We start from the raw sequence: 574,932 nt of genomic DNA, 5'->3' as shown, positions 1-574,932 counted from the left end.
CTGGGAATAAACTGCAGTGGTTTTCCCCACTTTTACAGTTTTACTCTGAGAAAGAAATAAAAAGGATCTCCCAAAAGTTTTTATGTGGGATATTAAAGATTGATGTTTTACTTTATTAGAAATGAAAATCTGTAAGATGCAAAAAAAAAAAAAAGAAGAAGAAAAAAACACAAATGAAAAATCTGGCTTATTCTCATGTTCCAGGTCTCAGTTCAACTATCACCTGCTTAGAGAGGGCTTCCCCGATCCATCCATTCCTACCCGCCTCACCCAGCCCATCACGTTTGTCATCTTCACAGCACTGACCACAGTGTACCTTATTCTTGGTACTGTCTGTCCTTCCCTGAAGGGAGGAGCATGGCTGTAGTGTTTCCTGTGTCTAGCACAGTGAATGGCAACAAAACGAATATTAATAAGATTTGTTCACTGGATTAGTAGAAGAGTTTGGGGAGACAAAAGAAAATGTGACCAACTATTTATTTAATCAAAGTAATTCATAAAGTATCTTTAAAAAAATTCATGTCTTTCCTCACTCAGCTTTTGGGGCAGGTGAGATAGGAAAGAGGAAGGCTGAAGTCTGGGTTCCCAGGTATTTGCACACTTGGTGAGCCTGGGCAAAGGGCCATTGAGAGGAGCCTTGCTATAAATATGAAAGATGATAATTCATCCCTCCAGTGGTACTTGCCAAAGGATTCAGTGATTTTTGGACCTGCAGTGAGGCTGCATGGTGGTTTCACACTTTGAATGTCCATATCCAGATTACACAAAGGATCTCTCAGATGACCTTGAGTAGGCCATTTAGGTAAATATCTGTGCTACTTAAATGAACCATCTCTGTGGAGAGAAGTGATGATGAGAATTGTTAATTTACATGTATAAAAACACTTTGAAACCTCCAGATGAAAGCATGTGTGCAGAGGTACCAAGGGTAAAGTAATATGTTGGGTCAAATTCGACCCTTTTATGGAGGCAGAAAGGGAACAAGCAGGCTTGAGGACACTTAGGGGAATCCCCTGGCATATTATATTTCAAACTAATCCTTGAAGAAAGCTCCCTACTTTCACTACATTGAGTGTTTAAATCACATATATAAGTTATTATTCTAGTAATTATTTTCCCTTAACACTTCTGTCCTAAAATCTCAGCTTTGTGTGAAGGGAATCTTCAGAGGGATTAGCCTGTGAGGTTTTTCCTCTGCAACACTTCAGTATGTTAATTTTTACCTTACATCTGTGATACTCAGTTCCTAAGCATGAGAGTCTCTGTTGCGGAGCTGATTGGGGCTCAAATTGGGTTATTTCATCAATTCTAGACAGATGTTTACAAGTTACAGTCAGAGATTAGGATAAGCTCAGGAAGGAGAAAAGGGAAAGAATTTTAACAAAAGCTGCTAGTCTATAAGTTAATCATATCCATTTATAAAAATGGTATTAATAGTTACTTAAGAAATAATACCAGTAGAATAGAACATTTTCTTAGATTAATGATCTCGTTCAGCAAGGTAAGTGCAGACTCAAAGATAAGACACTTAATGTAAAACTGCAAGGCAAAACCAAGCTTAAAAAAAGAAACAGGCAATTATCTTTTTCAATATGCTACCATAGTATAGAAGATTATAATGTAATAGAAGACAGTTAAACCACTAAATTACTCTGGGCAAGTCACCCTAAACAGAGCCTAAAGTACTATAAAGAAAATGTTTGGCACTTCAAAATAAGTGGCTTTTTGGTGACTGCAGGGTTCTCTCTTGTATTTCACAGGACACCTTTGTGTTCTGTTTGATTGGAAAAAGCCCAATGGCCTTGACTTGAAAGAAAGCAACTCAGGGACAATCATCACCACCTACTCAGCCAACATCAAATATTTATTGAGCAACCACTGAGCGCAAAGCATGTTACACTATATATGCTAAGAAAACACAACTTTCTCTTCAAGGGAAGGCACACTAAAGGATGAATCCAAACAAATGGAAATACTCATTTTTTCAGTCACTTATATGAGCACACTGCAAATAGACAGATGTGAGGTGTATAAAAGTGACTTGTTATAAAGTCTATGAATGGGCACATCTTTGCATCTGCAAATTATCTCAGAGTCCCCTACTTTTAAAAATGGCATCAAAATCCCGCAGGGACTGTAGAAAAAGGGATAGGATGAACTCTGTTTAGAAGAGCAATAAATACTGATCAGACAACATCTATGTTCATGTCTAACCTACTAACCCTTTGACTATTCTCATAATGATATGTTAGTACCTTCTTCTATGGCTCACCAGAAGTTTTCAAGGAGCAGTGTGGTCTGGTATAAAAGCAGGATTTGACACAGATAGACTTGGATTTGAGTCCAGCTTCACCCCTTATAGTCCTCTCTCTGCAGGCCAATGACTACATCTTGCTTCCATTTCAATATTTCTAAAATGGATTGACTAGCACTTAATTAATATAGTTGCACAGGGGAAATGAGATCAAGGGTTAAAAAATATCTGTAGAAATCCTGAACAGAGTAAGTATTCAAGAAATGTGATTAATGTCCCTATTTTCCTCCCTTTGAATTAAAGTATTATGTGTCAGTTATTGAAAGACACAGGACTTTTAGCAATCATGATCTTTATCCTATGAATTATGCATATTGCACTTAACGTTAATTTTAGTTTCATGGCAATTGCATGCAATCATGTGTTGTCTCTTGTGTTCTTAAATGCTTTAGTCACAGTACACATTGGTTATACATTTAACCAAATTAGATATTGGCTCCCCAGCTGAATGAAAGGTCCTTGAGCATGAGACTTGTTAGAATCTTTTATACATGCATTTAAAGGGTATATTTAAAGTATTCAGAGTACGTAGGAATAAATTTAAGCAAGGAGGTAAAAGACCTGTACTCAGAAAACTATAGAACATGGAGGAAAGAAATTAAGGAAGACAGAAATAAATGGAAGCATATACTGTGTTCATGGATTGGGAGAAATAACATCATTACAGTGTTCATACTACCCAAAGCAATCCTCAGATTCAACTCAGTTCCTATTAAAATACCAATGTCATATTTCAGAGATCTAGAACAAATATTTCAAAAATTTGTATGGAATGAAAAAAAGACCCCACATAGCCTCAGCAATCTTGAGAAAGAAGAACAAAGTAGGAGGGATCACAATACTCGATATCAAACTATACTACAAGGCCACTGTAATCAAAACAGTCTTATATTGGCATAAGAACAGACATATAGATCAATGAAACAGAATAGAGAACCAAGAAATAAATCCAAATCTCAATGGTAAATTAACATTTGACAAAGGAGGTATGAGCATACTATGGAGTAAAGACATATTCTTGTATGTCTTTATTCAACGTATTCAATAAATAGTGTTGGGCAATCTGCTACAGGCAACAAAAATGAAACTAGACCACCGACTTACACCATACACCAGAATAAGCTCAAAATGAATAAAAGATTTAAATATAAGTTGACACCATAAAAGTCCTAGAAGAAAACATAAGCAGGGAAATTACAGATATCCCATGTAGCAATATTTTTACCGATATATCTCCTAGGGCAAGAGATATAAAGGAAAAAATAAACAAATGTGACTACATCAAACTAAAAATCTGCCCAGCAAAAGAAAACATCATCAAAATGAAAAGGGAACTGATTGTAGGGGAGAAGATATTTGCCAACAATTCCTCAGACAAGGGTTTGATCTCCAAAATATATAAAGAACTTATTCTGTTCTCTATTCTGTTCCACTGATCTATACGTCTGTTTAATGCCAGTATCATGCTGTTTTGATTACTATGGCCTTATAGTATAGTTTGATAATAGGTGGCATGACCTCCTAGGTAACAGGCGATTCCTCCAACTTTGTTCTTCTTTGTCAGGATTGCTGTTGCTATGCTGGGCCTATTGTGGTTCCATATAAATTTTTGAAATATTTGGTCTAGTTCTGTGAAATACATTATTGATAACTTGAGAGAAATTGTGTTGAATCTATAGATTGCTTTGTATAGTATGGACATTTTAATAATGTTAATTCTTCCTTTTCCTGAACCCAGTATGTGCTTCCACTTATTTGTATCTCCTTCAGTTTCTTTTTTCAGTGTCTTATAATTTTCTGGGTATAGGTCTCTTAAATCCTTGGTTAGGTTTATTCCCAGGTATTTTATTTTTGAAGCAATTGTGAATGAGATTTTCTTAATTTCCCTCTCTGATAGTTCATTATTGGCATAGAAAAATGCATCTGATTTCTGGATATTAATTTTGTATCCTGCTATTTTATTGAATTCATTTATGAGTTCTGGTAGTTTCTTGGTGGAATTGTTAGGGTTCTCTATGTGCAGTATCATGTCATCTGGAAATAAAAACAGTTTTACTTCTTCCTTTCCAACTTGGATGCCTTTATTCCTTCCTGTCTGATTGCTATGGCTAGGACTTCTAGTACTATGTTGAGTAAGAGAGGTGATAGCAGACATTCCTGTCTTGTTCCTAATCTTTTTTTTTTTTATTGTTATTCAACTACAGTTGTCTGCCTTTCTTGTTCCTAATCTTAAGGGGTTTGTAGTTTTTGCCCATTGAATATGATGCTGGCAGTGGGTTTGTTATATACAGCCTTTATTATGTTGAGGAATGTTCCCTCTATTTCCACTTCACTGAGAGTTTTTATCATAAGAGGGTGCTGGATTTTATCAAATCATTTTTCTGCATCTATTTGTATGATCATGTGATTTTTGTCCTTCATTTTGTTTATGTGGTATATCGCATTTACTGATTTACAAATGTTTTCCTAACCTTGAGTTCTTGGAATAAATCCCTCTGGATCATGGTGTATGATATTTTTGAAGCATTGCTGTATTTGGTTTGATAGTATTTTGTTGAGGATTTTAATGTCTATGCTTACCATGGATATGGGCCTACAATTTTTTTTGTAGTGTCTTTATCTGGTTTTGGAATTAGGATAATGCTGGCCTCATAAAATAAGCCTGGGAATCTGCCTTCCTTTGGATTTTTTGAAATAGTTTGAGGAGAGGTGTTAGCTGTTCTCAGAATGTTTGGTAAAATTCACCTCTGAAGCCATCCAGTCCAGGGCTTTTGCTTGTTGGGAGTTTTTGATTACTGCTTTAATTTCAGTAGGTGTAATCTATCTACTCGATCCTCTGATTCTTCTTGATTTTGTACTGTAAAATGGATAAATGTCACATTTTATGTTATATATATTTTAGCACAATAGAAATGAATTTGAAAGAAAAAGTTTGTGTACTAATTTGTGAATAATTGTGATGCCTTGCATTTGATGGTGGGGGGTGGTATGGAATATCATTTAAGCTCTGTTTTTTTTTCATTTTAGTATGTATTTTTAACATAATTGTAAGTGCCCTGTTATCGTATAATAACCAGTCTGTCTTGCTTTCCTGGTTCCTAATCTTGTCTTTTTATTAATAGCCAAATCCCATTTTACTATCCTTTCTCATCAAGGCCTTTCTTATTTGTTTTGTGATTTGAATTTTACCCTCCACATTGAAAGCTTTTTCTATATTTTTAGTTCTGTCGCAGGAAAATATACCAATATTCATTTATTTGCCCTTCTACATCTATGCCTTCCCTAAAATACACCCTGTGCCAAAGTTACTTCCTTGTTACCTGTTCTTTTTATTCAAATCACATGTTAAAATCATCTATGGATACTACCGTGAATGAAACAACGTGGGTGGAGTGTTTGCATAATTACCTTATGATGTGATGGTGTAGTGCAGCGATATGTGCGCGGGTAACTCCCAGAGAGGAGGAGGCTGGCAGCCTCCCAGTTGAGGCTGGGAGAAATCATGAGTCAGGAAATAATTCCAGGAGAAAATGATTCTGGAGTTAATGAAGGAGGGAGGGGGGAGGAGGACGATAAAAGAGGAAAGAGATCACTTGAAGGAAACCATACTATTAGAAACTTATCTTTACACAGAACTAAAACTAAGAGAAATTTGATATCATAATTTGAGGATATGAGGCTAGAGAAGTAGGCAAAGGTCAGACCATGGAGAGCCTTCGGAGGATTTCAAGGGAAGATCAATTGAACTAGTATTTTTAATTACCTATTCATTGTGTGCCAAGCATAGGGTACGATGGGGATTAAGAGTCAATTCTAACTGCCAGGGAGTTTACAATCCAGTTGAGTTACACAGTTACATCAAGTGTCAGTAAATTGTGCTAAAGAGTTAAAATTGGGTTGGGTAGAAGTTGTTTGGAAGCCCAGAAGAGGAGCACTTAACTAACCTACAGATTTAGACAAGAATTCCTGGAAATTATTTACCAATAGAAATATATAAAATAGTCTTAAAGAAATTAGGAAAATTATTATATCTCCTGACATGCAGATTTATTAGAGTGCAAAATGCATTAATTTAGTGGTCAGATTACCTGGGTTCGAGTTCTATATTCTGCAGTATACTGTGTAAAAATGAGAGTCTCTTAACTTCTCTAAGTCTCAATTCTCTCATAACAAGAGAATCAAGTTACATAGTGTCTAAGTTCCTTTAGAAATGTCTTGATTCCTATTACTTCCCATTTATCTTGCCAGGTTTTGAGCCAGCCTTTATGCCACTAATAATGTGCATTAAACTAAGTCTTATGTGTGTCATTTTCTATCCAAGTCATGAGCGTTCAAAGAATGCAAGCTCTGGAACCCCTTCTGTCCTGTAATTGGTTTACATAATCTAACTTTGGCATACAGTGTTTTTGAATCTTTACTAAACTCCTTCAATTGGAGTATTCTTTTAAACCAAAGATCAGGTTATTTCTCCCCTACACAGTTGCTCAATATTGGTTCAGCCAAAGATTGACATACTAGAAGAGATAAATATTATAAATTTGGAAATAGCCTTGCAGAAAATGTCTATACTTGTTTGTTTGTAAACATTAATTTACTAATCAAATAAGCTTACTTTTTCCTTTCTGGGATTTATTATTTTAAAAAATACTCCAGTTGCTTTAAGAAGGTCACTATCAACTTTAAAACTTTAAATTATCCCACAACGTTTTGTAGAACTATGGTTCTTTTTAATATTTGTACAAGGAATTCTGAATTCCCTTTTTAATGTTTGGTAAGAATTGGAGTATTCTCTAATAAATAAAGTATTATAATATTAATAAAATACTAACACCCTTTCTGGGGCAGTCATCCTTGTTTCTGTGCAAAGAATAGATCTAATCATTTGCAGACACTTGGGCGAGTGCCTTCAGTACTTAAGGGTACTTTTCCCCCCCAAAGTTATATAATCTTAACAACAAAAATGAGATGGAGCAAAACAAATTTTCCTTACAGGACTTCCTTCATAGGTTAGTGACAACTACAGACCATAAGGGCGAATGTCTTACTCTGTAACCTAATGTTGTGACATTATTTTATGACAGTAGCCATGCCTATCTGGGAGAATCGCCCTGTATAACTCAATTACCAAGTGTTTCTCCCTTGTAATATAATAACAAACCCTCAAAAAAGAAAAGCTTTCTTCCTTTTTAAAAAATTTTAACTGATAATGTTGGTTTCTTGTGAGAGGGAAACTTGGAAGCAGGGGCTCTTAGTGAGTGGAGGGAAAGAAGACTTTTATCTTTTATTGTTTATTCTTCTGAGTGTGAATTTAGTGAATGTATTAAAGAAAAAAGTATTTAAATTATGTAAAATGCATATACCATGATCTTTAATAATTATATTATAGAAAAAAAACACCTGATAGCAACATAATTAGTTAACCTGCAAACAAGTTTCTTCTATATAGTGTGAAAGGGGAAGTGAAGCCGTGACTTCTTGGTCGCAACTCAGATCATCTGGCTTTCCCAAAGACAGAACGTCTGCCTGAATCATTCAGAGAGAATCTGTCAGACAAGATATTCTTCCCACCACCATCCCACTGAATTATTCCTGTGAAGGATAATTATCTAGTATCAAATGACAGTAATGAAATTATTTCTGAGCTATTCCCTTTCTTTAAGCTTGAAGCTTACCATGTTGTTTTTTAAAAAAATGATATTTGGTGGAGGAATGGGGAGAAAATGCAGACAATTATAACTGAATAAAAATTTTTAAAAATGTAAAAAAATGATATTTATACTAGTTACCATTTGATCTGTGATAGCAAACATGTTAGGGCAATTATCTCACTCTTCTAAAAGCTCAGACATTCTTGAGTCCTGATCTTTAAGCCAATTCCAGTCACATAACATCTGTTTCATATCATACCTTGTCACTTAGTTTACCTGTTGACTCTTACTCAATGTATCCCAAATGGAACTCACTTTGCTCTCTTTTCCCCGTCGCGCACATCTCCATTGCCCTCCCAACCTTCTAGTTTCTGTTAATGACCCTCCCCAGTTACCTAAGCCCAGAAACACACAGCCATATTAGTAACTTTGTGAACTGAGCACGTACTCAAAAATTCAAAATATCTTTCTGTATCTGTAACCGTATACATTTGCATAACTTTCTTTTCTAGCTTCTTGATCTATAATATGGGCATTATGATAAGAAGCTGCTTCATCAGGATGTTGTGAAATTATTATAAAGATCTTTTACAAAAGAAGGTACATATTTCTGCTTATTTCTGTCATTGGCAGAAGTAATGCAAAGTAATGATAGATTAATAGATCAATTGAACTTATAATAAATGGCATCCATAACTAGTGCTGAGTTCCTGTTAATAAACAAGACACACGACTCTAAACTCCTATATCAATTTGCAGACCTCTATAGGGAATGCAAAATTAACCTCATGCTTTAAATTCTTCAGCAGAAAAACTCTTCTTTAATTTCTGCATTGGGAATATTGATGGGAAGGCAGTAGAAAGGAATAAAAACTACAATAAAGTCATTTTTCTATATTACAATTATTAAGTTTTATTTTTTTCATGGTCAACTACCACATTTATTTGTACTTAGGTTTATTTGAAATGTATATGAGTTGTTAAATTTATCTTTGGTACAGAAAAAGAAAACCTTCTCTGTATGTATTAGAATATGAATATCATTTATTATTTCCCTTATGTCTTTAAAAGCTATGTAAACCACTTTTTTTTCAATTTAGTCAGCAAAAAAATAAAAAAATAAAAAAGAAGCAATTTAAAGTGACCTGGAGGTGAGTAAACGGCTTCTGGGTGATTCTGTTTGTAGGAACTCCTTGAAGAGAGTATATGTCCATGAGCCTGCTTTTACCAGTTCAGGGAAAACATTGTCGGCCGTTGCTTTTCTCTTTTTGTTACTCCATCACCACAGAGAATGTAAGAATTAGAGGAGTTGACAGAAGATTTTATCAAGTTACGCCTTTAAAAATATCTCTACTAATTTTTATCTTGGTTTAAAATGATCATATAAATATAAATGGTTAAGATTAAAATTTGCAGATAAAAATTTTATAATGCTTTAAGCAAAACTTCATTAAATTTCAAAATAGTTTATTGAGATACAATGAACACAAACTACACTTATTTAACATGTAGAATTTGATACACTGATGCTTGTAAAATCATCATCATAATCAAAATAATGAACATATTCATGACCATAACAATCTCCATGTGCCTCTTTGTAATCCCTACGTTCTGCCACCTTCCCTCTCTATGCCCATCCCTGGGCAGGCACTCGACTGATTTGTTGCATTATAGGTTAGATTGATTTTATAGGATTTATATAAGTAGAATCATATAATACATACTTTTTGTCTAAATACTTCCACTCAGCACAGTTATTTTGAGATTCATCTATGTTGTTGCACACATAGGCTCATGTCCGCATGTGCCCTGACTGAGAATCCAACCAGCGATCTTTCAATCATGGGACGACGCCCAACCCACTGAGCCACACCAGTCAGGGTGATGTGAGGATATTTTAAAGGTTTTTCTCTTATTGATTTGTAATTTCATTCTATTGTGGTTAGAAAATATACTTTGTATGACATGAATCCTTTCAAACTTGTTGACACTTTTTAAATGGCCCTGATTATGGACTATTTTTATAAATACCATGTACACTTGAAAACAATATGTATTCTGCTATTACTGGGTGAAGTATTCTAGAAAGCCATTTTTGTCAATTTGATTGATAGTATATTGTCCAAATATTCTATGTCCTTACTGATTTTCAGGCTACTGTTTTTATAAATTATCAAGAATTGTGTGTTGAAATTTCTGATTATAATTGTGGATTTGCTATTTCTGCCTGTGGTTTTATCAGCTTTTGCTTCATGTAATTTGAAGTGCTTTTATTAAGTGCATATATATTTGGGATCAAGGTTTTCTACATGAATTTATCCCCTTTTTCATTGTGAAATGGTCCTCCATTGTCCCTGATGGTAATTTTTTTTGCTCTGAAATCTACTTTTGTCTCATTAATATAACTATTCCAACTTTCTTTAAATTCATGTTAACATGGTATATCATTTTTTATCACTTTACTTTTAATTTATTTTTGTCTTTATTTAAAATGGGTTTCTTTTACATTTTTTAAAAAATTTAGACTTTTTAAATTGTTATTCAGTTACAGTTGTCCCAATTTTTCCCCTGTTGCTATCCCCTGCCCTGCCTAACCCCCACTCCCATAGTCTATCCCCATCCTGTTGTCTATGTCCATGGGTCCTTTATACACGTTTCTTGACTTGACCCTTACCCTTCTTTCTCCCATTACCTCCCGCCCACATCCCCTCCCGTTACTGTCAATTTGTTCTTTATTTCCATGTCTCAGGTTTAAAGTGGGTTTCTTGAAAGTATCATATAGATATGCATTGCTTTTTTATCCAAACTGACAATCTGCCTTTTAATTGGGGTGTTTAGACCATTTGCATTTAGTGTAGTTATTGACATGGTTGGGTTTAAATCTATCATTATGCTGTTTATTTTTGATTTGTGCCATCTGTTCTTTGTCTATGACTTTTTTGTACAATCCACGAGCTAGAAATAGTTTTCATATTTTTAAAGGTTTTTTTTAAAGCATATATAATGGAAGTGTTAAGTGGCCTATAAAAGCCTGAAACATTTACTGTCTAGCCCTTTCTAGAAAAAGTTTGCTGACTTCTGTTCTAGAACGTTGTTATTGGTCTTTTGTATATTGCTCATATCTCTATTTAACATGTTCAATATTTCCTTAGTGTTTTGCACATGTGAATATGCTTATAACTCTTTTAATATCCTGTGTACTGATCTGTATCTTGTCATCTGTATCATTTCCAGGTTAATTTCCAAGGGTTGAATTTTCTCATGATATGTTTTATTTTTCTGCTTATTCGAATGCCTGATAACTATTTATTTGATTGCCAATATTGTAAATTTTACCTTTGGGTTTTGAATATTTTTGTGTTTCTGTACATATTCTTCAGCTTGTCTTGGGGAACAACTAAGTGACTTGAAAACAGTATGATTCTTTCAGGTCTTGCGTTTACGTTTTGACAGGTGGAATAATAGTAGAATTTAGGATTAAATTTTCCCCAGTATGAGGCACAGCGCTTTGAGTACTCTGTGAAATGTGTTGTTTTACACTTCATCTGAAAGGAATAGACATTATTCCCAGCTCTGTATGAGCTCTGGGGATTGCTTACTCTCATCCTTTTTAAGCATTTCTTTCCCCGGCTTCAAGTAGTATTTTCACACATATGCACTGTTCACTACCGAGGTGAAGATCTGTGAGGTGAGGGACTCTCTGAAGATCTCTGGAACTCTCTATGCAGTTCTCACCTCTCCTGTACTCTGCCCTGTGAATGTTACCTACCATGGCCTCTCCTGACTCTTACCTATTCCATCTCTTCACTCAAGGAGTTCACCAGGGTTTACCTCAGGTCCTCTCCCTGATCTGCACTCTGGATACCCTCTCTATGCAATAAATTAGAACATTTGTGGGGCTTGTCTCATTTGCTTCCAATGTCTGGGGAATTATTTCCCCTCTAGCTTGATATTCTTTTTCTTGAAAATCATTATTTCATATATATTTATTTAGTTGCTTTGTACAGGAAGTTGTGACTTGGCAAGGGAGTAGTAAATCTAGTCCTTGTTGCTCCATTCTAGCCTGAGTAGATGTTTATTAGATTTTTTTAAAGGCCCTTCACAATATAACACCTACCAACCTTTCCAATTTAGCCTTTGTCTAGCTAACCTGGACATATTTCAGTCTTGGAATTTTGTTCACTTTTTTACCTCTGTTTGAGATTCCTTCCATCTTTTTTTGATTCAATAGTACAGGGCTTCCTTAGTTAAATGACTTTCCCCTCCCACACCCCTAACTCATATGATGAAACTTAACCCCCAAGGTGATGTTATTAGGAGATAGGAAGTGATTACCCTCATGAAGAGCATTAGTACCCTTATAAAAACAGCCCAAGAAAGTTCCCTTGCCCCTTCCAGTATGTGAGGACACAATGAAAAGATGCCACCTGTGACCCAGAAAGTGGGTTCTCATCAGACATTGAATCTGCCAGTGCCTTGATCTTGGATTTTCAGCCTCTAGAACCATGAGAAATAAATTTATGTTGTTTAAGCCACCCAGTTTATGGCATTTTGTTATAGCAGCCTGAACAGACTAAGACAAGGACTTAAATACCACCAGGTTTTCTAATCTCTTAATATTAGAATAGGGGTTTTCTACTTTCCTAGAGCATTATTACTTTAGATTGTCTTTGCCATACCATCAACATAGGAAAGCAGAAGGGATTACAAATTGAAGATATTCTTTCTGAAAGTCCTTTCAAAGATACTTTCATAAAGCAGAATAAGTTTGAGCTGGACTACATCTAAATGTATATAATATTTACTATTTAGCTTTTTCTGTGGAGGCCTATTCTACCTGTTGATGTGATGAAAATGAAATCACTATTATTGAATTAATAATCCAGAAAACTGGATTCCAACTCTATTGCTGTCGCTAACTGTGTTAATCTGAACAAGCCATGTAACCACGTGTGCCCGCAATTTCATCTGTATGGTGAGCAGGATGCTAATGTCATAGGCTCTATTAGCCTGTGACTCCCTGTATATGTAATCTTGTCAGTTCTATGCAACTTCTTTTCATTTCTTTTATTATACTTTTAATGTTTTTTCAGGATATTTCATTGAACAGGAGGAAGATAAGTAGGGTATATTTGGTGCTCAGTTTGGTCTGTTCAATTATTTATAGGCTCTCAGTTTGTAACCTGAAATTTTTTTTTTTTGGCTATAGTGATTGAATTTATGGGGTACTTAGAAATGCTCCATATGTACTGACATGGAATAGGAAAATATTCATTTTACGTTGAGTTTTTGTGGTATATGAGGTCTGTGTAGAAGGTATCCAGCCATGTGATATGAAAAATAGAGGCATTTATTGAAGAAGATACAAGATACAAGAAACACTGTACATAGGACAATGATGCCTCAGTCCCCTTCAAAGTAGGCACCTTGGGACCTCACACAGTTTTCCCAATTGCCATCAGCTGCCCGTCATATTTTCCTATATCTCAATGATGGTCTGAAATCTCTTCTCTTTCAAAGGTGATTTTAGTTTTGGGAAAAGCCAGAAGTCTCAGAGTGCCAAATCTGGTCTATAGGGGGGCTGAGTCACCTGAATGATTTGATGTTTCACCAAAAAACTCTGCATGATATGTGATGCATGAGCGGGCGTGTTGTGGTGATGAAGCTGCCAATCACCAGTGGCCCATAGCTGCGGCTTTCTGAATCATCCAAATAGTTTCTGTGGAGGAATGTTCAAGCTTAACAGAAAATTTGATGCAGATTTGTTGCTCTGCTTCAAAATGCTCAGCCATTTTGAATGCAATGGTCACGAAGTAAAAAATGCTCACTCAATGGCGTCTATCACCCCCACCAACTAGTACAGCAAAGTCGTCACTGTTCACACATGCACATTCCAGTCCACTCTCCTTGGCTACCAGGTTACATCTATGTTGCACAAACCGTTCTCATTATATTAACAATGGCTGGAATTTTTCTGGACATACCTCGTACATATAAAAGTTCCTTGTAAATAAATAACATCTTTTGTCCTTACTTCTGCTTGGCATAGTGCTATATATAAGGCAGACTTCAATAAATGTTGTATGTCATGTTTATGCTTTTACATACTTTATTTCATTTAATGAAACAATGATTAAGAATACTTTAGATCTCATTTAATAAAGCAATGATTAAGAATGCATGTTAAGATAATATTTAATTTAAAATTCTGGGCCTTTGAGAAAAAATTTCAAATAGAACTCACCTTTTTAATATTTAAAAAGTTAATCTATTATTTTTAGACTTGCTAGACAGTACAATAATAAAGTAATAAAATTAGTCCTGCTTGAAATCAGTAAATGAATTCTTTGTAAACAAATTAATAGTCTGTCTTTCTTGCATGCAGGCAGAGAACATAAAATTCACTGTTGGATGATTTTTAAATTTAAATGAAGATAACATTATTTAGCTCATGTCCTGTATCTTCACTTGTCTCCAGAAGACAAATGAAAACTCTGATATTCCTGAACTATGTTCAAGGTCCTTGAATAGTCATTTCTTAAAACTGTACTTTATTTCCCTGATAGTAACCAGACCCCTAAAAATTAGCCCTTATTCTTTTTTCTCTTCTTTTTCTAGCCTACTCTAAATGCCTTCTGCTTGCACTGTATGCCCCTGCAAACTATCCTCCACACTGCTGTATAATTTTTCTAAAATGCAAATTTCACTATGTTACCATGCTTATGAGTAAAATTCTTTGGCAGCCATCTAGGGTCAAGTGCAATTTTCTTAGCAAGGCTTATGAAGTCTGCATGTGGGATGAGAATTGTACTGGCAGAAGAAGCATGAAAGGGTGCCTGGAGCAAATCAAATAGAACCAGGAGGAATATTTAACTAAGCTGGTTTAAGGCAGCTATTACAGAGATGAGAACGACTGTACTACTTGTTATCCAGTAGAGATCAAGGTTGTTATTTAGACAAGAGTATTTTCAATGTACTAAAATAATACAATGAGGATAAAAGACAAAAAGGAGTTATGTAGAAATGAGAACTAGCACTCCTTTTACGTGGTGTTGTGTATATATGATTAGGAGAGGGAGATAGGCAGGTATTAATCATTGTAGTTCATAGGTTGCTGGACCATTAGGCCACATCATTACCAGATGGAGAAAGACCATCACCTGGAGATCCTTGATTCTGGGTTGGATATAGTGACTAAATGAGATTTTGAATTGTCTACCTTGGAAAGAGGGTAAGTAGCTCTGTGTGGGAAGAAGAGTGAAAGACTATATGATAACCACGAGGATAGACTCAGCTAGGCTGGCAAATACAGTTCTTTCTTCTCCCGGCACAGACAGATTACATTTCCATCCTTCTTTGCAATCAGAAGCAACCATGTGACTAAGTTCTAATTATTGGGATGTTTGTGGAAGTGATGGATGCTATTTCCTGACTCAATCCATATCAAAAATTTCCTGTGTATGCGTCCCCTAAAGCAAGGGACATAAAGGAAAGAATAAACAAATGGGACCTCATTAAAATAAAAGGCTTCTGCATGGCTAAAGAAAACAACATTAAAATACAAAGAGAACCCACAGTATGGGAAAACATATTTGCCAATGATACCTCAGACAAGGGCCTGATCTCCAAAATATATAAAGAACTCACATGACTCTACTCCAGGAAGACAAACAACCCAATTAAAAAATGGGCAAAGGACTTGAACAGACACTTCTCCAAGGACGACATACAGAAGGCCCAGAGACATATGAAAAGATGCTCAGCATCACTAGCCATCAGAGAGATGCAAATTAAAACCACAATGAGGTACTAGTGCACTGTTGGTGGGAATGCAGACTGGTGCGGCCACTGTGGAAAACAGTATGGAATTTCCTCAGAAAACTAAAATGGAACTGCCCTTTGACCCAGCAATTCCGCTGCTGGGATTATACCCTAAGAACCCTGAAACACCAATCCAAAAGAACCTATGCACCCCAATGTTCATAGCAGCACAATTTACAATAGCCAAGTACTGGAAGCAACCTAAGTGCCCATCAGCAAACGAGTGGATCCAAAAACTATGGTATATTTACACAATGGAATTCTACGCAGCAGAGAGAAAGAAGGAGCTTATACCCTTTGCAACAGCATGGATGGACCTGGAGAGCATTATGCTATGTGAAATAAGCCACGTGGTGAGGGACAAATACCATATGATCTCACCTTTAACTGGAACATAATCAACAAAAGAAAAAAGCAAACAAAATATAACCAGAGACATTGAAATTAAGAACAATGTAACAATAGCCAGAGGGGAGTGGGGAGGGGACAGTGGGGAGAGGGGATTACAGGAGCTACTATAAAGGACACAAGGACAAAGTCAAGGGGGAGGGTGGAGGTGGGGGAGGGAGGTGGGACTGGCTGGGGTGGGGTGGAGGGAAGGGGAGAAAATGCAGACAATTGTAACTGAATAAAAATAAATTAATTAATTTAAAAAATTGTCCTGTGTATGATCTTCTCTTGCTCCCTGCTTTCTGCTTAGATGTCAGTCTCAGGGCACTCTTAGAGACCACATATTAAAGATGGCAGAGGTGCCATCAGCCTGAATCTCTTAATGATCTTTGGACAATACATCACACATTGCCCTCCTAAAACCGCCCTCTTCACACCATCTTGACACTGGCACTAGTTGGACATCACAAAAATAAAGTAAATGTATTTTATTAAACTACAGAGATTTCACGGTTTCTCTTCTACAGCAACTAGTGCTCCTTTAACTAACACACTAGGTAATATTTTTAAAATCCTGTTTGAAAAATAGCCACTTAATCCTTGTTTACTGTGGTCATTTAAAAATTCAAGAATTTATGTTAAATGTAGTAGGTACCTTTTCATATCTATTTTAATCTTCTCCTTTGACCTATATATGCCATGTGTTTTATGTCTAGCCACCTACATCAGATTTTTCTTCCATTTTAGGAGAGTAAAATTTCCTTGATGGGGTTGATTTTTAATATACTTTTGAATTTGATTTGGCAGAATTTTATTCAACATTTTCTCCATATATGTTTATAAATAATATTGTATTTAATATCCTTTGCTTTGTTCTTGCACTCTTCTTTCCACATAACCTCTCCCTTCTTTTCTTTGCATTCATCAGATATTGGTATTAGGTTTGTACCAAATTTGTAAAATAAGTTTGAAAGCTTTTTTTAAGTTATATCAGCTGAGATATAAAAAGAATTTATTGTAAAAATCATCTGGCCTTTTTATAGTTCCACCTCCCAGTTACTCACAATAGGCTTTTACCTCACATGTATTTTTTTATTATTTTTGGTTATGCCTGTGAGCTCAAACACAGTCAGAGCATATGGTTACCTATGGCATAATCAAGGTAAAGATAATGGCCAGAAGTTCTGCATAGGTAATTGTTTGTCCTTTTATAAATATGCTTTTATGTAAAATATTTCAAATATACATCATATATAGAAGTATAAAGAACACCTGAACCCTTACAACTCATCTTTGTCAAATCCAAATGCTTTGTCTTTTTTTTCTTTTGTGACTTCCAGTGAGATCACTGCTTTTGAAACTGAATTTTATTGTGGCCTATATTAGGAATTTTAGGCACCTTTTGAGTTATTAAATAGAGTTATTTCTCATTGTTGTAGAATGTTTACTTTGAAATTTCACTGCCTTGTGATTTTTTAATGATTAAATTTTTATATCAAAACAAGTTATATAAAACAAACTAATTAAAACTAATGTGACTAGCTAATTACATGCTAGTCACATTAGTTTTATGTAATTAGTTGCTATATTGGCAATATGATATACTTGTCAATAGTTCTGGCTCTTAAAAATAAACAAAAAAGAAACAAATGAAACTTTAGTTTAAATTTTGGCTCAGCTGTGGAACTCTGGGCAAGTTACTTTCCTAAGTTTCTGTGCCTGTAAGATGGTGAAATAATGGCAATTTTATGGAGTTGTAAGCAAAAGTGTGTAAGGTGTTTGGCTCAGCATCTACTGTGTGGAAAGTTTTCAATACAAAATTAACTCATTTGTTTTCAGGATAATTTTTTCCCTAAAGAAGATAAAATTTTCTTTATGTCCTTACATTTAGGAAATTAAATTCTGTTCAGGGTGGTTTATAAATTGAGTGTCCTCAGCTCCCAAGTAGATAGATGGGAACTTGTTTTATTTGCTCCTATGAAAAAGGGGAGGTGCCTAACTTGTTGTATCTTCAAATCTTCCCCTCCCCCTTCCTTCCAAGTTTCCTGGATGGAGGGAGAGGTGTCACAGTTGTGTCACTTGGTATTGTCACACTACAGGCTGCTATACAGAAAACATAGCAGGGAGTCGAGTGTTTCTCTTAGTGGAGAGAGGGCGAACCCTTCCAGGGCTGTTTTTCTTCCAGATGGGGGAGGAACTCTTGAGTCTTCAGTTCCATTTAATCGCCATAGACGCTCATTTCCGATTTCCCACTTCCACGCTCCCTAGGTTAGGATGCTGCTCAGTACTTTATGATAACAACTCACAGACTCATCAAAGTTGAAATGAACAAATATTTATTGACCTTTTATAACAAGGCAATGTAGTTTGAAAGAACAAAAAATGCATCTGTTGACAAGGCATCGTTTTGTCTGTTAGCCACGGTGGCTTGTACAGAAATAATGTGCTGGCAGACTCTCCAGGGCATTCGGCATTCAGCAGCAGTGCTTAGGGCAGATTAGTAGTTTGCTGAAATATGATTATAAAAATATCTGACTCAACAAATTATTTCTGGAATAGTTAGCTGGGTGGAGGCTCATCGAGTTAATAACTAAACCCAACCCTCAAGTCTATTGACAAAGGGCATATTTCAGCTTAATGAGTCTGTATCCACCCAGCAAGATAAAGTTGACTGGGAAGAGGAACATGACTCATCAGGTGCCTGGGACACTGACTGAGTGGCCTGCATATTTTGAAAGGTGAGTTGAAGTATGAAACCAGCCTTTCGGAGGCTGTACCCCATCAAGCCTGGGGCAGATGATGATTCAAGAAATAAGACTTACACATGACAGAAATTCTTCTACAAGAGAAACATAGGGCAGAACAAACGATCTTTGCATTATGAACACATGAGTCAAAAGTTAGAAAAAGAAAAACTAAGTGCCCCCACAAGTTTAGAATAGCTCCTATCTAACTATATTGTTAAATGACCTAAAGTATGTAAAGCATCCAGCCCAGCGTCTGGCTGGCATATACTGTCATTCAATATGTTTCTCCCTTTCATCTCTGATCTTTGCTTTTTGTTTTATTTTTTAAAGAGAAAGATCACTGTGAGAAGATATCTCTGTATAGTGTCATGCAAGTTCATATTTTTAAGGTATTAGTGTCTAAAGTCTATCTCTCTGTTGACTTTACTATTAACAGTAACTAAATATGATAGCAAATATAAGACATCTGTATCAAATGTTTGCCATATGGCCGAGGCAATATTTTGGGAAACATTTCGGAATGAAGAACATTAGTTCACTTTGGTATACTTGCTATGATTCTTCCCCTCAAAAGTACCAATGGCCAGAACATGAATTTTTAAATATCACTGGTAACTCCGTGTAGTTAACTCCTTTTTGAATGCTTAATTACTAACGTTGACATTTTAAAATTGGAACTATTGTTTCTAGTTCTTTCCTTGAGAAAATAAATGATGTTTTGAAATAGTAACAAAAAGAGCACCTTTTCAGCTCTTCTACAATAAATTATTCCACAGGCCAGAAAAAAAAAAAATGATCCCACAAGTACTACTAACAAGGCATTGCATTCTGACTCAGGGTGACAACCACTCTCGTATATAAAACCAAATGTACAGAAGGAGTGGACAATCTAAAGTATCTGACTGTCTCTTTTTCAACTCTACCCATTCACCCATTTCATGTTTACCTAATAGGTACAGGGAATGATTCTATATGTTTAGAACTTCATTAAACTTAAATGTATGAAATAACCTCAAAATAATTTTTGTCAGTAACATTTAATCATATGTTTCTCACTTAATGATGTTTTACTAAAATTTTTCTTTCTAGAAAGTGCTAATATTGCTCTGTTCTAGAGCAAAATATCAGTATAAAATCACTGCATGGGAATTTACTTGACTGAGTATACACAGGCTGGATTTTAACTCCCTTGAGAATTCACTTTCTTATTTCAATTCCTCCCTTTCCCCCAAGTCCTTCTGATCCAAAACACACGCTTTTGGGCAGGTTTCCCTTCAACAGGTACAACCTTCTTGTTGGGCCAGTCTGTCTACAGACAGGATGTAACTTGTAAGAAGAAAAAGCGCTGGTGTGCCAGAAAGATTGAGGCCACCAGCGGAGGGGCAAGTCTGCCTCTTCTGTTTACTTTGCTCTCCAGTGTCTGGGTTTCTGCAGAAGTAGGCCACTGTAACTCAGGAACATGAGGAGCTGTGGCTGATAACAGGCTCTTTGTAAGGAAGAGGGGAGAATGCAGGATAACTGAAGGGGAGGAGGTGCTTCCAAAAGGAGGAGAAAAGAGCCGGAAAGGGTAGTTTGAAGACTTCAAAGATTTGGCAACTTCTTACCTAGGGCCAGTATCTGTGTGTGTGTGTGTGTGTGTGTGTGTGAATGCGTGTACAGGAAGGAACTAGCATTGTTAAATAACCCTAAGCACCATTGATCAGCCTGCTTGTCTTTGAAAAACAACAATAAAAAACAAACTACTTTGAATAATTTCATAACAGGAAATAACACGCTGGAAACTGGAGAACTGTGGTGTGGAAAATCTAAGAAGCTAGAACAATAGAAGCTAATTAATTTATTAAAGTAGTATATGTAAGTGAGGTTGAGAAGAAACAGAAAGGGAGTTTTAGGCACCTAGTTTAGTTTGCGAGGCATCAAATAAGATGATGAAAGCAACTAAGAGTCAACCATGTGCCAGTTTTTCAAATGTATTAATAGATTTCTAATATCTCCTCTTCAAATATTTTAACCTATGTTCTTTTTGAACTGCTACTGTCTTAACTTCAAATACTAATAGTGAAGAATTGACAAAGGAATAATGACATAGGTTTCAGAAAAACAAAAGTGTTGGTTATTAGAAAAATCTGACTAGTAAATGTGAATGGATTATTATAGAATAAAGAAGGCATATTTCACATTTCACTTCAGTCAAATGAGAGCGAGTTTTTCTTGTGATTATGAGTAGAGGTGCCATGTGTGGATGGTCACCAGATGGCCATTGGTTTCTGTGATATGGTGTCTCCTAAGAACCTCATTCTGAAAATCATTTTTACTCACAACTGACCTAGATGGTTGTAGGAAGAGGATACTGGAAGTGATGACATACACACGAACAATTCCACACCACAGTGAAAAGTGTTAAAGGATAAGGTTCCTTCCCTATCAACTTTAACTAGCTTATTATTTTCAGTCTATCTCATTTCATGACCTATATTTTCCTTTTCTTCTTTTAGACACAGAACACCTCTGTTGTCTTATCATACACTCCTTATTGACTAGTGGGAAGCCTCTTAGTTATCATTTGTACTACCCTTCCAAAGATAGTGGACACTCATGAGAAACTAAGGTTCAAGGGCAGCTCTTCATAGACTGAGTGTTTAGAGTTTGTTTATTGTGAAGAATTTGCCTTACAAATTTTGTTTACAAAATGCACCTTACTATTCTTATATTAATTCTTTCTTATATTAACTCTTCCTTACTTTTCTTGTTTGCCTCAATTTGATTCATTATCCTTCAATAAATTGTCTTGTCCCTCCATACTCCACTATTTTAAAATATTTTTTATATTGCCAACTGACTCCTTGGAAAGAGGGAAAGTAGTGATTCTATATTTTAGGGAGCTTTACTAACTCCTATGACATAATGTTCTTTTGTGAATAATGTTTGAGGTATTCATATTAAATACATTTTATCTTTGAAATGATCATTGGAGAGGTTGCCTATTTATACTCAAAACAATTTACAGCAAAGTACTGACTACTAAAACTGAAGAAAACTGCATTTATCTATACGAACTCTTCAATGAAATTAATTCTAAGATGTCTGTCATGCTGGTAGACAGCATGGTAGTGCACTCTATAAGAGTTTTAAACCATTCAAATAGAGGATAAAAAAGTCCTTCAGGCTTTCATACTAACTATGAATACTCAGATATGAATCTGATGTTTCTGTGACTAAGCCTCGTACTTTATATAGCTTGTTACATAACCAGTTATAATCTTTTAGAGTAGCTGGAATTAAAACAATAATCTTTTCTTTTCCAATATCTAGCTAACATGTTAACAAGCATATTCAAGCTTCCTCCTCATTAGTTTTAAAAAATTCTAGGAAGTACTTTCCATTGTGTGCTATGAGAGATTTTATTATGTGATTAAAATCTTTTCAGTAGACAAATAAGGACATGAGGTAGGCTACAGTATTCCCTATCATAAGCCTATACCGCACTGCCAGAGATGGACTAAATTTAATTATTTCTACTTTGTTTTAGGGTGAAAGTGGCCATGTTATAAATTTTACACACCACACCTTATCTCAAATTCTCCATCCTGAATCAATCTAACCATCTTGTTCTTATATTCAGGACACTGGGAAAGTTCCTGGGGGGAAAATTCTGCAAAAAATATTTTTTTACTTGTAATGCTATAGTTCATCTTTTTCATTCAATGTCTGCAGCGTCCTCATGTGGTTTTTTTGTTTTTGTTTAGAAGGAACACCTCTGGCTACCCTCCTATCATTAACTAGTCCTAACACTGTTGCACCAGCTGCCCATATTTGGCCACAGATAGTCTTGCTCTTCGTAAACAAAAGCAAAACACCAGTCAGGAACTTTCACTTTTACTACCATCTACAAACTTATCTGCTTCTGTGCACATCCTTATAGTTTGTTTTTTTTCTCCGTCAGTGGAAGGGATGTCTTCCTTTTGATGAAGGCTAGCCCTTTCATCTGTGCATGTGATTACAGGCTCTCCAAAGTCCTTGTGCCTTTCCTCCATCATTTATCCTATCCTTCTTTATCTTTTACTGGTCCCTTGTCACAGACCTTTTCCTCCTCCCAGCTCACAAATGAGGATGACCCACAGGTTCAGTCCTCACCGCTTTTCTTCCCTCACATGTACACCACTAAGGAGATTTTATCCACATGCTTGGCTGCAAGCTCACATGACAGGTACTGCCTGTGCCTCCAGCTCAATTGCTCTCCTAGGCTCGAGGTGCCCACAGGCCGTCCCTACTTGTCTGCCCAAAGATACTGCAATCTTTAAATGATCAAAATGAATTTTTTACAACTGGAAAGTTTTTATAGTCTTCTCCGCTGTGTTCTAATTAATAAATAGCACTGCAGTTGTCTAATTTTGAAACCTAGAAATCATTTTTGTCTCTTTCCTCTCTCTGACTCTGACCTTGAGAGAATTACTAAATTTGGATGAATTTAATGATAATTAATAGTGATTAATATGGGCCAGGCATTTTTCTAAGAGGCTTACATGTATCATCTTATTTTATCTCCAGTCACTGTATTATGTGGGTGGCTATTATATCTTTATTTTGAAGGTAAGAAAACTTGGCACAGAGAGGCAAAATAATTTGCCCAGCTTCCAGTGAAGTGAAGGGTAGAGCTGGGCTGTAAACCCAGGCAGTTTAATCATAGAGCTGACCTTTTAATAATGATACAATGCTGCCCTCCCATATGCCAGGATCCTTAATATATCTTAAATTCATTTCCTCCTATTCTTTCCCATTTTGGCTGACTTGGTTCATGGGCTTCCTTATTTCTTGTTGGTGTAACTTTCTACAACTTCCTGCCCAAAATCCATTTTCTAGGCTATGTCTGATCGATCAATCTTAGTGTAATTTTCTGGGGTATTGGCTAAGCCATGCCTTTTTAATCTATAGTTTTGAATTTTTATTTCAGGAACATTGACTCAATTATGTGTTGGACTTTTCACCCATTCCATGTATTTTCTTCCAGAACATTGATTATTTGTATGTTGTTCATATTTACCATCTCTTTATAACTTTATTTCTTTATTCTTTTCCATTTTCTTTTGTTATTTCCTGAAGCCTGTCCTCTTTGTCTCTGATTATATTTGTATCCATATCTACTTTACCTTTTGTTGATTCTAATGAGAAGCTCACGTATGCAATAGTTTCATTTATTCATTCCTGAGCTCCACAGGCTCACTTTTCATCTCCTATTTTCTTTTCATCTCTTTTTTGATCTCTTTCTTGTTAGTCTTTCAGGCTCATTATTTTTGGAAGACCAACTTGCTTTTTAGTCTCTCTGAATCTTGGGAGAACTATTTGTTCAAAATTGACCCATTTTTTTCTAGGAAAGGTCCTGAAATTCTTTGTTCTTTATTTAACTTCTATTCTTTCCTCTGTGTTTTTCTTCAGTATCTATGTTTCCATCAGTAAAATGAATGTTTTTAGAAAGAATAAAATATGAAGAAAAATGATAGTTTATGAAATTAAAAAATAAGGGTATACAACAAGGTGCAAGGGGTAATTTTATAAATTTCTTAATTTTTCTCCTTTAACATACCAGGGACTGAAGCACATAGCATGATGACCTAGCACATAGATTTCTCATGTAGTGTAGGAAGAATACCCCTTCAGCAAATGATAGTGAAAATTTTCATAACCTAGAAACAGGAATTTGCTTTCTGATTATAGAATTAAGGGGTATAGGAAAAGTCAAAGAAAATGTTGCTTGTTTTCTGATATCAAAGAGATGGGAGAGAAGAGGGGGAGGGAGAAGAGACTTAGGAAACACGTGTCCTAATTTTACATGAAAGTTGGTGGAAGAAATACCAATAACTTAATACGTGCAGATGATACCATCTTATTGGCAAAAAGTAGCAATGATTTGACATGATTTCTGATGAAAGTGGGAGAAGAAAGTGCCACAGCAGGACCGCATGTGAACATTAAGAAGACAAAAATCATGACCACAGAAGAAAATACACAACCTAACATAGACAATGAAGACGTCAAAATTGTTAAAGATTATTCTTCATTTGGGTCAGTCATCCATTAAAGGGCAATTACGGCCAAGAAATCAAGAGAAGGCTGACTCAGAAGCGGATTACTGGAAGGATTAGAAAAGACCATCAGGAGCAAAAATGTGTCATTTGAGACCAAGGTGAAGATCATCCACACCCTTATATTCCCAATTACTATGTACAGGTGCAAAAAAGTCGTACAGTGAGTAAAGCTAAGAGGAAAAGATAGATTAATTTGAAATATGGTATTGGAGGAGAGCTCAGTGGATACCTTGGACCATCAGAAACATTACTGGAGACAAAACTGAAGCTGCCCTACTTTGGGCATATCATAAGAAGGCAGGGTTCTTTAGAAAAGACTACAATGCTGGGAAAATAGAAGGAGCAGGACACGTAGAAGACCACATATGGGATGGATTAACTCTATAGAAGAAGGCATGAATCTACAGGAGCTGAGCAGGGCTGTTAAGGACAGGGCATCGTGGACATCACTCATTCATAGAGTTGCCAGGCATTGGAGCTGACTTAACAGCAGGTACACATGTCTCAGGTTATTCTACACTGAAGGTAAAGGTGAATATTTATTCTCTGTCTCCCAGAGAGTCATTGGTTGAGGGCTACTCCCAAAAGGCATTAACTCATTGGCATTCCAGCCTGGGGTGTGTTCAGACTGAATAGCCACTGGGTGGCCAGAGACAACCATTGGACAAAAAAGTCAAGGTGTTGGCAGGTAGTAGTCAGGCTGATGTACATGGAAATGGTAAGTGTGGAGGGAATATCAGATATACCTGGTTTTTGAGTTTCCAGGTGGCAAGGATGCTGACGCCACATGACTTTTGGTTCGGGGAGCTAGTCAATTTCTCCAGCGGTAGGGCTCTGTGACACCAAAGCAGAGGCAGAGGGAGGAGCAAGGAGAGATGTGGAGGACTGCAGCCAGGAGGGGCTGAAAACACCTTGTGTCAGCAATGCTTAAGCCAGAAGAACGAAGCAGGAATTTAAAAGCTGTATAGTGTTACACCACAGCTCAGTCATGCTGACCATATGTAATTTATTCATTTCTGTCTATAACAAATCTGGCCTTTTTTTAAGTTTCCAGCTCCTGATTAATAGAGAAATATTAACATTTTAAGCCTATGCCATTTAAAATGTACTGTAATGTTCTAATCTAAACAGTCTCTTCAGATAAAGTTTAGTGTCATGGAAGATATGCTCAAGCTCTTAGGGACCTTTCATTCCCACATCTCCTGCATGTAACTCCTCCGCAGGTCACGTGTAGGTACTTGGAAAGAGCGGTGTGCCTTACTTGACCTCATATTGGTGGAAGAGTCAAGGCCATCAGATGTGATATCCCCTTGGCCCTGTGGTTCCTGAATGTTTTCCTTTACATTATACATGTAAGTTTTAACTAAGGTATATATTTCATTTAGCCACAATCTACAAGCCACAATTAGTTATAAGTCTTTACTGGTTTTGCATACGCTAGTGCATATTTGTTATCTGCTCATTATTTTCTCTGGCAACAAAGCCCCTGATTCTCTGGCCACATAAGTGGTCATGTGACCTCACCGGAGTTCCTCGCCTGCTAATCATCATGATTGTTAATCTAAGGATGCATTTGTGCACACACTGGTCCAATCAGAGTTCTTTTCAGGATTTTTCAATCTGAAGCTGAGAAGAAACCGGAAGCAGATGGATCTGGAACTACAGACAACAATGCCCCTTCCTGGATGAAGAAACTGTTCTGAGAGAGACCAGCCTTCACTGAGAAGCAGAAATGAACACTAGAGAAAAAGTCCTAATGAGATTTAAACTTTTGCTTTGAATCACCCCCAAGGCCAACTCCATGGCTAGCTACCCTTGCTACAGTTTGCTTATGTGAACCAATTACTTTATAGAGTTTGCTTCTGATACTTGTAATCAAAACAATCAACAGAAAAAGTTAATATTGTTGCTTTATTTGTAACTGTGTGATGGGAATGAAAAGTAAATTTAGGCATTCAAGAATGTAAACTTGTACAACCACTTTGGAAAAACAATTTGACATTATCTGCTAAAGTTAAAGCTATGCATACCTATGAGCTAAGAATTCCACACCTAGATAGTCACTCCTAAGAATGTTAGCACAGGGACACCAAGAGACATGTTGAAGAATGTTTATAGCATAATTAGTTAAATAATAATAAACACTCTCAAAATGGAAACAACCCAAGTGCCTTCTGTACAAATATAAGAATGGGTAGTTTATGGTATATATTCATACAATTGAATATACATTGAAAATGAATTAAGTACAGATACATTTATCAATGCAGTAAATCAAAAATATAATGAGAAATAAAAAATTTATTGAATACTATTACATAATATCATTTATATAATTCTTAAAAACATGTAAGACTAGACAATATGCATAATTATATGTGCTGCATACATGTGGTAAAACTGCAAAGAAAAACATGGTGTGATGATGCGGACCCCAGCCAGCAGGATCCTGTGTTGTGACAGCCATAGACAAATACACACGGACTACAGAAATCCTGTGGATAAAAAGGGGCAGCATGGCCACTCTCTAAGTGAGAGAGGGCGTGAGGGCCAGAGAGAGACCAAGAGAGAGCCAACCTCTGCCTGGACAGGCTTTTATTGCTTTTCTGGGCACATTACATCGAAGGAAGATGGTCCTCATTACTATGCACAGGTTCACTGTAGGTGATAACCTTTTACAGACAACAAAGGACAGCATACTGCTAATTACCTCAAAGAGAAGGATGTTACAGCTCAAAGGGGAAAGTGGTTGAGCTGGTTACACTCCATAATGGGAGGTTTAGCACAGACTTTAGGAAGTTAAAGATACTCAGTAAACATTTGCTGCCTCAATTCAGGGTGAGAGAGTTTTAGCAAAAGCAAGTCTCATAGCAGCCTAGGTACAATGCAGGCTTGATTCCCCATGGGAGAACCTGTCCATGGGCATGGGTCCTGCCTGCCAAACCTCGCACCCACTGGCTTTTCCAAGTGGGAGCTGGGCTACATTTCCCACACGTGGAACAGTTCCCTATAATGTGAGATTCATGAAATTCAGGGTAGTGGTTGCCTCATAACAGGCAGAAAGGGAACAAAAATCTTGGTTATGTTCTTTTTCTTAAGTTGTGTTGTATGTACATGAGTGTTTATTTTATTATTCTTTAAAGTGTATACATACATTTTATTCTTTTGTTTGTATGATACATTTTATTAAAGTAAATCCAATTATACTCTGGTTTCTCTTCAGATCGTATAAATCTTTTGCCTTTTAAAGTAAATCCAACCCCAATGTTCATAGCAGCACAATTTACAATAGCCAAGTACTGGAAGCAACCAAAGTGCCCATCAGCAAACGAGTGGATCCAAAAACTATGGTATATTTACACAATGGAATTCTACACAGCAGAGAGAAAGAAGGAGCTTATACCCTTTGCAACAACATGGATGAAACTGGAGAGCATTATGCTAAGTGAAATAAGCCAGGAAGTGAGGGACAAGTACCATATGATCTCACCTTTAACTGGAACATAAGCAATAGAAGAAAAAAGCAAACAAAATATAACCAAAGACATTGAAGTTAAGAACAATCTAACAATAGCCAGGGCGGGGGTTGGGGGTGGGGGCGGGGACAGTGGGTAGAGGGGATTACAGGAACTACTATAAAGGACACATGGACAAAACCAAGGGGGAGGGTGGAGAGGGGGGAGGGAGGTGGGTTCACCTGGGGTGGGGTGGAGGGATGGGGAGAAAAGACATACAACTGTAATTGAATAACAATAAAAAAATAAAAAAATAAAAAAATAAAGTAAATCCAATTAATTGATTGGAAGTAGCATATTAATAAGTTGGGTCCAATTTCTGTCTTCTGGTCATAACTCACAAGAAATTAGAAGCATTTTAAGAATTCAATGGAAGGAGTTGTTACCAACTCTGATATCAATTTTTTAAATTTTAAGTTTCTACTCATTCTATAACTTAAAACAAATGATATAATATACATGGAAACACTACTCAAAGCAGTCTTATCTAGATGTCAAAATATTGCTAGTTAATTAAAATAATGAAATTATATACCACAGCTATTGACTACTGACTATAGTTTTGTCTTCTAATGTCTTGGTTAAAGTTTTAGTTTAGTCTCTGGCAAAGCACACCTAAAGCAAAATAAATGCAGGGATACTTTCAAAGTGAAAACATGATGAACTTTGCCCCTGTAAGACTCAGAAAATGACTCATCTTCCCTTTTAGGACGCATATTATTTCTTCATATGTAGCTTGGAACCGTAGAAACTATGGCTACAAACACTGTTGGAACAAGCAAACTTGGCTATTTTTAAGACTATGATGACTTTGAATATAATCAGCACTGCACTAGTAAGTCATATGGAATTAGAATGGCTGTATATATTTAGTGTTGAATGGATCCTGACAACCTCTGATCAAATGCTTTGCAATTAAATATCACAATACCTCCAGGTCTGAGTCCTCTGGCCAGTACACAGATAAATATTTACATAAACCTACTGCACAGTAGAACTCTATTATCCTAGTAGTCTATGCGGAGAGATAATTCCAACATCTACAACAGGAATGCCTAGTGCCTCCTTTGGGCTTTATCTACAAATTTATCTTTTAAAAACCTTTTAAAACTTGATTCTGAAATGAACATATATAGAAAAGTACAAAATAAAAATAGACAAGTATTTTAAAGGGAATACCAGTATAACCACCACCCAGGTCAAGAAATAGAAATTGGCCAGCACCCCTGAATCCCCTGTGTGCCTTTCCTCATGGCAACCCCCTTGGAACCCAAGAGGGAACAACTTTCCTAATGTTTTTGTCATTCCTTGTTTTGCTTTCTAGTTTGGCTTCCTGACTCTGCATTCCCAAGCAACATAGTTTAGTTGTGCCTGTTCTTAATCTTGACAAATGGAACCATAATGTTTATGTTACTGTGTCTTACTTCTTTTGCTCAGTATTATGTTCCATTAGTGCCATCCTTGTTATTATATATAGATGTTCTCATAAAACTTCTTAATCTTTCTTATATCCTCTCTGCCATGTTTTGTAATTTCTAGCACTTTAGTGTTGGGAGGTACCAATAATTCTACTTCGGTATGTATGTAATTATAATCTCTGTGGTTCTTCCACCAATAATAACATTTAAAAAAAATATATAACATTTATTTACCATGTGCTAGGACTGCATGAAACACTGTTCACAGAATACTGCTATACTCCAGATAATTCTGCATAGTATGTAGGTTTAGCATACTGTTCTTAGATTAGAAATTGAAATTCAGAAAGATAAAGTAAATTCTGGGTGTAGCCTTTCTGAGATTTAGTTATCAGCAGCACAGAGCTTGTCGTTATTATTGCTATTTTTACAATCATAGTGACATTAAGTGAGTAAATGAGTAAACTTGCAATATCATAGCCACCTTTGTCTACCTCATCAAGCTTTTGGCATTTTGCCTTAATGTTCCCCTGGTGCTTGCATTGTTTGTACTCCCTTTAAGGTGACAGGGTTGTTTTCTACTATTCACACAGTGGTCACTTCTTTCTGGTCTAAGGCACCTGCAGAATACTGTCTGAACTTCCCTTCATGGGAGGACTAGAGAGGTGACCGTCCTCTTGCAGGAATCCAGCAGGAGGGCAGTTGAAATAGGCAGGGCATAAAGGTGGGAAGAGCACAGAACTAATCAGTCCTACATGAGATTGTCATTATCCAGCCCTCTGACCTTGGGTAAGTCATTTAACCTCTACGGGGCTCAGTTTCATCCAGTATACATGGGGGGGTGGGGGTGGGGTTTGTGCAGTAATTTTCAAACGAGAATTCAAAGACCATCCTGAGTTCTGGTTTTAAATGCAGATTTTTAGACCCCCTAAAGCCCCTCCTATGTGGGCATCCATATGTTCCACAAGTTCCCGAGTGATTCTGATGCTCCCTAAGAGTAAAAGCCAATAAAGCAAGAAACGTCTGTCCCAAGTCTCCTCTGATTTTCAAATTCTGGGTTAGAATTTGAACTTTTGTTAACTTAGTATTTTTCATCAGGGCTAGGTGCCTACTTATTTCAAAGGCTACTGTTTGCTTTTGTTAACAAAAATGAATACAAAGCCATTAAAATTTAAGGTGCTAAATAAATACTGGCTGTCATTGCTATGAGTTAACAACAATAACACAGGTCTAAGGTATTAATTATCAGAACAGCTTGGGACCATGTGGTATTCATAAACTGCATTAAAAATGACTGCTCCAATGGAACTGAGTCATATCATTAAGAACTATTAATACAGTGTAGCAGGAAAAAGCAGTATTGTCTAAGGACACAGCCAATATGATTGGCAATGAATAATATATAGAGTGCTATGTGGTCTTATTAGGGAAACTAAGTAGTCATTTAGATGCTCAAAACAACTTTAAAAGTCAGCTTACTTAATTGTAAAATATGATAAATATATCACCCAACAGATTGAAGACAGTCTGTTGGCTGATTTATTTTTACTTTGATATTGCTTTCCTTCCATATTTTTCAAATTCTTACGTGACTATTTAGGGTGGAAATCTCCTTATACTATTTAATACTTTCCTGGGCTATTTATTTTCTTAAGGAATTGGAGTCACCCAATGAATTGCTCTCATTTTTGTATTTTCTTTTTCACTTGGAATAACTAACCTGAAAATTCTGCCTTTTCCCACCCAACATAGTCAGTAGTACTTCTCAAACCCATACCTGGGGCAAGTGATACACTCATTGGTGAGAAGACACAAACCAGGGATTCTCAGTTGGGCAGCGTAGCCCCTGAGAGGTGATAACGGAGTCTCCAGGGATGTGTGTAATTTTGAAAAGCTCCCCAGGTATTTCTCTCTGGTGCTTGAATCCCAAAACCTGTCATGTAGCAATTTTTCATATATTCAGTAGACCATATGAACTTTCAACAGAGGAGTTGCTATGCTACTGTAAAAACAAGACATTACTATTTGAAGTGAATAGAAAACTTCAATATCAAAAATATATAAATACATGGGCAGGAATAACACTTTTCAAAATTGTATGGTCGTTGATCTCTACATTAATGTAGACATTGTCATTTATTTACTTAACCATTTCCCTTTACTTTTTCCCCTTCCCTTCTTTCTAGCCCACCAGAAAGATAAAAGAGACAAAATCATTTAGTAATTATTCTCACTCCTTCCTTCTCCTTCTTTCTCATAGAAGACATGTAAATTAATTTGGCCTTGAAGGAGAGGTGGACTTGATTACCTGACAAAAGGCAGATGGTATGTCAGTGAGAAGGAAGAGCTTGATCGATGACTTGGGATTTAAGAACAGTGGGAAGTCCATCCTGGCTGAAGCAGGTCAGGATATGCTTATAGGATGTATAGGAAGGTCCACTGTCAGGCTGAGGAAAGTTAAGAGAGAGTGAGGAACTGTTGAACTTTTCTTCTTACTTAGTGCAAAGGTAAATTCTTATTTTTTATTTATTTTTTAAAATTGAGATATAATTGATGTTTAACATTATACTAGTTTCAGGTGTACAACACAATGATTTGATATTTGAATATATTATGAAATAATCACTATGATAAGTCTAGTTAATATCCATCACCACACACAGTTACAATTTTATGTGTGTGTGTGATGAGAACTTTAAGATCTGTTCTCCGGTTGAAGATTTTAGAGTGGAGACTCACATGAGGTAACTGATATTCTAGCAAGTTAATCTGCAGCAGGGTGGAGTGTGGCTTGGGGAGAAGAGCAAGCAGAAGCAGAGGGAGTAGTTGGGAGGATTGAAAACAGGTCTTGACAAGAACCAAAGAAGTCTTGACAGGCAACTGGGAAAAAGAGAGGAAGAGTCAGTCTTGAACAGAATTGGGATGAAATATTGACCAGACATGTTTGCTTATTAGGTTGAGAGAGTAAGGAAGAAGAAATAGACACAAGGTCTTAGTTTGGGGTGCTTCTTTGGATCCTGCTTCCTTCATAGTTGCCATTCTATTTCTCTTCTTAACTGTCAAACTTCTTGAAAGAGTTATGCTCAACTGCTGTCTTTGCAACCTTACTTTGTCCCCGCTCCCCCAACTGAAGTGATTCTGGCAAAGACCACCAACGACTTGACTGCTAAATGGAGTGGCCTCTTTTCAGCTTTCACTCTCTTAGCCCACTCTGGAACATTTGGTAATGCTGACTTGTCTCTAGATGCTAATATATTCATTTCCATTGGCTTTTATAACATTATATTTATTTGACTCCCTACATTTTTAATTATTTATCAAAATCTTTTAATGGTTCCTCTTACTTTGTCAATGCCTTATGTATTGTGGGTCCCCAGAATTTCATTCTTAATCTCCTTATCACTTTATTTCCAGAACCACCCACACTACTGCCAAATACTAACTTATCAAATCCTATAATATGCTTGTCCTCTGTAGCAAATCCCAAAGTTACAGCTTATGCCCATATTGCTCTCCTGAACTACAGAGTTGTGTTTCCACTGCCTTCTAGATATCTCCACTTGGATGAACTCTCCATATTTCAAAATCAATATGTTTAAAACTGAGCTCAATATATTTCACTCTGAAACCTGCTTCTCCATGTCCATTCCCAATCTCAGTTAATGACCTTGCTCTCCAATTATTTGGCTAAGCTAAATCTATCCATGCCTTCTCATCAATATTCACATATGGTTTGTTTTATGTTGTTTTGTTCATTCTCCATCCTCCCTGCCATGGCCCCCGCATTTGTTCAGGTTCATGCAGTTTCCCACTGAGACTCTTCCCAACTCGCCCCAGTGAATCCAGTCTCTCTCCACTCTAGTCCATGCTCTACACCATTGCCAGAGATACTTGTCTAAAGTGAATCTATATTCCTCTTCTGTGTACAAATAGCTACCACTCTCACTGGGCTTAAGATAGAGTCCAAATTTTTCATTATGGCATCAGGGGATGATCTAACCACAAACAACTTTTCTAAACTTATCTCCCAACATTGCTCAAATACTCAGCTTCTGCTTCATTTATGTTAAACAACTCTGTGAACAAAACACTCCATTTTCTGCCTCTGTGGCTTCCACATTTTGTTCTTTCAGTTTTTCTCCTGAATTCTTCACCTAGAAAGCTCTTATTTTCTAATCAAAGTCCAACCCAAATCACCTCAGAGACTGGTCTGTTACTGATGCTGGACCTGTCAGGGCCATGGATTTGGAGCCTGCCCCCCAGTTTAGCAAGACAGAAACCTGAAATTTTCTGAGTGCTCAGATTCAAGAGGATTGATTCATATGAGTTAGACTCATGGAATTCACACAAATATAACTTTTAACCAATTTACTAATTTACGATGAAAAGCATAACTATTGAGCAATTTTTAAAGTTCATGATTACTAGTGTGGAACTCACTTATAGGAAAATCTCCATAGGAAGCTACATTATAATCAGGTTCTTAGTTGAGCATGAAATCAGTGCAAGAAGGCTAAGGTGGGTGATCCTACTGGCTGTTGAAAAGCCAGACAGCCTGATGCATCCATTCGTGTTATAAGGATATCTGTGCCAGACATACTGAATGTGAAAACATAGCAGAAATTTTGCCTATCTCGGGCAACATTAGAGACAGACTAGAAAAGCCATTTCCCCCTTTTCTTAGACTTTAGAGTACACTATGTTCTTTTTGGTCTCACATCCTTTATCTATAGCCATGACACTTGAACATCTCAGGATTTTAAAGCTGTGATTATATATGTAGTCACCGTGATTGCAAAGTCTCTGATAGATCCTCCTGTCTGTCCCCCTCAGGAACTTTTAAGAATGCTTACTTCGGTTCATGCGTAAGCCTTTGTCATTCCTCTGTAGTGTAATCACTGTAGCCTTCAGACCTTGGTACTTCCACAGAGTAGCAGCTCCAATTTAGAATCCTGCTGCCTATGCATTAATAAAATTACATATCTACCACCTAATACTATAGTCACCATCCTTTCTTGCCTGAGGTATAGCATCTTAAAGTTCTCTCTTAGCCCACTCTGGCCCTCCTATATTCTCCAGATAGCAGCCAGAGTACAGGCATACATCAGAGATATTACGGGTTTGACTGCAGACCAACCAATATAGCAAATATTGCAGTAAAGCAAGTAACAAGATTTTTGGTTTCCCAGAGCATGTAAAAGTTATGTTTATGCTACACTGTAGTCTATCAAGTATGCAACAGCATTATGTCTAAAAAACAACTTATATACATTGATTTAAAAATATTATTATATTGCTCAAAAAATGCTAACCATCATCCGAGCCCTCAGCAAGTTATAATTTTTTGCTGGTAGAGGGTCTTCTTGCCTTGATGATGATGGCTGCTGATTGATCCGTGTGGCAATTAATGAAGCCTGGGGTGGCTGTGGCAATTTCTTAAACTAGGACAGCAATGAGATTTGCCATATCAATTGACTCTTACTTTCACAATTTCTCCACAGAATTCAATGCTGTTTGATAGCATTTACCCACAGAACTTTTTTCAAGATTGGAGTTAATCCTCTCAAACTCAGTTACTGCTTTATTGCCTGTTTATGTAATATTCTAAATCCTTTGTTGTTATTTCAACAGTCTTCACAGCATCATTTCCAGAAGTAGATTCCAGCTGCACCAGCACTTGCTGCTTCACCTTGCATTTTTATGTAATACAAGGAGATGGTTTCCTTTACTTTCTTTGCTCACCCATAAGAAGCAGCTCCTCATCTGTTAAAGTGTTATTGTGAATTTGTAGCTATTCAGTCATTCAGGCTCCAGTAATTCTAGTTCTCTTGCTAATTCCACCATACCTGTAGTTACTTCTTCTACTGGAGACTTAAACCCTTCAAACATCCATGAGGGCTAGAATCAGCTTCTTCCAAACTCCTGTTAATGTTAATATTTTGACTTCTTCCCACGAATCATGAATGTTCTTAGTGGCACTTAGAATGATGAATCCTTTCCAGAAGGTTTTCAATTTACTTTGCCCGGATCCATTAGAGGGGTCACTATCTATAGCAGCTATAGCCTTATGGAATATATTTCTTAAATAATAAGAATTGAAAGTCAGAATTACTCCTTGATGCACGGGCTGCAGAATGGATGCTGTGTTAGCAGGCCTGACCACATCAATCGCACTGTACATCTCCATCAGAGCTCTTGGGTGGCCAGGGGCATTGTCAATGGGCAGTGATATTTTGAAAGGAATCTTTTAAATTTCTGAGCAGTAGGTCTCAATAGTGGGCTTAAACTATTCAATCAACCAAGTTGTAAACAGATGTGCTGTCATCCAGGTTCTATTTTTCCACTGACAGAGCACTGGCAGGGTAGATTTAGCATCATTCTTAAGGGCCCCAGGATTTTTGAAATGGTAAATGAGCACTGGCTTCAACTTAAAGTCACCAGCTGCATTAGCCTTGAACAAGTCAGCCTGTTTTTTGAAGCTTTGAAGCCAGGCACTGACTTCTCCTCTTTAGCTACTGAAGTCCTAAATGACATCTTATTCCAACATAAGGCTGTTCCATCTATATTGAAAATCTGTTGTGTACAGTAGCCACCCTCATTCATTATCTTAGCCAGACCTTCTGGATGACTCGCTGCAGCTCCCGCATCAGCGCTTGCAGCGTCACCTTGCACTTTTGTGTTACGGAGACGGTTTCTTTCCTTAAACCTCATGAACTGCCCTCTGCTAACTTCAAATGTTTTCTCCGACAGCTTCCTCAGCTCTCTCAGCCTTCATAGAATTGAAGAGAATTAGGGCCTTACTCTGGATTAGGCTTGGCTTAAGAACTGTTGTAGCTGGTTTGATCTCCTATCCAGACCAATAAAACTTTCTCCACATCAGCAACAAGGCTATTTTACCTTCTTATCACTTCCGTATTCACTGGAGGAGCACTTCTGATTTCCTCAAGAACATTTTCTTTGCAGAGTTACAACTTGGCTTGTTGGTGCAGGAGGCCGAGCTTTCCACCTTATCTTAGTTTTCCACACGCCTTCCTCACTAAGCTTAATCATTTCTAGCTTTTGGTTTAAAGTGAGAGATATGCAACTCTACCTTTCACTTGAACACTTAGAGGCCATTGTAAGGTTATTAATTGGCCTAATTTCAATATCGTTGTGTCTCAGGGAATAGGGAGGCCCCAGGAAGTAGGAAGAGGCCAGGGAATGACAGGTTGGTGGGGCAGTCAGAACACACACATTTATTAAGTCCCAACTTAATGCGGGCATGGTTCGTGGCTCTCTGAAACAACTACAGTGGTCACATCAAAGAGTACTGATCACAGATTACCATAACAAATGTAATATGAGAAACTTTGAAACATTGTGAGAATTACCAAAATGTGACAGAGACACAAAGCGAGCAAATGCTCTCGTGAAAGTGGCACCAATAGGCTTGCTTGCCCCAGCGTTGCCACAAACCTTCAATTTGTGGGAAAAAAATGCAGTATCTGCAAAGCACAATAAAATGAAGCACAATAAAATAAGAGATGCTTGTAATTGTTCAAAATCATGTCAGCTCATGTCACCTTTGCCCAAAACCTTCTAGTGGCTTTCCACCTCCCTCAGAGAAATGTTTTGTCTCCTTTTATCGTCTCCCTGGAGAACTCTGCTCTGGCACACGGGGCTCCTTGCTGTTCTATGAACACACTGGGCACACCCTCACCTTGGGCTGTTGCTCTTGCTGTGTCCCCAGCCTGGTGCTCTCTTCCCTTGAAGTTCTCTTTGCCTTCCCTCCTTACTAAATGTAAAAAGCAACTGTCTTCTTCATCTCCCTTTCCTGCTTTATTTTTCTTCACAGCACTTATGGCACTTAATTCACTGTATATTTTTTATCTATTCTCTGTGTCCTGCCACTAGATGATAACTTGCCTGAGGTCTGAGGTTTTGTCTCTTTTGTTCTCGGCTGTATCCCCATGAGACCTGGGACAGTGCAGGGTCTGCCCTGTAGTAGGTGCTCCATAAGCATCTGTAGAATAAGTGAATCCAACGTTTTTGCCTTCACTCCTCTCACAGAGGGAGGCCCAGGTATGTAAAAGTAATCATTGCCGTGTATGATGCCCACCCATGGATTGTTTTACATGGTAAGCAATCATCCTACCCATGTATAATGCACATCCTAATTTTTCCCTCAAAAATTTGGACAAAAAAGTGTGCATTATACATGGCAAAATATGGTATTTCTCTTTATGTCTTTTTTTAGGAGGAAAAAATATCTACTAAAGCAAGAAAGAAAGCGTTTCTTTTCACTTCTTGTATTAGTCAGAGTTCTTCAGAGAAACAGAACCAACAGGATATGTATGTATATAAAGAGGTCTATATCTATGTCTAGCTATCCATCCATCCATGTAGAGATTTGAAGGAACTTGCTCGTGTGATTGTGGGGGCTGACAACTCCAAATCTGAGATGCAGGGCGGCAGGTCGGCCACTCAGGTAAGAGTTGATGTTGCATCTTTTGTCCAAGGGCAAACTGCAGACAGAATTACCTCTCCCTCTGGGGAACCTGGGTCTCTTCTCTCTTAAGACCTTTAACTGATGGGATGAGGCCTATCCACCTTGTAGAGGATAGTCTGCTTAACTCTAAGTCTACTAGTTTAAATGTTAATAGCATCTAAAAAAATACCTTCACAGAAGTATCCAGACTGGCACTTGACCAGATATCTGGGTGCCCGAGTCGAGGCCAGTTAGTACATAAAATGAACATCACAGTTTCTCATTCTTGGTTTTTCTTGCTCCTGCATTCAGCTGGGATCTACTGATAGAGAGCCATTGTTTATGCAGCTGAATATTGCTGGTAGTTTGTGTTGAACTGTGTGGTTCTTTTAATTTCCTGTATCAGCAGCAAATTTATTGTTTTACTAGTTCATTTATTATTAAATTGCTCCTACCATAGCTTACCCAATCTTTTCTCACAAATAGCTTATTATAGTTCCCATTGCAATGAAGTCTCAACTCAGAGTCTTTTACACTGATTTTAATACCGATCATTTTTTGAAAGAACAGACTCTTAAAATATATATAAACAAAATTTTATGTTTAAAAATACATTCACAGCTTTTAATTAAAAGCTATCTGAGGTTTGAAAGCAAAAACAAAGTATTTTGGACATGATTTAAAAGCAGGAATATAGTTTATACTATATATTTTAAATGTCTTCAATAATATACTTTTATTTTCTATTTTCTGAAATACTGTTCATCTCATCATTATTCTTAAAGGGTGCTTTTATCTGAGCAGTTATTAACGTTTTTGATTATAGCCTAGCAGATGTCAGGGTCATGGGTTCAATTCTCAGAGAGCCAACTGGCCAACTTGCTTTGAAGTCTGCAGCATGCTCCTAGGCCGTCTCTAGTCATTGTGCAAATGCATGTTTTGGGCCCCTGAGGAACTGTCTCAAAGAATGAATTGATGTTTGCAAAGCTGTAGTTATTCATGGAAAATCAATGGAAAGCCCATCACCCTGTTAACAGTGATTTAGTATTGTACACAAAAGCACTTTGAAAAAAAGGGGGTGCTTTTTTTATTTTCAATTATTCATTTGCGTTTTCCTCCTCAAAAACAAAAGAAAAGAATTTCAAGGGGAATTTACTGTTATATTACTTCTCCAGACAGTCTGAGGATTTCTCTAACATTTCATGTATTTTTTTCAGATGAGATCGGGCATGTTTAGGGTGGTATGGCCGTAGACTCATGTATTTTTTTCAGAAGGACCTTTTATATTCACATGAAGAGCACAATCTGTCAGATTTTTCTTCTGAGCTTCACTGAGGTAGGTAGGATGTATGTAAGGTAAATGGAAATAAATATGACTTTAACTCGTACCTCTAGAACATTTTTAGTTTAGATCATGCTTTTGGAAAGGTTTGAGATATCTGGTACACGAGTAAGTAAATTTCTCACCTTTTTTTCTTATCTGTCCTTTTTAAAAATATAATGTTTTGAAATTGTGGCTAGTAATCTGATAGACGGTTGGGGAGAAATTTAGTTGTATGTTAAAAATTTCAGTTATGTGTTGAATAACTTACGGTGGTTTAAGAGGGGTGATTAAGAAATGAAAAAATGGATAATTATTTGACATTTGAATTTTAGGTTGTGCTCTTAACAGCAATTCTTAGAGAAGCTCACCTGTCTTTCACTGTGTCCTGTTTGCTGCTAACTTATTACAACAGAAGAACCTCTGATGTTAAGTGATGGGAGTGAGGGTACCTCAGTAGCTCCAGCACTTCGGCTAATCTCTTCCCAACTTTCTCATAGAGATCTCTTTTCAGATTTTATTAAGGGCAGGTGAGAAAGAGCTCGGAACAGTTCATTTTTTGCTGAGAGCTAAAACTCCAGTGAATTCTAGAATTCTCCAATTAATGCAGCTTGTCCATTTAGCCGTGCTTAGATCTTATCCCTTCCCACTACAATGAAGTAACCGACTGTAGGGAATTCAACAAATGTTGTGTCAGCATTTGGTAGCATGAGTTTGTAGGCCTCTGGCCATGGTTTCCATAGACTCACAGGGCAACAAACTGGCACCATCACACTCTTGTCCTCTGCAACTATTTCTACATGAGCACAGGTTCTTATGATGCTTTTTCTTTTTCTTTTTTTTTCATCTTCAAGCCTTTCTTCATAGTTTCCTGAAATAAGTTAAAAGTATGTTTAATTATGAATTCTTGAACATGCTCTTGTAAAACAAAATCAAACATTATAGCTAAAGCCCAAGTGCCCTGTGACCACTCCCGTTCCCTGATGGCTTCTCCAGAGGCAATGACTGCTGTTATCAGTTGGAGTGTTTTATTGCTGCCCCTTCTTTGTGGGTTTATATACATATGTACAGGATATACATGTGTGTTCAGGATATACCTACTTAGGAATGTAGTGTGCGTGGGAATATGCAGTTAAAAATGTATTGTATTGTCCTTGCTTCTATGTTGTTGTTGTTGCCCAGGATATTTACTAATCAAGTTTTGTTACACTTGGTTAAATTTATTTGTGGACTTTGTCACATTCCAGACTTTTCCTTATCAGGTTCCCACACATTTCTAGTGATAGCCCTTTGCATTTTCTTTTTATTTTGGCCACATGATACAGCGCAATGTGATAATACACTTGTAACATTCATGTACCGCATCTTATCGCCAAACATACTTTAATCTCAGCTAGCAAATTAGGGCTGCATGAAATAAAATTTGCCAGGAAAAAAAAGCCTTTTCTTTCAGTTTTTCACTCTTAGTTTGCTGGCTGTAATGGAAGTGTCGAGTGGCATGGAATATCAGTTGTAATTTTTAACCTTCTTCCCTTTTCTAGAGTCACAGAGGGTTTTATGGCCTTGGCAACCTGAAACTATCTTGAAAGACTCCTACGCTGAGACAGAAACATTACTTTATGAAAAAGATAGCTCTGTTGGTCAACAATATCCATCCGCAGCCATCCGACCGTCATGACTTACAGTGGATTTGCTCCTAATACAGTTAAGGCCCACTCTTTGTAAATGGCGTCATATTTTATAGGGAGCAGGCGATTTTCTCAGCCAGGACTTCTTGCTGCAAGATACCCGTCCAGGTCATTAGATCCTTGACTTCTGAGTCTGCACACTCCTTTATTTCTGCTTTTTGGTCTGCCACTTTCTTCTGTCTTCATACTGGCTTCGCCTCTGCTCTCCCCAACCCTGGCCCATTGCTTGCAGTTTCTGTTCCCCTAAAACTGTAGCATGTACTTGGATTGGTTTTGCTGTGGTACAGAGTCAAGTTCTTTCACCACAGCTTTTCACTTCAAGAACCTAACATAAGTAGGCTTGCTTTTTCTTTGCTCTATCATTCCTATGATCTGCCAATAAATTAACCAGCCATGAACAATCTTGGTCCAATCACGTGTGTCTTGGGGTAAGGAATGAAATTACATACCACAAACATGGCTATCTGGACTGGTTCCTTGGTTGGGGTTTTAGGTAAAGGTGGTATGGAGAGAGAGAGGCTGTGGATGGGGCAGACCCGGCTGCCACTTGGGAGTAGCAACAACTGTTTAAATGAAAAGCCTTTTGTTGATTCTTCACTTTTATCTTGGAGCAGTGTTCTGTACATAGTACATTGGTACAACAAACTATGTATCATGCATTACCAGCAGAGGCATGGTGTGATTAAAATTGTTGGAATGTACAATGTGATGGGCGATGGTAACATTCACCAGAGGAGGAAAGAGAAAAACAGTTTCTTTTATTTTAATTTCAATCCTGTTAGAAAATTTATGTTTTCTCTTCTAGTTTACAAAAATATAAGTATAAATCTTATTTTACAGTTTAAGACATTATTTCATGAATTTAACCTTTCTTTCTGTTACCTGTAATATCTGGTACTTCAGCAAGAACTTCTGATTCCATTCTAAAATATATCCTGAATCTGACTATTTCTACCTGTCCACTGGCCATTGTTATTTTTTTGCTTAAAATCCTCTAATGTCTACTCACTAAAATTCAGCTAATACCTAAATTTTTATCATGGTTGACAAGAGCCTCATAATCCCTTCTCAGCTCATTTTCCAGACTTCACCTCCTATCGCTCCCATTCTCATCTACTGTGTCCCATCCCTTGTACCCTTACAGCCAGCTACCTCTTCCTCCAACAGCTAAGCGTATGCTCATCTCTATGTGTTTCCCTTGGTTTCTTTGTTCCCTTTGCGTGGAACTCTCTTTCCCCAGATTTTGACGTAGTTTGCTCCTTCTCATCTTTTTTTGGTATAAGTGCAAATATCATCTTCACATACCGACCTTTTCTGACTCTTGGGGCCAAGTAGCCCCTTCACTCACAACTCTTTATTTCATCATGCTTTTGAATATTCTTCACAGCCTTTTCTTATACCATCAAAAAGGAGCTGATTTTATTTTTAGGTATCAGTATTTCTTATCTGTATCTATCCACTACAAGGCAGGTCCATGAGGGTAAGAATTTTGTATTATTTATTGACATATCTTCAGTGCCTAAGATAATGTCCAGTATATAAACACCACTATCTAAATATTTGCTGAATGAAAGAATAAAAGGAAGAACAAGTGAATGGATGTTGTCCATTCTGTTTCACATTCTGTTATGTGTCTTACAGATATGTGTATATCTGTATTAAAATACTGGGTATAGGGCATGCATTTTGAAATAGGCAGTCTTATTTGTCCTTGGACCTCCTTCGTGTTATAATTATAAATCTAAATTCTGTCTATATGTCCATAGACACATGTATTAAGTGTTCATCAGAAAATTCTATAAATCACTATTCTCTGAGGACACAATAAAGAAGCAATGATAAAAATTAAAGGAAAGAAGCAAGCAAATCATTGTTTGAGTCAGACAGATCTGCGTTTGAATCCAAGGTTAGGAGTTTACTAACTTTCCCACTTCAGGCCAGTGGGTTAACACATGTAAAATGCTTGGTACAACACTCAGTGTGGGTGGTAGTGGTTCTCATTACATTGTACATCACTTTTATTAAGTAAGTTTATGAGGAATTTTGTGTGTCTTCTACAGTTGCTATTAGCAAATTGGGGTCAAGTTTGAGAAACAGACCCATGAGAAATAAAAAAAAAACGCATGCAACCAACTTGACTATTTGGTCAGATATTGTTTCAATATAAACAGTCTTCTAAATAAGATTCTTTATAGTAATTTTTATCAAGAGGCAAAATAAATAGATGTAAATAAGAATTGAGTATACTTTATAGTATCATGTCTTATAAAATTTAAGAATGATTCATAAGTAAAGTATACAAGGTGAAAATGAAGGTAGAGATACACAAACTGAAAACAAGAAATAATCAGGTAGGTTTGTTTGTTTATTCACTAATTTATCAAAAAAATTTCGAGTGTCTGTTGAAGCTAGGTATAGTGCTACATTGAAATATCAATATCATTTGAAATGTGCAAATAAATAACCTTTGTTTGAGTTTCACTAAAGCATCTGGAGCAATACTTCTTAGTTTTACTTTCAAACACATGCAAATTATATAAAATATAATATTACTTGAACCAAGGCAATTCAACAATTGGGCAATAACAGTCTTTTGAACAAATGGTGCTGGGACAACTGGATATACACATGCAAAAGAATGATGTTGGACTCCTGCTTCACACATATAAAAGTTCACTCAGAATGGATCATCAAGATCTAAGATGGTGGAGGGGTAAGTGGAAGCTACACTAACCTCCTCCCAGGACCAGTCTGGAATTGCAACTAAATTGTAGAAAAATCATCCTGAATAACCAACTGAATATTAGGTAGAGAGAATCCTTACAATGTTGATGGACGGAAGAAACCACTTCACCACAAGGTGACTGATAGGGAGTGTGGAGACATGAGGGGGCTGGCTGGCCTCTCATGGGTAGCAGCTGAAGATCTGGAAGGATACTTCAGTGGCTACGGGGTTCCCCTGAGACATGTGGGGTCTAAACCCCAAGTTGCACTCCCCAGCCTACAACACCAGAGCCAGAAAGGAACTCAGATAACACCTAGCTGTGAAAAGGGTTTCTGTCTGGCAGGGAGAGATGGCTGGAGACTCAGAGAGCCTCTTAAAGGGCTAATGCACGAAATTTCATTTGCAGCCATTTACCCTGGGCTCTGACAGAGGGAGGCCAGAATAGACTAGAGACACTTGAGGAGAGTCTGGGGTTGCTGACCCCAGGGAGAGAACGGAAGGAAGAGCCACCAGGATCCTTGTGGTGAGTCATTCCCCATACTGCAGAAGTCATCTTTCTCAGGCAGAGCAATCCTCTCCAAGTGGCATCAGCCTGAGGGGAAGCAAGATCCTGCCCCCAGGAGTTATTCTACCTCACCCTGTGGAGATTAAGCTGGGCTGTTGATTACAATGTGATTAGTTTAATAACAGATCATTTAATGACTGATTAGTTGTGCTGGCAGCCATTCCACATATGCATGTGGATAAACCAGGAGGAACAACTGGGGAGTGAGACAGACTGTGCAACCCAGGGTTCCAGCATGGGGAAATAAAGCCTCAAAACCTCTGACTGAAAAAACCTATGGGGGTTGAGGTGACAGGAAACTCTCCCAGACTCACAGGAGAGTTCGTTGGAGAGACCCACAGGGTTCTAGAATGTACACAAACCCACTCACCTGGGAAACGGCACCAGAAGGGCCCAATTTACTTCTGGGTAGTGGAAGAAGTGACTGAAAGCTGGCAGAGAGCCAAGCAAGTGATATAGTTCCCTCTTGGACCCCTCCCTCACATACAGCACCAAAACACAGTGACCTGAGTTGCCTCGCCCTGGCAAATACCTAAGGCTCTGCCTGTTACTACATAACAGGTACACCAAGACAAAAAATATGGCCTAAATAAAGGACTGACCAAAGCTTCAAAAAATACAACTAAATACAACTAAGTGATGAAGAGATAGCCAACCTATCAGATGCAGAGTTCAAAACACTGGTAATCAGGATGCTCACAGAAATGGTTGAGTATGGTCACAAAATAGAAGAAAAAGTGAAGGCTATGAAAAATGAAATAAAGGAAAATGTTCACCAACAGCAAAGGGAAGGAAAAAAGGAACCAACAGCAAAGGGAAGGAAACTGGACTCAAATCAACAGTTTGGAGCATAAGGAAGAAAGAAACATTCAACCAGAACAGAATGAAGAAAAAAGAATTCAAAAAAATAAGGAGAGGCTTAGGAACCTCCAGGACATCTTTAAACATTCCAACATCCAAATCATAGGGGTGACAGAAGGAAAATAGGAAGACCAAGAAATTGAGAACTTATTTGAAAACATAATGAAGGAGAACTTCCCTAGTCTGACAAAGGAAATACACTTCCAGGAAGTCCAGGAAGCTCAGAGAGTCCCAAAAAGTTGGACCCAAGGGAGCACACACCAAGGCACATCATATTTAAGTTACCCAAGATGAAAGATAAGGAGAGAATCTTAAAAGCAACAAGAAAAAAGGAGACAGTTACCTACAAAGGAATTCCCATAAAACTATTACGTGAGTTCTCAAAAGAAATCTTACGGGCAAGAAGGGGCTGGAAAGAAGTATTCCAAGTCATGAAAGGCAAGGACCTACATCCAAGATAACTCTATCTAGTGAAGTTGTCATTTAGAATGGAAGGGCAGATAAAATACTTCCCAGATAAGGTAAAGTTAAAGGAGTTCATCATTATCAAGCTCTTACTATATGAAATGTTAAAGGGACTTATCTAAGAAAAAGAAAATGACCAAAATTATGAACAGTAAAGTGACAACAAACTCACAACTATCAACAACTAAACCTAAAACAAAAATAAAAACAAAGCAAACAATTAGAACAGGAACAGAATCACAGAAATGGAGGTCACATGGAGGGTTAAAGTGGGGAGGGGAAGGGGGCAATGAAGGAAAGGGTACAGGAAATAAGAAACATAAATGTAGGTACAAAATAGACAGGGGGAGGTTAAAAATAGATGGGAAATGGAGAAGCCAAAGAACTTATATGTATGACACGTGGACATGAACTAAGGTGGGGGACTGATGGTGGGAGGGTGAGTACAGGGTGGAGGGGAATAAAAGGGAGGAAAACATTGGAAAACTGTAATAGCATAATCAATAAAATATATTTAAAAATAAAATAAAGTTATAAAAAGAAAGAAAGAAACTGAAGAAGTTACAAATAAGTGGAAGCACATACCTTGTCCATGGATAGGAAGAATTAACATCATTAAAATGTCCTTACTACCGAAAGCAATCTATATATTCAACACAATTCCTATCAAGATTCCAATGACATATTTCACACAACTAGAACAAATATTTTTAAAAAATATATGGAACCACAAAGGTCCCACATAGCAACAGCAATCTTGAGAAAGAAGAACAAATTGGAGGAATCAAGCTACCTAATATCAGACTATACTACAAGGCCATAGTAATCAAAACAGCATTGTACTGGCATAAAAGCAGACACATAGATCAATGGAACAGAATAGAGATCCCAGAAATAAGCCCACTACTTTATAGTCAATTAATATTTGACAGAGAAAGCAAGCACATACAATGGGCTACAGATAGTTTATTCAATAAATGGTGTTGGGAAAATTGGACAGACTTGTGCAGAAAAATGAAACTAGACCGCCTCCTTACAACACACACAACAATAAATTCAAAATGTACCAAAGACTTAAGTGCTATACCTGAAACCATAAAAATCCTGGAAGAAAACATAGGCAGGAAAATATTGGACATTGCTTGTAGAAATTTTTATCAGATATATCTCTCTAGGTAAGAGAAACAAAAGAAAAAACAAACAAATGGGACTATATCACACTAAAAAGCTTTTGCACAGCAAAGGAAATCATCAACAAAATAAAAAAGACAACCCACAGAATAGGAGAACATATTCACTGATACATCTGATAAACAGTTATTGTCCAGCCCTGGCTGGTGTGGCTCAGTGGTTAAGTGTTGGCCTGCAAATCAAAGGGTTGTTGGTTCAATTCCCAGTCTAGGGTGCATGCCTGGGTTGCTGGCCAGGTCCCCCATGGGGGGCACACGAGGGACAACCACACATTGATGTTTCTCTCCCTCTGTTTTCTTCTCCCTTCCCCTCTCTAAAAAATGAAGTAAATAAAATCTTTAAAAAAACCAGTTAATATCCAAAATTTATAAAGAACTTACAAAATTTAACACCAAAAACCCCCCAACATAATTAAAAAATGGACAAATTATTCAGAGACAACAGTACTTGAACAACAATAAAAAAATAACTAAAATTAAAAAGTTATGCAGAGAGAAAAAACATCAAATACAGCAATGATACAGAAGGTCACAGTATTATCATTTAGTAAAAAAACAAAATGGGCAAAGGACCTGAATAGACCCTTCTCCAAAGAAACATGCAGATGGCTGATACTTACCAAAAAATGCTCAACATCACTAATCATCAGAGAAATGCAAATTAAAACTGAAATGAGATACCATCTCATACATGTCAGAATGGCTATCATCAATAAATTAACAAACAACAAGTACTGGTGAGTATGTGGAGAAAGGGGAACTATTTTGCACTGCTGGTGGGAACACAGACTGGTACAGCCACTGTGTAAAGCTGCATGGAGATACCTCAAAAAATTAAAAATAGATCTCACTTTTGACCCAGTGATCCCACTTCTGGCAATATATCCAAAGGAACCCAAAACACTAATTGAAAAGAACATAACTACCCCTATGTTCACTGCAGTGTTATTTATAATTGCCATGATATGGAAGCAGCCCAAGTGTCCATCAATAGGTGAGTGGATAAAACAACTACGGGACATTTACACAATGGAATACTACTTGGCCATAAAAAAGAAGAAAATTTTACCCATAGCAACAGTATGGATGGAGAACTTTATGCTAAGTGAAACAAGCCAGGCAGAGAAAGACAAATACCATGTGATTTCACTCATATGTGGAATCTAATGAACAAACTGAACTAACAAGCAAAACAGAGACAGACTCATAGATGGAGAGCAGATGACAGCTAGTGGGGGTGGAGTTGGGGGCAGGGGTAGAGGGATTGAGCAAAAGGAACAAGGACTCATGGGCATGGACAACAGTTGGTGATGCTGGGGGATAGGGATTATGAGGGGACTGAATGGTAATGTAAAATAAATAAAAATACAATTAAAAAATAAAGGCAAAAAAGAAAAGAAATGGATCATGAATCTAATATAAGAATTACAACTATCTTAGAAGAAATCATAGGAGTACATCTTTGTGACCTTGAATTAGACCATGGTTCTTAGATATGACACAAAAAGCAAAAATAACAAAAGAAAAATAGAAAATTAAACTACATTAAAAAAAACTTGTGTGCTACAAAGGATGCCATTAAGAAATTGAGAAGATAACCAGTATGGGAAAAGTATTTGCAAGTCATATACCAGAAAGGAACTTATGAGTATATCCAAAATGTATAAAGACTACCCTTTGCAACAGCATGGATGGTACTGGAGAGCATTATGCTAAGTGAAATAAGCCAAGCAAGCGGTGAGGGACAAATACCATATGATCTCACCTTTAACTGGAACCTAATCAACAAAAGAAAAAAGCAAGCAAAATATAACCAGAGACATTGAAATTAAGAACAATCTGATAGTAACCAAAGGGGAGGTGGGAGGGGATAAGGGGGTAGGGTTTTCAGGAACAACTATAAAGGACCCATGAACAAAACCAAGGGGGAGTTGGAAGCAAGGGAGGGAGGTGGGTTTGGCTGGGGTTGGGGGGGCGTGGTGAGGGTAAATGCAGACAACTGTAATTGAACAACAATAAAATAATTTAAAAAATAAAATAAAATTTTAAAAAAGACTTCATAGAACTTGATAATAAAAAGACAAATAACTCAATTACAAATGGGTGAAGAATTTGAATTTACATTTTCCCAAGGAAAATACAATGGCCACAACCACATGAAAAGATGCTTTTAACATCCTTAGGCATTGGAAAAATGCAAATGATATCCACACAGTCTAGAATGGCTTTGAACAACAAACAAACAAATAGCCTCCAGAAAATAGCACTTGAAACACTTGAGTATTGCTAGTGGGAATGTGAAATGGGGCTACCATTGTGGGTAACAGTTTGGCAGTTTCTCAAAATATTAAACATAGAGTTATATGACTCAGCAATTATACTGCCAGACATATACCCCCCAATTTTTAAACAGAGATTCAAACAGATTCTTATATGTCAATGTATATTATTCTAAGTATGCCAAGTAGTATTATTCATAATAGCCAAGAGGTGCAAACAAATCTATAAGCTGAAGAGATCCAGAAAATATGGTATGTATGAATGGTATATAATAATGCCAATGGGCTATATGAAATATTATATATTTTCAGTTATAAAGAATAAATTTACCATTGGGGAAACTGAGTATAGGGCACACGGGTTCTCTTTGTCTTATAACTGTGGAAATCTACAATTACTGTAAATAAAATAAAAAGGTTAATTTTTTTAAAAAAGGAATGAAGTTCTGATACATACTACAGCATGTGTGAAGCCAATTTCACAAGACCACATATTGTGTGGTTCCATTTACATGAAATGCCCAGAATAGGCAAATCCACAGAAACGCAAAGTAGAGTTGTGCTTGCTAAGGGGAGTGGTAAAGGCGGTGGGTGCTGACAGCCAATGGGTACAAGGTTTATTTTAATAGAGACAATTTGTCCTCAAATTAGACTGTGGTGGTGGTGGTATGTGTAACTTTGTGACTATACTGGAAAATATTGAATTGTACACTTTCAATGGTTGAATTGTATAGTATGTGAATTTTATCTCAATGAAGCCGTTAAAAAATGTTTGGAGTGAACATTACCATTGGGATTTATAAATAAGGAGCTACATTTAAAGGCATATAAATGACTAAATATGTCACCAGCTGGTTTCACTTAAAATTAAACTAACGTATTAATCTGTAAGTGTATGTTTCTACTAGTTGCATAGATAATATTTATCTGTGGTATTCCAAAGTGGGTGGCGGGGGAAACCATGGGTTCTAATCCCTGTGGTTCTCCCTTATTGCTTTTCAGTTGTAATATTTATCATAGTGAAACATAGACATTTTTGTCGTTCACCACCAATTTTCTTCCCTACTCCCATGTGTGCCAAATTATAAAATTCCAGTAGCTTAAATTTTCATATGGAAAACATAAATCTGGTATAACACTCATTAATTTTTATTTTCTGTTGTGACCCAAAGTATTATAAACTTTTTTTTCTCCAGACCTACAATTTTCATAGGATTTTGTGTTTTATGTTTTGTTCTATTGATAACTGTGTACTTTTAGGCCAAGACCGAGTCTCCAAGTCTCTGCCATCTAGTGGCAGTATTGAAGAAATATAGGTTTTCTACACAAACGTACAAATGTTGGTAGATACCCAAGGAATGTTAAGGACCATCAGCAAATTAATGACTAATCTTTATGGTTGCTCTTTAATTCAAAGCATTGAACTATGTGTCTACATAAAATTTTATGACTTTATCAGTCTCTTTTTTTTTTTTTGATGTTGACTGCCTGAAATACAAAACCTGGGAATTTAAGACACACTAATTTATTACTAGTTTCTAACCACTTATTACCGAGGCAGACTGGATTTCACAAAAACATTTCTGGTTTAAGTGTAAATAGAAGATAACTGAAAAACTCATTAATTTTTGTCAATAATACTACCTATAACCAATCTTAAGTTCTGATATATACATATATTAAATGTATGTTATAGTCCCTATTTTAAATTAAGCTTTAATTGAATATATTTTCCCACATGTGCATAGTGATAGATCTCTACATCATGAGTGATTTATATGGTGGATAAAATTATCTTTGTTATATTAAAAGTCAAGAATAGGATGTCTCATTCCTTAGCATATGTATACTCCAGGGTGGGTAATGACTTTACCTACTGGCAACATGATAATAAAGCTATTTTAAAGCTGTCTTATAATAAGTATATTAAAGTTTCACAATAAGTTATCTTACTTCAGAGTGATCTACTTTTATAAAATTGGCGGCATAAAATTTGCTTCGGATCAGCTAATTTTATTCAATGACAGAAAAATGCTTCTTTATTAAAGTAGAAAATGCCTGTGGTTAGTTTAAAAAGTAAAATGAAGTACAATTATTTAAAATAGAACTGAAGTGGCCAGTTTACATTGTGGATTCATTTTAGCTCACTTCTGAATGTGTTAATTTATTTTTAGAGAAGTCATGTCAGACACGCAGGCAACATATTCAGTAATAACCTGGGTAGGAATTTTGATAAATCCCACTTCCAGACACTCAACTATCACATTTATATTCAAATGAATCAAAATCTTATTATGGATGAATTTACAGAGAATAAGCTTAGAACTTAATCCTCAATAGATCATCCAGTTTGGAAGTGACACTGGCAGACTATGAATCTTTCCATCTCTTTAGAAAATAGGACAATTAGCATGTGTGTGTGTTCATAAATTACACAGTTGTGCACTGTGAAGAGGGGCGCCCAGGGGAGGGGTTGCCTCGGCTAGTGAAAGCAGCAGAGTAAGTGCGTTCTCTTTTTGCCTAAATGCAGTGAGTGCTGTCATGTTCTATTGTGACTAACGTTTTTCCCAACCCTAGAATTATGGACAGCTAGAGTTTTAAGACTGGAAGGGAACTTAAACAAGTCACCAATCTGGCCACAATATTTTGGGTCCAGCAGCATTCTGGGAGGTTAGACCATGGTTTTTTGTTGGCACACACGTGAGTACATGAACTAACACGGGGCTGCCACAGCAAACCCTCTGCCAGTGCCCATGCAGAGGCGATACTCCTACTTTCTGTATCGTCTTGGTTTGTGTATGTATTTGATTACTTTGGCGGTGTGATTAACCATCATTTTTCCAGTTTTGATAAATTTCCAGCTGACATTTGCTAAATATAGACATGGAAAGTGGTATTTTAATTTTTTAAGAAAGATTTTACAATTTGACCCTGAAAGACCTGGATCTTATACACTAGTCATTTGAATACCAGGGCCAGACAGCTATTAACTGCAGCCCAGAAATCTGTATCAATAAAGACTTTGAAAAAGGAAAAAAGTGAATAATGTAGAAGTGTATGGGAAAAAATGAAATATTAGGTCTTTTAATGGAAACCTATAACTTTAATTGAGGCTTTTTGAAAATTTGTAAGAGGATGATTTTTCCCTTAGGAGCGAATATATGGGAAAACAAGCAGATGTCCTTATGGGCAAAGCAGCAGATCGTCCCTTATTGATAAGAAGAAGAAATTCAGAAAAGGACTCAACAAGTGTCAACAGGGAAGTTAGGAAACAATCCAGAAGAGGCGGTTGTCTCTGAAGGCAAACCGAGTACAAAGCAGGAAGAGTTGTCAACAGTCCACAGAAATGTGCACAATTCAGAAGGAAGGAACAGAATATAAATGATTTTGAGCAGAAGATTCCCAGCGACTTTGGACTCCTGTCCAAAGGACGGGGCCTCTAGAGTCATTACCATCACTTGATGACAGAAGGAGGCAGCAGAGAGCTGCCAGGGTGACTTGGTTGCATTGAAGTCAATTTAGGAGATGAGAAATGCAAGGGAGAAGCTGGAAGGAGAGCCAGAAAGCCTCCCACTGACTGTAACAAAAGTGCCAGCTAGCCTCACTAGGTGAATAAGGCCTGCAGAGGAAGTACCAGCATGATTCTCTAGCTCTAGAATTCCTTTTCTTCAAATACTCACCTTTGCATGGCTGGGCAATGAATGGCTCAGGTCCTAAGAGAGACACCAGACTGGAGTACTTTATCCAGAGTCTATTATTCACATTTAGCTATTTTAAGGTACAGTTACAATAGTGATATTCATAGTGGGGAATGAGCCTCTGTCACCCTATCAGTTGCTTGTGAATGTCACCAGGCTTCCATACAGGTTCCTCTTATTACTCAGTACTGTCTCTAGGTGTCACACTTGTCATTGATTTTTGTGTTACTGCTACTGAACTTCCATCTGCATGATCCAACATAATTTCAGAGGCAAGGCTGAACAATTTGAGTACCCCAAAGGAATCTCTCCATTGGTTCTGACCAATGCTTTTGTCATATTTGTTTCTATAAGTGTAATGGGCAACATCACTGTTAATACCAAGGTCAAGTTCAAGGTACAGAGCCAAAGTACCTTGGCTCAGGGTACTGGAGCCAAGGAGGAGCAGACTAGTGCTGTTGTGCTAGGAAGGCACAATAGTTTATATATATCTATATATATAGTGCAGCACTTGTTAAGGAGATATATGAATGATTTCATTTTGCCTGGCTCAACCATTGTCTGAAGCCAGAAGGAGGTTGAAGGTCCCATAGGTGGTGGTTGGTTGGTTATTGATGGATTCAGTAGGTGCTTCTGGAGGACTAACAGAAGGGGTGTGTTTGAACCAGCTTGTACTGAGTTCTGAGAGCCAATTGCCAGCCTCTCAGTGATATCATAATGGTAGTTGGAAATTGGTCATGAAAGGAATATTTACAGCACAGAAATTGGGAAGCCCAACAAATGAGACTCCTCCCACCCTACCCTGAATACTGGGTGTTGGACATTCAGCAGGACACCACAGACGAGGCACCAGGCACATAGTTAGGTCCTAATTCTGGTGCAGGCAGAAGTAACAGGGTTATCTCACAATTTTCATGTCTTCTCTACTTTTTTTCTCATTAGAATTTCCAAAGCTGCTCAGTGTTATAAAACACTGCAGGGACAGGTGACCATTTTTCCACCTACCCTCTGAATTTGTAGTCATGGATTTCTTTCCCTTCCCTCCCTGAAAGCCCTAGCTCCAGGATGAGGCCAAATGGTTTGGGTCGGGTCATGGAACTGGCTGTGTGGCAGAGGAGCAACACAAAGCAAAGCTCAGACTAGCCTGCCTGAAAAACAGTGTTCCCTTTGCCGTTTGTTAGCTTGGGTGAGACAAATATCCTCCCCAAACCAGAGTTTTTTGGTCTGTAAAATAAAGGGGCCTAGTCTAATTATTTCTGCTCTGATCTTCTGAATTACAGACCTAATTTTATTTTAAATGTCGAGTATCTATATACTTAGAGAGAGCTATCCATCACCATCTCTAAATAATATACTGCAGCCCTGTATTTGTGCTAAACCATCTTTTTGTTCCCCCAAACATGCTGTGTCAAATCTCTCTGGGCTCTTGTATTTAAGGTTCCCTTGCAGGAAATATCCTGGCCTCTCCTCTGTCCACCTGATAAAATCCTGCTCCTCTCTGAATGGTCAGCTTGTGTGACCACCACTGTGAAGCATTTCAGGACTCTCTGAGCACATTTGAATGCCCTGTTTCTCAAGAGTTCCGGCAGTGCCCTCCCTGGCACGGCTGGAGGCTGCGTAGTGAGGAGTCTGGCTGTATGTGTGGGGACTCCAGAGTCTCTCCGCTGGCTCCATCTCCTGTTTACCCCTATGTGTTCATTTGTTCCACTTGGCTTGGCTGAGCTTTGGATTCTGCTACTGCTTGATTTTCACTTCTCTGCCCACCACTCCCCTTTGGACTTGATGTGCAGGAGGATCCCTTTGATAGTACTTTCATTCCCTTTTGTTCCTGACCCCCACTGGCCTTTTCTCTTACTCAACTCCTATGCCTTATTCCAGTTCCTGAAATACTAAGCCCAGCCGCAGGTCAAACTCCCTACCTGCCTGAGTACGGACTTCTGATAAGAGCTTGGAAATTCTTTAGGAAAGAAACTATTCTTTCACCTATATGTCCTCAATGCTTATAATCATGTGTGGCACATAGAAGTATCCAATGGATGTTTATTAAATGAATGAATACATGAAGGAATAGGGTGAGGAGAACTAATCTAGGGGCCACTAGTGAAAAGCAGCCTTGATCTTACTTCTTGAAAGTTGGTTACTGAGTTTGGATTTTGCCCTATAGATTGGTGATTCTCAACATTTTTCAGGACCTCAAGGAGGATATAAAAAACACTGAATATTTTCACCAACAAAATAATGTACAACATACAAAAATTTGCACAGAATTTCAGTGCTTTCAAAGATTACCTTGAAGCCCACCCGTGAACGCCAGGTAAATAACCCATTACACACAATTGAGAAGCACTTAAAGATTTAAAGTCTGGATGTAACGTGATGAGGCTTGAAGGAGGTGTTCAGCACAGACTGGGAGGCTGGGAACTCTGAAGAGCCTGAGGATCTGGGAAGAAGGTGGTGAGGGGCTGAGATACAGAATGATACAGTGCAAATTAAAAAAAAAATGGACAGATATAAGAGACATAGGAAAGGAAGAATAGAGGGGCTTATTATCAATTTATGCAGGAATCAAGCAATAATTGCTCTGTACTCTTGCAAAAAGATCCTTAAAGAAGTTGAACTCTGAACTATTGATGAGACAATTGATACAATAATCATCAATTTTTAAAAAGAGGGATACTGGCACATGTAAAATACATTGATATTTCCAAATACATTGATTCATCTGTTGGGAATGGTAAGTTTACATGCCCAATTATCCAATGACCTGGTCATTATTGGTTTAGAAATTTAGTGGGAAAAAGCAGATATAGGAGAGAGGCATAGCTTACAATTCATCAAAATCTTAAAACTGACACCTTTCCGTCTCTCCCACCATCCTTCCCTTCCTTCCTTTCTTCCTGTCTCTTTCATATAAAGCAGGAACACTTTTCTTCTGTAAATTACATTTTCCCAACCACTTAAAAAATGAAATAGACCTTTTCCTCTGTTTGGTGCTCAATACAAACACATACACTCCTGTAAAATCTGGGCATAATGCTGTTGTACTTCTACTGAGCCCAGGTTGGTAAAGTCTCTCATACCTCAGCAGTTGCCAATTCTAATTTACGATATTGCTTGTGTGCACAGAGCATGAGCGACGGCCTAGAAATGCATTGCAAGCATGTATGATTTAGAAGATAATCAGCCTTAGCACAAATTAAGACCAGGTATTAAATGTGGGACAAAGCTAAATAAGTTTAAGTATGTGAGAAAAGATTAATACAATACAAACTCAGTCATTTGGAAATTCCTTTGATTATACCTCTATCAGAATGTGGGCAAAGGTGATCCACATTGCTATTCCTAAGTTTTCTTCAACTTTGAATAATTTCCCCTTTCATTTCTTTGCTTCTTTTCCCATTCTACTTTCCTTTGCTCTTGTCTATGAGCAAACACTGCTTCTGAGATTTATCTCTTTGTGTCTTTAATCTTAATCTCCCATTTCTCTTTGTGAAAATGGATCCATCTATTATGTCCTTTCTTTACCTTGTCAGTTTCTTCATAGCTTCCTTGCCTGTGTGCCAACCAGCTCCAATGGGCTCCAATGGGCTCACTGTCATTTTATGTAACCATCTTCTCTTTCTCCTTCCTTTCTTTGGTCAGATCTTGTGTAGCCTACTTTTTTTGCCGTATCTCCGAGTATATTTTTGCATTAATTAAGATGCATGGTAGGTTATGCTACGATAACAAGTAAATGCTGAACTCTCAGAGGCTGAGCAAAACAGAGATGTGTATCCCTTCACATCACAGTCTGATACAGGCTGTGAGGGCTGCGTCTCTCCCAGTGGCAACCAGAGACCTAGGCTACATCCAGCTCAACACTGCCCTGTTAGAGTTGAGTCCTTTAATTCAGCCACACAGCCAAGGGAGAGAGAACACATGTAGATGATACACTTGATTTTAACTCCCCAGAAGAGACACCTCATTTCCTCTTGTGTTCCATTGGTGAGAAATCGTCATATTACCCCACTTGGGTGCGTGGAAGATGGGAAATGTTGAGAAACACATGGATTTTTTATTAGCAATAATAGCCTCCTCCTTATTGCCATTTCCTCAATATCATGTTTCTTACCTTTTCGAAGGAGTAAAAGGGCATTGACAGCCTGATTTATACTCCATGTCCTTCAGGCTGAACCTGGGTACACTGCGTTGTTTAGGCTGCGTCTGGCCAGTGCTTTGAAAGGTAAAGTTATGAAGACTAAATTGAATATAAGATTTGAAACTTTACACTAGCTTAGACTGGACTGGATTTTTAAGTATTCAAATTGACTAGAAAGCCATGGGATCTGCCCGAGATTCTGTTAAGAGTCAGGAAAGGAGGCTTGATAAAGTGTATTTGAAAACAGTGATTGGAAAAAAATAGAGTTGTTTAACTGTTGCACCTTATTGGGTTTAAGACTGTCCAGTATAAAACCTATGTTTAGCTTAGAGAGTAACAAAATTAGATAGAAATAAATGCAACATTTTATTGTTAAGTATAAGCTACTTGAAACAAAAAACTAATAGTCATTTTTGCCTTTGAATAAGTTTAAACAACGATTTTCCTTCAGTTTAGATAACAAAAAGGAAATTTAATCACATTTTAAACTACATTCAAAGATAGATCTTCTAAAAATAATTGAAGTTTGGTGAATGCCTTTCTGCCAAGAGTGCTGTGAAATGCTCATAATTAAATTAATGTGTTAATTCCCCCGGAGTATTGCAGTGACTGTGAATCAGCCCTAATCATAAAGTACATCACTTCTAAACAAAGTAAATGCTCTTTAACGTCCTCACAATGACCTCCTGAGTGCAGTGTTCAAAGTCTAATAAATTCTCACACACGTTTTTAACTTCTAGGGACTTTAGCGTGAATTATAATTTAAAGATAGAGCTTGATTAATAATGTATGCCCATGGATAATTAAAAAGCGCTCTTCTGTTATAGAAAAAGTACTTTAGGTATGAAGCAAATGACTCAGATAATATTCAGGGGTTTCAACAGGCCTGATATGTTATCTCAACCTTCTTCTTTTTTAAGCCGTCTCAACACAACCTGCTTTGCTTTAAAGACCTCTAGAGAAAAAGGTTTCAAAATTGCACAGCTCAACCATTCTTCTAGTCATGGAACTAAATCGGTATATTATTGATTGTACTGAATATTCTTTCATATCTTAAATCCAAGCCTATTGTTTTTATAATTTTCTTACTTATAACTTATTCGTATCAATTCTTTGCCCATGAATAATTTCAAGTCCCTCTCCCTCCTGGAAGACAAGGCATTTATTTGTTACAATATAGAAAGTTGCTGGGATCTAAAATAATGTTGGGATCGAAAAGATATTTGTCACTCAACTTTAAAATCAGAAGGGTCCCACCAGGACATCAATGGCATATATGGACATCTATCTAATTGTACAGAATCTAAAGAACTCTGGAATTCATTTTTGATCAGTGGCAGAGGTAGGACTCAACTGATTTTCACACTGGTGCCTTGTGCCTTGTATAGTAGTTTCTCCATTGTGTGTACCTCTTTATGTACGTAGGGTAAATGGAAAGGTTGATTTGGGGTCTATGTAAGCAAGATTAATAGCAATAGTTAAAAAGAACTATAACTATGAATAAATTGCTTAGAGGGTATAGACAAAATAGAATAAAAATTATTGTTTGTAGTTATATACTAATTTCTTTGATTAATTACTATATGTCTGACCCATTAAATTGTAAGCTCCAAGACAGCAGTAATTATATTTTAAATTATATTTTGAGATCAGGCATATGGTTGACATTTCTTAAAGAGATATTTAATTTGGCAATTTATAATTTCTCTTTAAGTATTTTCTCTAATATTATATTAGCAGTTCCATAGGTGATTTCCAAGCTCTGAAATATGTGAATTTTATGATCCCTTCCTTTTCATAAAGTCATCTTTTAAAGTAATTGCTTTATATATATACACATACACGTGTGTGTGTATACACATATACACATTTACTCATACATATATGTGTCATCAGAAAAGCCACATTTTAGTACTCTCTGGGAATTTTTGACATTGTTTTAAAGGATATTTCTACTGCAGTTCTTGTTAATTACATCACTTTAAAGTAGACAAGTGGATCAATGAGACAGCTCACAAACTGAGAGTGAGCATTGATGAAATTGTCCATTGATGTCTTTCATTGATGGCTCATTCAACCTACAATTGGTCCAATTCTGCAGTTTAGGAGATAACAAAGGTGTCACTAGAAATGAATTATAGATCTTTTCTCCCCCTACATTTGATTTTATTTTAAATTGTTAAAGAATACAGTAATGTATTCTCATACAAAAATTAAATAAAGTAGAAGTTACAGAGCAAAAAACTAAAATTCCTCCTTAATAACTTTATCAGTATGTTCAGGTTGGCATAACAATAACACCCCAGAGACCAGGGACTTAAACAACAGAAACTTCTTTTCGCACAGCTCTGGAGGCTGGAAGTCTGAGTTTATGGGGACAGCAAGGCCAGGCTGTGACGGAAGCTTTCTTCCTGGCTTGTAGATGGCTGCCCTCACTGTGTGCTCACCTGGTGGGCAGAGGGAGCAGGCTCTTAGGTGTCTCTTCTTGTAAGGGCACAAGTCCTATGGAGAATGTGCCGCAGTCATGGCCCCATTTAAGCCCAACTACCTCTCAAAGACTCCATCTTTCAGTACTATCACATTTGGGGGTAGGGCTTCATATATAAATTTAGGATGGATACAAGTCAGACCATAGCAAAATATTGATGAGCATTTGTGTAGTGTTCGCTAATTTATGTAATGTCTATTATGTGCCATGATCTGCCCTAAGCAATACTTGCACACATGTATATACATTTTACAGATGAGGAAACAGGGGTCTAGAGAAAACGCACAGCAAGTAAGTGGTGGAGCAAGGACTCAAATTAGCAGGGCTGACCATAAAGTCCATGCCTTAAACACTTCTCAACAAGATTCTCTAAGGCCTTACTCTTTCCATATAACCTTCCTCATAGGTAACACTGCTAACAAGTGGTGTGGATTATTCTAAGCCCATTTACAGACTAGACCACTTTGGCTTCTTCTTCTTCTTTTTTTTCTCTGAGTTCATCAGGAAAGTAATGTAGCATATGGCATATAGAACAGAACATGCTAATCCTCTGAGCTGTTCTTCTCCCGGCATCCACCCCACCCTGATTACCTCATTAATGCCTATTAGTCCTTCAGATTCAACCTAGCAACACTTTGTTATGGGGGCCTTCCTGAGTTCCCACTCTGTTTATTCTAGAGTAAGAAAATAAAATTCAGAGAGGTAAAGTGATTTCCAAGAGGTTGTCTTGCTACTTCGTATCAGAGCTAGGACTAGAATTCATGATTTGGCCGCAAGCTCTCCTTCAGCTCATTACTTTGATTTTCTGCAACTCAAACTCACCCCTTATGACTCAAGGGAGAAATTCACAAAAGTACTACAGCCTTGTGCTTTGGCTTCTTTTGGAGAGGTATACTTTAGATGTTGAATCTATAAGCTGATTCTTTTAAAAACAGTAGCAAAATAATAGGGACCACTCAAGATTTCAGACAAGGTACAAAATAAATTTTTGAAATAGTTGTGTGAAAGCCAAGGTCATTTAAAAAGAATTTTTTATTATAAGTTACATGAAGGTATGGAGGCAGTATTACTATACTATTAGAAAAAGAGAGGATCAAATTCTTGTAATAATTTAAATCTAACTGTGTAAGTCTATATGTATTAGTCGCATATGCTACCAGCAAATTATCACAAACTCAGTAGCTTAAAACAACACATTTATTATTTTATAATTGTTTAGGGTCAGAAGTCTGGTAGGCTTCACTGGTTTCTTTGCTATGGGTGTCACAAGACTGAAATTAAGGTTTCAGCCAGCCTGGAGGCTCTGAGGGAGAATCCACTTCCAGTCTCAGTCAGGTTGTTGGCAGAATTCAGTTCCATGTAGATATAACATTGAGTTCATTTCCTTGCTGGTTGTTGGCAAAGAGTTGTCCTCTGTTTGTAGAGGCTGCCTGTATTCCCTGGTTGGTGGCCTCCTTTCTTTGTCTTTAAAGCCAGCAATGGTATTTGTCCCTCACTGCCTGGCTTATTTCACTTAGCATAATGTTCTCCAGTTCCATCCATGTTGTTGCAAAGGGTATAAGCTCCTTCTTTCTCTCTGCTGCATAGAATTCCATTGTGTAAATGTTCCATAGTTTTTTGATCCACTCATTTGCTGATGGACACTTAGGTTGCTTCCAGTACTTGGCTATTGTAAATTATGCTGCTATGAACACTGGAACATAATCAACAAAAGAAAAAAGCAAACAAAATATAACCAGAGACATTGAAATTAAGGACAATGTAACAATAGCCAGAGGGGAGTGGGGAGGGGATAGTGGGGAGAAGGGTTTACAGAAGCTACTATAAAGGACACCAGGACAAAATCAAGGGGGAGGATAGAGGTGGGGGAGGGAGGTGGGATTGGCTGGGGTGGGGTGGAGGGATGGGGAGAAAATGCAGACAGTTGTAACTGAATAACAATAAAAAAAATAAAATAAATAAATAAAGCCAATAATAGTAGGTCCAGTCCTTCCCATACTCACGTCTTTTATTTTTCTTTTTGCATCATCTTTCCTGCCCTCCTTTCTGCTGAACTCTGATTAATTCTTTCATTTTCCTATCCTACTTTTAAGCATCTTGCTTATTAATATATTGGGCCCAGCTGAATACTCCAGAATAATATCATTATTTTAATGTCCATAACCACAATCACATTGACATTTTGCCATATAAAGTAAGATTGTTCTGGGAATTAGGGTATGAAAATCTTTGGGAGCTCATTATTTTGCTTGCCTTGGTCCATCCCACCTAGCAAAATACCTTCATCTCATCCTAAGGTCCCCAAAGATCTCATCCCATTACAACATCAACTTAAATTCAAAATCTCCTCCCAATTTTATCACCTCTAAATCCCACATCTGATCACCTAGTTTATCTAAATCAGGTTTGGTGAAACTCTGGGTATAATCCTTCTTGAAGCACCACTCCTCTCCTTCTCCAGGCCTGTGAAACTATGGAAACAAGCTGTCTGCAGCAAACACATTTGTGACAGGCATTGGGCAGTAGTTATGGACCTTCTGATTCAGATGGAGAAAATGGGAAGAAGAAAGGAATCACCGGTGCCAAGTAATTTTGAAATCCAGCCATGCAAACTCCATCGGATTTCAGAGTTCAGGGGAAATAAATCCTCTGTGGTTCTCAGTTACCTCCTCTGGGCTCTTGTTTCCTTTCTCAGAGTCACTCTTCCTTTTTTATGAAAAGTAGCATGGGTTTGCACTGACTAATTTGATCAGCCTATTTTCTGCAGTTAGAGTTGTGGGGGTCTGACACCCACTTTTTATCTTGTACTCTCTCTGCCTCTTTCAGGTTTAGCTGGCAGTGTTTCTGCTGTCATAATATTCTCAAGAACTTATTGGGTCTCTCGTGCATGTCATGGGCTTTCACCTTCCACACAGATCATAAATAGCCTTATCTTTATTTATGGCTTATGCTGATATGGCTGAAAGTCATATTTATGAATCACACCTTTAGTGTTTTCAAATAGCCCCCGTGCAACTAATAATCTGAACTTTGGCACTCGCTAAGGTGTTAGCAAAGATTTTACAGGCACACATGGCCTTTTTCTCTATAACCTGTCTTTCTGACAAGAGGATCCCTTCAACGCCAGTGATGGTGGGTCAAGCTCTCCTCAAGTTTTGAATCTGACTTCTCCTTCTGCCTCATCTTTCCTGTGCCTCTCTTGCCTTCTTTTCCATCCTTCTGACCAAATCCAGCCAGAGAAACTTCTCTACTTTTAAGTGCTCAAGTGATTAGACTGGGTGCACCTTCATAATCAAAGATAACTTCTCTATCTTAGGATCAATAATCTTCATCACATTTTCAGTCTGTTTTGCTATGTAACAAAGCATTCACAGGTTCCGCGGCTTAGAGTGTGGTAATCATTGGTGGGCCACTTTTTCACCTACCACAGAGTATAAACTCCACAGATCTTTCAAGTCATGGATAGGAACAAGAGAGGGGAGGTGGGCTCTGAAGAGAAAATAGCTCCTGGGAACCAAAGGAAATTGGAAAACATTCAGTGTTTCAGGGCCCTCGGGTATCAGAGTAATTACACAGGTTGGTGACTGAGAATACCGAGCAACTGCTCAGCAGCCTGACAAACCCAGAAAGGCCTTTCTGGTTTGAACAGGAAGGTAAACTAGGCAGCAAGGAAGCCAAGTAGAAAAATAAAATTGCCTTTCTCTTTAGTCATCATGAACAAGTCTGATCATGAGTTTGACAGCGTGAGAATAGAGATACGGCAGCTTCATGGACCAACATTGAACTGTGCTATTTTGTGTTAACTGTTTTTAATTTAGTTCTGCGGTAAGAGTCCTGGCACGATTGTTTCATATAGCAGACATCCTCCTGAGTGAGGGAGTCAGGGTGGACCATAAACCAGCAACACCAAATTCCCTGAAGCCCTGTACTTGCAGTACTCATTGGAACGGAGGCACCATGGCTTCTACCACTTCTCAGAGTAACAGTATGGTAACTATATTTACTTTTTTCCTACAGCAGAATTATTTAACTGGACCACATGAGTCACACTCCCTCTAACCTGGCAGCTCAATAGGAGTAGCAGGTATTCACAAGTAAATCATATGAAGGTAGGCTATGGTACTTAACTAAGAGACTTCTAAACCCTGGAAGAGTGTGCAGGAATCTATTTAAGGACTCTGCCTTTTCCATCTGCTGCAATTTAAATTATATTGCCAGTGTGATGTTTAAACTGTCTTGCACTAGAAAATTAATCAAAGAACCTCATTCATTTCAGTTTGCTTTTCTGTGGTGTTGGCCTAGAAGTACAGATAGATGATGAGATACCATATTTAGCTCAGCACTTAAATCAAGGTTACAAGTATATACAGAGACTTCAGTGTGTTAATATTTCTTTCTTGGCCCTAATGGCTTACTTTCTAAATGGGAATCTTTCCAAATCCTTTACATAGTGGGAAATAAAAGAAATTTAGAATGTGAAACAAGCCAGTATCTAGTAGGTCATACAACATGTGTAATATGGAAGCTAAATCTTAAATTAAAATTTTATTCTGATTATCAGGAATTTGGACTTAGGCCACGGTAATGACCGAGAGATTTCTTTCTTCCTGTTTTTGTTGTTGTTCTTTTATTCCTCCCCCCCCCCAGTGGTGACATAAAGACCACATTAGGTAGTAAAGTTGTGTGTGTGTTTATTGTTTTTCTCATTTAAATCTCTCTTAAAGATGTAGTACTTAACACTTGTATATGCTGATACTTAAACCTTGGAATATTACATTTGAACTCCACCTCAGAATGCCATTTAGTCTTATGTGGAAGTCACTCTTCTTCATATGACATAATCTCCTGGGACTGTGTGCAGTGGGGCAGGAGAGAAGGTGTGAGTTTGTCTTTTTGCTTACCTAAATTTATGACCATTTACTTTTGTTTTTATTACCATTCCCACAGGGTGGCATACCTGCATGTCCTAGCCTGTGTCACGATCTGGGCCCACAGTCCAGGTTTACTCCAAGGTGAAGGAATTTAAGGCTTCAGAGACTAAAGAATCATGATCACTGTTCAGAACTTTGTTGGTGTCAAAAAGTCTCACCTGGCACCCCTTGCCATCTGCTTCCCAGCCTCTCCAGTTAATGTCCCCCAGTCACCTCCAGCTCACAGCCCAAGTTGCCTGATGGCAGGAGCCAGAGATGACTTGAGAGAACAAGAAGGTAATGATACATTTTTAAAGTTATTTGTGGAATGATGTGAGAAATGACCTTTTTTCACCCACCCAACCCCCACCCCTGCCACCAAAACCTTCAGTCGGTCCTTCTAATCATATGAATGTTCTCTGTGAGTGGGCCTTTTTTTGGGGTGGAAATTGATGAAGTGTTTGTTTTTCTGTCCAAATTGGTGCCTATTGAAGTAGAGACACGTTTGAAGATGCACAGGAGGCCTTGAGAATATAATCACCTGAAATTCAGCAAAGTCCTGGGAAGGGCTTTGGACTTACACAGACCAGGGCAATTTCAGTTAGAACTCAAGGAGTGGGAAGGCCCAGTCAGTCACCAGCTGTACTATGCATGTTAACATAATAATGTACTTAAATGTCACTATCAAAACATTTATCATCAGATACTGGTGTTGGTTGAAATTTCAGATCAATAGAAGCGTTATTCTTTGCAAAATGACACAGCACAAGTGTGATCTTTGTCCTTCTGACAGACAGTTCCAGAGACAGTTCCAGATTGTAATTCAATCTGGGAGGATTTGGGAAAGTCAGATTTGGCTCATCTCCTAGCAGCTCTATAAATCTAATTCCAAACCTCATACCATTTACGTCCTTCCCACTCTTACTCTAATTACTTGAAAATTACACAATGCCATATTATCTTGTTTCCTAGAGGTGTACCATTAATTATAACTAACTGTTCAATAAGCGGGGGTTGGGGGGCTGCTGGTTGGGCGGTCATGGAGGAATAGAATATATTTTGCCGTGTCTTTGATATTGAATTGACAATTTTGCAAACACGTTTTTCATACGATCAACGAAGTCCAAAATATTTCAGGAAATCTGAAGTCTTGTTGTCTCTTTAGGATCTGTGAGCACACATCTGGGAGCAAGCGGTCTGCTGCTTGTTTGCTTTCAGGCAACTACACAGAGAAAGTAGTTTTCAATATAAAGGGGGCTCTGAGTTTTTAATTTCTCACTAAAAGAAAATCCTTTTGCTTCTGGCCCTGATCTGTTTAGACTTTACCAAGGAGACATTGCTGGATGAACAAGAACTTTCCTTGTCTGCCGATGAGAAGAGCACACCAGGTCCATTTATAAATAAAACTGTTTCAGACCACAACTAGCAACATTCCTATTCCGATTTTCCAGACTGCCTGCATTTCTGTAACATTTGAAGAAACATTTCTCTAACATGTTAAAAATTTCTCTAAACTCTTAAATTTTGGATATTTTATCATTTGGTACTGTAGTGCATTCGAGATATAAATAGAGAAGGAGTTAATTTGTGTGTGGGAGTAACTGGTTTATTTGAATATATTAAGAAATCTTTTGAGATGTGTAAAGTGGTGGCTATAAATACGTTGTTTTGGAGCTGCGTATGTCATTGATGGGCTCCGCACATCTTGGAATGATTTGAAACAGGACTTTCCGCAGTGATACATTAGCACTAACTTTCCTGTGCTGCCAGGTACTGAGTAAGGAAAGAGCAACACCACACTAAGAAAGACAAGGTGAATACATAGTCAGTTTTTTGTTTTGAATCCTGGTGGATCACTCTGGGTTTAAAGTCTTAAGATTTGGTGATGAACAAATTTGATTTGGTTCAATATTATTGGCTTACCCAGTATAAATCATTATACTCACCCTGCTTTGTTTAGCACTTCCTAAAGATTACAAAAATATACTGTATTTTGCCATGTATAATGAACACCCACATATTTGGCCCAAACTTTCAGGGGAAAAAATCTTTCATTTTAATTTTTTAATTCAATTATTTTTTAATTTATATTTAGATACTTGTGTTTTGTATTATAAAGGAATTTTAGCATTTATTTTTCAATATACAGATATCATTGCCTTCTAGAGTTACATTTTTAATGCATAAGCATAAATAAAAGAATTTAAAACATTTATATATATGTGGAATTAGTACCACCCATGTATAATGAACATCTTTAGTTTCCCTCAAAAATTTGGGCAAAAAGTACATGTTATACATGGCAAAATATGGTATCTTGTTAAAATAATTACTAATGCTTTAATGACGACATCTAACATGTATGTATATATTGAGTGCTTCCATGTGCTCAGGCATGTGCTCAGAAATTTAATGCATTATTTCATTTAATCCTTAGAATAACCCCATATAGAAATATTATTAACCCTAATTTGCAGATGAAATTGTTCAGGTTCCATGAGGTTAGGTAACTTGACCACAAGGCTGGTAAATTCTGGAACTAGGGTATAATGATAATTGCTAAGATTATATAACATTCAGTGTAACACAACGTATCTTCACATTAACGCAACAATGAGGGAAAGAAGAGTAACAGAATAGGTTGTGAGGCCAGAGTTTGAATTTTCTCAGTTCGACTCCAACTCTGAGGAGTAAGTATTTACCATGAGTATTAAGTTGTAAAGGTGTGCTGTCCATTATGGTGGCCACGATTCAAATTTAAATTAACTGACATTTAGAAAGGTTAGCCATTTAGTTGCACTAGCTACAAGCCAGTGCTCAATAGCCAGACATGGCCAGTGGCTACCATACGGGGCGGCACAGACTATGGCGCACTTCCATCGCAGCGAAGAAACTGTCATTGGACCGGGCTGCTCTATAGGCTCTGCACTAGTGCTTTGCTGACGGGATTTTAGTGTGGACACCTGGAGGAAATTGGGGACACACTTTAACTTTTATTGCCAACACTGAACTAATCATCATTTGGGGTGGACTAATTTTACTAATAACTCATCAGATTTTATTTTTATTCTTTTTATCATAAAGTCCATGGGAGGAAAATTTCTAATCTTTGTCCTTAAATTCTGGAAATTTTGGATCCTTGTTTTGGATCTGTGACTCCCTTTTCATGGGTTACTGAACCCCCAACAGCTCCATTTGGTAATATTAAGTGTTTGAAGTATTTTCAAGGAGACAGAGGTGCAAGAGAGTATTAAAAATCTACTCTAAAAATTGGAATTCTTCCAATAAATAAATTTACGGGTTTCTTTGCTAAGGAAAATAATGCTATTTAAGTGAACCACTTCCCCTACAGTGCATTCTCTGTTTAGTCACTTCACATTGTACTCTGTTTAGACATACGAAGCAGACGTGTCTTTTCTGAATGGTATACTTTGCTCTATTTTAATGCTGTTCCAGAAATAAAATGATTGAGAAGAAATGTTCTTACTTTGAATATCTTTCTAGTTCCATGTAAGAGAAGTAAGGTTCTTCTCTTTTTATTTCTTCATTTTAAAATAATTAAATAAGATAAGACAATGTCGATTACTGCCTAAATACTGACATTCTGGGTACTTGTTGGATTAATTCCAATTTATTAAGGTGTTCTGAATGATAACTTCAGAACTGATTGAATGCACTTCAGATGGAGACCTGGTTCTCTGGGAACACATTGGATTTACAGACTGAAAGACTATCCCAAACAGCATTAAGTAAGATTGTGTATGCAGAGGATGAGTCCTCCCCCTCCCTGGAAAACTCATTAAAAGAAAAAAAAAAAAGCTAGAATAGGCCAAACCCAATTATCTAGTGACCTATAGTTTGTCCTACCCAGCCCTAGAAATAGCTAATTTTATAGCTAATATGTGTTCTCTGAGAGGAGAGGCTTCCTTATCAGAGCAGTTACCAGAGTGCCAGGACCAGCTACTGGTGGGTTTCTGGTGGGCTACTTGTCACCTGCAAGGGGACTTGAGTTAGGCACACGAATCAAAGGTGAATCTAAGAGCTAAGGCTGGGAGTGAGCAGTTCAGGTATCAGAACAAAAGAAGACCAAGGAAAGTACTAGATCCAATCTGTGGAAACCACTGGAGAGCAAAAGGAAAAAGAAATAACATGTTTGTGAAATTGCCAACTTGATGTCAAAGACATGGAAAGGTATAGTTATACGTCACCTGGACTCTCCAACAAGCAGCTTCCCCTTAATGAGCAGTTAGTTTTAATTAATGGTACACCTCTGGGAGACAAGATAATATGGCATTGTGTAATTTTCAAGTAATTAGAGTAGGAGTAGGAAGGATATAAATGGTATGCGATTTGGAATTAGATTTGTAGAGCTGGTAGGAAGACGACCCGAGTCTGACTCCTTCAAGTCCTCCCAGATTGAATTGTAGTACCTGGAACTGTCAGGAGGGCAAAGACCACATTTGCGCTGTGTCATTTCGCAAGGAATAATGTGCAGTTTCTGAGGAAGATGGTGCTGTGTCGCCCTAAATAGCAATTGGAGATCTTTAAAGAAAGAACTATGAGCTATATCTCAGCACGAAGTTTTAGTACCTGGATAGTGTTGAGAAATAATTCCCCATGGGTCTCTTAAGTTTCTGGACATCTCATAAGCAGAGACAATAATTGTGTTTATTCCAGATTTTCTTTTCAAGGACTTTTGTATAGTGAACATCCCTGGAAGATACAGACAGCATCTCTCTCTGAAGGAAGGTCAAATTTATTTACTCAGCAGTATAATAAATATGTCTCCATCAAGGGCAAAGCCTGACAGGCTTCTGCCCATTATAAAAGATTCGGGTTTCCTAAGCACCGCTGCAGTGGGTAGCACTATGTGTACAGGGATCACCTGGCCTTCTTCACGTCACCCTGCGGGAACTGGGGCTCAGGGAATAGGCACAGATGCTGATAATCTGTTTACAACTAAGAATAATAAACTGTCCTTTTGTCTCTTACCCGGGAATTTCATGTCTTTTGCCAGCATCTATGAATCTCCGCTAGCCTATCTTGTTAGTTTGCAATTCCAGTAAATTTTAGATGCTCAACAGTTCTCAGTAGTCAGTATGGTTTGGAAATGATCTTCATCTTCCTCAGTTGAGCCCTGAAGCAATCTAAAACATACAATTATCGCCTAAGGCACCAGCCAACATCGGACTTCAGCTTCCTTGTGTTCTCCTCACTGCAGGGGAAGTTTTGGGGTGAGCGTTAGATTTTTGGCATCTCTGGCTGCCCTGTTTCCCAAGGTCATAAAGGGTAGAGAAGTATAATGTGTAGTCACACATAACGTATTGGCTTGCACTGGATTTTGTATTTAGTAAAAATGCCTAGTGTTTTTTAATCCTCACCCAAGGATATGTTTATTGATTTTAGAGAGTGAGAAAAGGGGGGGGGGGGAGAGAGAGAAATATTGATGGGTTGGTTCCTGTATGTGCCCCAACCAGGAATTGAGTGTGCAACCTTTTGTTGTAAGACGGGGCTCCAACCAGCTGAACCACCGGGCTAGGGCAGTAATAGGCCTACTTTTAACCTTGTTTGCTGTTTTGTTCAGATTGCTTACTTTCTATCATCAGTGGCCTCTATATCTCACATGGGCATTGACACCTACTTTGAACTGGGTTTCCAGTCTTTCTTAGATTTGGCTGCTGTGAACTGCTGTTCACTACACATTACTTGGTTTACCTTGGTGTGACACTGTCTGAGGAGCCCCTCCTAGGAGATTGTTATGACACAACTAATATTCAGGATGTGGAGAAGATATATTTGTGACAACTGAGAAACAATAGAATTTTAATTATAAAATAAAGCTCTCTAAGTAACAAAGAGACATTAGATTGAAAATTATTTTTTCCTGTTTGGTACTGTTTCAGAGAATCAAAAAAATAAATATAACTCACAGTTTGCTGCTAGCACATACAAGATGCTTTTGAGAAGATTTCAACCCGGCTTTGACTTCCTTTTGCTATTAGTGAGAGTTCCAAAACACTGGATCCGGGTTTCTCCAGATCATCCCCTCCCCTCCTTCATGCCATTATAACTTCACATAATGTCTGTGTTTTGGAGAGAAAAATATTTGTGTAAAAGCTACTACAAAATGGACACTGTAAAAGCCAACCTCCCCACTCAACAACCAGCTTGAGAGTTATTTCTGTTCTTGTCACATTCAATTTCCTGTGTAACAATGTGACCTTTTAAAAATACACAAATTAGTTGTTTTAATTTGCAATTTCATTTACACTGCAGAAATTTGGGAATTCTAATGGCCTGGGCAATTAACTTGTCCATTTGTGCCCAATCTTGTCTCACTAATGTATAACGATTGGTGTAGAAAAGAGCAGAGCATGGGTAAATAGGAAACATGACCTATAATTTATAATTACACATGACTTGCATTGAATTTGAATTTAGAAACGGTGCTGAGCTTTTAACCCTTTGAATTGAGTTTTTGTGCAAAAGCCTTAATTATTTTAGAGGCTCTCATGACTTAATTTTTATCACTATTTAGAATATCCATCTGTTCTTCTTGAGTGCAGGGAATTAAGTGAAGCCCACATGTTTATTTTTTCCCCATTGGTGAAGAAGCAGAATATAACCTAAGATGGAAGACATTTGCATATTTATTAGCAAAATTTTAAAAAGTACTGTACAACCACTAAGATTTTTAGGAGCTTTTAGCTTATTACAATTATAAAATTTGTTTTACTTTTATTTCATATTCTTTTCCATTTTTCCTCTGGCAGTGCAGATGCACCAGTTATGAGAATTAAAAAAATCTGGCAATATTAGATTATAATAAATCCATATAGTATCTAATTCAAAGTAAAAGGAAGTAAACCTGTCTCTCTCATTCTTGATTCTTTTATGTTCTTCATCAGCTGGTTGAAGGGTTCCCCGGCCTGTGTCTTCCTGCTCACAAATATGAGCCTAAGATGCCATGAGAGCCTCTCTTAGCTGGGGCTGCTGTAACAGATTACTACAGACAGGGTGACTTACAGATGGCAGAAACCTGGTACAGTTCTGGACGCGGGGAAGTGCAGCATCAAGGAGCCAGCAGATTTGGTGTCTGGTGAGAACACAGTTCCTGGTTGGTAGTTGATCATCTTCTCCATGTGCCCTCACCTGGTGGAAGAGGCAAGAGAGCTTTCTGGGTCTATCTGTAAAGGCTCTAATCCCATCCACAAAGGGTCCACATTCGTGACTTAGTCACCTCCCAAAGCCCCCACTTCTGAATAGGATCCCATTGAGGATTAGGATTTCAGCATAGGAATTTGGGGTAGAGGCACAAAAATTCGGTCCATGGCAGAGTCCATTTAATTTATACATGAAGTTCAAAGGAAGTCATCCTTGCTACCAGGGACTACTGCACCTCTCTTAGAGAACATCTAATCCAGAGAGGCTAAATTACATCTATTACAATATATCACAGCAAGTTGGTATTGTAAAAGCTGCCAAGGAATACTTGAGTCCATTTTTGACAGATTAATATTTCAGTGATCTCTCATTTCCATGCCTATATAAAGGCTATCCAGATTTCTCTTAGTAAAAAATCTAGAAAACTCTGAAGTGTGCTAGCTACATCCTGAACTTCTCTGATATCTACAGATATCTAAAAGATGGAAGGAAATGATACCTTAAAGGCATTTTGTTAAACTTTCCCAGATGTCAGCAGTGTTTAGTAAACCACAATATTAGAGACTCTGGAAATGATTGAGACCTTGACGATCAGAGGGCTTGCTGCTAGTTCAGCGGCTTGTAAATCTGGTGCTCTGACCACATTTAAGAGTATTGAAATTTTTTTGAAGTTGAACAACCTTAAGATGTGTGATATAAGAGCACACATTTAAAAAAAAATCAATTAAAGGTCAACACCAAGGCATCCACCTCTCTACCGGGCTTTTGAGAGATTCACAATGGACTGTGCCCTTGGTTGTCACACATTGTCAAGACTCACTCTCATGAATGCTGATAGATATCAATTCCTTTTCTCCTTATGTAGCTAATAGAAGGAAATCTCCTTTGGTAAGCACTGTCCCAAAAATTTAGTGTAAGGGGGAAGATAACAGGGTTGACATGTGGGAGAAATTAGGAGTACTGTGTACAAGAATGTCACGTAAGACACCCCTGGCAAGGATTGCTTTAGAAATATCCTTGCAATTATGTTGGTCCAAAAATATGAGCTGATCGAACTCAGATATGTATATGTGCTGAGAACACATCCTCATAATTAAAATTTAAATGATAAATCAACTGTTTCTTGCCCTTTTAAGACAGTTCTCAAATAGCATCTTTATGATTTTATTTTCCTTTGTAAGCGAAAGAAATAAAAAAAATCAAAGTACAAAAACAAGCAACAAATCATATTTATATTAGACATGATAATTGACTCTGAGGGGAAATAATTAGGAACAAAGTATTTCATACACATGAATAAATATTTTTTCCCTAAGGCTATGGTCTTATTTTATTTGAATACTTGAAAGGATGTTATAAAGAATCTTATGCATTTGACTTTGGACGATATGAGACCCATCAATTAGCTGCTGATCGTCTTATTTATGTCCTATATTTGATTGAATTTATATAGATTGTGGTATTTTTTATTTTCATTCTTCCTCCATCTTTTATTACTTGATTTTGCTTTAGCTCTTATAAAACCTCCTCCATGTAGGTCTTCTTAAAATTTATTATGTGTGATGGAATTCAGAATGCAAAAGGCAGAGAATGAAATAGACTGAGCACAAATTTGAAGTCAGACAGAGGAACAAAGCCTGAATCTCAGCTTTGCCACGTACTACTAGTGTGGTCCTGGGCAGGTGACTTGATTTATCAGAGCCTCAATTTCCTTACATTATAATATGGGGACAATGACAATCATCTTTCACAACTGTTGTGAGGATTCCAGATAACGCATTCCGTGGTGGTTCTCACCTGGTGGTTGGTGGTATCACACCTGCCCTCTTTGTCACACATCATCGCTATTACCAGGAGAGAACACCTGGACTGTAAGACGGGTTGGATAGCGCAAAGTGTCATCCAGACTGGATTCTGATTCTGGTTATTTTGGGGGTAACCAACCATCTCAATTGCCTGGGACTGAGGTGGGAGGGTGGTTTCCAGGACACCAGACTTCCAGAGCTAAAACTGGGATAGTCCTGGGCAAACTGGGATGAGCTGGGATAACTTAGTCACCCCAGCTATTTTGTTTATGTATTTTTGAGGATGAAATGTGAATTCTCTGCAAAGACGGTGTGTTTGTGTGTGTGCATGTGACATGAACGTAAGCCTAGGGGTTTCATACTACAGAGATCCACTCAAACTGAGTGTCATGAGAATTACGTCTTACTGCACACTGTATATTGCAGGAAAAATATTTTCGCACCTTGAGGAAAGGGTCCCAATACAACTGCCTAACTTGAAAATAAAACCAACCAGGAATGAAAGGTAACTGCAAACAAGGCCAAGCAGTTGAGTAGAGACCATCACTGCAGCTAGCTCATTATTAAACTATTGAAGCACGATTTATCTTAGTTTATGCTCTCTACATTGGGGTGTGATTCTTCAGTTTTCACTAGTAATAGAAGGGTGAAAGTTTTTGTTGTTTTAAATATGAACATACGGTATCTGGACCACTTGAACATCGATCTATTTACATCCTTGCAAGCTAGGAATTGAGGCAAGGAATGGCTTTCTGTATTCCAAAGCTCCCCATATATCCTGGTGTTCAAGGCCAGAGTTATACAATCTCTTTGACTGGGTGATTTTTTTTAACAGTTCTATGTCTTGTCCTAATTACTTTCAACAGTCTATGCTTCTTTGTTTTCTTGGCTCAGAGTTTTATTAGCATGTAAAGATAATTTTCCCTCCCAAATGACTTTGCTGCCTCATTAGCAAGTTTAGCGATGGTATGAAGATAACTAAGTTAGATTGCTTGGTTAGTCCCTGGAGCATCCCTGGGAGTGCTGTTTTAGTTTAATATTTGTGTGCATGTTTGTAGGAAAAGAAGAGATAATTGGGTGAATAGATTTGACTTTATTTTAACCTCAGATACAATCTTTATCTTAATTTTAAAAAGAAGGAAATTGTACCTTTTGTGACAGCATAGATGGACCTGGAGATTATCATGCCAAGTAAAACAGGCCAGTCAGAGAAAGACAAATCTCATACAATCTCAATTATATGTGGAATCTAATGAATAATATAAACTGATGAACAAAATAGAAACAGAGGCATGGATACATGGAACAGACTGATAGCTGTCACAGGGGAGGGGGGAGGGGGGCTGGATGAAAGAAGGTGAAGGGTTAACTAAGGAACATATATGCACAACCCACGGACACAGACAACAATGTAGTGATGGCCAGAGGGAAGGGGGGCAGGGGCTTAGTAAAGATGGGCAAAGAGAGGGAAAGTGGGGACATCTGTAATAGTGTCAACTATAAAAATAAAGTTTAAAAAAAAGGAACTAGATCTAGAATGTATTTCAAGATCCAAAGAGGATGCATATACATTCAAACATCCCTAAAATGTTTAGTGTTTGGGCTGGCTCTTTACCGGTGGTTCTCAACCTGGCTACATTTTAAAATCAGTAGGGATGAGGGCAGAGGTTGGGAGGATGGGGTGGGGGTCAGGATTTAAGAAATACAGAAGTTTCCCTACTTAATAAGGTTTGACGTAGGATTTTTGACTTTACAATGATGTAAAAGTGATACATATTCAGTAGAAAATGTACTTCAATTTTGTATTTGGATCTTTTCACAGACTAGTGACATATGGAAAAACAGTTAAAAGCAGACCCTAAAAGTTCTTAAGGACTGTAATATAGGTTAGTTAGTACATATAAAATTAATTTGAGGTAATATTATCAAGAGTCTGAGTTTGGCCCTGGCTGGTGTGGCTCAGTGGATTGAGTGCAGGCCTATGAACCAAAGGGTCACCAGTTCAATTCCCAGTCAGGGCCTGGGTTGCCAGCCAGGTCCCCAGTAGGAGGCACATGAGAGGCAGCCACACACTGATGTTTCTCTCCCTGTCTATCTCCTTCCCTTCCCCTCTGTCTAAAAAGAAATAAATACAGTCTTTAAAAAAAAAGTCTGGGTTTGGTTTGGTTTAATTTTGTTCCCTGTAAAACAAACAGGAGCTAGGTAGGAGCTAACTCTCTTGTAGGAGAGCTTATTTTCATATAGAAGACATAAAGAATCATTGAAAGACAATATAAATCACTAAATTGATTGCCTGTTTTTAAATTGTTTAATTTTCTGACCATAAACGTGATAATGCCTATTGCAGAGAAGTTAGTACTTAAAGAAAACAGGAGAAAGATATATAATGGTCACCGCTAACCCCTGAGCTCTTCCTCCGTTGAGTTTCGATAGCATCTTCCTTCAATTTCTCTCTCTGCTTTGGCTCCTTTTCCTCAGCACACACATGTAGCCAGCTCTCCCATCTCTGTTCCTCGTCACTGCAGTGGGAGTGACCTGCCACTCGTGACTGCTGTGCGATGAACAATAGCATGGAGTAAACACCATACAATTGTTATTTTAAAACAAAAAACACACAAAAAATCTTTTGCTCAATCCTGCCTTCCTCTAACTGCTCTCTGAGCCTTTCCCATTCCTTGGCTCCCCAACCTCTGTGGACTCATTCTCTCCCCATTGCGATTAGCGCTGTTGAAGCCTTGCAGAGGTTGCTGACTACTGTCCAGCTCTTCCCAGGGTGCTTACCCAGCTCAGCTGAATCTCCCTGCTCACTTCCACTTCCTCCCACCATCCATCTGCCTTATGGTGTTGGTTAATCCAAAACCTGACTTGGTTCTTTTCACCTTTTTTTTTTTTTTGAAATATAAACCCAGTCTTTGAAAATAGATTCTAAGCTCTGACATCCTGTCAAACTTTTTCCTTGAGCATCTAGGCCTAAGCCTTTCCATGTGTCTACCTACACAGACCTAATTCATTCCCAGTAAGCACTTCCTTTACTGTGTTTGTCATCATCTGCCTTGTATGGACATCGTTGTTGTGTGTCTGTCCTTCCTGATGGACAGGTGACAGTGACTCCCCATGTTTACCTTTGTGTCTCAAAAACCTGTTTTATGGATGTTTGTCAAACTGAATTGTAGTCCTGGGTATTGGTTAAGGGACTTACTATTTACTACCCAGTGTTTTAAGCGTTACAGTATATGTCTTCACTTTTCTACTGTATTTTTATTATATTTTTTGTTTGTGCTATTACAGTTATCCCCACTTTTGCCCCCTTTGCCCACCTCTACCCAGCCCATGCCCTGCCCCAGGCCATCCCCACACCATTTCTATGTCCTTGGGTCATTCATATATGTTCTTTGGCTACTCCCTTTTTAAAGTCTTTGAGAGTTAAGAATTTGCCTTTTTAAGTATTTAAAACTGTGTCCTGAATGTAATAGGTACTCTAAATATTTCTGAAATGATAATTACCTTTGTAGAGTACTTTATATGTTACAAAGTTTTCCCACGTGGATTGGCCCCTTGAGTCTCCCGGCAGTCCTCTAAGGGAAGTCTCCATCGGGCAGGAAAGGAATCACGCTCTGGGCTGTTACAAGACTAATGAGTGAAAGGCACACCCTGGTGGCACAAGGATGGTCTCAAGGCCAAGTCTTCTGATCTGAGATGCCCCTGCTTTCTCCTTTTACTCTTCTGTCTATGAAACTAAATGTCCCATCATTTCATGGAAGTAGCTTTTCCTATGAGTGACTGGAATGGAGAAGCTGGCTGGAGGTACAGGGGGAGCTTTGTGGAAGAGGCGGGGCTGGCTGAGAAGGGCTTGGAAGTAGGCCATGGGAAGGCAGGCAGGATGATAAACAGAAGAGGGATGATGTAGTTCATGAACATAGAGTACACGAAGAGAAAAGTCCTGTATTTAAACTGGTTTCACTATTCTTCATTTGAGAAAATAGCAGCACTTAGGTTTGGCAGAGAGCATTTGTTTTTAAAGGAAAAACATGAATTACAACTATACAATTACAGTTGAATTTGTCGTCAGTGTAACTGGACACAGAGCAATAGGAATGAATTTGGTGAGCTCTGCAGGCAACACCGCAAAACCCTGAGGCTTTTTTATAATCTTTCAATTTCTTAAATAAGTCTTTTTATGGTTATTTATAATCCAATGAAGGTCCACTAACTTGGTGGGGTTTTTTTCTTTTTAAATAACTGCTCACAATACTGCACCGAGGGCCTGTGGTTTATCCTCTGGATATAACATCAATGTTGTTTATTTCTTGCCTTCTATGTTTATAGTGTATATTTATGGACAACTTTATTATGGTACAAATATGTAGACAAATGACATTTCCCAGTATTGTACCAAGAGACAGATTTCTACTGGTTACTCCTGCGATTCTTGTAATAACATTTTATACATTCTCCTGGCTTTCCACTCTGTCCCGTCGGATAACAAAGCTTAAAAGAACATCTGCAGTGATGAAAGCCTTGTGGGGCTACAATTCTCTACACCTACTTCTGAAACCAATGCTGTGTAGCCAGTTATGCTTGGTGAGGCCAATAATTCTAGGTCATTTAGACTTTTATGGCTTCTTTACTATTTTGTTCTACTTGACTGAATAGGTCTTAGGAAATACACCATGGGCATGCTGATTTCCATTTGAGTTGCTGTAGCTACACACTGCATTTCTCCCTGTCTCCCTTTTGAGCTCCACTTGAGAGCTCATTTCACTCTTCAGAGCAACTTCAATTTCAAATCTTTTTTTTTCCCTGCACACAACACATCTCCCATTCCTGGCTTTGTGGCTTTATTCTTGCATTCTGAAGCTATTGCTTAGTATGTAACAGAATTCCTTCGGACCTTTATTTTTTTAAAAGCAACATTATCTTTATTTACTGACCGGCTTTCTCCCAAGGAAATGAAAGCATTGCTAATTGCTTATGCCATTGACTTTTCCTAGCTCCTGACTTTAGGTAAGCTTAGTAGCCTACTACTAGAATTACTACAAAAACTGAATTGCAATTTAAGTGGTAGCAAATAACTTGTTATGTGCTAGTGAAGACATCTCGCCTCTTTTGCTCTTGCCACTGGTATCAGGGACACCTGGCGTTTCTTACGTTTTGATGGAATCCCCAAACTGAGAATCCTTTGCAGGCAACAGAAAGGTTCTCCCAGAACTTGCCCCTCTATAACGCAAACTCTTATTTACATTTTCCACTATAGCAAATAGATGGTTGATTTATTTTTCAGTGACAAAATATTAATGTGATAGGCAGCCTAATATAAGATAATAGTAAACATTGTACTACTCATTGTTTATTTACTAAATATACTTTAATGATACTAATTTTCTCAACCCCTGAGTTGACATACAAATGACAAATGACATACAATGACATACAAATAATATTTTCAAAATTCATGCCTTTAACATAATTAATAAATTCCATACATTATAACTCTTCTGAGGTTTTGTTCTCATTATCCCAACTGCCTCATAACCCTTTCTGTCCTTCTCTGCCTGTAAAAGATGATTCATTCCTGAAGGTCACGTTAAAATGTCACTTTCTCTGTGAAATGCTTTTGAATTCTCTGGATAGTATCAATTGCTTTTGGTTTTTCTGTCTCTGGAACAATTTGTTTATGGTTCTACTTATTTTCTTTAGGGATTCCTTTTAGGCCAAAGTGTGCGTCCCAGTTTTGGTGTGTGTGCCTTCCTTCCTTGAGGGTGAATAAGGCATTGTTTGGCTCTGAAAATTTTCTTAGTACCTAGCACTGTGCTTTCAATATGGTGTTGGTAGAACACTTGACTTCCAAAGAATATAAAAAATATAATTGCAGTAGGTAATAAAAGAAATAGGAGAAAGAAAATGAATAATTGATGTTCCCAGCTGGTGAGAATTTAGAATCTGAGACAAATTTTGCTAACCATAGAACCACAGGAAGATATAGAAATGACCTCTACTGTGCTTAACCACGAAAAGCACGGCCAAGATGAATCTTTGGACATGGCTTGCTCAATGAGGGTGCCAAGTCAGTGACCAGTGCAATGGGCAAAACTAACCAACTCCTACAGGACTTCTTTAGCTTGGTGGCTTATGAAAAACAGAAAACGACAGTGGAGGATTGGGCTCACTGTACTTAAGCTCGCTGAGCACTGTGTGGGTATGTACACTCAGAAACAACATATCATAGGGAGAACACTGGCCGTGGTGTCAGGCAAACTCATCTAGCTTTGGCCTGTCTTCCGAGATTCCCTTAGCAAGTGATCTGACATCTTTAACCTTCACTTACTGCATCTATAAAATGGTAATAACAATGAGTTGTGTAGATTAAAGGGGATAACTTTTATTTACTTATTTTAAGTGTGAAGCACAGTTCCTGGCATAGTAGAGATATCCCTTTTCCCATTTCTTCCTTATATTGTACTTCTAGAAAAAGTCCTGGAAGCCCTGGTTGAAGCCCTTGGCAAGACGGACTGGGACAATATTAGCAGTCTGATCCTGAGCCTCTGCCACCTTCCTGGTACTTCCTGTCCACACTTCCTTCTCTGTTGGTCCACCCTGGACCAGCCACCGCCTAGAGTCACTGACTGTGCTAATGTGAGAGCCCTTTCAGTTTGTGGGCCTCTAAATTCAGTCTTTAAGAACAAAGGCTCTTTATCACCTGCCCACATGTCAGTTACTATTGCTATTGCTGGCATTCATCATGGTTTCTGGGATATTTGAAATGCAGGAATGGCAGGAGGCAGCCCTCCCCTGCGGCTGCCCTTTGGTGCCTCTGGAATGTCTCATGCTTCTCTGCTTCTTTGTGGTTAGTTGGTCAGTGTGAGTTTACAGTCCCACGAGGCTTTGAGTGAAAAAAAGGCTGTCTTTCAAAAACCAGGAGCTGCTGGCATCTCCCCCAGTTATTCAAACGTTTCTCTAGAGTTATTTTCTCTTTCGAGGTTACAGTAGTTATAATTAAAATCTGTCATCTTGACTTCAAGGCTAAGTTCTTACACCTGGGCTTTGGAATCCACTTTGTATGTGCTATATGATTACACTTAGATGTTGTGAAAGGAAAACGTGGAAGTACTTTAAGTGATGTGCATTTATGGAAGTTGTAAAACTATGTAGAGTATGACCACAACTTGTGCATAGAAAAAGGACTACAAGAAAACAGTCTAAGATGTTAATGGTGAGTCATCTCACTGACTGATCTTTTTTCTTTTTTCTATATCCATACTTTACACTTTTCTACAACTTCACATATTACTTCTAAAATGAAGAAATCAATTATATATATTTATCTATCTTTGCAAACAGGTGTTTCACTGTTTCTACAGTGATCAGTGGAGTTGTCTTTTCTTTGTATCAGTTCAAGATTTAGTTAATAATAGATTGGGGAAACTTTTTTGTCAGCAAGTTACTGTGGACTTACATAGTTCTCTTTCCTTTCACCTACATTTCTTCACTAGGCAAATAAAATGGTCACAACTATCTTGTTGGATTGTTGTGAGGTACAGAAGAGATTATGATGATAAGCATTCTGAGAAACGACAGCATATTATGACAGAAAAGTTCTCATTGATGCTGAGGTGAACTTAGAGGGGTGGTGAAGGGCAGTTTTGTAGGAAGAAGAATCAAAAGTGTAGGAAACAGACACTTCTCCAGTGAGGACGTACAGAGGGCCCAGAGACATATGAAAGGATGCTCAGCATCACTAGCCATCAGATAGATGCAGATTAAAACCACAATGAGATACCACTTCACACCGGTGAGAATGGCCATCATAAACAAATCAACAAACAAGTGCTGGCCAGGTTGTGGAGAAAAGGGAACCCTAGTGCACTGTTGGTGGGAATGCAGACTGGTGCAGCCACTATGGAAAACAGTATGGAATTTCCTCAGAAAACTAAAAATGGAACTGCCTTTTGACCTGGCAATTCCATTGCTGGGACTGTACCCTAAGAATTCTGAAACACTAATTCAAAAGAACCTATGCACCCCAATGTTCATAGCAGCACAATTCACACTAGGCAAGTGCTGGAAGCAACCTAAGTGCCCACCAGTAAATGAGTGGATCAAAAAACTGTGGTAATTTACACGATGGACTACTATGCAGCAGAGAGAAAGAAGGAGCTTCTACTCTTTGCAACAGCTTGGATGGAACCAGAGAGCATTATGCTAAGTGAAATAAGCCGGGTAGTGAAAGACAAATGCCATATGATCTCACCTCTAAGTGTAACCTAATCAACAAAACAAACAAGCAAGCAAAATATAACCAGAGACATTGAAATTAAGAACAAACTGACCATAACCAGAGGGGAAGTGGGAGGGGATAATGGGGGAAAAGGAGGAAGGGTTGTCAAGGAACATGTATAAAGGACACATGGACAAAGCCATAAGGGGTTAGGATCGAGGGTGGGAGGTGGGGATGGCTGGGGTGGGGGGTGTGATGGGGGAAAATGGAGATAACTGTAGTTGAACAACAATTATTAAAAAAGAGTAGCAAACAACTAAAGATCTGAGTATTAAAGGGAGGAGGGGGCTTTTAATTGATTGACTTTGATATCTATAAGTGAGTTTTTTAGTAGTTGTATATTGTCAAAGAGGTTTGAGTTTCTAGTACCACCACATTCTTTTTTACTAAGAAGATCTAAATTAACAACCATTTACTGGAGCAGAGTGGGGCTGAATGGGAGAATTAAGTAGCAGAGACAAAGTTATTATAACAAGAACAATTGTAGCTAAAATTTACTGAGTTCCAGGTACCATTTTGGGCTCTAGTTTAATTTTTATAATATATACCTATATAGCATGAGTACTTCTTAAAAAAGTATTTTATTTATTGATTTATTTTAGAAAAAGGGGAATGGAGGGAGAAAGAGGGGGAGAGAAACATCAATGTGTGAAATAAACGTTGATCAGTTGCCTCTCACATGCCCCCAACTGGGGACCTGGCCCATAACCCTGGCATGTGCCTTGACCAGGAATCAAACCAACCAACATGGGTACTTTTATTATTCATGTTTACAGGTGAGAAAACTGAGTCACAGGGAGGTTTATTATCTCTCCAGGGTCTCCCATCTAGAAAGTAGTGGTGCTGAGATTTGAACTTAAGCAGTCTGGCTCTAGAGCCCATTCCTGCATTTCAAGTATCCCTAAAATTTTAAGTATCCCTAAATATATATATATGGAAATTTCTATATAAATTATTTCTATATATATAAATTTATATATGGAAAACAACCAAGAATGGATATTTGCCTTACAATCAAAGCTACCTAAAGACTGGAAATCAAATTCTAATCTGATTGCGTCGCTCACGTTTCAAATAGCAGGATTGCACTGCCACCTAGTGCAGACAAAACATTTCACAGAGTGTGAAAGCTAGTGAATGCATGTAGAATTTCATAGTATGCAACATAAAACGACATTTATTTAAGGGTTCTTTCAGAAAAAAGAAAAAGAGGGATCACAGAATCAAGGACCTCTTTCTATTTTACTGACAAAGGGTAACATGGAATTCAGGAAAACACTTTATGTTTGGTTGATAAATGATAATAGTGCAGAAGGAAAGCCTTGAGTTTTTGTCAAGTAAATTTCTTCATACATGTTCCATAAAAAAAGTACATTTTTAAAATGAGTACAAAAGCTCCCTGCAGTTCTTATGGGTGCAACTGATAATTATTTTAAAATTTTCAACAAAAAGCAACAAATGAACAAACAAAACAAATTCACAGATAGAGACCAGAGCATGGTGGTTACCAGAGTAGGAGGGTGGGGTGGGGACAAAGAGGGTGAAGGGAGTCAGGTACGTGGGGAAGGACGGAGACCAGACTTTGGGCGGTGAGCGCACTATAGAGTACACAAATGTCATATAACAAAGTTGTACACCTGAAATTTATATAATGTTATTAACCAATGTTACTCCAACAAATATAATAAAAATTTATTCAGCAAATACTTATTGAACACTTACAGTCTGCAAGTCAGTATCAGCTGTAACAAAGGAGAGGTAGCTGAAGGGAGCTGAAAACAGGAGCACTGGGAGCAGCAGTTCTCACAGGACCAGCAGGACCAGCAGCACCAGCATCAGCAGGGAGCGGGTTAGAAATGTGGATTCTCAGACCCACTTCCAATCTCCTGAATCAGCGACTCCTGGGGTGCAGTCAGTGACAAGTTTGAAACAAAGCATTCAGGTGATTTTAATGCAGCTTTGGGAAGCCCTGTTGGAAAGGAAGGCTCTCCATCGTGCAGAGAAACATGCTGATAGACCAGAAGCACGTGAGGTTTATTGGAAGAAGCCAAAGAAGCTTAGGCCATCAGGCACCAGCTGCTACAAACTACTGAAGGTCCACAAAGCGGCAAATGTAGCAACAGCTTCCAGAAACATGTGCCATGGAGGGAGATTGATTTCTCTCTTCCTTGGGGAAAATGGAAATGCTCGTGTTCTAGAGAAAGCACAAGTAACATGCTAAAAAGCTTGGGGTGGGGGTGTGGTTTGTGTTAAATACTCTAGTTTTAATGGTCCATGGTGAGGACACATTTATTTGTGAGTGAGTTTGGAGGGAAATGGCCATCATCATGGGGCTCTGTTTGCTTGCTATGTGTGATTAGGCTACAATTACAAGCACAGACCCAAATAAGCAGATTAAAATAGAGCTTTGATTGTGGTGAAATTTCTTTACAGTAAAACTGAACCCAATGTGAACCAGTAGGAGTCCCAGTTTTAGCAACTCTCTGATTGTTAATCAGCTTCTCAGCCGGAGATTTCTATGATAAATTTCAGGCTCTTGCTGTGGCTCATTTGCAGCATCCTCACACAACTGTTATGTGCCACCAGGCATTTTGAGTTTTTTATTTTTAAAAACAAGCTAGACAGAAGAAAGCTTAAAACTAGATACTATCAGGAAGCTAGTTTTTAAAGTACCTGTTTTAATCTATAAAATAAGTAAATATGGTAGTCATAGCATCATTAATTAATGTTATACGTTTATGGCAAGTTCAAAGGAATATTTTCAAAATAATATAGTCATGTTAAAGTTAAGGAATGGTCTCATTGTTCTATGGGTTTTATGGGCCATCCCAGTTGTTGTGCCAATACCAGGAAAAAGAGAGAAGATATCTCTTGGCCTTTCTAGTGCCTATTGTATTCTAATTCAATGTTTTTAAAACCATAGGTTCAGTACCATTAGCTGGTACTAAAATCAATTTATTGAGTTGGTCACCAACACTAAAACATGAAATAGAATAAAACAGAAACTAGAGTGCACCACATTAACCTGGGTAAGTATTGTCTTCGGAAACTTGTTTCAATTGTGTGTATGCATACACACTGGTCAAGTTTATTCTGCCCATCCCTCAAGCAATACCAGCACCATCTTTCTGAAGACACATCTAAAGAAGTAATTCTTGGACTCACACTCTTCGCCCAGTTTCCATAACAGAATAAAGTCCAAACTCCTCCAAAGGTGTTCAAGATCCCCTTCTCATTTCCTTCGCATGCTCCTTTGCCTTGTTATTTCAGAAAAACATCACATTCTACTCAGTTGCTCAAAGTCAAAAGCAGGTACTCCTACTTCCCCTCACTTGCTCCATTTCCCGTTTACTCTGTCAGTGCCACCACTTCATTCTCATCTGTCTTGAGACTGGAAAAGACACCGGAGCTTGTGCCATCTGTCACGTGCCAAACCCAATAAGTGGAGACAGGGATTGAAGCTTTATGGATGCTTTATTCAGACAGCTGGCGATCCGAGAAAATGGCGGGTTCACACCCTAAAGAAAACCATCCTACATTTTCTTTCCAGGCCAACGTTTTCATAACAGGAATAAACAATATGTGGTGAGAGGTTTTGAAATTCAGGGCAAATTAGGTGAAAGAAACTGCAGCATTCTTGTGCTGGACAGTTAGCTGTTCCCAGGGAAGGATGATTGATTGTCTGCCTCTCCCTGGAACACAATGGCCTGGATGCCTCCACTTGTCCCCAGGTGGTGGCCTTTAGCAGTGCCCCAGGAGGTTGGCTGTCTCTCCCAGGAGCCAGGATGGGCCTTATCTGTAGTTTCTGAAACAACAGCTTTACCATATACATTACTTACTAGGCTTATAACTATTTACCTTAAACTAAAATTTTCCAACTCTTGAGTCCCCCATCTGTCTGAGTCACAGTTTACCACCTCAGAAGACCCTTGCTCGACCCCTCCATCCCTCAGCCTCCACTTCTACCCCTGCCCTTTTCTGGCAAATGTTGCCCCTTTTTATATATTTTAAAAAATAAGTTACAACGGAAACTATCTTGTTTATTCTTGTCAGTGTACTCGGTGTCTGTCTCCCCGCCAGCATGTGAGCTCCATGGGGCGGGGGCTGGTCTTTCTCTGCCCATCTCTGTGCTGACTCTGCTCAGGGCTTGGTAGAAGAGTCACCAATAATTTACCAATATTAATAATTAAGAACTCTCTCAATATTTACCTAATGGAAGAGTTCCCGAACTAAACTCATGGTTCCTGAAATAGTCTCTTCTATCTTTTCGTCATGGTACCTGCTGTTCCCACCGCCTCAAACGCACTGTGTCCACTTGTTTTCTCTGTGGGCTTCTAGTCATCTCTTAGGATTTACCTTCTTTATGAAAAATTTCCCAGTGTCCTTGGATGGAGTTCGTACTTTTTCTCAATGAGGCTACAGGGTCTTCCACTCACTGTGTTGCAGTCATTTTCATACTGGACTTCCCCAATGGGCCTCGAGCTTCTTCAGGGCAAGGCTGTTTACTCATGCTTTTCCTCTCCTCAACTCCTAGCACTTACTTGGTACTTACATCATTCAATAAGTGTTTGTTGAATGATTGAGTAAAGAAATCAAAGGAAGTTGATGATCAAGAACAATGATTCTTTGTGATGATATTCCCTGATTTAAACTGTAAGTAAATAAAATTCGACACTTATAGAAAGGGAAAAATTAGTGTGTGTGTATTTTATACAGCAGCGTGTGGTAGGGGGAAAGGAGAAGAGAGGGGTGAAAACATGATTATTCTGTATAAAATACTTCCATTTACAATATGAATCATTTTAAATATCAAGCTGTCTTAGTGCATTTCCAATTTGATATGAGCGACCAGATTTCATTTCCACATGGTTTTTCAAGAAGAGAACTGTTAGGTAAAGTGTTAGTAATTAAGACGCTAATGTGCCTGTGATTTTAGGGTACAACATGGCCCAGACCAGGACAGTGGGGGGTTTGTACTGTTCTCTGTGAGACGCTAATGTCATGTTAGAAAGTATGATTCATAGAAAATGTAGGTGGAAGGAAGAAAAAAATTTGTCTTTAAATGCATATATAAATAAAATTTATATATGTGTGTGGGGGGGAGCTAAAAATATCTTGTTTTCTCTGGATTTACATTCCATCTTAATAGTGCTGTTGTTTGCTCTTCACCATCTTAAATAAAACTCACAAGCTGGAAAGAAGCCAACCACTTATAAGCAAGCCTATTTTATTCTCTATTATTTTACCTTTGATTAAAAAGACCCCCTCATTTGCCTTCAGCTTCCAGCCATAGAGGATTCTTTAAAGTGGGAGGGGGCAAAACCAGAGGTGAGATCTCTACAACACTTAGCAAAAGGCTTTCTCAAACACTTAATTACACAGGGAAATCTGCCTCTCTTCTTTTTCCCAGAGTAAATAATGGTAGAGGATCTGCATTGCAAATAAAGAACTTCAGTAGAGAGGGCCCCTTTGGAAAATGCCCCTTTTCCTGTGGACTTAGGGCTGGCTTATCTTGTGTGATTTGAGGATGTCAGGAGGGACCCAGCTGCACAACTTCTCCTCTGAAGTCCTACCATTAAAGGTTCAGTATTTGGGGATTAATAAACTGCTCCATTGAAATAAGCCCTGGTCAACTTACAAGAATAAGCTAGGCTCTTACTCTTTGTTTGTAATTCTGTACTCAGCCAAAATGTCTGCCCTGGGAAATCATAATTTCGACAGATAGAAGGAGAATGATAGAGCCTTGTAGAAAACTCCAAATGATGTGAGGAAATGGATGTCCCTATGCCAAGTGGAGACAGGACACCAACAGGTCATTCATGACTAATAAAGGAATGGTGAACAAATGGAATTGCTGTTCACGTGTGCCTAGTTTATACTTACCAGGGCAACTTTCCAGTGGGTGGAGGGAGGCAGAATAAGAAATAAATATTAAAAAAACAACAACAAAGACCTGGCTGGTATAGCTCAGTGGATTGAGCACAGGCCTATGAACCAAAGAATTGATGGTTCGATTCCCAAGCAGAGCACATGCATGGGTTGTGGGCCAGGTCCTCAGTAGGGGGTGTGTGAGAGGCAACCACACATTGATGTTTCTCTCCCTCTCTTTCTCCTTCTCTTTCCCTCTATCTAAAAATAAATAAATAAAATCTTTAAAAATATATTAAAAAATAAAAGAAACAGAAAAAAATTAAAGCAAAACTATTTATTTTGCAATAGAATAAAATAAATTTAAAAATTAAAGAAATTTAAAGGAAGCAAAACTACTTCACACTAGATACCACAGTTTATTAAGATCATTGGATTCTGACCCTAAATGTCTCTGTTTTGGAACAGGGCACTCATGTGCCCTAAGATGGAGCCAGAAGCAGGCTGTCCTTAGTGGGTGGGGGTGGGGGTGGGGTCTTTCTCTCTCTCTCTGGTTCTGGAAAGGGAGTGGGTACGTGTGAAAGTCTGTGCTCCTTGTAACTTGCTCTCAACCTGTTTATAGAGGATAACATACTGCTTATTTCCAAAGATATTCTGTTCAGCTCTGGTAATTAGAGTTTAAGAAGAAATAAGAAGTAGGGGGCTTGATGGTACATTTATCAAAATTTCCAGCCATGAAGAAGAGGGAGCTAATGTGAATTGAGTAATTAGCTGTGTGACTTTGGACAAGTTACACATTATTTCATTTTCTGTGCCCTGGTTTTCTCATCTACAGATTAGGAGACATTTTAGTCTTACCTTTTAATGTTGTGGGAATTAAATGTCATCAGGCTTCAGGCATTTTCAACAGAGGGGCACATAGTGAAGTGTTAGCTGTAATGAAATAATGATTGTTCTCCTGAGGCAAGCATTAGATTCTCTGCTCTGCTATCTTGCTTAATTCTCAATACCATTGTTTTAGGCAACTACTTTCAACTCATTTTCAGTTAAGGCGAAGGTGTGACAGACAGATGAGCTAACTTGCCCAAGGGTGTAGAAGTAGTGAACCCCAGAGCAAATGGGGATTCAAAACCTGGTGGGATGGGCAGCAACTGTCCCAGGAGTTCCCACATCTCTGCCCTCCTGTGAGCCCCTCTTTACCGCAGTCCTCTAAAAGGTTCACTGTGTTCGTATAGCAGCTTTAAAAGCTTCCACTGTATTCCTGCAGCAGCTTGCCTGGGTGTTTCTAGTGAATTTCTCCACATCCTGATTTTTTTTTCTCAGCAAACTTTACCTTGCTCATTCCTCCTTCAGTGGGACCTTGTTCGCTTTTAGGACACACCCCTGGCTAGCCCTGGGCTTACAGGGCCAGCTTTCCCCACCCCTTCCTTCTGCTTTGGTTTAAACTGTCACCAGATGCCTCTGGTTCACTCTCTTTGCTTTTAGCCCTCACAGGGGCAGGGGGAACCAGGGCTGGGTCCAGAACTCATCAGTCCTGGGCTGACAGTGAAGGGGTCCTGGGGGAGCACTGACTCCCCTACAACCCCTTCTTCATTGGGACTATTGGCAATAAGAGAAAACCAATTGGGAAAATGAAGACCTTCTGGTAAGACCTTGACACTGGAAAGAGTGACAGGGAGATGTTTGGGGGCCCTGAACCTCTAGAGGGTCTGTGTTTTTGGGGTGGTGACAAGATGAGAAGAGGTGAGGGGGAGGGGCGGGGAGGGGAGACAAGAGAGACAGGGACAGAGACAGAGATACAGACAGATGAGAAAGTGAGACAAAATAAAACCCCAAGCATTAGAGATAGCAGAGAGAGACAGAGAAAGAGGGAGAGGCAACCACTGAAATGGAGGGACAGGAAAACTAAGTAGAGAAACAGTGAGATAGGGAGAAATGGAGACAGTGAGATAGAAGCAACGACTTAATGATCAGTTTAGAGTAGAGCTGAATATGTGAGAATTCATTAAATCTCTCAAGATTTCAAAGTCAAAATTAAAAAGAAAAATTATACTGAGATTTGATCACCTACAATTAATTTGGTTTTTACCATGCTTAAAAGTACTAAAGTAGTCCTCATGTGGAGGGGCTCCTGTTTGAGTCATTTTTATTCTCTTTCAGGAAAATTCCAGTTTTCTTCTCTGTATGCAGTTTTCTGGGACTGTGGACATCTGCGACTGTCGTCAAGCGTCGCCCAAGTAAGGGCCACAATTTCTAGATTTTGAAATATCACTTGTTCCCAGAAGGCATCAGGCAGGGCTGTGGCTGAGTGAGGACTGAGCGAAGCCCCCATGGTCCTCCATACACTCTCTTCAATGCTGCCTTGGCCATGGCTACACTATGGCTGGTTTTCTGTGGTCAATGCTGGGTATAAAAAAGAAGTCTGGCTGCGATCTCAGGTGGCAGGAAAGCCAGTCTCTGTGCTTGCGTGCCTAGCACAGTGCCTCCTACCTGCTTCCAATGGTGATTGTTAGTATTGGAAGGATGGATGGATGGATAGAAGCCGTTAATCTGGGGTAGAGGGGGGTTTGTTGGATATCCTGGGATGGCTGAGAAAAAGCTTTGTAGCTGTAAGATGCTTTTTCTGAAGCTTAGGAAGTCTCTGCCATCAGGTGAGTGTCAGCGGGGCACAGGGTTGTATAGTTACAAGCGGCTTTCTGTGGTGGCAAAAAACACTCTTCCTTAAAACCATCCACTTGTGTAAGGAGCAGCCAGTTTCATTCTCGAATTCCTCACCAAATTGAGCATTTAATCCTCTTCATTTTCTTCTTCTCATTACTCTTCCCCATTTTAGGATACTAGCAATAGTCTAGCTGGGACCATTATTTAATCTCTTAAAATGAGTTTATGAAATTCAATGTGTTCTCTATATTTCATTTAGGACTAGTGAATCTGAGACTCCAGCAAATCCCTCCTCTATTTGACAAAGACTCCTAAGAACGCCCCTCTCCAGCAGTCTCATTGAACTGGCTCAAGGCTGGCTCTGGATTCTCTTAGGAATTCTAAAATTTGTGGTGTTAAAGGAATATTTTCTAGCCCAAACCACCAAAAGTTTTCCAAAGAGGCTGCTGACATGGTGCTATTCAGAATGTTGTACAGCTCGAGTTCCAAAAGGAACAAATTCCTAATTTCCCCAAAAGGAATACTTTCCCAGCACAAATTATTCAAGCACCTTTTTGCCTTGCCTCCCTTCCAGGATGAGTCAAAATGAATGAATTATAATCATAGAGTCATAGAGTTAAAGCCAAACACACCACTTATAAGCAAGATATTTTGGTATGGTATAATATAGTGCTTTACAAAATTTCTCAGCTCTTATTATTATTGAAATATCCCCCATGATTCCTATAACAGATGAGGTAGGATGACGTGATCTCTTTTGCAGGGTTTCCTGTCAATTCAATTTCTAACGGTGGAAATGAACTCTGTCCAAAAGTCAGAATTGGCCAAGATGATTTACCAGGCGAGTAGCAGTGTATCATACTGAAAATGCATGCTTTCTATAAACGTACCTGGTACATTCCTTTATTTGGGTAGGTTGTGGAAAGGAGTAAAACCAATCTCAATGTGGACATTTTATTTTGTGTTCCCTTTTTCTAGGGTTTGACTTGATTTCTCAGTTCCAGATAGATAAGGCAGCATCCAGAAGAGCTATCCAAAGGGTAGTGGGATCGACTGCATTGCAAGTGGCTTACAAATTGGGAAATAATGCAGACTTCAGGATTCCAACCAGGTAATATTAAAAGTTTTAAATCTAATTATATGCCTTAAATGCATTTAAAAAAATGAAAAGTTATCCGATGTTCGAGAATCCTCTGATGCTCAATGGCTCTTGAATCATGGCTTTATTTAAAGATGAAGGGATTTATTTACCTACCTATCCTCGCTGCCTGGAGATGTTAATGCTGTCCATGTTTTCGGTGTGTAATTTACTTGCCATTCCAAGGGGAGAAAACTCACTGAGACTATTATACATTGATTCAGGACATGTTCTTATTACTCTGCTCTCTGTTTTTCTATAATTTGTCTGGTTTTGACTGAAAGGACCCTCTGTGAAAAGTGCCAGAGGTTAAGCATAAATTTAGCTAGGAACCACGGAGTGGCTTGCGGACTCACAGGGGTGCTGTTCAAAGGCACTGGTGCTGAAAGGCAACCTCACATCCAGTGCTTGGCTCCTGGCAGGAACCAAACAAAGGCAAAACCAAAACAACGATAACAGAGACAATGGTAGTGATGATAATCATGGAACACCCTCCACTGCATTTATGTCTGTCTTTGGAACTCTTTTATCCTTTAAATCATTCATTTCTGAGATGCTTTTGTGTATGTGGAAGTGTTGAGTCACACCATTGTTATACATGAGCTTTAGGGCTTGCAGTGTTGTCACCTGATACCTCATATGTGACTATGATGATTATATCTTAGGGTACTGCAAAAAAAAAAAGATTCCTTTGGTAGATGAATGAGAAAATTAGGGCTTTGATAGAAGTTAAGGTGGAAAGGTTAATAATGATTAATTAGTATAGTAAAGAATATTATAGAGACTCTAAGGGTTTATAATAATAAAAATTTTGGTCAAACAAGAATATTCTGATATAGTGCCAGATTGCAGATTGAAATTTATGCGTTGAACATACTGTATTTGATAAAACAATAATAGTGCACTCTACAAATTCTTTTTTAAAAAGATATTATTTTTTAGAGAAAAGGGAAGGGAGGGAGAAAGAGAAGGGGAGAAACATCAATGTGTGGTTGCCTCTCACCCACCCCCTACTGGGGACCTGGCCTGCAACCCAGGCACGTGCACTGGCTGGGAATTGAACTGGTGACCCAGTGGTTTGCAGGTCAGCACTGAGCCACACCAGCCAGGGTCACTCTATAAATTCTTTTAATAAATTTCCAAATTAACATTAAATCTTGTGGTGCAGACATTATTATCCTTATTTTATGGAGGAGGAAACTGAATTGAAAAGGCTTAAGTTACTTGCTTAAGGCCACAGGGTGGGGGGGGGTGATGGGGGATTGAAGCGCAGGCAGAAGGGCGTCAGAGGCTGTGCTTCTACCCACTATATGATACTGACCCTGGAAAACCATTCACATTTTGGAGTACTAAAGGCATAGTGATGGCTATTAACTTGTTTTGCTTATATATTTTTTCACGCACAGAAGTGTTCATTGTGTTCTTAAGTAAACTTTAAAAACTTTAATTTTTTCTGTCTTTAATAAAATAATTAAACATCACACAAGACCACTAATGCTGACTTAATTTTCTCTTCTACAGTTGAAGGTACAATCTGTCTGGTGTGTCATTGACTTTAAATTCAGAGACTGAAGGTCACACAGACCCCTATCTCCTCATCTTTTATGCTGCTCCTCTCTAAGTGCCTAGAGTTATCCCTAAATATTTTTAAACAGGCTGCAGCCAATGTCCCACATTCTCTATCTTCTTGACTCTCTGCTCCCCCCAAACACTAAAAATTCTTATTTTACTAGAAAGGCATATTAAAAGATGGAAAAAGAAGAAGAAATAGAAGAAGGAAATAGGAGAAAGAAATACACAGAGAAAGAGGGGAGCCAAAGGCCTGAAAGAGATGCAGTTCCAAATAGGCAATAAAGTCCATTCTTGGGCAAGTTACTTAAATGAGTATTGTTTAAGTTCCCTCAATGTTAAGAGTTTCCGTGAGAAGCGAGTGTTAACCAATGGAGAGGGGTTGAATAGAGCCTGGTACACAGTGGTGTTAGTTTGCTGTAAGTAGGGGAGAAGACTATAGGGAGAGAGTGTATACAGACAAAGGTCTTTTTTCCTCAGTGAAGCCTTTCTTCTAAAGTTACCCTCCACATTCTGCTTATTAATAAACGAGGGATCAAGACAGACAGGGTCCAGAATTGCTCTCAGATCAGGCAGGGAGTAGACTGCCTTGGTGTGAAGGGAATTTCTATGCTGGAGAATATAGGTTCTGAGTGAACAGAAAAAGAATTTGTTAGCAGGATCTTGGAGGAAAGGAGAGGAGAGAGTGGCATCTGGAACTAATGTGATAGAGTCACAAATTATGCTTACTTTTCTTTTCAATATTTTTTGAAAGATTATGAGACATTTATTTTTTTTACTGTTTGTATTCTTTATTCTAGGCCGTATAGTTTCACTTTCTCAACTCATACAAACGTGTTAGGTTTGTTTGCTTTAACAAATACCTTTTGTTTGCTTTAACAAACCTTTTCTTTGGGTTAAGGTCATAAACACATGTTTCAAGGTCTAAAGACTTCTGATCATTTATTTAAACCCTTATGGCTCTCCTTTTAAGATACTCTGTGCAGATTGTAACAATGAAATAAATCATTTATAGATCCAGTTTCTTTTAAATTATGTACGCTGTCAAGTTTACTTATCAAAGTGCATAGCATATTTGCAAGAACAGAATCTCAGGTGTTCAAAAAAGATAATGCAACTGACTGTTCTATAAATCAGATTTGTGAGGAGTTTTAAATGGCCTTAGGCATACACAAATCCAAATATATTTTATTAATTTGAAACTGGAAGAAATTTTCTCCCTTTATCACATTGCCATGCTATATTGTCCTAGTTTAATATGTTAATAACATGATAATCTTGATTATATTTGTATATATACACACAAGCACACACAGAAAATGCATATATTATCTTAGTGGATATGGAGAAAGACAGGTGAATATCCTTGGCATAACAATATGTCTATAAATGAAATTTCTTCTAACAACCTCAACCATGAGTCCATTTTTAAAAAGCCTTTGGCATTACACAACCAAGTCAGATGTAAATAGGGACGTTATAGCTTATGCTACTTTCAACATAATCTTTTCGCTCACTTAGCAGGAGAGCTTGGATGAGGCACAAGTTGGGAGCACACCCTCAGTTAGCCTCATGACGTCTTTGCAAAAGGGTCACTTAAGCAAGCGACTGTAACTTCTAAAATCAAATCAAATATGATTGTTTTTTCCCAGGGACTGAAATTCTACTCAGCTTTGCTCAGTACATGCTCAGTACATGCTTTGCTCACTCCAAATAGATAGGTAACATAGATTTTTTTTTAAAACCTAGAAGGAGACTGCTTTAAGGAAGAGAAGAGGACAAAGCATTATGATTTAGCTCCCTTCAATAAAAACCTCATACCTCAAGAGTAACTGTCTTGGACAAAAAAGAAAAATAAGCCCGGCTGGTGAGGCTCAGTCGGTTGAATGCTGGCCTGTGAACCAAAGGGTCGCCGGTGCGATTCCCAGTCAGGGCACATGCCTGGGCTGTGGGCCAGGTCCCCAGTAGGGGGTGAGTGAGAGGCAACCACACACTGATGTTTCTCTCCTTCTCTTTCTCCCTCCCTTCCCTTTTCTCTAAAAATAAATAAATAAAATCTTTAAAAACAAAGAAAAATAAATTCTTTAAGCATCTGGTAAAATCCATATTATTAGGTGAAAAGAATATGATTTAAATGGATACTTGTCAAATTTCACCATTGAATAAAGCTTTTAAAACTTATCTCCAAGCTCCAGCTCCAGATAGAGGTTAGTTAAATGAAATGTAAAAACTTCTATAAGGTTTCATAATTTTACAGTAGGCAATATGTTATGTTGTCATTAATGAATCTTAGTTTCTTCCCTGGAAGTTATTCTGGAATATGCTATCTTCTGAAAAATTTCATAGACTTGAATATGACAAACAGAATAAATATTAAAAATAAATATCAAAATAGATGAGGTAGATTTCTTATTCTGGGGAAATAGTTCTTGTATACATTTTATCTTCTTTAGCTTCAAATCTTTTAAAATATACCTGTTAAAACCTCCTGTACACTTGACAGATGTAAAAGATGCTTAGTAAACTGAAAGCTTTGAAATAAGTCTGGTATACATCACCAGAAATCATTTAAGAATGTGTACTGACAAAGGAATTAACCCAATATGATAAATATAAACCAGTCACTGTAGAGAATAATAGCCAAAAGAGGTACTGGGATGATAAAAAAAACACGCAGAGGAAAAGTTTCACATTTTTATTATTTTTATAAAACTAATAAAACAATGAAATTTGTTGAAATAATTGACATATTTTATTGACGGCTTTAAAAATGTTTGCAATAAAGGGTTATATATTTGTTTATGCTATTATTATAAGGGATGACAAAGTCTTATAAAGTCAAAGTAAAGATAGAAAATCTTAGCAAGTTGAATAATTTCCCTTATTGCTAAACATCCTCAGAAATGAAGAATTTTTTGGTTTAGAAATTCTTGGCCCCAACAATATGTTTTAATGTAACTGGCAACAACACATAATATACATTCAAGAAATTTACTTGTTACTCATTTTAGCTTGAACACATTAAATAAGCATTCACTTAGATACTCACTCTTGCCTTCCTCTTCTCTACTCTTCACAAGAAGGGGACTACGTAACAGGAGTTTGACCGGAAGAAAGGTTAACTGGGACTTTGGGTCCTGGTCCATAACTGCTCTCAGAAATGCCAAATTTTATTTATCAAGAACAATTAATTGGCATCTACTTTTTCTAGCATTTCTTTCTTTCTTGAGAATTTCTCTATGCTTAGAAGGAGGAAGGGAGAAGAATAAAAGCTTCAAGCCCTTGGAAGGTGAAGTCTACATTGGATACATTCTGGTCTTGTTGTTAATGTTTGTCCTCGGGCATCGCTGTTGGGTTTAACAAAACCAGGTGCAGGTAGTTGTTGCAGCTCCAGGTCACAGTTGCCACACAGCCCAGGGACGTCTCAGGGGCGCTGACGGGCTCAAGCTGAGATGTAAAGCAATGAGGTAGCAGTGATACAGACTGCGTTTTCAAACGGAGGGACAACTTGGTTGGAGTAGAGAATTAAGAACTGGTCACCTTTCCCTTGTCACACATCCGGTGACAAACAACAGCTGCTAATTTAACATCACACTTTGAACTCCCTGGAAAAGAAAAATTGCTCAGTGTGAAAGAACTTCTCAAGTTACTGATTCTCAAAATGCTTGTATGAGTCTAGGATAACTGTGGAAGGGAATACCCAAGAAATGATGGAAATAACAAAGAATCTATGTTACATTAAAATAAAAAATTCAAAAGGTGCTTCACTTAAGTGGTCTCATAAACTGGCAGAGCTGATTTGGATTCCAAATGATCTCTTCTTTCATTTGTAGGAGAAATGATGCCAAGAACTTTGGAATGTGTTTCTTGGCTGAAATGAAATTGCTGAACAGTAGCTCTTTAGGCAGCATAAATAGTGATATTGTTGGGACTATGTGGCATTAGGAACTCTCCTGCGCTTTGAGGGAAGGCTCTTTTTAATGTGTATTTTAGATGGAGCGTTAATGTACATGAATAATCGAGCTTCTGTGCAGGTCTCCATGAACAGTCATGAGAGAACAAATAGTACTTAGTCTTCCACACTGTAGCCTTTCTGTAGATCTGGAATCTAAAATAGCATAACACAGTATGGTAATATGCATGAGTACAGAAAACAAGACCTATATTTATTGTTTTAAAATTTTACTCAGGCATTTATATCCCAGTGGACTGCCTGAAGAATACTCCTTTTTAACTACTTTTCGGATGACTGGAAGCACACTCGAAAAGAACTGGAGCATTTGGCAGATTCAGGATTCCTCAGGGAAGGAGCAAGTTGGCGTGAAGATTAATGGCCAAACAAAATCTGTTGCATTTTCGTACAAGGGACTGGATGGAAGCCTCCAATCTGCAGTCTTTTCAAACTTGCCCTCCTTGTTCGATTCCCAGTGGCATAAGATCATGATTGGCGTGGAAAGGAGCACTGCTACCCTTTTTGTTGACTGCAACAGGATTGAATCCTTACCTATAGAGCCAAGAGGCCAAATCAATGTCGACGGCTTTGCTGTGCTGGGAAAACTTGCAGATAATCCTCAAGTTTCTGTACCGGTAAGTATAAAATCACACTACGGCACATTAAATCAATACCAGATTGCTAAAGTTAGTACCCCAGAGACCTTTCGTAATGATCTGAATGTCTTCAATGATGAATAGTCATTCATCTTTTTTATTCATTCAGTCACTTATTCAAAAAGCCCTCAGTGCCTATTTTGAGCGTGGCACGTACCAGACAGGATGGGGAATCAGAGGAAGTTACGCAGAGATGGCTCCTGGTCTTAGGAGCTTAAAGTCTACTCGCAAGTTGCTACATGTCTGCCTGCAGCACCAGAATCCTTCTGAGGGGACTTACAGAAACCGATACTGGTGTGCTACATATTCTACATAAATAATTAATGAGAAGATTCAAAATTAGGTTAACATGAATGGTGGATTCAGTTAGTCAAGAATTCCATGCTTCTTGGAAGCAATGGACCTTAAAATGGAAGGATTCGAATTGGCTAAAGAAGAGGAGAAAGGGTATTCTAGCTGAGGGGAAGAGCATTCAAGGAGAAAGAAGCAGAGGATAAGTAGGCCGCATTCAAAGATCTGAAGACTGGCCGCTTTGGATGAAATGCATTTGTGAAAATGTGAGTGTGTGAGTGTGTGTGTGTGAGGGAGATGAGGGATACTAACTGCAGAGTGTGGGAGATAAGGTTAGGAAGCCATATGATGTCTGATAAGCAAGAACGAAAATTGTATAGAAGGCAAAATATTTGTTGATTTAGAAGTAGGTCTTGCCTGGAGTGTCATAAAAGTAAAGATTTTAAAGCTCTGTTTATGATTTTACTGTAGAGGTCCATGGATGTAAAGGTAAGGAATGATATAATAACACATAATTGTATTGACTTTCATTGAACAATTCTTTTTTAAAACAGGTTTTATTTATTTATAGAGATGGGGAAGGGAGGGAGGGAGAGAGGGAGGAAACATCTGTATGAGAGAAACATCATTGGTTGCCTCTTGTATGCACCCCATCTGGAGACCAGGCCGCAGCCCCAGGCACGTGCTCTGACTGGGAATAGAACCAGTGACCTTTTGCTTTGTGGGATGATGCTCAACCAACTGAGCCATGCTGGTTAGGGCAATGAACAATTCTTTAAAAGGATATTTTATAGTATTATGAAAGGAATTTTAAAAACATATCTTAGAAGACAAGTGTTCTTCTGGGGGAAACTAAAGAATTTGCAGCTCAGTAAATATCGATGCTAATCTCTCTCTCTCCCTTGCTCCCTCTCTTTTCTCAGTCTGTCTTTCTCTGTCTCTCTCACAGGGCTGTTAAATTCTAGTCACCAAACTCATATTGTAGAGTGTAGCAGGGGTGATACAATGATTTTGAATTGTTTCTGTGCCCTTCTCCAAAGGGGAAAAAAAGGTTATCTGGCATCTCAGTAATGGAATAGTTCAAATTGCTTCTTTCCAAGGGAAGAATTGTGATTAGTGTGAAGGGTAGTGTGAAATTTCTATATTCTGTGATGTACAGGAAACAATTTGTAACTGCCACATCACTGCTCTGGCTTGTAGACACTTGAGAAAGTATACCTTCAACTAATGAGTTATCACACCTCAAGTGGCTGGGTCGAAAAGCCAATGGGACCACTCTTGTGCCATCTTGAATTTTTTGCAGTAAAATCTTTGCAGTGGTGCCGGAGTGGTTTTCAGACATCACTGAACTTCTGCAATATCTGCATCATTTTGAACCATGGATGAGGGAAAAATGACCTGTGAATACCCCCTCACTGTGATGTTTATCAATCAAGTACTTCTAGAATTGATTTATTGATTCATGGGCCTTGAACAGCACTGCCAGTAATTATAAGCTGAATCTGCGATGCTAGTCTGCTATTAAATTGTTTGATTACCAGAGCAGTAAAGTCACAATATTATCTCGTTATATTACAGTCTAGCCAGTGATGTTAGAGCTGACGGCAGGTTTTCTGACAAGTCTGGTCTCACACCACAGTGGAGACCAGTTAGGACGAGTTCTCTTCTACTCTACGCTTCCAAGTGCAGCAATGCAAAAAAGAACCTGGAAGCTGATGCTACATTTTGCTGCAGGTCCACTAAAGAGGTTTCAATCAGTGCAGTGAAGCCAATGTTAAAAGTACTTGAAAACAGCCTGAACAACGTTTTTTCTTTTATACTGAATTCTGACCCCCCACAAGGAAACACAAGAGACTTGGTATATTAAAAAATTCCATTTTTGATGATATGGGGGTGGTGATGGTAGTGATAATAACTCAGATAGATCAGGGGTATAGGTCAAAACATTTTTACTTACGTCCAAGGACCGACAGTTTACAACGTCAAACTCAAACTTGTCACCGAAATATATTCCTCAACTTTCACCCGACGTAAGATAAAGTAGAAACTCTATGTAAGGAAAGCCCATTTATGCTTAAAAAAACAGTTTAATCCCCTTCATTTACCAATTTAATGCTTTCAAAGTTCTTTCATTTCCCATTAGCTCATTCGATCCTTGCAATAGTTTTATGAGTGAACCAGCGTGGATAGGGTCATCTCCATTTCCCAGTTGAAGAAGTAATCTCACGCAGGTTTCTTGGCTTGTAAGAAACAGTGTTGGCTATAAAATTTCTAATCTACCTTAATTTCTGCTATGCCAACTAACTTTCCTCTGATAAAAAGTAAAAATGTGTAACTTTCCTTATAAAACATCTCATTGTTTTTACATTTGTAATTTGTATAGAATTTTCAGAATTTACTTTGCAGGATAAACAATTTTTTTTAAAAAAGAAAATTGCACAGTATGAAACGTGTCCTCAGACATTAATCCTCCTTGTTTATTTACTTAGTAAATGCCCCAATGTGCTTATATACTGGGTATACATAGTTTATGCTGGGTACAAATTAACCACAGCTCTTATGTCCTTCAGCCTGCAAGGGAGGGGTAGATGGTAAACAGCAGTAGCACAGTAGGGCCATGACAGTGAGTGAAGGCACATGGAAAAAGCTCCCCTCTCAGATCAGAGCAGGGAGGGCTGGGAGTGGCATTCAAGGATGTTTTCTGAAGGAGGTGAAGTCAAAGAGGAAACCCGGGGATGGATAAGAGTTCTCCAGGAGAAGATAAGGTCCAGTACTCTAGGCAAAGGGACTCTCATTTGGAAATTCCATGTTTAGTAATTCTTGCCTTTTAAACTTTCTTACCCCACACTGCCCCCCACTTTTCTAGACTAAGAATAGTCAAATACCCGTACAAGTGCCCAGACAAAGCCCAAGTGCCCGCAAGTTGCCCCTGTGCTCTGTTTTTATCTCAAGTCTTATGATCGCACCAATGTGGCTGAAACTGAAATTGCTGACAATGGCTGAAGACAAGTGACTGCGTGTCCCTTGGAAGACTTGAGAGTGATGAGTAGTGGTGTCCACATGTTCCATGAGGTAGAAGAAGTGCGTTGTCAGGGCACCTTCTGCCAATGTGGAGACAGCAAATGTTCAAGATTACTATGTGAGGACTTTGAAATGAAAATGAAATGTGCCAATAGCAGGAAAACAACAAGGAACAGTATACTTCTCAATTTTTCTTCTTGAAATTGGAGGATCAACAGTTGCTTTTGTTTAGTAAGTAAATCAAAAGCAAACATCCTTTTTGAAGGTATTTACAGATGTCAAGAGGTAGTCATAGAAACTGCTTGCTCAAAAAGGTAGTGAAAACAACATTTGATGGAGCATCAATGCCAAAAGACTCATTCACATCGTCCTTGTTTGTGATTTCCCCCTTTCTAGTCTATCTTTTGTCTCTTCCCCTTCCGAAACTGGAAAAGGAAACCAATTTCAGGAGGTTTTTGTAAGGCTTGCAGTAGAGCTGCTCATGTGATCTACAACTCAAACATTCTCATCGCTCATGCTTATTTAGTGGCCTCAGAGCATTTTATGTTTTTTCCCAATGTACGGCTGCCATACATTGTTAGTTTGATTTTAAAGCAATAAATCCCATATTTTCTATCCTCCTTTGTATTCATATTTTGGGATGGTGCCATTTATCCCACTGCAAAGCTCAGTTTCCTGGCAGCATATCGTAAAAACATGTTACTTTATGACAGGTTCTTTATTGTTTGCTGTCAGCGTGATTGCCTAGGAGAGTTATTTTGTACAGCTCTATTAGAAAACAAAGTTAGCCTTTTTCCCTTTTGAGGGATGTGCACTCGGGGCTTGTTTGAGGGAGGATAAAAGTTTATGTGGCTTTGCAAATATATCATTCAAACCCTTTTCTTTTTCCTTATGTATAGTCCAAACAAAATAACATGGAACATGATTAATCAGTCAGATAAAATGCTTTCGAAAGTGTGTTTCAGACCTGGTTGGTATGGCTTACTGGATTGAGCACCAGCCTGCGAACCAAAGCGTAGCCAGTTTGATTCCCAGTCAGGGCACATGCCTGGGTTGTGGGTCAGGTGCCCAGCAGGGGGTGTGTGAGAGGCAGCTGATCGATGTTTCTATTGCACATCCATGTTTCTCTTCAAACATCAATGTTTCTCTCCCTCTCTTTCTCTTTCCCTTCCTTCTCTCTCAGAATAAGGAAATAAAATCTAAAAAAGGAAAGCATATTTCAAATGTGTCACTGTATGTTATTTTTGTTAAGTTCAGAGAAAATATGAGAGTAAATAGAAAGAACCAGAAAAACTGTTGGTGGAAGAGCTATCTGTTGTTTTCTTCACTCCATAGAATTAAACCATACCAACCTCAGAATGTAAAAACAATGTGCCATAGATATGGGAAAATCAATTATGAGGTTGTGATGAATATTTTTTCTGATATTTAAGAAATATTATAGGAAAGTTATGTTTTTAGTGATTTCATAAATACATAGTATCTACTAGGCATATATCTAAACTATTAACTTGGTTTATGAAATTGTTTTTGACAAGTACATTTTTAACAAATACTCTTTCACTTGGAAGTAATAAATACAAAAGGAATGGTAGTGTTATCTGAACATATTCATAGGAAATAACTTTTAAAACACTTTGGGATGACTTGATTGGAATATTTTTGAATGCTGACTGCCAAAATAATTTTTTTGGAGATAAAACCGAACATGCTGCATTGTAGACTGTGCTAACATTAGCCGAATTTTCTAGTAGGTGACAACGAAAGGAGAACACAGAAAAAGAGATGCCAACACAGGAGAAGCCCTGATTGGGGAAAGGGCTACAGATAAACTGGAATAAAATCAAAAAGATGGTCAAACTTGTTTTTCATGGGAAAATTGAAAACAGTAGAATTTTCATTGGCCTCAGCTGTGCCCATACTGTTGCACAGGAAATTTTAAGAAATCAGTGCCATTAGTTTTTCTATTTCTATTAAAATGTGTATGGGCTAAGAGCATAAAGAAATCTTTGTTATGTAGACTGGGAGGCTGTAAGGCAGGGGACTAATTCAGTGGCAGCCTTCCTTCTCTTCATGACAGTTTCTGCATGGTTAGCGGTTCAGAGCCATGGCCTCTCAAAGCTGGGGGAGACTGAGTGTGTCCAGTCCAAACCCCTCAGTTTATAGGTGCAGAAACGGAAGCCCAGGCAAGGGAGGGGGCTGCCCTTCAACTTGTAATCAACCCAGAAGAAAGATAATATTAATTCTTTCTTCATTATATTTCTTATCCACCTCTATGCATTCACTTATTCATATTAAACAACTATTAAATATTTTATGTTCTGTTGAATAGGTTTCTTTGCTTGGATTTTTCTCTGTCTTACAAACTATAAACTCCCTGTGGGGAGGAGAATATCCCTGGTTTCCCTAGAGCGTTTCCTTTGTGCCTGGCTTATTTTGGGGCTTAAAAGATGTTTCCTGAAGGACTAAATGAAAATATTTGTCAGACATGTTTTGTCAGTGTGCGTTCAAACAGAAGTTATAGACAGAAGTTAAAGCTCAAATGAAGCTTGCATTCATTCTGGGGAGAGGACGCAGACACAAATGAATAAATGAGTCAATGTATAGCATGCCACGTGGTCAGAAACGCTATGGAGAAAAATGAAGCAGGAAATTGTTGCACCTGGAAAGAAGAACTCATGGAGAAAAAAAAAATAACAGATACCTGAAAGAGTTAAGGGAATTAGCATGTGGATATCTGGGAAAGGAAGATTCCAGAAAGACAGACATGGAGTGAAAAGAGACTGGTGTGGGTGTTGTCTGCTGCGTGTGCAGACAGCATGCAGACTGCTGTGGCTGGAACAAGACTGAGAGACATAGGCAATGAGGTCACATGATGGAGTAAGGATAGGACAATTGTGTTAGCATTTTGGGTCTCCTGCTGTGTAACATGAGAAACTTTGACAGTTTTGGATAATCAACATGTTTGTATTTTTAAAAAGCATCTTTTTTGGTGGTTGTTTGCCAATATACAGTAGGGGAACAGAAGTACAGAACGTTTAGAGGAAACCCAAGAGGAGTCTTTAAGAGGCTACTGCAGAAATTCAGACAATGGTGGTCTTGGTTTGGAAGAGGGTGGTAGTGGTGGACATGGTGCACAGTGGTCCGGTGCTGATCTATTTTGAGGGTAGAGAAAACAGGATTTGCAGTGTAAGAGAGAAAGCAGAATCAAGGATGACACCAATAATTTTGGCATGACTAAATTACAAATACAGAGTTTTCACTTACTGAGATGGGAAAGACTGTGGCCACAGCAGGTATCAGCGAGAACATTAGGAGTTAGTTTGGAATATTTATGTTGATCATTATTTTAGACATCTAAGTGAAGATACTGAGCAGGCAGTTTGATATGTTCTTCTGGATCTTGATAGACAGGTCCAACTGGGAGTAGAACTCTGGGAGTTGTCAACACGTATAAGGTACCTAAAGCTATGTAACAAGATGAAATTTCTAGGTGATGAATGTGATAGGGAAGTCCTAGAAGTGAACCCTAAAACAACCAACATTGAGACGTTGCTGAAATGAGGAAAATTCAGCCAAAGAGACTAAGAAAAGCAGCTTGTGATGTAGGAGAGAATGAGCAGATTGTGGTACCCTGAATGTCAAGGGAAAATAGTATTTCAAGGAGGATGGAACGCTCAATCCACTCAACTGCTGCAGATGGATCAAATAAGATGAGGACCGAGAGCTGACCATTGGATTTAGAAACCAGTGACAGTGAACTTGAGAAAATACCCCTTGGAGTATTGGGAGGAAAAGCCAAGTTCAAGAGCAAATGGAAGGGAAGGGAATTGGAGTCAATGGATATAGAAAACTCTTCTGTGTTTTATAGGAATGGGAGCTGAAAACAGGATGGCAGCTGAGGGGGGATGTGACATGAGGGGAGGGTTCTTTTATTTTTAAGTGGGCAGGATGCCTCACCAAAGTTCAGAGGATAACACTTCTTGAGGCTCTGCTACAGTCGCCTCTTTCTGCCTGAAAGGATTGAGCCTTTATTACCACATGAATCTCCTTAAACGTCCTTTTAAATTAGGCCACTTTTCCCTACCCCTTTCTCTGTTGCAGACAAATATTGACAGCCATCTAATAATTAGCTACAAAGTAATATTAAAATTTCTTAGCTTAGAATTCAAGGGGGGGAAATATGTCTAGTCTTTGTGCCAGTGAATCTGGTCTCTTCTCTACCCCATTTTCCGCCCTTGTGTCTTGTTATTGTCCCCTCCTCTGTGTCAGAACTCTGTTACCCTCCTCGTCTCTGCTTCTGAAAATCTCAGTTACTCTAGGGCCCTACTCACACATGTCATGTTATATTGATCCCCTTGTTGGTGACCTTAGCCATAGCACATGTCAATTGCAATACGGTTTATTGTCAAAAGCATTTTTTGGCTTAGATACTGCCCTATAGACCAGATATTTTGTGTCTTCCATGGTATTGACATCGAAGCACATGAGTGTGTTATGTGAAGATATGCTGAAGGAAAAATGAATCAATCACGACGCACCAGGTCTGCTACCTTCAAGTCTACTGTTCTCTTTCCTTTCATCATTCTGCCTCTGCCTTTGGTATGATTCGGATAATTGTCACCTACTCGTATTTAACTACAATTCCTAGCGCTGTGTCTGGAACTGCAGGGCCTAGTCTACGGAGTTGGGGAAATTTCTCATTTTGGGGCAGCTGAGAGCCTTCTGCTCAGCAACCAGGAGGCTTCACTTGGAGGAGGTCCCTTAGGATGGTAGAAACCAACACTTTGTCATAAACTGAATAGAAGGATGAGATCTAAGGATTCAAGTATTTCTTTAAATATTTATTGTTACTGAGTAAATAGAGGCTTAATGAAACACCTCTCCAATTTTAAAAAATAATCTTGGAAGGGGTAGTTTTTAGTTATTTTATAGTTATGAAACTTAATCAAAATTCAGTTTATAAAATATCAAGCCTTTTGTCATTCTCATTAATATTAAGCCAAGTTGCACACTTTGTCAATAGGATTTTCTCTCGAGAAGAAAAGATAGTGTTCTGCTATTAGTTTTTGTTTAGTTCTTATTTAGTTCAATACCTTACTAAGTTTTCTCAAAAATCTAGCAAAATAGGTAGAAATCACTAGTCTTATTAAAAGAGTAGAGAGTTATGGCCAAAATTACTTGTTTTACTGAGTTTTCAGCTGGACACTACTTTAGCTTAGGGGCTGGAATTACACCTTAGTTTCCTACAGAAAACAAGTGGACAATGCCAAGCAGGGCATATGTGAAGCACTCCACACTCAGACAAATCAGTTCTGCCCAAGACAATGGTGAAATATTCTATGTTGAGAAGGGTGGACTGTGCTAGGGCATTTTATGTTCTGTTGAACAGATTTTTTTTAAAAAAACCTTTTTATTTCTTTGCTTGGATTTTTCTCAGTCTTAAAAATGGCAAACTCCTTGTGGGGAGAATATCCCTGGTTCCCCAAGGATGTTTCCTTTGTGCTTGGGGTATACCAGGGTTTAAAAGATGTTAGCCCAAAGGACTAAATTAAAATATTTGTCAGATATGTTTTGTCAGTGTGCATTCAAAGAGATAAATGATTCCAGGTATGAAAATGAGAAACGTGTGGAAATTAACATTTTTAGATGTATAATGGAAGTGACTTTTACCAAGGAATGCTGCCAATCTTCCTGCAAAATAATTAACATGCAAATTGGAATTCATACTGCATGCTAAAAAATGGTTGTTGTGTAGGTGATTATTAGTACGTAGGTGGTGTTTATGTGGGTGCACAGATGTGTTCAGAAACTTCTGATCTATGTCAGAGTCTGAACAACCCAGCCTGCATTCACAGATGAATTACACTGCATTCCCCCATTATTCTGTGCCACGATTGAATCTCACATATTTGAACAGGTGCGCCAATTTATCCAGGGAGAATTAAATTTTTGAGAAAACAGCTTAATGAATCACTTTGCATTTGCAATAAAATAATTAAAGTTTCTCAAGGTGATTAAGATATGAATTATATTTTGAGAATTAAAATATTACACACACACAGAATCCATTCCTAGTTTGACTTACCAATTCACAAAGGATTTACTGAATAAAATCATATGTGATCTCTCTTATTTTGAGAGTTAGGCAGTGGGAAGATATCTTTTCTTATTCTGGCAATATTTTTATCTGGTCATGGAAAAAATCGTAATTGTATTTCCTCCATGGTATTTTATTATACACATTAATACGTAACTGCATATAGATATAGCTGTCGGTTTGGGAGAAGCACTAGAAATTTTGCTTCTGGGAAGTAAAAGGAAAGGTTTAAATCTTATGGAAGTTTCTTAGTCTAGTCCTGAAGTTTTCTAGCAGATGTTGGAAACTAGCTTACATGGTTTTAATTTCTAGACAATTCTCCATTTCCACTCATCTTCAATACAAATATTCAACCACCATGCGCCTTGGTTACCTCCTTACAAAATTATAACTCACTCTGTGTTATTTTGCGGGGTCAGAGTGAGTCGGGTAGTAGAGAAAGCTCTTATTTTAGAGCCGAGCACATTTGGAATGCTAGCTCCGCCTTTTACTAACTGTGTGACCTGTGGCAATGATTTCACCTCTCCACTCCACTTTACCATGTGTGATCTGCTTCCAAGAGTTGTTTGAGGCACTGCCAGGTATTTAGTATTCATTGAGGAAAAGGTTGTTCCATTCTTACTTTTATCTTCCTTTCAAAATTTCCACTGCAATTTAGAACAAACTAGAATAAAATCTCTCTCAAGCAAACAAAAGTACACCAATAAAAAGTATCTGATTAAAGTAATTCCTGTACCTGCAAGGCATTGTGTGGTTTGGAAAGCAACTCTTTTGAGGGATGTCAGTGTAATATTGTTAAATAATTCACACCAGGAAGATCCAGATAGTTTTCATACAATTCAGAAATAAATTTCCTTCTTGATTCAGCTGCTCACTTTCTTTACATCCCACTCAACTTATCCTTCCAGATGTCCACATTTTCTGGAGAAAAGGCATGGTAAGGTTGAGAATAATGGAGAAAGAATAATAGAGAAAGAGGAGATCTCTAGGACAGTTAGAATCATGTGAGAAGAGGCACCAATGCAGGAATGTGAAAGCTTAATGCTTGTTTTCACCTTTTATAAAATAGAAAAGTTCGTCTTGTTTTACTTTCCCTTTATTGTGGATAGAAGGGAATGACTTCATTCTTCACTGTCTCCATTTTGATCTTCCATCCAGTAACTTCAAGTCTGGATGTTTCCATAATTTAATACTAGATCCAGCAGATTTAGAGTCCATTTGGCAGGTGAAATAGAGTGTAATTCACTAATGGAGGAAAAAAGAAGGAGATAATGTTCAGATTTGGGACCTGGATGCTTAACCAGACACTCGCATAATACGTAAAGAATCAACTGACTAAGAAATATGGATCTAACTTGGAATGTCTAGCAAGGAACTCCCTCAATTTAAGAGGGGCCATCAAGACACACAGTGGCAGGCTGCCTGTGGGATGCATCTGTTTTTGTAACCTTGTCTCCCGAGGCTTTCAGATTAAGATCTGGCCATTCTTCCTTTGTCTGGTTTCTTTTTTTGTTCCTCTTTTCTTTCTCCCTTAGCACCTGCTAAAATATAAGAACTTGTCAGGGAATATTTGGATTTCAAGTATTTAAAATTTTTATATCTCTGCAGCAAATGAATAAGACATAAAACTATACCAAATTTAAGTACTTTTTATCATCTTGTCATCCGCCCCCCCCTACCCCCCACCTTAAGTCTTTGATTTCCCTCTCATTCCCACCATTTCTGGTCCTTCCTTCTACTTTAAGCTGTAGTCACTCCGTGGAGAATGTCTTCTCTAGCATGCACGTTTCTTCTAGGACCAGATTTGCTTTCCTTTATATTATTCCTGGATGTGGTCACCTCTTCAGCTGCCTGTCCTTAACATTCTCCAGTGTGAACTCTTAGCACCTATGTTCTCTGTGGAGTTTAGTAGGCCTGGGCTCCCATTCAGACTCTGGCGCTTTCTGACTTGTGACGAGGACAGTTTCTTGTTCTCTCTAGCCTCATTTTAACAGAATCTACCTCTTGGGATCGTGGTGAGGACAGAAATAGAAAATCAGTGCCAGTGATCTGTTTCCTGCCTCGGCTATGCTGGAGTAATGCAGAGCAGAAGACATCTGCATCCAATGATCAAAGAAACTTGGGAAGGGCTTCCCACCCATTTCCAATGGAAATTCTTATTCACGGAACAACGCAAGTCCTGCTCCAAGGAGATCAACCAGTTCAAGTTGATTTCTAGTCACTTAGCAATTGGACCACACTTACCAACTTCTCTCTCTCTTAAATGACCTGCTTCTGTCCTCCAAAAGAACCTGAACTGACTGTCTGCTGTCTTTGTCCAGTTTGAACTTCAGTGGATGCTGATCCATTGTGACCCACTTCGACCGAGCAGAGAAACTTGCCATGAGCTGCCACCAAGGATAACGGTGAGTCCCCTTGACCACTGGCAAAGGCCTCTTCCACCGGTCTGACTCCTCTCCATTCTGCCTCCCCACTCTCAAGAGGTCTGAGTTTTGCTGTACGGGTCAGATTGATATTAAGGAAGCACAGGTCCCACCCAAAACCTAGAAAGTAGGATTCCCCCCACCCCCAACCCTCACCCCGCCAGGGGTGTCTGGTTCCCTCACCCGCACCCCGCCAGGGGTGTCTGGTTCTACTTTTGGTGGCTTAGTCTCTTCCAAACATCTTTCCAAGAACGCTGACGGTCTGCTTGCCGCCGGCCGCGGTGCTCAGGTCTCCTAGGGAGGCTCGGAGGACGCGGGAGGCTGCGGTGGGACGTGTGGGCGGAGGCAGAGCCGAGCTCTCTGGCCTGGACTGTGCTGAGCGGCGAAAGGGTTAAGGGGGACTGTTGTCATTTTATCCTTCCTACCGGCCCGCTAGCTTTCCTCCAATCCCCAGGACCCTCTCCAGGGCCATTCAAAAACAGGAGGAACGTACGCTTCCCCGCCGGGGCACCTTTGCAGCCACTGGGCCCGGGGGCACTTTTTGCGGGGAAGAAGTAACACTTGATGCGCGCGGCGGGTCCAGACGCCTAGCGGAGCGGCGGGAGGCAGAGTCGGTCTCGGGGGACTAGCAGAGGGCGGGGGCATGGCCTGGACGGCGCGGGCTCGCGGGTTCCTTGGGCTGCGACTGCTGCTGTCAGGACTCTGCTTGTGCGCGGCTCAAGTAAGTTGTGGGAGAGTTTGGGCGGGGAGGGGGGCGCCATCTCACGTTCTCCCTACCTCTTTCTTCACTAGCCCAGCCAGCCTCCCGACCAGGTTCGCTGGGGGCAATAAGTGCTGGCATTTTCCCAGCGCGCAGAGGGAAAGGTGGGGTGCAGCCGTCGCGGGAGCAGTGGGGAAGTTTCGCAGCATCCCCAGGGCTCTGAGGCGGCTCGCTACCTCCATCCAGCCCGCAGCACCTGCAGCGAGTACCTGGGCAGTCGGGGACCCCATATGACCCATTGATCCGGGAAAGGACACCTCCCCCCACTTGGGACCTAAGGCTGCAAGCTAAGACGCTGAAGGCCATCGGTGTCTGGAGACCAGGGTTTAATTTTGGCTTGGATTCATCTTACCTCCCTTCCCCCTCCCTGGTCACAGTCCAAAGCAGGCCGGAGAAGGCGGGATTTCAGGGTATGGGCCCTAAAGCTCCCTCTCCCGCTCCTCCAGCCTGCGGTGGCAGCACGAAACCTGCGTCCTGCTAGTGGTGCCCGCGGCTCGGGGATTGGCACTGGGCAGCCTTGGCTCCCTTCGAAATTTCAGCAACTTCCCAAAGGCTCCGGCGTCGCCTCCCTCCCGCGCGGGAGAGGGCACGGCGGGGGCGGGCGAGCCCAGCGGAGGTTTGAGGTTTCACATACAAAGACCCCATTGTAACCTGTCTGGTCAGAGGAGTTTAGGAAAACAAAGTTTTCCTTGATGAAAGAAGCTTTTTTCTTTGTTTAAATTTAGAAGGGGGGAAATCCTCCTCCCAACACACATTCCCTAAGCAGCATGCTCCCACTAGTACAGAGGCCCCCGGCCCCTACAGCACCGTCAACGCTCAGCTGTTGGCGAGCGATAAAGTGGGTCACTCCTTAGGGTCAGTGTGAAAGTTGATGTAGTTTTGAAGCAAGGTGTAAAGACCTCGTGCAAGAGAGTCACTGCAGGCCAATCTGAAATGAGGCCAGAGGCCCGCTGGGTTTCAAGGCTCTTCTGCCCCGCTCCTCCCCAGTCTTTTCCTCGAGAATAGTCACCGCAGATTTCTACTGGACGTAGAGAGATTTACAGAACGATGCTGTAATCGATCTGCTATGGAGCACCTCCATTCTTCGCTGTTCCATTTTAGCCAAAACACTCACTTGCAGTTACTGATTCAATCGAGGTATCCAATGACCACCGTTTTCATTATTGAATCCCCTTTAAAAAAGGCATTAGGCCCCTGCAGGCCCCTCTTTTGGACGCTGGGGGCCTAGAGGCTGCTGCTCTAACCCCACTGTTTAGCCGCATGCAGACTGCGGCAGAACAGAAGCAACCTGCGCTGTCTTGGAAGTGAGATACACGTTTATTCCGCTGGATTTCAAAACCCCTGCCTCCCCAGGGAGGCGCCTTTGCGGGGCCGAGGTGGGGCCCTCAAGACGTCGCGCCCAGGTTTTCCTCGTTGCCCACTGTGCTTCACTAACCCGCGTGTGCTGTTTTCTGTCAGAGAGGTCCCCCAGGCGAGCAGGGTCCCCCCGGGCCCCCGGGCCCCCCTGGAGTTCCCGGCATCGACGGCATTGACGTAAGTTTCCATCTCCAACCCCACTGTTCTGTAATCCTTGCCCTTTCCTACCCTTTCTCCAGCGGCTACAGGGGTTTTGGGTTTGTTTTGCCTTTTTTTTTTTTTTTTCCCCGAGAGGGCAAGTTGTCCCCCCACCCACCCCACCATCCAAAGGCGGGATTAGACGTCGGTGACAGTTGGGGGTTGGATCTTAGAGGACCAGGGATTTTCAGAGGGAGGAGGTAGACTGTTCTGTTGTCCCCGTCGGTCGGTCCTGATCCTCCCTCATTTACTCTGTCCCTGCTTGTGTGGTGATCACGCGTGGGATTCTCCCAAGGGGGTCCCCAGCACCTCAACCGACTGCTCTTGCCTTCTCTCCTGCTCCTCTAGGGTGACAGAGGTCCAAAGGGTCCCCCGGGCCTCCCGGTAAGTTGATAAGCGCGTTCGCACTACACTTTCTTCCTTCAGACGTGGTTTGAAACCACGCGTGTCCAAAGAGTCTCAACTTTGTACCTTTTTCTCTCCCCGCCTCTCCCTCCCCCTACTCAGGGTCCGCCTGGAGAACCAGGAAAGCCGGGAGCTCCTGGCAAGCCTGGCACACCGGGCGCTGATGTGAGTAGGCCAGTGTGTGCGTGTGTGTCTCTCTGTGTGTGCGCGCGTGTTTGGGGGCCGGAGGAGGAGGGAAGGAAATGAGAGGCGTAGAGATGTTCTGGAGGGGGCTGGGGGCGGTAGACGCAGCTGAAACAGTGCTGTGGCTCTGAATTTGCGGGCGCCCTGCAATTGCCTGGTCGGCATGGAGGCGGCAGTTTTCTGCAAAGGGACCAGCGAGGGTGGAGATAACTCATTCCTCGAGGCCCTGTGGGGACTGCACGCAGTGCTGGCATTTCCTCCTTTCACAAAATGGCAATGGGTACCGGGCTCCTGCTTCAAACAGTCTACTCTCTGCTCACTCTGTGGACTCTCAGCCCCACTTCGGGGCTCCGAGGGTGCGGGGGGGTGGGGGGGACGGTGGAGATGGACTCCCACTGGTCTCTGAGGCTCCGCAGCAAGCTGTCTTTACTCTTGTCCTTTTACTGCCACCCCCTAGATTAATTCAGAAAAAGAACCTCAGGCAGGGAAAGGGGCTGAGAAGAAAGAAAGAGGTGTTTGAGGGAGGGCCTGAAGTGAGTGGGGATGTCTGGGGGTGGGGCAGGGGCAGGGAAATGCTCAGCATTCATGGAATAGGAAATTCAAAACTAGTTTTCTCTCTCCCACCCCCCTTTTTTTTTTTTTTTTTTGGCTTCACGGACAAAAACAAGCTGGCTAGAGTTGCTTGAAGATTAGGAACCAGTAGCCTTTCCCCAATTTATCCATCTCCCGACCTCCCCTCGCCCCCTCTGCAGGAAGCTCAGACTGAGTTTGTATGGTAAACCTAACACTAAATAATGTTTCTTCAGAATCAAATGACTTCAGTACCCTCAGCTTCTCTTGTCTCCAGGCACTTGGCTAATACCCATTGAGTTCCCAGTACAGGCCTGTCCTTGACTTTGTGGTTGAGACACAAAGTGAAGTAAGATACGGCATCTATTCTCAGAGAACAGACAGTGGCCATCCAGGTTATCCTTCAAGTTATCAACCACTCTCTGTTGTCTCCCAAAACTAAAGACTTTTGTAACTCAAAGAAAGCATCTGAAAACCTATGATTGTAATTTCCAAGAATTTTTGACTAGCGTTTGAGACAGATCCTTTATTTTGAGAAAAGGAAAATAGCTATAGAGTTCAACAGTGATAAAGATGTGCTTTCTGTGTCAAGGTATCATAATGAGGATATTTGTCTCCGGTATTTATGCTTTAGGAGTTAGACTTTGTTTCACATCTCAAAACATCTAGTTTGAATTTTCTGTGTATACAGAATGACAGTGTATGAGGCCCTCCAGGGCTACTAGCTGGATAATACAAACTGAGTGTCAAACTGATGTTTTCGTGCTGCAAACTGAAATTATATAACTTGGCTATCAAGCTCTTCTCAAAAACACTCTGAATGACTTGAAACAGTCACATAATAAAACGTCTGATAAATACAAGACCACTAAATAAACTAATAGCCCCCCCAAAATGTTGAATTTATTTCTGCAGTCCCTTGGAACTTGAATCTGATTTTTTGTGTGTGTGTGAAGAGAAATTTAATAATCGAATTATTATTATTGTTATTAATTTTTGTGGTGGTTGAAGTACCAGATGTCTTTTCTTGCTACTTATTGTGTTGAAATAATTTTGGACAGAAGGCTAGATTTATTCGTGCCTTAGTATTTTATGGTCTTAGGTAGTGTGCTCAACAAATTCTTTACCTTTTACCATCAGGTCATGAAGACAATACTTGATATTGCTTTATAATTTCCCTGCTTAACAGAATTTTGGATAAACAATGAAACTGTGTCAGAATCTTTAGAAGTACCTGTAGATAACAATACAAGTATTTTTTCTTTGTCTATAATTGCAATACTATAGTGCAGAACAAACCAGATTTCCAAAGGTAAAAAGGTAAGAGTAAGGCCTCCTATAAAACTTTGACACTGGAAGGTCCTCAGGGAGAAACTGATGAGGGCATTGTATCAGTCTCCTGGGACTGAGAAAGAAGGTAAGAGAGAAAGAGAAAGAAAGGAGAGAAAAAAAGTAAGATATCCATGTATGTGCCGCTACTTTAGGCATTTCCTAGAACCAAACAAAAAATTAACTATACTAATTTACATTTGTGTAGAAATTTTTCTCAAGTACCTTTGCAAACATTATTGCCTTTAACCTTACAAGAACCTGGAAAGCAGGTTTGGCTAATATTATTCTCCACAGATGAGGAAGCTGAATAATTACGAGGACAGTAGTTTCCTCAGGAGCCCAGAGTCATTTAATAGTGAAGACAGTGAAAGAAACAAGATTTCTTGATTTTTAGACTTGCTTTCCAGATAGTTTTACATTATTCAAATTCAAATGAGGTTCTTAAATAGATGAATAATCTGAGAAAATAGGGAGAAAAAGTGTAATAGTGAAGTTTTAGTATCTGAGTTACTAATCAAGAAAAATAACATGGATAATTCAATGAATAATAAAAATAATTTATAATTATTTATAAATATTTCCATGGTTCATATTCACCGAATTTTGAAATGGAGCCAAATGGGATTTATAAAGTTCTTAGCCAAAAAGTTCTCTTACTCCACACTTTGGCTCACTTGATATTTTAAACAAATCTTTTACTCTTAATTAAGGCTAGACATTGAGAGTAAGGCGATATCAGCAACTAGATCAGAGTTTGCTGTTTGTTTGCTGTCGCTGGACATAGGGCAATAGGAAAGCTTCAGCAATCTTCTCCTGATAGGTGAACCAGAGTCTGCACGGTTGTAAGACCTTAAACCTCCAATCTCTGTCTTCTGCTCTTTGGTTCATTGTGAAGCTGTTGTTTTGGTAATGTTGCTAATGGCTAACATTAGCAAAATGTTAACATTACCAGATGATGTTTGAAGGAATATGAAAGGAACATGGTTTAAGAGTAATTATCCTAAGTGAGTGGATTTTTGACCGAAAAGGTAGGCGAGTCGTGGCAGCTCTGCTTGTAGAATTATGCCTCAGGTCTCCAGACCCGAGTCATCGGAATGCTGGAGGGAATTAGACTGAGGGCCGGTGTTCCCTGCTGAGCAGCAGTGTGGACGTTCAGAACACAGTCAACCTCAACAGCATCCTACGTAGAGCTTAATCTTCATACATTCATGTAACAGCAATTCTTTCTGCCACTGGTGATATTTTCCTCTTTCATTTATTTGATAAATAAGAATTATTGCAAATTAAAATTGTGCATGTAAATGTAAATGTGGGGAAAATATATATAATCTTTTCTCTCCTGCTTCTTTCTTTAAGTTCTTTTTCCTTATAGACATGTAAAGTTAGAGAAGCCAGAACTTGGTTATCGCCTTGCACCCAAAAGACAACTGTGTTACTATCATCAATAATATCAATAGAGCCATTCTTATTGGCACTATTTGCTGTGACATGCTCAGCGAGCTCTATAAAATAGTATTTCATTTATTCTTATAGCATCCATCTAAGAGAGGAGGAAGAAGAACTAGAATTAAAGGGATTATAGGCATACCGTGCTATTTTTTTCCAGGAAGAGGTTAGAACATGCTCTCAATGTGTACAACTGTTATCATTGGCAGCAGTTATATGATTAGCATAGTGAGTTATTAAGAAATTATTCTGAAAGGTAAGTGTAAGTGAAAATAGGAATTGAAGGCATTGAAGGAATGTGAGGGGTCTGTGAAGTACAGTGCCTGTGGTTGATATCTAGATTTTTGTTCGTTTATTTGCCGAACCCTTCCTGGATGCGGTTGTAAGCTCTCAGAGGGCAGGAAGCATGTCATATACTGCATGTGAACTGTTCACGGCACGTAGAACAGTGCTGACCATGTAATAGTGACGACGATAAGAGGAGCTAGTGTTTATTCAGGGCCCACTCTGCCAGGGGCTGTTATAAACACTGTGTGTCATATCCCATTTAACCTTCAAAATTGCCATTTGAGGTAGATATTATTATCATGCCTATTTTACAGATTAGGAAACTGAGGCACTCTACAATTAAGTAACTTTCAAATGGTTGCACCGCTAATAAATGGCAGAGCTGGGATTTGAACCAAAAATAAAGATGATGTGGAAGGACAAGTGTGACATCCCTCCACCTAACAGGCTGACCTAAATTAATTTTATTTGGTAGTCCTGTATTGAGTATGTATTAGATGCAGGGACAAAGTGCTAGGATTGAATGAACATGAAGCCCTTGTCCTCGTGAAGTTTTTTACTTTTGTACATAGCTATTTCATAACAGAGTTCGCTGTGGCATCTGACACCAGACTGTATTTTCAGTTTAATTCAAAGAACGACCTAAAGATAAACATCTTATCATGTCCTATGGAAGATACTAAATAAGAAGTGACCTGGAAGCAGCCTCCAGGTTATCCAACCATTTACTTGGTTCTGTTTTATTATTGTGCAGCTGAAATTCTACCATATATAGAAGCTACTGTCCTCTAATCATGTCAGTTATTCACGTTGCAGGCTGAAGGTGGTTAGTGGGCTGCGTGTATGGGGACTGACCAGGACTGGTATTGGAGGACATGCACATAATGCAGGAATTACCGGTTCCATCAATTAAATGTGCCCTGAAGTTTAGAAAATCTATGTACCACTTAGTGCTTCCAGGGAGTGCCCCTGGATAAGTGGTTTGTTTGCTGAAATACAAAAGCCAATGCTCCATTACCAATAGGTACTCAGCAACTACGATGTGGGGGCTTGTTCCCAAATTATAGTGTTATAATTAGACTAAAGTGATTGAAAATCAGGGACGGTCTGTCAAAAAATTCTTTTGTGTGTGTTTAATGATTTTCTTCTTTGGCACATTTGCAGTAATTGACATTTTCAACTCATTTTTTCTACTTCTTTTGATCCACTCTGTGGAGTTATGAGGGAAATTAATTGATGTAGAGAAAAGTGAAAACTGGCCAGTGAACTAGTTTTCTCTATAAATTAAATGAAATCATTTTATTGATAATTAGGCAGACTATGACATTAAATATGGATTTTGGTGATCCAATTTTAAGTATGGTTTTTATAATTTCAAGGAATCCTTCCCCCTATTAATATCATTTGAGCCTTTTTCAAAATCTTGATAATAGATAGGTTTTATATTTATGTAATCATGTGTATATGTATATGTATGCGTATATACAGATACACATACACATATTTATCTTTAGCAAGGTATAACTTCAAGATTACATTATAAATGACAACATCTGAAAGTGTCAAAGAGTAAGTAAAAAATTAAAAATATAAAAATGCATCTTTACCAAATATGGAAATTAAGTATACACAGTGTTATCATGCTTTAATATCTATTTTATATTGAGAATGATGATAAAATAGGTATTGGTAAGAAAAATGAGAATGTTTTAAAGACATGCTTTAATAACTGCTTTAGTATTAAATGTGATAGCTATAAATGTGCTTTATTGTAACCGGCTTAAATTCTGTTATGGAGTGGCACCCGTGAAAGCATATACTTAATTACCGCTATTTTTACTAAGGAAGATAATGTAGAAGCATGCCCGCTCTCAAACGTTTCGACCTTAGAAGTTGACGTTCTTAAATAAGCAATTTTCATTGCTAGGAGATGGCTAGAGGGCTCTATTTAGGTGACTGCAAGGGTTATTTTTAATTCCTATTGCAGAAACATTTTATTAACCTCTCAAGACTTTATTAAAGAGTTATAGACACATATAGTATTTTTATTTTATGCATAAAGTAAAGGAGGCACATAAACATGGGTAAGTTGCTGAGTCAAGACCTGTTGTTCCACCAGATTGAGCTCTCAGAATGCTGAAATTATTATATTGCATTTTTTCAAAGCAATGACAAAAATAATAATTATTATTATTTTTATTGTTGATATTATTACAGATGTTCCCGATTCCCTGCTGCCCCACCCAGCCATCCCCTCTCACCTTCACCACACTGTGGTCTGATATGATACACGCTCTTTGGCTGATCTCTTCCAGTCCCGCCACCCCCTCCCCTCTGAGATCTGTCAGGCTGGTCCATGTGTCCATGCCCCTGGTCCTATTTTGTTCATCAGTTTATTTTGTTTATTAGGTTAAGTGAGATCTCACATATCAGTGAGATCATGTGGTATTTATCTTTCTCTGAATGGCTTAAAAAATACTAACCTATTGAACCTTGTGATAAACAATGCAGTTAACAGGAAGTTAGGGATATAATAAAATTTATCAACACAAAATAACTAACAATGGCATGTTAAACCTTACCTTTGAGTAAGAACATAGAAAGGTATTTCTTTATAAGTATTTTCATCATACCTAGGTAATCATCCTGTACATAATTAATAAATAAAATGAAATTATCCACTTAAAGGGTTGCCTAAGGATGCTATAGTTGTTCTAATGTCATCCTCTCTGTTAGGGATTAACAGGGCCTGATGGATCCCCTGGCTCTGTTGGACCAAGAGGACAAAAAGTAAGTTAGCCACCTGGTATTGATTACTGGCGTTAATTAAATGCTGAAGTAAATTGTATTGTAATGATTGCAGATCAACTAACAGATTAGTTGTGAAGCAGTTGAAATACACTGTTCAACTAAAATTGTGTTTTGGCTGAATTGAATTAAATTAAAAACACTCAGATGGAGTGTTTTAATGATTTTAATATGTATGTGGTTTGCATGTGTACATATTTATGACACAAAAAGCTGAGTGCAATGAACTATTTTTATTTTTAGGGAGAACCGGGGGTGCCGGGATCTCGTGGATTCCCAGTAAGTGAGCGCGCAGTGACAGAACCTCTCCTATCTTTGGTAAAATTCTAACCACCGTGAAACTTTTAAATGCAGTTTTCTGCATTATATACACCACAAAGAAGTTTATGAGTTACCTGACCTAAGTAGAAAAATTTTAGAGAAATTTGAATGTACACTGTAAAATCCATTTTTCTGTTTGCACATGGTATTTCCCAATGGAAAACTCCCCCTGCACCCCCACTGATAGAAAGCGTTTTTTGCATAACAATAGCATATCCAAGTGTTCAGTGATTTGGTCACACCACTTTCTTCACAACTGGTTTTATCTCTAATGAAATACCAGCCATCAGCTATTAGCATCTGCTTGATTCCCCGGTTAATCTTTTCCTATACTGCACAATCTGGCAAATTTGTATTATTTCTATTTATCAATAAGACAACCAGGTCTTACTGATAAGACCTGCTTTTCCTTTCTATTTGGCTCTTCATTCCTTTTGTTTTTGTCATGAATCTGTATTGTTCCCCCTTGTTTTTTATTTACACTGTTTTCTTTGCCATATTTCAGCAAGTGACAACTTTTCCATTGAAGCCTATTTTCAGAAGTGAATAGCTTGCTGGCCTTTCTCCCATATTTTTCCACTCAGAGGTCAACATCTTCGAGTGATGCCTTTAAAACATTTTGTGAAATTTATCAATCATCTAGGTCTCTGATACGAAATAACTTATTGATTACTTTGGTATATTCAAGCATAGCACATTTCCCAAATTGATCCATATATTAAAGTGTTCAAGTAGGAGCAATTTTTCAAAGAACGTCTTTAAATAGCTCCCCTTAGCATTAAACATACTGCTCATGTGAAATTATTTCTTATTTTGTCTGCCTAAGTAATTGGAAATAATGTCATTATTAGAAGGTATTCCACTGGATGCTTCATTTATGGATTTTTAAGAAAAGACAGTCTTGAACGAAAGCTAATGTCACTGTGGTATCAGAGACAGCTGTGAATAAGAGCTGTTCCAGCCAGTGTGGAAGCGAAAAGAGTAATGAGAAGCCCCACGGGGAGAAAAGTGAGCCTGGAAAGCAAAGAGAGAAAATAAAGCAGCTGCTGTTCAGTTTATTAGTTCAACAAGCATATATACTAAGTCTTATGCTAGGAATTGAGACTTGGAGGATGATGTGGTTTTAATTATACACAGTGTTAGTGTTGCTGAAGAGATATAAAGTGTAAAGGAGAGGGGTGTGGAATATTAGTTTTAAAACCAAATTCATCATATCCAATTAGGATCCCATCATGGATCATTTCAGGAGTGACACCATTTTATTTTTAATATCTACTGGATTCAGTGCCTGGAAATAGAGTCCTGCCTGTCACAGAGTGTGTGTTTGGGCCCCAGTTTATCCCCTGCCTCCCTGTGCTGAGTATTTGTCTGGGGGAGCATCCAGACATCACGTTCTAAATTATAAAACATTACTCTGTATTGCTTTTAAGGGAGGTTTCCTATAAAACGCAGCAAATGAAAAACTCTTTAAACCGTCAGGTGGTGATGTGTCTCTTTGTGAGTGATGGTAAAGTCTCCTGAGGGCAAGCATGGATGACTTCCTTACTTTGATTTTCTTTAAAAAAAAAGTTTGGAAAAAAAATATTACTGGTTAGCTTCGACATTAGAGGAATGTTTGAGGAGCTGGCACAGCTTCTGTTACTTTTAGAAGCAGAGCCACACTTGCTTTTCTTTACCCATTGCTTTCTGTAGAATGAGCATCATATATTTATTTGGTGATGGAGTTTGTAGTTTATTTTTTAACTAGGCCTGAGTTAGGCCTATGTCTTTATTTATACTAAATATAAATCACATATCATAGTAATTTTTATTTTGATCTTTTAGGGCCGTGGCATTCCTGGGCCCCCTGTGAGTATCATCTCTTGGTTTATTCTTACATAGTCTATAAAAATGGCCTATTTCTCAGATCTCAACCTTACTCTCCACCTAACGTTCTACCTGGTGGTTTTCATGGTGCTCCACACACACGGTCGTAGGTGGCTCCATGACCGCACCCCTATTATGCTGAACAAAATATTTTATTAACTTAAGAAATTTCTGTTCTATTTTAAGTAATTAAAATTTGGTCAAATGGGTTACTGTTTCCCTGGAAACCAAAGCTGGCACAGATACATAATTTTAAGTCAGTTGTTTACCCCAGTGAATATCATTTGTGATAGATTGTAAAAACATTCATGAATCACCATGTCCCTTTAATTTGTTTACTTCAGGGTCCTCCTGGGGGAGCGGGTCTCCCTGGAGAGCTCGGCCGTGTTGGACCAATTGTGAGTACTACAGCGACTTTTGATAGACATTTGCTGATTTAAAAGACGATGTCACTAGGGAAGGCAAATTACCCTGTGTATTATTCCCTGCACATCTGAAACATGGCAGATGAATTTCATTGCAGTTCACAATATTAATGGGGACCAAAGGTAACAGTGCTACCTTGTTTTCATATAGTGATTTTATTTCATTTTTTTTCCAAAGTGTTCCGCTAAAATTTTCTTCCCAACTTCCAGAATTAGTGATCAAGTCAGGAAGTGTCACTTCATTTTACAGATCCATCCAGGATTACGGTCCAGTGTTTTTGCATTAGATTCTCTGTGTGCAATGAACAGTGAATAGGCTAAAATCATTACCATGTGTATTTATGTTAGGGCCAATCAAATGAACAGAACTCAGCTTTAGGCAATGAAGAGCTGAACTTCATAGAAGATATTGCTGGTATAAGTGCTTGATGTTAATGTTCAATAAATATTTCCAAAGTGTTGAAGTACTGATGTTGTGTGAGGGATAGATTATTGTAAACTCTTTGAGAGTAGGAGCCACATATTATATACTTTTCTCGCTCGTTGTTTGACAAATTTACTTACTGAACAATTGAATAAATGTGAAAAGATTGTATGTAAAGTTAAATTAAATCCAAGATGCTTTTGACTTCTCAGAGTAGAGTGTTAAGAAGGAAAACATGCCAGGAGTAAACTCTGGATATTAAGACTAACTGAAATCCATTTTCACTGTGTGGCTTGTTTGAATTTAGCCATCTTTGATCTTCTGTTTCAATTGCAAGAGAGTGCAGTGATAGACCAAGTGATAGCTTGAGGACCAACACCAGGGAGAGTCTGGGCTGCAGAGATTAACTTTCCACTTCACAGCTTCAGGCTGGGTGCAAGCTTTCTTTTGCTGACATTAGATGGATGGCCCTAGCAGCATTGTCTGTTCAGTTCCTCTGCAAATCAGCTAGAAAAATATGTACTTCTCCCAGTTAGTTTTCAGGGTAGAGAAAGTGATCCTTCTATAGAGAATTGGCTTTGCTCCCCGCCCCCCAAGTGTTCCTCTGCCTTGTTTTATTACTTTGGTGAGACTAGAACTCCTTTATTCTTCTGGTTTCTCGGAGCTGATTGGATTATGGGCCACCCATTGATTTTGGTGACAGGTCTATGCATGCCTGAGCTCCGTAGGGGTTTCTGGTAATATCATTCTCTCATGCCTCCCCAGTTTTATGCACTGTGTTTTGATATGTATATAACCACTGTGTCAATTTTCAAATAACTTAGGGTGACCCTGGGAAAAGAGGACCACCTGGCCCCCCTGGACCACCTGGACCCAGTGTAAGTTATTTGCAACTTGAATTTTTCTGCCTCTGAGAGCTGGGTCTAAAGAAACCTAAGAACCAAAAATGAAAGTACCTGGTAATTGAATCATTGTCCTAAGATTCCAAAATAGCTGTCAACTTTTTTTACCCATTCAGATCATGGGCTTTTTTAGGCCAGAGAAGTAGAGAAATCACAATAATTTAAAAGGTGGTTTTCAGCTCTGGCTGGTGTGGCTCAGTGAGTTGAGTGCCAGCCTGTGAACCAAAAGGTCACTGGTTCAATTCACAGTCAGGATGGGCCAGGTCCCGGGTTGGGAGCATTCAAGAGAGGCAGCCAATTGATGTTTTTCTTGCACATTGATGTTTTTCTCCCTCTCTTTCTCTCTCCTTTCCTCTCTCTTTAAAAATAAATAAATAAAATCTTTTTAAAAAAGGTGGTTTTTATGCTTACTCATTACATTTGAAGTCCTTTGATGTTTGTGATTCTCAAATGCTTAAAACTTGGACATATGAAAGGAACACTTTCAAAAGAACTAGTTTTTACAAAGGATTTATACAGTAAGCAATTAAAAACATAGAAATTTAGCCCTGGCTGGTATGGCTCAGTGGACTGGGTGCCAGCCTGTGAACTACAGGGTCGCCAGTTCGATTTCCAGTCAGGGCACATGCAGGGGTGTGGGCCAGGTCCCCAGTAGGGGGCGCACGAGAGGCAACCACACATTGATGTTTCTCTCCCTTTCTTTTACCTTCCTTTCCACTCTTTCCAAAAATAAAAAAAAATAAAATCTTAAAAAAATAGAAGTTTAAGTAGGAGTTAATCCATATTTTAAATTTATGATTCCAAGTTCCCCATATTTCTATTCTGTCTCTCATTTCATCTCCCTTCATCCCCTGAAAAAAAAAATCTACTGAAATGTGGGGTTCACCAAAAGAAACATACCCATGAGTCAAGTTTTTAGAATATTAGCCTACTATATGTTCTTTGTTCCTTATATTTTATAGAACAAATATCCTTAGTATATTTTTGTCCAATGAACTTTTATTAGTAGGTTTGGATTAAATATTTAAGTATATTCTTAACTCTAATATTTTATTACTTTAGGGAACGATTGGCTTTCAAGACGGAGATCCATTGGTAAGATGTTTTCCTTTGAACAGAATACAGTTTTAAGTCGAAGACCATGTAATCTTCAGATGAACTCTCTTTAAGAGGATCTCACTGAAGTGTGTTGCATTTCCGTGTTTCACTTTGCTCAGATGTCAGAGCAGTTCACAGCACTAGGGGACTGGCGGCTTGCATACTCTCTGACTGTTACAAAAATATCATTGTTTTTCTGTAATCTTTTTACTTCATGACTAAGGCATTTTTTTCACTAGAGCACCCCAAGATACAAGTCAAATAACTCCCTTTGAGACTTGTTATACTTATAGACAGATATGCAAAGATGTTGGTAAACTGCACTAATGCAGTTTTGGCCGGTTTGATGAGGGGATGTGAACCTCAGGATAGAGCTGGTGCAGTGGGAGGGGGAGGGGAAAACCATCAGGTCATGGTGTATTGGGTTATCTGGAGACATTTTTGTTAAAACAAATCTGAAATAAGTGTGGCAGAATATTAACATTTATTAAATTTGGATGGTAGATACATGAGGAAAGAGTTTCTTATATTCTTTGTACTTTTCTGATTAAAAATGAAGTAATAAAAAAGGAAAGGGTTGTTCTGAGTTATTTAATGAATATAACTGCACTGAGGTTCTGTAGCTGGGATTCCTGGAAAAAAACAAGAACAAAAACAGAAAACAAACACCAGGTTGTCACAAAGTGGAGGCTCTAGTGCATTGACTTTCTGTCTCCCCGGCAGTGTCCCAATGCCTGTCCACCAGGTCGTTCAGGATATCCAGGCATACCCGGCATGAGGGTAAGAGAATAATTTCAGTATTTTATTTTCAAGAGTTTTATCCATAGAAAAATAGAGCCTTTCCTTTAAGCACTGGCCTTCCTGGTGCAGAGACCCCACTTAACGGCTCAGGCAAATCTGTGTTTGCTTCTTCTGTGGTTTAGTCTGTGGTCCTCACTCAGTCCTAGAAATTCCTGCTGATGCCCCTGACAGGTCTTCCTACTGAGACACAGATGCTTGATGATACAGTGCTTTTGTAGTGCAGGGAAAAGACACAGATAAAATGTATTGGATTGAGAGACTTTAGAACATCAAATTAAGGCCCAGAAGTTTGCCTTCTGAGGAGCGTGGAGCATGGGGGGAATTGTGCATATTGTATATTTGAAACTATTTTAGTGAAAAGTCATGGAAAAACTTTGAGAAATAGGGAAGAAAAGGGACATTCGAAAAGCATTTTTCTCTTACTCTGACATTATAATTACTTCAAATTGTCCATAAAAATAAATAAATACCAAATGCTAGGGTTAAATGGCTTTCTCCCTCTGGTCTACGAGTCTGAAGTGATTTTAAAAAATGTCAGACTCACGGAGTTCTGCTATGATCTGAAATGCCCAAGGCACTGGTTTCCCAATTACGGTTTTCTCCAAATGCAGTTTTGGTGGATCCCCACAACTGCCTGGCTCGGTGTCTTATTGTTCACAAAGACTTGCTCTGTTAGAACAAGAACGGCTCTGAGAATGCAGCCTCTGATCGACTGTTGGAATGCTCATTTCATATTTGCCTCATGCAACTGCCTAAAGCACACAGATGCTTAGAACAGGTGTCCTGACAAGAAGAGATAGGGATCTTTTCTGGTGCTATGCAGTCCTCCCTGACAGCTTTTTGGAGATTTTCCTTTGCTCTGAAAATTGTGTACAAGAAGAGTCAGGACGTTGCGCATCCAGGGAAGTCTACTTCTTATACCAGCCATTCTCACCTCCAGGAAGGTGATGGGTGTAGAGGAGGAAGAAGGGTTTCAGAGCAGCCTCCAGAGATCACGGTCAGGGACCAGCTAAGTTGGGTCAGGGTTGTCACCTTAGAAAGTAAGGTGAGAAAGACTTGATGCTCTTAACCCAACTGTGAGAAGAGGTTTGGGATGGAGGGACCTAGGGAACTACAGTCAATCAATCATGTTGCCAAATCAGGTAATGGAGCTTTTGTTATTCTACACCGTTTTTCCATGAACTAAAACTGATATTTACCATATGTAGCAGCCATGTAATACATATGACATTAGTAAGGTCATTTAAAGTAGTCACACAGCCTTTTCCTTAGCACCACATCGACACAGATTTGGGGAAGCAAGATCACTTTATTGGCCTCTGACCACTTTCTGTGCCGAAGTGAATACAATATTTATTTATTTATTTATTTATTTATTTATTTATTTATGCATTTGTTAGGGTCATAAAGGGGCTAAAGGAGAAATTGGTGAACCTGGAAGACAAGGTCACAAGGTAAGTAAAATGAGTATTTAGTGGGTAAATTGTGATTAGGAGGTAGAGATCATTTCATTGTAAGGAATTATAAGGAGTGATAGAGCATGATATTTTACCCTTGCTTTTCCAATGATAATTGGCAGGTTCTCAATAAATAGTCTGATTGTATAGTCATATTGGCAGATGCACCAATAAAGAGTCTGGCTAAGCATACCAGGCTAATGTTCAATTATAAAACACAACAAAAACGCCATACTTTTCATTCTTTCCTGTATTGCCACCCTTTGCGTTCCCTTTCCCATCAATCACACAGTTTTTTTTTTTATTTGATGTTTTTGGTAGTCAAATGTTATTCAGCTAGTTTTTGCACTATATTAAGTAAAATTTTAGGACAAGTATAAAATTTTGTGACAAGTGTTGCTGAGACTGTCAGATAAGTTAGTAATTGGCTGACAGCTTCTCATCTTAAGTTCTGCAATAATTTATCTGTCTGTTTTTGACCTTATTTTACTGTAACTCAGATTTTGACTAATCTGAAAGTTAGAAATAGGAGTTATTTTATCATCTGGATAAAAACATGGAATCTGTAGCACAACTTGCATTGGGGCTGGCGCCCTGCAGAAGATCAAAGCTGAAATTTAAAGCAATGTGGCTTATTTGACCTTTTTTCATCTACTAGTGTAAATCTTTTAAGTGTTTATGAATTTGACTTCCTGTATAATAGAATTTTTGTCCCTGTTAGTTTTATAATATTCTTAAAGTCAAACTGTTATTATTAATTCTGGTCCTCTAGGCTTGGTTGTTTATGTTCTTCTATATTTTTACTTGGTAATGGCAGAAGGTTAGTCTTTTTCCTTGAATGTAAAGAGCTAGAGAGACAATTTATTAATATCTTCAGGCATTAATATCCTTGAACTCCTTAGCAAAAAACAGTCTGTTGAACAACCTCAGGTAATCAGGATAAATGAGCCAATTTTCTGTACCTTATTACAGTTTGGACACTTACTTTTGATGTTTTTATTCTTTGGTTTTAAAAAATTAAGGCATTTTATTTATCTGGACTATAACAGCTGGGTTCTTAGTGCCTATTGGAGAAAATAGAAAAAAAATGAGCACTCTGGAAAATATTCTGCAAGCTAACTTCTTCATTGAATCCTAAAATTCATAATTTAAGAAGTTCAACAAATATTTATTAAGTACTTGCTATTCATTCTAAGTGCTAGGGGCACAGAAGTGAAAAAATATGTCCAAGCACAGGAGACTGGCTAAATTAGGTAGGACATATTCATATAGTAGAATATTATCTAATCACAACAAATAGATATATAAGAATATTAAATTTCTCTGAAAGATATTCATAAGTTAATATTTGTAGTAAAGCAGGTGTACACTTCTGCTTTTTTTTTTTACTAGTTATTTTTGATGACATTCATCCTTTCCTTCTTCCCTCGGTGACCCCATTTCTCTGCAGAATTCTGACTCCCATCCCATGGGATTTGGTGATGGCATGTCACTCAGAGCACCTCTCTGCTCTCCCCATTAAGCCAGCTTTTTTGATACCTTCACAAGTTAGTTATCTGGACTCCCAAATTTGGTGTGGTCTTCAATGAGGAAGTTGCAAATTGTTTCATTGTGTGGGGTAATTGGTCAAAATTTTAATTGGAAATTGTTGAAAACTCATACCTATGTTGTGTCACTTAAAGCTTTCAGTGGTATCTTTGAAAATTGACATATAAATAGGATTTTGAGTGCTCATTGAAGAATAAACTTCAAAGGGTGGATAGATGCATGGAACTGTAAACTGAGAGCAGAATGAAGAAGTATTAAGAGATGAAGGGCCTGAAGTTAGCATTCAGATTCATGATTCTGCTTGAATTTACTCAACAAATTAGTTTTAAAAGATTTTTAAAATTGTTTATATGTATAGGAATGAGTAGTCAAAAATCTTTCAGTAAAATTATATGAAATTTCTACTTCTAAATCTGTCATTTAACTTTGTGGTTATTAATTAGTTGTGTGCTAGTCATCTGCTGGTGAAGTATTTAAATCAACTACATTACTTTGAGGTTTACCAACAATCTGTGGGAAAATACCCCAAACCCTGCTAAAGGACACTTATGATGGACATATCAGTCACTATTTTCATAGTTAGGGGAATAAAAGTAGCATTTAATTAGACTCATCTGCTGATTATCCACTTCATGAGCTATCCAACTCCCTGGCTTTCCCGTCGGGACCGCCTCTCCCCACTGTCAATCATATGTTCCTATGGAATATAATCTGAATATAATAATGAGGCTAAAACTACTATGTAAGACTCATTATTCATTCAAAAATCAAGTATATGTGATTTAGGCATAACCTACTTCTTTGCATTACGTGTCCAAATTTTCTATGTTAGTACTTTTAATAAATTTTCTGTATTTCTTTTTGTGTATGTGTGTGAAAAATCTCTAAATGTAAGGTAGAGTCTGTGGAGCAAAAACATTGTGAATTGAAACATAAAATAAAGGACAATAGAACCAGATTTATATCTAATATTATTTACATAATATTAATTTATCAATATTATATTATTTACATAATATATCTAAAATATTTACATAATATTATTTACATGAAGAATTTTTCTCATGATTAATTTCATAATTTCAGATATCCATTACCAAATTAATGTAGGGCAATATATCTTTTGTATAAAGTAAAACCCTTGTCAGAGAGAAAATAACTATTTTCAGAGTCAATAAAGTAATCTTCCTATATGAAACAACAGTTGGATTTTCTTTTGGAACACATTAACATTTATAAGTGTGTGAAAGCTTATAAAATTAATATCAGAAAGTAAAAACAATAATTAGAAAACAACAGAAGAAGATTCCACTGACAATAGCTACCAAGTAGTCAAAATACCTTAGAAAAACCTCAAGAAATGTTTAAGACTAATATGAAGAAAACAAAACTTTATTAAAGGAAAGAAAAAGAAAAAGATTTGACTAAATAGGAAGATAACTGAGTTCCAGATTCCAATTCTCTACATATTAATCTACTAATTTAATGCAGTTCTAAAATGAAGCAAGTACTATTTTTGTGAAGATCTGGCCAACAATTTCTAAAGTTCATCTGGAAGAGTAAACATTTAGGAAAACTGAAAAAATAAGAGTGACTAAAAATGAAAAATACATGTAAAGTAATTTGCTGTACCTGAGATTAAGATGTATTATACAATTTCAATAATTAAAATGTTGTGGTATTGGCCACATCACAAAACAGATCAGTAGAGCAGAATAGAAAGTCTAAAAACAAGTGTATTTAACAACTTAGTACATATTAAAGATGATTTATCCAATCTGTGTGGAGAGAATATACTATTCAATAGGTGATATGAGAGCAAGTGACCAATTACCTGGAAAAAAGATAGATCGATTTATTCCTTATATTTTACATCAAAGTAAATTACTGATAATTAAAAATTTCTCTTATAAAATTACTAGAAGAAAAATATGAATGAAATACTTATATTTTGGGGGGGTGGAGAAAGCTTTTTTGTGACTGATTTTAAAGACATAAGCCATGAAAAGAAAGACTGTTTTAAATACATTAAAAAAAATTGTATATGATTCCAAAATGAGAAGAAAAGTTTTTTAAAAATCACGATTAAATAGTATCATAGCTTATGGAAAAGTTTGCCTAATATGTATGACCTTGTTTTTCTAATAGTACCCCCCCCACACACACATGAATGCAAACAAGTTCTCTCCCTGTCTTTGCCTCTTTCTGTCCTTCCTCCCTCTCTTTTCCTCTGGCCCCCTTTTCTTTAAATGTTACTAAAATGTTACTAAATGTTACTAAAATCTAAAATGTTACTGGCATTTATAGTTGAGAGGTGAAATTTGAGTGACTTTATCTGTATACTTCTCTGTATTTTCTGGATATTCTACAATGAATATGGATTACTCATGTAAAATAATTTTTTAAGGTATAGTAAAGTAATTCAGGAGAGGCTAAATAAATTTAAAATGTGCTGATTTAGACCAATCCTATTTCTATGTTCATTTGCTAGCATAACATTAGGTGTGCTTTTCTGTTGCTTTTTAGGGTGAAGAAGGTGACCAGGGAGAGCCAGGAGATGTTGGAGCTCAAGGACCTCCAGTAAAGTATTTTTAAAAATATTTAACTAGGATATATGCAAATATTCTTTCTTCATGACATTTGAAATATTTTTCAATTTGGCATTTGGATTAATAGTATTATGCTAACATGATATTCTCTATTTTTTCATCCAAACCTGCCTTAGGAGGTCACTAGTTTTTTCAAAATGGGAAAGAATGCATTTGTACATTCAAGCACTGTTTTGTACATCAAGCACTGTATTGAAAAAATCTATCTATAATGACATACATTCATTCACTGCATTTCAGGGCTGGGCAGTATGAATGAAAATATTGAACACAAGAGGATGATATGTATTTTGTATGTTCTATGGTACTATTATAATACATAATCTAACGATAAAATTTTGTGTATCCTGAACATTCAGCAAGTATATCATCTACTGGATTTAATGTAGCTTATGCCAGCATGGGATCATTATAATTAGAACATTCTTAATTGTTCATAATCACGTCTTTTAATAAAACGTGCTTGGGCAGATCATTGCACTAATATGTACGGTGAGGTAATTGTGGGTATCAGCATACTTCATTGTAAAATGTTTGTTAAATCAGAATTTATATTACTTTCATATATAAAGTGGAATTTTTACACTTTTTGTCACAATGAGTAATAACAATTATGGAAATAATAATTCCAGGATATTTGTTGAACCTCGTAGCTGGCCAAGGTATGGACTGTGAAACACAAGGTTGGGTCCTGTTCTCAGAAACGAAGGAGTTAAGAAAGCCACACACAGGGCCACCCTTCACTCCCTTGCTCTGCTCTCCCTGTGCAAATGGCCATTTACAAAGGGTTCAGGGAGCTGTGTCGATTAGTGCTCACCAGAGCTGATGGGAAATCAAGCTGAAGGAAATGAGTCAGAGAATATGTAAGAAATGGACTCTGCTTTTAAGCCACGTGAGCATTTTAATTGACTCTCAGGAGTCCAAGGTGCTTGTCCTGGAAGCCTGCCTTCCTTGAGCCTTTGATATGAAACAATTAGCAATAGCCTTCATTTTGCCAGTGGGAAATAGAGATAAATAGTTTGAGAGACATGTGCTTTTTTTGACCTGATGAAAATTTGGTAGGGACTTAAAGAATTGTTTAAAAAACCATCCTGGAAGATCCCACGAAGAGGATTTGCAAGCAGCATTTACGAAGCTGTTCCTGGATTAAGGATCTCTGTTGGGGGCCCAATGGCTCAGCTGCTCCGTCGGGGGATATCATCAGTGCTTGCTGACTGACCTGGCGTTTGGGAGTGGATATGTCAAAATGTTTCTGTGAAATTCACACGTTTTCACTTTTTAAACATGCATCTATAAAGTAATGCACAGATTTAAAAAAATGCTTTGGAACATTTATAAACAAGCACTGCCTTCTGAAGCAGTCACTTTGAGAGAGGATACATGACATTGTCATGTCATTTTTGGAATTCTTTTTAGACTTACCTTCAAGAAGAGCAGTTTTCATGTGCCCTTCTTCATGTTATACCCTAAGTGTAGCCTAAGCTGGATCATCCTGCATATTTGCAGTTCAGGTCAATCCCAACTGATCTATGCAGAACTTGTGACTGACCTGGATGCAGAGTTGGCCATGGACTTCCCCATTTTCTCTGAGTGAGAGCACAAGGGAAATAACTGGCCTAGAGTCACTTTATCTGAAGCCAGTTGTAGTGGACAGTTAGCAAGTTGTTCAGAAGTAACTGCCCTGCTTTCCTAATGGCGCATCCGCCCACTGCTGCTCCCAAGGGAGCTCGTGGGTGCTTTACAGACTATTGGAGCCCTGCTGCTGTGGGGTCAGAAAGCCAAGGCTGGTAATATTTCAGTATTGAAAGGGGCACTAGAAATGCCACTCCACACCCTCATTTTCAGGATCACTCACTCCTGTGCTGAGATTGGGTGAGATGGGATTGGACCAAACTAGAGTGCAGAATGCATTTATCATAGAAATGGTGTAATGAATAGTGACTACAAGTGGTTAATGGAGACTTCAGCTCCATTTATAGGTCATAAGCTTTTGTGGGTTATTTTCTGAACCTAATTGCGTTTAATGGCATCCTAGGGGAGGAAAAATTATTTTAAGGCCTAAGATCACAACCATGTTACATGTAACAATTTACAAACCATGAGGGAGGAGGGGATGGCAGCGAATTCTGAGTTAAGAGCTAAGTCATACTCATTACCATAATTCTCTTCTGCTAGTGATATTTATTTATTTTTGTCATCAGTAATTATTCCAATTCCAGGTTTGGATAAGTCTTCAGAATTTAAAAAAGGATTTGCCATCAGAAGAATTCTCCTTGGATTTTTCTTTCTAAACTAGAGAAGGTCATCTATACAATGTCGCTCTTTGTTCATGTTACCTTAGGTTATGATAACGTCCCTCTTCCAGATCCATTTTTGTGATGAGATACATGGCTGTGTACTTCAACTACAATAACCCAGTTTTCTCTTTCACATTTCCAGGGAACTCAAGGGTTGAGAGGTATCACTGGCATAGCTGGGGACAAGGGAGAAAAAGTAAGATGATGATGATGGTATAATATCAAAATGTATAAATGTTTAAATTTTGGGTCATTTAAAAATATCTTCTTACCTTTGGCAACATCACTTTTTATTTCTGTTTGGTGCCTTGTAGATATTTGGTTAGGGTCTCCCACTTCTGTTATAAACACAGCTGACAGAAGTGAGTAGTATGCCGATATTGTCATGCACTTAGAAATAGTTAAATAGTAATACACAGGGCTGTTATACAGTGTCTGAGACAAATAACCCTTTTTATTACAAAATCTTTTATTACAAAATCCTAAGCATGTAATTTTGTACCATAGCAATATCACATTCGAGCACACCATAAGACATTTTAGGTGAAATGTTCAAATTGAAACTATAAATTATCACACCCATGTTATTACCCTACCAACCACACTCAAGCAGGTGTTAATTCTGCTGGAGCCTGTATTTTATCTGTTAATCATTATTAAGAGTTAACACTGATGGCACTGACGCAGTACCTGGAGAGCAAGGCAAAGGTGGGAAAGATGGAAGAGGAGAGGTGAGAGAAGGCAGGGTGCCTGCCAGGACACACTAGGGTCACCGGTGGCTGTCCTGCCAAGCTGACTGCCGAGCTCTGCCCTCAACAGGGGTCATACACTTGTGGCCGGAGTTCATCGACCTGTCTTGGCCTGGTCTCAGAGGTCAGATTCTCCTAACAATTCCATAGCTAGGTATTCGGTGAGATGCTAGGGGAGATTCAGAGGGATAAGGACTTCTGCAAGTTTGTTATTTATCGGGAGAAAACAGGTAGCTAATTACAATGCGCACATGAGAGAAAGCCACTTGAGGGCCAGTGGTACAAGGAAGTGAAGACGGAGTATCTAACCTTGGTGGGGGAGCTGGGAGGACTCATGAAAGAGTTGGCATTGGAAGGATGTCAGGCCTGGGAGGATGAGGTGCTGCTGTTGGCAGAGGGTAGAGGCTGGGGAACGTTTGGCTGAGTGAATATCATAAGCAAAAACAATGGCAACCTGAGCATTCTTGAAGTGTTTTTCTTGCTCTGCATGCGAGCATGTGTGTGTAGGTATGTGTCTAGCTTCTGTACCAGACTTCAAGAAAAGGATTACCGTTTCTTAGAAACTATGGTGGGAAGCCCAACTTGTAGTTTCCAGGAGGAAAAACAAGCCTTTTTGCCCACCACTACTTCTGACTCTTTCTTTAGCTTATCTATGGTAACGGCTAGTTTGTGCCATTCCTCACAGACGCATACAGCCTTTTATTAACAACTAAAAAGAATAACTTTCACATTGTAGGTACTCAATAAATCAAATTAAATATTATTTTAAAGAGATGCATATTTTTGTGTATTGAAAAAATGATTTTGTGAATAATTTCTTTAATTGCCTTTTTTTTTCAGCCTCTTTCTTTGTGTCAGTTAGGTACCCTCGATCTGCCTGCTTTGCTCTTCCACTTCCTCTTTTCTAAAAACACTGTACTTTAAAAAACGTATTTTATATTTCTATATTTATGTCACCTTAAGTAATATTTTATGAGTATCTTTTCCATTATTAAATAATAAATCCCATTTATTTCAAAGTTTCTGATACCCAGGCCTTTGCTTTTTTTTTCCTTCTGGATTTAAATCATTCCTAATATATGACTTAAATCCCTTACTTTGAAACCAATTACTGATCTTGATATGCTTTTTATTTGAGGTATTTTTCCACTTGGTATTTTTCACAATTTCTCATTTCCTCTGATTTCTGTTAAATCACTTCCAATTAAATAAAAAAAAAGCTCTTCCTGTGAACTTAGACCCAGGGAATGGTTACCTAGTAACAGCAGTTTGGGTTTGAGCTCTTGCTGAACAGCAATGAGAGAGAAAGTGCATCAAAGCCATTTCTGTAACGCAAAGGCTGGGCATCGCTCTCACAACACAGGATGAACGATGAATTCAAGGTCTTTTTCAGGTCTTCCAAACCTCCTCTTCCCTGGTGAATGTAGAATGCTTTCTGCTCTGTTCTAGTTTTTAGGGATCCAAGAATTTCAAGGCTTTGTGGTGCTTTCTCTGTGGTGTTCTTTCTTTGATTCCACCTATGTCTGAACCTTCTATCAAAGGTTTTTTAATTTTTAATTCCTACTACAGATGCTGTCCACCAGAACTTCTTGGCCTGACATCTTTTCAATACTCTTTTGACTGTTTTCCATTTATTTTATCATCTTCCCCTCTCAACCCTGTTCATTAGGAGACGACCTGTTCATCAGTTGCTTTTCTGCTTGTCATTCACTTAGCAGAGGCAAAAATTAAAGGAGGGGATTGCATTTTGTTATGCAGCATATGTAGAGAACACTAAAAAACACCCGTATTTTTATTTTTACCATACATTTTGATTTTTGTAGTGGAAATGAAGAGATTTTGTATATAATATATAACCAAGTCAGAGATAATTTCAAGATAATAGATTTATAAATCCTCATAGTTTTTAAGCCACTCATCGCTTGGTTGGGTGAATCTGTTGTAGAGATTAGACCAGTTACCTTATGCAAACTGAACCTCACATCTCTCTGTCCAGGATGGGAGAGGGGATGCTCAAATCTGTATTACATTCCATTCTTCCAAATCACGTGGCTGGACTTTGATTCTAAATCTGATTCTTTTTCTGGTGGAAATCCAGAATCCTAGAAATCCCTCCCACAGCTCCAGCCACAGCAGAGTTCATGGCAACTATTTTTTGGGTGGCTCCTCGGTCTTCATCATTAATGAATTCACACGGGAATCCTGAGAGTCCTGGAGGGTGCCTATGAAACCTCTTCCAATAGATTTTCCAAGTTCTCCAAACAGGTGCCAGTGTTCTCAGTTCACATCAACAGTCAAGAATGGATGCAGTGTTAGCTTAAAACATACAGAGCGCCTGCCCTGGCTGGGGTGGCTCAGCTGCCTGGAGCACTGTCCCTTAGACAGAAAGGTTGTGGGCTCCAGTCTGGGTCAGGGCACATACCGTATGTGGGTTCTATCCCCAGGCTGGGCACATGTGAGAAGGCAGCCCATTGAGGTTTCTCTCTCTCCCTCTGTCTCTCTCTCTCTCTCTCTCCACCTTCCTCTCTATGTAATAGCAAGGAAAAAGTGTTCTCGGGTGAGGATAAAAACTTGTTTTTAAAAATATCCAGAGTACCACCAAAGTTTTGGTGTAAGCGCTTTTGTGGGATGAGAAGATATAAATCCGAGTTTTCATATTTCAGGTATCATATTAACTACTTCTTGGGTTCACTGATGAACAGATAATATATCATACTCACAAAACCTCCTTTTTATCGGGTTATTAAAGTTCTTTAGAAAGACTATTGTGCCTTTGAATGTACATGACTGATCTCATTTTCAGTTCTATGTCTTGTTCTTTGCAGGGTGCTCGGGGCTTTGATGGAGAACCTGGGCCTCGAGGTATTCCTGGGGCACCTGTAAGTAGTTTTCCTTTTACAAGACCCAGTGATGACTTCTTTATTTTTTAGCAATGATCAGTGATTTGTTTTTACTCTATGTATGTATATGTGCAAGTGTCTTTTACATGTGAATAGTTAAAGTGGAAAAATGGGCAATAGTTTTTATACTTATTAAAACATTTTAAATTAAGATGAGCATCTCTTTCTTGGATTGAGATAGATTTTGCTTTTCTCATAGGTGAAGTCAAGTTGTTAAGTTTTTGTTTGCTGTTTTTCTTTTGTTTTGGTTGTAAGGATGCTTAGAATTACATTAACTATCTGACGTTGAGTCCTTGGGTAGTTCTATGATTTCTGACCTCATTATTCTATACTTCAACTGTCATAGATACATGTGTCATTATTGTAGGCTGCCTTACGCCACATAGAAATTAGAAGAGGTGTAAGTAAAATAGAATTTCCAAGGTCCTGTGGATCAGTGGGAAAGACAGAATGTAAGTAAAGCACACATTATAAGGTCAAGCCCTGGAGCATGTGGTAGAGGTGAACCCACAAAGAGGACCTTTAGAGGAAGGTTGGCCTGAAACGCAGCAGAGAACACATGAGAGGAAGCATCATTAGTGGATGGGGCTGCTGTCACAGAGGCTGCCGCTGTCTGCAGGGGAAAGTTGCTGTTGAGAAGATGAAATTGAATAGATGAGGCAGAACCACACTGTGGAGTGTTTAAAGCCAATCTCACCAATAGGAACTGATCCAGTAGCAATAGGAGGCCATTTGAGGTTTTAGAGCAATTAAACAACTCAACAAAAGCTACATTTTAGGAAGATACATCCTCTCACCTGTTGCCACCTATACCATATATCACCATTAATTGGATAATCTTAACAGAAACCATTATTATTAACTGGGGAATTGAATAATATGGAGAAAAAGTTGGCAACTAATCCAAACCTCAACCGGCCATGACAGTCCATGGGGGGGTAGATGATATGTACACATAGTTACAAATGTCAAGGTTACTTGCAGTGTGGACCTTAATTTTACTATACCTATACATCCAGAGAGCACAGACACATATACATTTAAAATGAAAGTAAAAGACATCATCCCTATGGAAAAATCATCCTTTAAGACAAAATTTTTATAGAAAGATTCCTTGATTTATGCATCTGTGATAGAATAGAACCATTGGGATAAAAGAGCAGTAGTAATGTAATGTGGATGGCATTTCATAATTTCAAAAGTCGATCCACAGGTAACTTTTGCTTATAGTAACAACATTTCATTTTCACACAGGGTGATCAAGGACAGCGAGGGCCTCCAGGAGAAGCAGGTCCCAAGGGAGACAGAGTGAGTTCAAATCAGTGTTCATCACTGTGGGTGTCAGGCTTTTCAGTGTCACCCGCTGATCACACCTCTTTGACATGTCCTAAGCATTATGCTAATTGAGCACGTCTTGTCTGTTGCTCTCCTTCTGCCCCACAGGGGCCTCAAGGTTCCAGAGGAATTCCGGGCCTCCCTGGGTCCAAAGGAGACACGGTACGTCTTGAGCTGCAGTCATCAAGCACACTTTTCAAAATGATTATTAACTCATAATAAAACTTTAGAAAATGATGAAGGGAAGAAGACTGTGACTGTTTCTAAGAGACAGCGTGTTTCTTTGTGTGTCTTTAGGGCTTGCCAGGTGTCGATGGCCGTGCAGGGATACCTGGAATGCCTGGAACAAAGGTAGCTGTGTGATTTAGCCCAAGAGCAAATAGAGCCATCTCTGCCCTGGCCAACCGAGCATAGCGTTTTCATTACTACATTAATGTGAGATTTATTAGCTGGTTCTGGCTTTTTCCCTCCTTTTACTTTTTTAATTAAGTGTCAATGCAAAACGCGTATTGGAATAGTATGCTTGTTTGCTTGGTTTCAGGAACTCAGTAAAATTGTCCCATTGATAAAAAGTAGGCCGAAAGAAATTGTATATTTTGTTTGAATTTAAGTCCTAAGTCTTATTCCATCCTCACCCCCACCCTTGACTAGGTCACATTATAAAAGTGCATGCAAGGTCAGCTGTAGGGACAATCCTTCTACTTGGAAACTCCGCGTCCTTCCTTTTTTAAAAAAGGAAATACAACAGTTCATACAGGATCAAAGATGTGATAAAAATGTTTTTTTTTTTTTTCAGGGTGAACCAGGGAAACCTGGGCCTCCTGGTGATGCAGGATTGCAGGGGTTACCTGTAAGTACTTAATTCTTTAAATGTTTATTGGTTTGCATACATATGTTGACTTATATACATAGATATGAATTTTGAGGAGAAACATATTAAGTAATTTGAAAGTTCTGGGCAAGAAACAATGCTTTAATTTACATTTTTTACATTTACATTTTTGTACTTTTTCTCTGAGTAGCTGGTTATTTTTCTAATAATATACTAAACTTTAATTTTATATTTTGCATCCCTCTCTCTCTTTAGTTCACTCAGTCTTCCTTATAATTTTTCAAACCCTGAGCTGTGGGCCAGGGCCATATACTTTCTCCTACTTTCAACCAGTTCTAAAGTCCCTATTAGCAGGATTGAATGGTAAGAGTGTTGAGAGTATGCTCAGGAATAATGTGAGAAATAAGATATCATTTTTTGATTATGTGCTATTTTGAATGACTCAAATTGGTGTTTCCCTGCATTAGTGTGGCTGGAAGTTCAAGAGGATTATACTGCATGTATTTTTGGTTCTTTGGAGGCAAATGTTTCAAGTTAATAAGGAATGCTTGGTAATATTGAGGACTGGCCTCCCATTTATTATCTGACACTTTAAAAATAATCAGTTGGAGAATTTTAGAACCCCCAATGGTGCCAAATCTTAGTTAGACCCAGCATTCTCCTGCCAAACTTTTTTTTAACTTGAGCTTAAGTTTTTCAATAGGTCCTTTTTTATTATTCTGAACATGAAATCACATTGGCAAGAGTGCCCATTGACCTGAAAGTAGCACTGGACTGTAATTGGGAAGTTCATGCTCGAAAAATAACTAGTTTAGAGGTAGGCCTTGCTGTGCCGGTGTTCAGACCTAACATGCCAGAAAGAGTCAAGTTATACCTTCTAAACTGTGTGGTGTTCTGTAGCTGACTGTTAGAGTCGGAGAGGTGGGATCCCTTACACTAAATCCTGGAGGTGGTCGTGATCCCCTCGGCCCCTGGGCAGTGTGCTGTGGGCCTGGCATCTCACAGATTCTCACATACGGCAATTAAACCTGTGTCCTGTTTGCATTCTTTTAGGGTGTGCCTGGAATTCCTGGTGCAAAGGGTATTGCCGGTGAAAAGGTAAAAAAGAGAGACTTTTAAGTTGATACTTTTATTAATTTCTTTGTTATTTTATTAATATATTTATTTATCATTTTTAGTATTTGCAATGTGCCTTTTATTTTCTATTTGGACCTAAGGAGAAATCAAAAAAGCTTTAAGTCTTCAAGTGGTAATCTCTTTCCCAGCCACGGGAAGAATAGTTTGACAGTGTTGCTGATTAGATTTCCTCCTAGAAAACGTCATCTTCTGCCAGGATAAAACAGAGACAGTTTTGTTGCTTTTAACACTGTAAAATAAGGAAGATATTCTAAAGCCCTAGAAATTATACCAGTGAATATTGTTAAGATGATTTAACTTAAGCTAAAAAGGTATTAGGCATCTTGTTCACATACTGATCAACTACTACTTATATTCTAGCAATTAAAAACAAGAGGTGAAAGAAAAAATTAAAGTGGATAAAGTGTGAATAATGTAGAAATTGGATGCCATTGGACTGCATAGCTACAGTCCTGCATTCATAGTGGCCCGCAGCGTCTTGAACAGAGATGCGCCTTGAAAGGTGGACGGGGAGAGAGTGGCGGGCGAGTTGGCATCCGCGTTCCTGTGCTTTCCCTGGAGCTTGTCCGGAGCGTTTTCTCCGCAGCACACCGTCTTGTTTCCTCGTGTTGACATAACTGTTTATAGTTTTAATAGTGTCAATGTCAGGTAAATGGCTTAAAGAAGTATATTGGAGGTGAAAAATGGTAAAAGAAAGACATAATTAATATAGTAAAGAAAAAATCCTCTCATATTCTTGTCAGGCTAAAGACCTTTTATTTATTTTTTTGACATCTGATCTTCATTTTTCACACTTTTGACACCTTTCCTATACTTTTGGGAATAAGAAAACATCCTGAATTTAAGGAACTGTGCTGTACCCACCAAGAAAGAGATTGTACATTCTCCCAATTCTCAATGTGAAGTCGAGAAATTAATGCTAAGAAATACCTGGACTGGGTAAGACAGATTGACGATTAAGCTTGTTTACCGTCTACATCATGCTGCATTTTACCTTTAGGGTACCACCGGTGCCCCAGGGAAACCTGGCCAATTGGGGAATTCAGGCAAACCGGTAAGATGCCATAAATTCTTTCCAGATATTATAACTTGTTGTAATCACTAAGCAAAGGATTAGGGAATGTTAACTTTTTCTCTGCCTACCTTCCTCATAACAGGGTCAACAGGGACCGCCAGGAGAGGTGGGACCCCGAGGACCGCGGGGGCTTCCTGTGAGTATTCCTTGCCTTAGGACCTTCCCAAAGTGCCTTCTCAGGGCTTTGCTGGGCGCTCCTCCGTTCATTTGTTCATCCGCGAAGGCCTTCCGATGGAGCACGTGCTAGTCTCGGTAGACAATGAAATGGCGAAGCTATGTAGATGCACAATACGCTTGTTTTTCAGAAAGTGGGAACAAAAACGAACTATTTTAAAAAAGCATGATGACCCTTTCTGCTCTCATCCCATGTTGAAGGAAATATTTTAGTGTAATAAAAAAAAAACAACTTTATTGAGAGATAATTCATATACTATGTAATTCACTCACATAATTAATGTTTAGTCTATTTACAGAATTGCGCAGCCATTATCACAGTACATCGTAAGACATTTTCATCACCCAAAAAGAAACTCTGTACTCACCTGTGGTCATTCAGCTGTCCCCTGACCCCCTCAGCCCTGGGCAACCACTAATCTAGTTTCCGTCTCTGCCGACATGCCTCTTCTGGAAACTGGAATAAATGGGATGGAATTCCATTGAAATGGAAATTCCAATGGAATTTCTGTCTAAGTGGAATTATACAATGTATGCATTTTTAAGAGAGTGGCTTCTCTCATGTAACATAATGTTTTTAAGCTCATCTATGCTGCATCATGTATCAGTACTTATTTTTATTGTTGAATAATATTCAATGGTGTGGATGTACCGCATTTTATTCATCCATTCATCCACTGATGGACATTTGGGTTGTTTCCACTGTTTGGCCATTATGAACAATGCTGCTCTGAACATTTTTCTACAAGCTTTTGTTTAGACACTTATTTTCATTTCTCTTGAGTATATAACTTGGAGTAGAATTGCTGGGTCATGTGGTAACTTTATATTCAATCCTTGAGACACTGCCAGACTTTTAGTATGAGTTTGTAAGTATGTACTTTGCAGCAAATATATTAATGTATATTTTCTCATTAGCTGGTTTAACCCTCACAAAGAAACTGATTAGGAACTTAAACAATATGTACTTAAACTTAACTTGAAAAAATACTCTCTGGCCTTCTAAGTTCTTTTTTTGTTGAAAGTCTGCTGGACAAGAAAAAGACTTATAGCTGAGAAAGCAGAAACATTTTCCATCATCGTTACTTCTTTTAAAGCCTTTCTTGAGCACGTTGACTTAGGAATTTCATGCTTCGGGAAAGTGAAATAGTCCAGGTGTCGTGTGACATGCGAGTGTTTTCATTTCTCACAGATATCTGTCAACCGACATCTGCCAGGTGGTTTCCAGAAGTTCCTCTGCAGCCAAAGAAACTAGCGCCTGCTCCTCATTATGCTGTTTGCTCTCTCACTCCTCACTTACTCTTTCCTTGTCTCTTGCTTGAGACCTGTGAATATCTAATTAAAATAGTTTCTTTAGACTATTTTGAATGTCAAAGCAATGAAGTTATAGCCAGGTCACACTTCTAAAGTGATGAAGATGCTCTCTGACTGCTTTAGGGGCACTGGAACTTTGGGAACGTTGACTGGTCTGTCTAGTATTCACTTAATAGAACAGAAAACTGTATAGAGGAGCACCTGCTATATGCCAGGACCAGGCACTGAACACACAAAAATGGCACAGGTGGAGAGGGCTTGACCCTCCCCAGTACAGTGCCATGGGACGTATAAAGCAGCAAACTAGAGGCAGAGCTGCAGGATGATGTGGTGCATGTGTGTGTGTGTGTGTGTGTACTATTCTTGTGTGAGAAGAGGCGGATCAGAGGAAATTATGCCTGGGCAAGGTTTGGAGCCTGGTTAAGGTTTTGATTTTCATGTTTCTGGAAGAGTCTGAGTTGTTCCTGTCAGTGAGGCCCAAAGCTTTGGGCCTCCACCTTCACATTTCCTGTCTCCAGTAGGGCCTTTTGTTTGTATTGCCTCCTTTCCTAAAGTCTCTCATGTTTGACTCCTCTTTTCTAAGCCCACCTTTACCGCCCTGGCTCAGATTATTCACTGCTCTGGGATTACTGTGTCGTCTCCTGCTTTGCCTTCTCAGCTCCAGTCTCCTTCATCTACCAGTGTCTCCTTGGTATTATGGCTGAAGCAGTTCTTTGTTCTCCAGGACTCTTGCCCATTGCAGGGTGTCTTGCATCTATGATCCCCACTGTAGAATTCCAGTAGGGTCCCCGCTGTCATGGAGCAAACAAAGATGTCAAGCACAATTAATTCCAAAGGCCTGGGGAAGGGTAGCGCTCCAAGTCTGCCCACGCCACCGTGCTGGTCTTCCCGAAGCACGGCGTCCATCATCGCTTCCCTTCTTCATTTAAAACTCTGCAGTGGATCTCCACTAACAGTGACAGAAAGGGCCATGTCCTAAACTGCCTGCTTCCGGCTGGGTTTTACCTCCCGTATCTGCCTTGCTCAGAGGCTGCGTTCAAGTCAGGCTGGACTCCGTGCTAATTTCCGAGTACTCCTGCACTTCCTTGGTCGGCCTGTTTTCTTCTGTTATACCCTGCATTTCCACGGCTTTCTTCTCCGTTTCTCTGACTCAACTTCCATTGCCTTTTTAGATGTAATTGAAATGTTAATTCAGCTATGAAATTATCTCTGGTTAAGCCTTATTCCCCTGAGAGCAGTGATCCCTTCTTATTCTGAGCCCCTTGGCCCCTTTTCGCCTCAGGCTGTGGAAACTCAAGGGAGGCAGAGACACCCCTGACTCACCTTTGGTTCTTACAGCTCTGCACTCAGGGTCTGCTGTGAAGTAGTGCTCAGTCAATGCTGTTTGAAGAGAACTGAATTGGACGTGTAATAAATCTTGCTATGCTGCTTATGTTGGTAATAACTGACTTCTCACCTACTATAAATTTTTCAGGAAATTGTCATGAGAGGTTATAAATATTATAGTTCTGGAGCACAGTTTCTACACCAGATCTCCTAACTAAAAGACACATTTGTTCTTTCATTTTACATCGTTAAACTCAGTTTCATAGATAAATTGACACATTTTCAACCAGTTCTCACGAATCTGACCAGTTTTCCTTGCAAATCTCAAATTGAAAAGTTGAGAAGGACTGAAAACTTACTTCTAATGTGTTCTACTAATGGACCAGAGCTAATTGGAACATGTGTTGGAAACTAAGTGGCATTCGTCTTTCCCCATCATTGTTCGATCAACTTTTGCCAATACCGCAGCAAAAAAAATTGAAGTTTTTTTGGCATCTCCAGAGATTCCCTGTAAGCACATACCTTTACCACTTGGACCATTTGGGTGACTCCTGAGTGGATGAGTGGGCGGGGCCTCTGACTTGGTCCTACCATGGAGCGGTTCCCAGTCCATTGCTTCCAGGCCTCTCAGAACTTGCCAGGGCTTTTGCTGAGTGGGTTGGCTTTCCTCTGCTTTCATGACTCTGACCGGGATGAGTGTGATGCTGACCTACCTCCAGTTTTCCAAGGATTGTACACTCCTGGACTGCAGAAGCCTGTCTCATTTCCCTTGAGGTCCCCACCCCCATCCTGACAGCCTCAAGCACAGAGGGCCCCACGTGGTGTGTTGATGAGTGATCTCAGCTGTATCCCTACCCCCCCAGGCCCTGGAATGTTACCCCTGCAGTAATTTGTGGAGCAGCTGTGAGAGTTGTAGTTTAGACAGATTTTTATCTACCTCTGCGTGTGAGAGAATATTAAAACCTACGCTAGAGAGAAATAGGAACTACGTAATTTGGTGAAATTGAATCGATTTTAAGAAATATCTTTCTGGCAAACCTAAAAAATTATTGTAGTAGAGCTAATATGATCTTCCAATGTTAATATTATAAAAATGGGTTTGTAAAAGTACTAATTGATAGAAATTATAATTGGTCTCCTGGGTTAATCAGCATACTTTTTGCCAAAAAGAGGTACTTAGTATTTAACACAGACTAAGTATGGTGGTTTATAGTTCCCATCTAAAATTGGCAAGGTGCTGAGGATAACGTTTATTCTGCAGCTAGTTAGCATTTTGGGTAATCAGGCAGTTACAACCACCAACACAGTCTAGCGCACAATGGACTAAAATCTATTTTTTTGGTAAAATAATTGTGACAACACAAGTATAATAAATTTTTTTCTGTGATATTTTAAAAGTCTAATAATTCTGTGTTCAAAGGAAAACTTCCAAATAGAATTATTTGTCTGATTTATCGAGGTATTACAGAGTAACTCCCAGTATAGCGGGTCCTCAGATAACATCATTTTCCTCAGTGTCATGTCCTTATAACACTGATGAGATGCCACAGGGACTTCACTCTCATTTACATCAATTAGCCTATGGTAAATTTGGTTTTGTTATACGTCGTTTTACTTAAAGTCACAGAACCGACTGATGATGTTGAATGAGGACATGCTGCACTTGTTTATAAAGAGGATGCCTTCCTGGTAATCAACAGTTTTGACAGGAACTTGAGGAATGAGGACTGGAGATGTTTTTCCAAGCACAATTTGTGCTTTTAAAGAGACGTGGGAGAGTTGAAAGGCAAAGAACATGTAATTAAGCATTCCAGTAAAAAATATAATTTAAACTGATTTCTTTAGCCCATGAATAAAACCTTGGATAAAAATAATAACACTTCTAAATGCTTACTATGGGCCACACTGTTCTAAGTGCTTTATGCATCTGTTCAATCCTCTCTAATACACTATGAGATAGGAACTGTTTTTAACCCCCACTTTCTGGATGAGGAAAGCCAGGCGCAGAGGTTAATTTGAGTGAAAGCCAGCCACAGAAAGGTTAATTTGAGTTAATTTAACCAGAGTTGGCAGATGCCTAGCAGAGCCAGACTTCCAACCTGGCAGTGCGGTTTGGTGTCCTCAGCCTCACCTCTACCCACTACTGCCGCGATGGCTCAAGTCAAGGCTCCGCAGGATGGTTGTTATTTGATGTTAGCTTGCAAAATTCTAATAGTACGAGACATATTTAGCCAATTTAAATTTTAGTATTCATAGAACTTTTGTAGTGAGCATTTAACAAAAGCCTAAGTAAAGCTGGTGAAGACAAACAAACACAGCATCAGCCCAAACAGATTCCTAAGTTTTACCCTAAACCTACAGAATCAGAATCTGGGGGAGAAGAGTAGAATATGGAGGGGCAGTGGGGAGATGGGGTGGTGGAAGACATCCAGGGAAATTTATTTCTAAAAGATTCTCAGGATTCTGATGTACAGCCAGGGTTGGGAATCATGGGTAGAGGGTCTGCATCACTTTTTAAAGTCTTGAGTGGCTTCTCAAATAGGGATGAATCAGCTGATGTGTCTGAACCTGTCAGAGATATATGTGGCGGCACAGAGCATCCAAGGGAAAATTAGAGCCTTTTGTCACGGTCCTTACATTCTTAATGGTAGGATTTTGCCTCTTTTTCTGGTTCTTTCCAATTCTCTTGTTAAATGTCCTAACTCTTATTGTCATTCGGTTTGTAGATATTATTCCTGGGCTGAATAACCACTTTCCTACCAGCCTCCCTCGCCTGCACCTGAGAATATGGTTATCGTTACAGCTGTTGAACATCAGAGACTTATCATTTATTTAGCACACACATGGTTGCCAGGGCAGGGTTAATTGTTCCCTGCAGAATGTATGTAGTTTAATCTACCTTCTTAAAGATTACTATTTATATCTTGATTACTCATGTTCACCTTAGTTACAGGTGAAATTCTAGAACTTAGAAAAAGATTATGCATATTTTTGGAATACATAGGAATCTTAAGAATGACCATCAAAAAATCTTGCCCTAACACTTTGTGCGTAGCTGGTTGATGCGGATTCCAGTGGGTAGGATCCGGTGTTGTGACGGCCATAGACAAATACACACGGACTACAGAAATCCTGCGGAGAAAAAGGGGCGGCATGTCCACTCTCTAAGTGAGAGAGGGCGTGAGGGTCAGAGAGAGCCCAAGACAGAGCCAACCCCTGCCTGGACAGGCTTTTATTGCTTTTCTGGGCCACTACATCGAAGATGGTCCTCATTTACTATGCACAGGTTCACTGTAGGTGATTGCTTTTTACAGACAACAAAGGACAGAAAGCTGCTAATTATTTCAAAGAGAAGGATGTTACAGCTCAAGGGGGAAACTGGTTGAACTGGTTATAGTCCGTACTTGGGAAGTTTAGCACAGAAGTTAGGAAGTTAAAGATACTCAGTAAACATTTGCTGCCTCAATTCAGGGTGAGGGAGTTTTAGCAAAAGCAAGTCTCATAGCACCCTAGGTACAATGCAGGCCTGATTCCCCATGGGAGAACCTGTCCATCGGCGTGGGTCCTGCCTGCTGAACCTCGCACCCACTGGCTTTTCCAAGTGGGAGCTGGGCTACATTTCCCATGCGTGGAACTGTTCCCTATAGCTGGTCATTGTAAAAATAAACGTTACCTTTTTTTTTCACTGTGAGAAGATTTGTATGGAAATACCTAAGTTTAGAATGGCTGAGGATTTATAGGATGGAAGTGAAACAAATACGAGGGGCCATGTGCTATTTGTGCAGGCACAGAGGAGTGAATGCCCATAATTTCGCGGACCCTTCCCATAGTCCTGTGTGTGTGCGTCTGTTATGCCGCACAGGTTTGGCCGAGCGGGCTTTCTGCAGCGAGGCTCTGAGCCATTCGTGTGTATCACCACGGGCCTGCCGCTGGTTGAACAATTCTTATGACCTGAATAATAAGAGTGCATGAAAGAAGAGAAAGGAGGTTCCAGCAGAGAAAATCCTTGTCTTTGACTGGAAACATAATTAATCTCTCCAAAAATAAGCGAAAGTTTATATAATCCCTTATTTTAATTTAGCTCTTTCGTGTGGAAGAGAAAAAAAGTACTATATTAATCATCTCTATTTTGAATAAGATGGCATAATGGTTCATTTATTTAGAAGTAAATACTTGTGGTTTATCAAGGACTGAGTTTTCCCCTTCCAATATGATTAATTATTTTCCCCACTGATGACTATTAATTGTTCTGTGAATTAAAGTCCTGTTAGTCCTGTTTAGGGTCTCAATCGTGACGCAGTTCAGAAATTATTCGAAAATGCCAAAAGAGCAGATATGCTGAAGGAAATCTGCCGTGGGCTTTGGAGTGCTGGGCCCCATTAGGGGGGTGGAACCCAATCTTGATATTTATAGATGCACAGAATGATTTTTCACAGTGGCTGCTCTTCATTTAGACTTAAATCTTGCCCGCATCTGTCCTCGTAGGCACTGTCTCTGGCTTCTAAGCTGCTCACAGGGTTAAGGACAAATGTATTATCTAAACTCAGATACTAGATAGATTGCTTATATAAAATTTTTTTTAAGTATTTAAGAGCATTACATTTAAATCACCTATCAGTCCTATGAAAATTATGCCTCATAGCTAGAGACCTATAATTTGGCAAATATTTCTTAATGCTTTAGAGAAATTGAAAATTCAATAGGTTTATGGATCTTGAAATTTTGTTCAACTTAGAGAACAGTGAATAGCATGGGAGTCAGATCAGAGAATCTTATCAGAGGCATTTATAAGTATTAAACATTAATATAAAGTTGTTGTATCATTCAAGAAGACAAACTCACAAGACTACTTTCATTTTTATAACACTCTTCAGGAAATGTAATTATTTACCCAATAGCCTCAGGGTTCAGCTTAGTTGAACATGTGTTAGAAATAAAACAAACTTTTATCAGACTGCATAACACTCTATGAAGTTGTCAGGGAAAGAAATCGAAGAGGTCATGTGTCTCCTCTTTTCAAAGTTCTAAAAGTTTCAAATAAAAATTGAAATTGGCTCAGAAAATGAAATTAGAATGCTGCTTTTGGTGTATCTTCATTATGAATGGTACATTCCAAAGTCTATTTAATCTTTTAAGACATGTTTAAGACAAGAATGAGTAGGACAAAATAATTTTTATTTCAGAAACTGTAAATTTCCACTATCTGTGCCTTTTCAAAGTTGCAATAATAAAGTAAAGGCAAATTTATCTGTCTTTGTCTCTTTTTCACTCTTGAGGTTCAAGATCATTTGCCAGATATTGCTTTAAAATGTACTATTAACCCGAAAACTTTACTCTGAGTTTTAGGCATTGTGTGGAATTCATTGCCAAAAAGTAACGTACCTACACTTCAAGAACACTCGGTCTAAATGAGGGGCTAAAGCATGTACATAAATTAACCATAAGTTAGACGGTGATTTAGATGCTGAAGATAACCCACTGCCCATCATGCAGATGCATCAGTCACTTCTATCTGACGGTCTATGATCACAATGAACAGCATTTGGAATGTTCGCTGAAGGACGAACAGTAGGGAGTCCGTAGGCATTTATTTCACATAAAGGTGTCTGCCTTTAGCTGAAAATGTGGAGAATCTATTTAAACAAAAACCTTGTAATATATTATTTTATTGGCATAATAATTAAGCATTTGAATGTTGGCAAACTATCCAGCAGACACCTGTTCATGTTTTTCCAGGGCAGCAGAGGAGAAATAGGACCAGTGGGACCCCCAGGCCCACTAGGCAAACTGGTAAGTAATGCTTCCAGTCTCCAGCAGTGTATTTGCTTCATACAAAACACAATACATTTAAAAAAAATAAGCAAGGAGAGAAAAACAATTTACAAAGGGCAACTTAATCATTTATTCTTGATCTCTTTTGTTATGTGAATATGTGAAAAAGTAATTGGGTAATTGCAAACTATAACTAAAATACCCTCAGAGTGTATTTTAGTGTGTGGTTTGTAGCATACATTTTGAAGCCAGGAGAGACATGAATTGTACATTTGGCCTCTAGTTGTTCTTGGAATTGGAGAGAACTGTGCTGAATGCTGCCTTTTACTTCTCCAGCTGTGCTTGTTTACACAGCAAGAGGCATGCCTCTGCAGGGGCTGGACTCAAAGAGCCCACTGTTGGGAAGGCCCGCCAACTGGGAATCAGAGGTGGGACAGAGAGGGTGGGGCAGCAGGGCTCTCTCCTCAGGAGAGTGTGGGAGAGGCACATCTGAGGGAAAGAGTTAAACCAGCCACAGCACATTTATTTTAGATGGGAGTCAACACACCCAAGGTCTGTGTGCTTTCAGTGTTGCAGCAACAGTGATTCTGGGGACTTGTGTTTGCTTTCCAGGGTTCCCCGGGGAGCCCTGGCCTCCCCGGCTTGCCTGGTCCCCCTGGACTTCCTGGAATGAAAGGTGACAGGGTAAGATATCCAGACCTCCAGAAAGTCCCTTATTTGGGAGGGATTTTTAGTATGTTGAGAAACCAGTCTTGCTTTTGGCCTTGCTTTTAGAAAGTACTAAATTTCCTAGAATTTATCACAGGGAGCCATGAATAAAGGTATTTGAAATTACTGAGAGTTGAGATTAAGAAGCAAGAAAAAACTTATTAATATAATAGTTTATCAGGAGGAAAAGAAGCTGAGAAAGTAAAAATTTCAGTTGTAACCATGCTTTCTACTTGGTTCTAAATTTACATTCTTACTAGTCACATTTTACATAAATGTGATCAAAGAACACTCCCAGCTGTCCAGTGCCCTGGGTAGGACAAGTGCCCATTTCTCCAGGTCTTAACTGATTCTTGTTAGGTGGTGAGGAGAGGGAGACGTTCTCTTCTTTTACAATATTCATAGTTGTGGTTGTCTACCAGTCCAATAAAGGGGGTTGGTTTGTTTGAAATTAGATAAAAATCTTAAAACATTGAAAAGTAATATATTTTACTTATTACAGGGTGTAGTCGGTGAACGTGGTCCAAAGGGTGAACAGGTAGGTCCTGTTGGAGTAGTACAAAATGCAGTTTAATGTGCATGAATGCGCTTCGCCAGCAGGGGGCACCAGCTGGTTTATGGGTGTAATTAAAACATTGGAGGCTAGTAGTTGTTCTCAAAATGTTTCACAGGGAGTTTAGTTTGGTCTGTAGTCTTATTAACTATTTTAATAAGCTGGAGGTAATGATGGCCTCCAAAACTACCCATTGAAAAAAGTGTCCTTTCTTTGAAAAAAGTGTCCCTTCACAGGATTCATTGGTTTACGCTGATGAAGCCTTCCGTAGCTACATCATGTTTGAAGTTTTTCTGTACCAAGGAATTAGTAAATAAACTATGCATATGAATTAGAATCAGTCCTTTCTCTGGATTGCTTTATATACTGTGAGAGTCTTTTTTCAAAGATTACCTAATTGTAAGACTGTTGAAGACAGTCAGCAATCCTGAACTTTAGCAGAAACTCAGCCTCACCATCTGGCTTTTCTTTTTGTTTTTTCACATATGGATTTTTTACAATTTTATTTTTCAATGACAGGTCACATTCAGCATTACTTTGTATTAGTTTCAGATGCACAGCATAGGGGTTGGACAATCATACACTTTACGAAGTGCTCCCCCCAGTACATCCAGTAGGCGCCTGCGGAGGCCGTTTTCTGATTTGGCCTAGCCACCGACTGGAGAGCCAGCGAGAGCGTGTTGTGTTCCCGCATGATCCTGGAAGCAGTGTGGCCGTGTGTGAATGCTCATCAATGTTGGCTGGTTAAAACTGAGCCAAGGGACTAAGAATTTTAATATGTGACTTTTACTCTTACTTTTTAGGGTCCATCTGGTGAAGAAGGTGAAGCAGGAGAAAGGGGCGAACTTGTAAGACATATCTTTTTTTCTGGTTAATGATGAAGACTTACTGATTTCAAACTGTATTAGAACGTAGATTTTTTTCTTCTCCGACTCTCTTATCTTTTTTTGCTTTCTTTAAAAGTTAAGATGTTTCTTATATAAGATAACAAATGACTCTCCAGGATTATAGCCAAGATCAAGTAAAGCGGAGGGGAAACACCCCAAAGGTGATAGACCTAGCCTTAAACTTTTGGAGAACAAAGTATTCCTTTAGACATGGTGAATTCTCTTGCAGCTTTACATATAGACATTCAGGGTGATTCTTACATGCCTATAGAAAGTCTGTGAATTGTGCCTATTATGGAAACAAAATTCCAGTTTTCGTATAGTTAGAAAGCTGTGGCTCACGTGTGACGGTGGGCATTCTCTCTGGTCTAAAACCCTCCAGAGATGTGACCTGGACCTCCCTTTGTGGCTCAGTCTCCAGGAAGACAGTAAGAACAAGTGATCTTTCCTGCCAGGACTGCTAGATCTCTCGGCTCCTCATTATGGCTTGGACATGACCTAGTGTGGAAACTTATGTTTGTTCCTCTGGGGTTGGGGTGATAGATTTCTCCTAAATTAGTTTCAGCGAGATTTTATTGCAGGCAAAAATTCTGGTAGTGTTGTTTTTATTCAGATTTTCAGGACTGAGAGTTAATACAAATGCAACATCTGAATTAGGCAAAGCTTCATAACTATTAATTAAATTCCAAAAATAATTACTCCAATTTTAATTTTTCTGTTAAAATTGTTCATTTTAAGGACTAAAAGGATGTTTTAAATCATCCTGTTTTGTAGTAGAGATGAACTGATGTGCTGAAACCTGAGCTGAATTCATATCTAGAATTAGTGGTGGGAGATTTTTAAGGGTTACTCCCCCACCCCCACCCCCACAAAAGCATGCATATTTAGCTTGACAGACTTTTTGGGTAAGTTTTAAAATACTGTTAGAGTTTGAAAAATAAAGTAATCCATGCTTTATAACAGAATACTAATTTAACATCTTTTGAGATTTTAATTCTCAACACTAGCATTTTAGATATGGGTGGAGCCTTGGAAAGATCTGATTCAACTCCGTTATTTAACAAATAAGTTAGCCGAGGCTCTGAGGTCACCCAGGGTTGCGAATTTAACTTACAAAACTGGGACTAGAATCCAAATTTTGAGCCTAATGGTTTTCTGTGGTGTCAGGGTTCATCTCTGATCATGGTTATCTATAAATTTCAGCAGCATAATAACCTGTTACATGTTTTTAGGAAACTGTCATATGTAATACATTGTTCTAATATAATTTTGTTTTATTGATTTAGGGAGATATAGGATTGCCTGGGGCAAAGGGAACTGTAAGTATAATGAGCAGTAACGGTATAAAATGTAAAAATATCAATAATGTTGTAGAAAGTGCAGCACACTGCTTTATGAAATTCTTCTATAAAATTCAATTCTTAACGGGTTTACCTTCAAGGAGATGAGTGTGTGGATTTATCCTTTAAGTAATTGGTCAATCCAAAGAAAAGAACAAGGGTGTACATGGCTCTGCCTACTGAACTAACCATTCTGAAGGAAGTTTTTTTCCTATTATGAGTGGCTCAGTGAGTATGTTACAGTAGTTTTGTTTACAAATGGGCCATTTTTAAAGAACTGACTTGTGCTTCATGGTGACGAGAGTATAATCGAGTATCGTTTGTAGTTGTACAATTTGTTGGCAAATATTTCAGTAATTTTCTTAATCTCCTGTGTGTTCTATTTGGGGAAGCGAGATAGAGGCACAATGCATAAGAAGATATAAAAGAGAGTTATTAGAGCTAGAAAATGATTATCTTGTTTAATTCATCATTTTACAGAGACTAAACTGATGTCCTTAGAGATTAGATGAATTCAGAATTATAGAACCAATTAGTAGCAAACCTGGAATGATTTGTGGTTTGAAAGGAATGCTCATCTAATACAATAAGAAATCCAGTAGAAGGAGAAAAAAAGTTAAGCTCAGATTTCAATCTGAAATGTCGCTAACCAGCAGCTGCCAGTTAGGCTCCGAGTCCCTCCTGTTCCTGGAGTCTCCCCCACTCCTCTCCCTGCTTGTCCAGCACATTATCCTCCTGGCAGCCCTGGTAATCCAGATAAAAAGATCAAACACCGTCTATCCTTTCTTTGCTTAAAATCCTTCAAGAATAGCATTTCATGGAGAAAAACCGGAGTTTTAGCAGGGTATACACAGCTTTCAATGAAGTATTCTCTCTGCCTTGCCAACCTCACCTCCTGCAGGTCTGGCATTTCACTGTTTGCAGTTCTTTTTACGTGGCATGCTGTCTAGTGCCTTGTGCTGTTCGCCCAGCCTGGTGTATTCTGCTTAAGAAGCAGGTCTGTAAAACAGCAACCTCCTTCTTAAGCATTCCCCATCCTCAGCCCCACTTTCTCTGGGAGGACTCACGCAGACTCGCACACTCGGCTACTCTGCCCAGCTCTGGGGGCTTCACACATCACCCAGGTGGAAATGATTACGTTGTATTACCTTCCCTATTTACATGTTGCCTCTAAACACCACGTGACAGTCTCAAGCTTCAAGTAACATCTTTATGCCTAAGAATCTTTGACAGAAATGGTTTAGAATTGAGAACCCTGTAGAGTAAACGGTAGAATTTGGTACTGGAGATGATGTTTCATGGTCTAGCGATAATTACTGATGTTCACTGGTTAAGCATTGAAGCTATAAAAGAAAAAAGCCAATGAACAAGGCAGTGGTCACTTCATTTAAACGCGGATATAATACTAGGAATTGGCTCTTGATTCATGACCTCCCTTTGCAGTCCTGTCTTCTCCGACGGGACCCACATAATACTGATGAAATTGAAGTGTGTTGTCTCAGCATCAGGGGAAATAGTTACTGACAGGAGGGCTTTTGCCGTCCCCAGTGACGTCGGCATAGACAAACTTGATAGTTGGTGAAGTCTGTTTCTACTCTAGTGTGCTTGTCCTCAGCTGAGGAATTTCCCCCGAAAAACCCAGGGCGCGTATGATGCCCTGGCCGTGTTGGCCCTAAATCTCATCAAAAATTTCTTGTCCCTTGTTCTAGCAATACTGCAGCATTGTGGCAACATAGCACACTCTGGTTTGGTCTCCCCCGTCTTCTGCCAGTCACTGAGTACATTTCTGCGCTCATTTTGGCTTCCTCTCTGGGCTGCTTTAGAAGCTGCCACAGCCCTGCCCTCCAGGTGCCTGACAGTTCCCCAGCCTTCCACGCACATCCTTCGTGAGCTCCCCCTGCTGGCCCTGTCTTTCAGGGAGTCTTTTAAGCTGTAATTTCTTCATTTTGACAGGTTGCCTTAGATGAGTATCACTTTTTTTTTGTATAAAGAGAGACTAAAAAAAGCACACTTGCTGAACTTTCTTTAGATGTGCCTAGTGAAAGCATTGTCTCGTCACCTTCTTCCCTTCAGTTTAAAACATTTGGATGTTTGACGTGAGTGAGCTCTTTCTAGATAAATGTTACACATGAAAAGGAAGCAGGGTTAAATCGCTTTATGAACATTCGTAGCTCGAACACTGGCATCCCCTTGATGCCTCCTGCTCTTTGATCTTCTCGTTCTCAGTCTGTACACAACGGTGCCTTGTGAGGACTGCCTTAGAAACTCCGCCAGAGGTAGTTTAACACACAGAGGACTAGTTTAATCTCCTTTTCAAGGCAGTTATTGTGCACGAGGCCTCTTTTAAATACTTTTAGTCTGTTATTCAGCAAAAACATCTGATGTGTATACGATTCTGTGTTAAGGAAACAGTTGGTTTATTCCTAAACTTCTTTAATATTTGGATTTTTAACTTTTTCAATACTTAGATAACTTATAGATTTACTCTTTTTTTTCAGTATTTCAAATACATTGATTTTAAGTGCAACATTTTAAGTGTGGTGGTGTTTTAAATACACTGATTTAATTCATGTTAGTATTTTATGATTCCTGGATAGATCCAGCATCTTCAGTTCTCCAAAGAATGTGATAAGAGCTGAATACCTTATGTTCTTGGAAATATCCTTATTTTACGCTTTGTGTATCAGCAATATACAAAGGAACAGTCTCGTAAGAACTTTGTGGCCTTTTTGTGGTGGCCATAAAATGTTGACAAGCTGTATTAAAAGTTAACTTGTCTTAGGAAGTGGCTTAAAGTGTGAAGGATGTGGTTTTAAAAATGTATTATTTCAGCAAACATTTTGAAATAATAACTATACAAAAAAGAAAGATTCTTTAAAAGTTTATTTGAACTGGAGTTCTAAGAGACTAATGAGTTGTGGCATTTTATGTCCTTATGTGGAGGATTTGTAACCTCTGAACACATAGGATGTAGTAAACCCCAAAGTTTGTGTGTTAAGATTACATTGATATTAAGCAGATGCATTACTTGTATTTACCCCAGGGTTTCATAATGTGCCATTTTGTTATAGGTGGGTAACCTCGGGGAGCCTGGCTTGAGGGGGCCTGAAGGAGGTCGGGGGCTCCCTGGCGTGGAAGGACCGAGAGGACCGCCTGGACCCCGAGGCGTGCAGGGGGAACAGGGTGCCACTGGCCTGCCTGGTATCCAGGGCCCTCCGGTGAGTGGAGGGCAGTCCCTGTGGCTTCTCTGTGGAGACTCTGTCCCACAGCACAAGGGGTTGGGGCAGCCTGGCTAGACCAGACATCAGCTCCTGGGCAGTGTGGGCACGTGGTCCTATTGTCAACCCAGCCACCTGGTTCCCTGCCAAGTCCGTCTGTCAGTTTACCATTAACCATGTGCTGCTTGTGGTTCTCTGTCTAAACTGCCTTTTCTCTCTTCTGCCCCAGGGGAGAGCGCCAACAGATCAGCACATTAAGCAGGTTTGCATGAGGGTCATGCAAGGTAAACAACGTAGTGGCTTGATGTTTTCTGGATGCTTTAAAGGAGGGAGACTTTGAATGATGCTAATGGCGATTCTGTTTTAGGCAGTTTGTCATCATCACAATAGTTTATAGCCTCAAAGAGAAAGAAAAATATCACTTTTTGGATTAGCCTTTTTTTTTTTTTTTTTTGGCAAAGGTGTTCATTGACAAGAAAGTACACACACATACACTTTGTTTTCCTTTGAAACAATTCGCAAGTGTCTTTCCCCTCTTCAACGCCCTACCACTCAGTGAGCACCCGGCACTGGCCGAGGCTCTCTCCCTAGACTGTGTGAGAGGTAGCTGACAGACTTGTAACAAGCGTAAGGACATTATGGCTACTCATGTACCAAACCGCCTTCATCAAAAATCAATAACTGGTGTTTTACCAAAATGGCGATACATGGTCACATTTGTTAACCTTGATCTAAATGTATCTGTAGCTGTGGTGATCGCAGTTTGTCAAAGTTGTTTCCAAATTGGTCTAGTTTTGAAACCACACTGGAAATGGAGATGTGCGGATCCTCCCATAACTGAGGAGACCCTGTAACCCCTGGCCTTCTAACAAATAATTATTTTATTCTGGTTGGAACCACTTCTGGCAGAAATAAATACTCTTCTTTGTATACTCATGAGATAGTCTAATTTGTCTTGTAGGCTTGTAGAATTTTCCAGAATGAAACTGTCACCTCTGCATTTGAATACCAAGTTTCTTCATTGCAGACATTTTATCTTGCAAAGATATTTCAATTTTAAGCATCGCATATCTAGAAAATTGTGATTTTATGCTAACTCTTATGTAAGGCAAACTTAGAATACTCACATTGGAACAATTTAAAAATGTTGTTTAGAAATGTGTTTTCAATTCAAATTCTCCATCACACCCTAAAGCTTTAAAATATATTACATTAGAATATTTCCCTCAGAGGATTTTAATGGGAAAGTTGCCTTGCTCTACATAGTCTTAGTGGATGATTGTTAATCTATTTAATGATTCCTGAAAAAGCCCACACAGTTATTAATTTTTAAGACATACTGTGACCATTCCCAAGGCTATTTTTAATGTTTATTGTCTATTCCAAGCATGAAAAAACTTCTGAAAAGGAGAATTCAGAAGAAGTCATGAATTCTCGGAATACATCAAGCTACTTAGTATCCTTAAACTACAAATGCGAGGCTAGGTCTCAAATGGTGTTTCAATAATAATCCTGCACAATGGCCTTGGCTTTTAAAAAGCCTCTGGACATCCACTTCTACCTACATTAAGAAACTCATTTTCTTCCATCCTGGGTTCTCAGAGAACAGGTCAGGATTCAGGTGACACACTCATTCTTGTAGAATACCACTCACCCCACGGCCCTGCAGTTTCAGGTTTTATCCCTGTCCCTTTGCCCCGGTCGCAAAACAGCAGGACCAAATCTATCCAGGGAGACCCGAATCAAACAGCCCTAGTGAGGCTTTCTGGCCAAGAGTCCACGGAAAAATGATCGGACTTCCTTCATTTCTCACCACCACGTTTGAAGTTCTGGTGACACATTTTTAAAAAGGCACTCGTAGTACCTCTGTTTTCATTTGTATCACTTCCTTGTTCCTGACGTTTCTGGGCTGTTTTGTTTATTATCTTTTAGAGCATCTGGCTGAGATGGCTGCTAGCCTCAAGCGTCCAGACTCAGGAGCTTCTGGCCTCCCTGGGAGGCCTGGGCCCCCTGGTGCCCCAGGGCCCCCTGGAGAGAATGGCTTCCCAGGCCAGATGGGACTTCGTGGCCTCCCAGGCATTAAAGGTCCCCCTGGTGCTCTTGGTTTGAGGGGGCCTAAAGGTAAGCCTTTTTGCCCAGGTAGAGCCAAGGGACACATACCGTCCTTTGTCAGATGTATTCACATGTCTGGCCAAGCTCCAGATACTCTGTGAGATAAGATGTATTATTCTCCTTTGCACTGGACATGGTAAAGATTAGAGAACTGTTACATGGGATTCTCTTGACCTTGGTATCTGACGACAGTAGACTAAATACTGGTGTTAGGTCCTCTGACTTATGGCACCGATCTTTTTCAATTATACTGTGCCTCATTCCTAGTTCAAAATAAACTTTATAGGACCTAATAAAGGTTTATTCAGCAGTTAATTTTTTTCAGAACCTGAAATTATCGTAGATGTCTTCTAAGTTGACAGCCAGCCTTAGAATGTTTGCATCCATTACTTAAACTAACAAGATTTGTTAGCAAGAGATAAGAAAAATTACATCTTGAGTGGAAGCTGCCTTTCCCTCCTTCTAAAAAGTCACATTGGACATTTGGTTTTGATGGATTTTCTTTTCAGCTCTGAAGTGCAACCTAACCTTATTCCTTCTTTAACATGTGAGAGAGTGTAAGAGAGTTGGTTTCTTCCCCTTTTACTGCAAGCACATTAAGCCCTTGCATCCAGCACTTTTCAGAAAAATGGGGCTGTGTGTTAGGTGTTAAACAGGCCTTGCAGAAGGACCGGTTGCTTCAGACGGCATTTGCTAGTTGAGTGAGGAAAGTACAGCAGCCTGAGGAGTGTGTGCCCTGAATAATTGACAGAGAGGACGGAATAAAGCGAGGACTTTCTGTATCATGACTGACAGCTCTCTGGGGAACTTCAGAAAGGCATGGCATCAAAAACAAGAGAAGGACTTTCATTTTTAAAATGGTGCTGTTCCAATTAGGATTAAACATTGTGGTATGAGTGGTCAGAGGGCAAGCAGGCTGCCTTTTGGGATCTATAAATGCATTCCTGATGCATTCGGTTAACTATACCCTCTGCTGGAATAATTTCCTTAATTACATTTTTTGGGGCATGTGCATGTTAATAAATGAGCCCTAATTGGGGCCTCTCGTAAACCTGGCACAATTTCAAAGCTTTCGGAGGCTGGACAAAATCAAACAGAGAGAGCACAGAGTTCATCTTAAAAAGAACTGGAGAAAAATTTTCTCTGAGAAAATCACGCAGACATCCGCCTTTGTCCTGCTTCCAGCTATTAGTTTAGGTACTCATGCCATAGGTGGCTTTTCTAAGGTTAGTTCCCATTCACTCTGTAAACCATTTCTAAGAAACCCCACTGCCTTGGGTGATTGTTGATTTAGCTGGCCCTGTTGTGCCAGAGCCTAGGAAGTCTCCTTAGCTACTGGGAGTTCGCTTCAGAGCAGTGGGTCTGAACGAGTGGCCACTGAAGCATCAGCACCACCAGGGACCTTGTTAGCAATGCAGACTCTCCAGTCCAGCCCAGCCCCACCAATTGGAATCTTGGGCGGGGGTGGGGGCAGCAGTCTGTTCTAACACGCAGCCACCTGATTCCAATGCAGCTAAATGCACTCCATCCATTTTCCTATTGAAATGGGACACCTTGTAGGGACTATAGAAATCACAGCCCTAGTGTCTTGGCTAAAAGGAAGTCTCCATATTTGGACAGAGCTTAACTGTGTTCATTGGTAACAGAACTCTCCTGAAGTCCCATCTTATTCCTTTAAGAAGTGAAAATGTCTGTTGACTTGGTAGGTGAGGAGAGCCTGCCTAAAGCTGCTGTCTCTCAGTCTGGGCTGCACGCTGGAAATACCTGAGGAGCTTGAGGAACGACTCACGTCTGGGCCCTATTCCCAGAGCTTCTGATTTAATTGGTCTGGGCATCAGGATTTAAAAATACACCTCAGGTGATTTTAATGTGCAAGCAGGGCGGAGAAACCTTGGAAACAAAGATGAAATGTTGGCGAAACTTTCTGGGGAGTTCTGAATTGTGGCCGGGGCGGGCCGGCTTGGCCCTAGCAGATAAACCAAATTTTGAAGGGAAGAAAGGCGTATTTCTCTACTGGGGACCAGGACGATGTCTCCACCGCTAAGTCCATTTGTCAGCATGGCTTCATTACATACGGGGTTTCCCCGAGTTTTCCTTCAGTCTTCATGGCATAGTGTATAACCAAGAAGTGACACAGTCCTTTTCTTTCTTTCTTTCTTTTTTAAACAGACGTTCTCTCCCCAGCTCCCTTTATCCATTTCTTGTCATGGAATTCCCTTAAAGCAGTATCTTTTCTCATTTTATTTCTTAAAATTTGGGGTATGTGCAGAAAAGAAGTAGCAGATTTTCTTTAACAATCAGTGCTCTCACACACTTGGAGATGCTTGGTTCTGGGTACCTGGACTTGACCTTCCTTGTCCCACCACATACATTACCAATAGTATTTAATAGAAAAATAAAGTCTTTTACTCTCCAAGGGTCACAGATCAAATTTTCCCTGAGGTAAGCACTTCGCCATCTGACACATAAACCTGCAGCCCATTGCAGAGGAGTCGCGTGTCACTGTCCCCTGTTGCCTTTCCCCGTGGCTACTGAAAAAGGGGAGGTTGGGTCACTGTGAGATTCTTTTTCAAGAGAAATTGTCACATAACTAACAAAGGAATAAGTTTTACTAAAGCTTTCAACAGTTAGTCTGTGTTTTAATTAAATCCCTGTTTTCTTCCTTAAAAATTACTCTGGAAAACACAGTGGGACATTTTCAGCAGTAGCTAGTAGGAATAGGCCTCAAATCACACTCAAAGCTTAAGTCATGTATATAAACATATATATATATATATATATATATTTCATTGTTGTTTTCCATCAACATGTTTTATACAATATTACACAAACATGTTAGGGCCATGGCCCATGCACTTTGCACATTTTACGTGTCTATTCAACAGACACGAGAGAGACGTCTGTCTGGCCTATGTTCACTTTTCTTAGTATTAAGTCAGTCTCTCGTGTTATAAATGCCATTTTTAAATGTTTACGGTATGGATTAATTTTAGGTCCTTATGAGTAAAGCTGTATATTTTTTTAAGGTATTTCAGTGTAAGTCAGACAGACATGCCAACATGTAAGGGAAGGCTTGAGAAAGTATGGTCATAACTGTGGCTAACACTTTTTACAATATTTAGCTGCTCATAAGAAGATGGACCATTAATTATAACTCAAAAATAAATGAAGTAAATAGCCACCATGGAGTGATGAGAATTTATTCAGTTGTAGCCATTATGTTCGTCATGAGAAAGCACCCGGGGCATGAGTTCCTATAGCTGAAAGCAGGACGAAGGTCTATGTGATTTTCTCGGAGAAATTTTTTCTCCAGGTCTCTTTTTAAAAATATATTTTATTGATTATACTATTACAGTTGTCCCATTCTTTTTTCTCCCTTTTACCCCCTCCCTCTGGTACCCCCATTCCATCCAGCATTCTGTGGCCCCCCTTAGTTCATGTCCATAGCTCATACATGTAAGTTCTTTGGCTTCTCCATTTCCCACACTATTCTTAACCTCCCCTGTCTATTTTGTGCCTACCATTTATGCTTCTTATTCCCTTACTTCCCCCCCCATTCTCCCCTGACCCCTCCCCACTGATAACCCTCCATGTGATCTCTCCAATTTTGTGATTCTGTCCCTGCTCTAGTTGTTTGCTTGGTTTGTTTTTGTTTATGTTTTTTTTAGGTTCAGTTGTTCATAGTTGTAAGTTTGTTGTCATTTTACTGTTCATAGTTTTGATCTTCTTTTTCTTAGATAAGTCCCTTTAACATTTAATATAATAAGGGCTTGGTGATGATGAACTCCTTGAACTTGACCTTACCTGGGAAGCACTTTATCTGCCCTTCCATTTTAAATGATAGCTTTGCTGAATAGAGTAATCTTGGATGTAGGTCCTTGCTTTTCATGACTTTGAATACTTCTTTCAATCCCCTTCTAGCCTGTAAGGTCTCTTTTGAGAAATGAGCTGGTAGTCTTATGGGAACTCCTTTGTAAGTAACTCTCTTTTTTTCTCTTGCTGCTTTTAAGATTCTCTCTTTATCTTTAATTTTTGGCAATTTAATCATGATGTGTCTTGGTGTGATCCTCTTTGGGTTCAACTTGTTTGGGATTCTTGAGCTTCCTGGACTTGCATGTCTATTTCCTTTGCCAGATTGGTGAAGTTTTCTTTCATTATTTTTTTCAAATAAGTTTTCAATTTCTTGAGCTTCCTCTTCTCCTTCTGGCACCCCTATGATTCACATATTGGAACATTTAAAGTTGTCCCAGAGGTTCCTAAGCCTCTTCATTTTTCTGAATTCTTTTTTCTTCTTGCTATTGTGATTGAATATTTATTTCTTTGTTTTATTCCAAATCTTTGATTTGAGTCCTAGTTTCCATCCCTTCACTGTTGGTTTCCTGTATATTTTTATTTATTTCCCTTTTATAGCCTTTACTTCTTCCTTTTTTTGCTACCATACTCAGTCATTTCTGATTGAGCATGGTGAGCATCCTGATTACCAGTGTTTTGAACTCTGCATCTGATAGGTTGGCTATCTCCTCATTGCTTAGTTCTTTTCCTAGAGTTTTGTTCTGTTCTTTCAGTTCAGCCACATTTCTTTGCCTCGGCACACCTGTTACATTGTAGGGGGCAGAGCCTTAGGTATTGGCCAGGGTGGGGCAACCCACTTCACTGCATTGTGGTGCTGTATGTGGGGGAGGGGTCATAAAGGGAACAATGCTGTTTGCTCAGCTCTCACCCTGCTTTCAAGAAATTGGTAGTTTCTCTCTGCCACAACTCCTACTGGCTTTTACATCCAGAGGTTCTGAGGCTTCATTTTGCCGGCACTTGAACCTGGGTTGCACAGTCTGTCTCGCTCCCCAGTTGTTCCTCCCAGGTTGTCTGCATGTGAATGTGGGACTGCCTGGTCCTCCAGCTGCTGCCTTGCTGCTAGTCCTCTCCACCTGCCTGCCTCTGCCCCTCCCGCCAGTGTGGATGAATGTTTCACCTTTAACTCCTTGGTTGTCAGACTTTCATACAGTTCAATTTTATGGCAGTTCTGGTTGTTTTTTTGTTTTTAAATTGGTTATTTCCTTCTTTTGGTTGTACAAGGAGGTGAAATGTATCTCCATCTTGGCCAAAACTCCTATAGTTTATCTCTCTAGTTCTCTTTAAGATGAACTCTGAGCTCTCTCCATATTTGATTTCGTCCAGCCTCCGGAGGCTTTGAAATTGTGCCCGGCTTACAAGAGGCCCCAATTAGGGCTCATTTATTAAAAACTGCATACTTCCCTTCATACCTTATCTAAGCTGATTTTATAAGCTCTTTATATGTATTTTCTGACACAGTAGGCTAACAAAGGTGGCCCTTTAGTTCGTTGAGGCATTTTTCAAACATCTCGAAAGAAGGCGTGATCAGGGTTTGCAGAAGCAGAGTAACCCTGGTGACAGACAGAGCCAGGCTGCGGAGCAGCAGTCTGCAGGGCGGCTGTCTTGGATTCAGCTAAAGTGTGTTTTACTCTGACCAGTAACCAAAATACAGCATCGCAACTAGGAGAGCAGTCTTCTCCCTAGCAAGCAACATTTTAAAGTTCTCATGGTTTCACACTGGAATGTGTTTAACTTTCACTATCTGCGTGAAAGTTGCATTTTAATTTATAATCTTCATCTCATATGTATAAAAAATATGGCACATTTAAAGATTCTCTTCTCATTGCCAGTCTCCAGAATTACAGTGATATGACATTTAAATTGCTAAGTTAAAAAGAGCTCTTCAGCTGTTTTAAAAATGCCAGTTGTCATATCTTCCTAATACAATATGGCTATATTGATGATGAATGTGAAAAAAACTAGCTATGTGAACGTGAGTTCATCCTGAGCTCTATAAATACCTTATGCGGTATTTATATAAATTTGAATTGTTTTGAAATGTAATTGATTCACTGTAAAAATATCCACACAAGGACATTCACAGTTACAATCAAAGTATGAGAACTATTTGACTACTGTATCGATGGTTGTACATAGATCCTTCCTAGTTTTGCTGTGTACATGCCTTTGCTTCTTAAATTATAACAACTCAGTATTGAATGAGGTTGGGCCAATACAGATGTTTGGGAAAAATGATTAGGTATGGAATTCTTTACAAAATACCATTGCATTTTCTAAAAGTGTAGAAAAAATATAATATTATATTAATGAGATAGTAGAATAATGCCTCATACTGGGAGCAGTAGAAGTCATTTAGGACCAGTTAATGAAGGTATTGGAGGGCTTTGTTAATGAGGCCAGGTTTCTGGGTTTGGTCTCTGCAGGGGATAATTAGTGTAGCTTTGTTCAGTGACTGCTGATGCCCTAAATTTAATCAACTGTCCTGCAAATGCACAGGGTTGGCTGCAACCAACAGCGTATTCCCTGTAAATAATGAGTCCAGAGTGAAATGCAGACACTCTGACAGCACACTTTACACTTGGGAAATTCATTAATTTATTTTTGGTAATACTAAATTTACAGTATTCAAGAATTTTAAACTGTATAAAAAGATATTCAGTAAAGAATTTCTGTGCCACCCATGTCTCCCTTTGCTGTTTCCTTTTTTCTTACCACTAGGTCATCATTATTGCTAATTTCTTACACATCCTTATGAATGGTGATATGCAAGGATCAATGAATATAGCATATTTTTCCTAGATTCTTTAAAAGCAAGTCATTTTGTTCTGTAGTAAGTGATCTAGACCTTGTGTTTTTCATTGAGCAATGTCTTGGAGATTCATTTCAAAGAGCTTCCTGACTCTTCTTCACAGCGGCATTGTATTCCGATTGTATTTGGCATCTGTAGAAGTACCACGATGTATTTAACCCTTTGACAGGCATTTGGATTGTTTTCAATCTTCTGCTGCTTCAGTAAGGCTCCAGTGAACACCACTACACATGCTTCATTTTTGTACAAATACCAACATAAGCTCTGTATCTCTAGGATGAATTCTTAGAAGCAGAATTACTGGGTAAAATGGTACTTCCATTTGTAATTTTGATAGATATTGCCAAATTACCTGTAAGAGACTCTACCAATTTATACTCTTGTCAGCAATGTGTAATAGTGTATTTTTCCATGGATTTGCTAACATATGCTTAATTAAACTTTGGAATTTATGCCGATCATATAGGTTAAAATAGCATCCTTGTTGTTCTGAGTTTACATTAATTCTGTTATGAGAGTGAAGTCAGGGAATTTTTTTACAGAGTTAGGAGCCATTTTTATTTTCTTTCACTGACTTCCTTCGTCATGTATTTTGCTTAGTTTTTAGTGTGTTGTTGGCCTTTTTGTATTGATTTCAAGAACTCTTCATATTAAGAGTTATAACTTCATATCATAATAGAAAGGCCAACTTGAGTCTGAGGTTTTAAAACAATTCTCCCTTGTTTTCTTCTGGTTCTTAAATTACATTTAAAATATTTGATACATTTGCAATTTATCCTGGATTGTGGTGTGAGGATTAGATCCAACATTTTTTGTTTCAAGTAGGCTACCCTCTTTTGCAATACTATTTATTGAATTATTCAACTTTTTCCTGGTTTAAGATGCCATCTTTGTTACAAACCAAATTCCTATATGTATTTGGAATAGGTATTTAGACTTTCTATTCTCTTTCATTGGTCTCTCTACTCATGTACCAGTCCCATAATATTTTGGTGGTTTAATATTTAATAGGTTTAATTCCCTTCAAGTTGCTTTTCTTTTTGGAGTTCTTATGGCTATTCTGGTTTATGTCTTTTTCTTTTTTTATGTATTGATTTTAGAGAGAGAGGAAGGGAGAGAGAAGGAGAAAGAAACATCAATTTGTTGTTCTACTCATTGTGCATTCATTGGTTGCATAATGTATGGTCCCTGATGAGGGACAGAAGCCGAAGTCTTGGTGTATCTGGGCAAAGCTCTAGCCAACTGAGCTACCCGGCCAGGGCTGTGTTTTTCTACACAAACTTCAGAATCACCTCTGGTTAACACAAAATCTATATTTTTATTGGGATCATGATGAAAAGTAAGCTTAGGGAGAACTGACAACTTTTTTATGATGACGTCATTCCATATGAGAACATTTTCCCAGTCTTTTTGTAACTTTTAGAAATGTTTAATATTTTTCATTTTGGATTTGTATATTCTGATTAAACTTATTCCTGGGACTTACTATTTTAATTACTATTATAAGTGGTATCATTTTTTACTACTCATTACTGGTTGTTGTTTGTATATATTGTTTGTGTATATATTGATTTCCATAATTAATTTTGTATCTTGCTACTTTACTGAATTATCTATCTTATTGTTTATAGTATATTTTGAATTGAGTTTTTAGGATTTAAGATATATACTCCTATCACTTGAAAACGGATGGTTTTAACTCCCAAACCAAATGATAAATAACGATGAAGCGGACATCTTTATAGTGACTGTAGTGAAACCGCTTATTGTGCTTCCCATCAGGCATCGTGCTAGCTTTTGGGTTGAGAGAATACGTTTTTCCATGTGAAGGAGGTAGCCATTGATTCTTATTTTATTGACTATTGCATCAGGAATGTGTTCAATTCTTTCAAACATCTTTTCAGCATCTATGAATATGATTATTTGATTTTCTCCCTTAGATCTATTATTATAATTAACCTGATTTTTGCCTTGCCACAATCTAGTCTGTGGCAATTTTATGACCCTTTGCTTTCAGAATTTGGACTTTGCTTAAAGTATAGAACTTTATTTTTATAGATATATAGAAAAATAACCGTTCTCTAATCAAATGCAGGTGACTTGGGAGAAAAGGGGGAGCGTGGCCCTCCAGGAAGAGGTCCCAAGGGCTTGCCCGGAACTACAGGTCTCCCAGGTAAGAGTGCTGTGTGGCAGGATGAGGCTGAGCCATTAGCAGCAAACAGGTAGCTGAGGTAGACCATATTTTAAACACTTGCTCTTTAATCACTTGAGCATATCATGTGATACTCAAGAATGGTTCACATCAACTTTCCGGACCAACTTTAATGAAGAGTTAAATGTTTTCTAAGTCATATCTGTATTCTTTATGGGAAAATATGTCAGGACTTGAAATGTTAATTATTTAAATAGATGCTTTAAAAAATTGTTGGTCTAGCCACACGTGCTCGTTATGAAATTCTGAATGAATGGGGTCCTCTCCACTTCAAGGCTGGCTGATAGTTTCTTGTGTGTTAAAACATTTTAGCTAAAAAGTCAGTCATAGAAAAATCCATCCAAGTTTGCAAACTATTCATTTTGCACAGAGAGTAACTGAAATTTTATTTTAAAAGCTCCTGTTTCAAACATCCTGACCCTCCAAAAACCCAGATCCAAACAAGTAAATTAACCTGAACATTCCTAGTCATGGCCACAAATGGCCACACACAAGCCACATGTCACTGCTGTGTGAACTGAGGCGACACAGTACCCAGTGTATGAGAGCCCGGGTTCTCTCACTGGGCATCTGCTCTCTCTTTACACACTGGTTACTCTGTTCCCCAGAGACCAGGCTGCAACACATTCACTCACTGGGAAAATGACCTACAAGCCCAACCAGAGAAAGAGCACAGCTGGATCTAAAGCCAGGTGGTTTAAGAGCAAGAACAACATGCAACCTTCACGTCTTACTGTAGACTTCTCTTACCACTGCTCAGGAAGGCTCCCGAAGCTCTGGCGCTGAGGAGAGTCCGGGCTAAAGGAGCTGTGCAGGAAAAGGGTGGCACATGCTTTCACAATGGATTTGAAAAGCTTGTTTTAGGGAAATTTAGAAAAAGTAATGATTGCTTTTTAATTCTGCCACAAGCGTACATATTCAGTCATGGCTATAATTATGGCCCCAAACATCATTGCTTTCTAATTATACATTTCATTGCTCCTGGGGATTGCTTTCTCATTAAAATACGTTTAAAAATATGCACACATTTGGAGACAGCTCCAACACTGCCTTTCTTAAAATGTGGGTCTGTTAAGAGGTTTTCACAAATTGATACATTTTTTTGTGATTGGAAAAGGAAAGAATCTGGTTGGCACTAAAGGGGCCAAGAGATGATTCACTGATAGATGTTTAGAGAAAGAGAAAAGAAATAGAACTTACTGAGTGCCTTTTTCCTTTATCAATGGTAGCAACAGGAAGTTTTAAAGATGATAAAATACCATCATTACAATTTACTTAATTGTCTATACATTGAATATATAGGATAACCTTACAATTTCTCCTCCCATTTTGTTGACAAATCACTTAACAGTTCTTGGACAAGTGACTTGCACTATTGTCAAGATTTTTCTCTAACAAAGATATGTTATTGTTTCTGGTGACTCCTTCAAAAAGTCTGTTGATAACATTTTACAAATGCGAAGATTGAGGAAGACTAGCTCTGTATGTGCAGTGCCCCAGGATGCCACCAGGTGGCGTATGATCCCCCACCTGCAGTAACCCGCTAGGAGTCCCTGAGTCTGACTGGTTTCCCAGTGCTCCTGGGCCATTGCTCTGCCAAAATTGGGCTTGGCTGATTTGCATTTTGATAAGTGAAACATCCATGCATGGGCAAAGTGGTAAGACAGTACAAGCTCATCGGTGGCAGCTCCACCTGGTTGTCATCTTGTCTCCCTTATGAAAAACAATAAATTTGTTACAACTGGTCTTGGATTTAATACTTAAATTTGATTTGCTAAAAATGTTATGGGCTCCCTTTTCAGGACTCCCAAAACCTGTCCTTTTCCTTTCTGCCTTTGCCAGTCCTTGCCCCTCCTTTCCAGGCACCACTTGGAAATCTGGTCCTTTTTTTTTTTTTTTTCCTGTGCTTCTGTTACATTTTCCTTGAAAGGATATTTGACATTTTTTAAAAATTAAAGCTAACTTTCAAAAGCACACAGGCACAAAGGGGCTATATTTATCACGCTCGCTGAGGTGCAGGCCGGGGGCTTGGGATTTTAGGTCAGCCGACATTCTCTTGTCTGTGGGTAAACATGCACAGCTATGAGTTTTCCAAATCCAGCAAGGTCCTGAACGAGGGCATTCCTGTCATTCTTCCTTTAGAGCTAGAATGCTGAGTGTGGGCTCCACAAGTCAGCCATTCTGGATGCAAATCTTACTCTGTCACTTACTAATTGTATGACATTGGGCAAGTTATGTAACTGCTCCGTGGCCCATTTTCTCTATTTATAAGATAGTGTATTTGTGGTAGCACAATTCTGCTTAATCCATCCATGTAAAGTGATTAGGATAGTTTCTAGCCATGACAAGTGCTCAAGAAATGCTGGTTATTATTACTACCGTTAGTATAACAAGTCCACGCTTGCTTTTGGAGGTAGGTGAAGGAGAGCTGGGCCACAGCTGGACCCTAGTTAAGCCCCTGCAGCCTCTTGCTCCTGCTCTGGGTTGGAAGTGATCAGCTACTCTTCTCTCAGTCAGCTCCACCCCTACCAGCTCAGACCTGCCCACCCCGAAAATCTTCTTTGACTCCAAATCACAAACTCGAAGTACTGACTGGCAGTAAATCATCTCACTGATTAGTTGACCACTGAGAGGCTGGGCTATTTTCAGTTTTCCTGGTGGAGTTTGGAATGTGATTAGGAATGTGACTTCTGGTCTGTCACAAACGTAATTGTAATAGGACTTTAGGACCCAGAGGAACTTCAATATTTATGCAGGTGCTCTCTGGAACCTTCTAGGTAAATATGTATCTTGCCTAAAAGAAAGAGCCTGCAGAACTACAACCTCCTCTGTTGTCTCATCTGTTGGATTTGGGACTCAAATCCTCCTGAACGGAATAAAGATCATTTGGTCAATCTTCTTTGTGCTAACATATGTGATATATTTGAAAAAAAATGTAACCAAGACCTTCAATATCTACCAGTTATCAGAATTCCTTTATTCTTTCGGGACAGTTTTGTTCTCTTCTCCCCTTCATATCTATCACCTTGTTCGGGGTTAAGTATTACAAGGCCCTTCGGGGCTGTAATGCTGCATTGCCTACCATGGACCCTAGGTCATTATTACATTGGCGCTCACTTTGGCTGCAGTGCTGTGGTTAAAAGTACAGGTACACCATCTAGTTTGTTTCTCCCCACAGTCAGGAGTAGTCGGGGCAGAGATGTGAGAAGTCCGGGCTCTGGAACTAGCCTGGCCAGGCATGTGCATTGCTCCCTATCTTATTCTTAGCTACTCTTCCTCTTAGTGCTTCAGTTTCTCCTCTGCAGAATGGGAATAATAACTGCATCTACCGTAGGGAGTTATTTAGGAGTATCTATGTATATGTTAATACATATAAAGCACTTATAATAGTGCCTGGCATATGGCAAGCATTCTGCAAATTTAGCTGTTATTATTACTGTTATTTCTTTTATATTTGAGGAAATAGAGTCTTACAAAGGTGATCTGTCCGGACAAAGTTCTCTCAGATAATAACTGATAGGGATGAATATTTATGCTTCTGCATCCAGGTGCACTTAGAACAAAATGAAGGCCTGGCAGTACCCTGACCACTTAGAGTCTTGATTCCCTTTGTGCCTCTTTCACGGAGCCTGTGGATCGCATTAGAGACCCTGGGACCTTAGAGCCTCCCCAATCCCTGGTTCCCCCTTTGGTTTCTTACCAGAGGCCTTTAGTGGTATCATTAGATTGGGTCATCTCATGGAGAGTAACTCTGATGCCGCTGAACTTTGTCATGAGTTCCTTGGCACTCTGAGGATTTCAAAGAAAAATATTTAATAATGGGTCTTGACCTCCTTCGTGTGATTCAAACTCATGAGGGAAACGAGTTAAATGAGGGACTGTGTACCTATGTGGCCACCAAGGTTGTGTTGGGAGCTGAGGCGATTTTCCCTTCTTGGACGCGGAGGTAGAGCTGGCTTTGTGCTGGCCCGCCAGGTGAATGGTGTTCCGGGCGCTCGTGCAAAGTCTAGGTGAGCGTGATTGTGAATCCTGAGTGGAAGAAAAAACAACACTCAGTTTAGCTGTAAGTTTGGCAGTAGTTATTTATCCTATTTCCATTGCTGCAGCTATTTTATTTAGTTGTGGCGATCTTATGTAAACAAACCACTTTGTACCAATTTCTTAAACATACGTGCTTTGTCCAACACCACAAAACTAAGTGTAGCATGCGGTGAAAAATATAGGAAAGTTCCTGGCACATACCATAATTTTACACCACCAGTGGGTTAATAGCAAATACCCTACTTAATGCTTAAAATTATGTTCAGTTTTTTTTTTTTTTTTTTTTTTTTTTAAATCTTCAAACAGTCCCTTACATTCTGTAGCTTGTATTAGATGCTTCAGAATGTTCCGGTGGGGTTTGGCCTCCACCGATGTAGCATGACTGCCCCCTGGTGTTTGCACAGATAATGACATAGACATTCAGTTAAAAATCATGAAATGTTTTCCCCATTTTTATACAGGGTCTGGCAGAAGTAATGCCTGCTTGAGTGTGGTTGGTAGGGTACTAATATGGTTGTAATAATTTATGGCTTTAATTCAAACATTTCACCTAAAATGTGATATGGTGTGCTTGAGGGTGATTTTGTTATGTTACAGAATTACTTGCTTATGATTTTGCAATAAAAAAGGAGCGTTATTTGTGCTGGACCCCGTAGGTCCTTGAAATTCCAGAACACTGTAGTCCTCATGCAGTTGCTGTGATAACTCACACATCAGGCAGGGAGAGCGGAATGAGGACACTTCAGACCTGTACTTTCTCCTTCAGACTTGAAAAGTAGTTTATAGACATTTGTCCGTGCTGCTCAGCTGCTGGATTTCCTGAATGACTTGGACTGTGACACTGTTTTACTCCCAAGATAGGTTCTCACACAGTGACTTTAGAGCACCTTTGCGAGTAAATAAATGCCCAGTGTCAGGGCTCCCCAGAAACCAACGATCTGTTACATGACGGCTGTTTCTCCGCCCTGCACCCTCAGCCATTTCTCCAGGGCAAAATCTTGGAAAAATACCCTTAGTTATGATAAGGAGAGGTCTAAAAGAATTAATACTAACTCTGGGCTACTGTGCCTCTTTCTACTTTCAGGCCCAATGAATTAAACAAAAAATACCACACACACAGACACAACACACACACCTCAGCAGAGTTAGCAGTTAAGAAGCATGAAAACACAGTTGGGTTAGGGCAGTGGCTAAGGGCCCTTGTTGCTAACTAACCCCCACACTTCCTAGCTGTAGGAGAGTATGGGCGATTGTTTAACCCTCCTCACTCTCAGCTTGCACAGGAGGAAATGGGTCAGTAGTGAGCACAGTGCGGGGTGAAGGGTTAAGGGAGAGTGTTTTCTGTGCTGGTGATGATGATGATGATGATGACAACGACTCATCACCCAGAGTTCTAAGGGGTAAATTGCTGTCTTTGCCAGAGGGAGAAAGGGGCTAGATGAGCCTTTTAGAAGATAAAGCAAGGCTAGGCAGGATGACTCTGTCAACTCCTTCCTCAAAGGTTGAACAGGAATCTGAAATGAACTCAAGTGAAAAACAAAAAAACCCTCCTAAAATGTGGAACTGGGGAGCTAAACATGAAAGCTTTCCTCCTGCTTTTTAATAGTTTGTGTATTAGGGAATTAATTTCCTTACACTGAGGGTTTTAGGCAGGAGGCTGACTCTGCAAATGTCAAATAAAACTTTGAGTTAGTTGTTACATTATAAGTTGAGAGATATTTCTTTAAAAACTCAGTTTCCCGACTTCTTTTGAACATTATCAGAGGTTCTGGCAGTACCTGCCCACACTCCCTCCTAGCAGCTGTTAACTGGAGCAGAGCCCCAGCCGGCATCCGCGCCCCTGTCTGCCACGGGCCTTGGTCAGGCTGCTGACCCGCAAAGCTGAGGTGGAAGCTCATCGTCCATTCCAATTGTCATTACACTTGTCCTGTCGGTTTTCTTCTAGTAAAGACAGTGGTGACTTTCTTACATAGGGGCATTTCTTTATGACACTGGGAGTCAGCAAACTTTTTTTTGTAAAGGAGCAAGCTCTTTGGCTTTCAGGCCAAGTGTTTTCTGTTGCATCTACTCAGCTCCACCCTTGTCATACAAAAGCAGCGATAAGCAACGTGCAGACTAATGCCCGTGGTGGCTGTGTCCCATTTAGACTATTTACAGATATAGGAGTTGGCTCACCAGCTGCCTTTGGCCCCTCCCAACCTACATGCCAGCCTTATCCCTGTGGTCTTTTTGTTTGCAACCTTTTCTTGGGGCATTTTCTCCTCCTAATCATGACTGGTCTTAAGGTGGACCTGGTATTGCTACTGATAAGGCATATGAAAACCACCTTTTATATGCATTTATGTCTGGCCTATGTCTTAAACCTTAAAAAATCACCTCTAGGTGCCCCCAGCACGAGGAGATCTGAACAGGCTCTGCTAAAGGCATGGTTCTGCTAAGACCTCGCTTATAGGTGCTGTGGATGAGAGAGGAACTTTCTCAGGGGGCCTCATCTTTGGTGGAAAACACATAATCACTGGCTTCATCACAACTTGATATAGTGAAATGAAAGTTTATGAAATAAATGAGGGGAAATTATTTACATCTCTGCTTACCTACCGCCTTGAGGTGGACATTGTCAAAAATAATTATTCTCATAAAACTTATTAACATTTTGTCCTATAACATTGCTTTATATGGATCTACTTTGTAAGCCTCGAGGGAGAATGGGTATCATAGGTAAGACAGGCTCTCTAACCTACCTTCCTTCTAAAAGTACGTGAGGCACGTGTAATAAGGTCACGTAATAAGACCACTATAACGAGACCAACAAGAGACATGTAATATGATCACTAAATCAGAAAAGGAGAATTAAACACCATTGAGAAAGAAGGAAAGTCAACCTAAGTAAACGAGTCATTGACATGTAGATTTGGCTGTAGGCTTTTTGGCTGAATGGCCGGATTCTATGACTGAGGTGGGAGGAGGGTCTCTGTTGAACTGTACGATCATCATGGATACAGGTTTTCTACACTGGTTGCTTATTGCCACCTTTGCAGTATCGGTATGAAAGCATCTGCTGGCGAGGTGGGGTAGATGTTCAGCAGAAATCCCTCTTTGTTACGAGTGCTTCACTGCAGGAACCAACTGAACGTGAGAAAAGGAAGGCGCCCCTGGAGGACCCGAGACTTGGGTGCAGTTCCTGTCGGTGTAGGCCCCTGATGAGAATGTCAGGGAACTTTGTAGGGTGTGTTGTGCAGTTTGCTAAAGATATTAATCAATACTGTCCTCATAATTATAATAATAGTCCCCATTTATCATATGCTGTCAGGCATAGATTTAATTATAAGGAAGGCATTATCCCGTCACAAAGTGAGAAATTAGTGACTTGTGAATGTCACCGTATCCATAAACGGCAGAGCTAGACTTAGAGCCCTCTGTCTGTCTCCCAAGTCTCTTCTACCCACTTAGCTACTTCTCCCCATCCGGATATGGATCACCTGTGGGAAGCCAGGGACAGCGCTAGTTCTAAAGTTCTTGGCGAGTTCTTGGCGAGTGCTGTTCTAAAGCCGTAATGGGAGCCACAAATGCCAGCTGCACGTGTGTGGAGTTTTTAACATTTGTAATAAGTCAGACGGAAAAAGTCTGTGGGATATAAAATTGAAGGAAGCAAATGAACAAATAAGACAAGCAAATAAAGACTCACAGACGACAGAAGTAGGGTGGTTACCAGAGGGAGGGGGTGGGGGGTGGTGAAGAGCGAAACAGGACAAGGGTATGGTGACGTAAGGAGACTTGACCTTGGGTGGTCGGCAGCACAGTATACAGATCATGTATTCTGCAATTATACACCTGAAACCCGTATACATTTACTAAGCAATGTCACCCCAATAAATTCAATAAAATGAAAGAAAACAGTGTCGGGATTATGAAAAAAAAATCTACAAGGAGCCACATTAAGAAAGTCAAAAGAATCAGGTGTAATTAATTTTAATAATAGCTTATTTAATCCATGGTGTTCAGAATACATCATTATATAATAAGTACAAAAATTACTAATGAAATATTTTACATTTTGTCATACTCAGTCTTCATAGTGTAGGCGAGTTGCATGCCTGTAGTTCACCTCATTTTGACTTAGCCACATTTCAGTGCTCAGCAGACCCAAGTGGCTAGAGGCTACCGTGTTAGACAGCACACCTCTCCAGGTGGAAATGCGGATTAGAGATGCCGAGGTCTTCCACCTGTAATTTCTAAGAAAACCAAGTTCAATGAAGGAATTTTATCATCTTCTTCATCATCATCATCATCCACCATTTCCAAAAGCTCCCATGTACACACTGCGGGGCTGTAGGTCTAGTGCCTTCTGCCGTTTCGCAGCCTTGAGTGTTCCCTTCACACTGTGATTTCGTGTGTGTTTCAGGTGACCCAGGCCCTGCTAGCTACGGGAGGAATGGCCGGGACGGCGAGCGAGGCCCTCCTGGGGTGGCAGGAATTCCTGGTGTGCCAGGCCCCCCGGGCCCTCCTGGTCTTCCCGGTTTCTGCGAGCCAGCCTCCTGCACCGTGCAGGCTGGGCAGCGGGCCTTCAGCAAAGGGCCAGTTCAGTGAAAGGCTTAGTGCTGCATGGCTGTCTGCAGACGCTGCCCCTGGCAAAGGAGCTGGGAGGAGAAATACCACCGAAGCTGGGGCAAGTGATGACAGTGTGCTACCTTCAACGTTATTACAGGAGTCCTACTTGACTATCTGGTTTAGAACAATGGTGCTATTCCATAAAGCCTCTTTCCTTTCCCTCGGAGGGGAGACAGCAGAGTCATCGGTACAAACGAACAAAACCTCCCTTTAAATAAATGTATAATCCTGTTCCCAGGATCTTGAACTTCAGCGTGCTATACACATGTGACATATTGTGGGCCACTGTGCCAATAAACAAACACAGCTGTCTGGTTTACCTCAGTTGCAGTAGGTATTTTCATTTTTATTTAGAAGTTCTCAGATTACTGGTCGGTTATGCAGAGGATCACAGACTAGTCATGAAGAAGCCCCACCACAGTCCATAGAATTGGTGCTTAAGTCCCCAGCAATGTGCTCTCTCCAGAGTGGCAAGAGAGCGCTGGGCCGCGTGGGATGATTTCACAGCACGTGCTGGTTTTCACGGTCGGCCTGACTTTTTGTGGAATTGTACTGTTCCCCAACCCTATTAACAGTTTGAGCTCTTCTATGTGAAAGTAAAGGAGGAATTTTAATAACCTGCCATGCATAAGATTTATTGATGAGATTATTTATTTTAAAGGTTGAGGTAACATCTCTGGTTGTACCCAAGAAGCAATAAATATGGTTTCTTAATCTCTTGCATGTTTTCTTGTAAATAATCATGTTCAATAAAAAGAAGTCACTGAACTTATTTAGATACATTAAAAATTGTAACTTACTGGTATTTCTCTGGGTATATATTTGTATTAGTGCCTTTTTTCTACAGAGAAACGAAAAAGCCTTTACTGTCCCCCTGAAGGTACCACCCAGTGACAGAAATTCTCTGCAAATGTGTGTGTGGGGAGCAGGGAGCTTTGTACGCCTTTTAAAAATTCTAATGAAAGCTCTGGGCACAAACCCTGGAGAGATGCACAAAGGCACGTGCACGGACATGTTTGCAGACCACTTCACGGTCTTGACGGACCCCTAAATCTAGCCTTGCTCAGTGTCTAGGGTGGAAACTGCTGCTTCCACTTCAGTGTTTTGTCAGCTCCCTCACGCCGAGAACTGTGCTGCTGCCAAATGATTACGTTTCACCATTTTTCTCAGTTATAAAGGCAGCTCAGCTAGAGCACTGTATTCTCATCAATCAGCTAGGTATTGCCCGACCACTCAAGCACTTTATTACTATTTACGTAATCACTTTGGCTTGCTGTTTTACCAACATCTATATAAATTATCGATCAGACTTAATGCATTCATTCCATGTCACAGTGCATGAGTGACGCGTCCCAGGGCATAGCACAGAGCACCAAGCAGTCAAGGTCTTCAGTTAGTTTATGGAACTTAGTTCTCTCAAATCAAAGGGGAGTGAGCCTTAACAGGGTTTTTGATATCATGTTTTTCCTTGTGTGTACATTCTATACATTTACAAATTTTAGCCTTATTTGTTGGGCCAAATCAGTCTTTATGTGATATATATCGGGAATTCTTTCCAGCTGCTTAGAGCATCTAGTTCTGTGCTTCTAGCATGGACGGTGCTCGAGGAGAGAGGTTCCAAAGTGCCTCGTGGACCAGTGCTGTTCACGCACACAGCGAAGGAAGTTCTGCTTTGTGTGGAGTAGGTAGTTTCTGGAAACAGAGGTATCTGCGTGACCTGCTTAAAATGATCTTTATAGAAATGGCAAACCTTTTCAGGTACTGTGACATATACCAAATAAATGCAAAGAAATTGCCTTGTCTTTTCACCAAGGTGGTTTTATTTTTAACTGGAGTGACATAATTAAGTACAATAAAAGAAAAATTAGATAACCAAATAATTATGTTTCTCAGTTATGTAATACAATGTTCATAAGGAAATTAAAAATAATAAAATTTCAAAGAACAGTTCATTCAAATATTTTACAAACTTGATATACAAAAGGCTGTACACCAAGCTCCACAGATGACACAATCAATACTGGAAACAACTACCCACACTTACAAACAGATTATGTAAAACTAGCGCATCCCAAATGGTGGGAGCAATCCATTTTAAACTCAGTTAAGTGAAATCGTTTATGAAGCAGTAAATACTTGACGGAGAAATTGCAAAGAAAAGTGTCCAGCAAAGCCTTTCCATGAGAATTGATAAATATTGAATTAGACCAAATATCTTTCTCTGGCAAAATAGAAATCTCCAACACCTTTTGGAGATATGTTTTAAAAGTTGGATGAAGTGCTGCCTGGAGCCCTTGCTGAGAGAGGAGTGTGTAAATAATTAAGTTGGTTTGAAACTGGAATGTTATTTAGGGGCAAGCGACGCCTGATTTATTTCTAGGCACTGCTTCTGCAGCATTACAAATATGCTCTTTATCCCAGATATCTGACGGGCTGGTGAAGACCTATGGAAATCACTTCTCAGTCTGATGGACACACAAATTCACCAGCGTGGTGTGGGATTACTGAGCTCCGTCCAGCAGATGGAGCAGAGTATGAATGAGTAGCGCAGTCCTGTTGGTGGTGTGACCGACTTGATTACTTACAGACACTGTACTTCCAGGTGACTAAACAAATACTGCTGTTCTTGAACATCATTAGTTACATCTGATTTATTTGCAACTGGAAATAAGCTTAATGTAAACGCCTGCTTCAGAAGATTACCTCTGATGGCATTATTTAAGTTTTGGCTATTATGGTGTCTCTGCCTTATAATGACCTCAAATAAACCAATATAGGGGGAAGATCACTAGAAATACATGAAATTATACCAAATATCAAACTGCTTTTAGACATTTCCTGGTAGCCCTTAAGAGGAGAGAAAAAGCAATAGTGAGAAAAAGCACTAGTGAACTAGTAATTTTGATGTTTTACAAATGGGCAACGGAAATAAATGATTTTAAATGTACATTTTTAAAGAGGGTATTTGTGTCCAATAAATATAGATCAAGTCCCTTCTTTTCATAGGGTAAAATAAATCCTTTTCAGTTGTGCATTAAGCCCTTTTTAGTGACCTCGTGACCTGGGACATGGTGGCATGAAGTCCATGTGGCTCGGAAATATGAAATCAAAATCAGGAAGTATACTAATGTATGACTACAAATACACGTGATTAAGTAGAGGAAGTTACCATACTTTTTAGATTGTCAGAAAGTGGATGCTGACTGCTTTTAGTCTGAAAAATATTATTAATAGTCTTAATAAATAGCAATCCATGTTAACTTTCCCCTTAATATGCCTTCACATTTTGCTCTTGAACCAAGTTTTCTAAGAATAACTAGAGAGAGAACAAATGAAGGAAACTGGGTCTGATAAAGTAACTTTCCTTCTGAGATTCATTTGGATTTGTCTTTGCCCTCCAAGTTGAAAATGTGTGTGTGAGAAGACTTAAGAATATTCTTCAGAGAACACCGGGCTCATTTGCTACATCTAAGGGGGACTGAAGATGAGAATAGTCAAGAACTGTGTAAGTAAATTATAAGTAACCATATAAACCCACTGGCATGTGATTTCTATATGATTAATTCCTGTTAAAACACGCCATGTACTCAACTTCTTATTGCCTATTCTCGTGACTAATGACGAAGAGCTTATATTTAAGATTGATTGTGATATTTCTTATCTCATGCAGTCCCCTCCACCCCTATGAGCCCAGATGACTTTAATGAGATCACTTTGTGGGACGAAGTTGCAAAGGACTGCCTGCTCCGTGACTTTTGCTTCTGCTTATAATTCTCATTCAGAATCATTAGACCAGAGCTGTTAGGAGCCGCCATGGAGATGAGCTATAATCTGATTAGCATGAACTGCACTTGGCCCTGTGTGACAAACGAAAGCATAACCACCAGCACAGTGGAATCAAGTGCCCTGCAATAGACCGACTCACAGGCTTTGTGGCGTCCGTGTGGCTCACGCGGGGTGTGTGAGTGCTTTTGGAGCAGTCCTGTCACCAGGGCCTGACGGGACGCCCCTGCAGTGTGGCGCTATGGCCACAAGGGCTGGTGAAGAGTAGCCATGGTGTTAAAAACTGCACCTTAGAATTCCTTAATTTAGGGTCAAATTCTTTATTGCTGAGATAAGCAACAAGCTCATTATACATCATGAATATATAGGAATCAAGGCCTCAAAACATTATTTCCATGTAAGACTTAGAATAAAACCAGTGCCATTCCATTTAACAGGAGTGTGTTGAATCAAATCTTAGTTTGATGAGGTAAGAGAGAAAACAAACAAAATGGGAAAATGTTATTTTTAACACAGATATAAAATATGCCATACAACAATCTGAACTTAAATACATTAATACACTGAAAAATACTTATCCCTAAAATATACCTTAAATAATACAGCAAAATAAAAAGTTGTAATTACCACCTTTACACCCATAAGCTTATGGTCAAGCAACACATGCCCTCTGAAAAACAAATGCGTCATTGAACTACCACCTAAGTCTGGTGAAATCTCCCACTTTGCAGGTAGTACTCACTTTCGACAAATTCATGAAGTAACTCTTTGAGTTTTACCCTATAACACTCACTATTGGACCTGAACATGAATTTTTTCCCTACTTAGATTTTCTTAGACTTGGCTTTGGATCTATAGGTCTGCCTGATCTTCAAGATACATTTTGCTGTTCTGGGTCTGTTTCTCTGAATTAGTTTCCTCTGTGTTCACTTTGCCCTTTACTCAGTTTGACTAAAGTGACCAGGTACTCTGGCATGATTTTGTCAAGAAAAAAGTGTGGGAACACCACACAATGAAAGTGGATATATCCATTTGTCTTGTTTCCTGGGACTCCTAGCAGTTAAACACGTTTAATGTAATTAATCTACCTTTACCAGCCAACTAGTAAATGAATACAATTCAAAGGGCTAAATCACTTTGAAGTTCCTAGGCATAAAGGATACAAACTCAATTCTTTTCTGCATCTGCTCCTCTTAGAAGTCTGTGTGATCTCTGAGAAGTATATAAAAGTGGGGCACATTCCTCAACACCAGAGTGTTAGAACATTGACGAGAAACAATGAGGAGAAACACTGTGTCTTAAGAAGATGGACATGAACAAATGTGAAAAATAATTCAAGAACAGGAGCAATGAATAAGTCTGCAAAAGTATCATGAGAATTCATTGAAAGACATACGCATATAAGTTAACCTGGAAATTCTCAGTTTCAGGGTGTTATTGCCGATGTCAGGAAAATTAAAATGGTATTTTGAAAAGTGGTGTTCCTTATCTTACTTCTGTCAATTGCGATATAGTTCTAGAAAAATATATATTATACACATTTAGTTGTAAAATTTTAAGTACCTTGAACAATATGAAGATTTAGACATTGTGTAATTTTATAAATGATCAACTTCTTGTCTTAAGGTAAATGCTTTTTACTTGTCTGTCAAAAAAGAGTATATATCCTGTATAAAAGCTAGGATGATTTCTTAGGTGTTTTCATGTTAATCACTAAAATTTGAGGGTAGTGTACACACCAAAGTTACAAATAGTAAATTTGCAAGTTAACTCAGTATAAAAACCCACCGAGGAAATAAAGTTGAAAGAGCTAACAAAGGTTATTTTTGTCTGCTTCAAAGAGATACTTAAAATGAGAAAATATATAAATTAACAAAACAAATTAACAAACATAAATTAACAAGAAATTATTTACAAAAGTAAAAAAAAAGTGCCAAGGCAGAGGTCTGCTTTAGTGTTGCCCACTAACCAGTTTCTACCCTTGTATTTCTGTAGGACTGTCCAGTTCTGACAAAACCTCGTTTAAACACCATCTTGTGGACAAGAGGAGGTATATCACAGGCTCTCACCGGGAGAGAGACACTGCAGAAAGGCTAAATCTTATTTAACTTCTAAAGCATACCCTTAAAAAAATTATTTTATACCCCAAACATCAAATGACAACTTTTACCGAGAACATATGTTAAGATAATTACTTAAGCTCCATAATATAAACTAAAATCTTAAAGTTTCAACAATGTCATGAAATACAGAAATAAACATATGGGATTAAGACCATTAATTAAATTGCTTTGATAGCAACATGAAAAATTTCAAAGGTTCAGACTGGCTGTGTTTCTGTTATGCTGAGGAAAAGGGCGTATGTCTTCAGCAGGAAAGAACAGTGAGCAAAGTCTCGAATGATTCTTCCTTTCTTCTTTAGATTACAAAGGCCATAAATATTAGTTGGTGTCATACCTTGTTTTTTGCATAAAAATTTCTTCTATTTGAAGTGTTAATTTATCTTGGTATAAAATGTTTGACTGGAATTCAATAATAGTTACATAGGGCAACCACAATTTTAATTATTAATTGTCATCATGGCCTATAATTACTCTGTATTTAAACACTTACGTTGTCTGCAGTCCAACAAAGAGATAAATCAGGAAATTTGACAGTTCTTCCCTGCTGCGGATGTTACAGTGACATCAGTGTGAAAGTAAACGAATGTTTTGGAATGGAATAAGATAAGACAAGTGAGTTGGCAACCACCAAGTTATTTAGGAGAGAATTTCCCACCCTACTTCGGGGCCATATTATTCACTTCCTTTTTATTAAAAAAAATGAGGCCAATGCTAAATCTCAACTCAGTTGGGTGTTTATATTAGCTGGACCCAGCCTTGTGTAATGTGAGCAGGAAGAAGTGTTGCAAGGCCGACAACACAGCACAGTAGGATGAGGAAGGCTGTCCCGTGCGGACCAGCCCCCTTTCTATGGTTTTGCCAAAGGTGTATTCAGTCACATACGTTAGCTATAACAAATGAGCTTGAGTCATTGTGATAGCTCTGTCTCATAACACACACCATGTACCATTATAGTCTCTCCCCTCCCCATACACTTAAGTCACCCGAACAAATCCAAATTCTGGAAACAGCAATAAATAGCCCAGCGTTAATGGAATTTAGAAAAAACAATTTGTAAGAAAGGATGTATGACATATTCTGTGGAATTAAGATAAATAGAGGTTATAAAACAAGAAAATAAATTGAGGCTTTTGATGTAGATGAGAGGATCAACTCAAAGAAAACAAAGGAAAACACATTGATCACCATCAGCAAAAATGTTTGAGAAAACATTAAAATGTTAAAATAAATACTTCTGGATTAGCAAAGAGCCATAAGGATAAACAACCTATTAATATGAAAAAATAATCTTTGAAAACATAGAATGTTCACCTTTATGACAAATTCAAGTAAACTAATGAGTGGCAGATGAGCTATAAGCATTCAGAAAACTCAACACATTGAAGTTCAACAAATTAAAAGCTCAAGATATACACATAGCACCAGATTTAGATCTCTGTACATTTTGGGGGATAAATGATCATTTTACTAAAAAAATGCATATGTATATCCAATTGTGTAAATTTAAAACACAGCACCATTGTAGGTATTGCACAAGAAAGAGAAGGAAGAATAAAATCAATTTTAAGTTAAAAAACACTTGAAATAAATAAAATTACCTTGAAAAATAAAATAAACTTGGAATTAAACTATACAACATAATTCGGTATGAAATAACCACACGGTTGTACGTACGCACAGCCGTGCGAACAGGACCTGACCAGCAGCTCATCATCTACAGGAGAACCAGTGCAACTCACGGGTGCATTTGAACAAAGCCTGTCTTAATTTAGGCATGCTCCCTACGCAACTCTATTCACAGCTTTTCCAATTTCAGTGGCTTTGCCTTTCTAAACTCATTTTTCAATGAACGGTTAAAAGCAATCATCCTAGCCTGCTTTGGCCAAATTGGAATCTGCACTGTTCCTTGAAGAGGTATGACCTCCTCGTTTCTGTGACGAGGGCTGTTGGCGATGGCATGCTCTCAGGGACCCATTACCTAGATTTCAGTTAACATCTTCATGCCCAATGTTCTAGATTATCATTTGTTTTCAACCCACAGTTTCTAAAAATAACATATAGGTAGGCAATGCAAGTACCATTTAGCGATTTGGTTAGTGATCACTGCATTTTCGTTCCCTGGCAGAAGACATGGCCTTTCGCAGCCCTGGTTGTTTCCCCTGATGTGGGTGCCCACTCTTTGGTCTGAGTGCCGACTGCATATTCAGTCCCATGGCTTTTCCTCATTGCCCTGTACCTCTTGCTGCAGCTTCTGGAGAAACATGATTCTCCATACGAGTCTCTGGGCTTCACCTTGTCCATATGCATCTGTCCACACCACACATTCATCTTCTAGAAACAGGGCTTTCTTTTCAAGTCACTACAGATCTCATCCTTTGTTCTGATGGCTGGCTCTTGTCTTGTCTTAGTCTGAGAGTGATGAGTCAGAAGGATAATGGATACAGGGACCCAAAGATCTTGGTAGTACCAGAGACAGCATGATGCCTTCACCACCAAAGACCTCTTAGGGAGAACACCTTTCTGCTTCCCAATGAGAAACTCAGTGAAGGGACCACAGGCTTTCTTTGTGGCACTCATACAACGGGACTCCGTCCCTCCCTTTTCACGCAGTGCATGTTGATGCTGGTAGCGACTGCTTTGAATTGGGCTCATTGTACAGAATTAACAAAATCAATCCAATAGTTGGCTGTGGTGGGTATTGGCACTCCCTGATGAAACAGCCTCTGTTTTTTCCCAAAGTATATTATAACATGAAACTCCCATTGCCTATCTATTTCTCTGCATACGTAGGATGGATGTAGGATGGTATAAGAATTCTTAAGCTATAAAAAGTAGTCAAAAAACATTAAGCAGAAACAATGCACTATATCAAAAATGTTGATGAAATTTTTAGCAATGATAGGAAATTTAAACACCAAGAAAACCTCATGATAAGTCTGAAACTTTAAAATTCAGAAACCAAAGGCCAAATACCGGTTGATGAGAATACAAAATGTACCTCACCGTGAGTCTACTAAATCAGAAGATGCAATTTTCTCTTGAAGAAAAACTAATGATAAGATTTGCTTATGCATTTCATAGAAAACCCTGAATAAAAATCAGTATTGGTGAAGCAAGACATATGGAATGAATTTGGGAGAAAGTTTAAAAATTCTGATATCGCAATTACTATAGGAATATGATTCAAATTGTTGCTTTTAATGTCTGCCTACACTGAAAATAAAAACCACCCACATATCAGGAGGGTCTGACAGTATTAAGATAGCTCCAACAGCAAGGAGATATCACCAAAAATCAAGTCTTCCTCAGGCGTGTTTATTTCCCACCGGTCCGCTGATGGGCATGAGATACAGGATAGAGGCAATCTTCTGGGTTACATCTTCCACTCGGTCCTGGGGGTCCCTGGGGACCTGGGGCACCTGGTGAACCTGGCAAACCTGGAGCTAATGAAATAAAAGACCCCGTCAGAATGCAGATCACATATGGCTCTTTCTCCCTCACTCCAACCAACATGGATTATTCAACTTCTCCTGCAGCGACACATAAGGGCCAAAGGGGAAAAGGCATGGTTCCTGATTTTAGAAGCTTGCTTGTGTTGTGAAGATAAATATCACTATTACCTGAAGTCCCAGGAAGACCCGGACTACCTGGAAGCCCAATTCCAGGTTCCCCTCTTTCTCCTTTCTGTCCTCGGTAGCCTAAGGGTGAGAAGTATTAAAAGAGAGACACAAAGAGTAAGAGAATTCTACAGCAACACAGCACAAATAAGAATATTTCATGGATAGGATAGGAAATTCGTTCTAGGATATTACTGTACTTTGTTCATTTAACATATATAGCTAATAATATTCTATTGTAGTTATCTGTTTTGCATTAACCACATATTAAACTCATATATCAAACAGATTAGATGCAATAGGCAATGAGGATCTTAGAAATATGCAACTAGTATAAAAAGTGCAACTAGTCAAATGTCTCATAGTGAGATTTTGGGCACTGAAAATGCTACCTAAGTAACTCCAATCAATTGTTCGAATCTTTCAAATGGCTATGACAAGGTGTGGGAGCCATCTTCACAGGAATTACGGTTGGAGGGTAGGTGCAGGCTAAATGTAAGTGTACTGAGAGAGTTCTGCTGTCTGCAAAGACAAAATAATGTGATGACAGGAAGCTGGACTTTAAGAATTTGGGGGAATAAAAGGAACAAAAGATTAATTTTAATAAATGACAGTAAGAATATGAATATGTTTGAATCCACTCATCTAAAAGTCAGGAGAGGACAAAATCAGGATTTGTTCAAGTTACTGTCTATCACAAATTATATCCTTTCTAATAAAGTTAAAACAGCGACCTCCTGTTTTAACACGGAAGTTTGTATCCAAAGAATGAGGAACTGCACCAGTTCCAGAAAGCAAGAGAAGATGGAGGGATCCTTCTGAACTCACTTCATCAGTTTAAAATACATTAGGCAAAATACATTAGGTCTAAGATCTCTGTATATTTTAAGATAAAATCATTCTTATTACTGAACATGCTTGTTGTCCCTCAGGTAGAAAGGTTGGACCAATTCGTGCCTCTGGGAGCCCTTATCCCTGCCTTAAGAATGCATAAAACATTTTCTTTTTAAATCTGTGTTTTACACAATGGCATCCATGGCAGACTTTGAAGAAAGTGCCCTGTGGCTGTAAGAGTTTCACAGTGACAGTAAATAGAGTTTTAATTTCCCGTTTTTTTCCTGGTCCTGAATGAACAGTGCAGTTATGCAGAATCACGTAGACACACAGAAAGGCTGGGGCAGCGCGGCGCCTCAGTAGGAAGCAGTAAGCCCTGACTTAGTTGTGTCTGTCTATACAGGTGTTATCCCAGCTGAACGTGAAGGGAGGAGAAAGTTTGATGAACGGTAGATAGGACCGATTGTCTCCCATTATTGCTCAAAATTGGACATCAGTCTTGGGGTTATGAGTCTTGACGTGGCCATGCAGTACATATACTATTATCCAAATCACATTACCAGTGTAATCACCACATCATTATTTCTTGGCTTTGGAGGTGTGAGCTGATCATAAATGTGAAAACAGTGGAAAAAAGGATATACTCTTGGGATATATTTTTGAGGTGCACATTAGAAATATATCTGATGGGAAATCTTCACCCATTTATCTCTGAAAACTATGTTACAGTTATTCAGCACAAGCCCAGATCCTAGAGAGAACAGTGGCTTGAACACGTGGCCCAGGACCCTAAGCTGATATGTACTGAACTTTAAAATATTCCCAGGATTTCTTTTATATAAGGGAGTTTCACTGAACGTATGTAAACAACAAGAAAAAATGTTTGTACTCAGGGCCATTTTGAAAGCACCCTCTCAAATGCATGATTTAACCTTTTCTGTACTAAAATAACACTTAGTGCCTGAGGTGTGTTTGATAATCCAACCTAGGTTTTACTGTTACAGAAAGATTGTAAAGCTGACTCTCAAGCTATCTCAGTAAGTGCTTAAGGTCACAGGCTAAAAAATGAGGACGAAAGAACAATAAGTAGGGATATATGAACTCTTGATTAATGAGAAGATCAACAAGATTGTAACACAATTCCAAATGAAGAAAAAATCTGCTAAAACCTATATTTTTACATTTAATTCTCAGATTTTAATTAAGGCAAAATATATTATTCCACATAGATTTAAGTAAACATGATATCACAAAGCAAGAAACAATAATTTGTATATTTGTATAATGAGGTCACATTTACATTTCTCCTGTCAAAATGTAATAATTTGTTTGTATGAACTTCTCAGCTCATTAGGTTAGTAGTGACCTACTATTACCAGATCAAGCCGCCAAACTGCCCCAGGCCCCAGGCTGATTATTTATGACGGCCGCCATGAAGTCTTAGGGGTCTTGTCTTACAATTGCTTCACAATAAGACTTCAGATCGGAATACTAATAAAGTCAATAGCAGCTTTCCTACTTTCTAGAATTAAGCTTTTCACCCAGTTAGGGGAGGCCTCACTTGAAATTTGGAAAAGGCTAAAAGGCCGGTCTATCTGAAGACGAGCAAGTATTTTCACAGCCTAGAAGTACGCAGGACGACAGTCCGGTATTGCTGCAGCATTAGGTGAGAGGGCGAGACTCAGGCAACAGCTGTGTCCTGATCTAAAACCTCCAGAGGAACTGGTCAGTGGAGAAATTCGGTGCTTGCTGTAGTTTTCCAGGTGGTAGATTTTATTTATTTCCAGTGGGGAGATTTCCATTTCGACCCCAGGGACATTCTTCCAGTTATGAATCTGTACACCTGTTCGTGTACTGGACAAACGGGATCAGGAAGGAGGGCCACTGGCGTTTTCGGAGGGACGACTCTTCCCGTGGAGGCCTGTGTCAAGCCCTGTAAGTTGGTCAGCCTCCCTGGTCTCCCCTACTCATGGACCACAGCGCCCTTTGGTCATTCCGACACTCACATGCCTCCCACCACCTGAGCCCCTACTGCTAACAAATGTGAACGGTCAAATCTTTACCAGTCACATGAACTAGGTTATGGGCCACTAGCTTACAAACAGCAGCAGCTTTCTTTCATTGTACACCAGTAACAGCTAAACTTTAGACGTTCAAAAGTAAGAACAGTCCTTCCCAAGAGTGTCTTTGCAACTGATGGAGGGTACATGAAATGACTGGGCCGTTCTCTTCTGACTCCACATCCACACATTCCCAGGGATTCTTTCACATAAGAGAGTTTCACGTAACATATGGAAACACCGAAGAAAAATGTTTGTTCTTAGGGCCATTTTGAAAGCACCCTCTCAAATGCATGATTTAACCTTTTCTGTAGTAAAATAACATTTAGTGCCTGAGGTATGTTTGATAATCCAACCTAGGTTTTACTGTTACAGAAAGGTAAAGTTGACTCTCAAGCTATCTTAGAAAGTGCTTAAGGTCATAGGCTAAAACCCACAGTGTGGGTTTGTCTTTCTGAATGGACAGGGCTTCCAGTGTGGGGTCTGTTGTTCTCGGTTTTCACAGAGGTAGAGAACCAACTGCATTGTGGAAGAAGTTTAAATAGGAGGGGGACCTAAAAAACCTGGAATTTATTTATAAAAAGTTGTGTATTTATTCTTATATGTTTAAATTTCAGTCACCTCCAAAGTACTCTCCATTTAATGTAATCCACCTATTGAATCACTTTTTCCACTACTCAAAACTGTTTTTGAACTCGTGGATTTTGACACCTTTTGGTGTTTCTTCTGTGTTTTGTTTTGCCTCTTCCCCATCAACAAAACGTTTCCTTTTGAGAACTTTTTTCATCAGGGAAACAAAAAGGAGTTGCTTGAGGCAAGACTGGGTGAATAGGGAGGGTGGGGCTTAGGGGTCATGAGGTTTTTGATCAAAAACAGCTGAACACTCAGCTTGGTGTGAGCAGGTGTGCTCATAAATCACCCATCATGAGATGGGCAAACGCACTGAAAGTCTTCAAAAAAAAATTCACTGAACCTGAATGCAGCCTCACAACAACGCCTGCCAGCTGGTGCACTGATACAGATGGGTTCCTGGAACACTCTCCTAGCAGGGGAAGCCTGCACTACAAGGGGCCTGCCCTCCAGAAAATAATTCCTGGTTTTCTTGGGTCTCCCCTTGTCAAGTTCTTTCTCATAAAACTCATTCAAGAGGCTAAGGTCTGTTAGGAAAAAGCACCTCTCTTGCTCATACATGGGATCGAGTTGCAGCTGGATGGACGCTTCTTGGGCCTAATGTGGCACAACCTTGTTCTCCCAGGCAGCCCAAGCCATCAGGCCCCCCACTGCAGACCTGAGCAGAACCACACCAAGGAAAGTGCTCTCATGGCGCAGTGGGAAGGCAATCATCAGGAACCCATGGGGTGGTTAAAATGTAAAACTGTCTGGAAATGCTTTTGAACTTAAGAAGGATGCCAACGATCACTCCCTTTGACAATCAGAATGATTCACTATTTTCACTCCAAGACCAGGGCGCTCAGAGAGGGTCCACCACTTCTCACAGTCACAACCTTGGCAGGAGCAGTGACGCCCTGTTCCGAGCTGGGTCGCGTGCTTCCGATATCCTTGCGTGGATTCTTCTCCTTGCTTTTTACACATCTCCTGCTTTTCAAAACAGGCACGGGAAACGAATGAGCAGACCCCTTGAAACTTGTCCTTCCCTAAACACAGAAATATAATAAAGGACTCGTTCTATAGTGCATATTTCAAACCAATCCACTTTATTTCAAGTGAAAATGGATTTCTCTTGTGAAAAGCACTGGAAAAAATAATTCCTTTAGAAACTTCAGAGAGCCACCATCAAAGAGAATTCAGGAGTGGGGAACACACAGCTGCTCAGCGTTTCCCTTTCTGGGCCGCCTGTCTCACCTCGGCTTTTTCTCCAACTCAGCCATGCCGTGTATGAAGAGGACTAATTTGGCCAGCAGCACCCGAGGTGTGCACAGTCACTGCGGTAACAGGTTTATACACATTTTTTCTTTCCTTTCTGAGAAAACTTTGACATCGAGCAGAACAAAGCTTCGAGGTTACGCGTGTGGCTTCATCGTCCGAGCACTTCACATCTACCCACCTCTCAGAGAACGAGGCGTCAGTTCCTTGTGAACCGACACCAAAGCCAGCCCCTGGGTTTCCTTTTCAGCCCGATGTCTCTGTGGCTTTAGAGAAGGTTATCAGTATAGTGTGGTGACAGGCAAATATTTCCCATATTTTGCAGGTTTTATTTTTCTGCAGCATTTCTGGCATTTAACAAATATTGAAAAGGAGAGACCATGCAAACGCTCAGGAGCCACTGAGCTGAATCATAGTCAAGATAAGTCTGTTGTCAGAAACCCTCAGATTAGACAAAAATTTTATCAAGTTGACTAAACCTTGGTTTTGAAAAAGTTGAAAATCATTTGCGGAAGTCTTTCAAATTTAAGAATTACATCCAAAATCCCTATCAGGAGTGGAAGGCAGGCTCTAGGGGCTCCTCGCAGAGCAGCAGGTTAAACCCATAGAAATCCTTCACGAAGGGGAAGGTAAATCAAGTGGTGAAGAGGAGTCCGGTTCCCAAAAGCTTTGGTGATACCGTGGGCTTGGTGTTGCCTCTGACCGAGCTTTCCAGACAGGCCTTTCCCACATGGGAAGGCAGCCTGGAGACAGGTGTTCCTGTGCACAGGTGACCCCAGTTCTAGAACAGTTTTCCTCCAGATCCTGACTTTCCGTTGTCCTTGTCCCCTTAGGCCACCACCGTTTGAAGCATCTGTCCAAGGTTTTTCTCCTGTGGGTGTTAACAGCCCTTATTCTTCACAACTTTGGGGGCACCATATGTCTTCAGATCAGCTTTCAAGTTCTTCATTCCAGTCTCATAAACTCTGACTTCAGAACAGACCCCCACTAGTGAAAAATAATAATTCACCACCCTCCACACAACAGAGTGTACACACAGAGGCCACACCTGACGCTAACCTTAGCTGCCAAACTTCTCTATGATCTAAGGCAAAGACAGAACATACTGTTTAGAGGTAAACGAGAGTGATTTTACTGCTGTTGTTTTACACTGTGCTGACGAAACCAGAAGGCTTGCCGCTCTCTGTTGTAAGTTAGGAGCCCAACAGGCCCTGGAATTGGGGACAGTTGTTGCTCTTTCCGGAAGAGAGAGGGCATGCAATCACCCTAGGGTACTTCTAAAAGAAAACAGGCTTGGTGTTACAGAGAAGCAGTAGGGAGGAAAGGGAACTAGTGAAAGAAAGATAATTCTCTGCACATATGGTATTTTGGACTGTATTCCTATGTAATTTTGTTGTTAACTTTCTCTTTTCTCCTTGACTATTTCAAGGAGGGCTATTGAGCTCATTCTGCGGTAGCACATGGAAAGCAGTTTCCCTGGTCACATCTTTCGTGGTCTATGCACACTGGGTTTACTATTTCCCTGTTGGAGTTGTGACTCTTCTCAACCGGGGTCCATTCGGTCCCTTTGGTGATTGCTAACAGAGTTCTAGAAAATGGCCTTGCCAGATTAGTCTAGTTAAGCTACATCCAAGATCTTGTCTGTCAATTATTTGCCAATTTAAATAAGGTCTTGCTTTAAAAACTTTATAAACTCTATGAGAAATTCTTTAAAATTCAAAAGTTACTGTCCACAAGGTCTATTATGGGGAAAATGATTCTAAATTCTCTCAAAAATATATTTTGGCTCCATATTACTACTTAGAGTAGCTTAAGATTTTTTCCTCCGTTTCTTTAAGACACTAAGATGATGACTCTTTTTATCCGCGTACATCGACAGGGCAGCAAAACAACTTGGAGATTCCCAGATAATGATATATAAGTGCCTGTGATTGCTGTTATTATCACAACAAACATTATTAATAAAATACACATAGATTAACAGATAATTATCACTCAGTTTTAAATTTGAAGGAGTCATAATTAAAATCTGCTTCTAGGATGCCAAATGTTAACAAGTATTCTACATTAAATCATTATACATGTAATATATATTCTTAACTGTGATTAGCATGTTATAAATACTGAGCGTTAAGGAACTGACAAACAAATGTTACACTTGAAGACTTACCCTGGGGCCCAGGGTCCCCTGGCGGCCCAGGTAGCCCATCCTTTCCGGGCGGCCCAGGCCTCCCCTGAGCTTGAGCAGCTAACATCGCAGCTGGCAGCTTGAGCTGGGACAGGAACACAGCCATCCTCTCTTCATTTATGAAAGGGAAAAGAATATATTCTGTGATGAAAATATTTTCAGGTTAAAATTTTCAAACATTTTTCTACATAAAATTCAACCAAAACACCCATTTGGCTTTCAATTTAAGCCTTCAAATTTACCAACTGGTCTGATTGCTGAGAGAGGTCTTTTGTTTGGTCAAGTAAAATGGATCGCACAAAATCGTTTGAATACACAGGGTCCGGCAGAAGTAAGGCCTGCTTGAGTGTGGTTGGTAGAGTAATAATATGAGTGTGATAATTTATAGTTTTAATTTGAACATTTCACCTAAAACGTCATATGGTGTGCTTGAGTGTGATATTGTTATGTTACAGATTACATGCTTATGCTTTCATAATAAAAGATTCTGTAATAAAAAGGGGCACTATTGGTGCTGGACCCCGTAGTGCAGACTAGCTGTGCTGATCACAGAATCATAGAGTTTTCAGTGCTTCAGAGATGCAGCTGATCTAGTGGGCAGAACAATAACCTAGAATCTAACTCACCTCTGGTAATGGCTTGTGGAGAGAATTTAAGTTCATATTTAAAAATAGTTTAAATAAATTTCAGCCACTTTCCAATAATCTTGTGAATGTATAGGATTTAAAATATGTTCAGAAATTCTTTGACATTCTCTTAAATGGAATTCAGGGGAGCCTAAGTCCTCCATTTTTGATAGTGGCCTGGAACTTACTTTTCATTTCTAATAAACAGAAAAGAGCAGAATTGGCAGTGTGCACTGGGGAAACTAAGTCATACAAGGTGCTGTGGCTTCCTGGCTGCTCTCTCTTAGGCTGCTTCTCTTGCAGCGCAGCAAGGACTCTCAAGAAGTCCTGTGGAGAGACCCACATGGGAACAAACTGAAGCCACCTGCAAACAGCCACATAAGCAAACTTGAAAGCGGATCTTCCACCCCAGCCAAGCTTTCCGATGACCTCAGCCTGGCTGCCATCCTGACTGACTTCATCACAGGTCCTGAGCCAGAACCACACAACTAAGCAAATTTCCAGCCCCTGGCCCACAGAAAGTGTGAGATAATAAATGTTGATTTTTTAAGCCACTAAGGTTTTGAGGTACTTTCTTACGCAGCAACAGATAACGCATCCAATACTTGGCCCTTTATAACCTTGAATGAAACTGCATTAGCAGTAAAGAGGTATATTTATTGAGAAGATGGTCATTGGCTGCATATCACTGTGATTTCACTGGTCTAATTCCTGCACTGGGAAAGTACTGTACTTTGTCAACAGCTAAGTTTTGCTTTTTGAAGAAAATGTCTTAGATATCCTCAATCTTATTAATTTTTCTGGTTTAATTCTCAGTCAGTCAGTCCCATTATTTAGCCAAGGTTTTAGTAGGAAGGATGTCTAATTTCACCAAAGGAAAAAGAATTCAACATTAGCGGGGATGAGCATGCTCTCACCAAATTCCAGTTGTAGACATGGTACAAACAACAATAAGTTTCCCTACATTTCTGTGGCCCTGAAGGAAACATTGAAACTGAAAGCACACAAATTATGGGAAGTGGACAAATTGTCCAGAACATTTACAAATGTCAAAAAAAATCTTTTGTAAGTATTGAGTGACGTGACCTTTATGAATTGAATACTTCCTAAATAAGCAATGGTGCCTTCTCAAGGAATATATCATTGTTATTTGCCATTTTCTTCATGTGTTAAACAGCCAGGGGCCTAACACTGTTCTTCTGGGTCCTAAAGGAACAATCCAGGGAGGGACAAGGGAACTGTTTAAAGGTGCTTCCTCAGGTGAGCTAAGTCGTCAGGCCATGAGAGTACCTTCAGAGGTGGCATAGGTGGCATGCAACTATTAATACTTAGAGGCTTAGTAATAGATCAACCATGCTTTTGGATTAAAGTGAGTGTACACTATAGAACATTGGTATATTAATAACTCATGAAATTGAAAGGATTAAAAAATGAGAAAGCTGAAATTGATAGTTTTAATTCACAGCATTTTTGTTTCTGAGCACAGGACGCTGCTGCCCATGATGTGGGGCGCACATTGTCACAGTTCCTGGGAGCTGAGTGAGGGATCAGAACACTGGGGGGTGAGCACAGAACTGGGGCCAAGGCAGCATCGTCTGGAGCGAGAGTCCTCCCAGCCCCAGGGGCGTCTGAGGGGTCACGAGTAATACACCGTAGAAAATGTTGAAACTACCAAAAAGCACAATGAAATATAATTGACTTAATTCTACTATTGACGTGAACTTGGATGTTTTAAATTAACAATATTTTCTTTTTAAAACAATAGTATTTTGATTCTCTTTCCATGTCCATAAACATGTTTCTATCACATTCTTTAAAAAAAAGAGAAAGTTCAAAGAAAATGTGCACATGTAAATTAAACAAGAATTTTCACTCTAAAATAAGTTCCTCTACAAAGCATATTATTAAGTATATTAAATATGCTCTGGAAGCAAGGCCTTGTGTTGGGCACTGTGTTCTCTCTGAGCCAAGTGCTCTTATTCAGGAATCACAGAGAACACTCGGAAGAGATTATCATTTCAGTAGGAGCTATTATCCATGTTTTTATAGGATAAGCCCTTTATTCTATAAATATTATCTTATGATAAGCTTTGTTTTATGATTAGAAATTGGTTACACAGTATGATTATAAGACATTCCTTCTCAGAATTATTTTTTAAATAATCACTCCAGGATTATTACAGAATTCTTGGTAATTAGTCCTATATAGGCCTTTGGTTGGTTAAATTTTATGTCAAAAGCATATTCAATATTTTATTTCAATATTAATATGGAATTAATTTGGTAAAATCATTAACTCAAATTCATCAAAAGTCCATTATAAATACGCTCCGATGTTTGGAGTCTTTATTTAAACTTGGTTGGTTTGCCTATATTTTGTATATCTCATTTAACAAATCTAATAGTATATAACAAGATTTAAAATAGGAGTCTGGTCCCTGGCTGGTATGGCTCAGTGGATTGGGCACCAGCTTGAGAGCTGGCAGGTTGCTGGTTCGATTCCTGGTTGGGGCACCTGCATTGCGGGCCAGGTCCCCAGTAGAGGCAACCACACATTGATGTTTCTCTCCCTGTCTTTCTCCCTCCTTTCCCCTTTCTAAAAATAAATAAGTAAAATCTTTAAAATAGGAGACTTGGAGGAAGGCAATATCCTTGCCCTCACAAACAAAAATTAACCACATTGTTTCTTTTTTTCCTTTTCACATACTTTCTTCAAAAGCAAACTCAATTTTATTTTTAAAACTAACTTATACACAATTTTTCAAGGATACATCTAGTGTGTAATAAGAGATGAATCTTCAATGTGAAAAATTCAGCATAGGTTTGATGCAGACAAATCTCCCAGAAAATGCTTACTGATTAAATTAGTGTTTGTTTGCAAGTAAGGGCCAAATGACAGAGACATTCTAGAAACATAGCTACCAGTTAGAAAAAACAAAGGCCAAACTATACGGACCTTGTAAAGAGTTACTTCCACTTTCTCCAGTTTCTTCCACTCACTCTAGTTCATTTAGTTAGACTGTAAAGGCACATTTTGCTTTAAAAGTGTGTTTTTTATAATTTTTTTTAAAGATCAAATTACTCCTGAGAAAAACCTAGTTTTTAATGGGTTTTCAATTAAAAAAATACTTCCTAAAAAATGTAGGTCCATGCACTGTTTAAGAAAGTAAAACAGAAATATTTCACATGGAGTTGTGGAGAGAAAAGCCCCAACAAGTGTGGCGTATTAGCTGAAATTACTGAAAGAATCTTCACCCTACACCCACATTCTCCAATCACAAAGTAAGCAGAATAAAAACACCACGAGGCCCCCAGGCCCAGGATCTCTTCCTGCAGGCGGATTGACAGCGCCGGGAGACCAACCAGGATGTGAAGAAACCACGGGCCTTTCGGTAAAGCTTCTTACTACCTGACTGTGCATGCCTGGGACGTGTTTGGTCGATGTTAACACATTTGTTTTCATCAACGACAGAGGAAACACATCTGTAATTAATATATAGTTATAATTTTGCACATCATTACATTGAATGTAGTTCTATGTTTATATTAAATTGTAAACTGGGTGTTTTATAAAAACATGAAATTCAATGATTATAACTTGAAAGTTTGCAAACTATTTGTTGTTTTCAATTTAAAAAACATATATTTCAGTACAATTTTTCTTAATTTAAGACATATGTTTTTGAATACCGCAATGTCTAAATGCAAGTATTCACAGTACTAATTTTTCTTCTTCCATGTATGAATTAAGTTTGTAGGTAATTGGCTTGGGGTGTTCTTTAATATTTTTAATAAAATGGAAAAAATTAAAAATCATTGCTTCTAGCTGTAAATAATCTAGCATTAAGATATGTTCAGTAATAGTCGTTCAGCATAAGAGTAATTACTTCTGAACCCTACTCTAATTCTCTATATCTTAATATAACTTAATAATGTTTCTGAGTCTCTATAATAAATTGTAAAGACCTGTATTTTATAATTGCTTTTCAGGGATCCTTCATCAGTTAAATGTTATTGGCTATGCTTTCTAATGAGGCAGGAAATTGAAGAGTGCCGACAGCAGTGGGCATAACCAAACCCACACACGCATCTGTCAAGGCAAACCCACAGCAGTCACGGTAACACGGGAGACGCGTGGCTTGCCTGCCGTGGAGAATGGGCTCAGCAACACGATGCAGACACTGATGTTAATGAGGTACGAAATCACCTATATGGAGAACGGACACTCAGATGTCATCTAGCCCATGTTCACCTTCTATTTCACAGACAGAGTTTGTAAATATTTCCACGGAGAGAAATTCATCTTTTTTGCCTAATGCTCATTCAAATGTTTAATTGCCCATGTTCTTGGTACAGCTTCAACCTTTTCTTTTGTTAGCCCGTGATGGAAACAGAAAGTAGTTCATGAGTATTTCTCTTGGGAAATCAGTCATATTCTTAAAAATATTGTTACCTCTTAGCCTTCAGGTTAAACAACATTTACTCATAGGCTTGGTAATCTTTTTTTTTCTAAATCACTTTTTGGTTCCCCTATTCTAGGGCTTTCCCATACATCTCTTAAATCAAAACTACATATGGTTCTCTCCAAAGGGGCAAAAATATCAGAAGGATAATGTCCTTTTATAGCTTAATAATTATACTCTAATTTCATTTTAACTATTAATTCAACAGCATCGCTTAATGAATTTGTATTCACTTGGTGGTTTATCATGCCCCGAAGACTGATACAACCCCACTTAACTCTGGCCCAGTTCGTTGCCACCTTGTAAACGTGTTGCTTTGAAATGTCACTGTGGGCAAAGACGGAGGGCTGAACATGTGCACCTGCTTTAACTCTCTCCTAAGTCCCTGAAAAACAAGTTAAGATATTTTTAAAGGCATAGCACCACAGGAATAGAGAGACTATGAAAGGAGACGACATAAAATTTTGGAAGCTGAGAACCAGACAGCTGTCAAACCACAAGCTCATGAAAGTCTTAGGAATTGGCAGTGCAAGTTACATCTGGAAATGGGGGTAATGCGCGGAAACTAAAATAAGGAGAACTGGTTGAGAGCCTGTTTAAGGAATAGCCTTAGAAATCCCTGTCTCTGCTCCGTACAGCTGGTAGTCGCCCTTCCCCAAGCCGAGCGAAAGACTGAAGGCTTATTATCTGAAAAAGCTAAACAGACTGTCTGTGCACTGTACACCACAGACTCCACTGACATGGGTTCTCCTTCTGAAAACAAGGAGGATAAATGAGCATTTACATGTCCAGTGCTGAAGCCCCAGCCCTGTGCTCCCACTTTGCTCTCCAAAGGCTGGTAGCTGGGAGTAAGGAAAATGTTTCCCTTGGGGAATCTGACCAGAAAAGGAGCTAAGACTAAAAGACACTGAAGTCTGAGGCTCCCACAATTAAAAAGCCCAGCTAGACTGCCCTAAAGAGAAGCCCGTGATTGGCGAGCCTCACCATTCGCTCACACCTTCCAGTTTGTTAGGCCCGCTCTTATGTAGGTGCGGACAACCAAGGAAATACTATAAGCTGAATGATAGACCCAAACAAAGAAAGGGAAAGGAGCAAATCGGGTAAAATAGAGACTATGCTATGGAAAATATTTTTTAAAGAGTTCTATATTTATAGATCCAATTATGTGTAGCTATCAGATGATGTGTGCATATACAGATACATATGTAGATGAATATCTGATTTGTAGAAAGGCAAGGGGACGTGTTGCAACCTTGGAACAGAAGCACAGGAAAATACATACTCACATATACGCATAAAAATGGAGAAAACAGGTAGAAGTGTTTTCCTGGACCCCGAGGATCTGGAGGCAGAAATACTGTTCAGGGGCACTGAGCCCTGGCCCCCCTGTTCTCCCTCAGGGGCAGGTGTGGCCTTGTTGGTCCCAAGTTTGTCTCAAGAATCAAAAGAGCCAGCTGTGTGTCCACATTCCTGTACAACGGGGATTTTCAACTCATGGCACATGGCACATAGAAACTAATTAGTAAAATTCTGTGGCACACCAAAAAATAGTATATTTTTGCTGATCTGACAAAAAAAAAGTTATAATTTTAATTCATTCACACCTGATGGTTATTGTCATGTCAGCTGTTGTCATTTTCTTATTTGGCAATCTAAGGGAAAAGAGGTCAGTGTCCCTGCCTAAATAGTCAGGTATTGCATGTTTTAAAAATTCTTGTGGCACACTGGTTGAAAATCGTTCTTATATAGGGTGGCAAATTCTTCTTGTGTGATGACTTAAATCTCCAAGTGTAATAGGGTGGTGTCATAGCAAGAATTAAGCTTCTTGGATGTGGAAAGATCCTAATTTTATGTGGGAAGCATCAGTGGCAGTTGCAAAGCCCTTGTAATACTACAAAAAGAGACAGGCACACAGCATCTGTCCTGCTTTGTGTGGCCACCTTGCTTACGAAAGGATCTGGCCTGTCAGCCAATAAAAGCAAGAATTTAGCTTTCAATTGGGTGCATGTTTGTGCACTGTGATCCACCAGAAACCCAGACCTGGGGTTGGCGGAAAACACCTTTCTCCACCAGGTTTGGGACGCAGCATCAGGATGCGGAAGGAGGGCTAGGTGGCCTGGAGAATAGCCCATGGTGCGGGGTCTGTGGGGGTGTTGTATTAGTGGGGCCACCCGGGAATTCTCAAAGGGAGTTGGAAAGCTTCATGAGATGAGCCCAAATTTTGGATCCTGGTCAAGGGCTTCACACCTGGGATGATAGAATGTGGGAGCAGGATCCCCTAAAAACTTCCTTGAGCCCCCTGATAGTCCATGACTTGCCGAGCAGAGAGGATCACTCCTGGGGCTGTGGGGTGAGTGGAGCAGAGATAAGCATTAGCTGCCATTGACCCAGCTCTCTTGTGAAATTGCTACGGAAAAAAGAGGCAGAAGGATGCTGCTTAACTGTAGCACATAACTGTGTTTTAACATGTGAAAATTAATCTTTGCTTTTTTAAAGGATTTTATTTATTTATTCTTAGAGAGAGGGGAAGGGAGGGAGAAAGAGAGGGAGGAAAACATCAATGTGTGGTTGCCTCTCGCACACCCCACTGGGGACCTGACCTGCAACCCAGGCATGTGCTCTAGATTGGGAATTGAACTGGTGACCTTTTGGTTTGCAGGCCAGCACTCAATCCACTGAACCACATCCACCAGGGCAATCTTTGCTTTTATAGAGAACGTTTTCTGAAAATGAGAACTGTGACATTGGAGCTCTACAATTTGTGAAAATGGACTTTTTCTCTTTTTGTAAAGAGTGTTCAGAAGCCATGGAAAAAGTGATGTCTAAGTGGAAAAGTAAATGGACTGAATTGGAATAATCTTGAGACAAATCAACTGAAGTGCCAAATAACTGAATTTGGGTTTCAGGTACAATTTTGTTTGGGAGGTGAGAATTTTGTGGGGCTGGTGCCAACAGAGATAAAAGGAGAGGGGTTATCACATGTGGAGTCTCAGAGTCTAGAAGTCTCAGGAAAAAACTTCCCTGTGGACCACTTTAGAATATTGTGTTAAGGCTAAGACATCTGGGTCTTCACAGGGGGCCTGGACCTAGCCAGGCTGGAAGAGGCTGAGAAAGGTGGTAGCAGAGATGGGGGAAGCCAGAGGGGACCTGAGGAGGACTGCACCCCACAGGCTTCCAGGAAGCAGGGAGGACTCTGAGAGAGGAAGGAAGAGCTGGAATGCAGAGGGGGAGCTGGAAGACTTAGAGGAGGAGCTGTGAAGAAACTGCCAGCTAGGCGAGGCTGCCCCAAGACAGTTAAAAGCAGTCAGATTCCTCTGACTGCCTCCTTGGAGGCTGACAGCCTTTCATGGGAGTCAACACTAGGCAGCCTGGGTGGGCAGCCTGGGAGTCTTTCCTGGGGGGGAAGCAGCCATGTCTCCTCTGCTACTGGGGGCCATGCCTTCATCCATGGGATTAAAAATGAATACCTCTCACATCTCAACACAAAATATTTTTCTGACAGTGCTTGGTTATATTTTTTGACATTCTAACAAGCCTTTAAAAAAGTTGGACTCATTAACTGCTGAATTTTTTAATATATATTTTTATCTAAAGTTTTCTACAAAATAGAAATTCAATATTAAACTTGCCTGAGGTGAAAGATAACTGACATGAGAACCCATGGAAATTAAGAATGAAAGGAGAATTTTAGATTGCAATCCAAAAGCGTGTATTTGCTGGCATTTCCCTCTCCTACGGAAGAGGAGGTGCTGAGATCCCAGGCTTCCCGTGCCCGGGGCTAGCGTCACTGACGGGCTTCCTGTGCTTCACACAGGCCGCACGCTCAAAAGGGCCCGATGCTAGGTACAATGTTGTGCTGTTGGTGGTGTTTTCTGTTCTTAATGAATTTTGAACACGGGCACTTAGAGTTTCATTTTTCGTTGAGTCCTGCCTATGCCTCTCTAGGCGTTGGTGGCTCTCAGGAGCACTTCTACGTCTTATTCTTTGTCAGGCAGTGACGTCTGAGAAAGGCTTGTTGAGGAGGAATGTTTGAACTGCCAAGTTTGGAGCCTAATCCAAGATGCTTGATTTAAAAGTCAAACAAGAAAAGAAAAGGAGATTTTAAAATTTAGGGGCAACATTAAAACTAGAAAGAGAAAACTGGTAGCTGAAAGACAGAACAGACCGTCGCATCAATAAACGATCATCTCAGAGCACTGCAGATACTTTGCAGAGGTCAAGGTAAATTGAGATCAATAGCATGAATTCATGATCTCTTAAGAAAATAATTCTTTTTCTATTTTGTCACTGAAGTGGCTAAAAGTCCTGTGTTACTCTGCTCTAATACTCAAGTGAAATAAGATAATGTGCTCTCAAGCTCTGAGATTTTGGTCTCATGCTAATTACTGCTTATAATAATCAGAGCTTCTCGAAGAGTAGCTAACTCCATGTTTGCAGAAGAAAGATTGAAGATGAACTTGGGGCATTTTGTAATCTTATTACTTGCAAATTCAATAATGTATTTTTAGTTTAGCAAAGGAAAGATACTCTGCAAGAGAAGCAGGAGCTATAGAGCCAATGTGGATTTATTTTCTAAAGACAAATAACTCCCACTTTATTAAGTTCACAGTGGAGGGGAGTGATCTTGATTTTAGCAAATCATCTGACAAAATCACGTGATGTCCTGTGGATAGATAGAGAAATGCAGAGTGGATTTTAGGACAACTGTATGGGTTCAGAGCTCAGAAAAACAAAAGATTAACAGATGAATTACAAATGGGCAGGAGGAATGCAATGGCATTTAGAAAGGCCTAATCCTGGACTCTTTTTTTACATTTAAAATTTCTATGAATAGTTAGAGTGATTATAAAATTTTATAAGCATGCTTATAAAATTTAGAAATGACACAAAATTATGGGGACCAGCCGACCTGCCCTATGAGACAACATTCCAAAACGTATGTTCAGGTTGGAACAATGTATCAACATGAATCATTTGAAATTTAATAAGAAGTAACATAAAATCACACATTTAGATTTTAAATATGCAAACAGTACATAATAAGAAACTCCTATTTTTTAAAAGCTTGTAGAGGAAAATCCAAGGTTGTTAGTTAACTAAAAATTCAAAATGAATCAACAGTGTGATATGGATGCTGTAAAAAGAAGAAATGCCATCTTACTAAAGGCCAAATACTGAAAAGAAATGCCAAATACTGAATTGTCTGTATCAGGGGTCAGAACACTTTCTCTGCAAAAGTCAGTAAATATTTAAGGCTTTGCAGGCTGTACTGCCCCTGTCACAACTACTCAACTCTGCTGCCCTCGCATGAAAGCAGCTGGAGAAAATGCAAACAGGAACGAGCGGGACTGTGCTCCATTAAAACTTTATTTATGGACACAAATTTGAATTTTTCACATGTCATGAAATATATTTTCATTTGAAGAAAACTTTTAAAATGTACCATACCTTGCACCCCCAGACCAAAGTAAAACCCCTTCTCACATGGGCCGTACTAGAACAGGGGGCAGGTGCATTTGGCTGGTGGGCCATAGTTCGCTGACTGACCCTGGTCTAGATCAAAAGACACTGTACTCTGCCTGGTCAAAATACTCCTGGGTGAATGAGGGTCATTAAAAAATTTAGTATTTCTCAAGGGCGATGATTGTGGAGGAGCTGGATACACTTCCTCCACAGAGGAGGAAACTAAGGGGGAGGACCTTGGATACTGAAAAACACTTGAAGGGCTGTCATGTGACTAGAGGCAGACACCACACCTGTGCTGGTCAGCAGACGAAGAATGGTGGCATGGCGTTAAAGGGAGGCAACTTTAACGTAGCGCAAAGAAATTTTTTCTATCAAATAGAGCTGTCCCATTGGAAAATGGGTGGCCTCTTAAAGTGGTTAAATGATCATCTTTTGAGAATGTTGCTGAAGGGATTTTTCAGTGGATGAGAATTGGTAAAAGACTCAGAAATGTTTATTTAAGCAAATCTAACCTTCAAAAATCCTTAGAACCTCTTGATTAATATACTTCTTTATTTCTTCAAATGAAACCGCATCAGCCTGAAGGAGAAAAAAAAAGGTCTGTTAAAATAGAGCATAGCACAAATGAATAGAGAATAGAAATATTGGGTTGGAATGCATGCTTGAAGCTTCTGTAGAGACATATTTATCAAGCAAAATGCTGTTGGCAACTGACTATATTAAGCATTAAATATCTTTTGTTTTGATCAAATGCTAGGAAGAAGTTGAAGTGCATAATTGCTTTAAAAGCTGTGGGCTGAAATCATAATCAGAGATGGGAACACATTTCCTATTAAATGGAGAGACGCTGCTTCACATAATTAGGAAAGATGTTTCTCACTACTTCATTTTCTGAAGTGCAGGATTTGAACAGTGTGGTCATGATGTCAGTGTCCCAGGCACAGGAAACCCGTGATACTAGGAATCTGCAAGGAAGACAATCTGGAGGAGAACTCTAAGTATGCTGGATTGTTCTTTAAAATGTTTTATGCATGGGATAAAGCTTACTAAATATTACCCACCTCATGGTAAAGTTTATTCTGTAATTTACACTCTGCAGGCCTATCTGCATTAAATAATTTTCTTTTTAAGAGGACATCAAGTAGGTATATGATGTCAGCTGAGTTTTTAACTACTTGACAAATAAACTTACATGACTCTGCCAAAGAATCTAAATGTTTGTAATAGTAATGTTTTACTATAGACCTCGATATTTTAAAAGGGAGCTATCATTTTTCGTGGTGGTTAGAATTTCTAAGTATTTCATTACTCCTCTTTGTATTTGGTGGTTGTTACCCAGGGGTGTGGCATTGAAGACGACGTGATGGGTGCAGACAGTGATGATTTCTGTTAGGACACATAGTTCCAAGAATACCTTCTTTCAACATTTTATTTTCACTGTGTGTGGGACAAATGAACTTGAGTTGATGCATTTAATACCAATTACTGACACAGGGTGGAGAGGTCCTTCTATAGGCTTTCTTCAGGTAGAGCTTGGGAGAGTGGGTAAACATAAAGAAGTACGCAAGTCGTGGGAACGCCCAGTTTGACTCTGTATCTGGTAATGACCGATACCTAGGGCAGCATGCCCTTCACTCCCTGACCTTCCTCCACGACTCTCCTTTCCTCCCGACACGGACAGTTTCGGATTAAGCTCCTCTGCGGAACGGCCGTCCACCGTGTCCACCGTGCCTCCTGAGGACACGAATCACGGTATGGGCTTCTTTACCCAGACATTCTTGGCCCAACTGGTCTCCGCTTCAAAGCACTACTCAGAGCAGATCTGGGTTCTGACAGTCAACAAAACGGAGCTCTACTGTGGAACGGACATAGTATGTATTTGCTGTGTAGTGCAAGGAGACATTAGATATAGCAGTTAAGAGCATGGCTTTGGAGTCCGTGGAACATAGGTCTGATCCATTAAACAACTGTGACCTTGGACAAGTAGACTCTCAGTTTCTGCATTTGTTAAAGTGGCATGGGAGCCACTCCTATCCTTCTGGGTTAGTTCTGAGGATCCAGTGAGGTCATGCACAGTTAGTGCCTAGCAGAACACCTGGTACATAATCTAAAAGAAATGACAGCTTGTACCCTTGCAAGACCAGATTGGGTTCATTTTGTTGACTTTGAAAGAATTTTTGCTTTCGTGGGAAAAGGGACGTGTGGTCAGAGCGGACCAGGAGCTCCGGGAGCTCTGAGCACCACTTACTGGTATGCCGGGGGTGCCGGGCTGGCCTGGGGGGCCTTGGTGCCCAGGGGATCCCACAGAGCCCTTGATTCCTGGTGGTCCCACAGGACCGATGTCTCCCTTCACGCCCGGAAGGCCTGGCTTTCCCTGTTCACCTTGTGGGCCTCTGTCTCCTGGGATTCCCTGGTCACCCTGGGAAAGAAAAAAATAATTATAAAGAATGATCTCTTCTCCAACTGCAACAGTTGTGGTTAACAGCAAAGGCTCTGGATTAATACTGATACTTACTAGCCATAGGGCCTTGGATAAGTGAATTAAATTCTCTGTGCCCAAGCTTTCTTTCCCACAAATGGAGGACATTAACAGTACCTAGTAAGCAGGGCGGCGCTGAGAAATAAATGAGTGGACTCAAGGAAAGTGCTTAGAACAATGCCTGGCATGGTGAAGACACTCAGTAAAAAGTTAGCAACCACGCCGGTGTGCCCAGTTTCCAGTCCAGAGTAATGACAGCTTTGAAGGTCAGTAATAGCAGCTGTCACTTCAGGCCCGGTCTCCTTGGCAATAATAAAGGAAGACTGCCAAGAGGATTTCATCGCTGAGGTTTTCCACCCTGAAAGGCTTCAGGGCACTCAAAATGCCTCCTAAATCATGTGCTTTTCTTTTTTCCTGCTTGCCCTTGTGTGCTTGGTCTTTATTGGTTTCTGTGCTTGCGCTCTCTGTGAGTGTGCGTGTCTGTGTGTGAGAGAGAGAGGGTCACAGAGATGAGAGAGGCAGAAGACGGCAGGTGCTTCCGTTTTCACATGTTCAGTCCCACAGCTCCCTGAGGAGATGACCACGCCAGACACGATGGAGTGGTACATTGAAGCAGCCCTATATTTCACTGTTATTCTTTTATTTGTGGCTTCTCTGCAAAAGTCCAACTATTTCTCTTGATTAAAACATAGTGAAAACAAATGAACAATTAAAGAGATCTATTTGATCATGGAATAAAGAGGTATAGAAAGAAGAAAACATAGGTGGAACTAATTTCAATGCTACTATCTCGGTTATAAAAATGTATCTGCATACAAGTGTGTGAACCCAGCTCCCATTTGGAGAAGTATCTGAGATTGGTAACATAAAAAAAGAAATAAAAGAAACACTAGCACAGTTGATCAATACCATGACCATGTGCCAAATGGACACAATCTTAACATATTAAAGTTATTTTATAATTTGGGTACAAGGATGTTCATTATAGCGATGTTTTATAATAAGAAAACTGGAAAAAACCTAAATACTCCCGAAAGGGGGACTGGGTAGGTGAAACAAGGTGTATCAAACAGTATAGTAACATACAGTCACTAAAAGGTAGCTGTAGATACATATTTACTTGCATGGGAAGATAGTATATGTTATTAGGCAAAAAAAGTCATTTACAGAAAAATTATGAGTCCACTTTTGGAAAAAGTATATATTCACTTGTATTGCTGTATTACGTATCTGTATATGCTAGAGAGAGAGAGAGAGATGGAAATAGAGCCAAAATATCAGTAGTGCCTATCTCTGTGTAGGGGCAAGGTAGAATTATGTTTGTATTTATAATATCTCTATTTTCATGTTTCCTTCAGTCATGATGGATCACGTACAGAGTAAGTGAAGACTCGTACACTAGACACCAACCACACACACTAGCCGCCCGGCCTAGAGCTCCATGTGTGAGGAGCCTGCTGCAGTGGAATGACTCCAGCTCTACGAGAAAACATTCAGGCTCATTCGACAACACAGTGGTAAGTTGGAATAATGATATTAGCAACCAAAACAATTAAAATGAAAGCATACAACGGAAGTGGCCTAAGTAGTGACTCTGTACATTCAGTTGCCCTTTCCATTTCTGTTCATCCTCACACCACCCCCTCATTCAGTTCAGTGTTCCACTAGGTCAGGGGGCCTCAACTAAGGCAACTGCGCTCCCCAGGAGGCGTTCGGTGATGTCTGGTGACCTCTGTGGTCATCACAACTGGAGGGAGGGTGGCGCTACCCCATCTAGTGGACAGAGACCAGAGACGCTGCTAAATATCCTACAATGCACAGGCCAGGCACCTACAACAAAGAACACCTGCCCCAAATATCACAGTGCGGAAACCCTACTTACTCTAGGTAAAGAGAACATGGGTGATGGTTATAGTAGGGACATGTGTCTGAGACAGGAGGGTGACGAAGCTTTCCAAAGCAAAGTAGCAAACTAGACTTAGCTGCATGTAAAAAAGCCAGCCATGTATCTGCCATATGCCTGCTTTTGGGGCCTTTAAATTGTCTAGTTTATGTCCTGCAGAGATCTAGGATCATACTGCTTTTTCATCCTGAGAGATTCTCATCCTAGGATCACTCTACCCTTTTCATCCTGAGATATTTTTGGAGATCTACATACATAACTGTGAGCTCAAAGGATGGGACAGTTGTAGCAGACACTCTTAAACAATGATCAAAATAGTATATACATACACGTTCTCCTTTGGGGCCTCTGTCTCCAGGCTTACCCATGATGCCCTGGAAAACAGACATCACTGTGAAAAATTGCTGCTTGCCAAGAGTTCCCCCAATCTGCTCCACCAGGTTTTCTGCTGTCAGGCACTCTGCGATTTTGCATTAGAACATTGATTTGAAATGGTGTTTTCTATACCTGAGCACCTGGTAATCCATCTTTTCCATTTATTCCCTGTAAAGACAAAAAAGATTAATATTCTAATGGGGCAATAACAGACACAGTTAGGGTAACAGACAATGAAAGGGCAAAGTTGCAAGGACTTTATCATATTTCCACTGAGGTTTTGGCGATGCAGAGTGGTGACACAGAAAACAAAATTGATACAACCAGACAGCCTGAATTTAAATTCTGACTCTGTCATTTAAAAGTTCCATTTACTTCAGACAATTTACTTAACTTTAATAGCACCAGCTTCTACACTTATAAAGTGAAGATAAATAATGGCTTTTAAAACTGAAGACTTCGTGAAATAACAGAAAATGCCTAGCTCACTGTAAACAGGCAACAGGGCGATTTTCGTGGCTTATTCTGTGAGATAGATTCTGAGAAATAAGAAGGTGCCCCTAGGGCTGGGTGGCTGGGACATGGCATTTACTGCTCCTGCCTAACAATTTTTTCCAGCATGGAGAATCATTCTCAGTAAATGGTCTCACTTGCTGCTGGAGAAATTTCATAACATGGCCAGAGCATGGTCTTAATATGAAATAAACTGTCAACCAGAGAATGATTGTTATTTTTCAGTGGAAAATAGGAAAGTAAGGACTCTGTAATCATGGTTTTTGAGAGTATTAAGAAGTGGCTTTTTATTAGTAAACTGGAAGTTCCCCCAACTTTATAAGGCAGTTCTGGAGGTGGAAATAAAGCCCAGTGCTGCTCGGAGATTTGTAAGTCAGGGAGAACTGTCGGCCGGGAGATGTGAGAAGGAAACCCTGTTGGGGGTAAAATCAAACACCTAGAGTCCAGCGGCAGATGTGGTTTTGAGATCTGATTTGAAGAAGGAGATCAAGGTGAGGACATGATTTCTTAGCCAGCAGGCAACTGCATGGACATGCTCCTTTGAAAAGCTGCGGGGACTTTTATGGTGCACCGGGGAATGGATTCTGGGAGGAACTGCAGACGACCGCGTGTTTTCACTGCTGTGAATTACACTGAAACCTGTCACAGCTGAGAGCCCAACCCGGGTCCCCAACCCCTCGGAAAGGTCCCAAGAATTATCTAGAGTACTTTAACTAAGAACATGTTACCTGAAGTGCACGGTTCAAAGAATTTATGACACTAAGAGTCACAGGCAGCAAAGATAAAGCTGATTAAGGAGAGGATGTAAGAAACAACTGTGTCACTGAATCAAAGAAGATAAATCTGGTGTAAAAATGTAATTCATGCTTTTGGTAACAACCTCACAAAGGAAATAACCCTTAGAGCCTTTTTTTAAATCTCATAATTCACCCAAGAGGGTCATGTGTGTCCTTTTGTATAGGAAGGTGTTACTAACTAGTTTCGCTGGCAGGAGGCCTGTGTTCAGAGCTTTTTAAATAACCTATGTGTACTGTACTTGCTTCTCTGTCCCCTCCCCTCACCTATCTGGAAGTACCCAGTATAACCGACTTTCTGTCTACTGCATGTCTGCATCTGAACAGTGAACTGTGGTGGAAGAAAACCACGCATCCTTGCTCACTCGGCCCAATCTAAATGCAGGACGGCGGATGGCAAGCAGCCCTCCGTGTTCCCAGGTCACCCTTCTGCATTTCCTCACTGGACTCCCTTCCCTTCTCTCCACGGCACTCTCCCACATATTTTCCTAGCTCTTCCGATGTGCAGCGTCATCACCCCACTGCTCATGTTCAGCTGGTGACCTCGACTCTTCCTTCACTGAGGATATAGACGGGAGAGAACCCTCCCCTTCCTTCCTTCCACCTTCCTTCCACCAGGTCCACCAGCTACTTGCATCTGTGTTTTGACTTCTGCCTCCTGTTAAGGAGGGAGGAACTGCCCCATTTCTTGCTAAGACCATTTTCCATCGTGAGAATTCTCCGGCCTTCTCCCCCTACCCAAAGGTATCTGTGCTCTCTTACACCATCAGAATTTCCCCTCCCAGCTGGGTCCTCCGTACGAAGACGCTAACTTGCTGCAATCTCCCCCACCGTGACCTCCACGTTGCAAAATCCAGTGGAGAATGACCAGCTCGTTGTCACGTATCTGTGTGTTTATCACTCCTTTCTTTTAAGACACTTAGTTCCCTTGACATCCAGGACCCCTTATTCACCTGGTTTTCTTCCTATCTTATTGGCTGCACTTTCTTAGTCTTTCTGCTAGATCCTCTTCTTAATGGGGGAAGTGTCCTCTTTCCTTCCTTACCACAGAGACTCCATCTCGTGCAGGCTCAGGTGTAAACACCCAGATCAGTCTCTCCAAGGGGTTAATTCCAGATGCTTATGTCCATGCTCACTTGGCATTTCCCCTCTTGGTCTTTCCTCCTCAAGCCACTCATCTCCAGTCTCTCCCGTCTCACCAAGCACACCACTCTGCCACCCCTGCTCACGCCTCAAACCACAGCTTTGATTTGTCTCTCCCTCACACTCCACATCTGGTCATCAGCAAGTCTGCTTGGCTGTCCCTTCAATCCGAGACGCTCCTACCCCTCACGACCTCCCTGTTCTCTCTGTTGTTATCTCTCATGGGCACTCTGGCAGTTCCTCTGCTTCCGCCCTGCACCCTGCAGTCTGCTCTCCATACACTAATCACAATGATCCTTTAAATGTAGTCCAATCATCTTCCTTCCCCTTTACAAGCACTCCAGTGACTTTCCATGATGCTTCAGATGAAATCCAAATTCTGTTCATGATTTAGAAGTTCTGCCCTGGCTAATGTAGCTCAGTGGACTGAGCACCAGCCTGCTAACCAAAGGGTCACTGGTTCGATTCCCAGTCAGGGCACATGCCTGTGTTTCAGGCCAGGTCCCCAGTAGGGGGCATGTGAGAGGCAACCACACATTGATGTTTCTCTTCTTGTTTCTCTCTCTCTTCCCCTCTTTCTAAAAATAAATAAATAAAATCTTTATATAAAAAAGAAATTTAGAAGTTCCCTGTGGCCTGGTCACTGCCTACTTCTCCCTCATTATCTTTCCCACTTTTCTTTAGCTTAGTTCACTCTGAACTTCATGCCTTTTGCTCTTCTTTAAATACACCATGCTCTACTACCCATTTCTTTTGCTTGAAAGAATGTCCTCCCACCCCCACCCCAACCTCCCTTTCAACTTGTGAAAGTGGCTTGACCTCCCACTTCATGCAGGGTTTGCTCAAGTGGCACGCCTTTGGGGCCACCTAATCAATGCTGCCCTGTTACTTCACTCTGCTTGGATCTTTCCACCGTGTGTGTAATTCTGCGTGTGCTTACATGTTATTTGTCTGTGTCCCTGCCCTGGAATGTAAACCCCGTGGGTTGCCAACACCCAGTACAGTGCCTAGCAGGTAGCAGGTGCTCAAGAAATCCTTGCTGAACGAACACATTGCCTTTAGCGTAATCCCCGGGGAACCCAGAGGTCAGCATTCATGAGATGGCTCACAGGGGCTGGCAATGGGGAGTTGGTAAGGGAAGGTAAAGGGAGGCAGGGAATGAAATGGATGCATAGTGAGCACTCCCATGGGCAGGCCCTGGAAATGCTTACCCCACATCATGTTGCTTAAATGACTCACAATCCCCTTTGAGTCATAATTCAAACCCAAATCTTCCCAACGCTAGATTGCAGACGCTTCCCATTTCTTCACGTTGCCTCCTCTGGGCACTGACGGAGTCAGGGAACACGCTGACGTGAAGGTTTCACAAAGACACTGAGCTAGTCTCGTGAACTCTGTGGTGCTTGTTTCCGTTCAGCACCCTCTTCTCCGAATAGCACCCCCTTCCCACACACACCACAGCAAATAAAGAAGCCAAGGGAGCAGTAACCTTCTATGAAAACAACACCTGAGCCTGGGATAGGTCTTATTCATGTTTATAGCCCCTCCCTTAGGTCCCAGCACCTCCTCAGCGAACAGCAAGGACTCAATGAATGTATGTTGAATTGAATCAGTAGGAATGGTGGTTACAATGTCACAGTGATACTATATATCAGTAGCCAAGAGCTCTTTAGGACACAAGGGGATGATGTATTCGGCAGCAATGATTTATGAAAGTGTAAGAAAAAAGTACATATATAAAGAAGGGAACCTGACAAACTAGCTTCTACTTTAGCCTTTAGCTTAACACAAAGGTGTTATATCTGTGAATTTTCATTTTCTTTACATTTTAGGATGTGATGGGCTATTTTATTTTTTAACTCCACTGAGAACATTAGAGTTAAGAAATAATGGGTCTAATTTCCTGATACTTGAAACAAGAAAAATCTCACCTTTCTCTTTCTTGTGTAAGGCATAAAATAAAGATACCCCACAGAGAGCCAGAACACGCGGTCAGAACCACATCCCCAAACCCATTCGTAAACCTTCACTTACTTCCTTAGAAACTACTTAATTCAAACTCAGATTTTCTGAGGAGATAGGTGAAGAGACAATGCTTAGAACGTTTCTCAAAACGGCAAATTTTAAACCATAGAAGTTCTTACTGGCTTTCCTGAAGGTCCTTCCGGTCCAGGGAAACCGATGTCTCCAACAGGCCCTCTCTCACCCTGCAGACACACCCACAAACATTAATTGCCAAGAAGAGCTTTAAAACCTGGCACAGTGTGATACAAAGACAGCTGTTAAGTAACCAGCTCACCGGTTCACCTGGAACTCCTGCCGGCCCCGGGGCTCCGGGCTTCCCCTGGGGAGTCAAATCAAGGAGAAATGTTAGGAACCAAATTACCATCATTTTGCCCCATGCTTAACCACTGCCCCGCCCCCCCCCCCCGCCCCCCACCCCCTCCACCCCTGAGTTTACTGCCTGGCTGTGGCTCTCTCCCCTACAATGGCATTCCTAATGGGACAGAGTCCCAGCGACCCTGAACACAACCTGCTGGCTCTTAGGCACAGGCTGAAGTACAGTTCTCTGAAAGTGCATGTGTGTGTATGTCGGGCCGCTGGGAGAGCAGGATATATTTTTGAAAATATTAAACAGATGCATCCTCACTTCTGGAAATCCCTCTGGTGCCTAATTGACTGGCTGCTCTTTACTTTAGGTGGTGGGAGTGCACAAAGGGTCAAAGAAATCTTTCTCAGACTCACAGTTTTACAGGAGGGTTTCCAAGTTTATAGCAAGTTAGCCTGACAAAGAGCTTGTTCGATTTGAAAAGCTGTGTTTTGTTGAAAGGGAGAGGACAAGCCTGATTCACTCCAATACACATTGATAGCTGTGTCCTGGGGTGCTGACAGGGGAAGGTCCTGGGGGGCAGAGACCACAGGCCTAGATGAGTGAGGAAGATGGTCCAGCAGAGTCTGGAAGAGGGAAGTGTGGAAGTGTCCAGACCGGGCATAAAAATGCTGCCCTGAGAAGGTCCTGTCTCTTGGACCTAACGTGGTTGGGAAAGACAAACCAAGTGGTAGGTGTAGGTTGTGAGGGAATCCAAAAAGGGAGGGCTTTTCCCTATTTGCTGTTTAGAATTTGGGGAGGAGACCCCCCTCACAGATGAAGGTATAGCTGAGCAGTGAAGCAGGCAGACACCAGGCTGAGACAGTACCCCTGGTGTCCCACAGCTGGTGTGGGTGAGCGGGAGCTCCTGAGGCTCCCTCCTGTGGGTCTGAGCTGGGGATGTGTTAGAGCTGAGAAGGCCAATCTCCAAAAGGCTGGGCATAGGACTCAGGGGTGCAGAGTGCTTGGGCCTTGAGATCTGAGACAAAAGGAGGAGGCACAAAGACAGCAGCTGGCAGCCATCCCAAAGATCAGCTGGTGCCGGTGGAGACCTCAGGGAGCCCAGGTGTGCTGAGGGGTGCCTGCTGGCCAGAGGCCCCGCCCACTGCCAACACACACAGACACTTCCTCTGTGTACCCACCCATATGCCATCCTGGGAGGAGAGAGGGGAGAGAAGTCCTGGAGGAATGCCTGCATAGGCCTGAATATTCTGGAAAGGCATAGCCTGGTCTATTCTAGGAAGAGCAGGATGGGGTTCCCTTGGTTGATGCTTCAGCAGAGGGACTGCGACGTGTCTGACAAGGTGGGTCTCAACCAGAACAATCACCTTCACGTTTTTTTTTTTCTTATTGTGGTTAAGATAATGCATAACGTAAAATCTACCATTTTAAACATTTTAAGTGTAAAATTCAGTGGTACTAGGTATATTCACACTGTTGTGTGACCACCACCATTATGTCCAAAATGTTTTAACTATTTTATTTCCTAAGCCACTGTCAGGTCCAGTTATAAAAAACTGTTATGTATTTAATTACACCACTGCCTATTTGCATGTGTAAAAATTTTTACCCCTTCTTGATTTTTGTATTTGTCAGTTTATTCTCTTAATTATGAGATAAAACCCTGCATTTCACCCCCGATTTCAATCATGCTGCAGCCTTAAAAATATCTTTGAAATTCTTCATTTGGATTGCCTATGGAGTCTGTCACTCATCTTTTAAATACCTTCACTGGTTGCCAATGATCTTTCTCTGAAGAGAGATTTAATTTAGGGTAACGGCCACGAGTGACTTGTAGTCACTCCCAGGTGAGGACAGTGGGGCTCTAAGTCCGTTATACCATGTGGAAACAAGAGCAGGCATGAATGCATACAAGGGGCACAGGTTGTCAGGGGACTTGGGGCAATTACATCGTTAGGAATGGTAATGAGGGGAGAGGGGATGGAATGGGATAAGCTGCAAGCCAACTTTTAAGAAGAATATTTTCTTATATAAAATATTTGGTAGTGGTTGCTAAAGAAAATCTTTCTATGTTACTTTTCAATCATACTAATATTTTAACTTGATCTAGAATGGCTGAATAAAGAGATGTCATCCTCTGTAATGAATGGTCTTCTGTGGACTGTGGACAGGTTTTAATTTTTGTTATTAGATTTAGCAACTAAATAGAGTGAAGTAGAGTGGCTACTGGCCTTCTCTGGGACGGGGCGGAGGTAGGTGGTGGGTAGCAGAGTAGCTGGTGGTGGGGGCTCTGGGTGGTGTTGGGCGGTGGTGGGGGGACGGATGGGCCCGGTTCGTCTGTCATGTGCGAGCACGTGGTTCCCACTGACTCTCCTACCCTGCGCCTGCCTGGCGGGGGCACCTAGCAAGAGGATAAATGGGCCTTCATAACGCATGACCACAGAATTTTAATTAGAGCATCATGAATGAAGATCAGAATGATCCCCAGGGCTCTGAGAAACTATTTCAACCTTTCCCGGAGCACTTTCTATTCATTTGAAAAGACCTTGAGGAGATTAGAACATCTGACATCAGAGAGCAACAAAAATGATTAATACTCTTGAAGGGCTAGTTCATGAGGAAACATTAGCAGTAATAAAGCTCTGCTAATAACACGGGGCTGAGGAACAACTCAGGCAGACTGCCATTCCATACAAAGAAGTTGAAGTGCATCCCCGAGGATGAGAGCTTTACCATCTGAGGACCATTTTTGCCCTGACGTATGGCAACAGCAGAGAAGCAAAACAGACTTCTCAAAGCTGTGCTTGTATATTAATGTGGCATCACAGGTAATTGGGCTCCCCCACCCCCCTAGAGAGTTGGGAAGGAAAAAGAAAACAAAGACAAAAATAAGAAAAAGATGAAAATGAAGGACCATTCTTGAGGTGGGAGAGGAACAGACGGTTTTATTTTTTAAACTAGAGGTTTCAGGAACCTGCGTCATAGGAGCTACCGTGGGATCCCCAGCCCTCCTGCACCCACAGGTTTACCCTGGAGACACAACTGCTCACCCAAGAAAATCACGGGAGATCATTTGGACTCACCAACGTGCCGGCTACTCCTGGGGGACCTGCTGGGCCTCGATCTCCCTGTTGGGATTTAAAAAAAAATGATACTTATAATGATGTCTATAAAATCTTTACCTATAAAATGAGTGCTCAAATAATCATTTGAATTTGCTTAAGTTTTTCTTTGGAATTGATAAGTATTATCAATATCAGCTGGTGTGATGCTAGAGGGTAGATGGAAAAATGACAAAATGAGTAGCCAACTGAACCTGTTAGCTTTTTTTTCTTCATAAAACTAAAGCAAATAATCTTAATGAAAAGAGGCATTAATGGTATCATTTCTGTGACCTATTCTTAATAGGACTCTCTATATACTTACAGCTAAAATTAGTCAATATTTTTATTCCACACATTCAAAAGTAATTCATTACTAATGCTTAAGAGAGTGAGCATACTGAATTCTACTTAAAAGCTTTTCCTACGCCTGTCTCCTTGGATATAGGGTTAGAATGAAGATATGTAGAGCAAGGGATTTTGTAGTTCTCATTAGGCCAATCAGAAAAGATCCCTTGAATTGCTCTGAACAGCAGAGTGACTCAACAGTTTTTCCAAAGGCAGTGTGGTATTTTAGATAAAGGTGACAACACCGAAAATACTAATGATTATATATGGGATGATAAAATGGCAATTTTCATTGAGAAGAACCTATATCAAAAAACTTCATAACTTCCTTCAGGGACATAAAAGAGACTTGATTAAATGAAGGGATATGTTTTGTTCTTGGAGGGCAAGACAATGTAGTAAAGTTGTCATTGAGACCCAAACTAATTTATAAATTTAATGCAATTCTTATAAAATTGCAGCTTGATCAAATAACATTACAGTTCATTCAGGGTACTAAATAAATGAAAGGATAAAAATTTTAAAAAGTTGAAAGAAGAATAAGATTAACAAATACCAGTGTTTAAATATAAAAAAGCTATAACAACTAAAATAATGAAATGTTGGCAAAAAATTAAGCAGCATATCAGTGGAAAAGAACAGAAACCTCAAAAATAGACCAAGATGTATAGCAAGGTTTTAGTAAAGAAAGGGATGCATTATTCAACAAATAGTGCTAATAACAGAATGACTTTTGAAAAAAGCTTGATTCCTCTTTTTATATTATACTCTATATAAATTTCATGTGGATTATGTGAAAAGATAATATTAAGTATAAAATAAATAGATGAAAATATAAGTGACTATCTGAGGTTGAGCATAAGAATAAATGTCATTAGGGCATAAAAGCAAAACAAGATTTCATAAAGAAAAATAGTTTTATATTTGACTACATAGAAGTTGTACTTACATATACAGTAAGATTAAACATAAGAATGAAAGGCAAAGATGAAGTAGGAGAAAAACTCCAACATATAAAATAGAAGTAATGTCTTTAATATATAAAGCATAGCTAGAGTCAAATAGAAAAAGAACTAATAGAAAAGTGGGCAAACAACAGAAACAGGTAATTCTTGCTAGTTTCACTGTGCTCTTTTTAAAGTATGGGATTTTCACCCTTATAATGAATATACTAGAACTTTTCATTCAATGGAAACATTTACATATCTGATAAGGAAAGATGAACTCTCTGACAGGATGGTCCTTCCAATAATCAGGTCTCCAATTTCTTGAACTACCCTCCAACAATCTGGCTTCTTTCTTATCGCCAGAGTTATCCTGAGACCTTGTCAAGAACTGTAACTGCATCCCCCATAACCTCAATTTCATGCATTCCAACCTTGGACCACCATCTCCTATCATTATAATCGATTCCTTTGAGTACTGGACCCCCCAAAACTTTTGATGCCCCCAAGATCTCTAATCCATTGATGGCACGAATTCTGTATTATCCTCCACTTGCTGGACAGCTTCTCTCCCTTATTTCTCCCCCTTATTTAAACTCCATGGCCACTTGTTATAATCATTCTCTTGTGTATACTGTTAACTCTTTGACCCATTGTTGCTTCCAGTACCCATCTGTCAAAACTGGAACCTTGTTTAAATACAGCATCTGCATCTTTGTTCTGCATCTCTATCTGAGTGTGTACATGGCTGGAAAAGCACACAGAATTTTGCTGATCTGTCTCACTTCAATTCATGACCATAAATCTTAAGGGGGCCCCTAGGATTGCCCATACATCACACTCTGTGGTCCCTGGACTCTCCCTCTCTCCTAGAAGAGCTTCTCCTTAAATCTCCACCCTACTTCTCCCTCTTCTCCCTCTTCTCCCTACTTCACTATCACATGATGGCCTTGATTTCTCCATCTCAGAAGATTTAAGCAACCAGGAAAAAACTTCTATAGACCCCAACCAATTCACCTTTCCCCAGATCAGCATCTGTACCCCCATGCTTCTCTTTTCCTACCTGTCTCCACAGATGAACTACCCAGGCTCCTCTCTGGAGCCAACCCCCATCCCTTTTAGCTATTTAGGGATGTTTGGGAAGTTCTTTCATTTCCTCCTGTATCCTTCCCCACCCTCCTCCACTTTCTACTGGATCATCTCCTTAGCATACAAAAGATTCTGGTATTTCTATGGTCTTAAAATCCATTTAATAAAATTTTGCTCTACTTCCTTCAGTGGCCAGTGTACCATTTCTTTGCAGCATAATTCCTTGAGCATTCATTGTTTATACTGTATTTGCTGTCCCTAATTCTTTTTTTTCCTTCATTCCCTCATTCAAGTCCATCAGATGCTCTTACCAACATAGTGAATTAATAATAATTACTCGGGTGATACATGACCTCTACATTGCTAAATGCAATGGGCAATACTTGACCATCCATCCTATTTGACCCCATCCCCATCACACTTGACCTATGGGCAATATTTGAGGAAGGCAATCACTCCCTTCTCCTTGACACATTATCTGTACTTGGCTTTCAGGATATCAAGTTATCCTTCTACCTCCCTGGCCACTTCATCTTAGTCTCCCTTGCCAGTTCCTCCTTTTCTTCCTGATCTCTTAATGTTGCGGGGTTTAGGGCTCAGCCCTTGATCCTCCTCCCTTTTCAAGAAGCCTCTGGTCATTCCTTCAGTGATCTTACCCACCACGCTCCCTCACTCACTCCCTTGGTGTCCTTGGATGGAGCAAGAATGCTCATGTCATTTAGCCCTCCTGCTTCCTTTTTAAAAATGTACACATTTAACATGTACAACTTCATGATTTGATATATGTTTAATTTGTGCAATAATCACCACAATCAAGCTAATTAACATTTCCATCACCTCACCTAGCCACCACTGTGTGTGTGTGTGTGTGTGATGAGAACACTTAGCAAATTTCGAGCATACAGTATAATATTGTTACCTATCGTCACTATACTATACATCGGATCTCCAGAACTTGTCTGGAATATTCCTCCTGCAGACTTGAGGAAGACTTGGCTAGCTCCCCCTCACGTCTTTCGAGTCTGTGATCAGCTCTTGCCTTCCCAGATCACCCTATTTAAAAATCATCATGCTCCCCTTCAGCACCCCTTGTCCACTTTAACCTGCCCTACTTTTTTCTTCCTGTTAGCACTCACCCACAGTATTATTCAGTTATTTGTGTTTGCTTGTTTGCTTTCTGTATCCTCTTCTTGAAATATATACATTCCCCGAGGGCAGAGAGTTTTGTCTGTTCTGTTCCTCATATATTCCCAAACCTAAAACATTCCTTGGTGTGCAGTAAACATGTTTGAATGTCGAATCAGTGACATGTTTCTAACCCCTGTACTTACCTTTATACCTGGAAATCCCTCTAGTCCTGGCAAACCCATTGCCCCAGGTTCTCCCTGTTCAACACAAACATAAGAAACTCAGGAGCAATGATCAAAAGGATTTTAAGCATTGGTTTCAAAAGCAAAGATATATTTTTGCCTAAAAAAAATTTCCCTCAAACACTGATTGGTAATCTAGGAAGTAAATCGTGTGCTCTGTTTTCAAGAATTTGTATTCTTGCATTTGGTGTTTGAAAATAGTTTGCAAATAAAGCTATTCCCTGGAGAAGTATGAGTCTATTTTCTGATTGTTTTTATTCTGATTAAGAGTCTAATCAGAATGAATCCCTCTAAGTCAGTGGTAACTCCAACTGCAATAAGAATTGGAAGGAAAGGCTGTGTCTGAATGATGCTTGTCAGTCTGTGAGGTCCCTGGGCTGCCAGATTCCCAGAGGATGACTAAACTCTTTCTGAGTAGTTGTAGGTGGAGCCCTCAGAGCCAAGTTTATCATCTTCCAGTCTTCTCTGCAGCCGGACAGAACTGGCAACGCCTCAGAGGATGACCCCAGGAGTGGTGTCTCCAGTGATTTTAAAAGTTACTGATCCAGCTGATGTGTCACTGAGAGGAGATGGGTGAGCACTTCCATTAAAAAGTGTTTTACACATGCTAGGGTGTGGTCGCAGGCTGACTAGAGACGGTAAGTCCTCAAGGAGCACATGTAGAAAGGTCAGAGTGAAGGAAGCGGCTAACTTTGGGTAAATAAACATTCAAACTTTTAAATCAAGAGAGATATGTGGGAAGCATATGGCTTGATAATACTTTTTCTTTCTTTTTTTCAATTAAAATATTTTCAATTCTAATTGACATTCAATATGATTTTGTATTAGTTTCAGGTGTACAGCATAGTGGTTAGACAACTGTATGATTTACAAAGTGATCACCACGATAATTCAAGTACCCACCTGGCGCCATGTACCATTATTACAATATTACTGACTATATTTCACATGCTGAACTTTACATCCCCGCGACTGTTTTGTAACCACCAGTCTGTGCTTCTCAACCCCTTCACCTTTTTCACCCAGTCTCCAACCCCACTCCCCTCTGGCAACCATCACAACAGAAACAGACTCATTGACACTTTCATGCTTCAGAAATCTTTTAAAATGTCCATTAGTATGTAACCTGCCAATCAGAAAAAAAGATATTCAAATTCCATCCTGCCTAAAGCTCTGTAAAAGAGTCCTTGGGCTGTCGACAGAGGAAATAAGCTCTTCCATTGTCTCTGTTTACATTCCCAACAATCCTCGGGACACAGGAAGGTGCATAGGCAATCAATCACTATTGGTTTGAAAGTAGCTAATAATTGAATATTTAATTGAAAGCCACTTACCAATTGTACACCAGAGAAATGAAATGGAGCACCTCACCAGAGAATCAGTTCGATTAAGGGTGAATTTCATCTGAAAAGGCTCGCGGAGCAGACCAGGGACAGGTTATCTAGTGTCATCTTGAGGGGGCTCCAGGCGCAAATCTGCCTCCACCCACCTCACCATGACTTCCCATTATCTGCTCTGTGACTGAGACTCCTGCCATTCCTACCTTATTTCTCTGGCAAAAGATATTATTTCTCCACACCGGGCACCCGTGGGAAATGACATTGCATGGTGGTGCCGACACAGAGTCCAAAAGAGTACTTTCCAAGTTTATGGAAAATAACCTGAAGGTTTACACAGGATTTAATTTCATGATCCCACATTCTCTTTTAGCGCTTCAGCCACTGAATTCACATCTTTAAAAGCAAGGAACATTGGCCCTGGCCGGCGTGGCTCAGTGGCTGGAGTGCCGCCTGAGAACTGAAAGGCCACCAGTTCTATTCCCGGGCACATGCCTGGGTTTGTGGGCCAGGCCCCCAGTAGCTGGCACACAAGTGGCAACCGCATATTGATGTTTCTCTCCCTCTTTCTCCATCCCTTCACCTGTTTCTAACAGTAAATAAATAAAATCTTAAATATAAGTTTTTCTTGCCTTAACCTGCAGTTGTTAATGATAAAACTTGAATGTTCTGGAAAAGCTAGTGAGAAGCCTAGGTGCCCCGTGATGGTGCAGAGGGGATGTTCTGTGTGTGTGAGGAGAAGGAAAGGCTGGGAGGAAATGTTTATCAACGAGATGAAAGAAAATTAAAATCAGAATGAAGATATAGTTGGTGAATGCACAAAATGTTACAGATAAAGCAAGGGCAGAATGAGTAGCAAAACAAAGGAAGCTTCTCGATGACATATTTGGGGTTTGAAAAATGCTACTAACTGGTCAAAATCACGGTTTCAAGGGAAAACAAATTGGCTTTTAATTAAATAATGCCCCATAATAAAAGTAAGCTCTTTAATTCATCTTCTTTGAAAATACATTTAGATGTAAAAATATTACCTGTATGGTTTGTTCTTTTGCTCATTTAAAATTTATTCATCTAGTTTTACCAAACTATACTGTGAAGAAAGGGCCCTAAGTTTTTTCACACAATGGTGTAAATTGGCTCGAAAGTTTAGTTTTTCAGTTTTAGGTACATGTGAGTTTCAGGGATAGACCCTAAAGTTAAAGGACATACAAATGAAACATAAAAGATGGACATATGCTTTAAAAGGGCAAAGCAAGGAAAAGCGCCAAGGAATAGAGGGATCTGATCAAATTTGGCAGAACTTTCATAGGGATGCCCCAGGGCTGAGAAGGATGCTTGAGAACAGTTATCAGCCTGAGGCAGCTGAGGACTTGCGCTCTTAGGGGGTGGCATTAACCTGCTGACACAGGACCCCCAGTGAGTGGGTTGTGACAGCTCACCCCATCCACAGAGTAGCTGCCTCACATTCAAAGTAAATAAACAGCCTCCCCCCTTTTGGTTGTGGAGATGGCAGGTATGTTAAGGAATTTCTTTCCAGTAAGTATTTCTTTTCTACAGCCTACTTAACATACAATCAATCATCAACATTGTTCTGTTAGAAGAAAGTGTCCCATTTATCAGGAGCTTTATATGTGCCTTCCTCCATCACAGGGTGACTGTAAAACACACTGGTGAGAGGGACAAATGTCAAGGGCAGTGACTACATCAGGATGGATGCGTCTTGCAAATGAAGAGCACACTGCTGGCATTTCTCCGGTGGCCTGCCTGCTACCTCCAACGTGTTAACTGATGAGCATCTAAGAAGGCAGGGCGTCTCTGCCTGAGGCTCTCCTTCCTCACTTTAATAAAGACCTATTTTCTGGATGACACATAACATGTGAATATACATACCACTGGTCCGGGATCACCTTTTGGGCCCTACAAGAAAAAAAGGGAAGTCATTTTAAAAATAATGACTGAAGCAAAATTACAGAATATGAAGCATTTTTGCCCAATTTGCTTTAATACACATAAAAATATTCGCAAGTTTTGTTTTGCTAGTTTAGATTTGAAGAACAAGATGAAGAAACATAACTTGAAGGAACTGCCATGGCAGTGATGGCTTGGGAACTGATTTAGTTTTTAGATTTTCTTTCTTTTTTTCTTTTTTATTGTATTTTATTGGTTCTTAGATTTTTCAAGCAAAAAGTGACACAGCTATGTATAATGCTATTTTTCATTATTTTGGCTATGTACATTGTCTCAATTTTATTATAATTGGTTTCATTATTTCCTCTAGCATAAAATTTTGGTTCTATATATACTTTTTGTGTGTGAACTTAGGAGTTTTGTTTTAACTATGGTTGTTCAGCTTGGTGATAAACAATTGTACTCACAGGAGGGCCGGGGGGCCCTGGATAACTGGGAACATTCATACCGCCCTTCAAAAAATAAAAAGAAAAAGAGGACAAGAATTATATTAATCCTAACTGAAAAATTACTTCATATAATTCTAAAAGTAAATACCTGGATTTTATATAAACTGCTCATTCCATTTCCTTCAGTGAATGGGACACCCTTAGGAAGGAAATGAGATACAGAATTATTCTTTTACGTTAATGGCATCTCTACCTTCTATCTTTTCACAAAAATATCTTTTCCAACTCTATTTTAGAAAGTGAATTTAATACTATAAGTAAAAGAATACAGTGTTTCTAGGTTTGGCTTTTCAAAAGCAACTGCAGAGGAAAGAATGAACAGGAGTATGAACCACAGCTGGAGCACACGGACGCAGGCAGCGGGGGTGTGATTAATGTTCAGGGTCGACAGATGAGACACTAATGCATTCAGAGGAAAATATTATTTGTGCACTAAAATTCCGTTTCTGAATTGCCGATTTATGCTAACCGTTTACAGCCCACTGACCTGCAGGCTATAACGCAGTATTGCTGATGAAGATGTGAACAGGGGACAATTGGGCGGCTGGAAAGTAATTTTTTTCCCCAGTCTCTCCATACTAAATAGAAAATTAAGGTTAAATGGGGGAGATGATGCTACTCACAACCTTGTGTGCGCTTTGCCACAAAAACATATTCTTTAGAACAACAGGGAACAAGAATGTCCTGATAAAATCGGCCTGAGAATGGAGAGTCCAAGAGTGACTACCACTTAAAAAGAACTAATTCGAGATCTTTAAAAATCACACATGTTGGCATGTGAACATTTTAGGATCTTTTATCACTTTTAAAGAAAGTTCCAAACAAGCAATAATCCACAAATGTAGATTTGTGACTCCACATGTCAGGCGCAAAGGTGGAGAAGCCATCGTTCCACCGTGTTAGGACAACCGTGGTCAGCGGTGCGCAGTGAGCAGACTCACACGCGTCTTCAGAACACTAGTGGCAGAAGAAACACGCTTCATTCCTTTATTCCTTTATTATTTCACTCATTCATTTGATGACTGCCGAATGCCTACTGCATGTTAGTTTGCTAAGTCTTGGAAAGATGAAGGGTAGTTTTGTTTGAGGTCCTCCCCCGCCAAAAGAGTAGAGTTTTCCCCAAAAGACAACATTAATCTGTCTTGAAGAATAAAAAGTTTTGGAGAATTCAAACGTTTTGGAGAACTCGAAGAGGAAGATTTCCTAAGCACATTGTAAAGTACAGGTACCTTCCGTGAGTTCAGGTTATATTTTTGCTGTTCATTCCACTGGGAAGGGAGTGCATTTTAGGATTTGAACCCCAAATGCTTTCTGCTGTTTCCTTGTCGGGGAGAAGGTAAGTGAACAAAATGAAGACCAGGTTTAGGAACACTGAGTGCAAATCGCTTTATATAGGTGTGCAAAGCCTGCATTTGCACGAAGTTTATTAACATAACTTTGTGGTCTTCATAAAGTCACAGAGGAATCCTGCCCTTTCTCCACTGAATGCGGCTCCTTAAACTGTTCCTGTACCCTAGTGTGGAAAAGAACCTTCGGCCTGGCCCGCAGCTGGGCTGCGATTTGAGCGTGGCCCCACATGAGGGCAGACTTGCTACAGAGAGAGGTACCTCTTCTTCCCACGGTCTTGCTGACGAAATGCACATCTGTCTCAATCAAGAGCATTAAAAACATCGATGGCTCTCGTACATTTTATTCACTAGGTGCTACATAAATAGAATTTCCTTGCATTTCAGACATCACGGACGGTAATGAATACATACAGCACAATACCAAATTTTGCACCAACTCACATTGCTGGAAGGGATCTTTTTTTAAAGCCCATCTATTTTCTGCGACTGAGGCTCACTGAGGTTTAATGACTTTCCCAGGGCCCCCCAAGCAGGAAGGGGAGCGTCTGGACCCCTGAGTTCACAGTCAGGAGGTCTGCAGTATGCAAATCTGAGCACTTCACACTGGAGCAGAGCCAAAGGGAAAAGTCAGGTCTCCCCAAGGCCTTTTCCTGAAAATCAGGAAAAATACTGACTAACATTTATATTTATACACAAAACTCAGACGGCTTTTTATCCTTGAGCACATCTAAATGTAGTCTGACCTCTGAGATGTAGACGACTTAAGAAGACACGCATGAATTTAAGTTTTAAATTTGAAACAACTCACAGGCGGTCCAGGTGGTCCAGGTCTCCCAGGAGGCCCCTCACTGCCCTGCAAGGCATATTTAGACCACAGATCAATGATTTAGACATTTCTACCCCAGTTTATGAACCGGTTTTTACTTTGGCTGAGATCTGTATTCTGAAATCAATATGGGTTGTCATTTTGTTCAGGCCTTGCAAAGTCTTACTCTGCTTGGCTTTTCTCTTTCACCCAGGGAAATACAGCTCTAGACCAGAGAAAAGGTAAATGCCTTTTCCCCCATTCAAATTCTTGCTCTGGGTGCCCCAGGGATGAAGTTTATTTTAAGACAGAGCCAGACACCCAGGGCATTGTGGCCTGGACTTCAAGCGCAGCAGGGGGAGCTTTCCCCTACCGGGGTGCAGGGTTTTCTGCAAGCAAGGGACAGGCTCTGAGATACTGCTCTTTGGGTTGGCCCCTCACTTTAGCCTCTCCTCCACACCTTCACCTTTTGGGAACCAGAGGGGACATATGCATAATTTGACCAAAGCAGGAAATCACAATCTGTTTTGTGCCTGCAGGAAGAGAAATTTCTTTCACTTCTGAGGTTAACATTAGACTGTAACCAAGTCAGGCCTGTCCCACTGAACAGAAGAAACCGTGGCTCAACACTGTTTAAGGAAAATGTTCTACACAATTTAAGCAGCTTCAGACATTCTGCTTAAAGAAGAAGCAGACTGAAAATGGAACCTGTGAAAAGTGAATTATAGTTGAAACTTGAAAAATGGATTTCACTTTTATTTTTATAAAACATAGAATGCTTATTGCTCCCTAATAAGCAGAGGTTTTATAGTCCCTTTGGTGCCTTTATTGAGTTTTTCCTGTAGCTTTTCCTTTAGAATCCTTTAAGTCTCTCAATATGAGGAGCAATAGCAAGAAATGGTTAATTAAAAAGAATTCAGAGAGAGTAAAATTCCTACTCACCATGCCCAAGAACTTTGAGGGATTTCAGTCCATTTCCATAAATTTAAGGAAGGATTTCATTCCAATCTCCCCATTTTTAAAACAAAGTATCTTAAAAAGTTTTTGTTTCTATATTTACTAATAAAAATAAATTGTCAAGTTTTTCTTGCGATATACCTGACTGAGAATGGGCGACAATGTGCATATTGTATCTTTTTCCAGACTGCTTTGATGGCGGCTGTCTCTCTAAGACATGCCTCAGCCTCCTGACTGCTGGCAGTGTCCTTCGGAGAATTATGTCATCGTTCTCATGGACGAGGAGAGGACAGCAAACAAGGACAAATATGTGCCTATTGAAAAGACTTTTTTTTCTGGCACAAGTAAAAGTCATATTCTCATTCTTGATTATGCCCCAAAGCTCATCTCAGTGTGGAATTCCCATCAACTTCAAAAGGCAGCTCTCTGACTGAATAATTCCCATAGAGAACAAAGCCGGTGGGGCTGGGCAAACTCCTTGGAATAGTGTCAGACAAGTATGTGTCCAGACTATCTAGAATAAGCACATTGTTTCCTTTCAAATTCCTTGGGATTCCTTTGTTTCTTCATGCCATTTTGCCCCATTTTGGTCATTTCGGGGGAGAAGCCACTTGTGTGCCTTGTGGAGTTTTGATTTTTCCCTAATCTGAATAGCTCGTCCTTTTTCACTCATTCCCTGTCTCTGTTCGAATTCATACTGCAGGGTCAATTTAGATCCTAAATCAGGTAAGCTTATGAAGCCCTGTGGTCTTCTGTCTGTCTCCTGTATGGCTGCTCCTCCCTTCTGACCACCGCAGCCTATTTGTGCGATCAGCGAACCCAGGGAAACAAGGTGTCCTGGTTCCTTTAGTCATTTTCCCTCAAACAACAGAACTTCCAGGTTTTTTCAGCAAGCCCTGCAGTTATTGGAATCCTGGTCCTGATGACCAGCCTGCCCTCTGAAGCTTGGGCACCTGTGGCTGCAACTCCTGGTACAGACCACCTTACCCATACCTCTTCAGGGGGCTTCCCCACACCATCCTTCCTCAAAGCTGTGTGCCCAGGATGCTGGGTCCAGCTTGGACTTCTGCTGTACAGCACCAATGTCCTATTCATCCTTTCCTCTAGAACATATCTCCTGTATTCGTTCAGACCTATGTTTGGACCTATGCTCACCATCAGAATAGCTATTCCCTGCCATCATTCTACTCTCAGGCTTTGCTTGATGAGACCGATCTCTCCATTAACGGTCTCACCCTGCCCCAACCCCAGGCCCCAATTCAAATGCTGAGGCTTTTCCTCTGTACCTTGTCACCCTTCGCTCCTGAGGGACCAGGATGTCCAGTTCTTCCCAATAAGCCCTGTAAGACACAAAACTCAGTTTGTTACAAAAACAACTAAGTGAACAAAGGGTATTGAAAGTTGGTCTAAAACTGATACATTTCGAAGGTCATTTAATTCTAATTAAATCAGTCCTACAAGCTTGCATTTCTGCAGGCTGATACAGCAGCTGTATCCTGCTGATAAGCTCTTGCAAGGGTAAAATTGGTATTTGTGGTTGCTTTTCACCTTGGCCAACCACATTTAATGACCTTAATTGGAACCTTTTGATACATTTAAGAATTTAGCCTTGCTGTTTAAATGGCAATTTACATAACATTATGCCTCCCTAAATGAGCTATAATTTTGGTAGTGGTCAACATTTTACATACTCCAAGATGCGCAGACTTAACAGTGTGCCTGCTGAGTCATGCCATCTGCGTTTACCCATGGAAAAGAAAATTAATTCTAATTCTTTCTATGAGAACAGAGTTAGGTATAATTTTCATGGCTCCTTTTACAACTCTTTCTCTCAACTTTTAATTTTAGACTACAGTTTGAAGCCAGGTTTGTTCTAGATAACGGTGGTGAAAGCATAAATGATAACATTTTAATTATGGCAAATCTATGGTTCAAATCATTTAAGGAACATGACCACATTCTTGCTTGTGCAGTAAACACCATTTGCATAGGAACTCTCAGAAGGGAAGAGTTGGAGAAGTTAAGACTTGAGTAGGTTTGCTGTATTTAGCAGATAAAAATACAATAATTGGGACAAACGTTCTAAAAAATTGTTCATATGAAATTCAAATTTAACTGCATGTCCCGCATTTTAACTGGCAACACCAGACTTGAGCGTTACTTTGTGAGAGACTGGATTTAACAGGTGGAAAAGGAAAGAGATTCTGTTTTAGGAAAACAGGATGACCAGAGGAGACACAGAGGCCGTGATGCTGGGTCTGAGGGGCAGTGAAGAAAGGTGCTGAGTAAAATAGAGGGCATTTTAATTCATAAAAAAAGAATAAAAATAAATTGAATCTGATGATCCCTGACCCGTTATTTTTTCCTATAGAAAATAAATTCTTAGTTTATGGTGCTTAAGAATGTAAGGGTGTGATGACATAAATATCTCTTCCAAAGGTAAGTGCTAAAAAGTTACAACTAAAAATGGAATGCTCTTTTATACCCAAACTTCTCTTTAAATGGACTAGCCTAACCTCAGACTGATTTCTGGCCTGGCAGAATTCTGATGACAAATCTCCTCAGCCTTGAGAAAACTCAAGGAGTACGAAATGAAAATCTGAGATGGGGGGTGCTGCTTTTCTAGGCAACGGCTGTATAATCTACGCAGAAGCCAGGGAGCAAAAAGCAACGAGAAACATTAGTTCGCCTTCCTTCATTCCAGCAGGTATGAACTCTGAGCAGAATAGTTTTAGCAAATACTTACAGGAGGTCCCATGGGGCCTGGATCACCTGGAAGACCTGGAATTCCTTGAAGACCCTAGAAGAGATAGTTTCTACCATAAAATCTATGATGTCATTGAAAATAAGTCATAGTTAATCAAATATTTTGACTACTGAATATTAAACATCTATCTTGGCTCGTCGAAAAACATGATATAAGCCATATTACAAATACCCATTTTCAGAGAGTAAGGATGGTGAGCTTAAATGCTGTGATATGGAATCATAACCAACACCATTTAATGCGTTTGGTGATTCCGGGAGCATTTCTGACTCACAGAGCCTCCCGTCAACAATAGCATCACTGAGAGGACGGCACTGTTAGCATGCAATGCAACTTTCAGACTGGCAGGAGGCCATCGAAGAAGTACATGCCTACACTGATGCTTCGTTCTGCTGGTGGACACGTGGAATGTGTTTTATGATACAATCTTTAGCTTGGCTGGCCAGTTCCTTATAAGAAGGAATTTGGCTCATTGGTGAATTTAAATTTGGAAACCTTTAACAGCTTAAGCATAAAAACAAATGGGTATTGCCTCCCTCGCCTCCTTGGATTTGTGGAATAATGCTAATTACACTGGATAGGTTTTGAGGTGGGGATACATTTATATAATCAATGAAGGATTGGTGAGATTAACTGGTTACTTGGGTATTTAATTTTGTTCCTTTACCAAGTATGTCAAGAACAGAGTATTAGTTCGATAAGTTACATACGATCCATAACATAAAATTTAGGCAACTATTAAAACCATATTTAGGCAAACTATTGGATAACATGGAAAAATAAAAGTTGCAAAATGCTACACAGAGTAGGGTCCAAATTATAAATGCACTTAATAAAAGATGAGAACAATAAATAGAGGTTTACCATGCCTTATCTGGAAACGTTAGTGCCAGATGTGTTTCAGAGTTCTGAGTTTTCAGATTAAAAAAAAAATAAAGGTAACCCAGTGCTCATAATGCATACTATGTAACACTTCCAGCTGTATCTAAGGCAACATCCTCTAGTAAACACACAAACACTTCTGTAGCAAAACTTATGGTATTCTCACCCAGGGGGATAAATAGCCCATCTCTATGTGAGTTCAAGTCAGGTTTTGCTGCCAAATGAATCTGATGCAAACTTGGAAAAAATTTCCAGGGTTTTCAGAGGCTTTTGAGCTTTGGAATTGTGGAGAAGGAGTTGTGGACCATAATATCGCTATTACCAACAGTTCTTCCTGGAGTGTGAAAACAGAAATAGCTTCCTTTTTTTTTTTTTTTTTTTTAGTGCTTCTGTGTATTTCCCAAATTTTCTATAATCAGCTTAGATAACTTCTAAAATTAGGGAAATATACTTTTAAAAGTACCCTTTGTTATTTTAGATAACCATACGACGCAGGAAGTTGTAGATTAAATGGTTTCACTCTTTCAGGATTTAATTTTCTTTACTGACTGATCTTTTTATATTGCCAAACCACTCATTGTTGTAATAAAATTTCTTTACCTTTTACTATGATGCAATATGTATTTTTATACTCATTATAAATATTAGGTGAGGTGACATTGGTTAAATTACTGTATCTTTATTTATGAAATTTCTACAGAACCAAGATTCTTTAAGATCAAGGTTCTTTGCATAAATGGGTTCAAGGACCAAGCTCTGACAGGCCTGTCTATTCAATGCCGAATGGGATCATATGTTACTTCAGGTATTTTCACGTAGGATGACGTGAATAAACTCTGAAAAGAATCTCTTTGAAGATGCTGAAATCCCTCATGTAATGAACCTTGGGTAAAACCTCAGGTATGCTTGTGTCAAAGAATGAGACATGTTGTTTATGCCTGGAAATTTTATTCTCCCTTAAAAAATTGGTTTCAAAGATTATATTTATTTTTAGAGAGAAGATTAGGGAGTTTATTTATATTTTTAGAGAGACAGTTAGGGAGGGACAAGAGAGGGAGAGAAACATGGATCAGTTGCCTCTTTCGTGGCCCCCACTGGGGACCTGGTCCGTAAGCCGGGCACGTGCCCTGACTGGGAATTGAACCTGAGACTGCAGGTGGACACGCAATCCACTGAACCACACCAGCCAAGGATCTCCCTTCCTTTTAACTTTGCTTTCACATTTTCCTATGGCCTTACACTTTGGGAATGCAAAAACCAAGGGGACTTGTGGGCTAATTCTGCTTTCCCTCCCGCTGCATACCTCCTTCGAGGCAGTGATCACAGCCCCATGCTTGAACGGGAGGTAAGACGAGAGGGGAAGTCCAGAGACAAAAAGGCCATAGATTCATGTCTCAAAATAGCTTCCAGCCACAAAGAGTTGATTATGAGCTGAATAAAGGTGAAGCCATGAAAATTAATGCAATATTTTTACTTGATTGAAACAAATCCATTGGTCTACCTTGCACTTGAAAGTCACACTTCTGCCATCGTTAGACAACTGTGTGGCGACTGCTGTGGGGGGAGAGGGAGTGGGAGAGGTGGGGGAGGGTATAGGGCTGATAAATGGGGATGGGAATAGACAAAGAAAGAATGTGGACATACTCTTTCTTCAAGACGACGTCATCCGTGCTGGCAGTGCTGTGTGTGAGTGCGTGTGCACACATATGCACAGACATGTGTGAGTGGTGTTCATTAGCATAGTGTATCGCGCTTTTCACTCCCGACTGTTCACTTGTTTGCGGGTGTATAAGCGGAAGGAAAACAAATTTCCTTTGGAAACGGCACTTCCAAATATCCGGAGGTTATAAACGCTACACCACAAACTGCCTTGCCTCAAAATACCCACATCTTTATAAAATTCTCTCTATATGTACATGTACAGAATATGCATACATACGTATTCCTTCCTTTTCTTTTTAGTTTCGACACTGAATCAGTGTAGAGATGCCAAGTAGGTCTTTAGGTAGTCGAATTTATAAACTTGGGATTCACTAACCTTTGATGACCACATTAAACTTTAAAATAAACCTCAGTCCATAAATTAAAAAAAATCATTCTCAGCAGTCTTTTTCTGAACAAGCTGAAATTTTGTAGTCGGGGTAAAAGTTACTAGGGAGGCCTAAAGGGCAATAAGATAATTTTAGAGGACAAGATGGCCATTGCAGAAGACAGATGCATAGTAAAGAGCAGGACAGTCAATTTAGCATATAATGCCAAACTAAAATACAAATTAAAATTTACTGCATAGGTGTTCAGGGACCACTAAGTTCTTTCCCCACTCTGATATTTTGGTTTTTCAAGTGCTTGCTCAGTTGCTACCAAGAATATTTATTTATTTATTGTAATAATTTATGGCTGACAACATTTTCATGTCCTACTTTTAAATTATTATCCTGAAGTATTGTAGGAAGGCCTGCATTCCAAGCAAGAATTTACTCTGTAAGTGGTGTGTTCTACTGGTTGCTTACTAGTCGCTACCTTGAGCTGTGAAACAACATCCGCAAAGACAGAGGATACCGTCACTTTTCTAAGAGCAACAAAGAGACAGGCAATGCCTCTCTCTAAGTTCCCAGATGGATTAAATTGAAGATGTAAGAATTAGAAGTCCTCCAAGAGATGGGGTATGCCCCTTTATCTCTTCTACTCTGAGTACAACAGGTACTGAGGATGTGGTAGGACTAGTTATTGGTGTGCATATTAAAATAGTATAGTGTATTAGCCAGTTAGAAATGTATATAGTCTTGATCGGTTCCATTCTCTTTAGTCAACAAATTATAATTTAAGGTAGTATGTGAGTCTAAGTAGAAGACAAGCTGATATTTACTATTTTCCATCTGTCGGAGAGGCAAATGTTGCTTTGCCACATTATGCCCCAAATGGTCCAGCTGAGCCAGTATGTTACTTCAGGTTCATTAATATAATTTGTGAAGAAACAACTGAAAAGAATCTCCTTCTCAGCTTGCTGGAATTCCCTATGTAATAAGAGTCTTGTGAAAAATTTTGTGTACTCTGTGTTAAAGAATCCATAAGGTGTCCTTAAGAAAGAATACACTAAGATAGTAGAAGAACAATAATCAATTTTAGCTCACCGAGAGGAAGAAGTATCCCATTAAATCAATAAAAATTAACTTCTAATAAATTTAACTTAGAGTCATTTATAAAAAGCCTGAATTACAATTATTTCCTGGTCTTTTTGTTATTACCTTCTCAATTGCCTCTAAAGTCTGCCTCTTGAATCTAGGCAGTTAACAGCTGTTAGACTGTTAGAATCAGATACTGTGCTTGTTTCAGTGAAACTTTGCATGGAGCATGAAGAAGCAAAAGCTCAATAACTCTTACTTATTTTGAAAATAAAATGCCTTTACAGTTTTATTTATGAATGAAAATAAATATTATATTTCTTTGTTCTTTAACTTTTAACTCAGAAAAATTCAAGAGCCAATCCCCAGTTTTCTGGACAATCAATATTAATGAAAAACAGTAACACACGATAATAATTTATAATGTGAAATATAACTCCAACTCAAAAACTAGATCTACTTCATATAGCTATGATTTTCTGCACTAACATCAAGGTTAATATATGCCAGATGGCTTACTTACTTTCATTAAGAACTATTAGTATCAGAACTGTTTAACTAACAACAATTCATCATCCTAATTGGTTTTTCTGAGTTAATGTGAGTTACGCAGGAAAAGAGTGATACCCTGAGCGTCACCATGGCTTTGAGGCAGAAATTATACCATCATCTCAGAAACACATTCGACATTGAACCTTAGCCTGGGGGTAGGCAGCGGATTTAACTAGTCCAATCAGATCCTTTTCTCCCAAGAGTTTGAAAGTTGAGCAGAGACATTGACAAACCAAGGTCATTGAAGTTGAGTCATGTTATAACAGGGTCCCAGGGAAGTCCTGCTGAGTTTTGGGGGCTATTCTTTTTTTTTTTTTAAAGATTTTATTCATTTATTTTTAGAGAGGGGGAGGGAGAGAGAAAGAGAGGGAGAGAAACATCAATGTGTGGTTGTGTCTCTCATGCTCCTACTGGGGACCTGGCCCGCAACCCAGACATGTGCCCTGACTGGGAACTGAACTGGCAACCCTGTGGTTCACAGGACGGCACTCAATTCCATGAGCCTCACCAGCCAGGGCAATGGGGGCTGACTATTCTTATCTCTAGGGTTGTTTGTTAACTATTCTTTCAATTCTACCAGCAACCTTGGAATATTTGTCAGTGAATCATCCCTTCTCCAACCGTTGCTCTTATTTTGAGAGAGCTGGAATTATCATCTGCTACATGAAAATACAAACATAGTAACTGATATATTAACTTTGTGCTTCAGTTTCCTTGTCTTAAAAACTGGACCGTTGGTAATGAACCTAAGCATATTATTATTTAAAATGTGCTAACATTTGCAAATACCTACCTAGTCATTGCTTTTATTTGTGTTAGCATTAAGCTAGAAAAAATGATGTCTTTCTTTTGTTGAGTTACATAAAAAGAATCAATAAGACTATTTTATCAGAGAATAATCTCTTACCTCGTCACCTTTCCCCCCAGGTATCCCAGGGGAGCCTCGTTCTCCTTTGCTTCCCTGAAAAGACAGTGGATTCAGCTAGCATATTCAATCATTTTGTCATCTTTTGAAACAATGACAATATCTCTTCTCAAGACACTTGGTCCATGTAATTTGGGCAGAATTGGGAAACAAATAAATGACATTTGTAAATGGCTCTATATCAATTTATCAAAATATTTTTGCAAAAAGTAGTGTATATGAAAATGGGTTTTGTCCATGTATCCTTTATAGTTGTTCCTGAAAACCCTTCCCCCCATTACCCCCTCCCACCTCCCCTCTGGTTACTGTCAGATTGTTCTCAATTTTAGTGTCTCTGGTTATATTTTGTTTGCTTTCTTCTTTTGTTGATTAGGTTCCAGTTAAAGGTGAGATCATATGGTATTTGTCCTTCACCACATGGCTTACTTCACATAGCATAATGCTTTCCAGTTCCATCCATGCTGTTGCAAAGGGTAGGAGCTCCTTCTTTCTCTCTGCTGTGTCATATTCCATTGTGTAAATGTACCATAGTGTTTTTTAAAAAATTTTTATTGTTATTCAATTACAGTTGGTAGGGGGTGGAAGCAAGGGAGGGAGGTGGGTTTGGCTGGTGTGGGGGGAATGGTGGGGAAAATGCAGACAACTGTAATTGAGCAACAATAAAATAATGTAAAACAAAACAAAAGAAAATGGGTTTCCTTTTTTTCACACTGAATTGGAGGTCACACAAAGGAGAATGAAGAAGAGACTTCCTTACCTTTGGTCCCTCTCTGCCTGGGATTCCTGGAGGGCCCCGTGGTCCTGTGTCACCCTAGAGAAGATAGGAGAGTGACAGATCTGAGAGAAGGTACTGTGTGTCACCTACGAGCCCATCGACATTCCGCCTGCCTTTGTACCTTCCGGGCTGGAGAATCGTGCTTCCCAGGCTCACCAGCGCCTCCATCTTCTCCTTTGTTGCTTTTCGGTCCAGGGACACTGGTTTGGCAGTTGCCACAAAAGTTCTGATGAGTTTAAAGATAAGGTGACTGAGAGATTCATCAAAGTCATCTACAAAAGTGAGATCTGATCAAATTTGAAGTTCTATCTGAACTTTTGTCAGAGATAAGTGATACAGCAATTGCTATGTTACTACTTTTAGTTTTTAGAAACTAAATTTATCCAATTTGAAAAGACTACTTCTTGTGAGGTAAAAGTTACTTATGAACCTAGTCAGTGATATCTGTTTATGATACTGGTGAGCTTCTGTTTAAGAAAATATGTCTGTGATGATATTTTAAAAGAAGATTCTAAATAAATAAGGAAAAGACATGTAAGTCAAGAACTCAGGCTGAGTTTCAATTGCTTAGCAGCATGTTCAAAAGGAGAGGTAGTATTAAAGTTTGGAATAACCATCAGCATTACAGAGTTATACAACCAATAGCATAAATCCTTAAAAGAGAAAGAGAAAGCTGTGAAGAAAGGATTTTTTCCTTCTGAAAGCAAAATTAGTTGGAGAACCATACACACAGTTTACCAACATTTTATTTGTCAGTGGAAGCACTCATGTGAGAAATAATTACTTGAGTGACTTGGACTTGGCTTCTATGTCAAATGCAAGTACAGATAGGAAATCTAAGTGGAATTACCTCTCCGTTGCCTTCTCTGTAACCTTTAGCTGATATGGAAAGGCTTGAATTTAAGTATCTGAGCTCACAAGATAAACTTCTTATCACATGGTTAAAGAAAAAGTGTCTGTGGAAAGCCTTAGGAAGGTTCATTTTTAAATAAACTGTTAAATAAAAATATGATCAGGAAAGGCACAGAATAGGGACCATTGAATAGGGAGAAAGTTTAGTTTTAACAGTTGACCGAAGGCAGGACAATATAAGCTTCTACTCTTTCATCCTTTTCATCAAAGGTAAGAATGTTGAAATGTGAAAAGGGAACTAAAGATTGCTATTGTTGAAGCTAGCAAAAAATCTGCCCATGATTATTCAAGTTCAATATTTTTTAAAAAGATTTTACATATTTATTTTCAGAGAGAGGAAAGGAGGGAAAAAGAGAGGAAGAGAAACATCACTGTGTGGTTGCCTCTCACACACCCGCCACTGGGGACTTAGCCCACAACCCAGGCATGTGCCCTGACTGGGAATCAAACCAGCAACCCTTTGGTTCACAGGCTGGCACTCAATCCACTGAGCCACACCAGCCAGGGCTCAAGTTCAATATTTTTGACCCAGTGAATAGCAGCATAAGTCTGATTTCAAAAAAAAATATGCTCCTTGGAAGACTAATTTTGTATGATATTGAAAATATCTAAAGCAACTTATCTAAACAAAAATGCTGGACTAAAGAGTTTTCGTTATGGTGGTCCTCCTTAGAGCTGGGACATGGTGATAGAAAAGGGAGCTCAAGTGTTCAATGTCTCCCAAACTAGTTTTAACACTAGGATTTTTCCACAGAGTTAATGTGTTGGTAGAGGAGTTAAAAATACATATACAATTGTAGACGACCCCTTGTATCTGAAAACTATGATGAGAGAGAGGTCTGAGGACTCCTGAGAACCAAAAAGGTTTTCATACTTAAAAAAGTATGAAGAAGATGAATTACTGTGTCTGTAGACATACACATAAATGTGGCATATCAATACAGAGCAAAACCTTGGCATATCAATGTGCAATAACATTTTAGAATGGGTTATTCAATTGATTATTTTAATAAAATATAAGAGATGGTAATCAGTATGAGTCAATAGAATTTTCTAAGAGTCATTTCAAACTGACCTCATTTTTTCTTTTTTTTTTTGTTTAGGGTCACCAGAATGGTAAATTAAAGGAAACTAGATTACATTAAGCTTCCTGAAAAAATATCTTAAGACTTTCTCATGAAGAGAGTGAGGATGCACTAGTTACTGGCTGACACATGATCTCATTCAAAGAGGGAACGACACACAGAGAAGCCACAGGGCAGTCTTCGACAGGCGTCACTTGGGCCTGGAATCACTTCAGGTTTTTCCAATATTTTAATCAAAGATATTTTTGAAAACGGAAAGCAGGATGGTGAAGTTTGCTAAAGACTTAAGATAGACAAGGAGAGTTCATCTGTTGGGTGACAGGATCGGGATTTAAAATGTCATTATTAACTTGGCCTAATGGATCCAATAGCCAATGTAAATTCCTGTATTAGATTTTGCCTGGGGGGACTACATGTTTCCCTATTCTATCGAATACAGTTTGTTGGGACTGCCAGTCCAGATGTCCTGCCCACCTCTCACCGCCAATCAGCTCTCATGGGTCTCAGAACCGCAGCTGAGACTCTAGGAATGGCACAACTGGCATAGAACATTTGTCACAGGGGTGCCGCCCTGATGAAACGATCCGCTTCTGAGACCCTTGGAGTCCTAGTCCCTCTTCCCATCGGCCTATTCACAGTCTTTTTGTCTGTTCTGTGAGCCACCCCATATTCTATAGGGACATTCATTTCTGCTTATGTGTAGAAATTTTTGATCCTCAAAGACCGGTATTTTGGAATGACATAAGACTTACAATTCTGCTATTTATAACATTACTGCTCTTGAAAAGAACCTAAGACAATGTCTGAGGACCTATTCCTGTGTTAATTGTACACATACTAGATGTGTGGCCCAGAGTAAGTTACTTAACTAACTGTTGGGAACTTCAGTCTCTCATCCTCAAACGGGGACACTACCGCAGCCTACACACACAGGGTAGTTGTGAGGTTGAGTGAGAGGCCATCCGACTATTATGTAAGTCATTGTGCAAACTGGGCGGGTGCTGGGAGTATGAAATAAATCACATATACACACACGTAGCCTAAGTGTATGCACGTGTATTTGTGTGTGTACACGTATACACTCTCCACTCACACACAGACATAAAACACATAAGGTTTGAATACAAGGTAAAGAGACAGATTTTCCTCTGGGTTCACTCCATCTTAGCATACCACAAACACGCAAATACACAGCGTTATGGGTGTCCCATTATTGTTCTGCCTCTACCTGCTTTACACAGGGAGGTATTAGAGAAAAAAATGGTAGCAAGATTTATCCCCTATGAGTTGGAGATAGCTATATTTTTTTATTTACTAGAGTAACAGGTGTTAGGGCAATTGCTGGCTTTGGACTTTTAGAGTTCATTTTGTAAAATCCCAAGCCATCAAACCTCAGCCTCACAAGCTGGCTGTTTATTGAGCAGCACTGGTTTTCATCCTCGGTCTGGACAGGGCAGAGAGACTGGGAGAAGGACAGGGTTTCTAGCAGTGAGCCGGGGTGAGTAAACGCCCATTAAGAGAGGAGAAAATGAGCTACTCCATTCAGTGAGCATCAGCGACACCATTCTTCCCTGTAGCTCAGCTCAGAACCACCATTTCTCCCCTCCCCCACCCTTCTACACCCAAAATGAGATGGGGGCCATGAAGGGAGTAGAGGGATTAATGTAAAGGGAACAGGGTACATAGAAATATGTGTTTTTCTATCTTACATATATTCTGCCATTTAAAAATTGAATTTTAATGTAGGCTAAACAATTCATTCAATTTCTGATATAGATTCCCTTTTTGGTTTTTCCTGAAAATTAACACAGAATTTCTTACATAGCAACAAAGTACCTTGAGCAAAACACCGATGTCTCCCAAAAGAGGAAGTGCAATCTATGGTGGAGAAAGAAACAAATACATGTATTTATACACACACAGGCACCCAAGGCAACACAAACATACAAGGCAATGTAGACATTTTTGAGAAAATCACTCTTCCTCTACTATGAACACCCAAACGCATGCATATTATTGCTTTGATTCTGCATCTCTATTTTATATTTTCATGTCCATGGCAAGCAACCTTTATGCCGGTCCTAACATATTATTGGTTTTACACTTGCTCTTAGCCAAAAGGCTGAGAACAATTTATTGTTAGTTTTAAATAATGCATAATGGTAAATCATTTATTTAAAAAAACCCACTCCTCTGCCCGGCAAATTATCAGGTTGTTGGGAAATATGAAAATTACTGGGTGAGTTTGCCTTAAAGTTCTTTCTCACTGAAGTCCCTAAGCGCCTATATGTGGTTGAAGTGATGGGCAATGCGGATACTGAGGGAACTCAGGCAGTGTTCTGGCCTCATGTCTTAAATTGCCCCTTAAAAGAGACACTGCAAACCCAAGGAACGCTTTATAAGATTCCCAGAAGACGCACCATCATTCTTTCGAAGGTGGAGTTAAATTATGGCCGAATATGCCGCTGCATGTAGCTTATAAAGGCACATAAGGCCCAACCAGTGTGGGAAGTAGAAGGATTTGTGAGGCTTAGAAACAAGAGGCCAGATTTAGATTTTATTATACAAAACTCTTAATACAATGTCATGTACCATAAGGCCTCTCAGATTGTAGAAGCTGATTCTGAAGCTATCTAAAGGGATTTCATTGTCACTGAAAGAAAGGTTTAACCTAGAATAAAACTTTGGAACACATTTAGTGCCTACACTCATTTTGTAACAGCTCATTCAAGCCACTTTTTGTAATTTAATCATTTCATCATTTTAAAACCTCAGAATCAATGGATCTGTACCATACTGTAAGTAACTTACCTGCAAACTTCTATTTAGACAAATGAAATTCATTTAGTCGCCAGCATTAGAAAGAATAGAAATTGTGGCTATATATTTTAACTCAGTTTTCCATGGGATTGAGACATTATATGCCAAGCTCAGCCTGGGGCAAAGTTGTACAGCTGAATTATACCCTCAGGAAATAAGTATCCATCACACACACAAAAATGCTGACACAGCTGGAATTTTTTTTTCCCTTCTACAAAATAATGGGGACAAACAAAATCACCAAGCAGTCACTGAGCATTCTAATTAGTTCGGACAGCAAAACTTGCTTGGTAGGCTGTTTGGCTTCTGGGTGTATTAAGGATACATAAATCAGGCAGTCTGTCAACATACCGGGTCACCTGGGGGGCCTGGAAGGCCTGGCTTTCCATCCTTCCCCGGAGCTCCCTGAAAATGGAAACATCACGCTCAGTCTTGGTACAGTGGCACAGGGGCAGATTAAAACAAGTGTGGCGGGAGGAGTGGGTCAAGACTGTCCTTACATGATTCCCTGGAGTTCCTGGCAATCCAGGGAGACCTCGAGGACCCTGGAGAAGGAGGAAAATAGTTACTTATGAGGACAGTCTTTCAGTCATTTCCCCCAACTAGCAAGCTGGATTTGCTGTGCCAAATAACTTGATTAAGTAGCTTACCTGAATACCTGGCGCTCCAGTTGGTCCTTGGGGGCCCTAAGTAGAATGAGATCCAATGATCAGAATTCTGCCAGGAATTTCCATAAATCATCCAAGTAGACTAAAGGGCGAAGTATTGCAATGTACTTAGTGGAAGAACAGGGCTTGCCACCACGCACATTGTGAAAACTCTCTGGAAAGTCAGCCAAGACTTCAGGGTGACAGGTAAACTCTTAATTAGATGCCTGTTACTGGAAACATCAACATGATTTTGCTCAGGCTCCTGGGTGTCTCTCTCCATACCGTCATCTGTCCCTGTGCCTTCACGGACGCACAAACATTGCATCCAGATCCTCTCCATTCAGAAATTGACTGCCCACAGGGTAACCAGATCAGGGTTTCCTTCCCGTTCTGCTTTCTACTTTGTGTCATTTCTATTTGAAGAAATTTCCAGAACCAGTGTCCAGTGACAGGAGTAGGAAGTAACACATTAATCAGTTGTTTGTTTCTACTTCAGCAAGTGGGAATTTGGTGTAACTAGAACGAGGCTGGGTGATTATCAGTGACCCTAATGGTGATAGGTCTACCCCTAGTACACAAGGTCTGTCTGGAAAAAGTCCAACCATTGTTAATACAATGAGAATGGCTTGTATGACATTGATACAACCTGGCAGCCAAGGAGACTGGGCTGGAATGCACATGTGTGAACAATGATGACTTCACTGTATTAGTCAGTGGGCGGTAGATGCCATTGAATGAGCATGTGTACTGTGTGGCCATCACATTCAAAATGACTGAGCGAGTAGAGCAATGAATCTGTATCAAATTTTGAGTTAAGCTTGAACATTCCTTCCCCGAAACTATTCAGATGGTTCAGAAGGCTGCAGCTATGGGTAACTGGTGATTGGCAGCTATGTCACAACAACATGCCTGCTCATGCATCGTGTCTCATGAAGAGTTTTTTGGTGAAACATCAAATCACCCAGGTGACTCAGCCCTCCTTCAGCCCAGATTTGGCACCCTGTGACTTCTGGCTTTTCTTAAAACCAAAATCACCTTTGAAAGGGAAGAGATTTCAGACTGTTGATGAGATTCAGGAAAATACGACAGGGCAGCTGATGGTGACTGGGAGAACTGTGTGAGGTCCCATGGTGCCTACTTTAAAGGGGACTGAGGCGTCACTGTCCTATGTACAGTGTTTCTTGTATTTTGTATCTTCTTCAGGAAAGGTTCTATTTTTCATATCACATCGCTGGATACTTTCTGGACAGCTCTTGTATAACCATGGACCACTGAATGAGGCACTGACAACCTAAGGAAAGAGCTGGTTTCTCTGCAGCTGGTTTCATTAACTGCTCACAAACATTTCCTTTCTTATTTTTAAAAATAAATATTCATATCACTGCTCTTGTCAAAGCTACTTTTACTTCCCTTCTACTTATGCTGTTCTTATTATTTTTATTTTTTGCTTCAACCTGCTCCACTCCCTTAATAATTTTCCAATCAACTTTTTAAAATTTTGTTTAATCTCCCATCTCTTTTATATTCTTGCTCTGGAAAATCAAACACCAGTCACAAACACCATAGCCATTCACGATTTACACTTTCTTTTAGCTCTCACAATAACTTCATTACACAAAATTAATGTCATTAAAATAAACATATTTCCATTTTTCTTGTTTCAGAATCCTTATGTTTTTAATAGCAAATAAAAAGCTTTTTTGCTTATTACTATTTAGTCAATAAGAAGGTATACAGTGGTCATTATTATCAGGCCCTGTCCTTATAGCTAAAACATGTCAAAAAAACTCTATTCTTTGTCTTAACTGTTAAAACAATGTCTATTCTCTCTTCTTTAAGATAATTTAGAGATTTTTGCTATCCCATTCATACATACTCTATTCACTTTAACTTTTAACTTTTATCTTATTTTAGTTAAAAACAAATAGTAATTTAAAATAATCTCTAGTATTAGGTATTCTTGTGACCTCACAAACACTCACTGGCACTTTCTGCATATACAGAACAGAGAAATAAGAGGTTACATCACCGCTCAGGTCCTAGAACCAGTGTCTGCGCGATCAGTCCGTGAGTCAGCGCACCGTGAGCGCCCTCTACTCTCAGTGATGCGACCTCAGCGCCGTTTCATTCTCTCCCTCTGTCTAGCGTCTATTGGTATTTCCTTCTCTGACTATTTTATGTTTTTCTCCTTTCTAACTTTGTCACTAGGTTTTATTTCACAATTTGGAATCAACAGGGTTTCAAAAGCTCAACTGAATTTCACTTACCGTTCGGCCAGGAATTCCTAACCCTGGAGGGCCTGTGTCGCCTGGGGAACCATGGACACCTGGCAGTCCCCTTTCACCCTGTAAAGTGAGGTGCTTCTGTTAGTGCGAGGCTTGAGGGATGCGACTTTTCTTGCTGTATTTTATTAATTATTAATTCTTAAAAAATTATCTCTGATATTTTTATACCTTTGGTCCACGTGGACCAGGTGTTCCAGGATTTCCATCTAATCCCTCAAAAAAAAAAAGACATGAGTACATTTCTTTTTTCTAAAAAGGTTAAAAACATTTTAGAAATCATAATTCAAAAGTGTCTTATTGTTGCTTCTTCTCAAATAAACCTTTTTCTATAAAAGAATAGCAAACAAAGAATACAAATTTCATTAGGTTATGGGTTTTGTATAGTTGCATTAAAATATGTTTTCATCTTTAAAATAAGGCATCTGAGTGCAACAGGGGAAAATTGGGACAACTGTAATAATACAACAGTAAAAAAAAAACTAAGGCATCTGACACTGAGAACTATTTATTATTAATTGATATAAAAGGTCAAAGGAGATGAGAAAATGCATATAAAATAGGCGAATTGGTTATTTAGATATTTCTATCTAACAAGTTCTCTGTGTCCTGGAAATAGCCTGGACCACAAGGACATTTTCTTCAAATTTCTTCAAATGACCACCTATGGCCAGACCTGCGGAGGTCCTGGAAAGGACATTTAAGGCATTTCTTCTGTTTCAACATAGTGCCCTGGGGAGGCTTATGATTTAAAACCAGTGTTCCTTACTAGGCTCCATAGATCCCTGAAGAACCTGTGCCTTCTGCAGAGGGAGCCTATGACTCTTCCAAAACTGGCTGTAAGATGGTGTGTGTATGTGCATTTTTGTCAGAAGAGGACTCTTTGCTTGCATCAAATTTACAGAGATTGGGGAATATCATTAAAGAATAAGATGGATAGTTATTTTTCTGCAGATGTAGACATGTTCCTATTCTTGTAATCTGAAACTGGGAACATACAACTGGTAATTAACAATCTTTCAAGGGAAATATTAGTAAAAGGGCTGGTACTTACTGGTTCTCCTGGCAGGCTTTTTCCTGGAGGACCAGTCTCACCTTTTGGACCTGGAAGCCCAGGAGGGCCTATAATCCCACCTGGATCTCCCTGAGGAAAACACGGTAAGATTCTTACCTCATTGCTCAAGTTCAGAGTGGGAGGGGCGGAGGTAGTAGTTTCCATTGTTTTAAGACACCATTATAGCCAGTCAAACTTCATTCTCTCATTCAACAATATTTACTAAGTGCCTCATTCAGGCCAGGCACTGTTGTAGTTAAATACATTTAGATTTTGCAGTAAGTTATGTTAACAATAAGTTCAATGGTATCACGACATATGCATGTTCATAAACTTATGCACAATAAAGGCATTTATTCATAAAGTTCTTTAGCTGATCTTTATGTTTTCTTTAAGTTACTCCCCAGTAATGGTTTGACATTAATATACTATTCCCACAGAGACAGCAAGAAACAGGTCCTGAAAAATTGAGACTTCTTAAGGTCTATACCAGAGTCAGCAACGGAGCCTAAAACAGACCTTCTGAGTCTTAGATCTTCATCCCTAAGTTAGTTCATTTTGTCCTGGTGTGTTTTTATGCCCGAGCCAGGGCTGCCACAAGTGCCAGACTTCAGGCGGCATCACTCACACCGCGGTTTTTGTGACTGTCTCTGCCCTGCACCATCCCGGCAGCCTAGTCCTGCTCTTTCACTTCCCCTATGCCCTTCGACCCCCTGTTCCTTCCTCCTACCTAGCTCCTTAATACAAAGGAGTAGAAAATGAGTAATATGGAAGCTATACCTTTTCTCCTTTAATGCCTTGTTTTCCTGGGATACCATGTTCTCCCGGCAATCCCTAGATAATTCAGAATTAAAGGGAAAGAGCCATTAGAACACCTCCTATTATAACAACATTTCTGCCTGTGGGTCTTTGTCAGGAGAACAGAATTTAACATATAAAGTATGTGGAGATGAGTTGCTTTTGGTCTGTTGGAGAGGGAAAAACGTTAGTGAAAATATGTGGCTTGTTGTTTCAAGGGAAGTAACCAGATGGAATGAGATAGAAAATAAGGGCAAATTGAACCAAAGGCCCCATCCATTGTATGCCAAGAAGGGGTGGGAGGATGATGGTTCAGAGAGACAATGGGTAAATAGGAAAATACGCTTTTATAATATTCCAGCAACAGGGGCTCTTTCTCTTTTGATTTTGTTCTCTTTTGAAGCTCTAGCCACTACACTTCGCCTAATTTCATGGGCATCTTGTGGCTCCATCTGTGCCACCAGCGTTTCCTCACTTTTCATCAGATCTCTTGACTAGGTACACCTGGGATGCTTCATTAACTGGCTCGGGGGCGGGGGGGGGTGTGTGCAAAAAGCTTAGCTCTATGATCTGAATGTTTAAAGTACCAAGCAGAACAAAGTGAGCTGAAAGATAAACCTCTGGAGCATGGAGAATAGAGCTAGAGGTCAGGGGGCTGTCTCCAAGATGATGGCAAAAGGAGAGATTGGGACACTTGTCTAGGGCACTGAAATTGTGGCCAAACAGAGAGCAGTTTCCAAGAAGATAAGGTCAAGCATTTTTCCCATTTTACTCAAGTGAGGAAGGATGGTGTGTGTTAGCTCCCAAAGTGTCAGAAGGCTAGGGAGATATGTGTGTATGTGTGTGAGTGTAAGAGAGACAGAAAGAAAAAGAGAGAGAGAGAGAGAGAGAATATGAGTCCACTAAAGCTAGATTTTAATGAAACTTGAGGATCTTTCTCCAACTGCATTATAGAAATATTTTCAGCCAAAAGACTTGTTCTTTTTGGAGGTTCTCTCAAGAAAACAACAATGGAAGTTTTGGAAGTTTTTTGTTTTTTGTTTTAAATGGAGAATTAAACCAGAACCCATGCATAATGGAATTGCTTGCTTTCATTTTTGGTTTTCCTTATTTCTTTCAATGCTTCCCATCTCCTTTACTACTGGCACACCACTGACAAGCACATCCAAATGATAGTTTAGTTAACTTGTGTCCCAAAGACCAACTTATTAGGCTACTGATATTCAAAAGGACCTCACATGAATATATGAAGGTTCTAGCCTTCCCCAAAGCCCCTGACATTAGGTGTGGTCAGTTTCAGTGGTAAAGAAGATGACCTATGTCTTTGGAAAATGCAGTATAACTCAGTCACATGAACAGATGTTGACCTTATTTAAAACATGCCTCAGTCTCAACTTAATTTTCCAGTATCAAATACAGTTGTATCTACTATACATACAATATCTCCCGGGAGTCCTCTGGGTCCCATAGAGCCTGCAGGTCCTTGCTGACCCTAAAACAGAAGTATGTATTTTAACTTGCCTAAGAAATTGTAACTGAATATATGTAAAGCATGCCGTGACTTGTATTGTATAAAGATCAGCTTTCCACCACCCTACCTCCTCTGTATAATACAGAAATGTGCTTTGTGCTCATAAAGATAGTTTCAAGATGTTCTCGTTTAAGTGGGTCTGTTCTCGTCAGCAGGTGAGGCCTGGATAGCTTGCCTTACCTGGTGGGAGCACATCACATTAATCTCTCCCGCACCTGCCAACAGCAGGTCTTCTTGGGACACTTCCCCAGAATCCCAGATGGGGAACTCAAGCATCTCAGGCAGGCACAATTTTGGTGTAGTAATCGAACCCTGAATCCTGTTTACTTTAACAATATAGTTCAGGGTCACAGATTTAGCTCACATCATTTACTCTTGATGCTTCTAGGGATGCTATTGTACATTCTGAAAAATATTGTACATTCTGAAAACTCCTATTGTGAACCAAAAGGCACAGTTACTATGTATGTAATACATGCAGCAAATGGGGGCCTATCACCATGGAAACATGATAAAACCTCTGAGAACATTTGTAAAGAAAATGAGTGGCATCAGTGCACAGAGAAATGGCTATAACTGCAAATTATTTCCTCATTTATTTCAGTTATTTCTTACATACCTTTAGTCCTGGGCTTCCTGTTGATCCGGGGGGACCAGGGTCTCCAGGTTCACCCTAAACATATGGGTGGGAAGGAAAGGCAACTGGTTACTTTAATTTTCACATTATCATTAGGTTGAAGATACAGTTGAAGAATGTCAGATTACCTTTATTCCGTGTGATCCTATTATCCCAGGTTCTCCCTGTAAATAAAATAATCACTACAGATGTAATGCTTAAATTCAGATGGAGATGAGCATCTCTAATAATGAATTCATTTGCATTTCTACTAATTAACATACAACAAAGAGGGAAATTATGGACTCAAGGAGGGTTCATTCTAAAACATGATTTAAAATATTTATTGGTAATTAATAATGTTCCATTAGCAATCACTGCATTCTACACTTACCTGTCATCGTTATAATTTCTCACTGGTTAATCTTATATCTCAGAAAATTAAAAGTTCAGATGAGGAGATAGAGTAGAAGTTAAGTTGCTATGTCATGGTGATTTTACTATCAAGTATATATACTTAAAAAATGAGAACAAAATTAAACGTTATTCAAAAGATAATGATATTGGCTATACTGAGCTTGCTTTTATTATTTTCTGTAACTTATTAATGATCCTTTTGATAAAATTATCCTGTTTGATAAGTCCAATTTGTATCATTAACAGAACTTTTGAAAAAGGCCTGTATCTTGTATTTTAATTTTGTAGTTTAGATATCCTAAGTGGTTATATTTCAAAACATTCATTTATAATAAAAAATAGTAATGGTTTAAAAAAATATACACTACACAGACTGAATGTTAAAGTGTCATCACATGATAAAACTTCACAAGGTTTAAAAGTTCTCATTTATTAAAACAAAAGAGTCAAAATGCACAGAGGAAAAAGTAAAATTCTCAGGGACCTTATTTTATCAAATCTATTAGACTGCAAAGTAAACATACCAGACAACAGAGGGAAAGAAATCAATGAAGTAGAAAACCCAAGACAGTGATAAAACATCTACTTACTTTATCTCCCTTTTCACCTTTTGTGAAAGGTTCCCCCTAGGAAAATGGGTAGAAAACAGAATCAGCTGTGAACAGTTCTGGAAATCAGCTTTCCAGAACTGAAAGTGGACGCCTGCAGGCTAGCCCAGACCTCCGCTGGGGACAGGCCTCTGCAGGGATTCAGCCTGTGTGGCTTAACGGGAACCGAAGAGAATTAGTTAAAAAAAGAAAACTTTCATAGTCCCACAACGAACATAAGTTAATCATTCTAATACTATTTTGAGATCCTGAGTAGCTGACAAATTGAAATGCTGCCCAAGGCCAAAGTTTTCTTTCGCATGGTTTCCACAGAACGTGATCACACACACACACCCTTTCTCTTACTAGCTTCTGTTCCTGAAGTTCCATGGACATGATCTCATTTACTCTTACATCAGTGCTGTGGGGAAGAGATTGTCTCATTTCAAGCATGAGGAAAGAGACTCAGAAAGGTTCTGTAAGTTATTTGCCCTAAAACAGCATTCACTCACTTTGTTTCCTATTTATCCTGCCTATAAGCCCTGCAAATGTACAGATATAATTCATCTTGCCTATCATAGCATTTCTGGTGCACACTGTTGGTACCCAATAAAAATTTTGTAAATTAGAGAATTTATGCATTTTTCTATCCTCACCTGAGGTCATTTTTTCACTGCTTTCAGAGAGGGAGGAAGGGATTGAGAAAGAGAGAAACATGATTGGTTGCCTTCTAGTATGTGCCCTGACTAGGGATCAAACCCGCAATCTGGGTATGCGCCCTTGATTGGGAATCAAACCTGTGACCCTTTGTCTATAGGAAGATGCTCCAACCAATTGATGCTTACACCAGCCAGGGCAGTACATTAGAGAATTTAACGTTATGCAGATATTACGATAATAGATATTACAAAAATAGATTTTGTTAGTTTTATAGTGTATCAAACACTATTCCAATCACATTATATATATTAACATAGTTAATCTTCAGGTGTCAATGGAGTAGGTACTAACAGTATACTCATTTACAGATGAGGAAACTGAGTCACAGAGAAGTTAGGTAATTTCTCCAAGGTCACATAGCCAGTAAGAGGTTGTTTAGGATTTAAGCCCAGGCTTTGGTGGCTCGGTCTGTTTGATTTGATTTGTAATTTGATTTACCTATTATTTGAATGAGGTGAATTGACAATAAGGTAAAAGTATAAATTTAAAAACCATTTTAAAGAATGTTTCTTTTGTGCGAGAACTGTGAGAACCATCATAGACTACTCTCAGAAGTTCTTTCAGGGATTGCCATTTTCTTAAACAAATCACTATTGAGAAATAAGTGGTTACTAATGAACCTCTGTGATTTTCACCTCACGTCCTATGAACTAAGGTCTATGGGCTCACCTTCTGTCCCCTGTTTCCTGGCTCCCTTGCAGTTACATGGAGCCGTGCAGGTAGTTTTGGCAATGAAATGTGAGCAGAAGTGACATGTGGTACTCACAGGCTGAGGCAGTGAAAGCCCACTCATGGTCCTCCAGGCCCACTTCCCCTGCAATGTGGACTGTGAAGGCTGTGTATCCCACGTGGCTTAGCGGCACGGTGGTGATCAGCCTGTAACTAGGGTAGCGTGGAGAACACCCCACCCTCCCAACAGAACCTACTGGACATGCAGTGTGAGCAAGAGATAAGCTTTCATGGGTGAAGCCACAGGGATTTCTGGGGGAATTTGTTGCTTAGAGTAACCTCACCTACTCTGACTAGTATGCCCATATCTAGCCAACATCATTAAATCTCTTATTATTGGTTCACTTCAACACTTACATTCTTACCTTTCAGCTTCAATTCTTCAAAATCTACTTGAGTTTTAAGATAGGAAATGATGTTAATTAGGGGCCACAATACTTATGTAACAGCTTGTTTCTGCTTACATCACACTGCTTATGCCACTGCTCACTAAAGCCACCATCAACCCACATCGACTAAAGTAACTGGTTAAAACAAAGCAAAACAAAGTGAAACAAAACAAAACAAATCAAAAAACAGTAGCCTGCTTGTCTAGAGACTTGACGTTCTGTTCTCCCTCCAATGGCTATTAGCTAGGTCAAGCCACTTACCTTTAAGAACCTCTTTATCTGCAGAATCATGGGACCCAACTATATAACCTCTTACACATATTTTAGCTCTGATATGCTTTAGATCTAGTCAAATCTAAGTGTCCAGTGGGGGGACAAACTTCCACCCAGAACAGGTGGTTCAGAATTCAATTGGGCTGAAATTCTTGGATGAATTGTTTAAGCCTTCTGGTTATTATACAAAGTCAAGTTCAGATACTGTTCTGGAATAGCCAGGTTGAGACCACAAAGAACTAAACTTCTGTTCATAATAATGTGAAAAAATGTGCTCTTTTATGTGTAGGGGGGCGGGGAGACGGGCAAACAAAGATGTAGAAGGGAGGTGGGACAATTCAGGGGTGAAGAAGGAAGTGACAAGGAGAAGAGTTAAAGGAAAAGAAGCTTGTTCACCTGAGTGAGACAGATGGGGCTGAAGGTCATCTCCACAGGGTAGGTGGACTGCCCCCAAATGTTGGTGGTAGAGGGAAAGCAGAGGGAACCTGTGAGGAGCTGAGAAGTCCGCCAGTCCTTGCTACTTAGAGCACGATCCGCGGGCCAACACCAGGAGCACCACTTGGGAGCTCGTGAGAAAGGCAGCTTCCCAGGCCCCACCCCAGGCCTTACTGAATTAGAACCAGCGTTCCAGGAGGATCCCCAGGTGATTCAAGTGCACAACTGAGAAGCACTTTTCTAGCTAACTCACTGGAAGTTTCCCCTTTCTGCCTGGCCTGCCATGTGTCACGTGGAAACTAATTGTCAGTGTTTTGGAGGGGAGATGGTGGAGACCGGGAAAAGCAGCTGGGGGCTGGTCAGAGGCGCCAAGTACGGAACGTCGGGAATGAGCTAGTGGATGGAAGGGGCGGCAGCCGCCAGGCTGAATTTGTGGAGCGTGTGGGTTTCCCGGACGCTCTCGGAATCACCCAGTTGGGGAACCCTGATAAAGACCGTTCCTTCCTGCAGAGTGTGGTGGCTTGGCCTGGTGCTGAGGGCAAGCAGGACCCCTGAGGGTAGGAGAACTTAGGGTACGTGGGTAATGGCACTCATTGTAAAGATGCCTAATTCACAAACTGCATGTTTGGCTTTATAATATTAAATATTTTTAATAATTGTTCCTGATTGGCATGCAGGCATTTTAGAACCTCTTCATTCATTATCTCTGAAAAATCAATATTCCTTGTTTGTCCTAGCGAGGAAAGAGGTAAAAGTGATTTTTTTAACAAGTATTACTTTCTTTTAAAACAAAGGTGAAACACTTGCTAAGTGTGATTCCTGCCGATTCATTTGAAGACTGCCATAGGTTGTTTTTGTTTGCTTTTAGTAGCATTAATAAAGTTAGTTTTGTAACTAGGATTCATGTAATATCTGTAGGTGGTCCTATTTGGATATAAAGGATGTTGTAGGGTCCCCCCACCCACCACCATCACCAAAAGAACTAAGTTTTTAAAAAACTGGACTCAGTAATATTGAAAAGTGGCTTGAGAAGCCACTTGGATCATATAAAAACCGAGAAAGGAAAACAACTTCAGAAAGTGCACTGAGAGCAGTTGTTTGGGCAAATAGATACGTTTCTAATTGGGGGGAGGGACAAATGAGCCCTACTCTTTAAATATACTGATTTTATTATTCATTTTAGCTATAACGTTTAGTTTTGGCAGGGCGGCCTAATGACTTTTAAACCCTGGGTTCTACAGTCAGCCTAAGGGTGAGTCACAGCTCTAACACTTCCTGGCTGTATAAACTTGGGCAAGTTACTTAACCTCTCTGTGCCTCAGTTTTCTCATCAGAGCAATAGGAGTGATAATAGCCTACCTCATTTTTTTTAAATGAACTAAGTTACTACAGGTAAAAGACTTAGCGCCCACATATCTGGTACCTCACACTTGCTCAAATGTCTGTTCTATCATTCTCTGCCACGGCAGAGCGACCAAGGTGTGTAGAAGCGAGGCAGATCAGGAAAAATATTTTTTCTTTCATTTTTTCCATTGTTTTAGACATTGGTGATGGTGGTAGGGGAGTGAGTAGAGGATGGGGGCGTTGTGGTAACAGGGAGTGCCAGGGGCTGTCTAGGCCGCCTGGATTTAGGGAATTAAATGTCTTCTAGCCTATTTTGTTACCTAACAACTCCCGCCGTCCAGTCCCACTCAGAGTTTGTGCAAACAGCCCGGCTTTTCACTGTATGTTTTTTAATCCCCTTGGCTAGCAATGCCTCCAAAATCAAAATGCTTTTGGTATTCTCTAATATCTTAATGCTCTTTAAAGATTTTTTTTATTAACTGCAGCCCATGAATCCAATTGGGATCAGAGACTGAAGTCATGCTGGGGATTCCGAGTGGATTCAGATACTATTGGCAGAAGCAGTAAAGCTGGGAGAAAGAGATGATGATGAACCACCTCTAAGATAATGGAGCTTCTTATGCCACAAACTGTACGCAGGTACAAGTTTTCCCACAGAAATAAATTCTAGCAATCATTAAATTCCACAGGCAGGGATGGGAGGTATGGCTCACAGGTTCATTTTTATCAAACTGTTACTAGTTCCACCAAAGACTGCAGTGTAAGTGATTGAATTATCCACACTTCCCTAGTCCTGTGATCTGAAATACACTCAGCAAATTAGGACCTTGAAAATTTAGCGTGCCATCCCTCTCAATCCTTTCCATTATTCCTCTTCTCCCTTCCACCCCTCTGGTCCAGCATGAAATTCCTTCCTCCCACCTCTTCATTATCAGGACTAGTGCTTTCATATTCTTTATTGTCTATGAATTATATGACCAAAAAAGTGGGGAATGGTTAAAATTAAGTTCCTCTGGAACAGTTTAAAAATACTGCATATGGAATTTAATTAGGCAAATAAGAACTTGGAATACAAATGTAAGATACAGGACTTATGGTATAGTGAAGAATTCACAGCCTAGAAGGAAATGATAGTTTAGTGAGGGAGGAAGACAAGGCCACATGGTTTGCCTATTGAAGAAGAACAAAATGCCAGGGAAACCCATTTTAATTCCATTTTTTGGATATTATTTCTTTGTCCTAAAAGGTAAAATACTTACGGATTCTCCTTTTTGACCTTTTGGGCCAACAGGCCCTGGAAATCCTGGTTGTCCAGTTTCACCCTTTCAAGAAAAAGCAGAAGACAGATTTCTGTGTGAGGTCACATGGGTACTGCTGTGATGTCAGAGTCAGAGTAATTGCTTGTGCTCCTGGAATTTATCTATTATCCTCCAAGAGGCAAGTTCTGAATGGAGTTAGGCTATTTGCATAGTAATGTGTTCGCCAGCACTTCACAATGCCTTTAGGCCTTTTAGAAATCTGTAATATTCATTATATTTAAAATTAATCGGAAACAAAAGTTAATTATTTTTCAAGGAAAGAACATCTAGAAGAGAAAAGTGATAATTTTGCTCTGCTGTACCAAAAAAAAAATTTCTTATGATCTTAAAGACATCAGATTGTTTAACTGACACGATAATTCAGGCTCATTTTATTTCAGAAACTTCTTTCCTTTTTTGGGTGGGGGAGGTGGAGGAGCGGAGAGACATATGAAGAAAAATGAGTCTCTCAGCTGTTCCCAGCATGTACACGGCTGCTTAAGTGACGGGCTGTGGACAAAGAAGGCATTCTTGTTGACGCGGCGACAGCAGCAGCCCAGAGATGTCTGAGATGTCTCAGATCCTGATGAGGGGTTTGTATGCGACATGTAATGAGTACTTTGAAAAACGCAATCTTAGAAATAATACTTGTGGGAAGAAAATATACCAGACTTCAGAGGGATCTCGGCATTGTGCTACTTTTTTGTGTCTATCCAAATCCTTTAACATCATATAATTGTGTATCACCTAAACAGAGCCACCGGAAGTTATGCATTTTCCCCCAAACTTAAGAGTATTTTTGCAAAATGATGTTTCTGAGCATATATAGGCTTTTCTCACCTGTCTTGTGTATTTTTTAATTAAAACCATAGGAAACATAAAAGTTGAATTATGTCAAGCCTCCATGTGTGAGGCACCCAAAATTTTAAAAATTAAAAAATTATAATCAGAGAAGAAATCTCTTATATTTCTCTCTCTATTCTTGTCCCAAATGGAGCCACTCTCTTAATTTGGTGCTCATCTGTTTAGTCCACATTTTAGCACGTTCACTGCACATGTGAAATCATAAACAATATATTATTCTAAATATTGAAAACAAAAACCAAAACACCAAATTCCCAAAGTAAATTTATCTTGTATAAAACATTCTGTGACTTGTTTTTTTATTCAACATTGTTTTTAATACCCATTTCTGTTGATGTGTACAGATCTAGTGTATTCATTGTAAGGATTGAATTGTGTAACGTGATGTAATTATAGCATTACAATGTCAATGTACCAGGGCTTATCCAAGCCCCACTGAGGGGCCTCTGGGTTGTCGCCCCACTTTCTCTATCATAAACAAGGCTTCAGTGAACCTCTCTGTAACTGTCTCCTGGTGCGGTGTGTTTATCTGTTTATTTTAAATAGTCTATCTGAGTCTTACTCAGATAGTCGACCCAAAGTACTTCAAGTACAAATTTATCACAGTACTAAAAATTTTGGCTTATTTCTGCATTTCTTTATCCAAATCAGTGTTTTTTGACTTTAGATTAGAGAAAGAAGGAGCCTGTCATATGTAATGGATAGGCAGGATCATGTATTTACTTAGGAGTTTTCTAGATTTGTGGAGTATACTTTGTAAATTTAATTTTGACTCTATTAATGATTATTTTTTCCTTCTAGTATCTAAATATCTAGTACACCACCAATCTTATACTTATTATAGGAGAAGGCATTTTTACCCCCTAGAGATAATAAATGCTATCCAAAGCAAAAACAGGAAGAAATTGGTGGATATAGTTAAGGGACCAGTTGCTGTTGGTTTAAAAGAGGAAATAAACAGTTGGTCTTGTATGAGCATTAGTGTGTCCAGTGTGACCTTCCTGTACCTATCTGGTAGGTGCTCAGGTGTGAAGGAAACATTTGCCTAGTAGTTAGATTTATCTGCAAAAAATAAAAATAGATTTCTGGGAAGGGGTCTAGAAATGACTCTAAAAGTCACATCTGCCCAATCCCAAAGGGGATGGGGATGTATATGTTGGAAAAGTAATTATATTCATAGCTCATATTCATCGAGCTGAAGTAAATAGATCTACATTGGAACAGAGATGAAGGACCCAACAAAAGCTTTGGTCCATCTCTCTGAGTGGTCCATTGGTTTGATTGGGTTTAGAAGAAATTGTGGGAACCAATTCCCTCATATAAAATTCTAGAAACAAAAGCATTTCATACCTGAATCTTAGATACATGTTGAGTCATTTTTCATATTTAAAATAGATGTTCAGTGATTTCTCACTGTGGATATGAGTTGAAAGACAAGTGATGAATTTACTTTGCTTTAGGACAGGCTGTCCATTAATTTGACACTTCAGATGCTATTTTAAACACTTGGTGCTTTTGTGACTTTATCTTTTCTCTCTGAGAGTCAACTGCCAAAGAACCCTGTTAATTTCTCAGGAGTCCTTAAATAATTCGGTCACCTTATTCCACTATCTCTATCAGTTCTTTTCAACCAACTGACAAATGCATTTTTCCTTTACCGCGTTTAGTCAGTCTCAGACAAGCTGCGGAGCACCGATCGTCATTTCAATACTGGTGGACTGGTCACATGAATGCCATGGTCTCTATTGCCATTTACCACTAATGGCTGCTAGTGTTCCTTAGTGTTTCTCCCTGTATCTTAATGCTCTTGATACAGGACGTGGCTGCTAAACCAGGAGTGATTTACAAGTAAATTCCTCTGTTGCTTGTGTCTGTTCTGGTGCGTCATTGTAACATTGGGTTCCAAATGGTAGGCTGCTTGTGTGATTCTGTTTTTTGCCTGTCAGTATGTTGAGAAGTGATAAATCATTTATGTGCTGAAATTGTACTTCTGGTTAAACCTTTTATTCTATAACATAGGTAAATTGAGTCCTTTCACTTTCAAAATGATGGTGAGAGATGAAAAGATGAGCAAGACCAGGTGTTAAGGATGGTAACTAATATTGACACCAAAAAGAATTACATGAGGTCTCATGCAAAGACAGGAAGCTTGGAGTGGATGAACAGGAAGGAACAATCTGTAGTGGTGGCTGAGTATGTGTCAGGTGTTGTGCTTTTAGGTAAGTTCATATCATCTCATTTGATTTTAATCCTGCCATCAACATTGTGTACATATGATTATGCCCATTTTACCAATGAGGAAACTGATACTCAGATAAAGTGATTTTTCTCAAGGAGACACAGCTATTAATGGCACAATAAACTTTTGCCCCCAAAGACCATGCTCTTTCCAGCACTCAATGGTTCTCAACCCTGGCTGCCTGTTAGAATCATCGGCAGCACTTTTAAATGATAGTGATATGGACCCCACCCCAGATCAACCAGAATTTGGCCCAAATCAGAGTCTCTAGGGATGGAGCTTGAACAATAGTATGTCCCAAAAACCCTCCAGGTGATTCCAATGTGAAGCCAGGGTTCAGAACCACTGGGGTCCAGTTGTGAGAGTAGATTGAAGAAGCTTTAAATTATCACTATGGTGACCCTTGAAAAGCATTAGGATTTTTATAAAACCAGTGTGTCGCCCTAACTGGTGTGGCTGAGTGGATTGGGCATTGTCCCACACATCAAAAGGTTGCTGGCTCGATTTCTGGTCAGGGCACTTGCCTGGGTTGCAGGCCAGGTTCCATGTTGGGGGCTTGTGAGAAGCAAGCAATTGATGTTTTTCTTGCACATCAATGCTTCCCCCCCCTCTTTTTCTCCTTCCCTCTCCCTCTCTCTAAAAATAAATAAATAAAATCTTAAAAACTACAGCAACAACAACTGTGAACCCTATCTAGTAAGGTAAGAGACTGTTTAAAAAACAAATATTGTATTGATTCAGAACAGTGGCTGTGTATAAGGTAGAGGTGATTTCATTCTTCTAGAAAGTGTTATGCTTAACCTTTTCTAGTTTGTTTTATGTATTACTTATTGGCAGTGTCTTTCTCCTATTAATTAGAATTCTTAAAAATCATTTCATATGTACAGTTATATTAGGTACTGCATCAAACTCCTTGCAGATTCTTCGAGGTTATTTCTTTGGGTGGCAGGAGGGGAGAGATATGCCCCTGGCTTTTCTGATTCCACTTGAGATTCTGAAGCAATTAGAAAAGATTTTGAGCAATAGAAAAGGTCCTTAGAGTTTGAAATACACCTGTTTCACAGAATCAAATTTCTCATCATTGAGGTCTCAGGAATTTCCAAGTAACATATGTTTCCTAACGAACAGAGCAAAACAGAAGCCAGCTGTTTTGTTTCAAGAAATGAATCATCATTTAAATACTTTAAAAGTACCACATCTCCCTTCTTTTCTCAGCTGTCCTGCGTGACAAGCTCTGTGGCTTTATTTTGCTTTTTCTTCCCCCGAGGTTGCAGGTGTCCAGTAGTAACTGCTTAGAATGTAATGTGTTCTTCATGGTGGTGTAGGAATTCTGTAAGCTATCTGGTTACAGGAAACAGTGCTAGTGTACTACCAGTACAATGTAAGACACACAAATGACATTGCTGCTGAACAATTAATATTTTTGGTTGCTTTTCTAAGAATGTCATGGTTTTATTATTTATTTTTGCTGAAAAATTCATTTTCAATGGTCAGTCTGTAGAAGACCCAACTTTCTGTTGAGACTATATTTTTGGAGTATTTTTCAGTAATGGATGTATGATCTTTTGAGTAGATTGGTTGCACTGATTAATAAGTCACAGAAGTCATATTTTCTTGGGTTCATGTCAAAACACTCTGCCCTCCATCAAGAGCATTTTTACTGGGTGAATGAATGAAGTTAGCACTCACAGGCCACACTCCCTCAGAGTATTTTCAAACCCAGTCATCTCTGTCTGCAGATAGAATGTGTATTGTTTTTTCCTGACAATGGCACATTGACACTGAACCAAAAGTCATCACAATTTCAGAATCCAATGGGAGCGAAACATCTTTCTGAGTGAGCAAGTAAATCTGTCATCTTCACAGAAAATATAATTAAACCTGGGAATCATGATGAGAATGCATTGGAAATTCATTAGCATTTTAGTTTTGAAGCAATTATTTGGTTAAACCATAAATGTATGTTATAAAACCCCATGGAAAAAAATGCTTCCATGATGACAGGTTGTTTGGACACTTAAGGAGACACACAAGTAGTGAGCCTGCACCTGAGGCATTTTGTCAAAGGGGTCTTCAGATTGTTTTTGCCACCTACACGGACACAGGAAGCGTCCAATTATAAACTGAAACTGTGTCCTAATTTCATTTACCATTTTACAGCTAATCCCCCTTAAAGTGTTTCCTTCTTTGTAGCAACTGCTACTCAGCAATCTTCACTGAGGGGCCAATTCCAATCCTGCCACCTGGTCAGGAGGTGAGGAGGCTGTGCTGGACAGATAGCCCATGGATGGCACCCCACAGGGCAGCAGCACCTCCCCTGATACGTGGATGTGTCACTTGGTCTAAAATCACTTGGTTTTTATTCACTTTGAAAATCTGATTACCTTCTCTCCTTTTGGGCCACCAGCTCCATGTTCACCAAGGTTTCCCTAGGTAAACATAAAACAACAAAATAAATCCCCACAAAATATTCATTTTTAATACATTCAATCTCTATTTTAAAAAACAGAAATAAATAACAGTACTATAACAGTGTTCTATGGATACCATTTTAATCACTTTTGCCTTTTGCAACTTCTATTAAATATTCCTGGAAAATTCCAACTTTGGGTACTCTATCTTCCCTGTGATTTCCCTATAAGGTAAGATTCTGGAGAAATATCACACCTCCATGGAAAAAACTGTCTCTACTCCAAATTAATGCCTGGAAACCTCACACGGCCCCCAGCCTTTCCAGAGATATGACTCTCTAATGCTATTGATGGTACTGTGCTGCCCAGTATAATGGACATTCTATTCATTGACCTCTTGGCTGCACTTGCCACTCTCTTGACTTGTGTGATACCTCACCCTCCTAGTTACTTCCTATGTCTCTGACCTCTCTTCCTCTCCCCCAACCTGACTGGTAAAGGTTGAACTTCCCCAGGACTCCGTGAAGGCTCTCCTTTTTTGTGACTCAGCATTTCCTCCCAGGACTTCTTATCTACCCCCACAGCTTAAGTATCAGCTACCACACAAAGGTAGACAAATTTATAAACCAGAACAGATCTCCTTTCTGAGTTTTGGTTCATATGTATAGTTTTCTATTTGATATATTCACTTGTAAATTCTAGAAGAAGTTCACATTTAGCAAGCTCAAAACTGAATTTAAAAACACAACAAATACACACATATACATTCGAGAGAGAAAGAAGAAATTATTTTGTACTGTTAACAATTGTTAGTCCAGAAGTGCGAGAATGACTAACTTCTTCCTGGTGTAAGTCTGCAGTTCAACTTGCTAAAATGAGTGGTACTTTCAATTTACAGTTGGAAAAAGAACAAGGATAAGCTGGTGCCATATCTGAGATTCTGTCAACCTGCCTAATATTGTTTGGCCCACCTTGGAGATTCCCCAGAGATTCTGCCTCATGCCCACTCAAGCTGCTTTTCCATATGAATGCCTGGTCTTGGCTCATGCTTCACAAGTTCTTAAATCTTATCAAACAAGCAACAGCTGGCCTCAGTGAACTCCAGCCCTGGTACTAGCTGAAGCTGCCTAGATTCACAGCTTGACTTCACCTGGGAATCTCCAAGCCCAGCACAAGTAGCAGATATCTTGGGTTGCTTTATAGCTCAGGCAGAGTGGCCCCTGGCAAAACACAGGTGGAGGCTGACTTTGGCCTGCACCACCCAGGAAACCCCAGGGCCAGTGCACCCAGTGGACAGCTACAGACCATGTCAGAACACCAGCCCCCTGCCCCTGCACAGCTGGTCCTCCATGGAGGCCAAAGGTTGGTAGTAAGTGGTCATAGCCAATTCTTGCAGCTGACTGGCCTGAGTAAAAAATCTCCCATTGATCTGCCAACAACAACCAAAGCTCAACTACAACAGGAGGGTGTACTCAGCCCACACAAAGGGCACACCTTGAGTACCCAGCTTGGGTGATAGGGGAGGCTGTGCCACTAGACCCTATAGGACACTTACTATATTAGGCAACACAACCAAGCCACGGAGTCAAAGCAGCTCTACCTAATACATAGAAACAAACATGGGGAGGCTGCCAAAACAAGAAGACAAAGAAACATGGCCCATATGAAAGAACTGATCAAAACTACAGAAAAAGCGCTAAATGAAATGGAGATAAGCAACTCTCTGATGCAGAGTTCAAAACACTGTCTCAAGGAACTTAGTGAGGACCTCAGCAGCATAAAAAAGATCCAGTCAGAAACAAAGGATACACTAATTGAAATAAAGAAGAATATACAGGGAAACAATAGTAGAGTGAATGAAGCTGAGAATCAAAATGATTTGGAACACAAGGAAGCAAAAACAGTAAGAAAAAAGAATACAAAAAAAAATGAGGATAGTATAAGCAGCCTGTGGGACAACTTCAAGAGGCCCAACATTCTCATCGTGGCAGTGCCAGAATGAGAGCAGAAGGAGCAAGAAATCGGAAATCTATTTGAAATAATAATGAAGAAAACTTCCCTAATCTGGTGAAGGAAATAGACATTCAAGTCCAGGAAGCACAGAGAATCCCAAACAAGATGGATGCAAAGAGGCCCACTCTAAGACACATCATAATTAAAATGCCAAAGGTTAAAGGTAAAGAGAGACTCTTAAAAACAGCAAGAGAAAAGCAGGTAGTTACCTACAGGGTAGTACCCATAAGACTGTCAGCTGATTTCTCAAAAGAAACTTTGCAGGATAGGAAGGATTGGCAATAAATATTCAAAATCATGAAACACAGGGACCTATATCCAAGGTTGCTCTACCCACCAAAGATATCATTTAGAATTGAAGGGCAGATACAGAGCTTCCCAGATAAGAAAAAACTAAAGAAGTTCATTATCACCAAACTATTACTATATTTAATGTTAAAGGAACTTATTAAAGAAAAAGAAGATCAAAACTATGCATAATGAAATAGCAAAAAATATGTATCTATCAACAATTGAATCTAAAGAACAACTAACCAAACAAGAACGGAGACAGAATTATGAATATGGAGAATATTTTGATGGTTGCCAGATGGTAGAGGGGTTGAGAAGAATGGGTTGAAGAGGTAAGGGAATTAAGAAGTACAAATAGGTAGTTAGAGAATAGCCATGGATTGTAAAGTATAGCATAGGAAATGGAGTAGCCAAAGAACTTATACACATGACCCATGGACATGAACAATAGTGTGGGGATTGCCTGAGAGAGTGGGGCTGCTGGGTGGAGGGGAGCAAAAGGGGAAAAATCAGGATAACTGTAATAGCATAAACAATAAAATATTATTAAAGTAAATAAAAAACCAAGGAAAGAAAGAAAATCTGAATTCATCTTCTCTCTTCCATAAAACACTTCCTACTTCAATCTGAGGGGCCTTCCTAACACTGTCCTCCTTCTTCCTCTAGTACAGTCAGTCTGGTCTCCTATGTCTCCAAAATCTCTACTCTCCATGCTACCTGCCTTCATTCTAGGAAGGCCATCACTGTTTTGCCAGAGCCACTGCAGTAGCTCTCTCATTGGCCCTCTATAATCCACTCCTGCTCCCCACCAACACACATACTCTCTAAGTAAGGTCAGAGCAATATCTCTAAAAGACGTTCTAACTTCATTCCTTCTAAACCATAACAAAACCATCAAAACCCTGCATGACTTGAATTCACTTCCCTCTCCAGCATCATCTTGGCCCTCTTCTCCCTCAGAAGTTTTAGCTATAATCATCTTCTCCCCACTTCTGAGATGAACCAAAGTTCTCCCCAACTCATCCTCTAGGTCACCACTCTGTCTTCACCTCTTCATCGGGCTAGCAGCCACTCATCCCTCGGGTCTCAACTGTTATAAAACACCATTCACGGGAGCCTCCTGTGAGCCTCCCAGACAGGCTCCCCTTTCCATACCTTCTCCTTGGATGTTGTAATTTTCCTTTGTAATACTTACTGACATTTTTATTTTTGTGTTTGTTTAAAACACTTTGCACCTCCTGCATTAGAATGTAAGCTCCAGGATGACCTGGAATTGAATACTCACCCCATGTCTAGGGCAGTACCTAACACATAGGAAGCATTCAATAAATATGTGTTGAATAAGCCAGTAATTCTAATTTATATGTTTTGCAAAACAAAGTTTTCAATTAAAAATACATGTGTTGGTAGAATAAATTAAAAGTACAGAAATGTTTAAACAACAAAAATACACAAAGGTACCCATTCATCAGTGTTGCTATGGTTAACATGTTCAATGGCCTTTCATGCTACTCCAGTTAAGTATATGTAGTTTACAATCACTGTTAGTATAGGTCTTGTGACATATATTCTCTCTTTCTTTCTACTTAATTTTGATCTGAGATGTCTAAATTGAAAATAAAAATTGTATTCTCAGACCTGAGCTATAAATTATCATAAGGAAAATGAGGTATAAAACTCTGATACACACATGCATACATAAAGGATTAGCACTTACAAATGTTAGGTTGCTTGGATGCAACCTGCACAAAAACATATACATTTTAGGCATTTCCTGAAAATACCAGCCATCTGGAGATGGTGCCAATCTGTGTGCCCAACCCATCAGTGTCTCTCCCTGGCTGTGCTTATTCTAGGACATCGCTGGGGAAGCTGGAACATGATATGAGTTGTCCAGAGATGATATTTGGATTGGGTGGCCCCATGCTCTTGGCTTGCAGATAAGAAGAACCGAAGTGCTCTGATGAAATTATATCACAGCACCTTATTTAGATCCTCCCCCCAACAACCTCGAGTGTGTCAGAGATGCTGTGGTTGGAATGAAGAAATACCTCTTTAGCACTAAGTCATATTGTTTTATCCATATGCCTCTATTATTCTAAAATTTTGATTTTTCTGGTGGCTTTCACACTCAGAAAGACAATAAGGCCATTCACTGCCTAGGAGAGCATCACATGTCTGCTTCACTCAACAGTTAAGCCAGGAAAACTATCTAATCAAGGATCCACATGGCCTCTACAAATGTTTTCCACTCTTTGGCAAACAATACTCAAGGTAGGTTCAAACTTTAACTTCAGTGCCATTTATTCATTGACATGTGATGTTCTCCTCCCTACTTTCTCCAAGCTAATTGTACCAGACAATTACTTGGCTCTACAGAAATAATAAGACATAGTCCTTTTATTTCTGGAACCTACAGTTCTGTCTCAGATGGTATTCTAATTTTACTAGGTCATTTTTGGACTTTTCCATGCTGTTTAAATGTTTTTATAAGTCTTATGAATAAATATAACAGCTGTACAGTTTTGAATGTGTTTATTTAAAAGTACCTGGTGAAGTGGTAAGGGTTGTGGTGTGGGGAGTGCTAATTGGCCTGCCCATTTCAAGAATTCTGGGATGTCAGAACACGCCCTTTGTTCTCTTGTGGGTAATGGTGAATGGAACTTTGAAACCGATACTTAGGCAAGCAGGAAGACTTTCAAGCTATTCCAATTGCCCCAGAGAAGGTGTTCTCTGTGAAGCAGGTACTATACGTGGATGTGCATAGGTTCGACCACAAGAGGTGGCTGTTTTTATAGGCTCTAAGAAGTCAAGTATCAGCAGTTCCCTGTGGCTCCATATTATAAAAAAGACTAGGACATGAACCCTCTCTCGGGATATGGGGTATTTTAAAAAGCCCCAGTTTAGTATTTGGGGAACTTGCTGTAAAATCCTAAGCATGAGGGAACATAATGTTTAAAAAAAAACCCATTATTTTGGATTGAAGTGTGTCTTTCCCCACGATTCATATGTTGAAGTCTTAACACCTAGTACTTCACATTGTGACCTTATTTAGAAATAAATTCTTTGCATATGTAATTAAGATGAAACCATACTAGAGTAGGGTTGACCCCTAATTCAATACAACTATGTTCTTATAAGAACAAATTTTGAACCAGAGACATGCGCACAGGGAGAATGCCACATGGAGGTGGGAGATATGCTGCCACGAGCCAGGAGGGAGGCCTGGAGCACATTCCTCTCCACCCCTTCAGGAGGGGTGCTACATACAGACACCTTCCCCTTGCCCTTTCAGCCTCCAGAAATGTGAGACAATAAATTTCTGATGTCTAAGCCACTTCGTTCGTCATATTTTCTTACAGTTGCCCTAGCAAGTTAAAATATAACATGTGGCCTAAGAAGGCTGGGCTGTCTTGAAAATAAGGCCTAAAGCTGGCTCTAAGTCCAACCTCTCAGTTACTTGCAAGCTCCAAGTGTGATGGACCACAGAGGGGAGAGGGAAACCCAGGGGACTTTCAGGGTCCTTTGCAATAAAACTAGCATTCAAAACTAAGATACGTCTGTGCCTAAATTCCTGGTATTCCCCCAAACTAGTGGATCTTGGGATGTAGGGAAAGACAGGAAGTTAGGACTTTAATTTTATTTCTCAATATTATGGGCCCAGAGGGTGGCTTCTGGTTTCTCCAAGGAAGCCTTCACTTCCTGTGCTGTCATTGGGTTTAACTCACAGCTTGGAAGGACCTTGAATATTTGAGTCTAGAGAAAGGTTTTCTGCCCTTCCTAGTCTGTGAATATTAAAATGAAGTTATGATTTGATACTTGGAAGGAGGGTAGATTATTTTGCTAACAATCTTTTTTGGGTCAATAATTTGGAGAAGTGAACACTAACATCGGTTGCTGGGAGGCACAGCAGCCATCTCCAACAGTTGAGACTGATTCTCTGCAAATTTCACCGAGTGTGGTGATGTAAAAACACAACTATGCATTTTCAGTGTGGATCTTTAAAAACACTATCAAATGGAAAGTATGGCAGTCCTCGGCTTCCACAGATACCATTTTCCCCCATTTGCAATGTTGAAAGGGGCTCAGGATCTGATGACTCTGGCAGTTGACAGAGCCTATCAAATTTTTATTAAAATACCCAGCGCTGGAGACAATGAAGAGCAGTTTGCTGGTTAGCGAGCAGATTTTCCTTAAGGGGAAGAATATGCTCAGTATTGTAGCTTCTTTGCAAACAATGTTGCAGAATGGGAGCAGCTGTTTTGAAAATTACTTTTGTGATGGAGAGGGAAATCTACCTTTTGTTCTTTGCATCCTCAAGTGGGCATGCAAAATACATATAAACACACTCTGGTCATCTTGCCCAACTTAGTCTCTCTCTCGCTCTCTCTATTCTTCACTTCCTTCCCCCCGCCCATTTGCTTTTTGATTTGTGTTGCAGTGGGAGAGGGTTTTTTAGGCCTGACTTTCTCTCTGATGACATAAGGAAAATTGTAGGGAAAAAAATCAACTCTTGTACAGGGGCTAAAGGGCAGTTTCTTTGCCTTTGAGGATTCCTGGGCCTGGGAATGAATCCTGGGCTATTTTAGTTTGGAAGGGAAGGGGTGCATCTGACTGGTCTGCTCTTCATCCTGCCTTGGGTCACGGCTTCAGCTGCTTCAGGCTGAGGAGCTGTTGTCCAGGACTCTAGTGCAGACATTACATAAATCAATGCCAGTTTGAAAGGGAAGATTATTTTAACCTTGGAATGTCACTTTTTATACCTCAATACATGGTCCATTATTTAATCTCCAGGAAAGTTTCACGCTGACCCCCCACCCCCTGCCCTGTGCTCATTTGGTACAGCCAGACCATCGGGCATGCAATGAATTGCAAAAATGAAACAACCTCACTATCCAAAAATAGTTCCGTGATGGGGGACACTGCCAAATGGAAACATTCATCTTGCTCATCGTGGCCCATTTGGACCTTTCCTTTGTGAGGCTCAGGGCGAGGAGAGGGTGGTTACCATTCAGAAACATTGGTCAGTGTGGGTCCTGGAACAATGGGTCTTGCCTCCTCTATCCATTCTGGGGGGACCTCAATGTAACAGCTCAATGTGTAGATGGAAACAGGGCAAAGTGTTTGCAAAGTTATGTTGCATTAATTCCCAGATGGGCTTAATGCTTTCTTATCCTAAGTGCTTATATTGCATCATTTGGGGAAGACAAGCTATGGTCTTTCTTTTTTATCAAGTTACGCTCCAGCTGGACATTTTGAGCACACGCGGAAAAAATACCCAAGAGCCTCTATCCTGTAATGGCAACAAGGACAGCCGGAGTTCTTCTAGGTGACTGACTCCATTGGCTAAGTTCGAAGTACTGGTTTGCTGTTAGCAAGGCTCTCCCCTCCTCTGCTCTGGTCAGCCCCCATTTTTTTTGAAATATAACCGTAAAGTTTAAAAATTTACATTCCTAACCGGAGACTAAAATATAAATGCTCCATATATCTTCATTAAAGGGAAAACTGACTCATTGGCAAGATAAACTATATATACAAACAGTGTTAGGAGGCCTGTAAAGATATGAGCTTTAAAAGTTTTGCAAGGGATAGCAAATATTTAAGTAGCTGAATCGCAACTTGGTAAATTTTATACCAAGGGCAAAAGTAATATAGTGTGCTCTTTAAGCTTTTCTAGCTGACACTGTGACATCAGAGCCAACTCATTCTCAGTACTTTGAAGCATTTATGATAAATCCTATTTTGTAATAGATGTCATTAGAGAAAAGTATTGTATTTTTATTGACTGATTTTAGACATGCTTCATGTACTTTTTTCCAAGTACTTCATGTACTTTGTGCCAAGTCCTAGTGTTCTGAAAAAGTTGGTATAGACCTATTCAGAAAATGTTTAATTATACCCCAAACATTCCTGATATAATTTTTCCTGGAAAATCCAAGTAAATGAGGAAATTTAAGATAGGATTACTTAGGAAGTATAACAAACTTTCCACACCCTTGATTTTAAATTCATCAACCACAAATGATCCAGGCCTTCATATTGAACTTAGTCCGATGAAAAAGGAATCAGGATTTAAAAAATGAATTAGCTTATTTTATAAACACTTTCCTGAGCACATGCTATCTTTAAGCCCTCTGCTGGCACATAGTGTCTTTTTGGACTTCTAGGAAAAAAGGAGTAACAGTAGTCAGGAATTTATACGAAGGGAAAGCAGAAACATAGAGGAGCGTCCCTGGATGCGCTTCTGTGTAGCGGCACGATCACTCAGCAGCACCGCATCAATGATAAGCTACTATGTGTGTAAGAGACCCTAACCAGTGCACAGCAGGCCTCGCACCAAGTGATCAGACCCCAGATACTTGTTAGTGAGTGAGGAGTCAATGAACGGTCTCACGTAGGTCTCCCTCCGAGTCTCACTTTACTGCTGACACCCATTCCTCTCCCTGTCCCCTGGGAGAACAGGAAGCACAAGTGCCTTGACTTTGCCACTCGGATAGTTCCATGTCAGAATTCCATCCGTCCTAACTGGAATTTAAAAACCTTGGGGCAGTTAGAAGTGGCCCCTCCCTGAAAGGCTGGGGACACCCAAGTTTGACCTATGAGATATAAATATTTGCTTGAGATTTTAGTGTAGCACCTATTGATTTTGATAAGAATTCTATCATCCATTATGTTATCCAGAGCTTCAAGGAGGCAAATAATCTCTTTCTGCTCTCAGAGAAAATAGATATATGACATTATCAATGGTGAAATATGATTTTTGCATTAATTTTTTTACATAAAATTTCACAATTTTGAAGTAATTTTTTATTTATAAAGATAATATCCTGGTTTTGAAAAGAGATACTGAGCAAAATACTTTTTTTGGAAACATTGTCGGTATAGAAAGATGTTAAGAATATGTGATCAGTTTTCAGTCTGAGCAGTTAGGAATTAATTTTTTTTAAAAAATATGATCCCATAAAATCTCCATGTATATAACATGTGAAAAAGGTCGCACCTCATTATAAGATCCCCCAAGAGCAGGTTGTGTCCCTTGTGTTCCAGGAGGGCCCTGTGTTAGGAACAGACAAAAACCTAAACATTTACCAGAGAGTGTGACTTTAAATAGTATACCTAAGAACTCTTGAAATCTTACAATTAAGAAAGAGTCTGTTTAGTCAAATATTCCAAGTAATAGAGAATTGCAGGGGCATTAACTCATCAGGTTCCTAAAGGTATTTCCAGGTTAAGCCCTGCAGGAATCCTGAGAGGTCCTTAATGGGAACACGTAACATTTTACCAGAAGGTCAGCCATCAGCATAATCTTTATTAGAAGGAATTGTAGCCATAAAGCTCCTCAGGGAGGACGTTTTAGCCTCAGTTTGTTTCTGGCACTTCTCACAGGGTTTTGATCAATATATTGCAGAAATGTGTAGCCACATATTATTAACTTAGAAAATAAGGAAAAATATGTTTTCTATTGCTTTCCTCTTCTGAATTAATGGGATGAAGAAGGGTTGCAAATGACTTTCAGGCCAGAAAAAGATGTCATCTCTAAGACCTCAGGCTTAAGTTATGTATATACTCGTATTTTTAGGTTTACATGGAAATATTTGCTAAGCACTATGCTGAGCTTGGGGAGCCAGGAAAGAGGTAAAGGTATTTTCTCCCAAAATTTCCAGGAAGAGAGAAAGAGAAGAGTTTTCTGAGTTTTTCAGGGATTACATTTAGTGAGGAGGGCCCTATGAAATACAATGCTTAGCATTATTTTAAATCAAGTAGTTCAGGCCAAGAAAGAGTCAGCTATTTAAAAAAAAAAGATTTCATATATCATCTAGATCTCAAAAGTGCCTAGGAGAAAATATTATAGGGGTGAAATTCTTTACATTTTACCTTGGAAGATAAGACAAAGAACGATTATGACTGAGTAAACCAAACATTACTGTTGTACACAAATTACTTTTTTAACAGGTAATGAAAGCTTTAAAAAGTGGAGAAAAATTTTAAGGAACCACCGCCAGCTGCATTCACTGATCTAGGTGAAACCTCAGATATACTGAAAAAATTAATGTTTAACATTTATGATGGGTGTTTCTTATGAACGGCTTGTGGCTGAAGATCTCTTCTAATAGGAAACCTTTGCGCTGTGCCAGTAAATGTAGAGGACACAGCGATGTGGAGATGGATGTCTGCAGGCAGGTTGGTATAACTCTTAAGGAAATAATAGGCCTCCTGAGTAATGGAGCCACCTGTGATTAGAAAGACAAACGATGCTGTTACCTCACTGGAGTAAAAACAGAGCTAATGTCAGCAAAGAACTCTCATCGCATTATGTATTGTTCCCACTTTTTTCTTTTCTTTCTACCAGCCAGCGTTGTGTAGAGTACCCTAGGTCACCTAGATGAAATAATGAAGAAAGCAATTACTGAGTTGGAGGTTGTTGTACCAAGTTTCTAGCCAAGAAGATGTGAGTTAAAAACTCATTCTTAAAACTTGTGAGACATGAGAATTCACATACGTTGATCCATCTTCAGTTATATAATGAGGAGAGAAATGTGAGACACCACATGTAGTGTCACCGACAGGTAGCTTAGGAACCTGTGCATAGTAGTTGCTTGGTGCCTGGTGAATATGTGTTAATAATGCTGATTAGATAAAAATAGTGATGTGGTGGGTAAACGTAGCTTCAGACACATTTCATTCTAGCTGTAAGGAGTCTTACAAGGGATCCGAATATGGCAGAACAATGAATAATACAGTATCTCAAATAGAACAGAAGAATCCATCAAATAATAATAGCAAATATATAGTGCTTATTGTATGCCAGGCATTATACCACGGGTTTTATATGGATTAATTCATTTAGTCCCCACAATGACACCATGAGGTATGTAGTATCATTATTTCCAATCCAACAATATGGAAAATGAGATTTAGAAATTGTTAACTGGCTCAAGGTCGCAGCCCTGGTAAGTAGCAGGTCTAATATTTAATGTAGGCAGCCTGAGCCCAAACTCAGTTCTCATTTACTCTACCATCTTAACCTAAAAGCAGACTCTCAGCTTAAACTAATTTTTACAGTTTTTTTTTTTATCATGCTGACTGTGCCCTTGAGAATCACTCTTCCAGGTTCTACTCCCCATACTGAAATTGAAAAAAATCAACAAAACTAATACTTAGCACTTTTTATGAGCCAGCACTGTGCTGGATGCTGGGCAGGAGGAGGAGGGCAGGAGATAAGCACTTTGCCTTTAGATGTGGTCCTACTGGGCAACGGACAGAGGCCCCTGTATCTGCTCCTTGCATCTCCCATCTGTCATCATATAATCTCTCAAGGTATGATAGGAAGATTATGCCTGAATATTCCAAAAAAACTCCTCTCAATTCACAGCTGTACGAAAAACGCATCCTATCTTTGTTTGCAGAGGTTGGGAGAGCAGGTGTTCAAAGGATTTAAGAAGCAAGAGCCTCCAAGGGGACCCTGGAAGTGAGTGAGAAAGAAGCCGAACAGCAACCAGTGCGGTGTGATAGGGGTTGCATGGTGCAGAGCAGGTAACAGCGTGGAGGAGAGTAGTAAACATGGAAGTTAGGATGGAGCTGATTTTTAAAAAAATTGGGTGAGAACGGGCTCTGACCCATTGCAGACTGGTCATCCGCCTGCCGCACGTAGGTGCATTGCACGGACGCAGACGCTGGTCCTCATCCGGAATCCTGATCTCGCAGTGGAGCTTACCAGCGGGGTCGGGTGGGTAGGAGGCCAGTGCAGCTCCTCTCAAAACAATAGCAAGAGCATAGTTCCTGACCAGCACCACTGGCCGAAAGAAGAGTTTGGACAAGATTAATGAGCCCTATAAAAGCTATTGCTGCATTTTCGTATGTTCCGTTCTTGCCATAAAATGTCATCCCCAGAGTAGTGCTCCAAATGGGGTCAGGCTGAAATTTTAGGCTCTACTACTCAATCGGCTGGTAAGCAATTATGATGACATTTTCTTCCTTGTTCATTTAGTCACTGGGATGCCTGGGGTATCCCACATTTCACATTTAATGTAACAGAGATTTATAGCGAACAGTCCCCCCTGCAGGCAGTGCTTTACACAAACTCTCCCAGAGGGCTGGAGAAACCCTGCAGCGACTGAAGGAAGACACTAGCACAGAGTCCTCCAGCTTTCTGCCTGTACCTGACTGCAGCCAGGAGAGCCACGACTCACTGGGTTGTCCTCAAACTGTCAGAAATAAACAACCTCAGTCAATGTGGAGATAGTGACCATACAGAGACACTATGCGTGTAAATGCCAAGAACAACTCTATTTACAGTTAGAAAAACAATAAAAACCTGGGGTCTCAGAATTGGTGGCTGTCCTATTAACCACATCCCCCAAGAGATGGGCTATTTTTTTTATTTTCTATTTTGGTACAAACGCATAGTTAGAGAAGATCCAAGGGTCATTTGTTTCCTAGTTTAGCAAGAGCTGCCAGTCTTATAGAGTATCAATCAACTCTAGGAAGGAGAAGTTAAAGACATATGTTAAGTGACGGGTCTCCTGGCACCACGCAGTTTTAGTAGATTCACCAGGGCACTTGAAAGCTCACTTTCTCTGGGCTTTGCAATTATAAGGACGCGTCAAAACGATGCATAGATGACCCAAGGCTGGGTGGAGAAGAGAGGCCAGTTATGGAGGGCACATCGGCCTTGGCTAGTGCTCTCAGGAGCTCTACTAGGAAAACAATGGGAAGGTTAATAGATAGGAAAAATGTCCCAAATCTTGCTCACGATGGTGACCCGCAGCACAGCTATCCGGAAATCATTGCTATGTGGTGTCTATCTTTTATGCAGTTCTGTTTCACTCTATTTGTATTGGGTTGGGAGACACAGGACATCCGGGTTACTGGGATGCGCACACAATTAGACATCAGCTTTAAAATGCTCATGCACTCCGGCGAGACATACCAGTTCAGAACTGCCCTCCGGTGTAAGTAATTACCTGAGAGGTGTATAAACCTGGTATAGGCAGAGACCCTGATATTTTTCCTATTGCAAAGAACATATCTAGTGCAAAGAAGCGAATTAAAGCTACATTCAGTTTGGGAGTGTAAACGCTCAGTGATAGTTTAAGAAGCTTTTCTTTTTGCTAAAATGTGGAAAGCAGAGAAATATGAATCTGCCACCAGAATCATCAGATGAGTCGTGTAAAAATGAGGGGTCGTTTGCATTGTCATCCCCTTGATAGACTTCAGTTTGGGCCACAGATCTCCTATTTAAAAGATGCAAAGAGTTCTCAGTTGAAAACCATACTTCCTCAGGCCTGGTCTTGGCTGCATTTCATTTTCAGCCAGTTGATGTAGCACACGTAGCTCAAAAACCTTGACTTTTGCCTTTTTTCCCCTTCCCTGGTCTTTGCTGTAAACAATCTGTACCAGTCAAGGTTCGGGTCTTTTCATTCAGCTTTAGCACACCCTAGATATTCTGAATCAGGGTTTCCATGGCTACTCAGTCAGCCGCTCCACTCCCTCTCTGATCCTCCCTCCTGAAGTATTTTCCTTTCTCCCTTTCCCGAGATGCAGCCTTTAGTTCTTCATAATGCTGACGAGCCTGCTCGAGGCATCTGGGTGACCCTTCTCTCCAGGCACCATAGCTCTTCACTTTTCAATTAAGAACCCCTTTCAGGATTCACAAATGCATATTTTTAGGTTACACATACCGGTAACTGTCTTCTGGCCCTGTGGGTTTCCAGTGAACATCAGTAACAATCTTTGAAATAGCAAAACCTCTGTGAAGAAAGTTGCACTAATCAACTTGTTCAAAAAATGCTTAAAAAAAAAAAGCTCTGCTATAAGAACAGATAGAAAGTTTGTTATTGGAAAGTCATTTGAGCTAATTTTCTTTTCTTAAAAAATATGTTTATTGCTTTTAGAGAGAGAGGATTGGGGGAGAGAGAGAGAGAGAGAGGAAGAAAGATTGATGTGAGAAACACTGATTGGTTGATTGGTTGCCTCCCATATATGCACCCTGACTGGGAATCGAACCCCCAACCTTTTGGTGTATGGGATGATGCTCCAACCAATTGAGCCACCTGGCCAGGACTGGGCTAATTTTCAAAAAATGTTTCCAATTCTCTAATAGCTTAAAAAAAAAGGCAAAGGTCAGTAATTTCTTCCCCCTTGGTACTAAAAAAATAAAATAAAATGCCATCATGAACCCTAAACTCATTCATTGGAATGGGAAGATGAAGCACCTTTCAATACATAGTAATCCTGGGAAAGCTAATGTCAGAAAGATTTTGTCTCATACGAATTTCCATCTACAACATTACATATAAGTTGGTAGTGCATATTTACACTGATTATAGTGGCTTATGAACATGTCTGTTTTCCCAGTTGGAATGGAAATTCCTTGAAGGCAAGGAATTTCAATTTTTTTAATCTTATAACGCAGAATGTGGTACATAGTAGCTCTCCCTTCCCCTCAAATGTATGTTGAATTTAGTAGATTCATTATTTTTACAAGCAAAAATCTGAAAGGAAAGCCAATTTCTTGCTTGCTGGTTTTGGTTTCAGTTAGAAATGGCAGCAAACAGAGCAGAGGCCTTGCTGCTTCTGAACTCACAGCAAACAGGGCCAACAGATTCAGATTAATCTAAGAATCTGGCTAAATAATTGAAAACTAAGCTGCAGCGAGCTCCAGTTAAGTAGAAAAGAGCTTATGAATGGATTTTTGACCAGAATTACAATGTAGAAAGTTGTATTCTAACTCAGAGAGAAAAATCAATAATATTCTTTAGATAGAAAATATTTGGGAAGTCAATTCATTTTTCTTTTAAACACAGTTCCTTTTATTTATGTTATATATCTGCTCTAAAAGAAATTTTCAGTGTCTCCTTGGACTTCATTATGTAAGTTAAATGATTGTAATTTTATAATGAGTTATTTTTCTGAGAATGCTTCTGCTACAATTTTTTTTTTTTTTGTGACCAAGGAGATGCCAAGACTCACTTTCCACGGCCCCTAAAATTGCTGAAAACACTCCAAGTGCAAAACATGATTTCTGAGGCCAGGAAAAAGTTCATCGATGTTTGTATTATGTTTACATTTAAATACAGAGGCCTGAAGCCTACTTTTGTGATTATAGTGGGAATGTAGTACAGAGCTTCTATCTACCACACATGTATTAGGTGAGATTTAAAGTTCCTGGGAAGGAGCCCTTATTCCTCAAAGTATCTCACCCATATCCTGGTTTATGAGAAAACTCCGTAAAGGTATGTTGATTTATTTGGCATTGGGTTTTATTCCCAGCTCAAATGCAAATGGGACGTAAAACTAATGCTTCATATTTATGTAGTTTAGGATAATTCTCAACGCAGTTTCCCTTATATTTTCTTGCATGGCAGGGCGATGTGAATGCTAAACAGATGATCTTATTTGATGTTCTTAATAACTAAGTGAAGTGGATATTATTGTACTCTCCATCTGACATAGAAAAAAAATGAGCAATCCCTCCCCCTAATCATACAATACGCAAATGGTAGAACCAAGTATAAGAGCTGTTCCATTCCAATGTAGTCCTATGAATCATTTGCTAAGTGCTTCCTGAGAGCAAGCTGGATGGGACAGAAGAGGGATGGCCCTGGGACGAGGGACAGAGGAAGACAGCACCGAGGGAGGAAAGGGGTACAGAAAAGGAAGGGTGGAGATCTTGAAGACTGCTTCTTTGCCGATACCACTGGCAGGCCTAGGGCTCTCCCTTTCTGGTATACGGGTCTGAGAAATGGAACTACTTCTTCTGAATCAAGTATTGAGGTTAACTTTGATTGTAAGAGGCTGGAACTCAGAAATAAGCTCAGGAAAAACTCATGTTTCAAGCTAATCAGAAGGACATATTTCATTCATTTGGCCATTATACAAAGACATAATCATGAAATAGGAAACACCCTCATCCTTAAATAGATGTTTTCAAGTGTTTGTTTTTTCACATTGAAATTAGAATCTAATAAGTTTTTCTGGATGATGAATATGTCAATGAACGTATTTAGGTCAACATTCTTAGATGGATGAAGTTTCTCTATAGAGTCTTGAATGGAAGAAAATAGAAAAGAGGGGCCCTGACCAGTGTGGCTCAGTTGGTTGGGTGTCTTCTTGCAAAGTGAAAGGTTGTGGGTTCAATTTCCTGTCAGGGCACATGTCTGGGTTGTGGGTTCAGTCCCTAGTCAGGGTGCATATGAGATGCAACCGATCGATATTTCTCTCTAGCATCAGTGTTTCTCTCCCTGTCTTTCTAACTCTCTTCTCTCTTGAAAAATAAATAAATAAAATCTTTTTTAAAAACAGAAAGAAGGGGGGAAGATGGCGGCAACATAGGTGGGAGCGGAGTCCACTTCCCCTCAACGCCAGGGAAATACCTAGCTGATCTGAGGAGCAGAGCGAACAGCCAACAGTATTCCAGCATATACGAAGATCAGAGACCAAAGATAGAGGACACTGAAAGATCTGACGGTAAGAAGAGTGCTGAAGGACAATAAGGTCCACGGGACCCAGGACCACGCGGTACAAGGGCGGCAGAAGTGCCAGCCCTGGCGCAGGGGCTGCGGCAGGAGTCTTGGGAGAGGGCCAGGCTGCGCTGTGAGCAGCCAGGTGCTTGATTAGACCAGGGGGGCTTGAAAAGGAGGAATTTCTCAAAAAGAAAAAGAAAATAGAGACACTCAGGGGCTAATTAGAGAACTCTCGGTAGTAGCCGAGGCCCCTGGCGCCCCTCCCCCTCCACCCCTGGACTGCTACGCTCACCTGAGGTCCGGTCGAGCGCGCGAGCAGATTAGCGAACGGGACCCACACTTGAAACCCCGGAGGGGCGCCCACACCTGAAACCTCCGAGATAATTTGGACCAGAGTCTAGCTGCTCCACCCACAGGCCCAAAACCTCGGAACCGAGTGCCGCGTGATTCAGTCCCAGGGCGGCCCCGCCCGCCCGAGAGACTCAAGCCCAGGGCGGCTGAATCGGGCCCCCAAGCACAGAGCCTGTGGCTCAGCGGGCTGCGCGCGCTCACCAAGCACAGGGCCGGCTGGGTGCCTGTTTTCTAAATACAAAGCTGCTGGCGAGTGTCCTAACCCCAAGGCGGCTGAATCTGCCACCTGCGCGCCAGCGTTCCAAGCCCTGGCGGCTCTATTGGTCCGCCGGCTGCGCGCTCAGGGCACAAAATAACGTCACAGACCCAAAGCGGCTGGATTCCCCTGCTGCGCGCGCACGCGTCACGAGCCAAAGCAGCTGGATTGGCTGATCAACGGACTGATTGACTGCCAGGGACCACACTTACAAAACAGCGAAGAGTGTGACCCAGGAAGAGAGAAAAGTGAAACCAATCCTTCCAAACACCCCCTCCCGTTGCACAGACAGGACACCAGCAGAAATAACCTGACCGGTTTAAAGCCAACAGAAGGTTTTTTTTTTTGTTTTTTTTTTTGTTTTTTTTTGTTTTTTTTGTTTTTTGTTTTTTTTTTTTATCCTTTTTCTTTTTTTTCCTTTCCCCCTGAATTCCTTCTTCCTCTCTCTTTTTTTCTTTTTTTTCATTCCTTCTTCCCCCCATCCTTTACCATTTTTATGTCTTCTTCCTGCCTTCTTTTATCTATTTCTATGTTTTAATTTTTGCTAAAATTCCTTCTTATCTTGCCTCCGATCTTTCTTTATTCTTCCCTCCTTCCTTCCTTTCCTCCTTTCCTATTTCCTTTTTCCCTCCTTCCCATCTTTCTTTTGGTTTGTTTTGTGTGTGTGTGTGTGTGTGTTTTTTTTTTTTTTCTTTTCTTTCGCCCCCCCCTTTCTTTTTCCCACAGGTGAGACAACAAAACCTGGAGTGCTGAAAAGACTAGAGATAGACCGTGTTAAACACATAAACGTCAGCTCAAGACCAGTGAGCACAGGAGAGTAAGGAGACAGCACCACCGAATCCCATTGGCATTCTACCATAGAAGTTCATATCATAAATCCAGGGAGTCAGAACAAAGCAATTTAAGACGCAGAGGCCAACAAGAAGAACCTCACAAACAATGGGAAGACAAAGAAACAATTCCCAAATGAAAGGAAAGGAGGAAGTCTCAGAAAGAATACTAACCGAAAAAGAGGCAAGTCAACTATCAGATACTGAGTTCAAAGCAATGGTCATCAGGAAACTCACTGAGCTCTCTGAGCTCAAAGAGAACTACCAGAAACTACAAGGAAACTACAATGAACTCACTGCAAACTATATCAACATGAAAAAGGAAATAGAAAATATCAACAAGAGCCAAGAGGAAATGAAGAATACAATTTCTGAATTGAAGAACACAGTAGAAGGAATGAAAAGCAGACTTGATGAAGCAGAGGATCGGATCAGCGAGCTGGAGGATAAAGTAGAAAAAAACACCCAGAAGGAGCAAGAAAAGGAAAAGAGGCTCAGAAAGAATGAAGAGGCAATAAGGGAAATGCAGCACAACATGAAATGTAACAATATCCGTATAATAGGAATACCAGAAGGAGAAGAAGAAGAGCAAGGGATAGAAAACCTGTTTGAAAAAGTAATGATGGAAAATTTCCCTAATCTGAGGAGAGAAAAAGTCACCCAAATCCAGGAAACACAGAGAGTCCCAAGCAAGAGGAACCCAAAGAGACCCACTGCAAGACACATCATAATTAAAATGGCAAATTTCCAAGACAAAGAGAGGATCTTAAAGGCAGCAAGGGAGAAAAAGGAAGTAACATACAAGGGAGCCCCGATAAGGTTAGCAACTGACTTCTCAATGGAAACGCTCCAAGCCAGAAGAGAATGGCAAAAAATATTCCAAGTAATGAGAACCAGAGGCCTCCAACCAAGACTACTTTACCCAGCAAGGCTCTCAATCAAGATAGAAGACCAAATAAAGAGCTTCCCAGACAAAAGAAGTCTAAAAGAATACAGCTCCACCAAACCAGCTCTGCAAGAGATGCTAAAGGGACTGCTTTAAGGAAAGGAAGGAAAAGAGAAAGACAGAGGAACACAGGTAGGAAATAATGGCAATGAATAACTACCTATCGATAATAACCTTAAATGTAAATGGATTAAATGCTCCAATCAAAAGACATAGAACAGCTGAATGGATAAGAAAACATGACCCACACATATGCTGCCTACAAGAAACCCATCTCAGGACAAAAGACTTACACAGACTGAAAGTGAAGGGCTGGAAACAAATTTTCCAAGCAAACGGACAGGAAAAAAAAGCAGGGGTAGCAATACTCATATCAGACAAAATAGACTTCCAAAGAAGGGCCATAAAGAGAGACCCAGAAGGTCACTTCATAATACTCAAAGGAAGAATCCACCAAGAAGACATAAACATTGTAAATATATATGCACCCAACATAGGAGCACCCAAATACATAAAGAAAATATTGGAGGATTTCAAGAAAGATATTGACAGCAACACAATTATAGTAGGGGATTTTAACACCCCACTATCAAAAATGGACAGGTCTTCCAAACAAAAGATCAACAAAGATATTGTGTCACTTAACAATACCTTAGAGGAAATGGACTTAACTGATATATACAGAGCTTTTCATCCCAAAGAAGCAAAATACACGTTCTTTTCAAGTGTCCATGGAACTTTTTCAAAGATAGACCACATGATAGGACACAAAGCAAGCCTCAACAAATTCAAGAAAATTGAAATCATATCAAGCATCTTCTCTGACCACAAGGGTCTGAAACTAGAAACCAACGCCAAGGGTAAAAACCCAAAACACTCAAAAGCATGGAGACTGAATAGCATGCTATTAAACAATGAATGGGTCAAGAACGAGATTAGGGAAGAAATCAAAAACTTCCTGGAAACAAATGAAAACGAACTCACAACAACCCAAAACCTATGGGACACAGCAAAGGCAGTCCTGAGAGGGAAGTTCATAGCAATACAGGCCTACCTTAAGAAGTTAGAAACAGTTCACACAAACAACCTAACCCTACGCCTACAAGAACTGGAGGAAGAACAACAAAAACAGCCCAGAGCAAGCAGAAGGAAGGAAATAACCAAGATCAGAGCAGAACTAAATGACATAGAGACTAAAAGCACAATTGTAAGGATCAATGAATCCAGGAGCTGGTTCTTTGAAAAGATAAACAAAATCGACAAGCCTTTAAGTAGGCTCATCAAAAAGAAAAGAGAGAGGATCCAAATAAACAGAATTAGAAATGAAAGTGGAGAGATTACAACTGATACCACAGAAATACAAAGGATCGTAAGAAATTACTATGAAGACCTGTATGCTAAGAAATTTGAAAACCTAGATGAAATGGACACATTTCTAGAAAAATATAATCTTCCAAAACTGAATGAAGAAGAAGCAGAAAACCTGAACAGACCAATATCAGCAAAGGAAATTGAAGCAGTCATCAAGAAACTCCCATCACACAAAAGCCCTGGACCAGATGGTTTCACAGGAGATTTCTACAAAGCATTTAAGGAAGAACTAACCCCTATCCTTCACAGACTATTCGAAAAAATCCAAACTGATGGAAGACTCCCAAACTCTTTTTATGAAGCCAACATCATCCTAATCCCAAAACCAGATAAAGACACAACGAAGAAAGAAAACTTCAGGCCAATATCGCTGATGAACATAGACGCTAAAATTCTCAACAAAATATTAGCAAACCGCATCCAGCAATATATTAAAAAGATCATCCACTATGACCAAGTGGGATTCATCCCAGGGATGCAAGGATGGTACAATATTCGCAAATCAATAAACATAATACATCACATCAACAACAGCAAAGACAAAAATCACATGATCATATCAATAGATGCGGAAAAAGCATTTGATAAGATACAGCATCCATTTCTGATAAAAACACTCAGCAAAGTGGGAATAAAGGGAGCAGTCCTCAACATAATTAAGGCCATATATGAGAGACCTACAGCCAACATCACACTCAATGGACAAAAACTTAGAGCTTTCCCACTAAGATCAGGAACTAGACAAGGATGCCCTCTCTCACCACTCCTATTCAACATAGTATTGGAAGTCCTAGCCACAGCAATCAGACAAGAAAAAGCAATAAAAGGCATCCAAATTGGAAAGGAGGAAATGAAACTGTCACTGTTTGCAGACGACATGATAGTGTACATGGAAAACCCTATAGACTCCACTCAAAAACTACTCGACCTAATAAATGAATTTGGCAAAACAGCTGGATACAGAGTCAATACCCAGAAATCAAAGGCATTCCTGTACACCAGCAACGAAACTGCAGAAACAGAAATCAGGAAAAAAATCCCATTCGATATAGCAACAAGAAAAATAAAGTACCTAGGAATAAACCTAACCAAGGAGGTAAAAGACCTGTACTCAGAAAACTACACAACACTGAAGAAAGAAATTAAGGAAGATACAAACAAATGGAAGCATGTACCATGTTCATGGATTGGAAGAATCAACATTATCAAAATGGCCATACTACCCAAAGCAATTTATAGATTCAATGCAATCCCTATTAGAGTACCCATGACATATTTCACAGATATAGAACAAACATTGCAGAAATTCATATGGAACCATAAACGACCTCGAATAGCTGCAGCAATTTTGAGAAAGAAAAACAAAGCAGGAGGGATCACAATACCTGATATCAAACTGTATTACAAGGTAACTGTCATCAAAACAGCCTGGTACTGGCATAAAAACAGGCACATAGACCAATGGAACAGAATAGAGAGCCCAGAAATAAACTCAAGTCTATACGATCAATTAATATTTGACAAAGGAGGCAGGAGCATAAAATGGAGCAAAAACAGCCTCTTCAACAGATGGTGTTGGGAGATCTGGACAGCTACGTGCAAAAAAATGAAACTCGATCACCAACTTATGCCATACACAAAAATAAACTCAAGATGGATAAAAGACTTAAATATAAGCCGTAACACCATAAAAGTCCTTGAGGAAAACATTGGCAGGAAAATCTCAGACATTCCACGCAGCAACATCCTCACAGACACATCCCCTAAAGCAAGGGACATAAAGGAAAGAATAAACAAATGGGACCTCATCAAAATAAAAAGCTTCTGCATGGCTAAAGAAAACAGCACCAAATTACAAAGAGTACCAACAGTATGGGAAAACATATTTGCCAACGATACCTCAGACAAGGGCCTGATCTCCAAAATATATAAAGAACTCACTCGACTCCACTCCAGGAAGACAAACAACCCAATTAAAAAATGGGCAAAGGACTTGAACAGACACTTCTCCAAGGAAGACATACAGAGGGCCCAGAGACATATGAAAAGATGCTCAGCATCACTAGCCATCAGAGAGATGCAAATTAAAACCACAATGAGGTATCATCTCACACCAGTCAGAATGGCCAACATAAACAAATCCACAAACAAATGTTGGAGAGGATGTGGAGAAAAGGGAACCCTTGTGCACTGTTGGTGGGAATGCAGACTGGTGAGGCCACTGTGGAAAACAATATGGAATTTCCTCAGAAAACTAAAAATGGAACTGCCCTTTGACCCAGTAATTCCGCTGCTGGGATTATACCCTAAGAACACTGAAACACCAATCCAAAAGAATCTGTGCACCCCAATGTTCATAGCAGCACAATTTACAATAGCCAAGTACTGGAAGCAACCGAAGTGCCCATCAGCAAACGAGTGGATCCAAAAACTATGGTATATTTACACAATGGAATTCTACACAGCAGAGAGAAAGAAGGAGCTTATACCCTTTGCAACAGCATGGATGAAACTGGAGAGCATTATGCTAAGTGAAATAAGCCAGGAAGTGAGGGACAAGTACCATATGATCTCACCTTTAACTGGAACATAAGCAATAGAAGAAAAAAGCAAACAAAATATAACCAGAGACATTGAAGTTAAGAACAATCTAACAATAGCCAGGGCGGGGGTGGGGGGTGGGGGCGGGGACAGTGGGAAGAGGGGATTACAGGAACTACTATAAAGGACACATGGACAAAACTAAGGGGGAGGGTGGAGAGGGGGGAGGGAGGTGGGTTCACCTGGGGTGGGGTAGAGGGATGGGGAGAAAAGGCATACAACTGTAATTGCATAACAATAAAAAAAATTTAAAAAAAAAAAAAACAGAAAGAAAAGAGAAAGGAGGGGAGTGAAGCAGGTAGAAGAAAAAGTTACATGGGGACAATAAGGATAGAACTGGGGAAAGTATCAACACTTACAAAAATAATGAGCAGATGGCAGAGAGTTATACAATATGATAATGATAAAATATTAATAAATAACAATAAATGATACCAACGACATAGGCATTATCATTACTTTGCATGTAACAAAAAGTTAATCATCTTATTCTAGGTCATACAACTAGCAGACAAAAGTTAGGTTTCAACCCAAGTCAGCCTGAACCCATAGCTTAGAACTTTTAAGTCTTTCTATGATCTGCTTCACAATGACTGGGTTGACAGATAGGGAAATAAAATGTCAGTCATTTATTTAATTTAATTAATTTATTTATTTCCAGAGAGAGGGGAAGGGAGGGAGAAAGAAAGGGAAGCATCAATGTGTGGTTGCCTCTTGAGCACCCCCCATGGGGGACCCAGCCCACAACCCAGGCATGTGCCCTGACTGGGAATTGAACCGGTGACCCTTCAGTTTGCAGGCTGGCACTCAATCCACTGAGCCACACCAGCCAGGGAAAAATATCAGTCATCTTAAAGCTGCTTTAAAAAATCAAGCAGGACATTCAACAGAATCCCTTAATGAGATACAAAATCAATAAGGGGCAAGCAAAGAGAGCTCTGGGGCATGAGGTAGATACACATTTTCAACGATTTAGGTGACAAGGCAAGATCAAGAGAAAGTGACCAGCAGGGGAAGAGGGCAAGGAAAAGAGAGATGGACTGCGGAGAGAGGTTTCTGAGAGGGAAAAGGAAAGAAGTCGGCAATCTTAATCAGCATCTTAAATAACTTTTGAAGTTCAAATGACACTAAATAAAAGGTAAAATTCATAGCATTTATGAGATGATAGAAGAAAAAAATAAAAATGGTCATATGTTGACAAAAGACTAGTTAACCAAGAGAGCAATATTGCTAGGGGATGATTCTGATAGGTTGAAATTCCTATGAGCATGAAATTGCAATGAAGAACCGTTGTGGGAAAGTTGTCACACTCAGAGAGAAAGAAATACCCTTCAAATAAGACTACAATAGAACAGTTGTGTTTGTTTTGGAGGAGAGATGTATGTATTAGCATTCTGGGAATCTGAAGGATTTAAGCAATACAGCAATACACTGGCTTAAGCATTCGTCAAGGACATCTTTTGGGGACTTCCTCTAAAAAAAAAAGTAATAGCAGCTTTGTAAGAAGCCAGCAGCCACACACTCATTCTTGGTTAATCTCTGGAAGTCCTGAGCAGCACTGTGATCCATGATCTTCTCTTGTCTCAGCCCGTTTTCCCCTGACAGTGGCATCTACCTGCACCATGCTTTGAAAGATCGATGGCTCCTAAGTGTCTCAGTCTAAGATATTGCCAGCATCCTTGGTTCAGGAGTTCAGAAGCAGTGCGATTAATAGGTGAGGAATGGCAGCAAAGGCAGCTTCTGAATCTTGAATGAGAATTTTTCATATCTGCCACTTTGGACATTTTTCAAACTATTCCCCTGTGTTTTCCAGGAAGTGCTCACTTGAGCTGGGTCTGTCTTTTCTGGCCTGAATACTGAGCTGTGTAATTGAGGGAACTCAAGCATAGGCAGTTTATGGTTGTATGAATAAGCAAAATACTCAATATGCGACCTGATTGTTTTCCAAAATTGCACAGTCCTTGGTTTTACTTGTCATTTTGGAACAGGAGTGGGAGGATGAGGCTGTGACAGTGAATGCTTTCAATGGGTATAATTAACCCATTTCATGAAAGCAGATTTTCTAAATTATGCTATGAAGCTCATACATTTTTAACACTTTATTTGCTGGGTTGGGATAGAGGGTTTTTTTTAAAAGGGGCTTATTTTCCCTGATCTCATGAAATGGATCAATCAAATTGGCATAAAGCCATTGCACTATTGATAGAGTAGGATATTTTTGAGTGATTTCCATGTCACGATGGTTAGAAAAAAAATGATTCCTCCCGTAATGCTGCCATTATGCTTATCCAACCATGAAATGTTTCACACTCATCTCTCGCCAGTATGTCCTGAAAGAGGGAAAATATTTGTCAGGCGCCTGCAATATGAGGAGCAGAAGGAATTTTGAGAGTGCCTTGCCATCCCACAGAGGCCACATCACTGACCCAGCACAAGGTGATAAAAGCCACAGGAGCAGGGGAACTAGTAAGGATGGAGACGTGTGAAACAAATTATTTGTGTCCAGTGCGTCCCCCAAAGCTCACCACGCACAAAACCTATACCTGGGGAACAACGGGGCCTCTACCCCCTTGTCTGACCTTGGGAGTCTCTCCACATGCCACCCAAACCAGGGGGAAGTGGGCTCACACAGCTGCACCTATCAATGCTGTGAGTTGGCCTTTACTGTCGTTAAGTGATAACATTCTGTCTCTTTAAAAGCAGTGGTCGAATGACCAAGCTTCCTGGGCATGGAAAGTTCAGTTTTCAAGGCAAACTGCTGGGACTTAAGACATCCAGGCTGATGGCAATGGCTTGTGCACTGCTGAGTTACACAGAAGCCAAGAGCAGGGGCAACATTCAAATAGTTGGGGACATTCTGAATAGCTCTGGAAAAAAGCAAAATGAACAATCTGTAGGTTTTATTTTGAGGTGGTTGTAGTCTCCATTTTCAACTCAAATGTGTAATATCAAGGTTTCTCTCTGATCTATCAGTTGTACTGATGATAAATCTGCAAATGACAATTCTTGACTCAAGTGAACACAATGGTTATAAAGGGTGTGTAGTCAGGGAACTTCTGGAAAAAAATACTTGATGATTTCATTTTTTAAAAAATCCTCACCTGAGGATATGTTTATTGATTTGAGAGAGAGAGAGAGAGAGAAACATCGATTGGCTGCCTCCCACATGTACCCCAACCAAGGATCGAACCCACAACCTTCTGGTGTACTGGACAATGCTCCAACCAACTGAGCCATCCACAGGGTTTGATGGTTTCATTGTTAAAACAACTAGGCCTACTCCACAAAAGAATTCAGGCGAAGGAGAAGATACTAATATTCGAGGCCAGCAAAGAAGTAATTAGTGATATTAGTCTTTGCTAATCCTGTAAGATAATTTTTCCATTTCTTAAAATAAATTTAGAATATTTCAAGCATGCTGTAAAGTATATAAAATTATACAATAAATACCCATGAATCCACAATCCAACGTTGTCAGATCCTAAAAATTTGCTATATTTGCTTCAAATCTTTTTACTTTTTAACAAAAAATACAGACATAGCTAAAGCCCCTTTGAGTCTTATTTTCTACCAAATTTCCTTCCATGTTGCAGATCTCTCAGATAATGCTGAAAACTTGTTCTCTAGTCCCATAATTTTTTTTAGTATTTCTTTTGATCAAAATAGTTTCCTACCACATTGTAGCTGTTGTGCAGCAAAGCTGACGTATGGATTTAGCGAAGTCCCTTACTTTCCAAATCTCAGTTTTCTCATTGTTAAAATGGAGGTAGTCAGCTCTTGTCCACCTCCCAGAGCTATACAACAGGAGCATTAGATAGTGTACGGAGATACTTTTTGGAAACTCTATCATCAAATACAAACTATATGATTATTTAGGAAATAAGTCTCCCTTTCTGAATATCTTCTCAAAGACCAATCAGATTTATTAAAACCTTAATGTTTACCCACCACAGAGAAATGGTGCTTAGTCCATGCACTGGCCCAACTAATAAGTTTGGCAACCATGTCGAGGATTTCAAATATTCTGTCTCATCATTGCTATACATAATTCGTGTCAGTTCAGATGTATTAACGGTTGGTTTCAATAACACAATCCAAGATGAAGAAAAGCAGGCAGTGGCTATAAGGTGAAATCCTTTTCCTCCAGAGTCTGGATATAACTAGCATAAACTCAGGAAGTCAGAAAGTGGCTACTAACATCTCGCTGCTGCTGATCACAGGGAGAGAAGGAGAGTAACTAGGGAATCGAACCCAAGTGCATTTTTGAATTCTCAACCTGATATCCTCAGCTGCCTCACTTGCATGCCTCTGTATTCTGTGGCAACACAAGGTGACACTGGAATTCTGGCAATGGTGGCAGCAGCTGTTTTGTCTGGGACAATGACCCTAGTGGGGGACAAGTGGCAATAAAATGATTAACTAGCCGTGTCTCCATTGTATAGGTCTTATGTATCTTTATTTTTAAATCTAAAGAGGTCATCTTATTTTTATTAAGAAATGAAATTACTACTCCCATTGACTCAAATAAACGGTCAGCTTCATTTTCTCTGAAGATATCATCATTACAGTGCATGGTCTTTGGGCATTTAATAGACCCAAGAGACTAAGATTATTTGCTGAAAGGAAAACTGAGAAATGGGACAAAACCACAATCAGTTCAAGGCTTCCACAAGGGATGTTAAGAATATGAATTAGATTTCCATTGAGACATATCATAAGCCTCAAAATGCATCCAGGGTATTTTAACAAGAAATCAAATGTTTTCATCAGATTTCTTTTTTGTCATCCACCTTGTTCAGTAGTCCAAAATGTTTGGAGGTACAGATTTGTTTTGGAGGTGGACCTTGCTGTGTGCTGAAAACAACTTTGCACCTTGAGTTCTCAGCACCTAATAAATCAAGTTGTGGGGGGGGAAACAAAATCCGGGGACGGTGGTGGGCTGTGCGGTACGGGTGCAGCGAGCATCTGTTTGATGGTGTTTGAGGGCATACACGTTCACTGCTATGACTTCCCCGATCCAACCCTTAGCTTGTCAGAAAGGAGGCACCAGGTCTGGCTGTGGACAAAACAGACAGACTTATGTGTGATTAGTCTCCATCTTTAGTGAAGAATGTGACAGCCGCCTGACTTGGGCGAGACTGAAATTAAATGGGCTGCTGTCAGTTTTCTTGTTTACTCTCAGCAAACAGGTCTATTCCCTGTGTATGTGAAGATGAAAAATAATGTGTTAAAAAGATGTTGCCTTTAGAATTATCAGTAGAAATAATAATTTCATCTCATTGATATAAAAATCTAACCATCTCCGATAAAAGCACATTGCCCTGGCTAGGTAGCTCAGTTGGTTGGAACACTGGCCAATACACCAAAAAGGGTGGGGATTCAATTCCCTGTCAGGGCACATACAGGAGGCAGCTGATCGCTATTTCTCTCTCCAATTGATGCTTCTCTCATTTCTCTCTCTCTCTCTCAAACACACACACACATATCTTTCCTCTCTTTTTAGAATCAGTGAACATATCCTTGGGTGAGGATGTAAAAAGAAGCACACATACTGACACTACTAAGACGTACAGAGGGGGATGTGACAGGTTTGATTATTTTCCTTGCCATCTGTCATCACCCTCCCCCCACCCCTGCGCCCACCCCCAATCCTGCTCTCACAAGGCCCTACATGATACAAGCCATTCAGTTTCAAAACCTCCTCTGGCACTGTTCTTCTCCTAGCTCCTTTATGTTTGTTAGATGCATTCAGTTCTTTCCTACCGCAGGCCCTTTGCATGCCCTGATCTTTCTGGTTGGAAAGTTCCTGTTCTGGCTCTCACATGGCTAGCTCCTTCTAAAGTAATGTCATGTAGAAGATGCTCAGAGGTGCCACCTGCACCACTTTATCTAGAGTAACAACTCTTCCAAATCATTCTCACGTTACCCAGTCTATTCCCCTATAGCACCTCATGCTAAACTGAAATTGTTTTATTACCTATCGAATTGCTTCATAACCATTGCTCCCCCACCCACACAATGGAGTGTAATTGCTGAAGGTAGAGGCTTTGTCTGTAGTTTGAGAGTTGCTATGTTGTTTCCTAAACCACTGTACACTCGATGTTTATAATAGTGATTAACGCAGTAGATATTAGCAAGTATGTGTTTAATAAATAAATTCAATTTCACATCCTAAATTTATACTTTTTAAATTTTTATTTATTTATTTTATTTTTAATCTTTACCCAAGGACATTTTTTCATTGCTTTTAGAGAGAGGAAGGGAGGAAGAGAGAGAAACATCAATTGGTTGCCTCCCACATGAGCCTGCACCCAGAATGGGGATTGAACTGGCAACCTAGGTATGTGCCCTGACCGGGAATCGAACCTGCAATGTTTGGTTACAGGACAACACTCCAACCAGCTAAGCTACAACGACCAGGACTAAGTTTACTCTTTTAACTGTGTACGCTGTTGTAGAACCATAACCTTTAGGTCTGTGCAAGGACTAATGCTGTAAAGGTGAGTGAAGTTCTGCTGTACTGAAGTTAAAACTAAAACAGAAATAATAAGATATATATGTTTTAAATCATACTGTTGTTTTAGAAAAGAAGCATACATTTCATTGGAGTCAGCTCCCACAAAATTAACACTGGAGTTTTATCAGCATTTTACAATAGATGGGCAGTTTAGAGATCCATGAGCTAAGGGTTTTCACTTCAAGAGAGCATCACGTTGACATTGAAAAGGACTGTGGATGAAAGAGCATTTGTATTTAAAGTACAAGACAAGCAGAAAATGCAACAAAACCTAAAAATATATTTTTAAAACCACGTAGATTTACAATTAAGCTTTAAACACTGAAAATTTTCCATACCTTGGACTTCCTCCAAAGGGCTGTGCAGTGTCATTCCTTGCTTAGAGCTTCTCCAGTAAAAACAGTAGAGGGAGCTGCTGCCCCACGTTACAAATTTCTTAAATTTCTGTTTTCAACATAAATTGCTATGCACTGAAATGTGACACATTTGAGCCCAACGCTCAATTCCCATACTGAAATGATGAAACAATGCACAAAAACAATGCCAGAAAAAAAGAAAGGAAATCAAGAGCCCTGCCTGGAACAGGAAGAAATAATAACACATTTTAAAATTAATGTGGTTTTTAATTTTTTACAGCGATGAGGAATGAGAAGTAAAGTTAATGTCAAACGAGTGGGCTAACACATACTTCCTTTGATGGCTCATTAGTTCAAGTCTCCTGCCTTCCCTCCTAGTCTGCCACACTTCCAGCTGCTTTCCTCTCTTTCCTGAAGCAATGAAAAATCAGAATATTTTGAAATAAACTAGGGCATTTCAAGTATTGAGACTTTCCAAGTCTCATTATCATAACATGAGGCCACTATTTTCTATTGCTTATGATACTCAGATAAATGTAATGCTTTAAAAAGACAATGAAATTTTTATCAGTGTGTCAGGGGCAGTACTTGCAACTTAAGAGAAGATCACAACTAATAAAAGGCAGCAGCTCTGACCATGGGTAAACTAGCCCCACAAGCCAGGAAGAGGCTGTAAACCTGAGGAGAAAAGACATACTGAATACTTAGACCCGGTTGTTATCATTGTCTCACTGTGAGTAACTTTTATCTATCTCTTTATGAGCAGATTTCCATTTCTAGAATAAGTATTCCATATGTAGAGTATGCAATCTTTCATTTTAGCAAGCCATTGAAAGACATTCAAATTTTTAATTGAATTCTGAGAAATCTGGAAAAGAAAAAATATGTTGGTTCAGTGACAGATTCAAGAAAATCTCTTCTCTCTACAATACCATAGGAGTGAATGGATGTTCAGAAAGATAGTGATGGGTTCAAGTATATTTAAATAGAACCTTGCATTTAAAGAAAGTTCTTTCACACACATGGCCTTTAATTCTCCCAGCAACTACGCAAAGTAGATGTGGCAGGTACTGTAATTTCAGATTTACAGAAAAGGAGATTGAGACGTGGAAATGCCAAGGGAACTGCCCAGGGGCACACAAGTGAGGAGAAGGACTGGGTTCCTCACTGCCTTCTCCCACTGTCCCGCTGTCCTCAGGCACCGCAGTGCTGTGAGTCACCAAGGAAAGATCGAACCGTGTTCTGTGTATGGTGCTTAAAGTGAGGCCCATCTACTCCAGTTGTAAACTAGAAGCTTGTCTTTTACACCTGTGATCTAGTAGAATACAGGTGGGTCTAGGGGTCAGTTCCTGGGTTTTAATTCCGGCTCCCTCTACTTACACTTGTGTGATCGTGGGCCTGCTACCTGGTGTTTCAAACCTACTTTAGCCCATTATAAAATGGGGATAATTTCTACTTCTCATCATAGTTGTGAAGATTACACAAGGCATTGGCAGGTGAGTACTATAATAAGCTCTTCTGATCCATTCCTTTCTTTTAAACCTGCTCCCTCAGAAGTTAGTGCTATTTCCTTCCCCAGGAAGATGCTTCATGTTCTTCCGTTCCCTCTCTGAAAAACTGCTCTTAATAATAATCTTAATGTATTTGCTGGTATTGCAATCCAAGACATCTCTACTCAATGGTTTCCCTCCAGGGGAGAATATTCACTTAAAACAAGATGGCAGAAGTTATTTGGGACATATGGAAGCTTTTTCCTTTTATAGGTAAGATCAGCTCTGTTTGTTAACAGAAAATTGGACCATCACGTTATAAAAAATATGTTCATCATAAAGTGTTGTGCCTGCCTCTGTTAACCAGTTTAGCTGCTCTTTAATTGTAAGCATTCTGATTAAGAATAATTTTATTAGCCCTGGCTGGTGTGGCTCAGTGGATTGAGCATCGGCCCATGAACCAAAGGGTTGCCAGTTCGATTCCCAGTTAGGGTACGGGCCTGGGTTGCAGTCCAGGTCCCTAATACAGGGTGTGTGAGAGGCAACCACACACTGTTTCTCTCCCTCTCTTTCTTCCTCCCTTCCCCTCTCTTTAAAAATAAAATAGATAAAATCTTTTAAAAAAAGAATAATTTTATTATAAGAAGATTATGTGTGTGTAAATTTCAACTGAGTCTTCCCCAGAGAGAGAGGAAATTGCTATTAAATGTGGGGAGATAGAGAGCTAAAATGCAGTGATATGTATGACTTTGATAAAAGAGCAATTCATCAAGACAATTTAATAACATTAGTTCACCAGATCTGATTTTAGCAAATATTTCATATTAGAATTTTTTTCCCTAGGAAACACACTCTGTCAGGGAGAATGAGGTTGTATCTCTCTCTATGTACATATATATGTATATGTATATACACACACACATAAACACACATGCATATATATAGATATATATCTATATATGCACATATATATAGTGTGTGTGTAGATAATATATATAGATACACAGAGCATATATAGTGTGCATATAGCATATATGTATATATATCCTAAATGGGAAGTTGTGGAAAAGCTTCGTAAGCAACTTGTCTTTTTGGTACAAATATTTCTTTAAAAAGAGAGGAAATACCAATGTGGCTTCTGAACAAAGAATCAAAAGTAGAAAAATTGGTTAAAATGTTTTAATTATGTGAGTTGTCTCAGGCCATTAGAGATTTCTTTTAGTTCCATTTTTGGAAATTTTCCTTGACGCTCCCTAAGCAACAACACTGTCTTTGATTTAGAAAGCATCTCTAAAGCCCCACAGGGAAGATGAGTTGCTTGAAGAAGTGGAGCGAAGCTCGCTGTTACCCAAGGATCCAGGCCTCCGGGGAAGATAACTTCCATTCTTCTTGGTTCTTTTCAGACAATTGCACTGATCAGATCAAAGTCCCCCCACTCCAACTTTTCTAAAGGCTAATTGCTCAAACACATTTGCTAAAATTATATACTATTCCCTCATTTGTGCGATATTACATATTATTTGATTGCTATTTGATAAAAGAGATAAAACTAATATATTTTCCTATTTCAAATTAGGACATTCTAACATGCACTTTTGGAATCTCGCATGCAGGCCACTAGGGTGAGTCACACACCATCTGATCTCACCGAGAAGCACTTTAGCTCTGACCAACCTTTCCCTCTTTCTCTTGTTACGTTCCTTCCTGCTATCAAGTTGGGCTTGTGCCACATAGGGTCCAATGTTGAAAAAGACAAGCAAGTGGAACATAATATTTCGACTTAAAAATATTCATACATAAAGGGGGCTGTCTCTTAAGCTACATATAAATTGTAAAAAAAAAAATACAAATAGCTCCATGGGACATCTTAACAGAGAAAAAAAATTCTGCTGACACATTGAAAATAGGAAATACTATGATAGCTGCAATAAATCGTGCTTATTCACTCAACAACCCAACTCCGCCGTGCCACCACAGTGGCCTGTCAGTGAAATCCGGCTGTGGGACCCTCCACCTAGAGGTCTTCACAGAGTTTATGCTGCTGCATGACTTGCGGGAGGCCTGCCAGGGTCTGGCCTGCTCTTGACTTAGTTGTGTGTCCCAGAACCGCCTGAGCTGTCGGCCAGTCGCCCGCCCCCAGAAGCTCAGTGCTTGGTTCAGCTTTTGTTCAGGCTGTTTTCCTGGGCCAGCAGTTCTGAGCTTGCTTTCTCCTTTCCCTCTATGTACTTCACTGCAAAAATCTTCTCAGCTTTTTAAAAGTAGCTTTATTGAAGTACAATTGATATACAAAGAACTGCACATATTTAGTATGTCCAGTTTGATGAGTTTGGACAAATGCAAACATCCATGATTCCATCACCACCACAGTTAAGCTGACACATCAGTACTTCCCAGAGTTCACTTGTTACCCTTAGTTTTTCTGTTTGTTTGTTTCTGTAGTAAGAACACCTAACATGCGATCTACCCTCTTAACAAGGTCTGAAGTGAGTATTACATGGCTAACGACTGGCACTATGTTGTACAGTAGAACTCCAAAATTTATTAATCTTGCAGAACTGACACTTTGTACCCAGTGAATAACAACTCCCCGTCTCTCCCTTCCCCAGCCTCTGACAACCACTGCATTGTATTCCCTGCTTCTATGAGTCTGACTATTTTAGAAATCTTATAAAAGTGGAATCATGCTGTCTTTGCCCTTCTGTGACTGAATTATCTCACTAAGTATAACGTCTTCCAGGTTCATCCATGTTGTAGTAACTGGCAGGAATTCTTTCTTTTTTTAAGGCTCAACCTTTATGCTTCAATTTTCAGTTCTTGAAGGAAACCTCCCCAACCATTAGCTTTTCTAAATTGTCATCCTCTGTTCACATTTCTGTGAACTGAACTTGAATCCCTAGAGGCCAAGGACAATATCTTATTCATTTTTGCAAGCCCAGCTCCTAACAGAGTGTTAGGCACATAGCAGGTCTTAAATGTTTGTGAAACTGTTAAACAATGTGAATTAGAACAGTTTGATTATTTGTATGAGCTCATTTTCCTAAAATATTAGTTAATATGATCTCGAAAGGACTAATTTCAAATAACTGTGTTCATTTCTAACATTTGGGGAACAACAGACCTCTTGCTAATGTACACTATGCTCAGAAAAATTAAACATGAAGGTGGCACAGAAAAAGGTGGAGGGCCAGTTATTTGACCTTCCTTCCCAATGCTGCCCTTAGCTAACTCTCGTAACTGTGTGTAGGTGCTACACGGGGCTTCACGCTGGTATGCATGTCACCAATTCAACCAAACATGCAACCAGCTTCAGAAAAATTCAAAAGCTGATGTAAACTGTACCCCACGATAAAGTTTTTATAGTACTTGCATTAAAGAGAAGATCTTTTAGTCAAGTAGAGGAGTTATTCCAGAATAAAAAAGACAAGGGGTTTCTATAAACCGTAATTCTTAGCAGAAAATGAGCTGATGGTATAGTCTCATATTTTTTATTTTAAATAAAAGCTGACCTATAATAAAAACCTTTTCTTTTTTGCTTGGGTTTTTTCCTTATTTTTTGTAGTCTTACAAATTGGTATCTTATTATATTACAGAAGACAACAAACCATTTTTCTTTTTAATACTGTGGACTCAGGATTTAATGACCACTGTGTACCAGACCCATGGCTGAGTTTAAATTCTAAATCTAATACTGGAGATAAAATAAATGCCTCTCTTCCCCAAACATTCTGGCAATAAACTGAAACCTATGAAACTGAATATTATAAATACTTTCACAGAGTTGCATATTTCTTAATCTTCTAAATTCTCCAGTCAACTCACTTGATCTATAGCTGAGAATTCATTCCAGGATGCAGTATAATCCTTTTTTCTCCTGGACATTTGGCAAGCTTGGCATGAAGGCCTTCATCTTCTAAATTCCCCCTTTGAGACAACAATTACCCTGTCTCGAATGCAGCATCATACATTTAGAAAACTACAGGAAGGTCTAATCTTGCCTGGTAGCATTCACCAGCTTTTCTTCTTTCTAGCAGAAGACAATTATTGAAAATCCTACAACGTGATCTCTCTTTTGCCAGAAACCTTGGAATAAAAACCAATAAAGCTGATTCCGTTAAAGACTGGATTCCAGGATGCCAGTTTATGCCTCTTTTTCCCCCCACTTGCTTTTATAATCACTATCAATTGACGCCAGTACATTGCTGAAAGAACAATTCCTTGCATGGCTAAAGTGGATGAAAGGAAATCTGTGACAGGACAGCAATCATTTCTGGCTCCTGACCACACCCTATTAGATTCCTAAGGTTCTATGTCTGGAGCCCTCTAGTGGTGGTTCAGTTCTTTAAAAACTTCCTTATTTGGTCTTCATTTTCTCATCTACAAAATATATTCATTTGTTTATTCATTCATTAAATAGTTAATAACCACATGCTACATGCCAGAAACTGTGCTAGGCAATGGTTATAAAATAGAGGTTTTAAAAAAGTCAGAGGACAGTGGGTAGACAGATAAGGAAAATAGCAGTTACAAAGCAATGTGCTCTCTCTGTAGGAGGCATAATATAGGATCGTGGAAGATGACACCACACATGCTGTGAGCCCTTAGAAAGGCTATGTAGGAGAACTGATGTCTGAGCTGAGTCATGAAGGAAGAGGGATGCTTATCTAGACCTCTGGGAGAACATTAGCAAAGCATGGCATTTTTGAGATAGTGAAGGAAGATTACACTGTAGATTGCAAAAGAAGGAAGGGCACAGAGAAGGAGAGGCAAAGATAGGTACAGGGCCAACTAGGAAGGGTCGAGAATGGCATATAGAAAATGTGGAATCCTTCTGGATAGAAAGAGAAGTTATTAAACAGTTTTAAGCCAAGGAGTTGCATAGTCAGAGTTATGATTTAGCAATATTACCCCGCTTATAGGAGGCAGAGGCAACAGACCAGCTCTGAAATGGCTACAACAACACAGATGTGAATTGACAAGGGCCTAAACTAAGAGGCAATGAGGAAAGAGAGGAGGAGATAGTTTCATGAGCTACTGGGATGTAGAATTGACATAATTTAGGAGCTGTCTGGATGTGGAGGATGAGGAAGAGAAAAAAAATCTAGGATGTTATTAGAGTTTGTTTGGGGATGCTCCTTTTGTTGTAATAGGAGACCTCCAAGTGGAGATGCTGAACAGGCAGTGAGCTCTACAAGTCTGGACCTCAGGAGGAATGTCTGGGTTGAAACAGAAGACTGGGAATCTTTAACCAAGGCAACATATAGAGAGGGGAAGAGGGAATGTTGTTAATGAAGGAACCAAAAAAGGATGGTCCCAGAGGTAGAAAGAAAAAACAATCGGTGTCACTAAACTAAGAGAAGAGAGAGTTTCAAAGAGACAGCAGGCAACAGTGTAAATTCCTGGACAGCACGGAAATAAGATGAAGCCTGAGAAGAGCCCTGGGAATCTCACACCTCAGAGATCACTGGTGACTAGAGAGAGTGCAGTGTCAGTGGGGTAGCTTGGACACAGACCAGACCCACTAGGGTTAAAGACTCAGCAGAACCACAAGAAATGGCGTACTTTTCCTAGAAGCTTTGGGTAAAGGAAAAGAACAGCTAATTGACTAGAAGATCTCTATAACTCTCTTTAGCAACAACATTCTTTGAAATTCTACTAACAAAACAGTGTATCAAGAACAGTGGGCATGCTTCCCCAGATACCTAACTCACTACCTGCCTGGCTGTTAAGAAATTGAGGAGATGGAGTCAGGTGGGTTCAGAACAGGATTCATTTATTCGGAGTCTTGGCTTAAGAATGCATGCAGGCAGTAATGAAGGTGTGGGTGAGGTGTGTGGACGGAGACCAGCCTCCCTTATCTCTTGGTTTTTATGGTGGTGGGAGGTATAGGCAGTAAAACCATCTTAAACAGTAGAGAGATGGAAATTATTTTTACAAGAGAGTGAAACAGCCCTTAGATTAACAGAAATAAAGGATTCTCCACAAAATCAGTTATCCTTTACTCACAGGTGGTCCTGGGGGTCCTGGTTTTCCTGGAGGACCTGTTTTTCCTCGTCTTCCCTTGAAATCAAAGAGAAACAGAAAGTAAATGATGTGATCCCACTTTATTTTAAGATGAGACAATATGAAATGGCAATGTTAAAAACAGTAAACATTAACTAAAAGTGAGAAAACAATTCCAAGTCCACATGACCTTTAAACATCAATGAAGTCTAAGAGTTACGGGCCAATTTGAATTTATTCTCATGTGTGGTTGTAAGAAGGTGGTCTATTTCATTTTTATGCATGTATCTGTCCAGTTTTCCCAACACCATTTATTGAATAAACTATCTTTAGCCCATTATATGTGCTTGCTTCCTCTGTCAAATATTAATTAACTATGAGGGTTTGGGTTTCTGGGCTCTCTATTCTGTTCCATTGATCTATGTGTCTGTTTTTATGCCAGTACCATGCTGTTTTGATTACTATAGCCTTATAGTATAGTTTGACATTAGGTAGCATGATTTCTACATCTTTGCTCTTTTTTCTCAGGATCACTGTTGCTATGCAGGGCCTTTTGTGGTTCCATATGAATTTTTGAAACATTTGTTCTAGTTCTGTGAAATTTGTCATTGAGATCTTGATAGGAATTGTGTTGAATCTATACATTGCTTTGGGTAGCATGGACAGTTTAATGATGTTAGTTCTTCCTATCCAGAAAAAGGCATGTGCTTCCACTTATTTTTCTCTTCTTTAATTTTTTTCTTCAGTATCTTACATTTTTCCAAGTACACGTCTTTTATATCCTTGGTTGGATTTATTCCTGGGTATTTTATTCTATTTGAAGCAATCATGAATGGAATTATTTCCTTAATTTCTCTTTCTGATAGTTCATTATTGGAATATAAAAATGAAACTGATTTCTGAATATTAATTTTGTATCCTGCTACTTTGCTGAATTCATTTATCAGATCTAATAGTTTCTTGGTGGAATCTTTGGGGTTCTCTCTGTATAGTATCATGTCACCTGTAAATAAAGACAGTTTTACTTCTTCTTTTCCAATCTGGATGCCTTTATTTCTTATTCTTGTCTGACTGCTGTGGCTAGGACTCCCAGTACTTGTTGAATAAGAGAGGAGAAAGTGGACATCCCTGTCTTGTCCCCAATCTTAAGGGGAACATGTGTAGTTTTTGCCCATTGAGTATGATGCTGGCTGTGGTTTTGTCATATATACAAACAACAAGTGCTGGCGAGGATGTGGAGAAAGGGGAACCGTTTGCATTGTTGATGGGAGTGCAGATTAGTGCAGCCACTGTGGAAAGCAGCATGGAGATACCTCAAAAAAAATTAAAAATAGATGATTTTTGACCCAGTGATCCCAATTCTGGGAGTATATCCAAAGGACCTAAAATATTAATTTGAAAGAACATAAGCATCCCTGTGTTCATTGCAGCATTATTTACATTCGCCAAGGTATGGAAGCAGCCCAAGTGTCCATCGATAGGTAAGTGGCTAAAACAACTGTGGGACATTACACAATGGAATACTACTCAGCTATAAAAAAGGAGAAAATTTTACCCTTTGCAACAGCATGGATAGACCTGGGGAATATTATGTTAAGTGAAATAAGCCAGTCAGAGAAAGACAAAAACCATGTGATTTAACTCATATGTGGAATCTAATGAACAAACTGAACTAACAAGCAAAATAGAGACAGACTCATAGAGAGCAAGATGACAGCTGGAGGGAGTGGTTAGTGGAGGGATTGAGCAAAAAGGAAAAAGGACTCATGGACAACTGTATGGTGATTGTGGCAGGGAGTGGGGAAGGGGGATAAATGGTAATGGAAAAAAACAAAATAAAAATAAAAGTATATGTGCCAAATCTTAACAACCACAATTAGCAAAATAGTGCCTGGAATGAATAAATCTTAACTGTTATTAGCAGCCCTTGATACTCTAGTAAAGTAATATAAAGTATTTGAAAGATGGTCTAAGATTGGCATTTTATCTGGTGATTCTGTAGTTTCAGATGCAATAATACATCTATTTCTCATCTTAAACTGGTGTTTCTCACAGAGTGGTCTGAATTCTAATCTATAGGAGTTACCTGAGGGTGAGACTGCATGTTAAAAATGCATATTCCTGGCTCCATTCTACTCTTGGTGGTTTAGAACCTCTGGGGAAGGGGGTTATGCATCTCCATTTTTAAAACTACTACAGGTAATTCTTATGCTCATTAAAGTTTGAAAAAACACTTCCCTAAACCATATCATAATTATATATGCTGTATAAAGCACATTAACTAACTCTTTTCTTCCGTTTGGATGATTAAGCTGATTTATAACTGAACTTAAATATATACTTGCTTATTAAATGTTATTATTGTAACTGAATGTTAACTCTCCCACGTTTACAACCAGCTAAATTCCAATGGCAAGATTTAGAAAAATAAGATCATGCAGACATCTCTAAGTAACTGTGTACCTAATACCATTTTTTAAAGAGCAGTTATTTATTATAATTTTTTTTCTCATTTTTTCTCCTTTGTAATAGAAGGAAATAAGTGTGGGTATTGAAAGCACACATTTTGAATGAGAAGCACTTATAGCATGTTTTCTACACCTGGCCACTCTATTTCACTGTTACTAATAACATTTTTATTACCATACTGGTAGTACATTGGTAGTGCACAGGTAGTACACACTACTTCTATTGAAGAAGTAAACGTGTTGGGTTGATCTTTTAAAGACTTTCTGGGGAGAATTATAAACTTAAACACAAAAAGGCCTAGTTCAATCACTAATTTTCTTGCTCTGAAAGTGTTAGGCAAAGTTGGATCTCTCTGGTTTTCATCTAGGCTTGGAGTGGGGTAGCAAGTCCAATGCCAGCTGAGCCGTGGAGTAAGCTCTGGGAGGTGAGTGATCCCATGCCACAGTGCAACTGGGTGGGAAATGCTCCCTTTGTGGCTGGAGGCAAGTCAAGTACATCCCACCAAGGACTTATAAACACAGCAGCCATTTCATGAGTAATCCTAGCTAACGTCTACAAGTTTTAACATATTTTATTAAAGCTACAGTTAGTGGTGTTTTCATCTAAAACACTGAACTGTGGATTTTCTTTGGGAGATTGTAAAACTGGAATAAGTATATAAATTAATATTCTGTATTCATAAATGTTACACACATGTACACCATTTTGCAGTCTTGTAGTTTACACGTTCTGAAAATCAATATATTGGGTCTTTCAGTAAGTGTAAGTCAAGTAGCCCCTGAGGATTAATCAATGATAAAAAGTTTACTTAGAAAGTGGAAGCACTGTAATCTAATTCCCAAGAGGACAAAGGAACAAAATCAATAGCATTCAAGTAGGTGATCGTTTTTTTTTTAGTTTCAGGTAAGTTAAAAATCAGAGGATCAACGTTTGTGTGCATTCTGCTTCCTTTGAAGGAGACATGTTTATTGATTTGAGCAGGAAGTGGGGAAAATGAGGCTGACTATTGATCAACTTTTATCACAGAGTTAATGTTTAAGACAAACCAAGTGTCAGATGCTATAACATGGCATTGGCACGTTTTAAGATGAGGAGTGAAAAGCATTCACGATTCAGTAGGGTATGGGCAAAGATCCAAATTCTTGTATATCACCGCTGATTTGCCCAATCATTTAGGTCAGCCTTGCAATTGTAAGAGTGTATTGCAGTCTATGCTGAAAGAGGGCAGGGGGGTGCTCATTGGGTTTGTGCATCCTCGCTCGGAGTGCACATGCAGATAAATATTTTGGAGGTTGTTAAATTATTGGAACACATTGTGGGTAGGTAACTTCACCTAACTCATAATTTCAGTTTAAACGTGGCTTCTAGTCTTGAGTTGCTAGTAAAATCTGCTAAAGCAGGTTTGAGTAATTTTTTTTAAAGATGTGTTTACAAAGCAACACAGTCACCATTTTCTTAACCATTCACCCAAATATATTTTAGGAATGAGGTTTACCTTAAGTCCTAAGTCTCACTGACCTGTAGAACGGGCCCTGACAGGACAGAGCAGAGGGGTGATGGATGAAAAATATTGGTGGAAACTTCAGAATGTAAGGGAAATATTGGGAGTCACAATTTCTATCAATATGATAGTTCCAGCCCACTCCCAAACATCATCCTTCTCTCCAAGGACCCCAGGAATTAACTCCTTTGTCTTCTTCCCCTGATTCAAGGCCACCAGCTGCACTGAATACAGTCTCATAGTTTCCTATTCCTCCAAAGGATCTTCTCTCTTTTCACTTAAAAGCATCAGGAAAAGGCAAAAGCCTACTTAAGAGTTAACAGTAGATTTTTGGGAGGGTAAGTTTTGTGACTGAAACCAGAATAATTTGGGGGGAATTTTATTATTAATAATTATGCCAAGACACAAACCATAGCTCTCATCCCAGGGCTAAGTCAGACTCCTCCATTTTTCTCAGAATGGTGTAATCTGTGACTCTGTCCTTTTCCTCATGGGCTCTGAGGAATTAGATGAGGACACCTGGGGCCAGGGGCTGAGGCTGGGGCTGCCGATGCTAGTGCCAGGGCGTACCCTGGTGATGCTCCCAATGGGAGGAATGGTTATTGCATGTTTGTTTTCACTTCTGTCTCCTTTATTTCAGTCACGTCAGTACAGGGCTAACTCTAGACCCATTGTAATGTGAGACAAAAAGTAGAGCTGGCTGTGGGTGGGGGGTGAAAATCCTGGCAGATAACAGACAAGCACTGAGCTGTCTGTGGCCTTCCTGTTGAGGGTTTCTGTTCCCAGGCCGCCATTTGTTCATAAGCAAATTGGAGTGTAGCTGAATCTCCAAACGGCCAAAGACCTACTGTTCCAGCGTAATTACAACTGGGTTAATCCAACCCTTTCCTACAAACTGGAATATAAAGCACAGAACACAGATTTATTATATCAGGTTGCCCTAGAAACCTGGTGCTTAGCATGTCAGTCTCCTGTTTGGCAACAATGTAAAGGTTATTTAGATATTTATATGCTTTAAGCCCAGTGGTGCTCGAATCTGATCATGCACCAGCATTGTCAGCAGTGCTAGTTAAAACAGATTGCTGTCCCTACTCCCCGAGATTCTGATTCAGTAGGTCTGCGGTGAGACCTGAGAATTTGCATCTCTAACAACTTCCCAGTAATGCTGATGCTACCAGCCTGAAGACCACACTCTGAGAACCCCTGCTCTAAATCTCAAGCTCTGCTTTCATATCTAAAGTCAGCCAATTGTGTAGAGCCCCTAATACCTTGTAAATCTTGTAGCTCAGACCTGAAGAGCTCAACTGGTTTGGTTATTATGTGGCACTTTGAGAATAAAAAGGCCATTGTCAAGTTCAAAAGCACCAGGAATGAAATCCAACTTTTACAGAAAATTTTAGGGTCAAGATTTCACTGCTGTAAAATTGGTACTTTTACTCTGCAACAGGTTTGTTAAGGATTAAAAAAAAGAAATCATATATAAAATTCCTATACATACATCCATTAGGATGGCTACTTTTAAAAAACAAAAAACAAGTATTGGTGAGGATGTGGAAAAACTGGAATGCTTGTGAAATGTTGGTGAGATTGTAAAATGGTGCAATTGCTTTGGAAAACACTATACTGGTTTATAAAAATTGAAAGTTGAATTATTCTGGGTATATCTCCAAAATAATGAAAAGCAGGGTCTTGAAGAGATACTTACACACCCATGTTCATGACAGCGCTATTCAGAGTACCCAAGAGGCGGGAGCAATCCAAATGTCCACTAACGGGTAAGTGTAAAAATGAGATGTGGTATATATGCATACACAGATGCACACACACACACAGGGATATTATTCAGCCTTAAAGAGGACAGAAATACTGTTTCGTGCTACAACATGGATGAACCTTGATGACATCATATTAACTGAAAGAAGCACAGTGAAATAAGTCACTAAGAGACCAATACTTTATGATTCCACTTATATAAGGAACTTGGTGGAATGGTGGTTACCAGGGGCTGGTGGTAGGGGGTACAAGGGAATTTTAAAAAAGATTTTATTTATTTATTTTTAGAGAGAGAGGGATGGAGCAAGAGAGGGAGAGAAACATCCATCTGTTGTCTCTCACACGTGCCTCAATCAGAGACTGAACCCGCAACTCAGGCGTGTGCCCTGACCAGGAATCAAACCAGGGACCTTTCCCTCCGCAGGAAGACACCCAATCAGCCGAGCCACACTGGCCAGGGGGGAATTTGTTGTTTTAGTTTTACAAGCTGAAAAAGTTTGGGAGATCTGTTTCACAACAATGTAACACTACTGAACTGTACTCTTGAAAATGGTGAAGGCGTTTTGCTTTTAAACTACAATTTTTTTTAAAAAAGCACTCCTACTGCAATGTCTGATACATGGTGGTAATAATAAACATTAGTTCCTTCCCCCTCCCCTCTACCATCCTCTATACAATCCTCCATTTTTTCAAATTTAAAAATATTTGATGATATATCAAAAACTTTCTAAAATATGCACTGTGAAACAGTTAAAAAATGTAACCAACTCTTAACTATGCATGTGGAATTTTTTCATCTAAAATATCAATCAACTTGCCCACTGAGAACAGAAACAGAAAGAATAAATTATGGGCTATCTATACAACGGAATACTATATAGCAATAAAAAGGAATGGAATACAAGTACCTACAACAGTATCGATGAATCTTGGAAACATAATGTTGATCAATTTACATACAGAATTAAGACAGGCAAGACTAATGTGCTCTCTTGTGAGAGGTCACTGACGTAGCAGGGGGTGACTGAAGGAGAGCCCAGCGCGGGCCTATGGGGGCGGTGACGGCGACATTCTGGTGTTTGAACTGTGCCCTGCTGTCATGGCTATGTTGAATTTGTGAAAAATCATCAGTTTGTATCCTTATGATACATATATTTTTTGAATATATGTGATACTTCAATACAATTTTTAAAAATGAAACCAGAAGATTGCCACAGTGAAGTAACTTTGTTTGAATTAACTAATGACTTTCCGCATCTGCATTTACCGTGCACGGAGCCACAGAGAGCCGTAGTGCCAGGAGCCAAAAACAAAGGAGCCAAGGCTTTTTAAGTAAGTGACATCTACAAATTTGCAGCAGTAAAAATAACTTGATGTTCCCAGGATGACTTGCAGTATGAGAGCATGTGTACCTTAAATTAGCCACTTCATTTATAGACATCTGGCCCTCCAGGAGCATTAAGAAGGGAAGAATGCAAATAATGGACTGCTGGTGCTTACTGGACAGATGGTTTTTGTTGTCAGGGAGGACGAGGATGAGGATGATAAAGACAAGGTTACAGCAGTAATCGGACTTAAATAAAGGGCAGTATGCAGACCCCAAGCCCACAGAGGAGACAAGTATAAGCAGTCTCTCTAAATCACCAGGTCTTGCTAATACAGCTGGCTCTGCTCAAATATTTCTCTGTTCCCATGTGTGTATTTAGCACACTCTGAGGCATCAGCCCAGTCTGAACAAGGTATCAAGGAAATGTCAAGGAAGAGGAGAGAGGGCCTTGACTGGCACCCAACAACTGTGAATGAGGTGTTAATTACACAGGAAAACATTACAGACTATCTGGGAAGTTTCATTTTCTTTTTTTATATTGTGAACGGAAGTAAGATTTATGACAGATGTTGTAAAATGTTACCACATTTTGAAATCAGTGATATGTGAAAAACACGGGAATGGAATACTTATGTGAGCAATGAATAATATCCCAAGTGCATTTTATTTCTTAACAGATATTTAAAAATACATCTATGACAGCAACAACACAAGTTATAAAGGTTTCATTATTTCAGGGATCAGACAAGTGGCTCTTGCAAGGACATGGGAAGAAGACGTAATCCGGCATGAACAAACGATCTGAAATAGGTTTAGAGCAAAGGAAAAACGAATCACACTGTGCTGCTATTCTCAATATTGCCTTCCTCATTGAGGTTGGGGTCTCAAAATTTATAAATCATTCCACAGTTTCCCCGTCTCTCTGTCCCTTTCCTTTCCTTGGATGGCCTCTACCAGTAACTCATGTGGCTTTTCAACACAAGGTTGAAGTTATGGCCCTATTATCTAAGCCCCTCAGCTACAACTGAATGAATGACAACGCTTTGTCCAAACAGGAGGCTGGGCTAAATGGTCCGGTCTGTGACCAGGAATGTCTACAGTCCCTGCTTACAAGTTCCATTCAGTTGTCATGTTGATTTCAATTTGGTCATGAAAATAAGTATAGTCAAGGTCTGACCTCTTAACCTCTTCTGACTGGACGTACCCAATAATCAGCTTTTCTCTTGTGCCCTGAACGGGCCATGTTATGCTAGGAATATAAGAAAGGTCTATGATTAAAGAATATTAAAATGGTTACCATTCAACATGTGCTTGCCATGGTATAGGCATAGTAAACACTAACTTACATGATTTCATTCAATCCTTTCAAAATTACTGTGGGTATTTGGTATCATTCCCATTTTACAGAGAAAGACAATTTAAACACCTAGCTCCAAATCACTTGTCTCTAAATTGGTGGGGTCATAAATTAAACCCAAGTGTATTTGATCCTAAAATCCATAATCCTCAGGATTAAGGTGTCCTCGGTGGGTATCCTGATCATTCACAATTTGGGTTACTTTGCTGCTGTAATTGCTGAGGTTCTCTTGTTTTCTCACAACCAAGCCAGATTCTTCAATGTCCCACTTGCTTTTCACTTTGCCCTTTGGAACGTGGGTCTTGCTAGTTCTTACCTGCTCACCTGATTCCTGCTTGCCCTCACCTCAGAACCTCCCCTGGCTTCCGTAGGCCTGCAAACACACTAACCACAACCTTCCATTTAGATTTGTCTGGACTCCCGAGTGGTTTGCCAAACCACCACCTCTCCCAGGCCTGATTTCTGGCTCTGCTTTCCGTGCCTGCCATTGCCAAGCTCTGCCAAGGCACTTGATTAGTCTCGGTATCGTGGGTGGGGCCGCGGTAGGGTGTGGCAGCACAACTTCCTGAGCATGCTGTGATGTATTTTAACATCTTTGTGCCACAGTAAGAGGGTGGGAGCTGGAAGTGCACTGTGAAGTATCCTTCCCTCCATATTTGGATGTTGACAGCAGGAGTGCTCCCAGGCTGGTGAAGAAGAACAGGACCTTATACACTGCCTTCCTTGTCTGAGAACTGTACCACCAGACTGCCCCGCTGCCAAGCACTTTCAGATGCCTCCTGAATGCAGAGTGTTCTCTTTCATTTTTATTAAGGTCTTTTTTTTATAGGTTTAGACTTAGAGTAGATAAAAATCAACATGCAGAGGAATAAATAATGCAGATAAACTGACTGTGTTGTTGAACAGGAATGTGAAAAGGAGAACAATGCGGTGAGCTTCCTTAACAAACTTCAGACAGGTCAGAGTCTGGGCCAGTGAAACAGGAATAAACTCAGTCTTACTCAGTGTTGGAACAAAGAAATCATTAATGACATTTTATATTTCGATTTCAATTAAAGCTATAATGGGTATCGCATTTTCAGCATTTTTGAGTTGCCTACTTTAAAAGATGAAATGTATCCTCAAGGGGTGGATTTTGGAATTTCATTTTCAGTGTGAAAGATCAAATTGACTAGCACCAAATAAATTCACAGGAATACATTGTGCAGCTATTCAGTAACTGCTTGGTAACTGAAAAGAATTCCAGAGGACCCGTAAGATGAAACGGTAAAGGTCACCCAGCTTTGAAACGGAAGAATTTTCAGTGCATAATTTTTAATTTATTAATTTGAATTTAATGGGTTAAATTGCATTTGGATTTTTAAATGCTAATTTCAGAATCAAATACCATCAAAAAGATAAACTATGGAACAAAACAAACTAACAAACAAAACAGACTCATAGATACAGAGAACAGACTGACAGCTGACATAGGGGAAGGGGAGGGGCTGAGCGAAAAAGGTAAACAGATTAAGCAAAAAAAAACAAAAACAAAAACAAAAACCATCTCACAGACAACAGTGTAGTGATTACCAGAGGGAAAGGGGGTGGGGGAAGTAGAAGAGGGAAAAGGGGGCATACATGTGATGGAAGGTGTTTGACTTGGGGTGGTGAACACACAATACATAATAATGTATTATAGAATTGTACACCTGAAACCTAAATAATTTTATTAACCAATGTCACCACAATAAAATCAATAAAAGGTTTTTTTTAAATATGAATAAATTTATTCAGCAAAAATTTACTGTCTCTGTTTTACATATTGTGCTAAGGGAAATACATTTGGATGGCTAAGTCCTGGATCTTTCCTTCAAGGTAGAACAGTAGGGCCAGTCTGCACAACAGCTATTGAATAGACTTGTTCGTTTGGTTACAGGTAAGCTCGGGAGTTCTGGGGACCCATAGTGAGTGTTAAGTTCTTTATCAAACTGAACGTGTCCTACCTCTCAATAACTCTCTTTATCCTTCCCTTTGGGAGCGGGAGGGGCCAGGGCTGTGGGGGCATCGGATGGAGGGAAATGTTGGCAGAGGAAGCTGTCTGTACCCCCTCAACAAGATAGGGCACAATACCCTGAAAAGTTCCCTCAAATAGGGGCAGCTCTCGCCGGATGATTCTGCACTGACATAAATGTATGTGTGCTCTTTGGTCCTTTTCTCCTCTGAGACTTATCACCAGCCTTTCAGTCAAGTGTGTTCAGCAGGCATTTCCCAGCCTGCTGCACCTTGATCTTGCATGATTGATATAAGTGCTGGGAAAATGTACTAATGACCTTCAAACACTGAACACTTGGGGACATGCCATTCTATAATTACTGGTTATATTTTTTCTTGATTTGAATATTTTTCATTTCCTTAGACTTAACTTCCACTATCACTTAAAACTGTCACTGGGTAAAAGAAATTCGGAAACCTCATCATCAATCCGCCTTCCCATGGTCTCTTTCTCCTTCAGCTCCAACCGCTTCCCAGCACAAGGTCAGGGTTTCCTGGAAAGCTGGTGCCCCAGTTGGTCCTTCCAGCCCCATCAGTGGGTCATTTGCTGAATTCTTTTAATGTTCTCCTTTGACTTTTCCATCCCCTGTAGGGAACTATCCCGCAGGCAAACATCTCAGTTATGTCTTGTCCGCTGCATCTTGTTACACGTAGCACACTCATACATACACGCATGCAAACATGAACCTAACCAGCTCGGCTTTACCCGCTACCAAAACTTTCCACTACAAATTTTAAACTCTCCATTCGTTCACCCCCACCTTTTCACTGTGTCTTTGTAGAAAATTTTTCCAACTCTCAGTTGGCACATGCCCAGATTCACTCGTTAAATCATACAGCAAACATTTATTGAATCTCTACTGTGGCCAGACCCTGCTCCATGCTCTGGAAATACCTCGAACCTTGTCCTTGTGCAGTTTATATTCCAGTGGCCATAATAATAGCAATAGGTAACACACGGTCCTTACTGTCTGCCAGACACCATTCTAAGCAATTTATATCTATTTACTCGATAAGTCTTCACAATATCTTTGCAGTACCTCTGTTTTACAGAGGGGGGACCGAGTGACAGAGCACCTTGCCTACGGTCACATGACTAGTAAGTAGCAGAGTTGGGATTTCACTCCAACTTGGCTATATCACCTTTGATCATTACCACTCACTGCATATCTCCTAACTGTTGGATAGCAATAAGAATCATACAAAATAAAGTAGGGAAAGGGTATAGAGTTACCTAGAGAGGAGTATACTTTGAGAAAAAAAATATCAGGGGCAGACACCTGAACCAGGTGAGTCCGTGGGTCATGCGAAGTCTGAGAAAGAGCATCCCCCAGAGAGAACAGCAGGAACAAAGTCCTGAGTATGGCTTGTTCAAGGAACAGCAAGAAACACAGGTCTCTACAGAGGAGCAAGCCAGTGGGTGGGTGGTAGGCAGGTCAGAACAGACAGGGCCTTGTAGATTGAGGTGAGGGCTCTGAGTTTTATTATTTTCATTGTGATGGGAAGCGACTGGAAGTTTTGTCTTAAAAAGATCATATAATAGAGGCTAATCTAAGTACTTGCCTATGTAGATAATAGGCAGGGAGGTAAAACTGTAAACTCATCATTTAATATAGTGGCTCAACGGACTTATTTTAGGTTATCTGACTGAGATTGCTTATGGCGACATTTCCTTACATTTGTGCAGATAATCAGGAATTGATTATCTGTGTAGCGTCTCATGATGGTTTATTTTATGTGTCACCTTGGTGGGCCATAAAGCCCTGATATTTGGTCAAACATTAATTCTGGCTGGCCTAACTGAAGTGAAAGACCTTGCAGGAAACAAAGTAGCAAAGTGTCGAAGTACAAGAGGTGAAAGGTTATTTATTAGATTATAAGGCAAACTCTCAGTTGCTTTCTCAGGTTTTCTATTTTGGCATCTAGGGTTGCTGAACTCTCTTGACCTAACAATCCAAGCAATCCAGAAACAGCACCATTTTATTTTCTCTGCCAAAGAAATTTTATCTTGTAAAATGTCAATTCAATTGTTAACATATGATAAGTGTTACAATAGCATAACTCACTTCCAGTATTTCATCTTTTATATTCAGATAAATTTTAAAACACCTAACTGGAGATCATAAGGGACTTCTAACTACATAAAACATTAGTCGTCTCTTTAACAGGACAATAATGGCAAATGTTTTTTAATGCCATTTACAGTGTAAACTGAGCCAGATGAAATTAAATCTGGGTCTCCTGATCCGAAGTATCAGTTTCTTAGAGCTTTGAAACAGAGTATCTGTTTACAATAAGCTAGATATATGGTGACCTTACAAAAGCCTCTGTCATATTTCATAACATCAAGGAATGGAAGGAGAAAGAATGAATCCTCATGAAACATTTGCAGTCCATAAAACATTTCAAAAGATACTTGTCATAAATAGTTATAAATAGTTTATTCCTGACGTGCTGCTGGATTTTACAAGCATCTCTACAACGACAAAGAGAAGAACCTCTCGAAACTGTTCTAGAATATCATTTCAAGTACAAATATGTTGGGAGGTGGGGGAATCTAGCACTTTATTAAATGGAAAGTTCACTAAATGACACTTCCAAGCTTTCAGAGGATAGTGCTAATGGACTGTGATGACCCAGGGGATGGGGACATCAGTCGGCTGAGAAGGTGCTTCTGTACTAATGAGAGAAAAACACCCTTCCTCCTGGCGACTGTAGTCCTGCACTGGGGCATGCAGTTGGTGTGTGGGGCACAGGCTGGACTTCAGCCCCTAAACACCTGTTGGCTGGTTACACTTCTTCAGGGCAACTGTGCTAAGTGACAAACCCACAAAAATCTCCGGGACTCTAAAAGAACCACTAAATCTTTTCCATCGTTTTAGTGCCAGCAAACTGAATTGTGCTCAAGAGCTTGGAAATTAGTATTGTAAGCATGACATCATAATGAGCAGTCATTGAGCATACGCTATGTGACAGGACCTGTATTGGGTCCTTTACATGCATCCTTTTGTAATCCTCACTTTGGGACAGGCATCGTTAACATCATTTCTGCGGTGTAACCTGAGAAACAGAGGTTTAGAAAGGCTGGTAGCATTCCCTGGGTTCCAGAGCCCCGGCTCACCCGGGAGTCTGCATGACTCCAGACCCTGTGGCCTTTGAGGTGTGTGTGAAGTGATGCAGAGGTTAACATTTTATTACTAAGACGTCCAAGGAACCAGATCTCCATACAAGGCACGAGCCCATCAAATGATGAGTGGTCATCCTGCCTTTGGTGAGGTGTGTGGGCTGCTCTGGCTCCCACTGTCAAGTCCATGCTGCAGTAGGAGGAACAGTGTCTCTACCCACCGGCTAGCACTCATTACAGACTTACAGGTCAGGGGAGAGAAGGAAAGTTGAAGGGTTAGTAGGGAAATGAATCAGGCAGCTCTGGACAGACGGGGGCTGGGCAGAAACAAACAGGCAGAGAAACATCGGTACCAGTATCAGTCACCCACTTCCTTCTGCGTTAAACTACTTTGTATATTCTATTGTATGTTTTTCAAACTCTGACTGTGACTGTTAAGTTGACTTCTGACATGCTAACAGATCATGACGCACAGTTTGAAAACATGGCTACTGCAGAACCAGAACTTGGCAATAGACTTGGGTTAGAACCTGATGACCAGTTTCTTGTTCTGTGACTCTGAACAAGTCACTCTAAATTCTTTAAGCCTCAGTGTCCAAATCTGAAATTGGAGATAATAATCCTTAACAGAGAGGGATGCTGTAAGCTGCCAGGACAATTTAGAATTACCATACCTATTCTTTTACCACTATAATGTTGCATATATTAATGTATCGCTATAATACAGCACCCACAACTGATGAGATGGCCCAAAATTGTACAGTTTTGTGATCAGTCAGCTCAGGCCAAGCCAAAATTAGGCATGTTCAGTTCACCTAAAGAAAGCCAGTCAGCATGAGACTAAGCTCAGCCATAAAGTTAGCTATCTTCACAGACTGTTACCTGGATACCTTCGAATGGATCTTGTTTGCCTGTTTCTATAGTGAAATTCAACATAATTGCCCTTTTCTCTGGGCTCTAGGCTGTTAAATCCTTTGTGTAAAATGGATCCTCACATTTTAAAGAGGCAAATCAGACTATTGTTCACACTTTACCTACTAACTTCCATTTTATCTTCTTCCCAAGGACAAAACTGAAAAGAGAGGTACGGGCTTTTTCCTCTTAGAATACTTTTTCAGAGATTCCATTTACAAAGTCACTTTTAACCCCATAGGTTATCTTGACCTGCACATCGATTCCAGGAGAACTAATTTAGGGAGCCAGAATTAAAGCAAATCTGACAGTAAAACAAGTTACTCTTCTTTGACACAGAATATGGCTGCCTGTTTTCCAAATCCTGGCACCATATACTGCATAGCTGAGAGCTCATTTTAATAGTTAATTCTAGAGTGGACATGGTAAGTGCACATTTCCCTTATTACAAAGTTACACTATTTTTTAAGTGCCTAATTAGTAATACTTAAATAAGAGGAATTTTTATGCTGGTGAGGAAGTTTTTGTAGTTACAGTTTTAGCCTGTAGTCCATGCAGTTCACTAAATTCGTGCCTCCCTAACTCCATGGTGGAGGGCTGGCTTTTAAAACTTCTAGTCCGCTGTGGACTGCACTTTTATAAAATAAAATAAAACTGAATTACTAGAAAAAATGGAATAAGGGCTACAAATTATAAGTCCCAATGTTTATTACTGAATTCAACAGACATAAAATTATGTTAATAAACATAATCAAACATAACAGAGGGAAAAAGAAAAAATGACAAAACTGCACATTGCTGAGCATGCGCATGTATTCTGATGAAAGATTCACTACTATGCGCAGAACTTTTTGTCGTTTTGCAGTTATAATGAAACGAAAATTCTGAGTGAAACAACGCTCCTCCGTACTCAGTGCTTATAAATACTCTGAACAAATACACACTAATACATCAGTAAAGATTCAGAGTGAGAAAACGAGCGTGCGCCTTGCTTGGGAACACATTCGGCCTGTGTTGGGCGGACACCACCGCCCGCAGGGCAGGGCTCTCGCTGCGGTGCTCGCTGTTTGCTATGGCGGCACTCAGTGCAGAAGGCAGTCTAACGGAGGTGTATTGAAGGGAATAAAAGATTCCAGACTGGCTTCAGCAAACTCAGAAGAATATACTGTATAACTTTTATAAAAAGTAGAGTGAGTGATGCTGTATTCAAAATTCACCTTCAATCTTTCATTAGTAGCCAGCTCCAGCAATCTACCCCATAAATGTTCAATGTAAACCTAAGTGCCCATCAGCAAATTAATGGATCAAAAAACCATGGTACATTTACACGATGGAATACTACACGGCAGAAAGAAGGTGCTCCTACCCTTTGTGACAGCATGGATGGAACTGGAGAGCATTATGCTGAATGAAATAAGACAAATACCATATGATCTCACCTTTAAGTGGAACCTAATCAACAAATTAAACAAGCAAGCAAACTATAACCAGAGACATTTAAGTTAAGAATAGTCTGACAGTAACCAGAGGGGAGGCGAGAGGGAATAATGGGGGAAAAGGGGGAAGGGTTTTCAGAAACATGGACAAAACCAAGGGGGCGTGGAATCAGGGGAGGGAGGTAGGGAGGGCTGGGGTGGGGGTAGGGGTAGGGGGGAAGGCAGAAAACTGTACTTGAACAACAATGAAATTTTTTAAAAATGGAAAAAAATAAATAAAAATATTATCAAGGAAAAAATAAATTATTTTTTCAGTGAAAAATATGAACATGGCATATGTATTATGAAATTGCTATATATATGAATCTTCTTTTGATGGGAAATAAAATTTTATCAAAAAGTAAAAATAGTGATAATTTTCATTGATGTAGATAATTTCAATTTCATCACTTATTTCTTTGATAATTGTTGTAAAACTGTGGGGATATATTATACCAGTCTATAGAAACTTCAGTTTTTTCTCTACAGGTCTTTTTTTTTCTGCCATTGAAAGACACACTGCATTCCTTCTGTGCATGGAAGTGTTGATATTATTTACAATGCTGAGGATGTCAGGCAAATAAGTAAGTCTGTCGAAGTCCAAATTATAACTTTTTAAAAAAAAAGTGAGAAGAAATTTCTTCCCCCCCATTTCCTCCACCCCGCAGTCCTTTCCCTGGAAACCACCATTCTAATCTCTTTCTGTATGTTCCACTTTCTTAGATTCCACTTGAATGATTTCACAGGGCATTTGCCTTTCTCTGCCTGACTGGTTTTGCTTAGCATAACGACCTCAAGGCTCACCCATGTTGTACCAAACAGAGGATTTCATGGCTTTTCATGGCCTCATTATATAATTTTAACTCACAATGTGTAACAATATCATGTCATATGTCGCATCTTCTTTATCCATTCACCTGTGGAGGGACACTAGGTTGCTTCCATATCTTGGTCCTTGAGAGTAACGCTGCAGTGGAGGTGAAAATGCAGGCACCTTTTTGAGGGCCTGCTTTCATTTCCTCAGGTTACGAATCCAGAAGTGGAAATGCTGGACCATATGATAGTTCTTTGTTTAAACTTTTGAGGAACCTCTATACTGTTTCCCATAGTGGCTGTAGTGATTTATCAATACATTCTCACTAATAGTGCACAAGGGTTTTCTTTTCTTTTCTCAGAGTACTTGCCAACAATTGTTACCTCTTGTCTTTTTGATAAGAGCCATTTTAACAGATGTGAGGTGATATCGCATTGTGACTTTAATTTGTATGTCTCTGTTGATTAGTGATGCTGAGCTACTGCTTTCTTAACTTGCAGAAACGAGTTGATTCCATATTTCTAATTTTTTTCTTTAACAACCATCATATCTCAGTACATAACAATAGTTGCTTTGACCCCATTTTCCATATTATCTCAAAATTTCAAAAATCTTAAATTTAACACATTTAACCTTTACAAATTCACATTTTTTACCATGTTACTAAGCCTATTGTTTCATTCAGCTGATATTTCTTTGTTAGCAAGACTTTAAAATTTTTTCTTTTAAGTATAGTTGGTAATCAATGTATTAATTTCATGTATACCATATTATGATTTGACAGTTATATATCTTACAGTGTGATCACCACACTAAGTCTAGTACTCATCCAATCTGTTCTTTATTTCAATATCTCTGGTTAGATTTTGCAGCAAGACTTTCTTGATAAAGGAAGCAGCATGCTGGTTTACCCTGATGGCCTGGTTAAGCTCATTAATCAGGGCAACTTCTGCAGAATGTTTCCCTATCGCTGCAGCTGTCCCATCAGAACATATTACTGTAAAAAAGTGAACTCCAAGCCATAGTTGTTGACAATGTAATCCTTGATATTTTTCTATAGCTCAGAGCTAGTTATCTTTGTTGCCAAAGAAGCTGAAGGGAAAAATTCTTCCTTATATCACAATCATCTACAACTTCAAAAACACCAAAAAATTTGCCACCTGTGCATTGTCAAAATGCAGTAAAAATATTTTGCTGGTTTTATTTGTTCTTTGAGTTAGTATTAGCTATTTTTTACATTTTTCAAGCAATGAAATCTTTGCTACATATTCACTCAATATTTCCAAATATCTTTGATGTCATCTTTAACTAATGCCTCAACAATGGTACCTTCATTTTTGTTTCAGTACTATTTTATAAGACATCTCCAAAGAACTAACATCTAAATATGAAGTGATGAACATTTGCTTCAATTGGCTTTTAAAGGCAATGTTCTCTATTTCAAAATTCTTCTGGTTTTGAAGTTATTTATGTTTTTGTATGTAGAGATTGCCTGCATGTTGATGGTTTCATCGCTCCATTAGCCAGTTTATCTCTACAAATAACATGCTATGATTTAAAGCTTCTCTGTCAATGAACTGAACTCAATATATGAACAACCGCACTTCCCAGTAAAGCTAGCATCAATTCTTGTGCTCTTCATTACTTTGGAAACACTTCCATGGTCATCATTAGTTCATTTGTGCTGAAAATATAAGTAAAAAAAAAAAACTGTCCTGTGAAGCTGGTTTTTCCAATAGTTAGTTAGGGTTAAATATCAGCCAATCAATCAATCAATACTACAAATTTTACTTCCCTAACTTGATAAAATTAAAATAATAATTTATAAAAATACACGATTGCATTTCCTTAGATTTTTGTGCATGACAGTTGACAAGCTAATCTCAGAATGCCACGTGTTGTGATGGGGCCCCACTGTTCACGGCTTGTGGGAGGCTAGCACCCTGTGACCCCTCATGTGAGTTCAACCACGCAGCAACTCATTTGCAGTCTGTCCTACTGGATGAGTCCAATAAGCTCATGCTTAGATTACACAGCAATATTAAATTGCTTTAAAAGCTTCCAAACATGTATTTTAACTTTCGGTACTCGTTATGACTCAGTAACACTTGGAGTACCACACTTGGGTAGTATTATACTGCACAGTGCCCATGGTTTGCTAATTCCCATCTCTTTCACAGGGACACTCCTCTCAATTTTTCTACTTCTTTTAAATCCTTTTAACTAGATAGACAGTGGACTATGCTTTCAAAGTAAACAAATGCACGCGTAATTGTAAGGAAAATGCAGGTCAGGCAGGGTCTACTTTCTTTGACCTTGTCACCCCTTCCTTTTTCTCCATCCCATAGTTCTCCAGGGATGGTGAGGGCACATCATTCACAACCATCTTGTTTCATTGGCTGACTCTTCCCCACTTGATTAATCGCCTGTTTTAGGGCTAGTTTAGCTCATTTCAACGTCTCTAGAAAGTGATGCTGCTGATATTTTTGTAACAGAATCAAACTAGGTAAAACAATTGAAGTCATAGAATATTATCCAAAAGTGTCACTTTGATTTTTTAAGGGATGTCTACAAGATTAATAAAATCTGAACATGAAAAATAATAAAATCTGAGAACATTTCATAATCTTGTTCATCTCTAGAACTGTGTTATTGCTAGAAGATGTCTAATTGTTGGAAATGATGTGGCAGAAAAAAGAGGCAATAAATTATTTGTTTTTAAGAAAAGCCATTATAGGTAATTAGATTTGAAATTGAATAGCAAGATATAAAGAAGGAGTATAGAGGTGGAACATGAGGGGGATAATTAAGAATGTTGCAACTCTTAAGAATAAAAGATTAGAAATGAAAGCCTCATCACACTAAATGCTGTGGGGAATTCACCTACTTAATTTTTGCTTCAGCTCATCTTATACTAGAAATTATCTAATAAAAGTATATTAGACACACTCAAGTCATGCAATTTTGACAAAATAAAAAAGAAAGGGAATAGTGCACCATTTTAAACATTAATTTAGAAGCACAAATTCTTTTGAATTAGTAATTTTTTGCCACCCCATTTTAAAAGGTTTTTATCTCTATGGTAACCATGCAAAGAAATACACCATATTCATTTTAATCAGTTCACAGTGAAAAATATTTTAAGCCCATAGTAAGTTAGCAGTATACTATACAAAATTTTATAACTATAACTGCAAGGATTTATTTAAAATACACAGGCAGGACCACTTATCTGTTAACTAGACTCTTGACATTTCCTAGCTTAAGAGTTATACTTAATTAGCATGCTTCAGAAATTTCATATCATTTGAGATAAAATAAATGACAGTTTACAGAATGTGTACAGAGATATAAAAAAGTGAAAATTGCCAAAAGCAATAAAGATAAGAACAATTTAAATTTGGTAATATTTTACTCTGACATTATTTAGATTATCCCAATAAAACTAAGTTTTCCAAGAAGTTAGAACTGTATTCTAGCAAAACAGATTTATAAAACAAAATAAATGAACTCAGACAAACAGCTGATAACAAAATTGTTCTTCTAAGATACCACTGGTAATTTACAAAAGAAAAAAAGCATAGACAGGGTAAAAAGAGATGCCTACATTTCCACCGGTTGCTTCAAGAATCTAGCAAAACTCTGAAATTGCAGTAATAGACCTTTTCTTCTCCAAATGCTCCACCTCTCTCCACCATTTTTAAAAAATACTTTTGAATTTTATTGTTGTTCAAGTACAGTTTTCGGCCTTTTTAAAATCTGGCTTCCTCTACTTCTGCAATCCCCTCTGGTTTTACTTGACTAAATAGGGCTTGCTATTCATGAAGGAGAAAAGTAGTAGGTATCTGAAAACTATGAACAACCTTGAGACCAATGCCTCTTATAAACAGCAAAAGATTTATTAAATTGGATATATAAAATAGATATCTTTCTGTTGACAAGATGAATATGCCTTGATTCCTACTTTGCCCCAGGTGAGTGCCAACATCCCTCCTCTCTTCCCAGGGGTCGTCAAGGTGGAGGTGCTGATCCATATTTACACGGGTGCCTTTTCTAACCTCCTCTGGTACTTCCGGGTTTTTATTTTCTGTTGCTTTCAACTTCAGTTTCTCCCTAGTCATTGGCTTCCTTGCCTCAGTTTACAAATGTACTCAGTTACAAAAATCAAATCTTTTCCTTGAGCTCTCCAAATGAAATCTTAAGCCACTTCTCTTTATATCCCAGCTTCTGAAAAGAATAGTCCCTCATCCTCTGCCTTTTGCAATACTTACTACAGTTCCCAAGACCCAACCTGCGAAATGTCACATCCACCTCCACACAGAACAGCCACCCTTAGAAACCACCTTTGTTCAAGATCACCAATGGCTTTGCCTCAAACCCCATCTTCCCTGATGCCTCTGAAGCATTTCCTATCAGTTCACCACCTCCCCCCTTTCAAGTGTTTACTTTTCCATACTTTTAACACTCTCTTTCACCTCCCAAACCACTAACTTCAAGGTTCTGCCCTCAGTGATATTCTTTCTGTAGTCCCTCCCTTGGAGGGGGATTACCCACTCCCGTGGCTTCAATTATCACCATAAATTGACGACTTCCTAATAGTAAACTCTGTCCGTTTCCGTATGATCTCAGTCTAGATTTTAAAGGGCTGGCACATTTCCATTTGCAGGTCCTTTCAGCATATCTAATGTTTTTAGGTTCCGAACTGACTCATCTTGTCCAAAAGAATTTTGTCCTCCAGTGTTCTTTACTTTGGTTAAATGCACTATCGTCATTTCAGATTTGATATATCAGTAAACACTTTGATACATAAGTCCCTTGCCTTGTCTCTCTGTTCATTCTTTCTCCCTGATGTGTGTCCCATCTGGTCATTTACTTTGTTTTTATAAAATGTGACCTGAGTTTAGTCTCTTATTACTTATTGATTAAACTGAAAGAATAGTTCTGTCATCTGCTCCAATAAACACACACACACGCACACACTCCCTCTCATGGCGAAGTTAATATTATCAAAGCCTTCACTATGTCTTCACTTCTGCTTAAAAGCCATTGCAAACACTGCTTTGGTAATATTAAGGGTGGCATTTTATTCCACCTCTGGTGCCGATGCTATTGGTACCAGATTTGGTTGGTACCCAACCATCATAGGTATTGGTTGCTAATGACTTCTGCCTGCACCCCTCTCCAGAGGCTGCCTTAGTCTACAGGAGCTGGAGATACCTGAGAAGGCAGTGCCTCTATCCCAACCCTGTGTGTTGTTGGGTATTAAAGCCTAGCCCCTGCCCCCAAGGTAGGACAAAATCTGCGATGCTCCTGATTGCCTAGTAGGATCAGGCTGAGGCAAAACTTCAGAAACCATGTTTTTGCCTGCATTATTCTTCTTCCTGTTTCTGCTTTCCTCACTTTTCTTTCAGGTTTCTTCTGAAAATCACATGCACAGGAATTCCATCCTAGGTTATGCTTTTGGGAAAACCCAACCTAAGCCACTTCTATGGTACCTCACACAAAACAGGAACTCAAATTTACTTTGCAAAACAGATTACATTTGTTTTCCATGGCTCTACTCTCCCCTGAGAATTGAAATATAACATATTGAAAAACTAAACTGCTATCAAATTAAACATGCTTTGCGAGTTTTGTGCTATCACCTAAAGTAACTCAAAATACTGTGGAGTTTTACAAAGTTAAGGTCTTATATTATTTATTACAAACATAATTTGCTGGGTTTCAAAGTCATTAGGCCATAAAAATGTTTCATGTTCCAAATGTTTTGAATTTTTGAAAACTTGTATGGTAATATTTCCCAAATTGATTAATAATGTGTGATTATTGGTTTTGGCAGCCACCCACCTATATATTCACTGTGTCCCAAATGGATGAGTAACTTTGTACTTGACATTTCCAAAGGTACACGTACCAAATAGCTACTAATGTGTGTAGTGTGATGTACGGAATAAAAACACTGATGCAGGAGTGTCAGCATATTGCCGGTGTGGTGACAAGTGTCTTCTGCTTTTCCATTCTCTTAAAATGTTCCTGTAGCTAAGTAGTTCGTATTTATAGGACTCTTTATTAGCACACCTGTCACTAGGGTGCTTCCAAAGTGCTTGTGGCTTAATCCCATTATATACCTTGAGGGCTAAATTGTGACGAAACAGATAAATTTAGATGAGAATCTTGAGCAACTTGCCTGAAGTCACAGATTCATCCAATCCTACAGCTGATAAAGAGCAGCTCCGCCTCCACCCTTGACCCTCCCTGACCAGGCCACACTGGTTCCCAGCTGTTGGTGCAGGGTAAGCAGGCCTGGGGACAGAATGTGTACTCTTTACAAAATGCGGGGACCCCAAAAGGGCCAGCGGTCCCTGTGTACATTTGTTCCTTAGTAATGTGTGGCCTTAACTAGAAAAATAAAAGAGCTTTGGTTAAATTGTCAATATTCTGCATTTCAAAGACATGCAAATCTAGATTTTGGTTTGGGACCACAAAACAGACAGTGGGTGTTTGTCCGTACATAGATAACTAAAGACATTAAGACATTAATAGCCTGCAGCCTTGGAGAATGGCTGAATGTTTCTGGACCTCAGTGTGCTTATTTGGTAGACAGGAGTGACAGGACGGTTTGCTTTCAGCTCTAAACTGCAGAAGATTTGACGTCCCTGATATGGGCCTTCCTCTCAGGCCCTTCCCTCTGAAGCCCCTCCCAGGCTGTCCAAGCCGCAGGGCCTAGGTGCCTCCAGCGCGAAGGACTTGCCAAGGGGTGCTACTCCCACAGCAGAGACCAACTCTTGGGTCTATTCATATACGTAAGCCATGCGGTGCCCACATCCTATTTCAGAAACATGAAACATTTCCGCCTTAATCCAAACAACAGAGAGAGTTTATAAAGTTATTCTGTTACACAAATAGTGTCACTTGACTCTTCATTTAAATGGATAAGAACACTAGCTCCTTGTGGTTTATCAACCTATACATGTATTACTGAAACAAAAACACTGGTTACCAGTTATACATAAATATGTTACCTCCTTCCCAGGGCCCTCGTCTCTTGTGTTTCAACTGCACTGCAAAGACTCACTAATTGGAGTGAAGTTTACCACAGTGGACCACGGGCACATGGTCCTTAACTAGCTGTGGTATTTAACTTCACCTAAGGGATGGCCTATTCTCACCAAGTCTGGGCTGCATCTCCTACTGTGTCTTGTTTTCACCCGACTCTAATTAGACTGAGTGAGAAGTTGTCTCCCAACATCTTGTTCCTTTGACTCGTCTTTCCCACCTGTCACAGAGTGTGAGGTAAAGCGGAGAATTCTTGTCCTTGCTACACAACTACTCCCTTGCGAACATTTGTTTCACATTAACGTATATTAGCTGCTTCCTCTTCTTCCTGCCGTACTCCATTATTCCCGAAGCTATATCCGTTACAGCATTGGGAACACCAAGCTAGAATGAGCAGGGGTATCTGGGTGCAGGGCACTAGGAGAAAACTGTGAAGTACAAATTTTCAGATAAAGCAGACCAATATCATTCCTTGAAATCTTTTCAATGTCTTCTGAAATTCTGATTCTAAGTCTTGAGGGACATCTAACTGACAAGAACTCTGAAATGCTGGTAAGAAATCTCACAAGTATGAAATTACACCTAAATATGTGAAACAGTCGATGGGGAAGTCACATGCTTAATAATGAATCACATGCTATTTGGGACCACATCACTTAGGACTAGCACAGGAGGTTATTTGTAAATAATATATTTTTGCTTTGAGAAATGTGTCATATGACAAAGGGCAGAAGACTGTTATGCAACTCTTATAGTCTATACTGATGTATCACTTAATCACTGAAATAGGGAATAAAACAATGGCAGCACATAGAACACTTTATATTTATACACACATACAAAGTACAGCCCCCAAGGCACATAAAAAAGAACTAAAGTCAGATTGCAAATGTACATAATCTGTACATATGATATACAGTGACACAGATGCTTATAATGTGTGAATGCCTTACATTCCTAGTAGAGATAGTACTTCACACAAAGAAGATATAAACGCAAAATAAACCATTATGTGATTTAATATATGGCAGAATTTATACTATTTTTCTCCCTGTATATTTTTCTCCCTGGGTGGCTAATTTAACTCAATAAGAGCTTTCTCAATTACACAGTATCACCCTTTTACAAGTGTTAATTTTAATAGTCTCACAGGTAAACCGGGGATAACTGGATAATCCTAAATGATTGAGTTTCTTTCTAAAGACAGCAAGGCAAAGCCAGCAGTATAAGGCACTACAATGATAGTGAAGGTTCCCCAAAGTGGGTTTTGAAGCTCAGCAAAGAGAAATGCAGGGATAAATGTAGATTGGATCATTTTTATCTTCTGAATCTCATTAGTTTTGTAAATTCTAGTAAGGTGTTGGGTGAAAACTGCATAGCTCTTGAGACCAGAACAGGGTACATAATTTCCCAGTCACCCATTAAAAATGTCAGATATGCTCAAAGTTGATATCTCTTGTAAACTCTCGAGGCATCCTCAAGGAGCCATGCTTAGGAAATTTCACAGGAAGTAAAGTAGAAATTTAAAACAGGTACAATAAACATGAACTGCTCATTGTAGAATGCAGGACCTCTAAAATGCTATTTTAAATATGTATATTTACGCATTTATATATGGATCCAAGCAAAAAAGAGGTCTTTCCCCTTATATTTATGTTTTACCTAGGACCAGCATTAAAACCATTATTTAATATAATTTTGCTGTTAACAATACAAATTCTTGACACCAGGACACTAGTCACAGCTTTAGTGAGTGAGCAGAATTTTGTGCATGCTCACTGTGCATTTTACAGGTCAGTGTCAGCTTTAATACATAAAGATAAGAAGACAATCTTCTATTTCCTTCTAATCGTAATGTTCAACTAACAAAATTACTGCCTGAGCTGGAAATTCATCGCTCTTCATTCTTTTCTTCATAATCTCCTCCCCCAAATTCAGACCCATGTAACATAGTTTAATTCCAACTACAGACAATTGTTAGTGGTTCTACTGGGCACTGAACTTGTTTCATTAAACCTCTGAGGTCATTTTAGAGCTGTGAAGTTAGCATTGTCCTAATAACCTATCCTAAAATGAGAAGAAATATTTATTTTACCATATGGGAGGCAGGTCTGACCTGAGTTACAGGCTTGCTATGTTCTATGAAGTTTTCACTAAATACAGCGAGGCTATCAGGGTATAATTTCATCGAAAAATATAGCAAGTCTCATAAAAACAAATCAGCTTAAGGAAAATTTTGCTTAGATGAGCCCTAGAGTATGTGAAAACAGAAGCAGTGATTTTGTTGTCCTTTTTCCTAATGAGATTGATATAACTCAGGAATTATTAGAACATTATGTTACTTGTATCTTCTTATGTGAACCATACAAATTAGTTCAGAAATAAATAAGCCAAAAGAAGAACAAAGTGTTTTTCCATGAACACCTTGAATGTATCCACGATCAACACAGCTTATGCTCGAAACAAGCATTAAGGGCGCAGCTACTCCACAATAAAGACAAAACCCTCATCTCTGTTCCTTCAAGGAAAGAACATAATCTACTCCACATGTACAAAAGCTTTTAGATTCTTAATTCTATTATGAAGCTGGACCAACACCAGGCCTCATAAAGCTTCTGGGCTGTTAGAACTTGGGCATGGACATACAGGTAAAGTAAGAATTCAGGTGAAAATTAAATAAAATGGGTTCAACGGAGTGGTAGTGAAAACAGCCATTTTACCTTAAATAATTTTTCTTGGCCAATTAAGACATTCTCTTTAATCAGTCCCAATACTCTGAAGTTATATGCTTCCTTCCCTTCTTCAGACAGCTTCAGATCCCCAGTCTGGGATGAGAATCAGACAATCGCTAACTCATACACAGCCTGCTCCTCACAACCACGCTGTGGGGTAGGGATTATCAGAATCTCCATTCTCTAAATGAGGAAACTGAGGCACAGACAGGCTGAGGAACTTGCCCAAGGTCACACAGCTAATGGTGGTAAAGCTAGGACTTAAATTCAGACTGTCTAGCCCTAGAGCCTAGGTGGCACCTCCATGTTATACCCCATGTTGCTCAGAGCCTAAGAAGCCAGCAGACACACTGTCCGCCCTGTCCTCCCACATTTTGCAGGACTGACCATCAGATTACCGTCTTGTTGAGGAGATATGACCCGGATCCTTTGCCATCAAGCCTGAACTGACATAAAGAGACACAGCCAGATCAGGGCGAGGGCTAAGTGTGTCCAGGTTCTCTGTGTGGTTTAGAATGCAAGGAGTCCTGACCCCAGATGCAGGGTCCAAAGCTGGCTTGGAGCAAACACGTCAAAGGAAAGTAAAATCTGCACACAAAAATGTGGGAAGGAGAGTTAGATGCCGACAGATGCAAGAAAACAAAGGGGGGGGGTGGTGGGGAAGGGCCGTTGCCTGCAGAGAAGACGAAAGGCGCAGGCACAGGAGCTGAACTGAGAGCACAGCTGAAGGAATTTAAAACGTAACAGTTCTGTTCAGGATCCAGCAACAGAATGCAAGAGTGAGGTGTCATTTTGGTCCAACCAACCAAATTTCTGTTTGGGGAAGTAATTATAGCTGATTCACCAGTAAATGTTTTCTTTTTTTCCTTTTTTCAGAGACCTAGAGAGATTTCTTTAAACAAACAAACAAAAAGCCATGGTAGATGTATACTAACCTAGAGATTATTCAGACATGCACTTCATGTAACTATAAAGGAGAAATCCAAGGTTATGTTAAAATAATGATTTTTTATATTTTGGGAGTTCTACTAGGAGTATTAGAAAACCCCAGAGGAATCTGTATCTTAGAGGGGATGCTTATAAATGCCAGTTCCTTTGAGGAGTCCACGTGAAATGCAGCTGCCGGGAGCCCTCCATTCCTCACTAAGATACGTCTCTGGGCTTCCACCCAGTGTCTGGCCTCATCTCTCCCCCGGACTGACTGCCCACTGCTGCCTCTCCTTCCTCACCGTCCACCGCTGATTCTCTCACACCTTTTCTTACAACTTACGCTTCTGACGCTCTCCGATTATCCAACTAAAACTTCTCTCTCAGCTGGCACCAATTCCAACCGCCTCTTTCCTTATCTATCACTTCCTCCCTGACTTTGTTCCACATTTAAATCCTACTGAATTCTCCTTGCACCTTGAAACTCTCTTCTGTTGATTCCTTGGCCCTGTGATGCCCTGGTCCCTTCTGGGCCCTCTGTCCTCATCACCAGTGGACATCCTCCTGGGCTCCAGGTAACTGACGGCCCGTGGTGTTCTTCTCCACAATTCTCCTCTGTGGCTTAGGGTCAATATTCAATGTTAGTTGAATTTAAAAATATTGTATTAATCTATAAAGGATGTGAGACACAAAAATGTGGCAGCCAAATGTTTTACTTGTAGGACTTCAAAAAGATAACAAAGTGAAAAAAAATTTAATGGCATATCAAAGACTCAAAACAGAAAATCAGGATGTTAAGAAAAAAATACCTGCAAATCTCAGACATATACCACTCCCAAATATTGTTGAGGTTAAGAGCAGTTTTTAAGTACAAGAAGCTTGCTACTACTATATTTTATTAATGAACACTTTATAATCTAAGAACTAGCAGCTTAAAAGATAATGAAAATAATAAAAACAACTAATAAAAATTTCAGACAGAATTGTGTTGCGTTACTTGTAAGAAAATAATATTTTTATTGTGCTTATAGAAAACTTTACACAAAGGGTAAATGGAATAAAAATTTATTAATCAGAATCCTTATGCCTTAATAAAATTAGTAGTAATAGTAACAAGTCTGATGTTTGGTACTTTTGATAGTATATTTATGTAGGATACCCATATTTGAAACTTAGCATAATTGTGAGATATTGTTAGAATAGAGGATACTATCTACTTAATCACTGAGGAAAGCTAACAAGTCAATAATTTATCTAAAATTAAATGTTCTGCTTTCCTTAGAAACATCATGCCTAGAAGTGAGGCATATAACACTTGTCACACTTTTTATATTCCATTACAATAAGCTTAATAATAAACTTAATAATAGTCAATTCCTTCCTGGTCAAACAGCTGTAATCAAAATGTAAAAGTTTCTTGACAATGGATCAATAAAAATAATTTTAAATATAGATTTTTCTGTTGTTTTCTAATGCAAACTTCAATGAAGCAGAAAAATTACTGGCCTTGTCTTTAAGAATGTGTGTGTGTGTGTGTGCGTGTTTGTACACACACACTTACATTTATATGTCTCAAAGAGCTGAGTTCTACCTAACTCTTGCACAGGGAAGGAATAGTGGCACTAATAGGGACCTATATGTAAGAACACTCATTTCTTAAATTAATTTGCCTCTCTTTCAAGTAGCCTGTAAAGCAGAATAAATCACTGAGCATATTTGGAAATAATGATTTGTAAATTTGGGTAATGTCAATAATACCTACTCTAGCTACCTTTTGCTGATAAATACAACAATTGTAAAAAAACGGGAATAATGACAAACCACATTATCTAACAGCACCTTTAAAATTCTATTCTTTAGTTTCTAACACTGTGTCACACCCTTCATAAAAGAGAAAATAAAAGTCATGTAAAACTCTCTGGACTCTACCTATTTATAAATGGAGTACATTTCTGTAAAATAGTGGTTGAGCTTTACAATTTGAATAGTGGTTGAGCTCCACAATTATCATGAATAATGCATAAGTTTAATTTATTTTTAACTGGCCTTGTGAAATGTAAGCTTTGCTAGGGTACCATTTCAATTTGAAGCATTATTATTTTTCAAAAGCCTCATTTGTTCCTGGCTGGTGTGGCTCAGTGGACTGAGTGCTGGCCTGTGAACCAAAGGGTCACCAGTTCTATTCCCAGTCAGGGCACATGCCTGGGTTGCTGGCCAGGTCCCCAGTAGGGAGTGCATGAGAAGCAACCTCACATTGATGTTTCTCTCCCTCTCTTTCTCCCTCCCTTCCCCTCTCTAAAAATAAATAAATAAAATCTTAAAAGAAATAAAAACAAAACTTGTTTTAAAAAAGCCACATTTGAATTTTTTTTTAATTTCAGCTAGTCTGATAAAGACTCTCATAATTACCTTACAGGCCAAATTAAGAAATGTGGGTGGCAAGGAGGTAGAATTCAAATGTCTTTGTTCATGATTTGATTATCACGGCACAGAACATCAGTGGCAGACAAGATGGCAGCCTTTGCAGTGTTACACAGACTCGTCAGGCCCTGTCTGTTCAGGATTTATTAATGATTTCAGTGAGTAGAGGGGAGGTTTATCAAAATTTGAGGTATATATATTTCTGGGAGCTATTTCACTGGAAAAAAACCCCAAAAGTCCAACCAATAGAATGGTATTATGGACTAAAATCCAGAAGATGAAATTTAACAATGACACAGATCAGTTCCGACTCCATGACTCCAAAGGCAACTGAACAGCAGGATGGGTGAAGATCTGACTTGGCAGAAGTTTTCATTAAAGCGAAAGAGAAGAAGCATTGAATTGACCACATGTCAACATGAGTCAAAAATACAAGAGCAGTGTACCCCTAAATATTGGTTAAGAGGGTAGATCTCAGGTTACACATTTACACACACACACACACACACACACACAGGCATGTCCGCCATCTCAAACCACCTAGGGAGTATAAGTTGGGTTTTTTTGGAGTTATAACTGAAAATTGGTTTATTATTATTTCCTACTTTATGGAGTTATACTTGACAATTAAAAATTGTACATATTTAAAGCATATATCTTGATGGTCGATATATGCTTACACATTGTGAAATACCACAATCAAACTAATTTAACCCATCCATCATTTCACATAGTTTCCTTTTTCATGTGTGGTGAAAACACTTAAGATCTACCCTTTTGGCAAATTCCAAGTATTTAATACAATATTGCTAACCTATGCTGTACATTCAATCTCCGTAACTTATTTATCTTGTAGAGCTAAAACTTTGTACACCTTTACCAAAATCTCTCCATATTCCCCTCCCTCAGTCCCTAGTAACAACCCTTCTACTCTCTGTTTCTATTAATTAGACATTTTTAGATTCCACATACGAGGAACCCAGTATTTGTCTTTCTGTATCTGGCTTATCTCACTCAGCATAATGTCTTCCAGCTTCATCCATGTTGTCACAAATGGCAGGATTTCCTTCGTTTTTAAGGCTGAGTAAATTCCATTGTGTGTGCATGGAAAGCATATGTGCGTGTTTTTCTTTATTTACCTGTTCATTGGTCAGTGGACTGTACACTGTTTCCATATCTTGGCTACTGTGAATAATGCTGTGATGAATGTGGGAGTATAGATATCCCTATACTATCTATAGAAAGTGCTACATTTTGTCTTTTTGATAATCATTCTAATAGGTGTGATATCTCATTGTAATTTTGATTTGCATTTCCCTGATGATTAGCCATGTGGAGCACCTTCTCATATACCTGTCAGCCATTTGTATGCCTTCCTTTGAGAAATGTCTGTTCAGGTCCTTTGCCCATTTTTAAATGCGGTTATTGATTTCTTTGCTATTGAGTTGTGTGAGTTCCTTATATGCCTTGGATATGACCTAGAGAGTCTGAGTTTTCACTCAGTTTCCAGGAAGGGGTAGTTACCAGAAGGAAAATATTCCCTGGATGAGAAGTCGAGTAAATCAGAAACATGGCCTAGATGCATCATTGTGAGAAAACAGAATAAGAAGCTTAGAAATTAACTTCGTAAGGTCATTTCATCTAGTTCTCTGCCCCTAATGAGTTAAATGCTTAAGGCAGTTTCAAAGCACAGGTCTAACAAGTAATTTTTAACTTTTTAAAGTAAGACTATTTAAAACTTTGATTCAGGTAGATTACTGGACTCGAGGAGAGGCTGGAGAACTAAAGGGGAAACCACAGGCACACACACGTGTGTGAGAGTAGCACCCAAGTATGGATCCTTTGTAAGTAATTTCAGAATAGCATCGTTCCACGCACTAGCCATGCATCCTGCCCAGATAGCTTCAAATTTTCAGTTTTTCCATGAAGACTACAGTAGAATTATAGCCTGTAGGGCTATTGTGAAGAATAAATGAAATAATAATTATGAAGCACTTAACACATTGTAGATAGCCCATAAATGTTAGCCACTACTCAAAAGATTTTTATTTTCTTAGCCATCACACTTATTAACTCCTTTTGTGTTCACCAAACTAGACCCTGGGGATAAAAAATGGACATAGAATTTTAAAAATTAAAAAGACTTGGATATCACTTGGTCCATTTTTTCCAAATCAAATATTAATTATAACACCAAAAGAAAAAAAAAAACAATAGAACCAGAGCTGCTCTAGCAGAAGGAGTTAGTTTACAAAAAAAAAAAAAAAAAAAAGAAAAGAAAAAGAAAAAGGTCCAATACCATACACAGAAGCCTGGCCCAGGCTTAGGTTACAATGGAAGTATAGTGTCTATGGTACAGGGTGAACTGGTCACATTTTACCATGTGCTCAGTAAGACCGCACATAATCGGTCCCATTCCTGATACCCCAAAGGTCCATGGGCGTTTTCAAGGAAAGACTATCAGAATAGTAGTGGGTCAGGAAGTCATATGATAAAAGAGTTAAGAGAACTGAAATTTTATTAACCTGATAAGAGGTAAGCCTTGGTAAAATACACCACTGGTCCTCAAATATTTGAAGGACTTTAATATATTTGAAGCAACAGACTTATTTGCCAGACAGCAGACTAGGAATAATAAAGAAAAATGACTAAAAGCCAGATTGGGGTTAATATACTGGGACAGAGGAAAAGAACATGGGATTGAGTCAGAAGCCCCAACTTCAAGTCCTGGTTCTACTTTTAATTAGCTCTTTGATTTTAGGCAACTTATCTAAACATTATGAATCACAGAATCCTCACCTGTAAGGTTACAGAAGTTGGTAATACTCAAATGAGAAAGCACTCATAAAATATCTTAAGATGTGAAAACAGTGTGAAAATAGTAATAGTAACAATATGTCACAAGAATGGGTGCCTCGTTACTAAAAATGTTCCAGTGCAGTTGACTGGTTATCACTGCAGGGGTTCGATGAGACTCCCGGACCAGAGACAGAAGGGATTGTCACTCTCCCAACTGCAAGTACAACCTACTCACTTTCCATATAGCTTATCTCAAAGGCAGTAGACAGTAATGATATGAAGTTACAAAGAATCACTAAAGGTAATAATTTAATTTGGCTAAAGAAGGTAGTTAATATCCACAATCTTTTCAGAATTCACAAACAAGCTGGAATTCCACAAAGGTACTCATCAACTGTTCAAAAAAGTAAGAGCTTAACTCAGTACCCCCAAATATGAGGAAATATACTTTAGATCCAATTACAGTTAAGTCATTTTACCCAAACCGTATCTCTACATTTGTGCTGCCAATCCTGAAAATATACAGAAGTGTTTGGATTGTCTTTGTCAAAATCTCAAATCTCAAATTTCAGCCTTCAGCTAGCTGATACTCTCCTTATGCCTCTCTGCTTGCTCTATTTTGGTTTTATTTCTGTTAGTGTCAGAAATAAGTAAGTCCTGAGTTAGTAACGCCTGCCAGTTGTTCCAAGTTTACTTACCCTCGGACCCTCTTTTCCCGGTGGACCTTGGGGGCCTTGAATCCCCAGGGAACCCTGTGAGGAAAGAGCGAGGACATGTTAATAGATGCTTCCATGTACACCTGCCTCCCAAGGAATGTTGTGAAAGTTAATACCTACTTTACTGTTTGAACAAAACTTTTAAAGTGATTGAGTTCTTCCAAGGTTAAGCTATGTAACATATTCATAACAATGAATTACCCATCTTCAACTGGTTTATCTTCATAGTTTACTCTAGAAGAAGAAAAAAGGTGACTCCAAACCAGGGGTGAGGCCCAACGTTCACCCCCAGTGAACATTCCCACGTGATCAGAACCACGTTTCACCAAACTACCATAAGTAAATAGTAGCAACGTTTGCAAGCAAAAACCACAATGCCTCTTTCTATATTTAAATTCTATAAATACAACTACATTTTGGTTGAGAGCAGCTCTGTAAGGATCTGCTAAGAAAACACGTTGTGACGTTGGCTTCAACGTATGCCTATTCACAACATTTAACTTTTGGTATCATAGACCTTTAATACTTTCTCATAAAGTGGTAGGGAAAATAATCATTTGTTCGGATCATAAAAAAGGGACAGGAAGTACCTGGTGTTGTTAATCTGGAAGTCAAGTCTCCTGATTCTCACAGATAGTTACTATCACACAAGAATTCCTACTCACCATGACACTATTGCTGGTTTTATAAAATCTTCAGCAGTTATTGCTAAGCAGTTACCTTTCTGAAAGCTTTTTCTGTCTCTCCTGGTCTTCCTCCTTCCCTAATCAACCTGTAGATGTGGGAGATTCAGGCTCTTTTTATTCTCAATCTACATTCTCTTGCCAGTGGGCTTTGAATTCTCTGGGCCAGTGATTCTAAAATTTATAATCCCACTTTATTGTCTGAGCTGACGACCACATATCCAACCACTTGCATGACCATAACCCACTCTTCTGTCTCATGAGCATTAGAAACTTAGCATGTCAAAGAGCAAACTTAGGGTCCTCTCCAAAACTAGATCGTCTTCCAGTGTTTCTCAACTCAATAAATCCACACCAGATCCTCCTGGTGCTCATGCCAGGAATCTAGAACTCATCCTTCATACTTTCTGGTCTCAAATTTCTTTCTTACATCCAGTGACCATGTCCTTTTAATGTATCTCCAAAATATATTTGATCCATCTACGTCTACTCCTAATGCCCCCATTACCGCTTATTGCTTGCGTATCTCTAAGAGTTTCCTGGTGACACTAGACACAGACCCCACCATTCTCTACATCACAGCCAAACTCATCTTAAGAAAACCCACCCCTCCCTGACTTTCCACAGTCTCACAGTGCCTTCTATTTGTCTTTTAAATTACCGATCACAAGTTCATTTAAATGATTATCCACATAATGATTTGTTTCTCTCACAAGGCTCTAAGGACAACAGGTAGAATTTGTGTCTTATTCATCATGCCGCATGTCTATTAATGTCTGAGTAAAATATTAATATAGGGAAACCAATGAACTCTACTAAAAGTTTTCTAGTAAAGGCAGTAATTTTCAAAGGATTTTGTAAATATTTGTGATTAACTGATCATAATTTAAATGACTTAAATGGCTTGGAATCAATGAGAAGTCTAGTAATACATATTCAAACAAATCTGAAATCACATTCATTTCAGAAGTAACCTTCTTTCATTGCCCCATTTAAAAATAATTAGGATTCATGTTATTCCATGACCTTTTTCTTTAAAAGTCATGGCTACCTTTAAACTGAAACATCTGATGTGCTTGTGCTGACCCATAATTACTTATCATACATATATTCAGTTCTCCCTTCTTTTATCAAAACAAATTTTCATAATGTTGTAACATGCAAACTTTTAATATCTAATTTTATTTTGAATAGAAAAAAGTTAAAAACATTTTAATTTTTAATTCAGATAGGTTTCATTTGACTAAAATTGTCAGGAGTTAGTATAAATTATTGCAACTAATTTTCTAAAAGCATTAGTACAAAAAATTCTGCATGGATCGTCAGTCCTCAGTGTCCACCAAAATCTCTCTGACTTCTCCACAAAACACTAATAAAGTATAGGCAGTTATTATTTTAATTTCTTTAATCTACTTTTGGAAAAATTTAATGTTAAAGGGACATATGGAGTGTATGCTTTACTGATTTAGACAGGAATAAAAACCCGGGAATGAAAAAAGTGATCAGTTTTGTTTGTTGCTATAATGTTACACAACCAAGGAAACTTAGCTAATTAGGCCAATTTAAGACTAGTGAATTCCTAATGTGTGTAAGAAAACGAATGTTGAAAACTAAACATACTAAGTATTAATTATAATGTAATTACAGGGAGCTACGTCATTATTTACAAGGCCGACACAATCTTGGCTCTAGATTAAATGCTCCCTCTTACCCTTAGGAAACTATTATCATTTCATGAATAGTCAAACTTACATATAACATTTTTGACATCCATCCAAATGCTGACAGTTCTTTCAGTGTTTTTAAACACGAGCTATTAAAACATGCACACACCGAACATTCATCAAGGGAGCACAATCAATTCTGAGTCACATATAAGAGTAATAAAAATTCCACTTCTTTACTTCTTGTAGAAGTTACATAACAAAAGCCTAAATAATGCAAAAATATTAAAACTGATTTAAAACGTATTCAATGGATTAAAAACGTATGTATGAGAATGTTTTGTGAGTGAAGCCCAAGTAGTAAAATAAGGTATACTCCCATATATAACCCACTTTTCTACCTCCTGGATCCTGATGATTCCAGACCCTCCTTCCACCCACACCTACGCTAAGTCTAGGACCCATTTAGGAACTTGATGAAAAACTGGGACATTATTTTTAGTCTCCAATGGATTATTTACTACTTAAATTACTCAGGACCAATTTTTGGCCATATTTTTGAGCTGTCCTTTTTCAAATATTTGAAATTTACAAAGAAAATGATATCAGTGTTGTCATTAGTAAAACACAGGTCAACCTACTATAGAAAAATCACATTTCTTCACAAAAAATTAAAATTTGGTGATTATTATTTATTATCTAGCTCACTACTCTCATTTAGTGAGGTCTAAGAATGGACTTATTAGTTACTAGAAAAATTATGGATACACTGAAGGTGTAGTTTACTTAAATTAAATTTGGGTAGAGCTCACCATTTGTCTCAGAGCCCCTCCCTTAATTCATTCTTACTCTGATCTTGAAAATGCCATTACATGTGTATCTTATTTTCTTAATTATGAGTTCTAGAGGACAGAGGATTTATTTTTGATCTCCGACTACACTTATAGAAGGGACTCAATAAGCGGTAAGTTGAACCATAAGAGAGAAAATACTGAGACAGAATAATGCTGGGTGGTGGTGGTAGGAAATAGGTTTCTGCTGCACATATGATGGGGTCTGTCCAGACAAAGTACATATGTAGTTAATATAATGAGAATGGTTTGCATGGCATCGATGTAACCTGGCAGCCAAGGAGAGTGGACTAGAATGTGTGTGTGTGAACAATGACAACTTCACTGTACTAGTCAGTGGGGTGGTACATGCCATGGAGTGAGCATGTGTACTGTGTGGCCATCACATTCAAAATGACTGAGTGAGTAGACCAACAAATCTGCATCAAGTTTTGTGTTAAGCTTGAACATTCCTCCATGGAAACTATTTGAGTAATTTAGAAGGCTTTCAGGGTTTATGCAATGAGTGCAGCACAAATAAAAGTGTGGCACAAATACTTCAAAGATGGTTGAGAATCTGTGGAAGGTGATCTACGTATTGGAAGGCCTGCAAGGAGCAGAACACCTGAGAATATTGAACGTTTACAGGCCACAATCAACAAAGATTGGCAACTGACTGTGCAAGAACTAGAAGCTGATCTGGGGATTCCAAAAGCTACTGTGTCTGAGATTTTGATGCAGGTTCTTGGCATGAAACATGTTGTGGCAAAATTCATTCCGTGGCTTCTGCTACAAGAACAGAAGGAACATTGTGCTGCAGTTGCTTATGACTTGATTCAAACTGCTACCAGTGAAACAGGTTTCCACAAGAAGGTCATAACTGGAGATGAATCATGTGTTCATGACTATGATGTGGAAGGGAAGGCCCAGTTGTCCCAGTGAGAGTTACCTGGTTCTCCAAGCCTGAAGAAGGCATGTAGCAAAGTCTCAGCAAGATCAAGACCATGTTAACTGTGTTTTTGATTGGGAAAGTGTTGTCCATCAGAGAAAAGGGAACCCTAGTGCACTGTTGGTGGGAATGCAGACTGGTGAGGCCACTGTGGAAAACAGTATGGAATTTCCTCAGAAAACTAAAAATGGAACTGCCCTTTGACCCAGCAATTCCGCTGCTGGGATTATACCCTAAGAACACTGAAACACCAATCCAAAAGAACCTGTGTGCCCCAATGTTCATAGCAGCACAGTTTACAATAGCCAAGTACTGGAAGCAACCGAAGTGCCCATCAGCAAACGAGTGGATCCAAAAACTATGGTATATTTACACAATGGAATTCTACGCAGCAGAGAGAAAGAAGGAGCTTATACCCTTTGCAACAGCGTGGATGGAACTGGAGAGCATTATGGTAAGTGAAATAAGCCAGACGGTGAGGGACAACTACCATATGATCTCACCTTTAACTGGAACATAATCAATAGAAGAAAAAAAGCAAACAAAATATAACCAGAGACATTGAAGTTAAGAACAATCTAACAATAGCCAGGGGGGAGTGGGGTGGGGACAGTGGGAAGAGGGGATTACAGGAACTACTATAAAGGACACATGGACAAAATCAAGGGGGAGGGTGGAGGTGAGGGAGGGAGGTGGGTTCAGCTGGGGTGGGGTGGAGGGATGGGGAGAAAAGGCATACAACTGTAATTGAATAACAATAAAAATTTTTAAAAAAGGGGGGGGAGAAGTATCCCCCTCCAGGCCAAACAATTAATAAGGAGTTGTACCTCAAACTTGTTTGTTGGTTGAGAGATGCAGTTGACAAAAAGGGCTGCAGCTATGGGCAATGTGATTGGCAGCTTCATCATAAAAATATGCCCACTCATGCATCATGTCTTGTACATAACTTTTTGATGAACTACCAAAACACCAGGTGGCTCAGCTCCCCTACAGCCCAGATTTGCTGCTCTGTGATTCCTGGTTTTTTCTAAAACTAAAGTCATCTTTGAAAGGGAAGATATTTCAGACCATCCATGAGATTCAAGAAAATATGATGGGGCAGCTGATGACGATTCCAACAAAGGATTTTGCAGAATGTTTTGAACAGTGGGAAAGACTCTGGGAGAACTGTGTGAGGTCCCAAGGTGCCTACTTTGAAGGGAAATGAGACATCTTTGTCCTGTGTACAATGTTTCTTGTATCTTATATCTTCTTCAATAAATGTCTCTATTTTACATAGTTCGTGGATAGGTATTTTCTGGGCAGATGTGCTATGCTCATATTCATTTCAAAACCTGAACTTGGACTTAATACCACATTATGGAGCTTTCAATCTTATCTTCATTCCTCGTATAAAGTGATTATTCCATTCTATGATAACTAAGAGTAAAACCTCTTTAGAGTTCATTTAAGAATTATCATTTACCACCTGTGACACCATCTCTATTATGGGATTATGGGACTTACTTAAAGCTTTGACCACTGCTTGAGATTTAACAGACTGATATCATTTTTAATGAGAAAGTGATATCTTAAGTAACTCTGTGCACATGGCATATTTGCACAATCTGTGCATTTTTTAATTTAATTTGCCAAAGAATATTGCCTGTCCATTTTTTTCTACTTTTTCCATCTATTTATGATGCTATGAAAATAACTGTAAATTGAGTTATTCCTAAAATTCTACAAATGTAAAGGTTTATTGCTTTTCAGAAAGAGAAACTTGAGGACGTATTTAGAATAGTCACTATGCAAACATCTGCATATGTCTATCAGGCATTTTTTCAAGTGGAATTCTGGACAATAAAAATGTTGACCCATAAAGGAATTCATGAGGCTGTTACCTCGTTTGGCTAGGATAAAAATATGCAAAAACAGTCCAACCCAGCTAAACCATTTTAAGTTCCAGTGGGTAGCTATTACAGTGTGTTACATTTCACATAGTTCTCTCTGGACAATCTGGTGATTATTTCAGACAGGCTAGAGCCTCTCATCATGGAAGCTCACGTTTTAACTGGGAAAAATCTAACTGGGAAATTACGTAGAATTAACTGGTTCAGAACATAATTTTGAAGTGTTTAACACATACAGCAGATGTTTAGTAGAGATAATAGGGTAGATTAATTGCATTTAAACACATATTCACAGGTGAAAAGAAATATTCATAACTTTTCTATCAAAGAAAGGAGCTGAAGTAAAAAAAAAGAAGTTTCATTTTAATATAATATTTGCAGTCCCTTGCCAGGAATGTTGAGGATTATATGACACCTAAAACTGACTTCAACAGAAATGTTATGTAAGCAAGTGTATTTTAAGTGTTATGATTATTGCTTTAGAATATGCTTCATAGACTGGAAACATAAGATTAAGCAAAAACTGAGTAAATTCTTAAAATACCACTAGGGCATTTTCTGTGTTTCAAATAGAGTGTATAAAATTAAAATTAAAAACAGAGTTTATCTGTTTTTATAAAAAATTTCATGCTTTAATATGGGAACAAAGGGAACAAATTTTATAAGTTGGAGACATTAGAATAAATGACAGAACAAATGACAAAAAGCAAATAAGTAAAAATATAATAGAAATATAGTCTAGTAATGAGAAGAGATTTTCATTAGTTCTGAGAAGTGGCATTTAAGACTGTTTATGTTCATAAATTAAAGAAGAGACCAGTTTTATGTTATTTCACATAATTATAATGACATTAGACAGAATTTCCCTTAGGGCACGGAAGTATTAGGGGAAATAAATGCTATGTTATATCTCAAAAGCCTATCATTTTATCGTAAGAACTTGCCAGTGCACACTAGGAAATAGATGTCTTTGAAATAAAGAACAATAGAATCTTTTCCATATACTAAAAGAAAAAAAGAGAAAAAGCCCTACAAACCTACCCATTAGCATTGACAAGAGAAGAATAAGAAGAGATGTGTCTAGAAAGAATACTCTATGAGATATTTGTGTCGACAGAAATGTTTCAATCATTATAATGTACAGTAAACAGGTTCTGCAACTGGATAGACAATTTTATCCCACCTTCAACAACTTAAAAAACAGAGGTCATTTGTAGTGCCTTCCAAACTTAATACCATTTGAAAGCCCTGGCAGCCTTTTTAGACATGAGACATAATGAATTATGATCCTGTGTGGTTGCAGGGATAACTTTTAACAATAATCTTTTTCTATGTTTCCTGAACTCAGAAATCACATTCCTTTTCGTTATATAGATTCTGAAATAGCATGTTCTTAGTCACTACAGATTCAACCAATAGAACTAAAAGTAATATAAATTAAATAATACAATATATAGTCTGTAAATTTGGAATGCTGTACTTCCCACAAACTTTCCTCTAACAATGAATTCTACCCTTATTTGAGACATTCTGCTTTATAAGTTATATATAATCTCAGCTCCTTTCCACTTTTCATATTATCTAGCATAATGGAGTGTATTTAGTAGGTGTTAAATGGATGAATGACTGCTAAGATTCTGACTCTTTACACTTCTCCTGCTACTTCTGCTGTAGTGAGAACATTAATTGTCATAGCTAAAGAAATTCCAATTTAGAAGCTTACATTATTCATCAACAAATCCCACTTGATATCAAAATATTTCAAGTTATTTTTAATTCTTATACCTCTTGTGGAGGAGTTTGCCCTTCATTAGAGGAAGAAATACAACCTGAATTCTTCAATTTATCCCACGGTGAAGAAGATTAAGTAGTTTTTGAAAAACACATCATGAGCTGAAGAGATTAAAGAATCTAATCAAATCACTTATTAACAAGAAATAGAACTCATCAAGTTACTTAAATTTTTATATCATTTAAAATGATGTAGTTTCATATTTGGTAATTATTCTAGATTTACTTTCATTTGTTTGTCATGAGTATTTTCATATTTTGACCATTTCTATATTTATAATTATTCTTGACTGTGAAATACTGTGTAGATTTGCTTTATTTTGGCCCTGACCTAATAAATGAAGTAGTTTGATTTCAGGTAACTCAAGGTTCTGTTGACAAGTAAGGAAATTGATAGGCCATGGTCTGTTAAATCCATTTGTATCATGTCTTAATGATTTATGAGGGAGAATATGATTGATTCAGGTTTAATGATTAGTCTGACCAAATAGCAGTCTGTATTTTTAGACGGGATTTTCCATAGGTCAGTGGCCACATGGAGACATGGTTCCACTGCACAGAGGGAATACTCTGCACAGAGGTTGCTCTTCAATGTTTTCTGAGGAATGGACAGCATGATAGAAATGTAATTCCAAATTTAATATCATCAGTAATTTTTGCATCTGGGTCATGCAACACAAATGACTTGACTGAAGGAAATAATCTAGTAATTTCAGGGTTAAAACATAAATCAATACAGAGATACCCACATACCACATGAAAGACCTATGTATTTAATATAGGTAACTATAGAGATGGTTTATACAGTATCATGCTAAATAAGTTGTGACTGAGTATGCTGGTGAAAACCAAACTTTGAACAGGGTAAAATGCTCCCTACAGTAATAAAGAAATTTTTTAAGATATTAAAAACATATATTAAAGTACTTTTCTCCTTTTAACTTCTTTCTGCTGGCCTTTCTCCTTTCTGCCGGAGGCATCCATTTTCCTCAGGAAGATTCAGATCTTAATACCGTAAGTGTAAAGACAATGGAAAAGTCAGTGTTCAACCTTTGATATCCAAGAAAGGATGGTTGAGTTCACACAAGATAGTAACCTGGAAGCCAGTCTTTATTAATATGAGTTACTTATCCCTGCATATCAAGAGACATTCTCATCGACCCTGAAGTTTAACCATGAATCACAGGGCACAGAGGAAGAAGCAGATGTAAGGGTACTTCAACCAAACCACAAAGAAAATGTAAAAAAATGTCTTTCCTTTCTGTCTCATTGAATAAAGGGTTTCAGGAGAAAAATGGTGAATTTGTCAGACACCAGTATTTTTTCTTTCCTTCTTTTTTGGAAAACCAGAGTACCAAGAATTCATAACACATTACATTTCTCAGTTGCAACAGTGATGCTAAAGGCAATAAAACAAAACCTTTATAATTCTGATGAAAATAATTTTCAATCTAGAATTCTATCCCAAGACAAACTACCAATATGTGTGAAAGTAATAGAAACAGTTTTAAACACATAAAAATCTCAGAAAATTTACCTTTTTTTTTACATTTTCTTAGTAATTTGTTTGAAGATGTGTACACATAAATGGAAGAATAAAACCAAGAAAGGAGATGACAACGAAAAGAAGCAGCATTAGAATCAACCCAGAGAAAATAAATGGAGTCACAGAATGAGACTTTTGTAGTTGGCACAGAAAGCTACTAGCCAAGGATGGAATAAAAGGTCTGAATGGAACTCCCCCAAATAAGAGACTCAATGAGAGAATTTGAAAAACATAGAAGATAATTATAGGGAAAACAGGAAGACAATTGGAAACACCAGAAAAAAAAACCTATTTAGGAAAGGAAAAGTACACTACTTGGCTCTGCAAATGCCAATATTTACATAGTTATAAAAACATGAATATTTTACACATTTTTAATAAAAAATAATACTATAACTCTATTACTAATTCACTTGTGGCTGGGCATCTAGACTGTTTCCATTCTTTTATTATTTTGAACAATGCTAAAATAAGTAGCCTTGTGTGTGCAAGATTTCATAAATGAGCAAGACTATATATAGCTATGTTCTTTGGTTCAATGCAAATTTGAAATTTAGATAAACGGCATCACATTGCCCATCGTAGAGATTGTATCCAGATAATTTCTCTCAGAATGTATGAGTGTGTCTTTCCACATTTTCCCATGTACAGTACTATCAAACTTTTTAACCTTTGCCAATCTATTATGGTAAGGATATTTAATATGGGGTCTACCCTCTCAATATAGTTCTAAGTGAACAATAGAGTATTGGTAACTATAGGCACAATGACGTATAGCAGATTTCTAGAATTTATTAATCTTGTAGAACTAAAACTTCATACTATTGAATGGCAGCTCCCTAATTTCTCCGCCTGTCCCCAGCTCCTGGACACTACTATTTTCCTCTTTGTTTCTGTGAGTTTTACTATTTTAGATACCTCATACAGGTGCAATCATACAGCATTTGTCCTTCTGTTGTTGGCTTATTTCACTTAGCTAATGTCCTCCAGGCTCATTCATGTTATTGCATAGGGCGAGGTTTCCTTCTTTTTAAAGGCTGAATAATATTTCATTGTATATACACACCACATTTTTTAAATCATGCGTCCATCAATGAACAGTTAAGGTGTTTCCATATCTTGGCTATTTTGTCAGAGGCATATGAAAAGATGCTCAACATCGCTAATTATTAATGAAATGCAAGTCAAAATCACAACAAAGTATCACTTCACACATGTTAGAATGAATACTATTAAAAAAGATGTGTTGGCAAGAATGTAGAAAAACCAGAGCCATGTATATTGTTGGTGGGAATGTAAAACAGGACAACTGCTATGGAAAATGGTATGGAGGTTAGTGAAAAAAATATATAAGTAATATATGATCCAAAAATCTTCTGGTATATATCCAAAAGAACTGAGACCATCACAATCTATAAGTAAGAAGTAGTATCTCAGAGGCACTGTAGTTTACATTTTTCCTAATAAGAGTATATTTTTATATGCTTATGAGCCATATCATTCTTTCTTTTTTATAAATTCTGTTCAATCTCCTGACACAATCCTTTATTTTTTAAACTGGGTCATTGGTCTTTTTTAAAATTAATTGGTAGAAGTCTTCTATATAGTGAGAAATGTACCCCTTTGTTATGAGTTGGAAATATTTTTACCTAGTTGGCCATTTGACTTTATAATGTTTTTCTGCCATACAGAAATTATTCGTTCATGTGGTCAAATTTACTAATTTCATTTTTATTTTGGGGGCTTTTTATATTTAAAAAGCTATTCTCTATTAATTATGTTTTCAAATTTATGTATTTTCCATAGGATTTCTCTGGTTTAGTGTTTTACTTTTTAAATTTCAATCCATCTTACATTTTTATTGGCATAAGAGTGATAAAATGATCCAACTTTGTGTTTTCCAAATGTAACATAGTTGTCCCCAATCCATTATTGAAATGTGATATATATTATCATGACCTTTTCAGTATTGTTTTTAAATATGAGAAAGTACTAATTTTTAAAAGTACGAAAATTTTATTTAAAATACTAATGACATTAAGACAAATAAACCAATTCTCATAGTTCATTTATTACATTCATATTCAAAATTAGCATTTGTAATAGCAAGGAATTGCTGTAGTCTTTATACCTGGTAAGTTATCCTAAAGGATGTGGCAGATAAATTGCCATTACTGTTAAGAGAAGCTGTTCTCAAATTGTAATAATTTGCCACTAACTTGGTTAATACAATGGCTATTATTACCATGTAAAATATGTTTTTATAATCACTTCATACTTATTGGTGGCAGAACCAAGGAGATAGCCTTTACAAATTGAATAAGCCTTGTTAATTCTACAGAATATTTGAAAAAATGCCAGAATGGCACTTAAATATTGAATAGTTAATTATTAATTATAAAACCAGTGAGAACTCCCTATGAATTAAGACGTAACTATACAATGCATTTTGGTAATTTGTGTACCAACTAATGAGTAATGTAGCTATATTGTCTATTTATCAGCTTTTTGTGGATGTTAAGTGAAAATGTGTCCTATCAGCTTTTATACTGACAAAAAAGATTAATCCTTAAACATTTTGGGATTCTAAGACATAGTTCAATACATCTGAGGGATAAGTCCATTTTTGTGTAATGTATATTGCAGGTCAATAGACAAATCAGTCTATATAAAAATATTTCTTTAAAATACAACCTTTTAGGAATGGAGTAAGACATTTACCCTCCATAATCACATCTACCTGATAGACAATAACTTAAGGCAGAGGTTCCCAACCCCCAGGCCATGGACTGGTACAGTCTGTGGTCGTTAAGAACTGGCTGCACAGCAGGAGGTAAGTGGCATGCAGGCAAGGAAAGCTTCATCTGTATTTACAACTGCTCCCCATTGCTCCCATTACCCCCTGAGCTCTGCCTCCTGTCACATCAGTGGCAGCATTAGATTCTCATAGGAGCACCAACCCTCCTGTGAACTGCATATACAAGGGATCTAGGTTGCACACTCCTAACGAGAATCTAACACCTGATGATCTGAGCTGGAGCCGAGGCAGTGATGCTAGTGCTGGGTAGTGGCTGCAAACACAGATTATCATTAGCAGAGAGGTTTGACTGCACAGAGAACATAATAAATTAACTGATTGCAGACTCATATCAAAACCCTATCAGTGAGGGGCAGGTGACAATTAGGCTGCATCTGGTGGCAGGCTTTATAGTGGCAAGTGAGTTGATGTACTCCAATTGTATACCTGCATCTCTGGTTGCAGGCTTTAAGTCAGAACCCAACACTTATTTTAGTCCACACACGGGCTGCCCATTATTTATTTACCACTTCTTTCTGTGCCTCTTTCCCACACTGCACACTTGTCTCAGTCACAGTTTTGCTAAGCCCACATGCTAATCCTGGACAAAACGAGTAAAAAATAAATGTCTTTGGAGACCTTCTTTGTGAATGAGAAAAGACCCAATGATGAGATAGCAGATGACTCTAAGATTGCCAACAAAAAGAAAGCTGCATTTAAAGAAAATACCGAGTCCTACTTAAATTACAGGTTCACTGTAGCAGGTGATTCACATTCTCTAAACCCACTTTGTATAATATGTGGTGACTGGCAATTCAAAAAAGCCATGAAACCTTCAAAACTGCTTCACCATGTGGTGACCAAGCACCCTGCATTAAAAGACAGGCCTTTGGAGTTTTTCAAAAGAAAAAAAACATGAACAGAAGGAACAGAAGCAATTACTGAAGGTCACCACTTCATCAAATGTGTCTGCACTGAGAGCATCACTCTTACTGGCTGACCACACTGCTAAAGCCAAGAAGCCCTTTACTATTGGTGAAGAGTTGATCCTGCCTGCTGCTAAGGACATTTGTCATGAACTTTTAGGAGAGGTTGATGTTCAAAAGGTGGCACGTGTTCCTCTTTCGGCCGGCACCATAACTACACGAATTGATGAAATAGCATAGGATACTGAGGCAAAATCGTCAGAGAGGATTAATGAGTCACCATGGTACACCATCCAGGTTGACGAGTCTACTGATGTTGACAATGAAGCAACAATGTTTATTTTTGTGCAATACATTTTTCAGGAGGATGTGCATGAGGATAGGTTACGTGCACTTTTGTTTCCAACAAACACCACAGCTGCAGAACTGTTCAAGTCTTTGAATGATTGCATATCGGGAAAACTGAATTGGTCATTTCGTGTCACTATATGCATGGATGGAGTGGCTGCCGTGACTGGATGGCTTTCTGGTTTCACTACTCAGGGCAAAGAGGTCACTTCTGAATGTGAGTCTGCACACTGTGTCACCCATAGAGAAATGCTGGGTAGCCAAAAAATGTCACCTGAACTTAATATTTGGCAGGATGTGATTAAAATTACTAATCACATTAAAGCACATGCACTTAACTCACATCTGTTTGTGCAGCTCTGTGAGGAGATGGATGTAGAGCACACACGTCTCCTCTTAGGCACAGAAGTGAGATGGCTTTCTAAAGGGAGATCCCTGGCTGGAGTTTCTGAGTTATGAGAGTCACACCAGAGATTTCTTTTAGAAGAACAGTCACCACTGGCAGCACATTTCAGTGACACAGAATGGGTCACAAAACTTGCTTACTTGTGTGATATATTCAACCTGCTCAACGAACTCAACCTGTCACTTAAGGAAAGAACAACAACTATATTCAAGTCGGCAGATAAGTGGCTGCATTCAAAGCGAAACTGAATCATGGGGGTGACACATGAACATTGGGATTTTTGACATGTTTCAAACATTAGCAGAGATTTTGAAAGAGACTAAGCCAGGGCCTTCCTTCTCCCAGCCGGTTCATGATCATTATCTCAGCTTTCAAAAGAGTTCGAGCATTACTCCCCAACCACAAAAGATCCCTGACCTGGGAAGGAGTGGACCTGTGACCCATTTGTGAATGAGCCAGGTGAATCAACTTTGTGCTAGAGATAACTGCTTGAGATTGCAAATGATGGTGGCCTTAAAAGTATGTTTGAGACAACTTCAAATCTCCATACATTGTGGATTAAAGTCAAGGTGGAATATCCTGAGATTGCCACAAAACCACTGAAAAGCCTGCTTCCATTTCCAATATCCTATCTTTGTAAAGCAGGGTTTTCTGCAGTGACAGCAACCAAAATGAGATTACAGAGAAGATTGGACATAAGCAACACACTTCAGGTGTCACTGTCTCCCATCACCCCAGATGGGACCAATATAGTTGCAGGAAAACAAGCTCAGGGCTCCCACTGATTCTGCATTATGGTGAGTTGTATAATTATTTCATTATATAGGGCCCAGCACAAATAACACTTAAAAAAAAATAAAGCTTTTATTTATTTATTTTTAGAAAGGGGAAGGGAGGGAGAAAGAGAAGGAAACATCAGTGTGTGGTTGCCTCTCACGTGCCGCCTACTGGGGACCTGGCCCATAACCCAGGCATGTGCCCTGATTGGGAATAGAACCGGTGACCCTTTGGTTCACAGGCTGGCACTCAATCCCCCTTAGCCACGCCAGCCAGGATAATGCTCCTTCTTATTACAAAATCTTTTATCACAAAATCATAAGCATGTAATTCTGCAACATAACAACATCACACTCCAGCACACCATATGACACTTGAGGTGAAATGTTCAAATTGCTGCCCATCTCGTGCGAGACATTCACGTACCCTCCCCACCACACTCAAGTAGGCCTTACTTCTTCTGGGCTCTGTATATTATAATATAATAATAATAAGAATAAAGTGCACAATAAATATAATATACTTGAATCATCCCCGAATCATCCCCAAATCATCACCCCCAGCCAGTCTGTGAAAAAATTTTCTTCCATGAAACTGGTCCCTCATGCCAAGAAGTTTGGGGACTGCTGACTTAAGGCTTGTGTCAGTGTAACTTCGATTCAGTGCCAGTGGCATTAATGAGATTAGTCGTGATGTGTCACTGAGACCCCCCAGGACATTGTTCCCATATCACTTTTCAACCTGCTGGGTTGTCAACATGAGGTGTTTTCCAAATAAGCAGGGCTGATTCACCAAAGCCAGGAGCACAGCGCTTAACTGTCAAGCGACCAGTCACACACCAGAAAGCTGGCCTGAAAGTAAATTGCAATTAATGTTTTCTTAATATTTCAATAAAATAGAGGAATCAGAAAGTTATTTTCAAGATTCTGAAAAAGAATAGTGTACCAAGTGAACAAACAAAAACAATTTGAGAATCAATGTACGAATACACAGCTATAAGAAGCAAACAAACAGTGGTGAATAAAAAGACAATGCAAACAACATATAAAAAGACTCATATTTGGTTTGAAATTAAGAACAAACTGACAGTAACAGAGGGGAGGGGGAGGGGATAATGGGGGGAAGAAGGGGAAGGGTTTTCAGGAACTATAAAGGACACATGGACAAAACCAAAGGTGGATAGAATCGAGGGTGGGAAGTGGAGATGGTTGGGGTGGGGGAGTGGTGGGCAAAAATGGAGACAACTGTACTTGAACAAAAATAAAAATATAAATAAATAAATAAAAAGGTAGAAAGAAAAAAGACTCATATTTGCACAGAACCAAAAGATAGAAGCTCTAGTGGAACATTCCATCATCATTTCAATAAATCCTTTGACAATCTCCACTCACTCACAATAACAAATTAGTGAAAGGACAGAGAGTTGGCATCGAGTACCGGCTACTGTCAGGAATTCCACTAGTCATTCCACGTGCGCCATTTTATTTAATTCTAACAACTCTAAGAAATAGAATTTTCCCTTTCACAGATGAGAAAAACTCCCTTAAAATGACACAGCAAATAAGTATGGGACCTGAACACTAAGCTCAAGTATGTCTGACCCCAAAGCTCTATCCTACTCCTAATATGTTCTACTTCCACTTCCAAAGAAATATTTGGAGCATATATTTATTTGGATATGAATCATTATAGCCCATGAATGGAGTTTCAGGTCAGTCTTACTAGATTCAAGATCCAGGATCATCCTTTACATATTTGATACATAAAGGTAGTAAACTTTCCAGAATATATTAGGAAACTAAGAAGTGGTTGTGAAACAGGATGGCATTCTATAAGAAATGGAATGAAAAATCAAAAGGATAGGCTGAAGGGAAGTAAGAAGAGCAAAGCTCCAGAAAGTCATCTGAAGATTAGAGTAGGTCAGAAGCTGACTGAGGCAGGAGTACATTTAGCAGTTGTGTGGTAAATAAAAGAACAATCATTTGCTAGGAATATCTCTCATATTGGGAAGCAGCCCAAGTGTCCATCAGTAGAGGACTGGATGAAACAACTATGGGACATTTACACAGTGGAAAACTTCTCAGCCATGAAAAAGACACTATGGATGGACCTGGAGAACACTATGCTAAGTCAAATAAGCTAGCCAGAAAAAGATAAATACCATATGATTTCACTCATATGTGGAATCTAATGAACAAACTGAACTAACGAGCAAAATAGAGACTCATAGATAGAGAGCAGGATGACAGCTAAGGGGTTGGGCAGAGGGTAGAGGTGGAGGGATTGAGCAAAAAGGAAAAAGGATTCATGGACGTGGACAACAGAGTGGTGATTGAGGGGGGTGGTATAAGGGGACTAAATGGTAATGGAAAAATACAATAAAAAATAAAAATAAAAATAATAAATTTTAAAAAGAAAGGAGAGAAAGGAGGAAAGGAGCTGCAATATACAACTTACAAATATAATTTCTGATGAAACTGAACCAAGAAGTTTGATTTATCATCACAATCTTGTGAATTAGACGAAATGTGTCACTAAAGAAATATTTGGAACAAATTCCTAAAGGCAAAACTGCTGGACCAAAGTATTCATATATTTGAAAATGTAATAGCTCTCACCAACTGCCTTTCAAAAAGGTTACTAAAATTTATTCTCCCACTGTCAGTATGGGAGTGCTTGCTTCTCATCTCAGTTCCAGTAACTTGAAAAACCACTCACACACTTGTATTACCTCTGGCTCCCTATGCTACTCAGTTCTATATACTTAATCCTAGACCTGTTTTTTAATTACTTTAGCTTCATAATATTTAGATATCTGATAAGGTTAGCCAAGCTCTCCATTTTTTTCTTATTTACAATTTTCTGGGCTATTCTCATATTACTTATTCTTCCAAATAAATATTTAGAATCATGTAAAAAATAAAAGGGATACAATGCATAAAAGCTGGTTCTTGGAGACAATTCTTCATCAATTTTTTGCATTTGTACTTGTGAGCCTCTAACTGTTCTATGTTCTGAACTATCTTTTCGCCCTACAGGTAGTTGCCTAGCCAAAGGGGGACCTAGAGGGTTTAAACTCAGCCACCCAGATGCTCTTGTTGATTTATTTGACTGACATGGTCCTAGATTAAAATGATAATGGCCTCTTGGTTCAGTGGACTGCTCACCCAGCACCCTTATGGTAGCCCATTTGGCTAAAGTGGGAGAGGGAATGGGTCTCTGTAAGTTTTAAAGAATGTGTATACCCTTATTGATGAACCTGGATTGATGCCTCAAGTCAAGGGGAAAGGTCAATTCAGAAACTTAAGAAGCAAATCATCTGGATTTTTTAAGGTAAACTTGGATAATTTATAGGATTTGTTTAGTGCTTCAAGTCTGAGATCCTGGGAAAATTGTTGGGATCTGTACTATAGGTTGGCCTCACCTACTTGCGCGGAGTCCTGTAATGGTAGCCCTCATTAATGCCATATGAGACAAACTGCAGTTACGGTCCCAGCCTCTGTAGGGTTAGTCAGAATGGCTGACGGAGTAGCATACTCCCAGGAAAATTTGCCAGAAGCCAAGGTGGTAACCTAGGAAAGAGGGGTGAATACCTTTGGGAGACAATGGTTCTTTCCAGTGTCTTTCCTGTTTCTGCATGGCCTGTGAGGGAAGCACTAATTGCCCTTTTGTTCTGGACTATCTTTTTAAGGCTGTTTATATAGGAAAACAAGGGGCAGATTTGCTTACTGTTCAGCACCTACCTGGACTACTCCTGAGGCCTGGCAGTCTGGCAGCCAGCGCAAACAGGAAGCTCCTGCTTCCTCTGCCATGAGTAATGTTGCTTCTCGCTTAGGCTCACCATCAAACTGGGGCAGACTAAACTGCACGTAGGGTAAAATTGCACGCCTTTCACAGCTCTCGACACTGGTAAGTCAAACCTCTCCCTATGATGGTAATGTATTTGGTTTAATCAACCTATTCTTTATATTTAATCTCTAACCTTTTAAAATAGTGTGATGAAATAAAGAGAATTTAAAGAAAAAATATTCCTAAGAAGTACAAATTGGTAGTGACAAAATAATTGCAGGGATGTAAAGTACAGCATAGGGAATATAGTCAATAATACCGTAATACCTAGGTATGGTGCCAGGTGGGTACTGAAAATATCAGGGGGAACACTCTGTAAAGTATATGACTGTCTAACTATTATGCCACCCATCTGAAACTAATACAAAATAATATTGAAAGTAGACTGTAATGGAAAAATAAAAAATAAGAAAATATATTTAAAGGGTATATATTAGATCACAGGTAGCTAAATAAATTAAAATTCCTTAGGAAGTGTAACAAAGGAAATAATAGAGTTTTAGAGTTGGAAATGACCTTTAAAGCCTTTGCTCTGACCCCTAAATATTAGTAGGTGACATGCCCAAGGTGAATAAATAAATAGAAAGAAAAATAGTTATATATTTCAGGGTTGATTCTGGGCTTCTAACAGCCATTGTTTCCTCAACAATCTCTCAAAAGATGACTTTAATAATGGATTAAAATATATAAAGCTTCTGTTTTTGTCTGCAGCATATTGAACAATAGGCAGGATTCCTCAATTAAGGATATAATTCCAGTTGCCCACCAACATCATCACTCTCAAACTGATTAAAAACAAATCAGAGGGAGTAAGTGACATCAGGGTTGTTATTGCTGAAAATTTCCCATGTGGGACAAGGTGACAACCTGCCCTAAATGAACTAGCGTTGGTGGCCCAGAAAGAGGGAACCTGCTCTCTATTATGATGTGCCAGCCAGTACTCACATTTTCCTGTAGATATTTTCACTGAAGGATTTGGTGATATTTTACTGTAATGCTCTGTTATTCAGTGAAAATTATTTGTTTCCCCTACTTGTGAAGAAGAAATTTATTGGGCACCCACACTGCTCCAACTGCTTGTAATCAATCCCTGGGGGAGTAACCCTATGCAGGACAGACAAGGTGCTGTCCTTCCTGAGGTTACACTAGAGGTGAAGACAAAATACTTCAATTTAGTTTACTTTTAGTAGTTTACTTCAGATGAAGCCGTGCTACCCATAGAGACACTGCAATTTCATAAAACTCCCTTTGAAACTTTCTCAGTAATTACTTCATAAAAATCTCTAGGTCTGTTTCTTTGATATCTTTTCCACAGAGTATTAAGCATAATAACAATAAGGACACCAGCTAAAAGTTAAATGGTACTTACTAGGGGCCAGTCATTGTTCAAAAACTGAAAATATACTAATCAGATTTAATCATCACCACAACACTATGCAACAGGAAATATTATGAGCCCATTTCATAGATAAAGAAACCAGGACACAGAAAGGTCAAGCATCGTAAGGTTCAAGCCCAAGCAGCCAGAATCCAGGGCCTGCATACCTGCTAAGCTGTGCTGCATGCATTTTTGGTTTGTTAAAACCAGTTGAATAGTTAATTGGAATGAGGATAAACCTGATCCTTTTAGAGAACAATTATTTTTAAATTCCAGTTTTTACATCAATGTGAGGCTTCTACCAATTTTTTAAAATGCTTAAATAAAATGGAATTGAATTAAAGTAATTTCTCATAGATTTATGACTTAAGTATACATTTTATGCATATTATTTTTTAAAGTCTAATTTTCTAATGGCACTTGAGATACATGTTAATGTATTTTTCTAGGTTGCTGAGTCTCTCAAGATGAAATAAAATAGCTCTTGCATAAAAGTCCCAAAATGCCCATGCAGAACACTTTTAGGATAGAAAATTTTACTGTTGAGTTTTAAAATGCATAATTTAGAACTCTGCTGAAAACAATTCAAAATGTCTTTTGAAACAGGAGCACACGGTAAACAGAAGCACAGAAGGAGCTATTCTCAAATCATTCATCTAATGTAAGACATATAAATCACCTCACTGTCAAATGAGCTGACGGTAGGTTTTCCAAAACATAAATCTTCTCTTAGGCTAGACATAAATCTTTCTAGGGCCCTAAGCATCAACTCCACTATATTTCTACACAGAGTCAATAAAAATAGCTTTATAATACAGAAGCTCCTTCTACTGTAATCAACAAATTCATTTATATGTCTTTTGCCCACAAATTTTAAAAAAGGAGTCATTTTTAAAAAAATTTCAACTGCCGTCCTCCTACTGGCCCACTCATACCCTAAACATCCCAATACTGAGCTGGATCACCAGTTTCAGAAAATTAATGAATTAAATGTGAATTATGCAACTTTTAAAAACTAACAGTACTAATTCAAATTCAAGCAATTCATAGACCATTTAATAACTCAGATTTTAATATGTGAGAAATTTAAAATAATCTTAAATTGAGTTGCCTGTTAATTACTATGCTATAGTCTATATATTATGGACAATATACACATAAAATAGATCCATATATACACATAAATATATATAGTACCTATATGCTATAGAACATAGATTTATTCTAGTCAGAACAGAAAGAGAAATTATTTAACAAGAACTTGAATATTTCATTCACTTAAAAAAAGTGTTATAGTTCCTTAGAAATTTTAGTAAAAAATAATTATTTAGTAGTTGAATCTGTGAATTAAATGTATTTAAAGTAAATAACTAAATTACAGCATAAGAATTCTAGTAAAAATTATCTTCTCAGAAATAACTAATGTTTTTGTGTAGTGCCAGCATAACAACAGTTGTACAAATACTTGTAGGCTATTTATATACTAACTGCAAATGATCAGTTTAAAAATGACCAATTTTAATGAAGTGGTTGCTTCTTCTTAAACCAAGTAAGTTCCGAGAAGGCCATGACAGCTGTCCGTGTCCTGAGTACCTAGCACCGCATCTGGCAGGTAGTTAGAATGCAAAATAACTGGCTGGGTTAAAAGGATGGAGGAAGAGAGGGAAGGGACCATATCATCTACTGAACTGATCATTTCCGTATCTTGTATGTACTAATTTAGAAAAAGTGTATTTCAAGGCTTCCCTTATATGAATACTATATGATCTCTTGTGCGTTAGGGCCATCTGTTAATGTGTGTGTCATTTGATTTATAAATAAGCAGCTGAAATTTTCTCCGAGTTGCTTATGGTATTTAGGTAGTTTTCATGCGGTGAAATCTGTCCTTCCTCTCTGTGCCTAATTTTCACTTAAGCTGGATTTATCTGGGCCCCAAGGAACTGGCATTTAAAGTCCCATTTAGTAAGCATGTCTAAGACACTTCTGCTGTTGACTGACTAAACCTTTGGCTTCTCTGTAAACATTTGGTGCCATCTGGATGAGTATTTAATAACTCCCCTACGAGACAGGGCCAGAGCAATGCGGCAGTTACCCTGGGAACTAAAATTAGTGGGCATGTTATGTGAAGTCACACTGTTCCACCTTCCTCCACCTGTCTCTTCTGACTTGACATGCTAAAACCAAGGGAGAAAAGAGGGAAGGAAGCGTTAACCAATTGACTCATTTTAATAATGCCTTGCTTCTGAAGCTTCAGTTAGGGATTTTAGCAAAACTGTACTATAAAAATAGCAGTCTATTTATTTGAGAAGTTGGTTATAGTGAGTAATGGTAAAGATATAAAACATATACACAATTTTAAGAAGTTATATGTAAAGACACACTACATTTACATTAAGATTTTAATGACAAATGACAAAGAAACAAAGAATTTGTACTTATTATAGCTGCATATTTAAATGCAAGAATTTATAGCTTTACTTAAATGTAAGGAAAAAAGCTAATGTAAAATACTATAAATAAAAAATACAAATAAACCATAAAATATTTACCTTTTTTTAGATTTTTAAAATCATTTTTCTATTCTAATTATTCCCTTTTTCCCCCTTTCCTCTCCTCTGCCCATCCCATGCCCCACTCCCCCAGTCAATCCCCACACTGTTGTCCACGTCCCTGGGTCATTCATTCACGTTCTTTGACTAGTTCTTTTCTGTTTTTTATACCATTATCCCCCTCCCCCAACTCCTTTGGTCACTTTAAGTCTGTTCCATGTTTCTATGCCTCTGGTTCTATTTTGCTTGTTAGTTTATTTTGTTCATTAGGTTCCTCTTATAGGTGAGGTCATATGATATTTGTCTTTCACTGCCTGGCTTATTTTACTTAGCATAATATTCTCCAGTTCCGTCCATGCTGTTGTAAAAGGTAGAAGGTCCTTTTTACTTTCTGTTGCTAGTATTCCATTGTGCAAAAGTACCACAGTTTTTTGATCCACTCATTTACTGATGGGAACTTAGGCTGTTCCCAGCACTTGGCTATTGTAAATTGCGCTGCTATGAACATAGGGGTGCACAAGTTCTTTTGAATTGATGTTTCAGAATTCTTAGGGTATAATCCCAGGAGCAGAATTGCTGGGTCAAAAGGCAGTTCCATTTTAAGTTTTTTGAGGAAATTCCATAAGTCAAAGTCTTCATGATTTCAGAATAATTTATCAGAATATACCTTTAACATAAGTTTGCATTATAATCTTAGATACCCTGTATTTTACTCAAACAAATTTGGATGTTATTATAAGTGTTCCTTATTCAATGTTGGCTTTAGCTCCCATAAATACAGTCATGTGCCACATGGTGATGTTTTGGTCAATGGTGAACCACGTATACAACAGTAGTTCCATTGGGTTATAACATAACTAAAACCTTCCTGTTGTCTAGTGACATCATAGCCATTGTAATGTAGCGCAGCACCTTACCCATCTGTTTGTGCTGATGCTGGTGTAAACAACCCACTTTACTGCCAGCTGTATAAAGTGGGGCACATACAATTATGTGCAGTACATAATACTTGATGATGACAACAAACAACTATGTTACTGGTTTCTGTATTTACTATGTCATATTTTTATGGTCATTTTAGAGTGTAGCCTCTCTACTTTAAAAAAAGTTTGCTGTAAAACAGTATGCCTTGTTATGCAGGCAGCAGTCCTATATATCTTGTACTTACTTTGCCTCTTAATTGCATCATTTTCTTTTGTGCTCAATTTAACCTTGTGTTGTTTTATACAGTAACATGACATGTAGCTTGTAGCCTAGGAGTAATACACTATGCCATGTAGCCTAGGAGTGGAATAGGCTATTCCACCTAGGTTTGTGTAAGTGCACTCAGTGAGGTTCACACAATGATGTCAACAGAAGAACTTTTTAAATTCATTAGTTACTCACTTTTCCCCCAGCTTTCTTGGGATAAAATTGACATATAATATTGTGTAAGATTTAAGGTACACAAGTTGATGACTTTACACATTATGTATGGTGACACAACTCCCACAATAAAGGCTGGTTAACGTCTCCATCACCTCACATAAATACCTGTTTGTGTGTGTGGTGGTATCATTGAAGCTCTAGTCTGTAAGCAACTGTCAAATATATAGTACAGTGCTGTTAACCATGTCACCATGCTGTACATTAGATCCCCGGACTTATTCCTCTTGTAACTAGAAGTTTGTACCCTCGAACAGTAGCTTCCTATTTCCCTTACTCTCCACCATTCTCTGTTTCTATAAAATTGGCTTTTTCTTGGTTCTGTGTATAGGTGAGAGCACTTTAGTGCTGTCTTCCTGACTTATCGCACCTAGTGTAATGCCCTTCATATAAACATGCTGTTGCAAATGGCAAGATTTCCTATTTTTATGGCTGAATGTATGTACATATAAATATGATATGATATATACACACATATATACATATATACATAAAAACATATACAATATTGCTTTTCCATTTGTCTGTCAATGGACACTTAGGTTGTTTCAGTGTCCTGAGTATCTGTTGTGAATAACGCTGGAATGAGCAGGGAAATGCAGATTATCTCCTCGAGACGCTGATTGCATTTCTTAGATATGTCCTCAGAAGCGGGATTGCTAGAGCATATGGTAGTTCTAGCTTTTACTGTTTTGAGTAACCTCCACACTGTTTTTCATGGCGGCTGCACGAATTTACATTCCCATCAACAGTGCACAAGGGATCCCTTTGACTCCACATCCTCACCAACCTGTTTTCGCTTGTCTTTTTGATGATGGCCGATCCAGAAGCTGTGAGGTAATATCTCATTGTGGTTTTGATTTGCATTTCCCTGATAAGCAGTGATGTTGAGAACCTTTTCATGTACCTGTTGGCATTTTCTATGTCATTTGTTTGGAAAAAATTATCTATGTAATTATTTATGCTTTTGGGCTCTTGAGTTGTATGAGCTCCTTAAATATTTTGGATATTAACCACTTATCAGATACATGGCTTACAAATATTTTTTCCATTTCATAATTTGCCTTTTCATTTTGTTGCTTGTTTCTTTCATTGTGCAGAAACTTATGAGTTTAATAGAGTCCTACTTAGTTTAGCTTTTGTTGCTTGTGCTTATGGTATCATAATAAAAAAAAAATCATTGCCAAGACCAATGTCAAGTATATTTTCCCTATGTTTTCTTCTAGGAGTTTTATGGTATCAGCTCTTACATTTAATTCTTTAATCCATTTTGAGTTAATTTTTGTGAGTGGTGTAAGAGAGGAGTCCAATTCATCCTTTGGCACGTGACTATCCAGCTTTCCCACAGCCACTTCCTGAGACTATCTTTTCTTTTTCTCCAGGGAGTATTCTTGACTCCCTTGTCAATATTAGGTGGCTGTACATGCACGGCTTTATTTCTGGCTCCCAATTCTGCTCCAGTGGACTGTTATATTTTTATGACAGTATCATGTTGTTTTGATTAATATAGCTTTGTAATATAGGAATCAGGAAGTACAATGCCTCCCGCTTTGTTGTTTCTCAGGCCTGCTTTGGCTATTCAGAGTCTTTTGTGGTTCTACAAAAACTTTAGGTTTGTTTTTCTGCAAACCCCCTCTCTCACTGCCCTGTGGTGCATACAGGGGTGAAGGTAGGGGTATATGCGTGAGGCACAGATAGCTTTAGGGGTGCCCATGGGCCAGACGGGGGAGGATCTGCAGGTGAGACATCCCCAGTGGCTCCTGGGTGACCTTCCAGATGGAATCTGCAAAATGGTAAGTGGGATCCATGTTCTTTGCTGCCCTCTGAGAGCTCTGGCTGCTATTCTCCCAGCTGCTTCCCACAGCTGTTAACTAACATTGTTGTGGTAATAATTTTGCAGTCTATACATGTGTAAATTCATTACATAGTAAATCTTAAACTTATGCAGTGTTAAAAGTCAATTATATCTCAATAAAGCTCAAAAAATGAAATGAAATAGGAAGAGGAATACTTCTTTAAATAAAATTACATGCATAGCTCAAAACACAGGCTTCAGTTTTAGAGTCAAACAGGCATCTGAATACTAGTTTGTCACCATCATCTCTGGAGCCTTGGGCAAGTTACGTAGATTTTCTAGTCCTCAGTTCCCTCACCTGTAATGTGGTAATAACCACTTTCTATCCTACAAGGTTGTTTAAAGAATGGTTTAGATTACACATACAAAGAACTCAATAGGTGTTTGCCATTTACTATTTTATTATTGTTATCATTATTACTTAGGATATAACAAGATGTGTTGTTTTTAAAAAACAGTTATTAGTTTGATATATAAAAAAGGATTAAGATCAATTGGTTAGTTTAAGTCGGTTTTAAAAATCTCACTTCTTCAGAAAATTAATTTTATACTTATTGTAAGAAATTATAAGAGCTTACTATGTTTAAACAACAGTTAATTTAGAACTAAACTAATTAGTGAAAAGGCTGCAAATACATCAAAGTGAGCTGATTAATTTCTTATATTTTCAACCAGCTGTGTTTGTTGAAAATATGTCTAGAAAGATACCCAGCCTGTTACCTCAATCTCTTGTCTTCTTGTTCCTGAGCTAGGTAGTAAAAGTAATTGTCTCCCTTCCTCCCTCTCCACCTTCCCTTCCTCCCTCCCTTCCTCTCCTTCCTCCCTCCCTTCCTCTCCTTCCTTCCTCTCTGCTTCTCCTTCCTTCCTTCCTTCTTTCCTTCCTTCTCTCCTCTCCTCTCCTCTCCTCTCCTCTCCTCTCTTCCTCCTCCTCCTTCTTCCTTTTAGCTTTTTTTTTTTTTTTGAAGCAGTCACATTGGAGTTCACTCCATATTGAAATGCTACTAAATGGATTCCATTGTGGAATTTTAAAAGGGATCTTATTTCTTCAAATAATAAGGGAGTTTAGTGCCCACTGCATTTGCAAACTACAGTACCATTTTGGTTGGTTTTCTCAGCAAGATGTTTCCTATATTTTGGAGAGTGAAGTAAGGTCATAGTGGTCACTGGCAGTAAGAAAACTTCAAGATGACGGGAAAGGAAAAGGTGAAATAAAGATTAAGAACTGTTGCAGTTGAATTCAATTAATGAAACTTTCTAGGACTCTGACCTATGTTACATACCATTCTCTCACCTTTTCTTTTTCCTTCTACACTTGACTTCTCTTACTCCTTTGTCCATCTCCTCCACTGAGACCCAACTATATACAGTCAGTTATAAGAAGAAGTATAAATAAAAAGCAAAGTAACATTTAATTAAAATACATGGATAGCTTTATATATTGAACTTTTGAAATGAAATGGTGTTACATGATTTTTAAAATTTAAAATAATAGCCAAAGCATGGTAATCCACAGGGACATGAACATATCGGTGATAAACAGAATCCTTCACAAAGATGTTCTGTATCAAGTAGATTGCCCTGCGTCAGTAAACTCAACATTTCAGAGTGTTCAGTTACTACTTCTCTTAATTTCTTATTAAGCAAAATACAAATAAAAGTAAAATAAACATAGTATGTATGTTTTAGAGAGAAAAAAGTGTTCAACTTTCTTTCCTTATTTATTCAGGGCAGTGTAGGTCTGTAGGCTTAGTCTCCAGAATTCTATGTTCTGGACTTGCCAGTTGTGTCCTGCTCAGGACCTGACTGTTGATGGACTTCCAGTGGGCTGTAAATGTGGAGATGGAAGGTCATCCTCTATAATCAAGTAATCAGGAACCAAATCACAGGTATTAACAGAGAGTCTGCATTTCCTGGAAGTGGTTCTGAAAGTAATCAGGCTGGGATTTTAAAATGTTTGCTCAAACTCTGAAAGAAGCAGCTGTGGAGAGAAGTATTCGACACACTTTCAGAGCATTAGTTCTCACACTTGGCTGCACATTGGAAGTGTTTGGGAAAAATTTAAAACGACCAGAGATTCTGACTTTTTGGCATAGGGTTCAGCCTGGGAATTGGAGTTTTTAAAGCCCTCAAGTGATTCTAATGTGCGGTACAGGTGGAGAAGCACTGATCTGTGGAATGGAGCGGGGAGTCTACAGCACAACTGGGGCTGGATGCTAAGCCCTTGTGACTCAGAGTGTGGCCTGAGGACCAGCAGCATCTGCATCCTCAAGCTACAAATGTAGACTCTCGGGCTCCCACCTCAGATTTACAGAATAAAATATGCATTTGAATAAGACCCCTGAAAGTTTCTATGCACATTAAATTTTGCGATGCATTAAGGCACCTGAGCCCACAGGAGTCCTTGAATGGCTAGGTTAAGGCTATAATTAAAGGTACCTTCCTAGCCCTAATCTCCTCCACTTAACCAAGTAGGCTTCAATCTTAATTTAGTTTTACTACAATGCCTCCCTTATGGAAAGATATTTCTTTATTACCGTACATTGAGATGAATTTGAGATGAAAGCCAAACTCGTTCAAAAAGCTAAAGGAATTTTCCAAGTAGGAAAAAAGCTGTTCCATTAGAGTGTCCATAAACAGTGCCTTTCAATCCCAGCTGCATATTCAGAACCACCTGGAGAGGTTTTTAAATACACTGGTTCCACATCATGTCTACCGAATTATAATTTCTGGGTGTGGAGACACACGTTGGTATGTTTTAAAGCTCTCCAGTGGAGTTTAGTGGGCAGCCAGCTTTGAGAACCACGGTGGATGAACTCTAAGTTTATTGACCCCTATACTTTAGTGCCTCATTGATTTCAAATACAGTGAGGTCAGTTACTTTGGCTTCCTTGAAGACTGTTATCAATCGCTTCACTAAAATGTATCAGTCTGCATTATAAGGTCAATTAAATATTTAGTGCATGGTAATTTCATATTAATTTAAGTTCACTCACAGATAACAGTTGATTATCTATATTAATAAAATAATGACGAGTATATAGTCATACCCAAATAATATTAAAATTTTACTTTATGAAATAAAACATTTCATTTCTTTTTCTTTTTTTTGCCTTGCCACAGCTTTAGAGAAGTATAAAAATTAGCTTGTACTGCCTCAGTATCTGTTGGCTGAAAAGTACAGTGACACGTATAGGGCGCTACTTGGCAAAAGGACATCAGCTGTCATTAAAAATCCATAAAACAGATACAATTTGATATAATTTTCTGGCTGCAGGGTCAAAATTGCCTAGCAGGTGAAATGATACACATAGTTTGCATTTTCATCTTCAAACACAAGTTGAAAACAACTAGGAAATCAGATAACTAAATGAAGTGGTTGAGCATATAACTTAGTTGAAGAAAAACATGTGTGTGACTTGAGAAAAATGAGCAGGCTTAACCCCAAATCACTGCCAAATAATTTAAAAAATCAACTCCACATAGTATAAAAATTAAATAGTATGCAGTTAAAACTTCCTCTAAATAAAGAGAGTTTTTGTTTCCATCTTGAAAGCAAAAACTTCAAGCACAGAATTCCATTGCAAATTGAATTTGGTTATTCCTAAGGAAGTCACCTGTTTGGTTCTTTATAATTTCCATTTATCAATAAATCTATGTCCTTTAAGTAAGCATGGTAAAAATGAGTTGCGTAAGACATTACTGAGGTACTATTCAGAATGACATTTTTAAACATGAAGAAACATGTAAATATTGTGCAAGCCACTCAGTCTTTGAGAGTCTGGTGCCGCCCTGTTGGGAAAGGCCCTGTCCAGTGTTAGAAGACTTCTTTAGAGATGACCTTCTAGAATCAGGAAGGTCTTTGAAAACCGATGAGTTCAATTTATAACTTATGTCATTAGGTAATACCAACATTAAATCTTAGAGACCTCAGGCTACAAATGATCTTATTTAAAAAACTTTCTTCTTTTCCATTAGGCTAGAGTCACTCTTAAACCAAATCTTTAAGTTAAATGAGAATCCTTAATGGCCTATGAACAAAATCTATAACAGTAAATTGTATCTAAACATAAAAGCATTACACATTTATGATTAAATGCTTAATAAATGATGAACTATTTAAATGAGAATAATCCCATTATGTGCACATTATAAGCTTTTCTCATAAATCTGTTACTAAAATATCACCATTTTATCATTTGCAAAGCTTAGGAGCAAATCATCTAGAAGAAAATAATAGTCTTGGACAGGTTTGGAGGAATGTAACAATCCATTTAAATAGGTAGCTGTTTTTACCACTGGATGATTATAGGGTTTTTTTATTGTTGTTGTTCTTTTACAGTTTTCAGATTAAGAAGAACTGTCTCTGCTTCCATTAACTTTAACTTTAAATGTTAAGTCTATATTATCAAACATTTAAGGGTCAAAATTATGTACCATGTGGAAGGTAGAGAAAATTCCTCAGGATAGGTACCGCTTCCAGACTTTTCTGGTAACTACCTATATATCCTCAGGTTAAGCACTTCACTACTTTGCATAGATGCCTTATCTTTAATATTTGTAGGTTTGGCTAGATCCACCCTGAGGTCACTGTCAAGCCTCAAAACACTCTATGGCTTAAATTCTGGTTTGGTCATGATATAGTGTAAATGACAAATATGATAACATATTTCAATCTTGAATTTTGATCTCAAGAATACTTACAGTTAAGGCTGGGGGCCCCGGAGGTCCTGTATCTCCCTAAAACATATCAGAGAAAAGTTGCAATTATCAACAGTCTCTTTTTCAGCATGGTATTTATAACTTTTCTTAATGGATAGAAGAAATATCTAGATATGTCCTGAAGGACGGAAGAAGTTTATCTTGATAACATTCTCTGCACGATGAAAAGTATATCATGTGTTTTTAGCTCTCGTGATATAAATATCACCTGGTGCACCCCCGTGCTTTTGTGTAGAACTTGCTTTGAAAAGCTAAAATAATCTAATTTCTATTCTTTTGTCTACTGATCCAAAATTAGAAAGACTATCTCTTCAAATACGATTACTTGCCAATGGAGCAGCTGTGAAGTGTCACAACGACAAATAATTTTTCTGACAAAGTTAGTATAAGGATCAGCAGAAATAGTAAATGGATGTCCCCACTTCATGCCTCCCAGCTGCAAGAAGTGGTCTCATTGCCTCTTCGAATGCTCTGCTGAATTTGCATTGCGCTTGCCATCAATGGGAAGAGGATTTGCCTAAATTTTGTATTTTTTAAATACTAAAATTTCTTTGCTGATGTATGTGAATACAAATTACCAGGTGGATGTTTTGACAAACTATTCAAAATCTTTAGAAAATAGTTCATCTAAAAGATTACTATTTTCTGATTTATAAACATGTCACCTATATGCCCTACTGTATCAGCACCCCCATGTAATTCAGAACTCTTAGTCATTAAAACCAAGCATCACTGCTGGGATCCTTGTTGAAGTGGACACTGTGGAGACCATATGCTCTGTGACATGGGGCACCGGGACCTTGTATTCTCATGTTGAGAGTATCTCCATACCTTTCTCTTTTCTCATATAATGTAGTCACTTGAAAGGTTAAGACTTAGCATTATGTAACCATTATTTGGAAAAAAACTGAAAAGAAATAACCAATCATTGTCAAGAAACACTGATGTAGCTTAAATCATTTAAATCACTCACTAAGGACCAATTTACAAGATCAGCTTCAATACAGGGGTAAATATTGAAGATAGACTTGGATTTCTAAATGCACTAATGATGGGGAACAAAATATAGTGCAGAACACCCACATATACAACTCTCATCAAACTGAGATCGTCCAACGACCTTGAGCCAAACGATTCTTGCTTCTACTATTTCTTAATTCTCTCTTCAAGGTGAATTGCCAATATGCCATTATAAAATGTCATACAAGAAAAGGTGGCAGGAAATGGAGCATTTAGACTAAGACTGAGACACAAAATTAGTCTCCTTTTCCCCAAAGGCCACCTGCTTCACCATTAAAGTAGCAGCTGAGTGCTGCTGGCAAAGTTCCCTGATACAGGACATGGTTGCTAATTCGGTGATGGAATACCTAATACTGTTAAGGAAGGGATTGAAAAGGGAAATCTTATAAACACAAACTAATGTCGACTAGCAATTGTGCATTTAGTCTCTTCAAACTAATTAAATGAACCAAAAAGGCTTTTCTTGTTCAGATGCTTTTAACATAACAGCCTTTGGTTAATTTTAACAAAATCAACTTTTGGTAGTTAACAGTATCAATGCAAAGTCAATGCACAGGTTCTCAGGGTGTTCTTAAGAAAAGATTGGCACATTTCTTGGTGAATATGATACCTTTTCTCCTTTTGGGCCAGGCGAACCACGGGGACCCAAGTCACCTTTCAAACCCTGTACAAAAAATAAAACCAATGTGATTTCTATACACAGTGCACAGAGAGCTTTAATTTCTAACAAGTCATTAGTCACAAAATAAATCATAATTTACTGAACTCAAATCTTATTCTTTAGTGTGTAGTACAGAGAAAAATAGAGACAACTGGCATTAAAATGACAAGCAACATCTGCACTGTGGTGGGTACAGATACATTAAATCAGTGTGAGTCCTCAATACTGCATATTTGTGCAACTTTGCTTCCTGCTAAAATTACATTAATTCACCATCTGGGAGCACATCATTTAGGTCTATATGAGCTTTTAAGTATCCACTTTGGATTGAATTTGTAGATGTTGAAAATACCTCTGATTTAGCATTGATTTGGCTTTTCTAAAGCTTGACCCCCAAAATTCAAGATTTAAATCAAACATATTTTTCTGTCTCTATCAGGAAATCTAACTGTGGAGGGGAATGAGATGAAAGGTGTATTCTTTTGCTATCACAAAGTTGGAGCTAAAATGTAATCTCGTATCTGTTTTAAAGCATGTTTTAGTTCCTATCTCGTTTTTTAACCTGGATCTATAGAGCTATCAAATGAAATATATGACATAGCATATCACATAAATATATTCATGAGTCTTCCAGACTTTCGGATGTTTTAGTGGGTATCTGGTGGATCTGACTTAGAAGTGACAGCTTTCAGAATACGAAAACAGCCCTAGCTACAATGGCTCAGTGGGCTGAGTACCGGCCTGCAAACTTGAAGGTCACTGGTTCGATTCCCAGTCAGGGCACATGCCTGGGTTGTGGGCCAGGTCCCCGGTAGGGGGTGTATGAGAGGCAACCAATTGATGTATCTCTCGCACATCAACACTTTTCTCCCTCTCTTTCTCCCTCCCTCCCCCAATCTCTAAAAATAAATAAATAAATAAATAAATTTTTAAAAGAATACCACAACAGATTTCACTGGAGGAGATCAGTTCCACAGCTGAATGTGCTCACAATGTAAATAGAAAGAGCTAGACAGATACGTCCTGACCCTGTGGCAAATAGGTAAAAGTATCTTTCCTTGCATAACACACTGAATGAGGGAAGAACAATAATAAAAAAAGAAATATTCTGAAGCCACAAAATGCATGGTATAGCCTTACTGTTCCTAGCTGAAGGGTCCAACTACCCCTGCTCTGACATTTTATAGTAAATAAACAATGCCAAATGCCATCATCTGTAGCCAACTCAAAATAAAAGCCAACAACAAATTTAAAGGGACAAAAGAAAATAGAATACTTAAAATCTTGTTGCAGAGAGTATGTAAAAACTATAGTCTTACACTTTAATAAAAAACATTAATGGATGAAAACAGCATCTCAGTGGCAAAAATTTTTGTAGTTGCATAGACACTTTTGTGGATGAAATTTATGGTTCTTCTACCATTACCTTGGAGTATTTATAGAACATGGATGAGTGAAAATGAAATCATATTTGAGATATGATATTCTCTTATTATTTGAATTATGCATTCCATCCCAAATCAAGCAACATATACTCTATTTATACACGCCTCTGGAGTAAAACTTGGCACCTACATATTCTGAACACTTGAGGAAACAAAATTACCAGGTCTGTGAATAGACTTTATTCTTAATTCACTCATTCATTCATCCATTTAGTCAATAAACATTTATTGTATCCAGTGTGCAGTTGCTTCCTAGCCTTCAGACTTCCGCTGTCCCATATGGGAGACGTGTAGCTTTGGAGTCCTTGAAATGTGACTAATCTGAATTGAGATGTGCTGTGAGTATAAAATACTATTGGTTTTTTGATATTTGGTAGAAAGAAAAGAATGTAAATTACTCATTAATATTTTTATGTTGATTATATATTGAAATGGTAACATTTTGGATATGGGATTAAATAAAATATGTTATTAAAATTATTAACATATTAATGTTTCTTTTTATTTCTAATGTGAGCACTAGAAATGTTATATATTTACATGTGTCTTGACTCTGTACTATTATATTTTAAAATAATATTATATATGTTCTGGCCAAGATGGAGGTGTAGGTAGAAACCCTTTGCTTCCTCACACAACAAAAAGGAGGAAAACAGCCAATCTAAAATCAATAAACAACCACAGGTGCCAGAAAATCACACTGCATGGAACTCCAACAACCAAGGAATTAAAGGAACAGTCGACCAGACCAACCAGACCAGTATGACTGGCGGACAGAGAGAACCTGCGGCAAGGCGGTGGACTGGACCATGAGGGCAGGGCTGGCCGAACAGGAAACTGAGACTCAGCTGGCTGTGGACTATGGTGGTAGCCTCCGTGGGAGAAACTCCCAGTCTCACATGAGAGATCGTTGGGAAGTGGGGCTAGAGCCGAGCAGGTGAGCTGCACTGTTCCCTCTCTGACCCCCCCACCTACCCGCCGCCCATAGGCAGCACCTCAGCGCAGCAAGGAGGGTTGCCCTGCCCAGGTGAATACCTAAGGCCCCACCCCATTACAACTTATCAGGTGTGCCGAGACAAAGAAATATGGCCCAAATGAAAGAACTGACCAAAACTCCAGAAAGAGAGCTAAGCAATGAGGAGATAGCCAGCCTATCTGATGGAGAGTTTAAAGCCCTGGTAATCAAAGTGCTCACAGAATTGACTGAGCTTCGTCGAAAAATGAAAGGTCAAGTGAAAGATACCCAAAGTGAAATAAAGCAAAATATTCAGGGAAACAACAGTGACAGAAAGGAAACCGGGTCCCAAATCAACAATTTGGAACAAAAGGAAGAAATAAACATCCAATCAGAACAGAATGAAGAAACAAGAATTCAAAAAAATAAAGAGAAGATATTTGAGGGAAGATGGCGGCAACATAGGTGGGAGCAGAATTCACTTCCCCTCAGTGCCAGGGAAATACCTAGCTGATCTGAGGAGCAGAGCGAACAGCCAACAGTACTCCAGCATATACGAAGATTAGAGACCAAAGATAGAGGACACTGAAAGATCTGACGGTAAGAAGAGTGCTCAAGGACAATAAGGTCCCCGGGACCCGGGACCGCGCGGTACAAGGGCTGCAGAGGCGCCAGCCCTGGCGCAGGGGCTGCTGCAGGAGTCCTGAGAGAGGGCCAGGCTGCGCTGTGAGCAGCCAGGTGCTTGATTGGACCAGGGGGGCTTGAAAAGGAGGAATTTCTCAAAAAGAAAAAGAAAATAGAGACACTCAGGGGCTAGTTAGAGAACTCTCGGTGGTGGCCGAGGCCCCTGGCGCCCCTCCCCCCTCCGCCCCTGGACTGCGAACGGGGAACGCGGGATAAGCAGCACCGGCGCTCACCTGAGGTCCGGTTGCTCGCGGTAGCGCGCGCGCAGATTAGCGAACGGGGCCCATACTTGAAACCCCGGAGGGGCGCCCACACCTGAAACCTCCGAGATCTTTTGGAGCAGAGACTAGCTGCTCCACCCACAGACCCAAAACCTCGGAACCGAGGACCGCGTGATTCGGTCCCAGGGCGGCCCCGCCCACCCGAGAGTCTCAAGCCCCGGACAGCTGGATCGGGCCCCCAAGCGTAGAGCCTCTGGCTCGGCGGCGGGCTGCGTGCTCACCAAGCGTAGGGCCGGCTGGATGCGCACTTCCCAAGCACAAAGGGGCTGGCGAGAGACGTAACACCAAGGCGGCTGAACCAGCAGTTTGCGGCGCGCCAGCCTCCCTAGCCTGGGCGGCTCCATCGGTCGGCCGGCTGCGCGCTCAGAGCCCAAATAACGTCACAAACCCGAAGCGGCTGGATTCCCCTGCTGCGCGCGCACGCGTCCGGAGCCAAAGCGGCTGGAGCGGCCACTCGAGAGTCCCAAGAACAAAGCTGCTGGATTGGCTGATCAACGGCCTGATTGCCTGCCAGGGACCACACCTACAAAACAGTGAAGAGTGTGACCCAGGAAGGAAGAAAAGTGAAACCAATCCTTCCAACCACCGCCTCCCGTTGCACAGACAGGACAACAGCAGAAATAACCTGAACGGTTTAAAGCCAACAGAAGATTTTTTTTTTTTTTCTTTTTTTTTTTTTCCCCTTTTTTTTTTTTTTTTTTCCCCTTTTCCTTTCCCCCTGAACTCCTTCTTCCTCTCTCTCTCTTTTTTTTCTTTCATTCCTTCTTCCTCCCATCCTTTACCATTTTTATGTCTTCTTCCTCCCTTCTTTTATCTATTTCTATGTTTTAATTTTTGTTAAAATTCCTTCTTATCTTGCCTCCGATCTTTCTTTAATCCTTCTTCCCTCCTTCCTCCCTTTCCTCCTTTCCTATTTCCTTTTTCCCTCCTTCCCATCTTTGGTTTTTTTTGTTTGTTTGTTTGTTTGTTTGTTTTTTCCTTTTCTTTCTCCCCCCCTTTCTATTTTTCCCACAGGTGCGACAACAAAACCTGGAGTGCTGAAAAGACTAGAGTTAGACCGTGTTAAACACATAAACGTCAGCTCAAGACCAGTGAGCACAGGAGAGTAAGGAGACAGCACCACCGAATCCCATTGGCATTCTACCATAGAAGTTCATATCATAAACCCAGGGATTCAGAACAAAGCAATTTAAGAAGCAGAGGCCAACAAGAAGAGCCTCACAAACAATGGGAAGACAAAGAAACAATTCCCAAATGAAAGGAAAGGAGGAAGTCTCAGAAAGAATACTAACCGAAAAAGAGGCAAGTCAACTATCAGATACTGAGTTCAAAGCAATGGTCATCAGGAAGCTCACTGAGCTCTCTGAGCTCAAAGAGAACTACCAGAAACTACAAGGAAACTACAATGAACTCACTGCAAACTATATCAACATGAAAAAGGAAATAGAAAATATCAACAAGAGCCAAGAGGAAATGAAGAATACAATTTCTGAATTGAAGAACACAGTAGAAGGAATTAAAAGCAGACTTGATGAAGCAGAGGATCGGATCAGCGAGCTGGAGGATAAAGTAGAAAAAAACACCCAGAAGGAACAAGAAAAGGAAAAGAGGCTCAGAAAGAATGAAGAGGCAATAAGGGAAATGCAGGACAACATGAAACGTAACAACATCCGTATAATAGGAATACCAGAAGGAGAAGAAGAAGAGCAAGGGATAGAAAACCTGTTTGAAAAAGTAATGATGGAAAATTTCCCTAATCTGAGGAGAGAAAAAGTCACCCAAATCCAGGAATCACAGAGAGTCCCAAACAAGAGGAACCCAAAGAGACCCACTGCAAGACACATCATAATTAAAATGGCAAATTTCCAAGACAAAGAGAGGATCTTAAAGGCAGCAAGGGAGAAAAAGGAAGTAACATACAAGGGAGCCCCAATAAGGTTAGCAACTGACTTCTCAATGGAAACGCTCCAAGCCAGAAGAGAATGGCAAAAAATATTCCAAGTAATGAGAACCAGAGGCCTCCAACCAAGACTACTTTACCCAGCAAGGCTCTCAATCAAGATAGAAGACCAAATAAAGAGCTTCCCAGACAAAAGAAGTCTAAAAGAATACAGCTCCACCAAACCAGCTCTGCAAGAGATGCTAAAGGGACTGCTTTAAGGAAAGGAAGGAAAAGAGAAAGACAGAGGAACACAGGTAGGAAATAATGGCAATGAATAACTACCTATCGATAATAACCTTAAATGTAAATGGATTAAATGCTCCAATCAAAAGACATAGAACAGCTGAATGGATAAGAAAACATGACCCACACATATGCTGCCTACAAGAAACCCATCTCAGGACAAAAGACTCACACAGACTGAAAGTGAAGGGCTGGAAACAAATTTTCCAAGCAAACGGACAGGAAAAAAAAGCAGGGGTAGCAATACTCATATCAGACAAAATAGACTTCCAAAGAAGGGCCATAAAGAGAGACCCAGAAGGTCACTTCATAATACTCAAAGGAAGAATCCACCAAGAAGACATAAACATTATAAATATATATGCACCCAACATAGGAGCACCCAAATACATAAAGAAAATCTTGGAGGATTTCAAGAAAGATATTGACAGCAACACAATTATAGTAGGGGATTTTAACACCCCACTATCAAAAATGGACAGGTCTTCCAAACAAAAGATTAACAAAGATATTGTGTCACTTAACAATACCCTAGAGGAAATGGACTTAACTGATATATACAGAGCTTTTCATCCCAAAGAAGCAAAATACACATTCTTTTCAAGTGTCCATGGATCTTTTTCAAAGATAGACCACATGATAGGACACAAAGCAACCCTCAACAAATTCAAGAAAATTGAAATCATATCAAGCATCTTCTCTGACCACAAGGGTCTGAAACTAGAAACCAACCCCAAGGGTAAAAACCCAAAACACTCAAAATCATGGAGACTGAATAGCATGCTATTAAACAATGAATGGGTCAAGAACGAGATTAGGGAAGAAATCAAAAACTTCCTGGAAACAAATGAAAACGAACTCACAACAACCCAAAACCTATGGGACACAGCTAAGGCAGTCCTGAGAGGGAAGTTCATAGCAATACAGGCCTACCTTAAGAAGTTAGAAACAGTTCACACAAACAACCTAACCCTACGCCTACAAGAACTGGAGGAACAACAACAAAGACAGCCCAGAGCAAGCAGAAGGAAGGAAATAACCAAGATCAGAGCAGAACTAAATGACATAGAGACTAAAAGCACAATTGTAAGGATCAATGAATCCAGAAGCTGGTTCTTTGAAAAGATAAACAAAATCGACAAGCCTTTAAGTAGGCTTATGAAGAAGAAAAGAGAGAGGATCCAAATAAACAGAATTAGAAATGAAAGTGGAGAGATTACAACTGATACCACAGAAATACAAAGGATCGTAAGAAATTACTATGAAGACCTATATGCTAAGAAATTTGAAAACCTAGATGAAATGGACACATTTCTAGAAAAATATAATCTTCCAAAACTGACTGAAGAAGAAGCAGAAAACCTGAACAGACCAATATCAGCAAAGGAAATTGAAGCAGTCATCAAGAAACTCCCATCACACAAAAGCCCTGGACCAGATGGTTTCACAGGAGATTTCTACAAAGCATTTAAGGAAGAACTAACCCCTATCCTTCACAGACTATTCGAAAAAATCCAAACTGATGGAAGACTCCCAAACTCTTTTTATGAAGCCAACATCATCCTAATCCCAAAACCAGATAAAGACACAACGAAGAAAGAAAACTTCAGGCCAATATCGCTGATGAACATAGACGCTAAAATTCTCAACAAAATATTAGCAAACCGCATCCAGCAATATATTAAAAAGATCATCCACCATGACCAAGTGGGATTCATCCCAGGGATGCAAGGATGGTACAATATTCGCAAATCAATAAACATAATACATCACATCAACAACAGCAAAGACAAAAATCACATGATCATATCAATAGATGCGGAAAAAGCATTCGATAAGATACAGCACCCATTTCTGATAAAAACACTCAGCCAAGTGGGAATAAAGGGAGCAGTCCTCAACATAATTAAGGCCATATATGAGAGACCTACAGCCAGCATCACATTCAATGGACAAAAACTTAGAGCTTTCCCACTAAGATCAGGAACAAGACAAGGATGCCCTCTCTCACCACTCCTATTCAACATAGTATTGGAAGTCCTAGCCACAGCAATCAGACAAGAAAAAGCAATAAAAGGCATCCAAATTGGAAAGGAGGAAATGAAACTGTCACTGTTTGCAGACGACATGATAGTGTACATGGAAAACCCTATAGACTCCACTCAAAAACTACTCGACCTAATAAATGAATTTGGCAAAATAGCTGGATACAGAGTCAATACCCAGAAATCAAAGGCATTCCTGTACACCAACAACGAAACTGCAGAAACACAAATCAGGAAAAAAATCCCATTCGATATAGCAACAAGAAAAATAAAGTACCTAGGAATAAACCTAACCAAGGAGGTAAAAGACCTGTACTCAGAAAACTACACAACACTGAAGAAAGAAATTAAGGAAGATACAAACAAATGGAAGCATGTACCATGTTCATGGATTGGAAGAATTAACATCATCAAAATGGCCATACTACCCAAAGCAATTTATAGATTCAATGCAATCCCTATTAGAGTACCCATGACATATTTCACAGATATAGAACAAACATTACAGAAATTCATATGGAACCATAAACGACCTCGAATAGCAGCAGCAATTTTGAGAAAGAAGGACAAAGCAGGAGGTATCACAATACCTGATATCAAACTGTATTACAAGGCAACGGTAATCAAAACAGCCTGGTACTGGCATAAAAACAGTCTCATAGACCAATGGAACAGAATAGAGAGCCCAGAAATAAACTCAAATCTATACGATCAATTAATATTTGACAAAGGAGGCAGGAGCATAAAATGGAGCAAAAACAGTCTCTTCAACAGATGGTGTTGGGAGATCTGGACAGCTACGTGCAAAAAAATGAAACTCGATCACCAACTTACGCCATACACGAAAATAAACTCAAGATGGATAAAAGACTTAAATATAAGCCGTAACACCATAAAAGTCCTTGAAGAAAACATTGGCAGGAAAATCTCAGACATTCCACGCAGCAACATCCTCACAGACACATCCCCTAAAGCAAGGGACATAAAGGAAAGAATAAACAAATGGGACCTCATCAAAATAAAAAGCTTCTGCATGGCTAAAGAAAACAGCACCAAATTACAAAGAGAACCAACAATATGGGAAAGCATATTTGCCAATGATACCTCAGACAAGGGCCTGATCTCCAAAATATATAAAGAACTCACACGACTCCACTCCAGGAAGACAAACAACCCAATTAAAAAATGGGCAAAGGACTTGAACAGACACTTCTCCAAGGAAGACATACAGAAGGCCCAGAGACATATGAAAAGATGCTCAGCATCACTAGCCATCAGAGAGATGCAAATTAAAACCACAATGAGGTATCATGTCACACCAGTCAGAATGGCCAACATAAACAAATCCACAAACAAATGTTGGAGAGGATGCGGAGAAAAGGGAACCCTAGTGCACTGTTGGTGGGAATGCAGACTGGTGAGGCCACTGTGGAAAACAATATGGAATTTCCTCAGAAAACTAAAAATGGAACTGCCCTTTGACCCAGCAATTCCGCTGCTGGGATTATACCCTAAGAACACTGAAACACCAATCCAAAAGAATCTGTGCACCCCAATGTTCATAGCAGCACAATTTACAATAGCCAAATACTGGAAGCAACCGAAGTGCCCATCAGCAAACGAGTGGATCCAAAAACTATGGTATATTTACACAATGGAATTCTACGCAGCAGAGAGAAAGAAGGAGCTTATACCCTTTGCAACAGCATGGATGAAACTGGAGAGCATTATGCTAAGTGAAATAAGCCAGGAAGTGAGGGACAAATACCATATGATCTCACCTTTAACTGGAACATAAGCAATAGAAGGAAAAAGCAAACAAAATATAACCAGAGACACTGAAGTTAAGAACAATGTAACAATAGCAAGGGCGGGGGTGGGGGGTGGGGGCGGGGACAGTAGGTAGAGGGGATTACAGGAACTACTATAAAGGACACATGAACAAATCCAAGGGGGAGGGTGGAGAGGGGGGAGGGAAGTGGGTTCACCTGGAGTGGGGTGAAGGGATGGGGGAAAAGGCATACAACTGTAATTAAATAACAATAAATAAATTAAAAAAAAAAAAAAAAAATAAAGAGAAGCCTAGAACCACTGGGACAACTTTAAACATTCTAATATCCGAATTATAGGGGTGCCAGCAGGAGAAGAGCAAGAGCAAGAGATTGAAAACTTATTTGAACAAACAATGAAGGAGAACTTCCCCAGTCTGCTGAAGGAAATAGACTTCCAGAAAATCCAGGAAGCCCAGACAGTCCCAAAGAAGCTGGACCCAAAGAGGATCACACCAAGGCACATCATCATTAAGTTACCCGAGATTAAAGATAAAGAGAGAATACTAAAAGCAGCAAGAGAAAAGGAGACAGTTACCTACAAAGGGGTTCCTATAGGACTATCAGCTGATTTCTCAGAACAAACCTTTTAGGCAAGAAGGGACTGGAAAGAAGTATTTGAACTCATGAAAGGCAAGGACCTACATCCAAGATTACTCTATCCAGCCAAGCTATCATTTAGAATGGAAGGGCAGATAAGGTGCTTCCCAGATAAGGTCAAGTTAAAAGAGTTCATCATCACGAAGCCCTTATTATATGAAATGTTAAAGGGACTTATCTAAGAAATTGAAGAAGATCACAAACTATGAACAGTAAAATGACAACAAACTCACAACTATCAACAAATGAACCTGAAAAAAAGAAAAACAATGAAAACAAAAACCAAGCAAACAACTAGAACAGGAATGGAACCAGAGAAATGGACATCACATGAATGGTTTTCAGTGGTGCGGGGGAGGGGAGGAATGGGAGGGAATAGGTACAGGGAAGAAGAAGCATAATTGGTAGGCATAAAATAGATGGGGAGAGGTCAAAAATGGTATAGGAAACAGAGAACTCAAAGAACTTATATGTATAACCCATGGACATGAACTAAGGGGGGGATGCTGGAGGGTTGGGGGGTGCAGGGTGGAGGGGGAATAAAGGGGGGAAAATTGAGAACACTGTAATAGCATAATCAATAAAATATACTTCAAAAGAAAAGAAAAGAACAGCAAGGGGAGAAGCTGGGCACTGTAGTCCACTCCATTGCCAGGCTTGGGGAGGAGAAGAATGGACCTCAATCAACAGAACAGTAGTGCCAGTTACTAAAGAAATAAAGAACCAAATGAATGTAGGAACTTTCTGCATGGAATCGGGTCAGGGTTTGAAAGGGATGTTTAACCATCAAAAGTTCTGTATGATTGTCAGAACTCTCCCCCTGCCCCCACTTACTTAATCTTACAGGGTATGTAAAACATGGTAAAATCCTTAAAAAAATAAAATAGAATGATATTCTATAGATAATATTATCTAATATACAACATACTGTAGTACTAGTAGAAAGTGTCATATAGGGTTACACAAAAGAACAAGTTCACAAAGACTCTCCCCTTGACCAAACTTTAGTCAGGTTCCTCTTAGCCCCGTTCTTGACGAGGCCTCAACCTTGGTCCCTGTCCTGTCCCCTACCCTTGATGTCTGAATAGGCTCCTCATCCCCCAGCTGTAATGTCCTTGGCTGGCCTTTAACAAGAAACCTGGTAAGTCAGTTTAGCAAGAATCCTCCTACCCTTGATGTCTGTTCTTAGTAATTTTCCATTTACTAACCCATTGCTCTGTGGGTTGGCTATAAACCCCACTTGTTTTGGTTGACTTCAATCTCTCTCCCACATTATAATAACCCTATTGCAACGGCCTTGAATAACATGTACTCCTTGCCATTTTAATAATTTTTTCCTTAACAAAATCAATGAGATCCCTTACGGAACTCATGTTTTAAGAGAAGGGAGACTGACAATAACCAGATTAACAGGATGAACATGATAAATGCGAAGAAAGAGAGAACCCCTACTTCATTTGGGGTGGTCAGAAACAGACTCAATATGGAGGTGACATTTTTTTGTTTCAGAAGACCCAGCTGTACAATGATCCTGCAGAAAAGCATTGTGTGTAGAGAGAACAGCTAGCACAAAAGCTCCCAAGTTGAAAGGAGTGTCCTGAGCAAGCAGGTAAGGAGCAGGAGATAAAGTCAAGGTTATCTAGGGGTCATGGCACATAGAGAACTGCAGGCCATGGTAAGAAGGATGGTTTTGTTCTAAGTACAATGGGAAGCCACTTATAGTTTTAAGCGAGGAGATGACCTGATTTGACTGTGTTTCAAAAATAAATCTCTTTGGCTACAATGTGAAAAAAGATTGAAGGCAGCAAGAGTGGAAGCAGAAAAGGGGCTATCACAGCTTTCCAGGCAAGCGAGCAGGATGGCTGAATCAGGGTGGGGTGCTAGAGACGGAGAGAAGTGGTCAGAGTTGGCAGATACTGGGAGGCAGGACTTGCAGATGCACTGGAGGTGGGGACAGAAAAGGAGGCATCAAGGCTGATGTGCACGTGGCTTACATAACTAGCCAGGAGGCTGTGCAGTTTACTGAGCTGAGAAATTCATTAAAAAGAGCTTTTCTCTCTTCTTACTGGTGTTACACTATCCACAAAGGAAGAGATGACTGAGAAAGACACCAAGTATCCATTTACTCAACAAATATTATTAAAAATCTGTAAACACGCAAGGCTAACCCCTGTGAACATATGAATATGAAAACATTAATTTTAAAAATAGAAGGAAACCAACTAACCTGACTTACAGATTAACCTTGCCTAACAAACTAACCCTAACGACAACTTCCGGGAAGGAACTTACTGACCATTGATTCAGTTAACTATCCCTAGTGCAATCAACTGTGGTCAGGAGGGGGGGCAGGGGGAACAAAGTAAACAATTAGTTACAAGTTGCTGTGAACACTGGGTGCTATTAGAGACGTATATAGCAGGAGTGAGGGGAGCAGTTCCCAGAGGTGCCTGAGTCCACAGGAGGGAGGGGCAGTCGAGAAGAGTCAGGAAAGGAGTTGCACTGAATGCATGATCTTGAGCAAGTTATTTCAGCTTCCCTACAAAATACATATAAATAACAGTTGTCCTGAATGGCTGTTCTGAGAATCATATGGTGTTAAAACAGCTAGCACATGGCAGGTACTTAATAAATACTGCTTTTACTTTTCCAGTCCAAGTTGAATGGATAATTAGTAGTTTGTTCTGTTCAGTTTTGTACTGCCTTTGACGGTATGTAACAACTGTGCTTTGACTCGGAAGGACAAAACGCAATTGAGAAGCACTGTACCGGTCAAGTTCCTACTTTCGTAGCCATCGAAGTGTGCCCATCTAACTCATGCCTCCTGTGACAAGGCACAATGTTTTTAAGGCTGTGGCATCAGAGTAGGCTCTGAGAAACAGAGTGGTAATGCTTTTCTCAAGTGCAATTTTTCTCCTCCCGTCACATGGGTGCTGCTATCAACGGTTATTGAGTACTGGGAAGAAAAAGACACGGCACTCACCATAAAGCATAAGAAATCAAATGGAACAGACTCTGAATTCAATATTGAATAAGAGTGGCATCTATTTTTCAAGATTCTCAATAAAATTCATGTACATAAAGATTCTCAAAAGCACAGTAATTGGTTCTGTATGTTATGCAGAGTCAGGACTTCATCCAAAGGCAAGAGGAAAGCTGAAGGACAACATTATAACCACATTTATAGAGACACCTATAAGTGGGTAGACTATGAAATTAATTTTTATTGGAAGACCTACTCATATGTAGCATTTTTAAAAATCTAAGATGATATAAAATGTTATTTGTTGAAAATTTTAACCTACTAATTAATTCTGTACCCATCTTCCACTGACTGCCCCTTATTCCCTAGCAATGGCACCAACTGCTCCAGCTGATACAGCAGCTTCGTGGTTTCAATGCTTCTGTATTCAGTATTACAGATTGCACTGGTATAAGGAGATTAGCATTATTATGTTAGGAACATCAGATGCTGTAAGTCTGATAGGAGATGCAGACGAAGAGACTAAACTCAATGACTGAAATCTACTTTTCTAAGATTATATAACCTCACAAAAACAAATAAATGAAAAGCTATTTCTATTAGAGATGTGTGTTTTATTTAACACAATTTCTTAAAATAGCAAATGTTTATATAACTCTTACTGTATGTGAGGCACTGTTCCACATGCCTCATATATATGTCCTATAATAAAAAAAGCCTAAGAGTTACATGCTATTAATATTAAAATCCCACTGTGCAAATGAAGAAACTGAGTCACAGAAAGAGTAAGTCATGTACTAAGTAGTGACAGTCTGGCAGTGGCCGAGCTGGGGTCTGAGCCCAGGTAGTCTGGCTCCAAAGGTCACATTAACAGCTTAGTAAGACTCCCTCTCACGTCTGTTCTAAGATGCCATTGTTCAGTGCATCCCACAGTAGGTCACAATCAAAATCATTTAATTATAAACTAGAATGTCTGGAAAGCTGCGATGTAGTATTTTGAAGGCTAAGTTCTACCAACTCAAAATTTTGACAGCTTCAGTATGTTTGGCATGCATTATTTAAACTATACATTTAGTATGCATTATTTAAACTGTATGTGTTTATTCCAATACCTTTAGCCTGATACTACAATACCTGGAGGTCAATACACAGTTACACACACACAGAAGGATGAACTTAGAAAGATATCGGAGCTCTTTTTTTCTTTTTTTCCTAATGACTAAGATCTGCTACTGGCATTTAGTTGGTGAGCCTCAAGGATGCTAAACATTCTGCTCTTGTGACACAGGCCCCATGGCAGAGAAATGTCTCACCCAAAGCATTTGAGAAAGACTGGACCACTGCATCCCTTTGAGAAAGACTGGACCACTGCATCCTCCCGTTTATATACAGTTTCCACTTTCTAAAGTGAGCTTGAGCATTTTAGCACTGAAGAAATCATTCAAAGATACACTCACATCAAGATACATGTAATATGAAAGAATAAAGAGTATAAAAAGGCTTTTTATTCATTTAGTAGGAATATTAAATTCTTCTAATTTTCTCTGACTTGGAAAGTAGGGGGCGTGAGCTGGCCCATTGAATTGATTACTATGCAGTCAACAGAATATTTCCAAAGTTATAATCCCCATCATGACTTGACTTCAATTCAAACTGTAATAGCTATTACAACACCCTTCATTCCCCAAGAATGTGTACCTGCATTTATTGAAATTCACAGTAAACTGTCAATAAATGCTGAATGATTTTAGTTTGCATAGTCAGTTTATTTTAACACTGAAAAATAGACAATAACAAGTGTGGCATGATTTAGTGGAAAAATAAAGGGATTTTTCAGTTAAACATGTAGGGTTAAATGCTAATTTTTCCATTCCCCAAAAGAAAGTTGCATAATTCCCAAGCTTTATTTTGACTCTGAAACAGGCTAGTTAGGCCATAAAGCTGGGGTGAGGATCAAATTTCAAATATCTCATGAAAACAAATGAAGGACTATATAGCACAAGAGACCACCGCCACCAAAGATACAGTAACAGACCACCTGATTTTTCATTCCTAGTGACAGTAAAGGGGTAGGAGGAGAGCTTCCATTACTTTCCTGATTTCTCCTTAGTCATAACTCCTAAATATCTTTGGCAAATTAGGGAAAGAAAAATACTATTACATATTAATTAAGTAACCAAGTGAGATAAGTTAGTTACTGAGCCTTGCTATGCTTTATGATGTACCTAATGAACTACATTAAGTAATGATGACACGAAAGAAATAACACCCCGTGACTGGGGACATGGGAAGGACATTCCCAAGGCCCTTCTCAAAGAGGAAAGGTCCCAGCGCTCACCAGGCTGCAGGCTCTGTCCACAAGCTGGTCTCTTCAGATTTGGGACTCATGCAATAGCTGCCCGAGTGTCTGGGCATGTAATGGGTGTTCAGATACATTTGCGTATCAATGGGTTAATTCTAAAAATCCAAGTCACCTTACTTTCAGATACCTTACAATTATTTCCAAATCTCTAAGCTAATGTGAATATATTTCAGGTTCCAACCCCTCAAGTCTCCTTCTAGTTTTATTCTAGTATTTGTGAAAATTCTTTCTCTACTTCACTTCTAACATTATCTTAGTAAACTTCTAAAAAATATTTGTTTTGCTGCTCTATCTCAGAGAGCCCACATACACGTAGCTTGGTCATCTTTTGCAACAATATAGTTAATTTCTTTCAACACTCTTACATTTCCTAGAAGACAACATCCTTTCTGTAATGAATGGTCAAACCCTTGGGCTATATTTGAGTTTTCTGTGCAATCAAGTACCAAATTGTATATATGAGTATTTTACCTGTGTATATCACCATTTGTGCCTTCCCTTCTCTCTCTGTTATCCTACTTCAGGCTCTAATTACTTATATTTTAGACTATTATAATAATCTCTCAGTTTTTAAAATGAAACACGAGCAAACAATTATTGAGAACTTATTCATTCTAAACACTTACTAAATACTGGAGATTTCAAGAAAAGCTCTTTGCTTTCATGAAGAATATGATAGACACAAAATACACAGGCAAAGGCCCCAGTTCTCCCTGTTTTACAGAGCACCCTGTAGAACAAATCTTCACTTAACCTGGATTGGACCACATCGCCCCTGCGCTCAGAGGAGGAAGGGCGAACATGCGCGTGCACAGCACTTTCCCAGCACGGGCTCCAGCTGTTTATTTTCCTCGCAGTGACTCACATGTAGCAGGAACTCCAGAGACCTGAAGGAATGCTTTCAATTTCATTGTGCTTTTCAAATCTGTAATCTTAATAATCTCTTTGCAGAAGTCACAGTGATACATACTTTAGAACCTATTCCTAGTTCATCCCTTTACAAGCTCTGAGCAGTGATTCTTCTCAGCTAGTGACAGAACTGGGACACAAACTGGGCTCCGGCTTTCCGCTCCAGACCTTGTACCACTGCACCAGGTGCCTCCAGGGATGGGGTAGGGAGGTGCATCACAGGGTCCGTATAAATGTATGGGCCCACAGCTGTGGTGTTTCAGGTCCCGATGTATGGTAAGGAGGTAGAGAAGATACACAGGCTCCTCTTCCTATAAGCCATTGGTGCTAATCCCCATTCTCCCGTGTATAAAAATGACTTTAAAGGGGAGAGGAAAAGGAACGAGGGTTCACATTTCCCTTCCTTTCTTCCCTTGCTGTTCATCACGGTGATCCTACCTATAAAGACCCCTCAGTAGACAGAGATTTGGGGTAAGATGAAAAGTGAACCCTGGGGAAGAACACAGGCCACGGCAGAAGGAAGAAGAGAAAAGACAGAGAAAGGAAGACTAGAAAAAATGCAAGCCAGAAACAACAAGGAAGAAAGGCCTATTAAGGGTGACAAGTATAAAATCCAGTTGACACTCGAACAACAGGAATTTGGACTGCATGGGTCCATTCGGACACGGATTGCTTTCAATAAACACCTGTACTGCTGCTGATCTGTGGTTGGGAGTCTGTGGATGTGGGGGGCTGGCTGTACACACTGATCTATGCCATTTCACACCCAGTACTTGAGCATTCAGAGATTTCAGTATTCACAGGGCTAAGGCGAGAGGGGGCTGTTGTGAGTCCTGGAACCAACTAAGTCTGGGGGGGGAGTCAAAACTTACATGTAAACTTTTGACTGTGTAGCATTTGGCACCCCTAAGCCCCACGTTGTTCAAGAGTCAACTGTATATACAGTCAAGGAACTACCTGTAGCGAAATTAAAAACACTGTGCCTCTACAGAGCAATGTGGAAAACTGCCTTAATTCTTATGGTTCAATCTTAACAGCATTAGGTAGCCAGTGTATTTCAGTGGCAAAATGTAAAGACTCTTAGGAAAAAGAGAGTTAGGCTTACATCTTGTCCGTTAATGCCAGCCAGACCCGGATCTCCTTTTTCTCCTTGTTCACCCTAGAAAGAAACAATTTAAACAATGAAAAATATTACACATAAGAACCTTTACTAAGGAAAAAAGCAAGAGTTACATTGTTTGGGTATTTATAACTGTGATTACTTTGCTAATCCCTTGAGAGAAACATTTATTAAAAAAACAATTCTAGTTCTAAAACCAAAGAGAGGTTTAAAGGTTCAAAGAAAAGCTGCATAAAAATGATCAGAGTATAAATAAACAAGGATTATTTATTTGCTTTTATAAGAAACAAGGAAGTTTCTGGAGGGCAATTTGATAATATATATCAAGGGTCTAAGAGATGTTCATTTCATTTGGCTCTGTGATCTCACTTCTAAGAATGTATCATAAGAAAACAATCAGAGATGGAAAGTTTGAGGCACCAAGACATACAGTTGCACTGATATTTATAGTAGTAAAAAAGAGAAACATCTTAAGTATCCAGTAATTTTTAAAAGTATGATACATTGATACAATGGAATATGATCAGCCATTAAAACCATGTTTATGAATTTTATTTTAAACTATAGGAAAATTCTCATGATGTAGAAAGTAAGATACAATTATTGGATTGACAAATTCAGTGAATAAATGTTAACCAGTACCTATTTTTATAACTTTAAAGTTACACATTTTTCAAATGGCCACTAATACCATTGCTGATGACATACACCTATAGTGACACATATTATCATGTCCCTGAAAGGTATGTACTTTTATTGGTAAGCCCTGCATATTGCATATCTATAGAATGATTGATTTTTTAATGCCTGTTTACTTGTCTACTTACTGTGGGCTTAGAAACAATATTGGAAGAAAACAACCCAAACAATAAAAGTGGTTGATCTATGCATTCTGTGATTATGGGTAATCTTTTCCCTTCACTATACCCTTCAGCATTTCTCACTTTTAAAAACAGTAAACATGGATAATCTGTAAATCAGTACAGTGTTTGCAATAATAGATTATTGCACAGAAAGAACTCACTGAAGCCCCAAAGTCTATCGCATCACACTAGGAGTGTGCGCATGTGGGTGAACGTGTGTGTGTAGGAAGGGGGCGGTAGAATAGCAGTAGTAATCTCCGCTTTGTGTCACTGGGGTGGTTTATTCTCCTCATCATATATCCTGCTGTGCTTCTTCAGTCATGAAGAAGAACATTTTTTTGTTGCAAAAAAATAAAGAAAAGCAAGCACCTGATTTTAAGTTAATACATTACATACTCCACAAGTTGAAATACCCACGTGCAGTCCCAATCATCTATGACTATGCATTATTACTATATGAAAATGCAGGATTGAAGTAATATACCTTGACTGCCGGAACATATGAAATATAGATTCATATGTATTATATAATCATATATATATGATAAAAATATATCATATAAGTACATATCATATAAGTACATATAAGTACATCCAGTGATACTGGTCTGAGTTGGAAGGAAGCTGGAACGAAAGAGAGAATGTAGAGCTGCGCTGTTCGGTGCGGCAGCCACTAGACGCATGTGGCTGTCGTAATTTAAATGAAGATTAACTAAAACGTAGAATTCAGTCCCCGGTTGTTCTGGCCGTGCATTTAAGTGTTCAACAGAATGTTTAGACAAAAACATTTCCACCATCAGAGAAAATTCACTGGACAATGCTGATCTGGAGGATGTTATTTTTGACACAAAGTGAAGTAAGAGGCTCAGGAAGACACAGAAGGAAACAACCTATCTAGTAATAGGATCAGGAACAACACAGTATCTAAATGGAGACGTAAAGTGCATTCAGCACGAGCTCATAGACTGAATTGAAATTTCTGACACAAGAAAACATATAGTTCCATGGATATCACCATTAACTTTCAGAATGTAACTAAAAATAAATAGTCTTTGTTAAAAATTAATGGTTCTCCTAGATGGAAAAAACAAGCAGCTGTACATATTTAAGAGATATGTGCCTACAAGAAAATCTGCAAGCCTGACAGTGATAATAAAAGTTAAATAATAATATAACAGGTTTGAAATTCTGACGGGGATTATGCCGCATGGCGAGAGGATGAGGGATGTAGAGGAAGGCTAAAGGAAGAAACACGCCGCTTCAGCTTGATCCCTGGTAAAATCTGCAGTGAATTTCAAAAAGTACAGCTTTTAATATAAACAGTAAGGACACATGGTCATGATCAAATAAGGGTCACGTAAGAACAGTCACTTATTTTGTGGTTAACCATTGTTACCAAACCCATCTGTAATGTTTACTGTGTGTCAAGCACTGCTTTAAACACCTTGCAATTCTATGACAACTTAAGATAAAGGTAACGGTCGTTACCCTAATTTCACAGATTAGAGAACTGAAGACGGGGAGGTTAAATAACTGCACAGGGTCACACAACGTTCAAGGAGGGCAGGGGCCTGATTCAACCCAGGCAGTGTGGCTCCAGGGTCTGGGATCTAAAACTATCAAGCTCATTTATTGTTTGAACCATCCCAGGGAAAATAAAAATAGAATATATCTGGATGTCTGCAAAGAAGGAGACAAAGTCTCTTACAATGCCCCTTGGAGTAGGAAAAAAACACAGGCCAGGTTATGTTACTATTGGTGAGAGTGTAACTGGCAGAGGAATGGTGCCCGATGCATTGATCCCTCTCAATCTCTCTCATCGATCAAGTTCTCTTAATCTTGGCATTATTGACAATTCTTTGTTGAGGGCTCTCCTATTCATTGTGGAATGTTTATCATCATCCCTGGCCTCTACTCACTAGGGGCTAGTAGCCAGCATCTCCCACATCCCTTCGACCCCCAATCCTGAAAAATAAAAACATCTCCAGGCATCGCCGAATTTCCCACAGAGGGTGAAATTGGCTCCAGTTGAGAACCACTAATGTATTATGTATTATGAAGATATATGTAACAGATTCATAGTGTGAAATGTTACAACAGACTGAAATAATATGTTATAATAAACAACATGGACTGTATTAAGATAAATGTGCAATCTTGTATTTAAGTTAATTCTGAATGGGACAGAGAGCCTACTTAAAAATAAGTATATTAAAGAAGCAGAAGGTCCTGCCCTTCACAACAGCATGGATGGAACTGGAGAGCATTATGCTAAGTGAAATAAGCCAGGCGGTGAGGGACAAGTACTATATGATCTCACCTATAAGTGGAACCTAATCAACAAAATGAACCAAGCAAGCAAAATATAACCAGAGACATTGAAATTAAGAACAAACCGACAGTAACCAGAGGGAAGGGTACAGGGAGATAACGGGGAAAGAAAGGGAAGGGTCATCAAGGAACATGTATAAAGGACCCATGGACAAAACCAAAGGGGAGTGGGATAGAGGGTGGGAGGTGGGGATGACTGGAGTTGGGAGGAGTGACGGGGGGAAAATGGAGACAATTGTACTTGAACAACAATAAAAAAAGAAGAAGAAAATAGAAGTTAACATAGCTCAGAGCTCATGGTAAGTAAGATTGCTCTAAGCATAGAACCAAGAGAAGAAATTCATTATAGACAAAATGTTACAATTTGGACAAAATATTAATAATATACTTGTAAGGCAACAATAAATACTATAAACTAAAAGGTAAATGACAAAAAGGAGAAAAGTGTATGGTGGCTTACTGGTTAACACGCAGAAATTTTATCATTCATAAAAAAAGAATAACATGTCAATTGGTAACTGAGCAAAGGATGCATCAGGGAATTTACTACAAGGAGTAAACAAGAAATGGAAGATGATAATATTTTAATGTGTATTAATTCATCAAGTTATGTATTGGGGTCAGGTGAGCTCTAAAGCATCTTGACTGTAAATTTTATCATTCTTTGGAAAAAGCCGTGGGAGTTTTACATCAGGACAAAGAAAAAGGTACTCTGGCACTGCATACTAAATGAATCCTAAACAAAAGAAAGTTGACAATAGCAACAAGCTGTCCCTTTTTCCTCCACTGAGAAGAAAATGAATAAAAACACAGCATTACAGATGTAAGCTAGAATTAAAGAACATTTATTTGCCATCGGAGGTTGTTAGAGATTAGATGCATTTAGATCATTTTTCAGTGTTTAGATAAGTTCAAAAGCAGAAAAGATTAAAAACCAAAACCAACAGAACATCTCTGGAGGCTTCTTTGAAAATATAATACATCATTCTAGACTGACAGAAACTTAAATACAATCCCAACAAAAGGAAAGAGGATAAATAGGAATTAGGTTACATCTGAGAGTTTTTCAATGCTTATTCTTAGATGAAACCAACTTCAAAACTATAGGAAAAGTTAATGTCCTTCCAAACAAAACCACAATGCTTTGGTATTCAAACTATTACATTCAGGTAAGTAGTGAAACCTTTTTATAGAGTTTGAATTAATCCATTATTATCCACAATGCAAATAGCTATTATCTTTACTAATGCTTTCCTAGATACTAGAAACAACATACTAGCTTCTATTGTATGTGCCTTTCTACACGCAGACTCCATGCCTCTGCTTTACATAGTAAGGACTCTCTTTAATTCTAGCAGTAATCACAACTGGGTGATCTCCTTCCCATTTACTGATGATAAAAAACAGTTCAGAGGACGTAGGTATGCCTCCAGGAATTTTCTGAAGCTGGAGTATTTATTTGTTCCTCCTTGCAAAGGGTGGCAGGGGGCAGGGGATGTGCGTGTAAGGTCCCTGAAAGCAGTCTTCCAGCCAAAGGTGACAGCAGTTGGTGGGCTAGTGCATCAGTCTCCTAGCCTGCAAAGAACTGCAAGGCACAGTCCGCATGGTTCCTCAGAGGTTCCCAATCACAACCAAGTCCCAGTTGCCTACAATGATAAGTAGCTAAAAAGCCAGCATTTTATTAGCTTTTTCTAGTTTCCTGAGTTATCCTCACACCTGTTTCTTGAGATCCCTCTCTATAAATAAACTACCTGTCCCAAAGCATTGTCTTGAAACTTGTTTCTGGACAACCAAGTGAAGATGATGTCCATTGGCTGCCAGTGTCTTCATTTTTGTCCATCCTTATGACCAATCGCTTCAAATGCTCTTTTATCTCTAAACACCCTGGATCTTCTTGGTCTTTCTGATGGTGCCAATTTCAATGCATCCAGCTCTCCAGCTATCCACTCTCTCATTCCTAGGCTGTTTGTTGTTAAGTACCATTATAAATTCACAACCACTAACCTCATTCTAGATCGTTAAACTACGATTTCCTTCAAATCCTTAGTATTAGGACTTCTGCTTTTACTTTCAGATAACCGTGCTTCCTACAGAGAAAACAGAAACTATCCAACAAGACTTCCCTTAATTCCTTGAAATCTATGAATTCACACCACACCATCATTTCGTCTATTCTTATGTGTGGAAGAATTGTTTAATTCTCTGTTTAATGCTTATCCCTCAACCTATGCTTTCAATCCCATCTTCTTTCTTCTCATGCAATTTATGTTTAAATTTATGCCCTTTTTTCCTGAATCCTCAACATCTTTCCTCCAGGTCACATCTTGCCAACTGCAGTGAAACATACTGTTGAATATTCTATTGAAACAAAAATCTCTTACTTGCATCTCCTCTCAGTTTCTGCTCCATCTGCTTCCTTCCATTTTCAGATAAACTTACTGAAATGGACTCCCCATACTTCTTGCCTGCATTCCATTACCTCTCACTCACTTCGAAGTCTGCTGCAGCTTGCCCGGTACCTGCCCTGCCCCTCAAATCTGCTCATATCAAGGTGAAAACCATTAGACATCTTGTTTTTTTTCTTCTTCTTTGAGCCATCTATAACATTTGATATCTTTGTTTGTTTGTTTTCTTTTGACCAACACCCTCCAAGCAATACATGCTTGCTGAGACACTATACTATTTGTTTTTTATTTTATTTCTATAGCCACATTTTCTCCTTCTTTTTTTGTGCTGGGTCCTCCATAGGGATCTGTCCATAGGGTTTGTCCATAGGGATCTGTCTCAGGTTCTTACGTTTTCCCTTTCACCAGACTTCCCCCAATTACCTTCTCTACATTTACAGTTAGGGACCATCTAAATGCTAATGACTCTCAAATTCCTACTTCCACCTAGATATCTTTTTTTATTCTTCACAATTTTGAAGGTTTAATTAAGGTATGATATACTATAATAGTGATATGTCTTACATGTACAGTTCTTTGAGTTTGAGTGAATTTATATAATTGTGCATCACAATTCAAGATTAAAACACTTCCATCACCCAGAAAATTCTGTTGTGCCGACTTGTAGCCAGTTGCTCCTCATATCTACAGCCCAGACAACCACTGATACACTTTTTGTCTCTATACTTTTGCTTTTTTTTCTGAGAATTTCATATAAACAGAATTATACCACATGCAGCCTTTTCTGGTCTGGCTTCTTTGATGCAGCATTATGGTTTTGAAGTTTACCCATATTTTTTCATGGATAAGTAGCCCATTTCTAATTTCTGCATAGTATTGTTTATATGGATATACTACAGTTTGTTTATTCACTCACCAATTCCCATATTCAACTATTCTAAATAATGCTGCTATGGACAATGACATACACATATTTCTGTGGACATATTTTTTATTTCTCTTGGGTAAATAAATACCTACGAGTGTAATTGTCAGATCATATAAGTGAATGTTTAACTTTTTTAGGAACCTTCTAAACCTATTTCTAAAGTGCCTATATCATTTTACATTAGTATTATCAGTGTATAAGAGCCTCAAATTTCCACTAAGCCCCTCCAACAGATGGTATTGTCAGTCTGTGTTTGTTTTTAATACAGCCACTCTAGTGGGTGGGTGCACACTGACATCTCACTGTGGTTTAAATTTGCATTTTCTTAATGATTAATAATTTTTTCATGTGCTTATTAGCCATTCACATATTTTCTCTATGAAGTATCCACTCAAATCTTTTGCTCATTTTTAATTAATTTGCCTATCTTATTATTGACTTGTAAAAAAGTTTGTTACATATTATTTATCAGATATGTGATCTGCAAATATTTGGCTTGTAGTTTGGCTTTTTATTTTTGTAATGGTATTTTTTTTGTAATAGTATTTTACACTTTAAAATGTTTAACATTTTTATTGAGGCATAATTGACATACAATAAACTGCACATATATAAAAGGAATAAATTGGTAAGTTTTGATATATATGTATGCCCACAAAACCAACATTTTCATGGTTTAACTTTTTTTGTCTTTGCATTTTCTTAATGATTAATGTTGAGTAATGTTTCATGTGTTTGTGGAAAGTGTCTATTGAAATCATTTATTCATTTAAAAAATTGTATTATTTGTTTAGAGTTATTTATATATTTTGATAAAAGCCCTTTATAATTTCTGTAATTTGCAAAGATTTTCTGCCAATGTGGTTTGTTTTTTCATTCTCTTAGCAGAATCTTTCAAAAAAAAGGAGAGACATTTTAAATTTTGATAAACTCTAACATATCAACTTTTTTATGGATCTTTTTAGTGTCATATCTAAGAATTTATTTATAAATAAATTTAGTGATTTATTAATAAATGAATAAATGTACATGTAGTGAATAATGTGGCAGATATGAATTGAAATTTTTAATTAAAAAATTAATATTTAATTGTTCCAATAGTTTTATTGAAATATCCATGATCAGCTGAATTGTTTTTGTACCTCTGTTGAAAGGAAGTTGTCCATATATCTGTGGAGTGATCTCTGGACTCCATTCTTTTTCATTGGTCTATTTGTCTGTCTTTACACTACCAGTGTACTTTCTTCATTAGTTTACTTACCTTTATGGTAAATGTTAAAATCAGATACTATTAGTCCCTCAGTTTTTTTCCAAGTTGTTTTGGTTATCCCAGGTCATTTGTATTTCCATATGATTTTTATTTTATTTTATTTTTATAAGAGAGGAAGGAGGAAATTGTTAAATATGCCTACTATTCCCATTTTCACAGCAGGGAAACTGAGTCAGAGATAAGACTCCCAGCCCAGTGCTCTCTTCAGAAAACCCTGCTGACCCCACATGCAGTTCCTATCCAGTTGCTCCACCCATGACTCTGGACTTCCGAAAGCAACTCCATGACAGTGTTTTCTTCGCTGGGGGGTAGGAGATGATTTTTAGAATTTTTAATACACAGGTCCATTTAAATGGATACCAAATTCACTAATGCATCATCTAAAATAATACAACCTCCTTTGATTTTGCCTCTTTTAAAAAAAGTTGTTATTCAATTACAGTTGTCTGCCTTTTCTCCCCATCCCTCCACCCTACCCCAGCCGAACCCACCTCCCTCCCCCACCTCCACCCTCCCCCTTGATTTTGGGTTTTGATTATATTACGGGTTATTTTACTTCTGTTTCATATGTTTAGTTGATATTTCCTTTTAAAATATAAACTATACATATAAACTGTTTACATTGACCCACATATTTATAACTCACAGTACCATTCACTCCCTCCTCTGCGTTTAAGTTACCATGTGGCACATTTATTTTCAGCCTGAAAGATTTCTTTAGTAACTCTTATGAGTCATGTCTGCTGGCAAAAAGACAAATCTTATTTTATTTTTTGTTATTTAGAAATCTCTTTATTTTGCCTTCATCTTCGAAAGAAATTTTCACAGGATATAGAATTTCTGGTTGACAATTTCTTTTTGAACATGTCATTTTTACTGCTTTCTGGTCTACACTGTTTCCAAAGAGACATTACCATTATTCTTATTGTGATTTCATGTGCATGGTGTTTTCCTTTTGGTGCTTTCAAGATTTACTGTTTGCCTTTGGTTTATCAGCAGTTTGACTATGATATGTCTAGATGTGGTCCTCTTTCTGTTTATCCTGCTTGGGACTATTAAGTTTCTTGGATCTACAACTAATATTTTTCATCAAACTTTGGAAGATTTTGGCTTTCATTTCTGTCTTGTTTTGCTCTCTCCCCTCTTCCTGGGATTCCCATTAAATAAATTGGTTTCCTTGGAATCATCCTGTGTCCAAATATTTTATTCATCATCTAAGGATTTAGACAAAATTTCTGTTCTAGCACCTTAAGTCCATAAAGCTTCCACCCTTTTCTCATCAACCTGGGAGTGGGATGGAAAATTCATTCAGTGTTGCAACCCTTTCTCAAGCCTTCCTTTTTTCTTTTCACTGGGCTTATTCAGATTTCCCCTGCATATGTACATGGTTTCCCAGTCATCCTTTTACCCTGTTAGATTACATATGTATTTTATATGGAATATAAATATATTTTATCTTATTATATATGAGACCAATACAAACTTTAAATAAATTTAATATGGGGACTATGTAATTTACATTATTCTCTGGTCTACTGGAACAGAAGCAAACTGCTCAGTATAAAACACAAGGCAAAAACAAATCACATTTCTTTGGTGAATTATTAAGGTATAATGACTTAAATAAACTTACAATATAATTAGTTTTTCAGTAATTTAATCTATTAAAATATCTTGTTTATCATTCACTTAAGAATCAGTAAGTTAAGAAATATCATTTTGCTTTTCACGAAGATGGCACCCAAAGCGAAGAAGGAAGCCCCTGCCCCTCCCAAAGCCGAAGCCAAGGCAAAGGCTTTGAAGGCAAAGAAAGCAGTGCTAAAAGGCGTCCACAGTCACAAAAAAAAGAAGATCCGCACGTCACCCACCTTCAGGAGGCCTAAGACACTGCGGCTCCTTAGGCAGCCTAAATATCCTCGGAATAGCGCGCCCAGGAGAAACAAGCTTGACCCCTATGCCATCATCAAGTTCCCCCTGACTACTGAGTCAGCCATGAAGAAGATAGAAGACAACAATACACTTGTGTTCATTGTGGATGTCAAAGCCAACAAGCACCAGATCAAACAGGCTGTGAAGAAGCTGTATGACACTGATGTGGCCAAGGTCAACACCCTGATCAGGCCTGATGGGGAGAAGAAGGCATATGTTCGACTGGCTCCAGATTATGATGCTTTGGATGTTGCCAACAAAATTGGGATCATCTAAACTGAGTCCAGCTGGCTAGTTCTAAATATAAAAATTTTATACTATCTGAAAAAAAAAGAAATATCATTTTAGGGACGCCCCTTTGCCTAAATGCAGTAAATTAAAAAATATATATATAGTATAGTACTAACCCATTAGGTTAGATTAGGTTAGGTTAGATAGATTACTTAATCAAAGAAGTTATAAAACAGAACTTTTCTAAATAAAGTATTTTCTAACATAAAAATATCTATGACCTACCATCTTAATATAGCTACAATAGATAACACTTTACTGCATTTTTTGTTATTGATGATGATAATAAAGTGACTAACTGATTATATCTCTGGCAGCTAAATATATACTGAGAAACACAGTAGATTTTCGAAAACTGCCAAGCCAGAGCTTACAGTTTTAACTATGATCTACTGAACTGAGTCTGGTGCTTGGAAACAGGAGGGCTGAGTCTAATAATATGTCTGTCTCTATGCTGTGTGCATCTGCATAGTCTTTTCCATTATCGGCCTTTGGATTTGTAACTTCTAAAAGAAAATAACTTCGACCTACCTAAAAAGTATTGTTATAATGCTGAAATGAATAAAAATTATATGTATGGTACTATATTATAAATTACATTCATGCAAATTCTTTTAAAAGGATGACTTCATACACACAGGATTAATAGAAATAAAGGCAGAGACAATTCTGTGTTCAAAGACTAATGCCCCTGCATTTCCAAACCTGGAAAAGACTTTGTCTTGATAACCTTATTTGTTATGTCACAAACTGAAATTCTTTTATCTAAATGGATTAGAGCCAAGATTACTCACCTAATTGCTTTTGTGACATAAACCTAATTAAGTTCTCTCTCCAAGGGGGAGAAAGAATGTAATCCAAGAAAATAACTTCTATAAAATCAGCTTATATCAATTTCCTTTAATAACTAATTTAGTAAATAAATTAGAAATTTATTTTGGCTCATATTTTGTATATGAGAGAAAATCCTCTTTGAAGAAATGTTCTCATGGATACCTCATGAGTCATTTCCATAATCTAGTTGACAGTCCATTAATTTGAGTAATTTTAAACAATAAAATGATAGTATAATTGAGGAATTTAGATGGTTTTTGGAGTTACAAATAGCAAAAGCCATCGTTGCTTTGAATTAACCCATGGCATAATTCTGGTTAAACTTGATTCTACATAAGCTCCAGTCCTTTACTGATAATGTCCCTAGTCTTGGCTACCCAGTTAACTTGGCTAATTGCTGTGTCAAGGGAAGCCACCCAACTGACATTTGCATGCAGTCTAGGATTTAAGACTTTCTTTTTAAAAGCTATATCTTTGAGAAATCCGCTAGTAGGCAGTAGTCATATTTGCTAACGTAGTTGCAGAATGTCCAAGTTTCTGAGAAACTGATTTTGTGGTTCAAGGACAAAGACATTCCAAAAGGTGTCACTATGACTTCTATGGATACTACTACATGGCAGTAAACTAATGCATTCATAGAAGTGGTCCCAATGTACCATGTTGGCAAGATGGTATGCCACAGCCCACCCTTCCCACTTAGCTTAAAATTGTAGTCACTATATTAGGAATGACAAATGGTAAGACCCAAGGTATTTTCAGATTAGTTGAGGGGTGGGGGCCGAGGGGAAGAGGGAAGGGAGGGAGGGAGGGAGAGAGAGAATGAATTTGATGTTAAAAAAGAGAGAGGCAACACAGCAGGAATAAATCCTGAGAAATGTGATATAACAAGAGAGTGCCTATTTAGGGAAGCCAGGCCTAAGGTAATGTCTGAGCAGGTGACTTCAGCATGAGCAGGGTATGGCCCATTCTTCAGATTCATGAGTCTGGCCTGCCTTTCCTAAGGTGCACATAGGCAGAGGCACACATTAGGGAGAATATTTCCTGAATAAAACAGCATCAGGGAGAATTTTGAGTAAAATAATGGCATCTTTAATGAGTCCCCCCCAGCTGATTTGGAACCCATGACATATCTAGAATGAATTCATCTGTGTACTAGTGTAAAAAATTCCACATTATAGCAATATGTGCAATAATATTTCAGGTCCTTTTCCAAATTCTCCATTTCATTTCATTTGCTGATGAGGGAAGGAGATGAAACTTTATACTCATCAGAGACAACTCCTTCTGTCACAGCTGCTGCCTGGGAATCCAGTGAGAATGACAGATCTAGAAGGAAACTCTCCACACTCATCATAAGCAAATCACAACCAGGTCTAATGACTCGCTGCTCTCATGGCTGCCTGTAACTCGTGTTTGGTTTGACAAAGATGCATGGACTAGAGAGTTTTATCTTTTGTTTGATTGCTACAAGGTCTCACTTAGTTAGAGTCTGAAAGATGTAAAGAGCAAAGAATTTAACACCAGTAAAATCACAGCCTTTCAGAGCTTCAGTTTCCTTATCAATAAATTTGACCTAGTAATACAACTATCTCTTGGCATTATTTTGAGCTGTTGCCTGAGAAAGGTGTTTATAAACTGTCCATAAGCATTACTTATATTTGTTAAAATCAAAACATCTAATGAATTAATGTAAACTTACAAAAGTGATCATTGTACTGTGATTACATAAGAGAATATCCCTATTCATAGAAAATACATAATAAAGTATTTAGAGATAAAAAGCCTTTTATCTCTAAATTAAAGAACTTATTCTCAAACTACGTGGAAAAATAATACATATTTGTTCATTTATAATTATATGTAGTTATATATGTAATACTATGAGATAGAGAAACAAATGATCTATCATTTGAGGTAAAGGATATATGGGTGGTTTCTGTACTATTTTTGTTTTTACAACTTTTGCTAATATTGTTATTATAAAGTTTGTGGATTAATTTTACTCAATGAATCTTGACTGAGGAAAGCCAATTCTATTATACATGATGACCAGAAAATGTCTTAAACTACCTGTTTACTTATTGAATTTAGAATCTGAAACCCCATAATAAATACAATTATTCCTATTAAATTTCTGAAAGGCTTATATAATTTTGAGTCTACTTAACTAAGGCAGTGTTGAGCACTCAGAAAAAAATGGTCACATGACACCTCTATGTAATGTCCTACACCAGGCACTGGAGATAGGAAGCCTCAACATTGCTGTTTGGAGAAGACCAGCCTCTGATTATTGATGAAGGAAACCACAACTTTGAGAGATGAAGGGGTTCAGTGGTGAGATATGTACTGAGGGCATCTGTGGTCAGGAAGACTTCCTGTTGGGCATGAATACTATGTTAGGCTTTGAGAGATGATTAGGACTTAAATAATGTGCAGGAACCTGGAATATGTTATCCTAACCAAGGGGAAGCTGTTAAAGATGCCTGGTTCATTTCAAAGGGATTCAGAAGCTAACTGGAAGAGGTTCCTACTGACTAAGAATGAGACCATTTGCAGATCAATAAGGAAAATTACAATGGATTAAAATAGGTTTATAATACTAAAAAACAAGCAAATGAAATAAAACATAATTGGTAACCACTGGAAGGTACTAGAGAATCAAGTCATTATTTTGAAAAATAGTATATCAATGGAAAGGATCAAGTACTTAGCGGAAGTTTCCTTTGTGAACCATCTCACTAGGTAATCAGAGAGTAGATGAGGGCAAGTTCCTCCAGCTAATAAATGTAAAGGAAATGATAAAATTAAAATATCACCACTTCCCAACCCTAAGTGAGTTAACAAGTGTAAGTATGGATGACCAATGGCTGCTATCAGCACAAAAAGAGATTTTCCTACATTAGGTCACTTATGAGAGAGGAATGCCATGCCACTTATGAAACAGTCTTGCTGAAAAAAATCACACCTACATCTGATTTCACTACTCGTTTAAAGTAAACACAGAGATGAGAGGAGCATATTAAATTGCATAATGGAAACGTAATCAAATCCAGACTGGGAAAGTCTTCAAGGCAAACAAACCTGCTCCTTAACAAATAATATAATAAAAACAAACAACACAACAACAGAGAGATAGATTGGGATACTGCAGACTAAAAGTCTCTTAAAAGCACAGGAACCAATGGAATGTGTGAGCCTTTCTTTGGATCCTGATGAAAGGAAATTACTTAAAAATTTTATGACTTTATTATATTATTGGAAATCTGAACACTAAGTGACTAGTTAATGACATTTAGAAATTCCTGTTAAAAAGTATGTGTGATAATGATATAGAGGTTATGTAAGAAAAAGTTCCTGTTATTTAGAGACACATATTGAACTCTTTCTACAGGAAGCATATGCCATTGGGGATTGCCTCTAAATCTTAAAGGAGGGGTCGAGATGAAACAAGATTGGCCATGCTTTGAAGCCAGTCGATGTACACACAGGGATTTGTCATCCTATTCTATATGCTTTTGTGTTTGTTTGCAATGTCTTTAATAACTGCTTTAATATGCTTGAGCACAGGTTCTTTATTTTACATAAAGATAAGTGAAGTATATTTTTCATGCCCACAAATAAAGAGATATGTTTTTATGCATATTCATAATTACACTTTTAATACCTAAATAAGAGTGTGCTAAAAGGGCAAAGCCCTAGAAATGAAGACAAAAGTTACTCATTCACAACTGACATCTAGCATTAATAGAAGATCTCATATGCATGAGACACTCTTCTCAGAGCTTTCATCCATTTTTTTTCCAGATGAGGAAATGGAGGTTGAGAAAAGACAAGTGTCTTGACACAGCTAATAAGTGGCAGAGCCAGGGTTTGGACCCGGGCAGTTTTATTCCAAAGCTCAGGCTCTCAAACTTTAGTCTATATTTAATTCTGTACTTAATTATTGGGCAAGTTCCCATGTTTTAGGCAGGAAGTAGATCAAAAGAAATGAGGGAAGCCTATTCCAGAACAAGGGAAAGGTAAAAGTAAAGGCATAAATATGAGGACCAGAAAGTTACTTGGTTTGAGTAAAGCACAGGACTCTGAACAAGAGAAATGCTGTGAAATGAAGTTGGAAAGTCAGACAAGACAGATCGTGAAAGACCATGAAGGGCAAGTTAGCAGTGTCGGAACAGCCTCCTGTAACCATTTTGGAGGCACTGACTCTTTGAGTGGAAGATGGACACTATGCTTTTTGGAGATTAATGGAGCTTAACCTATAGGAGAAATTATTGGGAGGGTCGAGATTAGAAGTAGGAATTTGGTTAGGAGGCTACTCCAACAGTTTAGGCAAAAGCAGGGAAAGCTGGAATTTAGGCTAATGGCATGGGAATGAATAAGAAGGGAAACTATGTGTTGCTACAGAAGCAAGAGACAGAGAAAAATAAGAGTTAAAAAAAATGACAAGTTTGGGAGGGTGGTGGTGTTATCACCGAAGCAGATGTGAGAGAAAAGAGGAAGGATTTTATTTTGAACATACTGAACATAATGAAATAAACAAAGACATCCAGGAAGATAGGACGAGTAGGTAATGGGGTAAAGTAGATCCAAACGAGGAGAGAACTCAGGTGTAGGATATAGATTTGGGGCTCATCCTGCTGAGAGATTATGGTTGAACTTGTAAGATAAATTGAGATTACTGAAGGAAAAAGGGAAGGTAGTTCAGTTTGAGTCTCCAAACCAAACAGTATTATGAGACTTTTACTACATGAATATTGTGTTCTATTATTTTCTATTCCTCTAGCACAAAACTCAATAAGTTCCCTTGTCTGACTCATGAAGAGTTATAAGAAGTACTAGACATAATTTTTAAGTAGTGTTTTGATCTCCCAAATGATCTCAGTATGGCATTTATTTATTGGTAATGAGGATGGTTTGTAAATGATCCCAGTACGACACTTATTTATTGGTAATGAGGATGGTTTGTTTTCTTACTTTCTTATCTGGGAACCAACTAATAGGAAAAGGCGAAATCTCAAAAGCAAGCTTGTACTGAAGGACCCATTTCAGATAATCAGACATGCAATTCTGTTTTAGACTGAGGCATCTTTATTGCCTGGCCTTTATTACTCAATGGTAATAGTGTCATGATTCACTGTTGAATTGTTAACCAAATTTAGCCAATATGAGTAGAGAAAATGACATAAGTTTTTACCTGCCTCTAACATAATGAACCACTGATAAATAAAGGTGTAGTTAGTTGAGAATGAAACCATAGGAATGGGGAAAGAAAACTAAAAATGCTGCCCTTATACACATTAAAATAATTACTAATTTAAGTTCAACATTTCTTTAGAAACTAAAATAAAGCTCCGTTTCTTACAGCAAGGCAATAGCAAACCATTTCAGAGTCTTTTCCAGAACCCATATTATGAGTCAGAATATTTACTTTAAAGCTTTAAGGGTTCAAATAATTATCTTTTTTACTTACTCAGTTTATTTCTCCCATGTCAAAACTCAAAGTTCATACTTAACTTCAAACTTCCCACATTTTCCATTTACTGCAACCTTGGGCTGAGGAAGCCCACTATTTGACTGGATTTTATAAGGCACTTTTATGATATCAACAACTCGATTCAGTGGGGGTTCTTTACCAGAGAAGGAAGAATAATGGAGAGCTCCTAAGTGAGCACAGCTGGGAATCCTAATCCACAATCAAGAACCAACACCACAGGGCAGTTAAACGTGGCTGGGAGACCTTTTGGTAGGTCCAGATCTTAGCAGCCAGTGGATGCAAGCGCTATGGTGCGAATGCTGCTGATCACATCTCGAACTTACAGAAAACTTCACAAGCTCATAAGCACCAGATGATTTTGTGTGTTACAACCACTTTGTTCTCTGTGAGACCAATAACCAGGCAATTCTTTCAAGAACTTTAAGCCAGTAGTGTGAGGTTTGTTTTAAACTTATTTCAACCATCGTAGTTGATGCTTTTCAGTAGCAAATGAAGACTTTTCCTTCAGTGTAGCCTTGTATCTGGGCCCCAGACAAGTGCAAAGGTGCTGTTGTTTGTACTTCTAAAATGAGAAAAGATGGGGGAAATTTAGAGATAGGGCTATTAGTTAATAACAGAATTCCATTATTTATAATTCCATTTTTGAGGAAGATTATGGAATGAAGTGACGTGACAGAACCTTTTTGTTTTGCTGTGTTTTGTGTTGGTTAGTTGAGAGGGGGTTATAATCACTGAATATCCATAGGTCTTGAGTGGACACCGGTGGGATGGCACCCCTTGATTTTGAACCACCAAATGGTTTTTAAAAGACACCAAAAGTCCTAGCAGGGAAGAGGATTCCTGATGAGTAGTTGTGCTCAAATCTCTACTCACACAATTCCCAACAGCCACGGTGAAGTTAGAGCTGAGTGGCTTGGATCAGAGCCGCAAAGCTCAGGGACTTTTATGCAAATCCAGAGTGGGTAGCACTCATCGGGACTGGTTTCAAAGTATTCCTTGAAGAACGTGTAAGGAGTTGTGGCATACACTCTGCAGTCGGATTACACACCAGGCGGCAGAATTCAGCCTGGACAGGACTCCAGGTGTTGACTACCTTATGTAGTTGGGTTTGTAGATTAAAGGAACCACTTCTTTCACATTTCAGTTGTTGTGCAAGAATTTCTAACGGAGCTCATCAAAATGCAAATTTCACAGCACGTGCCTAGACCTCGTCTCCAGTAGATCCAGGGACATGGGAGGAACAGGCATGTTTGAGCACCCAGGAGATTCTGATATAGGTGGTCTGTAGACAACATTATGGAAAACACTGCATATAATTTATACTTGACACTTTTCATTAAAGTACACCCCACTGATGAGTAACAATTAACAACCTCAGCTTATACCGAAACACATGCCCTCACTTTTCTGACATGTAAAAGGAGGATTTTTTATACATAGCAATCTGTGTCATTAAACACTTTTACTGACAGATACTATTATTATAATTATTACTTTTTTTTCTGTGTCCCTGAGCAGCTGCATTACCCTTGACAGGTCCAGGTAGTCACCGTACCCTGGAATGTTTCTGCAGCCGACAAAAAGAGCATCCTCCTGGGACTGCATCTGGGTGCACAGTGGGTCAGCATGACAGATATTACTTTTAATGGAAACTTTCCTATGTATATTATTTGCAATGAAAAACACTATCATTAATTGGAAAATTTGCTTTCTTCCTGGCTTAGTAGACTGTCTTACTGGAAAAAAATTACTTTTCTATTTTTAGTTTTCTTAACTAAGCAACACAACAATATTCAAGGTCTAGGTTACTATAGCCAACTCGCTAAGTAGAATATGATAAAGAGAATATATGTTTTAACAAGGCTCTGAACTGTATTTTCCAAAGACCCTAATGGACCCATTGGAGGTGTTATAATCTATTAAATTCAATTTATGTAGGTAAAAAGCCTTTAAATATGCATTTTATGATAATATGCTTTTTAAGATGTCCCCTGATATATATTATACACACTACTGAACCATAATGACTATTAACATAGTAAAATTAATAATATGCATTTTTAAATGGCCTAAACTTTCAAAGATACCCAGGAGAGACTTTTTTGAGTAAAGTTTTTGAAGTAAGGAAAATTTTTACAATTTTGTGGACAAAGAAATAAATGTTTGGAGAACTTTTGAAGATGCTCAGTAATGGTTAAGGGAACTTAGTTTCCAGAATCCACGTCTCTACTTTCTACTCACTATGGTCCTTTTCAAGTGGTGCTGGTTTTTCTGATTAAACTCTGTCTCCAACAGACCTAAGTGCAAAGTCTCTGAGTCTTCCCCCATCCTTTGTCTCCCTTTCTAATGGTGCTGAATGCATCATTAGACCATGGACCTCTGGTTGGCAGAGTAGGTGTTTCTATTCAGAGGAAAGAGTACAAAATGATTATAACACCTCTCTGTTTGGCATTAGTCACTCTCCATTAACTCACTTAGAGTCTCTTCCAGTATAAAGTAAAAATCTGCTAACAAACAAGGAAATCATTAGGCTGAAGATTCTAAAACCATACTACACCAGAAAACTCAGGTTAAATACTTTTAACCTAGTACTATCAAAACTTCAATACTGAGCAATTCATTTTCAAGTCTTCTAATGCCCAAGGAAGGAATCTCTCCTCTAAAAGACATATTTTGAGGTATACTTTATGCGTTGATCCCAACTACAAGTAAAGAAACCTGTACTTACCCAAATTAAATCTAAAGAAATTTTTCTCAAATGCTACCAGCTCTTAAATGAAGCCCTTAAATTAAATCAGTCAAATTAATATGCATAACACATTTGATTATTTAATTTGCATTAATTTCATCTTTTTATTGTATTTTATTGTTTATGCTATTACAGCTATCCCCAATTTTCCTCCCTTTGCCTGCCTCTACCCAGCTCCCCCCCGCCACCCCAGTCAACCCACATACTGTTGTTCACGTCCATGGGTTATGCATAAATGTTCTTCGGCTAAGCCCTTCATCTTCTTTCATCCAGTCTCCCCTTCCCCCCTCCCCTGGACAGCTGTCAGTCTGTTCCACGTATCTATGCTTCTGTTTCTATTTTGTTTGTTAGTTTATTTTGTCCATTAGATTCCACACTATAAGTGAAGAAAATTATCAGTCTCCTATGAAAAAGGTTTTAGGCTGAATGCAGATACTTCCACGGTAACATTCAATACTCAATATGAGTAGGCCAATGCCTAAAATGTCCTGAAGAAAAAAAAAGACTGTCCCAAGAATTATAACCCAACAAAATTATCATTAAAGTATAAAGGAAAAAAACTTTAGGGGCTCTCCACATACTCTGTATATATATTTTTCATGAACTTTTTAAGAAGAAAATTAGAAGACAAGCATCAGCCAAACGAAAGAATAATACGGAGACTGTAGGCAAAGGACTGAAGACAGATTCCATTTAGCCATAAGACTAAAAGAAAAAAGAAAAATTGGGTATTGTGGTTAGAACTAAATGTAAATTCTATAATATTGAAAAATGTTGGAATTACATACCTAACAAAAATTGGAAGGAGAAGAGAAAAAAGTGGTAATATGAATGTAATAATTCCTTTATCATTTGTAATGAGGTATTTAAAGACCATCTTTAAACAAATAAATTAAGTTACAAAGACTGCATGTCAATAAAACCAAGGTAAAAACTAAGAAAAATAATGTAATTTATTGAAGTCAGACAATCACAAGAGGGAAGGAGTGGAAATATGACAATTCCGCCATTCCTGAGAAGGCGATCAACAGATACGGAGTGCAGAAATGAGGAGCCTCATTTACATTATGAAGATAAATGACCACAGGAACAAAAATTTTCCAAGTTTCAAGGAGCAACACAAAAGAAAACATTAAAATGAACTAATTAAACCCATAATTTAAAAATGTCCACAAAGAAGTCTCCAGATCCTCTTGGCTTTTCTGGTGAGTTCTTAAAAACATTTAAAGAAGACGTGGTATAAATACTCCACATACTCCTTTGGAGAACAGGAGAGATCACAGCTTTCATTTTATAAACCCAGCATAACTATGATACCAAAATCTGATGAGGAAATTACAGGAAAGGATTTGCTCAGGTTTTTCATAAACAGAGATGCAAAACTCCTGAAAAAAGGTATTAGCAAGTTGGATCTGCTGATACAAAAAAAGGGATAATACGTCATGAACTGGAACAAAAATCGTACTCTTATTTCACCAGTTGCAGAAAAAGCATTTAAAAAATTCAATATCTGAATAGGTATTCAAGGGAAAACTCAGAACTATTTTTTATATCCTTTTTCTCATAAAGTATGTCTACAAAAATCTACAGCACATTTAATTGTGAAATATTGAATTATTTCCTTCTGATTGTATGAAGAAGACAAGGATGCACACTATAACCATTTCTATTCAACATTGTACCAAAAGCCCTAGCCAGTGCAATACGGCAAAAAAAGAAACCCCGTGAATAAGAACAAGAATGGAAGGATTAGAACTGTTTATTCATATAGAACATGATAATCTAACCACTTAGAATTGACTGATTGAGAGAGCAAGGTTGCTGGATACAAGGTCAATAAACAAAACAATGTATTTTAATATTCTAGCAGCAAAGAAATGGAAAGTTAAAATCTAAAGTTAGTTAAAATAGCACTAAAATATCAAATACTTAGTAATAAATATAACAAATTATTTAAAAACTCTACAGTGAAAATTATATAACTAAGAAACAGTAAAGAAAGCCTAAGTAAATAGGTGCACTAAATATTGAATGACTGTATATTGTCATAAGATAAATCCTCCCAAATGATCTATAGGTTGAAAGAAAACTCATTCAAAATCTCAGCAGATTGTATGTGTGTGAGTGTGGAAATTGACATGTTGACCTTAAAATCAACATGGAAACACCAAGGTCCTAGAATATCCAAGATAATCTCAATAAGCAAAGTGGAAGGACTTTCACTATTAGTACTTTCAGTACTGTACTTACTATGAAATGTCAGTAACTTAGGAAATGTTGTATCGGTCCAAATGTAGACAAGTAAATTAATGACACAGAATAAAGGATCTTTCATCCATCCCTCCTCTCTTCTTTATTTTTATATTTTCATTTTTATTCTTATTAAATTACTCCTGTTTCTGCCCGATCCTGCCCTTATCATTCATGATCCTAGTTCATTCATATACCATTGTGGCAGTTTAGCCAGCTGGTTTTCCTACCTTCAACCTATTTTTCTTGTACTTGTTTTTTAAAATTAAAAAATGACATAAAATACAAACATAATTTTACATAAATTCCTACATGTGATTACATAAAACATATTTTAGTACAGATTTAAAAATATTTTTATGAAATATTTGATATACACTCAAGGATATGTGTAATGTATGTATCTATAAGTGTGTATAAGATAACATATTAATATATATACATGTGTTTTATGACTAAAATTTATAAACATAAACCATTTATATGTTAAATATAAATTTATAAATGTAAAAGATTTCTTAGATATAAAGTATTTTTAAATATAAAAATACAAGTTATGACAATAACAATAAAACATACTCTTCTTTCCTTACTTTTTTATCATCCCTTCACTGGATGCCAGGTTTCTGTTATGAACTTTGTATATATCCTTCCAATGTTTTTCTCCAAACTCATATAATCATAACTGGATACACACACACACACACACACACACCATGAATTTTGTCCTCTGTTTGCTTTAAAAAATTAGTTACATTATACACATTTTTCTGAATTTTAATTTTTTCCCTCAACATTACTTTCTATAAATCAGTTTGGATTATCTGATAGAGTCCTAAGTGATTCTCTTCAATTGTTCCATAACACTCTATAATATAGAAGTACCAAAATTTATTCAAGTGTTTTCTTGTGAATGAGTATTTACTCTGTTTCCAGTTTTCTGCCACTATAAACCATGCAGCAATAAACACCATTAAATGCATGTGGTATACTTTGTATAAATCAGTCTCAAGCAGTTTGCTAGGGAGAGGGATTATCCATTAATTTTTTTAAATACATGTCAAATTGCTTTGCAAAAGAGGCTGCAGCTCTCCACATACCACAAGCAATGTATGGGAATGCCTTTGTCCTTAAGTCACATCCAGCAACAGGTGCCAGGTGATGTGTGTGAAGTCAGAGCTCATAATTGCTTTAAATTACATGTCACTGACTACTAGTGAATCTGAGCCTTTTATATACTTGCTAATATTTTGCTCTGTAGCAAACCTATTCATATATTTTATTTGCTTTAAAAATTAAAATTTTCATATTTTCTCATCAATTTTTAAAAACTCTTTGAAAAGTACAAATCTTAACTGATTGCCTGTTAATTATATAATAACTTTACTAGAACTATCATTGTGCAATAAATTTTTGTTATGGTCCTTTACCATTAAAATGTTTAATTTTATATGTATAATACATCTGGCTTTTATTGTCCCTGGGTTTAAAATCTTGGTCAGGTATCCCATTGACCCCAGCTTGTACTAATGCAAAATATATATTTTGTTTTGACTTTTACATAAATTCTTCATCCATTTTGAATTCATTTATTTTACAGAATATAACATATTTTTCATATGGATACAGTCAGTATAGCCAGCACATCTATGGAATAAGGCATCCTTTCCTTTGAATAGAAATGTAAAAATGGGGGTGGGGGGGATGTGGGGGTGGAAATGCAGACAACTGTAAAAACAATAAAATAATATTTAAAAATGTAAAAATTTATTAAATTAAATTCTTATAAATTCTAGGATCAATTTCTAGATTCTTATTGTCATTTCACCTACCTTTATATTACATGATATAATATTTATGTTATTATGGTGACTTTATAGAATGATATGGTGTGTCGTAAAGCAAATCCAACCTTACTATTGTTCTTTCTTAAAATTTTGACTATTTTCAGGTATTTATTTGTCCATATAAACTTTAAGTTAATTTAGTCCAACTTCAAAACAAATTATAAAACATGTCAGAATTCCTATTTGTATTGTATTAAATTTACATATTAATTTGAATTAATGAACTTTTATATTGTAACTTTTAAGAAAATGGTGTCTACTTCACTTAATCTTATTTCATATCCTTTAATTTTCTTTGTGGATATGTTCTTATTCAAATTTTCTCAGATTTCATATTGCTTTTACTACTTTTCATAGACTATTTCCTATTTATATTTCTAATTGTTTATAGCTAAGGTAGGAAAATCTCTTTTTTCCATATATCTCTTACCCAAATTCTTTTGGCAATTAAAAATGTTTTCCTACCAAAGTCTCTTAGGCTTTCTATCTACACAGACTAAAGTTAAGAGGAATAAGATTAATCTCTTCTTTTCAGTGCACGCAAATTAATTTTCTTGTGAAGCACTGGTAATTTCAATTTTAACACCTTGCTTAATTTTGCTCTTTTAATTTTTAAACTAGCTCCCCACCATTTTTAGAACATTTGCTCTTGGACTTCAGTAAAAATAATTCATTAATTCCTCTTTTACTTGGAAATTTGATTATGAATGATTATTGCATATTAACACAATCTTTGGCATCTATTTATATAATCATATAACTTTTATACTTTAGTAAATTGATGTAAAGTATTATGTTGATATAATTCCTTAAATTATCCCGGACTTCCTAGTATAATCCTAGTTGATCTTTCTGTTGCTAATTTGTTGAATCCTATTTGTAAATATTTTATATGTAAAAATATATCTATTCATAAATAAATTTGGTTATAGTTTTCATTTTATTTTATTTCTTATTAGATTTGATATTAAAACCAGGCTGACCTCTTTGAGGCTGTCCAAATTTTCTTTGGGGGAGAATAGTTTAGATAACACTGGCTCCATAAAACCTGCTAAAACCCCAGCTAGTCCTGATCCATTATTCAGTGGCAGATCTTAAATAACCTCTCTAATTTCTTCCACAATAATTAGTGTGGTCATGTGCTTCAATAATTCTTGTTCAATTCTTTTACTTCTTTTTTTGAGGAAATCATCCATTTCTCTATGTTGTCTAATTTGTTTTTTGGAAGTATACAAAGTCTCTCAGAATTCTTTTAGCTAATACACTATTTGTGGTCAAATTTATACTTATAAATTTACTTCTTATTCTAATATATCTCATTTCTATCTTCTGTTTCCTTAACTGAATTTTATTGATTTATTTTATTGGTCATTTTCTTAAACCAGTGTTCAGATTTATCTTTTTTATAATTTAAAAAATTTGTTTCATTGATTTTAGTGATTATATTTACTAATTCCCTTCTACTATTTTATTATGGTATATATGTAACTCTTTGTCATTGTACAAGATAAAAGTTTATTTCCTTTATTATTATATTTCCTCCTTTATAATAAAGTTTGACAATATATATGGTCACTCTGAATATAGCTTAAAATATTTTAAATTATAGTTGACATAAATATTACTTTAATTTCATATGTATGACATAGTTTTTCAACATTTATGTGGCATTATGTACAATAGCTAAGTTATGGAAGCAACTTAAGTATCCATTGTATACATAAAATGGAATATTACTCAACAATAAAAAGAATGAAATCCTGCCAACAACATGGATGAACCTAGAGAGTATAGCTTTTATATGTTCCATGTTTTAATACAGTGTTTTCTTTCTCATTGATTTCTATAAATTTCTCTTTTCATTTACTCCTTTAATTCAAGGATTATATTTAAGAGTGTTTTCTTGGTTTCTTTTTTTAAAGTATGTTTTATTGATTATGCTTTTACAGTTGTACTGTTTTTTTCCCCTTTATCTCCCTCCACTCTGCACCCCTCACCCTTCAGCATTCCCCTCCTGAGTTCATGTCCATGCGTCATACATATAAGTTCTTTAGCATCTCCATTTCCTACACTATTCTTAATGTCTCCCTGTCTATTTCGTACCTACCATTTATGCTTCTTATTCCCTGTACCTTTTCCTACATTCTCCCCCTCACCCTCCGCACTGATAACCTTCCATGTGATCTCCACTTCTGTGATTCTGTTCCTGTTCTAGTTGTTTACTTAGTTTGCTTTTGTTTTTGTTTTTTAGGTTCAGTTGTTGATAGTTACAAGTTTGTTGTCATTTTACTGTTCATAGTTTTGATCATCTTCTTTTTCTAAGGCTCTTAAACATTTCATATAATAAGGGCTTTGTGATGATGAACTCCTTTAACTTGACCTTATCTGGGAAGCACTTTATCTGCTCTTCCATTCTAAAACGTAGCTTTTCTGGATAGAGTAATCTTGGATGTAGGTCCTTGCCTTTCATGGTTTTGAATAATTCTTTCCAGCCCCTCCTTACATGCAAGGTTTCTTTTGAGAAATCAGCTGATAATCTCATGGGAACTCCTTTGTAGGTAATTCTCTGATTTTCTCTTGCTGCTTTTAAGATTCTCTCCTTATCTTTAATCTTGGGTAATTTAATTATGATGTGTCCTGGTGTGTCCCTCCTTAGGTTCAACTTCTTTGGAACTCCCTGAGCTTCCTGTACTTCCTGGAAGTCTATTTCCTTCTCCAGATTGGGGAACTTCTCCTTCACTATTTTTTCAAATAAGTTTTCAATTTCTTGCTCTTCCTCTTCTCCTTCTAGCACCCCTATGATTCAGATGTTGGATTATTTAAAGTTGCCCTGGAGGTTCCTAAGCATCTCTTCACGTTTTTAAATTCTTGTTTCTTCATTCTGTTCCTGTTGAATGTTTATTTCTTCCTACTGTTCCAAATCATTAATTAGAGTCCCAGTTCCCTTCCCTTCACTGTTGGTTCCCTGTATATTTTTCTTTGTTTCCCTTTGCATAGTCTTCACTTCTTCCTCTATTTTGCAACCATACTCAACCACATCTGTGAGCATCCTGATTACGAGTGTTTTGAACTCTGCATCTGATAGGTTGACTATCTCCTGGTTGCTTAGTTCTTTCTCTGGAGTTTTGATCTGTTCTTTCATTTGGGCCATATTTCTTTGTCTTGGTGCATCTGTTATGTTGTAAGGGGTGAAGCCTTAAGTATTTGCCAGGGCAGGGCAACCCACTTAGCTGCATTTTGGTGCTCTCTGTGGGGGAGGGGTCAGAGAGGGAACAGGGCTGCTTGCTTGGCTCTCTCCCCACTCTCAGTCACTTCCCCCACTTTCCCTACAAGTGAATTGGGCTGTTCTGGTGCCAATTCCTGGGTGGCTGGGTTTGCATACATTCCAGGACCCTGTGGATTCCTCCTATGGACTCCTTTGTGAGACTGGGATTTTCTGCAGCCATCACAACCCCCACAGGTTTTTATAGCCAGAGATTTTCAAGTTTTATTTCCCCTTGGTGGAAATAAAGGGGAAATAAAAAACAGGGTTGTGCAGTCTGTGTTACTCCCTCTTTTTTCCTCCCAGTTTATCTGCATATCAAGTCTGCCAGCTGCTACCTTGCCTGCATCCTTTCCTCCTCAGCTGCCCATCTCCTCCCCTCCTACCATTCTGGATGAATGTTTCTTCTTTAATTTTTTGTTTGTTGGACTTCCATACAGTTCAATATTCTGGCAGTTCTGGTTGTTTTTTTGGTTTTTAAATTGGTTGTTGTCCTTGTTTTGGTTGTGTGAGGAAGCAAAGCATATTTACCTATGCCTCCATCTTTGCTGTAATGTCCACTTCTTGGTTTCTTTATTATTGTTTATATCTAGGAATACATCTTACAAAATGTCTGCTGTGTGAACTTAATTTTTTCCTAGGAAGTATGCGTTTTTTCTAAATATTCCATGAATATACAAAATAATTATCTATAGGATAAATAATTCTCTTTCTCCCCCTGTGTGTGTGTATATATGTATATATGTGTATATACATATATACACACACACACAGATATGACAAGCAATCAACTTAAATGAATAAGATATAGCAAAATCTGTAGATGCCAACTCAAATTATACCTGAAATTTCTCTTTCTCTTCTCAAGAACCCAAAGAGGAAATGACCGCAGCAAGGCTTTATGTCAACTCGGATACTTGTAGAGGTAACACATATGAAATCTCTGAGAATTCTTGTGACAATTTGAGGAGGGATATCATAAGAAAAGACTGGACATCTGGCTAGTTAATTATTAGAGTTTAAGATCAGTAAAATTTGGGGTTCTTTGGTAGACATGACTATTTATTCTCAGGTAAAGCCAGGAATTCACCACTTACACTTTATGATCAAATGCTAAAACTTTGGCTACATTTCATGCTCTTTCTTTTCTTTCTTCAGTCAAAGAAAGGATAAAATACTTTAAGTTGCCTTAGGATCTTAACTAGCAGAATCAACATAGACTAGAAGCCAAAGTCATTTGGCTTACTTTCTCTTACACAAAAACTTTCAGATTCTATAAATGGCAAGAATAAAGAAAATAGAGAACTTCAGAAATTCCTGGGAAATGCCAAGCAAAAAGCTTACTTGAAGTTTCATTTAAGCCAGCATGAGTGTTTTAAAGGGACATGAGCCTCTCTAATCTTTTGTCTGGAGACTTCCCATAGGTCTTCTAGTAGGAAGATTCTTCCAGAAATAACAACGTTCCCTACCATAATGATTGCTTGCTTGGAGGTCAGGGGATATCCCTACCTGGGAGAGTGAGCTAAATATGCCAGCAACTGAACTCTCAGAGGGAATCTCTTGATGTTATTTCATGGCGATTCTCCTGGTTGAGCTCTCTATCTGCAGCTGTGCTTCAGTCAGGTTTTTCAAAGTCTTTTTTTCCTCTGGTGGTCACAAGACATTTTTTAATCTACCAATTTTCAATAACCACCCCTGAGACCAAGATAGGCATTAAGAGAGGAAAGGGCACATTACATTAAGGACAGATACTAAGAGCTCATGGAAATGAGCCACTGACATAAATTTCTGAGATCTTGGAGAAGGAAAAGCTAAGATCCAATAATGTTTCCTCATTTAAAAAATAAACATGAGTAATACGTAAGTTGGGTATTGATTCCTGGCAAAATTCTAGAATTAATTTTTAAACTAATTGATTGTAAGCTATTAGTAAAGAATATAATTATCAAGAGAGTATATTATGTCAAAAAATAAAAATTATGCAAATGTTATGAGATTGTTTTATTTACTTCAATAAAACATTTAATAAAATTTCTTAAGCTGTGTCAGATAAATGTGGGAAATTTCAGTGAGGTAAGTGAGTAAGTAGTTAAATAAAGATACTCATTTTAACTTCATTCATTTTTACTTGCTACAGAGCTATGCTCCCGGCTTTGTCTTTTTCAATATTTATATCAGTTATTCAAAGACCCAGAATTTATCTATACAAAATTCATGGCTGTTACAAGGCTGAGAAAAGTGAATATTGTAATAGCTGTCAGGATAAAGAGTTAAAAGTTGACAAGTAGAAACATGAAGCTAAAGTCCCGAAATGAAAGTTGACATATATAAATGTAAATGCTTGCATTTTATTCCAAGAAAACAACTCTCTGACAGTAGTATATGCCCTTTATATTTTGAGTCATTCTAGCTCTAAACATTTGTGATTCTAGAGGTAATCTAGCCTAGTTCTCCCCTTTTACAGAGGAAGCCTTCCAATCAGCTGGAGTGGAGCCAGGATTAGGGCTCAGTTCTACTAAATCCAAGTTCCTGCACTCAGTTACACTGCGTGCATTGTCCCATGCTCAAAACACACTAGAAGCACTCTATGTACAAATATCACACTAACAGGACATTGATGAGCTACAGTATCACAAGATTAAGGCTGTGAGGAATACGAGGGATCCACGGACCAGGATCCATGAAGCACAATGGAAAAACTTGCAGTACTAACATGGTTTAGAAGAAGATACTATCTTCAACTCTCCAAAAGGTTGTCAGCCACTTGGAAGAAGGGATAATCTCAGAATGCATTCTTCCAAAGGATTTAAACTGAGACAAATTGGTCAAAATAACAAGGAATAGATTTCAGCTTAAAATAAGAACTTAGAATCGTCTTTCAGCCTTAATGAGCAGAGAGAGCCTGGAAGGCCACCTATCAAATGAACTAAACAAAATGGAGACAAGGAATTTATCAGATACACCATTCAAAACCCTGGTTATAAGGATGCTCAAAGAACTTAGTGAGTACCACAACAGCATACAAAATAACCAGGCATAAATGAAGGATATACTAATGTAGGGGTTCCCAACACCCAGGCTGTGGACCAGTACCCCTTTGGCCTGTGTTAGGAACTGGGCCACACAGCAGGAGGTTAGCAGAGGGTGAGCGAGCAAAGCTTCACTCATATAACCACCTGAGCTCCACCTCCTGTCACTCCACACAATCTGTGGAAAATTGTCTTCCATGAAAACATCCCTTTGTGACAAAAGTTTGGGGACCACTCTACTAGTGGAACTAGAGAACAATTTACAGGGAATCAACAGCAGAATGCATGAAACCAATAATCAAAGAAATGATATGGAAATAACAAACCAAAAAATAACCAATAAGGCAAGAAAAAAGAATCTAAAAATGAGAATAGCATAAGAAGCCTCTTGGACAACTTAAAGCATATCAACATTTGCATCATAGGGGTGCCAGAAGGAGAAAAGAAAGAGCAAGAAATTGGAAATCTATTTGAAAAACTAATGAAAGAAAACTTTCCTAATCTGGTGAAGGAAATAGACATGCCAGTTCAGGAAGTACAGAGAGTCCCAAACAAGATGGATGTAAACAGGTATACACTAAGATACACCATAATTAAAATGCCAAAGGTTAAAGATAAAGAGAGAATCTTAAGAGCAGCAAGAGAAAACAAGTTAGGTACCTACAGGGGAGTTCCCATAAGACTATCAGCTGATTTCTCAAAAGAAAATGCAGGCTAGAAGGGACTGACAAGAAATATTCAAAGTCATGAAAAGCAAAGACCTACAGCCAAGATTGCTTTACCTAGGAGAGCTGTCATTTAGAATCGAAGGGCAGATAAAGAGCTTCCCAGAAAAGAAAAAACTAAAGGAATTCATCATCAACAAAACATTACTTGAAATATTAAAGGGACATATTTTAAGAAAAAGAATATCAAAGCTATGAATAATAAAATGGCAATAAACACATACCTATCAACAATTGAATCTAAAAAACAAACTAAGCAAACAAGAAGAATAGAGACAGAATCATGGATAAGGAGAATGTTGTGATGGTTCCCAGATGGGAGAGGGGTATAAAGAAATAGGTGGAGAGGTGAGGGGATTAGGAAGGACAAATTGATAGTCACAGAATAGCCATGGAGATGTAAAGTACAGTACAGGAAATGGAGCAGTAAAGGAACTATACGCATGACCTATGGACATGAACAAAGGAGTGGGGATTTCCTGAGGATGTGGGGGGTGCTGGGTGGGGTGGGCAAAGGGCGAAAAATTGGGACAACTGTAACAGCATAATCAATAAAATATAATTTTAAAAAGCTGAATAACAAGAGAGTCAAAGCAGATAACCTCCTAAGTTCCCTCTAACCTAAAGAAGAACACTTGGTTTGACCTGAGTCTACTGGGTGCTGTTGTGTGACTCAGCCCTTGATTTTTACCAAGACATCAACTCCATGAATCATCATCTGTACACAGAAGTGAACCTTAAGTGGAGGAAGGATCACTATCAGAGAGCCCCTGGAACAGAGCCAGTGGGTGAAGCCATCTGCATTGCCACACTCCTTCCCAGGCCTGGACAAGTGCAGGTACTTAAAATAACATTCCACAAAATGTTTCCCCAAAGTATTAATGTTTTTTTCATGTTGTCTTTATTTTTGATCTCATAGTATGGTTATTGGCAGAACATGATGAACAACAAGGAAAAATGTAGAAAAGGCAAACCAAATGTGAATTGCTTTCTGTAACCTGTCTCATTCATCCTTGACTACTATTGGAACAGATTACTGAGGGGGGAATTATATATAAGGCTTAAAGGGGATTGTGAAGATTAGCAAAGAAAAATAATAACCAAGCATACTTTCTGTAAGATACTAAACTATGAAGCAATAGATGGTCATAAGCCTAGACGATAAGTTGTCACACAGTCATTCCACAACAACCACTTAGGACAACAGCTGCACCAACACCTCTGTTTTTCTGTGCAGTGGAATTCTGCTATTTAAGTCTGGTGGGACACACTTGTTCAGCAATTACTATACAGTGAATTGCTTTTACATTGAATGTGAAAGAAGTTCACATGCCAGTGGCTTCTAAATAAAAGTGCACCTGTCACCTAATATTTGGTGACATTGAATTAATTACCTCCCTAGCATCTGGAATACACCTCCAACAAAGAGTTTCAGTTAATATAAAGTATATTTATTAACTAAGATTTAGTGAAAACAGCAATAATGAATATTTGATGATTATGGTAAGCAGAAGCAATTGCTTCTGCTAGATTAATTTTAAAATCCATTTTATAAAAAATTATAAATGACCTATTTTTATACATTAAAATCACTGTTATCAAATATGGAGTTGCTTTTACCTTACTCTTAATTTTCATGGACATGGACAGCAGTGTGGTGATTGTGGGGGGGTGGGGGGAGTGGAGGCAGTAGAGGATATGAGGGATAAATGGTGACAGAAAAAATCGATAAAATGCAGTCTCATTCAGGAATGCTCAGATGTTAGGGGGGAAATTGCATATTAGATCTTTTCCTCGTTTTTGAATACAAACAAAAAATACTCTAGAGTGACCCGTTCATGAATTCATTTACTTCTATGAAAATGTCTCTTCCTTTCTCACAGCTTCCTGAAATAAAAATGGAAAGAATGTAACCTGAAAATGGAATCAGGCTTGAACAGGGTGAAGGCAAAACAGGTGAAGCAGAAACAGTGGGAAGATGAAGAAGAAGCTGAGGAAAGGGGAGGCAGGAAAGCGTGGTAGGAGTTGTGTCGCTGGCATAGAGAGACCCCGGGATTAAGATGTAACAGGAGAAACCCGAGACAATGCCAGAGCCTGGAGTGAAGAAACAGGATAATTGGGATAAAATTCAAAATAAAAGCAAAACTGAGGCAAATTATAAACCACCCTTTTCGAATACTCAGCACTGATTAATGAGAAACTATCAAAAGTCAAGTTGTCTCAATCATTATATAAATGAAGATCATGCCTTTTCTACTAATCTCTCATTACATGCCCCCAAATTTCCATATTTCTTTGTTCTGAGATTACATAAAAATAGCTTCTGAATAAATTTCCTTAACAAAACCAATCTAAGGTCACTATAGTCAGTAATTCCAAAATCCCACTGTAATTGCAACTAAAAATCATGGCACAAGAATCAGTAGACCACCCTTAGCACTACTGCTGAGTTAAAAAGATATCATAATATCTGGCATTAAAAGAACTGCATTATTTTATTTTATTGAATAAAGAACTAAATAATGCTGTTTGGAAATGTGTTTCACAAATAACAAAAAATGGAAATTTGTTAACTGCTTTATTCTCTGCACATTCTGGTATATTACTCAATATATTAATGTTTTATATATTATCATTTGTAAAACACAATTCCAAGGGCCATACATAAAAAATTAATCTTGACCTATAACTCTACCTCATAAATTCAATAGCAGGAATCTGAAAAAGTAGGGTTGAAGCCAAATCAAATCAATCAAAATAATAATTATCAAAATACTTCAGGGGGCAGAAAAGAAACACTACTTCACCTTGTCTGCACTATTTTCCTCCAGTATGTGATTAATTAATAGAATCTTCAATGTGCTAGGCATTATGCTGAGGCTGGAGAAAAAGGTATAAAAAGATATATGTGGTTGCTGTTTCAGGAAGCTTTTACTTTAACTGGGAAAACAGAAAAAAGAAAACCTCATGGCAGTCAATTTATAACTATGAATTGTGGTAGGTGCTACAAGGATGAAGTGTAGTATTGAAGGCACAATGAGAAATTATTAGAAAACAGACTGATTTTGCATTTCTCTGACGATCAGTGATGATGAGCATCTTTTTATGTGTCTATGGGCCATCTGCATGTCCTCTTTGGAGAAGCGTCTATTCAGGTCCTTTGCCTATTTTTCAATTGCATTGTTTGGTTTCTTTATTTTTTGGTGTTGAGTCATATGAGTTCTTTATAAATATCAGATATTAACCCCTTATCAGATGTATCTGTGGATATGTTCTCCCATTCCGTGGATTGTCTTTTTATTTTGTTGATGGTTTCCTTTCCCGTATGAATTAAAACCACACTGAGATATCACCTCTCACCAGTCAGAATGGCTATCCTCAATAACACAACAGACAACAAGTGCTGGTAAAGGTGTAAAGAAAGGGGAACCCTTCTGCACTCTTGGTGGGAATGCAGATTGGTGCAGCCACTGTGGAAAACAGTATGTTGATACCTCAAAAAACTAAATATTGATCTGCTCATTGACCCAGCAATCTCACTTCTAGGAATACATATATCTGAAGAAACCCAAAACACTGATTCAAAAGAACATAAGCACCCCTATGATCATCGCAGTGCTATTTACAATTGTCAAGGTATGGAACCAACCCAAGTGTCCATCAGTGGATGAGTGGATAAAACAACTATGGGACGTTTACACAATGGAATACTACTCGGCTGTAAAAAAGAAGAAAATTTTACCCTTTGCAACAGTGTAGATGGACCTGGAGAACATTATGCTAAGTGGAATAAGCCACTCAGAGGAAGACAAATACCATATGATTTCACTCATATGTGGAATCTAATGAACAAACTGAACTAACAAGCAAAACAGAAACAGACTCATAGAGAGCAAGATGACAGCTATGGAGGGGGGGGTAAAGGGATAGAGGGATTGAACAAAAAGCAAAAAGGCCTCATGGACAACAGTGTGGTGATTGTGGTGTGGAAGAGGGTGTAAAGGGAATAAATGGTAATGGAAAAAATACAATAAAAAATAAAAGCAAAAAAAAAACCCCAACCCAAACAGACCGACTTTGACCGGAGCATCAAGGAGGCCTCCCCTGAGATAATGACTGTTAAGGTGTGATACATGGACAGAGGTTAGTCAAATAAAGGGGAAAGTATTCCAAGCAGTAGGGACACCGGTGGACAGTCCTGAGGCAGAGGAGAGCTTGGCGACTTCAAAGAACTGACAGAAAGCTGGTGTGGCTGCAGCAGAGAAGGAGAAAAGGGGAGTGGGGGGAAGATGAGCTCAGAGAGGCAAGTAAGGTCACGCTAGGCGGGATTTGGGATTTTAACTTAATGAGAAACAGCTAATTGTTTCAAACACAAAAGGCACATAATTAGTTTTATAAAGATTCATCTCCCTGTAATTTGGAGAATGAATGAGAGAAGAGTAAGACTGAAAACAGGGAGATTAGTCAAGAGATGACTAATAAATGATTACAACTTAGTCATAACCAGGGGAGATGGAGAGAAATGGATAGATTTAAACTGTAATTTGGAAGTAAAACTGATGTTGGACAGAAATTTCAGAATATTGTTCAATAATATTAATGGTGATGACACCTTTGTCATATTGTTGCTTTTAACTAGAATTCTTTAGTATGATACTATTATTGACTTCAGTATGACATTCCTTAGGAAGTCTTAAGACATTTGTAACTCTCTAAGTGTGCTTAGTCTATAGTTTTCTTTTGATTAAAAATATTTTCTTGGTCAGGAATAATTCCCCATGACAGCATAGATGGAATTGGAGAGTACCATGCTAAGTGAAATAAGCCAGGTGGTGAAAGACAAATACCATATGATCTCACCTATAAGAGGGGTCTAATGAACAAAATAAACTAATGAGCAAAATAGAACCAGAGACATGGAAATAAAGAACAAACTGACAGGGAGTCAGAGGGGAGAGGAGGGGAATAACGGGAAAGAAGGGGAATGTGTACAAAGGACCCACGGACAAGGACAGTGGGGAGGGGATTGTGTTTGGGAGCGGGGGTTGGACAGGGCAGGGGAGAGCAACAGGGGAGAAAAATGGGGACAACAGTAGAAAAAAAAAAAAGAATTCCCTATCAAGGACCTCATGACTGCTTTGGATACTGGTGTACTAAGGTTTTTTTTTCCAATTACTCATTATCTTTTCCAGCTTGTGTATTATTGTTGTTGCCCCCTTCACAGCCAGCTTTTGAGAGGGTTTTCGGAATGCTCTCATTTGTAATTTACCCTTCAAGAAGTTCCTACTTGGCATCTACCCTCATTATTCCACGAAATTACCTTTGCAAAAGTCACCTATAGGGACAACTGATATCGTTATTTTATTTGAATTCTATGTAATATTTTGAATATTTAAACACTTTCTTAAATACTTTCTTCTACTTGGCAATACATTCTACTTATTTTCCCTGTACTTCTCTAGATGCCTCTTTTCCATACCCTTCTAATCCCTCTACGCAACTTCTGAATGTTTAAGTTTCCCCACTCACAGTCACAGGCTTTCTTTTACTTCCAACCTCTCTCCTTCTGCAATCTGACCCACTCCCACTAAGTGCTGGCTGTCCCCCACATGTAACTGTAGTACAGACTTTTTTCTGAACTTCAACTCGGGTCTAATGAAATGCCTTAAGTGCCTCTAAAATTTGTGGTATAAACTCCCATACAAATTTGTTCCTCTTCCAATGCACAATGGCCAGAAATGTGATGATAATCTCTACTACCACCTTCTCTCTCATCCCTAAATCACCCAAATCAGTTGATACCATCTCCAAATTACATCTCATATCTGTGCACTTCTTTACATTTGCACCAAAACTGCAAGCTAAAATCAACTCTTGCTTGACTACTGCAGAGGTCTCCTAAATAGTCACCCTCCATTTACCTTTTTTATTCTGCACCTTTCACCAATCTATAGCAAGACATGAAACGTGAAGAAAATTAAAATAATTGGAATGAAGAAGCCAAAATCATTATGTGTTTTTCCTACCATATATATCACTTTTAGCAAGTAGAGCTGACAAGAAAATTAAGTAAACTGACCAGACACTAAACAAAGATTTAAAGAATCAAGAGCTTTTCCATATATCCACATTACTCACAGTCCTATGGCTGCCTATTATTTTTTCTCACCCCACGCCCCTCTTAAAAATCCCATGCACTGTCTGCAAATCAGCTGAGTTGCGGCAGGGCTTTCCAGACGCAGGTGATTGGACCAGAAGTGAGTCAATTAGATTCTCTGTATTCACGATGGGGAAATGAAATATATGTAACAAGAATCTTTAAAATTTCCATAATTATCAACCCAATAATTCTAATTCCTTAAGTCTAATTTAAAGGAAGAAAAAAAGATGTGTTCAAAGATGCTTGCCAAAGTATGCTAATTCTGCATCATATTTTAAGTACATTAAATATTAAGTTATAGCTAAAACAAACAAAAAACAGGCAAGGCTTAAATTTCCCACAGGTGGAATGGTCAAATAAAATACAACATATCCATATAATGAAATATTATGCAATTATTAAAATAATACTTTAAAAAACAATTTAATATTTATGAAATAATATAGTCCTTGATGATTATTCTCCTCTGTTTCATGTTTCTCCTTTTTTTTGATGCTTCACTTTTTCTATAACCACTACTAAAGAAGCAGCAATAGAGGGGTAAGCATATTTCACATAACCTAGAGTTATCCACTAGCATCATGGAGAAGAAAACAATGACACACAATCAGTAGTGACTAATGTTAAGCCTCTTGTTTGGCTATCGAATTACTATTACACTTCCCAATTGCTTGCTATCATGGCTAATTAAAAGTTGGCATGGTTACTCCAGTACCAATTGGCTTTGGCTACAGATAAATTTCTGTGATTTTTGAAATCATAGTTATTCCGCTCCATCTGTTCTCTTCATTTTTCAAGTCAGCTGTCAAATCAAACACATAATTCCTTCCTAAAAGTTGTAGCAGTTTTACATGTTACCAGGTTAAATGAAACAATTGCATAACATGCTGTTGTTCAGTAGAATTCTAGGAGGTAAACCAAGATTTCACAGGAAGCCAGGGGTATGTCAAGAGTGATGATGGAAAAGTGCTATATTTACAACAGTTTTTAACATTCTTTCATTAATTTAGAAGACAAGGCATAATTGTCAAGAAAATTTTCACAGTGAAATTCTAAAAATACCTCTCAACTCTGGCCACCTGCTTTTTCCAGTTGTAGCCTCAGTTTTATTTTAGTTAAAATTAGTAAGCACATGAGACTAAGTAAAAGCACTAAATAATTTCTTGGATTATTTGATATATTTCTCTATTCCCATTCCAATTAAGAATTTCATTTTTCTCCCTGGCTGGTGTGGCTCAGTGGGTTAAGTTCTGGCCTGTGCAGCACAGGGCCTCTGGTTCAATTCCCAGTCAGGGCAAGTGCCTGCGCTGCAGGCCAGGTTCCCAGTACGGGGCATGGGAGAATAAACCACACATTGATGTTTCTCTCCCTTTCTTTCCCCCACCCTTCCTCTCTCTAAAAATAAATAAATAAAATCATTAAAGAAAAGAATTTCATTTTTCTATAACATTTTCCCACTACACACAAAGCATTTCTACCATTTCAAACAGAAAAATATCTTTGGCACAGTCTCCAAGTCCTACTATCTAAACATAAGTTTAAGGATTATACTGCAAGTGATGGGGGAAGTAAGAATACATGTTCTAGTAGTTAAATCTATTCAACCTTTTTACTCTGAGGTAGAGTTTGTTATATTAAAATAAAAAAATTATCCAATAAATAAATAAATTATCTTATTTGTGTTCAATTTATTACAAAAGTTGCCTTATTTTTCACCCCTTTATGTATCCATACCCCTTGCAATGTCACTCTGCTGCATATATCATCAAGAGGTGGCATCTATTTTCCTGCTCCATAGATCTAGGCTGGGCTTGGGACTTGTTCTGGCCAACTGGATGTGGCAGAGATGAGGGGATGCTAGTTCTGAGTTGGGGTGGGGATCGCTCAAGAGGCCTTACATTCTTCTGCTTGTCTTATATTTTTCTGCTTTTCTTTATCTTGAGAACAAGACTAGGATTACTGTTAGAGGAAGAATAGACAGGTTATCTATCAGAAACCAACCTAGACCAGCCACTATCAGCTAACCTGCCAGGTGAGAAGAGATATATAAGCAAACTGAGTAAGATCAGCTGAGACTATAGAATCCCTGAGTTAAGTCCAGTCTGAATTATTAATCCACGGAATTTCAGCTAGGTAAGTGAATGTCATTTTTAGCCACTATATTTTTGGGTAACTTGTTACCAGTGGCTAATTAATAAATCCTCTTGTATTTTGTTTACTTATTTAGAAAAAATTAGGAAGTAATCTTAGGTAAATAAAAAAAATTAGACAATTATATAACATCTATGTTCCCTATAATATCAATATTTACCTATCAGTATCAATATTCATATTTTGGCTATTGGGGATATTGACATTTATAAGCACTTTTTATTTAAGAGGTATTATTTAACTCTTACAGTGATCTCATGAGATAGGAATTATGTTTATTTTATAGGAAAAGAAGCTAAGGTAAAGCAAGCAAGGAAAATGTCCAGACGCACACAGTTGTCTGACAGAGGCAGACTGGAACGCGGGATACAGGAACACGTGAATCTGTCTACTCTATGACAGGTCACAATCAGAGCCGCAACTGAACCGTCAAGTCTGGACTTTTTTTGGAGTGTGTTTTATGAACTAGAAATGTGCACCCCTTGCAGAGTGACCTAGATGCTGCTCCCAGAATGTTCTGAAGAACAGCTTACACATATTACACATATTATGCAGAGTCACTCACTTGGGTTTTTTCTAATTCTCTAACAAATTTTAAATGACCAGAATATCAGTTATCCTCTCAGATTCTCAGTTCAAGTTCTATGTTCATTCAGTCAACAACTGAATGAAAAACTGACTTATATGAATAAGTAAAAATATTTTCCAGTGAAAAAGGTCTTGATTTATTTGAATCCAAAATTGTTATTTCTAGTGGTAAATAATTAGTATTAATGGTTGGATTGACTATAATCTTATGATAGTTATTTCCTGGCAGGCAGAATTATTCATCTGTGGAGTCATATAAAAACAGTCTCAACTTTTACCTTTGGTTGTGTCACATGTGCGTCAGCACATTTTTAATATTTAAAATATAAAGCAACTTACTGTTGACTTTATGTATGGTCTGTAACTTTCCGCCTTTGACGGTTGCTTTTGCAGATGTGATTGGAGGAATGAAAACGCTGACTGGAAAATGCGCTAATTTTTCTACTTCACAGCTTAATCATTCATTTTGGTTTCTACTCGAGTGATTACTGAAGAACAGCAGCACTGAATCCGTTTCCTGTTATTCTGTCGTGAGAGTTTGCTACTACTGCGCGTGCCTCTGCTAACGCAGGGTCAGGGGAACTGTGGCACGAGGAGCAGTTGTCACTTGTTTCTTCCTCAGGATCAAACAATGTTTAACAATAAAGTTCAGTGGGATCGCATTAAACAGTAAAGAAATTAGTTTTCAAATTTTAAGTTAACCAGGGCTTGAATGACAACATAAAAGAATGACATGATTTGAAGTACTTACGTAAAATTTTTGAATGCAGATAAAGTAGATATTTATTTCTGCTTTCTATTTGCTTCTTTTCATAAATGTAACTAAGTAACATTCCTATTTTCGTAAATACCTAAAGTAAAAAGCTTGGGCTCAGATTTTAAGAATGATGATCATTTCCATGAATGATCCCGTCTAAGTGGCCCTTTTCCAATAGGATGTTCAGAACTGAGCGCATGCATTCACACTTGGTCCTATAACAAGGGTTTGACTACGTCGCAGCTGGCAAGGCTGATCTCATGGGCATAACTGTCACCTCAAGAACAGACTCCACCTTGTTCACTGGGAGTAGCTGCCCACACAACACCTACAATAACACTGATGTAACCTAAGGAAAATCGCTCCGAGAAGGCATGTGTAAAGTCACTCCTACAGAAGCAGAGAAGCCAGAATATAGGCCTCATTCCTCCTGCCTAATGAAGGATTTATGAGTGGTGCTCACCTGACCTTTCCAGCCAGCAATGGGGCAGTGGAATGGGATCATTCCTATACGTCTAAATGATAAGCCAGAGCGTGCTAAACTTGAAAACTGCTGTGTTCTAGGAGAGTCTTGACAGCAAAAGTAACTAATGTTTGAGAGAATGAACCACCCCTTTAAGTATTTTTTACTTGAGACCTGACTTGGCTGAAATGTGTTTGCTTGGGTACTACATAAGCTTCTCTCCTGTTATAAGTTGCAATTGACCAAGGAATATACTTTCAACTGAGGTCCTCTACACCTGTTCAAGTTGTATGGGTTCTTCTCTGGACTAAGGCAGCCTGTTCAACACACTGAAGCACCGCTTACTCTGACTTAAGTGTTAAATTGGCCTGAAGGCTAGTTTTCAGATTTCTCTACTTGGCTTATACAACACCTGAAATCATCACACAGTATTTTATCTTTGACAGTTAATATAATTCTTTTTGGATCAGTAGCCACAAGCCTTTGGTAGATGTGACATCTCTGAAAAACGTCCTGAATTATTTTATTTGGCAACTAGTGAATTTTGTCATTCAAAACAGTCAATTTTTGTTTCAATTACAGTTTACAGTCAATATTATTTTGTGTTAGTTTCAGGTGTACAGCATAGTGGGCAAGTATTCACATACTTTACAAAATGATCCACCCACTATTTCAAGTACCCACTCTGCATCATACACAGTTATTACAATATTATTCACTATGTTCCCTATGCTGTACTTTACATCCTCACGACTATTTTGTAACTTCCAGTTTGTACTTCTCAAGCACCTCAACTTTTTCACCCAGTCCCCACACCCCTTCCCTCTGGCATCAGTCTGATCTCTGTGCCTATAAATCTGCAGAACAGTCAAATTTTAAAAACAGTAGAGGCCACAATAAGGTAATTAAAGAAGAAAGGTAGGCCTTATAGTAATTATATACTTAGTTTTCTACAGAAATTGAAATTCAGATTAGATTCTCTTTGTTCAGAAAACAAATTATATCGTAAGCAGTCCAAGAATCTCATGCTAGAGTCACACAAAAGTGAGTGCTTTACATACTTTTCTTATTTAACTAATCTAGAAGCAAAAAGATGACCTCAATTATTTATCTTATGAAAAAATACATGTGGTTGAAATCAGAATAGATAGCATGCAACACTGAAATATATGTACATATGATATGTGGTAAATAATAAACAAAGCAGAATATATTCTTTTACCATGAGGGTTATTATGGGAATCTTCCACCCAACTCACTATAAACCATTTGAGTTTTAATTCTAATTCAAGGTGCTTTATTTCTTCCTGATATCTCAATCATTCTCTATATTTTCACCTTACGGTGAAATTGACTATTTGAAGACAATAGTTCATTGATACAAAAAAGTTACACGGGAAATCTTTGAAGTCACATATATTGAATGTTTCTCTATACCCCAGAGCCCATGAGAACAAGTTTATTACGGAGTAATACCAACTATGTAAAAAAATGTCCAAATAACCATTAAGATTTTAGTGAGATGATGACTTTAAATTACAGATAATATATCTGTTTTCCTCGCTTATTCTCACTTACTCCTACAGGTAAAATCCCATGAAATAAAACAGAAATGTGTGTAAATAAAGCATTTAGTTGAAGGCATGGCCTTGCGATGACTTATTGTAAAGCAAAAATACCCAAAGGATTGTTTAGAAGACAGACTCACTTTTAAAAACAGTCATCACTTAATTTTGCCCAATTATATGATCATTATATGGCTATCCTTTCATCTCCCTCACAGTACTGTGAGGGAAATTATCCAGTAACTTACACCATGTGCAATTTGTCTTGTAGTTATAGGGGATGCTCATTCTGTCTATAAACACTTATTGAAGAGGCAGATAATTGATCATCACCAAGAAAACTAAATTTAAGCAATTTAATATTTGAGATTATCTATTCCCCTTTCAAGCCCTCCTATGGCTGTCCAATTCCATGACATGTTATGAAACAAAGGAAAGGTTCTGTTTTTGCTCTATTAAAGTAGGCTTATAAAATGCAGAGGGATTCAAATGTTTTTCTGAAGGGAAATTTTAGATAACCAAGGCACTTCCTAATTTCTGTACTTTCAGGAGAAAGCTGCGTATTTGAATTTAAAAAAAAAGATTGCTTGATTATTGGGTTAACTGTTTTATTCAGCTTTTATCTGGCCCTCTCCACATGGTTTTCTTTGACTCTGGGACTGGTAACCAGTGACCATGTGGAGTTTAAGGAGCCCACTGTAACTCGATCTAAGATACTGCACAATCCTTGTGGGGGTTTTCCCACACCTTGCCCACACCATTTAAACCATCCTTACATTAAAATCTTTCAAACTATTTTGAGCGCTCCATCTCTTTTCTGTGGGACCATACTATAGCTAGTTCTTCTCATTTATTTCCTCAGGAAAAATTCCACTAATAAATCAGGTATATACTTAAATCATTTACTTAAAGACTCGGGCACTTGGTGCATTAATAACACAAAATATTATGTTTTGTTATAGCACAATTTTGTGTCTTGTTATAACACAAAAATATAATGCTTAATAAATGTTTGAATCATTCATATAGAATATATTTAAATAGAAATATCTAGATATAATGACTATCAAACTTGTTTCAAAGTACCTCTGACAAACATCAACATATCAAGTCTATCGTAATTGAACCAAATACTTTACATCAATTCTACAAAATTATTCAATTGCTTATATGAAGGCACAAAGAAGTTAGATATTCTGCTTGAAAGCATTTTCAAGAATACAACTTATTTTTACAAATGTGTATGTAGAAAGAGATATTTACCTTTTCACCAATTTCTCCTTTGCTGCCTTCAACACCTTGCTCTCCCTATAGAAGAGAAATATAATGTGTACAATAATAGGAACACTGCTTTTAACACATAATTATTATAATAACTATTATAAAATTTCTAACATTGAAAAAATCAAAAATTATAAGGACCATTTCTAATATGTAAATTCTAAACCAAAATTGAGTTCCAGAAAATTCAAATATTCCTAAAGACTGAAGAAGCACTCAGCAAACATTTCCTGAGTGCACCAAAACAGAGGACGAAGGGTCTCTTATGTCCAGTTTCTTTTATGTAATGCTTCAATAAGGTAACACTTAATCTAATTAAAACTCATGTTAAAAAAGGATGTCAGTTTTTTATTTTATATATATATATAAAATAAATATATTTTATTTTATTCTCTTTGCACATATTCTATATGTAATTGAATATATGTATGTGTATGTATGTACACATACATGATTAAGTAATTATTTCTGCTTCATCTATCCTCAGAAAAATGTATCAGGAAAGAAAATAGCGTAGTATTTGGGTATATTTGCTACTGAATGCATGGTCTATCTTTTTTCTACCATTTTCCCTAAAATATAGACTTCAACTTGATCTGTTAATTCAAGCTGACACTGAAACTGCTAAACACCCCCAGTACATCAGCCACAATGACAGCATGATGCAGCCACCGCAAACAGCTGCTGGAAAGTCCAAAACTATTTCCCAGCAGACAAATCTTCACGTCCCTTGGCTTGTAACTTGACTTGCAGAGGCAGCACATGCTGTATCAATGGGTTTTGTCTAGAACTGCGGTGAAGAAACTCAGAAGCTTGCAATTTCATCACCGCCAGCTCAATCTTGTCATTTTTTATCAAGCTAAATAAAGATTTTTCAAAAACTGTAAGTGTGTATCTTTTTAACAGTAATTTTTAGCTACAAAGAAAAACCTAGATGCAATAGTACCTTCTGCTGCTAAGGCCTGTAAAACTTGTCCAGAGCACAGAAAAGATATGTTTGGCTTTGACAGGCATCTGCTATTGCATCAGTAATGCTCTCCCCTGTGGTGGGAGCATTGGGGTGGGATGACAGCTGGGCCCCCGTGAGGCAGCTCCCCATCCCTCCAGGAAACTGGAATAGACCAGCCTCTGTGTTTCCAGGAATGCTGATCACACACAACATACTCCTTCCCAGGAACACAAAGCAGCCCTTATAGACAGTAGAGGGATAAAAGTGAAGTTTATCTTGGTTAAGGGGAAGATACTAGGCACAGTAAAAAGGAGACTCAGCAATGCAAAACTCCTAACTTATTATGAACTTATCATTCTGAACAAGAGATAGTTTTGAAGAGATTGCATCTTCATAGCATTTAATATTTGGTCATTATAATTATTATGTTTAGCTCAACCTAGGATACACAAAAAGGAAGATAAATAAGAAATAATGAAACATAGTCAAAGGCAGTGAAAACGGTTCCATGCTTCACTTTAGACGAAGTCAAATAACAGTGAAAACATCTCTAGAGCGGCTGTACACACTCCCGTGGCCCCTAGAAAGCATCACTGTCGCGGTCTCCAGAGAAGAGTGCTGCTCATACTCTACGATCCAGTCTCTCCTAGTGTGGTGGGCCCCTTTGAGAAGGGGTAGTTCCCATGGGTTCTCTTTGGAAAGGTCCGTGAGTGGTTTGTCTTTGGAAAGACTGGTTAGTGGATTTCTAAGAGTCAGGGAATTCAGTTTCATCAAATACATTCTCTGAATTTTCGCTATAGTACATATAAATTCAATTTGCAAGATGTTAAAATTCTTAACTTATATGAAACACTCAAAAACTCTTTTTACCTTTTGACCAGGTAAGCCTGGAGCTCCATGTAAACCATTTTCACCCTAAAGGAAGCACACAGAATAAATGCTATTAGCTATAAAAAAACAAATGAGTAAAGGATTTTTTGCAGTCTTAGTGACTAGCTCTCAAGGTTTCAGGGAAAGGTAACCTGATTCTGAGAGTCTATCCAGTGCAGGGGCTTTCCATCCATCGCTGATCTCACAAATCTAGGACTAGTACTTCCACTGTAGAATAAGAAATGGAGTCTCTGAGAGGTTCGGCAACGAGCTAAAGGTTGCCCAACCGGTGGCGTCACTCGAGACTGAGTTGAGGTTTCTGTAGTCCATGTTTTCCTCTCTCTTTTAACCTTCTAAACATAATATTAAAGTCTGACGAAGGCTGTCTTTGGGCCAGACACTGTGCTCACAACAAACCAATGAGGTAAATACTATTATTACAACCATCTTATTACAGATGATTACAAAATCAATAGGAGATAGAACTGAAATCCGAACCCACACACTTCAGCTCTATGCACCTAACTGCCACCCTGTGCTCTCATGGAAAAGATTTAATTCTGGCTTCTAAGTGATCTCTTGTCTAAAAGCTGTATCTATCTATCTATCTATCTATCTATCTATCTATCTATCATCTATCTATTCAATAGATATATAAACATGCATATGTATATACATATGTATATATACATACACACACATATATATTATACGCATATATCTATATATGAGCATGTTAACTTTCTTGCTTTTATCTGTTGGCTGCCTTTAGATCAATTTTGAAACATGCCCAATGGCATTTTACTTGAAACAATTACTTGGGAGAATTTTTAGTTCCTTCCATTCATCTTGTTCCTGTCCTGGGTAAAAAGGTTTCCAGCAGATGCCTATCAGTTTCCTGGAATTCATGGCTCATCTTTTTGAGGAGTCTGGATTGTAAATAGTACACCAGCTAGAATGATATATTCTCAATAGATCCTAGGAATTTAGTTGTTTATAGGCATTGGCTTTGGGTCTTGAGTTTCTGGGTACAGGCAGCTCAAAACAAAGTAACAATTCCACTGACCTGTCTTATTTCTAGCAAACATTTTTAATTTATAAGACAACAGCTTTTTAAGCATTACCTAGAGTAAAGTTAGATATCATTTTTTAGAATTCCTTATTCGAATATATGAAGTAAAATATAGCATTACTGTATTCTGTCTAAATCTAAAGACATTTTTATCCTTTCATCAATTTGTTTTTGGAAAGTTTAACTCATTTTCACCAGAGGTGTACTGCTACATACATACACACTTTTATTTTAAAGACTGAGGCTTTTTTAGATCAGATTAAATTATATAAGTATTATAGTGTAACTACTATCATCACAGTATATATTAAACACTAAAGGCAAAACTTTGTTGCTAATATAATTAAATATTGAAACATCGCTACAATATAATGTACTTATCTATGTAACAAATACATCTGTATTAATTTTTTTTTGTTAATTTCTAGACCCCAGTCATCACACAAATGTATTAGGAACTTCCAATTTCATTTGATCATGGAAGAGTTAAAGTACATATTGAGCATTTGACTCCAGGGAACATTCTATGGAAATTAAGCATCTGTTACTCAACACAGAAATATGTCCACTTGCCCATAAGGAGCAGAATTATTTTTGTATGTTGGTCTAATATAATGTTTTGTATCATATTACAAGTTACACATGATAATAAGATACAGCATGTAACCCAGTAACAGACACTGATACAGTACACACTTCCAAAAATACTTTTTGGAAAAAAAAGTAGTGACAGCATCTCCTCTTTTTCTTTGCTCACAGCCCACTCCTATGAACCACATGCTCTGGGTACTGGCACCTAAATTCCCACCTCTGGCACATGAGGTCTGTCTAGAAAAAGTCCAGCCATTGTTAATATAATAACGGTGTGCGTGACATTGATGTAACCTGGCAGCCAACCAGGGTGGACTAGACTGCATATGTGAACAATGACAACTTCACTGTACTAGTCAGTGGGGGCGGTAGATGCTGTTGAGTGAAAATGTGTGCTGTGTGCCCATTGCATTGAAAATGACTGAGTAGAGCAATGAATCCGAATCAGATTTTTCATTAAGCAAGAACATTCCTCCACTAAAACTATTCAGATGATTCAGAAGGCTTTTGGGGATGATGCAATGAGAGTGGTGCAAATAAAAGTGGCACAAATGCTTCAAAGGTGGTCGAGAATCTGTGGAAAGTGATCCACGTTCTGGAAGGCCTGCAACAAGCCAAACACCTGAGAGTGTTGAACGTGTATGGATTGCAATCAACAAAGATCAGTGACTGACAGTGTGAGAACTAGAAGCTGATCTGGGGGGTCCAGAAACTAATGTGTCTGAGATTTTGATGCAGAATCTTGGCATGAAATGTGTCATGGCAAAATTCATTCCGAGGCTTCTGCTACCAGAACAGAAGGAACATTGTGCTGCGGTTGGTAATGACTTGATTCAAACTGCTACCAATGAACCAGATTCCTCAAGAAGGTCATAACTAGAGATGACTCATGGGTCTATGGCAGGGGTGTCAAACTCATTTTCACTGGGGGCCACATGAGCCTCACGGTTGCCTTCAAAGGGCCGAAATAGTTTTAGGACTGTATAAATGTAACTGCTCCTTAACTGTTAAGGAGTTGAAATTACATTTGGCCCTTTGAAGGCAACCTTGAGGCTGATGTGGCCCCCGGTGAAAATGAGTTTGACACCCTTGGCTATAGCTATGATCTGGAAATGAAGGCTCAGTCATCCCAATGGAAGTCACCTGGTTCTCCACACCTGAAGTAGGTGTGGCAAAGTTGCAGCAAGATCAAGTCCATGTTAACTGTGTTTTTTGACTGTGAAGGTATTGTCCATCATGAGTATGCCCCTCCAGGTCAAACAACTAATAGAGAGTACTACCTCAATGTTCTTTGCTGGTTGAGAGATGTAATACGATGAAACAGCCTCAGTTACAGGCAACTGGTGATGGGCAGCTTCATCACAACAATGCGCCTGCTCATGCATCATGTCTTGTGCAGAGTTTTTTTGGCAAGACATCAAATCACCCAGGTGAATCAACTCCCCTACAGCCCAGATTTGGTGCCCTGGCACTTCTGGCTTTTTCCCCTGACTGAAATCACCTTTGAGGGGAAGAGATTTCAGACCGTCGATGAGATTCAGGAAAATACGGTGGGGCAGCTGATCGTGATCCCAACAAAGGATTTTGCAGAGTGTTTTGAACAGCAGAAGAGATGTTGGGAGAACTGTGTGAGGTCCCAAGGTCTCTTCTTTGAAGGGTACTGAGCTGTCATCATTGTCCTATGTACAATGTTTTTGTATCTAGTATCTTCTTCAATAAATGTCTCTTTTTCATAGTGCATGGCTGGATACTTTCTGGACACATATGTGCTGAATTAGGTGAAGGATGATAAGTGGTGTAGAAATGAAGGGACTTAGAGGGGCTTTGAGGTGGAATCAGACGCTGAGTGGATTCTTATAATGAGATATTCATCAGGCTTTTTATGAGCAAGTGAAATCTACTTGCATTCCCATAATTAATTAATTAGAAGGCTACTGGTGGCTTATGGAGCTAAAGGAAAACGGAGGAGAAAGAGGGATAAGACAGAGAGTCTTCGTGGGAAATGAAGGAGGTAAGAACTAGATTGTGTCTACCTTCACTGTCAGCAATATTGCCAAGTCAATATTTTTAGTTCTCCAATCTCCTGATAAAAACTCTGATCACAGAATCTTTCCAACATTCGGTCATGTCCTAGACCAGTCAAACTTGGGGTCTCCTGAGTTGCCCAGAGGCTAATTTCAAATGTGGACTATGAGTTTCTTCTGACTGGAGTACAACGTTAGGCAGTGATGGCTGGGATGGGCACAGTAAGTGAAACACGAGGAGGCTCTTAGGGATTTAGATTTGAGGCAGGAAGGCTTGTGGGGTTAATGACATTGAGACCATTGGATTTTGGGTGAAGATCCACAGTCTTGATAAGGATCATTTTCTGTGGGGAGATGAGGGTGCTGGGGATGCTTCCTTTGGGTTACTAATTATAGTCAGGGTTCTTAGCTCTGGCCTCTTTCCTGCAGACTTAGGAAAGATGCAGCACAGCTAGCTGATCAACCATGCTTATGGGGCTGTGGGAGACACAGCTTCACCTGGGAAAGCAGGTGCCTAGTGCTTACTGATAGCACCTAAATTTGTCTCTTCCACTCAGTGCTGAATGACAATAAGCCAGGTGTAAGTGGGAGGTGCTTTGCCAGGCTCAAGGTGAGTAGATGGTGTGTAGGGGAACAGATCGCAAACTTATGTTTGGGCAATAGCAAGAGCACCTGGGTTCAGCTATTAGCTCTCTGCAGTTGTGCTCATCTTCTTAAGACTAGTGCATCAGGGAGAGACACTAGTGAGACTAGGGGGAGGGGACGGGTGCTTCTCTGTGCAGAGGCACAGGTGACTTCCTTCCTCGATGAGTGGCCTTGTATGCCTAGGCAGCTGGCAGTGTGCCTCAAGGGGTTGGAGCCTTTGCTTTGCTGCCATGTTGCTGGAACTGCCACCATTGATTCTACTAGGAGATTTCCATGTTAATATCTCAACTAGTGGTTCTCAAACTTGATCCTTCAACAAAATCACCTGGAGGCCATGTTTAAACAGATTGCTTAAGCTTTCCTCATTTTTTAAAAAATTCTTTTTCCTTTTTGCTGCTCTGCCTACCTTGTCTTCCAAATCACTGATTCCATCCTCAGCTTCATCTCACCTACTGTTTATTCCTTCCAGTGCATTATTTGTTACAGATATTGCATTCTTTGTTTCTGACTGGTCCTTTTTTATGGTTTCTATGTCTTTTTTCATGTTGTTGAGTATCCTGATAATCCTTACTCTAAACTCTCTATCTGATAAATCACTTGCCTCCATTTCATCTAGTTCTTCTAGAGAATTCTCTGTTCTTTCTATTGGGATGTTTCTTTGTCTTCCCATTTTGGCTGCTTCTTTGTATTTTCTACCTTAGGCATTAAACTAATCAGTTGCTAAATGGATCAGTTGTTAAACTAATCAAGTTGTAATCAGCAGCCCAATGGCTTAAATTCTATAGGGTGGGGCAGAGTAATTCCTGTGGGCAGGGCTATTGCTTCCCCTCAGGCTGATGCCTCTTGGAGGGGAGTGCTCTGCCTGAGAGAGGGCTTCTGCAGTGTGGGGAATGACTCAGCACAGGGATCCTAGCGAAAGTTCCTTCAGTTCTCTCCCCAGAGCCACAAATTGCAGACTCTCCTCTAGCGTCTCTAGTTTACCCTACCCTCCCTCTGCCGAAGCTCAGGGAAAGTAGCTGCAAAGGACATTTTGTGTGTTGGCCCTTTAAGAGGCTCTCTTAGTTTCTAGCTGTCTCTCCCTGGCAGACTGAACCCCTGCTGCTTTTCACAGCTGGGTGTTATATGGGTTCCTTTCCCACTCTGGTGCTAAAGGCTGGGGATCCCAGCTTGGGGTTTAGACCCCACACTTCTCAGGGGAACCCCCCAGCTGCTGAAATATCCCTCCGGAACTTCAGCTGCTACCCATGGGAGCCCAGCCAGCCCTCTCTTCTTATCTAAAACCTAATTTATGTCAACAGAATAAGCCCCTCTTAGTATTCACTCTGAAGTGCAGTTTCTAACTGATGCCTCATGCAGTTTGGGGTCAAACTGAATTCTATCTACCAAATAAATGCCTGTCGAAATTTACCGGATTGGCAGACATGAGTTGCTTTTTCTGTACACTTGTTTTCCCTTCTTCCTCCCAGTCTCAGCACAAGAAATAAGCTTTTCCTTTGGCTTCCAATCAATGTTTTAGCCCATTATTGAAAGAAAATCAGGATCCATGTTTCCCAAAGCGACCATAACTTTCAAAGCTTGTTACTGAGGCATGTGCTTTCTATGACGGGGTTTTCATCAAAGGCCTGTGTAACTTTCCCCTACAAATCCGAGCTACAGGTGGGCAAATGAATGAATGTGGGTAATACAAAGCAGGGCGAAATCTAACGCTGCTGCTAGTAGAATTATTGCCGTGTTATTACTCTCATATACAGCATGTCTTCACGCTCATGGAGCAGTCAGAGCACCCTTTCCAGTGCAGAGTAACCTCTTTGAGTGCTATGCACCTGGAATTAATACGCCGCCCCCCCCCCAAAAAAGACAAAGACAAAGTAGCCTCTTTGAGACAATTTTGGAAAACACTTAGGTGTAATGTAGGGCCTGCTGGTGGCTTTCTGAAAAAACTGAAGTATTTCATTTTTACCTCCTTTTTATCATTGCACGTGTCCCTGAAGTAAACATAGCTAAGCATAAAAGATAAATTATTAATTTTCCTGACTCATTTGACATTGGAATCAATGTCTTTTCTTATTATGCAGGAAATACATCTTGTCCAAAGGGTGCTTGATAAGGAATCATACTCTCCAGGGCTATCATTTGCAAATCTAGTACCAATGAGACCAAGCAAAGAAAGGTACTTTAAGCAAGTAAACAAAAATTTGCTAATAACTAGATCTAAGCCAGGAAAATAGAAAGCTATATACTCTGTTGTCTTGTGTTTTTCTGTAAATAGTTAGGCATTCAGCCTTAGGTTAAAAAGTCTGAGATCCTATTTTCCTATTTAAATTTAATTTGACCTATTATTTCACTTGAAGCATGTTTTCCAGGAGCATCGTCTTCTGTGTAGATCTAGTGTACACGTAGAAACTTCCCACTATTTTCCCGCTGATTCATATTTATTAAGAGAAAGCTTACTTGAATGTTGAGTGAAGTAGCTGAAATAAGGACTTGAATTAGAATGCCATAATCCTAGCCTGAAAACCAATAAAAAAGGTGGCTAAAAATAAAAATGATTTTGATTTTGTGTACCATCAACTTGACCTCTATGTTTCTGACTACAGTCCTGCTTTATTCAGGATGTAATCTTTGGAAATTGGATTTTTATATGGTTCTTAAATTTTTGGCAGTCAAATATTTGAGGAAATAAAATATATTCTTTTGTTCAGCTATCTCATCTAATCTAGGTCATTTTATTTTAAGAAGGAGTACTTTTTTCTTGTGTTTTCTGGTACTTCATTCCAAGAAATATATTTTTGAGTTAAAAAATATATACTGCATATGATTTTAAACTTCAAACTTTTTGAATTCTTTGTATTTCTTGGATCCTTAATGCTGCTAACACATGGGGGATATGTTATCACACTTAATGCTCTGGATAAGGCAAATTTAAAATTCTTAATCATAAAATGAATGAGACCCTATCCTTACATGTTCTCCTGGGTCATTTCAAAGAAGGAGAAGCCAGCGCACCAAAGGTAATGTATGGTCCACACATATCTCAATCACAGTCATGTAAATATGGGGAATTAGTAAGTAGCAGTTGAACTCAACATCTGTCACAAAATCCGCTGACCTTAGAGTATATGCATGCGTGTGTACACAATACACATGCAGGTGCACAGACAGCTAGGCATAAGCAGCGTGGGTATTCTTAATTATAGGAATAAGTATAAATTCATACATTTATAGCATCACCTCCACCAAAGAATCTGTTGAGGTACTGACTCTACTAAAAGTTTATTAAAGTCAGGCGCTCTTGCTGTTTACTTTGCATGGTGGAGAACAAAACAAAACAAAACAAATTCTAGGTGAGAATACTGAAACATGTTTTCTGGTCCCCAATTAACCTTCCCCAAATTTCTGCCCATTGATCTTATTTCACACAGAAAGAAACATCTTATGGGTCTTATATGTGACATCCCGTTGTGCCCCTATCAAGCCTTATGTTCAGGAAACCAGTCATTTTTCAAATGATAGTTTGGAGTCCTTTCATAGTATAGTCAGTGTTCTCTGGTCCAAAGACACATTGGTTAGCCAATAAGTCTTTTAAAGTGTAGAGTATGAATTCAGCACATCATTCAAGAAATGGTCTCACACATGCAGAATAGAGAGCAAAACTGTTATACACACATACACACACACACCCCATATATACCTTGTTCTGGATACTATACTGCCTCTATTAATACAGCTTGCTTTTTTTTTAAATCCTCACCTGAGGACATGCTTATTGATTCTAGAGAGAGGGGAATGGAGGGAGAGAAAGAGATGGACAGAAACATAGATGTGAAAGAGAAATGTCAATTGGTTGCCTCTTACACGCACCCCAACTGGGCACCAAAGCTGCAACCCAAGCATGTGCTTTGATGGAGGATCAAACCCACAACCTAGGTATGTGCCTTGACCAGGAATAGAACTCATGACCTTTCTGTTTATTGGGACCACACTCCAACCAACTGAGTCACACCATCCAGGGCACAACTTGCTTTTTTAAGGCTAACTTGCTAATGTAATATTAAGCTTATTGTCAAGTACAACCATTAAATTTTCCTTTTAAAAGACAAAAATTTTACAATTCTTTACCAAATCAATTGAATGCAAATTATGCTAAGTTACTTCAATAACAAACAAAAAACAAATAATTTTGAAATGGTTTAGAGAGGTAAACACCTTTCATACATAGCAAACTTAGGGAACTGAGCCTCCGCCAATGGTGTAGATAGAGCCCATTGCAGCACCTCAGCTTATATGTAATCGTGATGATTTTCTTGAAAGTGGCTCTGTCAGGAACAAGTGTTCGGGCCTTTCACTTCGTTGTGAGACTAGCTGTAAGACAGTTTTTAAGTAAACTTGAAACTTCCCGAAAGTACTAGGGAAATAGAAGACATTTAACGTGAGTCATCTACCAAAATAGCTAAAGTATAGAAATTGACATCCGAATCAAGTATTCTAACAACTGCAAGATGAGTTAAGATATAAAGAGAAGGACAGTGTCATCAGTAAGCTCCTAATTGAGGAAAGTGAGATACCAGTAACTGCAAACTATTTCCTGTCCGAAGTAGTCCTCGTGATGAGTAATTTATAGTTCTACTTCTCTACTTCATATCAATTACTTCTACTGGAGCTTACACGCACTAAAGTCATTGCTTTAGCCCTGATGTAAATGATTGCGAAGACAGAGAGAAAGAACATTCCTTAGTACTAGTGTAAGAAAGTCAGGAGATTTTCACACCTAGTTTGGAAAAAGAAAAAGAGCAAGATAACCTCAACATTTAGCTTGAGAGAGAAGAGAGCGTAGTTCCTCCAAGAGAAAATGGTAAATTCTATAGCTGCACACACTTCTATTATATTTCACTCTAGGAAGCGACGTATATAAGCTTTGCTAGGTAGGTAAGAGTCTCCTGTCCTGTTTCCCTGAAGCATGCTTTTGCAGAAAGTACAGAAGCCTTACATTGAAGCACCGCTGCCATTTGGGCCTTTCCCAATACACCCCTCAGCAGGGTTTTCTAACAATTACCCTCCATTTCTTTCCTCTACTGGCCTGTGGCTAAGTCCACTTCAATTCTGGACAACTCAACAAACATTCGTCCAGAACCAATCCGGTGCTATATGCCAGTCCAGGAGCTGGAGTTCCAGGGGTGAGAGTCGTAACAAGTCCATGTTCTTTGGGAGCTCATCCTGGGGACAAAGGTACAAACTATACTGATAATGTAAATGCGCTCTGGGAGCAGAGGGAAAGGCTGTTAAATCTGCCTGGTGGCCAGGGAGACTTCATGAAAAAGATGCAATTTTTCTTGAGCTTTGAATTTAGAAATCTGTGAAAACACAGTGAATTTTCTGTGATCATCCTCTCAAACTTCCTACCTAACAGTTTCATCCAGTACCTTACGCTTGTCTGGTTGTCCCTGACTTGAAACTGCAGAAGTCTTTATAAAATACCAGTTATCTTAAAATTCACTGTGTCTCAGCAATGTACACCAAGAATAAAGTAATTAGCTACTAAACTATGCAGAGAAACAGAGAGTGTGTGATCTTTTTTATGGAAATATTTTAATATTTATGTGCTAGATTCTCATAGTGCATTAAACCAAATAGGAACATTAGCAGACTCGGTTCTCGAAATCTGGCTAGCTGTTTAGCAAATAAAAGTCGAGCGCCTGGGTGCCAGAGCCACGGCATGTGTCGAGCTTGTCATCCATCTGTTGTGTTCCCTGCCAACTGCTCTACTTGGGGTGTGAGTGGAAGGCATTAGAAGGGAATAAGAAACCATTAAGAAAAAAAATTAACTGCAGAGTGAGCAAATTTCTTTTTCTTTTTCCTGTCCTTCTATTACCTCTGTCCCTCTCATGTTTCGGCTTCTTTTAGTGCTATGTTATATCAATATACTGCCTACAGATAAGACAATTAAATGAGACTTGCTTCTTATAAAGGCAGTATTTTTTCACTCATAATTCAGGTTATCATTCTTATAAGTTTAGTGAGTGAAGCCAATAAGACTGCTGACAAAACTGTTTTCTTGTGGTTATTTTTTTCTATGAATATTGGTATAATAAACAAGTTCAATCTTATGTCTAGTTCACTATACCTTCATTCCTATCAGAATTTGATGAAATACAGAAATATGCAGATGATTCCATGTTTAACAGGCATTTTCTCTAACACAGAGCTCATACTTGCTTTTTAACCCTGACAATTTCATAGAAAAAAAAATCTCATTGTTAGAATAAAGTCAGGTTGTCCATTTTCCCCTCCTCATTTAGTTTTTTATTTAATTTATTGACTTTTAGAGAAAGAAAGAGAGGAAGAGAGAGAAAGAAAAACAGCAATTGGTTGTTTCACTTATTTATGCATTCATCGGCTGACTGTTATTTGTGTCCTGACCAGGGATGGAGCCTAGAACCTTGCTTGGCGCATCCAGACGACCATCTGACCAACTGAACTATCTGGCCAGGGCCCTGCTCATTTAGTTCTGATTCCTACAATAAACTGTCACATAAAAATAGGTTTTTTAACTTGGAAAGGATTCTGAAATTAATTTTACTTCTGAATTTCAGTGGAAAATTGGGTGATACGAGATAATAGGGAAAGAAAGCCAAATGACTTTAAAAAATTCTCTAGTTTTCTCAATAAACACCTATAAATTTCTGAGTCTCTGAGGCATTAATGCTGTCGTGGAATTTATTATAATTCACAGCAGCTATGGGCCTTGTCTGCACTTTCATAAACTGTAATGCATCTGCCTGTATTTCTGGAAGCTGCAGTCTTCTCATAAAATATCTTCTTAAGGGAAAATCAAGATTCAAAGATCGCAGTCATTTCATTTTCCAACAGAAAAGATATACAAAGACAGGGAACGATGGATCTGCCCAGTTCAGTCTCTCCCTCCTGCAGAGACAGAGGGCTTCACAGTTTACAGTGAAAAGACCCATAGTACAAAGCACCCCCTAATGAGGACAGTTAGCCGATTTCTAAGACAAGCACTTGGCAACTCTCTCATCATGTTATCGATATACTTCTTAGGTGCACTTCATGCATATGGCTTTTTACCTCTGGAAGTTTGACTTTTCAAAATAAAGCCATGGTACTAAGTTAAATACTTTTGTTTTTGATCAAATCAATACTCAATTTATATATATAAATATATATATATTTATCAAATGAATATACGATTTACAAATGGCATGTTTGGTGCAGAACATAGAGGATTTTCTAGGTTAGGTGTTGAGGAAAGGTTAAGAGTGTGGCTCTGATTGACCTGCTTGGAGGGGGGTGTGCAGGGCAAATAAGGGTCTCCACAGAGTCAGGTAGCTGGGGGAAGTTTAAAGCATATTTCAAATGTAATTTTGAATTTGGAAACCAAACAAAATTAAACCATGTTGTTTACATAATAGTTATTTTGGAAGGTAAATCTAAATAAAACTTTTTATTGGGTGAAAAATATATGGTGATAATTTTTATTATGTAGACACAATTTTTTTGAGGGTGAAAGAGTCAGAATCCCTTAGGTTAGATAGACTTTAAAAGGGTCCAAATTTTTTTTCTCTCTTTTTAAAATCTTTAAAATTTTTTTCAATTAAAGTTTACATTCAGTATTATTCTGTATTAGTTTCAGATATACAGAAAAGTGGTTAGCAAATCATGTACTTTATCGAGTGGTCAGGGGGTCCATAGATTTTAAGAGCAGAGTGTAAGAACACTTTGTACAGTTCCCTCTGCAGGCAAACTCATTTGAGACCTAATTCAGAACTGCTGTTGCATCAGGATTTTGGATTACTTGAGGAGCTACCCTCAAGTAATATGGTACATATGTTAAAAGTATGGATTTACATGGATAGAAATTCAAATCCTGACTCCACTATTGGTTAGATAGCAAATTTGGGGGAAGTTTTTATTTTCTCCAGATCTGGGCTTCTTAATTTGTGAAAGGGTGATGATAAATCTTACCTAATAAAGATACTTACCGAATAAAGAAAGGGTGAGGAATGAATGAAATAATGCAAAGGAGTCTCTTGACAGGGTTTAGCACATAATAATTATTGTGTAAATACATGGCAACTGTTATCATTTTTGTAAAAGTTTATACTCTTACACATACTTCAGTTAAGTAAACATTTATTGGTTTGCTAACATCTAGTATGTATGAAGAGGTCAACGTCATCTAAGATATGTCACTTTTATTTCAACATTTTCCACTAAATATATTTTGAATAAATTCCCTTAAATGAGTTTTAATTTAGTTTTTAGTAAGCTAGAGTTTAGAATACTAGAATCATCACACTGTTTTCTTTTAAAAATTATCTATTTTTCACCAAATATTTGTATAACAGGCACTGAGCTGGCTGTTTCAAGAATAGTCTCATTTGATCTTTAAGACAAAGCTAGAAGTAGGTACAATACAATTCGCATTTATAAAAGTTAGAAGAAACCAAGAGACATGCCCTAAACTACACAGGGTAAGGCTTTGAGCTGGGAGTCAGACGCAGGCAGGCAACTCTGGGCGTTTAAGATTTGAATGGCACCATGGCGATGGCTATCATTACCGCATACCTCCCCCATGAGGAGCAAAATTAACTTAGTGAAATTTATTTTCCCCTTAAAATAAACATTTTAGGACAAACTCTGGGTAATTCTGTAAACAGGAAATTGGTTTTAGCATAAATTAGGCTCTATGTTCAATTTTTTAATATCACATTATTAGGATAAAGATTCCCGGAAAATAACTGTTGCTGTTTTTTGAAAAAAGTCCCCCTTCTTGAAAAACACATCTGACACATAACACACATAAGCGAAATGGAGAGTGAAGAAGTTTTTGTTTGAAATGGTCAGGTGATGAATGCGAGCGTTCTCTGCCTGTTGGGTGTGGAGGTAACACAGTGGGCAGGATTTGCTCCCAGGGTCCAAATCTTCGTCTCATTTTCCCACTGCTTACTTACCACGAGGGTGTGAGTTGTGAGTGTGTGCATGCGTGTGCATGCATGTGTGTGATCTTACACACTGCCAATCACTTCTCTTGGAAACGGGGCCATTCAATTTACTAAATTTGACTGACAGTGGCTTCTGCCCGACCAAGCTTACCAGGAAGAACCAGTGACTAATAATAACTAATAACACTTGCTATATAAAATAGGCTTTCTTATATGAGCCCCAAACAGAAAATTTACCAAGTCCTAGCTGTGCTGAACAAATGTAAAGGGATACGTACTTTTCAGAGGTGTGTTGGCAGTAAGGCCGAATACACCAGGTTAGAACGTCTAGTGCAAACCTGTATGAGGTGATGAGTATTATAATTATAAAACAACATAATTAAATGCTATAGTTCTTCATGCTCAAAGTCTCTATGACTCCATATTCCATAAATTGATTTCATAATGTACTGTTGGGTAGTGAACTGTTTTCCTCCCAGGCGTTAGAAGAAAAATGCTGCTTCAGTAAACTAATACTTTGTTAGGGCCTTGACTTAAAAAAAATAAATTACTGCTATCACCTAGCGAAACTTCAAAGTGTAGGTTTATTTTAGACTAATGGAATTTATATAGAGATCACTGCTCAGAATATGCTTCACTTCATTATTATAAATCAGTTTTCTACTTTAAATATTAAACCTTAAAAAATAAAGGACTTCACTTCAAGAATATTATACCTGAGGTATATGTTCGATGGCATTTTGCATAAGTTCTTGCCAAAGGAGACAATTCATCTTTTTTACACTTTATGTTTTAACAAAACTCTTAAGCACTTTTAATTCTAAGAACAAGAACCCCAAGAATTACGAATGCTGAAAAGCAGAATCAATGTTAAGCTCAGGGATGCTGTGAGTACGCAGGGAGAGGCCTATGAAATATGTTAAGCCAACTGTGGGGTACAGTTTTGAGGATACATAAAACCTTAAGAACTAATGAATTTTCTTTGGAAACTTAGAAAAATCAGCCCTGACTAGCATGGCTCAGTTGGTTGAGCATCATCCTGCAAAGCAAAAGGTTGCTGGTTTGATTCCTGGTCAGGGCACATGCCTGGGTTGCGGGCCCAGTCCCGGTTGCGGCAGGTGTGAGAGACAGCCAACCAATTTATGTTTCTCTCCTTCTCCTTCTCCCTCCCTTCCCCCTCTCTAAAAATAAATAAATAAAATATTTAAAAAAAAAGAAACTTAGAAAAATCAATCAAGTCATTTTCATCCTAAAACAATGGAAGTATTTTACCCGAAACGTAAGTGCTCATCTTTACAACTTTAATTTAAAATTTTTGAAATTTTAAAACTTTAAGAAAATTTGATACATCCATAACTTATTAACCATGCCCTCAGATAACACAGGAGCTTTCTTGTTATTTTTATTTTGTATATATTCATCAGAGCTATTTTAAATAAATGGTAACCTAGGAATTACAGAAGTAAAAAAAAAAAACTCGAGGTAATATTTCTTCACTCGTGAGTGTTATGTCCCTTTAAGAGCTAAATGAAGCAACAAGTGAGAAGCAGACCTGGCACCACCAGTGACTATACCTTAGGAGAGGATATGGTCAAAGACTCCGTGATTCTACAGATATTGGGAGGGTGGATGGACATGCATGAGACCAGGGTCCCAGAGCCCAGTGTGGCCCGGTGCCATTTTATCACCACAGGAAGCTGCATGAATTCTCTAATTGTCTGTGAGGCCGAAGAACAGCTCAAGGAAACTAGACCCAAATAAAACTGCTTGAAAAAAAAGAAAGAAAAGAAAACTGCTTGAGGAAACACGAGAGTGTTTGACAGGATAATTTGTGTTGATTTTTAGAATGCTACAGATACAGCTTTTCTTTTCACATTAATTTTTAAATTCCTTGGAGACAGTCTTCGCATAGATACTGAAGCTCATTAATTTTGTAAGACTCACTCCATGACCATTTTGATGAAATGGGTCCCAAGAGCTGACACTTCTATTCCCATAATTACTAGGTCCAACCAGTTTATAAGTAGCAGGTATATTACTTTATATTCATTGAAGCTTTAAATAGAGTATAGGATGAATCATCACACAAAACTCTTTCTACAAATTTGGGCTTCTGGAAAAAGAAGCAAAATCTCAAATTTTGAATAGTGTTTATCTCTGCAACATCATGTCTTCCTTCCAGTTCCTTCACCCTTCCCCAAATGCCCTCTTTTCTAAGAATTTTTTTTTACAGAGAGTTTCTTAGTTTACATATTTAACTTTCTAGCCTGTTGCTTTCTTACTCTCATGGATGGCCTTTGATTGAGACTGATTTGATCAACTTTTCATGGGGCTGAGCCTGTTGATTACTTCATCTGTTCTCATACTGAATTCAGTCTGCTGATAGCACCTTTTCAGGAGTTGAAAGCCTCCTCCCAGTCAATCAGTAGCAGTTTATACCTGGTTTTCCCAAATAGGAACCAAGAGACGTCACCTTGGAACATTGCAATTAATGGTATTTTATACAAATCTTAGTAAATTTGTTTCAAAGTATTCCAGGGGAATTATATCCTTCTTTCCCATAATTCAGTATATAAACTTATATAAATCTTACTTTACAAAAAGAAGTACAGAAGCTCAATAATATATTTTATAGACCAGGTACTCCAGTGATTCTGTATTTGGCTTTAAAAACAATTCCCACATTCAAAGTAATTTGGAAAAGCCCAATGATCTTAAATCTAAATCTAGCAATTAGTTACATATATTGCTACAATATATTTTAGGAAGAGATTGGTGGAATAATTGTATAAAGCAAATTTGGATTGGGGCAATCTCTTCAGGGGAAAAGTTATGTTGAAGGAATTAAACTGTTTTAAACATGCATTTGAAGAAACTTTAACTTACGATGAAGAATCTTCAGTGAATGTTACTAGCAAGCTTAAGCAAGAGGGTAGAAGCCCAGATAAATATTAACTTGCATCAAGGTATCATTGTTCAGCAAAGGTTGTGGGATTTCACTGAGTCTAACATTTATACTGCCACAAGACTAAAACACGTGCATATTGGACTGAGTAATTTCTAAAAGAAAAAGGAACATCAGTGAAGCAGTCAGATATCAGAGATACATTTAAGAAGGACTCAAAACCATCTGAATGATGACTTCTGAACCTCCTACCACTTCAGCTTCAGTTACTCCTGTGACAGCTTTATATTAATACCCACAAGGGTCCCAGCCTTCTAGATAATGAGACACAATGGACTAACTTCGTCATTAGTGCAGCTACAACAGCTATGGAAACTTATATTAACCTTATTTTAGTGAAGAAGAGAATCGTCTTAGCATCAACTTGTGAAACTCTAATAGTTCAGCAATTTAAGTTTACACACACACACACACACACACACACATAACTAAGACAAGGTAATTGCAGTTTAACTTACAAATTAACAATTTTTTAAAGTTTCTACAAAAACTGAACTAAGATGCTGAATGCAACACTCACCTCTTATGGGTAAATTAAATATTTAGAATTATCTTCGTAGTTTTAGAGAAGACAATGTGAAAATCAACCATTTTATGAGATAATGACTATATAGCATGGATTAAAATATATTTCTTGTATTTTTATTTGTAATGTCTAATGTGGTACTATATTAATTTGAATGTTTATTTAGCTTATGTGTGCAGTAAAATATGTACTAAAAGAGACTATGCCACACCTAAAACAGTGAAATTAAGAAGCCCTGGTGCTCTGAGAATAATGGCCAATGCTCTAGGGAGGGGTCAACAAGTTTTTTTCTGCAAAAGGCCAGGCAATAAATATTTTAGACTTTGCGGGCATATGATCTCTGCCACAACTACCTAATGCGTATGTGTAGCACACAAGCAGACTTAAGACAATGTGCAAACAAGTGAGGGCAGTTGGGGTCTAGTAAAACTTTATTCACAAAATCATAGAGCAGTCTGTGGCAGCCCTGTTGTAGGCCCACGGTGTGCTGAGCCCTCAACAGTCAGACTCATTCTACATACACAAACCACACCCCTTTTTTATTACAAAATCTTTTATTACAAAATAATAAGCATGTGATTCTGTACCATAACAATATCACACTCAAGCACACCATATGACATTTTAGGTGAAGTGTTCAAATTGAAACTATAAATTATTACACCCATATTATTACCCTACCAACCACTCTCAAGAAGGCCTTACTTCTGCTGGACCCTGTATTTACCCTTCCTGTCTGGTACAACTGTGTAAGACAGTCACAAGGTTCAACCAAATAGCAAATCAACATATCTTTTCCCCAGGAATTCCAGGAGCACCAAATTTACCTTCAATACCAACTGCACCCTAAAATGTAGAAATGCTCATTAGGAGGTTGTTTTCAAAGGTGTACTAATTGCTAATGTTATTTTTTTAATTAATTAATTTATTTTCATTCAGTTACAATTGTCTGCATTTTCTCCCCTTCCCTCCACCCCACCCCAGCCAGTCCCACCTCCCTCATCCTTCAGGAAAAACCCCAATGCTGGGTTAATTCAATTCTCAGCTTCCCTGCTCTTTCACCTAAACTGGACAAATCTATGTCCATGAAGCTGGTGAGTTGCCTTATATCTGCCTTGATGACTCTATCACAAATTCAGTCTAATAAATTATCTTGAAATAGTGGAAAACTTTTTGAATGAGTTTCTCTAACTACCACTATTGCTTGGTAGAAATTAAGAAGTATTTGAGAATTTTATGAGTATAAAATGACATTGTGACAATGGTATTATATGTTAACTTCAGATTTAAGGCACACAAGTAAATGTCATCTTCAAGTTCCTACACAGTACACAAAATCATATCAGATTGGGTAAAACTGATAAAAAAAAGAGCCTGTCAATTAATCTAATATATTCAATATTGGAATAGAAAGGATGAAGAAATATTCTTTACTGGACAAAAACTCAAAACGTGTAATATTAAATCCTACTGCTATAAAGTTATTACTAAGGTAAGATACTAATTCTTTTAAAAAATTGTAAACATATTTTCTTTTTTTTTCAATTTAACCCTTATCATATTTTTTTCTTACCATTTAGTCCCTTAATACACCCCTCCCCCAGCATCACCACACCATTGTCCATGTCTGTGAGTCCTTTTTCCTTTTAGCTCAATCGGTCTACCCCCACCCCCCCCCCCCACAGCTGTCATCCTGCTCTCCATCTATGAGTCTATTTTCACTCAACTATTTTTATTGGTGTGGTGTGGCTACAGAATGGGCATATGAGTAGAGTTACACTGGAAAGAAAATGCAGGGATCACTAGTCATCTCTGGGTTAACACATTAGACTATTCAAAATGGAAACTTCCATGTAGTGAGATTAGAGGCTGGGGTAGGAGAAAGCTTTTGACTACAGAGTCAAGTAAGTAAACTTAATAAATTTTAAATTATTTTAATTTTCTCTTAAAGAGTATTAGAAAATCAATCATTTCAAAATCCTATATTTTGGGGGAAATTAACTGGATATGTAAAAGGTAATTCAAAAATGAACTAGAAAATTATTTCCTAAATAGAGTTCAGATCACACTCCCCCTGAGGTTCAGGAATATTGAAATTGAGCGGCTGTTTTATAAAACTCTGAAAGAGCTGCATCTCTAAACTGGGCGAGGGTAGTAGCAAGGGTCTTAGAGAACTGAGAAAGTAATGTGGGCGCTAAGTAATTAGGATGCCAACTATACTTGCAAAGAAGAGGGACTTAAAAGATTCAGAAAATTATAACAGTGAGTCTGAAAAGTATTAATTATTGGTTCAAATAATGTTACCCAGAGTTTAGTCCAGGACAGAGGGCATGGTTAGAATGATTTGATTAAGTGCCTTGATATAGAATATCGATCATATCTAGGTGTTCCAATGTGGTTGAATCTCAAGCCATCTTATTCCATAAAAGAGGGTCGTCGTCTTTAAGAAAAATTTAAAAAGCAGTAATGAAGCATCACAGTGGGGATGAGAACATAGGCAAATAAAGATAAACATTAAGTCATGCCCAAACTTGTGGCTTCTTCCCATATATTTCTGATTCTTCATTAACTAATTGGCAATATCAAACTAAAACTAGTCAGGTCACTATGTGAAAAGGGCATTTTTAAAGAAAAAGTGTAATGGAACAGTAGTGGACAATGTAACAGTCCTTATGGTTTACCTAGCTCTTTCCTGGCGGATTAACTCTTCGTCCTGCTGGGCGGGAACCCCCGGGCCATTGGGGCATTGAATTTATAGGTTCTAGAAACAGCTGAGTTGATGACTTAGACTTTCTTGAGGTACAGTGTTCATTCACTCATTCAACATATTTTTAGCTACTATTATGTGCTGTTCCATGTATGGTGCTCACAGAACTCATGCTAGTGGGGGAATAAAGATGCATAATGATAAGATGTCAGGTAACAACAAAAATGGTGAAGAAAGAAAGAAGATAGAGGCAGAAAGAAGGGATGCTTTTCAGATAGAGATGTCAGAATAGGATTTTAAACTGATTTTTGAGCAAGAAAGACCCCGAATGATGTGAAGAGTGCCGAGCATGTATGTAGCAGAACATTCCAGGTGTGTGTAGACTGGTGCAAACAGCTTGGAGCGGAGTGAACCAAAGGAGAGATGATATGGGGTAGGGGCCGTGGGTAGAGAGAGCTCTATGCATTATGTGAAGTCTTGTAGCCCATGGTTGGAGCTTCAGTATTCATCTTGAGGGAGACAGAAAGCCATTGGTGGGTTTTGACTGAGGCGGGACAGGACTTACATGATTATGCAGATTAGCCATCTAACTCATAGTATATGGGCATAAGTAAAAGTAAAATTTGCTCTTTATAAAGCTTCAAGAGATTACAGAAAGGATTCTCAAAATTTAAAGCCTTTATAATGAGTAATATGTAATTTGGAAAAAGATTTTGAAATTGTATTCTCAAGACTTTTCTCATTTTATTTCATTGCACCAAAAATAAAATGCACAAGATTACTAATATATATCTTATAGTTAACGAGAAAAAGTAAGTTATAATTGCCTCTGGACAGCTCCTAATCAGCATTTTCTAAGCATAACAATGCAAGGAATCTCTCCAAAACCAGTAGAGTACACTATATCTAGGAAGTCTGGTGGAATAATATTGAGAATAAAAGACAGATTTGAATCAACTATTGAAATCATTGAGTGATCTTTTAAAGAAATTAATGATCAACAAATTATTAATATTTACTATAGTAGCATATAACAAGATTTTTTATATGCAAAAACATTCAATCAATTAAAATTCTAAGGCATTATCTCACAAATGAAGATTTTGTGGTTTTTGGTCAAGTCACAAAACAAACTACATTCAACCTAAAAGGATTATATCCACCTGTCTTTCAAAAATGAACAGTTACACGGTAGACAGAAAAGCAGAGGAAATAAATTGGTTGAATATATATTATGTGCCAGTTTCTAACACTAGTGCTTTTTATATATTTTGTGGTGTGCCTTCACAATAAACCATTGACAAGGTATTATTAAGGATCATTTTCAAAGCAAGTAATTGGTGAACAGGATTCAATCCCAAATGTTTCAGGCTCCAAACTAGTACTCCTTCTAATACCCTGTCCTATCTCCTTTAAAATATCCTTTCTTGGTCTTATGGACATGGAAAATACTGAGAACAACATCTGCTTCCCTTAGCAACACTGCTTCTGGTCATTTCACAAAATTAACTATTCAGGAGCAAAATGGCTTTTGATTTTAAGCTATTTAGACATTACTTTGTGTGGCTACTCTAATAATGAAAATTATATACCAGACTTAAATACAGAGGAATGCCATCTTTATTTATTGCACATTGAAATTGCAGAATCACATAGAACGAAAGAAACAGAAATAGACTCATCATCAATACCTTAAATGAAACAATATATCCAAGTGTATTACAAGTGCCAAGAAAGCTGAACACATTCATGGCCATGGTCTCTGAAATCATATTTCTACAGCAAGGGTTATGCTGGTTTAATCAAATGCTGGTGTTTGTATTAAAAAAAATAAATTAAGTATACTGATTAATATTTTTTTGTTTTAGAGATCACCAATTTATTTTATGCCAGCTATTTTATTTTAATCCTCACTCAAGAACACTTTTTCATTGCTTTTAGAGAAAGAGGGAGGGAGAGAGAGAAGAAGACAGAGAGAAAAACATCGATGTGAGAGAGGAATACCAATCGCTTCCCTCCTGTACGTAACCCAACTGGGGATTGCAACTGCAACCTAGGCATGTGCCCTGACCAGCACTCAGACCCACAACCTTTTGGGGTACATATGGGGCGATGCTCCAAGTGACAGAGCCACACTGGGCAGGGCTTTCGCAGCTATTTTTGCTTTGCTACTAAAATTTCTTGCCATTGTAAGTTTTGTGTAGTCTGGAAGTTAAAACAAATGTTAAAGATATATCACAAATGGAGCCCTGGACTGGTAGCTCAGTTGGTTAGAGTGTCATCCCAATTGGCCAAGGGTGTGGGTTCGATCTCCAGTCAGCACACATACAAGAAGCAACCAATGAGTGCATAAATAAGTGGAACAACAAATCCCTCTCTCTCTCTCTCTCTCTCTCTCTCTCTCTCAAATCAATGAATAAATTTCTTTTAGAAAAGATAGATCACAGATGGAAAGTCATGTAACTCTGAGATACATTTTTGTATATTTTATAGACTTGGCATATAATAAATTTGCTAATAATTTTCATTTTTACTTGTTCCCTCCTTCCTAGATATTTGTTTCTCACTCACCTTCATTCCTACAGAGGGAGGGAAGGCTACTAGAACAAATCATCAATAGATTATAAACTCAGTGAGAATAAGTTCTGTGCTTTCTTACTACTGGTATAGCTCCAGAACTTAGGATAATTTTGATTATAATAATAGGAATTCAGAAAATAGTGTGCCCTGGCTAGTGTAGCTCAGTGGATTGAGTGTGGGCTGTGGGCCACAGGGTTGCTGGTTAGATTCCCAGTCAGGGCACATGCCTGGGTTGTGGGCCAGGTCCCCAGTGGGGGCCACATGAGAGGCAACCACACATTGATATTTGTCCCTCTCTCTTTCTCCCTCCCTTCTCCTCTCTCTAAAATTAAAATAAATTTTAAAAATCTTTAAAAAAATAGTTGATGAATGAATGAATAAAAGAAAAATATCTAGATGTTAGATTAAGAGACATCTTATGATTAAAGAATATGGAGTAGTGGGGGGGGGAATGGAGACAACTGTACTTGAACAACAATAAAAAAAAAAAGAGTATAGAGGGAAGGATGAACGTTTTAAAAGATTGACTAAGAAGACATGGTTTGCCTCCTCCTACAACCATATCAAAATTACATGTAAAATATAGAACAACCATCACTCAAAACCATCAGAAATCGAGTTGAATGGCAGTCTGACAACTATGGAATTAAAGAAACCACATCCATTCAGACTGGTAGGAGGGGTGAAGGCAGGGAATGGGCTAGTCCCACACCTACGTGTGGTAGATAAAAATTTGGAAGGGATATCTCAGGAGCGAGGAGTCCCAGCCCCAAACCAGGTCCCCCAGCCCAGGGATCCAGAGCCAGGAAGATAAGTCTCCACAACTTTTGGCTGCAAAACCAGTAGGGGTTGAGTTGGTGGAAGAAACTTCTGAAGCCCCAAGTAGTTCCTCTTAAAGAACCCACACACAGACTAATCTACTCAGACTTACTCCCTCTGAGCTCCAGTGGCAAGGTATCAGCTTGAAAGGCACCAGTGGCACACAGGGAGGAACTGAAGTGTCTGGCATCAAGGCCATTGTCCCTTTCCTGAACCTTCCCCCCAACAAAGCCGGCACGCTAATGCCATATCTGAGACTCCATCAAACTGGCTAACACTGGAGATTCCTTGAGGCTCTGCTCCACCCAACTTATGGGACCTACCCAAGCTGCTTTTCCATATGAATGGCTGGTCTTACCTCATGCTTCACAACTTCCTACATCCTACCAAACAAGAAACAATTGGCCTCAGTGAACACCCAGCTCAGCAATAACATCAGACAGCTTAAATTCACAGCTTGGCTTCACTGAGGAATCTCCAAGCCCAGCATGAGTAGCAGATGTCTCAGAATGCTTTATAGCTCATGCAGGGCTTCCCTGGGAAAACACAGGTTGGGGCTGACCTTGCCCTGTACCACCCAGGAAACCCCAAAGCCTGAACACCCAGTAGATAGCTATAGACCACATCAGAGGATCACCACCCTGCCCCTGCACAGTTGATCCTCCACAGAGGGCAGAGGGTGGTGGTCAGTGGTCAATGAAAGGACAGCTATAAAGGACTGGCCTGGATAAATCCCTCCCATTGACCTGCCAACAGCAATCAAGGCTCAACGAAGAGGAGGGTGTATTCAGTCTACACAAAGGGCACACCTTGAGTACCCAGCTTGGGTTATAGAGGAGGCTGTGTCACTGGACCCTACATGACACCTACTACATTAGGCCACATTACTAAGGCATATAGTCAAAACAGCTCTACCTAATATATGGAAAAAAACACAGGGACTGCCAAAATGAAGAGACAAAGAAATATGACACACATGAAAGAACAGATCAAAACTCTAGAAAAAGAGCTAAACAAAATGGAGATAAGCAATCTATCAGATGCAGAGTTAAAACGCTGGTTATAAGGATGCTCAAGGAACTTATTGAGGACCTCAACAGCATAAATGAGATCCAGTCAGAAATGAAGTGTACACTAATTGAAATAAAGAACAATTTATAGTGAAACAACAGTAGATGGCGGAAACCGAGATTCAAATCAATGATTTGGAACATAGGAAAGCAAAAAACAACCAATCAGAATAACAAGAAGAAAGAAGGATCCCCCCCCAAAAAATGAGGGTAGTAAAAGCACCCTCTGGGACAAGTTCAAGGAGTCTAACATTAGCATCATAGGGATGCCAGAAGGAGAAGAGAAGGAGCAAGAAATTGGAAATCTATTTGAAAGAATAATGAAAGAAAATTTCTCTAATTTGGTGAAGGAAATAGACATGCAAGTCCAGGAAGCACAGAGAGTCCCAAACAAGATGGATACAAAGAGTCCCACTCCAAAATACATCATAATTAGAATGCCAAAGGTTAGAGATAAAGAGAGAATCTTAAAAGAGGCAAGAAAAAAAGAAGTTAATTATATACAGAGGAGTTCTCATAAGACTATCATCTGATTTCTCTAAAGAAACTTTGCAGGTTAGAAGGGATTGCCAAGAAATATTCAAAGTTATGAAAAGCAGGGACCTACAGCCAAGATTGCTCTAACCAGCAAAGATATCATTTAGAATTGAAGGGCAGATAAAGAGCTTCCCAGACAAGAAAAAACTAGAGTTCATCATCACCAAACAATTATTACATGAAATGTTAAAGAGGCTTATTTAAGAAAAAGATCAAACTATGAACAATAAAATGGCAAAAAGTACATATCTATCAACAAATGAATCTAAAAATCAAACAAGCAAACAAGAACAGAGACAGAATCAGGGATACAGAGAGCATTTTGATGGTTGCCAAATGGGAGGGGGTGTGGGGAAATGGGTGAAGAGGTGAAGGGATTAAGAAGTACAAATAGGTAGTTACAGAATAGCCAGGGCATGTAAAGTACAGTATAGGAAATGGAGTAGCCAAAGAACTTATACACATGACCCATGGGCATGAACAATGGTGTGGGGACTGCCTGAGGGAGTGGGGCATCTGGGTGCAGGGGAGCAAAGGGGGGAACATTGGGACAAGTGCAATAGCATTATCAATAAAATATAATTAAAATAAAAAAAGAATGACCCAGTTCTTTTTAATCTTTTAAAAAATCATTTAAAGGTGATTTAATGATTTTCTTAATATTTACTTATACTTTTGTTATTAATCAGGACCGTACTTCTGATGCAGAAATGTTTTTTAAAACGGACAGAGATATCTCAAAAGTATTTTACTTCTAAAACCATGTGAAATTTCTTCCTATGCCCCAAATCTTAAATTGACAAATTTTTTAAGTCAAACAATAGGAAAGTTAAGAAATGTTAATGTGTATCACAATCACAATGACCAATGATGAAGCCTTATCAAAGCTCTTTTGTGTCAACATTATGCTGTAGAGAGAACTGATAGATGATACACCCCCCTTTACAACTGAGGGAAATGAAGCCTGGAGAGACTGGGTGGTTTGGCCAAGTTCCCTCTGTTAACCTGAGGAGAGTTGGGATTTAAGCAGAGATCTTTCTATTCCATGGGTCCTCTTACTTCTGTTATTTAGGCACATCATTTTACTTAGGTAGGGTACTCCCAGTTGAAAAATGAGGATAGAAATATTAGGTTGACATTTATGAGATTATAAAGGTAAAATAAGATATTGCAAGTGGAAGTACTATGATCAAAGAATACACATAATTAAGCTAAAGGGCTTTTACAATTCAGAGCAAACCTTAAAATACATACAGTGCCTTCTATCTAAAAGACACTGGAGTCAACAGGCCTGGATTCAGATCCCAGCTTGACCATTTACCATGTGGTCTTGGGCAATAATTTAACCTCCCTAAACCTCAATTTTTCTATTTTGGTTAAATAGTAAAACAATACTTAGTATTAGGAGTTGTAAGGATAAAAAAGATAACATATCTAAAATACTCTTCCCAGGGTCTGGCTTGTGGTAAGAACTCAATATATACTAGTAATTTCTATTATCATCTATATGTTCAGCTTGACTGAAGTAGCCCTTAGAACTAGATACTGTTTAATTACAAGGGTGGGTCCCCCAAAACCAGAATTATCTTCTGAAGGTGGGCCCCTTAGAGTGCAGGCTTCCCCAACTAGGTGAGTGTTCTAGGAACCCACCTGTATCAGTGTACCAGCTGGCATTGTTGTGAGAGGCTGTGTTCAGCTTCAGTGAATTTTTTTTTTTTTTGGAGACCCTTGTAACGCATTTGCCCATTTCTTGATGAGTGATTTGTGAGTGCACCTCCTCACACCATGCTGAGTGTTCAGCAGTTTTTGACCAAAACAGCATTACCCTCTGTCCCAGCATGCCCCAGGGTCCCTATTCACCCAGTCTTGCCCCTAGTGGGTATTTTTTTGTTTCCCTGATGAAAAAAGCCCTCAAAGGGGAAATATTTTGCCAACGCAGAAGACGTGAAACAAAAAACAGCAGAAGCATTAAAAGGCATCAAAATGGATGCATCCAAAAACTGTTTTGAGCAGTGGAAAAACATCTCAATAGGTATATTGCATCAAATGGGGAGTACTCTGAAGGTAACTGAAGTTTAAACATGTAAGAATAAATATACAATTTTTTATAAATAAATTCCACTTTGGGGGGTCCTTCCCTTGTATTTTAAATTTTCATATAATGACATTGAAAGCAAAAGGAATTTTAGCATTTATTTTTGAACACACTATAGTACAAAGAATTTTATGTAACAAATAATTACAAAACACAAGAACAGATACAAGGTATTTCAGGTACAACCCATGTATAATACACATCCTTATTTTTCCCTAAAAAATTTGGGCAAAAATATGCACATTATACACAGCAAAATACCGTGATCAGCTCCTAACTTCACAAATGAATTTATCTAGTTATCTAACAAAAGGCATGACACTAAAAAGTGGGAAACAGAACAGTTAAGTTTTGGGAAGAGTGAGGAGAAGAAAAAGGAAATCTCTAAGCATAGATATTGCCTAGAATTATATCCTTAGAGGTCCCGCTTCTTCTCCCTCTCCTCCATGCCACTCTCCCCAGTCTCCACAGACTATTCTCTCAGGACATCTGCAACTCTTGTATACCTAACGGCTAGACCTACTAATGTCCCTCCACACCCTTTCAGATATAAAATCCTTGAAAGCAGAACGATTCCTATTCTTTCAGTCCCCTACAACACCCAGCAATATGTCTTACACAGAGAAGGTGTTCAATAGACACGAGCTGTTTCAATAAAGGGTAGGGAGCTAAGGAAGAATCTTCAGTAGGGAACTCATTAGAAAGCAAGAAAAATCAGCAACAAGAAAATAAAATTATGGGCCAATATCCCTGATGAACATAGATGAAAAATCCTCAACAAAATAGTAGCAAACCAAATGTAACAATACACTGAAAGGATCATGTACCCTAATCAGAACATTCAATCTAAAACAACAGAATAGAGGAAAAAGAACCCATGGACATGGACAACAGCGTGGTGATTGCTGGGGGAAGGGGGTATAAGGGGACTAAATGGTAATGGAAAAAATACAATAAAAATAAATACATAAAAAAATGAAAGCAACGGAATATACATTCTTCTCAAGAACATAAGACATTTGGCAGTACAGAGTATATATTAGGCCACATAACAAGTCTTAATAAATTTAAGAAGATCGAAGTCATATCAAGCATCTTTTCCAACCATAATGGTATGAACCTAGAAATTAATTACATAAAAACTGGAAAATTAACAAATATGGGGATATTAAACAACATACTACTGAACAGCCAATGGGTCAAAGGAAAAATTTTTTTAAAATACCTTGAGACAAATAAAAATAGAAATATAACATACCACACTTTGTGTGATGCAGCAAAAGCAGCTCTAAGAAGGCAGGTCATAGCCTACCTCAGGAAACAAAGAAGTCTCAAATAAATAATCTAACTTCATACCCCCCAAAACACTAGAAAAAGAAGAACAAAGAAAGTCCAAAGTTAGTAGATGGAAGGAAACAGCAAAGATTAGAGCAGAAATAGAAACTAAAAGGCAATGGGGAATATCAAGGAAACCGAGAGCTAGTTCTCTGAAAAGATAAACAGAATTGACAAGTAGTTAGCTAGACTCATCAAGAAAAAGAGAGAGGACTCAAATAAAATCAGAAATGAAAGAGATGTTACAACTGATACTACAGAAATATAAAGGATTGTAAGAGATTACTATGAAGAATTATACAAATTGGACAATCTAGAAGAAATGGATAAATTCCTAGAAATATACAACCTACCAGTACTGAATCATGATAAAACAGAAAATCTGAACAGACTGATTGCTAGCAAAGGTGATTAAATCAGTAGTTAAAAATTTCCCAACATATGAAAGCATAGGACCAGATGGCTTCACTGGTGAATTCTACCTGACATTCAAAGTAGAATTAATACCAATCCTTCTCAAACTCTTCCAGAAACAGAAAGGGAAGAAAATCTTCCAAATTTATTTTATGAGGCCAACTCTACACTGATACCAAAACCAGACAAGAAGACCACAAGAAAAGTAAATTACAGACCAATATTGATGAACACAGATGCAAAAATCCTCAATAAAATATTGGCAAACCAAATTCAACAATACTTTAGAAGGATCACGGATTATGATCGAGTAGGATTTCTTTCAGGGATTCGAGGATGGTTCAACATCCACATATCACCCCATGTGATATTTCACATTAACAAAGTGAAGCATAAAACCACCTGATCATCTCAATAGATTCCAGAAAAGCATTTGACAAAATTCAACATACATTTATGATAAAAACGCAACAAAGTCGGTATAGACAGAACATAGCTCAACATAATAAAAGCCACATATGACAAGCCCACAACTAACATCAAACTTGAGAGTAAAAAGCTGAAAGGCTTTCTTACAAGATCAGGAATCAGACAAAAATGTTCACTCTCACCATTTTCAACATACTATTGAAAGTCCTAGCAAGAGCAATTAGGCAAGAAAAAGAAATAAAAGGTATCCAAATAGGAAAGGAAGAAGTAAAATTGTTACTATTTGCAGACAGCAGAATATTGTATATAGAAAACCCTAAAGACTCCATCAAAAACTTTTAAAACTAATAAACCAATTCAATAAAGTGGCAGGATACAAAACCAATACACAAAATCTGTTGTTTTTCTACACACTAAAAATAAACTACCAGAATGAGAAATAAAGAAAATAACCCCATTTATAATTGCACAAAAAGAATAAAACACCTAGGAATAAGTTTAACCAAGGAAGTGAAAGACCTATATATTGAAAACTGTAAGGCATTAGTGAAAGAAATTGAAGAGACAAATAAATGGAAAGATAATCAATGCTCATGGATTGAAAGAATCAATATTGTTCAAATGTCCATGCTAATCAAAGTAATCTACAGATTCAATACAATCCCTATCAAAATCCTAATGCATTATTAAACTATATTAAACTGAAAAGCTTCTGTAGAGCAATGGAAACCAGCAACAAAATGATTGTAATATCATTACAATCACAATGATATATGCCTCACACCTGTTAGAATGGCTGTTATGAAAGAGACAGGCAGTAGCAAGTGTTGGCGAGGATGTGGAGAAAAGGAAACCCTTGTGCTGTCGGTGGGAATGTAATTTGGTGCAGCCACTATGAAAACAGTATGGAAGTTCCTTATAAAATTAAAAATAGAACTATTTATGAGCCAACAGTATCACTTCTGGGTATTTATCCAAAGAAAATAAAAACACTACCTCAAAAAGATATGTGCATCCTCATGTTCATTGCTGCATTTTTTAAACCAGCAAAGATGGAAAAACAACCCAAGTGTCCATTCACAGATGAATGGATAAAGAAACCGTGTATGTGTATGAAATGATTACACAAAAAGACAAATATGTATGATACTATATGATCTCCCTTACATGTGAAATTTAAAGAAAAAGAGCTATAAATATAGAGAACAGATTGGTAGTTACTAGGGGTTGGAAGAGGTGAGAAAAATAGGCGAAGGCAGTATAAATTTATTAAGTTAAGAAGGACTCTTCAGTAGGGACCCATCAGCAGACAAGAGAAGCAAGAATTCACGTATTTCAAAAAAAGAACTAAACTTTCTTGCTTCACAACTTTGCTTACTGTTGACAGGTATGAAGATTTGGGTTTCCAGTTTTTAAAATCTTAGTCCAGCTTTCTAATAGTAACTCAAAAGCGTCCTTGAATGAACGCTGGTGTAGTCTTCCTGGTATTAGCGGTCAACATTTAAATACAGCCCTTGATTGCCTTTAACAGAAATATGCATTTTTATGGGACATAGAAAAATGAGATGGACACATTTTTAAGCCATTTTTTAACAAATCCACTTTCATCCCAACAGTGTTAGGTGGTATCTTACCGGTTCTCCTTTATCCCCTTTCTGACCAGGTGAGCCTGGCGCTCCGGGTAATCCTGCTTCTCCCTGAGCAAAAATGAATTCCTGTGTTATCAAACATTCTGTCATATGGAGCTAAAGACAAGTAGTTTATAAATATTATGCTGACAGTAGTAAGATAAAGCTTTGCTCCCCTCTGAGCTGAGGCTGGCCCCTCCACTGGCATGTCCTTCTTCCCTTGTTCATGAGGCTTACTACTCTCCCCCATCGTCTGCCCCATGAGACCTTTCATGAACTGGGACACGTGCTGCTCCTCTAGGCACCTCTGCACATTGCACTTGCCTTTCAGTGGAGCTTAGTATACAGCATTAGTCACTGGAGAAAATGTATATAAGATTCCTCTAAACTTTACCCACCCCCTTCCCCCACTCCTCTAGCCAGGAGTGGAGCAGTAACCAGATGTGGTAAGCCTAAAGGCCTGCATTAAGTCACAGCACTAGGGGACTTCCTGTTCTAGGTGCTGGGACAAGTTTTCCTTTCCTCTTTCTTTTCCTCAGCTATGGGCATAGAGGAAAGCCATCCAGAGATCACTCAGCCTACTTTTAGCTCAGGCCTCATGACTGCCACTCACATCCACAAAAGCAGTTAGTGTATAGGTCCATGAACCCAGCCTTCCTGACCCAGGGGCCACACTGGTGCAAGTGAAACAAATTCTTTTGGGTATTACCCATATAACGTATGGCACAGGGGATAGCCATAAGTGGGGATACTGGATAAATACAGTCTCCACATAACAAAGAAATACTATGCAGTGGCTTTGTATAAGTGTTGAAGAGCAGGCACTGGTTTCCTTCAACTGTGAATGCCCGCAATTGAGCATATTCTCGTTACATGGTAAGTGCTCAATGCCTGTCTGTTGTAGAGGTTGTTCCTCCCTTCACCTTCCTATTCATTCCAATTCACACACTGAAAAGAAGGTCAGATGGGCTCAGAACTATCCAGATAAAAAACTAGGAAATCCTATTCCCAACCCCCTTCCTTTAATCCACCCCCATGACTGAGTGGCTTAGGCATTTGATTCAACCAGCACTAAAGGACAAGACACCTTCTGTGCACCAGGGCCGCATTCAAGGAGCCTGGCTCACTGCGTGGAGTGGCTTTTCAATGGGTGCAGATTAATACTAGCATACCTTGTTTGGAATGCACTGGCACTGGTCTTTAAGTTCCTGCTTTGCTGGCAGATACGCAGACACTTTACTGGCATGAGCGGGTATTGACAGTGATGCAGTACTTCCAATGCCATCATGCTCTGGGCACTAAAATCCAAAAACAGGCCTTAGGAAATGGGCCGGATTCCAAACACTCTGACATTGCAGACACTGGCTCCCACCAAGGCAGGAATGACTGGGGTTACTTGTTAGAACTACCTTCCAATTAACCAAAAGTTGACACGTATGTTAAAGTTTATAATGCCTTTGCTTTTTCACTAGCACTAGCCTCCCATGTGTTTTATTACACTGACAACACACTAGAAATGCATTAAAATGTTGGTTTGGGTGAGGCATTTTAAAGCTATTATTGGTGACTTTATCACAAGTACAGTAAAAACGAACGTTTACAATAATTGCATTGTCACAATAAAATAATTTATACAAATAACATCTGTATATGTGTTTTGGGAACAGAATTTAAAATAAAATATATAATTTGAACTTTTAAAACACAGTTGTACTCAACCAGATGATTGTAAAGGCATGTAAAAGTGGGAAATAAATTCCTTTTACACTGTAAGCTGCTATATATTTAATTAAAGTATACCTTAATCCAGTCCACTTTCCTTTAAAGTTATAAAAATTATCTCCACAGTAACAAGTGGTGAATTTTATACTTATCCAGTGGGTTCAGTACATATGAGACAACATAAAGACAAATTTGGTTACAAAGCAATGAACTTTTTTGTCCCAAAAAATCAATCCAGATGGAGAGTCTAAAGAGGATGAACACATCCTTTCCTCTCAACATCATTTACCAGACTCCTTCCTCCCACAGTCTGTAACTCTGGATTTGCAATTTAGGGAAAGGAGTTCACACATGGTTTTGTATACTACAAACTAGATATGTATGGAAAAAGATTGTCAGGATACAAAATTAAAAGACTGTCAATGTTTTTTTATTCTGATAAGATCATGGTTGATATTAGTTTCTTTTTTGAATTTGGCTATATTAACCAAGTTTTCTATAATAAACATGTATAACTTTTAAAACAAAACCAAATTATTTTGAAAACTGGACAGTACTTTATTGCTTGTAAGAATAAAAACTAAGAAAAGCAGCACCCAGAAATACTGTGACTAGTTTTCTGTCTCCCCACTTGTACTATCACACTGACTCTTTCCAGATTTAATGATTAGCTGTTTAATTATCTTAATAAGTTTCCAAGTTCTCAAGTCTAAAAATCACATTAGAACAAAACACAATTATCACCCAAAGAGGCCATTTATCACATATGATCTGATACAATTTTCCAGCCAGTTCCTGCCTCATAGGTTCCCAGTCAGGTAACCAAGATCCAGTTAGAGCTCACAACGTTGCTCTGGGTAACTGTATTGAATTGGGAACTTAAACGACTATAAGTTATTATAAAACTGTCTACACTCTCCAAAAAGTGCCTAAAAGAAATATAAAATGTACAAGTAAGGACTCCTTCCCTTGTAAAACTTCTGGTTTTGATTTGACACATATTCATTAATTGGCCCTCAAATTTTTAATAACATTTCTCACTTATTTTCAGCAAATGTTCCTGATTTCCTCCTTCTGTTCATATTTGTTCTTCATTCTATGTCTATAGTTTATGAAACTTGACTGCTTCAGAAGCAGAAAATCAAATCAATAGAACCAAAGAAGTATGTTTATAGATTATCTTGAATCAATTTCACCTTTGAAATATGCTATAAAATATTAAAAATAAAAAAGTCTGATTTGAAATTCCAGGACAAAATTAGATTTTTAAGCAAGCACATTAAAATTTCCTGAATTTAGCACATCAAAAAAAAAAAAGACCCAGATCAGCAGTTAATGTCAGAATTATAGCAGATGCACTTAACTGACTTCTTATAATTATTAATCTTCCAAACTATACATTCACATTTGTAAAATGCAACCTGTTCTATTTTCTGTTAATCATTAACAGAATGGTGATGTCCCTCCAAATAATTACTAGCAGAAAAATAAGTCTTTTGTTATTGTTTCCATAGTTAGAGATGAATTCCTGCCTTCTTTTCTACTCTTTAAAACTAACTCTTAAATAGTCTTTAAAACGTGATTAATTTTTTTCATTATTTGTTAGGTCAAGCCACTGCTTTTAATAATCAAACCACTCTATCAAATCCATCACCTATATTTCCCTAAACAGTTGTCTCATAATTTGAGTTGAAAATGTCCACTATGTGATCACAAAGAGTGATATCTATTAGACAAGAATATATTAGTCAGATATATCATAACATCATTATGTTAATTTTCAATCACAGAAAATTACTATTTTAAGAGCTCCTACATCACAAAAGCATGATTATTGAAAAAAATAACTTTTGGAGAATAATCATTTTCAAGATTTAAATGTGTGACTCCAGGAAGGCTAGGTATTTCAAGTCTGTAGATTGGCATTCTAAATTATCTTTTTAGATATTTATAGAAAGACAGTTGGCTGGCTTTCATTTTACTTGGAATAAGAGCCATAAACTGGCTTGGAGATCGGCTTCATAAAACCAGGCTACACAAGCAAAACAAAGAAGTTTGAAGGACTTAGCTATGCTTTGAGTCAGCTGGTCCCACTATTATTTTACTACCTATAGTGAGCAATGGAGGTTAAAGCACTTTAACCTCTAGCATTACTAAGCTATTGATAAAAATTTTCACATAATTTTTATAATAAGTTTAGAACTTCTGAAGGTTTTGAGATACAAAGAAAAACATTTTCACCATTTACTTTTCACACCTTCTTTCTGTAACACTTCTTAGAATTTGACCCTCTCACTTCTTTGTCCCATCCCTCTCCTTCAGTAGTTATAAGTCAACAAGGCATGAAACAATGTTTTGAATATCTCCTAAAAACAAAGCACTAGTAATTTTTTAAAAAACAGTATAAAAGTATAACTCCCTTCAATGAGTTTAAAATGCAGTAAAATAAATTACAATTATATTAATAATGCAAGATGGCACATTGAGAGATATAGAAATTATTGAATTCAGAATTTCTTTGGAATGGAAGATTGGTACAAGAAAGTAATAGTTGTACAATTAGGTTGGGAATGTTAAAAATGAGAGGCTAAAAAACTGAATTTATATTTTGTTGCTAACAGTGAATGACCAGAGGCTTTGAGAATAGAGGGCAAGGAACGTGCCTCATTCATGTCTGTTAGCCTTGTTCCTTAACTCAATGTCTAGAAGATCAATTTTTTCAATAATAAATGTTTAGTTGGAAAAAAGTAAATGAATATACAGAGCAGTGATTCAGAGTCTTATCGTGGTTATGCTGGAAAGCAAAAAGGCTAGAGACAGAGAAGGCACTTGAGACACTGATGCAGCAGTCTAGGAGTGAGGCAGAGGTGGACCATGGCAGTAAGGAAGATGCAGGTGAAAAATCTATCACAAAGGTAAACTACCCAGGATGGGAGATTTGCTAGCAGAGGGAGATGAATGAGAACAAGGTATGATCACAAACTTAAAACCCCTGTAACTGGGGAATGATGATGCTACTACTACAGCATAGTTTAGAGAGAAAGGCATAAATTCTCTTACTTACGGTGAATCCAAAGTAAGGATATATCATTTCCAAAATTCAGGATGAAACACTGGGATTAAAATTGTTAACAGGAACTATGGAATGCTCTCAGACAGGTCTCTTACTTGGAAAAAAATATTCACCTGTCTTCACCAGAAGATATTCAGCGCTGCGCTACACTGGGAATCTACAGACTAGACAACTGGCATTCTACATTCTTCACATACCATGAAAATGAACTTACCTTAGTATCTGATATTTCGCAACAAGATTCTTTAGCTATGAAGTTTGAGTTACAGTAGATTTTAAGTTGGTGAAGTTCAATCTATTAAAAAATTAGTAATAAGATATATCATTAGTTTTTTTAGAAAATCACATTTAGGCACTTAAGAACTATAGTGATTCACCTGGTAAGAAAAAAAGAAGCTAAAATAAATAAATTACTGGTAGGTATTTTTAATATTTTTATTAATTTAGTATCATGATTTTAGGTACCATTTGAAAAATAGATTCAGGTTATCGAGATGAATCTATATAAAATGGAAATCAAAGAATGAAAGCAATTCCACATCTTGGCTAATTGTTTTAAACAATAAAAGAAGTATTTAATTAAATAGAGGTATTGCTATTCACCACAATAAAGTATATACCCACAAAATGAGAACTATATCAAAGTAAAAAATCCTGGGGAAAAAAGTAAGGGCAAAGGTCCGAGCACACAATGGAAAAGGCTTTATTTATAGTTCCAGACTTACTTGAGAAATGGAAAAGATGGTAACTTCCCAATAAGAAAAAAAAAAGGTATTTAGTTTTTATCTTTTTTTCATGGATTCTGTCTAAAACCTATGGATTTTATATTATATTGGCATAGTCTTGAGCAGGACTAGCAATCTTTACAAAAATAATTGATTTCTTCTATTTGCTCAGCAGATTCATGGTTTTTTTGGCATTTGGACATGAAATTAAAGTAGTTTGAGGAAAATACAATCATGCTTTTAAATATAAGATCAAATAATTACATAAGAGCAAGTAAATAGTATAGACTATTAATAAAATTTCAATATGCTAGATGCTTAAATAAGCTATTTTAAATTACTTTGTGATTGAAAATTTAAAAATTTAATTAATAATTAATCATATGATGATTAGACACACAAAATAGGTCAGGAACAACCTCATCCCTCCACTCTTCCTCCTCCCTGCCTTACTCTTCTCTCTCTTTCTCTCTCCACCCCTTTCTCTGTCTCCCAAAATAACAGAGCTAGATTCTGCGTTATTTTCAGGTCCATAAGTACTTTCTACAGAATGTCTCAATATAATATCATAACAATTAATCCTGTGATAATAGGACGTTGATATCTGCAGTTAGTTTTAAATTCCTACTCCAACAGCAAAAAAAAAAAAAAAGAGGAAAAAAAGGCCTAATTATCCTACATTGAGATGAATAATATCAATTCGGCTCATAGAAAGCATTAAGAACTTCGGACATCTTGTGAATTCATGAACTGCCTAAGATTTGCTGCCAATTCAGAATTCTGAGATGAAATAAACTTAATTTCTTTTCTATAACTTTTTGCAAGGTTATTGAAATTAATTTTTATTTATAAACTTTAAACACACTGTCTTACACAGTCTATAAAATACCAGGCAGTATCATACCCATTATGTCCAATGAAGGAGGAAGATAACAATTAATTTTCTTCTTACCTAAAACTTATTTATCATCATCATTAACAAAATAGTCAATAAATATTGAAATTCTATTATGTACCATCCACTGTGCTAAGCCCTTCAAATGAATTATTTTACTTAACTGATGATGGATGATCGATTTTTGACAGATTAGAACCTAATCAAGTACCCATGACACTGAAACTACAATCAGTCTAGTTTGATTATGCTGTTGTGGTTCATTAATTACTTTAGTCCTTCATTGACACAGTGTTTAAGAATGAGAATGTTTAGGGCTAAGTCTTTCACTGACCCCCGCCACACAGATTTTGTTTGTTAAAAAAAAAACTTTCTATCAGTTTTGTCACCTATTTCTTTCTCATAGAAGCATGCAGGGAGTATATCTAAAATAAAAGCCAATCATTAGAATTTTTTAAATAACGTTCTGAATAAATAAAACATTTTCATATTACAAAAGATCTTATGAATCACAGAACTTGTGAGGAGATGATAAAAAATTAGTCCACTTAAAGTTTTTGTAGGACCAAGAATCTTTAAAAACTAAAAATACAATGATGTATTTTATTTGTTTATTTAAACAGTGCTTATTTGCTTAAAAAATCTGCATCACTGATATGCTTTTAATTTTATTTAATTTTATTTAAACAGTGCCTATTTGCTAAAAAAGCTGCATCGCTGCTACACCTTTAATTTTATTCTCAAATGAACTAATTCCATATTAAACTATGAAACTACTATAACACTATAATGTTTACATTGTGTTTTTATAAGGATACACCTGATATTCTTCAGCCTCAGGTTCTAGTTTAATTCTTTCCTTGGGTGAGAATTTAAAACAGAGGACAGACATTCAACCTTAAGAGGGTGAGCTCTGAGCCTGGACTCCACTCTTGCAATAACTTGTTCCTCTCTCATTGCTGTTTCTCCCCAAAGATTATTAACTTATTTCAGTGTACACTTAGATTCTTCTTGTTTCTCTGGAACCAGAGCCCACGTTGCTCTTACTAGTCCCATAAGGACGGATTCCAGCCCCAAATTCTACTACATGCCGGCACTACTAGTACTACTGCCATTTCCTAATGCTATTGGTAGAATTCCCTGAAGCTGACTTTCAACCTACCTATACTTCACCTATGGCTGAGAGTCAAATCTCTGTTGCTCTAGCTGCTGGTCTCTACTTCCTCCCTTGCCTTTGGAGAGACCTTTCTGAAAGCTGCGTCTAGAACCGTTAGTACAACTGATACTGTTTTTATCGGCAGCCACCATTTATTGACATGGACTTTAATCCTTCATTCGTCTTCAACAACAGCAGGAATAAAAGGTATGTTTTCCTTTCCCACCATCTTGTGCTAGGGTTGAATGACATGTCTGGCCCTGAATAAAGAAATGAATTTATGGAGCACTGACTACATACCAGGCACTACAACACATACTCATTATGATAACAAGTAATTCATCAACACTTTTATAGTGGAGGATACTGAGACTCAGATATGTTACAAGCTAACAAGTAAATTAGCAGATCATAGTAGATGAGGTAGGATTTACAACCACATCTGTCTGATCCCCAAGGTAGCTCACGCTCCATGATGCCATGATGTCCTGTCTCCAGGACTGGCTTCTGCTCTGGCCTATTTTTCTGATCATCACCGAGCCTGAGTTATGGCATTCTCACTGATTTGCTCACTGTGTCTAGGAGAAGACAGTTTAAAAACAATATTTTATTGAAAAATGTGTGTGTGTGTAAATTAGCTGGCCAAATATATATCTGCATAGAATTATACTTCTGAAGTAAAAAGTAAACTGTTAAGTGCTTGGCTTAAGGGCAATACCAGTTCCTACTGGTGACCTGCATTCAGATTATTTGTATATGATTCTATGATTTCCTATGACTCTGTCCTCAAGAAAATGTGCAATGATCAATGTTAGATATATTTCAATTTTTAAGATTATGGACCTTCTTCTCTAAGGAAATCAATTATAAATCTTTGTCATCTGAATGTCAAATTAATTTTTAAAGGACCTTATTATCTGAAAAGGTTTTATTAACCAATTGTTCTCATGCAAATGACCTACTGATACAATTAGTGGATGTTTTAGTCCATTAGGACCCTGAAAAAGCATTATAAGCACATGAAAAAGGGTCTGCAGTACAAAGCAGTTGCTATTCTGAGGCTGAATAAATAGCCTATTGTTCTTGAATAAAAACATCTGGAACCATTCAGTTTCATCTTTTTCCAGTGCCTTGATATCAAGCTTATTTTTTGTACTTTATTTTCTCTTTTACTATAGTTTAATTTTAATAACTTTATTTTTAAAGGTATGGCCTAATTCTTTTAAATTCACAGACTGGAAAAAAGGGGTAAAAATACATAGATGATAAAATATGTGAAAATACAAGTGGAAATACATAGCTAACCTTTGCATGCCTGATGGAAAATGTGTTGAGAAGGCTATATACTACATAGTCATTAAAGGTAGAAGTTCCAAATAAGACATTTTGTTTTAACTTAGAAATTTGACTAGTTCTTTTTCCCAACCAACATCGCAACTCACGTCCACAGGCTTGCCGTCTGAAGCTCGGGCAGTGATGACAGTCCTTCCTTGCCAGTCCACAGCATCCTTTTCATCAGTGTGCCGGCTTGCAATTAAGTGGCAATCCATATATAGGGAAATGCCCCGAGGTTGTATAACAATGCCAAGTTTATGCCACTGACGATCAAACAAAGAACGAAGTTCTCGGTTTTTAAAAATGTAGTTCATCACTTCTCCCTGAGCAGCGCGGAACATAAATTCCACCACCTTCTTTCCACCATCAACTACTATAGAAACCTGAAAAATGCAAATTAGCTTTAAGTATTCTAAAATCAGTGTTTGAAATTACTAAAGCACACAAATCAAAACTCAGCATGCATGTTAGTACAACTGAAGTACTTAGTAAAATGTTTTAGATGGCCCCTGTGTCCTCCAGATTGGTTAACAAAGAACAGCAAATATCCAGCTACAAAATGATTTAAGTATGTGGTATTCTGGTTAATGGAAGATACTCCTCTCTAGACAGAACATCTAAGAATATATGTGTGCATGCATGTGTCTGTGTGTATATTTCTGTATGAGTAATTAAAGAATTAAATGCTATTAATTTTGTAAGAAGAAGTATATGATCACTTCTCTTAGCTTGGAAATTAAGATCAACTTCTTTAACTTTAGGTGATTTGCAAGCTGCAGAGAAAATGCATTTTCATAGAGGACTCACTCTTTCAGTTTGATTTATCTTTCCACCCTAAAATTGTGATTGTATTAACATATTGAAAGATCAGTGAAATGAAAAACATTCCAATGAATGTATACAGAAGTACTCACAAATGGTTGGTGCCAATAAGTAAGGCTCATCTCCCCTCAGCGGAGTACCCTCCCTCCCTCCTTTCTGCCCAAATGCCATCTCTTTGACAAATATTCCTAGATCTTTGCTCTCCCCATCCTCCCACTCCCCGCCCAGCTCCGAGCTTACCACTGCACTTGTCACACATTGTGACTGTGCTCTAGTATGTTATCTCCCTAGATGACATCCCCTCAGACCCTGTGCTCCTGAGAATAGGAATTATGCTTTTTAAATCTCTTTGTCACTAACTAGAGTATAGTATGTGTTCAATAAATCTTTATTTAGGGGATCAAAATCAATATCTCATCTGTTAGCTCACTAAGGAATTTCAGGTGACAACAATGAACAGCTTTTAAAAAATACATAATATCAGAAATAATTGCAGATAAAAAATGTATCAGTGAAGTGGACTTAGTGAAGCAGTTGTGAAGGAAGAGCAGTTTGAGTGACTTTACACAAAACAGGAATGAAGAAGTAAAAAAAGAAAACTAATATTATCTCACCTATCAGACTTCCCTATTACAGATTTCAGCAAGATTATCCTAACTATAAGAATACTTGAATTTCCCTGTTGACGATTCCTCTAAAAGACAGACTGTTTGAGTGCTCCCAAATGTGTACACACAGTTCCGAGATTCACCTGGTCTAAACACAATGCTATGGTTCCTCACCTGCGGCATATTCTGCTGGTTTAAAACCTGCCAGAGAAACCAGCGCTCCTTTTTGGTGTTTCTTCGTACCCGAAACATGGCTGCTATGGCGTACTCCTCAGGAAGGCCTTTGGGAAATATCTTACTGTGGGAGAAAAACACAGGTGTTGTGGGAAAACTGAAGAAGGCAAGGAAAGAAAATCTAGTCATAAAGTTTTATGTAACACAGTATCTCAGTCTTTTTTGCCATAAATGTATGATTCATTATGCATTTTTATAGTAATCTCCTAGCAGATGTATGGAAGCATCATGCCTACATTGCCTATGTAATTTTAATTTTTGTGCTTTCCTCTTTTTTACATCTTCTGGTATAATGTGGTTAAAGCCTGGGGTATAGAAAAGCAAGCAAGTAGGCTATAGTACTGTGTTATGACATGGCCTTACTCAGCAAGGGTTCCAGCAGAGGAGACTAGCGTAACTCTCTGCAGTGTGGCAAGCAGTACAGGTTTATAAAGGTATTAATTCCTACGTGTGTATGTATGCTCTAGTTTTTATTCTTCTTCTGTGAGGGCACATTAAAAAGAGAGACAACCAACATTATTGCGTCTACATTATTACAGTGTACCCCCTATTAAGTGAGAAATTGATAGCAAACCATTTGTTTTCCATCGCATCAAAATAAAAGCAAGCTTCTAAAGTTTATTTTTTCTGAAAAGTCACCACACTAAATTTTATAATGACATTACTGTGCTTGTTTAAGTAATGTTGTTCATTAAAAAGCAAATAACACAACCAGGCTTTGGTGCCGGCCATTTGCCGTTGGGGCCACCTATGAATTTGAAAGGTGGAACGAAACATAGATGAGAGGTAACGTCAAGCATAAAATTCCAAGTGGAAACCTTTAATAAGTGAGTTTCATCAAAACTCCTTTTAAAAAGGAAACCTCAACCCATACAGCTGATCCGCCAACCACCACTACCTCCAGTAAGAACGAGTCTCCACCTTGCTTCCGATTTCCTGCCTCCTTTGAGCCTACCTTTATCCTTTGAGGTTAAAATCTTTATCTAAAGTGTTCTAAAATTTCCTGGGCTTTTTTTCCAGTCATTGTATTGAGTACATCTTTCAATATGGGCTGTGCATTACTAAAAAAAAATGTGTACGATTTTAAAATTATTTTCTCCATATCATTTTCTCTTATCCCCTCTTTCAGGAGCTCCTCTTTTAGACAATTATTTAACTTCTATATTTACGACCTAGTTTCCTTACTCTTTCTCTTGTATTTTTTCATCTTCTTATTCAGTCTACTTTCTTGGATATTTCTCAATTCATCATCAATTTTGTTATATTTTTATTTCCAAAATTCTCTTTTGTTCTTTTTTTGAACTATACTGAATAAATATATTTTAAATCTCTGACATTATCAATTTGGTGGGCTTTTCTTTCTCTCTTTCTTTATATCATCTATTGCTTATTTTATTTTATTTTTTCCATCACCATTTATTTCCCTTTATGCTCTTCCACCTCCACCCACCTTTCTTCCACTGCAACCACACACTGTTGTCCATGTCTATGAGATTTTTTTCTTTTGTTTTTCTTTTTTGCTCAATCCCTCCACTCCCTACCTCCAGAACTGTCATCCTGCCCTCTAGGAGTCTGTCTTTATTTTGCCTGTTAGTTCAGTTTGTTCATTAGATTCCACATATGAGTGAAATCATATGGTATTTGTCTTTCTGTGACTAGCTTATTTTATTTAGCATAATGCTCACCAGGTCCATCCATGCTATTGCAAAGGGTAAAATTTTCTTCTTTTGTTATGACCAAGTAGTATTCCATTGTATAAATGTCCCATAGTTGTTTTATCCACTCATCTACTAATGGGCACTTGGGCTGCTTCCAAATTCTGCCTATTGCAAATAACACTCCAATGAATGTAGGGGGCACATATTCCTTTGAATTAATGTTTAGAGCATCTTTGGATAAATTCCCAGAAGTGGAATCACTGGGTCACGGGCAGTTCCATTATTAATTTTTTGAGGTAACTCCATACTGTTTTCCACAGTGCCTGTACCAGTCTGCATTCCCACCATCAGTGCACAAGGGTTCTCCTTTCTCCTCATCCTCACCAGTACTTGTTTGTTGATTTATTGATGACAACTATTCTGGTAGGTGTAAGGTGGTATCTCATTCTGGTTTTAATTTGCATTTATCTGATGACTAGTGACATTGAGGATCTTTTTATATGTCTACTAGCCCTGTAAGCCCTCTTTGGAGAAGTGTCTATTCAGGTCCTTTACCTATATTTTAATTGGATTTTTTGTTTCTTTGGTGTTGAGTTTTATAAGTTCTTTATAAATTTTGGATATTAACCCCTTTTCACATGTATCAGCGAATACATTCTCCCATTCAGTGGGTTGTTTTTTCATTTTGTTTATGGTTTCCTTTGCTGTTCAAAAACTTTTTTGTTTTTCCTACAGAAGACTTAAGAGGAAGTGAACATTTCTTATATGCATATGCCTATCCAAGATAAAAAAAAAAGTAAAGCTAGACTGACAGGGCCATTTGTAGTCCCATTTGTTTTGCTTTTCCTCTGGAGACATCCTTGAATGTCTCCATTTCATGCAGGTTAGTTTTGCCTATTAGTTTTAATAGTTTGGCCTCTCTCTTCATGGTTCATTGTAGTTCACATATATTTAAGAATGAGAGTGAAGCTTTGCAAAGTTTATGCAAGCTGGCACAGAGTATCAATGAACCAGCTTCACTGGAAAGTATGATCAACTGGTGGATTTCATTGAAATCCCTCAAATGTTAATGTAGGAAGATTATTTCTCCATAGAGTCCTGGTATTTCCTGCTTTAGAATAGAATAGAATCCTTCTATTTACCTCTTCCCCACAGGTAAAGAGGATTCACCTGCTGAAGACATTTGGGAAGCAGGGTGTGTGGGGGGGGCAGGGGTATCTCACAGTTCAGTATAGAATTTTAATTCATCCCTCTGTTTCTGGCACCATGCCTCTTTTCTGCACTTGCTGTCCTTGTTAGTCCCAGCCTGGAATCTCACTGGCTCGATTTCTCTCAAGAATAATCCTTTCACCTTTTGTCTACTTGGATAAGGAAAGAGAAGAGAACAAACCTGGGGACCTCATTTTTACTACACCGCCACCCCCACCCCACACATCCTCACTCACGAGCTTCTGCAGAGCTAGAAGGCAATAGCAGGAGATACCTGACATACTCAAAATATCCAATCAATAAAGTTATTGGTGAAAATGAAAAGTGTGTCTTTTACAGAAAAAAATACAACAGACTAGGACTAGCCCTCTCAGGGGTACTGTAAAGATGATTCCACAAGTGGTACCTTTTTGTTCTGTTTTGTTTTGGTGCCTTTGGATAATTTGGAATGACCAGTTTGGTTCTCTATGTGTTTATTTAGTCCCGTTTAAAAACTGATTTTCAGATTAAACATTTTGTTACTTTGATATACATCTGCTCTCACATGTCCATTAATACTTAGGTGACTTTGTTCCCAGCGTATAGAACACTGGCTACCCGAGGTAGGTACTCAATAAATAGTAAAGGAATCAATTGATGAACTGAATTCAGGTATAAACAACATAACCCACTGAAACAACAAAAAACATGGTCCTCTCAGTCTAGCTTTAGTTTTCCATCTTGTGTAGAAATGTGCATACAAGAAATTCTCACTTTCCTCTTAAATCTTCTATAGGAAAAACAAATATGGCAACTGAGTTAATAACAGTAACTGACACTGGTCCTCATGCAGAGAACACACGTGCAGACTGAGACAAACTGAGAGCCCAGTCCATCTACAGGGACCAACTGCTATTTAGCTCCAGCCAGCTGTGACCATGTGGGATTTTGGTCACGTTTTGCCAGATCATGCCATTTTGCAAGACATGCCAAATACCCACAGTTTTGTCTAAAAGTTGAGTTTTAATTTTGGAAATTAATTCATATTTTTCACAAACACTGTCCAGACCAACATTGTGTAAACCAAACAAAAACAAATGACTGGTAGTTGGTAAGATGGGAGCTATAAAAATGTGTGCTCAATGCCCACCATGTGTAGAGCACTGTGAGGCTTACAAAGATGGAGAAAGGAAGGTTCTTACCCTGTTCCTTAAAACTGGTTGGGAGAGGGAAATCATCCACAGAAATTATAAGGAAGCGATATAAATTTGAAGAGAGTAGGGAAATATAGTTCAAGGCCAAAATTAGAATTCAAGGTGTGAATGGAAAACCTAGTGTTAAAACCCTATTAACAGCAATATTGTTGCGGTCCTCTTAAATTTATTGAGACTTGCTTTATGACTTCACACATGTCCCATCCTGGAGAATGTTTATGTACACTTAAGGACAATGTGTATTCTGATGTTGTTGAGTGAAATGTTCTATAGTCTCTTAGATATAATTGGTTTACATATGTTTACATATATGTTCAAGTCATCTATTTCCTCATTGAGTTTCTACCTAATGTTCTTTCAATTTTGAAAATGGAGTATTGACGTCTCCAACTATCATTGCTGAATTATCTATTTCTCCCTTAAATTCTGTCAGTTTTTGCTTCATAAATTTTGGAGCTTTGCTGTTGGGTGCATAAAAGTTTATGACTGTCATACTGTCTTTGTGGATTGACACTCTCATCATTATCAAAATGGCTTTCCTTGTCTCTTCTAAAAACCTTTTCTTGAAGTCTATTTTGTCTGATATTAGTTCTAGTAGACTGACCTGTGTCTCCCCCAAATTCTTATGTTGAAGCCCAACCTCCAATATATATTGGGGGTGAGGCCTGTGGGAAATAATTACGTTTGCATGAGGTCACAAGGGTGTGGTTCTCATGATGGGATTAGTTCCTTTATGAGAGGAGACCAAAAGGCACTCTTTACACACACACCCATGTATATAAGTGTATATTACACACACACCCATGTATATAAGTACATAAATATATATGTGGGTGTGTGTGTAAATATATGTATAAATATGTGTATGTGTGTAAATATATATACATGTGTATGTGTAAATATATATACATGTGTGTATGTGAATATATATACTTGTGTATGTGTGTGTGTAAAGGCACCTGTCACATCTCATCACGAGATTGAAAATTCTTGGAAGACAAGAACAGCCTTAAATCTGTCTTTGCATCAACCAGAAAACCTAAGTGCAGCACCAACAGGGCACTTTGTAACCATGTTAAATGAAACACTGATCCAGCAAATAAAACCCCTGACAACATAGTTAGTTTTGATGTGATTCTTCAGTATTATGTAAATAAAACTAAATAGTTATTTTTCAATAATTTAAAATCTCATTTAAACATTGAAAATATATCACCTGAAAGCTTTTTTCTGTGACAAAAAAATAAAGCAACACATGAATATTAATGATGTTAATATATAACATAGTATTAAAATATTACATTGAAATAAATTCAGTAATGTTTAAAGAAAAATTAATTTTCTTACCCTAAATGTATAATGGATGAAAATTTTATAGTTACTATATTTCCCTTTTAGAAATTCATAATCTGCTTTCAAGACCAAAAATGATTTTGCTTGCCAAGACTGTAATTTTTGAAGAAAAATTTCTGTATTTTAAAACTAATATGTTGCAAAATATATCTGCTCTTACAGACTGTGTTTCTTGTTTGTACCACACAAGCACAAACACTTAATGTGACACAGAAAGTTTCTCTGGGTCTTGCCAAAGTTTCTATTATAAAAGAGGCCATACTGGATTACTGGTCTGTTACCAGAGAGATATAATGACAGCTTGCTATGTCTAAGATATCCATGCTTGAATATTTTTGAATGGAGTGTAATTTCCTATAAGAAATTCTATCCATTGCTTATTCAGTGATACTCCCATTAACAAAAATATTGTTGATCTCTACTTGCCAAACTCATTCATATATATATATATATTTGGGTAGAAATTCTCAATGGAATATTTTCCCTGTATTTTATACACTGTAAATGGTAAATTCATACATGTAAATTAATGTTAATCTATGTTTGAGGAGCTCAAAGTTCATGTAGTTTTTTTTCCCTTTTGTCTATTTTTCTTAACATTAATCAAAGTCACCTAAGTATTAATGGACATGTGAGAGCAGATGTATATCAAATTAATAAAATCTTTAATCTAAAATCAATTTTTTAAATGGGACTAAATAAACTCATAGAGAGCCAAACTAAAGTCATTCCGAATTATCCAAAGGTGACAAAAACAAAACAAAAAAAACTTGCCACTTGTGGAATCTTCTTTATAGTACCCCTGAGAGGATTAGTCCCAGTCCATTACATTTTTTCCATAAAAGACATACTTTTCATTTTCACCAATAACTTGATTGATTTGGATATTTTGAATATGTTGGGTATCTCCTGCTATTGGCTTGTAGGAGGTGGAGGCCAGGGGTGCTGCTAAACATCTTCCAAAGCATTAAGACAGCCCCACAGGAAAGAATTATTTGGCCAAAATGTCAATGGTACCAAGAAACTTCACAAACCACTTTTGAGATGTTCAATCAGTCACAGCACCTTCTCCATACACCGCACAAATCTGTTCTTGCATTTCAACTGCATTTTTACCCTTCTTGAAATAACAAAGCATAATATGCTGAAAATGGTGTTTATCTTCTTTTCTTCAATATTAAAATAGCTGCACAAAAATTCACCAATTTTTATAAATTTTTAAAAATGTATGCTTATATGACAGCTGCCACAATACAGTCTAACAAAATTGTTTTGGATGAGATTAAAGACAAATAAGCACTACTAGAGCCATCATACGGAAAAAAACACAATGGACTTTTTGGCCAACCCAATACAAGAAAGATCTTGGCATGAGATGGAGGAAGCATACACTCTGTGTATCTATAATTGTTAATAAATAGGATTCAGCATCCACTATCTTTTGTATATGTGATTATGAACTTAGAGATACCAACATTTTCCCTAACTACAAAGTACTTTCACTGACAAGCCAAAACATCTAATTCTCTGCTATTAGAGCTTTCTCCCTCTCTGGAAAATCCTTGTGTTTATAAAATAAGAGCTGTGTTACCATTAAAATAGTCCCTAGAAACCAGTCGCATGTTACTAACAAATTGTCTAATTAATTCTCACCTTAGAAAGCATAGAACTGGGAGCTACATGGATTGTCACAAAGGAAGAAAGTTTAAGTGGGGAATGTACAGGGAGAAAGGAATAAATCCAGAACAGGAACTACCCTGAGTTAGCCAGACCAAGATGAGATGCCACTGTTGGGAGCTCTGGGTAGCAAAAGTGTCACCTTAAGCCACTGGAAACATGGGAGGACAGTTCCCACCAAAAGGAGGTGATGCCAATGGGGAGATGTAACCAAGATAAACCTCAGTGACCATCTTCCTCACCTGTGCTGTGGACCCACATATCTAAGTCCCTGCTTGGCATCTCTACTTGGATATTAAAGGTATCTCTAAGTAACTGAAATTGAACTTATTGTTTCCTACCAGACACGTCCCTTTACAAGGATTCCACATCTTAATAAAAGATATGGGCATTCACCTAAATGCTCCAACCAAATACCCAAATGTCATTCTTGATTTTTGCCTTTCTGTTATTATTCCCCATACCATACAATCCACTGGCAAGTCTTATTGTTTGCCCAGCAGCGTAGATCCTGATTCTGCCCACTTCTCTTCAGCTCTACTATCACTCCCTAATCCAAGGTGCCACCATTCCTGGTACTCCTGTTACAGTGTCTTGATTGTTTTCCCTCCCTTAAAGTCTAGCCTGCACACAGCAGCAAGAATGAGCTTTTAAAATGTACAGTGGGCAAGGTCCCTCCCTTACTTATAACCTTCCTACAGTGTCCCATTGGTCCTATAATAAAATGCTCATCCTTGATCGTGGCTCATAAAGCCTAATGTGCTCTGACTCCTGCCTTCCTCTGACACATCATCTCCTATTTCAGTCTCGGTGCAGCGCCCATGCTTCAGTTACAATGACCTGAATTTGGTTCCTTGAACACACCAGCTCACTGAGGTCTTAGGTCTTTATACTTCCTGTTTCCTCTTCTGGGACAGCAGTTCCCAGAAGTCTTCACTTAGATGGCTTCTCCTCACTACTCAGGTCTCAGCTCTAATGTCACTTCCTTTGAAAGGTCTATAGTTGTCCTTACCTCAGTCACTACCTAACACCTTGTTTTATTTTCTTCACAGGCTCAAAACTACCCAACATTTTTTTTTGAAGGTACTGGTTTATGCTGTATTGCCTGTCTCCAGCAACTAGAATGTGATTTCCATGAGAACAGGGATTCTGCCAGACTTGTTGCTCTAAATCAAACATCTAGACTAATACCTGGCATATAAGAAGTACTCACAAAAATGTGTTCCATGCATGGGTAATCCATAATGATGTCTATGGGCAATCAGAGTAGGTAACAAACATTTGTATTCAGTATAAAATATATTAGCCTGCATAATGCCTTAAAGTTAAGGCTTCATGAGACTGTGCTATATCACGTTCAGTGGGAAAACAACAGAAGGGAAAACCAAATCCTATGTGATTCTATAGCGATTTAATCAAGAAGCTGAGGCACAAAACAAGTCCGGGAACAAGCACAATCAGCATCTTACTTTCAAAAAGAAGTGAAAATTTCTGTAGGCTTTAGCAACGTGGAATACCTGCCCCAGGAAGATTTCACTGAAAGCATGCTTTAGCAGGAGTCTTCCAGTCTTTGGAAATGTTTCAATTATGACACCACATGCAATAGTTTCCTGTATTTCTACACTCCTAAAGCTGAAAGGACCCTTAATAGTGAATTTAGATTGGCTACCTCACTTCATATAGAGAAATTAAAGCCACAGTAGTCAAAAAACTGCTCTACCATCACTTTGCCAGACAGAGGTCAGGATGGGACCTGAACTCAGAACTCTTAATTCCAAGGTCATTTTTTTCTGGTATATCAGGTTGCTTGCATCCTCCACGTTAGGAATAAAAGTTCCCTCATTGTTACTAACCTGACCTAAAAGTAATTTTTGGGACTACAAGGGAGAAAAACAAATTTCTTCTCAGTGCTGGATGAGGTAGGGGGTGGTAAATTAATATAAAATATCAATTTCAAGAAATGGATAAATAATTAAAATGTTTACAATCATACTGTAATATTAACAACAACAATAAATCATATTCTGGGCTCTGAGCAAAGTACCCATCATGACATATGCATAGCCTGGGTGGCCAGTAGCCCTGAGGGGTAGATTATTACAGTTCCTTCCCCTAATGATATTTTGAGCACAGATCAGGAAGTACCGCAAACCACATAGTAATATCTTTAAAATCAGGATACCTCTGTTAGGTTTTAGGAAAGATATGCATGCTACAGGAGGTGATGAACAATTGGGAATATTTTCTATATATTCCTTACAGATCATTTCTTAGAGAAATTAGGATTTTTCACCAAGCATTTTTTAAAAACGCAGTGCAGTTTTCAGGAAGTAGTGAGAATTATGAAAACAGTAAATATACCAATAACTATGTAATGGGAAGAAAAGTTTGAAATATTCTGATAAAAATTGCCTCTGGGTTTATCCTCCTGGTGAGAAGCAATATATCAGGAAGAACATCAATAGAATGGTAACCTAACTGAAAAAACAGGTAACTCCTTAAAATGTGGAAATCATGATCACAAATGTGACTACTTCAAATGATTATGGAAAGGAGAACCCTTAGCACTGATCCTACATTAATATCTTCCTGGTGTAGGGACCAGTGTAGCTTCCAGTCCACTCATCCCCAGGTGTAACACCAATGCCTAACGCAGCTCTACACAAAGTTAACTTAATGAAGGTGAGGTATCTGGTCTCTCGGGGACAGAACAATGTCAAGTGAACAAATAATGGGTCTTCCTGGCTGTCCCAATTAATGAGCAACCAATAAGGGCTGCCTTAGGGGATGAAGTGCTTTCTCTCACCGCCTTCCAGATGGGGAGTACTGCAAGCATGGCACAGACAGGGGAAATCATAAAAGTTAAAAAAAATCATTCACTCTTTTAAAGTACATGCAAGTATTTATTCAAAAGTTGTTTTATGGAGAGTTGAAATCAAGGAGTAGATCTCATTTATTCTCCATAACTAGGCCTTAGTGGTTTGCTGTCAAGAAAAATAAAGACCATTTGAAGATCATAAATTTCTTTATTTCTTAGTATATTAAATAATTGGTAAGTTCATTATACAGCAAGTTCAATTTGGTGCATTTGTTCCCTATTTCTAAAAGAACCACAGGTTGTAATGTGGCAAGTAACACGTCTGTCTCATGTATAGGGGAAAAAAAAGGATAAAACGAAACTAAAGAATAATAATAAGGAAAAACCCATGACCATCAGTTTCTCTTTTTTTGTTCTTTTAAATATTTTTTTGTTCTTTTAAATATTTTTTTGTTCTTCTAAGTAATTTTTTTTGTTCTAGCTAAATAGTAAGGAATGTGTTTCAATGAGTGAAATGTGTAAAAAAAATTTTTTAAAGATTACAAACTTTGACAATTTCAGTGCTCATAAATGGAAAAGAGGACATAATTATTCTAGAAAAATTTTATTTTGTAAACAGTATTCCAAAAATTGAGTGTGATACACATTTAGAAAGTACATTGTTTAAAAAAGTTTACCTACTAATTATAATGGTTCCAGAAGTAATTCTTCAACTAGCTCACAGCATAAGCCTTGAAGCAAAGCCCTTTTTTTGAAAGTGTTATGTTGGTAGAGCCAAACTGAGTTTTCCAGATCATATTTAGCTAGCCTAACCTTTATTTATTTATTTTTGCTTTTAAAATGAAATGGCTAAATGAGAAAAATCTATTTTTAAATATCAAGAACTGGCTTCCAAGTTAATTCTTCTATTCTAAATAAGTGTGAGGCAGGGTTTATAAAGAACTTCCGTATTTACACGTATCAATGGGGCCTCTGACTTGCTGAATACCTTCCAGGAGGAGAAATAAGATACAAGTTACATTTCCTGAGAGTGAAGTGAGAGATGCTTGGAGTTTATAGTAAGTCATTTCTTTCCCAGCTGACATCCACCATCACCTGTCACGTTACAAGCAATTTGGCCAGCAGGGCCTGGAGGGCTTGTCTGAAATGCCTTCCCGGCAAGCTGGGTGATGATGTTTGAGTTCCACAGCCACAGAGACTCTGAAATCTTAGCCTTTTTGTGTTTGCTGTGGGGATACAGACAGATGGGTTGTTAATGGGAAAACAAAGCTTGGATGACTCTCAATCTTTCACCTGTTACGATTAGCACTTGTTCATTGTGACATTGTAAATGATTTCCTATTGAAAACAAGCTTTGCCTACTAGATGACATTCAGATAATAAAAATTGAGGGTGGACTAGAGAAGGTGCTCATCAGAAAGACCTTGAACACTAGTTTTTTCAGGTGTCCTTTACCCAATAATTGTAGTAACTACTGAGTCAAACCCAACCCCACCCCTAAGAGGTTCTCTGAACTCTGAGATGTCCTTCCTGAATCTGGGGGCTTGGCTACTGCTTCAGGATCAGCCTGAGAGTACAACTTATCTGAGAGCTGTGATTTTCCCAATGGCATGTACTCAGCCTTTTTTCTAGAAGGCAATGCTATTGCTCCCATACCTGTACTTTTTTAAAAACAACTTTAGTAAGGTATCCTTGACAAACTCTGGTTTCTTGTCAGATTATAGAAATTTTTCATATTTTACTTAATTTTTCTATACAAATAAAGTTCAAACCCCTTAGCCTCGCACATAAGGACTTTTCAAAAAAGCACCTCAGCCCACCCTACAGCTTCCTCCACCTTCCAGACACTCTCCCTACCTGTGTTCACTGACCATATGGGATTCTCGCCATTCTTCAAATTCACTTAACCTTTACCACCACCGTGATGCTCCCTCTAACTACCACACACTGGCCCCCTGGCTCACCTTGCACATTTGTACGTATCCTTCAGGACTCTAGTTTTCACATCTTCTATGAAGCTTTCCCCGATTCCCTCAGAATGGGCTTCATCTGTTCTTCCACAGTCTACCATACATACTATCTGAAGATTGCTGCTACATTCCATAATAGCTAATTGTTGACATACCTGCATTCCCACACAGAAATTACTCGTTGGCAGGGACCATGTCTTTACTGATCCTTAAATCCTGAGTGCCTCACACATAGTGAGTACCCAACATAATTTGAGAATTGAATGACATACTTCTTAGAAGTTCCTCTTTCACTGGTATCAAAGCTGAACTTCAAAATGATAGTGACAGTATACCATAAAATATTTTTTTCAAAATAGCTCTTGTAAGCAAAGGGAATGTTATATTCGTATAATGGTTAAATTAGAAGAGACACAGGCAATGTGAAAATAATAGAGAGGATTGCCTAACATCCATGTCTATGAGCTTCTGAGCCCCACAGAGGAAGGAATGGCAGGAGTTGATTGAATTATATTTGTTAGCTACACTCTCGGGCTCTGTCCCGTAGTAGTACTGCCTCAGGGTCCAGGGGATAGTTAGAGGGTCACTGAATCCATGCTGCCCCCCTCCAAAGTATACACACATACCCACTTAGACATAAGCCATGGGCAACTCTGGCACCTGAGGACGAGGATAAGGAGCTTAAGTAGATTGTCTGGGTCCCTTAGAGCAGCATTTTTGTAGAGGGGCCACACAGCAAAAGTATGGGTGACATGCATTGACAAGGAGACTAGAAAACAAGAACGGAAGCAAACTGGACTGTGAACATAAGCACATGCACAACATTCTTGGGCTCCCAGGAGAAATAAGAGCAGCCCTTAGGAGGGAGTTGAGGTTCTACATTTGTACAGGTAGAGAGGAGGAAGCAGAACAATTTAAGCACTGGTGTCAATATATCATTTGAACCTACAACCTAATGAGATATTTAGATTATCTGAGTCAGAATGAGATCAGTATTATATTTTAAAAGTGTTATTGGACCACAAAAAAAAGAAAGAAATTTGCCTGAGGACATCAGTGAAGGTTGTGTTTAGAAAGTAGGGTTTATACTAGCTTTCTAGGATATATAGGATTCCAACTGGCAGACATGATGGGAAGAATGTGAAGAGAGAAATAGGTACACAGAGGCACTTAGGTCATTTCCTTGGAGACGGGACAGAAGTCAACTAACTGTGAAAGGGAATTTCCAGTGTTCAAGAAGTCAGATATGAGTAAGTTAAGGGATGTGTGTGAGGAAGTAAAAGTGGTCAGTAACATTATTCCTTTGGGAAGTTTGGGAGTAAAAGGGACTGTCAAGGGAAAACACTTCTGGAATAGGGAAGGATTAAGTATATACCTGTAGACTAGAGCCAGGATACTGTGGAAAGAGGCGTTGAAAACAGGAGAGCAAAGGAGACCATGGGTAAATCAATGTTTTAGAGAAAGCTGGCTAGAAGTAGATTAAAAGCACAAGTGAAGTGGTTAACCTTTGAAAACAGGGAGGTAGCCTCTGAGAGGACAGCTGACGCAGAGAAATTCTATGGTAGAGAGCAGAAGTTGAAATGGTTCAAATAAAAGGAATAACTTGGATACAAAACATCTGGTCAATTCATTCTCCTATTCACCAATCAGATGTTAATTCTACAAGGCACTATCTCATGTATCCATATTATTTAAAATTTTTACTGAATTTGTGATTGCTTTTAACTTACATAGACAGAGACTTGGTGAGTGGAATTGTTAAAATCCATTTGGATCCCAGATGGTGGAAAAGTAAATGGAAGCTACACTAACTTCCTCCCAGGACCAATCTGGAATTACTACTAAATTGTAGAGAAAGCATCCTGAATAACCAACTGAACACTAGCTAGAGAGAAGCCTGATAACCACGGACAGAAAGAAGAAACCACTTCACCAAAACATGACTGGTAGACAGTGTGGAGGAGGCACAAAAGGGCTGGCTGAACTCTCACAGGTGGCTGCTGAAGATCCGGAGGGATATTTCAGGAGCTGTGGGTTCCCCTGAGAAGTGTGGGGTCTAAACCCCAAGCTGGATTCCCCAGCCTTTAGCAACAAAGCTGGAAAGGAACCCAGACAACGTCTAGTTCTTAAAAGCAACAGGGGTTCTGTCTGCCAGGAAGAGATGGCTGGAGATGCAGAGAGTCTCTTAAAGGCCCAACACACAAAATTTCATTTGCAGCCACTTACTCTGGGATCTAGCAAAGGGAGGGAATGCTTGAGGAGAGTCTGGGGCTGGTAGCTCTAGGGAGAGAACTGAAGGAACAGCTGCCAGGTTCCCTGTGATGAGTCACTCCCCACACTGCAGCAGCCATCTTTCTCAGGCAGAGCACTCCCCTACTAGTAGCATCAGCCTGAGGGGAAGTAAGAGCCCTACCCACAGGAGTTACTCTGCCCCACCCTGTAGAACTTGGGCTAGGTCTCTGAGTACAGCTTGATAAGTTTAACAGCTGATCAGTTTAATGGCTGATTAGTTTAACAACTAAAGCAGAAAATACAAAGAAGCAGACAAAATGGGAAGACAAAGAAACAGACCCCAAATGAAAGAACAAGAGGATTCTCCCAAAGAACTAGGTGAAATGAAGACAAGCAATTTATCAGATAGAGAGTTTAGAGTAATTATTGTAAGGATACTCAAAAGCATGAAAAAAGACATAGAAACCATAAAAGGACCAGTCAGAAACAAAGAATGCAATATCTGAACTAAATAATACACTGGAAGGAATAAACAATAGGTGAGATGAAGCAGAGGATTGAATCCTTGATTTGGAAGACAAGGTAGATAAAATCACTCAGGCAGAGCACCAAAAAGAAAAAAGAATTTTAAAACATGAGGAGGGCTTAAGGAACATTATGAGCAACATGAAGCAGAACAACATGTCAACATGTGCATCATGGGAATACCAGGAGGGTGAGAGAGTGAGCAAGGGATCGAGAACCTATTGAAGAAATAATGACCCAAACCTTCCCTAATCTGGTGAACAAAAGAGACACACAAGTCCAGGAAGCTCAGAGAGTCCCAAACAAGTTGGACCCAAAGAGGCCTACACCAAGATACATCATAATTAAAAAGACAAGGCTTAAAGACATGGAGAGAATCCTAAAAGCCTCAAAAGAAAAGCAGATAATTACCTACAAGGGAGCACCAATCAGACTGTTGTCTGAATACTCATCAGAAACATTTCATCCCAGAAGAGACTGACATGAAAAATTCAAGATGAAGAAAAGCAACGACCTATAATTAAGGGTACTTTCCCCAGCAAAGCTATCATTTAAAATTGAAGGAGAAATAAGAGCTTCCCAGACAAGAAAAAGCTAAAAGAGTTTGTTAACACCAAACCAGTACTGCAAAAAAATGTTAAAGGGCTTGCTTTAAGAAGAAAAAGAGAAAGAAAAAAAAAAAAAACAGAGGAAAACAGTCTAACAATAAAATGGCACTACATAGATATCTATCAATAATCTCCTTAAATGTAAATACCTTAAATGCTCCAACTGAAAGACTTAGGGTAGCTGAATGGATAGGAAAACAAGACCCATATATATGCTGCCTTCAAGAGACCCACCTCTCAGATCAAAAGATACACAAAGACTGAAAGTGAAGATGGAAAAAGATATTTCATGCAAATGGAAAGGAAAGAAAACCTGGAGTAGCAGTAATTATTTCCAACAAAATAGAGTTTCAAACCAAGCTATAGTAAGAGACATAGAAGGTCACTACATAATGAAAAAGGGAATAATCCAACAAGAAGATATACCTTTAGTAAACATCTACACACCCAACATAAGAGCACCTCCATATGTAAAGTAAGTCTTTTTTTTTTTTTAGGTTCACTAAATTCACTTTAAAAATCATAAAACGTTTCTTACAAAAGAGCACTACATTCTGTACCCTGCTCTGAATAGATGCCAGGGAAATACGGACTGCTGTTATTTTTCCTCCCTGTCCCACCGCCCACCCCTCAATGTTCTAGTGACGGCAAAGTGTTCACAATAATTACATAGGGGAATTTTCCTTTTTAGCCACCAACAATGAACAAAAATTAAAATTTACTCTGCTGCTGTTTCAAAATTTCAATGTTAGTTTCTGCACATCCTCCCCCCACTCTGTTTGTAAGGAACTGAAATGTTACAGCAAACATTTGGCTGCATCTCAAATGCAGAACGCCTAGGAAGCAGAGGAATGCTGGCTTTTTAAACAGCAGATTTTTAAAAAGAGATGCAGTACTCCTTCAGTTCTTCACTGGTCTTAGAAAAACTCTCCAGAATACTGCTTCACACTGTTCTGCAGCAAATACTGTGCATTCTGTACCCAGCCCTATGTTCCTGTAATGGTAATGATCCGGTCTTCGCACACTTCTAAAGGCTCATCAATTTTGATCCGAGCTCCTGACTCAGGACGACGAACTTCTTTAATCCTCTGACCACCTTTGCCAATAATAGATCCAGCCAAATCTTTGGGAATAGTTACTTGTATGGTAATGACAGGTCCACCAAGATCACCGTATGAGCCACAACCCCCTGCAGAGGAATAATCATATCCGGAGCTGCCCTGAGGTTCATAAGCCACCTGCCATTCTGAAGGGCTCCACGTATCTGTTGCAGAGTCCCAAGTTTCATCAGCACCGAAACCAACCATGCCATCACAATGGTCTCCAGGTCTTTCTCTTCTGTCATAGGCAACTAGATCTCCTCCTGTAGGTGGTGGTGGTGGTGGAGGAAGAGGAAGATCCCACGCTCTGCTCTCACCCCGGCTACCTTGACAAGGTGGTGGAGGAGGTCCTCGCCAAGGGCTCATATCATGATAATCTCTTCTAGATGGAGGTATCGGACGCCCGCCCTGACCAGGAGGCATTCTGTCAAAACCACCTCTTCTCTGCACGGGATATCCCACAGGACATCCACGGTGGTCATCAAACATCAGTGTAAAGCCACCATAATCATAGGTTTCATCGTAAAATTTGGGATCATGAGGCTGTGCACGTCCCTTGATGGGAGACTCTGATATGAGATGAAGGATGATCTTGCACTTTATACAACCCTATCAGTGTTTCTTCCCATAAGCACAACTCTGTCAGTGGAATAAAGACAGCATTCCTGGAAAAGCTTGATTGTTGTCTGAGTGTTCTCTCTAAGTTCTTTGACTTTAGCCCCTTTGACCCCAATAATCCCTCCTGCCAGACTCTGATGAATCAACAGTCTCAATTCACAGTCAAAGTCGTTTCCATTATAGTGCTGGTAATTTAAGCATTCCACAGCATCAGATTTGAGTGGGAGCTGGCTGGTTGCAGTGGGTGATGGCAACTGCAGGCCCTCTTCCAAGGTTGGGATGATTTCCTTCAGAATTTCTCCATTTGTTTCAAAATCAGCACTGATACTCAAAATGTGCTCCGAGCCACTGCTGTCTGGGACCGAAACACTGGCATTGCACTCTGTACCCAGAGCCTTAACATTCTTGCCTCCTCTTCCAATCACTGCCCAGCATTCTTGCTCTGAAGCAGAATGCATAATTCAACCATCTCATCAGCGTTTCTAGATCTTTTAAAAGCTTGTCCCGCTTCCATGTCTTCTGCAGGGCGTTTACCAAATTCACCACTGGTTTCAGTGTTGGGGAAAGTTTCCTCTGGCTGTTCAGTTTCCATTTTCTTGGGTTATATTGAACACCAATCAGTTATGTATCCTTGCAGAGAAGAACTGAAGTATTCTGGGCAGGAACAACTGACACCCTAGTGCCGCAGTAGCCTATAGGCCGTAAACAACCAGAATGTAAGCAAGACTTCGAGGCTGGTGCAGCTGAGAAACAGAGGAAATGGCGTCCGCTATGTAAAAAGCAAATCTTGATGGACATAAAGAGAGACATTGACAGAAATACAGTCATATTCAGGGTCTTTAACATCCATTGACCTGTATGTGATGCTTAAGAAAGTTTAGCCTTCTGAGAGAAGGGGTGGGATTGAGTCCCATAGCCCATGCCTGAATGATACAAGGCAATACTTTTCAGTTTCTTGGTTAGCCAGGGAAAAGAAAAGTATAGGTTTTCCTTGCACTGTGTCTCTCTCCAGCAGGGTCCAGAAAGGCAAGACTAGACACACATTCTTTAACCAGTGTAATCCCAGTGCCCAGTAAAGTGCCCAGTCCGTAGTGGTGTTCAATAAATGATTGTAGAATAAAAAGGTGAGCTCTATTCTAGATTGCATTATTTCAGTGACTTACAGAAAGCTACCTCTTACCCCTCAGCAGAAGAGAAACATTTCAGGAACCCCTAATGTGTACATAATAAGCTACAGATTTTACTTGCAACTGGTAATTTTTTAGTTTTAAAAACTTAATAAATTCCTTAAAATTTAATAAAATTATAAATCTTTTATGTCTAATGCTGCTGAAGATATTGGGTAATATGCAGAATAGATGGATAAAGCAATAATACAACATACTTAGAAGCACATATCAATAGCTCTAAAAGTGAACTAGGAATTTCACTTTGAAAAAATAAATCTTATGGAAATAATTCTAAACACACAGAGAAAGAACCTTCCTGTATGTTGAAGTGTTATTTATAATAAAAAAATACGGAGGTAGTGGAAAGGTCCACGTGGAAAAGACATGCCCTTGGGGTGGATGGCTCAACAGCGGCAAAGACGAGGCGCCGGTCATGCTGCAGGACACGGAACAGTTTTCCCCACGTGCAGGAGTTTCCAAGGGAACTGTTAAGGTCCAGAAAACTTGAATAACTTCCCCAAAACACTACACATCTTCCAAATATATAATTTAGGGTTTCCTAATTGCTGAGGATTATTATTTTTATAAAAATTTAAAGCGCAAATGAGACTATCTTTTACCAGCTCTTTTTTTTTTCCATGTAAAGCTGTGAAGTTAAACAGTCCCTGCTTCCAGAAAACAACCTCCCATTTAATGGAAGACAGAGAGAGAAGTTTCCTCTTCACTGGAGATTTATTTGTAGCAGAAGTTAAAGGAGACCATATCTGTCAATTATGTCACTGTGTCTAGCTCCTAAAGTCTTATTAAAGTTAATTGGTGTTGATTACTTTTTCACACCTAGCCTCATTTTCCCCCATTCTGAGGAACTGTTTCAGCTGCAAAAGCACCAGATCACAGGAATCATCCTAAATCAGAGACGCTACAGACTTGACGCACATATGAACACTCCCTTCTCCCCTCTTTTTGCTAATGGGTCACAGCGCTCTCATCTGCTGAACCCAAAATGGGCTGAGAATCTTTCTCAACACAGAATTCCAGATAGCCACTGGGTATACATCATAGAACCTGAGAGATAAGGCTCTTTATCATCCTTGAGTTCAATACTAAATCAGGAAATTCACTTCCCTGGTACATTTAAAGTTGATTGGTTTTCCCACTGGCTAGTCAAAATAAGGGTGTGTTGCCCCTTCAGATTCAACAGTATACAGAAATTCAACATTCATTAACTCTTCTAAAATTTTTAAATACATTTTTATTTAAACATGTTTCCATAGAAGCAACTAATGAACTGTAAGCACTGTTTATACCAAGAAAATAATGTGCTCCATAGTATACACATTTTATGTGTATTTTCTCTGGAAACTTCACCAGTTTTCCCTGATAATTGCCAAAACACAATTTAAAGAATATCAGAATATGATAATCTATGAGATAGCTCTCTCTCAATGTGTATAGAAATAATGAATTATTTCTTTCACATAACAAGGGATACTTGTACATACAGAAGCCAAGGAACTCTTTTCTTAAAACATAATGCTAGAAAACTAGGTAGCATGTCACACAGATTCTTTAAAGCCCCGTAATACATATCATTTGCTCTTCCAAGGAATAATGAAAAATAGACATGAATTTAAAATAAAGCCAAGCATATAAAGCCCCTCAGCCACCCTGAAGCCCATGTCGCCTTGAAGCGTACGATAACATTTAGTTGGAGGGCCCTTGCAAGAGCGGCCTTTGGGATCCCCACATTAAGCCAAGCCTAAGGTACTAAGTGCACCCAATAGGTGGCATCTGACCAACACACGCGTTGGATCTCTCTATTCACAAATCTTACCTGGAAGATATTAGAACAATAAAAACAAGCTCAGGCACAGAAAGAATCCCCATTTTTCATACAAGATAGCATCTGCCTTTTCCCATGCTAATTCTGCAAAGCAGCTTATTTACAAATAGCTGCAACTTTACTCCAGTCTCATTGAAAAATTAAAATGGTGTCCTGGCTGGTATGGCTCAGTGGAGTGAGCACTGGCCTGCTAACTAAAAGGTTACCAGTTTGATTCCCTGTCAGGGCACATGCTTGGGTTGTGGGCCAGGTTCCCAGTTGGCGCCTATGAGAGGTAACGATGTTTCTCTCCCTCTCTTTCTCCCTCCTTTCCCCTCTCTCTGAAAATAAATAAAATTTAAAAAAGAAAAGAGAAATCAAAATTGCATCACGTAAGAGAAGCATCCTAGCATACTTGACTCAATGAGTGAAATTAAGTGGAAATGTGCCAAGCTACTTGACACTTCTTAGTCAACTTAACCAGACACCCTCCAGTGTGCTGCAGTGGGAGCACCAGGGTTCTGATGTGCAGAGTCAGGAGTGCAGAGAGAGTTCTCTCTCTCCAGAGAGAGCCAGGAGTCAGGAAATAAATTTCATGTTACACCTAATATTTATTATCATACCTATTCAAAGGAGAATAGCATTGCCTAAATGTGGCACCAAGTTTTCCAATATAATGCCTAAAATTAGCTAAGTCTTCCTATGCACAGGCCTGATGAATTTTAAAAGATCTTCACTATAATCCTTTAATCCTTTAATCCTCAAACCAGAATTACAGGGTTTAAATCATCAAGAAGGCAATGGGAAAGAAAACCTCAATTTTTGGAGGAGAATTTGACTTTCTTAAATTAATTAACTAAGTTTATCTACTAGTAATTAAGAAACATCTAAACTAATATACAAGGTCTGTCCACAAAAAGTCCAGCCATTGTTAATATAACGAAAACGGCTTGTGCAACATCAATGTAACCTGGCAGCCAAGGGGAGTGGACTGGAATGCACCTGTGTGAACAATGGTGACTTCACTGTGCTAGTCAGTGGGGGCGGTAGACACCGTTGAGTGAGCATGTGTACTGTGTTGTTGTTGCATTCAAAATGACTGAGTGAGTAGAGCAATGAATTTGCATCAAATTTTGCCCTGAGCTTATACATTCCTCCGCAGAAACTATTCAGATGATTCAGAAGGCCACAGCTATGGGCAACTGGTGACTGGCAGCTTCATCATAACGTGTTTGCTCATACATCACGTCTCATGCAGAGTTTTTTGGCAAAACATCAAATCACCCAGGTGACTCATCCCCTCTACAGCCCAGATTTGGCATCCTGTGATTTCTGGCTTCTCCCAAAACTAAAATCACCTTTGAAAGGGAAGAGATCTCAGACCATCGACAAGATTCAGGAAAATACAATGGGGCAGCTGATGGTGACTGGACAGCTATGTGAGGTCCCAAGGTCTACTTTGAAGGGGACTAAGGCATCATTGTCCTACGTACAATGTTTCTTGTATCTTCTTCAACAAATGGCTCTGTTTTTCATATTACATGGCTGGATACCTTCGGGACAGACTCTATCTATCTATCTATCTATCTGAAACGTACATGAGATACATATTGACTTTACTGCGTATGAACACCCAGTCATGAAACTGCCTTGTCCTGAGGGTTTAATGCCTGCATGTGAAGCCACTCAAAAGCCCCCCGCAACACACAGGTCTGTGGTTACATCTGCTGAAGTGCCCCATGTGACAGTCACCCATTATATTCCCCAATATCAAATTACTCTCTTCCTTTACACTCTTCTTGTTTACCAATTAATAAGCAGTTCACTTTTAAGGAACCGTACCATTAAACTAGAAGTATCTAAAGTATTACAAAAGAGAAGGCCTAAAAGAAACTTTCTCAGGGAAAAAGTAAGTTAGAAATAAGGTCTATGTGGAGCATGTGAGGATAGGCAATGAGATGATTAATGCTATTTCCCTTTGAGAATTTAAACGCTCAGATTCTCAGCAACCCCGTCTGGTGACTTAAATATTAAGCTACCCAATAGGAAGTGAAAATGTTCGTATATGCTTTCACACAAAAACAGCTGTGCTGCATCTTAAAGCAAACGGAATTTTGATGGGTTTTTCATTGCAGTGTATTCATACACTAAAATGTTCATCTTGGACTGAAAGACTGTAAATATCATGACCATATTTGCTATATTTGCCTGCCTGATGACTCAAGCTTTCTGAGTTACTATTTATCCATCCTCAGTTACATGTAGCCAGCCACATGAGGAATTATCACCTTGAATAGCTGGGACCAATTGTCAGTATTTCAATGGCAAATAATTTTTTTTAATTATCAACAGAAAAAGAATAATAAAGATGACAAAGGAAATCTTTGGTGAAACCATTTTGAAATGAAATGAATATCAAGATCAAAATAAAACTAAAAAAGTTTTTCTTTACTATTTACTCTATACAATATATGGAATGAATGCCTAAGGGCTACATTCTTTTATTTTAATTTATCATGAAGCTTATCTGCATGCATAAAGCATGTAGAAATCAGTATAACAAGTATAAGCTTTTTGTCTCTAAGTCTATATGGTACCTATGCTTTAAAGTTTACATTTAAAAATCTAATTTTGGTCATCTCTACTTTAAATAAAAATATTCCTTCAGAAAATAAAATTACAATTCTCTAAAGATTATGCCTCTGTCTGTACATGTAAATGTTGTTTATACCATAGAACGAGACCAGATTGCAAAGGTTATTAAAAACAACACATTTATATTTTTTATTTACCACATTTACCACAGCATTCAAGTGAGTATGACAGTACTGAGATGTTTTATTTTTTAACAAATTATTTGGAATCTCCTTAGAAAATAGCTTATGTGGTACTGTTACGATAAAAAGAAAACTTATTTTACTTACACAGCATCTCTAATAAGAAGTGCACTTCCCAGTCTGAAACAGGTTCTATCCCCTTCACAAAACGCACGTCGCAAAGAAAAGCTCTCTCCTAGGTCAAACCCTGTAAAATGTGACAATTTCATCCACCAATTGTATTAAATTTAGTAAACTCACAAAGATATTAAATTTTAAATAAGATTTTTTCAAGAGAAAGACATTCTTAGCAGTACCCCAGTAAAGAATTGTGAAGTTGTGATTTTTTTTTTTGTTTCATTCTTTGCGAAGTATAAAGAACATTATTTTGGAACATCAAAATGTTTCCCTTAGACCACTCCCAACTGATGGCAGCTCAAGATGCTGAATATTGTAATTATAATTGTACTCAAGTTATGGATGCAGAGAATATGTGTCACTCCTTCCTTCAGCATGTAAATAAAATCGATCCAATTGAGCTATCCTAATTGCAGTTCACCTGTTTCCCGTGTTGTTCTTTTCACATATCATTCATGATGTGCATTTGTGTACACTGAGAAGTATAGCAGTCTGTGTAACTGTACTCCTCAGTGCTGGGCTCCGTACGATTGGATTCACCCTTGTCATGAGGATTTTCTGTTCAGTGGCTTCAGTTGTATTTATTCTTGTACATTGCTTTTGAAAATATACTTCAAGTTTGAGTCTTATAGACTTGTAAGTCCCACTTTAATTTTTGGAGTTGATTTGTATTTCCATGTAGTTTAACTTTCGGGAAACTTCTTACCACCGTGTTGAATAAACTTCATAGTAAGTCAGGTCATAGCACAGGCGGATCCAGTCAACGTGATTTCATTGCAAAGTCTACTAGAGTCAGCAAGTTTTTGCTTTGCTAAATACAATTATTCAGTGAACACAATTATACAGAAATTTTGAAAATGCCATCCAATTTATAAAAATCAATAGAAAGGTTTTGATAAAACTCTTTTATGCCAGATGCTGTTTACAACAATGAACATGCCAGTAAAATTCGTTCACTCAGAAAAATAAAAAGAATTTTTGTTGTCCATATCTATGCACTGATTTATTTCAACTAAAGTTCTACTTTGGGGATCAGCAAAGTTTCTCGATTTCATTTGTCTCCTCTTAGGATGCAGAAGGATACCATATGTCTCAAAAGACATAAATATGAATTTTCTTTGCCCTAGGGAATTATCCTAAGTAAATAATCAGAGCAGTGCCTTGTAGCAGCTCTGATGGCTAAAGACAAAAATTTTATTAAGTAAAAAATATCACTGCCATTCAACTGAAATCTAAGCAGCCTTTAAAAAATCATGCTTTAGAAAAATATATAGTGATGTGGAGAAATGCAGTGAGATCTTTCTCATAAATTTTCTTTTCACAAAATTTCTACAATGTATAAAACTTCTATAATTTTAAATAGTCTTTCTTTCTACAAGAGATTGAGTTGTTGGTCTTCAAACAATATACAACTCTGTTTTCAGCATATTTTCCACACCATCCATATTCTTTCCTTTTAATCTTTTATATTGATGTCGTCATCTTAAATTACAATGTCAAGGAATTACCCATAATGTATTACGTTTGGCGGTAATTTTGCACATAGTGCTCCTTTGTAAAGGATTATAATGCTTACCTGACACTTCCAGTTCATCTCTATCGTCTTGTATGAACTGACGTCCCTCTCTCCTCAGGATAGCACATTGTTTTTCTATTTACAAAGGAAAAGTATTGAGGATTTCATTGCATTTCCTATCAATTTTTTCAAATAAATTTGAAGCAAACAATATATTAGAAACTTAAAAATAGAAATAACTTAAATAATTTTATTAAATTTCTGTAAAATGAGGATGAGAAAATTACCTCCCTAACAGTGTGTTTGTGAAGATTACATATAGTTATTTATGCACGTGAAGTGCTCAGAACAGTGCCTGGTATGCAACAAATGTTTGGTAGTGGTAGCTATTATTGCTACTTACTATTACTGTTATAACATCCCAATTGTTGCAATATACTTGACATTAGAAAATTAGCTAGCTTTAGCATCATTAAATTCTCACATTCAAAGCATATTCCAATATTAAAATAAGTGAACTACTATTATATTTCAACATAACTTTAATACAGATTTTGGTATCAGGTGATGTTAAACTTTAAAATAGAAGGTGACTGATATGAACTGATTAAATTCCCCCCAAAATTCATATGTTGAGGTTTTAATACATAATGTGATGGTATTTGGAGGTGGGACCTTAGGAGGTAATTAGTTTTGGATGAGGTCACAGGGGTGAGGCCCCCATAATGGGACTGGTGTCCTTATTTATAAGGGGATGGACAGACAGGCACTCTTTCTCTCTCTCTGCCATGTGGAGAAACTAGAAAGAGTGCCCTCACCAGAACTTTGCCACACTCGCACCCTGATCTTGAACTTGCCAACCTCCTAACTGTGTGAAATAAATGATGGTGAAGCCATCACCCAACACCAAGGTATTCCTGAACTAAGACAGCAATGTAGATACACGTTATTAAAATTAAAAAGCGAACTCCTCTTATATATAAAAGTGGCCTATAATGGAAATATGTGAGAAAATCATTAAGAAAATATTCTAATTAAGAACTAACACAAAGATTTCCTAAAAGGGACATAGGAAGCACTAATTAAAGATTGATAAATTGGAATTCATTAAAATTGAAATCTGTAATTTTGTTAAATCTAAATCTAAAATGTTCCTGAGACATTAAATGCAGTTAATTATATTCAAAGAAATAAAAGATATAGTTTGTCTCCATTCAAAGCAAATTTGCATATTCAATATTACCACAACACACTCATACAGTAATGTACATGTACACACTATTTTTTTTTTATCATCTGGTTAAATTTAAATCTAAATCAGGCTAAACTCTGGGAAGGTGATAGTCAATTCATAATTCAGACAAAATTGCAGCCAATTTTTAGAATATGCCAAGGTAACTGTACAATCTTCTTAACTAAATTTAATAAGTATTTTGGCATCATGCAATCCTAACCTTAATTCTTCACAGCTAAAATTCATGTTTGGGTTTAATGACCTAGAAGTTTTCAATACAGAAGAGAGATAAAACCACTTAAGACTAACTTGATCTCCTGCTCTGTGGAATGTGGAAACTCCTGACTCACCAGCTCAACTGTGGAGCTCCTGAGCCCTTTCTTTAACAAAACATCACTGAGCTCAGGGGCACTGACAGGGCATCATCTTAATGTATTTAGTCAGAAGAATAAATTAGATTCTAAATAGTGCTACCACTTACTCAGAAGCTTCAATACACATAAATGAAATTATAGCACAGAATAATTTTGGAGATCACTTAACTACTTTGGAAATTCCTACTTCGGAGATCGAAATATAACTGCAGGTCCTATATAATAGTATAATTGGACATTTTGTAAACATTACCAATTTTTAAATCTGAATTTATAGTCGTTTTTATAAAAATCAAGTATCTCATCAAGATCTCTACACCAAAAACTAGAGAATGTTGCTGAGAGACATTAAATTCCTAAACAATTGAAGAGATTAACCAAGTATTTAGATCGGAAGATTCAGTATTGTTAAGATGTCAGTTGTCAACTTATTTCCATATTCAATGCAATACCAAATAAAATCCCAACAGGGTGTGGGTGTGTGTGCATGTGTGTGAACTGACAAGCTGATTCTCAAATTTATACGGAACTACTAAAAAATTAAAATAGCTAAGGCAAAATCCAATAAAAACAAGCTAGAAAGCTTACACAGTCAGATATCAGGAATTTTTATAACATTGTGTTTGTTGGTGCCCATATAGGTAAATAGATCAATGAAACAAAGAGTCTAAAAACAGACCCATGCAACATTTATTTGCCATAAAAAGTCCAGTAATATACAATGGGAAAAGGATCATCTTTTCAATAAATGGTTCTGGCTCAACTGGATCTCCACATGGAAAAACATTGAATTGCTCTGGCTGGTGTGGTTCAGTGGATTAACTGTCAGACTACAAACCAAAGGGTCGCTCATTCGATTCCCAGTCAGAGAACATGCCTGGGTTGCAGGCCCAGTCCCCAGAATGGAGCACATGAGAGGCAACCACACATTGATGTTTCTCTCCCTCTCTTTCTCCTTCCCTTCCCCTCTCTCTAAAAATAAATAAAATCTTAAACAAAAGAAAAACACTGAACATTGACCCTTACCTCACACCTGACCTTTACCTCACACCATGCACAGAAATTAATTAGAGATGATCTTAGACCTAAATTTGAAACAATAAAGGACTAAGGAAAACACAAAATCTTCATGAACTTGGGGTAGCAGAGATTTCTTAAAAGGGACACAGAAAGCACTAACTATAAAAGATTGATAAATTGGACTTCATTAAAATTAAAATCTTTATTAATCAAAAGACAATATTAAAAGAGCAAAATGGCAAGCCACAACTAGGAATCACACTCTTGCAACAGACATTCAATAAAGTATCTCCAGAATATACAAAGAATCCTCATCAATCAGTAAGAAAAAGACTGAAACCCTATTTTGAAAATGTACTACAACAACAAAAAAGAACACACTTAAGCACTTCACAAAACAGAATATCCACATTGTCAACAAGAATTTTAAAGGGAGCTCAACATCATTAGTAGTCAGGGAAATGCAAAGTAAAACCACGATGAGATACAACTAAGTAACTAAAAATTAAAGACCTGACAGCACTAGGCGTTGAGGAGGGGGCAGCGCAGAGAGAACTCCCCGACGTCGCTTGTGGGAGTGGAAATAGTACAACCACTTTAGAAAACTGTTTGGCAGCACTTATTAAAGCTAAATATACCTGAACCCTATGATCTAGAAACTCAATGACCCAAGAGAAATAAGTAAAAAAATGAGCGTAAATGGACCTTTTAAAAGAGAATATTCATTGCAGCATTACTCATAATAGCCTACAACTGGGAACAACCCAAGTGTTCACTGACTAGAGAAAAAATAAATTTGAATAGATACAATGAAAAACTGCATAGCAATAAAATAAGAATGAACTACTGATACACGTAACAACCTGAATGATTCTCAAAGATATAACATTAAGGAGAAGAAATGCCATTCCAAAAAAGACCACCTACTACAAAATTCTCTTTTTATGAAGTTCAAGAGATTATACAACTAATCAATGTCAGTGTACTGGTACCTTAGTGGGCCATCAAGTGGGGGCCAAACTTGGGGTTCTGTAAATGTTCTATATTTTTACCGGAGTGGCAGTTACACGGATGTATAAGTACATGTATAAAAATTCATTGCATTCTCCATGAGAGACTTGTTTATCTTAGTGTATGTAATACCTCAACAAAATGAGGAAAACAGCATGCCTGGGAGAAAAATACTTTAAACTAAAGGGGATTCTTGCAAAACAAAACAAAAACCAAAATTCAGAACACATTTTCATAATGAATATGTGACTAAAAAATAAGATTAACTTTAACTTCTTCACAACAAGGGAAGCCCCAATAGATGATTGGTGAAACAAATCTCAAGACAGTGAAAATGGACTTCCTGCTATGACCTTTTCATAGTGAAGGGAAGGTGAACTGGCCTACTGCCAAGTTGCAAAGAGTGTATGTCTTATTTAAATTCTTCTAGAGACTTAATGAATATATGATGTCAAGGTAATAAAGCTGTCACTTTGAAATGAATTGAATTCAACATTTCCATCAATACTTATGAGAGTATTTCTCCACTGAAATCATTCATTTATGAAAATCAAACACAGCTTTATATCTTTAGAATGTTGTTTATTGTAAAATGCTACACAAAATAAATGAAAACTAAATGTTAAATATGTGGTGATGAGATTAAAGGCATAATAATCGGAATGCATGAGTTTTAGGGATCCGTTTCATAAAAGTGGCAAGTGGCTATCACAAGTTGAAAGTGTTGATATTGGCACACGCATTTTAATATGAAATAAAGCACACTTTTTCAGTAAGTGTGCATGTGCCTTGAAGAACCACCGATGAGACCATTGTCCACACCCCTGTCAGGCAGACAGGGGAATCAATGCCGTTGTGCCTTTTCAAAGGCTCTCTGGACTTTCTCAAAAGTAATTTCTAAAATTTCACCACAAAAAAAGATGTATTACTTAGAGACCCTTATTCAACAGATCTTTTGAAAGAACATGGAAATGTTTTTAATAAATTCATGCTAAAATGGTGGTGGTGGTTGCCAGGTCCACTTTTTTCCTCCCGGTGCTTGAAGGTCCTGGGAAGTTTGTGGGGTGGAAGGATATGAAAGGGAGCAAAGGAAACACAAAGGAAGGTAGCTAAATCAGATTTGAGTAGATCATCTAGATTGTATTTAGATTACCCACAAATATATATACACTTTTAAAAAGATTTTTACCCTTTTCTCCCTCCAAAAATCAGAATACTGAGGACCTAAGAACAAATCATTAAAGAGACATTATGTGACTCTCCCCCACATCACAAAGCTAGCCACTCAGAGGCCAAGTTCAGGAACATGTATAGAGGACACATGGACAAAACCAAAGGGGGGTAGGATCAAGGGTGGGAAGTAGGGATGGCTGGGGTGGGGGATGTCAGTGGGGGGAAAGTGGACACAACTGTACTTGAACAACAATAAAAAATGTAATTAATAAAAAAAGAAAAAGAAAACTGAAGTTTCCTATAGGCCCACTTTTTTTCTCCGTGTGGAACAGTGCACATCAAAGCCAAATTCTAAACAGAATGATAGAGTACCTATAAAAAACTCTCTTCATTCTTTAGAAGAAATGTTTCTTTCCCCCAATCTCAGTTTGAAATGTGCTCTTCAAAAAAAAATCCCTTTCCCCTTAGCCTCTAAATCCTTCTACTATGTTCTCACCTACTGGCTGGCCTTCTATTATATTGCTAAGCATTATAAACTGAGATTAGATCACATATCTTTGCAACATATTTTTTATCATTGTTCTGGTATTTTTTATACCCACTCAAATAGGTTTTCAGTTTAATAGAGTATTTACTGAAGGCATGTTGAATTCCCTTTTTTTTTGCCTATCAGAAAGCTAAAAAGCCCAGACCAGTTAAAGTCCATTCTTTAATTTTTCATTTTTTTTCCAATTGATTTGATACATAAAAGATCTGTGAGTGTTGCTGATACTGAAAATTGACCAGTTATTCCCTAAGGACACAGAGGACTCTGGCCTTAGGAAAAGCCAGGGGTGTGGGGGGATCATTATAAAGAGGAAAAGTAAATTAGAGGCATCATTAAAAATAGATGTAAACATGTTCTACTGAATTCTTTATAGTTTGTTAAGGGTTCTCAGTATTACTTAAGCTATTCATATACCACTTTGCTGACTACAGGGCAATAAAATATATAATTTGTCTAGAGGAGATATAATTTATCTTTTAATTTGGCTAAAGTGTACATTTTTCTACACATTTGTACTTAAGTATTTATGTATTATGCATAATATAGAGTAGCAGCATTCAATTAACTGGGAAGGAAGGCTTGTTGAAAGGTCTTTAGGGAAGATTCGTTACTGAAAGATATTAATTCAGAAACCTACCCATTCACACATCTGGTAACGGCCCTGGAAGGCAAGTGTGACCATCTCTCAGGAGGTCTCACAGGGCAGTATTTCTTGCTTTGATACATTTTCCAGAGTCCAAGGTGTATGTAGCCTTTGACCTTGCAGGCCTGCAAATCCGATTTGACAACAAAAAAAGCACAGACCCCCTCAGCTCCTCCTCCTCATTTACCTGATTCTACTCTCCGGGCCTTTCTTGTTATTTCTCCCACGAGCTGAGCATGCTCCTGCCTCAGGGCCCTGGGACATGCGGCTTCCCAGACGTTCACGTGCCTCACTCTCTCACTGCCTTCATGTCCCTGCTTCGACGTCCCCGCGTGAGGGCAGCTAGCTTTCCCTGACCACTCTATATGGTAAAACAACCTCCTCCCCTCACCTCGCGTAGGATTGCTAGATATGGCAAGTACAAATACAGGGCACTAATTAAATCTGAAGATCAAATAAATAACACAAATATTTTTAGTGTGAGTATATCCTACACAATACTTGGAACATACTTATGCTGAAAAAAAAATCATTATTTACCTGACCTTCAGATTTAACCGTGTGCCCTGTATTTTCTATTGCAACCCTACTTGCTCAGACTCTGTGAGGCCGGACATGATGGGAGCAGGTGTCAAGAAGGTGACAGTGAAGATCGGAATGGGAAGGAATGGAGACCCAAGAATCAATAGGACGTGATAATGGATTGACTGTAGGGAGGAGGGAGAATTGGCTTGCTTAGCTAGGTGAAAGTTTCGTTTACTGAACCGAGTCCCACTGGAAGAAGAACAGAAGATTTGGCTAGGAGTAAATTAATCTGTGGTGAGACAGAGGAGGAGTTAGAAATGTTAGGTTTGAAGTGCCATTAAAAAATTCAAATGAAGTTATTGAACAGGCAGTTAGAGGTATGTGTATAGAATCAGAAGAGAGGTCTGGGCTGTGAAGAAAATTTGGGAGTGATTAACATATAAATCACATTTAAAGCCACAGGGACCTAAGAGGAGAAGAAGGAAGTGCTACCTCCCGAGAAACTGTAACATTTCTCTTCTCTTGTCCATTTTTCCTGTTCTGTTTTCCCCATTTCTTCATATCCTCGGGGATATAAATAATATACTATGGAATTATTATTACCAGTTAAACTAAAATCTGTCTAGGTTTATAGATGCTCCTCTATTTATCAGTGTTTTTTCCTAGCATTATTAAGGAAATATTAAGAGTATTGAGGAAAATTGTTTACCTTTAGAGGCAAAGCTCCTGACACAGCATTTGTTTGCCCCGGGATGGGAAGATGAAGAGCAGCAATTTGCCACAGACACAGATGTGGCTTGTTTTTCTTTCATAACTGGATCAAAATAAGAGCTCTTTGGGGGTGTGCATTTAAAATAAAAAAGGCTAAAACCGAATTCCTATTGGGCAGAGGAGGAAGCAGGCCTTTTAATTTTATTTTTGCTAGTTGCCCTCAGGCCCCGCTGTTCACTTCATACTTTGACAGCAAGTCTGATAAAGGACTGCAGAGAATCCTAGGTTGGAAGAAAATCATTGGTTAACAAAAATAGGTACACTGGACCAGAATATAAGAAAAATAATACGGAAAAGTGACCAAACAAGAAAAAAAGAGGGGCAGGGGGACAATATATTTTAACAGATCACAAAAGATCACAGAACCTTCACTATTTATATTCTATCTAAAGCTATTCCTCCAATGGAATAGCAACAATACCTTTATTAAACAATTTGAAGCTTTCCGCCACTTAGAAGTCAAAGAGTACATTGGTCAGTAGTACCATGCTTTCAGGGTACCACACCGAACACGAGGAATTCTTGAAAATACAAAACAATATTCTCTCTATGACAGCATACTCTCTACTCTGAATGTCAGAATGCAATGTTTGTCAATTAGTAAAAGCCAAATTTCAGAATAATGGTTTTTCTTGTAAATAACATAAAATTAGTTTAAAAGTGTTTATGTGTGGGGCCTAAGTTTATAATCAATTCAATCTAGACACTTGAAGTTTTACCAAAAGTAAAAGAAAAATTATGATTTAAATGGATTCTACCATATGTCTTTTAAGTGTAATTATTTATTTATCCTCACCTGAGGACATTTCTCATTGCATTTTAGAGTGAGAGGAAGAGTGAGAAAGAAACATTGGTCAGTTGCCTGCGGCATGAGCCCAGACCTGGGATCATACGTGTCTGGACCGGGACCGACCCCACAGCCCTTTGGTTACAGGGCAGTGCTCAAACCCACGGAGCCACACTGGCCAGGACTTCACAGCTCTTCTTATTAATCGTGTTTTTTGGCTGCTTTTCCTTATTATGGTTTTCTGTTTTTATTACTTTTGATGATAATTCTATACTTTGTCTTAAAAGAAAGAGAAAAAGAGGAACTTTTAATTATTTGATACATAAATTTCTATCATAGAAGAAAGTTTTTAAGTAACTGAGTAAAGTAAGTTTTGAGATGGTCTACATGCTGTGTAATTGTTAATACAATTCTCTTCCCCACCCTCTTCTGACAGCTAAGTTGAAACTTCCACATTCAAACAGAACTTCATCTGCAGCATGAAAATATGCAAATATACCTTATCTTATAACCCCCACATAATAGTACAATTGATGAAAAATATTAAATAAATTCTTAATAGCCTCATGATATTAAAATTCAAGTTGTTATTGAATCTCTCCATATTACTCTTGGATTCTGTCTCAACTGGGACAATATTCCAAGCATGGTAATTGTTAAATATACCATAAAGCAAAGCAGTTAAATGACTCAATTTATCCTTCATATATTTAGGTTTAACAGTAGCCTGTTGACAACTTCACAGACTCCAGAGTTGAAACCCTAGCCTCTCCCTCAGATTGGTGATATTTTATTTTTAGATGTAATCACTTCCCTCCGGTAAATGGTTAGTGACCACACGCACAGGTCTGCACATGAGGAAACTAAAACGGGCACCTGCGCTGTGAATCAGCTACACAAGACACTAGAAGAGTGGCCTCGTCGCTCCGTGCCCGGCGGGTCATCTTACGACAGTGCTGTGCTGACATTTTAACTGCTGCAAACGATACCTGAAGTTAAGCAATTTCCATGGCATGTTGAGTATGCCTTACTTCATAAGCACCTCCTACCAAATGGCATGATAAAAAACAACTCTTCATTTTGTTTCCAATTTCCTTTAGCACTTGATGTTACGTGAATCTTGTTAGGGTTCAGATTAATTTTGAATTCATACCCTTGTGAAAATTATTCAGAGATTAACTTGGTAAGCTAATGGACCGGCATATATACATTTTGGTAGTTCTACACTCAGTATAACCTGATTGAAGAACCGAGATACCAAAGCTGCAAAAGCAAAACATTCAGGGGAATCCCAAGCTGGGGAAGTTTCAGTTATGCAAGATGATTAAATTCCACCGATCTGCAGAACTACACTGTGCCGAGAGTCAATAGTCCTGTACTATACACTTAGAAATCTGTTTAGAGGGTAGATCACATGTGAAGTGTTCTCACCACAATAAACAAAAAGTTACTAAAGGCAAAAATAACAAAATAAAAAGGACCTGGTAGGATAAGATGCAGAAAAACCACATGAGGAAAAAAGGTCAATTATGCCGAAGGGGAGGGTTTCTAAGCGTTTCCTCAGACACGCTGCACTAGATTTTCCTGGGGAGCTCGTCAAAGGTGTAATGACTGAATCCCACTCCAGGCTTCCTGCGCAATGGGAGTCTCTGAGAGTGGGGCTTGCAAATCCATGCCCTCAATGATACCTGCTCGCTCTAAAATTGGAGAACCATTTATGTAGATACCTCAAGTCTTTGCTATCACTAAAAACATTTATTATGCACAGCACGTGCCTAAAAACTGTGTCCTTCTTAATTAAATATTCATTTTCCTTTCTAACCAAAAAAGTCCTATGCCCTCTGATTAAGTTGCAGTTTGCATTACCTACTAAATCTTTTAAAAGGAAGAGACATAAAGAAATACAGAAGAGTAGCACCATTATCAGAATAAACTCTCCTACTCAATGTACTTTTTCCCATGAGTCACTACTGATTTTTTCTTACTGAAGAAAGTTTCCCCCCCAAAAAATAGGACAGTCACAGGCTGTCATTTGTACAGTGGTAGAATACACAAACTTTCATGTGAATTATTTTAGAAAATGTACCTCCTGCCAAATTAGTAAAAAAAAAAAAATCATAAAGACTTACATGACATTCCCAGAGACTAAAATTTGTTACAGCTTTATAAGAGATTATTTTTATTTTACATTTGCTTCAAACTCAAAAGTCTCTACTAGAGTATATTTATACCTGTTTAGCAAAAATTATTAAGCCATATATTTAAAAGAACAAACACAATGAGACTCAGGCTCAGAATACATCACCACATGTGATCATCATCAGAATACATTATATGGGACTGTTTGCACAGGAGAGTTGAAGTTTCTTTTTTGATTATCAAATGGCTTCTTCAATGCACACAGCTCAACTTTTAATTATGAGGTACATCTAGATCAGATCAATAACTTACATACCCTCAGTGTTCAAGAAAAGTCTCCCAAATTAGCCACCTAATCACATATAAAAGGCAGAGGTGGAAGGAAATATTTCAAATTGCCCTCAAGCCCTTTGGAAATATTTATGAGGTTGATAATCTAGCAACTGCAAATAAATATTATCTATTTAGTTCAAATATTTTGCTCCCCTCATCTGAGGCATCACAAAGCTGATGTATAATTAAATGATATTTCCTTTTATATCTTCTATTCTGTTTTTCACTTTTTCCTAATTAAGATTAGATATGTCTCCAGTTAATCCTAATTGGTGATGGGTTTCTGTACTTATAATTTGAATAACTTACAACTTAAAGGGGAAAAGGAAAAATATACACACATGGAGATGAACACAGATGTATTTATATTTGTAAATACCAATGAGAGAAAGGAAAGGCTATTTAAACTAATATAATATTCACATAAAAATGAGGTAATTTAAAAAATTCTCAATGTTCAACAGGAAGTCAATAGGGGAAACAATGAATTATTATCTATTTTGTCCTAATAACATTAATCCATGGCCTCTTCAACTGTAACAAGATTTATTTTCATAACTTTAAAAAAAATTTAAAGACTATAAATAACATTTGGTAACTAGAAAAAGAGGTAGCCTGGATACCTGGCTTGTCCCTGACTGTCACGGAAGTGGAAGCAGGAAGCAGGAGCATTGCCACCCAGAGCCAACGTTTCCAAGAGCCAGTGTGACTCATTGTGCCTTGAAACCATGTGAGCAAGTGACCGCAGATCTGCAACAAAACAAAATACCTGAATTGAGCTTATTATAGAATTCCCTCCATTATATATCCAGAAAATCCTCCGCACCAAAGAGAACATAATAGATTTTTACACTATGTAGAATTATGTACAATTGCCCCTTGGTATCAACGGGGGTTGATTCCAGGACCCCCCAAAGATACTAAAATCTTTGGGTGCTCAAGTCCCTAATATAAAATGGCATAGTATTTTTATACAGTCTATGTTTGCATGTAGGCTACAGCAGGGTATGCCTACATATCACTTCGTTTGAGTGGCTTCAATACAGTGCTCATCAAGTGGCAAATTTAAGTTTTGCTTTTTGGAAATTTCAGGGATTATTTTTTCTGAATATTTTCAATCAAAAATTGATTGAGTCTGGATACAAAACCTTCATGCAGAGGGCTGACTATAATTGGATATTGATTATATCCAATTATATGTATACCTTAATGTGGATGAAAGAACTCTGAATATATTTTCAGATTAGTTCCTAATTATCAATGTCCATATAGTCTCTTATAACTTAAATTTTCACTTCTTTAACATTTTTAAAAGCCACACCAATTACAATAATTTGTGTGTGTGTGTATATATATATATACATATATATATATATGAATATTATATGATTTCACTTATAAGAGGTTCCCAGAATAGTCAAATTCGTAGAGACAGACAGTAGATTTGTGGTTGCCAGGGGCAGGGCAAGGGAGAAATGGGGAGTTAGAGTTTCAATTTTGCAAAATGAAGAGTTATGGATGGTGGTGATTCTGACAACAACCATGTGAAAGTATTTAATGCCAATAAAATACATAATAGTTAATTTTATATTAGATGTATTTTACTAGGAGAAGGTATCCAGCCATGTAATATGAAAAATAGAGACATTTATTGAAGAAAATACAAGATATAACAAAACATTGTATATAGAACAATGATGCCTCAGTCACCTCCAAAGTGGACACCTTGGGACCTCACACAGTTCTCCCAATCATCACGTGCTGCCCCATCATGTTTTTCTGAATCTCAGAGTCTGAAATCTCTTCCCTTCCAAAGATGATTTTAGGTTTTGGAAAAGCCAGAAGACACAAGGTGCCAAATCTGGGCTGTAGGAGGGGCTGAGTCACCCGGGTGATTTGATGTTTTGCCAAAAAACTCTGTATAAGACATGACACATGAGTGAGTGCATTCCATGATGAAGCTGCCAATAACCAGTGGCCCATAGCTGCTGCCTTCCGAATCCTCTGAATAGTTTCCACAGAGGAATGTTCAAGCTCAACACAAAATTTGATGCGTATTTGATGCTCTACTCACTCAGTCATTTTGAATGTGACAGCTACACCGTACACATGCTCACTCAATGGCGTCGACCGCCCCCACTGACTAGTACAGTGAAGTCATCATTGTTCACGCATGTGCATCCCAGTCCACTCTCCTTGGCTGCCAGGTTACATCAATGTTGCGCAAACTGTTCTCATTATATTAACAATGGCTGGACTCTTCTGGACATTATACACACACATGCACACACACACAGTATTTGTCCTCTTGTGACTTTATTTCATCTTTGCTCAAGATTTGTCTATGTTGTAGCATGTGTCAGAATTTTATTCCTTTTTAAGGCTAAATAATATTATACTGTATGTTTATACCATATATTGTTTATCCACTCACCCTTCGATAGATGCTTGGGTTGCTTCCACCTTTTGGCTATTGTAAATAATGCTGCTATTAACATGAGCATACAAACATCTGTTCAAGTCCCTGCTTTCAATTCTTTTGAGTACATACCCAGCAATGAAATTGCCAGATCATGTTATAATTCTATTTTTAATTTTCTGAGGAACCACCATAGTGTTTTCCATAGAAGCTGAGCCATTTTATATTCCCAGCAATGATGCAAAACAGTTCCAATTTCTCTACATCATCATTATTTTTCATTTTTTAAAAAAAATAGCAGTCCTCCTAATGGGGGTGAGATGGTTATTTCATTGTGGTTTTGACTTTCATTTCCCTAAGGATTAGTGATGTTGAGCATCTTCACGTGTTTATTAACCATATTTCTTTGGAGAAATGTCTACTTAAATCTTGCCCTTTTTTAAATTTGTTTTTTGTTGTTGTAGGAGTTCTTTATATATTCTAGTTACTAACCCCTTATAAAACACATGACTTGCAAATATATTCTTCCATGTGTGGGTTGCCTTTTCACTCTGTTGATTGTGTCCTTTGCTGCACAATTTTTTTAATCTCGTCTAAATTAACTATTTTTTCTTTTATTGTCTGTTAGGTTTCATATACAATTATTTATGTTTTAAAATATAACTCTTTTTTAGATTTTATTTATTTATAGACAGAAGGGAAGGGAGAGAGAAAGAGAGGGAGAGAAACATCAATGTGTGGCTACCTCTCATACACGCCCTACTGGGGACCCAGCCCACAACTCAGGCATGTACCCTGACTGGGAATCAAACTGGCAATCCTTTGGTTCCAGGCCGGTACTCAATCCACTGAGCCACACCAGCCAGGGCTAAAATATAACTTTATTATTTACTGTTCTATTTTCTCTTCTGAATAATAGTTTTCCATATTTTGGCTTAATTAATATCATTACATTTTCTATAAACTTAACTATTTTGTTACTGGACTGAATAGTCACTGCGAGTGGAGTAATTACTGCACATATAAAAAGTAATTTTTCCTTCTATTTGAAGAGTAAAATGTGTATGTGCAATGCCCACCATACCTGAGCCTGCCACTGACATCATATTTAACATTAATGTATTACCTCCTCAAACTGTTTGTCTTTCTGAATGCATACTACTCCTTTGTAGATACTACAGTAACATATTTAGTAAAGAGAATCCTTTAAATGGAAAATGTGAACATCACTTAAATTAATTTTTATAGTAAAGTAACTAACATTGAAGTGAATTGCAAGTAAAAATATCATGGCTCCCTCAGTGCACTTGACAAATGCAGTATTATTAGAATAGCTATTCTGAGTGCTAAGTATGCAAATAATATATTATACATTTGCCACCATTCAAAGTTTATTCTGGAGTTAAATAGAAAAGAGGCCATCATACCAGTGCCTAAATGTCATCAATAGACACTCTTCAGAAGACAACCAGAGCCACCATCTTCGGTATTCTACATGTGCCAAACACCCTAAAATCAGCATTTTAAAATTAATTCAAGATTTTAGATATTTCTGGGTGAACAGCTAGAAGCAGCAATTTTAATATTGAAACCACATGTGTGGTTCTAAATATCAAACAGCTGGTTTTATGCCTTATTTCTTTTTGAAATCTCTCATCTAGATGTAGTTCTAATCCTTATATGACTTTGCAAACTTATCCTAGCTATTACTTCAAGTCAGTTGGTGACTACTAAAGCAATTAATTCTATTTCAAAGAAATAAACTCACAAATATTGATCTAACTTTAAGAGACATCCCTCACCATTTGCATTTTTTAACCAAAGTGATTTTTATTAGTTGATAAGTTGATTAGTTGATAAGTCAAAACCATGGCTTCATGTCTGAGCTCTGATACCTATGTATTTTCACTCAGTCTTCATTTATTCACATGAAAATGAGGAATAATACTAGCAACAAATTATTTAACATTTGGAAAAAGTATAGTAGGGGACTTTGAACACAGTATGTGTTCAAAAAAAGAATATCTGCTATTATAATTGTTCACTCCCTATATTTACAAATAATAATTAGTAAAAATTTAGTTGCATTTCTCTCCTTAACCTGACATTAATATTGATATTTGGACAATGAGGAAGTGCCAAGGCATCCTAAAAATTTGTTCATTGAAGCTCTGACCCTGTTTCAGGAACAAAGAACCAGAAAGCAATATAGCCGTAAGTATAAGAATTCAATCTTGAGGTCTCCCAACTATTTCCTTCAGCCACTGAGAGAATGAATGATTGTACTTAGCTTCAACCTCACATATCCAAAAGGTCTGAAGAATAAGATGTTATGGTTAGTTGACTAAATGTTCTAGTTACTGAAGAATTGCTATTCCACGAATCCACTGAAATGTCTCAGGCCAAGATCAGCAAGCTCTTGAAAGAAGAATCCTTTTCTCTCCCCATCTAATTCAAGTGTGGATAGTACTTCCAACAGCTGGCCACTCCCTCCTCCTTAAAACCCTCATTCTCATTGGCCTCTCCAGCCTCATATTCCCTGGGATTTCCTTCTAGATTCCCTCCTCAGATCTTTTGTCTTTCCTACCTGATTTCTTACCACAGGAATCATGGGCCCTCCTCTGCTATCTCTTTATAATGTCTCCCTAGGTGATCTCACCATTCTCTGGGTTTTAAATAGTATCTGTCAGATGATGAATCTAAAATTTACATCTCTAGCCCAGTCCTCTTCTCTGAACTTTAAACTTTGCATCCACCTGCCTATCCAATAACCTTTCTTAGACATCATACAGGCATCCATAACTACGAATTAAATGCTTGATTCTCAGTCACAACTTGTTCCTCTCATGCCCTTCCCAGTCGCAATCATTAGCACCCAACAAAATGCTCAAACCAGAAACTTAAGCATTCACTGATTCTTCTGTCTTCTGTATCACCATCTCCCACATCCAAACTATCAACAGGTCATATCAATATTACCCCAAACACATTTCAAATCCATCCATTGCTCTCCAGTCCTCTGCCACTATCCTAGGTCAGATTGTCCTTATCTAGACTTCTCAACAGTTTCCTTAACTAATTTCCCTCATCCATTATCTGCTCCTGACCAAATTCACTCTATATAGAGCTCTAGAGAGCTTTTCTTAAAAAAAAAAAGTGTATAGATTTTAGAGAAAGAAAGGGAGAGAGAGGAACATCAATCCATTGCCTCCCATACGTGTCCAACTGGAGATTGAACACCCAACCTAGGTATGTTCCTGACTGGGAATCAAAGCCCCTCTCCCAAACTTTTGGTGTATGGGATGATGCTCCAACCAACTGAACAACTGGCCAAGGATAAAGAGCTTTTCTTAAAATCAAAGTTAGATCATGTCATTTCCTACTTCAAACCCTTTAATGGTTTCCCATTATACTTCCTTCAAATGCAATCCAAAAGCCTTTCTATGGCCTAGAAGCCATGAATAATCTGGCCCCTAACCACCTCTCCAGTCTCATTTAGTATATTTCTCTTCACTAATGTCCTATTCCTCAAATTCCCTGGCTCTTTCCAACCTCAGGACTTTTGTACATGCTATTTCCTCATCTGGGAACACATTGGGCCCCACTCTTCCTATGGCTTTGAGTTTAAATGTTACTATGTGGAAAAAAAGCCCTTACCTCACCATGGCCTGGCCCCATTATTCTCTATCTCAGAATATTTTGCCTGTAATCATGTATTTACTGCCCTTACTCAACCCCATGCTCCTTGAGGGCAAGGACTTTGCGTGTTCGATCACTATATCCTGATCACTTGGCATAATACCTGGAAAAGCAGGGACTCGATAAAAATTCACAAAAAAAGGTGAAGGGATTAAGAACTACAAATTGCTAGTTACAAAATAGTCCAGGGGATGTAAAATGCAGCATAAAAAATAGTAAAGAATATTATAATAACTATCTATGTACCGCGCCAGGTAGATACTTGAAATATGCTGGGTACACTTTGTAAAGTATGTGATTGTCTGACACTATGCTGTAGAACTGAAACTAATATAAAATAATATTGAATGTAAACTGTAATTAAAAATAAAATTTTAATAAATAATCATTAGCTGAATTTTAAAAAGTAAAAATCTGCCAATTTTTGAATCTTGAAATACAGTGAATTAAACTCTTTGAATTTGTAGTGACAATAATTTATTCTTTATTTTATAATTCTTAAGGCATTTCAAAATCTTATATTGCAAAGGTTATTATAATGAATATCTGTTTGTACATTTCTAAAATGTGTTTACTATTGGATATTCTTGGTTCCAATCTTGATTAAATAGAGACATACTCCACTCAGCTTGGAATATTTGAAAAAACCTTTCATCAAATTCTCAAAATTAATCCTGTACACATTAAAAAAAAAACAAAACAACTTTTCCAGATCTTTAATCTCTGCTGTAGGCTGTTGGCAGGGGTGACCCCAACAAAATTGCCAAGGATGAAACTTTCCTTGTGGTCTTTCTGGGCCTCTCCTCCAGACCCTTGTCACTCTCCCCAGACACCTGACGCTCTCAGGCTGCTTCCCACTGCCTTGGGCCTACCTCCGGTGCCCTCCTTGGATTTCTCAGTTCTGGGCTTTGTCCACAGTTTCCTTCCTCATCAAAACTTGCCTATTTTCTATCCTGTCCCTCAGATCCCAACAAAGCGGTTATCAAGATAAGGTTATAAATGAATCTAAACCAATGTTATCATAGTTTAATGTATTGTTCTTCCCAGGTAAGATTTAAACTTTAACACAGACCTTTAATGTTTTCCCAATGGAGTGAGTAATGTAGAACCTCAGGATAATATATGTGGAGGCTGAGTTCTCTTAAGGCCCTCAAATCACATTTTTTCCAAACCTGTACAAAGATGGTTCAGGATGCATTTTAAGAAGGATATGAAGAATGTTGGTCATACTTGCTGTCATTTTCTTCAGTAAAATTTCTTTTATATATGGTGTTTTATTTTAACACTCATAATAAGTTAAGAGGCAGGGATGCCTGACCCTCATATTGGCAGGGTATAGGGCAAGAGATCCACAGACCATACATCTAAATATTTGAAAATTAAAAATGAAGCTAATAAAACTTATAAGAAATAGGCCTGGCTGTTGTGGCTCAGTGGATTGAGTACTGGCCTGCAAAACAAAGGGTTGCTTGTACGATTCCCAGTCAGGACACATGCTTGTATTGTGGGCCAGGTCCCTCAGTGGAGGGTGCTCAAGAGACAACCACACGTTGATGTTTCTCTACCTCCCTTCCCCTCTCTCTAAAAATGAATAAATAAAATCTTTCAAAAAATTTTGTAAGAAATATAAAGGTATTTTTTTCCCTTTTATCTTGGCAAATATATCTTGACAAAGATCTGAAAGCCAAAGTCAAGTTTAGAACTACACAGAGCAGACTGTAAAGGACGCACTGGCCTTCAGTCTGGACCATTCCCATTCCTGGATCCATATGCACCATGAGAAGCCTCAACCACACATATGGTTCTAACCTCTGCCCACAACACCTGCAAACAGCATTCTTTGACCACCTCCTTGGGCCTAGGGGTGTTCACACCTAGTGGTTTGGTCTGCCCCTGGGAAAATGGCCCCAAGGAAGAGTTCTTTCAGATCTTGCAAGAGGACTAAAGGTCATTCAGTCAGGATCTTGAGTAGCCAGAGCCTGTTCTAGAAGCTTGTTCTTTTTGAAGCTTGTTCTTTGGGTGGGCAGGTCCCCTTACCTATCTGGACTCCTAACCCTGAGAAGAGGTGCACATCCAGAGCAAGGGCATATCAGGACCTTCTACAAGGGAGGGCCCAAGGAAGCAGGGGCCCTCTTGCCTGGGCCTAAGGGTGGCACTGAAGACAGGTATCAGGTCCCTATTCTACAGGTAGGAACATTAAAGCTCACATAGAAAAATCCCAGAGCCTGGGATTCAAGTCAGTTCTGCTTGACTGAAAAGCCTTTGCTGTTACGCCACACTTACTCTCAGGATGTGGAACAGGCCTAGCATATTCTATACACTTCCTTTTAAATTTTTATCTATCTCTATAAGGACACAAGCCAGACCCCAAAGAGTTCCTTCCAAGTGCTACACGTAGGAAAGTCACAATTGCTAGTTCACTCAGTTTGAGTAGACAACACTGCCAGAGCCTATGAACCTCTAAAATGATCCAGACCAAAATATAAATAAAAAAAATAAAATCATCCAGACAACCCTGCCTGTAACTAATTTCTTGTTTCCATGGCTCTCGCCTCTCTCTAGCTCTAACCCATCATCCTCACCATCCTCTGCCAAACAGAATAGTTTTAGATGCTGGTTAAATTAAGGGTATTATTAAAAAGAAAAAGTCACTATCCCTTAAACTTCCTTAATCCAGCTCTTGAAATCCTATAAGGCAACTATCAAAACTAACAATATTTAAATTAGGACATAGGTTTTTAAAAATTCCTTATTAATCTATGTTTGTGTATAGAGAACACAAAAAGGGCAGAAAGGGATATTGGTAAGTCTTAGTTTTTCATTCCATTAATAGAATGAGATTTCTACTATGTGCCATTGGGGATACAGTAGTCATTGGGGATCCAGCAGTGAGACAATTAGGGGAAATTCCTGGTGTCACCTTGGTCAGGAAGACCAAAAATAAACAAACACATACATTATCTTTGAGAGACAAAAGCTAGAAAGTAAAGGAAAGTAGAATAAGTAGATCAGAATGATGGAATGGTGGGCTTGCTAGATGAGATGATCAGGACCCATCTGAAAATAAACAAACCAAATCTGCCCATAAACATGAATAATTTTACTGCTATGCCACCTAACATTCAATAATGCTCATTCTGCATCTTTGAAATTTGGTATTTACACAAAGGATCAGAGCATTAGGCCTAATACAATAATAGAAAATAACATAAAAAGACAAAGAAGAAAAAGAGAGGAAAAATGGAAAGTGAATACCATTTTGCTTTACATAGACTGTTAAATGAGCAACACAAAATTTTGACTCTCAAAAAAGTAGGCTTGATTTGTTAAATGACAGAAATAATCCATGTTTTCAGAGCATTAATTACAAAGAGAAATGCTACGTGGCTGGGTAGAAGGTCAACTTTTAAGTCAAACCATCTTGACTACATCCCAGTATGCCCATACCTAACACCAAGAAAATCTGGCCATACTGTTCTAAAGTGACCCATCTTGTAAATAAGCAAAAACAGCAGGTGTCTTACATCTGTTCTTTTACCAATCTTTAGAAACTATCTTTTGTAAAGCTACACTAGAGTTATAGACTATTGGAGAAAACCAACTGCAAAGTCATAACTACAGAATTAAAACTCCAAGCCAAAAATAGGAAAATATCCTCTGAGTTTAGGACTAGAGACAGCATTATTTCATGATTTTTTTTTTTCAACGACTGTAGTAATGAAACTGAGGTTGGTTTGAGAAGTCTTTTGCAGCTTAGACAAGGTTTCTGCTTTCTTTATATTCTACAGATAACTTTTGACCTCATATCTTAATTACAGGCATCATCATTAACTTAGGGGTCTATATTAGAAATTTTAAAATCATTTCAACCCATTAATTACCCTCCATATCAAGTTTCTATCAAAACTTATCAAATCACACATCAAAATTACAACTAAAATATAAAACAATCATCATTCAGAACCATCAGAAATCAAGTTGAATGGAAGTCTGACATCTATGGAATTAAAGAAACCACATCCATCCAGACTGGTAGGAGGGCAGAGATGCATAACGGGTTGGTCCTACATCCAAGTGTAGTGGATGAAAATTCTGGAGGGATATCTCAGGAATGAGGAGTCCCAGGCCCAAACAAGATGCCCCAGCCCAAGGTTCCAGTGCCAGGAAGTTGAATCCACAATACTTCTGGCTGCAAAAACCAGTGGGGATTGAGTCAGTGGAAGAAACTACTGGAGTCCCAAGCAGTTCCCCTTAAAGAACCCACACACAGACTTACTCAGATGCAGTCCCTCTGAGCTCCAGCACCGGGGTAGCAGCTTGAAGGGCACCAGTGGCATATAGGGAGGAACTGAAGTGTCCAGCATCAAGGCGAGAGCTGAGGGACAACTTTCTCCCAGACAGAAAGGCAGGCCGAGGCCAATGTCCCTTTTCTGAACCCTCCCCCGACAGAGTCACAGAGCCAGCAGGTAGGTGCCATATCTGAGACTCCATCAACCTGGCTAACACTGTTTGCCCCACCCTGGTCATCCTCTGAGACTCTGTTCTACCCAACTTACAGTTCAACCCAACCAGTTAACCATGATTTTTCAATTTGAATGGTTGGTCTTGGCTTATGCTTAAAACTTCCTAAATCTGAGTTCCAGCCAAGATGGAGGCATAGGTAGAAACCCTTCACTTCTTTGCACAACCGAAAGGAAGATAACAACCAATCTAAAATCAATAAACAACAAAAAGTGCCAGAAAATCAAACTGCATGGAACTCCAACAACCAAGGAATTAAAGAAAAAATCAACCAGACTGGTAAGGCAGCGGACAATGCGGGCTGACTCAGAAAAACTGCAGCGACTCAGCAGCCTTGGGGGCAGGGCTGGCTGCCAAGCTCCAGCTGCGCAGGGGGGGGTTGACTTAAGGGGAAAACAGACTCAGAACTAACTGTGGGCTACAGTTGGGGTTGCTGAGGTGGGAGATACTCCCAATCTCACATGAGAGTTCATTGAAAAGTGGGCCAGAGAGGAGCAGGCGAGCTGCACTGTTTCCTCTCTGGTCCCTCCCCCATAGGGAGCGCCGCATCACAGCAAAAAGAGTTGCCCTGCATTGGTGAATACCTAAGGCCCCACCCCTTACAACATATCAGTTGCGCCAAGAAAAAGAAATATGGCCCCAATTAAAGAACACAGCAAAGCCTCAGAAACACAACTAAGTGAGGAGGAGATCGCCAACCTATCTGATGGAGAGGTTGGAATTTAAACATATCTGAAGGAATTTAAAGCCCTGGTAATCAAAATGCTCACAGAACTGATTGAGCTTGGTTGAAAAATGAAGAACAAATGAAGGATCCCCAAAGTGAAATAATGCAAAATATTTAGGGAACCAACAATGACAGGAAGGAAACCAGGACTCAAAGCAACGATTTGGAACAAAAGAAAGACAGAAACATCCATCTAGAAGAAAAGGAAGAAACAAGAATTCAAAAAAATGAAGAGGGGCTTAGGAACCTCTGGGACAACTTGAAACTTTCCAATATCTGAATTATAGGGATGCCAGAAAGAGAATAACAACAGCAAGAAATTGAAAACTTATTTGAACAAATAATGAAGGAGAACTTCCTCAGTTTGGTCAAGGAAATAGACTTCCGGGAAGGCCAGGAAGCCCAGAGTCCCAAAGATGTTGGACCCAAATAGGAACACACCAAGGCACATCAGCATTAAGTTACCCAAGATTAAAGACAAAGTGAGAATACTAAAAGCAGCAAGAGAAAAGGACACAGTTACCTACAAAGGAGCTCCCATTAGACTATCAGCTGATTTCTCAAAAGAAACCTTGTAGGCAAAAGGGGCTGGAAAGAAGTATTCAAAGTCATGAAAGGCAAGGACCTACATTCAAGATTACTCTATCCAGCAAAGCTTTCATTTAGAATGGGAGGGCAGACAAAGTGCTTCCCAGATAAGGTCAAGTTATAAGAGTTCATCATCACCAAGCCATTATTATATGAAACATTAAAGGGACTTATCTAAGAAATAGAAGAAGATCAAAAACTATGAACAGTAAAATGACAATGAACTCGCAACTATCAACAAATGAACCTAAAAGAAAAGAAAAACAGAAAGAAAAAAAACCCTAAGCAAACAACCAGAATAGGAACAGTCAGAGAAATGGACATCACATGGAGGGATTTCAGTGGGGAGGGGGGGGGAGTAATGGGGGGGAAGGTACAGGGAAGAAGCAGCATCATTAGTAGGCATAAAGTAGACGGGGAGAGATAAAAATGGTATAGGAAACAGAGGACTCGAAGAACTTATATGTACAACCCATGGACATGAACTAAAGGGGAAGGATGCTGGAGGGTTGGGGGGGGAAGGGTGGAGGGGGGATAAAGGGGGAAAGATTGGAAAAACTGTAATAGCATAATCAATAAAAATACTTTAAAAAAATACTTCCTAACTCCTATCAAACAAGCAACAGCTAGGTGGTGCCAGGTCCAGTAGTTGCAGACAGTATAGATTCACAGCCTGGGTTTGCCTGGGAATGTCCAAGCCCAGCACAAGTAGCAGCCATCTCAGATTGCTTCATAGCTCACACAGGGTGGCCCCAGGCAGAACACAGATGGGGGCTCACCTTGACCTGTAACACCTGGGAAACCCCAAGGCCTGAACACCCAGTGGACAACTACAGCCCATGTCGGAGAACCACCAATTGCCCTTGCACAATTGATCCTCCATGGAGGGTGGAGGTTGGTGGTCAGTGGTCACAGTCAATCCTTGAAGCAGACTGGCCTGGGTAAATCCCTCCCATTGATCTGCCAACAGCAACCAAGGCTCCACTACAACAGGAGGGTGTACTCAGCCCACACAAATGACATGCCTTGAGTACCCAACTTGGGTGATAGGGGAGGCTGTGCCACTGGACCTTGCAGGACACCTACAACATTAGGCCACACTACCAAGACATGGAGTCATAGTAGCTCTACCTGATATATAGAAACAAACACAGGGAGGTGGCCAAAATGAGGAGACAAAAAACATGGCCCAAATGAAAAAACAGATAAAAACTCCAGAAAAAGAACTAAACAAAATGGATATAAACAATCTATCAGATGCAGAGTTCAAAACACTGATTATAAGGATGTTCAAGGAACTTAATGAGAACCTCAACAGCATAAAAAAAGATCCAGTTAGAAACAAAGAATACACTAATTGAAATAAAGAAAAATTAACAGGGAAACAACAGTACACTGGATGAAGCCAAGAATCAAATCAATGATTTGGAACATAAGGAAGCAAAAAACAACCAATCAGAACAACAAGAAGAAAAAAGAATCCCCAAAACAAGGATAGTGTAAGCAGCCTCTAGGGGTGGCAGGAACAGAAGAGAAAGAGCAAAAAGTTGAAAATCTATCTGAAAAATAATGAAAGAAAACTTCCCTGATATGGTAAGGAAATAGATATGCAAGTCCAGGAAGCACAGAGTCCCAAACAAGATGGATGTAAACAGGTACACACTAAGATACACCATAATTAAAATGCCAAAGGTTAAAGATAAAGAGAGAATCTTCAGAGAAGCAAGAGAAAACAAGTTAGTTACCTACAGTGTGTTCCCATAAGACTGTTGGCTGATTTCTCAAAAGAAACTTTGCAGGCTAGCAGGGACTGGCAAGAAATATTCGAAGTCTTGAAAAGTGGGGACCTACAGCCGAGATTGTTCTATGCAGCAAAGATATCATTTAGAATTGAAGGGCAGATAAAGAGCTTCCCAGACAAGAAAAAAATAAAGGAGTTCATCATCAGCAAACCATTATTATATGAAATGTTAACAGGTCTTATCTAAGAAAAAGAAGATCAAAACTACAAACAATAAAATGGCAATAAATACATACCTATTAACAATTGAATCTAAAAAACAAATTTGGCAAACAAGAAGAATAGAGACAGAATCATGGATACAGAGAGTGGTTTGACTGTTGCCAAATCAATGCAACAATCAAAGGGGGGGTGTGAGGTAATGGGTGAAGAGGTGAAGGGATAAATAGGTAGTTACAGAATAGCCAGGGGGATGTAAAGTACAGTATAGGAAATGGAGTAGCCAAAAAACTTACACGTGTGACCTATGGACATGAACAATGGTGTGGGGATTGCCTGAGGGAGTGGGGGCGCTGTGTGGAAGGGGACAAAAGGGGAAAAATTGGGACAACTGCAATAGCATAATCAATAAAATATAATTTTAAAAATTTATCAAATCTACTTTTAAAATGTCTTTGGAATCCAAACCAATTTTCTCATCCTCACTAATACTGTCTTAGTTCATGCCCTTATCATTTTTAATCTGGAAAATGCAACAGGCTAACCAGACTCCTTTCTTCCCATCTTGTTTCCCTTAATTCCATCTCCTACTGCTCAAGAATTGCATTTCTAAACCAAAGATCTAATCACCTTAGTGTTCTGCTTTACTAAAGTCACCTGGTGGCTTTTCATTGCTCACTCCTAAGAAAGGCATTCAAGGCTCTCTGACAGTGGGGTCTCAACTCATCCACTCTCAGTCCCTGCTACCTCCTTCCAAACGAACTGTACTCCATCAAATTAGTCACAATTCCCAAAATGTGTCAGGCTTCTGCACATGATGCTTTGGCTGCTGGAATGTCCTTTTAATTATCTTTCCATCTGGTGAACATTTACTCTGCCTTCCACATGCAGTTCAAATGCCATGGCCCCTACGAAATCTGTGAGAACCATCACAGATAGAGTTTGTTGCTCACCGCCTCGAGATGCAACAGAGCTTGGTGCCCAGCCCTGCTTCAGCATGGTCTGTATCGCATTGTAGCAACCTGTGTGCATTCTGTCTCCTATCTATATTGAATATCTTGGGGGAAAAATGTAACTTATCAGCTGGATTTTGTTTAAACTTGGCATTTAGGAGGTACTCATTTGATCAATTTATAAGATCAATATAATCTAAGGCAATATATTTGGTCTAAAATTAAACAAATGGAAGTTTGGAACCGTTCAGTTATATATCCAGAGAGGGATTTAACTTTCCCAGAAAGATATGGGTGAAGTGAAAAATCATTGCCAAATACAGACAACATTACTAAAAGGAGGCTCAGTGAACATAATTTCAGTTATTTTGTGGGACAAAAAAATATGATCAAAGTTGATCTCTTCTTCACAGAAAACATATCCCCTGGTTCTTCATGTTTCTACTCCTCTAAAACTGATCAACCATATCGCTTTTTATCCAGGTTCCACGTTATTTCTCCTGTCACTTCAAAATTAGTGCCTACTTCCCATGGAATCTCTCACTTCAAGGTCCCCTTGAGCATGCTTAACTATTTTTTCTATCCTCAACATTTGTTTGTTTTATTGACTTGCTTCTTTGAACTATATTGTCTCCATCAACTATATGTAAACTACTTTCAATTTCAACCATGATGACTGACCTATATTTTTTTCAGATTTCAATTCTTTAGCTCAGTTTCCACAGATATATTTATGTCAATGATCCAAAGCCACTTAAAATTTTAAATTAATCTATATGTACAGTTCTTCCCAATTTATTAACCTTTCCTAATTGTTTCATTGGAAGTGCTCTGTTAGCTTTTTGATCTAATAATCTTATAATCTAATGAGTATCTCTGATTTCTCACAAAGAGAGATCATAAACATTATGTTCGGTTCCACTCTGGCATTCACCATCTTTTTATCAATTTCCAAATTCAATATGCTATTTCCCTGCCTGACTATCTTGCTACATGCCTATAAAATAACCTAAAGAGCCCCTTGCCTCGTTGCCTCTCCCTTCCAATCTCTCCTTGGCAGGTGCTGTCTGCTGTCTTCATCTCAGGTTTCACCCCAGCTTGGATTCTCTGTCTTACCAGGCACATGACGACTCACTCCCACCTCTAAGCCTTCACACATGCCATTCCTTCTGGCTGGAATGTCCTCCCTCTTGCTCTCTTCTGCTAAGCCTTGTTATTCTCTGCCTCTTTAAGATATGTGTCTTCACCAAGGCCTGCCTGAAAGAATCCATCTCCAGTCCCATTCTTTCTATTTTTTCCGGCATCCTTTTCAGGTTGTATCTTAGCATCTCTCTAGTCCTGCTAGTTTTTATTCCTGGGTGGGTTTTTTCCCCCTTTCTTCACCTGAATTTGTATTTATGACACCAAATAGCAATATAAACCATAGTTTCTACTTCCATATCTTCTCTGGCCTCTAAAACCATCCATTCTGTGTACTCACTGGGCATTTCTGTCTGCTGGGGGGCGGGGGGGGGAAGAAACTAAAATTGCAGCTGGAGAGATTAAACTGGAAGAAGAAAGTAGATGGCAATTTTCCATTTCAGGAGAATATCATGGGCTCCCATCTGTTTTAGATGGTTTCCTTGGGTGATGATTCAGATTCAGAGATAGTACCCAAATGGTGATAATAATCACATTTGATTTTCTTTCACCTTTTTACTCTTTGTCTCATATCAGGTTCAGGCTCACTTCCCTGCTCTATATCCACCTTCACCCACCTTTCCCAGGAAACTCCACTTAGATCTCTTACCGGTTTGAGAAATCAGGCTGGACAAAATGTCATGGAAGCACCTACCAGGTACTTTCTACATTTTTTATACACTGGGAGAGAAGAAATTTTTCCACCCCTGGGGATCACCCTTCCTTTTTTCCAGTTTAACAGATATTCCTACGCCAAAATATCCTTTCAGCCCTCCTCCGAAAGAGGCTTTTAGGTGCTTTTGCACCATCTGAACACTGGAACCTCTCTGCTCCTCCCTTGCAGGCACCTATCAAAGATCTCTACTTTGAAAGGGTCCTACAGTTTTCTGGCCATGCACCAGCCAGGGGATGCCGAAACATCACACTTTTGAGCAGAGAAACTTTTAAAAATCTCCTAAGGAATGACAGTAGTGCTAGATTTGAGCAGAATAAGAAGCACCATTGCCGCTCTGTCTCTGTTTTTGGTGGTGGTGGTTGCGGCGAGGGAGGGGGGTGGAGTGGTTTTCTTTCATGCCCTCCATTATCAGGCAGATATAAATTCCTATTGAACGTCCCGACCATCCTCCCGTCTTATTTCTCCTCAGATTTGTCCTCCAAGTAGGTGGGACCAAGACGTCTTGGAATTGGGGGGTGGAAGGAGGAAGCACAATTATTTCCCTTACCCTTGCATTTCCCAACTTCGAGCTGTGGTTCAAGGTCACTCAGTGCTGCAATTCCTCTATGATTGAATTAAAACTCTAGGCATTTTCAGAATTCTGGGTTCTCCTCTTTTTGATTCCCAGCCCACTGTCCCCTGAGACTGGCACTGCGTTCTGAAAGCCTCGCCACCCTCTAACAAATCGGCGTCTCTCCGAGCCTCCCGTAACCTGGCCTGTGCACCGGCTCACCTGCCCACCGACTCTCTGCTTCCTCCCGCCCCCAATAACCTCTGTGCGGCAGGTTTTGCTTACACGCCCCCCCCGCTCAGAAGGAGCAAGCGTGCGGGGTGGCGCTGGCGTGCTGGGCTCCGGGCCAACAAACTTCTCCGGGACCCTGCAGCGCCCCAGCCGCGCTGCGCAGCCCCGCCCGCCTCCTCCCGACCGCGGCGGCGCCGGCGCCGGCGCACTGACGGCGGTGGCGGCCGCATCCCGCGCAACGGCAGCGGGGCTGCGTTCGGGGCGCCGGAGCGGGACGTCCCCGCGGCGGCGGCGTCTGCAGGGTCGGCTGGGTTGGCGGCGGTGCTCGATCCGGACGCGCAGCGCGTGCTACAGGGTAATTAGCCTCAGGGCCGGACGCACCGGAATGAGCCGGGGCGAGATGGGGCCGGGGGAGGCCGGAGTCCGGGGACCCCGCGCTCGCGCCCCGCGGAGTCGCACTTGGGAGAAATACCCGCAGATCGAATAAGTAACCGTGACCGGAGAGCGAGGCACTGGAATCTGTCTCCTCGCTTCCCGGGGTAACATCTCTAGACGTAGACTAAAAATTAATGTCTAATGGCATGAACATTTATTTTGAGTTTGTTTTGTGCAATTGACGCCGTGGATATTTTTATTCTGTATATGTCCATTTTCACCCGCATCAGCAGTGTTCATAGTTCCGCTTTACAAACACACAGAGCCAGAAAAACCACCTAGAACAAAGTATAAAGTGTATAGCCTGCAATATGTGAACACATGAATCCGAGCTACATTATATGTAGCATATTAAAGTGGCCACATCATGCCAAACGTTTTTGGTCCCATTACGAAGCTACCTATGCGAATGCGTGATTGCAGGTGTGTATTATTCATCCACCAAAACATATGTACATGTGTAGCACAGTTTTTCCATTTTCTTGAAAAGCAGATGCACACTAATGACCAGAAACATGAGCAGATGACATGGAATCGGCATGTGTGCGAGATGAAGTGAAAGGACCGGCCGCAAAGCTGCGCAGCTTACCTTGAACGTGTGTTTGACCCCCTCAGAGGCGCAGTGGAGTCCGAGCAGGGCTGCCGCACCGCCGAGCAGTGGCCCGAATAAGCTCCCTGCGAGTGGGGAAGGGGGACGCATCTCTGCCCTTATTAGTCTCTCCCAGTGTGACCCTCCCACTCGGCGGGGACGGAGGACTCCGCAAGACAGGACTCCACCAACTCATGCACAGGTTTTCTTTAATTACAGCGTTGTCGCCTTGGAGCTGGGAATAATGCCCTTCAGGTTTATGTTTTATTAGCAGTTTCAACAGATAGAATGATGGTCGGATGCCAGGTGCTCAGGGTTTCTCACTTCTGATTACGAAATATCTTCAAATTATCCTATGTGGCATACATTCACAGGTAGATAATTGGCTTTTTAACAGCTGAGCTAAAAACGGATAGCATTTATGTTTCATTTTTCACTTTTATGTCAGGAGTTTATATAAAGTTAATGAAGAGAGCCTGCCTGCCTTCCAATTATGCGTCTGTGTACAGGTTTGTGTGGCTTGGTTTGTCTCAGTGTGCAAAACTATTTTGTGATTTTAAGTATCATATCTACATGGATTGGTGTTTCAAATCCTGGGTTTTGAACTCCTTGGGATTGCTTTGAACATGTGAAGGTGACATTTGTCTATACATTTCTGTGAGGGGGTGTATATGTGTACAGAGTGTATATATTCAATAGATATATATACACACAAATAGTAAGTACATATGTGTATGTGGGTATATATATATTGTATGTGTGTATGTACGTACACACATATAAATATTTGAAAGAAAATAAAACCAATTTAGAATTTCAAAAAGTAACCCAGTCATTAGAAAACATTAATTGATTTAGTGTTTTTAAGTTCAGTGTAGCCACGGTTGGGGAAATAGGATAAATTTTAGTATTGATCCATAATGGTGAAAATCATTAAGTTTAAAAGTTACCTTAAACCATAGAAATACGCTTCACATGCCAGGGCTCCGGTATCAGGAAATGGAATCAGGCTCACAAAAAATTAAAATGTTAGGAAAATTTTTAGGAGATAACTACCTTCCACTTCATTGAAATGAAACTGTTAAAAGAGTGAAACTCATGGTTTTTAATCCTGTCTTACATCATAATCAAAATACCTGTAGTTTTAGAGCTTTGCATCCAGAGTGATGCAAACCGTGTTTATATGTCAGGAATGAAAACCTCCTGATGTGTTTCCTTCTCGTGTGATTTTTGTCACTGATTGTTGGTTGACAATGGAAAGAGGCCAAGGAGGGAGGATATCACATCAGTCACGCAGATCAAATGCCTATTTGAAAGCATGATCCACAAACTTGCAGCGTACTTTTGGTGGTCATTTCACTAAGTGTTAAAAAAGTATTACCATTCTTTGAATTTTTCTTCTGTCTAAGCAATTGTACTTTACCTTTTAATTGTTAGTAAATTGAAATAAGAGCATCCAGGCTTTATTTCTGTAATAGTCTACAAAATTCATCTTATTCACATTTAATTGGTACTATTTAAAGTAAGGCAAACTACCTAACCAGAAGTCCAAAATTTTGTCTCCAGTTTGTGTTTTAATACAGTTAAACCATCTTTAAATTGAAAGCATTATTTTCATGAACATTGTAATAATTTTATAATCTTTAAGATGTTTTTGAATTAGCCAAATTTATATCCTAAGTTGTGACTTTTCCTACTCACAACATGGACCAAAGATTTTGGAAGAAAGTGAGAAATGAATAAATAAAATTTAAAATAACTATTGTCTGTTGCTTACTTTGTTCCTAGAAATACCAAGATCCCCAAATCAACAAATACTCCTGCGTTTTTCTTTTAGGAAAGCATTCAAATCTGGTCTGGTTTCGTGATCACAAACTGTTACACCCCTAGGTTATGGTCCTTTGTGCAGCCTTTCCACTGAATTTTGATGGGGCTTACATGTATAAAGTAGACAGAGTCTTTAACCAAGAGCCTTTTATTTGACCCAAATAAAATTGTAAGTGACCAGTCTTTCCACTTGCTTCAGAAGCTATCGCTGGTGAACAAGTATCTGAAAATAACAGGAGAAAGAATCTGACGGGACTTTGAATCCCAGCGAACAGCTTGAGGGACTTCTAATACATGTATGTACTTAAAAATATTTTTTAATTCCAAAAACAAACTGCTTTCAGCTTTTATAACGCATGAAAGACTCGCTTAACTATATTTATGCCAGTAAGGTAAATGAGGGATAAATTTCATTTAATGCATTTTAAAAAGCCGTTCCATATTTGTAATGCCCCACTTACATAATTTAAATGACTTATGATCTTGTACCAGATTTCAATAATGACCTGATAATAATTTAAAGAATGTGTTTTTTCTAAGCCTCATTTCTCAATCTCTCTTGTTTTATAGCTCTTTCCTTTTGTTTTCATTTTATTCTTTTTTTGTACTTCTGTAATCCCCAGCATGTAGCTTTTTTTCCCTCTTGTAATTTATTTCACTTTTCTCCTCCTTCATACATTCCATTTTCTAAGAAGAAAGAATTTCAGCATTGCCCCCAGCTAATTTCTTAGTTACCAAACGATAAAAGTGTTCATTCTTTATTGAGTTTATGGGGCACAGCCATACATGGCTTCCATACATACCCCATGGAAATACTCCACTGCATCAATAGTGGATGAACAGACATTACTGTTCACTGTAATTACCAAAGCTGACTTTCCATCACTAACATGCACTTCCCATTCTATTCTTTTTAGGCTAGCTAGGACTACGTATGATATTCTGAAGAGTAAAAAAATAGTTGTCATATAAGTTGTAAATTTTTAGTCATCGTTAAAGGTAACTTGGGGCATTTTGAAATTTTAAAAGCTATTTTTTACCATTGTTTCTGAAAATAATTCTCTTCATAGCGAAAATAATATTTCACGGGTGGTTATGTTTGCTTCCATTCCTGGAAGACATTCTAGCTCATGACATTGACTCAGCTTAGAAAGGAGAGGGAGGGGTGGCCCCAGAGGGCACTTTTACTCGGTGTGTTAGACACCCCCAAGGGACCCGTGGCTCTGAAAGGAGATGTGGGAGAAGGCCTGACTGGGGAAAATGTTGATTAATGCACAGCCAGTTCTCAAAAATCATTTTTAAAAATAAGAAAGAGAAATATCCCAATAGAAAAACAGGCAAAAATGTGAAGAGGCAATTCACAAGGGAAATACAATAAACACATGGAAAAAATTCAACTTAATGAGTATTCAAAGAAAAGCACATTTATAAAAGAACGATTTTTCTCCTGCCCATTGTGCCAGGATTAATATTAGTGATTGGCATATATGAGGAGCATTCTCAACACCTCTAAATGGAGCTTCAGTCTTTCTAAATTAGCTAAGTGTATTAAAAGCTTTAAAAACAATGCATGTGGAATCTGCTTCATAAACTCCTAAAATAGTAACTGTTACTTCTGAGCTAAGATTATGGGAGATTTTGATTTCTTCCTCTTGCTTGTCTATAATATACGATGTTTCTACAGTGAACATGTACTACTGTTGTAATAAAAATATAACAAACAGGAAGAAGTGTGGAGTTTTATGTGTCTCTGACAAATTCATGAAGCAGTGGTGTTAAGAGAGCTAAGAAATCTGCCTTTCAAGTACTCTCTTCAATCATTTCCAGAGGAACCTTCTAGGTAAAAATTAGTATGTAACTTAAAACATTTAAACGTAGTATAGGTATTTCACAAGGAAGCAGATACTAACTGTTCACTCATTCACCACATATTGTTGAAGGCCTCTTAAGCACAGCACCATAGAGCATATAAAGACAGGATGGACACGGACCCCACCTCCTGGAATTAACATTTGGTAAGAAGGAGAAGATATATGTACACAGATAACGATAACATGAAACGAAAATGCAAACTGCAATAGGCAAGTTAGATACAAAATACTGAAAGAGTTCAGAGAAGAGGGGAAACTAAGTGCATATGTGGAAATGTCAGGGTCAGAAAATTTCAGCGAGCAAAATACAGACTTTTTTTGGAGTCACATAAATATACTTACAGATCATCAGAGAACCATACAGGAAGGGCCACGTTGTTAAATATTTATTTGTTAAATGGTGAGCTTCCTGTTTCTACTATAAGTATCTGTTGAAATCGATCAACAGGGAACAAGCCCACTTCCTCATTCAGATAAGGAACATGAAGGATCTTATTTCCTACTGAATTAAATCCTTTCCCTGGAATTCAAGGCCTTAAACAGTGTAACTTTAATTTACTCTCTTCACTTACCTTACGTGGACATCATCATGCCACACCAGATTAACTCCTTGTCACCACAGAATAAATATGTCCTGTGTTTTCTCCACATTCGTGTTGCTGCCTTCTTTTGAATCTCGAAGTGGCTATTAAAATTCTGCCAATCATTCAAGGCTTATTTTAGGTGTTATCTATAAAAGGATTCCTCCTATGGCCACCTCCCACCAAACAAACTGTGCCTCTTAAAAGCAGAGCACGATTTATACTATTTAAAGGACAACCTACTTACCTTGTTTACAGACATTTCTGTATTTGTCTCTCTGGTTTGATTATAAACTCCTTGAGGACTGAAATTGTGTCTTCTTGCTTTTAATAACACCCAAGCACCTAATCTAATTATTTTTTCATAGTATAATCTTTAAATATTTGTTGATTGAGGCCTGTAAAGGTTGAGTAGCTGAGGACAGAAACTTCTAATGACAAGGTATAGACTAAATCTCAGAGTTTGTATGGGAAAATGGTGTGTTCATTTTGGGATTATATCTAATGGAATTACTGTGCCACTAATTCGCAGAACAAGTTGTTTTCACCTACAAAAGACACTGAGGACAGCAACAGGTCAACACAGGACTATTAGTTGAAAATGCCCTCATCATAGGTACTTCTCTCCTTTTCCAAACATAAGACCAACATTCTTTATTGAAAATTAGAACGTAACTTTATTTAATCTATTATTAGAGCATGAAAAAATGACCTAATTTAACTTTGTTCTAACTCCTAAATGCCTTTAAATAACCAATCCAACATAAAAGAAAAATATAAATGTAATTCAACATTAGGAAATTATAAATGGTTAGCTAGTATATTATGTCTATAAAATTATCTATTTTTTCACTGTAACCCCTTTTGGAGCATTTATGTTCAAGTTCGAACTTATTTAGCTTATTCTATAAGTTCTCATGGAATCATTTTTAAAAATCGCCATGTACTAAGTACAGTGTTTTACATATTTTATCTTTTTAAAATCCTTCAACAATTCTATTGTCCTATTTAGCACCGAGACTCTGAACCAAACCCTGGCAGAGCCAGGATTTTCTCCCAAGTCTGCCTCCTTGCAGAGTCCAGGCTCTCAGTCACCGCGCCCTGGAACCTTGTCAACAATCAGGTTTTCAACAAACATTCCCCAGCACCTGTTTGCGACCCTACGTCACCTAACAGGCTGTCCGAATGTGTGCTCAAGGCAAAGCACAAGCCCCAAAGATACTCGGCAATGAGCGTAATTACCCTTAGGAGATAAAACTATGTGAAAAAGAAAAATATGAAATGAACCTGTCTCTAAGACAGGAATCAATTTTAATTAAGAAAAAACCATGAAGTAAATTAGTTGAACTAAAAATTATTTTACTATTCAGGTGTGCTGCAACATGCTTTAGCCTGTACTGACTTAAAGGAAAAAACATCGAAGCTAGAAATGAGGTAAAGGCTTTGCTTAGCTGACTGTTCAGCTAAGGCGAGGTAAGATAAATCTGGCCAGCCTCTGTTCTCTCTCAGATGTGACAGATGTACCAATTTTCTGATAGTCAAGGACATTCTTGCTGTCAAATTATTTTACCATAAACCCTTTTTTACCTATCTTAAATGTAAACTTCTATGTTTATAAAACCCCTTTTAAGTAATTATGAGAGGTCATAAAACATAGCTAGTGAAGGAAATGATGATAGCTCATAAATCTGTACTTATTTTTAAGCACTTCGGGTGTTAACCAAAAACTGCAAAATATTATTTTTCTTTTCTGGTATAGAGCAGTTCTTTATTTTTAATTAAAAAAAAAACCCTCATGACTTTTAGTATTTTGATAGCCATATTAAAATCCACTATCTTTTACCTAAAGACTTGCTTGCACTGGCTGCCAGACACACACTCTCCGGCTAACCCAGCCCTCGCTGTGGTCACTGCTCAGCTGGTTCTGCTGTGGTGCCATCGCTCAGTTTGGGCCCGAGCCCTGGAGATGCTGGTGACATCAGGAGCCTGGTGCCATATGAAGTGGAGGAAGAATCTGTTTTCTCCATCAAGGTCAGTCTAATTATGGTGGTTTCTATTAAAATGACAATCTCAGAGTAGGTGACATAGATGGTATTCTCAGGCAGTGTTCTGTTTCCTTACTTCAAGTATCATTGGCTATTGCTGTATAATATCCTATCCTGAAACTCAGTAGCTAAAAACAAAACCATTTATTGTTACTCATGAGCCTGCTCATTGAAGTTCATCTGGTATAGGCTGGGTCAGCTGGGTTGTCTCACGTGTTTGCATCAGCTGGCAGGTCAAAAGAAGATTGGCAGGTAAGGTGGCTCAGTTGCAACAGATCATCTCTCCTCCACATGGTAACTCATCCTCCAACAGGCTAGTCTGAACCAAGAGATCACAGGATTGAAGACAGAGCAGAAGCACGCAAGGCCTCTTGAGCTTAGGCTCAGAGCAGGTACACAGTCACTTGTACCGCATTCTATTGGCCAAAACAAGTCACAAGACCAGATCAGGGGTAAAGTTCCATCCCAAGATGGGGCAAGCTGCAAAAGCATCGCAAAAAGCACAGACATAAGAAGGTGAAGTATTGGGGCCACCCATAATTTTCCATGGCTAGGCAGATGCACAAAGGGTGTCTTCATTCAGCCCCCACCAATGGTATGTCCCGTATCCTCTTCTGGATACCAGTTGCCTCTAGAACTACCACTAAGAAACTGCCAGTGCAGCTCTACAAGTCCTGTCCCTCGGTTAATTGCAGCCACTCTCACCTGGGATCACAGATACTGAAGGAATCCTTCACTTCACTCTCTCCCAAGGGTGGAGAGAACTAGGATGTGTATGTGCCTATCCTCTCCTTCTTAGAAACCCTGGACGGTGCTAAAACGCATGTCCTGCTAGTGCAGGGGAATCCAGCGAGCTTCCTGCCCCCAGAAATCTCAAGGGGAGAAGTGAGTCTCCTCCTGAGTCTGTAGAAAGTCCCACCAGATCTCAGGGTAGATAGATGCAGCACCTCAGTAGGGCTAAGAGGACTCTGACAGTTTTTCAATTTTCTCTCTTCCAGAAGAACCCTCTTTCTTTTGCAGTGCTCATTGCTTTGCTGGTGACAAAGATTATCAAGCCAGTTGAGCCTTCTTCAAACATGAGGGGCCAGGGAAGCCAAGGTACCAGAACTTTTCACCCTTTGTACTTGGCCTTTGGGAATTTAGCAACTTTTTTTTTTTAAACTGTTTGCTCTCTCTATCATAATGTGGGGGTGAGGTGGTAAAAAGTTAACTGGAGGAGGGTGCAAGGGACAGCTTTAGGTGGGACAGCCATAGAAGGCTCTCTAAGGTGGTGAAACTTGGAGCTTCAACCTAAATGCCAAGAAGGAGTCTGCTCTGCAGAGATCAGAGGAAGAGAGCAGCTAGTGCAGAGGCTCCGGGCTGGCAGAGCTGGGCCCATGCAATACACAGAGAAAGTCCTTTGCACCTGGAAAGGGGTGAGCAAAAGAGAACATCGTAAGAGATGATGTTGCCCAGGTCCAGATCTTGCAGGGTCTCTCAGATCCTCATAACAAGTTTAGATTTTATACTATAAAAATAGGAAAGTATTGGAGGGTTTTGAGCAGGGGAATATAAACTGATTATTGTTTTACAAAGACTGTTCTGGCTTCCCTATGGAAAATGAGATGGTAGTAAAGCAAGAGTAGAAATACAGAGACCAGTTCTGAGGCTGCTGTGTCCAGGCCAGAGATGATGGTGGCTCCAACGTAGAAGGAAACGAGTAAACAAATTCAAGACACATGTTAGAGATGGACTTGGCAAGACTACTTAAGGGCTGCAGGTAGGGGCCAAGGGGAACAGAAGCACAGAACAAGCCTCTATTTCAGGTACATCAGAGATCTTAAAAATCCTTTGGACCAATCATGTTTCTATGCTTACTTTAATCAATTATATTAAAAAGTTGATTAGTGCTCATCAAATGCTCATCTTGAGAGAAAAGGGAGAACTTCCTACATCAATGATAGACAAACTCCTGTTTTGCAATTTGTATCAGAGTGCCGAGGAAGAGTATAGCCCTCCCAAGTGATCCCCTATCACATCGTGGGGGTGAGCGGGACAGGGCACGCAAGGGGTGACCTAGAATCACGTGAGCTTCTCCAAGATTAATCACACGGAAGCAACAAATTCTGCAAAGGAAACCACATTTTCCCCACAACAGGTACGATATTAACAACTCTTTTGGGTCCTTGGACTTGAACTGAAGTTGCTATAGCCCTGGATAACTCCTGTCAGCCACCTTGGATAAACTGAAGAAAGGAGAAAAGGAGACAGTGGAGAAAGATGAAGAGAATTCCAGAGAGAGAACTTTAGTAAGGGACTCCTTTGCTTTTCATGAATCATAATTATAATTATGAACACAGAGACACTTACAGATACACAGAAAGGAAAGGAAAAACTAAACAATATTTTAGAGTGTTTTATGGACTTGGTGAAATAAATCAAACCTAAAAATTCTATGTTGATCTAGTGTTTAGGTTTGTTTTAGGCTTAAGCTCCTTGCATAAGATGACAAAGTACTATTTTAATAATCTGGTGATATAAATCTTGAATCTGTTTTCTTAAGTGCTGTAAAGACCGTATACACTCACGTAACCCCCTGGCAAAGCAGGGAAGTTAACTGAGTGGCTGAGGCCTGTGTCACTACTCATGACGCCATCTTCAGTCACCCTAGGCTTCTGGCTCCTTGTGAAAGACAGGAATCCCTATGTTATGTTGCAATTACTGGGAAAAAAGTAGTAGGACTCAATTTCCTAACATTTCTTCCTTTATTTATTAATCATTCAATAATTTGGAGGCTGTGGATTTACTCTGGGGAAAGAGAATATAATAACCCTTTTATATAGCTGGTATTTGTGTAATTTTTAAAAATATTAGGGTCCCCCTGGCTGGCGTGGCTCAGTTGGTTGGAGTGTCATCCCAAAAGGGATGTTCATATAAACAAGACTAAATTTAAAGTAAAAATTATTCATATTTCAAAATCATATACATATGCACAGAACCATACTTTTGAAATTATTTACAAACAGCAAGATGTGTTCTTTAAATGATCAAAAGTAATTCTTAGGCCTTTCTTGTGTCTTTCACCTGAATGTCTTTCCAGGGGTGTGGTCAGCAAAGAGAACCATCTGGGATGGCTGCTGCCCCTGAGACAAAGACACTTTTCGCTTGATTGTATACAGAGGGAGGTAAATAAATAAACACGATGATCTGATAATTTACATACAAATAGGTGCACATTCAAGAGTGAAAGGAGGCTGTACAAATATTTCAATAACACAATGGTGGAGATGCTCAGTGTGATGGCCCTGGGTTTAAAGTATACGATAAACCAATAAAATATCACCAGAGCGAAGGGCCTAGTGAGGTTACCTTTATATTTAGAATTCTTTCAGGAATCAGATTAGGCTCTAAGTAATTACGGATCAATGAAAGCCCCTGATCTGGCCTTGGCCAGGTAGCTCAGTTGGTTAGAGCGTTGTCCTGATTTGCCAAGGTTGCGGGTTCCATCCCCAGTCAGGGCACATACAAAAACCAACCAATGCATGCATAAGTAAGTGAAACAACAAATCAATGTTCTTTCTCGCTCTCTCTCTCTCTCGCCTCCCTCTCCCCCCGCAAAAAAATCAAATAATAAATGTTTTAAAAAAAGAAAGCCCGCTTCTTTGCTAAGTATCTCGCAGTCTAAGACAACTCTCTGGGTGCTTGCAGGAGCTAATGTGTTCCTCTAAGTGCCTTTTGCCAGAGTGTGACTTGTGCTCTATGCAAAAGTGAGTCTCCTGTTCAAACATGTTTGTTGCCTATTTAAGGTAATATTATAGTTCCTAATACTATTGTCCAGTTTCTTTATGGTTTATATTGCCATCCATATAAGTGACTTAATTAGTATCACAAATATCTTTTTGTCAAGAAAATAAAAACCTCAGTCCTACGTACGTTATGTCAAAATAATGAACTTTAATGAATGTTTGGGTGTGTGTGTGTGTTCTTCAGAGAGTGCCGAGTGGATTGTTGGGCTTAAGGAGCCCTCGTAAAGATAGGTTGTGTACTATAAAAAAATTGGACGGCACGAGCAAAAGAGATCAGATGCTATGTAATACTAAGGAGAACACATGGCCAAATTGACTTATAAAAAAGGAGCATTTATAAGTTGCAGCTGACTTTGGTTAATACCTTGGTAATTTACAAGGTTAAAGCATTTGGCTCTGTTGGAGATACAAGAGAAAATATCTTTCTTCATCAAATAATAAAGAGGTTCTAATGACATACAGCATTATACACAGGAGAATATATACATAATATATGTGTATATAGATACACACATTCAAGAAATATTTATTCAGTTCCTTTCACTGTTTTTATTTTTTGGGAAACAACCATTAACAGGACAGAGAAGATTCCATTTCTCTTATAATACATGAATCACGATGGAAAAATTAATTGAGATGATGGTAGCTACAAATATTTCCATCAATATTTCTGATTTAACCAGTTGCAGATATGTATAAGAATTCTTCTAGGAGAGAGGAATGCATAGCAGTTTTTAATATGCTGGTGCTATGTTCTAACTAGAAGATTACATTTAATTTTTATGAATAATTATCTTTTAATGGCTTAGAAGACAAAGCACCTCCTGAAATGCTTCCTATTATGCATCCAAATTAATTTATTCAACAAATATTTAATGAGTGCTACCATGTGGCAAGGTCTGCTGTAGTCATTGAGATACAAAAGCGAACAAAATAAATTTTCTTCCCTCATGGAGCTTGTATCCCAAGGGAAGAGATGGAAAGTAACTGCAGAAATAAGCAAATAATTACTTAGTTTGTCAGAAAAAGGCACATGCGTTAGAAGAAAATAAAGCAAAGAAGGAAATACTGCTAGGGTGGATGCTGAGGGTAAGGCAGGGCATGGGTTACTCTTTTATAAGGAGTGATCAGAAGCTTCAATGGAAAGATAACGTTTGAATAGAACCCTGCAAAATGAAAGGGAATGAAATATAGAGACATGGGGGAAGAACACTCCAGGCAGAAGGAAAAGTTAGTGCAGAAGTCCTGAGTGAGGGATGTATTCAAGCGTCCGTGCATTCAGCCAGCACCACAAAAGACAGTGGGGCTGATGTGGAGCAAACACGGGGAGAGAAGCAAGAGATGGGGTCTGAGAGACGGGGTGGCCTCTGACTGCTGCAGGGGAGTCTACTATTGAAGATGCGCTGGCAAGAAAAAGAGGTGTTTGTTTGAAGAACATTGGGCATTTTAGAAGAAACGGCTCTATTCTATTTTAGTCTATTTATTCTATTAAATTCTTTCTAGGCTTCTTATTTCTCATCCTTGTGATGAAAATGTGTCATCTTGAGGCTATGTGTATAAAATAAGATTTCTAAAATAACTTCACTTTCCAAGAATTTTTTTTTAATTTATATTTTGGCAAATGATATAACAGCCCCTCACTGGAGTATCATTCAAAGGAGATTTTTGTGAAAAGATAAAGCAAGAACATTTAATCCAATTCTGGAAGTCATTGTATGCTTAGTAACTAGACATTTGAACTTGATTTTTCTGGCCCATCTGCTATGTGAAGGAAAAACATTCTCTCTCTCCTGTGTACATATATAATAACTATGTGTATGTTATGCGTATGCCAATATTTGTTAAAAATCTATTTCTAGCATGTGAAGAAACTAAATCTATTTTTAGCATGTAAAGAAACTGTCTCAAATTGTATAAATTAAAAAAAAATTCTCTACTCATTGGCAGGTAGGTTTTGGATTAGTGAGGAAGATATTGGATATTTTCTTACAGAGTTAAGAAAAAAAACACCACAGAAGAGAAAACATAAAAACTCCAGAAGCAAAAAATATTTCTCTCTTTTACATATATTACTCTATACCTGAATCTACTACCTATATTTATGTATATATAGGTTTATAGATTTTTAATTGTCCATGAAAAGACTTTTTTTTTTGGTCTTATGATTAAAACCTTAGGCAATGTATAGTAATAGTTAAAAGCTTTGGGGTCAAATAAGCCTGAGTTTGAATTCTACCTTCACCACTTTCAGGTAGAAAACCTAACCTCCCTCCAAATGCTTACTTCACAGAGAAACTGTAAGTATTATTTGTTATAATGTAGATGGAACATTCAGAAAAGTATCTACTATGTAACTGCTCAATAAAGCATAATTATCATTTCTTAACTCTGTATTCTTTCAGTTTTTATGTTCAGCTGATCACCATTTAATATTAATCCTTCAAAAGAAAGACTGTAAGTTCTATCACTTATCTGTATTTCTAATACAATTAACTAAATCACTCATTCATTTATTCAACCAGTACTTACTGAGCACATGCCCAGCACCAAGCACTGTACTAGGGACAAAGAGAGCAGTGAAAAAGATAGAAAATTGCCAATGAGCTTTCAGTCTGACTAGTACTGCCTTGAATACTAAATTTAGATAAAATATCCCTTCCGAATCTAGCACAGGGCCAAACATTGAAGATATTTCAAAATAGCTATAGACGTAGTCTTGTAGAATTAGAAAAGAACCTAGAGATAATCCTATATAAACCCCCTACTTTTAAATAAAAGTCTGTTGCTAAGCTTAGCTCAATATTGTAAGGTGATGCTTCAACTAGCGTAAACAAAGTAGTTTCGTTTATCACAATAACAGATCTCTTTATCTGGTAGATGAGAAACAGTGACTTAGGACTTTACATTGGCCAATGCTCATTAGAGTCAGAGGTGGGATTGGAAGATATTGGAGTTAACCAACACACACTTTCAAATAATTAAGAATAACATGTCCAAAACATTAGATGAAAAAATGGAAAATTTTTAACAGAAACTTAATTATGTGAAAAATAATATTCTAAAAGTAAAGAAAACCCCACCATAATAGTTGAAGTTAATTCAGTAAATGAGTTTAACAATAAAGACACAGTAGAAGAGAAGACTGGTGAAACTGGAAGAAAAGTTAGTAGAAATAACCATAGATGTGTAAAGACCAACAAATAGAAAATGGCAAGAAAATCATCTGGGCAAAGTAAAGTACCTAACATACCTACAACTAGAGTCTGTGAAGGAGAGGATACAGAGATTAGGTCAGCAGTATGTTGAAAGAGATAATGGACAATATTTTGTCCCAAACTAACAAAAGACATACAGGTTCAAGAGATGCCATAAAACCAAACAGCACAAATGCAAAGAAAACCACATTTATGAACTAAAGCTGAAGAAAATAAAAAGCATGAGGGGGGAAAAAGACAATTTCAAAAGATCTACATAGGATTTGTACCTTACTTCTCAAGAGAAATAATGCATAACAGAGGCAATGGAATAAAACCCTAAAAGTATTTAAAATAAAATAACTGCCAATCGAAAGTTCCAACTCCCAAAATTGTCTTTTAAACAGAAGAGAAAATAAAAGCATATCTAAATAACAAAAATGAGATTTCACCATCAACACATCCTAACATAAAATACTAAAAGAAATTTTTTCAGACAGAAATGAAAATTACCCTACATAACAGCACAAAAACTAAGGAAAGAAGGAAACAAATTAAACATATAAACAAGCAGATAAAACTCAATAGATTTTGACTGACAAATCAAATGTAATGTATTTTTGAGTTAAAAAATAAATACATATCAAAAGGAGGAAGGGATAAATAAAGAATTGAAAGGTTATTGAATTGTTTGAGAGGTAAAAATATGACTAAATTTTATGAGATCCTAATAAGATAAGTATTCACATTGCAATCTTTAGGATAGCCAATGTAAGAATAGCAAAATAATATCTAATAAATGGAATAACATAGGGGAAATAGAATTTAGAAATACTTTATTAATCTAAAGAAGGCAAGAAAAGAATAAATGATAGAGACAAATAAACAGAACCCTGATTTTTCGTAGATAACATAGGAATAGTAGAAAATTCAAAAGAATTTTTATATATTGCTAGAATTAATATGTGAATTCAGCAATGTTCAATCACTACATAAACATTATTCATATTTCTATACTGGCAACATATAATTATGTAATTAAATTTTCTTTTTAAAAACACCATTTACAAAAGTGACAAAAACACACAATATGAAAGAATAATTTTGATAAAGTGTACAACTTCTATAAAGAGAAAAATTAAAAAGTGTAGAGGTCATCTTAAATTCCTAAATAAATGGTGGATATACATGTATGACTTGATAAATTTGCTTTTAAAGATACCAGTTTCCCACAAATTAATCCATTTTTATGTTATCCCAATCAAAATCTCAAAAGTTATTTTTTCAGCATGTATCAATCAACAAGCAGATTCCAAAATGTAGTATATAGAGAAATGCAAAGAACCAAAGTAATCGTGAGGAAGACGATGGAAGAAAGGAAGACGCTTCCAAATATTGATTAATTATAAAGCTACAGTAATTAAGATTGTGTGGTATGAGTGTAAAGACAGGCAAGTAGACCAAAACAGAGGATCTAGAGACAAACCCACACATATATGATTTATGGCAAAAGTGGCATGCAGGGGGTTGGAAAAAGGAGCATATCAAAACATGTTTTCAGTAAATGGTGAGGAAGTAACTTCTACATGACAACATATTTTTAAAAAAATTCATTCCCAACTGGATTACAGATCTAAATATAAACATAAAAATAAACTTTTCAAAGGTAATGTAGCAAAATATATTCATTACCTGATGATAAGCAAGCATTTTAAATAGAACACACAAAAATTATTCTAATTTTTTAAAAAGAGTGAACTTTGCTTTATATTTAATGCAACTTTTCAGTTTTAAATTTTATCTTTCAAATTTGATTCTCTGTGTATTTACTACACCGTGCTTTGCACAAAGATATATTGCTAAAATTGTTGTTGAGTGTTTTTTAATCCTTTGCTTTTATTTAATGACCCTTTCTTTTGACTATAACTTTTCCATAATTCACAAAATATTTTAAGCATGTAACAAACTTGTTAAATGCATTATTTACATTCTTGTTTATAAACTCACCCACCAGAGAGGAATGCTCCATTTCCGTATCATTTTTGCAACAGTATTCTGAAATAAATTTAAAAGTAACTCCCTCTTAGGGTCCTTATTTATAAACCATAGAAAAAATAATTTCAGAGTTTGAAAGACTTGAATGAATGGATTGATACCTGTAGTAGAGGCATCACTGACTGATACCTGTAGTAAACACAACTGAGCCCTAAAATATTCATCTCAGTTTCCACAATCGCTAACAGTCAATGTCATGGCCAAGAGTGAAGCCAGGGCTCTCCACACGCAGAGCAGCACTTTCTTTACTTATTTTAGCCACTAATCAAAATGTCTAAGTACCTTATGAGTAGTTGGAAAAGAGAAAAATAATGCCTGATACTTCCACTATTCTGACATAATCTTATTTTTTAATGTATACTTATTATAAATAATAACATAAATAAAATCTTAAAATGGCTTCTTTTTTCTTCAAGTATGAAAAACCATTTTGTCCTAGTTCTAATAACTTTATAGTATTTATAGTACCTGAATAATATGCCAATAATTAGGAGTATTTACTCATTCTCCTACTTTGGAATGTTTAGGTGGTCTCTTTTTTACTGCTAAAAGTCATGATGAGTAAATTTGTGAATCTAGAATTTTCTAGATTCTAGAGGTTACTTTCTTAAGTTACAATCCTCATATTTCTATCTTCCTATGACTCACTACGTACCGCTAAATTACTAAAAAGTTTACAATACCACTATTTCAATAGTGAGAAAGGGTCTTTTTTATTTATATAAATCATTTATGTGATTTATTTTTAATTAGTGAAAATAATCACTTCCACATGTTTTCTTTTTGTTTTTCCTCCTTTGTAAACTTTCTGTACATATCCTTTCTATGTAAATATATATCTCCATGGGTTTTTTGCCCTATGTATTATCTATCAATATTGGATATTGATATTTAATATCAATTGCATTACTACCCTATCAAGTAGCATATTATCTGTATCTGTTACACAATATTTGCCGAAAATTTTTATTTTCTTCTTTACATTCTACTATTATTTCCATTACTAGATAATCTAGTTATAAAAAAGTATAATCTTTACTAAATTTACCTAGAAGAAAAGGCAACTAACCCGTCTTATAGCTAGTAGATTTCCATCTTTTTCTTATTTTAGATAATGATCTAAAGGTGTTTTTTTAGTGTTCCTTTTCATTGTTAAAATATTACTCTCCAGTTGTGTCATAGTTGTACTTATAGTGTTCAAGGCCTCTCTTATTTTAAGTTTTTGTTATATTATTTTTATATTATGATATTTAGCTATATTTTATGTTTAACATCACAAAGAGATCCCAGGCAAGTGTCTATGGGTAAATTAACTGGCCCCTCACTCGTGGCAATAGTATGAATTTACATACTAATTCAAAGCTAATTCATTTATATATGTATCAGGCTTGCAAAATTACATACACCACAAGTTGGATGTGCGTGTTATGTGGCTTCTTCATTTTTCTATAACTGATCTAATCTTCATGACCCAACCCACTCACTCACTAGGAAGTAGGGCTGAAATAAATACTAAATTTAGCCTAGTCTGTCTCAAATACAAGTCCAGCCACTTATCAGTGCAGAGTATTTGCATAATTCTAAAGTAATCCTGCAACAATGTCTCTTTCTCCTTCCTCTATTTCTCTTCAAGATGGCATTTGGTGTGTGGGAGAAAATGTAAATCACCTCACGGCACTGGGGAAGAGAGGGCACGCTGGCCTCGTGCTCATCCTTGGGTATGCACTGGTTAACCAACCACGGAAATTTGGTTGTCATTTATTGGTTGTGATAGAAAAAATTTTTTAAAAGCCAGTACAGCATGGGCACCTCTGAACATCAACACTGGCCATAAACAACCAGTACTGTCACATTATGCATACTGGAAGAATCACTGGTCTGCACCTGCTGCTAGTGTCTGATGCTAATAAATCCCATGTCTGTCCCCTCTCAGCTTAGTCAGGATCCATTGGCTTCTTCCAGCTGACTGTGTCTCTCCAACTGCTGCTGAAGATCCCTGTCCTGCCTTTGCCTCCCTGCACAAACCCCTGGACAAAGGGGGCGGGCTTCCCACTGCATCATAATTTCCTCCTTTCAGAGAAGACACCTCCCCTCCTCTCTTTGCCTGGAACTCTAATGGTGAACTTCATGTTAGCAGAGAAAACCAGCTTACCAATATGAAAAAAAGAAAAACAGAAATTTATCTTAAAAATGTATTATACTTATATGCAGTGACAAAATAATAAAAGGAGTGCTATAGAAATACTAGAATAATAGAACAAAATATGCTTTAAAATAATGAATGAAGGTAATTAAAACCCTGCTTTCCTTTATGTAGATCTGAGGCAAGAGATAATTTTGTAAGCTTGCTTCCAAAGACTCTATCTTTCCATTCTGGTACCGTAAAAATCAAGATGAGTCTACATTCTTAATGCTAGTCATTAAAACTAAAATCAAATATTTTATGTGGAAAAGATATTGAGACAGTAGAAGTTATCTAGCAATGATTAGACTACAGTATCCTGCATTTGAGAGTATGGTAGACATTTATTGTTTTTTCCTGTTCGGCATCTTTCTTCTGGTAATATCATCTGGTTCTCCTTTCAGGAACCAGCTTTCCCACCTTCAGTCTGCGCAGCTTGGCTGGAGCTGACAATAGCTTTCTGACCCCAGGAGTGGGCCTGTGATCTGTCCTTGCTCCGTGAGCACATTCCACCTCCTCTGCTTCAAGGGCATGTGCCTGATTCAAGTCACCCAGTGATACTTAGGGTTGTGATTTTATTGGAACTATTGAGAATAGCTAGGAGTAAACCTAGAGTTTCCGGAGGTCACCTTAGATGATTCACGTGAAATGTACAACAAGCACAAAGAAAATTAGAGCTGAAAAATGAAAGAAATTGATTGAGCACCTGAATTTAGCAGTCCCTGAAGCAGGAGCTAACCCTTGAGTTCTCCATGTTAGTTAATGAATTTCCTCTTTTATTTTAGTCAACTTGACCTTAAATTTATATTACTTGTAAACAAAAAAACTGCTGAATAATATAGACTGTAATGTTTCTACTTTATACCACACCATTGCCTAAAATTTATGCTTTTCTTATAGCTCATTTAAATTCTTTCTAGAGGACTAAGTTCAGATTTATGAGGAAATATTTTATATGTCATTGATCCATGTAAAAAATGGAGTTTCTCTTTATTCTCTCTCAAGAAATATTAATTGTAATAAGGTAAAAAAAAAGTGCCTTGCAGATAGTATATATATATATAACAAATAAAAGACCAAACAAACCAAACAAAAAAAGCAAACGGTAACAATATTACCAAATATTACATATTAACCTCTGCCAACCATCTCAAGTGCCAAAAAACAATAACTTTTTGCTACTTCAAATATAAATGCAAGTCTAAGGATGGGAATTCCAACATTAGCAAGAATAATCAACTACAATATTTTCATTATGGTGGAAAATGTAAGTTACATTTAAAATATATGATATCAGGCCCTGGCCAGTGTGTCAATGGTTAGGTTTCGTCCCGCAAAGCCAAAGGTCGCAGGTTTCATCCCTGGGAGGGCACGTGCCTGCACTGGGGCTTCGGTCCCCGCTGGGGATGTATGAGAGGCAACTGCTCAGTGTTTCTCTCTCACAGTAATGCTTCTCTCCCTCTCTCCCTCTCTACCGTACCCCCTCTCTCTAAAATAAATTTAAAAAATAAATAAAATATATAATGTCAGGGTGATGGATGACTTGAAAGCCTTTAGTAATTATTTCTTTACAAATGATTAAAATTTTATTCTAGGGCATTTTTATATATTCCTAGAAAATTATGAGCCAACTTAATAACTTCTAGTAGCTGGTACAGCCTTATATATTATAAAAATTGTCTTTTACTAGATTAGGGTTTTTATAAATTCTACAAAAATAAATATTTCATTTTTAATAATACAATCATAAAGACATGTAGTGCATCTAGATTATGGATATAACTACCAGAAAAATATTAGCGTTCTACCATAAGTGACCCCAAATAGCCTCAGTAATTTTGAGAAAGAAGAACAAATTAGGAGAGATCACAATGCCTGACATCAAACTATATTACGAGGCCACTGTAATTAAAACAGTCTGGTACTGGCATAAGAACAGATACATAGATCAATGGAACAGAATAGGGAGCCCCAAAATAAACCCATGTCTCTAGGGTTAATCAATATTCAACAAAAGGGGAAGAAGCATAAAATGGAGTAAAAATAGCCTCTTCAGCAAATAGTGTTGGGAGAGCTGGACAGCTACATGCAAAAACATGAAACTCTACCACCAACTTACACCATACACAAAAATAAACTCAAGATGGTTAAAAGACTTAAATGTAAGTCGTGACACCATAAAAGTCCTAAAGGAGAACATAGGCAGGAAAATCTCAGATATTCCATACAGCAATATTTACACTGATATGTCCCCTAGAGCAAGGGCCATTAAGGAAAGAATAAGCAAATGGGACTTCATCAAAATAAAAAGCTTCTGCACAGCTAAACAAAATATCAGCAGAGTTCTGGCCAAGAGGGAAGAAAAGGCAGAAACACTTTGTTTCCTCACAAAACCAAAACAAGGATGACAACCAATTTAAAAACAATAAACAACCAGAAGTGCCAGAAAATCAAACTGTATGGAACTACAGTAACCAAGGAGTTAAAGAAACATTCATCCTGACTGGTAGGAGGGTCGGAGATGGGCAGCTGAGGGGAGAGGACCTGTGGCAAGGGTGCAGACCACACAGGTGAGGCAGGGCTGGCTAAACAGGAAACTAAAGACTCAAAACCTGTAGCTGTAAAGTACTGTTTGGGTTGTGATGGTGTGAGAAATTCCCAGTCTCACAGGAGAGTTCATTGGAAAGTGGGGCTAGAGCCGAGCCAGGGAGTAGCATTGTTCCCTCTCTGACCCCTCCCCCACAGAGAGTGCCACAACACAGCACAAAGGGTGACCCTGCCCTGAAGAATACCTCAGGCTCTGCCCCCTTACAACATAACAGGTGCACTGAGACAAAGAAATATGGCCCAAATGAAAGAATAGATCAAAACTCCAGAAAAAGAGCTAAGCGATGAGGAGATGGACAACCTATATGGTAAGAGTTCAAAACACTGGTAATCAGGATGCTCAAGGAATTGATTGAGGAGAGGCTCAGGAATTTTGGGGACAACTTTAAGCACTCCAACATCCGAATCATAGGAGTACCAGAAGAAGAAGAACAACAGCAAGAAATTGAAAAGTTATTTGAACAAATAATGAAAGAAAACTTCCCCAATCTTGCCAAGGAAATAGAATTCCAGGAAGTCCAGGAAACCCAGAGAGTCCCAAAGACAGTGGACCCAAGGAGGATCACACCTTCAGCATTAAGTTAGCCAAGATTAAAGATGAAGAGAGAATCTTAAAAGCAGCAAAAGGAAAGGAGACAGTTAACTACAAAGGAGTTCCCATAAGACGATCAGCTGATTTCTCAAAAGAAATCTTATAGGCAAGAAGGGGCTGGAAAGAAGTATTCCCAGTCATGAAAGGCAAGGACCTACATCCAAGATTACTCTATCCAGCAAAGCTATCATTTAGAATGGAAGGGCAGAAAAAGTGCTTCCCAGATAAGGTCAAGTTAAAGCAGTTCATTACCAAACCCTTATTATATGAAGATCAAAAACTATGAACAGTAAAATGACAACAAACTCATAACTATCAACAACTGAACCTAAAAAACAAAAACAAAAACTAAGCAAACAACTAGAACAGGAAAAGAATCACAGAAATGGAGATCAAATGGAGGGTTATCAGTGGGAAGGGGGAGGGAAAGAATGGGGGAAAGGTACAGGGGATAAGAAGCATAAATGGTAGGTACAAAATAGACAGGGGGAGGTTAAGAATAGTATAGGAAACAGAGAAGCCAAATAACTTATAGGTACAACCCATGGACATGAACTAAAGGTGGGGCATGCTGGAGGGTGAGAGATGCAGGGCAGAGGAGGGTAAAGGGGAAAAAATGGGACAACTGTAAAAGCATAATCAATAAAATATGCTAAAAAAAGAAAAGAAAACATCAGCAAAATGAAAAGGGAACCAACTATATGGGAAAATATATTTGACAATGATGTCTCGGACAAGGGTTTGATCCCCAAAATATATAAAGAACTCACATGACTCCACTCCAGGAAGATAAACAATCCAATTAAAAAATGGGCAAAGGGGAGATACCATGATCGCAAAGGTGGTTTTCCCAGGGCGAGGCTTATCCATTGCACTCTGGATGTGCTGACCCCTGCAATTTCCCTAAATGTGGGAAACTCAACTGTATAATTTGTGGTAGTGGGGAACTGTGTTCGCACTCTCCCCTAGGAAAAAAAAATGGGCAAAACACTTGAACAGACACTTCTCCAAGGAGGACATATAGAAGGCCCAGAGATATATGAAAGGATACTCATCATCACTAGCTATCAGAGAGAAGCAAATTAAAACCACAATGAGATACCACTTCACACCGGTCAGAATGGCCACCATAAACAAATCAATAAACAACAAATGCTGGCAAAGTTGTAGAAAAAAGGGAACCCTAGCATATTGTTGATGGGAATGCAGACTGATTCAGCCACTGTGGAAAACAGTATGGAATTTCTCAAGAAACTAAAAATAGAACAGTTTTTTGATCCAGCAATTCCAGGGTACTGGTATAATTCCATACCAGTATCTAAGAATCCTGAAACACCAATTCAAAAGAACCTATGCACCCCAATGTTCATAGCAGCACAATTTATAATGGTTCAATGCTGGAAGCAACCTAAGTGCCCATCAGTAAATGAGTGGATCAAAAAACTATGGTACATTTACACAATGGAATACTACTCAGCAGAAAGAAAAAGGAGCTCCTACCCTTTGCAAACTAGAGAGCATTGTGCTAAGCGAAATAAGTCAGGATGTGAAAGACAAATACCATATGAGCTCACCTCTAAGTGGAACCTAATCAACACAACAAACAAGCAAGCAAAATATAATGAGAGACATTGAAATAAAGAACAAATCTGAGACAGTCTCAACCAGAGGGGAGAAAGGAGGGAAAGAAGGGGAAGGGTTGTCAAGGAACATATATAAAGGTCCTATGGACAAAGCCGAAGGGGGGAAGGATTAAAGGTAGAAGGTGGGGGTTGAGGGGTGCGGGAAAGTGGTGGTGGGAAAATGAAGACAACTGTACTTGAACAATAAAAAAATAAAATAAATTAAAAAGAAAGAAAAAATATTAGGGTTCTGGACTATCTCCAAAATAATTATCTTTAAAATATACCATGCTTTCTACCTTTGGGGTTTTTTGGAGGGTGGGGAGGATAGTCTAATTGTATCATTATTAACATTTTTTTGGCAGCCTCAACACACTTCACTATGTAATTGTACTATGTTATTATGTATCAAATCATGTACACTCTGTTTTGAAAATTAATATGCTAGACCTGTTTCAAAGTCTGCTTTGTGCATAACAATTCTCAGTAATCTTGTGAGGAACAAAAATAGAAAGTTGTCATAGCTCCTTATTGCTACTTATATTTTAAAAGTAGCAAAAGAAAAATTTTAATAAAATAGAGGCTGAGTATACTATCATCAGAATTTTAATATGAGAAAGCTAGCTAACATTGTAAAAATAGAGTTTGAAATTCAGCCTTTTGTATGTAATACTTGAAATAATATGATATATGTACTTGGTCTAAACAGTGAGTGTCTGTATTCATCAAGAAAGCAGCATACTGCTTTCCTTTTATTTCATGTAATTCAGTCCGCAGTGTATGGTAAACAATAGCCTCATATCTTTCTTCAGTAAAAATTGGCTGTCAGTGGTGGAAGTTTCTTGTTGTGAATAATTGATATAAACAACCCTTCCTGACTTACAAGTAGTTATACTGTATTGGAGCAGCAGAATTAGTGCTACTTCAAATTTAAGCCTCCTTTACAAGAAAAAAGATATTTAGAAAATATAATAAAATATAGCATTATTATTTTTATGGTTTCTTTGGGGGGGGGGCTGTTAAACACTATCCCGAAACATTATTTTCAAATTATAAGGGAATGTTTTTTTTAGAATGTTACAGATGTAGTAGAAGTGAGCCAGCTGGACCGCACACTTCTCAGGAAACAAGTTACAGAAGCAAAAGAAGGACCCTGGGAACTTAGGAGAGAGAAGGGCGAGAAGAAGAGGGGAAGGTGTGGGCATGCTCTGAACATGCTCTGCTGAGAGAAAGAACTTTTCCCACCAACTGGTTTTATCAAAGCCAAAATGTTAAATGAAACAAAACATTTCAAGCAAAATGCGTTTCTTTGCTCACACTTTCAGCATAAGAATACAGTGAAAATCTTTATTTGCTTCTCTGAATTGTTGTTGACAGCCTTTTTTTCAGTCTACTGAAATTTTTCCAATTGGACCCAAGTCTCTGACTTACAAGAAGCTGTTTTGCATAAAGAGTACAGACCTGGGAGTCCTCTCACACCAACCTGACCACCTCTTCATGTTTGATCTGCTTGGTAATGTTATCAATTTCTTTTTAGTTTACTGTACAAGAACCACCTTCAGAGCAAACCGTAATTTATTTATTTTGCATTCCCAAAATTCTGTATTCTCAGGTCTATTTGAATATTTCAAAGGAATTAATAGGTTCACAGAAAGTGAACAAAAAATGAAGAGTCTAGCTTTTTACTCTTAACTCTGTTACTGACATTGGATAAGCCATCTAAGCTCTCTGGGTCTCAGTTCTCTAAACTGTAAAGTGATAAAATTGGACAGATAATATCCAAGCTTTTACAGACCTAGTCTATACAACCTTGAGAGGGCTACAGCCAAACAGACACCACCTGACACCTTAGGTCTAAGCAATCCTGAAACACATACCCTAGCCTGATGTTTTATAGCTATATGAAAATAAAACTCCTGAATTTAACATGTCTTTTCTATTCTGTTTAAAATCCATTAATATCCTCCATAATATCTTTTTTCACATCTACATGATGCCAATAATAAATTTAATATGTTTGGAAACCCTGGCACAGAAGATTTCATTCAGGTTTCTATATTCTATAGATATAGATATAGCTATGTATAGATAGATATACATGTATATGTATGTACATATACACATGCTTTTTTAAATTTTCAATTACAGTTGACACACATTGTTATATTAATTTCAGGTGTACCCCAGGGACCAGACATTACATAACGTAGTAAGTGATCATCCTGATAAATCTCTCACCCATCTGATACCACATACAATTATTACATTATTATTGACTGTATTCCCTATACTGTACTTTACACTCCCATGACCATTCTGTAACAACCAACTGGTACTTCTTACTCCCTTCACCTTTTCTGCCCATCCCCCAAACCATGATTGCAGATAATGTAGATTCAACACCTGTTTATGAAGTGAATGGCTAAAAAAATGCTCTGCTTTAACTTTTTTTCTCACCTATTTTATAATTTTTTTAATTTCATGTTTCTCTTCCAATTTTTATTGCTAATTCCAATTATCCAAGTCTGATACACACTGAACCTGTATCTTTATTTGTAATATAAACTTTGTAAATTTAAATGTAGATAATTATTAACTCATGAACCTTGCACATAATCATCATCTACTTTCCTAAATTAAGCATATCAACATAGGGTGAATGATTACATTTTGGTACCTAATTTTTGCTCTAGCATAACTAAGCCTACACACATCTGCTACTCACAGATAAAAATATAGAAATGATTAAAAATAAGAGGAAGGAATTTTTTATAAATCTGAGAAGAAATTCAACCAAGAGAATTAAGACATCATTGCTTATTTTCTTTTAAGATTGAAAGGCATACAATATATGTATAATGAAGAGAAAAAGATATAGGAAAAAATCGACTCTGATAAAGAATGTGAAAAAACATTTTTCAGGTCCAACTCTAAAAATCTGAGCAGATATTCCTATTGGAAATGGCTTACTTAGCCCAATTTTTTCTCGTATTTCTTTTCATGTATGAAAGCAGTAAGAGGAAGTGAAATGTTTTGGACTAATTAGTAGACAATGATTTGGCAACGCCTCTAAGCAGTGGTCCTTAAGTAGAATGGAAAAAATATAGTAGGATATGCTGTTAGTGGAACTACTGACTGAGAAAAGAGTGAGAGAGAAGACAAAGATAAACATGAACTTCAGGGCATATGGAGAAAATTAAAGCACATGACCTCAAAGTCAAGAGTATATAAGAATTATGATGCTTTGGACATATTAAAAAACTAAGATTGGAGAGGAGCTCATTCTGTGAATAGCAGGTTAAAATGTATGTAATTCACTAAAGAAGTTGAGAGAGAATTAGTTGAAGAATTTCTGCATGTTAACAACAGAGTGGATGTGGCAGCCTGCTTACATGATAAAAATAGATACAGCCCTGGTTAGCGCGGCTCAGTGGATTGAACACTGGCCTACGAACCAAAGGGTCACAGGTTTGATTCCCAGTCAGGGCACATGCCTGTGTTGTGGGCCAGGTCCAGTCCCCAGCCTGGGTGTGCTAGAGGCAACAATTGATGTATCTCTCACACACTGATGTTTCTCTCCCTCTCTTTCTCCCTCCTTTCCCCTCTCTCCAAAAAGTAAATAAATAAAATATTTTTAAAAATAGATACAAACACAAAACAGAAATGGGAAAGAATTCATATTCTAGTAAAAATAAGTGGCAACACCATAGAAAGTTTTAGAACACAAGTATCACCAAAATGATCTTGTGGAAAGATCTCAGATCTGATGGAAATTTGAAAGGCTTGGTTTTGAGAGTCTTAGTTCCAAACCAAAATAGCTGAGTGACCATAGGCAGCTAATTTTTTGTCCAGTATCGTTCAGTGATATACATTTCAGATTGCATTTACTCAGTTCTGACCAGGCACAAAGGGAACACAGAGATGAATGAAGGTTGACTTTGTCCTCAGGGAACTTAGATGTAGATTCTAAAGGAATAGACAAACCTAACAAAGGCTTTTTGGTTCGCTACAGAAAAGATATGAGTGTTAACTAGCACACTGTGAGTCTTGAATAAAGAAACAATTCTTCCATTGGGTAGCAGAAGACAATAGTTTAAGCTGACTTTAAACTACAGCATAAACAAAGGCTGAGAAGTAACAAAGTACACAGTCGTTTCAGGGGCCGGTAAGAAAATTGATGTCAACCCAAGTGTAGGGAGCAGTGCAGATGACTCTGGAAATTGCTAAAGGTCAGGCCTTACAAGAAATGTCATGCTTTATTCTCTTGGCAACTGATTTTAACCACAAAATTTTTTACATGTTAGATATTGCAATGGTTAGATGATCTAACCATTAATCTCAAAAACATTTTTCAGTTGACGATTTCAATAGCTAAATGTGTGTTTCTAGATATCTCAGGCTATTTAAATCATTGCTGTGCCATTTGAATACTGAAAGGTAATGAAGCACATTGTTTAAGGACAAACTCTAGAGTGAGACTGACCTGATTTCATATCCCACATCTGCCACGTACTAGCTGTATGACTTACATTTGTTACTTAATCCCTCCCTGCCCAACTTCTTCACGTGTAAAATACATGTGCGTGCATATAGCAATAATTTCATAAAGATAGGCTGTAGGAAAGGAAAGACAAGTACCATCACAATGATTGTGACAGACGAGAAATAATAAAGGTTATGTGCAAGTGAAAAAAACTGTTGGAATTAATCAAGGAATTCAATAATGTTGCAGGTTGTAAAATCAACATATAGAAATCAGTTTTGTTTGTCTACACTAACAGTGAAATATCTGAAAAGAAATAAAGGAAACTGTCCCATTCACAATAACATCAAAAACAATAAAGTGTATAAGAAATTTAACCAAGGAAATAAAAGATTGGTACGCTAAAAACTACAAGACTTTGATGAAAGAAATTGAAGACACAAATAGAAAGATATTCCATGTTAATGGATTGGAAGAATTAATATTTTTAAAATATCCATATACCCAAATCCATCTATCTAGAGAGTCAATGCAAGTCCTATAAAAATTACAATGGCATTTCACAGAAGTAAAAAAAATTCTAAAATTTATATGGAACCACAAAAGACCCTGAATAGCCAAAGCAATCTTGAGAAACAATGAAGCCAGAGATGTTACACTTCCTGATTTTAAACTATATCACAAAACTATGGTAATTAAAGGGTCCGATGACAGCATAAAAATAGACAAATAGAGCAGTGAACAGAGCAAGAAGCCCAGAAACAAACCCCATATACATGGTCAGCTAACATTAGGCAAGGGAGCCAAGGACACTCGATGAGGAAAGGATAATCTCTTCAACAAATGGTGGCAGAAAAACTGGGTGACCGCATGCGGAAAAATAAAATTGGACCCGTATCTTACACCACTCACAAAAATTAACTCAAAGTGGATTAAAATACTTAAACATAAGACCTGATACCATAAAATTCCTAGAAGAAAACAGGAACAAAGCTTCCAGACATTGGTCTTGGCAATGATTTTTCTTTTTTTTTTTGGATATGACACCAAAAAACACCAACTAAAAACTCTGCACAGCAAAGAATTAATCAAACAAATCTCAAGTTACAGAGAAATTTTAATGAAAAATAAATCCATAAAGAAAAAAATACATATTAAATGACCATGACTTTAAAATGCCCTAAAGGTAAATAAAATCAACCAATTTTAAAAATCTTTCCTGCTTCTTAAAACTTAACACACAAAGTGAAATTCACTGTCTAGAAGATAGTAAAGTATATAGTTTTGTGAGAGTGAAAAAAATGATAACGCCTTCATATAGCCTAGGATAGAACTAGCAATGCCCCAGGGAGGGAGAAAGAGGAGAGAAACATCAGTGTGTGGTGGCCTTTCACACACCCTCTACTGGGGACCTGGCCCACAACCCAGGCATGTACCCTGACTGGGAATCGAACTGGCAACCCTTTGGTTCTCAGGCTGATGCTCAATCCACTGAGCCACACCAGCCAGGGATGATGACACTTTTTAAATGTACTTATAGTTGGTATACAATCTTATATTACTTATATTAGTTTCAGGCGTACAATATAGTGATTCAATATTTTTATACATTACAACATGGTCACCCCACTAATTCTAGGAATTATCTGTCAGGAATCATCTGTATACTTATCACAATATTATTGGCTATATTTCCCTTCCCCTTTGACCCATCCCCTACCACCTCCTCTGGTAAAAGCATCCTTTGGTTTCTGTTTCTCTGAGTCTGTTTTTGTTTGGTTTGTTTGGTTTGTTTTTAGATTCTACATAATGCACTGCAATAAAAGAGAATAAAATCTTTCCATTTGCAACAACATGGACGGATTTAGAGCATACTATGCTAAGTGAAATAAGTCAGGCAGAGAAAGAGAAATGTTTTCTTCTAGTCTCCAAATACATGACATTAGTGGAAAACCATGTAGAAGTGGGTGAAAGGTTGAGGTGGAAAGGAACACGTCTTACATATGGTAAAGGGGCAACTTCAAGAGCCCCTATGCAAATATGGTTTTCTTCTGAACCAGAGAGGAAATGGAAGTCTTCTCCCGAGGCCAACGGCATCTCTTCCACATGGTAAGTGATTTCCCTAGCACTGGGTCCAGACAAACGCATCCACGGCTGGGTACGGCAGCACCAGGGCGGGTCACTGTTCTGCAATCCTTTTGGCCAGGGGCTCTGACTCAGTCATCTTTGATTCCCTGCAGTGTCTCAGCTTATTTTGCACATAGTCATTAGTAAATAAATGTGTAGCGAGTAAATCTTTACACATGTCTTACCCAGTCATTTATTAAAAACACAAAGGAAGAAATCATGTCTTCCATTTGTTTGTATTCTTTATGGTGTATATATACAATAAACAGAATTGTAGACAGTTGTTAAAATTTAATTGAAAGAGTTTTATTTGTATTCCTGAGATACTATTGACATAACACATCTTGTTGATCACTCATTGACTAGAAAATTATGAAATGAGATAGTTTGTATCAACTGTAAGAAATAAAACAAACAGCAAATTTATAAGAAGTGACCATTTTTCTGTGCTTAAGTTTTGTCTTAAAAGAGAAATTTATTATCAAGGGACTTAAATTCTTGTCTGGCATTTCCACTGACTAATGATATGAACTTGGAAATTTCACTTTCTATACAAAGTACAACACAGTTGGCTATTGTATATATTACATGAAATAATACATATAATTTTACATTGTACAGTATTAACCTAGATGATATGACAAGCTCACTGTAGACAGACACTAGGCAAGAGACAATGACTAGTTTTTCTGAATGCCTTAATCACAGTTGTAGAAAACCCTATTGTTTATGGAATTAGATAGAGTTATGGCCAAATCCTTAAACTGCCATTTACTGACCTCGGGGAGTTATTCACAGAGAGCATGGGATACCTCGTATGTAAAGGAGAGATCGCTCATTTACACCTGCTTTGGTTACTTCAAAAAAGAACAGGAAATGTGTGTCAAGTGCTTAAATCAGTGCCTGGAACATGGAATATGCTTACTTGTGAGCTTTTTCTCCTACTCTTCCTTCCGATTTTTCCTTTTGCTCTTCCATCAGCAGATCTGCAGAGTGGAGGACAGAAGGCAATGAGATTAATCAGGGAAGGGAGCCAAAACTACTATAATGATGGAAGGACCAGCAACCACCAGGATCCATGTCTGGCTCTTTGAACTCCTTCTCAAAGGTGAATTTAGTCTGCCTGCCTATACTTTCTTATCTTGTTAGGTAAGGTGGGCAAGACCAGAGTGTTACTTCTAGTAAAGAGTCTGACTCGCTGTGTAACACCAAACAGCTCCCTTAAATATTACTTAAGATTTAATTTCATTATATAACACTGTCTGATAATCTGGTAGGTGCTGAATAAGGGCAAGGGCTAACTAAGGCAATAAGCAAAAAAAGCTTGCTTCCTGATCCCTGTTTAAAAAGTCTATGGAAGAAGAAAAGAAAAAAAAAGAAAAGGAGAAATGTCAAACATGAAACTCACCCTTAATTGAATCATAAAATACAGCCTTAATTACACCCTTCATTCCCACTACACTAAACCTCTGGGAACCTACTTGATGCACTGACAGCTACAGAGCACCATCTAGTTTTGGCCACTAGAACTGCAACTGAGTCTTCCGATTCCCTAAGGTATCTGAGATAAAATCCGTGAGGGGTGAGGACAGAGAAACGCACTTCTTAGTGTTTTCAGAATTTTAATTATTAAAATTCTAAATTACAGCCACTGATTTCTTACTCCCTCAGAAAAATAAGCATGCTTTTCAACAGCTGCTGTTCATTTGACATATTAGGGTATCTTATGAAAAATAAATAACCCATAGGTAAATATGAACATGAAGCAGACCATAATATCGAAGATTTATGTATATTTAAGGCAATGCCAGAGCTCCCATTATGGACTTCTTTTCCTGGAGCTTATGAATGAGCTGCATGCATTTACAATAGGTGTAATCTTGGTGTGTAATGAACTCCAGTGTATTTTAGAAACAATCAAATCTTTAATAAAATCAGCATTTTATAAAAAGAACTAGACTTCACTTAACATTCACTTAATTTCAAAAGTATATTTTAATCTTTCATGACAGATTAGTTATGGTTCTCTGAAAATATTTTAAAACAGAGAATGTGCCCTCTGTCTTCACCTCTCCTTGGTTTAGAGATTACATTATACTTTTCAGCTAATAGTAAACACTATCCTTTTAGGAAAACTTAAATACCCCCCAGTTGGGTTAATTGTGCATATGTAGCTAATTAGAAATAATTAAAAGAAATGGAATAAAGTTTTTATAAGAAGGATTTTTTTAAAGAGAATACAGATTGATTTACTTAATATATATTAAGCATTAATATGTATTTAATACATATTACAATCAGCGTTTTATGCTGGAAACTCATTATGATATTCATGTTATATTTCTACATATCTTTTAAAAATATTCATTAGCTACAATGATGATAATCACCTGTAGTCTGACAAAAATATTTGAAAATTTTCACATGGAAAAAATTATGACAAGTCATCAATGCTTCAAAATCATAATACTTTGATTTTATATAGAAATGTGGTATCTCAAAACACTATTTAATAAATCACTAATTTAAAGAGAAAAAAGGATGTTTCTGACATAACAATATGCTTATGTTTATGATCAATTTAACCTTTTTTCTTTTTATTCTTCAGTTATTCTATTTGTAATTAATTAAACTTCCTGGATGTAATTTTTTGTTAGTGTAGTTAAAAATGTGTGTGTTTGCTACTTCAGGAAAATATTTAACTACCTGAAGCCAGGGTTAAGTGGATATTGGGAGAAGTGAAGTTCTATTGTTCAGCTTTGAAGCTTCTCCAAAGCTGAAATGTAATCAGACAAAACTGAACCTGGTAAGAGAGTCAAAAATAAACCTCTCATCACTGTTGTCGCTTCTACCACACCGTGATGACTTGGTCCCGTGCCTGCTGACCCAACCACTTCTTAAATAATCACCTTTATTCAGGTGCCAACCCTTAAGCTCATATCATATTGTCAATTTTCATGGAAACCATATTTCCAATTTTATCTCAAATATTGCTTAGGATTTTAATTTAAAGCAAGTATTATTAAGTCAGTTTTGGGTAAAAAAAAGCTATCAGTAAGCAAATTCAGGGGGAGAGGTGAGAGGAAAATAGTCAAATCACTGGCTTTCTAGATTAGACAAACCTCTCAGTTTTAGTGAGAGAAAAAACATGAAATGATCAAGTTTGTAAAAATTAAATTAGAATGAAATCGGCTGGTATAATTACGTTTTTATTTTCAAATTAGCCATGGTACTCAAAGCAAATACTTGAAATGGCAAGAACTAAAACTGCTTGTTTACTAATTTACAACAATATGTTTTATCTTACTTTGCAAAAAAGTATCCAATATGTTGTTTTTGAAAATACAATTTGATTTGTAAATACTTTTTTCCAAAATAGAATTGCATTCCTTTTATGTTTTTTTAACTTCACAAACTGTCTTTGACTATATAGTTGCTTAAAGATTAATATTTTAAGTTTTTACTCACATAGATAGAAAATTCAAAAATAACTGTAGTACATCTATGTAATGGGTGTTCCAAGAGTGTATTTGTTAGAATCGATAGAAATACAAAAATTAAAGAACAAAGTCTTCCACAAGGGATTTAGAAAGTAAATTTTAATCTTTATGGACTAACTGCAGCAATTGGCAATAGGATAGCAGGAGCTGCATTAATAGAGAACCAAATGCACAAACACATGGAACTGGGATCAATTATCTAAAATTATTTCTCTTAGGATTTGTGATGAATAAGCTTATTACACCGGAACAGAAGACTCCTAAAACAAGTGTTATGATCTGGGAACTTCTCTTTGCTTTGTATTTTTTAAAAAATTTTATCCTCACCCTCGGGGATGCTTATTGATTTGAGAGAGAGAGAAAGAGAGAGAGAGAGAGAGAGAGAGAGAGAAAGGGAGGGGGAGGGGGAAGAGAAACATCGATGTGAAGAAACTCCAGTGATTCCTTCTACAGGCCTGGGGACCAAACCTGCAACTCAGGCATGTGCTTTGGCTGTCAATCGAACCAGAGAACTTGCAGTTTACTGGACAGCACTCTGGCCAACTGAGCCACACTGTCTAGGGCTTGCTTTGTATTTTGTAGGTTGGAGCATGTCCTTGGTTATTGCTGAAAGAAGTTTTTCTCTAATCCTAAATTTTTCTTGGCACAGCAATTCTTTCTGTTAGTAAAAATGTCAATTAGTTGTGAATGACATCTTGAAACTAAAGGTGTTTTGTGATAAATATGTGAATTTTATGATAATATAACCAATCAAGCCTTGAATTATATAGATTCTTGTCATTTAGTGTTGGATATATCTATCAGAAGGTGAGCAGACAGTGGGAAGAGGAAGAAATGAAAACAAGGAAGATTTGGCTAAAGTCCAGAGCTATAAGAGATGTGCTGTCCAAGCTGTGCCCAAGTTATGGTTAATAAAACGGGTGGAATGCTGGCATGGCAGGGTGAGATAAGCCATCTCACGTACCTTGAGAAATATGACAGCCCTATTGTTGTAGCATCTGTTTCCCATTGGTTCTGTTTCTTTCCATCACCTAGAATTGGTAGCATAACACAGAGCTATAGTATTTAATCAAATATTTTCTCTATTATAGTTATGTTTGCAACCATGTTCCATGAAAATAAATTCCATGGAACATGAAAAGTAAACCCAAAATACTATGGTTAATGGAAAAAGCCAAATCTATCAAATGAAATTTAATTCTTCTTTGTTTTATATTTCCTTGGTATCTACTGGAACTTCCAGGGGTCCTAGAATTTAGGCTTACATAACAGTGACAAAAAGATTTGTAAAATTTCCTTACCGTCTTTATAATATTTTTGACTCATTCTTCTTCTACTTTAAGACTAATTAAAGTCCACCTATTCTCATTTTGTTCTGTTATAAATTTATACAACAGATGGGGTTTTCTGTTAATTATTGGATAAGATATAAATTATGAAAATTAATATATGTTCTAATGTACACTATTAAAGAATGTAAACCAATTGTAGCTTCTTCTGGCTGCCACAGTAAGCTAAAGATAGTGTGGCGGACTTTTTTATTAATTTTGGCTGGCCAACATATGAATTCCTTTTCCATGTTTGGGGAATTTCCACCACATGAAGCTGAAGAGTTTTCCAACTATGAAAGCTGAAAATATGAGATACTCTCTTTCCCAGCTAAGTGCTTAATGCGGGTGGCAGTAGCATTTTTATAAGACTATTGCGGTGCTGTGATTTAATCACTGTTCCTCGTTTTATAGCCTTGAAGAAGTTGAGTGAATTACCCAGTATCTGTGTAATAAAACCATTTTCTGCTTAAATCAAGTGAAGTTCATTTTATTTGCTAAATTATAGAGCAAATGAAGAGGCATGGTTGCAGACCATAATTCATTATGGGAAAGGAGGGCCTGGTTGGAACTGAGAACAGTGAAAATCTAGTTTAAGTGATAGAACTTTAGAATCTCACAGCATCAAATTACTTACTCAGTTACTTGAGATGAAATACCCATTGAAGATAAAGGTTTGGGGAATTAAGTGGCCAATCCCCCAGAGTAGCATGACGGGCCTGGAGAATGAAAGGACTATGGGAAGAGATGGTTATTTCTAATAACACCATAAAGTTTATACAAAAGAGTGAGAAGGTCAAAAGAGATGGCCAAAGATAGCTCTGCTCAACATTTTGGAGCAGTTTTATTCATGTGGCTGACTTCGTTCCCTGGACACATATTTCCTTCAAGAGAATTCACAGTGCAATGAGTGCCTGATAGAGCACTAATACTGACTGAAGTCAACTCTTTTCACAAAATGTTCAATTTGAATTTTGCACTACTTTTCTTTATACTGGAAAGAATCAGACACCATTAAATAATAATTAAATGCAACATAGGTGAGGAAATAAGAAAACATCTAACCTTTAAGTGTGTTCAGTTATCCAGGTCCAGATAGGTATTCAGTGGAACTTTGGTCCTTGAACTTAATTCATTCAGAAAACTGTTTGAGAAGAGATTTGTTCAAAAACTGAATCTCCTTTGTTCATTGCCTGAGAGACATGTGACTGATCAGACAAGTATCAGCATGAAAGGGCTGTTGGCTAATGTTTTGTTAGACAACAAAGACTTATTTTTCCATGGACAACTTGGTCGAAAAGAGAATTGTTCCAGAACAAGACACTAGAGAATCCAGGTTTGACTGTGTTGTCATCAGTTAGGCAGGCTAAGGCACTAAGGTAGTAGGTTTCACTCTTTGAAAATGCAGGGTGAAACAAAAAAAACAGCACAAAAAAGAAAATAAAAGAAAAAAAATAGAAAATGCAGGGTGGGATAGAGAAGTTAGGAGTAAGGAGTGAGTAGAAAGCTGAAACAAGTACCTATGATTTGAAGACTGGAGGAAGCCAACCTGACTGCAAAGTTGAGCCCCACTAACAGGAGCAAGGGTTCAAAGTAGGCTCAAGCAAGAGTCAAGCAAGCATTGACAACAGATAATTTAATTTCAAATGCAGGGTGAATAGCAAGGGAGTCTAGTTAGTTGTCTAATTCAGAAGTTAGCAAGTTTTCCACCCTTTGATATTTACTAGGGAAGAAGGGCTTAGAGAATCAGCTGAGTCAGTGAAGCCTGATCCACTGACTTGGGTTCAAGTTGATGTCTCAAATTGATAATAAGGGAACTAAGATAACTCAGGATTGATATATAGATATAAGGGGGGAACCCAGCCTGATAATCAAGACCTGTTCAGAAGCTGAGTGTGGAAGACAGGATTTCATTGCCATAGTTAGCGGATAGCTCCACAGCCTCAGGACAGTAAAGGCAGTGAAATCAGAAACAAGGCCAGTTCCAAAGGCCCCAATAATGAAATTCCCTGCCTCAGCTGTAAAAACTGACTCCCTTCAATGTTGATTTTAAAAATAATGTGGCATCAAGTGATTGAAGAAAGCAAAACAAGACAAAGACTGAAAAACTACCTCAGAAATAAATCTTGAAGAGGTTGTCATCATATTTTAAAAATCAGAAGAAACAGGAGCACTGCAGAAGAGCAAAGATGAGTAAGTGTAGCCTCAATTAAAAAGAGATAAATTAAAATGTAGATTAAAAATAAAGGTATCAAGAGAAGGAAAAGACAAGTCTCAGGTTGAGAAAAAATATTTTAAAAGACACATCTGATAAAGGACTGTTACATTTTGTATATCCAAAATATACAAAGAATTCTTGAAACTAATTAAAAAAATTTTAATGGGCCAAAGTCCTTAACAGATACCTAACCAAAGAATATACAAATTACAAATAGACATGTAAAAGTATGCTTTACATCACATGCATCAGAGAAATGCTGATTGAAACAACCATGAGATACTACTATATACCTATTAGAACGGCTAACGTCCAAAGCACTGAAAACACAAAATGCTGACAAGGATATAAAGCAACTGTGACTCTCATTCATTGCTGGTGGGATACAAAATGGTACAGCCACTTTGGAAGACATTTTGGCAGTTTCTTACAAAACTAAATATACTCTTACCATGTTATCGAGGAATCGTGCTTCTTGGTATTTACTCACAAGAGCTGAAAACTTTTGTCCACACAAGAACTGGCTTTAGTCATACTTGTCAAAACTTGGAAGCAAGCAAGATGTTTTTCAGAATGTGAATGAATAAACTATGGTACATATAGACAATGGAATATTATCCCATCCTAAAAAAGAAATGAGCTATCAAACCATAAAAAGCATGGAAGAAACTTAAATGCCTATTGTTGGGTGAAAGAAGCCAATCTAAAAAGGCTACACACTGTATGATTCCAACTATCTGATATTCTTCAAAAGGCAAAACAATGGAAACAATAAAAAGATCAGGAGTTGGAGTGGGGGGAGGATAACTAGGTGGAGCACAAAGTACGTTTAGCAACACTGTGTATGGTATGGTGACAGGTACGTGTCATTATATATTTGCCCAAACACACAGAATGTCCAACATCAGGAGGGAACCTGAATATAAACTACGGACTATGGGTGATAATCATGTGTCAACATAAGTTAATTAATTGCAACAAATGTACCCACTCTGATGAAGGATGATAATGGGATAAAATATTTATGCATGGGAACAGGGAATATATGGGAAATCTCTGTAACTTTCCCCTCAATTTTGCCGTAAACCTAAAATTGCTACCAAAAAAAAGTCTTAATAAGAAAAAAACATTTAAATAAATCTTGAAAAAAATACAGAGGTAGACCTTGCTTCCTGGAAAAAAATTCATTTGGATCATCAGGTAGAGCCCTGGCTATTGTGGCTCAGTGGATTGAAAGCTGGACTGCTAACCAAAGGGTTTTACTGGTTCAATTCCCAGTCAGGGCTCATGCCTGGGTTGTGGGCCAGGTCCCCAGTTGGGGGTGTGCAAAAGGCAACCACACATTGATATTTCTCTCCCTCTCTTTCTGTCTCCCATTCTCTGAAAATAAATACATAAAATCTTTTTAAAAAGTAGAGAAATTGTCAACTTTGGGAAAATAATGTAGCAATTTTTACTAGATGAATGGAGTCCTTTAGATAAGCTATATGAAGGTAATATCCTTTCCTTCTTATAAAAACAGGGTTTCGAGAGTGCTGGTAGGTAAAGTAAAAACCAAATGTGTAGTGTACCTTAAATGGAGTCAAAGCATTTGATTCAAACCTTTCTTGATAGTCCCATAGAAAAAATAATGAAATTATTTTCTTATTTTATTTATTTATTTTTAGAGAGAGGAGAAGGGAGGGAGTAAGAGAGGGAGAGAAACAACGATGTGTGGGAGAAATGCCAATCGGTTGCTTCTCACACACACCAACCCACAACCCAGCAGGCACATGGTCAGAAAGCAAACCAGGAAGTTGTTGGTTTGTGGATGATGCTGAACCAACTAAGCCACCCGGTCAGGGTGGTAATGAAATGTTGAGTGCTATTGTAGGTATTAACAGTGTAAATTGTTTGGACAGATGTTACACATTGGGTATGAAATTGAAATCTATTTTTTTCTGACTACAAATGTCTGTGATTATTAAGGATATTATTTAATTTTTATAGAAATATATCGTTGGCCAGGAGGTCTAAGAGGCAGTTAATGCAATGAATTTAAAAGTGGATAGGTATACTTTGATAGGGGAGTATTAAATGGAATTGAGAGTTTTACCTTGCCTTCGCCTGCATTTCACGGCACCCCGTGTTCTCTTTGTTAGATGTGTTATAATACAGAACACTTTTTCCAACATCCTGAAATTTCTCCTCTGAAAACAGGACCACCTGGAGGACATCTGCTTTCTCTTTTTACAGGTTCGGATAAGAATGAACTTTAATGATACTTTCACTATTTCTGTGCATGGTTTTTGTGATCTGATTGTTTCTTTTGCTTTGCTGTGTGGACATTCATCTTGAATAGCACACTTGCAATGCCGAATCTTTGGTGCATGGGGCATTCTGAAACTTAGCGGTTAATGATATAGTTCATGCAGACAAGTAAAAGCCACAAATATGGACTGGAACTCCAAAAGTTTCTCACTTGTCTTTCTGGTAAGAGCCTACCTGTTTATCAGGGAATGTTGGGTGGGAGCCCAAATTGGAGTGGAACTGGAGAAGTGACAGTAAAGGACTTAGCTAATTTTAGGTGTAGGTCCCAAGCTTGTGCCTGCTGAGGGGCATCATGAAGCCATGAAGGTTCACAAATCCCCGTGAGTCACGTTGATCTGTATTTTCTGCAACTCTGGGCTTCCCGAGTGAACACAGCTTTTAATGTGCACCTATTGTTTTAGGTTTCCACTTCTCTGTTTGCTCCCATGGCTATTTTTCCACTTATTCATTTGTTACTAATTTCTTCCCTATCTCTTAAAAAGTGGGCCTGCCCCCAAGGAACTGTCTTTTGGTCTCCTTTTTCCTACTGACCAACCCTCTGCTTTGATGATCTCATCTAATCTCATGTCTCCTACCCTCTCCTCTGAGACTGAGTCCCAACTGCTCTTTTTAACCCTGACCCCTTTCCTAATCTCCAATTTGAACTGCCTGGGCAGGTTGACAGAGCATTCAGCCTAACATTGCCAGAAATTAGTATCTACCCTCCCACTCTCAAGTGTCAGAAATAGAAAAGAAAATAAATCTTGCTTCTCTACTTAAAGTGTATGGCTAATCATGTTACTTTCCTGCTTACGATTTTGTCTCCCACCATTCACACCAGAGATGAGTGAGGGTGGTCTCTGAATCACTGGTATGTGTATGTCTGGAACCCAGTTACCTAATGAAGCAATATCTCTAGACTTGCCATTTTCAGGTTTAAAAACCTTCTTATACACTTTAAAGTTTTAGGACCACTGTCCAAAATTCAGATTAAATTGACTATTTGCTGATTGTCGAATATGTCCTCTGCATTCTTGCCTCTTTTCATTTGTTCATGCTTCTTCCTCTTTTCTAGAATGCCCTCTTCCTTCCAATGTGTACTTATTCAAATCCAAACCATTATTTGGGAAGTATATATCACATGACAAGCTCATTGTTCATGTCCCCAATAAATAAATAAAAGACTCTCTTGGATAAGATCAAGTAGAGGGTTGGTCAGTAAGAAAGAGGAGACCAAAAGGCAAGTTCCTCAACTTCTCTAAGTCACAATTTCTTCATGATTAAAAGGATTGTTATGAACTAAATAATCCCTAAAGTAATGTTTATCTCCTAAATTGTGATTCTTTTATTTATGTTTCTTTTGGTGCTTATCACAATCTGTCCAATGTTCTTATTTGTATACATTGTCTTTTCACCTTTACACTATAAGGACCTTAAGAATACAAATTATATCTGTTCTGTCTATGCCTTGCATTGCTTTGCAACATGCATGCCACACGGGTGGTAGTCAATGAACAACTGATTAATTAAATTGACTTAAAGGATGTAAATAGATATTTCAACTTTTACTATGTTTTTGCAACCTGGTTTTCCTTCCTTGACTATACCAATTTAAGCAGATGCACTTGATTTATATTAAGAATGAATATGAGATTTCTTCTAAAAAATCATTTCATATTTGTTAATTAAATACTACAGTGTTAATGACATTCATTTTCATATTAACAAAAAAGAATATGAAGTGTGAGACATGGATATCAATATTCCATTAGAAAAAATGATATTTTATCCTTATTTCTATTGTTAGAACTATTACAGAAGTCCTCATTTTCCCTCTCTTTGCCCACCTTCCCACTCCCTATGCCCTTGCTGCCCCTTCCCTTTGGCCATCGCCACACTGTCATCTGTGTCTATGGGTGATGCATATATGCTCTTTGACTAATCCCTTCAGAAGAGTTTTGATAGTTCAGTGTGTTTATGATATTAGTGGTTCCTTAATATGTATAATAAATCAATTCCAATGCAATGTTATCAAAGAAAAAGCTTCACAGTTGACCCTGGAACAATGCTGGGAAGTGGATTAGGGACATTGACCCCACAGAGTCAAAAATTTACATATAACTTTTGACCCCCCCCAAATGTAAGTTATTCCTTGGGAGATTGGTTTCAAGACTCCCTATGGCTTCTAAAAGCTGAGGATGCTCAAGTCCTTTGTATAAAATGGCATGTCAGTGCATATAGTCTGTCCTCTGCATCTAGGATCTCCTCCCAATGACAGATTGAAAACAGTACAGGTATTTATTTCTTTAATTTGTACCAGATTCATTGGGGTGACATTGGTTAACAAAATCGTATAGGTTTCAGGTGTACATTCTCTAATACATCATCTGTATAGTGTATTGTGTGCTCACTGCCCAAAGTCAAGTCTCCTTCCATTACTGTTTATCCCCCCTTTATACTCTTCTACCTCCCCTCACTACCCTTTTCCTCTGGCAATCACCATACTGTTGTCTGTGTCTATCAGGGTTTTCTTTTTGTTTGTTTTGGTTTTTTTGCTTAATCCCTTCATCTGTTTCAAGCAGTTCCCCCAAGACCCCTCCCCTCCAACAGCTCTCAGTCTGTTTTCTGTACCTATAAGTCTATTTTTATGTTGTTTGTTTATTTTGTTCATTCGATTCTACATATAAGTGAAATCATATGGTATTTGTCCTTCTCTGACTGGCTTACTTTACTTAGTATAACTTTCCAGGTCCATCCATGCCATTGTAAAAGGTAGGATATCCTTCTTTTTTTACCCCTGAGTAGTATTCCATTGTCTGGATAGACCAATTACAACTAATGAAATTGAAGCAGTAATCAAAAAAGTCCTAACAAACAAGTCCTGGACAAGATGGCTTCACAGGTGAATGTTACTGAATTTCAAAACAAGCAAACAAATGAAAAAATAATACCTGTCCTTCTCAAACTATTCTAAAAAATTCAAGAGAAGAGAGGACTCCCAAGCTCATTTTATAAGACCAGCATTATCCTAATTCCAAAATCAGATAAAAGTACCACAAAGAAAGGAAGTTATAAGCCAATATTCCTGATGAACAGACATGTTAAAATCTTCAATCAAATATTAACAAACTGAATCATTCAATATATTAAATAGATCATACACCATGATTAAGCAGACTTCATTCTGGAAATGCAAGATTGATACAACACCTGGAAATCAATAAACATGATACACCACAAAAACAAAATGAAGGATAAAAATCACATGGCCATACCAATAGATTCAGAAAAAACATTTGATAAAATCCAGCACCCACTTATGATAAAAACTATCAGCAAAATAGAAGGGACATAATAGAGGCCATATATGACAAACTCACAGCCAACATCATGTTCAGTGGGCAAAAACTACAAGCGTTTCCCCTAAGATCAGGAGCAAGACAGGGTGTCCACTTTCACCATTCTTTTTCAACATAATACTGGGAGTTCTAGCCACAGCAGACAAGAAGAAATAGAAGGCATCCAAATTGAAAAGGAAGAAGTTAAATTGTCATTGTTTGCAGATGATGTGATATTGTATACAAAGAACTCTAAAGATTCCACCAAAAGACCTACTGAAACTGATAAATTCAGTAAAGTAGCAAGATACAAGATAAATATTCAGAAATCAGTTGCATTTGTATATATTAATAACAAACTATCGGAATGGGAAACTAAGAAAACAATCCCACTCACAACTGCATAAAAAGAATCTTGGAATAAATTTAACCAAGGATGTAAAAGACCTGTTCTTGGAAAATTATAAGCACTGAAGAAAGAAATTGAAGAAGATACAAATAAGTGGAAGCATATATCATGTTCATAGATAAGAAGAATTAACTTCATTAAAATATCCATACTATCCAAAGCAATCTATAAATTCAATGCAATTCCTATCAAGATATCAATGGTATATTTTACAGAACTAGAAAAAATATTTCAAAAATTTATATGAAACCACAAAAGATCCCAAATAACTACAGCAATCTTGAGAAAGAAGAACAAATTTGGAGGAATAACACTACCTGATATCAAACTATACTACAAGGCCATAGTAATTAAAATAGCATGATACTGGCATAAAAACAGACATATAAATCAATGGAACAGAATAGAGAGCCCAGAAATAAACCCACACTGTTATGGTCAATTAATAGTTGACAAAAAAGACAAGAACATACAATGGGGTAAAGATAGTCTATTCAATAAATGGTATTGGGGAAATTGGACAGTACTTGCAAAAAAGTGAAATTAGACCAACTTCTTACACCATACCCAAGAATAAACTCAAAATGAATTAAACACTTAAATGTTATATTCATAATAACAAAAATTTTAGGAGAAAACATAGGCAGTAAAATCTCAAACATTTCTCATAGCAATATTTTTTCTGATATCTCTTCTTGGGCAAGGGAAACAGAAAAATTGAACAAATGGAACCACATCAAACTAAAAAGTTTTTGCATAGCAAAGGAAACCATCAACACAATGAAAAGAAAACCACTGAATAGGAGAACATATTGGCCAATGGTACAGCTGTTAAGGGGTTAATGTCCAAAATTTATAAAGAACTCAAACAACTCAACACCAAAAAACCCAAACAATTCAATCAAAAAATGGTAAAAGGACCTAAATAGACACATCCAAAGAGGGCATACAAATGGCCAATAGACATGTGAAAAATGCTCAATGTCATTAATCATCAGAGAAATGCAAATTAAAACCACAATGAGATATCATCTCACACTTGTCAGAATGGCTATCATCAATAAATGAACAAATAACAAGTGTTGGCGAGGATATGGATAAATGGGAACCATCATCCACTGTTGGTGGAATGCAGACTGGTGTAGCCACTGTGGAAAGCAGTATGGAGATACCTCAAAAAATTCAAAATAGAACTGCCTTATGACCCAGCAATTCCACTTCTGGGAATATATTCAAAGAAACCTGAAATGCTGATTCAAAAAATATATTCACCTCTATGTTCATGGCAGTGTTATTTATAATAACCAAGATTTGGAAGCAGCAATGAGTGGATAAAAATGCTGTGGTACCTTTAAACAGGTATTTATTTTTTTTAAATCTGCATGTAAGTAGACCTGTGCAGTTCAAACCTATGTCTTTCAAGTGTCAACAGTATTCAAAATAAATCAACATATATAAATTAATTACACTGAGTTCTGAAATGCAAAAATGCCAAAAGAGATTGTTTTATATTTATGTATTTTAAGAAATGTGTCTGAAATTTAGCCTGTGGATTAGGAGGTTGTCAAGAGATTTGACTATTTCTGGTACATGCAGACATATGCACACATACTCTCTGATAATGAGTAATTTCCACTGGAGTAAATCCAAAAAGAATTAATTAAATTAGTTGTAGGAGAAAGAATAGTTAGACTTCAGAAGGAGCTTGATAGAATTATGAAGTCTAATTCATTAAGTACTAGAAATAATATTAGACACAGGAAGTATGTAGGGTCATCATAGAAGATGAAAAGGCTGCTAGTTTTTCAGTTTGGTTTATGCAAAGGGGTCACAAACACACACCACCTATGCCATGTGTACAGATATAAAATAGGGTTTATTAGGGGGAGACTTACAGATGAAGAAGTAGTGGAGGGCGCCCAGACCACTGAACAATCGCCATCCCATGGCTTAGGCCAGGCATCGTTTGTTGCACCATGCCTCATAGTCCAGATGAGACTCTTCTCCTCAAAGTTCTTCACGTTTGTAAAGTAGGCGCTCAGAGAACATCTGTATGACTATGCAGCTGTGGAGTTCTCTGTCTAAGCAATGGCCTTCATGGAGAAGGGCAACATTTAGAACCCAGTGGCTGGAGTCAGCCTGTCCTTCAGTTGCACTAACTCTGGCCTGCAGAACCTACTGTCTGATAAGCCACCAACTAGGGAAAAAATAAGCATCTAGGACCATTTAGTTTTATCTGCCAACAGTCAAGGCCTTGGTTCTTGCAGATTCATTTAATCTACCACCTCCTATCAGCTCCAAACAGCTCCAGGTTGTCGTGTTTTCCAGAGTGTCCTTGGGAGCGTGGCAGTTCTGCCCCACAGAGTGGCAGGGAAGCACCACTTCAAATCCTATGCCAGACTTCATTGCTAGCCAGGATGGAGTAGCCCACTGCGCTTATGTCTCTCAGTGATTAAAATCAGAAACATTAAACAAAATACAAAAAGAAACTACCAGGGACTCCAAAATGTGAATAATTGGAAGGAGATTAGAGATGAAAGTCAAGATATGAAGAATATCTAGTATAGTGAAGTTGAGTCTCCTGGTTTTCTTTCTCTTCTTTGTTTTCTTTTTTCTTTTTCTTTTTTTTTCCTCCAGCTCTCCTGAGGCCAGCACTATTTGCAGAGATGAGTTGCCATTACTGTGGAATCTACAATAATGAAGAATTTCATGTCACTGTCTAGTGATATGCCTGTGATGATGGCAGGTGCCTAAAACCCTGAGAATAATTAGATAGAGTAATTCGAAGGGCAAAAAGGCACCCGTTGTACAAAGAAGAGAAGATAGAAATACCAGTTATTTTTTCTCTTTTTAATCTCTAGAGTACACAGAGTGTACTCTAGTCACATGGTATTGTACAACAGCATGGGGTACCAAAACTCTGTGTGAATCCAAATTTTTTTGGCAGGAGGAAGCAGGGATCTCTGGGAGCCGAGAATATGGGACGAATTCCAGAGTAGAGAGTGAAACTGACAAAATTTACAGGCTCGCTCCCAAACTGAGCATGCATAAGACACAGCCAAGGAAGAGTAGCAAAGGCTTTGAGAACCACATTATGAGTTGAATCACTATCCATGTCTCAGACTAAGCTTTCATTGGCTCAGACATATGGCAGACACAAAAAGCACAGCAAAAACCTTTAAAATTGAACAGACATTATATACAGAAGATGAGTCAGAACTTTGATCGTCTGTGAAAACAAACAAAAAAATCATCATTATTCAGAAGATTTTAACAGGATTCAGAATTACATAATACACTGTTTAAAATGTCCAGGATATAATGCAAAATTATTTGACATACAAAAATATGATAAATTTTCAAGGGAAAAGACAATCAACAAATGGAAACCCCATGATTATCTAAACATTGAAACTACCAAGCAAAACTTTACAGTAGCAATTGTAAGTATCTTCATTGAAGTAAAGCTGAGCATTCTTGACATGAATGAAAGCTAGAAGTTCCTAGAAGAGAGAATTTGGTGAATGTTTCCTATGTATTCAGAAAGATATGTATTTTGCATTTGTTGGTTATTATGTTCCATTAGGTCAAGTGTATTAACTATATTCTTTAAAACTTCTGTATTCTGATTGACTTTTTTGCCTGCATTTATAACAATTTTTTAGATTAATGATTGTAGATAATGTTTATATCACTGTGTGATTCTGACAATTCTTTATAATTTTAAGTTCTATTATTGAGTATATATAAACAATATTTGATATCTTGTTTAGAGTTGAACATTTATCTTGATGAAGTTTCTCTCTTATTTTTAGTAAATATTTTGGAATTAATGTTTATATTATATATTAATATATTATTAATTGTATTACATTTATTATAATAAATATTTCAAAATAAATTCAATGAGAAATATATAAAACCTTATACGAGTAAAACTTTAAACATTTTTAAATAGTAGATTTGAAATTTGAACACATAGCAATATATATCTATGTAATTACCAACAAACTTTATTTTCTGAAGTTAATTTCAAGTCATCAGCTTTAAAATTTATATAGAAAATGAAACATGCAAGAATATCATGCTAGAATAATTCTGCAAAAGGAGATAAGTGCTATATTAATTTGCTAAAACTGCCATAACAAAGTACCACAAGTTGAGTTGGCTTACACAATGGAAATTTATAGTCTCACGGTTCTGGAGGCTAAAAGTCTAAAATCAAGATGTCTCCTGAGTTGGTTCTTCTGAGGACTGTGAGGGGAAAATTTATTCTAGTCCTCTCACTTTGGCTCTTAGATGGCTGTCTTCTCCCTCTGTCTCTTCATGTTGTCTTCCCTCTATGCATGCCTCTGTGGCCAAATTTCCTGTTTCTGTAAGGACACCAGTCATATTAGACAAAGATCTACACTGATAATTTTGTTTTAGCTCACTACCTCTATGAAGACACTATCTGTAAATAAGGTCATATTCTGAGGTCCTGGGGATTAGGACGTCAACATATAAATTTTGGGGAGATACAGTTCAACCCATTACACACAGAAACTACCATTATATGTTATTAAAATATACCACAGTGCTGGCCAGTGAGGCTGAGTTGGTTGGAGTGATATCTTGTAAACAAAAAGGTCATGGTTCCATTCCAGTCAGGGTATATGCCTAGGTTGTGGGTTCGGTCCCTGGGTCAGCATGCATATGGGAGACTACCGATTGGTGTTTCTCTCACATTGATGTTTCTCTCTCTCTCTCTCTCTCTCACCTTTCCTCTTTCTCTGAATCAATAGATGTATCCTCGGGTGAGGATTTAAATAAATAAATAAATAAAATATACCACAAAATCAGTGTGATACTAATATAAGTAGACAGACCTGTGCAACAGAATAGTAAATACAAAAATATTCCCAAGTATATAATAAAATTCAGTGTATAATAAAAGGTGGCATCTCAAATCATAAAGAAACAATCGTCTTTTTGATAAATGATACTGGAACAACTGATAAAATTAGACTTATATTTTATACCTTATACCTGAATAAACTACAAAAAGATCTGAGATCTAAACATAAAAAACAAAAAACATATAAGTGCTATAGGAAAACATGGGTTAATTATTTCTTAGCCAGGGTGTGAGGAAAGCCTAATTCTGACTTTTTTAAAAAAGGACTGATTAATTCAAATACATTAAATTTTGTAAAACTTACTTGGCAAAAAATGTACAATAAAATTATTTATTTATTTAACAGTCTGAGAGACAAATAACAGTCTGAGAGAAAATAACTACACCTATATTACAGTTTGGTTAATATCATAAATATATAAAGAGCTTTCAGAAACAGTGGTTGTTAACTGAATTTTGCAGTTACCATTTTACAATACATAGACATACGAAGTCATTCTGTTGTATGTCTGAAACTAATACAATGTTATGTGTCAATTATATCTCAGTTTTTTTTAAATCAATGTGGAAAAAACCCCAAACCTAGTAGAAAGTAGTTACCAAACAAAAGAAAATCCAAATAGATCTCAGAAACAAATTAAATGGCTCCAAACATGAAAGGAAGGCTCAGCCTCAGTCATATCAAAGCCAGATTGGGGAAGGATTGCGGGTGGGAGGTGAGGGTGGATAGGGCAGGGAAAACAGAGACAACCATACTTGAACAACAGTAAAAAATGCAAAAAAAAGTAATGCTAATAAAAATTATAATATTTCTTACGCATCAGGTTGGCAAACATTCAAAAGCTTGACTACTCATCGTTTTAATGAAGTACTCATTTATTGTTGGTAGGTGTGCAAAATTGTACAATCCTTCTGGAGGGGAATTTATTATTATTTAGGGAAAAATGCATATGGATTTATTTTTTGACCCTGGAAGTCCTAGTTTTGAAATTAATTGTGAAGATTAATTAACTCCTGCAAACATATATCATCTACAAAGTTATTTATCATAGCATTATTTATGAATGAGTAATAATGCCACTAACTCATCAAGAATTAAAAAGTAGATTTCTGAGAAAAAATGATGAGTTCAGATTCAAATATGCAATCTTGAGATGCTCCAGATAGAATATCCACAGTATGTGGCTAGAAGGTCATGGGAACTCTCAAGGAGATTGCCACCTCATGCCACAGTGCTTGGTGCAGGGCCTCGCACTGCACTGCAGAGAGTAACAAACATGGCTACTATTTCACTTCCGCCTTCCAAATCGTATGCAAAATATCTTCTGTGGCTGACATTAACCTGGAGCCGTAAAGGTTAGGGGATACAAATTCAGTCTGACAAAGTCAGCACAGTACAAGATTACAGATGGTAAACTGAGCCTCAGGAGGTTTTAGTTCGTTATGCAAGGGCCCACTCTGAGTGGGTTGTATATTATTCGATTCTACAGATAGAGTTCTTCCTGGGATATTACATGCAAATTTTTACCCAAGACTGGCTATACGTGGTTGGGGGAAAATAGACTGTAATTAGAGGTGCCTTCTTCATGTACAACCACGCATATACATAGAATGCATATGTTGCCTGTGTTTCCATGCCACTTGTGTAGATGGACACTTAGCAAAACAGGTAAGATGTGTGGTTGAAATGCTGCCCATGAGAGTGATGGAGAGCTAGTAGCTGCTCTGACAGGAGAGAAATCTTGTGCCATTTTTGCTCTTTGTTCCTGGAGCCACCATTGAGACGTGAAGATGAGCCATCGTCTTGGTCCACTTGGGCTGCAATAACAAATTAACACAGGCTGAGTGGCTTACAAACAATAAACAATTTGTTTCAGAACTGCCAAGTTCTGGAGTCTGGATGTCCAAGATCAGGGTGCTAGCATGATTGGGTGAGGGCCCCCTTCTGTGCTGAAGATTTCTTGGTGTACCCTCACGTGGTGAAAATGGTCTAGGAGTTTCTGGGAGATCTTTTGTGGGGGGAGGGGTGTGGAGTGGATCTCTTTTAAAAGATGACTTATCCCATCCTTGAGGGCTCCACCGTCATGAGCTAATCACCTCCTAATCACCAAAGGCTCCGCCTCCTAACACTGTTGCATTGCGTACTAGGATCCCAACATGTGCATCTAGGGGGGGCACAAACCTTCAGATTATAGCAGGCATACAGCAGAATGATCCCCAAATGTTTTTAGCCCAGAGAAGCCATTCATGGAGCTACCTACTTCAGTGTCTAGATGGACAGCATTCCACATGACAAACATGACAACATAATTTATCTATCAATCTGTTTTGAGATAGAGAGACTTGTAACTGTTTTGGAAATGAATACTTCTGCAAAGCAGAGGAATAAAAGGACAAATGCTACCAAAGGGTGCAGTCAGGGTCAACTTATGGGAATGTGATCACCTGAGGCCCTTATTCAGAAGGACCCCATGCTTGGTTTAATTCTCTGCTGTCATTGTCTTAAAATTCTTTATAATTATATTTCACTTGTTTGAATTTAAATTCAAAAACTATATTTCAGAATTTTGTAAGTGAAGTTCATTGAGGAAAGAGAGCATATGTATAAGCAAAGGAGGTAAGTGAAAGAAAAAAAAGCTATTATTTTAGTAACTTTAGTAGCTCTTTCTTCCTGGTTTTGGTCCCTCATTTCCCCTGGGTCCTGCAATTTGCAGCCAGTCCACAGTACAGTGTTAATGTGAAACTAGCCATCGCCAAAATGAATGAAATCGATATCTGAAGTATGTGGTAACAATAATATCAATAGTGAAGCATAAATAGTAAAAAGACCTGGCTGTCATAAAGCAGTAAGTGTTTTTCATTTAGGAAAATGGGTTTGTTTACAGAAGAGAACTATACAATAATTAATACATCTCTGATGTATTGTTAAGGAAAACCTGGGTATAGGAAGTGGAGCCCTAACCTTCAGACATGTTTGAAGGCAAACATCGCTTGTCCCATGGTCAGAGGTGTAATAATGGAATAGATGGACATTGCTCTGAATAAAAGGTAGTAATTTTGGATGGAGACTTCCAACCTGTCCTTTATGGCCACTGGATAAAACGGGGAGGTCAGGAAAATAGCACATGGCTCTGAGAATAAAAAAGTGGCAGCTGGGGTACCCCTAGAAGAGGAAACTGGAGCAGATGGGCATGAGACAGGAGGAGGGTGCAGTGGAAAATGGGCAGCAAGGCTCTGGCCCAGGCCCAGGAAATGTGGGAGTAACAAGCTGGGTGGCATATCACAAGCAAGAGAGATTAGTCCTTTTTACAAATTTCTTCAGAAAGAAAAGAGTGAAAGCAGAAGAGACTATGTAGAAAAGAAAACACCAACTATTTTCATAAATAAGCAAAAACTCTACAAAGACATATATCTAAATAAACTGCTCTACAAAATAGGGGTACAATATTATCATGTTTTTTTATTGTTAAAATGAATTCTTAAATCTCCAGTGTACCTATTAGCAAGAAGTTTAATCCCACCCTGTTCAGGCACTCCTCATCCACCCAGCATACCAATCACCCAGTAACCCCAGGGGCAGACTCATTCTGAGAGGGTTCATTGCTACTTCTAACCACAGAGGCCAGGCCCAGAGAGCTTCTGCCAGACACAACTCCATCGCTTATTCTTGTCATGCAGAGTTGCCTCTGAAGACTGGTCTGGTTTAGTTCTAGGGTCTTGACCATTGCCTCAGAAGTGCTGTTGCTGGTTCAGGACTATGTACAGTGGTGCTCCAAGGTGGCCCATCCTTTTAATGAACTTTCCCTTGACCAGTCCTTATTCTCCAAAAGCTAACCACTGTGGCAGGGTCAGGAGGCCCCTTTCAGGCCTAGTCAGAATAAATGCTCAAATAAAGCTTGGGGACCAACTTGGGTAATATTTCAGAGACCAAATTTTCTCAAGATGATTTTATTTGAAAGATTTCTTGCTTTTTCCTGAATGCTGAGATTTAATGGAAACCACTGTGGTGGTCCACACAGCTGATTTTCCCAAAGTCATGTCTCAGACAAGAGGGTGGGGGCTTCCTTTCAGAAAGCCTTGGACTGTCCTCCCCAGTAATCAACTTTTGCCTATCAGGACCTCTAGAGAGGAACAGCACTGATCAAATGAAAAGGTTTTATTGCACCTTTCTCTTCCCATCATTAGCAAGTACATTATTTGTCCCTAATGCTATGTAAGTAAGGGAGGTTCTCAGTGATTCTTCATAGACCAATATCTGCTTGAGAGTAATTTTCTGTCTTGACTTTCTGAAGTTGCCAAAAGCTTCAGCAACTCTCTTATTAAAGTATGTTTGTTCATGTATGTATGTCCAATGTTTCTGCCACACCAGGAACCATATTTTGCACAAATGAAATGTACAATACATAGAGGTGATTAAAGACTAGTGTGAGTGTTTGCAGTTTTTTAGAGTGGCTGTTTCATTCATTCATTTAGTAAGAATTTCTGGATAACTTCCTATGTGCCAACCCTGAGGATGTAGATGACAAGCACAGCCCCAGGCCTAGAGACTCGAGAGGAGGAAATCAATAAGTAAATAGACAATTTTAATACCACATGGTAAGAACATATGCTAGCTAATGAGTACAGTGTTGTGCAATTATGAAAAGGTTGTATTAATCAGACCTTCTCTGTTGTTGCAAAGACAGAAGTTCCCTCAGAATGTCTTGTGTCATATGCAGTTTATTAAAAGGCTCCAAGTGGAAATTAGAAAAGGAGAAATCTCGATCACGTGTCCAGGCGTCCTGGGAATCCAGGAAGTACCCCAAAACCAGAACCCACAGAAAGAATTGGTAGGGCTGGCTTACATGGACTTCAGGAATGTGGGAAGTCTTTCAGGACCCAGTCAATACCATCATTAATTCTTCCACTATGGAAAATTTTTTTATCATAATTTACCATACTTGCCACTACTGATTAAATTTTCATTTACTTCTTTTCTGAGTTATAGCTTGTGTCTCTTTCTCCCTTCTCCTGGTTTTTGCTAATTCACTGCTTCTGCCTTGTGACTCTCATTGCCAGGTGATGGCTACAACTGTCTCTCTGTATCTTTCTCCTTCTACTGTTTGCTAACTGGCGAACTCTCTTTCTTTCTGCGTTCAAAATTTCCTGAGTTTACATTCTGTTTATCTCCATTGTTGCTGTTGGGCAACGTTATTCAGCCCGCCCCCCCTATTTCCTGCTGTCCAATCTACAGACCAGCTGCCCACTTCTTCTTCAGTGTCATCAGCTGGCCAAAGGGTAGACAATTTATAAGTGTTTTTATAAAAGTATTTCTGAAATTCATTCCTACACCTAGATGCTTAGCAATAAATTAACTATGCATGAGTGTGACTATAAGCCACATAAATGTATTCCACTAAACCCAAAATAAATGGAACACTAACCCTCCTTACCCAGAGATGGATCCTCAGCATGCTTGTGGAGACTCAAAAGATACTTGAAGGGGGGCAGAGCTTGCCATCCCCCAAAAGATTGGGCCCTGGCCATTGTGGCTCAGAGCATCAATTAGAGCATTGTTCTGTAATGAAATGTTTGCAGGTTTAACTCCTGATCTGGGTGCAGCGCATGTGACCCCCAGTCCAAATGGTCTGTGATGTGGGCTGTGAAAGAATTCACAAAGATAAGAAGGTGTAGATAGTAAAGATTTCATTCACTCTCCAAGACAGGAGAGGGGCATAGTGTGGAGAGATACACCAGCACTGACGGGTGGGGGCTTTGAGCTTTTATTGGGTTATAATTGGATTAAGAAGGGTGGGGAGGTTGCTGTTGTGTGGCCCCTGGGTTACTGGGGCGTTGTAACACCAGGCTGCAGTTCATTCCAATGTTATTGCCTGCCTGTGGCTGTAGGGATCTGTTAGTTCTGCTCTTGCTTTCCAGTAATTTCCAGTTCTGGGGACATAAACTCAGAAGAGTAAAATGGCAGTCATGTTTAACAAGGTCATAGGCTTGCTCAGCAAATGGTGCCACAATAGCAAATGGCGTTGGCTTTGTCCTTTCAGATATGATCCCTGGTCCAGGCACCAATCCTGTCTGGGCGCTTACGAAAAGCAACCAATTGATGCTTCTCTCATGTCCATGTTTCTATCTCTCCCTTCCTCCCTCTCTAAAAGTAATGAAAAAATGTCCTTGGGTGAGAATAAAAAACAGAAAAAAATTTTAAAGGATCTCTTTGGGATATTATTTTAGGCTAATTTTAAGAAACAACAGACTGCCCTGCAAGAAGCTCAAAAGTAGAAGTTACCCTTTGTAAAGAACATTTACATTTGTAAGGGGAATTTCCATCTGTAAGGGTGTCTTTTATTGTACCAGGCCTGTTTTTACTAACAATGGGAAAGATCTTAATTTAAATCTGCATAACGATCCTACCCTTGTTTACTGTGCTTTTCTAGTTAACCTCCCCGTAACAACTTCTGTCTGTAGCCGAAGGTGGTATTTTAGGTGACTGCTTCCACCCTTGTGGTGAGTTACTCAGGGTTTCTAGATCTCTCCTATGTATACAGAAGCTATAAATGTTGTTTAAACTTTAATTTGTTTTTCTCCTGCTAATCTGTCTCATGTGAATGTCATTATCAGTACAGGCAGAAGAATTTGAAGGATAGAAGATAATTTTCCCTTCCTGACAGTTCTGGTGAGCCAGACAAGAGAACATTGAAGGGTAGAGACAGATTTTTCCTCCCCAACACACTGATGTGAGGAGAAGTGTGGTGGAGAGATAGGCTAACTGGAAAGAGAGATTGTCATCAAATGATCAAAGTGAAAATACATTACGTTCAAAAATTTTACAAAAAAATATAAGGTTGTATGAACACAATGCTAGGGCCTTTTTCAGGGGCCACGGGAAATGCTCGTGTAAGTGGGTCATTCAAGTTTAGGCTTCATTAGCATCATTGTAAATCTGCCCCTGCAGACATGTGAGAGAAAATGAGAGTCAGGTCTAAAGAGGACTCTGAAGAAGTTTAATGACCCGAATTATCCTTTGGTGATTTCTCTAGAGACTGAGTAAAGATTTCCCTTGTTTCGATTATATTTGTATACCCAACCAGTTTCTTTGAATGTGAGTCTGAGACTGGCTTACAAGTAGTCCCCAAGTAATACAGGTTACAGGATAACTAGATAATAGTGAGCAGAGAGTTGACCTGGGTAGATAAGGTGAAGACTGAACAGTTTTTAAAAAAATATTGTGAAAACTTGAATTTGCGTATGTTTATCAGAAAACAAACCAACCTGAGAAAAAGTGAACTGAGACATCAGAAATGGGACAATTTCTTATCATCTACAAAACTCCATATTCCCTTCAAAATTAAGAATATTCTAGATATTAATTGGTGTAATGGCTTAGAAAAGAAAAAGTGTGTATTTGTCTTTGTTAAAAGTTATAAAAAGAAACTTTTTTGAGAATTTTCTATCAGATTTATTACCAAAGGTGCATTCCACTTTAATACATAAAAGGGCTTCTTAGAATGCCAGTGAGCTATCAATCCAGAAAGTGTGTATGTGAATACATGTTTATGTATGGATAATAGTAATTTTAAAAATCACAATTTTTTATTTATTGATTCTAGGTTCTTTTTCTTAAGGTCTCATATTTGCAGAAATAGCATTGACTTTTTATTTGATACAATCCTCAAGTTGTCTGCTACTTAAAGATTATCTACAATTGATGCTAAAAAGTGAGAAAGATATGTAATCCACCATACAGAAGTCACTTGGTCCATAAGACATATAAAAAGTTTTAACAGTGTTCATTATTTTCTGGGTTAAATGTAACTGAAAATTATTTTTTAAAGTATCAGTTTATTTACATTTTTGAAAGAAGAGGCACCCTCTTAATGGAAAGCTGTAATCTAATACAAAGATGAAACATTATGTGAGTAGTAGAGTTGTTCTGCAGAGAATTAGAATCTTTTTTAAAACCACAAATATTTATGGTTGTTTTCATCATATACAATATAAAATGAAGAATGGAATTTAATTAAGAAAAGGATATTGGGCTTTTTCTTATTTAGAAATATCAGTTTCTTATTAACCAGGCAAAAATTAGAATAGTATTTTTTGCCACTACTAGAAAAAACAATAGACTCTGTGGGAAATGTCCTCTGTTTTCACCAGGGCTACCATCATTGTCCCAGGCCTTACTTCCATTTTAACGAACTTTCTTCTGCTGCTGAATATCTTTCATCTGATCCTCCAGATACATTTTCCACCCTTTTCCACCCTGCTGTGTACCTTAGGAGGCTGATTATGATGCTTTGCATCAAATAGACTCCCTTGCCCTTGACTTCCTGTTAAGTTCATCCAAAAGGAGGCAAAGGAGGCATTGAAGGAGTTAGAGGGTGGAAGGAGAGAGAGGCCAGTGTGTTTATTCCCATGGCTCTCTCCAAGGGGACTGTGGTTTGACAGTGGCTGCTAAGCAGCTCTTTCCTAAGCTTATAGGTCTTTCCAGATTCCAGTGACTTCTTGTCATTGTGACCTCCTGTTGTTGTCAAAAACTAGGGTTGATTTCCCTTGACCCTACTCACACCTTTATAAATAGTCCAGTCCTTAAACTATCTGGAATCACCCCTTTTGGGTGTACTCTCTGTTTTCTTCCAGAATGCTGGCTGACTGACTCACCTCATCCCTTGAACCCAATTATCTCATTTCTTCAGAGTTCAGGTTGCTGATAAAAACATCTAATAACCAAACTTAGATTAATGTGCTAACTGGTCCATGACTTTACTATTTATCTTAGAAATAAGTTCAGATGTGAGTCATATCTAACAAACCCACCTCTGCCCTCATTTCCTCCACTTGGTTTTATTCATTGTTCTATCCCTCCTGTCAACTTCCTTAAAAATCTGTTCATATTTACATCCTCTGCTGACCTAATTCTCTTTCATTACCTAATCCAATGCACTGGTCTTCTTCCTCTCCACTCACTGAAATTGTTCCAGAAGTCATTACTGACACCCATATTGACATACTCAGTGGGTACTTATTAGTCTTCTCATTATATTTAACATGCTTAATAACTCACTTATTTTTATAATTATCTCCTCCCTCTGCTTCTGTGATATTTTCTTTTCTTTTTTCTTTGATTCTCCTTTAAAGTTTGGTGTTCTTTAGGGTTGTCTGTTCAACTGATCATTTTCATGCTACCTGCTTTCTCAAGGGATTTCCTCCATTAACATTGCTCCAACTTTCACTTGAGTACAGATGACTCAAAGTCCTATCTTCATGGAAAGCCTCCTGGCTGAGTTTCATTGTCTCCTACATATCTTCCATGAACTAGAGCTGCCCATGTCTCTCAGCACTAAAATTCAAAATACCAAATCAGACCTACTACCTGTTTTTTTTTTTTTTTAAATATAAGGTATCATTGATGGTAAGGTACATCATCATTTTATAAACTACTACAAAAAATGATGCCAATTATAATGGTAACATCTCATCAATTATAAGATGCATCCTAACTTCACAGATGTTAAAATGTAAAGAAAAAAATGCATCTTGGAATCCAAATCACTGTAGATTTCTCTGTCGTTCCACACTTCCATTTGTTTTTCCTCAAGTATTTCCTACCTGGATTAGTAACCCTGTACTCTCCACAACTCTTAATTCAGAATCCTAAAAA

At 38.4% G+C, this 574,932-nt stretch overlaps 3 protein-coding genes, 1 long non-coding RNA gene, 2 other non-coding genes and 1 pseudogene across 8 annotated transcripts; 3 read left to right on the top strand and 4 right to left on the bottom strand.

The window, feature by feature from the left end:
- Positions 1-89,319: 89,319 nt before the first annotated feature.
- COL9A1 (collagen type IX alpha 1 chain) lies at positions 89,320-176,029 on the top strand. 3 transcript variants are annotated; one of them, XM_024576625.3, is made up of 38 exons: positions 89,332-89,491; positions 90,007-90,083; positions 91,271-91,348; positions 91,486-91,618; positions 97,405-97,801; positions 109,556-109,639; positions 110,450-110,470; positions 111,876-111,950; positions 112,320-112,355; positions 112,479-112,541; positions 118,932-118,985; positions 119,247-119,282; positions 121,149-121,172; positions 121,535-121,588; positions 122,864-122,917; positions 124,004-124,036; positions 124,763-124,819; positions 126,241-126,294; positions 130,372-130,425; positions 132,894-132,947; positions 136,326-136,379; positions 137,655-137,708; positions 137,844-137,897; positions 138,033-138,086; positions 138,532-138,585; positions 139,621-139,665; positions 140,705-140,758; positions 140,862-140,915; positions 149,330-149,383; positions 149,978-150,049; positions 150,576-150,611; positions 151,430-151,474; positions 152,800-152,832; positions 155,925-156,071; positions 156,301-156,355; positions 158,004-158,192; positions 166,940-167,017; positions 175,500-176,029. In XM_024576625.3, exons 1-38 carry the CDS (start codon positions 89,478-89,480, stop codon positions 175,682-175,684), a joined length of 2,769 nt encoding a protein of 922 aa, XP_024432393.2. In that variant the 5' UTR covers positions 89,332-89,477; the 3' UTR covers positions 175,685-176,029. The 3 variants fall into 3 exon arrangements, with proteins under 3 accessions (XP_053770286.1, XP_024432393.2, XP_024432394.2); XM_024576626.3 differs by lacking the exons at positions 89,332-89,491; positions 90,007-90,083; positions 91,271-91,348; ... (2 more) ...; positions 109,556-109,639; positions 110,450-110,470 and adding an exon at positions 110,218-110,378; XM_053914311.1 differs by lacking the exons at positions 118,932-118,985; positions 119,247-119,282; positions 121,149-121,172; ... (23 more) ...; positions 166,940-167,017; positions 175,500-176,029 and adding an exon at positions 113,442-113,677 and having other exon boundaries at positions 89,320-89,491.
- On the bottom strand, positions 108,345-109,723 carry LOC123478306 (uncharacterized). Its single transcript, XR_008425617.1, has 3 exons — positions 109,479-109,723; positions 108,683-108,775; positions 108,345-108,479 (listed from the first exon to the last, which is right to left on the bottom strand). It is a non-coding gene; the product is annotated as an uncharacterized lncRNA (long non-coding RNA).
- An 8,328-nt stretch (positions 176,030-184,357) lies between the features above and the next one.
- On the bottom strand, positions 184,358-520,053 carry COL19A1 (collagen type XIX alpha 1 chain). The gene is made up of 50 exons (XM_045184877.2): positions 518,331-520,053; positions 500,427-500,553; positions 489,307-489,381; positions 487,701-487,800; positions 464,765-464,888; positions 463,268-463,543; positions 459,264-459,344; positions 455,427-455,552; positions 454,261-454,323; positions 423,858-423,902; positions 422,021-422,065; positions 378,852-378,905; positions 361,418-361,471; positions 359,770-359,805; positions 329,386-329,439; positions 295,970-296,023; positions 258,453-258,497; positions 252,927-252,989; positions 247,781-247,816; positions 246,923-246,958; positions 246,777-246,830; positions 246,065-246,118; positions 244,609-244,662; positions 243,829-243,918; positions 242,946-242,990; positions 242,760-242,837; positions 240,493-240,528; positions 240,343-240,387; positions 240,194-240,247; positions 238,859-238,900; positions 235,147-235,251; positions 235,008-235,061; positions 234,233-234,286; positions 228,749-228,802; positions 227,289-227,342; positions 225,049-225,093; positions 222,980-223,030; positions 222,850-222,894; positions 222,365-222,391; positions 219,099-219,152; positions 215,369-215,413; positions 212,256-212,300; positions 212,101-212,163; positions 207,639-207,674; positions 207,461-207,505; positions 204,998-205,168; positions 203,262-203,328; positions 192,177-192,305; positions 185,232-185,309; positions 184,358-185,054 (listed from the first exon to the last, which is right to left on the bottom strand). Exons 1-50 carry the CDS (start codon positions 518,439-518,441, stop codon positions 184,927-184,929), a joined length of 3,507 nt encoding a protein of 1,168 aa, XP_045040812.2. The 5' UTR covers positions 518,442-520,053; the 3' UTR covers positions 184,358-184,926.
- Positions 388,391-388,915, top strand: LOC112319303 (large ribosomal subunit protein uL23). Its single transcript, XM_024576619.3, has one exon. The coding sequence runs from the start codon at positions 388,398-388,400 to the stop codon at positions 388,866-388,868; it is 471 nt and encodes a 156-aa protein (XP_024432387.2). The 5' UTR covers positions 388,391-388,397; the 3' UTR covers positions 388,869-388,915.
- On the bottom strand, positions 396,712-396,837 carry LOC112319394 (small nucleolar RNA SNORA77). Its single transcript, XR_002976337.2, has one exon. It is a non-coding gene; the product is annotated as a small nucleolar RNA SNORA77 (small nucleolar RNA).
- LOC112319302 (heterogeneous nuclear ribonucleoprotein K pseudogene) lies at positions 480,985-482,379 on the bottom strand (annotated as a pseudogene).
- A 19,818-nt stretch (positions 520,054-539,871) lies between the features above and the next one.
- On the top strand, positions 539,872-540,037 carry LOC112319373 (U1 spliceosomal RNA). The gene has a single exon (XR_002976320.2). It is a non-coding gene; the product is annotated as a U1 spliceosomal RNA (small nuclear RNA).
- The last annotated feature ends 34,895 nt before the right edge of the window (positions 540,038-574,932 follow it).

Source organism: Desmodus rotundus, chromosome 11, assembly GCF_022682495.2.
Source record: "Desmodus rotundus isolate HL8 chromosome 11, HLdesRot8A.1, whole genome shotgun sequence".
Taxonomy (NCBI): domain Eukaryota; kingdom Metazoa; phylum Chordata; class Mammalia; order Chiroptera; family Phyllostomidae; genus Desmodus; species Desmodus rotundus.
This window is presented reverse-complemented; position numbering and strand designations above follow the sequence as displayed.

Coding starts and splice junctions, on each gene's coding strand:
- COL19A1 (XM_045184877.2), bottom strand. CDS start 518,441: ATGCGTCCCCCTTCCCCACTCGCAGGGAGCTTATTCGGGCCACTGCTC. Junction 463,544..464,764: donor ACCAGCAGAATATGCCGCAG/GTGAGGAACCAT, acceptor TGCATTTTTCAG/GTTTCTATAGTAGTTGATGG. Junction 222,895..222,979: donor GCAGTTTATATAAAATCCAG/GTATTTACTTTT, acceptor TATTTTTTGAAG/GGCGGTATGAATGTTCCCAG.
- COL9A1 (XM_024576625.3), top strand. Junction 124,037..124,762: donor TTCAAGACGGAGATCCATTG/GTAAGATGTTTT, acceptor TCTCCCCGGCAG/TGTCCCAATGCCTGTCCACC. Junction 138,087..138,531: donor CTGGAATGCCTGGAACAAAG/GTAGCTGTGTGA, acceptor TTTTTTTTTCAG/GGTGAACCAGGGAAACCTGG.
- LOC112319303 (XM_024576619.3), top strand. CDS start 388,398: ATGGCACCCAAAGCGAAGAAGGAAGCCCCTGCCCCTCCCAAAGCCGAA.